Source organism: Molothrus ater, chromosome 5 (genome assembly GCF_012460135.2).
Source record: "Molothrus ater isolate BHLD 08-10-18 breed brown headed cowbird chromosome 5, BPBGC_Mater_1.1, whole genome shotgun sequence".
Taxonomy (NCBI): Eukaryota; Metazoa; Chordata; class Aves; order Passeriformes; family Icteridae; genus Molothrus; species Molothrus ater.
Window position 1 is genome coordinate 58,773,429 of NC_050482.2, and position 566,904 is coordinate 59,340,332.

General features: G+C 43.3%; 14 protein-coding genes across 25 annotated transcripts; 5 read left to right on the plus strand and 9 right to left on the minus strand.

Annotated features, from left to right (window-relative positions):
• The first annotated feature begins 22,733 nt into the window (after positions 1-22,733).
• Positions 22,734-57,414, plus strand: AKR1D1 (aldo-keto reductase family 1 member D1). Its single transcript, XM_036405021.2, has 9 exons — positions 22,734-23,024; positions 39,105-39,272; positions 43,609-43,725; positions 48,116-48,193; positions 50,461-50,583; positions 52,318-52,427; positions 52,907-53,072; positions 53,847-53,929; positions 57,253-57,414. Exons 1-9 carry the CDS (start codon positions 22,932-22,934, stop codon positions 57,293-57,295), a joined length of 981 nt encoding a protein of 326 aa, XP_036260914.1. The 5' UTR covers positions 22,734-22,931; the 3' UTR covers positions 57,296-57,414.
• A 39,581-nt stretch (positions 57,415-96,995) lies between these two features.
• LOC118700514 (protein mono-ADP-ribosyltransferase PARP12-like) lies at positions 96,996-106,731 on the minus strand. 4 transcript variants are annotated; one of them, XM_036405039.2, is made up of 9 exons: positions 105,667-105,704; positions 104,014-104,054; positions 102,405-102,541; positions 101,808-101,928; positions 100,685-100,769; positions 99,807-99,882; positions 98,929-99,059; positions 97,777-97,928; positions 96,996-97,339 (listed from the first exon to the last, which is right to left on the minus strand). In XM_036405039.2, the coding sequence occupies exons 3-9, from the start codon at positions 102,462-102,464 to the stop codon at positions 97,059-97,061; spliced, it is 906 nt and encodes a 301-aa protein (XP_036260932.1). In that variant the 5' UTR covers positions 102,465-102,541; positions 104,014-104,054; positions 105,667-105,704; the 3' UTR covers positions 96,996-97,058. The 4 variants fall into 4 exon arrangements, with proteins under 4 accessions (XP_036260932.1, XP_036260935.1, XP_036260934.1 ...); XM_036405042.1 differs by lacking the exon at positions 105,667-105,704 and adding an exon at positions 105,303-105,314; XM_036405041.1 differs by lacking the exon at positions 105,667-105,704 and adding an exon at positions 104,217-104,362.
• Positions 106,647-125,713, minus strand: LOC118700513 (cystine/glutamate transporter-like). Of its 2 annotated transcripts, XM_036405038.2 has the most exons (14): positions 125,650-125,713; positions 124,673-124,946; positions 122,640-122,904; positions 120,341-120,467; positions 119,487-119,602; positions 118,695-118,820; positions 116,255-116,354; positions 116,121-116,165; positions 115,799-115,922; positions 115,382-115,485; positions 113,386-113,482; positions 112,458-112,607; positions 110,026-110,200; positions 106,647-109,198 (listed from the first exon to the last, which is right to left on the minus strand). In XM_036405038.2, exons 3-14 carry the CDS (start codon positions 122,830-122,832, stop codon positions 109,134-109,136), a joined length of 1,422 nt encoding a protein of 473 aa, XP_036260931.1. In that variant the 5' UTR covers positions 122,833-122,904; positions 124,673-124,946; positions 125,650-125,713; the 3' UTR covers positions 106,647-109,133. The 2 variants fall into 2 exon arrangements, 1 of the variants encoding a protein (XP_036260931.1); XR_004982284.2 differs by having other exon boundaries at positions 107,840-109,198; positions 112,458-112,522; positions 122,640-124,946.
• Positions 125,714-145,551: 19,838 nt separating this feature from the next.
• Positions 145,552-207,011, minus strand: KDM7A (lysine demethylase 7A). 2 transcript variants are annotated; one of them, XM_054514843.1, is made up of 20 exons: positions 206,870-207,011; positions 181,625-181,710; positions 175,484-175,601; positions 174,488-174,648; positions 172,716-172,857; positions 172,270-172,456; positions 171,257-171,419; positions 168,511-168,598; positions 167,659-167,765; positions 164,960-165,051; positions 161,755-161,844; positions 160,681-160,890; positions 159,972-160,087; positions 159,296-159,453; positions 156,063-156,160; positions 153,375-153,520; positions 153,033-153,245; positions 152,619-152,700; positions 151,239-151,515; positions 145,552-150,563 (listed from the first exon to the last, which is right to left on the minus strand). In XM_054514843.1, the coding sequence occupies exons 1-20, from the start codon at positions 206,983-206,985 to the stop codon at positions 150,469-150,471; spliced, it is 2,745 nt and encodes a 914-aa protein (XP_054370818.1). In that variant the 5' UTR covers positions 206,986-207,011; the 3' UTR covers positions 145,552-150,468. The 2 variants fall into 2 exon arrangements, with proteins under 2 accessions (XP_054370818.1, XP_054370817.1); XM_054514842.1 differs by having other exon boundaries at positions 153,375-153,523.
• A 26,899-nt stretch (positions 207,012-233,910) lies between these two features.
• On the minus strand, positions 233,911-255,634 carry SLC37A3 (solute carrier family 37 member 3). The gene is made up of 15 exons (XM_036405033.2): positions 255,233-255,634; positions 252,221-252,400; positions 252,022-252,136; positions 250,229-250,321; positions 249,710-249,793; positions 248,379-248,524; positions 247,675-247,771; positions 246,552-246,636; positions 245,305-245,489; positions 242,752-242,893; positions 241,488-241,589; positions 239,939-239,986; positions 238,973-239,124; positions 237,195-237,260; positions 233,911-236,381 (listed from the first exon to the last, which is right to left on the minus strand). The coding sequence occupies exons 2-15, from the start codon at positions 252,319-252,321 to the stop codon at positions 236,289-236,291; spliced, it is 1,509 nt and encodes a 502-aa protein (XP_036260926.1). The 5' UTR covers positions 252,322-252,400; positions 255,233-255,634; the 3' UTR covers positions 233,911-236,288.
• A 234-nt stretch (positions 255,635-255,868) lies between these two features.
• Positions 255,869-261,078, plus strand: RAB19 (RAB19, member RAS oncogene family). The gene is made up of 3 exons (XM_036405035.1): positions 255,869-256,189; positions 257,027-257,210; positions 259,323-261,078. Exons 1-3 carry the CDS (start codon positions 255,995-255,997, stop codon positions 259,586-259,588), a joined length of 645 nt encoding a protein of 214 aa, XP_036260928.1. The 5' UTR covers positions 255,869-255,994; the 3' UTR covers positions 259,589-261,078.
• Positions 261,079-265,419: 4,341 nt separating this feature from the next.
• Positions 265,420-286,409, minus strand: MKRN1 (makorin ring finger protein 1). Of its 2 annotated transcripts, none has more exons than XM_036405009.2 (9): positions 286,225-286,409; positions 279,029-279,157; positions 274,344-274,570; positions 271,535-271,675; positions 269,543-269,769; positions 268,844-269,058; positions 268,030-268,140; positions 267,470-267,584; positions 265,420-267,032 (listed from the first exon to the last, which is right to left on the minus strand). In XM_036405009.2, exons 1-9 carry the CDS (start codon positions 286,392-286,394, stop codon positions 266,820-266,822), a joined length of 1,548 nt encoding a protein of 515 aa, XP_036260902.1. In that variant the 5' UTR covers positions 286,395-286,409; the 3' UTR covers positions 265,420-266,819. The 2 variants fall into 2 exon arrangements, with proteins under 2 accessions (XP_036260902.1, XP_036260901.1); XM_036405008.2 differs by having other exon boundaries at positions 267,446-267,584.
• Positions 286,410-286,639: 230 nt separating this feature from the next.
• Positions 286,640-315,881, plus strand: LOC118700535 (uncharacterized). Its single transcript, XM_036405071.1, has 19 exons — positions 286,640-286,833; positions 292,150-292,253; positions 292,649-292,763; positions 294,055-294,229; positions 294,862-294,973; positions 295,959-296,065; positions 296,856-296,982; positions 297,539-297,659; positions 297,933-298,018; positions 299,104-299,228; positions 300,407-300,466; positions 304,298-304,364; positions 306,382-306,476; positions 307,964-308,092; positions 309,526-309,640; positions 310,435-310,572; positions 311,254-311,420; positions 311,843-311,931; positions 314,882-315,881. The coding sequence occupies exons 2-19, from the start codon at positions 292,160-292,162 to the stop codon at positions 315,075-315,077; spliced, it is 2,118 nt and encodes a 705-aa protein (XP_036260964.1). The 5' UTR covers positions 286,640-286,833; positions 292,150-292,159; the 3' UTR covers positions 315,078-315,881.
• A 4,927-nt stretch (positions 315,882-320,808) lies between these two features.
• On the minus strand, positions 320,809-378,696 carry DENND2A (DENN domain containing 2A). Of its 5 annotated transcripts, none has more exons than XM_036405011.2 (21): positions 378,591-378,696; positions 355,772-355,870; positions 352,950-354,161; positions 351,822-351,949; positions 348,491-348,612; positions 345,951-346,148; positions 343,955-344,048; positions 342,626-342,670; positions 342,360-342,422; positions 339,591-339,778; positions 338,797-338,906; positions 338,516-338,585; positions 337,819-337,896; positions 337,205-337,345; positions 334,773-334,921; positions 327,578-327,755; positions 326,125-326,166; positions 324,627-324,744; positions 323,207-323,446; positions 322,295-322,381; positions 320,809-321,505 (listed from the first exon to the last, which is right to left on the minus strand). In XM_036405011.2, the coding sequence occupies exons 2-21, from the start codon at positions 355,840-355,842 to the stop codon at positions 321,474-321,476; spliced, it is 3,366 nt and encodes a 1,121-aa protein (XP_036260904.1). In that variant the 5' UTR covers positions 355,843-355,870; positions 378,591-378,696; the 3' UTR covers positions 320,809-321,473. The 5 variants fall into 5 exon arrangements, with proteins under 5 accessions (XP_036260904.1, XP_036260903.1, XP_036260907.1 ...); XM_036405010.2 differs by having other exon boundaries at positions 342,626-342,676; XM_036405014.2 differs by lacking the exon at positions 342,360-342,422.
• Positions 378,697-379,570: 874 nt separating this feature from the next.
• On the plus strand, positions 379,571-388,384 carry ADCK2 (aarF domain containing kinase 2). The gene is made up of 8 exons (XM_036405051.2): positions 379,571-380,500; positions 381,165-381,311; positions 382,855-382,983; positions 383,624-383,719; positions 385,523-385,789; positions 386,684-386,812; positions 386,916-386,969; positions 387,576-388,384. The coding sequence occupies exons 1-8, from the start codon at positions 379,571-379,573 to the stop codon at positions 387,717-387,719; spliced, it is 1,896 nt and encodes a 631-aa protein (XP_036260944.1). The 3' UTR covers positions 387,720-388,384.
• Positions 388,385-388,935: 551 nt separating this feature from the next.
• LOC118700520 (trichohyalin-like) lies at positions 388,936-401,692 on the minus strand. Its single transcript, XM_036405050.2, has 11 exons — positions 401,611-401,692; positions 400,402-400,731; positions 399,310-399,401; positions 398,950-399,127; positions 397,551-397,779; positions 396,383-396,951; positions 395,346-395,487; positions 393,965-394,209; positions 392,289-392,452; positions 391,618-391,867; positions 388,936-390,817 (listed from the first exon to the last, which is right to left on the minus strand). Exons 2-11 carry the CDS (start codon positions 400,471-400,473, stop codon positions 390,593-390,595), a joined length of 2,166 nt encoding a protein of 721 aa, XP_036260943.1. The 5' UTR covers positions 400,474-400,731; positions 401,611-401,692; the 3' UTR covers positions 388,936-390,592.
• A 131-nt stretch (positions 401,693-401,823) lies between these two features.
• NDUFB2 (NADH:ubiquinone oxidoreductase subunit B2) lies at positions 401,824-402,993 on the plus strand. Its single transcript, XM_036405052.2, has 4 exons — positions 401,824-401,920; positions 402,008-402,152; positions 402,230-402,314; positions 402,857-402,993. The coding sequence occupies exons 1-3, from the start codon at positions 401,847-401,849 to the stop codon at positions 402,302-402,304; spliced, it is 294 nt and encodes a 97-aa protein (XP_036260945.1). The 5' UTR covers positions 401,824-401,846; the 3' UTR covers positions 402,305-402,314; positions 402,857-402,993.
• Positions 402,994-403,487: 494 nt separating this feature from the next.
• On the minus strand, positions 403,488-487,271 carry BRAF (B-Raf proto-oncogene, serine/threonine kinase). Of its 2 annotated transcripts, XM_036405049.2 has the most exons (20): positions 487,114-487,271; positions 471,178-471,279; positions 459,808-460,071; positions 445,798-445,901; positions 444,991-445,093; positions 443,495-443,643; positions 442,318-442,437; positions 434,019-434,178; positions 432,435-432,471; positions 430,917-431,036; positions 428,098-428,234; positions 427,313-427,430; positions 425,926-426,010; positions 424,352-424,528; positions 423,158-423,204; positions 422,476-422,594; positions 421,568-421,699; positions 418,816-418,950; positions 417,812-417,965; positions 403,488-412,251 (listed from the first exon to the last, which is right to left on the minus strand). In XM_036405049.2, exons 1-20 carry the CDS (start codon positions 487,243-487,245, stop codon positions 412,229-412,231), a joined length of 2,418 nt encoding a protein of 805 aa, XP_036260942.1. In that variant the 5' UTR covers positions 487,246-487,271; the 3' UTR covers positions 403,488-412,228. The 2 variants fall into 2 exon arrangements, with proteins under 2 accessions (XP_036260942.1, XP_036260941.1); XM_036405048.2 differs by lacking the exon at positions 430,917-431,036 and having other exon boundaries at positions 487,114-487,269.
• Positions 487,272-499,733: 12,462 nt separating this feature from the next.
• MRPS33 (mitochondrial ribosomal protein S33) lies at positions 499,734-505,279 on the minus strand. Its single transcript, XM_036405070.2, has 3 exons — positions 505,215-505,279; positions 502,309-502,564; positions 499,734-500,072 (listed from the first exon to the last, which is right to left on the minus strand). Exons 2-3 carry the CDS (start codon positions 502,521-502,523, stop codon positions 499,967-499,969), a joined length of 321 nt encoding a protein of 106 aa, XP_036260963.1. The 5' UTR covers positions 502,524-502,564; positions 505,215-505,279; the 3' UTR covers positions 499,734-499,966.
• Between the last annotated feature and the right edge of the window lie 61,625 nt (positions 505,280-566,904).

A 566,904-nucleotide genomic window follows, 5' to 3' on the forward strand; every position in this document is an offset into this window, starting at 1 on the left:
GAAGACACAAGGAAATCCCACAGGTCTTTTCCCCCCAGCCAGCTCAGGTGGTGCAGACTGCCAGGCCCCCACCTTGCACCAGACAAGCCTGTGTCAGCAGGGAAGGGTTAGCTGAAACCACAGTGTTAGGTCGCCAAACCAGCACTTTCTAGCATGACTTCTCCCCCAGGAAATATTGAACTGCCATGTAAATACCTCCTCAAAACAAAATCCTCCCTATCTTCCAATAAAAATTAAAGTGGCTAAGGAAGTAACTTTCTCCTTGCTATTCATGACAGGCTGATACAAGACTTATTTTTTAAATACAGACTCAACTGTTCTCCATATTTAACACTTAAAGAGCAGGCTTCTTTATAACACTACACCGCACATGCTTGAAGCGCAGAGATGGGGGACGAGCTGCCTGCCTCACTCGGGTGACAAGGGACATCTAGCGGCATCGTGGCTCCCAGCACCACTGCCCCCGCTTGGCCTGTAGGGACAGCAGACACAGCCACACACCTGTCCCCACGGTATCCCACCCCAGGGTAGGGCAAAACCCGCGGCTGGTACAGGGAGTGACAGCCCTCTGCCTGCCCCAGCCTCACATCCCACCTCTGTGTGCAGAGCTACACTCCTGTGCATCCTCCTCTCTCCATCAGCTCTGCCCAGCTTTTGCAGCCCTGCTCCCATTAATTTTCCCTAATAACACAATCATATATTATACATATAACAATTTATTTTCAGTAAGAGGCTGGTTATCTCAGTGACAAAGGCCTGCTGTGGATAAGAAAGCATGGAGCCTGCTCCTTTTATTCAGAGAAACAAACTGCTTCAGAAGAATACCTCTCTGTGTGAAAGTAAAACAAATCACTGCATGGTTAGAATAAGACTCTTGAAAATTAGGAATCTTGAAAATTGCAACCACGTCTCCTGGGAAAAAATTGGTTTTTTAATTAAAAAAAAAGTAAATAATGGCATTACATCCAGCTTAAGTAATTACATCAGTAATAAAAAGTCAAGACATTGTCATTGGAACAGACCAGTACATACTGAAAGATGTGGGTTTAGATTAGATAAGAAGAAATTCTTTACTGATGTTTCAGTTGCACGGGAGGAGTTTTGATGGTCCTGTCTTTCAAGGCAGCATCAAAATGCTTTTATTTATTTATTTATTTATTTATTTATTTATTTATTCTTTTTGCCTGGTTTAGATTTCTCTATCCAAACCCCAAAACACTACATGATTGAAAGAGTAACAGAGGGCTGGAAGCAGTGCTAAGCCTGCTGGCTATCCAAAGTTCTGCGACTTTGATTTAAGAGACCTCCTGTGGTTGTGGTCCACCTGTGCCTCAGCCCGGACTTGTCACATATGTTTAAGAATAGCTGATTTATTAGTTTTCCTTTCGTGTTCTGTTCCAAAAATAATGAAGAACATTTGTGGCTGAGAGGAAGTAAAAAACTGGCCTTTTGGGAGATGCAAGAAACCCACAGAAACCCTGACTCATCAAACTCACTTTTAGTTTGTTTGGCTGCCTCCTATCCCTCCCTTTTTTTTTCCTCTGCAAAATTTCCCTGATCATCTCTGCCAGGTTTATTGCTTTACCCATTCACTGTCCTTCTCCTTCTTCTGAAAAGCTCTTTTAATTGTTTCCTTTTATGCTTTTTTTTCTTCCCTGGTTTCCTGCTCCCCATATATGTGTCCCCTCTGCCGTCACCTCCTGCAAACATTTTAACCCCTTTCTCACAGGGAACATTTAAAGAAACAAACTTGTCTTTTCCATTTGCTATTCCTCTTGGGAAAAGAAAAAACACAAACTATTTTTTTCTATTAAAGTATTTCACTGAAATTCAAATAAAACTACACTTATATGTACAGCAGTAGATTATGTCCTTTTTCTTACCCTCCCCTTTTCTTAATTTTTTTTTCTTTACTGAGTAAAAGTGCTGCATGTACTCTGTGCAGAAATATGTAAATCACCATCCTGTTTTCCCCAGAGTCCATTGTGGCTATAACAATAAGAGTGTCCCAAATACATAGCTGGCAAATTGCTGCCACAACTGAATGATTAAAAAACTTTCAGGCAGCAGTTCATGGCACTCCACTGCTCAGAGCAGAAACCTCCTCCCCTCTTCAAGCAGCCAGCCCTGAGAGATCAGGAGAGACACACCGCTTTAAACCAACATGAAACAATTAGAAATGTCACCAGCAAAGGTAACCTGAGGCTTACCGCGCTCAACAGAATATTATTTCGGTATGGAAAAAAGGACTAACAAACTGAGATATTATTGCTAAGTAGCCAGACGGTCAGCAGAGGGGACGCGGGTGTGTTTTAGGCGGCGCTCAGAATGAAGCTTCGGGGACGGCAGGCCAGGCGCAGCAGCCAGCAGTTGGCACTGTTGCTCCACCGCAGGAGGGATGGGCAGCAGCACGGGGAGCGCTGCCCAGGGACAGATGTCCCGAGGAGCATCACCCGCAGACACAGTCATGGCACACGCCGCCCGCACATGAGCACGCCCACGTGGGGCACACGCTCTGTGCGGGCATGTCACAAGAAAGGAGGAAAGATTTCCATCGTGCATACAAACACCACCCTCGCTGGCTCAGACACTGCAAGTGCGAATCTCAGTGTAACCTGTTGGCCAGGGCAGCTGGGAAAGCAGCGCTGCACTGTGAAAGAGCTGGGAAATCCAGACTGAGATGTCACAAAGCAGCCAATGACAAAGTCCTTCACAAAAGCAACAACATACTTCCAAACTCACTGCAAGACCAGAAAATAGAAGCCGCCTTCTATTCCCTCTCCTCCAGGGGTTTGCAGTTTGCAGCACTGCCCACAGTAGTGACAGGTGGTGTAGATGAGTGAGACAAGGCCAAAAGAGGGGATGTCACAATGAAAACACAGTCCTTGCAGAACATGCTCATATGAAGAAAAAGGCTTTTGGTGATTTTCCCCATCACACAGCCCTTCAGTACCTCACAAGCCTTGGAAAAGTCACAGAACATCAAAACGTAAAATTAAGTCTTGTGGCTTTAAAACTACCTTACCTGCTCCCCCTGCCTCCTTCCAAAACCAAACCAAACTAAACAAAAAACCACCAATTGAGCAACCAAACAAAAAAGGCAATTAAACTACTCACACCTGTATGGCAGGGAGGGGCGAATCTCACTGGGGAAAAATACTGCCTCCATCCACAGAACTGCTCCTCTTGGATTTCAGTACATGTAGTACATGTCTTAGCAAAAATGTTAAATAATGAAGAATATGTAAAGAATTAAATAGGAACAAGTTAAATTTGAAGACATGAAAAGATAATCAGTTGGAAACATCTGGGAGGTGAGAAGAAAGGAACTTAAAAAACCAAACTAAAACAAACCCAACCACATTTCATTGTGAATCCATGGAAAAGGAAACCACTTCAGTACTTCACACTGGGAATTTCATCCATCTCCAAGTGCAGGAGCATGAAAGCTTGCCTGAAGAAAGGGTAGGTGTCTGAGCTCTGCCTGAGTTCCCTGCTCAGCACCAGAACTATTTCATCACTGAGGGTCGCTCTGAAATCAAGGTTATGATGGACCTTGAACACACAAGACAGGCAGGCAGAGAAAAGTCTGGTCTAAATGGATTAGATGGTTAAGGGCAAGATGTTCTTGGTCTTTCTACTGGTCACTGGTTTGAGGAGGGGAAAAAGACTTCATGATAGGAAAGAGAGAAAGACACAAAGAAGATAAAGAATTGTTGAGAAATAGCAAAGAACATTCAAATAAATTAATCTGGATTTCCAAAAAGAAAATTGGCAAAGGTGCTAGAGCAGAAGTTTCCCAGTGCATTTAAAAAAACCATCCAAGAACAAGAAACAGCTTTGTCTAATACTGTGCCACAAGAAAAACTTGACAACAGGAGCAGCAAAATCCTTCCCTGCTGTGATTACAGCAGCAGCAATTCCAGAGCACATTCCAGAGGGGCATGTACACACTGCATTTGGTTTAAAAGCCTGAAAAATAAGAAATTATTTCCTTTATATTGGGAAAACTATGCATTTCCTAGAGAGGAAAATAAAAGGAGGCAGTTTAGCAATGCATTACCATGTGTGCCTGTTGCAATGATCCTCATCAGGGAGGAGCAGCCCTTTGGGAGCTGCACCTGACTTTCTCCACCTGCTATTGGCACAGCTTCAAAGATAATTTTGCCAGATAGTTGTCTTTGTGTGAGTACATTCCCTCACAGAGCAAGCTTACCACCAACCATATAATTTTTAGTATTTTGTAAGTTCTAAAAGAAAATAGGATGATATTAATGATCCTCCTTTAATCTCCCTTCAGTGCTTATTTACTGGGTTGTCTCACACTGCTACCTAGAGTTATATACATTCTCCTTAGTCACAGCAGCATATGAGCACCTAGATAAAGGTGATATAGTTTTGTCTCTTTTAGTTTTACCTGACACCAAGACCCCAGTTATGTCTGAGGGGAGGTGATATATTACTGCAAAAATCAGTGCACTGCATTGAGAAACCAGCAGCTGACCTCTGCATGTCTGTGTCACACAGTATTGTCTAAGCCATGAATGCTTCACATGTTCTTGGTATTCACATAAAAAAATTCAAACAACAAGGCTTACATTCCTTGTGGTTATTTTCTGGGGTCTCCACTTGCAGAGAGAGAGGCAGACTGAAACTGCATCAGTTTCACACCAGTTTTGTCTGCTGAAGCCTATCTACCATCACAGGGTTTGCTGTACAGACTGAGATGACTTTGCCTGTAACCAGTAATAAAATTTGGCAGTTTGTTTCACAAGGGAAAAATGGCACAAGATGCCTTTAACCTCATTTCTGACTCTGCCCATCACTTTCAAGGAAGCTGCATCAGTTTTCTTAGTGGAAAAACTAGATGCCTCTAGTTACAGGGAAACCTGGATCCTAAAATACCACCACTAGACGTCCCCTTAGCTTCAGCCAACCAAGCAGAGGTGCTCCTGTAGCCCTGATGGCTTCTTCCAGCCACCCTATGCAACACCAGCAGCCAGGGAAGGAGCAAGAACTCTACAGGAACTTTACAATTTTATGGTTTCTGGACCACATTAGCTGCACCTATTATTTATGTGCTACAATCACACCCCGTGCTTAGGTGAGACATACCTCAAGTGTTCACAGCTGGCTGAGGAGAATGGGTCCATTCAGGCCTGGTTGAAGACTGTTTTTGCCTTTTTGACTGCCTGGAGAAAGCCAGCAAGATGGATCTGCCCCAATCCTGATTCCAGCAGGTCTAGAAATTTCCTCTGATACCCTAATGAAGGAGTAGAGGTTCAATGGGTACAAGGCAAAGCAGCTGTCAAGGGAGCAAGGGAGAGTGTATGCTCTCTGTGAATGGCCCTCACCTTTCAGAAGAGAAAATCTTACATTCCCCACATCCTGCCTGTGACATGAGGTTAGATAAAATATGTTTAGGAGGCATGGCCTGGCCTGTAGCCCAGCTGTCTGACCACAGTAACCACACTCTTTCCTTATAAACAGGACACTGTTTCTTCTGGGTATCTGGGATTTGCCAGTTCAGCTTTATTCAGCTCACTAGAATGATTTTTTTTTAATTGTTGTTGTCATTGTTCTTCTTAATCAATTTTCAAAAATCAAAGCAATGGCTGTGGAACACTGTACAAAACCACTGATTTTTCTGCAACTTTGGTGAAACGGAAAAATCAGCTTGAAGTGGGTTGATCAGCTACCAGCAAAGGTTCTCAAGGAAACTTCCCTGAGAAATGCAGTCATCTTCTGAGACTGACACCCACTTGCAGCTTATGTCATAGCTCACAGAACAAAATCATCATCACTTCAGGCATTTCAAGCTGAGATAGAAGGACAGCTGAGAGCTGAGGTAACTTCTGCTTTAGTAGATTGTCAGGAGAATATAGTTAATGACCCCAGGGAGGATTTTCTTTCTGGTCCCCAGTTAAAGCAACAGCCATTAACCTCCTGCCTGATCGTTTTCACTCCCCACTCAATAACCTCTATGTTTACATTACTCATCATGTAAATTGCCTGGACACAGTTACAAATATTCCATTAATAACCACCACAAGATCTCCTGCTGTCTTGTTGTCTTCAGGTATTTCATGGTTGACTCTGGTCCACACCCATAATTGCTCACCCTGACCTGAGTGAGGCTGCAGAATCACTGCTGCTCCTGCTCTGGATGGATGGCAGATCACAAGCACCCATTAAGAAAACACAATTTGTTTGTAATAAACCTTCTCAGATTCCTTCCATTCTCACACAGTGTCCAAGCCTTGCCACCTATTAAATACCATCAGTCAGGACATTCTTAGGTGCTTCTAATCTGTCCTGGTATGGTAAGAGCAGAGATTTTTGTCTTTGGCCAGAAAGATCTCTGAGTCACCTTCTGAGGCATGAGTTGGCTTTCTTCTGTGCTCTCTCAGGAATTCAAACATTCTACATTAGAGCATATATAAAGTATACACAATAGAGTTTTGGGGGGTTAGAGCAAAAAGTAATAATCTTTAAACCACGGGAAGAGAGGTTCAGAAGGGGTGTAAGGGTCTGCTTTCCAGCAGTAGGGATGATGAAGCAGAGAACCTGGGGGTGGTGTGGCACCTTGAACCCTGGATATCCTTGAGGACAGGTCATGAAAACAGTCATGAGAGACATCTGCCTGCAGCTGATTCTCCTTCTGAACACATGCCCCAGCCCCATCACCTGTCTGTGATACCTAAATGTCACAGAGGGAACATTCATGCTCCCTGAATTTAAAATGAGATATATTCCTCTGGGTACTGTGACAGTAGCACTTCAGGAAGATGCAGAAACTCACTCTCTTTCAGACCCCAGCTGGAGTTATTTTACAAGGACAACTTTCCAATCAAACAGGGGGCAGAGCTAAACTATTTCTCTGCCAACTCCACCCTCCATGAGCATATGCCAATCTCTCTTTGGACTTTGTCCCTGAATTGGAAAGGTAACTAGAAAGCATCAGATAAGAAACTGGACACATCAAAATAGTCAAACAAAGCCTGAAGGACTTTGACAATAAACACACATGGAGTGAAGACACTTTCGCACAGATTCCTTACTTCGGCATGTAGGAGGATCTACAGCAGGAATTTCATTTAGGAGAACAAAATACAACATTGAGATTTTTATAGCAATCCCTAGCCACTCTCTCTGGTACTTTTTGTACCACACACAGACTACAAGCTTACAGAAGTGTCAGCTTTTGGGCACCAAACCAACATGGGAAGAGTGCAGGAACACCCTGAGTTGTAACGTAATACAAACAGAGATAAGGGAAGAGGAGCAACAGTGAACAAATGCAAATGCATTTCTGTTGACCAGAAAAATCCTGACTTGTTTCCTAGAGAAGCTGTGGAGGCACCTGAACCAAAGAGGCCACCTGGAGCAGAGTTCAACATAGTGTTAGCCAAAATGTGTTGGCTAAATAAATTGAGTAAGAACATCATCAGCATGACAAAGCAAAAGATATCCAGAGAAGGACAACTAAAATGTTCAGTGTACTCACGCCACTGCAAAAGGCCACTTAAACAAATAAACGTAAAACAGTTCAGCTCTTCTATCTTGTCAGAGGATTCATAGAGCAGTGTTGTGCCAGCAGAGCAAGGCCTGACCTGCCTGCGAATCATCTTAGCCCAATCCCCTCAACAAATTACCTCTCCTGGCAGAAGATGGGGCAGAGATGCAGTGGTGTTGGTGGAAATGGGCTCAGCTGTTTCAGCCTGTGTCTCTTGGAGGTGATGCAGCTTTGCTGGCTTAATGTGCCCACAGCACAGCACAGCTGGGCTGCTGCCACATGAAAAACATCAGCCCACAGCCACTTACACCAGGTTCCTTCAATGGACTCAATGAACTCCTAAATCAGTCTGTAACCATGGTCTCCTCTGCATTCCCTCCTAAATTGAATATGGCTTGTGTCAGGTCCATCCTTCCTCTTCCTCCCCCTCTCTCAATCAGACACACTAGAATGCAAACAGACACACTTGAAATATATGCAATTCAATGTTTGTTCAGTGTGATTGCTTGAGTTCCACTTCCTAGTGGCATTCCTCAAGGCTGCTAGCTCTTCTTAAGGTTAAAATACAGACTTCCATGCTGGTCAGCTCAGAAAGAGTAGAGTTACTGCTTTTCCTCCAGCTAAGCAAATTAACTGAATTTGCACACTATAAACCCCAGGTAAGTTTGCAATTGTAGCACTAACACATGGAAAACAGTGGCTCAGCTGGGAAGCCTTTCAGCTTGTGGTGTCAGAGTAACTCTTGGATCCATGAAAGGATTCATGAAGGAATTCTTTTTTTCCTTTCACCAGATCTCTCTCCTACTACTTGGATACCAGGCTGCTGTCTCTACTCAAGTATGCAAATCTGAGCAAGCCACCAAAACAAGCATTAAAAATCTCCCTGGGAATAAAAGTACTGTTTGTACAAACTCTCACATCCTTCTCCCACCTTCCAAGCAAAGGCTGCTCTCGCAGCTGGTAAGATGAGGCTCTCCTGGTGAGGTGGGAGCGGAAACACGACGGCTCATCGTTACGCACTGTCTTCGCTGTTGTGCTGAGTTAGGAAAGGACAGGACACCAAGCACATTCCATGGCACTCTGCCAAGCAGGGCCCCAAAGGGTAAACAGAAAGTAATGTGCAGGATGCAAGAGAGTCTTAAAAAAAAATAAGAGGGGCACCAGATGGTCACTGAAACGATCCACAACAGGGGAATGTGAACGAACATTTCAGGTTCTGTTCTAACACCTTATTAAACATATACGGATGTGTGTCTTAGGAGCAGGCTGCATTCTGGGAGAGCCATGTCAGGCTGAGATTTTGCAAATAATCCATCTCCTCCACAGTCCCCGGTGAAGTCACCACCTCAGCGCCCGGCTGTCCTGCTCCTTCCAGCACTACAGTTGAGCATAATCCCCTCAATCATTTCTTTTTCGCTGATTAAACTGACTTCCAGTGCCATTACAGTAAATTACCACAAGCAGGTTTTGTTCGTTTGCTTTTTAACTGCGGACTCATATAACACAGCGTGCAAACCCTAACGAAGGGCATTTGTACGCCAGTGAGGGTTGATACTGCAGTTTAACAGAGAGCAGCTTTGTAAAGGGAGAACAAGGCTACTGCAGTGTGCTCTAGGGCTTTTACTTCCTATGGCCAGCACCGGATCTCTGTTCCCTGTTAATGAACAGCTGCTGTTCATTCAGCTGTCGAGGTGGTCCGGTGGGACGGGCGGCTGTGGGACAATTCAGAGGGGACGCACCGCGTGCAAAGTCTCCCCTCTTATCTGAACGCTCAGCATGAGCAATGCTCAACCATCCATGCACAACACAAAACTCAGGAAGTCATACAGCATCCCCGAGGCTTCATGCTTCTTAGTTCAAAGTGGGCAAGAAAGAGGCTCTGCCTTTCAGATAAATGAGCTCTCTAAGAGCCAAGATGTGCCCATCACAAAAGTTGTGTCCCTTCAACTGGGGATTCCAGAGGAGCTTTTGGGCTATTATGAGGTCTCCTCATCTGGTAGGACACACAAGAAGTCGCTCTCCCATACAACAACCTAATGTTCCTGTGATTTTCACTCAGTGTCAACAAACTCTTACTTACTTAATAGAAACACATTTCTAAAAGTTGAACACTGAAATAAAATTTCAAATGCCAGAAATTTTCGTGCTCTTATCCTTGAGTTTCTCTACAGAGAAGCATGCATTTGCTCTTTAAGAGGTCACAGGCTAAAGTCTTGGGAGCCTGCTGTAAGGCACCACACACTGATACAATAGGAAGGAGCCTGGGTTCAGTGAGGCACAGCAAAGATTGCCTGGAGTTCACTTTGAAAAAACAGGTCCAGGAAAAATCTTTTCCTCTTCACCTTTCTGGAAAGGAACCAAAGTTTATCAAGCTTTGTCTACCATAATTTTCTATAAATTTAAACACTGTATCGCATGTTTTTTGGAGGAGGCATGAAAATGGTATATTAATTGCAGTCTTCTCTTAATTGCTTTTCTTAAGCTAAAATAACACAAAAGTCAAACAAAACAAAGCAAAAACAAACCAAAACACAAAAAGCCCCCACTTCATGCTGAAATAAGAGTCCAGGCACGTGCACTAGTTTACTGGTAACCTGCTTAAACACACAGCTTCAATTAAAAGGGTGCAGCTCTTTTTTTACACAAGCCTCAAGAGACAGCCTTGTCTAGGAATGGTGATGGGGACAGTGGTTGAAGGCCAGCCCAAGGAAAACCTAGCCATGTGACCACATGACCTTTTGAGCTGTCATTTTCCTCTCAGCTAGTTGTCCATCCTGTCTGGGAACCTGGCTGCCTCCCCAAGCACACGTGAAGAGTGAGCCATGCTCCCAGCTGGTGTGCTGCAGCTTCACTGACCTCCCAACAGCCTCAGTCAAACCCCCCTTATCTTTTTTCTCTCTCCCTTGAAAAAGCAAATAAAACCTCCCAAGCATCTCCAAAGCCATTTGCCAAGCAGAAATGAGGCAGAAACCCCAAACAGAAACACTGCCACAAACTAGATTATTTACGGGCTCAGGAGAGAGAAATGCAAATACATGCATGGCAATTGCTCTATCCCTTTAGTTTCTATTTTCTCACCTTTTTGTTTTGGCACAAGAAACATCCAGCATGTGACAGTAAGGTCAGGGTATCTCTGGTTACAGCAGTGCCTAAGGAGCGTTGTTCTAGTAAAACGACACCATGCACAAGCCACATTATATAAAAAGTGAAGGAGGCACAGGCATGGGATACAAAGCACTTCAGACACTAGACTTAAATTATGTGACCACTGCCCAAAAAGCAGAATCTTAGCCCATGCTGAACTTGGCACTGGCACAGAAAAATAATTATGGATAGCTGGAGAGGCAATCCCACTTCTGCAGGTGCTGAGCTCATGCAGCCTGGGTCCCTATGCAGAGCTGATCTCTCCTGCTGTATTGCAGGGTGCTCACATGCCTCATAGACCTCTAGTTTGGGCAGATAATGAGAACAGAACTAGGAAGCACTGTCAACATCAGCCACAGGGTAGGGGGAGAGTGAGTAGGATGTCCTTATCCAAAAATATGTGAGGCAACCACTCCTCCTGCTCTGCACAGCACTCCTGCCAGTGCAACACAGCAAACAGCTGTTTTGGTTTTTGCAGGTGTCTGTACAAGATTTCACATACTCAGGGTCCTTCTCTCCTCTTTTCTGTTTGGTCTGAATGCTCAAACTACTGATTTTCACCTGGTTCCAAAGAATCAGTGAAAAAAAAATCAGTGTAGGCCAAACAAATGTAGCAGAGGCTCCCCAGAAGGTCCATAAACTTTTCACTAAGCTGGCCAGAGCTTCAATTCTCTACCACAGTGCCTGAAAACAACTTGTCTGCTTTCCCATTTCATCAGGAGGCTCTTGCACAGTTCTTACACTGATATTGCAGCAAGGACCTTTTGAAGCTACTGATTGGCATGTCTTTTCTGTTTATTTTCTAATAAAAAAGAATCATATGCACTAAGCTTTCTAAAAAGCAACTGTGCCGGCACTCAGCCACAGAGGAAAGCACTGCAAAAGCCCCTGATGCTTTTACTTAACAATAAATTCAGACAGCTTTGTTTACAAATGGGACTGACCTTTCAGTTAACTAACTTAAAGAAAATTTGGGAAAATTTATTAGTCCAGAGTCAAATATATTCTCTGAGCTACAAACAGGCCTCTGATCCCTTTTACTTACATCCAGACATTTCAAAAGCAGTTCAGCAGACATGTTCCAGTTTTCATTTAGTGAAGGCTTATCATGGTTTATACACTGATCCTGTTCCCACTAAAATTAACCACATCCCCACCAATATCACTAGGAGGAAAAGTCAAAAGGAGTGCTCAAAACTATGTGTTCCTACCAAAAATCTCAGCTTTTTTCCTTCACAACTTAGATTCTCCCTGGACTCACAAATCTAGTTTCCATGGTATCACCACAGTAACAAAGTGCAAGACTTTACCAAAATCCCTCCAAAAATCCCAATTTGCCTTCTCCCCCCCACCCTCCATTTTTATTAAAAACTTTGAACTATACTTGTGCAAAAGACCAGAAGATGTTGCTTAGAGGTATGATCAAATGAGAACCATCTTCTTCAAATCCTATTTGCATTCTTGTAAGTGTTGGGATGCACTTTATGGGACCTTTTTCCCAGAAGAAGGACTTGAGTAGTGGCAAGTTCCCAGCCCCAAGGAAAGTCTGGCTGGTGAGAAGCAGGATGAGCTTTGGCAGTCACAGGGATTACAGCACTGGAGGAGAACATGAAAGAGACAGCTTAATTACTTTTTGTCACAGATTTCAGCAAAGGCTTGAACTTCTGTCTCCTACATCACATTCAGGTGCTCTCCTCCCATGATTAAGTTAATCACCATTTGTTTTTTCATTTTTCTTCTCACTTTCTACATCTTTAAACACTGGTCAGGAAGGGAGCAGCAGCCAGCAATCTCACAGAGGCAGGGGCTTCAGGTCTACATCCAGGTCCAGCTGAGCTGAGGCTTGAAGTCAGTTGCCCCCTCACCTCCCTCCCCAGCAGACAGGCTTTCATCTCCTGAAATCTCCCCTCCTCGGGTTTCTTCCCACCATCATTTACAAAACTCTGCTTTTGCTTTGATGAAAAATGAAAACCAGACTTGCCAATCCTCACTTTTTCATGAGGAAATCTTCCATCACCATGTCCTGCCAATTCCAATTGTTGCCTTATTAACAAGCAAGTGTTTCAAGGGTACAGTCTGTCTCACCAGTACTGGAAATATATGTAGGAATTGTGGAGCAAGGACACAACATGCAATACCATGAGGATCTAGGTGAGGAGAAAATTTGGGCTATGAAGATTTATACAAATGGGTTTCTATAGTACAGATGATGATTCCTGCAGAGAATATTTCAAAAAATTAAATTGCCCTGAAAAGAACAATAAATGGAAAAGTACAAATAGGAGAAGGAGACAAAATGAAGAAATTGGTAAAAGAAAGGGACCTTTAAAATGCAATGATGGGGCAGGCTACAGTGAATTTAAATACCAGCCTGCAATAAACTCCGTGTAACGTGATCCCTGCACACAGCCCAGCTCTTAGGGAGGTTTCAGCTACACTTTCCAGGCATATCTCTTCGACCTTGTCTCTGTCACATAAAAACGAACTGAAATGAACATATGTTTTTAAGTTTGTTTCTAAAATAACCAGACCGAAGCAGAAATACTGCACTGCCCACACTAATTCTCCCCCCACCTTCCTCAGGGGAGAGAGCAGAGAAAAACCATGCGTGTTAGTCACATCAGATGAAGTGCTACAGTGACGAAGATTTATACAAAACAGAGACAAAAAAAGCCTGTCAGGTCCCAGCTGCGGGTGAGCAATGAGCTGTGAGACCAGGAAGGTGACATTGTGCCAAGCTCCCCTCACCTCCAGCCCCGACGGGCTCCCCAAGGCTCACACATCAGCCCGGCAAGGGTGCAGGAAATCAGCAGGCACGCTGCAGGGACGTGCCAGCCTTCTGCAACACACAGAGCTCAGGATGTGCACCGAGAGCACCCTGTAAATGGATCGGGCAGGAGGGGAAGGTGTTGCTGTCCCAGCCTCTGCTGCCCTCTCACAGACAGAGGCAGACCACATCCAAGGCACAAAGGTAACAAAGAGATGCTTTTGTCTCTCGGAGGATGCTACAATGGGCCAAGAGGTGCCCTAACAGGCTCACCTAGAGATCTAGGGTTCTGGAGTTTTAATCATAGTAACAACTGAAAAGGAATTGCTCCTGGTATGAACAAAGGCTGATGGATGAAGGGATAGGGAGCAGCCCTGAGGAGGACTTCGGGATACTGAAGGATGAAAGGATGGACATGACCCAGCAGTGTGAGCTTGCAGCCCAGAAACCCAAGCGCATCCTGAGTTCCATCAAAAGATTCAAATTTCTCACATGAATGCAAGTACAACGCTACCTAGGAAAGCAAACTGTGACTGCATCTACATTCACCCATCTCCTTTCTACCCTGGGCACTGAGCCCTGCAGATCCTTTTCCTGTCATGGGCTGCTTGCTCCTTGAAATGTAGGCTGAATGCTCTCCATTGGAAAAAAAAGGACATTTTACACCTTATGATAAGGGGAACTATACACCTGAAATGGAAGCTTGGTTTTCAATGAAATTCAAGAATTCAGACATATGGATTTTCTAATAATCGGTATAACACTCAGAAAAGGTCTCACTTCTCTGTTTGGAGACTTGAAGGTTTTAAGAAAGGCTTATCTGAAAGACACATCCTCAAATTGGTAGGAGAACCCAAACCTTCCTGTCCAAAATGTCACTTAATGAGGCTTCAATTAAGATTTAAAATACTTCTGTAAATGAAGGAAGATAGGAAAAATGAATTTCTGCTTAGGAGCATTTTATTCCTTGTCTGCCCACAACATTACTGTGCATAACTAGTTGAATAGGCTCAGCATCAGCAGAGAGTATATAGCAATTTAATTCTTAAATGGTTAAAAATTTCAGGATCTAGCACTTCAAAGGCACTTTTACTACAACAATGGAAAAAAATTTACTTTGTAGAATCTTAGAAAGCTCAAATTGGCAGTGTCTCTTTAATTGGCTTTAAAACATTTAATAAAAGTTTTATGATACAATCCTACCCTACAGCCACCATTAATCCCATATGGCTGTGAGAGATACCACGCAGCCTACGAAAGCTGGAAGAGAACATTCTGTTTTGTTTCCCATCTTTTAGTGTTTACTAAACCAATTACAGGAGATTTAACAAATCTTCTCAGAAAAAGAAGCTGTTGCAAGTTCCCTTTCTTGTTATGACAGGCAGTCCCATGGCTTATTCTGGGTTCTAGCCCCAGCTCTGCCCCAACAGTTCTTCCAGTCTTATGCAAACAAGGAATTGTTCACTTCTTTCTTTTTCCTAATCCCAAACTGGATCACCACCATTTGATTTGCAGAGATGCTACACAATGCCTTGGAGAGAGGAGGTTAACATCATGTAGCCTCATTGCACAAGATGACAAAAGGCATGGAAAAGTGGTAGGGCAGAAGGATGAGGTTTTCATAAAATGTAGATATTTGGGAACAGGCTTGAGTAGACCTTACAATGAAGTTGCAAAAGAAGGTGGCAGGGAAGGTGATATGGAAGTGATAGGCTTGGCAGAATATGATAAAGACATCTCACAACACACAAGGAGATTTCTCAATCTGCCAAAGTACATACAAACATCAAAAATTCAGTGGCAATTTGGAAAAGAAAAGAAGAAGATGGAAAAAAAATTCTGTCTGCAAAGCAGACAAAAGAAATGGCCACTGCAAAACTGAGAACCTAATGAGAGGAAAAACGTGCCCTGTGGTCTGCATGCAGCACCTTGGTAGGAAATGTGGAATGAAGAGCTGCACACAGCTGTAAATCCCACCAGCCCTGATATATCCTCTGCTCATAAAGCAAGGGTGCTCAAGTGAGGCTTCACATCCTTGGCAGCATCACTCTGCTCCCACCATCACTGCCCTCCTCCTGGGCTGCCAGCTCCAGGACAAGGACTAACCCATACAAAGATGAGCTTATCTGGCCTTTTAAAACACTCTGGCACAATTTTAAAAGTATGCAAGCAGGCTAAAACAAATCAATGTGATGTTTTAAAGCCTACTCTTCTAAATTCCCTGTTCCTTTTGACACAGAGCATTGCCCACTAGCAGGTGGCACCAGCAAAACCCACAATACCATCTGTTTTTAAAGCATCCACAGGAAATACCTGCAAGCAAAGAAACCAGCAGGAGGTCAGACTTCACCTGTGGGGTTCTCTTTACAAGCTAATAGCTTCCTCCTCCTGACATTGGCTCCTGCCCAAGTGAGATGTACTTCAAAGGGAGAGATTCCTCAGTAGGGACTTGAAGCTGGAAGTGCTGAGACCAAAGAGGACTGGCCACTTTGGGACCCTCATCTCCAAGCCTGTGTTGCTTTTATTCTTTTGACTAGTAAAAGATACAGAAAAGAGGCTTGCAAGTGCCTGCTCCCTGTTATTTCATCTTGCAGCCAATTGACATGTGGTGTGCTGTATGAAAATGATGTGTATTTTTCATGCTGTCCTGACTGCAAGAAGGTGCTGGTGCAGCCCTGCTGCAATTAGTCATTTGTGTCTGCTTGTTGCTGGAGGCAAGGAAAGAAACAACGTGCCTGTGAGGCTCCTAAAGCAGGTAACATGGAAAACAGCTGTTTACCAAGTGCGAGCAGGTAAAATGATCATTCATCAGAGCTGAACTAAGAATGCCTGTACAGCCCCAAGGTGGACTCAAGGGAGCTGTGTGAGGTTACATGTCAAGTAATCATGGGAGTTGGCAGGAATAGTGGTGGTGCACTGAGGTGAACTCCTGACCAAGTTCTGCATTAAAAAGATGCAAGAGAAAGCTCACATTTTTGGAACATGCTAAGATCTGGTGATGAGTGTGATTCTGGCCCAAGAGCCTGATTCGAAGTAAGACACTCTCAGTGACTCCCTCCCTAGGAATCAGGAGTTAAAAAACCTCCAAAGCTCAAACTTTCAAAACACCTCAGTTGCATGATACAGGCAGTATCCTCCCACAGTAGCTATCCCTACTCTGGATGAGAAAGAGAGGTTGAACAGAGGTAGCCACCACCACTGCTCCTTTGGGATGCAGGAGGGGCTGTTGAACAGACAATCAGCTCTTTCTGAGCTGCCCCTTATGCCACTGATTACTCAGCCCTGGGTGCAACACACAGGCTATCTCCCACCAGCATCAGGTGAATGGAAATCATCAAGACAGAGTTTAGATTTGCAGGATGCCAAAGAAAAGGGGTTTATACTGGGCAGGATCAACTAGCAGGCCAGACTAATTGAGGTGAGATATGAGGACACTTACTCAGGGCCAAAGGTTAATGCCTCCCCACATGACAAGGGTCAGTATCCAAGGAATCCAGAGGCCACCATGCAGCTACTGACCTTTGGCTGGGGATCTGAGAGGCAGGGCTCACCAGCTCCCATGTGCCCGAGCAGACAGTCAGGAGCAAAAACTAAGACACTGGTGCTAGAAGAAAGTGATAAACCAGTAAACAGAGTGTCAGGGGGAGGAAATAAAGTTGGCTTCTGGCTCAGTTTGCCACAAGCCCTGCTAACACCAAACTCGACCATGAAGACAAAAGAGAGCAAGCTCATGAGAGAGTGCCTGTATAAATGACACTGGCAAAGGAGTAGAGCATTACCTTTCCAAAGGATTAGGAGGATTACCTTTTCAAACTGAGCATCTCTTTCCCTTTCCCAGCAGTTTCTGATCCTTCAAAGGAGTTCCTCATCCTCCACAGGGATTTTCAGCCCATAAGTATCACTCCCTGGATGCTAATGGAACGACTCAAGCTCCTGAAGCGGACACCAAAAGGGTAAAAGGTGCATTTTAGGGGTTGTACTGCTAGTGCTGGCCCCTCTCCTGCTGTGCCATGGGAAACATGGTGGTGGTGTATAAACAGCCTGACTAATTTGGCTCCTGTGTTGTGAGATTTTGCTTCCTCTACTGTCTGCGTGGCTGCTGCTTCTGGTACAGCATCTTCCACAGCTTCACTCAGGGACCAAAACCCAAACCAGAGGGAGGTTCAACTGCTGAGCAGGCTCTGGCTATTTGCACAGCCAGCCCCCTTGGAGGAGCACCCCATAGCACCCAGCACAAGGGCTGTGGCAGTGGCATTCCAGGGGAGGCCACAGCCTGGCGCCCTGCACCTGTCCCAAGGTGGCACAGGCACAGGGACAGACCTGGATGGCCACAGGAGGCTGGTCCCTGGGGAAGCCCCTGTGCCTTGGTGCAGTGTAAGCACATCCCCACAGCCACAGGAGTGGTGAGAGCATAATATGGAGCAGCTGCTGGCATTCTTCTTGTACCCCAGGAGCGATCAAAGGCTTGCAGTGGCTTCACTTTTCCAGTGTTACTAGATGCAATGGAACAGCATCAAGGATACATCGGAATTTCCCTTTTATCACAGCTGTAGCCACAGAGCATTTATAGGAAGCAGAAGGGATAAGTGACCCAGCCATCAAGTATTTTCCTAAATCTCTCCACAGGCACAAGTGGTAGGCACATTTTCTCCCTGTCCTCATGATCTCCTTAGGGATCCAATAGAAGTGCTGTACCAGTGCTGGAAAAGTCAGGTCAGGTGAGGTCTTTGGAGGACAGATACTGCTTTGCAGAACTTGCAGTGAAGAGTTTCACTAAAAGTGTACATATATTCCTATCACTGCCAAGCTGTAAGTCTTGAAAATTTGAAAGCAATCTTTGGTCTTTCAAAGAAGAATTTACCAAGAATGTCCTTAGCAGACATAATAGTTATTGAAATAAAAAAAAGAACGCTTCACTTAAGTGTTTCATTGTTTGCTGAGAAGTTTATATGGACCAGTGGGAGCTAGGGAAAAAAAGGTGTTTGCATAAAAACTGCTAGGAATGCCCATTACATCACACTTCCCAACAAAGCCCAGGCTGTTATCCTGGCAGTGATCAGTCTCATTGTGCAACAAACATCACCAAAGGGAAAAGATCACAAATGCTTCCATATGAGGAATCCCTTGGTCACTAAATGAAGGAATCACACAGGCAGTATAAAGCACCACTCACCAGGTGCCCTCGAGAAGTATATTGGGATATATGTGATGATTATTGTGATAATCTGTGAAAACAGAATAAAAAGATTCTGCAAGATTTTTTTTAAACCAGAGAAGTGTTCTCCAGGTCAGCTTATATCACTTGTGGCAGAAGTAGCAAGAACTAAAAAAGCAATCTCACTTCAGGTATAGGCCCTCTACTAAGCATACACAGACCTTATTTCTTAGAGTTTAAAATAGAAGTTTTCCTTTATATGTGTTAGTTTATTTCAGGTAATGGCAAAATAGAAAATAAATATTAGTCTTGACACATGCCATCAAAATCTCTAAGCTAAATAGTTGAAAATACATCAGTAGATATTCCACATGCAGGATGGACACATGCTATTTTATGTGAGTTATTAAAGGACTAGGCTGAAAATATGCAGACTTTAAGACCGTGTTTTAAGAAATTTTAACTAAAAACACATGCAGAGTATGCATTCTAGCAGATAATTACACAGAGTGGAGCACGACTCATAGAGAAAATAGAAACTGTAGCAATATGCACTTTTTATCGAACAAATACAAGTGTTATAAAGGTACTTTCAATTTTCCTTTTTAAAAAAAGTTCATTTTTAGGCAGTACAGGTCACCCACCTCTAGAATCTCACTCATCTAATCTACAATGTGTAACACACCTAGATCAAGACGATTCAGGAGAATTCTATTTTTAACATGTTCTCTTGTGGAAAACAAAAAAAAAAAAAAAGGGGAGAGGGGGGCAACCCATGAATGTCCAAGGAAACATGAAATCTGAATGATGACAAGGCCAGTCCTTCTCAATCAATGACTCTTTCTCCTTCCTTCCAAGAACTGGGGATTCTATATTTAAAGGCTTCACACATTTTCTCCTGTTCCCAGGATACTTAGCAATTTGAGATAAAATGAGTAAAAAGGTGACCTCTTTACTTCTTTAAAAGATCCCTTACCAGTTTTGCCCAGGTAAGGAGGCCGTTAAGTACTTTCTTTACCTGAGATTTCAGCAAGTTTTTAACAGCAAGAATCCTCAAATGTCTGACCTACTTTTCCTGCAAAAAACATAGATCTAATTTTTCTTTTTATTTTTTTAATCTACCTTATTTGTGTGGAGATTCAGGGGGTGGGGAACAGAACACATATAAGATGTTGCTTTTGAAATCCCTGCTCTTTACTTAGGTCTGAGATGACTAATGCAATTCTAAAATCCTGCACCACCAAGACGTGAATCACAAACCTACCTTAGTTGCTTTCTGAAGGTGTTTTTGTGTGATTTAAGAGCTTCACTAGAGAAGGCAAACTTGTGTTGATAGGATGGCAGCACTCATTACTTGTTGTCAGCCAGGCTGAAACTTCATTGTTTTTGTTTCCTAGAGAAAGAACTGAGATCACATCTGCATTTTATAAAAGCTCCTGAATTGTTACTGATCGACAACAACCAGCAGCCAATGCTTTGCTTCTAGAAACTTACATTGTTTTGCAGTCAGAGTTGCTAGATACCGTGTCCTCGTAAAAAGTCTGGTTAAGTCATTTGTGCTCTGAAATTGAGAACTGTGCTTCCCTGAGCAGCTAACAGAAATTTTTACTAACAAGAATTACATGTGACAGGCTCCAGGCTCCATTATTTGGCTTCCTTTGTTCTTTAAAGGATATTTATTATCAACTGAAAACCTGCTAGTGTTTCTAGCTTCTATGAAATAAGCGTTTTTTGAGTTAGTAACTTGGATGTAAAGGGGGAAATATGCATTTTCTTATCTGTTTTCTGTGGTTTCATATAATATCTGCAAAGGCACTGGAATAGGGTAGGGAGCCAGAGTAGCTATGGGACTTTAAAAGTCTCATGTGTAAGAGGTGTTCACACTATTTACTGTCAGTATGGTGTAGGAGTGGAGGGAAGGACTTGTAAAACCGTCTGCCTCTCTCCAATTTCTGGGGCAAGCACATTGGCTAGTCTTGTAAGGACCAGTCTAGCAGTGAAGCTGGAAGTGAGGTGACTTTTGCCTGTTACCCTGATGAGTGCTGGGGGTTCGTGCCTGTGGCAGGGCAGGAGTGCCTGGTGTGGCTGGCTTGCCTCACCAGTGATGGACTATGTGCCTGCCTGCTCCTAGAAGCACAAGTCCTTCTCCTGCCCAAGCTCCCCCATTCTGTGAATTATGACAAATCCATCAATCCTTCTTTCACAGTTGCTGTTGAAGGCTATCACATATCAGGCTCGTGTACTCCTGCCAGGGAGGCTCCTTGCACTTGCTCTTCTCCCTAGGACAGGCACAGCCTTTGCTTAGCTCGGGATCACGCGCAGCTCTGGGCACGTGTTGCTCTCTTGCCAGAGCACAGGAGTAAACTGGATGTGCTCTGAGCCCAAAGCCAATGAACCAAAACTGTGCCTTAAAACTCCCCAAAACATGTTGGATTAAGAGGAATTATGGAAAAGCATGTTGTGGAGTGGACTTGGAGCATAAGGGATAGGAATCAGCCACTGGGCAGCAGAGCCTCTCCATGGAATGCTAGTATGGGACTGGAAACAAGTAGGTCTCTGAATGTCCCCTGCCACATCAGACTCTTCTCTACTCACCCCATTTCCATCTCTCCATGTGTTTGCTCCTCTGTTGGAAATACAACAGAATGATGGCTATAGCTTAGACATGCAGCTGGCATCGACTTGTCCTCCTACAGAGTGTGCCTGGCACAGAGAGAGGAGATTGGAGCTGCTCCTGTAGCAAGAAAGAGGCAATCAGTTACATGAGAACAACAGGGGAGCGTGGAGGTGGTCTCTGGTTTTCCTTCCTCCTGCAAGTACCCACAGCTCCCAGCAACACACAGACAGGGTCTAGCAGGATGAGCCTGTCCACAACAACTACAGTCAGGCTGCAGTCTGCCTCAGCTTCCCCCCTTGAGATGGAACCCAGCCACCTTAGAGGTCGCTCTTTGCACTGTGCTGTCCACGTAAAGCACAGGCTCCCAGAAAACCCCAGTCACACTTTGTCCACTTCTCAAGGAGCGTTTTACAGACACCACCTTTGTCCTGCAGGACATCCTAACTAGAAATTTTTGGGTTGTGATCTAGTTGGCTTGCACTTAGTCCTGAACTTCTTGGAACATTCCTAAATGTGGAAGTGGCACTTTTCCCATCTTCTCAGGAGACCCTTGCAGGTATCTAACCACTGAAAGGGTCTCGTGGTAGGGTATTGTCCAGGTAGTTTTCCAGCCCTAGCAGCAACTCACCCTTTCCCAAATGCAAACTAGTGCACACCTGTTGATTTCAAGAACTGCAGAGATATCTTATCATGATGGATCCATTAACCCCTCTTGAAATTGCATAACCTAATGAACTATAACCATGCACAGAAAGCCAAGTAGGGTATTAGAGGAGATAAACTACCAGGCAAAGACCATTGTTATGGCTCAGGAATAATGTTCCCTGAGGGCTTATTTACAGGTTGATCTAGGAAGGCATAAAAGACCATGCACTTCCAGATCAAATGGGGAGAACTTAGCGTAGTTGTCACAAAGCAGGTGGCTCAGAATGGTGTAAAAGCATGGCCCCAAGTGTTTTCTGAGGACTAGAAAAGACAAGCAAGAGCTACGTGATGAATTTATAAAGGATATTGTCTCCTTCTGGGCTATCAGCGTTAGGAAATACATACAAGACCGTGAGGAACTGGAGTTCATTCACCGTAATTCAGGACTCACACTGAGGCAGAGAAACTGCTCACCAGTCTGGGATTTCCTTCCTTCCCTCCTTGCCTCTACAGTAGTGGGTTTCAACCACTGGAGTGGAGAGGTGGAAACTGTTCTACACCTCTCTGGGGAAACTTCCAAGACCTACCCCCCAAATGACGGGAAGCCGGTGCCCTGCTGCCGGCAGCTCCGGGTAGGGCAGTCCGCGAGGGCTCCCTGGCCACAGGGCAGCAACGCCCCAAGGTGCTGCTGGCCCACGGGCCCGCCCTGAGGCCAGCTCGGAGCAGCCTTTCCCTTTCGCGCAGCCCCGGCCGGAGCCCCCCGCGGGGGTCGCGGCGGGGCCGTCACGGCGCGGGGCGGTGCGCGGGGAGCCGGTGGCCGCGGGGCCGGGGCGGGGCCGGGGCGGTGCGCGGCGGGGCGCGGTGCAGGGCAGCCGCGGGCACACGTGGCTCAGCCCCCCAAAAAGGCGCTCCCCGGCGGCGGGAGAGGGCAGTCCGTCCCTCGGTCCCCCCAGAGCCACCGCCGGTCCGCTCCGTCCAGCCGTCGGTGGGTGCCGGTGCCAGGGACCGCTGTGTTGGCTGCGAAGCGGCGGCTCCCGCCCCCTGCGGAATCAGCCCCAGGTCCGGGGCGGCCCTACCTGCCGGCACGATGAACCTCACCGCCGAGAGCCACCGCATTCCGCTGAGCGACGGCAACAGCATCCCTCTCTTGGGGCTGGGCACCTACGCCGACCCGCAGAAAGTAAGTCCGGGGGCGCCGGGACGCCCCGCGCCGCGGGCGATGGCAAGTGCCGGCTGCCCTCGCTGCAGCCCCCCGAGCCGCGGCTACCCTCCTCCTCTCCTCCCGTCCCGGCTACTTCTCTCTTTGCTCCTTTCCCCGTGCGAAGTTAGACCCAGCTCTACTATGAGCAGTGCGGGCAGTGCGCGGCCCGCAGATGAGGAAAGGTGGGAAGAAACAAGAAAAAAAATCCCGCCCAGCTTGCGGTGTGCGGCGGCTGCCACTGTCGCCCACAGCCCCGCGCCGCTGGGCGGACGGGCAGGGGCGCGGGGGACCTGGAGTCGGGACGGTGCCGTGCAATGCCCGGGTCGGGAAGGGATGGGACCCCCGGCAAGGCAGCCGGGAGCCCTCGGCCTCCCGGAGTCAGGAGGGACGGTGCCGTCATCTCCCCTGCCTAGCCCCCTGCGACGAGCGTAGATAAAATGAGGGATTTCGGACCGCCTTGCGGCTGCCCCCAATACTTTCCAAGTAATGTTCCTGAAACAAAGACCCAAAATCCTGCATCCTGATTCCTGCGGTTCCCACAGCTGACTGCCAGTGGCCAAACCACTCTCAAATATTCTGCATCCTTCGGTTCTGCGCCGGGCAGGCATCCCGCCTGACCGTGCCGATCGGCTGCACCCGTGGAGGACGGGGAAGCACACCTGATGCTTCTTCCCTCTGCGGACCTGGGAGCGCAAAGGCAATTCAGTAGCCACTGCCTTTTAAAGCTCTCCTAAACTGCCTGATCTTTCATCAGTTCTCTTTTTTGTTTGTTTGAAGAGTTGGAAAAGAGGCATCGTGGCCAGAACCCTTCTTGTGTAATAGCTGCGATGCAATGTGTGTGTATGACTCCACATATCACAAGGTATTTAAAGGTACCTTTGTCAAGAAAACTCTTGATTAAAGCCATTTACCAAGCACTAAATGTACCACGGTGCACCAATAACGGTGTCGAATTTTCAACAAACACTGCTGCAGGCAATGCATGAGTGATGCAGAAAGGGTGTAAGGCTTCCCCAGGACTGCAGTTCTCACTGGTTAACGATGCTGGTTTACATAGGGAGAATCAATAGGAATTCATGACTTCAGAGCCCGGGCATCGTCCCCCACATCTCTAAACTTTCAGGAGATATTTTCAGCTAGTGCATTCTTTGAATAATGGTTAGTGAAACAAAATTAAGGTCTCTAACAGGAATTTTGATATAGCAAAGCAGAATGTTGCATAATTCAGTGAAAAAAGAGCTCTGAGTGAACTTGAAGCATCTTTTTCCAGACGTGTACATCATGCCCCCAACCCTCAAGTTGCAATTTTTGCCCTAGTTTTAAGAAAAATGCAGCTGCCAGCACAAGAGCTCCTACCTTGCTGCACTTCCTGCCTGCAGCCTGGACAAGCCGTGGCCCAATACAATGGAATCAGGCAGGGAGTCCAGAGTGGCAAGTAACCTGACAGAGCTGAGTGGGGAGCTGGATGGGATTCCCTTTGCCAGAGGCAGCTTCTCAGCACTGCTGTTACCCTGCTAAGAATTCATTCTGCAGGAATTCAGCTGTCCCAAAATCAACAGAGCAACAGATCTGCTTCTTCTCCCCCCGTCCTGCAAAATCCTGACGGTTCCTTCCTTTGTTTGCCCTCCCGTGGTTTGAGGTGTACAGCGACCCTTTGCATGGAGTTCAATGAGCCAAAATGAACCATTTTTAGGGAGGGCTGGTTTTCAGCAGAATCAGCCCCAGGTAGTGGCTTTTTGCATATATGTCCCTTGTTTTCTGCTAACAGAAGGTAAGGAGGACAGGATAATGCAGGCAGGGCAGGCATTGCTACGGCAACTCCAATTTAGAGCGATCGAAGCCGCTGTGTAACTGTACCCTCAGTGGGGATGGGTGCATATATCCAACCACCCTTTCTCCTTCCCCCTGCGTTTGTAGGAGTTTGATTTTCTGAGCTTTCTCCTTCTGCACGATAAACACGTTAGAAAGTTACGGGTGGGAGGAGGAACTGAGGAGAGGTAGAGAAAATAGCAGTGATAAGGCACTTGCCACAGTCTCATTTTCACAGAAGACCAGGTGAAACAATGTGTGTTTATCTGGCGGAGCTGGGCTGGGGCTTTACGCTAGGATTAGGACTGCTATTTGAGTCGAAGAACTTGTCACAGAGAGCAGCTGGGGAAACGCAGCGGCAGCAGCGTGCTCTGGGATTTGTTGCAGAATTGTGCTGCCGGTCGGTGATGGGGCAGGATGTTTAAATAGGTCACGGCTTAAAATTTGCCCGTTTCAAAAAGGCTGCTTTGCTGATAAGGGGGGTGGGGAGTGGGGGCTTCTGTCAACTCCTTGCTGTGGCAGCAGAGTGCTGCTTGGCTGGGACAAGCTGCTTTGCCGAGTGCTGAGCTGTGCCTGTTGCAACTTCCAACGGCATCCCTGGCGAGGTATCTGTCCCGTTCCTCCTGCCTCAACAGCTGAAAGGCTTTGTGGCAACCCAGGACCGTTCCAAGGTTTATCTTGAGGAGTGAGGCTATAAACTAGCGCTGACACGTTTCCCTTAAAATGCTTAGCTGTAGCCTTTTGTGGCTGAATTGCTTAAGAAGCAGCATCTGAGCCACCCGTTCTCCAGCGGTGGGGGCAGGCAGCTGGTGGCAGCAACAGCTCAAGCCAGCCCCAGCACTCTATTTCTGCTCATGAGTCAGATCCCTGCAACTTCTAGCTATTTTGTGCTTTGATATAAAATACAGAGCCATTCATTTGTCAGATTATTCATCTTGCTCTTGGAGGCAGGTTTTTGATTTAAGCTGGTTTGCTTTGATTTTTTTTTCCCCCAAAGGTTATTCACCCTGGCACCTCCATGTCAGAGCAGCTTGTCCAAAACAAATCTGTTTTCTTAGTGTCAGGCTGTAGCCCAGTAGCTCGTAATGAGCCCGGAGTGTTCTTCCTGAAGTGCAGGAATGTGCTCGCTGGTTAAGCCAATCAGGCAGATCTAGTTAGCCATGGAACAGGGAAATCTGCTTCTCCAGCAGTCGGTTAGAAGAAAACAAAGGCAGGAGGCAGCTTTCACATTTCAGGCTTTGTCTGCATAAACTTATCAGCAGTGCCTTCAAAACTGAAATGTGTCAGCAGCTTGCCTTGCTCATCTTAAATAACTTAATTGTTCTCCCAAAGACAACTTTGGGAGATAAATCATGCTTCTCTGGTTGTGAAATACTCAACAAAAAAATACATCTATTGACAGAAAGCCCCCCTATACAAGTTTACTGACTCAAAGTAGTACATCACTCAACAGGAGCAGAGCTGGACCACTGTGGAAAAGGTCTGTTTGATAATCAGACTAATTTTAATTGAATGCTCTTTCCCCATGGATGTAAGAGAGCCTTTCTTCTGACTGGGTAGAGGTTGGGATAACAATTCAGCTAATTCTTTGAGGCTGAAAAGTGTAACGTTGGGGGTTTCTTTTCATTTTACTCTCCTACCACAGCAAGAAAGTACAATGAATCCATTGGCTATCAGTTCATCTGCTAACAGGAAGGAGTCTTCACTGGGTCACAGAATAGAATTAGTCATAAACTTGGGTTATTTATCAAGAGAAGTGCATAAAAAAATTTACAGGTTTAATCCATGTTTCCTGTTCTTATTTGAAAATAAAGGAATGCAATAATTGCATAACTATGAAGCTTAATTTTCTTTTGCAGGCAGATTTCAGTGTGTTGAAGTTGGTTTTGCATTCTCCTTCATGCAAGGAAGGAAATGTATTATTTGTATTAGATTCTTACCTACATAAAAAAATTAGGCTGTTTATCCTACCAAAGGATGGACACAAGTGAAAAAGTGGAAATCTCAGTCACTGACTCCTTCCACTGCTCTTTCTTCCCTTCCCCAAATATTCCTTCTCCTCATGAGTTTGGGTGGGAACCACAGTGGGAACTGTGAATCAGGACTACCAGTGCACTCCAGACAGCTTTAAAATTTGAGGCCAATTCTACCTCTGTTTGGCTCTGTGGATCCTTCTGGCAAAGCCCTGCGAGCGCAGGAGTGGCTCTGCCAAGGCTCCAGCCGATGCCCCGTGTCCAGCTCCCCCTCCCTGAGGGCCCCCAAGCCGTTGACCCAATTCTCCAGGGTATTAAATAGATGGGTGGGAGGAGGGAGAGGGCAGTCCCACAGATGAGGGTGGTAGACAGAACAGGCCCCTGGGTGAGCCCCTGGCATTGCCCTGTGCTACAGCAGAACCAGACCAGTCCATGGCAAGCTCCCACTGCCTCCCAGCACTGATTCTTAGCTTCCAGCACAGGCCATTGAGTGGTACTAGTACCCATCTGGAAGCAGATGAAGTGTGGGGATGAGCAGTCTTAGAGGGGAAAGGTGCTAAAAACACTCCTAAATCCTGGAAATCCTATGCCTCGTTAAAACTGCACTTACGCCTGCTTCACTTTATAACTCATCCCTGTCAACACAGCTAAGATCATCAGTCCAGTGTCTCCACATAAATACTTGCTGTTTCCCTGGAAGGTCAAGGGGCCTTGGCCACAGCTCCTCTCCTGCCTTCCTGTTTTGACTGAGGGAGGACAGGGCTTGGAGAGAAGGTTGTAGCAACCGCACTGTACACAGGCGCTGCTTCTGAAACATAAGATTGGGCAAAGTGTTCAAGAATAGCACTGGGTGAGGGCTGTTGGCAAGTTGCAACTTAGCTAAAAATGAGGTTCTGAGGTAGCCAAATCCATTCATAAATTGGAAGCAGTTTTGTGGAATAGTTTCAGGCAAAACAAATGGCAAAGCATTTCATTTTGGGCACTGGCAGTACAAGCTGAGGAATCAAAGAATTATTAAAGCACTTGGAGGTAGCAGTTGCCTTTCCCTGAATAGCCCGCTGGTAAGGCAATCCACATGGGCGGTGGGAAACCAGATTCAGTCCTCCTCTCAGCCTCTGGGGATTAAGCTCATATCAGACAGCTCAGGGAAATAACGTGATTGTGGGGTAGGTGATAGCTAGAGAGAGGCAAGAAGAAACAAGCACAGGCTGGAGCAGGAGGAGCACCCTGCCCATGGGAAAGTGCACTGCCCACCAGCCCCACAGCACTGGATGCTGAAGAACTTGGTATGGCATCCAGCCAGGAGGAAGAGAGACCCATTTCCCCAAATCTTTAACTACCACAAAGTAACCCTTGTGAATGCCCAGACAGTCTGGGTTTTGTTTAAGAAGAAATTGCTGGTTTGAATCAGGGAGAGGAAAAGTTCATCCAGGGCTCCCAGATCCAGTCTGAGTGACCAAGTTTAAAAAAATCTGGTTTGGATAAGTAAAAACACTGTTTTGGCACTCTGAATTACTTTTTACACCCAAGCTAGAAGCTGAACAGAGTAATTTTTCATTGTACAGGTCTAACAGCTTCTAATGCTCTCATAGGATCATTTATGCCAAGTTCCTTGCACAAGGATGTGCAGGCACAAACTTTTTCAATCACTCTGAACGGTGCTGGCTGCACCCCTGCTGCAGGCTGCCTGTCTTTGGAGCTGTCATAGGCTGCTATTAAGTCAAAAGAGGTAATAAGTGATTTGTGCCCATGATGGGATCTGGATCTCTGAGCTGCAGTAAGGGAGGAATTACACACAACTTAATCCCCCTGTTTTCCTCCTAGAAAGCCACCACTGGCTCCTGAAACAGGATTGTCTGGAGACAGCAATGATTTCAGGTGACTTGTAAAGAAAGTCACCTGGCCTGACCCAAAGCTACAAAATGAATCATCTATTGAACCTTCCTGGGTGAAGTAACACTGAAGACACTGTTGAGCTTAAAGGCTTCAGCTTCTTGATTTCTTACCTGTAAATTTACCCTGACTCAGACAACTGTCTTCCTCTTGAGGTAAACTTGGCTTCTGGATTTTTTTTCTTGAAAGAGATGAGAGAGGCAGTGACAAGAGCAGGAACTATTCTAACATCCAAGTGTTGTTACAGCTTTATCTTATTTCCCATGACATGCTATTAAATATGTAAAGAAAATACCTCGGTCCTTTTAAAGTAAATTACACATGATTATGTGCTTGAACTCAGCAAGTATTGAGTATGAAGTTAGCTCTCTAATGAAGTGATCTTTACGAACCTACATGAAATTACCAGGGAATTATTTTTTTCAGATGTAAAATATTGGGAACCTGATTTGAACAGAGCTGGGGGAATCAGCTGGGATATTTGGTTACAAAACCTCTTATTTATGCCTTGAATTTAAGAAGAAAATAAAATTCCTGAAACAAAATGAATTTTTAAAGGTTATTGGGTTTTATCTCCTAACCAGCATTTCCAAAAGATATTGTGTCCCTTCATATTCCCTTTTGGTAACTACCAAGAGCTTTCTCAAGCTCTTTACTTTTTAAGCAGCAGCATTACTTCATGCAGCACTAGTTCCTCTTGTCTTCAGGGAGCGCTTTGGAGCGGCACAGCCACAGTTGGTCGACACGTAGCAACATGAGGTCTCTCAGGGTTGGGATTTCTGAGGTGTTTCAGAGGGCAGCCCCACGCTCCCTCGGTCTCTGAGGATATCCTAAAATCATAGTCCAAGTGGAGATTCGTACACTTGAGTAGGGGTTAAAGGAAGGAGACACATGACTGCAGCCCAGAAAGACAACTGTGCCTGATCTGCTACATGTGCTGGAGGGCTCCTTGCCTGCCTGTTAGTAAACTCTTAGCCGAGCCTCCACACTGAACAATATTTATCCTGAAACCCAATATCTGCAGCCGGATCGCTCACGGAGTTGTGACTCAGTCTCGTGCTTGAAGGACTAAGCCATACTGAGGCAGTTCTGCTTACACAGACTGCAGATGGCATGCCTTTCCTTCAGTGGCTGGTATCCTGGTGTTGAGTGATGCCCCCATTGATTAATTGCTCAGATTTTATTCCTTAACTAAGCCAGTTACTGGCAAGACCCAGTTGCCAAGAGCAGATAAAGGCAGGATTTCTTGATATTTGGTGCCCAGATGCCTTGAGGAGGTGCAGCAGTGGGCATCAGCTTTTAGCAGGCAACAGACCAACTTGACTCTTGGGCAAGAGCTTGTGTGAGGAGTTAAGAAGCTGCAGTGATTGGGCTCCAGTATTGCCTTAATTCAACCTTGCTGTTTGCTACAGAGGTGGCAAATATTCCAGGGAATAAGTGGTTTCACACATGAAAGAGTGCTTTCACAGATCAAGCTCCCTATAATAAAGAGGTGAGGGTACACACTAGAAGGTTAAACTAAATCAAAAGGGTCTCAGAACAAGTTCTGATTTCATTGATGACTTTTGCTAAAAGCTTACTGTTGTGTGACACATTTTAAAATTCCCTTTTTATATGCTTAAGTGGCAGGTTTATTACCTCTGATTTATCTTGCGTTCTCCTTTTTTCCTCAACTGTACAACTTTTCTGTTTTGCCACTGGAGCAGTCTTCCTCCATTTCTTTGTCTTTAACATTTCCTTCTTCATGTTTAGCCTTGACCTCTCCTCCTCTGCCTGCTTCTGCCTCTAGATGCCTCAGTTCCTGCTAGCTCCCTGTAATCTTGTGTTATACAACAGAGCATTTTTGGCTTTCATAAATGCAAGATTCCATCTTTATCTCATTAAGAAAGGAAACCTAAGTCATATAATTAGAAAAATCACGTAATTAGAAGAGGTAGATGTTTTTTTTCCTGAAATGTGGCAGACTCAGAAAGTCCTAGCTTTTGTATAAGAACTGAATTTAAACCAGATTTAAAATTTGGATTTGATAAAATGACTTACACACTCTGTCAATCTGGAGGAAAGATTCTTGCATGCAACTTTTTTGGAGACACGAGCTTTGCTCCTAATACTTTGATTTGCACCAAACCCATGGTTCTAAGACACTGCTGAATTTGCAAAATGCTCTTTTACCTCCATGTATCTTTGCTGATGAAATCTCTCTGGTTCTTCATTTCCATGAAACCTGAAGTTTAATAAAAAACAAATTGATAGTTACTTTGTGCTAATGGCTTCTGTTTCCAGTTGTGAACACAATTAGTGTCTATCATGTGTAGCAGATTAAAAGCTACAAAAAGTAAAAGTGTTTACTGAAGTGGTCAACATGTAAAATTCCTAATGAGAAAGAGCCCAGCCTTGTAGATGAGTGTGAATGAAAGACTAACTTTCTAGCTACAAAGTTCATTAACCAAGGGAGACTTCTGAGTAAAATGGACACAAAATTGCTGGTCCTGGAAAACGCTGAATTTTTTAGTTTGCTATAAGGAGCAGACTGTGGTCAGAACAACTTCTTCCCCTCTCCCTGGCCACTCCAGCATGCCTAAAACAAAAACCCTTCTTCTTAAAATGAGAGGCGAGGACTTACACTAATGAATCCATCGATAGCCAGATAATTGCCTGGCTTTGTGCAGTGATGCCAGCCTCATCAAGCAGCGGGGCTGGCTCTTGCAGCCACCCTGGCACCGTGTCATTTGGCTCCCAAAGACTGTACCAACACGTGCAGACTTGGACACGGCAGGAGCGCTCCACAGGAAAATGCTCCCGGAACAAGGGGGCCTTTAGAAGGTGACAACTTTGTCTGGGAGTCAGGACAACTTTTGAATGGTGGATATCAGGTACCAGCATGACCCACCAAATGACGCGTCTGTCTATAACACAGGGTAGAATCGTGTTTAATCAGTCCAGTTCCAAAACTAATAGAGGGTTAATCCAGATAAGCTTTTAGGACAGTAGCACTACTCAGAACCAGTCACCAGGGATTCTTCTTTGAAAAGTAACCAAACAGAAAACAGACCTTTTCCATTCCATAGCTGCGTGCTGCAGTGACAAGCTCTAGCTGTTTCAATATACCCCTCTTCCAAAAATTACAAAGTTAGCTGTTACCAGTGCAATAATACTAAGCCAAATATTGACACCCAAAAAATAGTACTTTTATTCTTCTCTTTTCCTATGGCTTTCTAAATATGCTGGGGTTTTTAAAAGCCTGCTCAAAAGCCACAGGGAAAGCCTATCTATCTAAATAAAAGTTAAGAAGATTGTTTTACAGAAGATGAGACAGGGAATCACTGGCATTGTTGAAGAGGGGAAAAACTGAACCCCTACGAGTGAGTAATCGGGATTACCACAACTGAAAGATACGCTTTTTGGCAAGAACATTTAGAGCCCAATTTTCCAGGCAAAGCTCCATTTTTAAAATATCCCTGACCGACTCCATACGCTAAACATGGCTGTGCACTCCTATGCGCCCCTGATTCCCCACAGTTCTCCAAAAAACAGTGTAAGCATGTTCTTGCAGCTCATGTGGGAAGCTAACATCTGGATTGTCTCTTTGGTTGACCTAGGAGGCCAGATTTGTCGAAACTTGAAAGCACTGTGCAGAAAATGCCTCTCTAGGCTTGGAAGCCAACTCATGTTGGTTCAGCTAACTAGGTGGTGGAATTCCCCAAGTTTTACATTTGCCTTTGCAAACACTTCTTCGAACTGGCGCCAGAAACCTCTCCCCTTTAACTCTAGGGAATGAAGCAGAAGAGCTACTGGCAACCTTTTCTTCTCCTTTATTGCACAAGCTGCTGCTTTATCTTCCACTTGTACCTCGCGCATCCCTTTGATTGCATTGCTTGTCTGAAGGGTATTTTGATAGCACCCACCCTCCCAGATAGATCCATGCTTCCCAGGGCCAGCCAGCTGGCTGCTGTGTCCTCCAGCTCTTCAGGAAACTTTCCCAGTCCACCCCCCTACCTCTGTGAGCACAGGGACCCAGGTGTGCACATCATGTTCTTGGTTTGCTTTAATCCTCTAGCTGCCAGCAGAAAGGTATGGCAGTTCTTCAGCTTCACCTTGCATTAACTGACCTTGTGTCGAGTGAAAAGTTGCAGAGTTCCTAAAACTGAGGATTCTGCCATCAAGTGTTAAAAATAACTCCAGCACCTCTGCCAGCTACAATAATAAGGTTTTCCTGAAGACAGCTTTGGCTAAATCCTAGAATAACAATGTCACAGGAATTCTAGAAATGCTAAATCTGCAGTTATGCAATCTAATGTCTGTTGTATGGACAAACCCCACGCTTCAGGCCACTGATAGAGCATCGAGTTAGAGGAGAAAGGCACCCCTTTTCCACCTTCATTCATGGTGTGACACAAGGACACAAGTGACACCATTCTCCCCATCTTCTCTGTGCTTATTTGCTGTCCTCCACCTCTCGAGGCAACACAGTGCATGACATAAAGCGAAGTTCCGGGCTGGCACAGCAGCCTGTGGCTCTTATCTGTGTTCTCTGCCTCCATTCCCAGCTCTACCTGCTTTTGCAGAGCACCCTTTGCTGGGTTTTGCTTCCTGGATGGTGGCTGCCAATGCTTCCGGGGGATGAAAGCCAGATTTTCCTGTGTACAAGAGAGAGGGATGTGCTGGCGGTTGCATTTTCCAAGAAAGAGGTGTACAGTACAGCTTCTCTTTTACAAGATTAAACAATTCTAAGAATGTACCCTTGTGTGGCTCATATCCTCTGGCTTTGTAAACTCAACCTGTGCTTTCCTGCAGGGCCTTCAGTACACATGCTTTCTATGCTCTGTTCCTAACATCTTAAGCCAATCCTTTTTGCCAGTTTGTCCAGAAAACAGGCAAATGGAAATAAGCAACTGGGCTTCTAGAAACTCGCATAAGAATCTGTGTGTGAGTGCTGAGCTCTGATGAAGGAGGCTCTGAGCCCAGGAATGTACCTACTTTCTCCTTCCTGTATTTAGCTGACTAAGATTCCTAAACAGCGGCTCCACATCCTAAATTACAGGTTTGGACTGGAGCACTTGGCCCATGGCTTGGATATCTTGTGTAATTCTGCTGCAGCTAAACTCAGATTTTTCCAGAAGATGGCCCTGTGTCTCCTAACACTTCAGGCTTTTTCCCCCAGGATCATTATTCCCAGCTAAGAGACTGCAAAGCAATTCACTAATCAGGTTAGATGCTCAGGACTAAGGTAAGGGGCTTCTTCCCTGAAGTGCTGCTCCCTCTGCTCTCATGTGCTGCTGATACTGGTGCAACTCTGTAGAGCTGCTCCTGTAAAACAGGGCAGAGCAGAATCTGGGAGCCTGAGTCAGACTGTTTTCCTTTACCATCGCACTAATAAAGAATAAATGATGATACTGGTGTTAAGACATAAAAGCAACGACCAGAGTAGCAGTTCACATGGTTTTGCAAGATTATAATCAACTGGCAGAGTGTCCTGTTAGCTTTGTCTTTGGAGATAACCCTCTTAATCAGCTGGAAAACCAATGGAAATTGCTGACTAGAGAGAGATGCTATAGAAAAAGCAAAAGAATTGGAGGGCAGATGAACTGTGACACTAAATAACAGTAATAAGTCAGACAACCACTAACACTGCTGAGCAAATACTGTACTATTTGAGTGGGAAGAGAAAAACTCATGGGTATGCCTGCACAAAAATATTCTCCTGTGGCTTGGTCATGTGCACTCACAAAAGAAATTGAAGCTGAACCATTTGCTATGGTAGGGAGAATAGTTTTTGACAAAATGGGATGTGACAGAAGGTGTCTGGAATAAACATTAAAAATTAGGGAAGTTTATGGCCTCAGAGGAAAAAGAGAGCAGACCCTTTCAGACAGACAGAATTGATGAAGCACATTGCTTTTTCAGACTCACAGAAAGTGGTAACTGGCCAGTTGGCTACTTCATCTGTGGAGAAGGGGCCAAATTGCTGCTTCCTTTCTTTCAGTGAAGGTGCATATCTGAGTCTGCTCTCCCAGCCCTTCTGCTGGATTTATTTATCATGGAGCCTGAAGGAAACAGATACCAGTTAAATCTGTCAGGCATGATGGTAAATCAGCTGGTTTACAAGCTATAGATTGATAGAGGGAATAATTGTGTCTCTTGTTTCCTTAAAGTTTATGATCGTAACAATAACACAGATGCTATTGAAGAAATTTATGAGTGATTGAGCAAGTCCTCCTAGTCAACCAGTTATTCTTTCATCATAAAATGTGCAATAAATTTAATATAGTTCTTTGGCACAAATTAGTGACTGTCTGCAAAAGCACTGAAGATAAATATCTGACTTACAGTGCACAAGTGGTTATAAACTCCTGTTCTAAAACAAGACTTTGATCAAAGTAGCACAGTTCCAAGGCATGCTGATTAGAAACTGAAACATTAATATGGTGAAGGATCAAGAAACCTCTCATCTATGCTTAAATAAGAAGTAATAAAGAAGCAAGATTTGTCTTAAGGCCAAAGCTAGAGAGTCCTGAATTACTACTAACAAAGCACAAAGGTTTATGACATAGAGACATTTCAGTACCTCATTTAATAGTTGTACTACTCTAAAAGTGAACCCTGCTCATTCAGGAATGGTGCAAGAATAAAGCCCTGTCTGGAGTGAGCAGGCAGCACAGGCAGCTGCATTTTAGGTAATGTACTAAGTGAGTATAACCTACAGGAAGGAGGGATAAGAGGTCTGGGGGTCTGAGTAGGATAAGGTGGTTGCCCATGGCCAAACAGCCTGGGAAGTGCTGTTCCATCAGCTGCTGTGATTAGTGGTGCCAACCCTTATACAACAAAGATGTATCACAAATTTCTATCTACACTTAAATAAAAGCTGGTTTTCAGTCAGTAACCTTTGATCTGGTCACTACTGAAAACCTATGAAAGACAGAAGAGATTGAAATACCTCAGGCTGAGCAGCGAAGTAGAGGGGAAAGATCCAGGTTTGTGCTTTCTCTGATGGAAAGATAGATGAGCAGTGGTGGTTTGAGTCACCCAACTTTGGTACGGTCTGTCAGGAAACAATGGAATAAGATACAACACCTAAAGCAACACTTCTAAAAAGTGGCAATACCACAACATGACTAGCCTGTGCAACTCATCAGCACAGCTTACCACAGCCCATTACTGCAGGATTTGGAAGGATTAAATATATGAAATGCCAGAAATGATAGTTTATCCATTAGAATGAAAATAAACATATGGTATAAAGTTTCCAGACTCACAGATGTCTCACACCTTCAGCTGGGATGGTTCAATAGAGGCAATATTTTCCAAAAACTATTCCCTAGATTGCTTTGCATTTTTATATGAAGCACCTTAGACCAGAATCTGTCAGAACTAATATACCACATCAGATGAAATGGACTAGTGCAATAAAAACATACATATATAATGTAAACCCATCTCCGGCTATTGGTAATCAAGACCTGATCCAAAAAAAGCCACCCTGAGCCCCTAAAGAATAAGGTTATTCCTTGAGATGGAGGAGTTTTTCAGAAGATTATTTGTACAGATGTAAGTCCCATATAAAAAAATTAAGAAATACACAGAAGTTCAGCTCTAACAGGAGTCAACTGATTCAGCCAAAAGCAGATGCAGTAACTGCAAGCATTTTCCTCAGTCCTACCCTCCTTCCATGTCTGAAACTGTGCTGTTCCCTTACCTGTGAGACTCTACCTTTCCTCACCTATTCCTTCTGCTTTTCTTACTGATCAAACTGGCCCTGGTGACTGAGAGAAGACACAACCCAATAATCAAAATCTCCTTGCCTGGTAGAGTTTAGTTTACAGCATCAGGAAACAATAAAGAGCTGTGTTTGTGCAATCTCTCAAGAGTGTGAAGAGGGGAAATTCTAGTACTGGGTTCACATCCCATTTTCAGTCTCTTCAACAAATGGAAAAAGTAAAAAAAAAAATAATTTTTTTCTCAAAATCTATATTATGGTAATGCATCACTGTCCTCTAAATGCTCTGGTTTCATACACTTGAATGGCAAAAGTCAAACAGGCTGAAGAAATCTAGAATACACATTGTTTACAAAATCACATTTCAGAGAGAAAAAACACTGATAACACTTTTGGAAATATACTTGTCTTTCAGATAACTAATAATCACTTAGGCTTGAGCTCCCCAGACCATTCAGCTAAGCCCTGTTGCTCTGTGCCAGTCAACCTGAGCTTTGCAACAGCGGCTCCAACCTCGTGCAGCGGCTCATTGCTGGGGCAGAGGTCCGAGGTTACTGTCATCAGTCACCACAGGCTTGTAATACTCGTGTCAGAGCTTTCATCCTGATGCCTCTCTCAAATCCCATCCTGCAGGTTCAGGCAGGGACAAAGCAGAGAACATGTTGGAGGTTGTCATTGCTCCATGCCTCGCACTTCTGTAACGCTGCCCGGTATGCCCCAAGTGAAAAGCAGCCATTGAGTGTGCCCGAAAAGCTGGTAGCTGCCGTGGTCTTTGTTATATCCCACTAACAACCAGGAAAGGGCCCTGCCAGGGGCTGAGCGTGCTTTTGGGAGGCTTCCACAATGAAAGCCGCAAAACATTGAAACAAGTGCTACATTGTATTCCTCAATTAAGCACACAGTATTGCACCATCACTGCTGTAAATACTCTGGAGTGCCAAATTGTGCCGTTTTGCTTCTAGGCCCTCATTCCGGTCTGTAATAAATCAGGGCACGTGTGAGCACTTTTGTATTTTAAGTAACCTTTGGGCACTGCATGCTGGAGCAGAAAGTTCCTCCCAAGCCCAAACAGAAGTTGGTCCATTTTGTGCCCCCCAGAGTCATCCAAGATGGGGCACTGAGCAAGCAGGCTAGAATATGGTCCCATTATGCCAGAATGATCTGCCACCAGCCCACAGCTCTGGGGCTGAAAGGCAGGGATGAAGACATCCCCAAGTGTCTTCAGCAGTCCTTCAAAGACTTTTCTTTCATATGCATGGAAGGGAAGACCAATGTCCTTAATCATTGAAGCATCCTATAGCAGCTATGAGTTTCACACCTTCTAGTTCAGCATGTGGTGGAAGAGAAGCTGTTTCTTTCATGACAAACTCATGGACAGCCAGGCCAGTGCCAGCTGTAAAAGGATAGCTAGGAAAGAGAGGAAGGAGAGCTATTGCTATGGTGTAAAATGCCAGTCCTGCTTCTCTTCTTTCTTTGGCATTGTCAAAATCAACAAATCTGACATCCTCTCTTCATACTACCTCATTTCCAGATGCCTCTGGCATCTGTTTTCTTCACAGGAGAAGGAGTGTGGTCTTGGCCCTGCACTTGCAGATAGCCGAATCCAACTCTCGCCATTTGTTGTTGACAGACAGCAGCACAGCAGAGCAGTTTGACTTGCCCTACTTCAGTTTATCTTAAAGTGAATCAGATATCCCTGTTGCAGCCAAACAATGTCCATGAAAAGGATGGGAGAATAGCATTTCTGCACACCCTTGGCCACCACGACTTAGGGCTGCTCTCTCATTATAAAAAGCGTAGGAACTATAAGTTGTTTTCAGTACAATTTTAGTGACCAGACAAATAATTTCAGTAACCAGTTTTGTGCTTTTTTGCTTAGTTTGGCCTACGTGTAATTTTGCTTGCCATATTGGCTTATGGAAAATATGGAAAATATGACTGTTCTGAAAAAACAAGCTTACTCTGAATTTTGGCAATGATGAGCAAACAGTACAAAAATGTCACTTATTAGGAGGTTTCTTGGGATCATCTTAAACTGAAGCAGTAAAATATATATAAATATACGCTAAAGCAACTACTGTTTTTTAACCACATAGTAAAGCAGCTGTTCAGAACTGGGAATACCAGTAGATAGTCCTGACCTTCAGATTATGATACCAACAACTATAAGTTAACTTGAGGAGAAAGCAGTCAAATCCAAATTCCTGCACTCCTGAAAGGTCCAAGCTATTCAAAGAGCCTCTGATCAGCAGGTGGTTGACCAGTTCTGCTCAACCAAAAAGTCATCTTCCCCTTGAGTAAGCCATTTTATCAAATGGGTGTTGTAGGTAAGCCCTTGCTTGCTAGATAAGAAATTCTGAAATTATTTTCATATCAAATGCATTTGATTCTACATCCTGAGGACACTAGTATTTTCTCTTTCATGGAGATAGACAATTTTTTGCTTTGCTGCCTTTTCCCCGTCTAATCCCACATGTTCAACAGTTTTGAGAAAAACTGCACAGCCCTCTCTTATTTGGAAGTTGGATCGTGGTTGCCTGGGAGGAAAGGGATGGTCACTCGGGATGAATTACACCACGAATCTCACGCATATCTCAGGGACCCTCCAGCACTGAAGGAGGGGTAAGCAGTAGGCTGACACTATGTTCATCCTTTTCCTTCTCCCACCAGACACCCAAAGGTTCCTGTCTGGAGGCAGTGAAGATTGCCATCGATGCTGGTTACCGCCACATCGACGGGGCCTTTGTCTACTTCAATGAGCACGAAGTGGGACAAGCCATCCGCGAGAAGATTGCTGAAGGGAAGATCAAGCGAGAGGACATATTTTACTGTGGCAAGGTGAGAACCTGCACTCAGATTATTTACACTAAATCCAGGATTTCTGTGAATGGTCTTTCTTAAGAGCACCCGCAGTCAACATCTGGAATGTTTCCTTCCAGATCCAACATCCTTTATTTTTCTTTCCTAGCATTACCAGAATGCTGCAGATCTTTATGAACAGGTTTGCTGTGAGGCACTGAGGAATCACTGTTCTCTGTGTAAATCTCTGATAGCAGTGGGAACCATGAAACATTCCTTCTGCTTAGTATTGTAGGCACCTGCAAGTGAAGACCATGGCTAAGTTCAACCTAAAGTGCTGCCTAACCTGTTACTGTGCCACACATTGTGTTGTCACACACAGAGCCCCAGCTGGACAATGATCCTGCAACTGAGCTATTATCTGTTAGAGCAATTCCCTGCACAGGTTTGCCATGAGGTTGCACAATGAAAGGGGTGGGAGCAAGCACGTGCATGCCAGTGTCTGTGTATGGAAGAACAGCAAGTGCCTACATTGGTACTACTGCCAGAAAATTACTCATCAAGCTACACCCTTAGTTACTGTATCACTTGTAATTAAAAAGTTCTAGGATGATGAATCAACGTACTTGGACAGAAGATGTCATTACACTTCTGTTCTAGAGCAATGAGGCTAGAGTAATGCATGAGCTATTTTATAAATTCAAGTCTTAACTCTATGACTTGACTCTCTTCTAAAATAATGAAATCCCTTGTCGAATGAAGTGTCTGACAGAAGCTGTGACAACAATGATGAATAACCCAGGTGTAAGAGAGGTCATTGCACATTGTAGTGCAACGGTGCCTGTCCAGTTTCTAAGGGAGTTTATGGCCTCAAATAGTCCTTTCTGCAGTGCTTCTTTGAACACATAAGCCTAATATTTTCCCTTTCTCCTTTCCCAAATAAGACGTAATCCACAATTACTCAACAGACTTGCAAATAAACACCACTGTTCCTAGAGTGAAAAATCCCATGGGATGAGAGGTCTGGTTCACTGTGAGCAATTTAGCGAAGCTCTGTGATCTGGGGAAATTAAGCTTCATATTGGATTGTTTGCAGACCAAGCGGATTTTCAGCAGCTATAGACCAATTTCCAAGCACAGCAAGTTCCAATCTGTAAAATATGCACCTCTTTTCCAAGTTTCCTGCTTGGTCCTACTGATAACAACCTTGCCATTCTGAGGAAAGCCTCACATTCTCAAATTCTCTGCCTTTATCAGGGAATTTCTCAGTCTCTTATATGCCAAATATGTTGATTTGGATCAGTGAAAATATTTGGTTTCAACAGTTTTATAGTTTCATTACTGCAAATTATCAGTAATATTACAAATCAAAACTACCAAGTTGTGCCAAAAGGTTAGAACCAGATGTCCTAACAATTCTGAGTATTTTAACTTTCTCAACTGCTTCCCCTGCAGTTTATTTGCCCATATCAACCTTTAGGCTCTATGAAAGCAGATCTCCTGGTAAAATTTCCAAACTTCCTTTATTCATTAAGCCTTTCTGTATTCAGTTGTCTGATCTCATCACCAGATGATTTTCCTAGTCGATAATCACTACTTAAACACTGAGTCATTTGGAAAACTGCAGCTCCTGCAAGCCACAGGACTGCAACACAGGGTACCACAACAGCCAATGCCTGTGCTCCCAGCCTGCTGTGTGTCTGTGACATGACACACACATGGATTTCTCTTACAGTCGTGTACTGTTTGTGCTTGACAAAACGTCAGCTGCTCAGGGTGATAGTCTACTATAACATTTCTATGACCTTTAAGAGAGTTTAAAGGCAGAAATGGAAAATACTCTGCAACTAATTCAATCCATCACAATCAAGGCTTTTCACAGGTTTCACTCAAAGGTCTCACAGCAGCTCTGAACTTCCCAGAAGGAGTGGGAGGGGATCTCCCTTGCCTTATGTATCTTTAGTTTAATGCATCTCACAAACTTAGATAGCTTACAAACTACAGGCAAATCTCAACCCAGTAGATACTTTGGGCATTGATCAGTAACTGATTGATATGAACTGTTGCATCTTCTACGGTAGATACACAGACCATTCTTGGAAGCACCAGGCACTACAGAAGTTAGTTATGTTTTCTTCCTTACTGACATCAGAAGCACTGGGAATTCCCAAGAGCCTTCAGACTCAAGCCCCTCGTGCAGATCTTTCCTGAAGCAAAGATGCTGCAGATGGAAGGCTGATCCATCAGCAGGGACTGACGAGAGCAGCCCTGCTGAGTGGCAGTGTTGCTGGAACAGTGACCTGGTGTGATCGCGCTGCATCTGCCAGTTGAAATCATCAGCACTTGCACTTGGCTCTGGCTGCTGGCTGCCTGATCAGGCAGAGCAGCTCAGCATCCAGAAATTTTAGAGGTTTTATATCAACTGCCAACATCTCACTTGGCTTATACAGCAAGACCTTTTTGGTCTCCTCTTTCATCCCAGGATATTTCTTTCATTAAACTAGAAGTAACATTTCCAGGAAATGTGGTGTCCTAAAATGCCAAAGCCAGCTGGCAGCTTTGACTGCTCAAACATGGGTTCTACTTAGGTAGATAATACAATAACTTGTACAAATCATGAGAACAGTTATAAAACTCTCAAGTTTCCATGGCATCGATGTATTGACATAGTACAAATGTTTTTAAACATAGTACAGCTGTTTTTAAAGGCTGGTTCTTCAGAACCTCTGCAGTTTTTAGAGGGAAGTATATTCACTGGCAAATACTGAGCTCAATAGAACTGGGCTCGAAAGGGCACTCAGAAAAACTACTTCTAGGCAATATATCACAGGTCACCAAATTTCTAAAACACAGTAACAACCTGGACATGAAGGGTCTACAAAGTCATTTCCTTACTTAAATATAAGTTAAGCTCATTTTGCAGGTAAAATGCTTAAAAAACACATAGACCAGAGGTTTTCAGTAAATCCAGTGGAACAACTTAAACTCTTGAGAACAGGACCTTGGTCCCTTACTGTAGTACACCTTAGCCTCTTACCACTGTCTGCTGCTCATAAACTCTTCGCATCTTGCAGCATACAGCTGAGAAAGACCTAGTATGAATTTCCAGGTGTTTTGGTTTGTCACCTTAGGGCAGGGTCAGATGTCCTACTGTCAGTACAGCTTAACATGTCCTTGCTTCTGTGGGCAGAACTGAGCAGATTGTTTTCCACGGGAATAACTATAACATAGTTTAAAAAAAACCAAGTGTCTAAAATAACTTAAAACTTACACAGGATTTGCCCTTTAACACCTATAACCAACCTCTTCTCCTATAAATCACAATTCAAGTTTTTTGTCTGTAGAACAAATTTATTCTATACCTCTGCATGCGGTGGCTGTCAGCTTTGGAGGCAGAACTGACTAGACAATGACCATACCAGCAAACAGCAGGTTTTTCCAACCAGCAAAAGTGACAAAAACCTAAATGTGACTCCACACGTTAGTTTTGTAAGTTGAAAAAAAAAAAAAGAAAATAGCCCAACTTATTGTGTGCATTCAAATGGTACTTAAAACCTTCTATTGTGTGTTAATTCTGCTGCAGTTAAAATCGACAAAACTCAATCAGTTTACAAAGAGCTCTTGGTTACTAATTACCATGCTATGGTTTTATCCTTGCAAGAGACTTGCATCAGCACAGTTCAGTTAGAGATAGTGCTGAACACTCACCAGCTGAGCACACTCCATAGCAACCTCGGGGCATAACCCTGAAAGGAAGCAGTTTGCATTAAAGAGGTACCAAAGACTTTGCTGTAACTACTCACACCTGCACTACAGTGACTAAAGAGAAACACATTTTCCCTTGAGGACTGGGGAATAAGAGAAAACTTGCCTAGGTCAGGCAGTCTCTCAGGCTCCCCAACCACAGGAGAAAAACCAGAAGATTCTCTTAGTGCTGGATGCTTGGCCGCTCAATAGCTAACTCACATGATCCAAGCTTCTGCCTTCAAGCATAAAACTGACCACAGATTCCTTGTGGGAACAAAGTTTTTCAGTGAAAGCAGATGCTTGGAAAACAAAAGGAATCTAAGTTCATTGAGCAAGAGTTTGTAACATACTCAGCTCCGAATAACCTGTTTTGTAATAAAAAAATACGTAATGGCTTTACTGGGTCAACACTTCATCAGTCCTGGGCAAGAGCTCCTGTCTTAACCTCTGCCAGAAGGCAAGGTAAGGCACTCACTTCTGCCTTGCAGGGATGGAGACCACGATGTCTTTGCACTCTGCATAGTGGGCTCTGCCAGAAGGACAAGAGGGAGGGAGTGTGTGCTGGGGGTCTTCAGCTGGCTCTCTGTTCCTCCTGGCACCCAAAGAAAGCCTGTGCTTGCCTCCCCAGCTGTGGAATACCTGCCACCCCCCGGAGCTGGTGCGTCCCACGCTGGAGAAGACCCTGAAGATCCTGCAGCTGGACTATGTTGACCTCTACATTATTGAGCTGCCAATGGCTTTCAAGGTAAAAAGAAAAATTGCTTGGAAAAAGTGCATGAACTTAACTTGAACCAAGACCTCCATCTAGTATATTCCTTGCAGCTTCCAGCCTAGGTTGTCAATAGCATTTTGAGCAGATAACATATACATTTTGATATATACTGCATACATGTATTTCTGTGCACTGCCTACCCAAAGAGAGGCATTTATCAGGTGGTGTGAGAACAGGCCAGGAGAGATGTTGCTTGGAGTGTTTCTGCTGGAAGGACAGGTCTCCCAACTGTGGTCGAGCAGTTCCCACTCTGAAAAATTGCACAGCTGGGCAGTACATGTGTCTGAATCCCCTCTGAGCCATGAGGAGAGAGTCACTGGAGGAAAGAGCTCATACAAAGCAGCAACAGGCCAGGGGCAAAGTTCAGAGAGGGAGAGGGAAAGGTAAAAAGTCACCAAGTTTGGTTTCCTTATTCTGTGCTAAATTAAAGCTGCTGGGAAAATTGTGGTTATGATCTTAATCTCTGTAACTGCAGCACTCAGCTTCACTAGATCACAAGTGGTGCCAAACATGGGTTGTCCATCTCTCATTCTTAAATGCCAGCGTAGAGTCTGATATTCCATCATCCTGCTGGCTCTGGGCAACTTGTAGGCAAAACCTTTTACTGCACAGAGCTCACATCACAGTTGCATGCCTCCCTCTTGCAAGTCCACAAACTTTCTGCTTTCACAGCTGTTTGTACCTTGCTCTACAATTTTCCTCTACAAGTACATGATACAAAGGCAAATGAAATGAAGAGAATTATATTCAAAGCATTTAAGTGGTTTTGAACTAATTAAATCTTTCTTCTGAGAGAGAATAGGGTCAGGCAATTAGTTGGTTAATTGCTTCTGAACAAGGTTTGAGCTCTAAACTGGCCTCTTTTTGCAAGAAAGGTAGATGTCTGATTATTAAAATAATATTTTGCTGCAGACTCCAAATTACAAGAACTATCAGATAGGAAGCAATTTACCAATGAGGCTATCACATTACACTTGCAGTCCTTTTTCTCCCCCTGAGGAGGCCATATCCTATTAAGACCTGTATAGGAGTAACCAGACTCTGATATTAAAATTTTATTTATACAGTCACACGTATGGAATCTTTTTGGGTACATTTCTGAAAATTTCCCACCACTAGCAATTTCCTGTTTCCCTTTTCTTGTGTTTGTATTCTTTACTAGTTCATTCTCCCACATAGTGAAGGTCATTGTCTCACAATATAAAGATATAGACAGCTGGCTTTAAAGTAATATACATCTGACTCCCTGAGGCTTGTATCAACAATCTTGAGTAGTTAAAGGAGTAGCAGACCTAGAGATTCATTCATGTTTCTCATGAGAGGAGAGAAAAAAATAAGTCACTTTCTTCCTGAAAAATATACAATTTTCTATGTCAAATACAAAATGAAAAAAACCCATCCTTTTGCAGTGGTGACAGGTTTCCTTTCTTTGCTTTCTCTCTCTCACAAATACACCCATCCTGCCTGTGATGCTTGCCTTTGATGAAGAGCATGCAGGTCTAACTCTAAGATCTACTCCACCCTAGTCTGCAAGCATTGGTGCTTTCCTCCCCAAAAGTCTAGCAAAAGCAGTCTCCGGTTGGAAGCAGTGATGTACTTAAGACAGAACTTACAGTACCACCCTGAAAACAGTAAGAAACATGCCCCTGCAGAGCCCAGGCAGCAATTTGTCACAGGGCTTTCAGGCAGAGCAAGAGGACTATGGTTTCAGAGGGCACCACTCAGCAAAGCCCCTCTGCTTTTCAAGAGCTCATGAATAGCCACCACATGGGGTGCAATTATTCATTGACCTACCAACATTAGCCTATACCTCCCTGTATTTTTTCCCCACATAGATTCCCCATCCAGGACTTTTGTCCTTCCTGCCTTTAGCCCCATGCAGTGTTGTTCAGCCCCTCCACCCTAGCAAGGGAGTAACCAGCAGAAACAGGTCTCTTCCAGGCCACCGTGGGCCTTCTCTCTGTTTGGGGAGCTCATACCCTACAGGTATTTTAGGGGTGAAAAACCAGCAGGTTTTTGGGGGACTCTTCTCAGATGACTGATTCATCAGTAAGCATCAACTTGTGCACTAAATGATCTGCAAATCTCTCCCAAACTAATGATTCTGTCATCTGATAGGAAAGCAGATATTTTAGTGTTACACTGAACAAGTCTCATCTAAGTATCTTGTAATTTTAAAATAATAACTCAAAACAGACCATTGGCATCACTATTTGACTTCCTGTTGCCCTTCTGTTTATAGGACAGGCATTCACAGGTTGTTAAAATTGCTTTCTTGAGAAAGCCTGCTTGTCAAAGACCATTTTATGAAAGCAAGGGGATGTGCAGAATTGTCTTTCTGCATGTGTGTTGGTGATAAAATTATAATGGGAGCAGGACTTTTCCTCTCAGTGTTTAAGAGTTACTGGGTTTTAAACTAGGAAGTAAGGTGTCCGGTATCATTTGGAGTGCCTCCAGACTTGGGACATGACATAAAAAGGTGTGATCCCACACAATGGCAGTGACTGTACAGTGTTGCCACATTAATTTCAGTGCTCATGCAGCAGCATGAAGCATACCTTTTATCCAGTGTAAAACACAAAGCTATCTCCAAGAGAACTGCAAGAGAAGACATCAGCATTTCTAGGATCACTGGTGCGGTGTAGTTCATGAGAACCCAGAGCTAAAACACGTGACCAACTTCTGAAAGACCTTGTCACCCTGTCACCATCAAAACACTGTCTTTCTCTCAGCAGTTTATCCATCTGCAGGCAGTTCTTCCATTCAGAAATTCCCTTTCATAAAAAGATAGCTTGGCAGAGAGAGTTTTGCCTGGAAACTATTGAGCAGAGACAACTGCACTTCAACACCTTGCAGAATTCTCTGCATGTAGGAGGAGGAATTGATCACTGTAGAAATCCACAGTAGTTCACACCACATCTCAGTCAAGAGAAGTTAATCTTCAAGCACCATTCATCCTGACTTGGTTCATTTTTAAAACACAAGTGATAGAGGGAAATAGGAGGATGGTAAATTAGCTGATATAATTGGTGCCTATTGACTACTATAAAAAAAAGTCAAACAGAAGTGAGTGAATTAAAAGTGGGACAGAGTAAAAAGGTCCTGAATTCAGACTCATGTACTAAAATTAAACAGGTCCAACTGTTTGATATGTTGAACTTGCAGTCCTTGGAAAGTGTGCTGGGGTATCATGGGATGAATGGTTTGTTCCAAAATACCATGGGTTGGTTTTGCAAATTAAGTTTTTCCACCTCACTTGGCTTTCTAATAGAAAAAAAATGTACCCAACAGCCATCTACCTCCTTCTAGTCAAGGTATTCTCTTTTTCCAGCAAGACAGAGCAACAAAAGCAACAAGTTGTCTTTGTGGAATTCTCTGAGGAAAATCAGCACATTTGGAGGAGAGAGGCTTATGCCTGTAACTGAGACCTTGGCCCTCTGAAACCTGACTCTGTGTTTTCCTTAGGCTCACTTTTCCCATTAAATGCCTTGGATTTGAACCCAACTGAATTGGGAGGTGATAGTTACTGATCATATTAGTCACAGCTGCATGTTCCCAAGGAGTTACCACTTCAACATCTTGTACCCAGGCCTTTGAAATGTAGCGGTTTGAAGTCAGATCAAATGTCAAACATCAGTGAAGGGTTTTTGCTCAGAAAAAAGAAAAACCAAACTCCAGCAAAACACAAAAGTGAAATTGTGATCAGACACAAGGGAGGGAGGTGTTAATGCATTGCCTGCAACAGCCGTGAAATAACCAGCAAATAAGAGAAAGCTGTGCTTGTGAGATATCAGCTCATAAATCATCTCTGAATCCTACAGAGTACAGAGATTGGAGGAAAGAGTTTCTAGTGCCTAAAGAAAGGTGGATAATGCACTAAAAGGTTAGCTATGCCAATAGCCCATTCTTGCCAGTAGCTCCTGGACCCTCCAGCTGTTGGGGAGAATACCAGCTCAGTCCAGTTCCCAAGTGCTAGGACACAAGCAGGAGGCAAGGGAAGGGCCAAAACGAAGAGGAAAGAAGTACAAGAGAACACAGGCTGGTACTCTAACCCAGCCCTTTGGAAGGAGATGAGTCTTCTTTATGCCATAACATAAAGGTCAAAAGTTTGCTGAAAAACAAGGCCATCCAGGAACTCCTGAGTGTACTCTCATGTGACAGTTCAGGAGTGTGTCCAAGGACGATCTAGCAGACGAGGATGTGGTAAGCCCAGCATGAATGACCTGCTGAACTTGGGGTGTTTCAGAAAACTAGGCAAATTTTTTTTGTTGTTTACTAGTAGAAACAGAGTCCATGAAAAAGATTTTGCTCTAAGGACTGAAATTTTTTCTTTAAAGCACAGCAGTATGGTTTTACTTTTCAGCCTGGAGATGCACTCTACCCAAAAGATGAAAATGGAAAATTTATCTACCATGAGACAGACTTATGTGCCACTTGGGAGGTAAGCAAACACAACATCCATCCATATATGCTTTAAACCCACAGATATTCATTCTCATTTTTACTTGCGGTTTTCATAAACATAACTGAAGCAAATTGTCAGGGCAAATGGATTGAATTCTACTAGCTCTGTGGATAAATTCTACTTCTATCCTTAAGTATTCTTTAGGCATGTTTCTTTTTGCTGTCATTTAATTATTTTTATAACAAAACACTGTTGAAACATCAGACATCCACATTCCCTCTTCAAGAAAGTGCACTCTACATTCACTACTTGAAGCTTTTATCATTAGGTTTTTACCAATCCTTCCCCTTTATCAGATCTTCACAGAAAGAGAAAGTTGGTGCCTTCAGAAGAGACTAGGTCATCTTGAAAAAAATAAAATCTTTTTCATTTGCAGGAAAAAACAGATTTTGCCCTAAAGCTCACCATAAAAAAACAAACACTATTAAAAAAAAAAAAGAACACCTCCCCACTCAAACCGCCCCCCCACTCAAAAACAAAGCCCAAGACCTTGCCATCACTTGCCATTAGAACAAGTTCACTCACTTCTAAATTTACTTATCAGATGGGAACACAAGATTTTTCTGGTAAAAAAACTTGGAGGAAAGTAGCATTTGCCTGAAAGATTGCACCCTACATTTGTTTGTGATGTGCTCTAGCCCTTTAGGCAGATGTCTCACTAAGCCTAGTGTCACTTGGCTTCAGGATCTTGGGTGAGAGAGAAAATGAGACTAGCAATCTCCTCACATTTCTGCCTCTCAAAGCCATGGACACCTCTTTAGTTCTCAGCTCTCCCTCTGCACCAGGCCTGATGAAATAGCATCACTAATTACATCCAGTTCACACCAAGAGAGATAAGAGGTGCTACTACGTGCTCCACTTCAGCTTGCAGTGTCCAGATCTGGATAGTCATGTCCCAGTTTAGCTCTACTTGAGGTACAGCAGATAAAGATGAAGAATGGTGAAATTCTGAGTGAAATTTTGAAGGGGGAGAGAGCCCAGAGGGGGCCTGAACTTTCCCTTGGCAGCTGAACCATCCAGGCTGGGTCTCAGAGGGAAGGGGGACTTCCATGTTAGCTGTTTATGTTATATTTGAATTTGGCTGATGCAGTTAATTCCCCTCTTTTCACAGAATGGTTGCTCAGATATTAAAAGCAATAGCTCACCCCACACTCATATATTTTTATCTTTGAGCTGGTGTTTAATGTAAAGGTTATTCTATAGCAGGCCACTCTTCAGCTAATAAGCCAACAGAAAAATAGGTGGTGGGGAGCGCCTGCAAATAGCAGCATTAATCTGAATTAAAATGGCTCAACTCAATCCAGATAATTTCACTCTCTCAGTGAAATTAAGCTAGCTGGCAAAAATTAATTCAAATGACTGTATTTGCTGACTTGTCACTGAGTGATAGAAGGCATGTGAGGCCAACTAGAGGTCATCAAACACAGTGCCTCTTACCTCCCTGCTTTCAGCTCCTATAAGACAGAAAGAATAACAAAACCTGGAAGGGCATCCAGCTCCATGGTGGGGTCTGCTCTGCCTCAAACAGTCACTGAATTATTTGTGTGCAGAGTTTCAGGCAGAGAAGGGGAAGACTATAGGAAAGGACCCCCTTTCCCCTTAACAACCCAGCAGATGAAGCAAATGAAGACCAGGGAATATATTCATGTCCAGTATTCATAAGAGTTTCTCAGCTACTAGGATTTGTCTAAAGCACAAAATATCTAGAATGCCTCTCTCCCATCCACATTTTTTTTTCTGCTTCACATTGTACTGAAGTTTTCTGTGCAGGTTTAGTGATGTGCCTTGCTAGATATTTAGGGGATTTCACTGGATAAAGACTTCATATGAAGAACTGTCTTACAATCAAAAGGAATGAATTAACTTATCAGAAAAGCAATCTGTTTTGTTCACTTTGCCTTCTCCAGCTTTGAGGCACTGCTAAAGCAGTACAAAGTAAGCAAAACTCTCTAAAAGGGGTTGCCTGGCACTTAAGTATCCATATCTCAGGGTAAATCTTCCTGCTCTCCAGACAATTTCTACCCTCACAGGCGGTAAAAACATTAGGGCTTGGTCTGGAAAGCAGGTCGACACAGGAATAGAGTTTGGTTTGTCTGGACAACACCAGCCTTCATGCTAATAGAGCTGTTAGCTCTGCTGCAGCAAAGGTTCTCAATAATGGTTTATCTTCCATCTCTCTCTAAAATGCATGCTCCAAGAAAAGCCAACCTGTGGGATTCCTCTTGTCTTTGCTTTCTTTGCAGGCTCTGGAGGCATGCAAAGATGCTGGCTTGGCAAAGTCTATTGGAGTATCCAATTTCAACCGCAGGCAACTGGAGATGATCATGAACAAGCCAGGACTTAAGTACAAACCTGTCAGCAACCAGGTATGACTGCAAGCCAAGGGCAGTGCCTGCCATGGTGCCACTGCCCTTTGGGGAATGCAAACACACAGCCTAAGCCGCCATGTACACAAAGGTGATGTGTACTTTGCCACAGATGCTGCCCTCCATGCTTCCATTTCTACCCTGAAAATATTACTCCTCCTATCTAGGCTAAAGATGAATATTTGAAGGCTCTGGAGCAATCGCTTTCCTCAGTTTCTGCTCCAGGACTATAAAACCGGTGCCTCTGTGCCAAAGCTCCATAACAAGATTGAATGCTGAGTCAAAGCAGATCTTAGATTTCTGCCATGTACCTTACTTCAAGTCCAAAAATTCCCAAGAAAGCCATTCAGAGCTAACCAGCACTCAATGAAGCCATGTCTACCTTAGTTAACACCAGCACAACCCTACAGACCCTGAGTCACTCCAGGTTTCTCAAGGGTAAAAGCCATTAGAAGCAACTCCTGAATTTCCCGTACTTGCCTCTCTTGTACTTTTCCTCTAAGACATTTGTAAGAGATGGAGGAAACGTTCAATTAAAGGAGACCCTGTTACGTGACTGGCCCTAGTGGAACAATCCCATGGAGATGACAGGCACATCCGAGTTAAATTACAGCAGCAGGGCTCTGAGAAGGTGACAAGTGGCAGCGACCCATCTGAGTGCCCAGTACCTTTGGCTCTCGCATTTGGCAGGTCTCTGCATTTCCTAGAAATCTCTGGGAAGCCCTTCTGACTCGTCTGGCACAAATATCCACATTAGCAGTAATAGAGATGAGGCCAGGGACCAACTGGGACTAACTTCCCACTCCCAGCGCGTGGCCTGGAGGGCTGGAATGGCCATGAGGCAGGGCAAGTAGGCTGGCCACAGCTTTCATTTCTGTACTTGGCTGGAGGAAAGGCTGCCCGTGAGAATGGGAAATTCCAGCACCCTTCCCTGGTATTAACATGCCCAGCAGGTGCAAAATGCAATTGCTGTTTCTGGCGTGCCCCTAAGACTGCACTGAGCATTGCTGATGCTTCCTGGGGTCAAGGAAAACCAGGCAAAAGATTCAACTCAGCTTAGGGCAGCTGGCCAGCAAGCACAGAAGTGCCAGATAGCTTCAGACTTGCCAGATAGCAACCACTGCAAACAGTGGTTGCTCTGTCACCTTTGAGACATCCATTTCCCAGAGTCTGAGATCACAGCCAGAATATCCATGCCTGTGAGGGAACAGGGTTTGCAACGTGGGAGGGCACAGCTCGCAACAAGGTCATAATCTCACCTTTTGAATACCCCCCCCCCCCCCCTTTTCTAACTGGGACAGTTTATGCCAACACTTCCCTAAAAACAACATCAGATTAGTCATCCTGAATGCAAGAGGCAGAGAAATGGAGAGCTGACCCACATAAGATGGGTTTTCTTCTCAGTGTACTTGTCTAGTGAGCTTGCCTCACATCTATAATCCCCACTTATTGCCACCTTTCCACTGCAGGCCAATAAAAGTTCCCTGCAGCTAAACTATGGTTGCAGATGTTAATCTGCTGTCCATCAAAAAAAAGAATAATTAATAAAAAAATCAATCACCTAGCAATGTACAATTAGAATAGTAACCACAGATGGTGTTTCTCCCTATTCCTTAATTTACATCTATCCTTTCCTGAAAGCATTACCTGGTCTGTAGCTCTCACAAATATTGGGATATCTGCCTCTGTGTCTGGTCCTGTTGATTAGTCATCCTTTCTGTGCTACTCTTACAGGTAGAATGCCATCCCTACTTCACCCAACCCAAACTCCTAGAATTTTGCAGACAACATGACATCGTTATTGTTGGGTACAGCCCACTGGGAACCTCAAGGGATGAATCATGGTAAGTGCCCATGTTACTTTCAAATAGAAGGACAATATCCAGGGAAACATAGTTCTCCACTGCTGGGTCTCCGTGCAAAATACCTCTGGCCCCATTTTTTAAAGTGGTTTTGAACCTCAGTGTCTAAATATTACTGTTGTGAGTGTAAACTTTCAACACTCCTGCTGCATGCTGTCATCAAAGAATGCTAGGTGTCTGCATAGGAGGTTGCCTTAGGTCTCCTCCAACAGCAGGCAAGTGCTTGGAATGGGGAACGTGTGGGGCTTAGGTAAGGAAGGAGAAACGAAGTCAACGTTAGGACATCACACAGGAAGTTGCCTCTGACAATTTGCCAACCTAAGAGCCAAAGCTTTTCTCCCGCCTTTCACCCTACTTGTCAAAAGGTGCAGTGTTCAGTCCACAAACAAGTAGATGCCCCTATGTTTTGACATTAAAGATGAGGAGGTTTTTTGTTCTTTTTTTCCCCACTTTTTTTCCAGGGTAAATGTGTCCTCCCCTCCTTTACTGAAGGATCCTGTGCTGAATGCCATTGGCAAGAAGTACAACAAGACTGCGGCACAGATTGCTTTGCGTTTCAACGTCCAGCGAGGGGTGGTGGTGATCCCAAAAAGTTTCAATCCACAACGCATCAGAGAGAATTTCCAGGTAAATTCATACCCCAGTAGTACATGGACAAATCCACTTACATTGGCTTAGCCACTATAGAAGGTAATTTCCCCATTTTTTCTGTAGACCTATGTAAGGCTTGACCAGTGGCAAACTTTGCCACATTTGGTGCTTCTTCTTGTCCCCACCACCAAATGGTAACAAGGTATGACAATAACAGTGCATAAAGGAAATTTTGGTGTCTTTTAACTCCCTGGAGCAGCTAAAGCTCCAGCTGGTGGTATGTCCCAGAGCAGTTGCTGCTGCAGTGAGCAGGACAAGCGAGATGAGGTAACTCAGTAGGTCAGCAGCCCAAGGCTGCAGGAGCTCAGGAAGGACTGATTGTTCTGCCCTGTCTTCAGGCATGGGACAGCTCCGCTAGAGAAGGGTTGCTCCACACAAGTGTGACAGAAAGGTTCACAACCACGCCACCAGAAAACATTTGGTTTGACTACAACCCAAAAATAAGATTATTTTGTTCTTGCATCCCTTGCAGCACTCAGTACTCACACTGCTCCCTACTTCCCCTGGAAATACATTGCTTTCAAAGCTGGTGTCTCAGTATTTCCAGACTACCTTCCACTTCTTGCAAAAAAGGTGTAGGCAAATGTGACTGGGCTTATTCATGTCCTCGAGACTCCTGCAAATGCAAGTAAGCATAGGTTTGTGGGAGAGATACAGGGAGAAGGAGGGATTGTATTTCTGGAATCTGGAACATATGAAGGTTGATTATGACAAGAAATGCTAACTCATTCCTAACATCTCTTCCATTAGATCTTTGACTTCTCCCTCACTGAGCAAGAGATGAAAGAAATTGAAGCCCTGAACAAAAACGTTCGTTATGTGGAACTGTTAATGTAAGTACAGGAGAAATCCTAGATCCTCATAGGGCATTCCTGTTCTTTCAGAGAATTATAAAAAAAAAAAATCACTTCTGTTTAATATTAACTTTTTCATAAACAACCCTATTCTGAGGTGAGCCTTGAATACGAGAGACTTTTAATGCAGCCTGAATATGCTCCTGGACCCATTGCAAAAATAAGTGTACAATATTTGCCTGCAGCACAGGTTCTCAAAGCCCACCCAGTAGAAAGTGAGTGTATCTTGCTATTCCATCTCTCTTCCATTTCTTTAAACTCCTTCTGCTATGTGGTGAATGGCGGTCTCAGACACTGATAAGGCATAGCATCATCCCTGTCTAGAGGTGTAGATATTGGAGCTGAAATTCAAATAAAATTGAATCGTACCTTCTTCTAAGAAAAACAGAAGAACAGAAAGCTTGTTTGGCTGCTAGACCACTTCCTAATTATCTCTTCTGAGACCTATCCAGGCTTGATCTCTTGCTGCTTGTCACCTAAAGCTTACCACCCAGTATAGTTTTGCTTCATCTGAAAGCTCTGACCTAGCCAAAACCCCCTCTCTTCCAGAGGATAAGGCTGTTTGTTTATCCTTCACCTCAAAAGCATCTACAGCTTATGGCCAAACTTTGTTTTCCCCTTTTCAGGGCACTCAGTAAGTAGCCAAATGCTAGAGATTAATTTCCAAGCATTTCTCCTTTTACCTTAGATTATCTGTGTCCTGCTATATTGTAGCGTCAAATGAAAAGCATTGATAACAGCATCAATAGCACTCTAAAATGTTGACCACTGCTCAAAAGATACAGGGAAATTTTGCAAGGAAACAAACAAACCACTTACTGTGCTGCATAAATACGATCAAAAATATGCACTAAGTTAAAAGCATCATAATGGAGTTCATTTTTCACATTTAAGCTCAGCCAGGTGCTCTGAAGCTTTTGTTTCTTAAAACTTAAAATAGCCTTCCATCAATTAGCAGTACTTAGTTCCAGAAGGCTTCTCGCAAATGGCCTCGGAGATTCTTAAGTGTGTTTTGGTATCTGACACAGTTTGGTTTTATATAGTAAAATTGAGTTATGGCATCATTTAAATTTTGAAGATTACATACACAAAATGTAACCTTGGTGCAAACTCAAGAGCCTTTCCCAGAATCAAAGTCAAAGGCTGCAAATGCCCACAGGGGAAGAACTTTCTAAGCTACCAATCTAAAAAAAAAATGCTTTGCTTTATTAGACTGAATTTGGTCATAGGAGGCCACCGAGGATATAAGGAAAACAGGATGCATAGGAGGGGCATTGCAGCTCTAGTTTTCACAAGAGCTCCGTGTTTGGGGAAAAATGTTTAAGTACAATCTGATCTCAGCTATGAAAAAAGCCTTATTGGAAAAGTGATGTTGTCACGTAAGGAGCAGATATATAGATTTATATATATAGATATATATGCCTACTCTGCGTTACCACGCTGAAGTGTCTGGAATTGACACTGCATCAGACAAATTACCAGCCTAAATACATTTCTTATTTCATCCAGCAATCTGTAGCTGAAAAAGTCAAACCACGCTACAGAAAGACTTTTGGTTAGTCAACTTCATGCAAAACCTTTGACTGCTGTGATACACATGCCAGCAGGAATGGAAAAATCCAGCTTTTCTCTGGTTCTTCCCCTTATCAGCTACCATAAAGGGTACTGTGTGCAAACCTGTTGTTCCCATGGTATGAGTAAGCCCATGCAAACAGGATAACGCAATCAGTGGAATGAATTAACAAGTTAAGCATCTGAGAAGAAAATGGAGGTTTTATAAAAACATGAGTACTTCGGGAAATCTTAATCTGAAGTTGTTTCTTCACCTCTTGGAGAAATCTGGAAGCACTGTGCAGGGCAAGTTTTACATTAATGTATCTGCTTGATTTATCTTATGCTCCCATTCTCTGCTGTGGATGTTTTTCCTTACCAGCTATGCCAAGCTGCACTGACTCCTCCAAGTGAATAATTTTCACTCAAAGGACTCAGACTTTTGAGTATGTGAGATCTGATTAGCAAGCATGCTCAATAGATGAAAAGTAGAGATAATGACACTGGCAACTCAGACATCATTAAATTATACTGAAGTCAAACAAGCCAAAGTGTTGTGGCTTGTTTTGTTTTTTGGGACTTTTTTTCAACCAACTCAATCTGTTAATGTGTGAACACTTGATCTTGGCTGAATATTGGAATGAAATGTTTTGACACAACCAATTCAAAATGTTTGATGCCTTCCAGTTAGTTACCTTCAATATTGTGAAATGTGTCCTTCCCAGACTGGAACGATTCACAGCTGGGTAAATGCCAGTATTTGTTGTGCTGTGCTGTAAGGCAAGGCAGCCAGCTGCCATGGTGCACCTGAGAATGCTCTTCAGAAATTTTTCATTTAGCTAATGGAAAGTGGTTGTCAAGCCAGGGCTTGTGATTTAGCATCAGCTTCTCAAACAAACAAGAAAACCCACAACAGAAAACAGCTACCTCTCTCTCAAGTCTGCCAATAATGGGCAAACACAGTGTTATTTTTTTCACCTGAAGTTGACCCTGGGAATTTTCTTCTTGCCTTTTATAATGATCCTGAATTGTGCATCTTCCCTGAGCATGCAGTTTCTAAAACAAAGCCTGAAATATCTCTTTGTTAGGGGGCACCCACAACCATCCCTTTCTACCCTGAACAGGGTCATGCCAAAGCTTATTTGTAAATTCTCTGCCACAGTAGATACTGGCAGAATATCTATGTGTAGGCTGAGCTAGAGGACAGCCAGACCTAGTTTAGGTATGGCAGCTGCTTGGGGAAAGCACCACCCTAGACCCAGATCTGTTCATGCCAGCTCTAAGGTCATAAGGCAAAGTAGAACAGTCTGGTGTCTCTACCTCTTCTTCACACATAGCCCTTATTTCTAGGTGTCTTTCTAGACATCTGAACAAAGATTTCCCCTTCCACAGTACAGCACACATGGTGAAGCCATCCCCCTTTTCTAAAACACTTCTACTCACCTGAGTTAAATAGTGAGAATAGTTGACATCCAGAGTCCTGTTGATTTCCCTCATCTCCCCTTAAGATATGCAGTCTGTAGGCCTGAAAAATGGTCCTTCACTGTCCTCTCCTTAAATACACAGGCTTGCTTCCAACTCCGCAGGGTCAGTCATTCAGAGCAGAACAGCTTGTGGATAAGTAGGAGAGCCTTCCATGAAGGCCACCCATATATTGCAAGGAAGAGGTTTGCTGGGTACAGGTCGATTGCAGTGATTTGACATCTTGCTTCACCCAAGGAACTCACTTGTCCAATCTGACCTTTCCACAGGTGGCGTGACCATCCAGAGTACCCCTTCAATGATGAATACTGAAAAAGAGGTTGCTCTGGACAGCCAGCCAATGCTGTTAGGCTTTGCTGAGAGACACTCAACGTTTGGTGCTTTGTCTTCATGTAAGGCTGTTCAAACCAGCATTAAAAACATGACATTTATTTCTTTTTGTCTTGTCAGTCTCTTCTTGTTATTGGTGACCAAATCTGTTTAATTCATTGAATTTCTGGTTTTGGCATATCAGGCTTTAATGCTGAACACAGAACATTCAAGACCGACTGCTGATAAAACTGAAGATTTCTCCTAAAAACAACCTCACTAGTTCAAGCCAAATCAGTTTCACTTAATGGAATATTCTTCACTTAATCTGAAACAAAACCTTCCACTTCAGTAGGTGTGAGGCAGAATCAGAATCACAGAATGGGCAAAGTTTGAAGAGGCCACAGCGGGGTCACGTGGTCCAAACCAGTACCACTTTCTCTTGCAGCTTGAGTAAGAGAAAGTCAAGAGTGGTGAACTAACCGAATCTGATACATATGCACATATTTTTGCTGTCATGGACTAGATATGAGCACTGCTTCATGCAATGAAACCCCTTTAACTCTGACCAGAGTGTTCTGCAGCTGCACACATGACCTTTATTCCATAGGTACATCCTAGCTGGCTCCACATGGAACCTAGTTCAAGCCCTAAAGCATTACAAGCAGGTTCATATTCCCACACACACCCCCCTCAGCTGAGGACCTCAGTAAAACACAAGACAGTGTACGACACTTGTATTACATTGTATTAGTTATTCAAGGGTGGCATTAGCTAGCATTGCATACATAACCTCAGCTACAACTAGGGAGGTCCTCATCTCATGAGATTAAAAATCCCTTAAATTTCTTCCATGCTCCACTTACTGATATTAAACCAAGAAAACTTCTGTTCATTTAAAAATTCTTATAAGCATGAAGGCACAAGTATGTACACTGGGGAAGGAAGACAGACTCCTTCAGCATGAACTTCTTTTTCAGATTACTTGTTTGCAGCCCATAGGTGCACCTGCCCATACACACACCTGCAGAAGGCTGCTTTGCCTCCCTCCTGAGCCCAAGAACCCCAATTTTCGGCCACTGAAGGAGTACACTGGAGAGGTATCAGAGAAGAAACGAAACCATACACTCATAGAGAGAGAGTACTTCATGTACCAGAATGTACGTACATTGGAAAATGTGTCATACATAAGCTTCAGTCTATAGCATCTGCTTTTATTCATTACCATTGCTATTTGTTATCCCTGGAGTGACTGGAGCAGGAAAATGCCAGAGCGTACAGTTCACGGAAACTCTTCTGTATGATCATGGTGTGCTCCTTAGAGCTGAGACAAAGAGGGACAGGGATGACCACTTCACAGGAGCAGCAGGGAAGGCTCCCAACAGGGTCAAGCGCAAATGCATCCCTGGATGAACTCAGTGGGCACCACTGGAGAAGTCAGGCCCCTTCAGCAGGGGTGGCCTTCACGTAGCATTTATAAATCCATTCATAAATCTATGCCAACAAAGAAGAATTCTGCTTCCTGGCAGTTACCCAAGGGCAATTCCCATTTTATTCTATTACCCACTTAGACCAGAGGGAGATATAAAAAACAAAAGTGGGGCAGATGTCTCTTCTTTCTCCTCAGATACATTAGAAGTCTCCTGGTGGAGATCTAAGGACAACCCAAAGGTCAGGTGGAACTCTGCACCCAGGAGTGTTCAGAACCACTGTCACAAGTCCTGCTTTGCCCCTTTGCAAACAGCTGAGGTCCTGGTCAAAAAACTGAATAAAATCCAAGTCTAAATTCAAGTGCCAGAGAGGAGGAGTTACCACCATACCCAACATGTTATTGCAGTTGCTTCATAAGTACAAGCCCTAAATAGAGCTCACAAGGCTCAACTGCTTAACAGTAGCACTGTACAAATTTTTGCACTGTAACTTGACCAGGTGCCATTCTCCAATCACAGCCAACATTCAGGCCAGGTTTGGCAAAGCTCTTGTTGTCTACAACTGCAAATGTCAACTAGTGCTTAGCTTAAATGCTCACACCAGTCCCTTTTACAGCTCACTGCTCTTTCCAGGCATCCTCCTCCCTGAGGTCAGGCAGCACTGGAGATTCTAATTAAGCAGGTGACCTTGTACACTTTGTGAGTAAGGAAGACAATACAGTGAAACCTCTCTAACAGGGGATACCATATAATAAATATTCAACCTATACTGATTAAATAACGCAGGACAGATTGTGAGAGTTCATCCTGCCCAAGTCATGCCATCAAATTCCTCCCCCCTCTAATTTTAATAGAATCCTCCTCCTCCTCCTTTGCAGTGCCTCATGTGTATCTGATGAAAAAAGATTCAGCCTCTTCCCAGGGGCAAATGCTCCCATACTAGTTTCCATCAGTTATGAAACTGCTACTGACATATAGCCTACTTTTCCCCCCAACTCTGCTCAGTTCCAGACCATTGCTCCCCAACTTGCCCAACAAAGGTTTAGATGGGGAATATAAATGGGCCTGCAGGTGGGAGCTTGGGAAACCCATTCTACCAGCAGCTGGACAAGGAGAGAGAAAAGCCCAAACTGCACCTCCAAGTATGATTTGCTTCCATCTAGCACATTCTAGAGTCTTACTGGCCTCACTGCCTGATGTGAAACACATCACTTGGAATGGTCACGTACAGCCCTGCTCCAGCTGGAAGGGTCCAGCAGTGGACAGAGAGGCCTTCAGCTCCTCTTGCTCTGACAGGACTGACACATGACAAGAATAGATCAAATCATGTACTGGAAAATTTACTCACTTTTATGGTAAATAACCTGAATTGTTTGTAGCTGCAAAGCAAACTGAAAACCAAAAGATATTTGCATCAGCTACGCACAAGTTACTTTACAGCAAAGAGAACAAACTATGCAGCACTTCAGACTTTCAGCAGACTAAGAGCTGGTGTGGTCAGCAGAAAGCCAGGTGATATGCTAACATCCCTAGCAGCATAGCAGCTGCCACAGCAGTTGATATGAGCCCGGGCTTACCTGGCATTCCCTGCTGTTACACAAGCTCAGGGCAGAGCACAGGGCAGTGGATGCAGCATGTGCACGCTCACGTTCAGCAGGTGAAGCAACAGGAAAGCACTGGCACAGCTATCGTGCAGCCACCCCACCCTGCACTGCATGGGGACAGGAATTTGTTCCCCCACGGGCAGGCAGAGCTTTCTCTCCCCCAAGACTAAGCATGTAGAATAGGAGTCTGTTTCAGAAAGGACATGCATCCAATTTTCCCTAAAGTTGTGCAAGAGAAATAGGGAAAATAGTAAGAGGCAAAGTGGGATGGGCACCGTACATTTTGACAGTCTTACACTGAAGAATGCCTCTTGGATTTATATCACATTTTCGTACCACAAAGCTGCCAAGAGACTTACAAGAGTGTGGAGGAAAATGAAAATGGCCATATCAAGCCATCAACCACAATTAGGATGCAATTTTGGGTAGACAGAAATGGACACAGGTAAAGGAAGGAAGTGTCTGTAGTACTGTATTTTTTCACCTGTTGCCTGCCAGTAAGGCCTGGGTGCAAAAATGAGATCTCTTCTCCTCCTCAAAGTGTAATGATAACTGAGGGCAGATAGTGAGTTTTGCAAACAGTCAGAGAGGATGGGTGACCACAAAAGGCAATGCCTTTGGCTGCATGCAGCAGGGTCCTCATTTAATGACACTTCATTTCATTCTTTTCTGGTATCAAACAAAGCCCAAAAGCTGCTCACCTCCCGACTGGCAGAATATTGAACCATTACCACTTTCTTGGGAAGGGCAAAGGTATTCAACAGCAGAGAGGCTGGTACATTCCTTAACTAATTAAGATCATCTTGGAATTAGAATCAGAGTTGATGCATCAATTTGGTGTGTGAATTAAGTGTGGAAGCAAAGCCAGTGTTACAAGGACTCTTAAAGGAAAAGAAATCACATGCCTGGGATGTGCAAGACATATGTCAAATCTCCACAGCAAGCAGTGAGGACAAACTCACATCCCTTGTGTAGAGCAAGTCAAATTTGAAGATTTAAGATGAGATGACAACCTTTCTACTCTGAGTAAAACCAGTGTTTCCTTGTTGCTATCTGCCAGACCAAAACACTTTGAAATAAATCAGTTTCGTATTTGCAAGATGATTTCCTTATTTTATGGGGGGAGAGGAAGGAAGGGATCTGCTGTTCCAGAACATTTTTCCCAGCTCTCAACAAGAAAATTCACATGTCTAGAGGTAAGCACTGGGGTGGAAAAGAAAGTCCATAAGAGAGTGACATGTTAGAATGAGATTCAGCAGGCTTATTTCACTTGTGACCTAAACTGCAAACACATTTGCCTTTGGGGGCAGAGTAATCAGCACGTAGTTGGGTACTAGAGCAGTTTTTACACTAATTGATTCTCAGCAGTGCCATATTTCAGCTCTTCCCAACATCCTACTACCCCGGAGCAAAACCCCCAGCTTATAATAAAGGGCTTTGAGAGTGCAAAAGCCAAAAAAACTTAATTTTCCAATGCCAGACAGACTCCTTGGGGAACCCTAACTCAACATGCATGAGCAATACTCACAACAGGACAACACATTGCAAATAAAATGCAAAGTAGAACCAAATGGAAAAAGAGGACAGAAAGAAGGAGCTGGAAAGAAAGACAACACGTGTGTATAAACACTTACACATGGACACCAGGGGCACCACTGCAGGAAGCTGCTCAATTTCTGCTCTGTAGACTGCAAAGCTACCTGGGTGGAGGTCTCAGATCAGTCCAAGATCACTCAATGCAGCAAAGACAAAATTTTGCATCAGGACAAACGTATACTCAATTGAAGATAAATGAGAGCTCATGCTGACCCAGAATATGCCTCAGAGAACCCCTGCACATAACAAAAGTCTGTGCGAGGGCAGGGTGCTGAGGACATTGGGTAGGATCCTGCTGACATTGCAGCACATCAAGATCAGGAGTGACTCTGCTGACACAAGGTACAGATGCACAAACCAGAGGCCCCATGCCCTCGCTGCAAGGAAACTCACCCCAAGTTTTCTCTTCCCCCAATTAACCAGACCAGGGTTGTTCTGCCAAGCCAGGACAGACCCTTGGGAAAGCTAGCCAACAGTACTTTGCTTTGTGATCTCCTCAGAAAACTATTTTGCTCCTCATGCCACTACCTCAGCTTCCACCTACAGGGTGACACCCTGCCCTGTGTCCGAAACAGGGAGGTTTCCCACAAAAGTGATCCCACCATCCCACATGTTCAGCAGTGACGGATCCAGACAGTGCAGAACAGCCCAAACCAGCTATGTGGCAGCATCCCTTGCAGTCAATCCCTGCTTTTCCACTGTGGTGGGACTGCAGTCCTGCTTTTTTTTCTACAGGATTATGAGGAGATTGCCTTTACATGGTGTTAGCCATATTGATGTGTGCTTGAGGCACTTCAAAGAGGAACCTCCAACATTCAGAAAGGTTCTTCTCTGTGGATCAGAAATCCACACCTACATTCAACATGCTATCTCTCTGGTCCCCTGTGAAGTACAGTCCTTCCAGAACAGAGTGGGAGAGAAAAGCAAAAAAGTTAAGCACTGATTTAGGATTTCTACTAGTTTTTTTCTAGTCATGGCATTTAGAGCACACCAGGAGTCATGAATTTCCTTGGCAATCTACACCTCTCCAGGCCCAAGCCCACCAAGTTACTTGGCTCACAGACCTGTGTTTCCAGAATTGGTCTTTGAGTGTGCAAGAGTTTGAGGCCATAAGAGCAATTTCAGAGTGCATGGTAGGAGGAAGGGGGGCACTGTAGCTCCCTTTCCTCAGCACTCAGAACACCAAGAAGTGGCACAGGAAGTCAGTTCAAATCTTTACGGGGGTTTTAACCAACATACCTCACCTCAGTTACCAAGCCCTACAGTCTCATGGAGGGCATCTGGCTCCATCTACACTGAACTTTTCAACTTTGCATGAGCCACTCATCAGGGTAAAAGGGGGAAATAGCTGAGAAACATAATGTACTTTCTTGGGAAGAAGGGCACTCACAGTCCAGACCTCACCCTGGTCACTGGTGATGGGAAAACACAGGACAGGACCAAACCTCTCCCCCTTTGTACTATGGCTCATCCCACTGCTATGCAAGTTGCTCTCTTCACTGTTTCTTTTGGACTCAACACCAGTTATGTCATCAGAGAGGATCCTCTGAGTTGGAAAGGATGAAATAAGTATCAATTCCATCACAATATGAGTAAATGTGAATTTCACTGCAAATTTTCTGGCATTTATTACTACAGTGACAGCAAGCACTGCAGCATCCCTCAAGCAAACACATGCCCTAGCAGGCTGCAGATATACTACAGAAACAACTGAATTGATTTGCACCTCTTTCTCACCCAATAGCTCCAGCACTTCACAGACATCATCACCTTCTGCGACTTTCTTTGCCTCCTCAAAATCTTATTCCTTGACCCTCTTTGCAGCTAAACACATCCATTCTTGTTCTCTCCCCTCTCACAAGTTTCTTTTTACCACATGAATGAACAACTAAATCAAACTTGGCTGCTGAGTGAGGGCTCCCTTCACACACTCTCCCTGCAAAGATTACTCGGATGCTTGCCTTCATTTTTCTGGATTCTTCCTGTTCATTGAAGAAAGAGGCCTTGACATGGCCCACCTCCAGGGAAAGGTTACTCACCTAAGGTATTTCCCAGGTCTGGGAAAACCCAGCATTTAAAAACAGTATTGAGTGTGAAGTACATCTTTCCGGTAGCATTGATGATGGAAGGGTGGATATGCTGTGCTAACCATGAGAAATTACAAACCAAAAGTAATTAGGAGAGAAAAAGCACTAGGAAACACATGGAAAAGGCTACTTTTTAGTAATTTTGACCCTGTGAAGGTTTATGAACTTTGTGTGGAATAAAGGTCTGACATGCCCAACAGAATTCATTCTCTGGCAGAATCAAGACTGGAAAAGGGTAAAAATGGTGGTGAGGAAGCCAGCTGATGGACTATGGAGACTTACCTGTTTAATGTAATATGGACAGCCACAAATATTCTCCTATTGCAAACCATATAATAAGGGAGCTGCACTAGCCTCTACATTTATAGCCTATATCATGGTACAGGAATGAGAAAATATTAATACATTTGAGGAAATATTCAAAAAATTTGAAGAAATCAAAGATAATAATATTTTCATAAATATTCATCTTTTGAATGAATTTTTAACCATGCAGGGCCACTTTCTGGAAATCATGGCTACACTTATTAAAGGGTATTGGGGTTTGAAGGTAGTGGCTCCTGTAATGGCCAGTGCACAACACCTCCATGTCAGATACTGCTTAGTCACCCAGATAGAGGAACGTGATGACAAGAGAAGAACTTTCCCATCTTGCCCTGCATGCTGCACACAGGATTACACGACTGAGGACTCTAAAGGATTTCTGCAGTGCTAGTGTCATGTGCTGCTTGGGGCTTAATACTTTCAAGTTGTATTTTATTAAAGCACCTTTAAAAAAAAAAAGCTAGTGTTCCAAAAGGAAGACCAGAAAACAGAGATATTTGGAGATTTTCAGCCAAGAGTTTGAGTGTATTTATGATTGCAGGCTCCTACAGTTATGCACACACACACAGGTTGGGAATCCTGCCTCTACAGAGTCCTGCCACATGTTCCTACAAGCAGGTGCTGGGATGAGGCACATCAGGCTCCATAGGTACCCAGAGCACCCCAAGAAGTACAACACTTCACTGGTACTAAGGAATCACAGGTTGAGAGCAACCCAGCAGCCCAAACGCAGCAGTGGCACCAGAGGCAACCTCCCAGGGAATATCACTGCAGTCAAAAGAAATGTAAAAATTCAAACAAAATACTGAAGCCCTTTGCATTATCTTAGCACCAGGTTGATATTAGGCATGGTTTAACCAGTTTGTCTGCAGTAGATTGTTTCACACCCACTTTGCAGAGTAGCTTGATGCTTTCTGTTTACAGAAAGTTCTTTCACAAGCACCTGAAGCAACAACAGGAAGCACCTTTCCCCCTACATTTATCCTGTCTATCTTCAATTCCTTCAGAAATCTCACAGACCCATGATCTGATAAGGCAGAGACAGGTTCCTGCCTCCCCAGCAGGAGCTCAGCAGCCCAAGCTACCAGAACAGATTTATTACACTTAATACTCTTCCTTTTCCTTTCCACCTGCCCTGCAATGAAAAAATGTCTTACCTAAGGGAAAGAAAAGGTGCAGTAAACCCAGCAGCCTCCATCCCAGCAGCTTGAATTCAACAAAAAAGGAAATAGGCCACCCCAACACTCCCATCTGAGAGACCCAACAGCTGTGGTGAGCTTATGTGCTGCTAATTCAAAAATCACAGGTGTAGGTAACCTCAGATAGCCCAGATTTCTGAGATGAGGAAGAGGTAGAAAAAAAGAGAAAAGCCCCTGAGCAAATTTCTGTGCTATATCTTTGGTGTAGGCCAGGGCTTGTACTGGGAGGTAAACCACTGAAAGTAGGAAGATAACAGTCTGTATATGGCTTTTAACTTACTTTGCCTTTCCACCACATGTGAAATCTAGCTCGACTGTTTCTGGGTCATCAGCCTGCAGATCTGCCTTAGTCATCTGGCTAGGGCGTTCGTAGAAGAACAAATAACTGAATCACAGTCTTTGCAGGAATTGCTGTGAAGTAACTGCCTCCCCCCTTGCCTTCCCTGTATTTCCCAAGCAGAGGAAGCTGGAGCTCATAGCTGTGAGTGTGCCCGGGTCAGGGACTGGTTCACCAAGGCAGCTTTGCAGGAAAGCAACCTGTGCACAACTCTGCTGCCCCTGCCTTTGGGAGCAGCTCGTGCTCATGGGCAGTGGCACCCCCAACATCTGGGCAAGGGCCTGGATATGTCCACACTGAGCCAGGAGACAGTGGGAGAATTCATCCTGTAAGGGCTGCACAGTACAGGAGCACCTCACACAGATCCCCTGCCTCTGGGCTGGGATGTCTATATATGCAGTTTCCTCACACCCTGAAAATTAAATCAGGCAGGCAAGAAAAAGCAAAAAGAGAAGCTTGAGATAAATGACATTTAACACTCCAAATTCCTCCTACATGTGGGTCCCAGGGGGCTTAAATCCATGCTCTGCACTGGGCTGTTCACATACAATTTTGTGAGTTAACCTCCCCAGTGCAAGAGATCAGTAGGTGGAAGGAGATCTGTTACAATCTCTATTTGCAGGGTGAGGGCCTTGGATGTTGTAGGACCAACCATTGCAGGGCTGACATTTGACCCCACAGGTTTTGTGACTCTAAGCTTGCATCTGGGACTGTAGTGGGCAGCAGGACCTCAGAGAGTCCCCAAAGGGCACAGCTGTCAGAAGAAAGTTCAGAGAGCTGTAAGGCTCAGACTACTTTCAGAGTGAATTAAACATTCATGTTTTGGTTGTAGGAAGGCTCCTATTTCCAATTTACTTTGCTTCTTGAGAAAAACATTAAAGTTTTCCCTCTAAAAATCCACAGGCTAAGTATTTGGCCTTTCAGAAACTCAGTGAGAAGAACAAAAAGAAATTCCACCACCTTTTAACCAAATCATTTCTCCAGTCAATAAGCAGAGCAGAGCATTAAGAAAGACTGTAGAACATCTCTGTTTCCACCCTTTTTTAAACTTAAAATATCCGCTCTCCTTGACATTTTTGGAGGAGGTGTCCTAGCACAAGGTTTCAGGAGCTCTGTTAAACCAGTGCTTTCACAGCTTTTTCACTTTATACAGTTCAGAAAAATGACAACAGCCTCTGCCAGAGAACTCTTGCAGCCTTCAGTTTATGAGGAAAGTTAAACTTTGCTTGTCTTTAATGCCTACTGTTTATAGCAGGAGACCCCAAGAACACTCCCAGGATCCCACAAGCATGGCTCTCACCTATTTGGAGCTACTATTATGCATTAAGATGGAACTTTCCACCCATCTAGGAAACACTCCACTTTGCTGTAATTTCCAGAAGATTGCTTTCCTGCTGGGATCAGTCCACCCGCAAAGGTTTTGACAGAAGGAGCTACACAAAACAGATTTTGCACAGCAACATCCTTTTTTCTTTTTTTTTTTACTGGTTTCTTTTTCTATGGCATAAGTGATCACCATTAAAAAATGTATTTTGCTGGTTATTGAGTGTGATGTTCAATGTGAACTGTCTGTGAATCAATTTCTTTCAACAAGTTCAGAGACAAGTAATTCCTTAGGATTTGCCCACAGTTAATTGTTTTCTGGATTTCTAGTAATTCATAAAATAAAATTACTTGGCCTTTGATGTTTTAATAAAATTTTCCTCTTCCAAACAATATGTAGAAGTTGTCACTATGTTGCTACAGCTTCACAGAATTTTCTCCTCCAGTGGAAAACTACTCCTCTGGAAATATTTTGGCTTTGGTAATAAATCATCATAAAGTTATGAAATTTAATTTATGTATGTGTCTATGCTCAAATTTGTCACTGATTAACATGTTATTTACCCATATTTCCCCTCTGTGAATTTTAAGGAAACATTATACTAGCACAATATAGAGAGCAGTGCATTTACCCAGTGCCTCGATACTTACTGCTATCTTCATCCAGAACAGTCACAGAAATTTAATTAATACTCTGTAATTGTAGCAAGTTTTTTTTAAAAAAAGCATAGCTGAAAGTCCATGAATCCTCATGTATAACAAACATGGCTAATAGCCTAAAGTAAGCAGTCATCTGTCTTTTCAAATGATCAAACAGAATGGAAGACAGCTAGCCATAACACATGCAGTCTTATTTACTTGCTCTTCTTCCTGTTCCCAGCAATAGGCACAAATGGATCTCAAACTTTACCACAGTGATTCATTTTGCAGGTGTCAGAAGAGCAAAATACTCTAATGTCCCTCTCAGAGCTGCAGCCAATGTTGTTGCCCTGCCTGCACTGACCTCCACCACCGTGTGGATGTCTAAATCCTCTTGGAGTCACTTCTGTGTCATTGGCACTCATGAGTCCCTGTGCATTGGACCTTATGCTCACCAGCAAACTCCTGGATCGAGCATCACAAGGAGTTTCCAGCATCATGAGAATTGCTAATCAATGGAAGGTTTTGGAGACTCTTGTGTTGATAGTGGGATAGGTTTGAGCATGGCTGGAACAGATGTGCTCCCAGAAATGGAAACGGTGGCACATAGGCTAATTTGGGATGGTTACAAAGATGAGGTGTGAAGGCATGGTCCTGCTAAACTCTTTGAAAGCCATAGTTCCAGGAGATCCCCAGGGTACTTATTACTTCTGAGGATTTCCTCTGCCTGTGGATATGACCTTAGATAGGTAATTTTCCAGCTGTTATTTTTTCCTCTAATTAGGGGCTTAGAGTGCTAACAGGCAGGGAATGCTGTTTCCAAAGAAATAGTGGAAAATTGCTTCAGAAGTGAATCTGAATTTTACCACTGCAGATAAGTCATGGCAGAAGAGAACAAAACAGCTAACAAATATTTTATGAATCATAGAAAAAATACAGAGAAGAATCTGGACAGGACCAGAGAAAGATGTCCAACCCCACGATGAAGCAGCCATACCATTTTGACAGGTATTCATAAAGACTTTTCTGAATGGGATCCTCACTCCCCAGCAATCTGTAGCAGGGCTGAATTGTCCTTCTTGGTGCAAAACATTTTACCTAAGTGAAAAGCAAATCTTCTTTTACTGCCCATCACAGTCTCTGCCTCTTGCTCTGACCAACAGGGACACAACCCTCTGAGTCAGGATACACTCACTCTCTCCTCTTCCGAACAAATAACACACAAAGGTGCCAGGTCTTTTATCACAGACCTCCAGGTTTTCTTGGAGCCATTGGGAAACTTTCTGAGCTGTTTGAGTGCAGATTTTTGAACTGGACATTTACAGCTTACTAGCACAGGGGGGGTTGGGTCTCAAGGAGATGCACATTCTCCTTCCAGCACCATGTTTTGGCACTGAGCAGCTTGAGTTAGGCATCATTTCCATTTCATGTCATCTGAGCACTTGAGAAAGCTGTAATTCTAAAGCATACAAACTGCCACATTAGATCAGGTTATTTAGCAAAAACAATAAGAGAACAATTATGGAAAATCTACTTTTTTTCTAGATAACCAGCGAGTACTGGACTGAAATGGTGAGGGAGTCATACTGAAAGGTGGGTGATGAACATGAGGGGGGAAAATAATGTTTTGGATTAGCCAAAAAAAATTAATTCTTTCCAGCAAAAGGAAAAAAAATCATAGGATGAGTTGTCAACCTTCTCCAACTTAAAATGAAAGGACATTCCTTAAGGGAAAATTGTTTCAAAATAAAATAAAAATTGTTGTACTTAGGAAATCTAAACCATTATAACTTTCCCCAGCTTGCTTTGTTTGCTTTAGCTTAAGGCAGTCTGGATTTGTAGAACATATGCTTCATCACCTACCTAGGCTGTCTGTTCTTTCTCTGCACTTTTAGCTTGGTTCAGGCCATCTGAACACGGTTTCCAAGGATCTCCCTTCTTTTACATATAGCAAGCACTCTGGACAGGGTTTGTGGAAGATGTCCTAGAGAGAAAGCCTCCAAAGACATAGGAGAAAATGGAGCTAAAACCTCTTCCCCAGCTCAGGACCTTCACAGTGCATCCTACATTTGCTGCCAACATATGGACCCTGGGCAAACCTCATACAGACTGAAGGTGAAAAGTTGTGTTAGGTCATTTGCCTTATTCTTAACAAACTCACCATCACGTTATTAAAATTCAATGTCTGGGCAATATTCCCTATTTTCTGATCAAGTCCTGGAGTCCAGAAACAAGATCAACACCAAGTTACATGACACAGTAACTTTTACAGAAGCAAAGAGGCTTTAACAGTCCAGGCCATTAGGTTGGGTGGTTCCTCATTACTGCAAGATGGATGCATCTCCAAATCTTGAATGCATTTATCCCCAGAGCATTCATCTGGGTCAAAACAGCAACCCCACTTTATGATACACCTTCCCATTAGTTTCTTAAATTGTTGTTACTTACTAGAAGAACACAGCTGTGGATGGGCAATGAGTTGTCAGGGCTGACTTTTAGCTGGCATAGCAACAAAACACATACTCCTCTGTCCCTGGGGTGGCTGGAGGACACAACACACACTATTGCTGGGTTGCTTCATCCCTGGTATTCTAACACTGATTTTCAATGCAGCAAGCCTTGCTCTGAGCAAATATTGAAATTTTCCATGTAGGAGAGCTGTTTCCTTGTGGTTATTGTTGTTATTTAACAACACTAATATCCAAGGAACACTATAACATCAATTCCATGAGGAAAACTACACTTTGTAGCAGAACATCAGGTCTGGCAGAGCAGTGGTTTTCATGGCAAGACCATGTCTTTTCCTAATCCCAGGAAAACCTGCCCAGTGTGGTCAGTTTATAAGTCTTTTGCAAAATTGCACTTCACAAATGTGCTGTTGAAATGCCTTTAGAGTTCTTGGCAGCTGGGCTCCCCTATGGTTTCTCTGTGTCTCTCAGGAATTTGAACAGCCAGTCCTCGAGACTGCAGCTGGTGCCATCTTCACTACCTTTACTCCTGGCCTTCCCTCCCTAAGTTTTTCAGGAAATTTCTTTTGTCCCCTTGATATTTTCTTTAATCTTCCTATTTTTGTGCATATGTAATTGAGTACAGGCAGGCTATCTCAAAGCAACAGTCTGAACTGATTTAAAATTATTAGAGGACCTTGGCAGTAGATGTTAGAGGAGTATGAAGTGTTTATACTGTGTCTGTTTGCTTATAGAGCACATTTGCCAGAGCCATAATTCAATTTATGCATACAGATCAACTTTTTAATACCTTCCAGGAATAATTGTTGTCATCATTTTATGTTTCAGTTTCTGTATTCAAATAAAACACGTTGCAATTGGATTGGAAAGGTTGAATCCTGTTTTGAAAAGTCTCATTTAAAGTTTATGGGGTTTAGCACTTTCAGAATAAAAGTAATTTAAAAAGCTGTGATGTAGCAAGCTCACAAACACATTTTTTCAAAGACATATATATTCCTCTGTATTCTCAGAGAATTTGCCTATGGAGTGTGATTTCATTTAATAGTTTTCAAAAGACATATATATATATCTACATACAAGGAAATGTAAAAGTCCAGAGCTCCCTATGTTCCAAATTCTTTTTAGTGGTCTTACCTGGGACTATTTGAAATCTGTAATTACTATTTCTACACTTCCATTTAGCAGCACATTCTGGTGCACTTACAATAAACTGTTGGAGCTGTCTGCTACGATGCACATACTGGCAACCATGTGAGAGCCATACACTGCAGTTTCATACCATTCCTCCAGCTTCAGGGAGTGCAGTCCCTTGTTTTTCTGGATGTCCAAATACTAAATAACCATCCCTTAATAAATCAATGCCAAAAAATTTCTGTAATAACTACTTTCTTGATGGTCAAGGAGTGCAGAATCAATAGACTCATTTTCTGTGGTAAAATTTGCCAACACTGCTATGAACCATAGAATTAGCTGTTTTCCCTAGATGCGTGTGCTTATTTAAACTTTTCAATTGTCAGCTGAAAATTGACCTTTCAGTTGGCCATGAAAAGAATGTTCATTTACACAGACAAACACCTGTGTGAGATGGCAGACACCTCCCAGCCCCTTGATATGCTGACAGAAAGGAGTCCTCTTCACACAGCAGCCATCCCCCAACTACAGCAGCAACAGCTACGATTAAACATTTTGCTTTGGAGTGGGAAATAGCTTGTGGTTTTGTACAGCAGACATTTTTTTGTGGCACACAGTCGGGACCACGTCCTCTTGTAACAAGCCAGACAATTTTATTCCTTGGCACTGGCAGGGCAGTGACAGCCCCTGGAGGAAGAGTGGCTGTGGCCACCCTCCAGTGCCCTGCTGCTTCAGCACGCCTCTAAAAATGAATCCTCGCATACTTGTTTTTCAGAGAACAGCAATGGGCTTGTTTCACAACAGCTTTTTCTCTATCTTACTTTTGTTTCTTTCTCTCATTCCCTTCGAGGAAGGAAAGACATGAATCAAGCCTTTGTTCAAAGTGGTTTAACCCTCTCTGTCCCAGAGACACGGCCTGGGCACACCACCTGTCAGGGACAGGGCAGGCTTTGTCACTCCCTGGTCATGAAGAGTATGGAATCCCACCAATACAAGGCAACTCGCACCTTTGCTGTTTAGCAGTCTCAAAGTCATACTTTACCAAAGCTCAATCTTAAAATTAAGGTGTGTCCTGCTTGTGGCAGAAAATTATGAAGCACAGTAACATCACTGAAGTTTTGCTTAGAGTGCCTTGCTGCTTAGAGCACAGTAACAGTGCTGGCTGCTGCTATCAGCAATAACACAGTCACACAGAACAACCTGAAAGAATGTCACTGCCTCAGTTATACCAACTTCAGCTTTTTCACCTGAGCTACTTAATCGCTGAGTTCTGTCCAAACTGGTAGTGCCCAGGTACTTTATGAGGAAGATAAGGCCAAGCAAACACTGATATGCATCTAATTGCTTAATTGGTGACTTGAATGTTCTCAAACAACAAGAGAAGAATAATGGAGCGTACAGGTGTCCTCATCCGTTTGAGCACCTCAACCAGTCTCAGCACGCCACTGCTACTGCATGCCAGTCTGCCTGGGTTTGTGGCAGTGTAGCACCATCTGAGATTATTACTGGTTCAACTTAGAAAGGAAAGAACTCACTAAATCTGACAAATTCACACTTAAGAAAATGCACCGATGAACCACAGAAAGAAAGAAATCGGGATGAGATCTATGAACACAAACATTCAAAATTTTGCAGTAGACTGTTTCCAAGAGAGATTGCCTCAGAGTTATATTAGACAACAGTTTTTCCATTGGATACAAATCTGTTATTTTTAAAAGTGACTGAAACATTCCACAGAAAATGCATTTAATTTGGAACTATAAAAACAAACTTAAAATACACTTTTTAAAGTACTATACTTTTATTTTGCAGTTTTTTTGGAATTCCACTATTTTACTACAAATGGGATGGAACCCACAATAGAATCATTAAGGTTGGAAACAACCTCTGAGACCACTGAGTCCAACTGTTAAAGCAGCAGTGCTAAGTCTACTTCTAAACCATGTCCCTAAGTGCCACATCTTCACAACTCTTAAATGCCTCCACTTCCCCAGGCAGCCTGTTGCAGTGCTTGACCACCCTCTCAGTGAAGAAATTTTTCCTAATATCCAATTTAAACCTCCCCTGGTACAACTTGTGGTCCTTTTCTCTTGTGCTATTGCTTATTACCTGGGAAAAGAGACTGACCCCCACCTTGATGGAGTGGGTGACGCAGCTAACTCCAAGGATCCAAACATCTCACCCATGTGTTCCAGCCTGCTTCTGGCTGCAGCTGGAGAGAATAGAACTAGCAGTTCTTACACTTCTGTGACAGCTTAAATTGTATTATTTGTTATTCAACAACAAAATCGATGAGTCTGGAAGAAAACCTGAAATTAGGGATGACCTGAAAGCCTAAGAGACAGCCTGTCAAAGGATTGCTGTGGGTTCCAGCTCGGAGCTGAGCTGCAGTATCAAGACACACTGTAGAAAATGAATGCATTCAAAGTGCATAAAATGAAGAGTGCAGCTGTTGACAGACAGACACAGAAACAAGTTGTTTAAAAATTAAAAAAACTCAAGAAAACATACTAGCAACTTCAGTCACTTAACAGAAGCAGATGCAAAATGTTACAAAGCGATAATTAGAGTGAACTGCCTGAATGCATACTGCTGTTGTGCAAGAGAGATCACTTTAGAAATGTACAGGAGGAAATATTTGCTTGTGAGGAAATATTTACTTGTTCCAAGCCATAAGAATACAGAACACTGAGTTTTCTGTTCAGAGGGTGTGGGGATGTTTAATGGAGCTGAAGTCCTGCTTGTCAGAGGGCACCCTGTGTTCTGGCAAGCATCACCTTCTGATAACAATTCCTTTCCTCCTGCATGGGAAGACAGAACCAGGGAAGAGTAACTAATTACTCAAAGCAAACAGATTGTGCTGAATTCTGCTAAACTTCAAGCTTGCACTGTTTGGTGGTGGTTATGATAGAAATGATGTTGACACTGATTGAGTGGCACATAATTGATTTCTAAAGGCTGCTGGGCAAGAGCAGCAGGGAGCAGAATGTATATGAATTGTGTGCCTGTTCAGCCTGGACTCTGACTTTGAAAGGAAGCTGTTTATGTGGGACAGCTGAATCTCCAGATTTTTTTTTTTTTTTTTTTTTTTTTTTTCATAAGAGCTCTCTGGCACTTGGCCTCATTTTAGAGTGAGGATATTTTGCAATTATTGTAGTCTGTTTTGTCTTATCCTTCTTTTCCTACAAAATACACTACAGCAGGACAATTCCTTGGTGTACTCTTTTCTGCTGCTTCCAGGATGCCAACCCTGGGGAGGTAGTGGGGGGCCTGTACAGAAAGAAGCACTGAGGAAGGTGTTTTCTGTATGCCCTCCTTGGCTATTTCATTAATACAGCCCCCAGGCCTGAAGGGTTGGTTCCCTGCACCCAGCTCCACAGCTCATGGCTGGGAAGCCTTGTTTCCACTTGGAAAGCCCTGCTTGCATCACAGAGTTTTCCCCAGAAAAATGTTGCTACTACCAGACTGCTATGGATAGGGATGGCAGCAAACAGAGTTCCTGCCCCACTGAGGAAGAGAGCAATGGGTTTGGCTCTGGCTCTGATCAAGAAAATTAGATGATGTGGCTGCACTGTGGGAGCTGGTCCCCAGTTACAATTGCAAATTTCTTCCCCCACCATTCTCTGGGAAAGATGATGGAGCACAAGGAAGGCTTGGGTGGAAAATATGTTTTTGATGATCCTGAGCTATAAGCAAAAACCACCTGTTTCCCAAACCAGGCCAAGTATGCCTCAGTCCCCTTACTCATGTTAGGATATTCATCCACCCCTTCTAGGCTTTAAAGAAAATATGCTCTTACTTACGCCTGTATCTCAAGATTTATCCTAATTTCTAATGTACTCTCAGGTTCATTCACACAGAAAGGTAAAATCCTAACAGTCTATCAGTAAATGTATTTTTCACTAATAAAACTTCAAATCAAAATTGATCAGGCTTCATTTGGAGAAAAGTTTGTGTTAATATATACTAACATTCACATCATATGTGTACTTACCTAATACAAGTTTACTCAAAATTGTTCAAAAGAAAAGTACCTATCATTGCATACAAAGTCTTAGAATTAATCTAATAAAATTGACATTTTTAATGGTCATAAAATATAGAAAATAAAACAGTGAGTGGAAGCAAGGGAGGACAAGAGGTAAGAAAGTGCCCAATTCTAGAGATTAAAGAGGAGCTAAAATAAAAGGAAGAGTTCTGTACTAAGATGCTAAAATCCAAAACATGCCTATGGAAGACAGAGTAGGTGCACTACAGGCAAGGCTTTTGGAAACACAAAGATAACCTCTTGTTTTCTTTTAAAGGATATTGCAACTAGAAAGACCAGCAGGTACTAAAGCATGTCTGGTATGGCTGACAGGCAGGAACCACTAAGTTTTCAAAACCCTTCAGAGACACCAAGGATCTAATGGACCATGGTCACAGTTGCTAAGCAGCTGAAACAACTGGCAAGTGAAGTGGCCAGAGCCATCATTTCAATGGTACATAGAATTCAGATCAGTAGTACCACTTTGGAAGCCTTGTCCAAACTAAGAAACCCAAACCAAACCTAGCCATTAATTCAATAAATGCATAGTGAACTGGGAATCCTCATTAATTCTTTCACTAGGGGGGCACTCCCTAATTTTTTGTAAGAAGCATTAGGAAATAATATCCAGATGAGTGTGACCTAAGCCATAGGACTTGTTCTCACTCAGTTTTGCAAAGTAAGAGCAATTAAAGAGGCAAAGAACATACATCCTCCTAAAAAGGGACTGAGTATTTTAAAATACTGTTTAAAAAAAATTACAAGACCTGATCAGCTAGAGAAAGGACATTGTGTTCTTTCTGTGTTTTGAGCACACCCCCCACCCCACCCCTACTATTATTAGGACTCATTTTGTAGCAGGAGCAGAAAAACAGATGGTAATCCCCAGCCTAAATAAATGGGGGTCTCTCTGTGTGCTGTCTTCTGCTTGCCCAGCCCTTGTGTTGCCAACTCATGGCTCAATGTAGGGGAAGAAAACCAATTTTACTGGCAGAAGAAATTGCTGCTATTTAAGGACAGATGTTTGTCTCTGTTATTTATTAAGGTCTGCATGTTGTTAAATGCTTAGTAAGAAGAATGGGGAAAAAATTAAAAATTGAATGATCAATTTCTTCAGCTAAAAGGGTTGTCCTGTCAGGGCTGAAAAATTTCAAATGCTTATGTACTTAGTGTTCATAGTATGCTACTATAAAACTAAAGTAGTTCTAGAATTTCTTCAAATAAAAATTTTTTAGAATTAACTCATAGTAATTTAGTAAATTGCAGTGTCTTTGCAATATGTTCAAATTTGAAAAAAAACCCAACACTTATTTTAGTGTGTGTTGAAATATCCTTCCCTTTCCTTCTCATAATAACTCTGATGCAGTAAAAGTTGTGTAAAGAAATAAACAGGGTACAGAGAATATTCACACCAAGAACGGAGAGGATTATTGGAACCAGTGAGATGGGAAAGAAAATTTCCAGTATGTACTAAAGAAAAGAAAGCATGATTAGTTCCTTGCTATATTAAAAGCATTTGAGATTTATTTAGATCCTGCACTCCTTTCTGTGCAATGGTCAGTTGAATCTCAGCCTCTGGTCTATGGAATATTCAAGGATTTCTGAACAATGAACCAACCTGAACAACAATAGAGACTGAGGGGTCCACTTTAAAGAACAATATTATGTTGGTGTATTTGATGGAGATGCATTTTCTAAATATTGACATTTAGATTGTCTTGCTTATCTTAGGTGCTTGCCTTTACACACCCTGTACCTTCTGAAAATAAGTGGTGTTTTGTGATCATATTACAGTACCTGATGGCAAAGCAAACTCATATAAAACAGCCACAATGACATAATTATGAATGTGCTTGATGTACCTCAGAGTCCAGCTCACATTTAGGTATCTGCTGTCTCCAAGCTGCTTTGGAGGGGACCAGCTGTAAATAATAAGTGTCAAGGAGCCACACAAATAAATGCTTCTGGCTGCTTCATGAGAACATTTTTCCTATTCAATTTCAGCTTTAAAAAACTTGATTCCTTATTTCCTGAAAACTAGGGAGGGTTGTTGGAAATCTAAAATTTGCTGCTGTAAATTCCAATTTTGCAGATCCAGCCTTTATACTCAATGAACTTCCCACGCTGGTGGTATCAGTGATAGCCATCTCCACATCTACATTTTAATACCAGCAAATGAGTTGAGTAATTCACACAAGACAGAACATCTAATTGGTGCTGTTCATGCAGGTGGCATCCTGGCAAAGACTTTGACCTTCAGCAATTCCACCTGAGTCAGCTTTCTGGATCAAACTCAACATTTGAGTCAGCTTTCTAACCTGCTAGCAATTTTGAGAGGGCAAAAGTTTGAGGGGATTAGTGTTAGTGTTCCTCTTTCCTGTTGTAATGTAAAGTACAAAACTTAACTGGTGGAGCTTAATTTCACCCTGAACAGTTAATCCCGTTCAAGAGAAAAATACGGATCAGAGATGCCATTCTGTTTTAAACAGCAGAATATTTGATAATGAATAGTGATTAAATTAAAAAGCGATAATATAAACTACCTTAATCTTGCTATGACTGACACTTCACTATAAAAGATGACTGGAGGACTGTTGATTGTGTGGCTTTGAGATCAAGGCATGCTTTAGAAAAAAAAAATTAAGACAATTCGAAGAGTGAAAAGGGGATTCTGAAATCCACATAAAGGCCACTGGTTTTCTTTCTCTTTCTGCTTTGCTTTCTGGTTCCTTAAGTATCTTTCTTTTCTTCTATTTTTTTTTTTCCCAGAAATATTTCAAGGGGAATTTTAATTGTTCAAAGGTGTTTTTTGAATTTCCAACCCCTACTTGGTGCCAGAAAAGGGGCATCATGATATGAGACCCCAATACTAAACTGGAGCATTTTCTATGAACCTTACCTAAACCTGCAGAAAGCTTACCTAGACCTACAGGAACCAAAATTTATTTTTTCCCATGAGAGTTATAAATCCCATGCAGTGAAAACAGTTACATTTATCACAGTAATTTCTTTTTGTATAGGGACACAGTGAGTTATTTGTGGGGTGGGTAAATAAGTAATCATTGTAAGACACATGGAGCTTTCCTGGTAGTTAAACAACATCTTACCTACTTGTCAGACACCAAATCCTCTCTCAGTAAATACACTGCAGCCAGCTGTGCCATCTATGCATGCCCAGCAGGTATTCATTCCCCTCTAATGGTCCATGTCTACCTCCTTCACTTCCTTCTCCACCACAAAGAACAGAAGTCACTTTTAATCTTTGTCACACAATAATTGAATCAATACATAACAGTGAATTTATAATAGTGCCTTTGGGACTTGACCATGTGAAAGGACAGTGTGCTCTAGTGGTGTGATACCCCTGATGTGAAAGTTTGTCAGACAGCAAGGAAGATGAAAACAGCAAGATATTACATTCAATCTTCCAGCACTTCATTAGCAAAGAAGTGTTCAAACATTCAAAGATGCAAAATGCTCTACACAACAGCATTTTGGGAAATTAAAGTACAGTCACCTCCCTCCTCACCTTCAGAAAAGCATGAAATGAGGTGGCTGGATTTTGAGTTCCCAGGTTTAACAACAGAGCAGAAAGGAAGGGAGTTGTTTGCATGCATGTGCTTTCACTAACAGTGTTTGCTCTGTTACAAGCCTGTCAAAGCTGGGTGTTTTTGTTAAACTGGGAATCCAAAAAGTGACTTCCATAAAAAACTTACCAGCAGACTCCCGTGTGTGTGTGTGTGCACAGTCAGTGACAGGAAGCAGTTAGCTAAAACCCTTAGGGATGTTCTGTGTTGCAGAGAAAATATTTGTACCCAGTAATGGCATGAGTCCATCTCAGACACCCACACAGGCAGCTCCAGCCCTCGGTCAGAAACTGCTCAGTGAAACGGGGTCCTCAGGCTGTCACAGCACAGAACTGAAATCCTGGCCAGCTAAACAGACAGGAGCACTTCATGGGGAGGAACAGCAGGTTTGATAACAGTGCAACACAGAGCACCTACACCCCAGCAAACCCCAACATCACCAAGCAGGACAGGTGGGCTAGAACTGATTTGGATTTGGCATGATGACTATTGGAAAGTTAAAAGAACAATCTTACCAATAATTGGAAGAGTTATCTAGTTAAATATCACCCCTTCCAATGCATCTTTACCTACTGATTTCAAAAAAGCCCTGTCCTTAAGCATGGCAAACAAGATCCACAGCCATTATGCCCACACAGCTCCTAATGAGCTCACAAAAGTTTGCACAAGAAAAACCTTCAGGTTTTGCTCAAATCCCCCAACTCCCCTCAAAAATATAAGACAGTGGAATTAAATCAAATGCAACAGTGCAGTCCAGGGGCTAACTGACTTTGGGGATTTCCTACAGAAAACATGAAAAGAGATCTGAAAGTTCAGACGGCAGAAAAACCTCTCATCCATTCCAGTTGCAGCCCACACCACTGGGCACTTCTCCATCCCCCAGAGAAGTGCCAGGCAGCAGCATCAGGGTAATCCAGAGCAGCCACCACCAGTGCCAGCCTGCAGGGTGGCAAGGAGGTGGCCATGCCCTCACAAAGCCCCTGTGTCTCATGCCTCACTGCTGCAGGAACTGGCTCCACAGCCCTGGTGGGACACTGCTGTGGGCCATTATTCAGCTCAGCTCAGACTTCCCAAAAGGCATGGTGGGGATCTAACTTCAGCAGCTGCCATATCCCTGCTTTTCTTGATCTAAGCCCAGGGAAGCTCTGGTCTGGGACTGAGCATTACCAGTGGAACAAGGCAGACTTCATACAGAAAAACAGGGTGAGAAGTCCTGAGAGCAATCAGAAAACAAAGCAAACTCCATCCCCAGCATTAGTTATGGACTTCCCATGATGTCTTCTAGTATCAATATCCTATATTCCCAGGATTTCCCACCAGCAGAGGCTGCAGAACTCCTCAGTGCTTCCCAGTGGCCAGTCATGATGGGGTCACCAACACTCAGGTGTTTCCAACATTTTGACCCCAAACTCAGCTCTGGGCAAGAGTGGGAGACCTCATTCCCAGCAGAGTGAACATGACTCAAAGCAGCTGTGGTGTCCTGCTGAAGTGCTCCTATATCCACAGGGGCCAGGGCTGCCCTTGGGGGATGGCTGAGTGCAGGCTGGCACCAGGGCAGACCTTTAGGGAGCTGCTTCCAACTGGCCCATGACCAGGCAAGTACAGGAGAGCACCCTGTTACCTCAGTCCTAAATTATTTCCTCTTCCCTCACTGTCAGCAAAAGCTGAGCTACAGTTGCCTGCAATGGCACCCCCCTGCTCCCCAGCAGATCCAGTTTAACATCCCAACACTGCCCACTGCATGGGAGGGCCAGGCACACAGCTGGCTGCTGCACACCTGTGTGGCAACACCAGACAGAACTCCCCTTGAATATTCTGCTGTGAATTCAAGGAAGGTTTTACACTCATTCTTCAAATTTTGAGAGGGAGGTTGTCTAAACACCTTAAGGTAAGATCCCAGCCCAGCCTGCAGATCAGGAGGGCACTGACAGCTCAAAATAACAACTTCAACTCTTTCCTAGAAGAGTAGCAATGACTGTTGTTTTGATTTGTGGTATGACTGGACTGCAGTACAGTCTGTGGCATCTCCCTGTTCTCTCAGACGTGTTATGTGAAGATGGGTCTCATCATTCTGGCTTCAGGACATGATCAATAGCCAAGGTAAACTGAGGAAGACCAACAAGTCATTTGCTTCTTTGTTATCCAGGAATAATTGTTTTTTCCATCTGAATTGAAGCCCTTATGATTCTTATTGCAAGATAACCAAATGGGACCAGCAGAGAAATTAGGGAAACATGATGTAACAGTCCTTTAGGATATAATCTAAAAGCCTTTTCTTGCCACAAAATTCAAGGCAGCCAAACCACAGGACAAAAACAGCTCAGAGCCTATTGTCTACTTTTCTTACACTGACAAATGCTGATGATCTTCTCTCCATGGAAAAACAAGTCCAGAGAGTCACCCCTCAAACATGCTTTTTGTACTCTATTTCCCCCATTTCTATATTAATTTCCCCAAGTATGTCCTAAAAAACATCTACTTATGTACCATACCTTACATGGAAGCAATTAGTTTTAGAAATTAACCACAAGGCACATTTAAATTTATATTGCACTTGTATCCAAATCGTCACCACGTTGTGATGGTTATATTATTTATTATGATTTAACTGCTACCAGCCTGTTTAGAAGGAAAACAACTCTCATAGTAGACCCAGCTATTCCCTAAGTTATACTTAAGTTTCCCTCCTGTAAGTGAAACAGCTGCAGTATAGCTGAATGTCAGAGATGAGGTTCTTACATGCAACGGAGTTCAAAAAAATGTGAACCTTGAAGTGTTATTTTTAGGCAAGACATTGTTACCTATGGCATCATCTTTATCAGGATGAACGTGTATCCTCCAAGATATATGCCAGGCAAATCTGGTGCTTCTCAAAGATGACAAAGATGGAAGGATTTCTTTCATTATCTACACAGCTGTTCAAAAGTCTGAAATTTCAGATCTGGTTGGAAGGCAATAGTTGTCATGGTTTCCCTGAACAAAATCTTCAACAAGAACTTCACTTACAAACATGCTGTGGTGGTCTATGCTGGATGGACAGCATTGATGTGAGCAAGTGGCATCTCTAGCAAAGCAGCTTCCCAAGAATCATTTCAAAACGTGGGTAAGAAAGCGCCTAACTAAAGCAACAAATATCCATTATCAGCCTTTTGGCAGCCAGCTCCTCCACAAGCACCTTCTTCTCTTTCCTTCCCAGGTAGCTCCAAAACCAGTCTTGCCAGGTGTTTCTGGTTGAGTTTGTTTTAAGGCATCAACACATGGAGCTGATCTAGCAGCTTTCATCATTGATTTTTGTTGCTTTATTGCTTACAAAAGATCTAGGATCAGACCCACACAGTAGGACGCACAGCATTTTCCCTGCATTCTGGAAACCCCCCAGGAATTTTGACGCAAACACATCCCACACCCTTGTAGCTTTTCCATAGTCTCCCATGAGTCTCACAGAGATCCTTCAGTCAAAATTCTGCTTACAGACAGCAGGCATATCAGATGGACTCATACTGTGGAACAGGAAGCACTCATTCACCTCCTGCCCAGGCTTCTCTTTTCCATGTGCTCTTTCTACCTACATGAAAACACTGTGCTTCAAATAGATTTAAAAGAAACTTTGCTAGTACAATAGGACCTAATGCAGAAATACAAGATTGTCTTGATGTAGAAGAGAATTAAAAGAATATGCAAGATGCTAGTCACATCTCATCCAGGGATAAAGAAAATAGATCACAGGTCAAATACTGCTCTCTCATACTCTTCTGCAGCCCTGAATTTTAAGTCTCAATAGCAATAACACTAAGGTTTGGTCTCAGACTGCAGTTTTTATGACAAAACACTGGCCAGCAAGCAGACCACATTTTCTACAAATGCAGTATATCTGTTTTCAGAGAAGAACTGAAGGGGTCACTTGTTTAGATGCATTGAAACATTTTCAGTTCCTCTCTATCAGAGGGGTAAAATTAATTTAATCAGTTATACCCATCCCATCACTGGCCTTTAAATCAAACCTATCTACTAATTTTTCATGCTCTGTTCAATTGTGACCAAGTTAGACACAAGGAAATGTGTAAACTACACATTACACCTTTAAAACAAAGAGCTAACCCACCAGGGTTTTGACTAAATGCTTTTTCTGAATTTGACTAAATGCTTTTTCTGAATTTGTAGAACATGCTCATGCCAACTGGAACCACTTATTTTTTTCCAGGAACATTCCGTTTTGGTGCTGTTTTGTTCCTTGCAAAACTTCATATCTGGACTGGCATCTCTGGTTACTTCCCTTGAGCTCAAGTGATCCTGTCCTGTTTTCTCTCCGTTTGTGAATTGATAGTGGTAGGTACCCAAAACAAGCAGCTTTAGGTTCAGTTCAAGGACAGGATTAAATCTAGGTCTTCCATACCCTAGGGAAACAGTCCACTCACTCCCTCTGGTTGTGGTTAATCAACCTCTCAGATTTCATGAAAAAAAAAAAAAAATTGGCCCTCACCATTGTGAATGAGAACATTACAGTTGCAAGAAGCCAAACAGTAAAGAAAACATTCCCCCAACTCATGTTGTTCTACCAACAAGGAGCGTATGTACAACTTGAACTTAAAGTGGTTTGCTGGTTTTTTCCTAAAAAAGGTCACAGAATCTGATAGTTTTAAAAACAGCTTATATAAAACCAGACTTACAAAACAAAATTTGAATGCACCCCAAGTATAAACCCCAGGTTTATAATAGCCATCGTTATAATAAAAATCTTCCCAGTTGCTGGGTTTTCCTAATTAAAACATAAATTTTCTATAAACTGAGATGTAATTCCACAGGGCCCCAACCCTTTTACTTCATGTCCCCTCCCACTTTTGGATTTGGTTCTTTTTCTTTCCATCGTAAATCAGGGAATCGGAGCGGCCGGCTCCCGAGGAATGCGCCTGGGATCGGGGCTGCGCCGAGGAGGGTTTGCCTTCTGCCAAGGGGGAACCACCCACACGCTGCAGGAACGGCATGGGGGCCCAGCCAGCATCCGAATGGCTCCGCTGCCACCCAGGGGAATGAAGTAAAGTGGACACAAACAGCTGGAAATGTTGCCAAAGTGTCAGGCTTCGAGTCCTCCAGAGCCTGCGGATTCTGTAATCCTTGTCTGCTGAAGCAGGGCTTCAATTTGCCTCTATTTGCTACTGGCTGGGAAAAGAAAACTTGATGCAACACAGACCAAGGTGTTACAACACTTTTGGTTGTACCTCCCTGGTCACTCCCAAAGGACTTGGCCAACACCCACTGGGGCTGCAATCGTGGCCTGGGATTTTTCAGAGCCCTCCTTCACTTTTTCATGGACCTTGCCTCCTGTCCCAGCATGCTCTAAACTCCTCCTCTGAGAGCTTGTCCATTAATACGAAGGAGCTGTTGGATTCTGAGGAGCACATTTCTTCTGCCCAGAGAACATCTACAATCCTGAGTAACCTGAAGCAAAGCTGTGCTATGACACTGGGATTTAAGAACAGGTGTCCAGCTGGAAAAGAGAAGGTGAAATTGTTGTTCTTTATCAAATGCGCATTTATCTTTCTTGTGCACTGACTCATCCTCATAGACAAGCCCTGGTGTTACTGTAGTGAGTCATCAAAGCAACTTTATTTATAATCACTCTGCCTGATGTTTCAAAAACACACAAGACCTAAACCTTATTATAGCAATACTGAATGAGTTGATGGTCTCCCAAAGCTCATGCTTTGATTTTAAATTCAAGAGCATGACAGAGTTTTAAAGGAGAAACAGTCCTGAGAATAGTGAGCACAGAGGCTTAACCTTCAGATCAGATCATCAGCTGTCATTTAGGTCAAACTAAAGGTACAATGGATAAACAAAACTTCTGTGCCCTGGCTGTTTAGATACACAGTACCATGGTGTGAATGGACAAAACTGTGTCCCCTACAAAGATCTTCTGCTCAACCATCCTTGTCCCTCTTGTAGCTGCAGATTTTGGAGTAACAGGTTTGCAAACTAACAAAACCAGTTCCTGGACTCAGACATGTATTTTAAATTCACTTGATGCAAGCTGTTACAGACTACAACTTTTCCCAACCTAGTGTGCAGATGTGAAGAGATATTTATGTACCTCATATCCTATTTCAGGCAGTGCTGGATGGTCCCAGTCTGAAGGAAGCATGTGTGTGAAAGAGCATCTGATTGACTGTTTGAAACAAGTTTGACCAAGACTAACAAACTCAAGGGATTTCCACAAGAGAGCCTCCTGGTTATGTTTCAGGGACTGCCTCAGAAAACTTCTGTCTTTATATTCTGTATAAACTGTTCTCTTTTACAAGCTACAGGTAAATGTCCATTGTTATAGTGCAGCTCTGCAGCAAGAGGCATCACATTGGGCTTTCAGCTAAGTGTCAGCTTTTCCTTCCTTGCTTGGCTATGTGCTTTTAAACATGCCTAACAATATCATAACCTAGACCTATCTAAAGAAATTACCAACAGCTCTTCAAGCATGATCCCTGCATTACCTCCCCTAACCACAGTCAGGCCATACTGGCCTCTTCAGGCCAAAAAATTAAAAAGAAAATGTTGTGGCAGAAATTGTTCACACAATGCCTGCTGAGACCCTAAGAAATTATTAGAACTATCCCTTTCCTGAAGTGGGAGAGGAATCAGAGAAGGAAAAGATCACCTAAACCACAACAGATTGTCAACATCTGCTTTTGCTCCCACCGGAAGACTCATTTTCTTCTCTTTTACTTTTCTTGACTCTTCCTGTTCCAACAACACTGCACAAATTCCCCCTTACTGATATGTCTGCTTTTCCAGTCCCACTCTTCTGCTTGCTCTAGGCTACAGCATTCAAAAAACAGGATGTCAGCCTTGTTCCCTGATCTTCCCAGCTCACCAGCAGGCTGCCTCAGCTGGACCTGCCATTCCACCTTGTCACCAGTACCAGCCTTAACAGAAGAATATAAAATACAACTCTAGAAATGCCATTATGGTGTTTTTCCATCTCCAGCCGACTTTTTTGAACAACCCTAGCCACGTAACTTGTCATCAGCAGAAAGTGGGAAGCTGCCCTGGCAGTCCCCAGGCCGCTGGGATGTCTCCTCAGTGCACTCCCCTCACAGCATGCCTGCCACAGTGACAGCCTGCCAACGCTGTCAAACCCACCACCCAGCCTACCTGCACCCAGTCTACATCAGCAGATCAATGAGTCACCCTGGAGCAGGAGAGGACTCAATAAACAGACATTATTTTCCACAGTCAGGAAAATAATGAGCATAACACCCCATACCTTTTCTTGTTCTGTTTCCTACTGCCGCTTACTGCAGTACAAGGACTTCTGCAGATTTTCATCACAGAATGAAGATTCAGGTGTCTCTGGACCATATTTTGAAAGAGAAGATAAATGCACTATGAATGAGAAAGGAGGTTTTTGTTTCCTGGGAATGCTTCCCAGGGGAGCAGATGTCACTGTGAAACACAGGGGGATTAGCCTCCTGTGCTGCTCCTACATCCAGCCCTCCTCTGTTCCCTGCTGCTCCTGCTTCAGTCAGTATGGAGGTATCTGTGCAGCCTTTTCCTACTGTGCTGACTGCCTGAGGAGCTGATTATCCCAAATTCATGTTTTCTTCCCTTCATATAGAATCTGTCTCCAAAGTCACCAAGCCTTACAGGGTTTCTGACCTGACTTCCAACCAGCACAAGCTCTTCTAGCAGTGTTGAAAGAAGAGAACCTCTCTTCTGTGATCTTGTGATGATAGCACAGGAAAAAACACTCACTGGCTACCTGAAGTGCTGCCTGTGAAAGTTTGGGGGAGGATTGTGGGCATCTTTTTAACTGTGCCTCACTCCAAGTGGTGATACAGAGCAAACATTTGGATCCCTTTACAGTGGTGTAACAAAACCAGACCTCTCTGAGCTGCAGAACCCTTCTCCAGGCCTCTAGACTCTGCCTTACTCACACTACATCTTTTCTGTTTTCCACTGATGTGACATAGCACCTCGTGTTTCAATCCCCCTCCCAGGTGCTCTCAATGTTTTGCTGCTTGCCAAAGATGCTCAAGAAAATTCCTGCCTCTCCTCACAACCTGGCAGCTGGTGCTGCCCACCAGACAGCAGCACCAGATGATGCCTCAGAGGCTGGGGAAGCCCAGAGCCTGCAGAGGCCTGGCAGTCTCTCCGGTGAATGCCAGACTCACTAGCTCCCATACAGTGATGTGCCCAGATTATGCTGGATGACTCAGGCTCATCTTTATCACCAGGGAAGATGTAAGGATAAGAACTCCACACACTCATGTACAAGAACACAGTGATGGAGCAGAGCTATGAGAAGATAAAAGCCAGGAGGAGCTTCTGAGGTAGGGCTTGGTCACTGTCTGAGCATTGATTCCCTGGTCTGCTTACAGCTCACTTGCTGTAATAAACTTCTTTTTATTTCCAGCTCCTGAACAAAGCCACCAGAGAAGCCACATGCTTCTTCTAGCTCCAGACCTGAGGAAGAGACATCCTACCTACCTCTTGCTCCCTTGGACTAGTTTTGGAAGATACTACAGGGCAATGCACACCATCTCCTCTAGATGTGAATGACATACACACTTTTTAATGTTTTAATCAAGGCTGGCTTCCACAGCTTACAGCCTCCTTCAAATATACCATGAGCAACCATCACTGCACACAACTTCTTTTTAACCTCTGCACAGGATGTGTATGTACCAGAGAAACTCAAATACAGTTCATAATTGGCTTAAGCTACTATGCCCCTGACATTTTTCCTTCCCTTTCCTCTCCCTGAAGTCAATGGTCACAGCAGATTGGGGTGGGGGGAGAAGAAGAGAAGGTTTCTGCTTGGAAAAGGCCTATCTGCACCATACAGTCACACCCAAGGGAAAGCAGAGTCACCAGCATGTCATGCTCACTGTGCACCAGGATAAAATGAATTCATATAGAAAGTCAAATTACAGCAGACCCAACAACCACCCACAATGTGTGTGCACAAATGGGACACTGTATCCATCTTGGATTATCCAGTTTCATTCCCTTCAACATACTTGTATCCTTATTTCAGCCCTTTATTTCCTAATTACAAACATATAAGGAAAGTTCCCATATTTACAATCTTAGCTGAGCACGCCATAATATCAGAGGAGCTGATATTACAAAAGAGACAGAGACATTACTTTAAAAAGTCTCTACTTAGACCAGAGCCACCAGTTTTGAGTGGTTCACAAAAACTGCTTCCATTCTCTTTATGTTTTGCTTCCCTTCTTCCAGTGTTAATAGATGCTGCCTGTACTCCATTAAATGTTCCCTCATTGCTTTCACATTCAAGCACAAAAAGATTTTCAATGGCATTTTGGAAAAGAAGCTGCACAAAAGTTAGTTCTCCCATAAGTTTGTCAAGAGGTAAGTACACAGATTTTTTTACCTTTGAAGTCTCTCTAATATTTCTGTGAATCCACTTGAAATTCAAAAGTGTGCATATGAATCTGAAACCATGGCACCACATCTGCAGAAGTTATAGGGACAGCACCTTGTTCTGGACAAAGAAGAGAGATATTTGTTAGCAGTTGGCTTTGGGCCACTCAGGTGTCATAGACAGCATCTTGGATTTAGCATCTGCACAAGTTACAGGGAGAACCAGTGATTTAAATCAGTCAGATCATGAGTTTGTCTTTGAGCTGTGTCAGGGTTCCTCTTATGTGTTTCATGGAATTTTAGAAATATTTAGAATAGAATAGAATTTCAGAAACTATTTTAGAATTGTTTGGGTTGGAAGGGACCATAAAGATCATCTAGTTCCATGAGCAGAAACACCTTCCACAGACTGCTTCAATCTGGCCTTAAACACTTCCAGGGATGGGGCGTCCACAGTTTCCCTGGGCAACCTGTGCCAGTGCATTCCCACTGTCATAGTAAAGAGTCTCTTACTAACATCTAATTTTGGCTTACCCTCTTTCAGTTTAAAGCAGGTTGGAGGGTCTCTCTCATGTCCATCTCTTCTCTTTGTGTCCCCCAACCAAGGACCCCTGGTGGCTGCAGTGCCATCTGATTACTCATACATGTCACCTCCCTTCACCCCTGCAGTGCCAGCCTCCTTGCTCCCTGATGCCCTTCACACTCCTCTGACTGCTCTCAGAGGTGGAATAGAGGCTCCCCAGAAGAAGAAAGTGCAAATCCTGGCTCTGGAGCTATTTCCAAGTGAGCTTATAGATGGCGATGGCTCCTGGTTTGATAGTTTTGATGGGAAAAGCAGGTGATTTTCTGGGATTTGCTTTTCAGCAGAAGTATGCAGAAAGTGAGCTCTTCTCACACACCAGAACTTTCAAATTAAAATGAGTTTTCAACAAATTCCCAAGCCATCTGTAAAGGCAGCCTGTTCTCAGAGCTGTGCTTCCTGGGAGCATTGAGGAAAAAAAAATGCAAAAATGTGTGATATGATGAAGAAAGCATTGGGAGAATATCTGCACCCCTTTTATTAAACAAAGCTGGCAGGTGCTAAGTTCAAAGCAAGGCAAAGGAGAGGCTCCCTCAAGCAATATCCCATTCAGCTGTGGGAATATTTGCTACAAGATGTTGTGGAAGGTAAAATTTTATACCAATTTAAAAAGTGATGGAATAATTACTGAAACAAAGACACATCCAGGGTTATTACATATATAGATACCAATTCTGGTGCAGGAGATCTTCAAGCCAAAATTTGCCTCAGGCAGGCAGACCAGTTTGGAAAGGATTGTTACAAGTCTGCCTTGAGCTTCTAATTTTGTTCGGGCACCTCTATCATTCAGTGATAGGGACAGACTCTGGTATACCTCTTGTCCCGATATGAGACAGTATTTCCTACCTTGTGGGGTAAGGAGAGAAGGAAGGGAGTGGGTGCTGGGCGTCAGAGGGAGATGTTCACTTGCTCTCTGTATTCAACACAGCGGCTGTGCCCATCGGGCAGCTTTCCATCCTGCCCACACAGAGGGCCGTCAGTGATGGGCAGATAGTGCAGAACGATGGACACGGGCAATGACAGAGGCAGATGCTGTTCTGGCAGTGCCAAAAGCCTTGGCAGTAACCCTGCAGCCCTCCGGTGCGCTCTGCAGCGCGCCCTGCCTCACAGACCCTCCGGCAGCTCTGCCCGCTGGGGGCTCCGCTCCGCACTAATCCGCACCTGGTGCTCAGCAGCAGCGATTAAAGCGGGACTTTCCGGGGAGGGGGCACCCACCTGCCTGCGGTGCAGATGCCCATGAGGGACGGGACCCCGAAAATGTTGCGCTGCTGCCAGTTCGCCCTCAGCCGGCCCCGCCACAGGGCGCCGGAGCTGGGCCGGATCCTCCGGCCTGCCCGCCCGGCGGCGGCTCCGGGCTGGGCGGGCACCGCCACCTAGGGACAGGGACAGGGCTCCGGGAAACGTCCCGACAGCGCTCCAGGGACTCCTTCTCCGCCCGGCACCGGCGGAAACGCAGGGAAATTCGGCTCACCTTTTTGGGGCACGCTTAACTTGTATTCTCCTTTTGTCATGTGCCATCTCCACTTTCAGTGTCGATCGCGCTGACTCTGAACGCGCACATCAAGACCTATGTGACAGCCGAAGAACAGATAGTGGCCTTGTTTTGCCCTGTTTCAAGGAGCAGTTTGCTTCTTGGGGATACCCAGACCAAAAGATCAAGGGGCCCGGCCCAGTTAGTCCTGCAGCCACGTTCGGGGGCTTCCCAAAACCACCCTCAGCTCGCATCCTGAACATCTCCCTCTGCTTGGGCTGTATCCTTCCTTGCACCAACATCTGCATTTATCCTTGTGCCTGCTTAGCAGAGAATCCCCTTCTTTCCACACTCCCCTCTATGCTGCTGTAGCACTGACTGCTTGGAATCAGTGAAGAGCTTTTCACACCTCTTTTGTCCTGGCCTCCAAGCCTTGCCGTGCAGGACATGCTATGTTGCAGCACTAGTCGCATCCCACCTGCATCAGAGATCAAGCAAACAGATGCTTCACCTTTGAAGTTGATTTCATACTTCCAATAATTTGCTTGAAACTGGAGAGTGCCAGTCTGGTCAGCCTGAATTGCCTTCTCTGACTGTGTAGAGGTTAAAGCACGAGCACAGTAGTTTGGAGACTTAGGGGGGGGGAAAAAAAGGAATTATCCATCAGAAAAACAATTGGCTTAAAAGACCTGCAGAACAGCATTTTATTTGCTAACCAGATGTAATTGCCTACAACTTGGAGTTTCCCAGTGCATTCCAGCTCAACCCCACCTCCCATCACAGCACACATGGTTGGGGACTGGTGGGGTGGTGCCTCCCCAGAGTCCCATCCATCTCTACCATCCGTGCTGCTTGCTGCTTTCTCCTCAGCCCTTCCAGAGAGGGTTAGAGAACATCACCATAGCTCTCAAAATGGTCTCGAAATGATCCAATTGTCAGCACATGGGGGAGCTTTCTGGCACCATTTTCTGCTGTAAGTTAGGATTTGCAAAAGGGAAGAGCACTCTCCTCATAGATGCCCGCACAACATATTAAAAAAAATAATAATAAAAGAAATGTTGGAAAGCTCTGGTTTGGTTAAGAAAATAACATTCAGGCCTCAGCCTCTGAAGGTCCCCTCATGAGAGATCTAAGTACAACTATGAGATGCTGCAGAATACATCAAAATGCATGTGGGGAGACTCTGAGTCAAGGCACAAGACATGCAGAGAGCACACAGACAGGGAGTGAGAAGAAAAAGCTTATCAGCTTCTGGCAATTTGCTTAACGGTAGTCTTGAGAGGGAAACCCAAACTCTGTCCAGCCTCCAAATCCTCAGGGAAGAAAACAAGTCCTAAAAGGTTTGGATTTTCTTTTTGCCTGTGCTCAACCCCAGGCATGCCATTTTCTGCCCTCTGAGTGTGCCAGCCCACAGAACAGGCACTGAGCAGACACCTGAGCTTGGTTAGTTAACAATAGTATTATTTGGTTGTTATCCATGTTTTACCTGTAGAAGTCAATACTTCTGAATTGCCTAATGAAAAGGCAAGTTTTTATTTATAAGTTCCCCAATAAAACATCCACAATTGTGGGAATAGATCACCTGGCTATCCAATCCATGTAGCTCATGCCACTGCAAAGAGCTGCTTCTCTTGATGAACAACAACTTTCACAATCATCTTGAATTAACAGTCATTAGAGGATTATGTTAATTTTTATGTTGCTTGATGGCATTTAGATAGAGAAGAGTCCTGCAAGTTGTCTTCCCAGTTATGTAATGCAGATATTTTACTTATGAATGTCATTAATTATGTTTCAGCTTGGGAAACTGCCTAGATGCCACATGTTAACAGGAACAAGTAGAATTGAAAGTTGAGGGGAAGAAAAGAAAAACAATCCCAAGATCAATCTGGGAAGGAAAAGAAAAGCCAGTGATCAAGGCATGTCATTGAGTTACTCAGAGTTCAGGCATAGCAGCAGGTGGAGAAGATCCTGATAGGAAAACTGTATTTTGATAGCACTGTCTCAAAGTTTAGGTTTCGTTAGTAGCCTACAGTGAAACTAATCACATTTCTAAGGAAATGCACAGAGGACAGTCTGTTAGTAAGGAATTTGACTTGCTTAGTGAAAAAAACCCAACCAAACCAACCAACCGACCAGAAAACCCCACAAAAAAACCAAACAAACAAAAAAGGGATTTTTAACGACATTAGGATTGATGTGAGGACCTTCAATCAAATAAGTTATGTGAAGGCAGAGGTTGTGTCACTGGTAAAAGGAGGTCATATTGTATGAGGATCTAAGAGGAAAAAGGATATAAAAAAAGACTCTTAGAAGAACTTGCTTGAGCTGAGAGACAAAACAAAGGTCAGCTGGCTTTCAGGAAGCAGAATGGATCACAGCTTGAGATGGATGCTGCAGAACATAGTAAAAAAGCCCGATAAACCTGCAGGAATTTTTAACAGAAAAGCAAACTGGAAGTTGCAAGGATCTATCTGCAAAATGCAGTCAGAAAGAGCCCACAAGAAGCAAGAATGAAAGGGTACGCAAATTGTTTAACCAGAGACCAATGTGACTTCCAACACCTGCTTTGGACTTACTAAATGGAAAATGATATCGAAAATAAAATTCAGTTAAGGAGACCAAAGTTGAAGGTACAGACCAAGAAAAATTTTTTACAGGACACACACTGAAATAAAACTTCTCCTTGGGAGTGAGTAAAGACAAAGCTTCCTCCAGTGGTGGGGATATCACGTGGAGACATTTCCCAAGCATTTCTAAGTTGAACACAGGCACACCAATTAATGGGCCCTCTGACATCGCTGGAAACCATCTGGAAGGGAAATCTAAGCTTATTAAGAACAGATGGATAAGAACGAGGTCAGCCTTCCCTATTGCTCCTATTTGTAAGCTAGATGTAAAAGTAAACTTGTAAAGACAGTTTGAGTTGCTCTGGGAAATCATGCCTAGGACTCAACATGCCAGACAAGAGGCACTGAAAAAGAACAGGAACAACCAGAAAAAGCTGTTGCCTGGGATTTGTCTCCTACAGGCCCCTAACTAAAGACTCCTGCCTTTCCCCAAACCGTCAGCCCCCATCATTACCACAGTGATCTGGGTTCATTATTCCCTCAATCTAGAAACAGCCTTGTTAAATAATGCAATTGTTGAGCATGTCATGCCAAGAACAATAACTGTGTTTTCTTCACCTGGCACCCATACAGTGGTCATGCCAGGTTATGGGGCTCAGGTTGATTTTTAACAGTTTGAATGTTTTGGAAAATAATATGTCATTCAGCACATTCAATCAAGCATTAGGTTTCTGCAGTTTAATCATCCTGTAATAAATTCTGTCAAAATTGTTAAAAGGTTTCTTAAAAATACTGAGAAGTCAAACTCGGCACCAGTAAATGAAAAGAAAGCCTGAAAACTTGCTGAGGTGTTATTTAATAGAAAGCCTACACCAGTTGCATGAATATGTAACCAACTATGTTAAAGCTAGGCACGCTGTGAAGCCCTAAGAGAACCACAATAAAATCAATTAGAAATACATTGTGATGAAAAGATCACTTGAGCTAACATCCTTGCAGGCAAAGACAGTACATATGAACACATAGAAAAAATACATTATTTATATGAGTACAAAATGCATCCATTGATCCTTATGAATAGTTGCTGGTTCCTGAAAAGCAATTGCTAAAGAAATGACTGGAGAAGCTGCTGATGCCCACAGCAGCCTGTCCAGGAGATGACAAAGAGAGGCTGCTGCTGCAGAACAAGCCCCCTGCAGCACTGCCCATCCTGTGTCAGGCTGGCTGAGGGAGGAAGAAGCAAACCCCTCAGAAATCAGTGTTCCTCAGGCCAGACCTGTCCCACCACCATCTTGGTGACTGTGAACTGTCAATCATATGCATGAGTCAGAAACAATTTAACCCTTTCTCAACAGGTCTTAATTTTTTTCATGGGAAACAAAAAGTGAATGAAAAGTCAACAGATCCGTGCTTGGTGCCTGCCAACTAGCACACAGATTGCTGATGGTTTGCAAGCATTTCTGATCTAAAAGGGTGCTGAGGAATGCTTTCTGTTTAGTACTTTGAAGGCACCCAGGTACTCCAGAGGCAGCCAGAGGTTCAGGTTGGGAAGAAGATTTAGCAAATTTATGATCCTGAACAAAAGTCCCATGAAAAAGTATTCATAGATTAAGTTGCTTTTCAGTTTTACTAGCAGCTTCTGCTGTCAGCGCCTCACTGGCTGAAATATTCCTGAGTCTTAGCTTTAGATTCCCAGATCTGCTTGGGCTAGGGGTTCAGGATCATCTCATGCCAATTAAAAATCATGCTGCAGCCTGCTCAGCTCTCTGTTGGTGTTGACACAAGCAGAACTGGAAACTGCTCATGCTGAACACCGTATTTTGGGTTTGGGTTTTGTGGGGGTTTTGGCTAGGTCAGTTTTCAAGCAGGTGAATTCCCTGAATCTACTGCCCCCATCCAGGTATGGGGGAAACAGCAGCAGCACCCACCTGGAGGGGGGAGTGCTCCTTTGAGCAGTAGCACAAAGGGAGAGTTGCAGAGGGTGACCCTGAAAGAGCTCCTCAAGGAGAACTTCCATGTCAGATCTGGTACTCCAGCACCTGCAGAGCCCCAGCAGTGCCACACCACTGCACACTGTTACATCTGCTCACACCAGATCCTGCCTGATCTTCTTGATAGAACACCCAGCACCTAATTCTGGAGGCAGCTGGAGGCTGTGAGAAACTCTCCCTGTAGTCAGAAATAGTTTTGACTTACTGGAAAATCTTATTTTTCTTCCAAACTGTGCATGTTTGCACATGTCCTCTGGTCTCTGCCTGGTTTCCTCTTTTTCAGATCAACAACCCCCCCCTTTTCCTGTGGCTGGCCTGCTTCTCAGCAGGCTCTTCCTTCCAGATCTCCAGCCTCTGATGAATTTGGCAATCATACTCTGAAGCCCACCTTGCTGGAAATAACTTTCTCCCACATGATGGGTGGTTTCTTCTGTCATGGAGGAGAAGAATGGGGGAAGATGATTTATACACAGGCATCATTCCACGGAGTATTTTGTATAATAGCAAAACTCTTCCCAAACCCTCCATCTCCCAGCCCCTGTCGTGCCCAAAGGCTGCACGTCCAAGCCTCCTTAAGCTGATGAAACCATGGAAGAAATCTATGGAATGTTGCAGGGACCAATGTAGGGTGACAGCTGAAAATGGTCACTGTTCAGTCCCTTCCTATCCACTTTAAGTCACTTTAAGTGACTTTCATTTTTACTTCCTGACTGTGTGGAAAGTTCTCTGCTCACCTGTGACTGACAAGACTAGATCACCAATTTGCTAAAGAGCAACCTTTAGGCTTATGCAAAAGCAGTGAGACATGGAATTGCATGAATTAGTGCAGCTTAGGGACTTACTGCAGTCACCTGTCTTTCAAAATTTTCTAAAGACACTGATTGTGCCTGAAGATAGCAGCTTTAGGAAAGCTGATGAGATCCTAAACACAGTCCTCCTCTTGGTTCCTCCCAGCTATGGCACACACAGTTGAACTACTTGTGATTCCTCTGCTGAATTACAACTTATACTTCACCACTGTTTTAAAATAAATCATTAATTTTTGTTTCCATGCTATCACTCATCCCAAATGTTATCCCATTATCCACCAAGTTTCAAGTACTATGACCACAATTCAAGCTTTCCCCACCATCCATCCTAGCTGGAGCACACACCACTGGGCACTTCTCCATCCCCCAGAGAAGTGCCAGGCAGCAGCATCAGGGTAATCCAGAGCAGCCACCACCAGTGCCAGCCTGCAGGGTGGCAAGGAGGCGGCCATGCCTCACAAAGCCCCTGTGTCTCACCCCTCACTGCTGCAGGAACTGGCTCCACAGCCCTGGTGGGACACTGCTGTGGGCCATTATTCAGCTCAGCACAGACTGGTGTCATGGCATGGTGGGGATCTAACTTCAGCAGCTGCCATATCCCTGCTTTTCTTGACCCGAATCCAGTGGGAACAGAGGAAGGACAGGGTGTCACAGAGACATGCAGACTTGACACAGCAGAACAAGGTAAGAAGAAATGTCAGCAATGTGACCAGGAAACAAAGTCAAGTTCTTTACCAGCATTAATTACAAAGCCTTCAGGATGCAGGAGCTTCCTACCATTTACTTCAAAGACAGGCCATGATTCCTCTTTTGAGCACCATGATGTAGGTACTTTCACTTTTCCTTCTTCCACACTCCCTGCCCAGCCTCCCTTTGGCATATCAGCACCATCACAGGCAGGAATCAAACCAAGGTGACCATATCAGTGGATCAAGGTCATTTCAACTCAGCAGGTGTCGCTGCATCATGGTATGCAAAGCAGGTACATCCCCATTCCAGGCTAGAGATATGCTGAATGCTAAAGCTTGGCACTGTTCCTGGGGAAAGAATAATCCCTGACAAAAAACTATGCCCCCCAAAACAATCAGAGGATTGATACTGGTTCAGTGCACTACAAAGAGTTCTAAAGCTACAACTAAAATTGAACAAACATTTTAAAAAATGTACTGAAGAGTAATTTATTCAGTGTGAATTCAAAAGATGTTCCACCATTCATTACAGGACCACACAGCTGGTCTCAAGGCTGTACTCCAAGATATAGGCAGGGTAAATTTGTTGCTTCTCAAAGATGACAAAGATGGAAGGGTCTGTGGGGTCATCCACGCAGCTGTCATAAAGTCTGTTTGAGTTTTTGTCTCTGGGTGGAGGGCGGCAGTACTCAGGGTTCCCCCGCACAAAGTCTCCAGCAAGAACCTGAGCTACGAACATGTGGTAGCGCCCACCGAGAGAGGAGCAGTACTCATGGGAATAGCTGGCATCTCTGGCAAAGTAGCTTCCTAGGGAGCAGAAAAGGCCACAGGTGAGACAACACACCAGCCTAGGGACAAGCACGTGCCAACAGCACCTTGGCAGCCAGCAATCCAACAAGCCCAGCTAGCCCTACAACGTGTGGGAACATTCTTGCCAGGTGCTGCCACACTGGCTTATTGTAAAGTACCAACCAACTCCAGTCCACATTTCATCATTAGCTTCCCAGTCCCACCTGTCCAAGAGCAGGCACCTGAGGCAAAGAGAGGTGTTTTTAGGCCTTCCTGGAATGGGATTGCTGCTGTGGGTGCTACCTAAAGCAATGCAGATGTGCACAGGTGACCGTGCCCTAAAGGCAGGAGTACGTGGGTCAGGAACCATCAGTCACTTTGCACCCACATCCCCCAGCCTGGCTGGGGTCTGCAGTCCCTGCTGCCACAGCCCCTACACCCTTCTGCACTTGTACCTTTTCCATACATTGTCCCATGAGTCCCACAGAGTCTCCAGTCAAAGTTCTGCTCACAGATGGCAGACACATGGGATGGACTTGTGCCATGGAACAGGAGCCTCTCGTTCACCCCTTTCAATTTATGGAGCTTCTTCATCTTTTCTTTTTGCCTAGAGACAACAACAACAAAAAAAACCAACCAAAAAAAAAAAAAAAAAAATAACAAACCAAACCAACAACAACAACAAAAAAACCACACACACCAAAAACAAACAACCCCCCCAACATAACAAAAAAAAACAACAAAAACAAACAAAAAAAACCAAAAACAAACAAAAAAACCCAAACAAACCAACAAACCCCTACTTGTTTTCCTGGTTCAAACAAGGAAAATTTCCCAACTCAACTCCTCCTACTTCTGGGTCATGGAGGAACAGTGACACAAACCACTCTCAGTGGGGTTACTGCCTGCTTTGCACTTCTGCTGGTACCCTGCCACACGGCTGGCTCCTGCCAGCAAAACAAAAAGTTCTCTGCAGCACTATGGACTGTGTCTCCCACAACTTCATACCACATGAGAGAGTAAAGAGACAAACATCTCTGACTAGGAATTGGTCAGTTCCCATGTTATATAAATCCTGAATACATAAATATGATTATAAAACAGAGCTGTGTAAAGCTACAGCGAAGATTGTATAATCTCTGCCCTTATCACCAAAAAAAGTCTCCTCCTTTTTTTTTTTTCCTAACTCCTATGTGGAAGAGGCTAAAACCAAAAGAATAAACCTGAAACACCAAAGCCCAGTTATGATGAAGGAAAATAATTTACTTTTTGAATAACACTAGCAAGAATCACACAGATATCTTGCTAGGGATAAAAGGCTAATTTCGGCACACACAAAAGAATACAGATAACAACTCAGTAACAGAGAGAGGAGCCCCAGTCCCCTTCAGGACTGCCCCAGGGAAGCCTCAGGCTCAGGGAGCCAGGTTTTGGGACAGTCATAAGTCTGGGCCACCAGCCAGACCTGGGCAGAGAGATATGTGGCAGCCTCACCTCTGCTGAACTGCTGAATTTGGCAGTTCCAAATGTAGACTATGGAGGACAGGAGATCAGGAACTACCAGTCTTCTCATACAGTAAGGATAATGAAATAAAATAGATACAAACCACTGAAAGATGTCCCAAAGTGTTGGGTTCTGAATCCTCTGCAGTTTGTTGATGCAGTAACCTTTCATTGTCTTCTCAAACAGCCTCTTGATTTTTATATATTCTTGGGAATCAGTGCTGAGCTGTATCAACTGAATATTTTTAAAGCACTAAAAATAAGGTATTACTGAGAATAACAACTCCCAGTCCTTTCAAAGGACTCCTCAACCTTCTCACATCTGCTGAAAAGCCCTTCCACAAAAATCACAAGCTGCTTCTGCTTTTCCTATCAACCCTCTTTTACCATCAGTCCCCATGTGGAAGCACAGGCACCAACTGAGGGAAACCAGTGCACCCCCACACAACTTCCTTTTGAGGGTGCACCTTCATATCAGGACTATCTTTAGCTCAGAGTAACCTAAAGTTAAAATGCACAGCAGCATTCAGGCTGAAGCAGAGTGAAAGTTTCCCCTTAATCTGACACACTAGTCTATTCTGCCCTACAGGGCTAAGCTGCAGTTTACCACAGCAAATAACATCCTGCCCCAAACTGACAGAGGAAATACCACCTTAAGATACAATTAATCTGGTTTATCAGGGGATGAAGTGCCCTGGGAGAGTGCAAAGGACAGGTATGAGCAGCAATGGCCTTTCTTACCCTGTGTGATATTATAGGGGAGATGATACCACTTCATTCTCAGAGAGCCTCCCAGGAAATGCACATCTGTTCTGAATATGAACTGTCAGTCTTGTTTCACATCATAGCTGCTTATTTTACAAGACACACTATTTTATTTAAAAGCTGGTAATATCTCAATTGCCTTGAATTATGGTCTTGGAAAAAAAAAACAGTACAGGAGAGAGCTCTCCCCACCCACTGTAGAGCTGAAAAGTCCTACCTTGTACCCAATATCAGGCAGTGCAGTTTGGTCCCACTGTGGAGGATAGACAGGATGTGATAGAGTCATGTTTTGGCTACAGAATAGAAAAAGGAACCAGTCAGCTGGTGATACTCCTAACCAAATCCCCCTTGTGGTGAATCTAACCACGGGCTCTAAAGCAGCCTTCAGGCATCCATTCACAAGCTATAGTTTGTTTTCTTTTTGAATGAACACACCTTAGGTTGAACCAACACTTTAATTGAACCCTCAGCTTCACATACACTCTCTGCTGGTGAGTTGCTAAAGCAGAGACAGCTCTTACTAAAAGAAATCAGTAGCACAAATAACATTTATAGCAGATGTGTTTAAATTAAGCTGAACTTATTTTAGAAAAAGCTACATAAGATAGGGTATCTCAAGTAAGTGCCTCTAATTCACTTTATTTCAATGGATTTGCCTGTTCTGAGTTTTAGTTTATCCTCAGTCTTCCCAGAGATGACATCCACATGCACCACAGCTCTTGGGATTGGCAGTCCCTCGCTCCTAATTGCTGCACAGTTTATTTATTAGTGTTGGGGCATAAATCAAGGAATAAAACTTCCTGGCACAGTTGTGTCAGCCCTATGTGGCCTTGCCTCTCACAGAGAGAGCAGATCTGCTCTAGTGGTCTGTCACAGCTGCCAGAGACTGCCAGCAAACATCCCTCCAGAGAGTTTTACAGAAACGTTGCATAATTTACAAATACTGTCACTGCAAAATGTACTGTTAAACCAGTCAGGAAAAGGTATCTAAAAATTAATTTAAGAAATATAAAATTGCATTCTAGGCAGGTAGGAGGAACTTAGCAGAAAGGTGCTGTCCTCTAGAGACACTGTTAAACAATGAATGTGTATTACCTTCCATCTTGTCCATCTTGAGATTCTTTAGGCAGTCGAGTAACACTTCTTTGAGTTTTAAAGAGCACATTTGTTTGGACCATGTCTTGAAAGAAAAACACACACTCACTAACTCAATGATAAGATAATTAATTGTCTAGGTGACAGGCTCATCCATGTTAAGTAAAAATGAAAGAGGAGGTAGCCCTGAATATTGCATTGTGGTGCCCTCTCTATGCTGCACCCACCCCAGTGCAAATTTCATGTCCCACTTGCACTGCTCCTACTTGGAGATCAGCAAGGTCAGCACACTGCTACTCGCACCTGAGGCTGTGAAACTTGAAGGCAACCAAGCACCAACTGCACCTGCACTGGTATTCACATCCAGGCTGCTGGCCAGAGAAAACCACATCTGATGGCAGGCCTGTAGCAGGAAAGAGTTTTCAGTGCAATGGGGGCCACAAACCTGGCTTTCCTGGCAGCACAGGGCTGCTCCATGGTGCTAAAAGCAAAGCCTGCCCTCCCTTCTTGGTCCTGTAACAATATCACAGAGCACATGCTGTGTGACATGGCTAATTATCCATTGTTTCCTCCTTTAAACACTACTCTTTACTCATGCCAGGAAACATTTAAAGTTTGGAAAGCTAACAGGAGTTTTAAGATGGGTAAATAAATTAGAAACAGAAAAGCATTTTTCATTTTCCCATTTCTCTCTCTATGCAACCAGCCCTAAATTTTTGTTTGCTGCACTGTGCTTTCTCTCCCTGTAAGAAGCTTCCAAGATGTTCAGTATAGGCTCACTTCTTCACCTTTTGACTTTTCAGTGCGTTTTTTTTTCCCTGATTTCTCATTCTTCTTTTTCAGGTGTATAAACACAAATGTATAAGCCAAGGTGCCATTTACTCTCAACTCTTCTTCTGAATGTACAATATTGTCAGGTGTGGTTTTTTTGACTAGAGATGCCCTAGTGTAGAAGCTCAAGTGGGGCATGTCAAAAGTTTAGAGAAATTTACCTACTGCTCAATTTCTGCTTGGAGAAAACTTGCAGAAGGAAGAAAAGCTGTTCAAAGAGATGCAGACATAATGTGAAAACCTTCAAGCCAGCTGCACTATGAACTGAAATTAAAACAAGGAGATACTTCACCTGCAAAGTCTAGCTGATACTGCTGAGAACCAGCCCTGAAGAAAATAATACCATTCTTGTCAGCTTGATATTCATTCTCCAGAAATGCAGATGTTACAGTGGCAGTGGCGTGATCTGGGTGCTGCAGAAAGAACAAGGAAATTATATGTGTTAGAAACCACCTTTTGGTTTGGGTGCCACTGTGGGGAAATATCAATGTTTCCCCCAGGCCCCTATAGCAGGAGAATGTTTTGAAGTCTCTGTGGCTTCAAGCATTTTGTTCTCCAGAGATGGAGGGGTACCCCATGGAGCGCAGCTACTTCTAACAGCAGCAACAAAGAACCCCACAGCCTGTGTGGTCAGCTCCAGCCAAATGATGTTTGACAGCTCTGGAAAATGCACCCGCTTCCCAAGCCAGTCCCTTGAAAGCTTTCACAGAGTTCCAGTCCTGCTTTGAGGGACAATTAAGAAGACAATTCCACCCAGGCATTGGAGCAGCACTGCAGGGGCACCCAGCAGTGCGTGTAGAACACACCAGCTGCAGAACAACACGCTCTAAAGAACTCTCCAAAGATGGCTTAACAAAAGCTTTTGGCATGAACAGCAGATGAATTTCACCTCTTTCCCATATTCAATCCACTGGTTGGAATCATCGAGCCAATACCAGACATACTCCATTTTCAGGAGCAGACAGATGAGTCAGGAGACAACACAAGTGCAGAAGAGCTGATGGGCACCTGGCTGCTTGCTCTGCCCTGCATTGGAAAAGAAATCCAAATCAAAGTAGGGGTCTTTTCCAAAACTGTCAAATTGTGCAGTATCCCTGGTCTGATCAGAAATCTATTCACTTCTTAAAAAGGGAGACCCCTTTCAGCTGGAAAGTGCAGGTTTGCCCCAGAACTGAGGAATTGGTGTTTGGATGTTTATGGGGCATGGTAAGCACCTCAGAAATTACCCTGACCTCTCTGGCTTGGACCTGTGCTACTGATTTTCTCAAAAATGTATCTTCCTAAAAACACTTTTTAAGAAAATACACTTGACACCTGCAGTGTGATGCCATTTCCTGTTTCAGCTATCCCAGTAGTTTCCCAGGTGTGGCAATACCTTCTCCCTTCCCCCCTTGCCTCCTTGTTAAGTGCTGTCAGTCAATCTTATCATTCCAGCAGGGACCTTGTGTGATTGGCAAAAGTTCAAAAGATGCCCCTCAGCCCTGGGGTCATTGGCTCATCCAAGTGTCATTGTCCCCTGAGCCTTCCCCCCCTCCCACCTGGTTGGTGGCTCACCTGTCCCTTCCCTCCCCCCACCCCCGGGCTTAAAAGACACAGAGACCATGCAGTCAGGCATTCTGTGGAGCTGTTACCACGATTCAGACATATGTGACTTTGGAATAAACTCTGGATTAAACCCTCTGCAGAATCCATCTCCTTTTCTTCTTCACCTAGCCTGGAGCCTTTCCACCAGAGGTAAACTGAGTTTCTACCATGCCTGGACTTGTTCTGAGTGCCTAACTGCAACTTCCAGCCAGACAAAGGTGTCTCTGAGGGGGAACACCACAGCTGCCACCTTTGGTCCAGCAGCAAGGGTCAGATGAGCCCAGGCACGTTCCACCTGGTAATATTGGGATTAATATTCCAATAGACACGGAGATTCCCCTGCGGCCCACAGAGAAGGCCATGGTGAGACAGCTGTGCCCCTGCAGCCTTTGGAGGACTACAGAGCAGAGATCCACACAGCAGCCCATGAGAAGGCCATGCTGCAGCATGTGGACAGGCTCCGAAGGAAGCTGCAGTCCGTGGAGAAGAACCCATGCGAGAGCACGTTTATCCTGAAGGACTGCAGCCCATGGGAAATGAACCCTGCTGAAGCATGGGAAATTGTTGAGAATGATGGAGGAGTAGATGGCAAGTCTTTCAGACTGAGGACAACATCCATTTCCCTTCCCTTCTGTGTTGCTTTGGTAGGAGGGGGCAGAAAATTCAGGAATGAAGGAGTGAAGTTGAACCTGGGACTCCATGGAGGGGGGAATAAGTGATCTAATTTTCTTTTCTCACAATTTAAATCTATTTTAATTGGCAATAAATTAACTTCCCCCAAGTGAAGTCTGTCTTGCCCAATGTTCGCCTTGGCTTTATCTCAGTTCATGAATCTTATTTTCTCCCTGCTGTCCTGTTGAGGACAGGAAGTGAGAAAGCAGCTCTCATTTGCAGGAGGGGATACCATTACTTACCAGCAAAGTCTCCGCTCTGCACTCTATCCTAGACACAGCACCTACAAAGAGAAGAAAATTAAACAGATAGCCACCAATAATTCCAACTCATGGGATTTTACTTTGCTGCCTGCTGTGCTTCACCCTTCATTTAATCTCCCAGTTTTGGACCCAGACAACATTTTTAAATGTATCTCACCAATTTACTGCCCCTAAAACATTACCTATCCATCATGGATCACATATCCATAGCCAAAAGCTGCCAACTGTTGATCTTCCAAGGGTCCGTGACAGAGCTACTCTGAGCTGCCTGAAGAATCTGAACACGATATCGAAACAGAAACTGGAAATGATCATGTATCCAGCTCTGACGCCCTTTGTACTTTGGCACGGATCAAGGGTATTCAGAGCAGGCCAATGAGGAGAAATCATTACAGGAGCAGCTCCCTCATGGAGTTGTTTACAGTGCAAAGGTCCCCAAAACAAAGGCTTGGCAGCCCCACACTGCCAGAACAAAGAGCAAGGAAGAGCCTGGGTCTCCTTCACAGACAGACCTCGTTCCAGCGCTGCCTGTGTACACAGCAACACCAGCCAGACCTGTTCCTAGAAAAATGCTCCAAACTATTCTTCTCTCCCACTGCAGGGCGTTCAAGAGATCCAGCACTACCAGGAGATTTTTTGGACATGGCTGTCCCTTTTTTTCCCCCTCTGCACAGCACAATGATGCTGCTGCTATTGGCATGGCTGAAGAATTTGAAGTTGGCAGATTTGAAGAGTGGAATTTGAGGAGGGAGGTGGGGAGCGGGGAAATGGAAAGCAGGAAGTGGGGTGGGATGATGTTTCCAGGCAGCTTTTTTTCACTGCTGCCCAACTCTCTCTTCCCTCTATCCCCAGTCCAGATAACCCCTGCTAATCCCTGCCAGCTCCCCTGCCAAGACTTGGGGCTCCCAGTCTGCCCTTATTCACATGAGCTTGCAAATCTGTCCCCTTGTGACATTCTTTCCTTTTCACATTCCAGCATTTCTGCTCCATGCTGGGATTCTCCACTAATCAACTAACCCCAACTAGAAATAAACACAGGTGAAACATGTCAAAAGCAGACAGAAATGTTTTGCCAGCAAGGGAGGCAGTGTCCTTCACATTTTGCTGAAGATTTCGCTACATGGTCTTGTGCAACTCTGCATTTGCTTTTTATATCTTAACAGGAATAACTTTATACAGAGAAAAATTTATACTTAAAAAGCAGCTTCACGCCACCTTTTCCCTTACACAAGAAAAAAAGATGAATGAATGAAGATACAAACACTTACAGTATGACAAAGTGCAAGCAGGTAACCCTCCAGCAGACCTGAAAGCCAAGCCCACAAGCTATGAAAACCTGAACTTCCTGTGTGTCCAACCCTTCCCTCTCAGCCGCATCCTGGGACAGCTGTCAGAGCCCAGCATGTGCCACTTCCCTGGCACAGTTCTGTCCTTGGGCTGCCCAGTCACCACCCTCAGGAGCTGAGGGCGTCAGCCTTGTGCTTGCCAGGCTGGATGAACCTACTTAACCCTTGCTCTGCATGGCAAAGGTGCCCCAGGTGCAGCAACACCTTCGAAAGTGAGCCAGAGCTGGCTGTAAGGGTGAGCAGAGCTGTGAGAGCTCCCTGTGAACTGCCCACAGCACATCTGTACCTCGCTGTCTCCCTCGCAGCCTCTCCGTGGAGCACGGGTGCTTCTCTGCCACACACCCTTAAGGAAGTGGGGCTGAGTAACATTTCCTTCTGCTGGTTGCGACAGACGCATGCGCATCTGCCAAGCACAGCCCAGGGCTTTGGCAGATACAGCTGCAAAATCAACATCACAGCAAACCAGCAGAGTTTACCCCTGCTTTTGGGTTCCTGTTATCGTACTTACCTAGAGCCAATTCTTCTCAGCCTTCCAGTGGCTGGGGATATTCAGCACCTTCTCCTTTCTATAAGGAGCAGCTTCTCTTGAACATCATTCTTGGAAAGCCAACAGCTGGCTGTTGCCTTGCAAAGTGGCTCCCGAAATCTCAGTGCAGGAAGTGGGTTTTGTTCATCCAGCTCTCCCCAGGGTTGTGTGGGCACTGCTGGGGGGTTTGCAGCAAGCAGAGCCACACTGAGCCTCACAAACCTGTGTGTGCTGAGTGCAGAGCCCTGCGAGACAGGCTCGCTCAGCCCTCGGAGCTCTGCGCCGTCCCAGGTGTTTGTGTTCCTGCACCTTGAAGTCTGAACCTCCTCTCTGCTCTTCCCCACACTAATCAGACAAGGCTTAGGAGCTTTCCAGTCTGACCTCCAGCCTTTCAGAAGCTGACAACATTTCCCAGCAGAGCTCTGAGGCATAAAGCTTAACAGCATGTCAAGTAGTCTTAAGATGCAAACTTGTTAAGCCAAAAGCATTTCTTTGACTTTTTTTTAAATCTCAGATTGTGTTCAGTTGAACTGCCCAGAACATTTTTCTTTGCTGGTGTTCCAGTCACACCAGATCAGTAGTGGCTGAAACACATAAATCTCTGAGTTTCCAGAAAGGGTTACACTCTGAGTGCATTCTATAGACATAGCATTAAAACAAACAAACCAACTCAACAACAACAAAACCCCAGCACACACAGGCAAAAAACCAAACCAAAACAAAAAAAACAACACCACAAATGTGATTATGAACTCACTTTCTTTCATTTCCGGCCATCCTTAAAGCTCTTAGACCCACTGAGGCCTAAGTGCTTCAGTAGACATGAGACAGGAGCTTTAGGAAGAGCATTCTGCCTTGGTAGAAAATGTTTACATATCTTTGCTGAGAGCAGCACATCATCCTCTCTAAAAGCAAACACCTCTCTGCAAGCTGGAAACTTGAGCTCACTGTAAACTGCTGTCTTCTGAACATCGTATTTTTTATTTTTATCCCTTTCAATTCCAATGTCATCTGTGGAGCTGTTGAACCTCTGATTTCTCAGACATGGTACTATATCTGTCTGCATTCCCAGTATGTGGGAATGGAACAGGTCTCAGAGCAGTCTTCCTATGTATAGCCCGTGCAAGATCATATTCCTGCACAGTCAGCAGAGGTAACCAAGGGTGGCTTCCCAGCATATGTCAAATGACTTATCGTTTATAAAGAAACCATGGTCCAGCATGAAGCATTACTTGGTTCCTCCCAGGAATTTCAATTCTTGTTTGCTTTTTCTCTTCAGAGGAAATGGACAAAGAAGGGACTTTTCACCCTTTTTCTGTGCCTCTGTGACATGCAGCAGCTCCGTTGTAATTTCAGACTACTCCAAGGTTTGGTGTGGGAGTCCTGATGCTACAACACATGCGCACTGTGCTCACATGGGTATTGCAGCCTGGGACCAGGCTGGCAGTACCTCATGCTTTTACCTTAAGATGTGTAAAATCCCTCAAACCAAAGTGGGTGGACCCAGGAAATATTGGGGTGATTGAGTTCACCTGGTTCTGCAAGGTCTTCTGCAGGTTGGTCCCCCAGCCACCCATACTGGGTCCTGGTGCACCACTGGGTGCTGTGGGAAGGTGTGCCAGGTGGTTCAGCTTCAGGAAAGCCTGGCACGAGGAGGGATTGGCTCTTGTCTGGGATCCTGGAAGCATTTCCAGATCTCACTTGAATCCATTCTATCATTTAAAGCCAGAAACTTCTCCTATAGGGTGTGATGGTTTCTGCTGTGAGGATTTTCCCAGTGAGACTGTATTTCCTGTTGGACAATGTCCAGCGGCTTGAAAATTAAATTCTTGGAGGGTAGTGGGGAAACAAGCCCTGCAACCACACTGCTGCTGTCCCAGCTTAATTCAGCACAGGAACAGGAAGTAATCACTACAAGAATAATAATTCTCAATTGTTTTGAAAACAACCCAACTTTAGTTCCAAAATTTTACATGTTTTAGTAGGTTACATCGGATTTATAAATGGTACTTTGTTTTTATTTTAAGTACATAAATGTTAGATACAAAGGATTTAAAAATGCTCAACATTCTGCTGTTCCTCTTTCCAGCAGTCATTAGAGGAGCCTCAGCATGCTACTTCCCATCTTTTAGGAACCAATTAACAATTACGTGATTGTAAATAGGTAATTGCTGTATTATCTGGACATAACATTGCCACATTAATAATGTAATAATGTAAACCAAAGTAATCCAATAATGGAAAGCTTTCTTATGCCATTAGTTCAAATGAGCATTTATGGATTAAATCAGCAAGTCATGCGCAAGTTAAAGCCTGGATGTGAAGTCACTCATGTCTTCCTACAGCACCAGAAGATGCATTTATTCAGGAATCTGCCCAAGTCTCATCAGTGGTCCTGTCCAATTAAAGGAGGAATTGTATTTCACTGGAGCTAGGCCAAATTCTGAGTTTTCAACTTCACTGGTAAGGAGTGGGTCTGGGAAGCTGGGGGAGGGACCAGGTTCTCTCCTGCCATATTCTAGTTGACATTAAACTGATGATTTTAAAAATGCATTTGCACATTTAAAAATTGAATTTTAGTTTTCTGAAATTACAAGTTGAAAGATTATTTCAAGGCTAAAAAACTCATTCTGCTTATACAAAAATCAAAGCAAAACATTCTGACTTTACTTTGTTAGTACTTGAATTTCAAATATCTTCTCATTATCTCAATCTGCAGTTTCTGGTGGACAAAATTTTGTCCCCCTGTATTCCCCTTTCCAGTTCATCTGCCTTATCTCTCATTAGCTCTCCCCAACAAGACTGCTGTAGTGGTTCTGTTTGAAACTTGCATTTGGCTTCCATGTATTGGATTCTAAGTTCTGCAACATGCCCACTTCCTCTGTTTGCCAAGCCAGGAAAACAAAATACTGTCTCTGTACACACACACACACAATTTTTCTCAGGATTGGGCTAGGCTGCAAAATTAGGATCTTGGTTTCAAAGACACTCTGCAGGCAAAGCAAGCTCATTTCAGAGAACTAGTTTGCTCTTCTGAAAAAAATAAAAGGGCAGGAACAGATCCCAGTTGGCAAGCTTAGGAACACTTGCAACAAGGTTTTGGCTCAGTCATCCTCAGTTGCACTGACTGAAAAGAATAAAAGCATGGACTGCTTTTGGTAGGATCAAAGGTGTCAAAAATGGTGTAAGTAGATTTTTATTGTCTTCTGTGGGTTTTCATGGTTTTCTCAGTAAGTCTTGATTTCTTGTTGGACAACTTCCAGCAGTAACTGTAGTTTGTGTGTAAGATAATCTGAAAAGGTGGAAAAAAAGGAAGGAAGCTTAGTGCAGAGGCAATCCTGAGACATGGCTGAAAATCAGAGCATCAGCACTGATGGCTGGAGCACTTTATGTTGGCAGATCACTGTATCTGTTTCCTTTCTTGCTACATGTTGTCTTCTATTGAGTGGTTAGTGATGCACCTCCATCCAACATCAAATCAAAAGAAAATAAGACTTGGAACAGAAACAACAATTTAAACTCAAACCCAGGCTCTCATTTCTGAAAAAAACCCTTCTGCCACCATGCCTACATCCAAAGGAAATCTGTACTACACACTGCCTGGAGTGGAGATGTACTTCATTTCCATGGCTAAATTTGTACCCAAACCATCCTGGCCTCTTCACCAAGCACACAGACCTCTGGCAGTACTCTTCTCCTAGCAGTCCTCTCCCCAACCTTTCAGCAAGCAAGTTTGTGCATGGGGTTACAGCATCTACCTGTAGCCCCTCCATCCTAACTTTTTGTCTTTCTGCTCCATGTCAGACAAATTTCACCCAGAGCTGGTGATCCCGAAGACATGATAAAGTTTAGTAGGTACTAGGGCTGGCGTGGGAAAGCGACCCTCTCTGTTCCCCCTGTTGGTAGACCTCAGCCTTGTCTTTGTTAAAACAAATTTGCCTGTGGAGGCTGTGCCTGTGGGAAAGACACCAGAGTGATGCCAGCAGTCATGATTTAGGTTTCATGAGGTCTGTTGGTCAAGGAGCAATTTGCATCAGAGGTGAGCCCTGGCAACAAACCAGCACCCTGACCCTTGGGCACGTTTAGGTCCACAATACTGAAAGTGAAATGCATACTTACAAAACAGGTTGCGGCAGCGATCGGACATCTGCCTGTGAATGATGAGGTAGTAGACTGGAAAACCACTCAGAACTATGGTGCATCCAATGCTGATGTTCACAGGGTCTGAGTAGAAAGACATTGCCACTGTGAAGAGGCAGATGATGGTAAAAGAGACAGGAACAAACAAGGGAACCTGAGGAAAAGAGCACAGGAGACTATCAGGGAAAACTGGTGGCCATAGCAGATCAGACTCTGTTCATGCCAGCACACGCTCTATCCATTTCTCCGCCTAAAGAAAATTAGAATAATCATATCCTGTCCTGCAGAATGCTTCTGTACTGTCAGACTGCAAAAAACTGCATCAGCTTCAGAGCCCAGTATGCCCTGTGAGGTGCATGCCTCCTATATTCATGTGCACCAAAATCGAAACCTCACTTGCAACTGGAAGCCAAGCAGGGGGAGAAGCGGCCTACAGCCCACAGCTCTGTGAATGTCCTGCACCTGTGCATGCCCAGGCACACACATACCTGCGTGCCCCCTAAGGCAACCACTGAGGGAATATCTGAAGCCAAGAAAGAAGTGACACTTTGAATCAAACTGATCTTTGCTTATAAACCCATGACTCATGTTGACTGCCTCCAGTTTGCCTGAGACTTATGCTGATTAAACCAAGACAAACCAGACTGCCTATCCCTATCTCTGTAGTACCTGCACCAAGAATTTCAGCTTCAGTGACACCATGGTGAAAATAAAAGCAGCACTCAGCACTTCAGCTGTACCTTATTGGATGAGCCAATTCATCTGGGTTATTTGGAGAGCAAATAGGAAGACTGCAATAAATAATAAAACTGTGAAACACTCCTTCTGTCTCTGGATCCAAACTCTGCCAAGCAACTCCTTGCCATGGCTGGTGGAATGAAGGAGCTGCTCTCATATAAGGTGACAATCTTTACCAGTAATAAAGATTGTATTTTGGATACTCAACATGCCAAGTTGGAAGAGAACAGTTGCTCTAGGTATGGCAGCCATCCAGCCATCAAACTTAGGTACTCTTGTCTTTCCAGCCAGAGCATCCTCTGCCAGCCACTCCGACATGCACACACGCTGCACATCTACTTGAGAGGTGTGAGAGCGGACTGCTCCCTCCTCTTTCGGGTGTTTTCCCACCGTTTTTAACTCAGAATGCTACAGAGAGAGCGAGTACCAGCGCTGTCACACGCGAGCCACGCTTTGCTGTCCCCCGGGCAGCGGCAGGCGACAGCCCGCGGGCGGCCACTAGAGCGCAGCACGGGCCCGCGCCACCTGCGCGCAGCCCTTGCACAGAGCTGATGAAAACCAGGGAAAAGGCGGGGGAAACCAGCCGAGCTGACCCGAGGGCCAGTGTTTCCCACCCTCGTTTAATCAGCATTTAGGAGCCGCTAGGAGTCTGAAAACCAGGGCAAAATCTCAGCATCTGAAACCATCAGCAGTGCCAGCCACTAATAAATCTCCCCTCAGAAGATTGGTTTGAAAGAAAAACTAAACTAAACTTATTCCGTTTGGTTCTGGGGGAGTATGCAAGTGCAGCCAACCAACAAACTGGGAAGCCTCAAGGTCTCTGCTGAATGCAAAGACCGAGAAGAAAAATGACCCCAAACTTTGCAGGAGGATGCACCCAGCTCAGAGAGGACCCCTGCGAGCTGCAGGAGGCGTTTCTGTCCCCCGAGCTCCTCACTGCCCAGTGCCCACAGCCCCAGAGGTCCTCTCTGTTCCCGGGAGCTGCTGCCAGCAGGTACCACGCAGGGGCGACCAGATCAGGAGCAAACTGCACCCGCCTCAAGCACCGCCCCAACCCAATGCCTTCTGCACATTATCCAGCAGTGGGAAAGGTGCCCAGCATCCCCTGCTGACATGAGGGGGGATCCCAGCACCCAGCGGAGTGAGAAAGGCCACAGGAGTGACCCACTGCTTTACATGAGACAGTATTTCTACACCAGCAGATGATTCCTCCCCAAGTCAGGTTTGCTCCCAGGACCCCTCCACCCATGCTCCTTTCCCCCCAAGCCTGACACCTTCCTGCTTCTCAGCTAGAGCTGAGACTTATCTGCCACTGAAATAACATCCAGGCAAGAATCCCTTCTTGTAGGCCCCAAGAGATAAGCCAGAGAACTTCTCTCTGTACTTCTCCCAGTTCCTAGCCTGAAACTTTGTCCCTTGTAGCAAGCAGTATTCTGACAGATGCATCTGGTGAGCCCATGTAGAACTGGCTTTATAGGATTTATCACATCTGGCTGTTTGGGCACACCAACCACTTTCAGGAGCTCCCCACAGACATTACCAAGCATCAGAGACTGAAACCCCTTGGAGCCTAAAGGCAACCATGGCCATGTGATGCTGTAATTATGAGCAAATCAAGGAGAGGGATGGCAGGGCTGCAGGTTCCTGGCTGCCAGGTCCGTGCTGTGCGTTACCTGGAAGGGGCTGTGCAGCTCCGGGTGACGGCAGCGATGGACGATGAGCCCCAGGGTGGCCAATCCTATGAACAGCCATCGGGAAAAGCTGAAGAAGTTCAGTAGGTGGTAGATGTCTCCAATGCACACCATGGCAGTGACCAAAGGGAACTGAGTGTTTTGGACATGAAATGCAGTCATTACAGCCATGGATCACCTCCTCCAACCCCCCTGCAGCTACTTCACAGCCCCAGCATTTTGGAGGTCAGAGAACTTTACAAAATAGTGTCACAGACTGAAGGCAAAAGATTAAAGGCACTCATCTGTAGTGCTGCAGAAAAGAGTGATCATTCCAAGATCAGCAGCATCTTCGATGCTTCATGTCCAAGCCAGGGCAATTAAAACATGCATGATCCAAAAGCCTGTACTGCTGGTACACAGGCTATCTACAATGACATCTGCTAAGGTTTTAGCAGCTCAGCCAAGCTGCAACAGGCGCTACAGTACAGCTGGGATGGAGCTAGACCATTGCCACAAAAAAAAACCCTGAAGAAACCAAAACACAAGACCAGACCATCTCTACAAATGCTCATTCTCTGCATTTCCACCACACCTGGGAATTTTAAATTTCCAGATAGCCAAAGCCTGGCAGAGCTATTTTCATAGGGCAATATCAAGCAGCACCTGTGGCAGATGGTAGGGACTGTACTTTTTAAAAAGGTGTGTAATGTTATAAAGCAGGGACTTCAAGGTTGTACATTTGGATACCACTGCTGGCTCAAGGGGATTTAATACTTTGCAGCCATTTCCTGTATCCTGCCTTCTTTATTTTTCAGGGAGAAATTTAATGTCCCAACACCCTCTAAAACTCCTCAGTTTATCCAGTCCTTGCAAGAAAGCCAAGAGAGCAAAAGAACAGAGCGTGTCACACACAGCCAGATCTCCTTACCATTAACATGACAGCAGGAAGGGGGGTATGCCTTCGAATGTGGATCATGGAGAAGAGAGGAGGCCACTGCCCTTCCCTGGAAGCCACAAACAGAGTCCTAGGAAAAGACAGGGAGCCCTGTACATTAACATTCTACATCCACATTAGAAATGAGATGAGTCACTGGACTGACCTGAGGCATCAAGGCATCTGCTCCCTTCCCCTAGCACAAGTCTGCTGCTATTCAAGGCCACAGTTTTGCCTCTAGCTGCACTTTCAGAGAAAGTTTGGGTTAGGTTGGAACCTCCCCCCCCCCCCCGCCATGGACAGGGACAGCTTCCACTAGACCAAGTTGCTCAGAGCTCCACTTTGGGGGCATTGGGAAGAAAACCAAGGCTGAGTTCCCACAGCTCTGCCAAGACCAGTTCAGTGCAGTTCAGAGCCCTCCATCAGAACCACTGGCAGTGTCTCCTTGGGTGCTCATCTGCAGAGACCTTGGGGCAATCCAAAGTGACCAAGAATGAACTCAAGACTGGAAACAGGAGTAAGAAAGTCTCTTGCCATCCAAAAAGGAATTAATCTTTCCAGTGAAAAGGAAGTGGAGGGGGTCACAAACTTCAATTCTTTATAAGAGAAACTGGTGAGTTTATGAAAGGGGATTGTCAGCTTTGAAGCCTATATTCGTATATGTACATATATAGAAAAAATAAAGTGCAATCTCCTCAAATGACAGATTATTTCCAATCCTCTGGTCAGATGTTGGAAAATACAGTTTGTCATACTGCCAAGAGACCAGCTACACACAAGAACAGCTACAAAATGAGAGCAGAGAGTTCCTTGTTTGCATCCCTCCTTTGACTCGTGAGAGAGCAATTAGGGAGAAGACAATCACATCCAATTTTAGAAATTTAATATCCTCAAACAAACCATGCCAGAGCATCAGCTGGGCTGAAGCAGGGCCCCAAGCAGCTGGGGCACAAGTGTACAACTGGTTTTATTGCTGTCTCTGTGGCTTTGCAGGGGTGTGGCTGGCAGGCAGCCAGGGAGGCCCTAGCAGTGTTTATATGGGCTTTCTGCAGTGATTATGTTAATGATGCCAGGATGGGGGAGAGAAGGTCAGTAGGGGACACTGAGAACCTCTGTGTTGTCCAGAGACTTCTCATCCTCAAAGAAAACCACTATCTGGAGCAGCTAATGGGAAGGATCGTCCACACCTGTATTTAATATTGGACTTCAGAGTAGTGGATCAGATAATTCATTCACTTTCAGGCTATGAGACATTCCTTTCAGCTCAACTGATTTTTCCCTTTGCAAACAAAGCTGTGAAGCAAAACCCACTGCAGAGAGTTTGCTCAGCTCCACAGGACCAGCACAACCTAAGTATGTTGCTCATAAGGCCTGCCCTCCTCTCCAATTTCAAGGCTCCCATAAGGACATGGAGTGTGGCAGACGGTGAAGCTGGCAAGTTTATTTTCCATGGGACAAAGCTTTTCTTACTGCTATAACAAGACTTCTTGAACCTTGACTATTGCTTTAGGAATAGCCCATCCCAATGACATTTCACTGACTTCAAAGCAAAGTTCTCAAGGGAGAGTTTGCCTAGAGAGCCTCCCAACAGAGGGACCCTATGCCCCCCAGCAGCACAGCTGGGTGAACCGAGTGGAAGAAGACTCAGTCTCACTGAACAGCTGCCAACATCAACAAAGCCTTTAGTTCACCAGAAACACTGACATTTCACTTTAAAACTGGGGATTTAAACTGAAGGGTAGGGGAGAAGATAAAAGTCTTTGTTTGTGACCGGTGCTGGGTACCAAGGTCTGGACCTGGTAAGAAATAGAAAAGGTAGTCTCTTAGCCAAAAGGGACCATCCTGTAGCTGACAACCTGGGAGTCAAAAGCCTTATTTTTCTCACAAGAGTGGCTAAAATGCCACTGTGTGGATGGGTAGTTGCATAGGTTGGTGATGCTTCCCTCTGATTCAGTGAGCCAAAAGCATAATAGACCCTTAGGGATGGGACCTTGAAAACGTGAAGATTCCTCCATTCATGGTTCCAAAGCAGGACAGTGCGACAAGGACAGGGACCACGGAGATCAGGCTTTTGAAGGCTCGCTGCACAAAGCTCTGGAGAAAGAGCAAACATGACTTTAGGGAATATGTGGTGATCTCTAGGTGACATCAGGGTCAAAAAAAGGAGACTTCTTCCATTGAAGGAGTAATATAGAAGTCATAAATTTCACCTTTTCTACTGTCATCTGCAGGTTACTTTTCATTATCTTTTAGGCACCACAACAAGAAGAATTTACTGTTGCCCAGTATTCCAGAGAAATTACAAAGCAATAAAGCATTTTATAGGAAAATCATCTCTGAAATGCTTGCCATGACCACAGCACAAGCTGGCCACACTGGGGAGATAACAATAGCAATAACAACTCACCACAGCCACAGCAGGAGAAGCCAGAACATCTTCTGTTCCCAGGACTGTGTAATAGGAGACGTTGGTGAGCATGTATCCCACAATTACTGTGATCACAGACACGATGACAGCCAGGGGGATATTTCTGCAAGGAAGGGGAACACACACACACAAAGAACAAGCTGCTATCCCTTGTTATGCACAGTATTACTGCAGATTTTATCTGGTGGTACAATTGATTGCAGTCAGGTGAACCCACAAACTTATTCCTCCTGCACTGCACTTGGGAAAGGTGTGGGAGCCCCGAGGCTGGTAACCCAGGACAGCTTCCTCCCAGCCTTACCGTTCAGGTTTGACCAACTCTTCGCGCACAAAGCCGGTCTGAAACCTGCACGATGGGAAGAGACAGGGTGAGAGTCTGATTCACGCTGAGGGCACCTGCGTGCTGCCCGGGACGTGCCCTCCCATCGCACCTACCAGCCGGAGTATGCGAACATGCCTGCATAGAAAGCCAGGGGGAGCTTATCCAGAACCAGCGACTGCCTGTCAAAAGCATCCTGGAAGTTCTCGGTGTGGCCTGCAGAGGAGATAAACAACGGAGACAGAGCAGGAAAACGCAGAGACAGGCTTCCTTCCCTGTTGGATAACATCCCTTGTACCTCTTGCCCAGACCTGGGAAGAGTGTTTGTGATTTCCTTGGAGAAGGGTATTCAAATTCATTTCATTGCTTTAACTTCAGTGTTGTTGCTGATATGTTTACTTTCCTACAGTGACATTAAAAAGCAAAAAAAAAATCTATCCCTTGTCCAGCTAGGGTAGGCATTTCAGGAGGGGCAACAACAATAGCTAGCTGTTTCCAACAGACCCTGATGTGGGAACAGGAGATCATGGAGATGAGCAGATCCATGCTGTCCTTTCCTTCCTTCAGTCCCAAAATTAAGTTGTTGGATTGACCCCCATGTTCAGTCCCCAGCCCCCTCAGCAGCTGGAGACACACTCCCCTTTGATGTGGTGCAGCCAGCGAGGCAGCTAACTCAGCTCTCACTGTGCTCCCTCCTGTTCCTGCTGCTGGAGCACTGACCCCAGCCCTGTGCTGGCCAGAGCATGGGAACCAGGCTGGAGGAGGGGATGGGAGCAACACCTGCCAGTCTGACCCACCACCACTCACCCACAGGAAAGGACAGAGGGCAAAGCAGATAACATGTCCAAAGTAAAGGTGTCTCAGATATTTACCAACTCCCCTAATTTTCCTTCAAGTTCTCTGCTTGAAACAACGAAGCAAAACTTAACAAAAAAAAAATCAAAGTCAAGATTTTCTCTAAATCAAAACAAAAGGATTTAGGGAAGAGAGCAGTTCTGAATGGCCTCTCATTCAAACATAGTCAAAAAGAATTGCATTCCCAACATTTTCAAATCCAGGTAACCCCAGGTTTGTTACCACATCTATGTTCAATTTTCATAACAAACTCTCTTTAAGAGGTGAGAAGCTTTCCTAGTGGGGCTTTACCAGGCGAGGTGTGACATGGCATGGAGCACATGGAGAAAGTCAGGCCACTTCTGTGGAGGCGCTTCTGCAAGGAGTTCAGTGATGAGATTTGGGCACATGGGTTTGAAACGCTGGCCCAGCAAGTCTCTAACATAAGCCTGAGCCAAAGAGAAGGTAATGGCAAAGGAAAGGACAGAATTGCAATAAAAAAAAGGCAGCACAAGGCATAGGAATCAGGCAAAAATATTTAAAAGTGCAAAACTGGTTTTTAAGCACAAAAACAAAAAAGGAAGTCAATTTGAAAATAGGTTTGAAGAAAACTAACCCAAAATATAGGAGTGGGTCTATTGGGGTACTTTTTTTACGTTCCAAAATGATGGCTGGTAAGTGATGGTGCATGAAAAGGATTTATTGCCTTCAATGCATTAATGAGCAATTTACAGTCCCCCGTGAGTCACATTAAATACAACCTGTCATACTGGAGTCTCTTGGTGAATTCTCCCTCCAGATGTCACCTGCATTTATCCTCCCCACCAGAGGATGGGTGCCAGGGCTCCAGATTGTCATTTGAAGGCATTCCTAACAATAATGGCTGGGGATTCCTAGCTGCAGGGCAGTCCTTTAGTTCAGAAGCCAGCCCAAGGGGAGCTTTGCATGTTCAAAGGAGCTTTGCATGTTCAAAGACATCAGAAAGAAACATGAACACGGAGCCCATTGCCTGTGGTGTTTTCTCTGCAGAAGAAGGTAATAGCATGAAGAGGGAGCAGGCTTCATCCCTTGAGTGGGAATGCCTTGGGCTTTTCTATAAACTGAGGCTTGGATTAAAGCCAATACTCTTGTATGGTTCACAGAAGATCCTACTGGTAGGGTTTTTCTCCCCCACTCTGCATACGGGCATGAAATCCTGTACCAAGTTCATTGTAAATTCACTGAATTACCACCCATCTCAATCTGGAGGTAAAAAACATTAGCTTGTGCCACAGAAGGGTTAGAGATGCCATTACCAGGGCCCAGCTGAGGGCTGGTAACTCATTATACAGCTGTGATCGACACAGGGGATGCTGTCACATATCCCAAATGTCCATTTAATACGTGCTGCTTTGGAAAAAGATTTTGAGCTATTCTGGAAATAGGCAAGTCTAACTCCAGAGGAAGGTTAGGGTGACCTGGGTAGGCTCACATATCCTCTGGCACTAAGACCCACTAAATTTTGGAGAAAGCACCCCCCAGCCAGGTGCATCAGCCCAGTGCAATGATGCAGCTTGTGCCAGCTGTGCCGGTCTCAGCTCCCAGCTAATTCACATCTGGCACATGGACAGAGAAAGCTCCTGCCAGCTGAGTGAGCACCACACTTGTCACTTGGCACTGATAAAAGCCATGACAGGGGGCACATCAAGCACCCTCCTCAGCCATAGGAGCAGCAACACCTACCCTGGGCCAGCAGCATCATCCCTGGCACGATGATGAGTGCAAGGGCCAGGAGTTTGATGACGGAGAGAGCCGTCTGCAGCCGTGCGCTCCAGGTGACGCTCCAGGAATTGAGGGTCAGGACCGTGTCTGGAGAGGAAACACCACTGCTACAGCTGCAGCCTGAGCTCAACACACACAGGAAAAAATACAGCACCTCTCCCTGCCCTAGGGATGCTGAGGGAAGGTTGCATCTTTATGCCTTAGAGAGGATGCCTGGGATGAGAGATGTCAGGAAACATTGGTGCAGCATACAGTGTTTAAAGAGGGAGCTGACTTACACTCCTAAAAGGGAGCAGGAACCTGGTTGCTGCTGGGTGATCCACACCTGCCTGGGGGAAAGGTGTGGGACATCTCAGCAGCTCACTTCACAGCACTCCCTGTGCCAGTCCACACCAGTCTGGAGCAGGCAAGACAGCTTCACAAGCTGGATGCACCAGGAGAGGAGTCCAAAACCTCAAGCCTTACACCCACAACTCCTGTGGCTTTTGCACAATTACACATGGAGAGTTTCTTCTCCCGCACCTGGCAAAATCCCCCTACCCTAGGGCTCCAGCTGGTCAACAGGGAGGCCCATTCCACTTCCTAGAGAATATAGTGGCCCAACACCATCACCTTGAATCGGAACATTTTAGTTAGCTGAGGAGGTAAGACAGGACCCTTATCCCACAGCTGTCCAGGAAATAACACCTCTGAGTGCTCCTAGTCTAGGGTAGAGAGGCCAGGATGGACAATCCCATAAATGTCAGTACTTACAGTAGCCCAGGAGAGACACAAGCTTCACTGCAGGGACAGGGGCAGCACAGGGGGCGAAGAACGGCTCCAGCATGTAGCGCCCAAATGCCAGGGAAACCACAGCACTGTTGGCAGGCCTGGAGAGGGGAGTGTGGGGGGAACAAAGCACAAACTGCTCTGAGCATGGTTGGAAAATGGCATGAGGTAAAACTGCACAAAACTTAGGAAGGGGAGCAAGTTTCCCCACCTGGCTTAATCCTCTCACCCATGCAGATGGTGAATTCCCATCGAGTTTTTCTCATAGGTTTTTCTCATGGGTTAAAAACCTCTTGCTGCAAAATTAATTTCCAACTTGAAAGCACAAGTTGAGATTAATCATATTGAGCAATGCAAGTGTAGTTCATATGTTCTGCCTCATCTAAGCTTACATGAAGGATACAGGTTATTGAGAGGTGAGGACTTCCTTTTTAATGTTAAAAAAAGAAGTAGTTCACAATTTTATAAATTATTTAACTTGGGGATACGCCAGGAAGTTGTCTCCACTTTCTGAATCTGAAGAAACCAAAAAAGTTTCACACTGAAAACAGAAGATCTGAAATAAACCTGGCATCTCTTGTCAGTCTCTGAAATATACCGCAGCTCTTGGGGGATAGGAGCTGCCAGGGGAGAAAAGATATATTATTCAAGTACAGAACACATTCAACATTTGTAACTACTTCCACATTGTGTCTTCTTCCTTTTATCACTGAAAAATCTTTAAAAATCATTCAACTCTTTCCTTTACAAACTGCCTGGACTGTTACCCGGCACCATAACTTTTGGTATTTTAAATTATCACTGCATCCAGGAAGAGGTAAGCAAATAAAATCTCTTACCTGATAGCAAAAAACTCTGCCCACAGGAATAAGAAGCTTGGCAGAGGCCCTAGTGTCTCCAAAATGTAGATATAATGTCCTCCAGACTTGGTGATTCTTGTTCCAAGCTCTGCATAACACAAGGCACCTGGAAATGTTCAGGTAGAAGTGCATCAAGTAAATAATCCCAGGGATTTTCCCTTTTCTGTGTGATTTTTCAGGGATTGAACAAATCCATTTAAAATAAATAGTGAATGAGAGGAAGAAAAAGAGGTTTAATAGAACCACTTTTCTCTATATTTGTGCACTACTGTGGTTTGAAGTAAGTTTTGAAGTAATTGACTTACCTGTCAGGTGGAAAGAAATTCTCTATTTTGTGGTAATGTTACATTTCCATGGAAGCTCTGAAGAAGAGTGTGTGATAGAAATGCTGCACAGAGCTACAATGGGTTTCCTTTGAAAGATACCCTGGATTCTTGCTTCTCCTCACTGTTAGACTGATGAAATGGTGCTTACAAAGCAACTACAGCAGCTCAGCCACAAGCCCTGGCTGAAGTGGTCATTTAAATCATGTTTTTTGATCCCAGGCCACATTCTTGTGTCCTTATCTTGCCTCTTCACATAAATCCCTTCCCTCCTTTGAAGCCAGTGGTGACATGGCCATGCCTCCAAGTCCCACGGCAATCGTGGCATATTCAGGTCACGCAGGATGGTGACAACCTCAATGTTTCCTGCCTCCCTGTTGGAAAATTCGTGCAGAACTCCTGTTCAAAGCATCAAATATAGGCAGAGAGCCCATCTAGTTTATTCCAGTGGTTCCCTTTAAATGCTTCAAGTATTTAAGCATTCAAGCATTCATGTATTATAAGTATGTTGCTGAACTCATGGAATGGGACTTGTATATATACCCCACTTGAAAGAAAAAAAAGCACAAAAGAAAGCAGGTCTTTTAAATATACTCCAAAAAAGTGTCAGAGAAATGATCAGGGGAGGTCATCAAGCTGATAAAGGAGAAGAACAACCTGACAAATCCAGCAACAAAATGCAATCACTTGGTAAAGAGGCTCCCCAGGCCCTTCCAGGAGAGTGTATCAAAGGATGCTGTACAGAGAAAAACCTTTACAAGTGCAGAGCTTGGCTATGTGATTACACATACATTGCACACACACATTCTCATTTACTGCTCTGCTTGGTTAAAAGAAACACCATGCCCACATTATACTGTCAGCTTTTCTTTAAGCAGAAGTGTATAATTCACCAAACAGCCACTCACAGTTGCAATGTGAAATACTGGTACACATATGCTAAGAGCAGGAACAACTTGTTGCCCTATTAACAATCAAATGTCTCAATTTCAAAACTTGCATGTACATGCCAGAGTGTCGAAGTGAGTGACACTCACTTTGCTTTTTTTTTTTTTTCAAATGGAGTATTTCTCATTTCTTGTTTTTTGTTTTTTTTGGGTGGATTATTTTTTTTAGTAAGCTACAACAGAAGAAGAATGTTAAAGTCACCCACTATAATAAGCATCAGATTTCTCTCCTGGGCTGGGAGAACTTGCAGTTGTCCTAATAGCACCTTTAGAGAGTCTCTGAGATGGTGATTTTTACAGTTAATGAAAGAAACTAAAAGCCATGTGTTTTATCCACTGTAACTTAGAAGAGCTACATTATTTCAAAAGAACTAGAATGAAACTATCATCAAAAAGACAACCTCTATGAGAAAAGACTGGTAGTAAATGACAGAAATCAAGCCAATAGTAACACACAGAAAGTGGGGCAGCAGCAGACATCCCCACACCATTTCTTACAGACACCCAACACCCACCCTGGGTTGGTGCATCCCAGGCATTCTGCTCCAGCCATTCTCTCTGACAGAAAGGGGGTCCCATGGGGCATATTGGGACTCTCCCTTCCTGCTCTCTTCACAGTGCCTGTGAAGAGCACAGCACAGCCCTCAGGTTCCCTTTTAGGGGCCTCCATCTCCTCTCTGCCTTACAGAAGGAGTCCCCTCATTCTCTCCCAGCTCTCCTGGATGAGACCATGCTGTCTCCACTCGCAGTCACTGTCCCCCCCAGCCCTGGACTTGTACATGAATTGATGTTCACAGACCATAAGAGCTGGAACTTTGTCCATTACCCCAGGGAAATAATTTGAACTAAAAACTCCTAGTGACCATCCCCCGACTTCTTAAACCTGCGTTGCAGCAGGAACCAGAAATTTTGGGTTTATTCATCTCCCAACTTTCTAAACATAAAAATGTGCAGGCTCCCCTCACTTTCCAGGTGCTTCAGCAAGGGCTGCCAAAGCTCAGCACTCACCAAACATGGAGAGAAGCCCACAGGAAAACCAGACGAGCAGGGAGAAGCCCACGCTGCCGGAGTTTTTCAGGACTCCTTTGGGGGAGATGAAGATGCCACTGCCAACCATGCTGCCGATGAGCAGCGAGAAAGCCCGCAGCAAAGTGATCTTCTTCCTCAGGAAGATGGCCTCTTCTTTCTTGTCTTTCCCCATGGCTTTCTTCTAATCACAGGGGAAGGTCCCACATTCAGGAGCTACAGCCTCCCAAGTGTCCTCAAGGTTCACCTGTAAGACAAGGAGTTAGGGATTCAAGGATCTTCTTTTCGGGATCTTCTTTTCAGTAACTGGACAAGAGCTGTTGAATCTGTTCTCCTCGGCTGCAGGAAGTACCAGCCAAACCACAGGTGAGTAGAACACCCTTGGTATCATCTATCTCATCAGTACAGCTCCCAAGAGACACTTCAAGTGTTTTCTGCTTCTTCTTCCAGGCAGCACAGAGTGTTGTTACATGTTGCATGCCAGCCACGCCTCAGGATGATTCCCAAATTTGATTTTGAGTAATGTCAGATTGGCCAGACTGGAATTGGCCAGTTTGGGGTTAATTTAATGGGATCTAATAGGGGGATACATTGATTTCAACTCACTTGCAGAAAAGAGATTTAAAGTTGCCAACCTAACAATCAATGCCTTGGGAGTATCTGAGATGAGAAAAACATTAAGCTGCATTAGTTGCTGCACAGAGAGGATTTAAGCTTTTTTAACTTTCTATCCACCCTGGCTGAATGAACTAGCCCTGATTTTCTCACTAGAGCTCCATTTAATCAGTGTTTCTTAATATGGTGTCAAGCTTTTTTGCTGTCAAAGTACTGCAGAGTCAGGAATAAATACTGTTTAGAGTTGTAAAACAGAGCTTAGTCATTACTAACAGACGTGCCATTTCTTCTATTAATATAAAAAATTCCTTGGTAATAACAGCAGCAGTGAAGTTTTTCCTAGAACAGAAGGAACTTCAGGGATCATGAGTTGATCCAGATTTAGTTCTCACAAACTGCAGCAACCTCCCACTTCCCCTCCTCCTCTCTCCTGTCTCCCTCTATCACCCCTAAATTGGCAACTTCACCAAGAAACTCACCTTCTGCTTAGGTAGGTAAGTATTCAGGTCAGTTACTACAGCCTAATTTGCTGTAGCAAACCTAGTTGTAGTTTTCCTAATAGCAAGGTAGATGTTTTATACTAGTAATTATCCCTGGAAGAGCAGGCAAGACAAGACTGGAGTAGATAATTTGGCTCTTGTCCAGCCTCCTGCCACACATCCCAAACAATGCTTACACACTCAGCTTCAGTGATTTTCTTTTCATTATTCTAACACAGCAAAGTGCATTATGGTGAATATTTGCCCCAGCCCCATGGCTGTATGTTATTGCAAAGTTACATTTTACATGAGACCCTATTTTATGGGTTTCTTGAATAATTTAGTAATTGCAATGGTGTGTCCACAAGGAGACAGTGGTCACCTCTAGAAGCCAGACCTAAGTAGCCAGAAATTGCTTCCTTGGTAGAGAGATAAAAATGTTCCCCTAACTTTGAGGGGTCAATTCTTGTCACCATTCACCCACAATACTTCTTTGCATGCCCTGGGTAGACTCAGTGTATCCAAGGTCTTTTCTCCCCCATCCCCAGCTTTTTTCCCACCTGGAAGCTGGTGGGAGGAAGCAGGATTATCACTTTCTCTGCACACATATGACAAGCACATGCAGAATGCCCTTTTTCCTGCCAGCAGCATGAGCTGGTTTCTCTGAGATTGTACCAAGCCTGCACAAGCATCTTCTCAATCAAACCAGCCAAGTTTAGTTATTAAACCTCTAATGAGTCCCATAGGACTCTTTAAGGCTCAGATGGGTCACATCAGCCTCGTCTGGTCCCACAGAGCTGCTCCTCAGAGTCCCAAAACCTCACAGGGCTGCTGGAGACAGTGGCTCTGGAAGAGCTGGGATAGACCCCAGGGATCCTCCCAGCCCCTCAGCTGCAGTTCCCTCAGACACCAATTAATTACCTTAGTGTGAAATACAAATATTGTCTGGTATTTCTCAGCTGAAGTGAGACCCACACAGCATTCATTTGCAGGGGTGGAACACAGAGCCTCACCAAACTGGAACTGAAGAGAGATGCTGTGCAGAGCTATGTCTAAAGCACCGTTCGGAGAGAATTAAAAGTGCACTTATCTGTTTGGCTGGGTTTTAAACAAAGCAGGTGCATTTACAATCCATCAGATTCCCATTTCTTGCTGGGATCCTGAAGCCACTGAAGACAGCGTCTCTTTGCAGGCTCTGAAATTACACAGAGAGAGCAGGGGAGGAACAAAAAAAAAGGAGAGATCAAATCAAATTTACAGACCAGGTTAATGATCCAAAATAAACACTAAACTGTACTTCTGTCCCCATGCTTTTTTTTTTTCTTTATTATTTTTTATTTAACTACTACTGCCATGCAAAAGTATGTGGAGATAAAACAATCCAGTCCAGTAAATTTGAGAAACATGAAATATATCAGTACTTGTTCAAGAAGTGGTTGAAGGAGGAGGAAAAAAAGCGGAAAAGGGAAAGAAATGTAAAGAGTAACAGAAACCTATTGAATAGAGCTTCAAAGAGTCACCTAGCAGAGCCCACAGCCCAGAGAGACCATTCCTGCCTGCTCTGCTTTCCAGCTACATTCCAGCACCAGGCACATTAAAATTCAGGGATGTTAATCCTTGTGGCAAAGCTTAAGAATATTCACAATGTGCTTAGTGCAAAGGAAAGAGGCAAAGCTGCTTTTTGTTCACCCCTCTGACTTAAAGGACAGGCTCAGATCCCTCTTGTCCCAAAATGCGGTACCTTTACACGAGAGAGATCATCAGTCAACAGGGCTGCAGAAAAACACCACTCAAAGCTATTGCACAACTTATCACATATACTGGATCTTTCCTTCCTTGTTCTTCATTTACACTGATTTTATTGTTAGTTTGGGGTTTTTTTTAGCTGTTAATCTTACCTCACAAGCACTGGAGCATGGACGGAGAAGGTGGAGACAAGCGTAAAGAGAGAATCATGCCTGTTACTTGTAGTGGTGTCTGGAAGCCCCAGCCAAGAGCAGGACCCACTGTGCTCAGCACAGAGGCAGAGTGGATATTACTCTGATGAAAAGCTAGTGAGATAAACAAGCAAGCTGGAAAAGGAGAGGAGGGAGACAGCACCATTCTCAGCTGGGAGCTGAGACCTAGAACAACGAGTGACCTTTCTCTTCCTATCACGCAGGGACCGGGTGGCATCCCTGGGAAGACAGACTATGACCTACCCCCTAAAATCCACCCCAGCTACTAGGGAATCCTCCTAAATATTTACAGCTGTATTTTCTTTGCATCCTCAATCAATATCATATTGCCAAGAACAGGTTAACCCCTTCCTTTTTGTACTGCAAAAGATGCAGGTGTCAAACTATTCCTTGCAGTCTCACTATTTTTTTTCTTTTTTGGTGCCAAAAATGTCACTCCAATTCAATGTCTACCACAAGGCACAGAATCTAACTAAATAAAATCAGCAGTGAATGGGAGCTTTTTTATTCATGCATGAAAGTAACATAAATAAGCTTTAATGAGGCTGGTGGTGGTCTGTTCTGGGAACTCAATCAGAAAATTTATTTAGGAGACCTGAGAGATGTTTGTTTATAGACCAAAATGAATACAAGAAACAGGCTGAAAGGACAAGACATGCAGCTCAACTTCTTTTCAGCATTCTACAGCTGGTTTGCCACCCTGGATAAGAAACCAAAAGGGACAGTAGTTAATAAATCAGGCTCAGGCTTGCAGCCCCAGATGTAGTAATAAATCCATGCAATTGCCTTAGGTGTAAATGTAAAAATAATTTCCATTGGTTTCTCTTTCTACAGAGTTTCACAAATATCATCTTGTGAACTGTCTATCAAAAGACTACTATTTCCTAACATTTCTGTCTAAATGAAAAATTTTTTTTGCCTTGACAGCAAAATTGCTTTTGGCTCAGATCACAGAATTTCTGTCATCTCATTTAGGCATTTCCAGTTGTCCTTCCAACAGGGGTGATTTTTCTGGAAAACAGGCTGATGGTACGGTGAGTCTGGACTGCTTGATGATAGGAGGATGACCTTTTAACTGAGAAGTTAAAAGCATTGAATCCACACTTTGGCTAAAAATTGGACTAAACCAAGACCAAGGTTTTTAAGCAGCTAAATTCCTGTTGGCTTGAGAGTTCCTTGCTACCAGGATTTATATTCTACACCAACTTTAAAATTCTTCATTACGACCAGTCTGCCAAAGCAGACAAATGGAGATGTTTTATAACCACAGTGCTGACTGATTTCCAGGATGCATGGATCATACACCATCATCTCACTTTTCTATGCATCCATTACTCTCCATTCAGCTGCCACAAGGAACTTGCACTTCTGTGTATCCAGAACTGATTTCCCATTAATGTTGTTGTGCAGGAGCATTGGCCCTTTCATTAGTATTTCTTCTTCACATGTTGCCAGTGACATGCAAAACACAAATCTGGAGAGATGCACACCTGGTTAACAAAGACTCCAGTCTTCTTCCACAGCACCAGCTCTTACAGACTGTCAGGAAAGTGCACCAGCATCCCTGTAAGATGAACTAACACGATTCCTCTTTCTTACAAGCAGGAGCAGAGAATGCCCAAAGCCCTTGCCTCCCAGCCCATCAGATCCAAAGGAGCAACAAAACCCAGAGTATCAGGCACTGGAGCACATGAATCCTAGGAAAAGAAGGAAACAAAACACTTAACAAGAGACTGTCTCACATAGCTGTGTTTCCCGAGGCCAATATCTTGGCTCTACATTATCTCTAGTGGGGCACAGTGCAGGGAAGTGTCCTCAGAGCTTTGTTCTTTTGTGGACAGTCCTCCAAGTAGCAAGCTGTTTTCACTCTCCAGATCAGACCTCCTCCCTGGAACAAGACAATTTGTCCTATTCAAAACTGTTTTCTTAGCTGCGTAAGACAGAACACAAACAAAAATAAATCTAAATGTTTCTAGCAGAAGACACCCAACAGAGAAGTCTAATGTTGTAGCAAAGTACAACCAAACTTTCCCTGAATGAGAATTCTTCTCATGCACTTCAAATTAAAAAAAAAAAAAAATCCATAGAGAGAAACATCTCTTCTCATTCCAATGGTTTGTGGCACTGCATCAGTGCTGGGGTCTGGGGTTTGTCTGCCTTTGAACTGAGATTGGGCAGTGCCAATGCTCAACAGTTCTCACTCCTGCAGGAGAAATTCCTCCATGAACCAGGCCTTTGTTTTTTACCTCAGGCCTTGGCTGAGGGCTATAAAGGACACTGCTTCCTAGCCACTGCTTGGTGACTTGGGAAAAAACAAGTTTGAGAGACTCAGGCTGCTCCATGGGAGATGTTACTCATCCCTGGGGCTGCTGCTCTGCAGGGCTGCTGTGGTGGGCTCTTCATCAAAGCCAGGATTCCCATCAGCAATAGGCCAATGGCACCATCATCCAGACCCAGGCAGTGCTTTGGAGCTGCAGACTGATCCCTAAGCCTCTCCATAAATGTTTTGCGAGAACAAGACACATTTCCTGGATGGGGGAAAATGCCAAAATGGCCACGCTCATGACCAGCTTTCCTCACCAAGAGGTAATTTCTCACTAATACCAGCTATCTTATCCTGCTGTAGAGACAGGTCTCTCCTGGTGAAACTCCTGCTGGACTCAGAAGAAACCCTCTGCTGCTTTTGCTGTTGTCAGATGGTGGGCCCCACCAATGGGGGTTCCTGATCTACCCAGCTTTAACCATCTGGAGTGGAATCCTTTGAGAGCTGACTGAAGTAATAAAATTCCTCTTTCTGTATTGCTTCATATATTACATTAGTTTCCCCCTCAATCCCACTGCAGTGCTGATGATTTATCACCTCAGGCCTCCAGTTCCCCTCAGACTTGACCTCAGAGCCTGGTTTTGCTCCTTCTCTTCCCACCTTCAAGGAATTCAAAATGAAATTTAAACATTAAAAAACAACAACCCTTTGCACCTGCATTAGTCACTCACTCTGGTTGCTACACAGTCTAATCCACAGTTAAATCTCAGTGTTTTATGCTAAATCACCCTTTTTGGCACCTGACTCACACACAGCCCAGCCTCTGCCTTGAACATACCCCAGGGTGGGGGGAGTCTCTCCTTTTGGCCTTTCTGCTCAGCTGTTACTCATTTAATAAAATATAAGCCAAATATACAATTATGCTGGAAGGAACATGTTTCCTTGTTAGGCCTTTTTGGCTCTTATCCAGCAATTTGCAGGCAATGGGGATTTATATTTTACTACACAAAATTTCAGATTAATTCCTTACCATTTTCCAGGCCTCTGATGGAAGGAAGGGGAACAAGAAGGGTTTTCTCTGACCTCTACCTCACCCCCCATGGGACAGCACAGGAACATACATTCCTGGTCTGTCCTGGCTAACAGGGAGCAGTGACTTGTAAGGACAGCATGTGTCTTTTTATATAACATGGCACCATATCATCTCAGGCAGTGCAGCGCCTGCCAGGCTCCCCAGAGCCAGAGGGATGGCACCAGAAACTAATCAAACACCTAACTCCTATTTTTTTTCAGGTAACATACAGGCCACCCCCCATTTTAACCTGTATTTAGTGAGAATCGGATTCTAGGAACAAGCATGTCAACAAAACCAGATCAACATGCTCACTGGGAAGGTTAAGTCAACACAAGGGCGTGTTTATTCAATTTTAATATAAGTACAGTCATGGAAATATCTGCTGGGGAGGATCTCTGGGTGCCTCTGGCCCTGTCTCCCATAAGAAGCAGGATTGTTGCCAACACTTGCTCAGATCATCCCTTACTTTGTCTAGCCAAGTCTTAAACCCCTCTGGAGTCCCTGACCTCTCCTGGTAACCTGTTCCAGTGCTGCACCATCCTGTGGAGAAGCTTCTCCCAAAGGCCACTCAGAACATCCCAACCACTGCTTGTGGCTGTTCCCCACAGCCATGTCCCTCCCGAGGCCTCCAGGAGCTCCCCTCACAGAGCAGCTCATAGCAGCCTTTGCTGATGGTCCTTGCCACCCCTCCCTCTCCAGCAGCCAGGGCTCCACCAGCCCACAGAGATTCACTTCTCTTTGGGTTTCCCTGAAGTCTGTGGACTCAACACTGCTGCAAGTTGTGATTGCTTAAGTACAGAGAGCTACAGGAAATGAAAGGCACCAAATGGATGTTCCTCCCCAATCTGGAGGCTCCAGCATGCCTCTGATGTCCCCTGAGCCACACACTGAAATAACCTTCAGCCTTGAAAACTCTATTTTTGGTGCTTTTTTCCCCCCCCTCCCCTCTCCTTTTTCCATCCTGGACTTTGAACCTCCCTATGATCTTGTCGGCCTGATTGCATCATTCCTGGCAGGTAAGGTCAGCAGGAATGGAAGGAAGTACAAACAGCACTTCACACAGCACCAGCAGCAGGGAGAGCCTGCAGCCAGCAGAGGTTATGGACTCAGTCAGCTCTAATAAAGACCTGCATCAGTGGAGGGGCAGGAACTAAACCAGGATTGTTCATGTTGAAACAGAGGTCACTCCATCTCCTGCTTCAGAAGCAAATCCGAGCCCTGCGGGGCGTCTCAGGAGGAGATTTCCTTTGCACATAGCACTGAGCTAGGGCAGCCCAGCAAGGCTCCACTGCAGGCTGCACAAAGGAAAAAATACCATGTGCTTTCTTTCCCTTGTAGCTCAGCACAGATGCAGAATACGCATGGAGAGAGGAAGGGAGGACTTTCCCTCACAGGACTCAGCTGCAGCCCTGTGAGGCCCTTGGATCTGGGGTCACTGTGGCCAGTGCCAAGGAGTCACCATCCTGAATATGGAAGATCTGAATTCAGCTGCTCTCCTGGATGCCTTAAAACAATCCCAGCCAGTGTATCCCTAGCTCCTGGCATCTCCACGTGGCTCCATCTTGAGAGTCCTTGCTGTGCAGGCACCAGCAGCTCAAACCTCTGCTTGTTTCTGTCCCCAGCTGACTTGCCATGTGAGACAAGGAGAACAAGGGGGCTGCTCAGGGCACCTGCTGCTCCCCAGGTAGAGGCAGGACAAGGAGACCATTAGCCTGAGGAAGTTCACTGCTCTGGCAGGGGCTGCAGCACTCTCAGCAGTGTGGCTGCCTCATGGGACACCCTCTCCGTGGCATCAGTGCTTTGTGAGAGGTGCCTCATGCAAGTGAGAACGTTGCAAAATTCAGGACATCTGTACAAATTCCAGATTGATGCAGCCACTGAAATGTAATTATGAAAAGTATTAGCCATTGAATTGAGAAGGCATTACAAAACATCCAAGGAGAAAGAAAATAAACTAGCATGCTGTGATTGATGTAAGCATGTAACAGCCTCCACATGTCACTGGGACCAGCACAGGCTGCACCAGCTGAGGCTCTCCTTCCAGAAATGGAAAAACTTCCAAGGGGAGCAACTACCCAGCTGGGGCCAAGCCCTTGTTCCTTGTCACAGTGCTGGTGGACCATGTGGGTCTCTATTGCCACACAAAGATGAGTTTTCAGGGGCACAAGGCCGCTGGTTTGTGGGCTTCTGCACTTGTCAAAGCTTGGGACTGGAACATAATCAGCTGGGATGAGTTAAACAGATGTCAGGAATACTCCTCAGTCCTGTTCAGAATTGGACCTCTAGACCACCAAGAGTGCTTTCAATCAGCAGATGCTGAGCATCCCCAGACTTCACCACCACTACCAGGAGCTGCCTGTCCCTGCCAGCCACTTTCCATCCCACTGCAGCCTCTGATAACAGCTGACCTGGCCCTTTGGTGCTGAGCTCTGGAGAGATTCAGGGACCAACAAAGAGGGAGGTCATGGTCAGTGTTGCTTCCTGGACTCACCAACATGGCCAAGGTTGTCAAACAATCACCCTCTCCTTTCCCAGTGTCTCTTTTGGTGCCCCCAACAGGCATCCCAGTACCAGTTTGGTGGGAAAAGTTACCATTCCAGCTCAAACAGCCCAGATCCAAGCCCCAGGTCAATGGGTCATGCATTATGTAACTGTACTCACATGGAAAACACATCTAGCCTCCTGCTGTACTCTCATAAAGTATATCCAGAAAGAAGATGCGACATATCCTGCATATCAGTGGAGACAAGACAGTAGGAGCAGTATTAAGAGATTATTCCACATGCATCCAACTGTTTCTATTTAACAGGTGGCTGCTCAGCAGCAGGTACAGAGGGTACCAAATCACTAAGTTCTGGCAATCCCTGTAACTCTCTCATCCCTCTCCAGCCACCTAATGCTCTTTTAGGCAAAGGAAAGATTAAGGAAAATGTTTCTTGGGGTTTTTTCCCTTTCCTCCCCTACACACTTTTTGTTTTATCCTGAGAAATGTAACCTAAAAAGGCACCAGCAGAATGCCACAGACATGTAGCTGATGGAGAAGCAAGCCATCATTTCAGTCCATGGAGAAGCCAACAAGTCTTCCCACAGGTTTCAGCAAGCTTCAGCTAAAGACCTCCAGGGTAAGGAAGGAAAGAAAACACAAACCCTTGCACTTTGATCACACCCTCAAAGCAGTGAGGAGCCTGGGATCCTTGAGGTGAAGCCTTTGGGGGTGCCCTGTCCCCATGCCATGAGGAGAGAATGGAAGACATTCATGCATCTCATGGATGAACGAGCCAGCAAGCACATCCAGCAGTGACTGCTCCCACCCAAGTGCAATGCCTGCAGATGGTTTTTCTAGGAGGCCTTGGAGACAGCTTGAGGGTTTTGCTGCTGAACCAGGCTTTCTGCAGCACAGGCAGAGCCCCTGCCCCTGGCACTGAGCCCTGCAGCTGCACAGGGTCTGGCACGAGCCAGCAGGGACGATCCTGCCGCTGCCGCCCACCCGGTCCAGCCATGGCATCCTCTTGCATCCTGTCAGCAGGAAAAGCTGAGAAATAGGCACCACAGGACAAACCACAGGAAACACAGCCCTTTGTGGGACAGAAGAGACTTGTTGTACAGCACACGCCGTAGACAGTGGGACACAGAGGAGGGGTGTGGATTTGGCACCCGAGTGCAAACGCTGTGTCCCTGCTGTGCCACATCACTGGCTGACTTAGCCTTAAATATTTTGGTTATTCATCTGAGAGTACATGTTCTGAAATATGCAATTGTCAGGCTTTTCTGGAAGCTCCTCAAATGCAGAATGCCTTGGTCCTTCCTCCCAGACAGCTTCCACCTGCAGGGAAAGACAACCTTGTCACTAAAAGTCTCATTTTCAGCTGCCACCAACTGTTCATCTCTGCTAAGCAAGCAGCCAGGGCCATTTTTCTTCCTGCTTTGCTGTAGGTTCTTCAGAGCAAGGAGTTGAGCATGAAGGCAGCACAGACCTTAGCCAAGCTCTGTGCAGGCCAGCAATGCTTATGTGTACATTCTCCTTCCTTATTTCACTTTGGAAAGAGTTGTCCTGCAAAGGACTCAGGGCAAGCACAGACACAATGCCACCCCCCAGCCTGGTTTGGTGTCTCCTGAAAAGCCCAGAGCCCCAGCATGCCAGCTCAGGTGTTTAATATCTGGCTCACAGGAACAGGGTGGGAAAGGCAGGACCTGTACAACTTTGTGGCTGTATTTTCATTTGCTGTGTTTCCAGAGCAGCTCCTCTCCTGTGGCAGACTGCAGGAGTGGGCAGGTAAAGCTGCTTCTGAGGGAAGCAAGTGTCTCACCTCTCAAGTGTCCCACTCCAAAGGCAAAGGCAGGGGAGACTCGAGTGAAAGCAGCAGCTCTGGAAAGGGAATTAACAGGGGAATTGGAGATTAAAACATCAGATTGAAAAGGAACAATAAATCCCTGTTGGGAAATATAACTGGGGGGTAGAGCAGGAACAGAATGCAGCTCAGTAATGAGGCAGATGGCATTTTCTTTGGATCTGCAAATCCATTTGGGCTTTCTAGCAAACAAAGATGCCACACTATCCAGAAGTCAGCTTGATACATGACCTGCCTCCCCCTCTGCTTTCAGTGGCAAAGCTGCTGGAACGAGCAGCCCTGGCAGAGCCCAGCTGGTCCAGCAGCTCAGGCTGAGGCCAGTCTGCTCTCACAGCCAAGTCCCTGCTCTGCTTGGGCCACAGGGACAAGGTGACAGCCAGGCTCAGTGTCACAGGCAGGGCCCAGACACGAGGGGCTCTCTAGAGCCATTGAGGGCTAAGGGCATCTGGCAAAACCCTGTCCTGCTGCAAGGTCCTGGCAGTACTAAGACTGTGGCTCCTCATCAGGCAGGACAGCTCCAGCCACGTGGTTTGCATCTGTAAGGGCTGCAGGCAGCAATGCAGAGCATTCCAGCATATGACACCCCAGGAGCAGGGATGTCTCTATCAGCCATCAGTGTTCTGGCAGTGCTGAGGCATTCTTGCAAAACACGTCTAGGGAAGGAGAGGGAGGAAAACCAGCAAGCTGCAGATGCTCACATCTAGCCCCCACCCCTCAGTTCCCTGTATTTCATTAAGCAAATAATGCTCAGGGTCAATAGCATCAGCCTCTTTCCTGGAAATGAAATAGCTACAGTCAACTCTCAGGTTGCCAGGCTGGGGACCCAGGGGGGGCAGCAAAGGTCCCTGCTCTGCAGTCAGCTTCTTTTGGTGTCTTCAGCACAGCATTGCTTCTGTGTCTCTCCTTTGCTGTGGTTTGGGTGAGACTCGTGTATGAGATGGGGCAAGAGCTCCCACCCACACATTCCTCATGGAAGCCTTGGCAGAAGTGCTCTGGAATAAATGGGTACAGTGGTGCATCAGCCCTTGGAAATGCACCCTTCCCATCAGCTGGCATGGGCTCTCCTTGACTAGTAGTCAGCTCACACCACAGGCAGAGGGACAGGCACAGAGCTCACCTCACAGCATTTTACAGTGCCCCTTCTGATGCAAAGAGCCAAGACTGTGCCACATGCAACAATTGTAGACTGGCGTTGTGTGCTTGCAAATGCACAAATGAACTTACCTCCTCCTTGGCTGCAAATTCAGTATGTGTATCACCATGGACCATCAGATTTAGCTCTTGCATCTTCCTCTCATGTAGAAGTTTTCATCATGCTTTGGGCTCAAGCTCTCTGACTCTTCACAACCACCTCTGACCCTTTATTTCAGGCTGTTTGCTTACAGGGGGTGCTGTGTTTCTGGCTGGAGCTGGCATTGCACCCAGTGTTAAGAAAAACCCATCTGTAAGCCTGCAAGGTCAGGGCGTTTTCTGAAAAGTAACAACAAATAGGCAGGCATTGTTTAAAATGCATCTCAGACCTTCAGTCACTAAGGTGCTCTCCTTTATCAGTCTTGCTTGCAAAGGACTGAGTACCCTGTGCTTTGTTTTTTGATGTTCCTGCCTTGTATGAGAAGATGCTTCAAAACACCTCTCTGTCCCAACTTAAAAAAATAAAGAAATTAAAAAACAAACTAAAAAACTTGTGCTCCAGTCATAGAAACGCCATGCAGATCCCCATGAGCTGATTTTTTCCAGGGAGGTTCCTTACCTCTAACACTGCTAATAGAAAGTCAATATTTAACAGAACAGATGCCACAGAGATACACTTCTGTTTCTGGAAATAAACCTGAAGGCCATATTGGACATGCCCTCACATCCCCAACATGACAACCTTACCACATGGCCCCAAGGACAGCCAGAGCTGCATCTCAGAAAGCTGGCTGGGTTTATCTGCAGACTGGTGAGGAGACATGAGGGAGAATAACACAGTAAATTGCAGTCCTGAAAAATCTGTAATAATTTCAGGGTCTACATAAACATTCTTCCAAAAGACACTGCAAAACCCAAGGGACAAGTGCAACATCAGCTTTCTCCAAGTATTTTGGTGTGGAAAACAAGTTGCAGAGCGGAGGTTTTCCATAGTTTTAAAGTAGCAATAAAGTGCCTTCAGGGGTAACAGTTCCTCAGCCCAGCTGAACAACACATGGATTTCTGGAACTGTTGAGACTGACATATGTAGCTTTCACTGGGAACCATATTTTATTTCTTCTCTTCTTTTGAATTCCCTCCAATCTTTTCATTTTAATGACAGATAGATTGCAAGATGGATCCCAACAAAGAGATACTTGGACTTTTTCTTTCTTTCCTATGACACTCAACACTCACTTGAACCAACAACCATAAACCCACAGTGAAGATGGCATTGGATTCTCACCCATGCTTCCTCAAGGAGTGAATGCCGAAAAACTGATGATGGGTCTAAAATCCTTCTGAAACTCTTACAGCATGCACAAACACCTGTAGAGTGAAGCAGGCTGGGAGAACTCTGTCAGGCAACCTGGAGCAGGAAACCTGCAGGGAAGATCAAAGAACCAAGTAAAAAATAAAAGGCTGTAACACATGACACAAGGAAACCCAGCAGGAAGATGCATTTGCTCTGCCTTCACATGGGTATCTTCAACCACTTACAGCAACAGCCAGGACTACAGTGTTGGTTTTCTGATAGAAAGGACTACTGAAAACTCCAAGTCTACCAGAATAGCCCCCCACAGATCCAAAACACAAAAACTCTCACGAGTTGGTATTTTCATGTCCCTCCTCTCTCCCACAGCCTTCTCCCTCAAAAAAAGCTGTTGAATAAAAAAAAAAAAAATTGGTTTTATTTTAAGGCAGTGGCTATTTTAAGCACAAGTTACTTTGAAATAAAAATAGAATTGTTTGCTTCCTGCCCCCCCTCCTCCCACTGAAGGAAAGCAGTATTAAAACCTAATCTCCTTTCACATACAACATAGGTGCAAGGAATTTGCATTTTCCCTGCAGAAGAATGCTGTGGGAAAGACATCCCATACACATCTCCTGAATTCAAGAGAACTGGAGGTAAACTTGAGGACCGGCTGAGAGATGCAATAAAAAGATTGGCTTTATTCTATTGTAGGAATATCCCTTTGACTGTGACCCTGCCATTTTAGTCATGATTTCTCTGGGGTACCTTGTGCCTAACATCTCCCACTGTACATCCCTGAGAGCAGAGGAAGTGCTGGCCTCCAAAGCTGTAGCTCTCCTTTGTTTCCACCGGATATTTTCAGGGTAGCACAGAAAAAGCAATCACATCTGGGACCACCTCAAGGGGCTGCTGGCAAAATTCCAGAGGCTCCACAGAAGCAGCAGCAGATTGCGGATTTCGGTGCCTTGGGCAGGATGTCTGTTTCCACAATGGCCGGGGAAGGAAGCAATATAAAGGGAGATGGTCTGATAAGAGCTCAGCTACGATAAAAAAGACTCTGTTCAGTACTGATTTCTTTCAGCAAGAAGAAAGGTACCCACAGTCACTGGGTTACAGACATCAGTGTCTTGCCTCAGTGAAAAGGGAATGGGTTAGTCTTGAGGCAATGTTGAATACTAGATTTTAAAACAAGTACAAAAATAGAGAGCAGAACACATCTGACAGGCAGTGGGTTCTTCTCATTCATCCTGCAGTTTTGCAGAAAATTGTTAAAATAATTTCTTCATCAATTTCAATGCTGGTGGCTCTGTCCTGTTTTGTCATAGAAGAGGAAAATCAGCAGCTGCAAGGTGAAGCTCTGTGCTCTGTGAAATCAAGCATCATTTCCACAATAAAAACTTCCAGGCTTTAACTTACAAATTTGTTCTCTGCTGCCCCTGGATAACTGGGAACATTCACATTAGTGAAGAGAGTGGCATTACTGAGTGGCCTATAAAGAGCTTCACTAAAACTTTAAAAAGCACTGTACCATGGGAACACCCCCTCTTCTGGCTGCCAGCTGGTGTTTATGCCACCTTGCCTTTTTTTTTTTTTTTTTTTTACCAAGGGGGAAAAGACAGATTTTGGAAGTTAAGTTTGAGGCCAGGATTCTCTGTATAAACAAAGCCATTCACAGCATGATGGATAACCACATTCTCTTACTTCCCAGCATCTCCCCATGGCACATTGTCCCACCTGCCCTCGGGTTTGGCTCGTTTTACCTTTTCCAGGTGTAGTTTTATTCTGTGCATTCCTAGGTCAAATGGCAGCACTGGCAGCATCAAGGGGTGGCTGCTCCTGCATTGCTCCGATTGAAGTTCCCTCTCTGGAGGAATCCTGGCAGGCTCGGAGGCAGGAGGCTGAGGCTGCAGGCTGTGTCTGAGCTCCTCCTGGCGGTCAGGAACGCCGGATTAACTTCCCTGTGCTGAGAGCTCAAGGATAAAAATACAGCTTTCTGCTACTCTTGTATGCTCGAGAAACACAAAGTGGAAATGTAAAATGAGCCACATATTCTGGGAGTGATGTAAAGGCTTTCATTCCTCACTGCTTGCACATGTGGCTAAAGGGAATGAACACGTCCTTACCCCACATATTTGGGGAATAAAAATCACAAGTTTCACATTTTGTTCTGAGCAGAAGAATTGATTTCATTTGCTGTGCTTTCCAGTCTTGCATGACCCACAGCCAAGGAAATACATCCTTCCTAAACATTTATGGCTGTTGGAGCATTCTCCATGCTGAGTCTGCAGGACAACAAGAGGGAAAGAGGAAGGAGTTATCCCTACCATCTTCTGGGATTGGAATGGAATGGATAGAATGGGAAATTCTATTCTACTCAAATAGCATGGGTAAAAATATTACAGACAGTTGAATTGTAACTAATCCTGGCCCAAGGTGGTATCTGACTCTCTTTGTTAGCCACTGCACAATTATCCAGCATCCAACAGCTGCCATCCCAGAAAGAATATATCACAAAGGACAAGCAGTGACACCCAAGTGAAACAAGAGGGAGGAAAGAAAACAAAATAAGAGTTTTTGCAAAGACTGTCACTTAGCAAGGGTCTCCACTCCCTTTCTGGCTGGCCATGAGCATATGACATTACAACACTGCAGAACACCCTCTGATTTCTTTATAAAGACATTTAAATATATGAATACATGAATACATGTATAAATTAATTTATATTTATTTATTATACACACTCTATCAGCCAGGTAGTAGAAACATAACCTTGGCACCACATCTGCCTTTGCTCACAGCCTTGCCATCAAAAACCAACAGGGAAATTTCAGAAGGAGACATCGGACAGTTTCCTCAGGGTGTGCCAATAGAAACTGTTGTTAATCCTGCCCATTTTCTGTACACACCCAAGATGCCTCACATCAGAGCTATTAAATGCAGCAAATTGCACTAGAAAGGCTCCTTTTAGAAATGTTTTGTCCAGGACACCCTTCTGATGACTTGGCAGAGAACTGTTCAACAGCTGACCTAAGTAACATCGGAGGGTTCATTCCCCCCCACAATCTTCAGCATCCCTTCCTTTTTTCCTGTGCTGCTTCCACACAATCACTGTCCCTTATTCCATATCTGAGGTGCAAACCATGGACTTCCAAAACCTAGATTTTGCTCAGGTTCTGTCACAGAGAGAGAGAGAGAAGTGGATCACCCCAAGGCTCAGAGGCACAGCCTGGTGTCCAACTGTATTTACCTCAGAAGTCAACCCCTACTTGTGGGAAAAGCATGGATTAAATGTGCTGCATTCACATGGACACAAATATGCATCTTTTCTTCTGCACATCTCTAAGACACCTTGCAAAATAAAAATGATGCAGGTTCTATTTTTGAAAGTGGTCTAAAAGTCTCTTGCCATGACATCAACAAGAGAAAAAACCCCTCTTTTTTCTAGATTTTACTGATACACTTTTTAAATTTTCCAGGTATTGATGTTATTGATGATGATTTGGTGGTGTTGATTTGAAAGTTCTTTGGGCTGATGAGTTTTACTAGCTGTTCACAGGTATGCCAACCTTTGGGCTCACACTGTGTCATTAATTAGCACTTCAAAATATTAATAGCATTTGAGGAGACAGGAAAATCAGCTAGCAAGAGTTGCACTCAGAAACATCCTCAAAGATTTGGGGAATTTAAAAAATGTAGAGGGGAAGGCCAGAGATGTCTTGGTACACATATGAGAATCACATCAGTGAGAAGGAATCAGTTCTTCACTGCAGAAATACTGCAAAGCATAGCCAAAAAATTAAGTGGAGAAGAAATAAAAATCAATATAGATCTCTAAAATACTAATTGAGATTCTGTAGCTTCCAGCTTCAAAAACTAAAAATATATATAAGTAATCCATTTAAAATTTATCAGATTTTTCATGTTTCACTTGTGTCAAACTTGGTTGCAACAGTTTACAAGTCAAACCTTGAGAAATTAAATATATTAAAAAAATAGTCAGTAAATATCCTCCAGTTCAGATCCTTTGCAAAACTAACCAGAATCTGGACCTATCATAGCCTAATCTTTTTGGCAGCTAATAAAGAAATTCAAGCAGAGGGTTCTAGAGTTTTTAAACAAGTCACTAAGAGATGCTTAGTTTAGATGCTTTTATACAAAAGCAAAATGTGTCTGTTCAACCTCCTTCCATCCTGTTTCTGCAGTGACAGAAGTGTTGATGATTCAGGCAAAGTTTCCAGGCAAAGTTGCTCCATTATTCTGTGACTGGAACACGGGACAAAGCTGCATTCCACTCAGTTTCAAAGTAACAAAGGAAGGATGAAACAAACCAAAATGACAATTGTTTAGAATGAACTTTTTCCAAAATTGCAAAATGGAGATGTTCACTTCATATTATGACAGTAGTGTAAGTGAAAAACTGGTTTGAATAAGTAAGACTTCAGCAACACTTCAAAATGCTCTAAACCCAAGCTGACCTCAGGGGTTGCATTTATAAGAAAGCTCACACCATTCCAGGTACAGCTTGGATAACTCCAGGTTAGTTTTTGCCATGTTTATCACAGGAATGTGCTTAACCTCTGCAGACCTGACATCCATGCAAAGGGCAAGAGGAGGCCACTGAAGGGAAGGAACACCAAAAGCCCTTGCCCATCCTCTCAGCTGCCCCAGGCAAGGCTGCTGCTCACAGCCCGGGTAAGGGGAAGGCAGGGATGTGTCTCAGGGTCCCACCCTTTCCATGCTCTGCACACAGGGGCTGGCAGGGTTGGAATGCTCTGCTGACCTCCGACTCCTTCCCTCACCAGTACATCCCTGTGGTCCTCATCACATTAGCAAGACAAAAGTTTCGATTCAGCAGCACAATCCAAAGCCTTCACCTTCAAAGAATTCCTGCACAGGAGAAAGCAACTCCCAGGCAGCAGAGAAGCCCACAACAGGCTAGGACAAAGCAAGATCACTTTTTTCCAGAAGAGCACTGGGAGTTCTGAATCATCCTAAATCTTGACCAAGGATCCCAAAAGAACAAACCACAGCAGCATCTGAAAACCCTCAGAAGAACAGGGACGTATTTAAAGATACACCACTGTATCAGCTGAGGCATTAATACTAATCTCAGAATTATCATATGCATGTTCAGTATATGAACTGGCTAGAAGTAAAGGGTAGATATGGTGTGCAAATCAGAGCAAATTCTTCCCTTAAAAAAAACCCAAACAGTGGTGCTTCTAGCTAGAAACCAATCCTATTATGGCCCTGTTACTTGCAGTGATTTCTATCAACCTAGTCCTCCAGGTATTAAGCCTGTTCAGTTCAAGCCCTTCATGCAGGTGAGAGTGAAAAATCTAGTATTCCTGTATACAATTAATAAAAAATTACTTCATTTTATATATATGGTTTCCTTTCTATTCTCTACCACTATGTACATTTTGATCTGATGAGTCAACATGACATCTTTAAGATATGAAGTTGTACCTGTGCTCTAGTGCTTCAGCTAATGACTGGAGGTATGGGCTCCACAGAATGTTTAACAGATCAGTGATTTCTTTTTTGTGTTGTTCCCAATCTTTAAGTCCTTTTCAGTGAACCACAATAGTGCAGCACAGAATAGCAACTCAGCTTTTTCTTCAAGCCATAAACTGTAAAATATAGTGAGAGTTTGCATCAGTGCAGAAAAAAAAAATACAGAAATGGCTGAATGTCCCAACCAAGGGGAAAAGAATTTAAGTATTTTAAGATTATTGACAGCACTATTTTGGTGTCTATTGAAATGTGTAGTAAAAGGATTAGTGAAGACATTCCTTTAATTATACCTAATATTACTAGAGTTTGGTAGCTAATATTTTTTACTGTTCAAAATTGAGGCCAGTGGCAACAGAAAATTAATGGCAGCATTACTGAAAACAGTCTATAAGCTATCAGGGCATAGCAGTGGCCCTGTATTGTGAGGTTTGTATGAAGGAAATGTCTTGCATCACAACCATGAGTGCTGCACAGGAATTCCCACTCTCCAAATACTTCAGTTGTTCCAACACAAATCACTTCTGCTTACAAACCTCATTCACAAGGGAACTGGGATGTGTAACACAAGGTATCTTTTATGTTCTGTATAAACTCTACTTCTTAAAGTGAAATCCTCCTAGTAGTGAAGAGAATGTATTAATAGAACCAGTGTCTAAAATAACTTCCTGTAGCACCAGAAGAGGTTTGTTACACAGTGGTTTTGAGTTTTCCCAAAGCATCTCACCAATTCTTCTTTTCTGACCTGCTGCCAAAGCTGGAGAAAAAGGCAGCCTTCACATGCCATGTCTGATTTGATGCTTGGTCCCTCTTCCAAGAGTACAGGTCAGCATCACTTGTGGTGCTTAATGCCAGGCCCAGCTGTCCAGCAGTGTCTGCAACACAATCACCCCAATTCACAGTAGTGCACTGCACAGCTCACAGAGTTTTCTTCTCCCCGCTCCCAGCAGACCTGGGCTGAATACAAACAGACTTGGAAGCAAAATGGTTCCACCCAAGGAAGAACCTCATCTGAACAACAAGTTCTGACATTACTTTTAGGACAACTGGCATGGGAAATACACTTTGAATGCTCTCCTTCAAGAGGTGCAATGCTTTAACACATAGGAACAGCTCTGTTCAGTAACCACATCATGATGGAATTTAAAACTTTCTACAAGAGCTGGTTGAGCACAGGAAAAGTTCTACTGGGTCAGAACTGTGACAAAGCAATTCAAACACCTTTTGTAAAAAGCAGAAAACCCTTTGTAATGAGAAATCAACCTAAGAATGAAGCACAAGATTTAATATCTTCATATTAATGCTTGGTTGAAACTGCTGCCAAATTAAGCCAAAATTTCCACAACCCACATCCTATTTGAGGAGACCAGAGCAGCAGTTTCTAGAGTTTTGTTGGCTTTTAGCTTAACCAGAACAAAAAGCCAACTTGTCTCTTTGTGACTTACCACCAAGGTGTATGATTCATGGGCAAATGTTTCTTCCAGACAGATATCACATTCTCCAAGTACAGATGGGAACTTTACTCACACTCATTGCAGCAAAAATTTCTTACAAGGAATAAACTTTGGGGAAAAGCATCACAAACAAGCAGACTCTTTGTATACTGGTTTTTTTTTTAGTTGACTTAAAAGTTCCAAAGTAGAGTATTTTTTCCAAGACCAAAGCAAATACAGCAGAAGCAGTACAGATAAATAGATCTATTAAGCCAAACACAATTCTTTGAAAAATTGCAGTAGTCATTCTAAAGACTGAATATAATTGGCTTTTGAGAAATCAGACCTTAGTCTAGACAGAGCAAACTGTGCTATTAGCCAGCTGTTAGGTGGTATACTACAAGCTCTGGCACTGACAGATTTTATTCACTGTCTTGACCACCAGCTGTTTTTTCTGCAGGTAAAAACTTCAGTCACTGCCATTGTAGAAACCAAGGAGTTCAACAATCCTGGTTGTATCAGGAGTAACAATAACATTCTGGTTTTAGTTTCAGTCCTCATTAACTTTTGGCTTGAGACACCTGACATTACTTACCAGCACTAAAAGTGTAATTGCAAGGGCTCCCAGGACAAATACTTCTATATAAAGAAAAAGCTAAGTTTCTACAGAAACTAACACTCAGCATGATTGACTTTACCATATTCATGCTATTAGTCATGTTTCCATCATGAATCCAAGCGTCCACCTAAACAAAATGAACCAGAAAAGGTTTGGTTGAACATGTTACCTCATGAGCCACCACCACAAAAGCTTCACAGCTTAAGCAGGTCAGGACAAACCCTCTGGAGAGAGCTGAACTTCACTAAATGTACAGAAATGGAAAGCCAGTCTGTAGGCACTTTACCAGTGGGTACTTCACCTCAAACACAGCAGAATACTATTGATTAAAGACCAAAATCAGTACTTTGGTCTTCAGATACCAAGATGGGTATCTTCTTCATTCCCTGACTTTAGAAATTCAATTCTTTTGCTGGATTTGGTAGCCTTGAAATCTTTAAAACCCTTATGTCCCTCAGGAAAGAACAATCCAGGTAATTATTTCTCCATTCTCTACAAACAGAAAGGCAGAAGATCTGACTTTTAATGAAAATATGGCTCCAGCTGCTGAAGGCTGTCCAGCAGCATTTAAAGCAGCACTTGAGATATTTCACGTTTTCCAGTGTATTATCCTGTCTCACTAAATAGCTGAGACAGGAAAAAAAAATCTCTGAAGTGTAGCTGGCAAAAAACAAAAGGGCAAATAGTAAAGTTCCTTCTTTAGGTTTTCATATGGATATGGAGCTTGTATTTGTGGCCCACTAAGGAGCTCTCTTAAGTCTATCACTTGAAGACCAAAACATTGGTCTGAGCAGTGAGCTGAGGGTGACAAATCCAGATGAGTATTTGATGGAAATGCATAGGCTGTAGCATTGCTATTCAATCACAGTGATTAAGACTTTTCCAAAATATGCAGTTGCTCTGACAGACAAACAGCTCTTTCAGATCTTTGGCAAATCTTGGGCTAACCAGATTTAAAATCAGTTTTAACACTTTAATTGAAAAGATGTAAAGGCATGTCAAAATTCAATGGGAACAGATATCTGGAGTATAAATATTTCATCATCAACCCCTGTACTTGACTCTATTTTTCCCTCCACCCAAATGAAATTTGTTTTTGAAACAGCAGAGAAGTTTCTGCTCCCCAAATCTGCAACTCTATCATGTTTTAAACTTTAGGCCACACAACTCAGTTTGTCATTGGTTTTCAACTGTCCCATTAGGCAGTACATGGTTTGATGAGCTCAGCATTCTTGTTCTTTTTCTGTAAAGCACCTGGCACAATTCAGATCTCCTATCATTAGAGTCACCCAGAAATTCTCTGTAAGCCAGAAGCCAGGCTAAGGAGCAAACCTGAGCAGCTGAACAGGATGCTGATCTCAAACCCTTCTGCCATCTGATTCTTCCAGTGCCACTGGTGCATCATTCACCTGAGGCTGCCCTGACTGACCCTCAGCAGGGCACTGCAGCAGGTCAGTGGGGCACAGGAAAAGGCTGCACACCAAGCTGCAGGCTGGGGCAGCCACACTTGCACCACCCCAGGGAAGCACCCACATGCAAACACTGCACTGCCACAGGAGCCAAAATGGGCAGCTGCAAACCAGATGATGATGTCTGGAGGGAAAAAGCAGCAGGGAAGTCCTCCAGGACAAAAGCAAGTATGGCTAAGCATATGTAAGTGTGAAAGAGAAAGCTCTTCTTGCAGAAACTGCACACACTTCAAGGAAAAAGAAAAAACCAAACCAACCAATAAATCAAGAGCTGAGTCAGTCATCAGTAGCATGAGACAAACCTGAACAAAAACCAAGAGCAAGAATACAAAAATACCATTTGACACCCTTCTTACAAATCTAGATCTGATAATATGATGAATCACAAACACTTCCACCTCCTTTTATATTAGGATTCAAAAAGAATATACACATCTTCACAAAATGCATTTAGTTGCCATATAATATACTTGGATTGAAATGAAATTTGCACTTTGAAAAATTTTTTTAAATGGTATGAGAATATTCCCTCACATTTCTCCACCAGATTTCTTCTTTAAAATGTAACAAGCAAAGGGCACAGAGAAGGGACCTAGAAAAGCATTTTTTCTCCTGATGATACTCTGTACATTTTACTGTATTTACACTGAAGGAAATGAGCAGAAGTCTGAAGAAATTAAACACTTTCCAGTGCTAAAATCAAAACATAAGCATACAATTTTTTAATTTCAGTATTTTAAAGTACAGAAAGTGGAAACTATGAATATCAAATACAAATTTAAACAAAGCCACTTGTCCTCCCCTAGAATAATCAATGTGAACTACTTATAGAAACTTACAAATTTAAAGTAAAATCAAAACAAAATAAATACTGTACATACACTTTCCCTGCCTGCAGGCAAAAGAGGATGGGAAATACTGTTATGAATTGAAAAAAATGCTCTTAAAGCTGCAGCATCCCATTTCCCAGCCAAATACTTAACACAGTAGTGCGTTTCTGTAAAAAGGAAGACACACATACACCGACCCCTACTGAACAGACAAGCTAACATTTTCAGAAACATTAAGAAGGAAAGATAGAAATTAGACTATGAGAGTAGAAAAAGGAGGAAAAGACAAATGGGCCAGCAAAACATTACTACAAAACTAGTAAATATAGCCAAGAACTAGCCCCGTTTTTTGTTTGGTTTTTTTTTTTCAAATTCCATGTTTGTTTTTTTTAAAAAAAAGATTCACCAAAGCATTGGCAGCAATAGACATTTCCCAGCAGAAGTGACAATACATATCAATATAATCTCTTAAAGTGATCCCTTTCATTCCCTTCCCACAGCATGAAACTCTTATGGCTTAATTTATATTAAAAGTAGAAAAAGTCCTTTTTTTTCCAAACAGAAATGCAGCCTATGAAGAACATGCATCTCCTTATCAGTGCTACTTTCATTTCCCATCCACTGCATGACTTATCATTCATACTCTCCCACAAAGAGGGTTACCAGGGTGGTTTTTTGTTGGGTTTATTTTTTGGAAAAATGGATGTTGCAGCTTTTCATCTTGTTTAACAATAAACAGTAAGGCCCTTGGTTCCATTTGTATTTCTTCTGTCAAAGAGTAGTGCTGGGCTCACTCAGCCCCAGAACTACCAACAGCTTTTAATGGTCTGGAAGTATTCTGTGAATGACACTCTGGAAAGACACAAGGCTTGGGGGTCGTGGTGGGAGTGTGAAGGGATAGGTGGGCACGTGGAGCCTGAAGAGGGCAAAGCCACTGGGTCATTCTAGCTCTGCTTAGGCTCCACAGCTACCAAAAAAGGGGTAGGCAAGATTCCCACCAGCTCTGGCTTTGAAATCCTGCAAAAATTTTCAACACTTGCAACTTTATGGTCTCTTGAGTGAAGGCAGCTTATGCCTTAAGCAAAGCCAAAGTGTCTAAAATGTGGCCGTGACACTGTGCTCTCTTACATCTCTACCAAAGGTAACACAAGCACTTCAACCACCAAAAATTAAAAACAAAAAATCAAAACCCCAAACCCCCCCATGTGATCAGAAAACAACAATTTTAACTCTCAATATCTAACCCTTCCAAAATTCTCTTTAAGAATGAATTCATGTAGAGTATTATAGGTTGCATAGGTAATCTACCTCAGAGGTCAACAAAGGCTACCCTGTAGCCAGGGTTTATTAGCAAGTATAATAGGAAAAGAAAAGGGAAAGTTGCTGGAAGAATCTTGGATATAGTTTCTAGGTGGTCTTTCCATTTTCATGTTTGTTTCTTTTTCTGCAATTGTAGGAATGTGAGAACTTAAGAGAGTGGGAAAACCCCTACAATATTTCATTTCCTATTCTGCCTACAAAAACAATTTTTTTAAAAAATGAGTTTTATGCCAAATGCAAGTTCTCTGACTTTTCAAAAAATATTACCCTTGAAAAAAGTTACCATAGCAGGTGTCATTTGCTGTTGTCCAGCCAGTGTTCCCTACTCCCTCCCTCTTCCACCCCAAGTGAGACAGCAAGGAAAAAAATTGGGCTTTTTCTCTCCACTACAACAACACAAGGTTCAGTCCATCTACAGAAAGACTGGTGCAGAAGTGATTTCAGCTAGAATACAATAAATATATCTCTACATACAAGTACACAAAACAAGTGAGGTCACCACATCCTCTTCATGAGCTACCAGGAGATTTCTTTTTTCTTGTTTGTTGTTTTTGCTTTTTTTTTTTTTTAATACTGCTCAACATGGCAATTTCTTTTGAATTATTTGTTCTGAGTTGGAACATCAGATTTAACTTCTGCTGGAAGCATGGATATTTGAAGAAAATGGGAATGAACCTCTGCCTGTTGACAGCCTGTGAAGAGACTATGACATAAATTCATGACAGTGGAGAGCCACTCAGAAAAAAAAAGTTAGAAAATTAGAACAATAGAAAGGATAAAACCAAGAAGAAATAATATATATGGGTCCAGCCATATCTATATTTCAACTGTAAGATACAGATAAATAGTGTGGATGGTCAGAAAAGAGACTCTGTATAAACCAATCACATGTACAAGGAAAGCATACTCTGTATTTGAAAATTCCTTACTCCAGATTCTATTCTGGCATACTTTTACTTCAGACAAAAATCTGTCTTTAAGGAGAGAGAATTCATTCTTTATTCTGCTCTGAATCTGACTGCTGCCCTAAACTGGAATTTTCTATCATTAGAAATTGCACAGCCAGCAGGAAGGAAACAGTTTGGTTCAATATGCTAAAGCTGAAACAGTTTCCAAAGCCTGGCAGGCATTAAACCCATTTGCTCAAGTTTAAATGAAGAGAAAATTTATATGGGTATATAATTTTAACTAATATTGACAACATACTTTTACTTACTTTGGTGAGAACATATTAGAAGATAGTTAAAATATTCTCTTTTAACTATTTCCATCTAGAAAACATAGCACCTGAGAACAGCAAGTCCTTATAGTCATTTTCAGCACCTGTAGAATACTACTTAGCTTATCTTCTGCTTTTTACAAATCCTTGACTACCTCCATTCCCAATATTCTAAAGGTTGATAACTTGTGTTAAATTAAAAAAAATTAAAAGACTAAAAACTTGGTTTTGTGAAACATTAATTAGCAAACAAAAAATAGTTTAAAAATTCACCTATACAAGTCACAGAAGAAGTTAAGTCATCATAATATAAAAGCAGGGCTGCAAAAAACACTCCTAAACTATAATTTCCAAGCTCCAGACAAAGTAAAGCTATGAAAGCTACCTGACTTTTTTTGCAGTGGCACTATATTTTGATGTTTCTCCATTTAGAAACAGGATAACATAGTGCTGCTAACTGGTTCTGACCCTGCAGCAATAAAGAACACCTGACATCAGAACTATTTCCACAAATTTCTAAACTCATTCATAGTCTAGCCTAAATAAAAATAATTCTGCACAAATATTCCGGAAAATAAAAGTGACTTTGTTTTTAAACAACAAGAGAAAATTATTCCAGTATAGGATATGGAGGAAGGAAAAATTGGTGTGGAAAATTAAAATCAATTTGATAGCTTGGACAGCTATGCAGGAGTATTTTTACTCTTACCAATCAAAAAAAAAAAACAAACCATAAACCCCAACCAACAATATTGTTGTCATTAGCATATTGACATTTACATTTTGGCTGGACCCTGCAAAATGCCCTTTTTCCAGAATCAAGTAAAAGTATTCCCCCTTTCTGCCTTCATCCCCAACCCTTAAAAGTTAAATATTTAATTTTATATTACAGAAAAATACAAATTTTAAATCAAAATTATTTACAATACTTCAGAATTGGCATTTGCTATCAGCTCTGTATGAAGCCTGACACAAATGGTCATTCTGATACCAGTAAGCTACTTAAATGCTTATATATATGGACCAGTTAAGACTTCTCATTTGTTGTCTTGCCCAGCTTTGAAAGCAACACACATTCTCCTGCTTTCATGACTCCTCAGTAAAATGTGTTTAAAGTACAATAACAACACTTTAATGCTTCTTCCATGCTACATTAAGGAAAATGCCAAATCTTTTAACTGCAATGTGTATCTTATGAGTTACTTGAGAGCAACTGTTCTGAAGAAACATTTATCTTAACTGATGCCCCCGTTCCTCCAAAAGATGTATTGGGTCTTCCTCCTTTGTACCAACTGTTAAATAACTAGTACAAATACAATTTCAGGGAGTCTTTTTACACAAGAAAATCATCACAGACAGATCATCAGGAGGAAAATATGAACTCAGATTTGGAGGAAAGAGGTGTATTTTAAAACAAGTTAGCTACTGGACCAACATAAGAAAATTCTTCTGTCTTTAGGAGTCTCTTCTAGTCCATTAAATAAATAAATCTGATATTAAAAAGGACAGGTCAAAAAATAATCAAGCTGGCAGAGAATACGCAACTTGCAAGTCAACAGAAGCCCAGCCAATAGCTTACAAAAAGCAGGAAAAAAATAATAAGATTCCTTATGCCTTAATTTAAAAAATAATTAATAATGCATCTCACCCCTATTTAAGACTATAACCTGAATATCAAATTTAGGAGTCCAGACTAATCACAATTAATGTGGCTCTCCACTGCACCAAACACACATTATCAAAACAATTTAAAACTTTCACATTATTAAATCTAAATTAATAACCCCCCACAGAAAAAGTCTTCCAAATAAATAGTTTCTTAAATGAATTTTAAAGTTGTGAAAAATCTATCAGAAATAAATTATTGATAAACCACCTTCATCATCTTCCCCTCATTAATTTAGGTCAGAAACTACCAGCAACAAATGATATTCAAGCCCTGATGAGAGACTATTTCTCACAGTCCATGTCTCTCTGAAGATTTCCCCGTTCCCGTATGGTTATTGCTGAGCAGGTGTGGCACAGTGAAAATGCAGCATTGGGTTGGGTTTTTTTGTGTGGGTTTTTTTTTGTTTTTCCTTTTTTTTTTTTTTCTTTTTCTTTCTTTCTTTTGTTCATCAGGCAGTGTTTTCTATGGTACATGCAAGTCTGCTTCAAGCAGAGGAATAACAGCAGCTCCAGGCTCTGTTGCCCTCAATACTGGTCTGTAGGAAAGACAGCAGTAGTACAGGTAGCAGCTACATTAAACAAAGAAGCGTGCATGGCCATTCCGGTTCAGCTTCAGGATCTTCCCAAGGCGCTGTTTAGCAGTTGCCATTCCTTTCTTTGGACGTTTGCCTGAAAAACCCAAGCAAGGACTTCAGTCAGGAATTTCAGGATAAATTTTAATCGCTGTACAACAATGGTGAAACCCAGCTTTCAAGGTGAAGTGAGCAAAATTTTCACCGGAATCAGTTTGAAAAACAAACAGGGAACCAGAATAGTTAAAAAGAACACCCCCAGGAACTATTTATCATAAATAAAATGAGTGTACTATTACTATCAGCTCTGTATGAAGCCTGACACAAATGGTCATTCTGATACCAGTAAGCTACTTAAATGCTTATATATATGGACCAGCTAAGACTTTTAATATTTACAAATTTACAAAAATATTTACAAATGTTTCCACTCTAGGATGTAGTAGGGGAGAACTTCAACTGAGCTTCTGGAATTTTATTCAAGTTCTTCTTGAGTAAACTACAGAATATAAACTAGAAACTAAAACCTACATAGTATGCTCATCAGACTATTTCTGAAGTGTTAAGAGTTTCTAAACCTTCATTTCAATAAGCTAATCTGATTCAGGCCAGTTAGACCTCTCTTAATTCCAACCTCTTCATATTCTGTGCCAAAATCTGAGTGTCCACAGCATGCTCACTTTGTATTTTCCCTCAAGGTCTAATCCTGCCCTTTACTCAGTTTCTGCATTTAGTATTTTACTTCCCTCCCCCATGCCCGCTCTGGCATTACCTTTTGTTGCCTGGTTGCTGATGGGGGGTGGATTTGATGCTGGCCTCTTCGTCGGGTGCAGTGGTACAGACAAGGACGTTTCCCCATAGGGCCTGTCAGGGCTAAGGCTGCCATCACTCAGCTGACACTCTGCTTGCATCAGGCTGGAGTCTCGTGGGTATTTGCCATGCTGAAAACTCAAGCTGTTGCTGTGGACTATGCTTCTGTTTTCCTGAACCTTAAAACTGGCTTCTGATGCACCCTCCTTCTTGATATATTTTTGAGTTTTATTTGCATCCTAGTATGGAAATGAGAAGAAAAGATGTACAAGTTAGTGGCTTCTGGCTACAGGTTCACTCTGCTTTTTCCAATTATACTACTGTGACTTTGAAATAGGTATTTCAGCAGTTCCACCAGAATCTGGCCATTTTAGGAGTCCATCATTTCTTTTAGAATAGATACTTCTTAAAGGTAACACAGTTTTTTGCAAGCTTTTCCACATGCACCTAAGGGCAATGCTACAGTTTAAGTACACATACTAATGTACTCAATTCCTCTACTTCTTGTTTTCAGTTTGCAGTGACCAAAACAAATGCAATTGTTCTTGATTAAACCAGCCACTATAACAAGCCATACCATAATCACGGACTACTTTAAGAGGTGATTTGTTTTCAAAATTCAGCTGATGAAAGAATAAATGCTAAATTGGGAATTACAAACCGCAAAGGAGTACCATGCAGTCAAATATTCTTACAAAGCAAACACCACAAAGCACACAGTTAAAAACAGTGTTAATGGCTGTAATTTTGCAGCTTTAGTTGTTCAAATTAACTATTTTAATACTTCTAATACAGAGAAGTTCAGAAATACTAAAAAAATTCACAGTATAGAAAAGCTCAGATTGTCAGAGTGTAAGGCACAAAACCTTTCATTCCTTGCTGGACTCCATTTGGACATCAGAAAACAAAAATATTCCTACCTGCTAGCTGTTGAAAGCTATCAGTTTAGCAGTACCAATTTCCTAAGCAAGTATTTTTACTATAGACACTATCAACATGCTCCATGTGTTCTGATGTTCTAGTTGGGAATAACAATGAATAAACAAAGTGCTTCCCCAGTTAGAATTAATATAAATTCACACATTTTTAATACAGTATTTTTTATTTTTCAAGATATTGCCCTGAGCACCTTAAATTAGGCACTATGAGAAAAAAGAATTTGAAAGAAAAAAACCCAAAACAACAACAGTGAAAAAATCCATGACAAAAATAACCCGGTTACCAGAAGTATCTGTCAGATACACAGTGTTTAAAGACCAGTCCACCATGCCTTCTGTACTTAAAATTTCATGATCTCTTCTCCTATAAAAATGTGTTCAATATGTTCTAAGTATTGCTTTACCTGAGGGGTAATCCTCGAAGCTTCATTCAGGTGTCTCGTCCATGCTGAAGTTCCCAAGTCTCCTTCCTCCTCCTTCACAGACCTACCTAAAGAGAAGTTCAACAAGTTTAAATTTTAATACTTTCACTCTGGCCACAACTTTCCCATTCTTGTAAGTATACCACAAAACTTTTAGATGGAAATATTTAGAAGGGGTATTCTGATAATAAGCTAAGTTTGCTCCAGTTTTCAGAAGTAATACTTTTTATAGAAAAAAACAACAATGCAAACCCACAGAAGACACCTTTTTAAATGTCAGCCTGATTGATTTAAAAGCTACTAATCTAATAACTACAAATCTAAAAATGTAACTTTAAGTGACTATTCTGAGTAGTGTCCCAAAAGCAGGGAGCAGCAGTTCCTCAGTTCAGACACCTACCACATTCCATGGGTTTGTGGCTCTGAGATGGCTGTCTGTCTTTATGCCGACTCCTGGGGTAGCTTCTGTGTTCCTGAAGAGAGGCTCTTTTATTTGTGCAGTCTGTGCTTTGAGTATGACCTGGTAAACATGTAGTATAGTGCAATCCTGCCATAGAAAGCATGCCCTGAATAGCTTCTTCTTCTGTACTTGTCGAGGTAGGACATTCCCTAGGAAAATCAAGGGAGTAGTGAGCAGTTCAAAACAGAAACCTCTGAAGGACTGATTTTTACATTGCTATCCATAAATACATGCTAAAAGATCTAACAGTTCATAAAAAATGCTCACAATGTGCTTACTTTTTACTGGGAGTTTCATTTCTGGATGGCTTCTGGGTATTTTGACAAAGGTCTCTTGTGACCTTAGATTCCTCTTTGAAATTTGATGTTACTTCCTGCTTCTCTTCATCACCTGAGCTTTCTGACTCCTCTGTGGAGGAATCCTTCTGCTGAAACAAGAGGAAACAGTATGCAGAATGGTCACCAGACCTCCTAAGTGGAGACTCTACTGATGCCTTAGGGTTCAGTTTTAATATTTTTCAGATTCTGTACTACTTTAGTGTGTAGTTCTGAGCTTCATATTAAGGGTTGGTGAGCTCTCTTCACAGAGTAGGGAGACAAAACAATTCCTTTCCTAGCTTGGGACCAAGGACAAATGATCCAAATTCCAGGTCCAAAAGCATAAACAATGTGGACTGAAGAGAGAAAAACAAGAAGGATGGCACTGCCTAAGCTAAATCAATAATTGGACAATTAACTCCAATATGCAAACAGACCAGAACTTATCAAAGTGTGAGACCTCGTGACTGGCTGACCATTTTGTGACCATTTTGGGTTCATCTTGGGTGTAGCCCTGGCTGGGCTCTTGTGCTGCCCAAGGTGGATCCATTGAGGCATTTCAATAAACACCTACTTTATTCCTTTAGCTCTGTCTAGCCTCTGTTCTAGGTCAGCCTTCACAAGGCAGCACTACCTAAATTTATGCTAAGTGAAGAATTCAAAAGCTTCAAGGTCCAACTGTTTTTATACTTACAGTATCTAGAACGCAGCTAATCTGAATATAGCAGCTGAGATCCTACACATTCAAATTTTGCAATACTGATAAGTACATGTTCCACGATACAGAAGGCATCTCCAAAATCCATTTTTTACAAAGCACCTCACATATTACACCATACACAAATCACTGCATTCTCTTTCATGAGAGCATTAATTATTCTTATCTTCAATATTCAAAGTACAGGGTAAAAATACAGAAGTATGGTTCCAAGCAGCAGACAGAACTGATGCCTATTATACTTAACAGGAGGACACATTCTGCCCCACAAAACTGCTTCTGGTTCCTGCTCTCACAAAATGTAACTTCCAACAGAACTATCTGTGATGAATGACAGATGCTCTCAGGTAAATCCAGAGGACAGCAGGAACAGAGACACAACAGCTGCTGCCTCTCTTACAGAGGCACAGCCTCATTTCATGAATGAAAGAGCTTTTCAGCTCCTGCTGAGATTACAGCTTGTATGGGCAGGAGCTTCTCAAAGGTGGAGCAACCATATGTGACTCAATATGCCTTTACATGAAGCAAGGGCTACAGTACATATGTTCCATCTTGGTAATTCAGACTAATCTATTTTCAACAAGTACAGAGAACATCACAATTTTTTTTTCTCAAGCCAAGGAATATATGTGACACTCAACAGAGGTTTTGAAAACATAAGATCAGAACATTCATAATTCTTAAGGACTGACACCATTATTATCCCCACCATCAAAAACAGAACTGGAATGAATGAAGTGCATTTTATTACCAAGAAGTATTTTTATATAACAGTTTCATTCACACGAGCAGCTTCCTAAAATTAAAAAGCAGGAGAATATGGAAAAAACTAAGAGAGTAAGTACAGCACAAATATAAAACATTCACTCATTTACGAAGTCACACAAAACTGGCTATATTCTCCTGCAAAGATGAAATATATCACTTCTGAGCAACCACTGATTCTGTGTCTTAGAAAAGGAAACCTGAGCCAAAGCTGCTGGCAATGCAGTTTAGGAAACCAGAAGAAATCACACCATGAAGGTTCCTATCACTTACTCCAACATTTAGATTAGGTAATGATCAAAGACAGCAAGTATCAAAGACAGCAAGTATCAAAAAAAAAAAAATCTTGACCACCATGGAAGAAGTAGGAATATGAAGACTTCTTGTAAAGTCATATAATAGGCTGACAACTGAAAGAAAGACCAAGGCATTAGCCTTCCAGATGCATGAAATAAAAATGTCAGGTAACCACTTCACCTTACTGCTAACCAATAAAAATTTAAATTACTAAGTACAAACCCAATTTGCAAATGAAAAAATAATTAAAGTATTTATAGACACATGCACACATCTCTAAATTCTAGAAGTTGTATTAAAAAATATGTTTGTAAATATCTACATATATGTGTGCATTTATACTTTATTTAATTCTGAAGAAATCACCATAATCTAGACCCTCAAATGGAGGACTCCCATCTATTTCCAACAGTCTAAAATCCCTGAAAAGGATTTAGCCACTTCAGGTTGCTTATAAAACTGAATACCTGTAAGATTGTTTCCTATAACCGTGCTCTAAAAGGAAACTGTGTGGTAGACACTCATAATTTGAATGATGAAATTTAGACTTGTTATTAAAGAAATAAATAAAGCAACTAGGACCTGACTTCCCTCAGACCTTGCTTGGTCCAGAGCAGGGCTCATCCTCTGCCAACCCCACCTCAATGACAAAGAAGATGAAATTTGGCAAGATAGCATATCTTATCTTTTTTTCTCATCACTAGAATAAATGAAGAATGAAGCAGCACATTGTTTGATATCAATCTGAACAAGAACTACAAATGTTTTTATTGCTGCTTTAACACAAACTTTGACCAGACAAATATGAAGTATGCAAGCAAAATTATATTTAATTGCTTCATTAATTTCTGAGACTTTTTTATATGTACCTGTGTAGTGCAATCAGGCTCAGATTCTTCTGAATCAGAAATATCAGAGTACTCTGAGGATCCATTCCTGAGTTCTGATTTCACACTTTCAAAGAACACTGCAGAGAGAAGGATTAAAATATAAGACACAACATTAACTATGTTAATATTTAACAATTATTTTTGAAGCAAAACCCAAGAAACACATATTTTGTTTTTAACAGTCTGTAAACAAAGGCAAATGCACACATTGATCTGGTTCACAAGTTTCCTTAGGATGACAGTGAGTTTTCTACTGCTGACCAACAGACTCCTCAAGCAATTGAGCAGATGAAGACAGGAAAAAACAGTTTATATTTCTTCTTTCCCAAAGGCTACCCACTTCAGAGATGGCACTTGGGCAGTGTCTGGGGTTTTTTTGTAGAGGCTGGAGTCAGAGCAGTTTTCACCAGCATGTACCCTTAAAAGACTGCATTTGTCCCAAGGAACCACAAGCAGGAAACACATTGCTAAGTGTTTGGATTCCAGGGCTCAAGGCCAGGAATGAGCTGTATGTATACCTGGGTCAGGGCTGCTGGCAAAAATTTTGATTAAGTACAAATTCGTTAAAGATGACAATGTGCAGTTCAGGTAGTGTAAGTTTTTTGGAGAAAAGCAAAATAGGGTAAAAAAAATAATGACTGTGTGTCAAGAAAATAGGGTCTAAAGAAAGAAACATGACTTTAAAAGTATTTATAGTTTCATACAAAACAATGCTGAAAGCAAAGCTGAACAAATCAGAAACTAACTTTAGAATGAAGACAAGTAAAACTGAAATGTTGGTTTGTTTTCAGCATAGTTTTACATGAAATCAGATAAAAGAACACAATTCTTCCTAACTATAATTATGCAAGCATAAAGGATGTACCTGTAACTATGTATACACTACAATTCTAGTTGAGGTTTGCTCCTAATGAAGACTGTGGCAAAGATCACAATTAGGCATCAAATATATTTGAAGGGATATTATTGATTTCTAAACACTGCACAGTGATAACTACTTTTAGAGTCAGAAGGAAGCTAACATGAGATTTGTCATCAGAAAGTGAGTAAACAGCTGGGACCAAAAGCCAGAGAAGACTAACTAAACTTAAGAGAGTATTAGAAAGAGCCATGAGGAATATCCAAGCACATTCAATGAGCAACACCACTGTATAGGAAATTAAGCTACATAAAGTAATGCTCAACATATAACGATAAATTAATGCTTTTAATTACTGCAGCTCACAGCAACCCAAGGGATTTCTGACTATAACTCATGCCTTTGGCTCATTTCAAAAAGGCAAATAAGATTCTAGGATAAGGAAGAGCACGAACAATACAGAAAACATAATTTTAGAGATCAAAAGAACTTTCCTTTAGACTACTATCTTTTCCAAGAAACTACATTGCTCTGTATGCCTCCAGAGACAAGGAGGAATATTCCCCAAATTGGGTGAGTGAGAGTAGTCATTATCTGTGAGATCAAGCTAAGACACTGTGAAGTAAGAAAGATCTCAAACCACTTTCCCTTCTTTCACATCAAGTATCTTGCTCAATTAAGGGCAGCACTTGATCTCTGTCCCTCTGCTAACACTGGGTCACCATTTAAAACCTGGATCTTGGCATGACACACAAAGCTAGATAGAGTTTGATCTGTTTAAAAGCATCTGTCTGTGGACATTCCTCTTGGCCTCAATCCCAGTAAGAACAACCAAAGCTGGCAGCTGTTCTAGGAACAGGTAGTTCCTCTGCCAGAATTCTCTGCAGACAATGCCTTTCCCCTCTCTCTCTAGAGTCTCAGTTAAGGTAAAATAATCACACATAACACACATTCAGGGAAGTCTGAAGACACTCAATATTCAATTAAAAATATTAGGATTAGTCCTGAGCACTCAATTTTTGGAAGAACAACCTCAACATTCACTTCTAGTTCTAAGTAAATTTAATGCATTTGGATACTCACTGCCATAATCATTCTGTATCAAATAAGAGCAATAATTTTGAAGAAAAGTTACCATTTCTCTGTATGATTTAATCTTTGATTCAAGTGCAAAATTTAGTTTGATTTACTAAGTTTAATTTTGGAAGTTGAAAACCACTACAGTAAGCCTTCATTCAACAAGCTGTTTGCCCTGTTTCAAGAATACCCAAGAGAGACTTCTCTCATGGGCAGGTTTTTTAATACTGTCCTCTGTGACATATGGAAGCACACTCAACAGGGATTATAGTTTGTCTTGTTAATGAAAATAATTAAATATTTTATTCAGGCTGACAGCAGAGTCAAATGGTATGGTCTGTTGTGCAGGATACTCAGAACTGGAAGTCTCCAGTGAGTCTTATCATCTTTTAAGTGTTGACTTCAGTTTTGTAAAAGACACTTTCTGAGCCCTTTTAAGCTCTACTGTGAATGGATGTGACTTATAATCAAGCAGGGAGCTGAACAGCTATGTCAAGGACTAGTTCTATCTGCACACAGGCAGGAGCTATTAAAAACAGGCATTGGCAACAGGCATTCAATATTGATACTTTACTAATATACTGTGTGATCATCACTGCTGAACACTTGGCAGGAGGCTACCAAAAACCACTAAAGATTAGTTCCCAGTGAAGGGTGGTTTAAAGCACTGGAAAGTGGAATGAAAGTGTTTTACAGATAACCTAAGTTCTTTCCTAACCTTGCGGATTACAAAGGTCGAATGTATACGATTTTACTGATGTTAAATTATGTCTTTTCACTTGTATGGAATAAAGCAATTCATTAGTACAACATACAGAATTGTATTATCAACTATGAAATTGCCAGGTTTAAAATTGGCTATGTATTATGACATTTCATTCTCTACAGTGAAATGATGTGATGAGCTTTTCACAATGAGGCATATTTTGGTTTTAAAAGCAAAGTCCAATCAGCATTCTTACATTATGAAGCAGACCTAGAGTAACAAATGCTCATCCAGAACAGCAATGAAATCTCCACTGAGAAAAATGCTCTCCATAGCATTGAAGACAGCACTAACATAAAAAGGTGAGTTTTACTTTTCATCTGTATCCTGTTAGCTTTTCCAATAGACAAATATTTAAGAAATGTTTTGTGTAACTTCTAATACTACTGCTCTGATTTATTTCTTTATCCTCTATATGTGAGGATAAAGTGAGACTGAAATACTACAAATGGTAGTTAGACCCTCATTGAGACCATCAAAATGTTCAACTGGACTTTGAGACAATCTTACTGTTCAGTGGTTTCTGGGCATCTGCATTCCCTTCTCCCTCAAATCCTGAGGGCTGCTCTTCTACCTTCACAGCTGTCTTTTTTGACCTTGTCCTGTCATCTTCATCTTCACTGTCTGCTGTGTAAAGACTTCGATCTGTAAATGGACGCCTCTCATCTCTTCTCACAAAAAAAAAAAAAGAAAGAAGTCAGTTTTTACTCTTAAAAACCTGAAGCAACCATTTTCCTTCCATTATTTACAACACACTCTCAAGATGTTACAGTAATATTCTCTTATGCTCATCTCTTCATTCTGAATTGTAGGTATTCCCACTTACTTCCTATACAACTGTCATTTCCATAAAGACACGAAGTTTAACACCAGAATACTTTTAATGAGAAGCACTCTTATAAATAGATACAAACAACTTTTTCTACTTTGAAGCATTCCCTTCAGTACACACCCCACTGAGCAAGTGAACGAAATGCTGCAACAAAGGAATATGCAAAGAATCCCTTCCTCTTCACTTCCTAACTGTGGCTCCACTAGGGGACAGCAGACACAGACACTCCTTCTGTATTCCTAAACAGACTCTTACTGGTAAGAACTTAAGAGCTCTACAAATAGAAATATTAACAATTGGCATAATCCAGACCATAATGACCAGGAAAAAGTGTTCACAAGCAATCCTTTATACCTAATTATTCTTCCATTTGACAGCAGAAGGCGAAGATCATTGTCTTTTGTTCTCCATTCAGGTACTGTAGAAGAGGGCTTGTTAAACCTCCCATTCAGTTTTGAGCTTGTGATATCCTAAAGAAGTAAAAGCAATTTTGCTTATTATTTCTTCCTATCAACTCAATTATTTTTTCTGCATTCCATAAAAGATTAAATTCACTACTAGGATGGTTACCACACAGATAACCAACTGAAAAAAGCTCAGACAAAACATGTTTGGATGTAAAGAACTTCAGAAGATGACTGCACCTTCTCCTTCCTTTAATCATCTATACTCTCCTGAAGCACCTGAAACAAATACAACTTTCCTAGAATACTCCTTTTATGTTTCCTTTGGAGAAATACCAATACACTAAGACAAGCCAGAAGCTGGGCTTGGAACTGCTACAGCAACTCCTGGGTTGGGCACGTGCTCCCTGATATTAATATCTCAGAACTGATTTAAAGGACAGCAAAATATCAATAATGGAAAGTAACTTGCCTTAAGCAGAATGTTCTTAGCTCAAAGCAATTTACATTTGACATAAACTCTGAAACAATCTATCCATATCTCATATGACAAAGAGTTCTGGTCTGTATTCTTACGCATCTTAAAACCATTTTCTTTTCAACAGAGACTAGAAAACTACTCTGGTTTTGGTTTTCCTTGCACACAACTCAATACTTGCCTCTTCCCATGGTGACATCTCCAGCCTTTTCAGTACCTCCCTAGTGTGAAGTTCCAGGATGTCCAGATTAGAAGGAGTTTTGGTAGCATGGTCTCGCAGCTTCCTCACCCTTCGCCTGGAGTGGTGAGGGGAAGCTGTTTCATGTGAAGATCGTGAACTTGGAGACACACCAAGAATTCCCTGAGTTTTAACTAATTTGCTGTTTTCCTCCTGTAATTAAAAGCACTTTTCAGAATAGTCTCAGAGGAATAAATCCACATATTTAAGTACTGCTTCTTATTCATCTAATTAAATGTAAATTATGTAAGGAAAATTGTTAGACATTTTAGAAAATAGCTACATGTTTCATTTGGATTTGATGTACAAAGTTTAGTTCTACTGCACCTTTTTTCATTTAAGGATTTTATGCTATCCCACAAGAGCAGTGCCACCAAAACACATGGTTTTATTCAGGAAGGCAGCACAGGGTAGACATGTATTGTACACAACAGAACACATCCCCTCAGACCCATTCTCTTCACATGGAAATGTGAGAATTTTTCAAGAATCAATAACCACTGAAGAATAAAGGAGCAAAACACTGGTATGGGAAAGCAAGAAAAAAAAAAAAAAAGGAAATCCTCCCCCAGTGAGTATTACACAGAGCCATAAAACAAAGGAGTGAGCAAAAGAGATGACAACTGGACCAGAACTAACCAACAAGTAGACAGGAGAATGGAATAAGCACAGAATATCAAATTAAAGTCTTTAATAACACATTAATAATAATTTTAAGTTGTTATAAGTAACTACATTTTAGAAATGCTAACCTACAAATAATTTCACCATTAAAATCTAAAAATCAACAAAAGTACTTAATTATAATAATAATAAATAATAATACTGTCCATTTTCTTTATCTGAAACACCCATAGCTTAGTATTCCAAACAGTTTTCCTCTTGATATTCTATTATTAAATGAATGGTAAAAAATTAAAAAGTGAATATGATCATCCAGAAGCATAACTTTGATGGAGTTGCCTGATTCAAAGATTTATTTTCTGAAGACTTATGTAGGGCTGCCTCTGTTCTTACCTCTACAGAACGAATCACTTTAGAGAGCTCTTTGATGAGATGCCCAGGCCTAATGTTGTCTGGAATTTCAAAGGCATGTTCTGTTACAAGCTGTGTGCAAAGGGAGAAAAAAAAGATACTTAGTTTTGGGGTTTTTTTCCAGATAAAAGCAGAAATAATACAAAATAAACAAAACTACAAGGGAAAAAAATAAAAGTAAAATAAGAACCAGATTCATTTCTGTAATAATGATCTCAAACTGCCAGGACTGATCTACACATGCAGTAGCTTCCAGTCCAAGCTTTTGTAGCCAGCAGATATTCCTCAGTGTCTCCAAGATTCCAAAGAAAAGGTAACAGAAAGCCATACTGACAACCACTTTATTTTTTTTTTTCCTCAGTACAGTAATCACCTTTATCCCTTTACCATGGTCAGTATAGAGCAATACTTTGACATTCATTAGAGTCATGACTTTAAAAACACCATAAGACTAAGGGAATTTCACCCAGACAAAAACTTAATCTCAAGAATAATCATGAGTAAGCAAGATGCAGACTTTTAGACATCTTCCTGACACCCAATTCTTAAAAATTACCTTCTTAGGTTATTTAAAATCTAGCAGGTTGGAAAATGCAACTCAGAAAAAAAAACCCTTATAAAAAATACAGAAAGTTGTAAGAGTCTATGTTCCCTTTAATCCTCTGAAACTATATCAGAGACAGATTTTATATATATACACACACAACAGAAGTCCAAACACTCTATAGTTAGACCCAGCAAAAATATTTTGTATGTAGTTTAGATGTCCATTTAGAACACTTTTATTTAGAATTAAACAGATAAAACATCACTTAACATACAGGCTAGAATGGTTGCCTTGAATTCCTGTAATCAACCACTTAAATGGAAAAACATCCCAAAGACTTTCAGCTACCCACATTTCAAAAATGAGATTCAGCAGCAAAATGATTGCTAGAAGCAATTCAATACTGTATGTGCATTTCATTGAACCTGGCTTCCTCTCAGTCATTAAAACAAATGCTTTCTCCCCCTCCCAAAAAAACCCAACACCAACATATAATCATTATATGATTATTCATTTCAGTGCCCCTAATTCTACAGGGAAGATTAGATCAGCTGCTATTATTTACCATTGTTCATTCTTTGAGTGTATCACACCTCTACACATTCACCCTGGAGAAAACAGCAGCTCTGTCAGTAAACTGTATAAATTTTCCATCAAGTTATTGGTCATTTTAGGACCATTCACTGTCTCAAAAGAAGATGAGTTTGAAATTCTCTAGAAAATGGCACAAAACAATTCTCTAAGAAAATTCACCTTTGTTGAAAAGACATGCTCCATGACACAAATGTGAAAGCTCATGAGAGGGGTTCTCATTTGAGGAGCATGTATTTGCCATTTTTCAGGAACTGTCTGAAATCCTCAGCATGAGCAGCTCAAACTGCAATGCACAAGGCTCCTCCTGTCCTCACCTGCCCACAACTCCAAACCTATCACACACATGGTCTGCTGCACAGCAGGACTGGCTCAAGGAGGAAGCAGCAGCCAGAGAAGATGGATGTAAGGTATGAAACATGACAGCAGACAACACTGTGGCTCAATCACTGATGCTCTGCACTTCCCTCACAATGGCTGTGTCTGTTCATCCAGTGGTTTAGGAATACTCAAAGGTCTCATTAATAAGCATTCAGAATGCTGCAAGTGCAATTGATTTTTCTTCCACAGAGAACGAGAGAATGTACCACATTCCACATGAATCAAAACACTCAATGACCTACTAGACAGTACACAAACGCTACAATACTACACCACAGCAATCTAGAAAAAAGGAATGCTAATCCAATTTCAAATCAAAGTAAGGATTTATATAGGCTGTGTCGGATCTCAGTTCAGTAGCCTAATCACTTGGCTTGCTTATTATCCATGCCACAGAAGCAAAGATGGCTTGGATTCGCACATGGTTCAAGAGCTTAGGCCCAACATCCCATAAACACTGAGACATTGCTCGCTAACAAGCCTTCATGCAGAACAGCAGAGACCAAGAGACACTGGAGAACCAACTCAGGGGGCCAGCAGAGTTTCATCTGGGATCAGTAATGCTACACAGGCTGGACCCCAGCACATTCCACACATAAAAACCACTTCTGCATTTGCACCTCATGTTCAGTTCCACAGAGCTCATACTGTTGGATGCAGCATTGTGCAATTATCATATATAATATCATACATACATGTTGCATGGCAAGTTCTCTTACAAGTAGAATTTGTGGGCAGAAAGAGCAGAGAGATCTCAAAGAGCCAGTTCAAGTCTGGCTTGCAACAAGGCAGTATCACAAGCAGCAACAAAGCAGAATTAATACCCTCAGTCAGAACCAAACTGCCTGTCAATGAACAGCACTTCCCAGGAGCACTGCTTCCAAGAGGGTTTATTAGCACAGGCACATGAAAAAACACATGGAGTTAGGCCAGACCCAGCTCTGTGCCAAAACAAGCTTTCCTGGAGAAAAGAGCACCAGCAAAGCCAGCACTGATGGCATACTTATGATTTTACAAGAGTCAACCAATGTTGAGCAAGGAGAGTTTTCAACTGAAGTTAATATTCCTCAATCTGAATCTAAACTGACTCTTCAGCAGGTGTAGCTGAAATGTGCTTTCCACACCACTGACATGAATGGAAAATGAAAAATGCTATGGTATTCCATCCCTCCACTGCTTCAGATGAGGATTAATTGACTGTATTAACACATTTCTTAGAAAATTCCCCACCTTATCACCTTATCCTCTGGCATTCTTCTCCTATCCTGAGGAAAAGCAAGGTTCTACCTCAATCAGCTATAATACTTGAGCTTATTAAATGGCCTAATAGACTTGGAATAATCATGGAATCATGATTATTGGAATGTAAGTGTTGATGAGTCTTGATGCCAAAATCCAATATAAACTTCACCCTAGCAATGGAAACATCAGTTTTTATTTTTTATGAAGTTTATAGGTCATAGTGTTGTTCAGTGACTAATCATGGAATATAAAATTTTCATTATGATTCTTCCCCAAATTGGCAGTATATACTTTCTGTAGACTTTTTCAGTACTCATTAACAAACAGATAAAAATAATCTTAAACTTTAAAAGGGCATAGATCTTCACTTAGTTTTAAATCAAAACAGAGCTCACCAAAATAGCAAACAAAATCACTTATACGTACTTCTTTTTTCATCCATAATTTTAAAGCAGTAAGTAAAGCCTTCACTCCTTGCACTAAATAGCTTGGAGGCTGGAAACCATCTTCCCTCAGTTCTAAAAAGGATACAGAAACCAATTTAGAAACACATCAAGAGAGAAAATAGAAAGATACCTACCCTTCAGCAAAGAAAGTTGCCATTGTGCAACAGCACGGTAAAGGAAAAATTGTTCAAGCAAATGAAACACGGCATGCTGCATTTATGTGCATACTGTAACAAGAATGACCATGAAAAACCAAATCCAACCCCAGAGTGATTCTACCTAAAACTTCCTTTTTTAAACTTATTCTTGTATTAATTAGGGTTAGTTTACAAAATACTAAAGGTCATTTAGGGAATAGGAATCCAGATCTAAAATACAGAACAAAAAAAAAAAAACATATTTGAAGAAATTTATTTCATTGAGAAATATTTTAGTCAAAGGGGACCAGCAGGATGTGGGATGTATCTCTAAATTTGAATTTGCACTGCTTATCTCCATACATATGCAAATGGCTCACACTAGCATACTTCCACTTCCCAAACATTTTTTGTCACCCTTCCAATTATCACAGTTCTCCCTCACCAGGTTTACATCATTTTTACTCCCAAAATCAAAGGGACAGGGGGTGGAAACCACTCGGCTTCAGAACCTTCTCTTCTTAGGGAAGTTGGCGTTCCCAACTGATTGCAACTCTTTTTCATTCTCTCTTTTGCTTCATAGGGGTAAAAAAAAGAAGGGAAAAAATAAATCCTCTATAAACAGTCAAAAGTAGATTAAAACCTCTCCTCATGTTCCTGACAAATATTTCCACTTGTCAATAGCAAATGGATCAACACTAGAACCATTTGGCTCATTTTATCCCCTTAAAAGAACACACTAATAAAACACCATTCTTATGGATTATATATTAGGAAGCTGGCAGAAAAAGGAAGGTTCTGTGAGTAAACAGCTGTTCTTCTCTCCAAGGCCTCATACTTATCATAGGGTATGAGAGGTACTGGCAGCAGCAATCTTCCTGCCCATTAGCTGACTTAGCTGATAAAATTTTAAGAATACAATGCAGTACCACAGGCTGAATCTTCTAGATGCAATAGAAACAACTGCATAAATTAAAAGTAATTCAAATTAATGAGTACAGCATACATGAACTATAGCACACATTGCCTATTTTGAAACCCCAAGAATTAAGAAAAATATTTAGGTGAATGCAATAATACTTATCATGAAACACTTTCTGGCAACAAAAAGTCAAATTCAAAATGTTTGTGACCCTGTTACCATTCTATAAAACGAAGCAGAAAGACATGTTGTGCTGATTTTGCTCACTGACCTGAATTTCATAAAATGTACTGCTAACAGCTGGACATCACCATTACCCCACAAACTGAACTGGCATCATCCTTTATTCATAAAACAATGGATTCTGACTAGCAAACACCTAATTCACATGAGTCTTGATGCCAAAATCCAATATAAACTTCACCTCAGCCATGGAAACATCAGGTTTTATTTTTTGTGATGTTTATAGGTCATAATGCTGTTCAGTGACAAAACATCTGCTAAACCAATGATTAAACATAACATGAGAATAAGTTTCACAGCCCTTCCCTAAGACACAAGAGGCTCATAGCCTATGGACTCAAGGAGTCATGGGATAAAAAAAGGAGAGGGAAGAGTGGGGTGAACAGACACAGCTTATAGTTAGCTAGATCTTACAGAAACATATGTGTGCTTTTCCAGCAGGAACACAGTTCCTATGGCTTCTGACGAGTTTGTAAGCATTAAATATGGATGAATGAGAGAAATCAAAGCAAGCTTTCAGGATAAAAATACTCTTTTTGGAAGGAGAAGTTTTCTGTAAGTTTGCTCTGTTTGGTAAAATTTCTGAGCTGCTCTGGGGTCACTGCAAGACTTCAAATACTCATTCAGGAATCAAGGGCTGTTCAATGTTTTAATTTGCTGAAAGAAGAAGAGATAATTTTCAATAACTTGTACTGTTTTCACATTAGAAACAGTTACATGGAATTCTGATCTATTCCAAAACAGAAATTGAATTCAGCAGCCTCTTCTGAAGGTTGACATCTGTCCTTTGAAATACATTGCATTATTAAGATTAAACAGAGCAGGCAGAGGGCAAGATACTTGAGCAAAAAAAGGTGAAGTCAGATAGGCACTCTCTCAAACACAAATATACATGGTACAATTACAGCAATTAAGGAATGGGTGAGGAAGTTTGGAGAAGAACAGCAGCTGTTAAGAGCTGAAGGCTGTTGAGACACCTCTTGGATAAACACTGATGTAAGTGATTTAACACAGCCCATAGGAACTGGTACACATCTTTCCGACAAAAGCCCTCACAGACATCTTTCCTTCCACAGCCAGCAGCAGAGGACAGCAGGCACTGTGACTGGAAAGGCCAAAGAAAATTGTAGAAGCGCAAGAAAACTTCTCTGTTTGGCTGTGAAGCCACCAAGAAGAAACTCACAGATATAAGTTAGGGGGATCATTTCATAGAACTACTTGCTCAAAGTAAAGGCTATCAAAGGATATTCAAAGATCTTAAATTATATGAAAGAAGCCTGGGAGAAAAAAACTGATGCCATGGTCCATTATCACTTAAGAGAAAAAGAATTATAAGAGCAGGTATATGTGCATCTATTAAAATAAAACGTGCATTACCTTTCAATGTTTCCAGTAAGTTTTTGGCCACAAACCAACAGATGGCTTCAAAGAAAGGAAATTTGAAAAGATCCGGGGTTTTTAGCCTCTTCTCCATTTCATAACACCTGAATAAATGCAAATATTACAAAACATGAATGCTTTAATTATCAAATTCATTATTCAACTATGTAATCATTCAAATTGACACAATGTCCAAAATAAAATGAAATAAAATAACCATGGCCATGATAAATAAAAGAAGTCAAGTACCACATAGTTAAAACCCCAACAAGACCACAGACAAGATTGAACTCTGGTCTCATTCAGGCTCTGACCTTATCAAGTTTGACTGCGGCACTTCTAAGAATAAAGTTGGACTTCATAAAACTAGGATACAAACCCAATGTGTGATCTTTTAACAGATGGAATTTTATCGGGATTCCACTGTAATAAATAAAAACAATATGTTTAGAAGACAGCTCTACATCTTGGACAAAAACTAAATACAGCTGCCCTTAGAGCAATGCTGACTTGAGGATGCTCATTTCAACTCGGTGTCGCACACCTGGGCTTGCTCAGTTTTGTTTTACTCACTTATACTAATCTCCAAAGTAGAATTTTTTTCTTTTTTTTTTTCCTCCTTTTAGTCACTTAAATTCTTGCACAGCCATCATTTTGCATTTTGCTTTTGAAACAAACTTTGCAGAAGTAAGACAAGAGAACGTGCTTGATACATTCTAACTGAAAATGCCACTATAGTCTGTTAGAGAGCCTGTACCACTTTGATCCTGGTTAAGTGCAGAAGAAAAATCTCTATGAAAAGAATATCCTACTTACTGGGGAACAAGTACAGGAAGAGCTGAGACTAACCTGAGCTGCATGCCAATGTTGAGGTTGTGCAAAAAGTTTCCTCCAAAAGCCATACAATCCTGAGATGTGAGCACAGCATGAATCCAGCCTGAAATGACAGATTGTGAAACTTAATACATATGAATTATTCTAGGACTGTTCTTAAATACACATCTAAGTAAAAATGCTGTTCCTGAAAGAAAAAAGCAAACAGATTTGTATTCTGTGCTAGGAACAAGTAATTTTAACAACATGTAAACTACAGTTTTTCAGAAATCTAATGGAACTGTAGTTTTCTGAAATAATTAAGCTTAAAACATTTATCACTGGGAGGGGGCGGTAAGGATGCAAAGACAACTTGTCAAGCAAAAATTCCAAAAGTTTTCACTCCAATCCACAAATATAAACAACTCAGGAATGGAAAAATATACTGAACAAAAGACCAAGTCATAAAAATAAAATTATATGTCTTTCAGTATTTACATGTTGCTTACAGTAACTGGGTTGTTTGCACAAAATAAAATCATTTAGCAATACTGAAGTTTCTCAAATAGGAATTCAGAAGTGGTCCCATAAATTATTCTAAATACAGTCATTCTAAGTCAAGTGAAATTATGATCAGTTTAAAACCCAGTCTAGACACGCTATAAACTTTGTCACATAACTGAAATATTGTCCTTAAGAAATCCACTATTCAACAGGGCAAAGCATGGCCAACATTACACTATCGATCTAGCTAATTACTAGGGGATAATTTCAACTAAGCACACAAAAGAACACATTACAGGAGCTGCCTGATTAAAAATAGTTATCTGTGAAATTTATACTGTGGAGCTTTAGTGTAAGTAAACTACAAGGAGACTTTCTCTGTCAAGATCTGGTTTTGCATGCCTACAGATGCTCTTAGACACAAGATGAGCTGGCCAGACGTTTGCAGACTGCTTCATGCTTTCACTAAGCGTAGGCAAGATGGACAAGAAACTTCCCAATTTGAGGAAAGATCCGACCAAATCACAAACAACTACATATTACAAACCAGCATTAAATCTATGCCCTAATTCAGCTAATGATGAGCAGTTTCATGGCATACCTGCATCAACCTAAGACATTAATTTTTTTCATTCCTGCTTGTTATTTTTATGCTGCACTTTTGATCCAGGTATACATAACAAGGAATGAAAATTTGGCGTAGACCACACAGAATATCTTGAATAATATTTAAATAACTTTAAAGAGCCTCCCAGTAGATGTTATTCACCTACATGCAAGATAAATTCTAGATCAGAAGACTACTCTGAATGTATTTCTAAGATTATAAAATAAGAGATCCACTAGCACCAGTGTAAGCAGAAATAGCAAGTGATTTTCACCAGAGATCAGGGGATTTTTTTTTTTTTAAAGCCTTTCCTCAGTCTTACAGAATTTCCCCTTTTTTTAAACACCTGTCTTGAAACCTAGTTTTAATTTATGGGTTTTTCTGCTGCATTCCATCATATGTATATGAATGTGTGTATACACATACACGCACATGTGTATTTGGAAGTACCCTTTTATTTGTACACACGTTGAAATACATGTAAACGTGAGAAATTATCATCTGATGATACTTTTCTTCATGGCCATATAACAGTGATAGCTCAGATTCAGCTGATTACTTAGAAAGCTATTTTCTGTCAGTCACAATAAAGTTTGTGATTCTGTAATTCTGCTTTCTCTGTTTATAGATCTTTGCAACTTACATACATGGACAATTTTCTTACTGGAAATACTTGGTTTTAAAAGCTCTGGCTGTTCAGGAATATCAAGAGCACACAGAGGGCCTCATCAAGTAGTACTTATTCTGCACAAGCTGTGAACTAGAACAGTAAACACTGAACCTCACAGGTACAGAACTGAGCTATGAGAAAAATGAAGTAGTCTAGAAAGTACAGGATGGAATAATGTACTGGTCATGATCTTCAACGCTTCTTCCAGAACTAGAATTGTAAACCATTATCTTGCTCTGTGTATTTAAAGCTTTCTTTCCAGTCAAAAAAGAGAAGGCAGGACCCAGTACAAATTTTCAATAGTAAAATACTAAAAAGCATTTATAGAGACAGGTTGGATAAGCAAAAATACCAAAACCTGGCAGTCACTTTATTGGCAAAATATTGTTTGATTTATTAAAGACTTGTAAGCTTATGGCATTTGGTAGTTTGTGTAGGGTGAGGTGTTTTGTTTGAAGCATTTGTCTGTTTTTTATTCTTTTATTAAAGAATTGTTTTGAATTGTTTTGACATTTCTCACAACAAAAGCAAACCAAAAAACCCACCCAACTTTTATTCTTCATACTCTAGCCTACAGCATAAGAAGTTTATGCAATGTTTTTGTAATAATTAGGCTTAGTAGGCCTTGCAATACTGAAATCTGTAAAAATAAAACTGTATTATAAAATTAGGATAAGAATTCAGTCTGAATACTTAACAAATAGTGAACAATCTGAGTTTATTAATTGGAACTACGTCCCTGATAATCAAAATCAACTTTAATTTGTTGTCTTCTAATTGAGTAACAAATACCCTTTCATTCCCTGATAATTGTTATGACTGTCAGGCAATCTTAAAAGCTAATTACTTGCTTTGAAAATCTAAAGTTCTAATTGTTTTATTATTCTCTTTTATCCAAAATTTTAGAGGATACCAAATGTCGATAACGCAATTATTTTACAATATTCATAATTCCTGGTGATTAAACTTGCTAAGTCCTAATACCGAGAGTAAAGTCTTACCTGTTGGGACAAATAAAGTGTGTCCTTGCTTCACAACACACTTGTAACACTTGTCAACCTTGTCCCCAAAATATACTTCACTCTGGGTGACAGATGAACTCCAGGACTCATAGAGAGCCAAATTTTCATCAGTGGGCTTGATCAAATAGAATATCTTCTCACCCTATTAAACAAATATACCAAACAAATAAATGAATGTTTTCCTAGCGGTACACTACAACCTCAGAGTCACTCCTAATGAAGTAACAGATTGACCTAAATGTAAAGTATTCCATCTTCCCACTATGGCATGTTCATGCAGTGTCTCACAAATGCAATCCACCAAGCTTAGATACAGCATATTAAACAGGTGGTGTCTTGTGATTCAAAGGAAGCAAACAAACTAATCAGAATTTTCATGGGAATACAAAAATATCCAGTTTTTATAAACAATTCATGGATATACACACACCTACCAAAGGAGAAAATGAATGGATGAAACCACTTTGCCTCTTCTATGATGTACACATGGTCAGATTTGTGAGAATAAAAAATTGAGTATGCCAATGATTTTCATTCAATTATTTTTTCCTGCTAAAACCTCACTATATCACCCACAGGTCTACTGAAGTGATCAGTCAACCAATTACAGTCTACAAGTTATGCTAAAATAAAAGCATAAAAATGCAACACCAGAGATTAGTAATTCACTTTTAACCTCCTCTCTTAGCATTGCAAGCCCAGGATTTCATGCAGGTGATAATGCCACAACAGAAGGCTGCACACTGAGTAACTTTTGTTTCACATAGTCAAAGACATCCAGGGGCTGGCTGGGCACTGGAACCGGCTGCCCAGGGCAGTGGGCACAGCACCAAGCCTGACAGAGCTCAAGAAGTGTTTGGACAACGCTCTCAGGCACATGGTGTGACTCTTAGGCTGTCCTAAGCAGGGCCAGGAGTTGGACTTGATGATCCTCATGGGTTCCTTCCAACAGAGCATATTCTGTGATTCTGTAAATCAAGCAGCATTCATACCCAGAGAACGTGGTACCAAACTGATGTTCCTCCAAAATCAATATGAAAATCTGTGTAGCTGTCCTGGACACCCATTAAGCAATACTTCTGAACAAAAGGCTTAGGGAAGACAGAATCATCTGGCCAATAATTTTCCACCCATGAAAGCTTTCTGGCAATGTCTGGTACTTCCACTAATTCAGACATCCTTTTAAGACACAAACAAACAAAAAAAATCTGTTAATATAAGCAGGAGTAAGCACACCTCTTTTTAAATGACAGCTTCCTACAAAGACATTACTTATGAACTAATAAATATGTTTTATACCCACATTACATGACAGTGGCTGTCTACATAAAATACACCTCCTCCTGTCTTTCCCAGTACAGGCATTATATTCCTACACATATTGTTCAGCTTAGTGAAAACCACTTCCTACATTCAAGGAATTGAAGTCAATACTCACTTTGTGTCCGAGAATTCCAGGCTGATCACATTCAATACTTTGGGTCGGTCAGGATTTGTGAAGTATTTAATGTAATTATGGAGCTTCATTTTACTGTCTGCTTGTCTTGCTACATCTATGACATCTATTACTTTGTCACCACCTGTGAAAAACAGGATGACCTTCTTAAGGCTATCACAGATAAAAGATATTTCAGGAATTTAAGAGAAAATTACCTTTTTTCCAGTCTTTATCAAAACATTTCTGCAGCAAAACTCTACTACTATCATTATTCTCTTGGAAGAGAGACAGATCAGCATAAACCAACTTTTTATTAGGTTTAACTTTAATTACTATAATCAGCCAAGGACAGAACTGAAAACACTCTAAAAATAAATTCTCTTTCCTGTGGTTAACCAAAAAGAAAGAGTAGTATAGCATGGCTGCATCTGCATTTAAAAAAATGGGTTTATGGCTGCAATTGCAAAGAGTAGCATGGAGAAAGTTATCAGGACAGATCTCTTCCTCACTTTTCCTATCAAGCATCACCAACCCCCCACCTTCCTTACATACATGCACAACTTGCAAGCCCACAGTACTTTCACTGAATAATTATCATGGGTGTGTTTCATTTCTGATGACAACAGAGAGGGGGCTACACACCATGTGTTCTGAAGTGATACATTCAGAGAACTAGACAAGCCAAGAGAAAGGACTAACATCACCACTGTAACAGCAATTGGTTTATATCCTTTTAGTTACACAATGGCCAAATTTGACACAATTTTGGAATGCTGGAAACATGCCTAGATGTACATTATAAACATATTCACTTTAAAACTGTATGTTTGTATCATCTTGATAAGTTCCAGCTGAAATAGTACTTATTCAGTTTTCTTATTTTTAATTTCAATAATAGGAAGGTAAATCTGTGGCATTCCATTTTTTTCCCTGAACTGGAAAACTTGGCAGGTCAGGATGAGACAGTCAAGTTTCTATCTGAATCCAAAGAGGCAGTAATCCAGAAAAAAAGATTCAGAAATATCACCATGATAATTACTCTTTGAGGCAGAACAGACATTTCTATTTATGTTCACAATGGTGACAACACTGCATATTCTGGTGCCTTTGTAAAATATTGATGGACAGAAAACCTACTTTCAGCACACATCATTAGATCAGGTGATCATGAGAACACACTCAGACTTCCATGTGTTACAGGAAATGTCCTGCTGCACTTGCCTCAGCCTCTGTCTGTACTGCACACTTACATCAGGCTGGCACAATTACAGACTGGTGAGAGATCTGATAAGAAACAAGTGGTCCTTGGGAAGCCTCTCCTGGCAAAGGATGCCAAGGTAGGAAAATTTCAGGAAGGCCAATATACTGAGTCCAAAACATGAAGTTGTGTCATAGCCTAACCAATGATTAAATTTATTAATCCTAAGAATGAGTCATTCAATTCCCATTATCCTTGGATTACATGTAGCAGAAAAAAACTTTAACATTCCACATATAGCTTCCCCTGAAATTAACAGGTTTGAAAGCTGAGACACAAGGCTGTAGTCCTATCACACATCTACTAAACAGACACACAGAAAAAAAGGGGGAAGAAAAAACCACTCCAAACCACAGCGTTGATTTTACACTCTCCTAGTCTTGAATTTAGAATAAATATTTAGCACTCTGGAAGCTCTTATAATCATTTAGTATTTAATCATTTAGTATTAGCAAGTATTTATTTTAATTTACAGACAGGATCATTTTAGTAAGTACTCCAGAGTGACTCTTACCCACATAGCGTTCCACATCTAAAACAGAGAAAGTTGGTGGAGGAAGTCTGAGTCCCAGACCATCTAATTTAGGAACCATAATGGGAACATCAAACCCATGTTTCTCCAGATATCTTTGTGTTAACTGGCTTCCATGCATTTTCAAAATTACTTCATCAGCACTGGTGGAAAGAAAGGATGGAGTATTAGCAAGAAAAGCATCCACCAAGCACTACTGAAATAAAAAAAGCCTCAGTTTGGGGGAGGACAGACAGGTATGGCTACATCTGAATCAAAAAGAAACACACAGTATTGTTTCATTAAGCATTTAACTAAAAGACCAAGGAAACAACCTCAACAAGCAAAGAAATTTTTACTGTAATGCATCATCTGGAAACTTGCAGTCTTTCTGTATGACCAAAGAGAGTAAATTAAAAGGATGGGGAAAAGGAATTCCCATAGAAGGCATTAAAGTACATTCTGCTAACAACAACCACCAGCTGCTCTAAAGAATTGTAAGTCATTATGTTTCAGTGAGATAGCCAACCAAATTCAGGAATAAAGTATAATCATGTTTCTCCACTTTTTTCTATAGCATGCAAGAATAGGTAGATTCTACCAGTTCATGTGAATGTTCTATGAAACTGAGAACTACTCCTGAACTAAAGGAATAGACAGGCAATATTCTGACACCAAGGGCACAAATACCCAAAAAACAAACCCAAAAACAAACAACAAAAAAAAAAAAAACCCACCACAAAATTCAAAACCTCTCAGACCACCCTGCAGCAATCCCAACAGATAGACCATCCCAGTGCAAAACTTGAACAGCTACTGCATGAAAAAGCAAATGTATCCATCTGAAACAGGGATGCACTGGGAAGTATTCTGAAGAAGGAGGAAGTCATCCCCAACCTTCACAATGTGAAGCAGAGAAATTTTAGTCACTTCCTCTAAGACACACTCAGATGACATTTCACTGTTTTCCCACTGGAGTATGTAAGGAAGGTTCTGTACCTTGGGAAAGAGCGAGCCCGCAGCTGTTTAACAAAGGTCCGTGTTCCAGCCTGCACTGGTTTGGAGCCATCATCTGGCTCTGTGTAGTCATGTCTGTGCCAGTTTCTCCTCTTCTTCACTACAAATTTCAGAAGGATTAAACATGGAATTAGTTAAATCAAATGGCTCAGATTAGCAGTCATCCCATCAGTGACAAAGACATGCCTCAATCACATTAAAAAAATAAGGTTTGTTAATCACAGTAATCAGGTGACATTCTACCTATTTCCAACAAATGACATCTGCAAGACACAGTAACTCTGTACTTTAATAGCTCCTTCTATGTGAGAATCTCAGTGCACACTATACACATTTAAGACTCCATATCCAGTCCAACACAAGTAAACAGGTGCAGCCTGAAAGCTGTACAAATCCAAAAAGACTGCTCTAAAACGAACAATCGAATTTTAATTTCTTAAAGCTCAGACTTTTTTTTTAAATAAACAAAAGAATCACACCTCTTGAAAGCCAGAGACTTCATTTTACATATTCACACAAGGTTACAAGACTTAATCCCACTGTGCTATGACATCCCATAAACACAGCCATATCCAGTCTGATAATATTACTGCTATTCACTACCATTTCTAGTGCTTATGTTACAGTTACAGTTTTGTGTGCAAACTGTTTTGGGCAGGTGTGACCTTGACAATACACGTAACAAAAGCACTGCACTCCAAAACATACAAATTCTTAACAGTTTGAAGTTTTAATGCACTGCTACAGCATAGTAATACAAAACAAAGGATAAATGAAGTTCTAGTACAATTTTGGGAATCTGGAACTGACAATTCAATAGTAGCAAAATTACATTTCTAACTGCTCCTTATACTTAAAGGCCAAGGAAATTGAAACACTAGACATTCTCATAAAAACTTGTTGGATGATCTCCCTATGACAAATGACAGATATGCAAATGAAAGAAAAGTATGTGTAAAAAAAGTGTATGTACTTTTACAGAATCACAGAATGGTTTGGGGTGGAAGAGACATTAAAGATGATCTAGTTACAACATTGTGGCATGAACAGGGACACCTTCCACTATCCCAGACTGCTCAAGGCTCCATCCAACCTGACCTTGAACACTTCCAAGATGAGACATCCACCACTTCTCTGGGCAACCTGTGCCAGTGTTTTACCAATCTCACAGTAAAGAATATCTTCTTTAATCTAAATCTCTCCTCTTTCAGCTTAAAGCCATCACCCATTGTCCTATCACTAAAGACCTCAGTAAAAATTCATCTTATTTCTTACAAGCCCCCTTTACATATTGGAAAGTTATTCTATAAAACATAGTAAGCTGTATGTAGCCTCCCCATTTGAATTTTTTGACCTTGAGTGAAGGAGAGGACAAAGTGACTTATGATATTGTGGTTAACTCAACTGCCTCTCTTCCAATTTTCATAATTTCATAACAAATCATTTCATAATGGTTATTTCATTGATTTGGCTTCCTCAACCACTCATTTTTCATCTCCATTTATAAAGAGCACAAGCTTACAGCCTTGAATGGAAGCCCTTGGTTCTATCATCTCTTTGTTAGTAACTGCTCTTTGGAGCACTTCCCCTCTGTACAAATAAATCTCTATTTCTCATCCTCAAACTCTCTACAGGCTGAGAAGCCCTATTAAATTATCAAGAAATGCCTCTGCAAAAGGGACCACCATCTTACCATTTGGGAAACAAACTCCAGGAGTGCTGAACTTCCTACCTTTATCACTTACTGTACTAACAAACACTAAAGGTCCTGTAATTTTAAGGCTGCATTTCAGTTTTTCCTTAAAAAGCCAAATTCTGCTCCACAGCTAGACAGCTGCTACTGGAAGACTGCCCCAAGAAGATTTACTGACACCAGATCTATAATTTAACCACTAATATTAAACAGAAATTTAGTTGCATAAGCTCAGGAAATTCAGAAGAGGAAAAAGCTAATGTTATTTGTCAACACAAATAGTGTTTTACAGTTGTCTGCCAAACAGCCTGAAATACAACATCCAGCAAAACCACTGCATTAATACAAATTTTAAGTTCATAGCAGAGCTCATTCTTAAATTCACTAAAACATGATGCACCCAAAATGTAAAAAAGCACTAGCAATACTGAAAACACAGTTCACTGTAATAGGAAGCTGAGGATGTATCAGGAAGGGCAAAATAGTTTCTAAAAAAAAAAAACCCAAAACAAAAGAAACAAACAAAAAAAAACCCAAAACAAAAAAAAAAACCCAACTTGCTGCTTCTCTAAATAAAACAGCTGGTTATACAGGAATAATGGACATTTATAGTCATTACACATAAGAGGGAATAATTCCTATTGGTGTGCTGTTTCCCACAGATATGACAACATGGACCCTTTAGATGACTTTTAAGACAATAAACTGACATTTATAGATCTTTGCTAACCTGAAAAGCAGTGCTGCTTAATGAGCCAGCTATCCAAATAGTGTAAAACTTCATAAATAATGAAGACAGGTTTATTAAGTTTTCAAAGCTATTTTCCAGTTATAAATAATAATACAAGAAATTAGTGGCTAATACTAATTTTCAACAGAGTAGTTTCCCATAAATTCACTGCTGTTACAACAGCTCATTAAAATTGCAAGATGATACAGCTGCTTAAGAGATTTTATAGCACAGACACACTTTTTAAAGTCTGTCTTTGCAACACTTACAAATCAGAAAATAAAATCATTCTTTTGCTTGTACTTGGCAATGTACATCATCCTTTCATAAGAGAACACTGAGGAAGAGGAAACAGTAATGAAAACTTCTCTGCTTACCTATCCCTTCATTCTAGAGTTTTTAACCCCTTAAGACATTACAGAAACAACTGCAAAATAAAAACATTTTAACTGAACGGATCCTAATGTTCAAATTAAGGAAGATGTCAGTGTTCACCTTTGGTGTTTATAAAAATTGAGGTAAAACCTGCTGTGATAACACTAAGAACTACACAAGACAGTTGCAGGGAGGGTGAGAAAAAGAGTGTGCTGGAAGTTTTCATGAAAATTAAGCAGAAAGATTACTTTTCCTTTTTCTTTAATTACATCCCTCCTACACTCAAAACAATGGGCCAATAACTCTACTTAGGCAAACACTCCTCCCTGCCTTCTCCCACTACTGGACTGCTTCCCACAGAGATCACCAGCTGCTAGACTTCAAATGGAGACCATCAAGAGGTGTACACATGTACCATGAGGCCCCAGGTCCTGGAAGGGGTACTGGAGATTGCCAGTGGCCAAAAAGGCAAGAGAAATCTTGGCACAGGAATACTGCAAGATTTTAAGGAGCAGAGAGTAAATCACAGAATACCCTGCTAAGGCCTGGTTCATCATCTCTTTCTCAGCTCAGACCAAGCACAGGCATTAATACCAGAAACAAAAAGTTACTGGTTGGAGGGTAGTTACAGAACTGAGAAGGCAAAACCAGATAAAGAAAGTGATGTCCTGGCAGCTACAGTCTTATTAGCATTTACTGAACGTCGGGCTTTCTCAAAGCTCTGGACACCACAAGCTGGTGATACAGCTGACTCACAGCATTCATGCAAATAGAGCATTTTTAGACTTGAGAATCACTGAGAAAACTGAATTAACAATCTGAAATTAACAAATGAATATGAATATTCTTAATCAAAGAATCTAAAAAAAACCAACCCTGCACTGTCTATTACTATTTTTTTAAAAAATTCTCTTTTAAATTCCTTAAGTTTTTAGGATTCATTATTTAGCATTTTATATACATGGCTGCTTGCTAAAGGTCTTCTAGAATTGTCCTTTTGAATCACGAAGAGGATTTTTTTCTTGAATACATGCAGAAATCTATTTATTAATTTCATCTTCCCATCTAACTATGCAGTAGCTTGCTTTTCATTACTGGAACTTTTATACAATTCATTTTGTAGGACACTGAAAGTAGCCACCTATTTGTACTGTAAAGCATGTGTTTCTTGTATATTTTAAATAAATTTTTTTGCACTACCTCCTTTGATTACATATTCTGTTGAAACCACAGATATGCTTGCCCTCTTCAACAGCTGAATTTTTGTATCTTAAAACTCTTTGGCAAAGTGATTTTAGAATATGAAGCTGTAAATTAAAATGCTTTTTTTTACTTACATACATAATTTCATATGACTGAAGTACTCTGGAACATTTCTGCATTACCTGAAGTCATGAGACATTATCAGTCTCTTTAAAAAACTGAAGGAAGCAGGGCCCAAACCACAAACTACCATAGATTTGATTCTGACAGCTGAGAACAATTAATGAAATTCAATGTGAAGACATATTTCATTATATCACCTCTGTCTGGGTTGGTAACTGACATGTCTGAAGTTTCTACTAAATCTAGATGATCTACACACTGGAGGCAATATGAAATAACAAGGATAATTTTTACCACAGATTCTTGTCTTTTTGAAAAGACTTCCAAAACAAAAATCCCTCTTATCTCACTGTCTAATTGCTGCAGGTGAGACAGCACTTACATTACAGGAAAGGTTATTTACAGGCATCAGGGTGAAGCAGACTAGTCCTCACTAATAAAGAAAAGAAGTTTCACATTTACTAGTTTATTATTTTGAAAAGTCTGATATTATCTCTTGTCTACTCCTCTTCCGAGTCCCTCTATTCCACAGGAAAAAAAAAAAAAAAGAGACAGAAGTTAAGGAAAAAAATGGCTGTTGTTTGTATTCTGATTTATAAGACAAACAGATTTTGAACTGAAAATGACCACTAGAGTACTAAAAACTACAAGCACATAAACCAGCATTTATCTTACCTTTTAGCTGACAGACCATATTACAGAAGATACATATCATGCAACATGTATTAATTATATCAGCTATTGATGCTTAATCACTTTGTTCATAGTCCACAAAACTATCACTGAGGGTGGTTTTAAACTTATTTTTAAATGTAAAGTAAATCGTATTTTCAGATTTGAAAATATTATTTAAGTCAGCATTAACTATAAAACATTATTACATGGTGTCTTCAAGAGGAAAACCAAACAAAACCAAAAAACAACCAAAAAAAATCTCCAAATAAACAAAAAACAACAAAAAAAAAAACCAAAAAACCCCAAACCAAAACCACAACAAACAATAAAACCTACAAACAAACCCGCATTAGAAAACACAGATGACCATGGCTCAGTGCTTGGAGGGTGATAACACATTGCTTATAAATACTTTTCAGGTCTGAACACAGGAATTTAATTCATGGTTGGAAAAGAATTTTTTTTTTTAAATATTTTTTACAACCCTGTTTCCATTTGAGAAGGGGAGACATGGAGGAAAATCTAAAAGAGTTGGATAAAGCAGTATCCTTTCAGTAGTTAGCAAAAGAAAATCTGTTCCATTTTTCCGCTGCAGATCTCTACAGCAAATTTATCTACTGAAAGTAGAACCCAAGAAATGTCTCTTTTTACTCTGTTTCAGACTCTTCTGGCGATTCATTTTGACCCTGGTGGAACCTTGTTTATAAATCAGAAACCTGAGATTTGGAACCGTGTAACTTTTAAAGACATAAATGGGGGGAAACAATAACATCAAAAACAACAAAAAAGCACAAACAAACACCATTCACAGGATGTTCATATTCTGCTGTCACTGTTGAAAAGTTGTGTTTGACTGTTGTAGCATATAGCCTACAACCATCAAGAAAGGAAAGACACCTAACTTGTACGTTTTTTCCAAGTTGCCTTCCTAGGTATTTATCAGAATTTGGATAATTAAAATATAGGACCTTTGAAACCATCTTTTTGTATTTTCCTTTTTTTTTTTAATTATGATTCCCTAATTTTCATTTTCTCACTTTCTGCCAAGTCCAGATTGTTTTCTACTTACCCTGTGCACTTCGATTTCTCCAATCTATAGCTGGGCCTTATATTATATTCTATCTGCATCTCCACACCAGGGAACATTTCAAGATGGTTTGTTTGTTTTGCAGGGTTTTAATCAGCTCAGAGTTAGTCATGCAGAACCAGTGCCTTCTAAATAATCAAACTCATCTTGAATATTCTTCTGAACACTCCTTTGCAGTTGTATATGGGAAGAAAACAATCTGAGGTGTAAGATGAAATTTGAATAACCCATACTTACTTAGAGAAGGTCCATGGAGAATTGCACAGTTGGGACAATGGTATAGATCAATGTCAACAGCATGGTGCTCCTCTACCCCAACGCAGCTGGAATAATATTTTTTACATGTTAATGAGAATGCACACAGGGTTTACTTTTCAAGCTAAAAAATAATTTAATCTTAGGTTTTTATTAAAATGTGCTTACTCTACAAAATTATAATGAGATACCAGATTATCTCCACTACTGGGCTGCCACATAAATTTTGAGTTATAATTTATCACTGAACAGAGAATGCCATTTTAAAAAATCATAAACAGGAAACAAGAATCAAATTCCTTTAGAAAGGAGCAATTCCACAATATATACACCATTACCCCCCCAAAACCTTGATCCTAATTACAGGAAGCAGTTTTTATAAAATCATTCAAGCAATTTTCCTCACAGAAGCTACGAGTTAAAAAAAAAACCAAAAACAAAAACAACTGAGGTTTATGTGCTGTTAAATTATAGAAGATATAATGGATATTTTCCTTATCTTTCTTTTTCTTTCTGCAAAAATCATGTAACTGACTCCTACCTCCTAAGACAAATTAATGAAGAATACTTTCATGTTATTCTTGAAATCTTTACAATAGAACTGGATTCATAAACTACAGAAGTGACCACATAAATAACTTAAAGGAACTGGTTTTGGTTTAAAATAGCAGCAAGTATTTTAAAGAGTGCTTGAGAGATGTAATGTTTTCTCAGTGCATATTTTTTTCTAGATAAAACAGTCAAAAGGTGATGAAAAGCAAAATTTTTACAACAGTCATGACAAAGCATCTACTCTGCTGATACCTAAACAAGAAAATGTTAAAGTCAATTAAATACATTTTGTTAGAAGCTGAAACACTAGAGGTTAATTGGAGAACATGTGCTGTTGCACAAAGTTCTTAAGGAAAAAAAACAAGTAATCCCTGCTTGCTGGTCTGAATCCTGGCAGAGTTCTTCATTCTGTGAAAAGTTCACTGACGCTTACAAAACTGCTGACTTTACAGTTAATACAGAAAAACAGAGTACAACCCTGAACATTTACACCAAAATGAGGTACGTACACTCAATGCACTCTAGTAACACAAGAACTGGAACAGTGCCCCAGTCACGTAACCCATTCCGTATCAACTGTAATGAGTGCTTATACACTGAAGCTTTGAAATGATCCAGCTACACAAAGCCTTTTCCTCAGCAGCCTTGTGCCAAAATGCTGACACGCTCCAGCAAGTGTCAGTACATGCTGCCAAAACAATACAAGAAACAGTCTAGCACTGAAAGCACAATGAGCAAATCCAATCTGAAACTGAAGAGCATCTCCCATGTAACCATCAATGGAAAGTGCATTCTGAGATCCCCCTAAACATTCAGCTACTTCTACTTCCCCATTCCCTACATACCACATGAAATCCAGAAATTATTTTGCTCTTTTTATATGCATACTATTTTAAAATCTAAATACAAAACTCAGCTGCCATAGTTCATCGCAATCCTTGCAATATTTAGCATCTGCTTTAAGACCACAGCTACAAGAATCATTGTTACATGAAAATTCAGCTGACATATAAACAAAAAGGAAGGCAGAATCAGTCTTTAAAAATGCATGTCCCATTTCCTTCTGCTTGTGTTCTCTGTCTTTTTATAGAATATATGAATGACTCATAATCCTATGCATTGTAAGAAAATTGTTTTAAAATGTACATTCTAAAAGCCCCAAATCAGAAGGCTGGTTTTATACATCTTTAGGAATCTCATTATTTTAGCTAAATTTCTAATTTTTGAACAGCTAAAGATATTTATGTTGAATTGTATCTCGATCAAGTTTGCACTTCATTTATTCCCTTCCCTTTTTCTTGGTGTTTATCTGATACATTCATCATCATTCCAATCAGATTATCTTGCCAACATAAGAAATTTGCATAAAAATATCATAAAAATAGCTTTGACAACTATTTGTCCTATTCTGTTTAAGAATCTTAATTCTATTGTCTCTTATCAAATGTTACAGATAACAGAATTTCTGCTTTATTTTCAGGCTTAGTACTAATGATTAACTCCATAACCTTTCATGAAGGCACATGGGATTTTGTGTACAGAGAATGGAATGGTATTATAATGTCTGGAACAGCCATTCAATAGGGGAAGCAAACATTTTCAGTCTACTATTTATCCCATAAGCTCAGCACTGGAAACACAAAACACTAAGTGAGATCATGGAAGCGAATCCAGCAGCAGATGCCTGACTGAAGCAAAGGGCAAGCGAGGTGCCAGCACCTGCAGGAACAAGCACTGCCAAGGATGCCACAGAGCACATCAATCACACACAGCACCATTACAAGTCACTTCCCCGTGTCCCTTTCTCCAACATACACAGATGAATCTGACATTAATCACTCTGGCTACTAGCAAGCAATCAATTACTGTGGCAAATGTAACTTCAGACCTCACGCATCAAAACAAGGTCACCAAGAGGTAGCAGAGAGCCTGGAAAACATTAACATACTCAAACACTGCAACTCCCAATCTACTGATGTTTTCCTGTATGAAATATTATTACCCTTCACCTTGCAATCAACCCAATCCATTTGGGTTGGAATGTCTTGAGTATATATTACCTAGCTTCTGAATTGCTCATCTCCTACAGGGAGGTCACAGACTAATCCTCAGGAAGAGTGGAAAGCTTACAGTATCAAACAATAAAATACAATAATACTAATTAAAAAAAACCAAAAACAGCCATACAAGACTATTCAAAAATACACCTTTTATTCTGTTCATGAAGGTGAAAAGGTTAACCAGGCCCAATTTCACTTGCAATGCTCTAGAAGGAATAGCAAGGTAGAAAAAAGTTAGTTAAAAGTACATTCCACTACATCAGTCTCAGAGTGGTCAGACACTCCAAACTTCCCATGGTATCTAGCATCAAGGGAAGGTCAGTAAGAGGTAGCAGAAGATTTGGGAAGTGGAAAGTTTTTTCACACACAAGAACATGCTCATCCCTGGCATCTGAAGAAATCCCCTGCTACTAAAATTCTGAGGAACGCATTCTCCCAACTTAAGTCTCTCTAGAAGGTGCATGTGCATGCTTTTGATTTAGCCTCAGCTTTCCATTTGATCATTACATTTGTAGCTATGTAAATGCAGCAAGTGTAAATCAAAAACAATCAGAAGAGGACTCCAACATCTGGCAAGTACCAGTAGACCCCTTCTTTTCAATAAAGGGCAAATAAGGATTCTTTCACAGTGCAGGGGGAAGTCCAGCACAGGCTATTCTCTTCTTCAGTATTGTTATTAATTTAGACTTTAAGAGATGGGTACTGATAATTCAGAATGACAAATTAAACAACCATTTCACAATTATGCTGGAATGTCTTGTACAAGGAGTTTGCAGAAGTCCAGGATGGTTACAGGAAGTTTTATCCCTGGAGACTGCATGGCTGTACATTGTGAGCCACCCAAGGCACCTGGCACATCTCCCCTACAGCAGCACAGTGTGAATAAATATTGGATCCGTGTCAGTCACCACACAGGCTGCTGCACCTTCTGCATCCAATACCTGCTTGCTCTCAACACAGCCGGGCTTTTCTCTTCCCTGCTTCTGATATTATCAATCATTTTTAGAGATTGCTTAACTGCCTTTGCAAGCATGACTGAAAGAATCCTTTAAAAAAAAAAATCCAAAGCACTCTTGATCAAAAGCCTTATTTTCAGTGTTCTTAAGGGTATATGACTATTTAAAAAACTAATTTATTAAAACAAGTAGTACATGTACCCTATCATTATACAAAATGCCCAGTGTAAAAGGGAATGCTTACATAAAAAAGCACTCAATGACTCAAGTAATTTCTTGACTTGACTAAAGTCAAGAAATGAGCACAGTGTGGACGCCCATTTTCCTAGTTTGATTCCTAGATTAAGCCAGGAAGATAGTCCTACTAGGAATATTCCAAGACTTCTGGATATGAGGCACACTGAGAATAAAATCTTGAAAATTGAGAGATGCAAGCAATTCTCAATGATCTAATAAAAGGACAGAAAACAGAGGAATCACCATCAACAGAAGAAGAGCTAATTTGTTAAGAAGCTGGGTTGTACATGGGCTATCATCCTCTTGGATACCCCCTTCTGTTCCCTCCCCCTACTGCTTCAATTCTATAAGGTCCTTTTCCACCTTTCAGCAGCATGTGCAAAACAATTGAACAGGCTCATCTTTCTAGATGCACTTGGACTTTTTAGGAAGTCTCCCACAACAGCTTCCACCCCTCTCCACACCAGCACCATACTTTGCACCTACTAAGCTTCACCTAGCAGATGAGGAAACAGGGCAGGCCATCACAGGCATGTCTAATATTACTTCAATGGATATTGTTGGATAGATATTATTTTACAAGTAGATGTTGATTTACAGCTCAAAACTAAGCCATTTTTTAAAGTTTCTTATTTATTGGGACACATGAAGTTCAGGCCCCAAGATCTCTTGGTTTTCCAGTGTCTAACCTGAACAATCTGACTTTTTTGTGGTCACTGTGCAGCAAAAATGCAGGTTAGGGGCTCTTGCCAGTATGTTTAGTTAAGCACAAACCCTTGCATCTTTTCCAAGCTAAAAAATTACTAAAAATTACATTTTGCAAAATCCCCTTATATCCTCCATGAATAAACACTGTGGACAACCTTCTCATTTCTGTACCATCCTTTCTCATTCTGAGCAAGAACTCAGCACGTCCTTGTCCACCCTTGCATCAGCACCCACAACCTTTCCCTGATGTGCCTCAGTGAGCACTCCAGGCTTTATCTATAAAAGGAGGGAAAAAGCACAGGTCTTGACATCCAGTAGGAAAAAAATAGGAAAAGAACAAAAAAGAGTGGAAAAATACTAGGGGTATTAAAGCATGTTCCTGTCACCAAGAACACAGGGCTATAGACAATTACTAGGGGTATAGGCATGTTTCCTATTATCTGCCAGAGCAGATGGCCAAAATCCTTTTTCAATTTCCAGTCATCCCCAGAGCAGCCAAAATACAGAGATACAGAGTCTCTGTCGGGTCTTAACACTGATGAGGACAGGAACAAGGCAATGCCGGAGGTAGCAAAGAGTCATTACTAACAGGACAGCCTTAATTGTCCCCAAACCGAAGCCACTACTGCAGGGTACAGTTTCTCACTGCATTTAACTGAACATTGCTGCTGCTGCTGCAAAAAGGTCCCACCCTCCTTCCTCCAAAGTGCCTGACCATGGGCTTCCATTGTTTCTCTCACCAGATCTAAACCATCAGGCAGCCACATGACAAGTCAGTTCAATAAGCTGATCCAAAAAGAAAAAAACTGCCACTCAACTCACTTTTTCAGATAGGTTTTAGAAAGCTTGACAGTAAGATTCCATAAATAAAAAATAAAATTATACACGTTTCACTTATATGCAGTTACTTAACAAACCTATAACAATGTTATTTTCAAGAAGACACATGAAAGAAAATATTCTGTTACTTCCTCTCTACTTTGTCTTTCTAAAAATGATTGCTAAACAAGGAGATGACTGTTTAGCAATCTTATGCTGTTAATACACCTTTTACTATCAAGCCTTAATATTGAATATTGAATTTCAAATCAAAAAAAACCCAAAGATGAGAGCTATTTCTATTAATATACTGAGCAAGCATTATAGCAAACTTTTCGTTTTACCTGTAACAAGGTCTGCACTTGCTACTTTCAGTCCTAATCTGTTTGAGCATAACAAACCAAAAAAACCTATTGTAATTATTGCCAAAATTAGTTAGTGAGCTTGCAAGTTATGCAAACATTAGCTTCTCCTACTCCATTCCAAGAATGCAAATAAAAATATAGGGTAGGAAGTCTGTCTGGCAGATTTTAAGTTAAATGACTAACCAGAATTCCTTAAGCCTATGCTTTCCAAGTAGGAAAAGGATGCCAAGGCAGTATTTACAGGTTAAAACAATGGAAGTACTGAAGATATCACTGGCACAACCAGCCACATCTGCCACTTGTTATGGGACAATATTAAAATGCTTAATTAGGAAGAGAAAGACAAAGTCAGTGTCACAATACTATGGACAGACTCCATACCATCCCATAGCACAAGAACAGATGAAAAAATGAAGTTTATTTGAAGAAGAGTTTAAAACTTAATATAAATGTTGCGAGTTTTTAAAACCTGGACCTTAGGCTAGATAGATTTCCCCTCCAGCTCCACTCTTCAAAATGCATACAGTTACACCAAAGAAAACAAAACAGACCAAAAGAAGCCACAAAGCAACACAAGAAAGCTGGTGTTTCTTTCCATTATCTCTTTATCTTACCATGATAAGCATGGTAATAGTTTTAGAATCACAATAAACTTACAAGGATTTATTTCAGGAATGAAATAATTTTTGAAAGTGACAAACTTCTATACACTAGATACTGAATTACTGCTTTAAATTACAAAAAAAAAAACCCACATAAAATATTTGAGGTTTTGCTTTTTCCATATTTGCTTTGCAAAACAAAATTCCTTTTAAAAGGGAGCAACTGATATCAGACACAATACAAAAAACATGCAAAACTGCACTTTAAAATTGTTTATAAAATATCAGTTATTCTGTTTTTCTTTCTGTAGAAAACTTCCCCTAAGTTAGCCATTTTCTCCAAGGGAAAAAAAAATCAAACAAAAACAGAACAAAAACAAACCAAAAACACCAAACAAACAACCCACAATGTTTTAAGATATGTATAGGACATGTGGATGTTGGCCCAACAGCTTACCTAGTTTTTGTACACATTCACTCACACACATTCCACTAAGTTCTTAACTACAGAAAAATGACATGTAAGGCCAACTCTTAAAATACCTAAAAATATACTAACTTATTAAATATTGCATCATCCTTCAACACAGGTAAGAATCCCAAGAAAAATAATGCTGCATGCCATAATATTCAAAAACCTCTGACCTTTGACTGCTCAGACATATCTGTTCTGATACTTCCAAAGTCCTAAGAGGCCTTGGTCTACTTATGATTAACCATCAAATTGCACATTAAAAATGTTAATGTTCATTACGTAGGTTTAGACTTCCCTAATGTAATTCAACCCTACTGCTTTTAAATTATGTAATATTTCTCTGAAATGAGGTATTGCAGTCACACAAACATGCAGACAGGTATATGCTCTATTTCGAATTCTAAAGGACCTTCCAAAGGTTCAGACTTCCTGCACCTTCTGAAATAAAACGCCAAGTTTGATAGTGATGCTAGTGTTGTCCTTTCAGAAAACACTTTTAATGGCAATACTCTTGCACATTTTTCTACTGAGAAAGAAAATCAGTATAATTCTTTCTCAAGCAACAGTGCTTTTCACTCCCTCAAAGCCCAGAGGTTAAAATAAATAAAATCAGTATGTGATACCTTGTCAACGAAAGCTTAATTCTAAAGAATAGATTCTGAAATGTAGAAACCTAATAGGAAAATTATGGTCAATGGAAGAAAGCTATTGAGTTACATAATGAAACAGATTCAGTTACAAATACAACAAACACCTTCTACCTGCATTGAGAAAGTAGCCACATAATCTACATCATCACCATGTTACCTTATGTAATGTAATAAATGTACATTATTTGTAAACTGACTCCTCCATTCCACAATTCCAGTCCAGTCTGAAAACAAACTGGTATGGTTTTGAAACTCAACACAATTTCTTCCAAGATCTGTTTTTTAAGTAAAGTTCAATTTATTGAAATTGCTACAATGAAGGTAAGAGAGAGTTATTACTTTTAGAAAATACTTTGACAACAGAATATTTGGCATAATCAACATGTTCTTATTTCTAATCATTGGTGAAAAGATTGCGTGGAAAGCTGATTTTCCAGACAAGCATTTCATGTAACAATTAGGAATTTAAGCAAAATGAAGTCAAATGACTGTTCAAACTGAAGTCAAATAATTACATGCTCAGAAAATCCAAACAGTTTTTTGTGCAAAAATATACACTGAAGTCAAACAACCTTTTCACTACAATGTATGACTTCCTGGAAGAGACACACATTCCAGGTTAATCCATAATGGCAGCCACCATCATGTATTTTGTGTAGCAGCTTTAAGAGAAGTTACTTTTCCTGATAGAGCCAAGTTAACATTACTGAAGTACTTTTGATGTACTCCTTCTGTTTAGTATTGTCTATTAAGCATACAGCAAATCTTCATCCTTCCTATGCCAAATGAGATTTCTACTTACTCTTCCCAACCAGACTGATTGCATCAAGCTGCTTTAAAACAGTATTTACAATTAATTCTGTTCAGATTCTTTTAAAAACACTGCTTTACAGAAATGAAGGTCTGAAGGAACCTGAATCTTCTACTGTAGATTTTGGCAAAATAAGCTGCCTCAAGACAATCAAAAAATAACATTTAAGAAAACTACAGCAGACCTCAAAACTAAACAACTTGTCAGAGAGCAGAGAAAAAAAAGAGACATTTTAAAAGCAGCCGTGATAGCTGAAGGCCTTATTTCAGTGTGAAACTATTGAGAGAAACAAAGATGATACCAGCAAGTGAATCATGACACAAAATTCATCTGAAAGTAAGAAAAAATATACATTGATCTGACATGAAGAAATTCTTTTCAGCACTTTAAAAGCAGTAATCTGTGTAACCCTACACATATGAAGCAAAGCACACTGCTCAGGAATTCAGCAAGATTCTCTACAGCAGTTCAGACTCCTCTTTCTCCGTTCATTTTCCCAGCATGGCCAGACTGACACACCAAACAGAAGAAGGAACAATAGTCCAATCTGACTTCAGGCACTGTGTCTTAGTGAAGTTGCAACTGCATGAAGCCTGTTGAAATAAATGAGAACTATCCTGTCCTTCCCACAACTGATGCAGGAAAAAGGATTAACATTGGATTTCAATTAATTCTAGGAACACTGGAGTCCAAATTTATCTGACCACAGCCAGTATGAATTTCAGTTCTGGTTATAATGCACAGCCTGTAAAAGCAGTATTAGGTACTATGGGCCCTAAACACACTGAAGAAAACACATATTAGTTATTAGGTTTAGAGAGAGAGGGCTTTGAAAGGGAGAAACAAAAAGAGAAAATAACTGCTTCTGTATACACTAATGACAAAGGTTTTCTAGACCATTAAAGATGTTCTTCAATGATATATTTTTATCTCCTCCTCAAGACTCCAAGTCAACAGTTCACCTCTTCCCCCCTAAGATAAAACAGAACCTAGTAAACTGCCCTGACACATAACTACATCTTATATTTAGGTAATTTGCCTTTTTTCAATTCCCAGACAGGGTTATTCTAACTATGCTTAATAAAAAAAAAATCCTGAACTTACAATAAGCAAAAATTAGGTACTTTAAAATAATACTTTCAAATCAAACACTCTTGTCTGAATTCCATAAAACAAAAAACCAACCACACTACAAAATCTTCAAACATTTAAAGCAGCCTCCATATTCATCTTGAAACGGACATCTTAACTTCTGTGTGGCTGCATTACCAAGGAACAAACTACTACCCAAAACTGCTACCATTATTTCCCCAGTAGAAGCAAGGAAGAAATATCCTAAGCTCTACAGAGATAACAAAAGGGTGGAAAAGAGAAATTGGTATACAAGTTAATTAAATGTTGACTCACTCAGGAACAAAGCAACTATGGCAACTTTAACAAAGCAAATTAAAGATGCTTATTACATGTCCCTGATTCTTAATTACATGCGTAAATATATATATATATATATATAAAATGGAATCACCATCTCTTAATGTCCAAAAAACATGTGTATGTGGTGCCTGGGGACATGGATTAGTGGGGAACATGACAGTGGTAGTTTAATGGTTAGACTCAAAATGATCTTACGAGGTCTTTTCTGACCTTACCAATTCAATTATATACAGTCTACACTCATTTGCCTGCCTCAGCTTTTAGATTCTTAGGTTTTTGTCCTAATCTTTCTCAGTTCCAACTTATGCACAGACTCCTGTCAATTCTCACTAGCCATCTCAAAGAAATACTGTATATTATACAGTTTTAAGATCTATTTGCACCCCAACCAAGTCTTATGACTTAATAAACAGGAATTCCAGTTCCATTTCCAGTGGAGTTTCCTGTCAGGTAGAGCAAGGGCCTTTTATACACAGAAGAGACCTATCAGTTACTTGTCTCAAAGAGAGAGGGCATTGGAAGGGAAAGAAAAAAAAGACCAAAATTAACAGAATTATAAAAACACACCCTATGAAGAGAAACCAAGGTTCAATCCCAAATGACAAATTACATGGCATAGCTTGCATGACTCTATGGCTTGCAGCTGCTGAACAGGGCAGGTTACCCACTCCCTTCCAAGCAAGCACTCCCACTCCCCTTCCCTGCAATGGCCCTGACACTTGCCTGCTTACAAGGCAACCTCGTTTTATTCACTCATCTCACAGAAACTAACCTAGCCAGTCTTTTGCCTGTTTATCAAGTCACAGTTGGGCAACTGTGAGAGGCAATCCATGAGAGAGGGAAGAGGACTATGCAACCTGGAGAGAAGGGTATGGGAAGTAGGACTGCTCCTCCCAGCAGTGGAAGTCACTAGACCTGGCCAAGCCTACTATTGGGACTTCATTATTCACTAAGACTCAGAACTACTGTGGCCTGACAGACACACTGCCAATAAGATTGCAGAGAACATCCCTGCCTACACCTGAAAAGCCTCCTCAACTTTAACCATACACCTGCACAACACCAAGAGAGGCATTACTGAGTCCAAGAGACACATACACTGGCACTAGATGTCATATGTAACCGAGGTTTTTTTAGCACAGCATTATGATGGCCTTAGTCTGGCTTCTTTTAGCCATCCTTCTCTGATGAAGTGTCTAATCAGTTCCTTCAGACCAGGTATCTGTAGCTCCAGCAGTAGCTAAGGCAAGTACCCAGCAGGAATACAACATCATGCCACCACCAATATATTATTGCCTACAAACACTCTTTCCAGTAATGCACTGCAGTACAACAGGAACTATAAAACAAGTAATCCAAACAGTTTGGAAGCTACATTTCTAAACCACATCAAACACTGTTTTCTGTAAAGCAGGAGAGGATCAAAAGGACAAACCTTCAGCTAAATTCCCACCTTCTAGTTTGAGAGACACATAAGGACCACCACTATGAAGTGGGAAGATACCTGTGTTTTTTAGAGACTGATCAAACCAAAATCTCACTAATGGTTCTTGCATACCCTCAGCAGTTTCTAAATTCCATCATTACCTACATCAAAGTCTCACAAAAAACCCATTTATTATATCATTTTTATGTAACAAGTCTCTCTAATATTAGTTCAGCCACCTCTTTTAAGCAATCAGCACTCTGAGCATTTTTAATCCATTCGGGAATTTTTTGCCATGTCTTCAGCAGCTCCATCTCCTTCTCAACTGCTAGAAGTGTTGTATGTTCCTCATCTACAAAGAGCACGGACTGCAGACTCCCACAGAGAGAGTACAAGCTGGTTATTCCAGTTGTATAATAAAGATGAGTTGTTTAGAAAGATTGTGAAGCCTGACAAGTACTATCAGCACTGTTATTTTATGCAACACACAGTCTGCAAAGCTTATGACATCCTGAGTAACACTGTCAGTAGACGCCATCAGATCTGTCCTGTTCTCAAGTATCTCAAGTGATAAAAAAAGATTTGGAGGTGAACAAAAACAAACCCACAATGACTTCCTGGCCTGAGGGGATTGATTAGGACACTTATGATTGTTTTTACACTGTGCCACTTCAATTGAAAAACTATGTCAGGAATGATTTGAAAATAGGACTTTTTGCTAACAACATAGGAGGTACATTCTTCTGTCTCCCACATTCTAGCACCAGCAAACAGCATTACCACAACCTTAAAACTCCATTGCTGCAAACCCCTTACTCCTGAGTTACTGTGTGTCTGTTTGCTTCCTTTGCAGACTGCAGCTACAGGAGACTTGGCTTCAGCCTGCTTTACACACCTTTAAATTGGCTCCTTACAGCAAAAACACTTTACCACCTAACTGGGTTAAAAAAATTCTTAGCCAGATTGTTTTTAAAGACCTCCTGGAGCCCTCTACTAAGTAACTTAACACTCACAGTAGCATTCAGAGCCTCTACAGCTGTACCTGAAATAAAGCTTCCTGTGCCTTCAAAATTCAACTCATTAAATAGTCCTCCTTTAAGAAAAATAAAAAATGAAAAATAAAAATCAAGGACATTTTTCAACTCATCTTCTTCTCAACTGAGTAATTCTTCCTCCAGCCTGCAATATTTTTCAGACATTGCCAGGAACTTTCTAGCAAGCTTTTTATTAAGCTGAATAATTTCTGCATCTTCTAATCACAACACAAAAATTTACACGATGGCTCCTATAGCTTTGAAATACCTTACTTGTATAAGGCGAATAGATTTGCAGTTAATGGCAAATAGAGACAGATGCTTCACTTCTGAGGAAATCTGAGAGCAAACTGGCTCATCTCTAGCTCACCATGCTCGTTTCAAAAGCAGATGGAGAATCTGATTACATTAACTTCTATTTAAGCTATGATACAAGCAAACTGTTTCAGATACACAGATAATGAGTCTAAATATCAGATGTTACACTGGCTGGCTAGCAGAGCAGTAAGTAGAAAAAGCTCCTTCAATCAACTAGATAATGCCTGTAATTTAGAGATCTTTATTGGATTCTCAGCTGCTTATAGAGGTCCAGAGGGGCATGCTGGTCAAAACTGCACCCATGCAGTCCATAACACATCAAGAAGTTACTTTTACACATTATTCTAGCTACAGAAATCTAACTGTTCAATCCTCTTCAGATGGAATTAATGAAGCACAGTAATTTCCAGACCATGTGGAAACTTCAAATAGTGAAGAACAAAGCTAAAAAGAGTTTCAGGGTTGAGTTACATCAGCACTGAATTCTATCTGCATCCATTATTTTTATTCTGGATATAATTGGACATCCTGATTTTAATCTAAAATTCTTATGAGTTCAGATCCAGGTTACCAAAACCATTTTTGCTCTATCATATGCTATTTAGAGTAATCTGAAGTATTTGCAAAAGCACAAATCCACATGTTTTAATCTAAATTTGATACACACACATTTAGAGGTAACCCTGACTTCACAGTCTGTGCTACTCAGCTCCAGTGCTTTTACATGGGGAAAAAGAAGATGATTTTATCCATATATCAGTGTATGTGTAGTGTGCATATATGTATCTCTTAAAATACCTTTTCTTCCTAGTCGGCAAAATTCCCATGACTCCAACAGGAATGTTCCAAGAAAAGCACAAGAAAAATATGAAATATGAAGCAGAGGGCCTATTGCAAAAGGTCCTCTGGAGACACATACTGATTTACCATTCCTGTAAAAATTACAGGAGACGTTATGGTTCATTGACTGTAAAAAACACAACATTAATTATTTGAATGAAAATTTCTGACCTTACCAGTATGTGTAAATATCAATGTGTGAAAATTGCCCTGATAGAAGGGGAAAGGTAACAGACAGGACAAATGCCAATGGCCACAGATGAAAGCACATGAAATCCATCTAAACAGCAGGAAAAAAAAAAAAAAAAAGAATTGCAAGAACACAGAAGAAATCATTCATCTATATATTGCTATTAAGGCAATATCCAGTTAAAGATGCTGGTCCCTAAAGCCTACTTAAAATCAGAAGAAAGCTAACCTCAGAAGTACCTACACTCAGCTAGCATCTCAACACTCACCCAAAAATTCCAGAAGCACTCCCTATTGTGCTCACCCTGTGCTCCCACCCAGCCTGTGCCATGCTCCCTGGGGTCTAAGCCAAACTGACGAAGTGCTGGGCACTAAAATGTTGTTATGAAGGGAGAAGTTACTTTGTTTTTTCAACCAAGATGTGCTTATTCAGGTTATTAGAGTTCAAACCCACACATCTCAGGGGAATGTTCACCTCCAGCTCACTTTTTATGTAAAGACACCCTTTATGTCCCCACTTAGGACCTCTTACTCTGCCAAGAATTTTGGGCCCTGAACAGAATGTAACCTGAGCCCAGCACAAGGGTCTGGTTAAAACCCTCAGACACTGACAAGATTATCTTAAGTTCTGGTCCCTGCTCCTGACATCAGTGAATAAATAGATAAAGTGAGCATGAATTGCAGCACAATCTTTTCCAAGTCTTAAGACATACTGGTACTTTTTTTTAGTCTCCAGATTTAATAACACTGCCTACAGAAATATAGCAGTCTATCCTCTGGACTACAAATGCACCTGTTTTCCTTTTAAAACAGGCAGAACCGTCCATCTCTCTAAATATTTCAGGAACTGGCAAGGACTTGAAATTTGCCAATGACATGCTGCATACCTGCCAGGCTTTTTGGAGTATAAGTAACACTTAATAGGTGTTGCTCCTCTGGCTTCAAAGCGATAATGATGTTTTGCTTTTCTTTACAACCTCCACTAACATAATGTGAAAGTGCCAAAGAGGTTCTTCTTCGATAATTAGCAAAAAATAGTAAATACTTTACAGAAGAATAATCTTTTACCAGAAGTGTTTCCTTGATAAAGATTTAGAGGTCAATGAGCTCTAAAGAGCCTTTAATGAGTTTGACATACTGCTGAATGTGAACTATTAAGCTATTTTCTTACAATTCAATTACAGAAGAAAAGTTTATTTATCAGTTTGTTTATGTTACATAGCACCAGCTATGAAACTAACTGAAACTAAAAATACTAAAAAATAAAATAAAATAAAATTCCCCAATCTTACAACGTAATTTGTAGTACATCAATTTAAATACACCCAGAGTCTTTAAAAAGACATCTTTTCTCCTTTAGCAATTCAAGACAGAGTTACATAAGACAACCTCAAACTATGTATTTATCTTCAGAAAATGCAGTAATTAAAACTGGACTAGCTGCAGCTGATTCAGGTTAGATTCCATTCAGAGAAAGATACTCAAAATTACATTTTAAGTTTGAATCTATGTAGATTATCACTCCTTATGTTCTGCATACCATAAAGTAGTTTCCATCCAATGAAAAAACATACATTTGTATCAGCAAGTTTCACCAAAGCCACTGGCTGCTTTAGAACCTGATCCTCCTCATATCACTTTAGAGTGACTGGTCACTGCAGCTCCACATATTGTTTTGATAAGTTTTCTTCACATTGTCCTTCTTTGTGCTGATCTCTCTCCATCCAGCTTTTCACCTACAAGACTCCTCTATGCAAGGCTGCTTACCCCCTTTGTAGATACCCCATGTGAACAGAAAAATCTTCTGATCTCAGTTCCAATTTTTCAGACACCTGAAAACCATAAGGTCCATTCAATTATTTTGTGTCTGGTACAGTTTTGAAAAGGAAGTATCTACTTTACTCCCATCCTCTTGGCACATAGTCAGTATGTTTCCAACAATGGTAATTCAGAGATTTACAGTTTTTCTTCTAAACACATGGCAAGCATATTAAAGGATAGAGCACATTTCCTAACAAAAACTTGTTCCAAAATATTGTGGTGCACAAGCTTCATAGAAAGCTGATGGATTTCTCATGGGCTCAGAGCTATGCATATGCTCACACTAGAAAGATGCTCATCCACCTTCCTCAGATTGGCATAAGAAACAGAATTTTATTTTACTAAGTTAACCAACACATTTATATACAACATTTATCTGCAACTTCTTTCTCCAAATTCTCTATTAGAGGTACAAGAAAAAAAAGAAAAAAAAAAGCCACCATCCAAAAAAAAATAGACTATTCAAAGAATTTAATAATGTGTCATGAAAATCGTGTCAGAGTTTACTATAGTTGCCCTGGAATGGACTGGAGAACTGCAAATAGAGGCTTTAGTGCTTCAAGCTGCTCTATGGTCCACTAGCAACTCGCTGGGAATTTTCCATGTAGCTTGCATTGAGAACTGCCATCACACACTGCAGGATGCATTCACTTCCCTTCTCAGCACAGGTGTACCAGGAGCAGTGAGGAATGCACTGCAGCTCACTCTTAATCACATGGTGTAAATGTACCCATGCCTGTTTCATGTAAGTTTAGTCCAGACAAACAAGATGTCTGCTCAACATCATTTCACTGATCATAATAAAAGGCTTTTTTTTTCCCCATGTTTTACCACTTGTTCATGACATTGGCTCATTTCCTTGTCCCAGTCCCTACATAGCATCACTATTTCAGACATCAAAGAAAAAAAGGAGAATTAGACACAGTGCAATCCTATGAAAAACAAAGATCCAGCCAACTAGACACAAGCATTCATATGCTGGGGGAATAAAAAAAGGCACAACAGCATTAAAATGCAATAAGCAAACAGGGTTGTAGAGGAATGGCAGATCTCTTCCCTAATGTAAGGAACTACCTGCAGGAAAAGACCACTTGTATGCAAAGCATCTTCATAGGAAGCAAGTAACAGCACCTGACATTGAGAGGCTGAACACTGGTACCAGTGATATTTTCCTTTCACTAATATACAAGATTTTGTTCCCTCTTACAGTGATAGATCTATTCAGTATCAGAACCAATCAGCAGTAAAGAGGTTTATTCTTCTCTAAAGTGAGAGTTTGTGCTTTTTTCATTAGACAATAACTTTATTTCCACAGTCAAATAAGGACCAGGAAATAGAATGCTCAGTATATTCTCACTGGCGATGCTAGTTGAGCCATCAATTCCAAAAACTGAAGGGAAATTAGAATCTGCTCTGACTGGTAAAATATAAAAGTCAGGAGGTAACATTTGCAGGAGGTCTTCAGAGGTGCACCTTTGCTTCAGCAATTTCTGATCTACTCAAATGATGCTCTAACCCTAGTTCAATACCTAAATCCTTCAGTTTCATGATGCTTCAAGCACAAGCTAGCTGACCATGCTGAAGTGGAAGGTACAGCCAAGGCATCTGCTTCCACTCAGTTCTAAAGTGCTAAATAAGCACTTCTCAGCAAGGACATCAGGCCAATCACTCGATACTACAGCTGTTCCATCCGTTCTCAGTGAGAGTAAGAACAGCCTGAACTACTCCTGTGATACTCGTTCCATCAGGGCAGCACACTTTAATGCAGTGTTAGGAGATGCAAAGGGATTCCCCAGGATGTCCTAGTTGTTCACACAGGAGAGCACAGCATCAGAGGCAGTAAGTTGCTGCTCACCTGTGCCTCACACTGATGTGTCCTCTGGGCAGACAAATACTGCAGTTCGAAGGTAGCTCGAGATAGAAGAGACTACACATGCACACCAGTTTTCTTGACATGATTTTGGTCCTCTGTTACATAAGTAATAGAAGCACAGAGAAATACCTAGGACACAGTGGGCTTGAGGCTGTGATATGTCAACACTGCACACTTCTATGGAATAAGGGATAACACTATGCTGAGGGGCCAGACTGTTAATATTTTCCTGAGCACAGTGCCCCGCTGGCACAGCTACCTTGCTTTTGTACCACACTGCTCTGTACAGCACTCCGCACCTCAGAGATGTGCCCAGCAGCACCCTGAAAGCCCTGTGCTGACTTGCAACACCTCATTTCTCCTCTTCTGCTTGCTCTTAACACCAAGTTTTGCAAGTCAACATGTAATCCTTTAATGAAAAGATCCAAATATTCTCGTTATTGAAACAAAACTAAAAAATCTGTATGTTGAGCAAGACAACCAGAGGTCTTACAAGTACTGCTGGGTAATAAGATACAGCAATTTCTTTGGCTGCTCTTCATTTATCTCATCTGGACTTCGTTTATTGGCAAACATCACTATCCCAAAAGAAAAATGTCACTCTCTTTAGAAAATACTGCCTGATAAGTGGCAAGAATGACAGAACAGAGCAATCACATATCTTCAATAGCAAAGACTCCATTTCTCAGAGAGTCACCCTTCCTTGCACTCATTTTCATGAAGAGAGCTTTAAGAGCCTTTAAGTGAATAAAGTATTCATGCAAACAGAACAAACACAATTAAATTTACGAAATTAATTTCCCAGCCTAGCTACAATGTCAGCCGACAGTTTCAGGTGAAAATAAATAGACTTCAGACCACACTATATTAAAAATCTAGAACAATCATACTTACTCCAATTGGCTTTTAAGACAGAATAATGTGGGAGGATTTAAAAAAAAAAGCTTTCTTGCTTTTGAGGCCAACATCAGCATTTATGCCTGCCTGAGCAACAATGAACTCAGTATTTTCAAAAAGAAACACCAGTTTTGAAGTCTACTTTAGTTAATGTTGAAGCAATGGAGAAAACAGTATTAAATATTAATTCCATTCAAAAGCAGAATTGACCTGAAGAGGGTTACCAGCCACATAAATCTATATTACCACCACACAGCAGACATCTCAAGACTATTCATACTCCATAGATTGTTAGTTCTGTGTATTCATGAGCTAATGTTGTAAACATTAGAAAGGACTGACAAAATGAAAAATAGCTTAGCTTTTTAAAAGCTATATATTTCACTAAAATACCTCTCATATGTTGATAATAAAGCAAGAACAATGCTATTAATTGAATTTTCATACTTGAGCAATGAGACAAACGTAAAATTTGAGCATGTTTATGGTTTTAAGTATGTGCATTGCACCTATGGATATCTTCACTGATTACTCAGAGCTGTTTTGAGACAATGGTATTCTATTTTACATGTGATGTAAGAAAGTACAAATAGTTACATGAAGAGTATTAGTTCATCTTCAATTTGTGCAAACTCAAAAAAAAAAGCTAGAAACCACAAATGAAGAATAAAAACAAAGTTAATGTGATTTTGCCCACTGGCAGTTAACAGAGTGATACTCCACTGCAAGGCTTAAGCCATTTTACTGCAAATGTGCTGCTCTAAGAGAACACATCATTATCAACAGATGAAGATAAGTTTAGAATAAAAAGAATATATTTCACATTCTGCACGGTAGCACCTACTAGGTATATACAGAAATTAGGTGCACCAAGCAGCAGTCCACAATCAGACTCCTCTCACATCTCTAGTTCTTAGATACACAAGTCACAAAGCTGAGCCTTCTGAAAACATCTGAATTCCTCAAATCATTTATGTATTAAACATAAAGGTAAAGGAAGATACTGAAGTGCTTCATGAGCATCAACAAATAACATTTCGGAATATAAAATCATCATAAATTAACTAGCTAATAAAAAATTCACCATTAAATTACACATATACCTAGAGTGCCTTCATTTGCACAGTCAAGGCCAAAACAAAACAATTACACCAAAAATATAGGTGAACTATAATATTACAGAAAATTAGAGGTAGTGTTTAAATAACTAAATCTGATTCTCTTTTAACTAACACTGAAAAGGTAACAATTTGTGCTTTAGAAATTAGAACTATTACCATTAAATAACTGTTTAGAAACTCACTAGAATCTTGTTGGGCTAATTTAAAAAGCTGAATTGTGTACCATTCAGTTCTCTTACAGCTCTCTACTGGACAATGCTTTTTTCTTGTCCTAGTTACTTTATCAGAAGGCATAAGCTAAACCATCAACTGTTTTATTCCAGAACAAATAAAAAAAAAATTACAAAATTACAGATCTCAAGGAAAGGACTGTTAACTTTCAAAGTACACCTACTTCCAATAAAGCCAGTTCTTCAAGAAAACCATAAAGAGAAAAACTTGCACACAGTTCTACATGTTATTACACAGTTTCAAAAACTGAAGCGATTTGAATACTTGCAACTCTTCAGTGCTTATTACAGTAGAACACATCTAACTTTAATATATATTAATAAGTCTTCCCACTTCACAGATGGGAACCAAGAGAAAAAAAATGGTTTGTCCAAATGAAGAATATAAAAGGATTGGAAACAGACATCCAGTTACACAAGTGCTTGTCTGGCATTCTCATTATAACAAGCCTCTTTTCAGTTTAACCAAAACTGTTTCAGCTTTTGTATTGTTAGAAGAGCTTGAAGTCACTTCAAGTTACTTAATTCTTTGGCAGAGGGCACCACAGCTCATTGGACTGAAGTTGAGACTTCCATCTTACTTCTGAGGAAACATGGCTATGCCAAGGAAAAGTAAAATTAAACACATCAGCTTTCCCTTGAGGTCTAAAACACTTCCCTAAGATCCACCAAATTGCCACATGAAGGATTTAAGGCTTATACATCACAAGAGCCAGAAAGTCAGCTTGAAAGTTCTCTGGTGCCAGACCAGAGCTCTGTTGACCAGACAAGGACTTGTTGATTCAGTTCAGGTCCCTGAATGTTTCTAACTACAAGGCCTTAATTTTCTGCAAAGAGGTCTGCACCAGAAAATGTTTGTAAGCAGTCTCTTTGCAAGCTCCACATTCCCTGACATGAGCATCACCACGCCTTGTCCTCCAGCTCCACGACAGACACCAGAGTTTCACCTACCCTGGCAAACAGAAGATGTTCTGGGGTTGTGCTCCTGCAGCTGCACCCTTGGACCTCACTGGATGAGCAACTGGGCCCAGGCAGAACCACACACGGTGACTTGAGACACAAAAACAAGGCTCTACAAAACTGGGTGAGCTATCAATCCCAAAGTGGGCAGTGAGGAAAAATAATGACCAACTCTTCTGTCTTTTCCCACCAGTATCATCTCCAACAATATATTCCTTCAGGTGTTTTGCAACACTCTGGGACTCATCCTAGCCTTGGACAAGCCCACTCAACTCAGTAACCCAACAAAAAGCTAACCCAGCAAGAGAATGGGCTCTGTCAGTTTTCTGAGCAGAGTTGATTTACCAATCAGGCAAGCACTGAACCAGCAAAGAGGAATTATAGTAGCACGCAGCCAGGAGCAGGACAGCCTCTTTCAGCAGCAAAGAGTTGGCAAAGCCCATCGTGCAGAACCTCATGTATAAAGCTCCAAAACAAAGAACCAATTCAGGAAAAGTAGTCACTATAGCACATGCATTTCCTTCTTTTCTTAAGGAGAAAGCCTGCCTTCAGAGTACAAATCGGTGCGTTCAGACAGACCTGTACCATGGAACCTAACAGCTGTAAAGAGGGAAAACTGGATTTTACATCAAGATCATATTAAGGTGTGGATGAGATGTTTTGTGTTTCTTCACAGACTAAACAAAGGCACGTTCAAACCCAGACGATATCAGAAAGAATATGTTCTATGTGAACTTCACTCAGATGTGACTTTGGCATGGAATTTTTCCTCCATGTGAGGAAAAAAGGCCTCAAGGCATCTGCAGTTTAAATTATAATCTTCAAACACTACACGAATCCCCTTTCTTTTCAAATTATGTTGTTAAATGTTTTCTAATCGTGACAAAGCTGTAAAAAACATCAAACACCTAATGGCAAAATACCACCAATGAACTGCTGTAGGAAAGGGCAAAGTTAATTCTTTCTAGACTATACAAAACACAAAATTAATCCTGAGAGCAAGAGCTATCAATTTAAAAACAATTCCATATAAATTTAATCAATTTGACTTTGCTTTGCAACAGAAGCATGTTCTTATGTACACTACATACAGATTAGTGCTGTACTTCCCTGACTGCCCTCTAAGCTGCTCAAATTAAATATTTATTTCTGTAAACATAAAAAATTTTCTCCTTGAGGGCAAGACACCAAAGTTGACACCACTAAGAAATTTTCAGGTAAACTGCTAATTTTGAACAACAACAAAAAAATGCTTTCCCTTTCTTATACCCCATTGCTCTAACTTTGAAGAGTAAAACATTTCCTTTGTTTAATTAAAAAAAAAAAACAAACACCATTAGAAAGGTTGCAGGCATTTCAAAAGGCAGAGATCTGTAATTGAGATGTACACATTTGATAATTTCTTAAGCTATTCATGATTGAGCCGTGTTAGAAGTTCACTGTATGTTTATTGAGAAACAAAACATCCCCAGAAAAGGGAAACACATAAGACTTCATAGGGCACCTGCATTTTTAACTCTCAGTTTACTTGACTGACTTCTCCACACTTTACAACTAGTACAGTACCAGTAGAGCTTTACAAAGCCAACCTCCTCAAAAAGCCAATTCTACAGTACTTTACTTCTGAAATATCACAGACAACCTTACGCTGTGCAGACAAAAACTGAATTATATGTTTAAACTGCAGTTTGTTCTGACCTGAGATCTAGTCTACAGGAGTAAGTCACATCTATGCAAGGCATATAAATGTAGTTGAGTACATGTATCATGGACAGAAAAAAGCACAAAAATTTCAACAGGATTTGTGCAAACTTCACAAATATATTTCAAGAACAGAGCTGACTGCAAGAGCAGTTTAAAAAAAGATATGTAACTTTGGCACAGAATATATCACAGCAAAAAAACACAAACAAGATGACAGCATGTTGTTAACCTAATAACTGAGGCAAAGCATCAAAAAACGAAGGAAGGCAGAGACAGCACAAGAAGTACCACAGAATGATACATATCATTTGAAGATGAAACCAAGAAATTAAAGAGGTTTCAAGAGATACGGAACAGATCCAAGAAAAGCTGAACACACAGAGCAGCAAAAAGGACTTCTTATGCTTCATTCTAGCTGCAGTATATTCTAGACAAGTCAGAAAGCAGGAATCAGCTTAATGTGACATTTTCATTTAAAGCAGATAAAATGATGGGGAAAACACAAAGATTGTCTAAAATATAAATGGATTTGCACGTCTGAAAGCTTTGACAGTTTGTCACATCTAAAGCTCTGTAGTCTCTGCACTCTCACAAGCCATTCAGGAAGGCGACGAAGCCTCAAACAGCGCTCAGGCACCCGTGTTACGCTCTTTTGTTCACAAGGGGTAATTACACCAGACTGTGGCTGGATGTTAGGCCCACTCGGAGAGTAACTGAAACCCACAAAGCAGGTTCACAGCCTTGCCCGGCATAACAAAACATCTGCTTTAGCACGTCCAATATGTATTTGCCAAAAGCAATAAAACGTGTATTTCACAATACTAATATATTGATAATAGCAAACCAAAGTACAAATCATGTGAAGACAGAGAGTGCAAGAAGAACACACAGGGAAAAAAAAAATCACATAAAAATTTGAAGGGACTAAGTAACAATCTGCCAGAACAGACTTTGTACAGCCTCCACTGTACTCTTCAGGCATTCTCTTGACTATACACAGGAAGGCAGCAAAGAGTCCGTAATCCAATAACATGCGCTAGGCATCATGCTAGCACACCACAGCCTGGGTTTATATGTTTCTTAAGACAGAACACACATCAGTCCCATTCCACAGGCCGGGAGAAAAAATTTAAAAAGAAATAAAATCAAGAATACATGAAACTAAGAAGTTCACCAAAAACTTCAAGATCTGAGAGTGTGTGTTTTCTTACACAAGCTATGTAACTGTCTTCATACACTCTTACAGCAAGGGCAAAGGCACTCCCAGAGCAGAGCACAGCTGGCAGGAGGAAAGGAATCTCCCAAAAACCTGTCCCTTAGTCATGAGACTGGGTGAGCATGCAACCAAATCCCAAAGCAGCATGGCTGTTGCCAGCTCTTGCTGGCCTGCTTGCTTATTTTCCACTCTTAGGATTTCAGACTACCAAGGCAGTTCAGTGCTAACAGGCTTCTTCTTTTTCTTCTGGCATTACATGACAGAGCTCCATCACAGGTGCCTGTGGGGAGCTTTTTGCACATCAAGATCCAAGAAAGCTACCAAGTGGTCTGTCCCACCTTTAGATCACGCAATGCTTTCCTCCCCATAACGATTTCAGAAATTTAGTTCACCCATACTCCAGCAATACTGATGCACAAGGCTGGCACTTAAGGCCTGCATGGAACCTGAGCAATTGCCAGGACATTCTGAAAGAGCAACTACACAAATGCAGAAGACTTGGAAGAGAAAGAACCTGTAACAAGCACTTCAGGCAATGCCTGCACCTTCATTGCAGACAGTGACCGAGTTCTGACAAACTTCTATTAAGCTGCTGTGTGTCTCTCCCTAAACAACAGTACTGGCAAAAGTAGTAGCAGTCTAGTTAAAAATATTAATGAGAGGTTGTTTTTAAGGTACAACAATCCTGCTTTGCCAGTTTCTAGTTTACAAAGCCCTTTTCACACTTTCTATTATACTGCGGTTCGAGCCGGGAGAAGCCCGTGTACAAAGAACAAATCAAATAAGTAAACATCTGAAACGCTGCGAGCCTTCCTTTCCTCCTCAAACGTGGCAACAAAACACCCGTGTGTAACAATTACTGTTAAGTAACACCTAAATACGCAACCTGCTTTCGGTCGGCGTTTGTCTTTTGCCGACTGAGGGGCAGAAACAGGAAAATAAATGAAGAAAAACAAACCCAAACAACTACAACCCTGCGCACGGCCCCCGCTGGGGCGCTGCGAGCGCCGGGCCCGGGGGCAGGCTCGGGGGGCGGCGCTGCGGGCCCTGGCCGGCAGGGGGCGCGGCGCGGGCAGCCGCCGCTGTTGTTGTTGCCGCTCGGGGTATTTAAACGCCGGGCTGTCAATCACGGGCGCCGCGCGCTCCCCGGCGCTCCCCGCACGGCGGGGGCGGCACCGAGCGGCCCCGCAGCCCCGGCCCGGCCGAGCCACCGCCGCCACCGGCCCCCAACTTGCTCCTTTGTTTAACTGCCCGTGAATCCCCTCCGCCGCCGCCGCTGCTTTCTCCCGCTCGCAGCGGCTGCCGACGGGCCTTTTATTATTCACACGCTCGGCTCGCAAAACACACGCGCGGCGGCGGCGGCCGCTCGGGACCGGGCTGGAAACGTCAAAGCGGCGAGAGGCGCGGGGCGACCCTCTTTCTCCTCCTCCGCCGCCCCCCGGACAAAACGCACGGGCAGCTCGGAGCTCGCACCTAGTCGGGGACAACCCCGGTGTCCGCACTTCTCCGCCGGGAGACCGCCCTGTCCCGGGAGAGACCCCCCGAGGGCGCGGGGGGGACACGCGACGCCTCCGCAGAGTCGGCACAACTTCGGGGTGGCCCCGGCCCCGCCAGCCCCGCATCTGTTGCTCTTTCGTAACCAGCCCCCCCCCCCCCCCCCCCCCGCCCGCCTGGCCCGGCCCGTCCGCCCCCTCACAGCCTCGGACCCATGTGCCCGGGGACGGCCGCCGGCGCCGGCACTGTCCCCGCGGCGAAGGGGGGGGGGAGCCGGACCGGGCGAGCGCCCGCCGCTCCCCCCGTGCTGCCGCCGCGCAGCCATTGTCCCCCCCGGCGGGAGGGGGGAAGGCGACTGCCACCGCCTGTGCCCGGTGCCGCCCGGCGGCTGCCCCGCCGCGCCGCCCGGCCCCGGCGCGGCTCCGGGCGCCTTACCTGCCGTGGAACCAGTCCTTGCAGATGTCGCACTCGATCATGAAGCGGCTCACGTCGTAGGGTTCGCGGCACACGCAGTACACGGGGGTCGCGGCAGCGGCCGTCGCTCCGGCCATCTTTAAAGAACTCCCTGACTGAGCCGCCCGCCCCGCTCCGCTCCTCCCCGTCCCGTCCCGTTCCCCCCCCGCCCCGCTCCCTCCGCCGCGGCCGCGGCGGCGCCGCCAATAACAACAGCGCGCGTGCCGGCCCCGCACGCCGCGCGCGCCCCCCGCCGCCGGCTGGCACGCGCACGGGGCGGGCGGCACGGGAGCGAGCGGACAACAGCGCGCGGGGGCGCGCGCACGTGCGTCACCCGGCCCCCGTGGAGGCGGGAGGAGGAGGAGGACGGGGACGGCGATGGGAGGGGGGTGGGGGGGAAGCACCGCCCCGGCCGCCCCGCCCGGCGACCGTCCCCGCCGCGCCTGCGCCCCGCCGAAAGGCCCGCGCCCCGCCCCGCGCCGCCCGAAGCGGCGGGGACTGAGCGTGCGCGGGCGGCCCGGGAGGGGAAAGGGCGATTTTCCCCGTGGAGCTCGCGGGGCGGGGCGGGACGCGCACGTGCCGCCCCTCCCGGGAGGCGGGCCGCGGGGAGGCACGCGCTGGGACCCGCCCCCCCCCCTTGCGGTGTCACGCGGAGAGGGGCGGGGCGGGGCGGGGGTGCCGCGAGGACACGGGGGAGGCGGGCGCGGGACGCGGCGCGCGCCGCCCCCCCCCCCCCCCTTCGTTCCCCCGTTATGTAACGAGAGCGGCGGCCGGGGCGGACTGCTCTGCCCTGCCCGGTGCTGCTCTGCCCTGCTCTGCCCTGCCCGGTGCTGCCCCGGCCCGTCCGGACGCCCCCCGATGAGCCGGTGCTTCCACGCTGCCCAGCCGGGGGTGGCAGTGGTTTATTTCTTGTCAAGCTCGCTGCCTACGTGCGCATCATGTGCTGTTCCGTTCCATGCCGTCACCCTTTCTTTCAGGACACAAAAGTAACACTGATGCTTTCATTATGTGTCATCGAGAACAAAAAAGTAGATTTTAAAACAGTTGTTTTTTTTTTTCCTGCAGCCTTTCAAGGACCTATGGAGATTATACTGTATGAGGGAATGGAGAGCCATGTCCTCCACACTGAATGTAACAATTTAAAAGCGAAACAATAAATATGTCCAAGTGCATGTTATAGTGATCATAACTGTAATAGACACTGCCTACAGCATTATAATTTTACAACCCATGGCCTTAACCACTAGTAGCCACAAAAAAGCAAACGCTGTAGGTTTGTTTGGCAGAGGGAAGCTCAGAAGTAAATGTTTCCTTTCCAGACTGTTATTGTGAAGCTTGCTAATGTTAACATTTATATAAGACAAGCAACACGAGATGATGATTTGGCAGCAAAATGGACAGCAAAGAAATGTAAAACAAATAAATCCAGCACGCAGGCTCTGTGACTGCATGGAGAATGACACAGAGAAACAAAGGTAGAGTAGAGGATATCTTCAAGAAATACCAGATTCTGGAACAAAACCCTGATCTATTTAGAAAGTGCACAAGGTTCTGCCCTGCAGGATGTTGTTTGTGGATGTTTGAATACTCTTTAGCTTTCCAACACACCTCGGTATTTCAGCAACTCAAAATGGGGCCATAGACCCTCAGTCTTCTAAAAAGCTGAAGTAAAATTTATTAGGGGCAAGAAACACCAGTAAGGCAAAAAATGATGATTTCAGAGTTTCAGGAAATAATACATACCAAGAGGCTCTGTCATTAAAAATATTGTTTCCCTTTATTAATCTGATTCAAAGACACATGCAGGAAGTTGCTTTCTAATGGTAGGGCCAGCAAACTCTTGCAGAATCAATTACAGATAAGGTAACGACTACCAAGAGAACTGTTCCAGTTAGAGTGGTTTCTCTGTGTTTGTGCAACAAAGTGTTGGTGTGTGTAGCCACCCTGGAGCCTGAAAATGGACAGCTCCTTGCTCCTTAGTTGGGTGTTTCTTACATTGTCACGGGGTCAGTCTTATCTGGAAGCTGCAGTTACCAGCTGGAGTCATGTCTTTATCCAAATTGGCCATAAAAATGCAGACGTGTTGTGTGTCGGGAAGTGTCTGCAAAGGACAAACCTGCTGAGCCCCCCCTTGGTAAGGCAGGTGGGAATGGGGTGGGTATTCCTGGGGGAGATGGGCTGGGGCTGCACTGCGAGGGGAGGAGACCTGGCCGGGCTCAGGGCGAGTCCAGCGCTACCGAGCTGGATGAGGAAGTTTTCACTTGACACAGAAGAAAGCAACCCATCAGTGAGAGTGCGAAGAATGAGGAAGCAGGCTGGACTCAGCACCTTGTGGGGATCTGCCCTTCACTGGCACTGATTATGGGGAAAAAAAAAAAAGTTTGTTTGTTTGTTTTTTGAAAAAGAGAAGTTGTGCTCTTAAGCATGCAAAGTACCGCTCGCGGTTTAATAAGCACTTTGCCTACTGCCACAAGCAATGTCGTTTTGTCACTGTGATTTATTTCAGAACAAGGTGTGTTAGTGATTCAGTCTGCTGCACCTTAATCAGGTGGGGAATGCCAACTTCATCTGCTGCAAAAAAAGTGGCATAAACCAGCTCCATCTCCCTCTATCTGACCTGTTGTCAGCTTTTCTCTTTCCAAGCTGTCTTTCACAAACAGTAGACTATGCTTGAATGTAACATAGCAAAAGTTCAGGAAAGCTGAGGACCACACACCATAACAATTACAAACCCCCTTTTAATAAGTATTCTTTCCAGAAACTTGGAGAACTTTTCTATGACAATCTTACTAAACACAGTTGAGAAACAAAAAATGCAATACCTACCTTCAATGTAAAAAATTAAATGAAGCAAGTTTAAAGGCCAGTAGCAAAAAAAACTTCAGAAGCAAGCTCAATATTCACAGCTACAGAACGATACCTGAAGATGCCTGAGGTCATAGCAGTCTCCATTCTTGTCTCCCAACCAGCAAGACACACCAATGTGAAATACAGTGTGCAGACCACCTTCTAGTAGGCGGCATAGGGTTCATATGATGGGCCTCTGGCTGAGCTCTGACTGCCAGAAACAGGCAAGGCAGCAATGACAGAGAGCTGGGGAGAGCTGAACAGCCAGCCCTAGGGCAGCTGGTAGCTCTGGAAATCCAAAGGCTGGAGGAAAAAGGCTACAGACAGTGATGAAGAACCAGTGGAAGGGCAATGAGAATTAAGAAGGTGGGAACAATGAAGCTTGTTTTAGGAAAGGAGAGTGATCAGTGCCACAGACCATGACTGCCTGCTCGCTCACTGATGTACAGATACTGTCACACTGCCCCATGCCCTGTCTTGTACCCAGCCTACCATCCCCTCAGCAGCTGAGCAAGACAGTTAGTTCTTCAAGCCATGCCCAAATGTAATCTTTCCACCCTAAAATCCACCAAAACACGCTCTGCCTCATCAAGTCCAAGCTCTGAAAAACACAACTTACAGCTTGTACACCAAGCAAGTCCCAGTGACTGCCTCCATCTCTGTGCCTGAATTCCAGCAAGAACGTTAGAAACAGTCATGTATGGGGCTGGGGCTGGGGCTGGCAGGGGTGAGCAGCTCTGGCACTCAGAGTACAGGACTATGAGTAAGGAGCATTGGATCTTCATCAGACACTGAAGTCAGGGTTAGAGACTGGGGCACCAAGGACTAAAGAGCACCACTCTGCTTGGTCTTCAGGGAAAGCCTGAGTGCTGGTGCTCAGTAAGGCACAATGCTTCTGTTTGTGATTCAAGGAATGCTGGCTGATAGTTTATCCTTAAGGCTGGAATCAGGCTGTAGGGTAAAAAGGGCTTTAAGTGTAGGATTCTTCCTGAATAATGTGAGGATTGTGCAGAAATTATAAGGCCTGCTACCTGATGTTTCTTATCATTATGAGATAAGCCTGCAAAGGCACTTGAGTCAACCACATCAAATGGCTTCCAGTGAGATCTGTAGGGGTGATGGGCATGCTCAGGCTTAAGTTTGGGGTGAAAAATTGCCCTGGGTGGAACAGTGGAAGGTAGAGAAAATGCCAGGAATAGGAAGAAAATCTTAGGACCGAGGGACTAGAATGATAGGAAGATGATACAGTTGCCTAGTAGTGTAATGCATGCTTGTGAATAAATGGGTCAGGTACAGCTCACTGTTGCATGGGCCAGTATGCAGTCAGGATTGTAGTGGGGTTTGGGTCATGGTGCCAAGTACAGGTCACATTAGGCCATTGCTAGGGACTGAGTGTGGGAATTCTATGGTTGAAATTAACAAATAAGCAGAGCTGATGGAATTCATTTCACTCTGCACGCTCTACAGAATGAATCTACAGGCACGTCATCTTCACGGACAACCTTTGCTGTGCCACATCCTTCATCCACTAGTGTGTTATCCTCTAGCCATTCACAGACCCTCAGCAAGGTCCACAGGGCTGAGGGCTGCTATCAGCAGGGAAAAGTGGTTTATTGGTAGCTCTAGAATGCTGACTTGTGACTACAGGTGAGGGTCTTAGTGAGAAACCTCCTCTTATCAGAGACATAATCACCAGCACACTGCACATTAGTAGGGAAGAGGGTATGGGAGAAGAGGGCACTGATTGTTGCACAATAAAAGAATCCAAAGCCTATGCCTGGCTTTGTGTATCTCCCAGAGTACATGCCATACACTGTACATGGCATAAAGGGAGGAAAAAGTAGGAGAGCAGGGCAGGGAGGTTGCCAGAAGGGAGAAAAGGGAGTTTTCTGGTACTTCTGGCTGAACCACATACAGGTACCCACAAATATGCCTACTTGTCTCTTGGCAGGAGGGGAGAACTCACAACCATCAGTCACAGGATGGTGGCTGTCACCCAGCAGGACATGGACAGCCAAATAAATACCGGAGATGATATCCAGCAGACAAAGAGATGGCCCAGCAGCAAGTCAGGCTAGGGAGAATCAGAAAGAAAAGCAGACATTGATAGCCATGAAAAAAATCAGATAAACTGTTGGGAAAACATGGGGGTAGAGGGACTTTCCCCATGTTTGGTCATTTCTTCAGTGTATTTATGTACATTTTGGCAAAACACTCATTTTTAAAATCACTTATTTTCACATCAATAGGCTTAAGGCTGCTGAAAAACAAAGCTCTGGGCTGAAAACCTGTTCCAGTTCTCCGTAGGAAACTGTCTGAAATATACCCAGAATTGGCAGTGTGATCTTTGCATCGGCAGAGAAAATACTGAGTCATGTTGTCAGCCCACACACATTTAACAAAAATAAAAGCAGACCAACGATTCAAAATTCTCCCACTCATCATTTAAAGAAAACAGAAGTCATTCAGTCATGCCTCATGCTTCAGAGACCTTTAGAAAACACCCAGTGCAGGGAACATTCACCCACGCCGTGCCCACGCAGCATTTCAAACCCACGATGTCATTTGCAACTTGTTCACTCCCAGGTCTGGGCACTGTTTGCTTCAGCATCCTCACAGGAAGTCACCGAGACTTAAAAGGTTTCTGTTGAAAATGTGACACGATAGCTGGAGCCTCAGCCCTCCTGTGAGCAACGCTGAAATGATGCAACACAGCATGCCTGGCTCGAGTCCCTGGAGGAGGCAGGAAAGTGCTGTGCACTTCACGGCAACACAAACTTAAGCTGCAGTTTGAATAAGAGGCTACTGTGCTCTTCCTTCAGGGGTTAATCTTGTACTGAAGCATTGGCACTCCTGTGCTGAGCTCCCCAGTCATTCATTCAAAAGGGAGGTTCTTGCACAAACATCAAGACTAGGGGAATTACCTAGGAAGTCCTCCTCCTTTTAACTCTTCCCACAAAGTCCTCTGGCAAGGAAAAGCTGGTTTCTGCATTTCACCAAGCTGCTGGCAACATCTCTTCCTCCTTCAGTTCTAAAAGCTGCTTGAAGTATTAGCAGCTGAACCTGGGTGAGTGGCAGCCAGCCCAGCTCATGACGGAGGGGGAGACGTCACCACACAGAGCACACACAGATGGAGTTACACAATCTCTGTGGTGTTGAAAGCCGCGCTGGAAACTTGTCAGGAGCCCAAAGGCCAGAGCTAATTTGTATTTCCTATTGCACAGCATGATTTTAATCAGAGCGAAAAGCGCCCAGTTGTGTTTTATGTACCAAGTGTTATAAGCAGAGACAAGTTAACAGAGCAACTAGGGGTAAGACATGCTCTGAAGACAGCATAGAGGAGCATTAGATGGGGAATATAACAAATTTATCAGCATTTCCTTTATTCTTCAGGATGGCCATGGGCAATGAAGCAAGAGAATAGGAGGCAACTTTCACCAAAATTCTGTGATTACCCAATTCTCTTCACAAGAAGAAAAAAAAAGAAAAAAAAGGAAGAAAAAGTAAAAAAGACACCTGCAAAAACCTTAAAGACAAGCTTATTTTAAAAACCTCTTTCCAAAAGTTTTAGATATGTCACCAAGTAAAATATGGCATTCAGGAGACCCATCTTACTTGCATGCAGTACTTGACAGCAGCCAAATCTAGGTGATCCCTAACAGAAGCTGCTTTGGCTTCAGCTGCAGATAAGTGTGTGCGAGTTCCTTGTTGCAATTAAATTTCTGTCTTGTTGAGAGCAGACAGCACAAAGGACTGGCACAGCCCCCAAGCACCACTGTTCCCAGAACAGGCTCACCTCCAGCACCCCTTTTCCATGCTGTGATGGCTGCAGAGCAGGAGTGAGGAGCCATTTGGTCACCTTGCCCCAGCTGGGCTCACAGCCATGCTCCCTCCCCAGCACGCAGCACTGGGACACACCTTTGTGTGCTGCCAGCGTGTGCCAGAGAGGGAATGGGGCACCAGGTTAATAGGACAGTAAATATGCCTTGACGTTTCTGGATTGGTTTGCTTTGTACTCCCAACAGATTTACTGGAAACTCAGAGGTGGGGTTTGCTGCTCAGGGGTTTGCTATCATTGGAGAAAATCCTTCATTTCAGCCTTTCTCTCTTTATCCACTGGGAATAAATGCTCCTTTCCCCCTCAGTTCAGCTTTATTCCTTGACAGCTGAGAAAAAGAAAGAAAGGGGGACAAAAAAAAATCAGATCTTGGACTTTTATTTTGCTCTAGAGAGCTAATGTCTATTTCAGAGTGGGATAAGCTGCATGTCAGGGATATAAAAGGAAGCCTGTCAGACTAGCATATCTGTAGCTTCCTATATTCAGTCTGATAAACCCTGTCCCTGGACATTTTCCCCACTAGCTAGCCATTGCAGCCCCTAAAATCAACATCCTCTCTGCTCTCATTCTCCTCCACATGCTCCTTTACCCCCTCCCCCATACACATTTGTCCCCCAACTCAAACAGCTCCCCAAGGAGGTGAGGCACCACCTATGCTCAGGGAAGGGGAAAAGAGAAGAGCGAGTCAGCTGAATATGCAAACAATCCTATTTGCACCCCAGCATGTACAATCCAGTTCTTTGTCAGCATGATGGAGTGCACTCTGTCCAGTTTGTTTTCTTCTCTGGGATTATCATCCACACCCTTCCCACATGAGCATTATCAAATGCTGTACCTGAATCAGCCTTTTCAAGACAGGCTGACTGCTGCCTGGTTAATACCTGTCCACCAGCTGCCTATTTGCTTTGTTTGAAAATTATAGCCAGTCATGAAGTGTAACGTGACATCTAAAGCAGCCATTAAAAAAAAAAAAAAAAAAGCCGCCAAGGGTATTTTGCTGGTGTCACTAAGGCACTGGGTGGAAGTGGTTTTAGTTGCACAAGCCCTCCTTGGACGCAGCCCTGCCCGGACACCCCACCTTGCACTCGGAGGTGTTTGGAGAGCTGCCTGCTGCCCACCTGCCTTCTCCCCAGCCCAGCAGGGACACGCCTGGGGTACCAGACAGTCCCACCGCTCCCCGGCCTGGACAGACGGACACGCCGCGCGGGAAGGACGGCGGGGCGAAGGTGCGAAGCCCCAAAAGGGGCTGTGGCAGCCGCCGGAGCAGCACGGCAGGGCCGCGGGCCTGGCAGACAATAGCTGTCTCCCTGCTCGCTCTCCCTGCCGGCCGCATCCGACGGAGGAGCCTCATGAATCAAAGCGAGCATCCAGCGACAGGCTGCAGAAATGCATTAATATGCGGCCGCCGCCGCACGCCGCCAGCCCCCTGCGCGGCGCGGCGCTCACCTGCCTGTCTCACCCCTGGCAGGCAGCGAGCGAACAAAGGAGCGGCGCGGGGCGGCCGGCAGCGCCTGCCCCCGCCGCCGAGGGAGGCCCGGCTGCACACAAAGCCCGCTCGCCTGCCGCCATGGGTGTGAGGAGCGCTCCCGCTCGCCCTATTGTCTGGGCTCCTTTGTGCTCCTCCGGCCCCCCGGTCCCCAACCGCACAGGCAGGAATAGTGGGAGCAGGACAGACACGGCTTTGTTGGAGGGAGCCCTAGGATGTGGAAAGCTCCCTGGCCTGGCCCTGCCGTGCGTGCCCGTCTGGCTCACGGGCCCATGCTGGGCACAGGGGCCCACGCTGCTCCTGCCACACGGGGCAGGTAGGGAGCAGGGCAGACAGACGGACAGACGGGGCACGGGTGTTTCTCCACGCACACAGGGCACTCGGCGGTCCCTTCTTGAGCACCTTTTTCTCCCTCCAGAGAGTGACCCTGTGTTGCCTTTGGGAGGTGGGGAATGGTCACCGGGTCCTGCAGAAGTGACGGTGAGGGCTTCCCTAACTCCCCATCACTGATCAAGGGCTGGTGCTGCTGGCTAGAGGGGGCAGTGAGGGAGCAGATCTGGGAGCACAGACCACCCATCACACCACCTGTGTCCCTCCCAGCCTTAGGAGCAGCACAGAGGCCTCTGCCAAGGCTCCACTGCTTTGTGAAGCAGTAGCTGTGGCACCCCCTGTGCGAGCCGCGTCTGTGGCTGCAGGGTTGCAACCCCCCAAGTCCTGCAGGGCTGGTGGCAGGATGCAGATTGCCTTGTCTCAGGGCAGAGCTGTAATTGCCAAACACTCCCGAGGGGTCAGTCCCCAGCTGCAGCACACTGCTAACTCTCCTCCCACTGCACACTGGCATTGGAATGGCCAGGACAGAGAGAAGGGGAAAGCCAGGGATGCTCTCCAGCACAGGGAGCAGGGTGTCCCCGCGGTGCCCATGACACTGCCCAAAGGACAAAGCGCTCCTGGTCCCACGGCAGCTGTAGCATGTGGATCAGCTCTGGCAAGAGAGCCCCAAAGAGGTCTGGCTCACCTGGACTCAGCACTCTGGTTTGTGCAGTCCCTGCCCTGGCCACCCTCAGCTGTCTCTGAGGCACTGCTCACGCAACCAATCTTAGCCACACACAGAAATACCTGCAATGATCTGGGTGTCATTCAAACAATATGGCAAATGGAGCAAAGGCAAAGAAGAGAGGAAAGGTCCAAACCTGAGGGACAGCACCTAGGACCACAAAGGAGCCCCAGCACACTCCTGCTCCACAGTTGTGACAGCAGTGCTGAGAGCTTTGACACATAGAACAGGGTCCAGGTATAAGAACCAAGACATTTGCTGCAGGGATGCTGCTAGTGGAGCCTGAGGGTATCCACAAGAAACAGGGGTGGTGAGGAGACAACATGCAACTAAAAAGCCCATTTCTCAGTCTTGTTCTGGGGAAACAGGTTCTGACATTTTCTGGTTCTAAGGAGTGCCATTAAAGAGGAAGGCTCTACCAAAAGTACAGTTTCTCTTCCTATTTTTTCATTATATTTGGCATATTTTAAATAAATTATAAATAAATTCTTGAGAAAAATTTCTATGGCCACCAACAGGGAGGCGTCCATACAGGCTTTGTTCAGGAATACATTTTTCCTAAAGAAAACTCTAAAATTCCTACTTCGAAATAAAGGTAGAAACCTTGAATCTAAACAGCATCACTTCCTGCTTCACAGTGAAGCCTCAGCAGATCTTGTAAAGTATATTTGTGTTTTATAAGCAAGAATCATACTAGGTTTGATGGACAAGAGATTCTCAGCAACATCTAAGCTGCAGAAGCAAGACAGTTGTTCCTAAAGCCACTAAATAAGACTCTGAGAGCAGATAAAGCAAAAAGCCAGATAGAAGCAAAAGGCCTTCATCTTCAAAAAGTCAGAGAAAGGGGAAAGACTGGGGGAAAGGGGAAATACCTGGGAAAGAAAGGGGAAAGACCTGCTGGGCAGCAGGTTGGTGGCAGAGCTCCTGGCCTCTCTCCACGACTCCTCCCTGTTTCCCCAGGCAAAAAGGGACACAGCAGCTCTCTTCCCCCAATCCAGCACCAAGCTGCAGAGTGGCATTTCAGCAGCTGGAGAACTGGCTGCTGCATCAGCCCAGAGCTGAGCTAATACAAGAGCCATTGTGAAATCCAAGCTTGGAGGGGCTGCCTGAGTTAATGAAGCTGATGGGATTGGGATGAGGTGTAACAAGGTGCCTCTTACTGAAAAGCAGAGAACTTCCCCCAGGCTACCTCTGGCTCCTGCAGAGCATTCAGGTCAGTTTGTAACTTATTAACACCAGCACTCACTCACAGGATCAAAGTTCAGCACGTGTTCAGTTGCTCTTCTGGAACAGCAGACTTGAAAAGCATATTGTGCAGGTTTCCTAGGAATAAAAGAGACATGCAGAGAAAGCATCCACTGCCCATCTGCTCAGAGATAGCCACTGCACACCACCTGGGGTCATGAGACAGGCTTCCTTCACCACCTCGTGCCTGAGGAGCTAGCTCTGCTCAACTACTGCACCCCTCTCCTTCCTCCTCTTGTGACAAAACAGTTTTGCACCCAAGTGATGCCCGAAAGGGTCCCCAGGTTTAGGAGGAAATTCTCTGTCAAGAAGGCAGGTTACACTGCATGTTTTAAGTGTCTCTATCCCCTGCAGCTGGAATTGTACCTTAATCTAATTACACCTCCAGTGCTCCAACTTAAAGTGTTCAATATATGATGTCACTTGAAAAATTAACCAAGTGGACAAGCAGAGATGGGTCATGGAGTCAGTGTGGCAGCACAGAGTCTGATGAGAGCAACGGGGCTGTATCCCCCAGCACTGGGAGATACTGTGTGCAGGGAGACTGCTGTGGCTCCCACAACCAGCCTCTTGTCAGGCCATTAAGCCCACACAAGCCAGCTCACCTCCGAAAAACTGCTGAGTTCCCAGGGCTGGTTTTCTATCTGCTGTTCCTGAGGGGCTTTTTCTTTGGAGGGAAAGCAGATGTGGAGCAGGGGTCACCCCACTGGATGCAGTGAGGGTGCACACAGAGGACCTGCAAGAAGGACACAAAGGAAAGGAAGGTGAGAGCTCATTGCTTATGGGTGGAGCTGAGTGCAGTCTTTCGAAGGTGTCACTGGGCAGGATGGCATCAAAACCAAAATCAAATCAAGAGTTTCTGAGCAGGTGGCATGCTTTGAATCCTGCCTGCCCTGGGATCACCGCTAATTACCCTGGTGTGTGTCTGTTGCAGTGATCAAGTTACCCAGCCAGAAGAGGTTACACAGCAATTACAAGTCCCTCCCCACCAGCAGAGCAACCAAAGATCCTCTACTACCCTCGGCTTCCCTGCAGGCTCACAAGTAAGAGAGCCAAACAGGTTCCATTTGCTGTGCAGCTACTGCCCAAACCAGTGTGGGTAACAGCATGGGGCCTGATTGTCAGCAGACAAGGCCGCACGGAATCGCAGGGTGATGCACAGGTGTGCTTGCTTGCTCATCCAAACCTGCAGATGTCAAAAGAGCATATAGTTCTGTTGTTTAAACAGGACTTATGTCCATACTTTATAATGAACAGTATAATTGGATTATTCTTTGTAAATATCTGTGCCCTGTGAAGGTCAGAGTTAAAAACACCCAAGTAAAGTTCCTGGAAGTATTCTTAATTTTTAAGCATTTTGTCGGAGCAATCGGTGATCAATTGAGAATACTTCTGGCATCAATTGAGAATACTCTGCTGCTGCTTGCTGTGACCCATAAAGGGCCACTATTTCAGGCCTATTAGAAGAGAGATGTTAATTTCTGTTTGCAGAGTACCAGTGCCTAGCGCCAAACCTGCACAGACACATCACCTGTCATCTCTAATCAAAGGCAGGGTCTGGTGGGAAGGAAGTTCAGAGGCGATTCCTTTCTGTGTGTTATTACAAGGCACCACTAAACACTCCCCACACTTACAAATGCACTTTTTGTCTGGTGGGAGAAATCATCCCTTCTCCCTCATGTTTGCAGAAGCAAATACAATTAGAGAAAGGAACAAAGTTCTACTTCTGCAGCCACTTACCAGAAGAAATGGTGTATTTTGGCCATCGGGATCATCTGTTTTCCCTGCAAAGACGTATTAACAAGGACCTTGTTTCTCAGTGACTAAGGAGGAGGGAAGAGGAACCTTGACCGCAGAGAGGAACTCAGTCTCTGGGAAACAGGCAAAGAGGATGCTGTTAAACATTTCAGGAAACACTAGGGAAAGGATGGGGGCAGCCAGAAGTTTTGATTTCCCCAAGAAAATAAACTGCCTATTCTAACTAGAGGAGAAATGGCTTGTGAGCCCTCTCTCCTGGAGAAGTTTCTCTGACGGTACTCAATACTATAAAGGGCTGCAGAGGAGGGACCACTCTTGACTGGATTAAGTTACAAGGTAAAAGTGACTCTTTTTTTTCCCCAGGGAGAGTTAAACTGACTCATGTCCTTGATGAAGAGTGTTTGAAACCCTCCTGATTGCACGAGGAGTGCAGGAGCTCCTGCCACTGGAGCACAGGCATCGCTTAGCCCAGGACCACCCCAGAACTGCCTGAGCGGCATCTTTGTGGGGGAAGTTAAATACTTCAGATTCTCTTTTCAACCAGGCTACTTATGCTTTGGATCTGTTTTTGTTAAAGCCTTCTTATTTTAATTAAGAAAGTACTTGTTGAAAAGCAGTACCCTGCCCCTTTGGTTACCATTAACATGTGTCTGCTGAGACCGCCAGCAAGCCTTTGAGATGCGGCAAGACTGAACTCAGTAGTTCTCAAGGAGTTATAAAAACCTTTTAAATGTAGCCTGGGAGAATGATCATACTCTCAGCAAACTGAAGATACAAAACAACCCTGAGAAATTCAGTTTTTGGGTCAACAGCAGCCTCATGAAGCACAGGAACAGGAGTGCAAAGCTCTGCCCTGGGGAGGAGTAACAACAGGCATCCACATGGGCTGGGAACAGACTGGCCTAGTAATTGCCCAGTGAAAAAGGAGCTGGGAGTCACAGGCTTGCCAAGCAGTGTGTGAGTTAGCAGTGTGCTCTCACTGCAAACCCAAACTGCACAGCAGGCAGTGTCAGGAACAGTATGGCCAGCAGGCCTTGGGGAGAGCAAAATTCAGCACTGCTAAGGCTGCATCTGGAACAGAGGTGGAATAGCATGCTTCATGAATGTTATGAATCCCATAAAAGTGTTCATAGAACTCCTAGAATATATGTTCATTTTTATTATTAGAGGAAAAAAAAAACCAAAAAAAACACCAAAAAACCCCCAAAAAACAAAGGAAAAACCCATAAGTTACTGTTTCCTCCCAGTTCCCATGTCTTTACTCCCAGTTCCCATGTCTTTATAAGTGGCCCTACACCACCAAGTTTAGGATGTGTATCTGAGGAAGAAAGGTTTCCTTTCAAAGGAGAGTTTCTTGTAGGAAGAAGAGTTGAGAAAGGCTACTAAGCTCTGTGTTGTCCAGGTCACAAGGCAGTGCTGCCAGCAGCCCTCCTGCCAGCAGAACATAAGGAAAGGACAGAAGGAAAAAAAGAAAAATAAAAACCACAGTTGACAACCTCCCTGCCCTCCTGCAACCCTATCAGCATCATAGCAAGATTCTTCTGAGACAGCAGTGTACTAATAGGTGGTTTTCACAGGGTAAGGTGGAGAAGATCAGATAGGAGAAAATATGTCTGCACTGGAATGGCCGTGCACTCTGTGATCTCCTTTGAAGACATGCATTGCTTTTAACCACCAGGTGCCTGTCCCCAGTGCAAGCCCAGTAGGTAAACAGACACAGACAGTGTTTGTAGCAGGAAGCCAAACCAGAAAGGAATTTTATCCACCCAGAACAGGCCCCTGCCTGGGGCAGCTGGGAGACCTCTCTAGCAGTCAAACACTGACACCAGTGAAGGTCTCACCTGCTCACATACCTACTGCTTCTCTGCTCTTACTGGCAGAGGGCTGGTTTTCACCTCTGGAAACCAAGACACCTGTCTGCATTGACCAAAAATCAGTGTTCAACAACAATTATTAAAGGCAACTGCTGCCCAAGCAGCACCGACAAACATTTGGCTGGCCATGCTGACAATACTACAGATAATGCAGATGAGCCCCTTACTCAGCCCAAGGGGAACAGCCCTCAACTCACCACTTGGGCACTTGCACACAGCCTACAGATCTCAGCTGTTGGACTGCTGCTCATGGATTATTATTCTCCCCTCCCTTCTTGCCTCTCATCCCTCCATGAGCCCGCTGTCCTTCCAACACAGGACAGATTTTTTTCTCTTCTCCACAAGACCTCCCAGGCACCAGAGGTGATGGACAGCAAGACAGCAGAGCCTAATCCCCACATGTTATGTGGTTTTTTTCATCCCACTGCCTTCCTTTTACAGCCTAAGTGTGAGAGACTCAGGCCAGACCTCAGCCTCCATCTGCAGCCTGGGATTATGATCTGAAGCATAATATTTCTTTATGAGCAAATTATCACCAAGACTTCAATGTGCTGTTGGCCTTTTAAAAAACTAAGTGTTTAGTATTTTTATTTCTTTCTGCTCTGCAGTTTATGGCTCCCATAAATCAGATGACAGACTGTGGCACAGAGGGCTGATCTGATCTGTGGGAACAGGGAAAAAGGTGGGAGAAGGGAGCACTGACAGAGCTGTTAAGCAGGGGAGACCTCTGCACCCTGCTCTAAGCATCCCCATGGGGAAGGCAGGATGCTGCCCATCTGAGGCAATGCTCACAACCATGCCAGCTCCTTCTCTGACACAGAGTTTAAAAGCCTCATTTCTTCTATGCCACACCACCTCCTTGCAAAAATTGAAACCCCAGTTCTCTCGCTCACAGGAGCACTGATAGATCCACTAGGATTCACAAGGGTGTCAGGACACACACAAGTAAAATGCTGACCCACTACACTGGTACACCAACCCACACATCTGAAACAATCAAATCTGACCCAGTGTATTGCTGATCTAGAAGCCTTACCTTGTAGCAAATTAAGGAGGCTACCATGGTTAAAAGTCCATTGCAGATTTCCAGAGTTGGAAAGTTGCTGCTGAAGTCCCAGGTCTCACAAGTAAAAGACCAAATCCCTAAAGATATTTATTCACTCAGAGATGCACCAAAGGTCATGCTATGAAGTATTCCAGCAAGCAGCATTCAGAGAATCCTCCTCCCCACATCTCTGTGCTTCCAAATACTGTTAAAATCTGAACTATAGTCAGCCCTCTCAAGGAAATGACACACATTCCCACAGCCCTTCCCTTCTCCCGCTCCAGCGACTTGGATTCTACTTCAGGACTGACACTTTCCTATGTGCACATACGTGCATGCCTAACACTGCTGAGCAGGCCATCATCTTCACAAGGACCTCACAAGACAAATAATATATAATATTTCAAGGACTTTGTTGGATTGGAGCTTGCAGGGTTCTTCAGTGAGCCTGGGTTTATTGCTAGCAGTACTGCTTTGCTCATTGATAAGAACTGGTCTTTCTTCCTCTGTGCTCAATGCTGCTTTGCTAGGGCAGACTTTGGTACAGGTACTTTATCCTCTTGGCAGTGCTAGGTTTATGGTTGCACTTGATGATCTTAAAGGTCTTTTCCAACCCAAACAATTCTGGGATACTAAGAGGAAGGGAACACAGGCAGCTTAATGCTCTTTCAAGTGAAGGTCTGTGGCAGGCAAGAAAACTTCTGCAAGGACAAGCCCTTCCGCTGGCTCACATAAGACCAGAAGGTGATGTAACTTCATGTGTGGCAATACTCCCTTGAATACTCCCAAAATGCCAGTCCTTCCTTGGGTATTTCCAAAGCAGTAGAAATCTTCACCAGGAATTTGAAGTCACGTGGATGTTTTGCCTACTGAAGCAAAAAATGGTGCTCTTCATTGCCCTGCCTGCAATCCAGTCTCTACCACTGTTGTGCCCTTGACCAGTAAGATTTTACCTGCTATAAAAGGCTGGATAAGAGGCAGGTATTTCTGCCATCCTCAGCAGGGACCCACCCTCTCAATGAGTGCTGGCAGCTCTGGGCTGTGCATCCATCCATCCATCCGGCTGGGTGCCCACAGTTGTCCATACAGCACTCAGCGTGACAACTGGAGCCAGGCTGTGACAGATAGAACTCCCAGTCAGAGGGCACAGGTGAGTCAGAGCCCTGCCAGTGGCTCACCCCCATGGCTGGGGCTGTTGCTGGGAGTAACAGCATTAGCAGAGAAAAAACTTCCAGGCTAGGAAGAAAGAGACAAAGTGAATAAGGAGTTTAAGCAAGTTTTGAGCATTAGTGAATCTTTTCAATAATAATGAAACTTGAGTATTTTTTAAAAAGAGAGCAAAAGGAGTAGGAAGAACCTGCTCTCTCCCAGAAAACCGTGTTGCTGCACAGAGCAATTCCCTAACACAGACCCCAGTCTGGTCTTCCCAAAACCCGGCTGTAAAGCTAACTGCTGTGCTATTAAAGTGCCAGATAAGCCAGGCGACAGCACCAGCCAGACTCCTGGAGCTTCAGGACATTCTGGGATCACTCAGATGCATCAGCTTTTATCCTGAAAGTATCAGAATCTAGGAGTTAAGACCAGGGTGAACATTATCAGTTGTTGTTCTGCCCTCCCACAGTGACTACAGCTGATTTGTTTGGACAGAAGGCTGGGAGGAAGAAAAAGCACCAATTTCAGAAAGATACCTATTCTCTCCCTAAAAGAATTTTGGGGAAATGTAAAATTCACTGTGTGCCTCTGAAAGTCACACAACTGCTTTCAGTGCTGAAAATGTGCATCTTGTTTCCAGTGCAATGTTTTCTCCATTTCACTCTCCAGTCATCATGTTGTGTCATGGCTGCTCCTCCATGGTGCTGGACACGTTGGCTCCAGGTGGGTGCTGGCAGCCTGGAGCACCTCACCACTCCAGATCACCTCCCCTTGCCACGGAGTGGAGGGGCACATTAGGACAGGGGGGAAAAAAACCAAAAAGAAGTGAACTAAAGCCAATTAAAAGCACAGGAAAAATGCAGGGAGGCAGGTTGTCATTACCAGAGCTGGAATTTGGCCTGGGTGCCATGGAGATGAAACCTGGCAGATGGTTAAGGTGCACACAGGAAGCACGCACACAGCACCTGACTATAGATTTATGACCAATTAATACAACAAAAGAGAAATCTTGACAAGGAAGCCAGAGACCTACAAAATGAGTAAGTGAACCATGAAAAGGGGTGGCTCTCCCATCCAAAAAAAAAAAAAAAAAGCAGCTGAGTGTACAATACCTACAGAGCCATGAATAAACTGAAGTTGGAACAGATGGAGAGAGAAACAAACTGCCGTGTGTATTAGTTGGCTCCCAAGTAAAAGAGCCAGCATGGGGAAAGAGCTTCCCCACAATTCAAGGAGAGAACAATAGGCTCCAGTTCTGCAGCAGCCCCTTCCCCAGGTGCTCAGTGTCCTTCCTACAGCTTAATTTAAGGCTCACAAGCTGCAGCACTCTCAGATACAAGATCCTAACAAACAACCAGCAAAGAATATTCTTTTAAATAATGAACCATGTGTCTCTAATTAAAAGAGCCCAGGCACAAGGCAGCAGAGACAGGAGCCTTCTCTGGCAACCCATCACACAGACACAGACCCCCAAGTACATGGCCTTACCTCAGACTGCATGTGAAGCAGGATCAGGGATAACAAACAAGGGCTTTCCCATGGATGGTGACTGCCCTGAAGTGGCCATGGTTGCAGTTTGCTGGACAAACAAACACCTGGTAACCCCCAGCACTACTTGGAGGCACAGAAGTGACCTTTGCCTTTGCAGGCAAGAGTGGCTTGGCACACCAACATTTCCATTGAATTTTGTTTGTCACCTGTAAACTAAAGCCCTGGCTAGGTCAGAGATGAGAAAACAAGCAAGGAGGAGATGAGCCAACCCACTCTGGGAATGGGACTAGGGAGAGGTTAGTGTGGTGCAGTTAAGCACAAGAAGAGAAGCCCCTCACTACAAGGCTATTTCAAATCCCAGCCATGAAGAAAAGGAGGGATGTGTCCTGTGGTTCTGTGGAGCACCAGGCACTGCTGCCTCACAGGCACCCTCGCCCTGACCCGAGGGCAGCAGCAGGCACTGGGGGAAGGCTCAGCCCCCTCCTCGGGATGAGCACTCAGCTTTCCCTCCAGGTCTGCAAACTCGGGGCTGTCCCGCCGCCGTATCTGGGATGTAAATGCCAAAGATAACAAGGCAGTTCTACAGACAACATTTATCACCCACTTTAAAGACAGGCGGCTTGGGACTAAGCCCTTGAGGGGCACTCCCGGTCCATAGCAAACTCAGTCTGGAAGAAACAAGTTTCAAGTCCTGCCTTGAAGGTGGTGGGCTGAAACCTACCAGACTTCACTGTGAGAGGGCTTTTGCAGAGCCATGTGCTCCCTGTCCACAAAAGCCCCTCCTTTTGCCCATGCTCCTCACAGCCCCTGGATGCTCATGCATCGGCTGGTTCACTTCTTGTGGTGCTAAGAGGACACCAGCATCTTGCCCTCCACTGCAGCTGAGCTGATACAAGAACACTGTCTGAGAGGTAGCACCTGTAATGAGCCCAAGCACAGGCACAAGCTATTAAAACCTCCCCCCACCTCTACCCCACCTGATTCCCTCTGTGGCTTTAAGCAAATCGCATAACTTTTCCTCTCTAGTTTCTGCACCTGGGAGAGAGTAATATTTACCTATCCCAGAAGGGTGTTGAGGGGGTTAGTTAATGTTTGCCCAGCATTTTAAAGGATAAAATATTCTGTATTAATTCCTGGCTGCCAGAAAGAACTGACATGTGTGACTCTCATTAGCTCCACTGGAAGATTTTTTTACTCGAGTTGGGCTTTACGTTTCTGAAAAGTAGAAGCAAGATGATGTGACATTAACATCTCAGAGAGCACCTGCAGCATGGGCTGTAAAACCCCCTTCTCTTTTCACTGCCAGCAGCCTCCTGCTGTACTGCCTGTTCTGCACAGATGCACCTGTGCCTGCTAAACATTAAAGCACTCCCAACCCTACACGGGGCTCTGGGCTGTGCCAGCAGCACCGGGTCCCCCCCAGGTGGGGATCCCTTTGGGGAGCTGCCCTCACCTGTGAGGTGGCCTCTTACGGGTTTAACACAGCCACTGCTTGGCACTGCCCTTCTGCTCAAGTTTGCCAGCTCTTATTTGGAAGCCAGGTTTGCTTGCCATGACAGCTGTGAGCTGCAGGTGGGATCGTGCAGCACCACACCTGTTGGTGGGTGTGCCAGGGGCACACACCAGCTGGGTGGCATCCCCTCTGCTGCTGTGCCACCGCTCTGGCTGTGTCCCCTGCCAGCTGGTACTGGGCAGAAGGAAAAAGCATTGGAAAAGAGCTGGGCTCCAGCAGCACCCAGCTGTCTCAGCTGGCTTTACAACCTAGGACACTCATAGTGCATGGGAAAATACAGCACTGCAATCCCTCCAATCAGACCACCCACTGCTCAAGCCCTTTACGTTCTCCATGTGGCACCAGCAGTACCATACCACAACATTCTTGTTCCCTCCCTGAGCACTGGACACCACATTTTTCAGGCTGAGGACAATGAGCTGCCACCCTGGGTTCATTTCTCTCATCTGTTTCTCACTGCATTTCTCAGTGCTGGTATCCCATATGTGATGGAGTCTCCACTCATGTGGGCGCAAGTGGAAATGCCAGCAGCCTTCATGTGCTCCTGGGATGGAACAAGGGGAGGAAAAAGGCTGGCTTTGTCCCTTGGTGCCTGCAGTGCTCTGGGGTAAACAGGGTTCTGGGCACCACAGCCAGCAAGAACCCACCTCCAGCAAGCCCTGAGGCTGTAGTGGATGCACCTCTGTAGGCCTGTCTTCCAAAGCAGCACAGCAGGGCTGAGCCCCAGGCAGTGGGGAGGGGGGCAGGGGGCTCCCGGCGCCCTCCGGAAAGGGATTTGGGTTTAAGTGCTGGTTTACAGCCTGCCAGCAGAAGTAAATGGCTGTACAATAGGGAAAGGCTGCAGGAAGGTGTTTGAAAACCAAGCTAACCGAGCTAACTTCAGACTCATGCAAGAACAACACCACCAAAGCAGCCCCCCACTGGCCCCACATTTTCAGGGAGGGAAAGCTGGTTTGAAACCTGAGAACCATGGAGCAACCTTCCCTTCCTTTCTTCTGGCAAAGGTAAAAGATCTTGTGGAGGTATCCACACTGGGGAAGGCACTGAACAGGAAGCCCCACACCAATAAAGCATCCCCTTGTGCCTTCAAACACCACATCCACGCACTTCCCAACCTCCATAATTACTGTCTGCTGGCAGCACCAGGAATTCTTACCCCTTGCTGTGCAAATCCCTGACCAGAGGCAATGGCATGCCGTGCTGGCATGGAGGGCTGTGTGCCAGCGCTGGTCTGGGCACTCCCCACCAGTGGTGGGGCAGAGCAGAGGGCTTAGTTTTCCTTTCCAGAGGGATCCTTTTGTGCCCTTCTCTCCCTACCTCTCCTGCCTTGCCCAATGTCCAGGACAACAGGCAGAGACCAAGGCACTGCAGACAACTGCTGAGCAAAATCAGAAGCACAGACTGAAACATGACTAATTTCTAACACATCACAGCCTACGAGTCATTCTGTTTGTGAGCCTAAACTGCTCTCTGCTGCTTGCACACCAGCTCGTTTCAAGGGTGAGTAAGCAGACAGTGGCAGACATGACTTTTATTATTCCCAGAGCTTTGAAGCTGTACCATCTCCCTGTGGTTAGCTGGCTGCATCAGCTGTCTGTAGTGACACATTTTGAAGAACTCAGCAATGAGAGATAGGTAGCCAGACCAAGCCAAGCTGGAGCTCAGCAAGCTCCATTGGCAATATTTCATGGTGACTCAGTAGTTGCCCACTCTCTATTATTCTTTGTTTTTACGCTGTCATTTTATTTCTATATTCTTGGCTACTTTCAAGAAAGCCATTTCACAAGCAGAGGTCAAAGGCAACAAAAACAGCTTCAAGTTGTAAGTGAAGCCCATTTCTGTTAAAGTGAATTTTGGGATGAATATCCTCAGAGAATAAGCAACACCATATGAAGAGAGAAAAATATAGAAAAACTGAGCTACAACAGTGTGAGCATTTCATGTATTTGTACATGTGTATATACTCATACATATGCAAAAGAATAAATACAGAAACACATATATCTTAGACTAGAAAGTGAAACTTCCTGCATTTTTAAACTGCTCCCATAAGCCAGCTTAATATACAGGTATTTTTTCATATATCTATTTAAAAACTTAACACTTGCACACACTTTGGAGAAAATGGTAAGTTTCCTTTCCATCCCAGGTTAAACTCCTATGGTATTTTCCTGCTGCTCTAGTACTTCCACAGTTCTTATCTATATTTCTACATTTAACCACTTTACTTTGAATGGCTGAACACTAGAAAGTATCTTTGCATAGCATGAAGCAGCACAAACATCAAAGTCCAAGCAAAAGCAACAGATTGTGATTGTGGGTTTTTTTGCACAGACTAGTTCAAATTCTAATTTTAATTCCACTGCCAAAAGTTTAGAGCTTGAAATAAATCACTCCCTCCCCTTGAAAGGGGCTGATCGTATTTATGGCCCGTTTCAGAGTCCATGGGCCCAGGCTGAGATGAAAGGCTGGGGACAGAGCAGGGCGATGCCCCACAGCCAGTGCCACATAAGAAGAGGGTGAGGGCTCTGGCCACAGTGAGAGGAACTTCCAGATGTAGTTCCCAGCAGGGCTCAGCCCCTTTGGGTAACCTCAGATGTGTCATTCAGCCTTCCTCTGACTCAGTTCCTCAGTACTGGGGAAATAACACCACCACTGCATTACGTAGGAGTTTTGGGCAGATAGACACCTTTTGAATGAGTATTGGAATCCACACTAGAAGTGTAACTGAAATAGAGATCAGTTGCAATTCTAAAGAAATGACACAAGCGTGGGCTAGGAGGAAGGGATGAGATGTATGGTACGAACACAGGGAGCTCCCTAACACACTCAAAAGGGCTTGATCATGAACTGAAGCACAGGAGAGATGCAGTTCCTGGGTTAGGAACCCTGCTTTGTGGCAGATCCTTGGGTCCCCTCAGTGGCACTGCAGTGCCTTCACCTCCTGTTGTGAAAGAAGCACTTGCTGCATGGCTCCCATGTCCCTACTGGGGCTACTCAGTCACCCAGGAAGGGAAACCAAACACAGCAGCTTTCCTACAAATCTGGTACACCTCTGTCCATACCCTACAACTCCCCCAAAGGCAGGTGGCCCCACCTGAGTCCCCACGTTTGAACCTCTGGGCCATGCCAGGCTTTTGAACTGATGTCATGTTTTGGCACGTCAGACATGACCCAGATTCTTCTACCTAACCATGGAGCAGATGCAAGGGCAGGTCCCAACCCTGTTAGTCTGGCAAGGTCTGATAGCATCTGACACCCAGGGCTGGTGGAGCAGGGCCACGTGGGCCAGAGTGCCTCGCTGTGTGCTCTGCATCACCGCCCCACAGCAGCAGCCAGCACAGAGGGAGGCACTGCACGGCTGGTGAGAGCTGGAACAAAGTGACCTCACAGCCTGTCCCCAGCACTGAGGTTTCCTCCTGGTGCTCTGTGGCTGACCACAACCCCCCCTCACCCTCAGCACGTTTCACTTGGCAAGCCAGCAGAGGTAACAATACTCCTCTTTTTTCACAGAAGACAAAGCTGCGGAAGACACTGATTCCCATGGCAACAAAGGCAGAGAAGTGTCCCAAGTTGTGATTTGCTGTCACTATACCCACCTCGCAGGAGATAAGGACAAGTGATAGCTCTGAAAGGAACTGTTTCCATGGGACCCTTCCCAGCGAGCCCCCGCAATGACAACCAACCATCAGCCACAGCTTTGAGCATCAAACAGCTCTGACTGGAAGGGAGCAACGCTGCTTCCTGCATCTTGTGTCCTCTTGTGGGGACAGGGCTCTGCTGGCTCCCTCAGAGCCTACCTAACCCCCAACAAGCCCCACTGCTGCTTATAATCCACTTACCCAGGCAATTACACTGGGAGAGCAGCCTGCAGGGAGCCTGCTCAACTTCTCAGCTAAACATCCTCCTGGGTTTTTTAACCCACTGAGTGGTATCTTAGGCAATGGCAAGAGCTCCTCACAGAGAACACATTTGTTCTTAAGCAGCGTGGCCTATGTAAGTGCATTTCCTTCCCACACTTCCATTTATCATAGTTCTTCTCTCCCAGTCCTGCCCCTTCAGTTCCCTGGGGAAAGTCAGTGAATTTATGAAGGGACAAAGTCACCTTGAGCCTTAATCCACACCCCAGCAGAAGGAATACATCTGTCGGCAACAGCATTACAACAATGCTCACTTTGTTAGCACAGAAAATACTGTCTCCTTCTCTGGTCCTGCAGACAAGCTACCACAAAGGCAGGAGCTAAGAAAAGGTTGGGGACAAAGAAAATGGCCCTGTACATCTGAGGTCAAACAGGTAAACTGAGGTGGGACAGTGGAATCAGGAAGAGAAGAGCAAAGAAAAGACTCCACAAACTTGTGATAAACCCTCCAAAACAACTCCCGGCTCCCTGTCTGCATAAGAAGTGAAGGCAGTTGAGAAAATTGTGCTCAATAAAGTTGGAGAAGACAGGCAGAGATCCTCATTCAACTGAGAGCAAAACAGCAACCAAAGCAAGTGACAAAGTAGTGTGGAACCAGGTACATAAGGCAGTTGGGATTTTACCATCTGGGAGCAAAGGACAGATTCCCTCACAACCAGGCTGGCACGCAGCTTGCTGGAGCCATTGCTCCGTGTTCCCCTTTCTCCTTCCCTCAGGGAAACCAGCCCTGGTGCCACCTGAGCACATAGGACCAAAACAGAGCTCTAAAATGGGCCTGGGAGCTCAAGAGATACAGAGACAAAGCTCTCTGCAGCAGAGGCTGTCCCAGCCCTGCACAAGCAGTGCCCGGACGTTTTGGGGGTGTGGGCTGGTTCCCAAGTCCCTGATGCTGCTACAGGACTGCTCCCACAGGCAGGGCTCCCACCTTTGTGCCCATCCCCATGGAACAGCTCCTTTGCACTCAACAGGAGCAAGCACAGCTGCTTGTTGCCATCTGCCCTTCCTGTTGCCATGACTTGATTATCAGTCCTGGGATGAACCTGCTACTGACTGGAAGAACTGAAATTTTACTATTCCCAGAAGGATGCAGGAGTTACAGCAGAGAGGCAAGGAGGCTGAAGAAGAGGTAAGTGGATAGCTGAGCCAGTCCCAATGAAACTGCTGCCTCTCAAACACTCCCATCCTGCTGGCTGGATAGTGCAGTGGGCTGAAACCCAATTGCTTTGTCATCTTTGGCACTTGCTGCAGGCAAGCACCAGCTTTTGTCAGCCCAACATCCTTTTCTCTGCCATGCACCCTAGAGCAGATGAGTGAGTTTCTAGAAACGGGTCCCAGCTGACAAACAGGGAAAAGAGTGAGGACATGGGTGTTGTGGTGCAGGAGTTCTCTGAGCTAGTGTTGGAATCCAAGAGCCCAGAGAAATCAACCCATCCTAAATCCCCAATACTCTGCTAGCTGCATTATAAAGAAGATTTAATTAGCACATGTAAGTAATCTCCTCCTTAGCAGTGTCATTCCACTGGTACACTCTGAATTCTATTGCTACTTATGTGGCCCTCAAGGACAAGAGGTGGTGTTGTGTGGATTTCCTTTGCTTCACAACAGGGGAAGAAGAACAAAACTACAGAGACTTCACCAACTCACCTGGAAGTCCTCCAACTGCCATCAGCCACTTCAAAATGGATTCCCAAACAAAATAGATTGTCCCCAAATAGCTTACCTGGAATTCTCTATTCTCAGCAGCAGTTTTTCTTCTCCTGGCAGCAGTGTTAAACTTTACAAGGGAGTAAAAAATCTTGCCCTCTGCTCCAGGAGTAGATTCCAGCTTGCCTATTGCACCTGCATGCTGTCACAGCCCTGGTCAAAGGAGACATTCCAAGAGAACCTCCTGGATCCAAATGCACAGAAATACCAGTCACCAGTGCAGGAGAACCAAAAGAAATGTTCCCAGTAATTGCCTAAATTCATCTTTGTACTAAGTATTGTTCTAAGCAACTCTAATTTAGAGAGACTTCAATAGAATCACAGAATGGTTTGAGTTAGAAAGGACCTTAATGCTCATCTAGTTCCAACCCTTCCTTCCATAAGCAGGGACACTTTCCACTTGACCAGGTTGCTCAGAGCCCATCCAAGCTGGGCTTAAATACTTCCAGGGATGGGGGATGCTTTCATGGGCGTGTACATGGCACAGGGAGCCCCAGTCCAGCCTGATACAGCGTCCTCAGAGCTTGTATTTACAGGCTCCTGCAAGTGGGAGGCTGTTTACTAAAAGGATTAGATAAGGCTTGACAAAGCAGGAAGGTGGGCATGCTGTGCCTTAGAAAACTTCTGCAATACAGAACCCAAAACATCCCTGTAGGCAATTCCAGTTAGAAAAGAACCTAAAAAAGAAGAAGGGGGGAGAAATTGCAAACCGGTTTGGCAGAGCACTTTGGCCACAGCTGGATAGAGGATTAAATGACAGGAGAGTGACCAAAGAGCAGTGTGTCCAAGCCATTCCTGAGCAGCCATTGCTTGTACTGGAGAGGTCTGTGGGACTATCTCAAAATGCTTTCTCCTTCTATCTCTGAGAGAAAACCCCTAAAGCATGCTGCTGCTCCTCTCACTCTCCTGCAGAAGGGAAAGCTGCTCTCCTGCGTTTGGTGGGGACAAGCAGCTCATGTGCTCTGTAAGGCTGCCCAGTACTTAGAGCAGAAGGTCAATTCTCCCTGCTTTGGAGAGCACAGTGGTACCTACTAGGCAGACATCCATACCTTTTGGGCTCCAGACTTCCAAGGAAACCAGGACACAGCAGCACTGCTTCTAGGGCATCTATTGCAAGGCCCTTCCTTGACACAGACAAGGTGTCATGGGGCTGAAGCACACCTTTTCTTTATGTATCAGTTGGTCAGTCTGCCACACCTGGCATTCAGTCTGAAACAGAGATCAGTTCCTTATGCATTTCTTTTGCACTTCTGAAGTTAAGCAATTCCTACTCTTTTGTTTGCCCACACATTACACTCTGGAGATCAGTCACAGTGGTGGTGATGGGGTTTGCTACTGTCAGCATTTTCAGATGCTCAAGCAAAGCTCTACTCCTTCCTCAGAGTGCTTCCAGAGTAGGCTGGGAAGATCCTGATGAGTAGGTGGGGAAAAAAAGTGACAGAAAAGGGGTAAAAACATGAACTGTTAGTTTCCTTGAGGAATAGCATGATAGCACCACCCAACTACTTGGGGTTGAGAGACCAGAACATGCAGGCACAGGAGTTTCTCCAGTGGTCTGGTATTGTGCTCGATTCAGAATTTATTATAAACTATAAAACACAAACACAATTACCAAGTCCCCCACTGTGTCCATTTAAACACAGCTAAGCAAAGACATGGATTCATGTTTAATGGAATGAGCCACAGGAGAGAAGGCACAGCAGGGCCACAGCCACATGGCACATTTAATTCCAAGGGAAGAACACCTGACTTCTACATGCAGATCAACAAAGAAACAAATTAATAAAACCAAGTATACAGTCCAGTTCCTGTAGGACCATTAGTTACACCATACCTCTGTTAGGAGACTCTCACAAAACTTCCTGTGAGCCTGATCAGGAAGAGGGCCAAACTGCAGCCCTGGAACATGGTCCCCTTTTAGGCTGGGATGAGGGTTTCGTTTCAGCATTAGTCAGGGCTCAGGTCTTCACAGCAGCTGAGTGAAAAGCAGCTGCTAGAGCCAGACCTGTGAGGAGGAGGAAGGGAGGAAGAGGAGGATGCTCAGCAGAACCACACCAGGGAGAGTGGAATAAAGCACACGGAAGGACAAGCCCAGATCAAGTCAAAGAATGTTTATTTATGTGAGGTCAGTTCAGCCATGACCAGATCGAAAACCTTTCTCCCTCAGAGCACCCTGGAGAAACACACAGAACTGCAAACTCAGGACAAGCACAGCAGCAATCCCCAGGCCCTGGGCACACCTCACTCACTGGGGGTGGTCCCAAAGCACCACGTGCTCGGATGCAGCGGCTGGGAGGCCCGGGCTTGGCGCTCCATCACTGCTGACACTTCTCAAGAGGGGACAGAGCTGTTTACAGGAAGCCATTTGTTACAGGGGCCGGCCTTCTCCTCCCCCTCGACCCCAGCAACGTCCCTTTCCCACCCCACCTTTCATCAGAAGCTTATCTGCTGCCCAGAGAGGCAGCCAAAAAGTTCATCCAGGTTGGAATTTGAAACCAGAGATTCTCAGATGTTGTGGCTCAGGCAATGGTGCCACGATCCATTTGAGAACTAAATTTCAGGGAGTTTTCATTCTATTTGTACAGGGACTAATGAGTAGCTTGGGATGTGAACACTAACCCCAGGGCATAATTCTCAGAACAGGATGATAGATTCTCAGTCTCCTGCTCTAATTATACAGGCAAAAATTGGAATGGGAATGAGAAGAGTCAAGAACAGGACTCAGGCCCCATATCAGCTTAATGGCATCATTTTCCCAAGCACTGAAATACTTTGAGGGTCAACAAAAAAATGCAACAATCACCTCCAACCAAAAAAAAAGACTCAAAAAAAAATAATGGGGCAACTGAGTTCCACATTAAGCAAAGCTGTGCATGGAGACATAACTACAGAAGCAGCAACCACCAAGCAACCGTTCAAAACTGTAAAACAGTAAGGCACTAATGATGTTCATCAACACATGACTAAAAATTGACATTCATCAATTAAAAAATAAAAAATAACATCAATGCACATTTTGAAAAGGCAACTGTTCCCATTAAAAAAGTTTCAAATTCTCAGCTCCAACTTTTGCTGCTCCCCACCTCCATCCAGGCACTGACTAGTTAGACAGAGTGTTGCTCACAAGTTCTGCAGGTTAACACAGACCAATTACAATGAAACATCTCAAAGCATAACCAGAAAGCAGTTTTTTGAGAAGTTACTCAGTGATCCCATTAAGATCAGCAATAAATGTTAGAGCTGTCAGTTGGTCACCCCACTTACCAGAGTACTGCAAAGCACTCAAACACCACCACAGCAAGCACAGCCACTTGTTTTTAGTGCTTGCAGGCAGACTTGCATCTATCTTTCCCTTCAAGGTACAACTTAAGCTTCCAAACCCTGGAGCTTGAGGTCCCCTATGCAGCCATAGCCACAGGAGCATGAGGGGAAACAGCAGCATTAATGCTAATGGAGTAGCATTAATGAATTGCTCATTAATGCTACTCCACGAGTACACTTCAGCCCCTCTCTGAGAGCTGCCAGGTCCCTTAAATTCCTTTAATTCCATTCTGATCCTGCTTTGCTAGAGATAGGCAATTGCCCAAGGAGTATGAAGTCAGTGACACCAGTTTCCTTCAGAAGGTCACCTCACACCCATTTTGGTCAGTATTGGTCAGGTTCAATAAACAAAGTAGTGAAAGTGTTTGTGTCCCATTACTGATCCCTGAAGCCATTCAAGGATCCTTTAGACACAAAGGACCTATTAAGGCTTATTTCAGAGATTACATAAAGTATTGCACACTATTTGTCTGCTTCAACAGTTTAAAAAATGAAATCTCATTTCTCAGAGATTAGTAACATTATTAAAAATGTTAAAAACAAATACAGAGGTAACTTCTTCATGTGACTCTACTGGAATATGTAACAGTTAATAGATGGGGGGTAACAGAGGTCCATCTGTGCAGAGATTTAGCAACAGCAGTTTTTAAACAACTGGACAGCATAAATCCCAATTAATTGTTTTTGCCCATTCTAAAAACTAAGGTGATCTGAAATTTAGGACTATCCATGAACTGCACTGTATGATTTCACCAGCACAAAAGAGCATCGAGATTCATTGCAAGACAGCCTCCCAAAAACTGTCAGTTTCAAAGAGCTGACTTTGGTCAGCAATCCAGAAATAAATAAGAAAAGGTATAGGAATGAGACACCCAACAGAAGACCCTGGTGTGACTGCTGGAAGGGTCTGGGAGGCTGGGACAATCCATCAGTCCCTTGGATTGTCTGGCTTAGGTCAGCAGCTCCATGACACAGGTGGTCTCAGGTATTTGGTGCTTCATGACTGAGCTCACCACAGGCAAGTCAACCAAGTCTTGTAGAGTTGTTTTGAATCAGTCCAAACCTGGAGGATGTAACAAACAAGTCTCCCAGAGTTCTGCTGAGTGTCCCAGCTGTCAGTTGCACACAGCAGTCCAGGCAGAGGGAGTAGAAGTCACTCTGCCAGCATTTGCAGGCGCCGCTCATGCAGCAGCAGCCTGATCTCCCTCACTATCAGGGGTGAAATGAACAGGATTGTGGAACTCGTCTGTGGAAAGAAGCAAATCCAGGACGATTAGAGCAACCAGAGCTGCAGTCCCCCTTGCTCAATGTGCATCCAAGGCCATCCCAGGAAGACACAGGCTTAGAGAAGCAGTGACAGAGTGGCACAGCAGAGGAAGGGCTGAGCTTGCAGGAAAGCTCATACAATTTCAGCTGGCACGATCACCTTTTCATAAGGATGAGCTCTCCAGCTCCTCAGGGACCTTGCTCCTCACCACCTCTGCTGGTTACCAAAGTGGCCTTCTCCCTTGCCAGCACAGAGGCAGAGACATCTCCTGGCACTTCCAGCAGAGAAGACCAAGTAAATTGTGCAGTGTTCACCACTGTGGTGATGCTGAGGACATCAGGGCCTCAACAGCTCTCTGCCCCAGCAGCAAAACAGGGCCAAGGCATTTTCAGTTTTGTTTCAGTACCCTCACCACTCTTTCCACTAATCTTCAAAACCTAACAAACAAGCAGCTTAACTTCAGCTCTCTGAAAATATTAGGAACTATGTACCATGGAGATGCAGGAGGGAGAAATCCCGCCTTGGAAGTCAGGTGGTATTTGATTTAGGAAATGCATACAGGTTTTTTTGGGCAAGTACTTTTGTGTCTCTGCTAGAATCTCAGTTCCTGTTGGGTAACATGACTTTAAAAGATGCAAAATGAACTCATTTGACTTAGACAACCTGAGGCAAAGCCACACCACTGACCACTTTGAGAACGGTATCAGAAGTCACAGTTCTCATGTTCCCACAAAAACATCCCATGGCAAATTGAGCTTCAACAAAGAATTTTCTAAAAAGGTGATTTCTTACCATTAGAATGAAGAAATAGAAAACCCACATCCATCCCAGGTTCTCCTGGATCAAAGACACTAGATACTAAACAGAAAGGAAAAAAAAAATATTATTCAAACTGGGAAGATAAACACGACTTTCAGGCATCATACTTTCATTTTCTAGACTTTGTGGGCTGTTGGCACTCCACACAGAGCTGATCACAAAATCTTCCAACTGATCTTTTCCTGTCAGAAGGGATGACTCAGGACAGCAGCCTTTTTCTGTACAAAACCCACAGTTTCAGCAAAGCAGAGACACCACCCCGAAGCTTTACAGTAACTAAGAACAGCACAAAGACAGAAATGAACTACAGTTTCAAAGGGTGACAAATTGACTCTGCTGAATACGAGGTTTTTGCACGGAACACTGGGACATAAGTGGATCTAAGTACTCTCAGAAGAACTAAAAGCTCTAGAATGGGTTATAAATTACACAGGACATTTTCAAGAGCTGTGCCACCAGTAACTGCTTAACCCTTCATCTAGCCAAGACACTTGAGACTACACTCTGTTCTGAGTTGCATCCTGGCTCAACTGGGCAGCCGGGCCAGACAAGAAAATCTATCTCTTATTAGCAGATTTATACTCAGATATTGCACAGGGGCCTCCTTCTTCACCACTGGGTATATCAGAACAGGATGTGAATTTCCAACATGCTCATTGTGCATTTACTGTCACTCACACACCCCCGGAATGACGTCGTGCTTGTCTCTGCTGGAATAAATGCAGTGTTGGAAGGGGAGGCAGGTGGAATCTCTCAGAAGCAAAGACCCATTTTTTATGATGATGTGAGTTTGGATGGTATGTGTGTGGGAAGACAAAAACACTGAGATGATGCCAGAAGGTCACTGAGTGTAACAGTGCACTGATATTTGTCCTCAAAGCACTTGTAATTTTCCATGTTCAGAGATAAGCAGCATCTATTCTACAAAACAGTGACTGAATGATTGTATTTATCAGGCAGTCAATGGCAAGCACAAACCCAAAGCTCTTTCTAGAAAAGAAACTCACAAGCCTCGTCTGCATCCTTGGTATTTTACCACCACTGGAGGATGCCTGGAGAAACACTGGCTCCAATCTCTCTACTAAATCCTCCCCAAAGCACCACTGTGTTCTTTCACGTAGCTAACACTTGTATTTGAGAAGAAAACATCCCCAGTGGGCACACTGTCACTTCCTCCTCTGCAACACTCCACTTCTCAGACTGTAAGGACTACTGGAGCAAGTGGAGCTGGGTTAAAAAGGTGTAAAAGACATCCACAGATAAAAAGAGAAAGCACAAATAAGAGCAAATTTTAAATCACTTCATATACACTGTAACATTCATAATAAGTATTCCAATTTTACTCAGTTACAGAGATACACTTTTCTGTAAGAGAAGGTTTGCCTATCACTTCAAAACAAAAAAAAAAAAAAAAAAACAAAAAACCAAACTTCAAAAAGCTTTGCAAAGTGTGAAAAAAGTATTTTGAAGTTCAGGATATGAAAGTCTGTAAAATTCACTTGAATTACCAAAGTGCCTTAACATTAGCACTGTGAATACTTAGTTTAGTTCTTAATTACATTGTTTCCACTGGAAACTTTGTTAAAACAGACATGTTCCCCTGTTTGATTCTAAAGTAATTATTTTTAAAAAACCCCAACCCTCTTTTTCTCCCCCAACACAAATTCAGATTGAGGAATGCACTAACATCTATAACCACAACAGACACTTTTCCTCCTTCCCCAGACCTCTCTTTTCCTTGGCAGCCTCACCTGGCCCACGGCAGCACCAATACTGCCTGTTCCATCCACAATTCCTGTGACTGTTGCCAGAGCCTCGCTGCTGCCTTTCACCAGATCCTGACGCCCCAGGTCAGCAGAAATTGCAGAACTGATCATGTTAGAAGGGCCTCCGATGAAAAATCCTGAAAGTGACAAGAAAACAGCCTTGGTGCAAAACAATACTCACAAAGATTCTCAACAAAACATCTTCAAAACACAGATTTTCTACCATGAAAGCTCAGGACAAGAATTAAGTCCAGGGACAGTGCTCAGAGACAAACTGCAGGTAAACGATACCTGAAACACACAGTCATGGAACACCCTGAATATCTGGAGTAGTCACACAGAAATAGCTAACAAGAACATTTTAATTAGCATGGACACCCATGCTACAGCCTCAGTCTCCAGGGGTTCATGGAAGAGATGGAAGGCAAAAAAAATACCCACAACAACAGGACAGAGAGCTCTGAAATAAGAGTGTTTGGAAATAAAGGCTCTATTCATGCAGGCCTAATTCCATAACACAGCACAGTATGTGTGGCAGCACAAAAAGCTTGTGACCTCTCCCAGCACAGAGGGTATTTTGGATTCTGACAAACACCCTCAAGTTTGAGCTGCAGCTCATGACTCTGCCATATCCCCACTTCCTCAGATACCAGATCATTGCTAGGTATTTTGGCATAAATCCACCTCCATCACACTGAGCCAAGACAGATCCCCTCAGTTCCAGGCCATGATTCTACACAGTCTATATTCTATACCTCCCTCTGTAAGGCAGTTTTCCTACAGCTGTTTTCCAAAAGTAACAGAAACTGGGGCCCAATTTTAACTCTTTCTGCAAAACCAGCAGAGATGGCAGCACACACAAACATCTTACCACCACCTGGCTGGTGTTACTGATTGTTCTGCAATGAATTTACATTTCTACCAGCATAACAGTGGATTTTGAGGAGTTACCTGTAATTGCCATGATCACAGCATTGATGGGTTTGCTGTTTGGGGAACCTGCAAGAGAAAGACCAGGTGAGTGTAAATAAAACTTGAATGGTAAGAGAATCCTTCATTTATCTCTCTGGAGAAGTCAGACTCAGCTCAAACTCTCATCACAAAGTATTCAGCACTTGAATCAGCTCTTTGATTCTTCCTACATTTTCCAAAACACAAATTCCTCCTTACAAAGCCATGTCTGAACACCTACAGGTTCCCCTTGCCTTTCCAGCAGCATGTGCACATGCTGCTAGTTTTCCACTACAGCCCCTCAGTGCCTCTCAGACAGTTTTCCCTGGTATCTCACCTCCAGGCATCACCTGAATTCCTCACTCCCTTCCCCTCAGGGCCCACACATGGTGAGTTACTGCACCAGGCAAGGTGCACCCTCTTCATATATTCTCAGGCCATTATCCCTCTTATGGGCACAATAAGATTTCCTGGCTTGGCTGATGGAAGCTGAATTATCACACTGCAGGAACTTTGGATCACCTGAGGCTTCTGTATCTGCCCAGACAGCAGCACATTTTCAGCTAAATACAAGACATCTGGGGCTCTGGCTGTTCTGCTACCTAGTCACAAACTTCAAACTTCATCAGCAATAATTTCATGTTTATTTCCAATTCACTTTTTAAAGCAATGAGTTAACACAAGAGCCTACAAAAACTCCACCAAACCCAATCCTTGCTATTCAATGATAATAACTTATTGACCTTACTTCAAGACCATCTGAGTAAGCCTGCATAATTCCAAAAGCCACTGTTCATTTCCAGATCCGGCAGAAATTTCTGCCCACAGATCTCAAAGTGCTCTATAAAAGTCTGTCTGGACCACCATCCCATTTTGGAGGAACACACAGAGAAGTGAAATGGCATCCCAGTGAGTTAAATCATTCTGTACCACAGGACATTGTCTGAAAACACAAACCTGTCATCCCTAGAAGTGCTTCATAGATGTTCCACAGAAATTACATATTCCCATCTCCTTACACTGTTTTCCCAAGATTCCTTTCAAAAACTGGACACCAAAAACTATATCTATCATAAAAGAGGCAGAAACTCTCCAATTTCACCACTTTCAGAAGTAGTGAAGTCTAAGAGCTTCTCCAGTCTCTGAGTAGTGAATATATACTGCAGCACACATCTGTCCCCAGATTCTCTTTCCTCATAGTATAGGGATGCACCTGAGACTTCTTGCTCTGCCAACTATGGTGTTGACATAATGACAATGCCAAAAATCTCATTGACACTGGAAAAGGATCAGTACCAGAAGGATCAGTGCCATAACTCACCACTACAGGGAAATCCAGCCACTCAGAGAATTCATTTCCACCCAATTAACCAGAGAACAGATTTCTTTCTGTGCAGTGCCACACTTGAGCAAAATAGACCAAAAGGCCCCATTCTGATCCAGAAGCAGTCTGAAGACCAGAAAACCTAATGAGAACAGGCTGTGCTCTGGTTCTCTCCAGGAGGTACTGAAGGAGCCTCTCATCCCTGTGCAGCACACGAGTACTCACGGCTGTATCCAAAGAGAGAGCCCACAGCAAAGAGCAGGCTCACTGCCAGCACGGGGGCTCTCTTCTGCAGCACATCAGAAATCAAGCCCTGGATGGTCCCACCTGGTAAAAAAGAAGTTTCACTGTCAGGCTCAGGATGCTGACACCTTGAACAAAGCTTGTTTCACTGAGTGCAGTGGCCTCCTCATCAATACACATTCCCTCTAAAATCCTGAGCTAAGCCTCCTGCCCTTACTGCCCTGGACACAGAGACAACAGTAAATTTAAGTCTCAGATAAAGCAGAGAAAACTACTCATACTGATTTACTGGGAGTTTATTGCTTCTTTTATTTTCTGGCATGCCACTAGCCAATGCTCCTACTTTCCTTCCTCTTCCCCTACAGAATCACCACAGCTCTAGGACCACCACGACCCTGGATTAAGCAAGCTGAATGCTTTGACTGGCTCCTTTATCTAAAAGTGCAAGAAAAGGCAGCTCTTTCTCACAGGGAAAACATTATCAACACAGGGGCCCTCACATTCTCTGCTGTCTCACCTACTTAGGGCAGGTGCAACTGAATGCAACAAATGCCAAAGGCCAATAAAAATCACTTTATGTACCATTGGTACCTCTGCAGGAACTGCTCTGCTGGTAAAAGTCAGAATGCTGAGAAAGCCTAGTGCAGAAAATGCCACAGAGGCAAAACCAGACCCTGAATGGACCCAAACAAGATGTCTATTAAAGCTAACTGGACAAGGGAATAAAACTAGAACCGGAGGACAGGAGAGTGGAAGTCTAAACACATATACAGAATGTACTCTTGATTCTGGAGGAACCAGGTCAGGTTTTGCAGCCAGCAGAAATAAAAGCAATTAGGTTTAATTTCTGAATGTAACACAGCTGGTGCCTGCTCTCCTGAGATCTGCAAAGAGTCTGTCCTTAGAAAGACAGGACAGACAGGACAGTACAGAATCCACCAAGTCCAGATCTAAATCATCCCCAAGGGTACCTGTCAGAAAGGAAGTAGCAAGCAGGGGCCCCATTTGGTACATAGAACTTTTCTTATATGTTAACTCTAATATGTTAACTCTTGAGGGGGTCATATACTTTGTGTTCAAGGAAAAAAACATAAGCCAAGCAGCCACAAACAAACTTAGACTTTTCCCACATTAAGTGACCAGCTAGATCCCACTGAACACAACTGCTCTGGCTGCATTCACTGTCTCTCATTCTCAGACACTGGGGAGGCAGCTGCAAGAAGGTGTCACTCCCCTGCTCACTCACCTATGATTCCTCCCACATCATACCAGATTGAGAGCTGGTCAGCTTCTGCTTCTTTCCATCCAAAGTTGCTGCTGAGGTAGAAGGGCAGCCAGAAGAAGAATGAGTAATTCACCAGCTTCAAGCAGGCATAGGCCAAGGAGTACTGGAACAAAGAGGGTCAGCGAGCAGTTAGCACTTGAGAAATGCAAGCAGCATTTCTGCTTATTTCCATAAAGCTCTGTATCCAGCTAAAGCTTTCAGAGGAAAGCACTTCTGAATTTCAGGTAAGAAGGCAGCATCATGAAAGTTTAATGCTGAACATCAAAGGGAACCCAGGAATACAAAAATCATTGTCAAAAAGGTTATTTTTTTATCACTGAATGCAATGGGTTAATGCACTTTCAGTGTAATCTTGAGAGGAAATGACACTAGGCTTCAAAAAAAATGAAGAAAATCTAATTCACTTTCTGAAGAGAGCCAGCCATGTGACACAAAACAAGCTTGAGATTTAGTCATCTGTTCATCATGCTGAGAAAAGTTATGTGAAGTGGTTCCTCTGTGCTAGCTTGTGCTGCTCAGAAGGCTCATCTGCTTACAGCACCAGAAGAGAAAGTTTCACTCATAATCCCCAGGCAGGTATTCCAGGACATGGGATGAAAGGTTTGCCCAAAGCTGAGCACAGGCTTCCACACCCAACAGCTGAGACAACTTTCTTTTGGTTGCTGGGCTCAGTTTGTCCTTAGCTAGCAGATCCCCACCTACAGAGCCTTCATGTGTGTGGCAAAGATTAGTTCTCAGGGGCTGCTGGCCCAGCATGCAGAGGGACAGGTCACCCTACTTCAGTAAAGACAGCAGTTCAAGGAATTCATTGGAAAAGGCAAACTAGGATGAAGACGTTAAAGCACAGCCTTTGAGGCTCTGTGCATATGGACACTTGACTTTGAATTTCAAAAAGCACATCTTTTATATATATTAAATTCCACAAAATCACCTCTTCTGAATTTATATTATTTTAATAGATACAGACTTCTAAGCTGTATTACTAATGCTTTTTCACTCTTACAGGACACAAACTAATTTCCACCATAAATGGAAGACATGGGGATGTTTGGTAGGGTTCTCCTGCTTCTGGGTGTGAAAAGTACACTGTACAAAGTGATATTTATTACAACTCACTAAGAAACTGTCTACCAGATTGTCTGAGTGATTAAACATTGAATTCCTAGAGGCTCAGGGGAAAGCTGTCTGTGCTAAAACTCTTCCACTGTATCACTCAGCAGGAGATGAGAGGAGCTACAGAAAAAATATGTCAAATGAATTATTTGTAGAATCTTGACAAGGCTTTGGAGATTCTCTCAGTATTTGGTCTCTCACCAATCTGACATGGTACCCCTGTTTGGATGGGCACTCAGTTGACATCAGATAAACTCCAACTCAGAGGTGCTCAGGTTGCCGGATTAGAGCCTGGAATGTGTCCCCAAAACCCGAAGTTCAAGGCAAGCAACCTCAGCTGCTGCCATCTCCTTTTGCTCAGGCCAGTGAAAAAAGTCACAGATCAACTGAGGCAGACACCATCACTAACATTTTGTGTGAGGCATTTATCCAGAGTAGGAAAGAACTCAAGATGGGTTTGCTTTCTTTTGCCATCCCTCAACTGCAGCCTTAACAACAGGACTGTGGTTGTCCTGCACTCAGCACACTGACAATGCCCCCATCCCTTCCAGATTTTCTGTTGCCTTAATCACAGCAGCCAACTGCTTTGCTCAATAAGGGTACCTGACAACACTGCCCATTCAGTAGTTCTGCTCCATGGCAAATCCAGGCAGTTCCCACTGCTCTGCTGAGCAGCCACTGTGCCCCCTTTCTTGTACTGGTTCTAGTATTCAGGGGGCACACAGAATGTATGTCCTGCTGCAGAAGGTTAACCCTGTTTTTAAATGACAGGTTAACTGTTCAGCTGAACATGAATTGGGCAACACTGCTGATACAGAAGCACAAGTTTTCAAGGGACAGGACAAGGATACGTGGAAACTGCGTCATCAGGCCTTGTTTCCTGTTGCTCATAAAACACCCTGCACACTTTGCCAGATGTTACATCATGCTGATTCAGGCTTTTCAGGCCAGCTTTCTGCTTTAAGATAACTGAAAAACTCCAAATCTCAGAATCAGTGCCACAGAGCTCTCTCTGTGTGATGCTCAGTTAGGAGTGAGAACCCCACTCCTCAGGGCAGGCTCACCAAGGAAGCATCCTACAGCCACCTTTGGCCATGGCCTCCCTTGCAAATTCACAGCAGGAAGGGCAGGATCTCTGCTGCACTTCACTGGCCCATTACATGCACTCCATGAAGCAGGATGGGAAGAGCAACACACAGCACACATCCAGACAGCATCATCCATGTACACAAGGATAGCAGGCCCAACCCCAACATTTTAACAGCATGAGACATCAGATGCCAACTACTACAACGTATGGTCAGCATATTAACAATGATGTGTACAAATCCTGACAACACAAAAAGACAGCTTTTTGTTCAACAGTTAAGTCAGCTCTTACTTAAGAATCTGCATCCTCACCAGTACTACACCAGGAAGGCAACAAGCCTGGAAGAAGCCAATGGCCTTGGGCTGGTTGTCATTGTCAGTTGCTTGAATGGAGTAATTCTGGTCATCATCATCTACATCATCATTGCCCATTAGGGGTCTGTTGGCATCTTCTTCCACACTGGCTTCATCTTCATCTGCTCCAAGCTCAGGGAGGCCTAAGTTTTACAAGGAATAAGCGACAGGAAAAACAGACCACAGCCTGTTCACCCTCTCCCCACTCTAAAGCTATGCTCACTTCTTTTAAGCAATTCTAGCTTCCAGCAGTTCCCTTGCTCTCCCATACCTCCATCCTCCTGTGGCTTAGAAACTCTTCTAGATGGTGTTCTGCAGTGCCGCCAGTTTCTACCCTTTGTCTTCTAGGGCTCTTGAAAGTACTGTGTGATCCTGGCGTCGCTTTGTCTGCTCTGAGTGTCTGGCCATTAGTTGGAAGACACAACAAATTAGTGCACTTCCCCCCCTTATTGAGGGCTTGGGATCCTCAGCCTGGCCCTGGGTGCCACCTCCCTCAAGTGTGGAGGCTGAGAGCAGCAGCAGGGCCTCAGACACCTGCTGCTGTTAATGCCTCTGCTGGAATGGAAGGCCTGGGAACTGCATTGTGCTTCCTGGGATGCAGAGCACTCTTACGAGCACACTTTATGGCAGCTTTAGAGCTCCCAACTTTACAGCTTTTGCAGGTACCTGGGAAACCTCCTCCATAGCCCTGTCAAAGCCCCAAAGTTCTTTTGTTTCCCTGTTGCACTCTGACTTGCCTACCACCTCCTCAGAGAAGAAACACATCCAACCCAAAAGTTATTTATCTGGCTGTGGGAGACCTGCAGACCAAAGTTACTTTCCCTTCCTATTGCACACTTAAGGCTTGCCATAGTTTTCTCCTACAATAGCCAGTTATCAGTTTGCCTGCTGTTTCTTTAACAAACACTGATGTTTCAGGTGAAGAAAAACTGATAATTAGGATAATTAGGCATATGCTAGTGGAGATGTTAGAGCCAGGCTGTTTTACTTTGCTTTAAAAAACATCCAGACCCTATTCATGTGACACATGGCAACATATAGTGTGATCTTGGCAAGTAAAGCATTTGCTCCATTGAATGCACTAAGGTGCAGCACCATTTGCTAAGAGCCCTGAGGATAAATGCTGTCAGAATGAGCAGTACTCCATGGGAAGCTGCAGATCTGCTCTCCTGAAGGGACTGAAATAGCACAGCTCTTCCACTCACCCACTTCCTTCGGCGACGTCAGGAGCCCGAAGAACACAATGACTCCTCCAGCAAACTGCACAGAGGCCGTCACCAGGAAAGCATACTGAGCAGAAATAAATAAAACATTCTTTTTTAAAGCACTTTCAGTCACAGACACCTCCCTTTCTAATGAGGGTTTCTTTATATTCCAACTTCATGAGGGAGCAAACACAGCTGCAACAACCCAGATTGCATCCATGACACCTGGAAACAAGTGATCTCTGCATCCCCTGAACAGACTGGGTCCCATCTAGGCTTATCTGTACTGACAGCAGTGAGGAAGGAGCTGAGCCAACACAACCAGAGATCCAGCTCTATTGGAAGGGACTGCTCAAAGAAGAGTCAAGCACCAAATTCAGACAAGGTTGCTCAGAGCCTTGATCAATCAGATTCTTGAAATCCTCCAAAGGCAGATCCTCCAGGGTCTGTCCCATTGTTCCAGTGCCCAACATACATCATAGGAAAATGGTTTTCCAAACATCCAAATGGAACCATCCCTGCTTCACTTTACACTCACTGCTTTTTTGCTCTCTCAAAGTGCAGTCCTGGAAAGAGTCTGGCTCTGATTTCTCAGCAAACTTCTGCCAGGCTTTGAAAGGCTGCTCTTGGTGCTCTAAGCCTTCTCATGTCCAGAGTGACCAGCTCAGCTCTGCCAGCCTCCTCAGAGGCCCCATGCTATGAGATATGCTGGGTCACTCCCATTCCCTATGCTCAGCTGTCCACTGCCACACGACAGCCTGGCCTCTTCCCAGGCACAGCAGCTATGTCTCCATGCCCTTCCAGCTCCAGGGACTCCAGTCAACTCAGAACCTGTGATGGGTGACTCTGAAGAGCACTTGAAGCCACCCAAATCAGAAGAAGGTATAATGTGACACTAGAGTTCCTTAATAACATCAGTCCCTTTTACAGAGGAGTCTTGGGCTCATTTCTCCCAGCTTGGAAGAGTCGGGAAAGGAAAAGCCTTTCTATTCTGCCTCCACAGAATTCAGGAAGATGAAGTTGGATACATGAGGCTGTTACCTCTCAAAGACAGGATAAAAAAACAGTGCCCTGCCCCATTCAGACATGCAGGTGTAGCTAGAAGCCAGGCAGCAATACCTACCTCATAGCCATACTTGAGAACACAGGAGGCAAGGAATGCTCCAAGGATATTTCCCACAGATGCACAGGCACTCCAGAGTCCAAAGACAAAACCTCTCCTGCAGAAGGGAAAGAAGATTTGAAGCAGACAATGCAAGGACAGATGACATTAAGAACAAGACAAAAACAAAACATTCAAGTGAACTTTAACTTCTGAATAAAGTTACACCATTTTCCCTTCCACTTCAAAGGAGCTCAAAGTTCACTTAAAACACATAACAGCTTGGAGGTGCCAAATAGATAAGCCAGAAACCCTGAAACATCTGTGTTAAAGGAGAGTGAGCTGGAAACAAGGTTACAAACTATGACTAGAGCTCCTCTGCAATACCCCAAAGTGAGAGTAGAACCTAGCATGACTCAGTTGTCATTAGCCTCTTTAAGCAGATAGAAACAGGTTTTTCAGTGGTAGGAAAATTAAAGTTCAGTCACTCTGCACTATGGGATTTTTGAAGTTTGAACCTATGCTTTTAACACACAGCTGTGTTCACACCAGGCTGTTCTGTGGCTCCACAAAAAAAGTGAAAGAGAATGTAACAAGTAAGGCATATTTCATCCTACCTAATTTTAATTATGATCTAACAGTTGGCCTTTCTGGTTTGAGCATTTCAGCTCAATCTGTTACTCAGCATGTCGGATAAGTGAGTCACTGAAGAAAACTCAACTTACCCAGCTTTTCCAAACCAATTTCCCATGACAGCAACCACACAGGGCCAGCCAGTGGACTGCAGCAAGCCATTCACAACCCAGAGACAGCAGTAGAACCACTTGTTGTAGAAATGCAACCATTCTGTGAGTGTGCCAAATGAGAACACCTAGAGGAGAGCAGGGGGGAAACAGAGAAGACAACCTGAGGCTACTGCTCAGTAGGAGCAGTAAGACGAGCAGGAGTGGGGTCCTAAAAAAAGGAACAAGCTTTCAGGGAGCTGTGCAGGGGCCAGGGCAGAGGCCAGGCTGGTGTAATTTGAGACACACACAGCACAGGGCTCACAGCACCCTCTGCTGAGCCAGCACAGCTCTGACTCCAGACAAACGTGCTGTCATGGCACTTCCTCTCCAAAAGACTTTTGCCTCCCCAAACAGCACAGTTATAACAGGAGAATAGAAGGAAGACACAAATAGTTTCAATGCCAACACTAAAAATACAGTAGTCTCTTGATCTGCTGTTGTACTGACATGCTAATCCCTGAGGCTCTCTGCAAACACAGAGCACTCACGGGTCATGTATCCTCACCAAATTTAACACAAATACTACAGCCAGCTCTCAAATTACCAAGTGCTCTAACCCAAAATAAACACACATTGTCGCACAGGGTGCTTGATGCACACTTCAGTCATGTGTCTGCAGAGCCCAACAGGCCACAGTGGAGTTTGTAGCCACTGGTAAAACAAACACTCCACACATTTTACCACTACTTTAATAACCAGAAAACCACGAGATAAAACTGATTTACACTTATCTGAAGTGGCTTGAAATTTAACACAAAGCAGCTTTTATTTTAAGCAGACATTTTTTTTTGACACATACTTTCCTGGCAATTTTATAAAATAAATAAATGACTGCCTGGTATTGTTAGGATGTCCTTTAAAGAACAGAGCAAAGATTGTGTTTGGAAGCAAAAGCCTCAATAACAACATACATGGTCTAAGAGATGAAGTTATACTACAAAACAGTCCCCCAAAGCCCAAATACACTAATCTTGAACAAAAGCTGTTCTTTAAGTCTCTAGACAGTGTCTCAAACTCAGGAATTTCCTTCTGACACAGCGTCCAGAGCTAGACATTGCAGGAAGGGGAGAGTCATCTATGCCCCACACTTTAGACCGTGCAGTTCATGCATCCAGCACGAAGTTAGAGCTGCAGGCTTTGAGACCACTGAGGTACAGCTACAGCTCATGAGCAGATTCACACAGAAACACAGCCTCTTCTCCCCTACAGCAAAACCCTATCCAGAAACCCTGAGGCAGATTTTTAAATCCCACTACTATGTTCCAACTTACCACCAGAGCAGAGGAGCACATGCCAAAAGACAAAACCCAGCGTAAATTCAGGCGGTCCCCAACTATGCCGCTGACAAAGAGACCCTGAGAACAAACCACAGCATTAAATAAAGCCAGAGGATCTGCACCTTACAGCTGTAAGAATTAAAACCACATAGAAAGGCCATACTAATCCAAACACTGCTGTAACATCAACATACAGTTTGATTCTAACCACTTCTCCTGCCACCAAAGAAACCCTGCTTGTGGCTGCTCATTACATTTCTTGTTCATAAGAATTCAGCTGGGAACTCTTGGAGAGACAGAACTAGTCCTCCCCAGTGACAGGGTGTAAGAAATTCTGAAGAGATAGTATTTCCCTTGTGTTTGTTAACAAGCATCTTCACATGGCTGACAGGCATGGGCAGAACTAACAGAAACTGAAAGAGCTTTGCCTCTGAACTAAGCTTTTTATTGTGGGTGTGATCTTCCCAACAAGAGTCAACCAAAGCTGAGCAGTTTGGGGTTAGTTTTACTCACCACAGCATAGGAAAACAAAAAGATGGTGTCTAATGTTCCCAGGAATAGAGTTGCTTCTTCTGCATTTTGAAATAAATGGCTGCTGTTCCAGAGCTACAGAGGGAAAATTTGGACAGGTAAATGGGGAGAGGCATAGCTCATTCTACTCTTTTTCAATGGAAACCCCAGCTCCAAAGCAGAACAGCATCTGGCCCAAGCAAGCTCCCATTTCTCCAACACTTTAGTTATCAAATCAGGAACAATTCTGGCATTATCTTCTGGCAGAAAATGTCCACTGACACTTTGCTTCACTTCTAAAATGCAAGCTAGTAAACCAGAAGTGAGAAATGCTCCTTTCACCTGGATCAAGACAAATGAGTGGCAAAACAAACCCTACTTCTAACAAGCATGCAACTGTTAGACAGCTTCTTACTCTGAAACACTGATGAGCATTTTAATGAATAATACAATAAAGGCATATTCTGTTTTACGTGCAGCATCTCTTCTGTACTTCTCTTGCTGTCTTCACTAAATGAATAATTCCCTTAAAGTATTTGTGGCAGCAGCCAAAATAAGAAATGACAGAAAACAAACAAAAAAGAAAGCATACAAAAGCAACAAGGGGAAGAAATAGACTGGTTGGAAACTATTTACAACAAACTCCAGTCATCAGTAATGTTGTTGGGTTTTGTGCTTACCCTGAGTTTCACTTTAGTTTCAATATGATCAAAAAAAGGGAAAAAGTTTCACTTGTCCCCAAAGAAAGATTAGTGACATCAGATAAAAAAAATAGCAAGCTTTGAGGATAATTTGAAGAATTAATGAAGTGAATCAGAACAAAGTTTTCTTCCCTTCCCACCACGCCTCCATCAGAAAACAAACAAACCCAACCCAAGCCCAACCTACAGATGTGCCTAACTCAAATATCACAGTTTCAGCTTGATTCTACCTCTCCAGGAGAACATCCTGTACAGAGAACACTAATCACACATCCACTTAGTTTAACATAAATTGATAACTAAAGGGTCAGATTGACCATTTTTCTTGATCAGACACATGCATCTCAACATCCAGTAAGAGATGCATGTGTCTAACCAAGAAAACCATCTAAACACCAAACCATCTATATATTAAACAAAAAAATCAAAACAGTTTCCAAAATATACTAGTTGTTTGAATGCTAGTTAAGGAACTAAATATGAACACCTTGCATTTTGTTTCAATATCCCTGAGATGCTCACTCCTTTTGGCCATACTATAAAATCCTGAACACATTACAAGCCAAATGTACTGTTTTCACTTATCACAAGAAGTCAGCATTTGTCATCCTTCTATTCCTTCTGTCAAACATTCAAATAACCAATGATTTCTAATGCAGGCAATGCTCCAGCAGCTGACTTGGAACTCCCAACCCTAATAGATCTCATGGCCTGTGACCAAGATTTTGATGTGAGATTTCTTCCATTTCTCAAAAGCACCAGGACAAAGCATTACAAAAAAAAAAAAAAAGCCCTAAAAACTCCATGGTAGGAACCAGGAGGTAGTTCTTGCCTTCCCATTTGTGAGAACCAACCAGTTTAAAACTTCCTTTCCTGCAAGCAAGCACTGCTTTAACTGAAACCAGGATTTCACAGACAAGGGGTACTGGATGTTCAGCATGGAAACCAGGCCTTTCAGATGCAAGATAAAATGTCATCAATTTAGGATAACAGCTAGCACTGTCAGACAGCTCTCTTCTCTCCTAGTCTCTCCTAGCTCAGCCCACTGGCAGCTGCCCACCTTTCCTAGCACTCCCTTCTCCCTGGTGTCCTTACCTCATACGGCTGGAGCTCGGGGGCCGTGCTGTTTCGGGGGGAGGGAGTCCACTGGCTGGAAATGCTGACTTTGACATTACTGAATGTTTTTCTGGAGGCATGGAGCAGCGAATAACTGCCAGGAAACACACAGACACAGGTTGGCCCAATCTCCTCTGGAGAAAGCGTGGAAATACAAATCTCTGAGCACTCAGCCTACCTGAAGAAGGTCAGCAGGAACACAACAATATGATGGTGGGTGCAGTGGGACACCAGGCCTCTGTTGGCAGGCTGCCTCCGTAAGCCTCCAGGCACAGCCATGCTCTGTTCCTGGCAGCCCTAGCCCTGCTCCTGCCTTGGCCACGAGGGCTGGATGGTGATTAAGTCATTCTTCTTCTCCCTTAAACAGAAGAAGATGGGAAGGGAGGAGAAGAGAAAACCAATTTGAATTAAAACATGTGTATGAAGTACAGCTCAAATCCAGATAGAACAACTCCATGCCATGCCTTTCCAAGTTGTTTCACACCACTACCCATTCATCACTTGTACATTCCTCAGTAACTTCTATGGCTTAAGGTGTCTTGTCATTCCCATTCTCCCAGTACCCTCATGGCACTTCTTTTTTGGTTCTCTCCTAGCAGATGCCTCTTCAGTGCCCAGGACCAAAGGAACACTCCCCTGATCTACCAGTTTCCAGCATTCTCCCATTACAGACCATTGTGCACCATTTACACACACGGTGCACTACAGAGTGACCATAAATAAGAGCTTTCTGCTGCTACCTGGCTGGACACACTCAGGTGATGAAGCCACAAGAGCAGTATTTGGCTATGGCTGGAGAAGGGTTTGAGATCTGACTGCCTCATTAAGATGTTGTTGAAGGAATATGCCCAAGAGTGGACTTGCATAGATGGAAGAAGGGAAGTAGCTGTGAGGACAGTGCTGAAATCCAACAGCTGGAATCCTTTCCTGTTTATTCTCAAGCCTGACATTACAGCTCCAGCAGTCCCTAACTCATCAGTACAGCACAGAACAAGTCACACCTTCCTGTCCCTACAGGGCATGGGTGTAGGGCATGGGTGACACCTGCCTCAACCTCAAGAGAACCAGGAACTGTCAGTACTGAGGGAAGGCCATCACAGACACACAGTTTCCTCATGCTGCTCCATGTCACACCACTCCCCAATGCCCCAGCTGTGCTGGCATGGCCAAGGGATGATGTTTGCTAACAGGTTTTGGGAAACAGCCCCACTGGGCAGTGAGAGGATGAATCTCTCTCCACACATTTCAGAAGACGTGGCAACACCACAAACATTCTGAATGCTGAGGAGAGGTAAACTGAAGCACCTCCCCTGTTCCCCCAGAGGATCAGCACTGAAACAAGACAGAATATAATGCCTTTGAGTCCTTTTGTATCCACAGGTGCTGTTTGTAATTATTTGCACATCTGACAGAAGTCTTTCCAAGTTCAGCTTCATAACCTCACCTGGATAAAGTAGAAGTCATTGCCCAGACAGTCTCTCATCCAAATTTCTGTGGCTGAAAACTCTTAATTTCACACAGACTTTCTATTCCTCCTTTGAAAGCTTTCATCAAGACACCTTCCACTGCAGGCAGTCTCCCTTCCCTGTTCTCCCAGTGGTGACACATGCCTGACCAACAGCAATATCCAGCTACTGCTGGATATGTGAACCACTGTGGAAACTGACATCACATCTGACCTCCAAAAACAGAGTGTGGCACGGAGATCCTCTGAGTAACAGGGACCCAGCTACGACAGCTTTGAGACACCAGAGTCACATTTACCCTACACCACACCTGCACACATTCTCATCCAGGGCAAATGCAGTGAGTCTGTACAAGACCTGGCACCATCTGTCTCCACAGAGCCCAGGAGCTCTTGGGCCACACTGCTGCTGCTCCAGCTGGCACACAGCACCTCCTGTCTAGACTGCTTGGGTTCACACAGAGGAAAAAAAAGTGCCTACAACTGGAGCTGTGGGAAGGCCAGACTAGCCCTGAAGAGGCAACTTTGCAAGCAGTCTTGATACTCCCTTGACTTGAGGTCCCAGCACCAGTGAATGAAGACTCAGCACCCACACAAGCAGCACAGTGCAGCAGTAACCCTACAGCCCTACAGCCCAGGGCTGTCCCCACACAAGCTGCACTGAGAAGGGAAGCCAAGGCACTCCAGTTTCACAGCTCCACCATCCTTACAGGCCCGTGAGCCACACGGTCTGCTGGTCAAACACAAAAGGTTCCTTGGCTCTCCCTCCCCTCCCACCAGGCAGATAACAGAGCTGTCCCCAGGAAAGCAAAACACTGCCAGTTGTGCAATGCTGTGGGGAAAAGTTCCTTCCTTGGGTAATCAGTTTGCAGCCCAAAGCACAAGATTTACTACTTGCTTCATGTCAACACATGCAAACATAGATCTTATTTGTCCAAGATACTGAGTCCTTTTAAAGCTAAGACCTGGTTTGACCTTAAAGTCACCTGATTTTTTTTAAACAGCATTTGCTATCGAAACAATCTGTTCCTCAGAGCTCCCCAATCTCAGGTCTTCCTTCTAGAAGGCTTTTTGGCACAGGACACTTTCACAGCATAGAGATAACCACGAAAGATTTTGTTTTCCCTCTATTTTCATCCTGCCCTTTCTATATTCAAAACTAGCATTCTTCCTAGGCTAGAAAAGTCTGCAACCAGTTTTTTCTTTAAAGTTAGTCTAATTATTGTGAGAACACCACTGTAACTTTGTGGTGGAGGAAGAGCAAAAGCTCAGCAGCAGGATGACCCATGGAACTCAAGGCAGTGAAGCACATGCCTTTAAGAAAGGAAGAGGAGTGCTTTTAGAGTGTTAGACTGCCTCATATAACTATTCAGCACTATTTACCTACAGCCAGCCGGTATTCTGAGTAAGCTTTTGATAGGCTTCCACCCTTATTTGTTAAGCTCTTCTCTGTGTTCTGCCTTATCCTTTCACTTAAAGGCTAAATAAGACACCTTAAGTTCAAAATAAACACCCTTAATACTACCCTACTGCCCTCCAAAGCCGGCAGGAAAGCACAGCCTTAACATTCCAAAGTGCAGAACAAACGAAAGGATGTTTTCTTCAAAATAATAATAATGTTAAAAAACAATTAAAACCCCATCAAAACCCAAACCAACAACCCCCCACACCCCTATGCCATTTTTCCAAAGAGACAGAAGAACAGCGGCACAGCCGCAAACCCACCCAGTGCCCTCGGCAGCCGGCACAAGCAGACCGTGTGTCACCGCGGATGCCCGGCCGGGTGCTCTCCGGGAGGAAGGACAAGGGGCTGCCCCGAGCACCCCAATGCTCCGAGAGCGCTCCGGGCTGCCGGGGAGGCCCGGGCCGCGCTCCCGCCCCGGGCACGGCAGCCCAGCCCAGCCCAGCCCAGCCCAGCCCGAGGAGGGGGCGAGGAGGAGGAAGCGGCTCCCTCCGGGCTCTGTGGCCACGTCCTCGGCGGGGCGGGGAGCGGAGCCGAGCAGGAAACGCAGGGCAGGGCAGGGCAGGGCCCGCTCCGCCACCGCCGCCGCCTCACGCCCCGGGGAGCCGCCCGGCCCCGCGTTCCGTGCCCGGCCCCGCGTTCCGTGCGCGGCGCCCAGCGTGGCCGGAGGAAGTCGGCGGGAGGAGGCGGCCCTTCCGGGCGGTCCCGCGGAGCGGCGGGAGCTGTAGTCCGGCCGCAGCCGCCGCCGGGGCCCTGCCTGCCCCCTGCGCGGGGCGGGAGCGAGCGGCCCGGCCCCTGCCCGGCCCCTGCGCGGCCCGGCCGAGCCCGGGGCGGGGCGGGGCGGGGAAGGGAAGAGAAGGGAGGGGAGGGGGCGGACTACAGCTCCCGCCGGCCCCGCGGCAGGGCGGCGCTACCTGTGCCGGCCGGGCAGCGCCGGCAGGTGAGCGCCTGGCACCGAGCTCCTTCCTCGGGCCTGCGGCTCCTCCTCTTCCCCCGCCTGGCCGCAGGCCCGCCCGGCAGCCGCGATGCCGTTCCCCAGCTCCGGCGCGGACGATGCCTTCGACTACCTCTTCAAGATCATCCTGATCGGCGACTCCAACGTGGGGAAGACGTGCGTGGTGCACCGCTTCAAGACGGGGCAGTTCAACGAGAAGCAGCAGAACACCATCGGCGTCGACTTCACCGTGCGCTCCATGGACATCGACGGCAAGAAAGTAAAGGTCGGTGGCGGGAGCGAGCCCGAGGCTCCTGGCGAGCAGCGCCTCGGCCGAGCCGCCCTTCCGTGCCGGTGCCTGGAAGCCACGGGACGCACGGCGCCTCCTGCTCGGCTCTGCCGAGGGCAGCTGGCAAAAGCTGGCTGTCTCTAATCCGGGGTGTTTCCCACTGGTGAAAGATGTCCTGGGGGAAGCAGTCACCCTAATTTGGGTACATACTTGTTCTCGTGACGTCTCGGCATCTACTTGAGGAGAGGCATTGTGCTTTGCCTGCAGGGAGTTCTTTGGAAGAAGGCTATAGTTTGGAGATGTCTCTTCCCTCCAGAGATGTGGGGGTTTGAGCTGGGACACCAAAGAGGGAAAACCCCCAAAGTTTGCAAAGGCTCCACTTTGATGTGTGCTTAATTTGAGGGAAGAAGACTTCCAAGACAAACACCAGAAGAAACTGTCAGCTAGAACTTCCTTTGTGTGCAGATGAGAGTTAGGATATCTGGCTTTTACATATAGGCTTGCTCTGCCCAGCCCTGTGTTAGGGTTCTTTGCTTTTCTTCTTGAAAGGCTGTAATGTTCTGTGTCTTTTACTACAGTTGTTGAAAATGGGTTTCTTGGCCACTTTGCAAAGCTGGGTTTACCCTTGGAGCTTTCTCTTTGGTCTGTGTAGACTGACTCTACAGGCTTGTAAATGGCTTTTTGGATCTAGGGAGGGCACAGCCACACTGGTGTAATAGAGTGAGCTGGGACAGGTCTGGCTGCCTTCTGGACAAGGGGCTTCAAATGCTGAGGGCAAGCACCTAGGAAAGTGGTGCTCAGGGGTCTTTACAACTTCTGTCCTTTCTCTTACAGATCCAAGTGTGGGACACAGCCGGTCAAGAGCGCTTCCGGACAATAACCCAGTCTTATTACAGGAGTGCCCATGGGGCCATCCTTGCCTATGACCTTACTAGGAGGTCCACATTTGAATCCATTCCTCACTGGATTCATGAAATTGAAAAGTATGGTGCTGCAAACTTGGTCATGATGTTAATTGGTAGGATTTTAGTTTTAAATATTGTGTTATGTAGATTTTTAATATGGATATAAAATCTCCCTCATTTCCTACCACTACTTGAAGCATCTATAGACTATGCATTAAGGAAGAATTCAGTTCTAATTAAAAGAGATCACCAAGTGTGTCAATTCAACCTAAGCTTAAAAAAATGAGGAAAGTCATAGCCTGGTCCTGACAGTACCAAACCCACTGCAGACAGCAAAACCCTTTTCCAGTTATTCCTTTCCTGTTGGAATAACACAGCAAGCTTTGCTGCCAGGCTGGAGGCAGGGACCACCTTGTTGAGGTTAGAACTGCAGCAAGCCTGACCCTGTACTCCTGCTGCACGGGAATGTAGCAGCTCAGTAATTCAAGGTGAAGGGGGATGCACAGACTCCTGGTTCTCATCTTTCCTCTCTGCTCTCTTGATATGCATGCGCATTGCTCTGTAATGGGATTCCGAGCAGGTAAGACAATAGATGGGGAGATGGCTTTTGCAGAGCTGGAGTAGCTTGCTTGCATTCCACTGGCGCTCAGGAAACTGCCTCTTGGAGGAAAGCAGTGGCTGGGAATTGCCGGGAACGGAGCTGGTAGGAAGCCGGAGCTGGTAGGAAGCCGCGGTTCCTGTCCCTTGGGTTTCGTGGTTATTATTGCTCTTCTTTCCCCCAGGGAAGAAGCTGCAAAGGAGAACACTGGTGTGGCGAAACGCCAGAGCCTTTCTTGCCCTTATTTCCATTGGCGTGGCTGAGCCTGTTGCAGTGTGCTGAGAGCAGCTCAGCAGCCGGGGCTGGGGCAACGCTGAGCCCCAGGCAGGGCCCAGGGCCCCTGAGCTGCTGCCTCTGCTCCCAGCACCCTCCCTGCTTGTGCTGCGGAGATTTCTCCTCTCCTTCCTCTGGAAGAAGAAAACGATAAATTCTGACCTGCTTCTAATGCAGTGCTTGGAACTGGGGGCAGGGGAGGTGTAAATCACTGCACTTTGGCTGGTTTTTCCTAACTTCTGTCATGAATCTAAAGAAAGAGACTTGTCTGTATGTGGTGGGGGATGGTGGTGGTTGTTGGGTCTTTTTTAGAGAGAGAAATTCTGAAATAAGTAAAAAATGAAGCTTTTGTTAAGAATCCAGCTTGGTGCTTTCTTCCAAAGCTGGTGCTGTTTGTTTTTCTTACATTGGCAGAAATCATTGTACATTTAATTACACTTAGTCATGTTACACACCTTTCTAGCAGGAAGTTGAGGTTAGGAAACCTAACTTTCATATCTGGAACTGAAGGAGGAAAAGGTGGGTGGGTTCCTCTTAAGAAGGCAAATAACCTGGGGTTGGTTTTTTTTTTGTTTTGGTTTGGTTTTTTGGTTTTGTTTTTGGTTTTGGGTTTTTGTTGTTGTTGTTTTGGTTTTGGGGGTTTTTTTGTTTGTTTTTTTCTTTTGTAGGGTAGGTTGGTTTTGATTTTTTGTTTTTCCTTTTAGAAATACTTAAAGGGACTTTATGAGAGGGTAGTTACTTTATATATATTCAAGATACTAATTTGGTGAAGGGTCATCTTTAAACTACAAATGTAGGCTTCAGCCAGCTGCTATAACTGAATAATCCACATGTGCTGCAACTGCCTAAATATACAAAGATATTTTATCTGAGGTGTTTCATGACAGATTTTGACTAATGTGCTGCAAGTAAAAGTTTAATCTATACATGCAGAAACAAGTATATATTTTAGGCATTGAAGTAGCTGATCTGAATTCTTGTCTTTCTTTTTACATCACCCTGGAAGATTTTTAACAAAAAAAAAAATTCAACTTAAAGGCTACTTAATATTTAAAACCACTAGGGAACAGGACAACAGTTGCTTCTAAATAATCTTTTACTTACACTAAGTAATCAGATGAACACAGGTTTTTAGTTTTTTCTTGGATTTCATCTCTTTTGCTATCATATGATTTGCTGCAGTTTTAAACCACAGTCTATATTTGTGGCTCTGATGTTCTCACATCTTGTTCTATGCAGTAACTCTTACTGCCAACATAAATCTATTGTTTAACAAAACTCAATTCCTGCATCCATTTAAAAATAAATTTTTGAAAGACTAAGTGGTTGAAGTATCTCTTTGCCTTCTTTTAAGGGAACAAATCGGATTCGCTGGACAAGCGCCAAGTGCTCTTTGAAGATGCCTGCACCCTGGCAGAGAAGCACGGGCTCTTAGCTGTGCTGGAAACATCAGCAAAAGAAGCTCAAAACATAGAAGAGGTGTTCACATTAATGGCTAAGGAGCTGATAGCCCGAAATACCTTACAGCTTCATGGGGAGAACCCTCCAAACAGCTTCAGTCTTGACTCCAGGCCAGTGATTGCCAGTCCAAGTGTGGAGAAGACCCAGTGCTCCTGCTGAAGAGAGGCTTCAGGGAGAACTTGGAAACTGCCATACTTCTGAGGCTGTTTGATTCAGTTTTGTTCGGTTGATGAAAGTGTTTTATGTGGCCTCAAGCCATCTTTCTTGATATTTCTGCCTTGCAGTTTGGCTTGTGAGTATTTTCAGAGATCACTGTTGATGTTGGTAGCATAGGTTGCTTTGAACATAGCAATGTGAACTTCTGAGATAACTCAGGAAGCTGCCAGGCCTTGCCCTAACCAAAGAGAACTATAAAAGTTATTGCCTTTAATTATTTCCTTACATGTCTTTCTGGCTGTGTCAGAAGATAAATTTGCACCAGAGTTCTGCACTGACCCTTCTAAGCTGTGTTGCTGGTTTTCAGCACTTTCCTTTCTGCCAGTAGCTGTAAAAAGTCTGAGGCATGCTTGGACAGCACTAACCCACTCCTGCCTAAACTTTCATTTAGGAGCTCTCCTGAGGTCAGGCAGGTAGCCACCCATGCCAGGGAGCTTAATAACATTTGTGAAAGTGTAGAGGATTTCACATCTGCCCTGAGTTCCTCATCAGACAAACCTGGAGACATTTCAGGGATGGCACAGCAGGCAGAATATGATATACACTTCTTCCTGGGGTGAGAAAAGTTGCCTTTCTTTGCTTTGTAATAGTCAGGATTGTTTCCAGTACTGTTCTCCATCCTGCTACATGGACTTGCTGGGAGCAGAAAAGCTTCCAGTGAAAGGACCTTTTTTCATTCCTCCCTGCTAACCTCATCTTGCTTTTGATGTGCTGATTTTAACTAAAAGCCTTCTGTAGCTTGTGATGGGCCAATAGCAGCTTGAGAGTATCCCTGTAGATGTTGAAGGGAGTGTGAAGGATGGATGCAAGCTCTTGTAAAAGGGGTGAGGTGGTTTAAATTAGGTAAAAAGTTAAAAATTTACATTGTGTTAGAGTGGTAAGGCAAGGGTGTGGGGTGCACCGGAGAGGTGAGTCTATCTGCTGCTGCTGTGGAGACTGAACATGGTGGTAGCAATGGAAGGTTTTAGATTGCTCCTCCCCGTCACAAGCTCTGCTACTTGAGACTCACTTTTCTGTATACCTGAACTGAATGAAGGGTTTGGGATGGGGTTTTTTTGGTGAAGGTTTTGAAGTTGTTTTTTTTTTTTTCCTGTTGCTTGCCAGTTTTTCTCCCAGTAGATGGAAACAGGGAAGGAGGAGGAGGAAAGAAATATTAGAGGAAGTAATTTTTTTTTGGCTGCAGTCCACATGTACCAAAGTGTATTACTTAGTTACTCTTAAGCTATGAACTGCAACTCCAACTCTGTAATGATAAAACACAGTTTGTGTTCCATGCAAAGCAGCCTTGGGAAGGCAAGGGTGTTGCCAGCTTACCCAATGGCTGGCTGCCCCTGTTTCCTAAGTCCTTGAAAAATAGGGAAAAACATGTAGCAAGTATTGCTGGAAAATCTTGTCTTAGAAGCACAAAAAAATAAAGGAGAATGAATAATTAAGTAATAGTCTTGGAAATATTTCTAATGTTCTTAATGCATCCTCTGGCCAGGTTCTTTGCTATCCCATGCCAAGGGTTAATGCAGCTCTATGTAAGCTCAGGGAGGAGCCTTCCATGCTACCCTCTTGCTATAGCCTGCTGTGGAGAAAGCTTCATCTTCAGGCATCTCCTTCTCCTGTTTGCTTTTTAAATCTTTATTCCTTCTCCATTTTTACTAGCCTAGTAGTTGCACATTCAAGCAAATACCCATAGCCTTTCACAGTGGTGAGCCGGTGAGCCAGCTTCCAAACAGCTAGTTTCTACAGCTCTTATCACTACAAAAGCAGTCAAATGTAAGCTTAATATTTCTATATTTCTATTCCTGGTAGTAGGTTGTAATCCGTAATTTTTACCTTTTTTTTTTTTTCTTTTTTTTTTTTTTTTTTTTTTTTTTTTGTATCTTCCAGAAGACTGCAATAGAAAAAGTATTGCTTTCATCTCCAGTTACAATCTTTCACTGGTCAAGAATTAGAGGAAGGATGGTACGAGCAGAGTGTTAACTTTGTGTGGTTCATTGGGTTTACCATCTTAATTAGCCACTGCTGTGCAGGCTGTTGTGATCCTGAGTGCCCAGCACTGCCAGCTTTCAGGGCTCTTGCTGTTCTCTTCCTGCACACGTGGAGCTACTGGCAAAGCAAGACCTTCTTGGCAAAAGCTGTGCAACACAGGATCAGGGAGTCAGGGAGAATAGGCTTGTGACTGTTCCCTTTCCTTTAACAGGTCTAACAGGCTCTCTACTCCTCCAAGAAACTTAGTCTTAGACACCTACCCATGGTGCAGCTAAACCAGGAGCGTGACCTCTTTTGGTTGGTTCTGTTTGATGTTTTCCACGAGGCCTTTGGGCAGTTACGCTGAGTGGTTTCCACAGAGCTGCTTTTCCAGCTGTCCTCCTGTGAGTGAAGAGCAGCACTTGCTAACAAGGTTCTTTGGAGTATATTGGTAACGCTGTTACTCGTGAGGTAATACAGGAAGCTATGAACTTCTAAAAAATCCCCTTAAAATTTAAAAAAAATCCCCATTATTCTAGACCACTAGCAAGAACCACTAGATTAAACTACAAACTCAGCATAATATCTGTGGTTCTGCCTTTCCCCATCAAAGAGCAGATGGAAACACCCAGCTATGACAAGGCAAAGTAGCACTAACTCCTATGGAGCCTTCTGTTAATGGTTTGTTCCCCCAGCATCATATGCAAATTCCAAGTGCATCTTGACAGCATCATTAATGCATTTGTACAAAGGGTTATAAGGTTGTTTACAAAGCTATTTTAAAAACTACTACTGCCCCACAGGTTTCAGTTTCAAGAGCTGCACATTCAGCTTGAAGATGAGCTTATTTGTTAAGTTCTTATCTACTGGGAAAAAGTATTTGAATCTTTGCTATGGCACATTACTTTGCACTGGTGTCACAGCCAGGCCAGATGAGAAGAAGCATTACCTCTTGGTGGAATAGGGTAATAAAAATAATTAGAAATATTTTAAAATGTACCAAACTGACACCTCCCAGAAGCTGACTAGTTAAAAGCCAACACAACCCAGCAGCCCAGTGATGTGGAAGACACACAGCACTGCGTTTGTGGTCCAGCTTTGCTTTATGTGCAGGAGACAGGCTCTCAGTTACAAAAGCTGAGGCTCTTATCTAATCATTCCAGTTAATGTTTAAGTATAGTTGGAAGGGAGACAATTTTCAGATGCTGAACAGAGGTGGAGCACTCTATCCTGGAGCCTCTTTCAGGAAGAAGATGCATGCCTGTGATTTTGGACAAGGAACTGGAAGTGAAGCTCCCCCAGCCAGGTGAGTGCTCCAACAGCAGTGCTGTTACAGGCGCCCCTTCCCCAACAGGCATTTTCCTGGCTCTCAGCTCCCAGAACCCACAGCTGCCTGCAGGTGTGTGTGAGGGGCCCAAACAGTCATTGCTTAGCAAACTGGCTCCTGAAATAATTTTCAAGCACCACTCTTAAGCAACTGTGTTAAGAACTAGAACTACACCAACAGGCAATGCTGGGATATCACACTCTTATGAGAATATTTCTAGACAGGCCAAGAGCTCCTTTGTACTAAGAGTATTTCACCTTGAAACAGGAATTCAGTTTCAGATAGGCAGGACTTTCAAAAATCTTTAAAAGCACTTTTTGTAATGCTGCTGTTGTAAATCAACCTTCACACAGCTGCCTGCACAGCTTCTGTAGATGCATTCATATCAAGCTGTTGTCAAGCAGGGCCTGATTGGCTTGACAGTGAGTGACAAACAGCACACCCATGCATAACCAGTGTTCAGCATATTTACAATCCTGCATTTCCTTGCTACTGCTGTGTCCATGAACATCACTGCTTATAGTTTTCACTCCTAAGTCTAGTTTTGCTAACCTGAAGTGAGGCTCACCACAACTACAGTTTAATGCCTTTCTAATGCTAGCAATTAAACTGACTTTGTAGTTACTTGATCCCTGCAGCACAGTCCTGTATTGTATCTCAGTCCTAAAGGATTATATGTAAATTCCCTCATTTTGAATTGCTGCAGCATGAATAATTTCATCTACACAAGTTTTGTTCCAAACACGAGACACCCCATAGTTCATGGTACCCTCCAATACAAATCTCCTCTGTACCTGCAGTCGTAGGGAAGTTACTTTGTGTAAATGAACCAGGTTATTTCCTCAAAGATTACAATCCCCCTTGGGCCACAAAGGCCAGCTGTGCTAGCACCATTTGAACCAAAGCAGCCAAAGTTGTAACAAGTGCTCCTACCTTGAATGATCACCTTCAGAGCAGGGAGAACAGGTAGCACACTTACTCTGCTACTTTCCACAGGAGGCAAAGGTTGTATCAAATGAGATGTATATATTCTGGCTTAGGGAGTAAAGTCAAGGCAGTGACAGCATCCATCAAGAGACTTTTGATTTGAAATTAAGATTCTGTTGGTGGAAGTTTATGAATACTTTATACTCTTTCTACCTTGATGCTACTCTCATTGGCCTTTTCAGTTTCTGTACCTTAAGTATTTCCTTGAAGAGAATGTAGCACAGCCGAAGTTGTCACCCTCCATCTTCTTACATTGTAAGCTTAATGCTACTGAATTTATTCCTGATCTCACAGAGGAAGAACATAGCAGCTTACTGACATATCTCAGAGACCCTTCTATTTTCAGCTGTCCCAGTCTGGGGCTGGTGGGGGTGGGAATCACAGTGCTCCAGCCAGCTCAGACACAAGGCTCTGGTTTGCACGGGAAGCGGCACCCAGCAGTGCTGGCCTGGGGACAAACACAGGCAGTTCCCGAACCTGCACAACAGGAACCACAGCACGGTTCAAAGCAAGAGGAGCCATTTGTCACACTGCCTGTGAACACATCAGTGCCATGCAGCTCCACCCACCTGCCTTCACCAAAGCACATCACTCAGCTGGGTATTCTCAGGCTCCTCTGTAAGGTGTAAGCACCAGCAGCCACCAGTGTGCCACATGTACATCCAGTCAGGGAGTAAAGCACACCACTCCTGACCCCTTATGAAAGCAAGCTCACGCATGTGCACTGGCTGATAAGTTCATTGCCTTTTTCCACCTTATCAGAACACAGCTTTGTTACAAACTCACATTTGAATGAAGCTTTCCAATAGGATATAACTTATGTTCACCATGCAGGACAGGGAGGCTTTAACTTTTTTCTGTTTTCTCCGTTTTATCAGTTCAAAGTGTCATTTGCTCAAATTACATTCCTTTCCTCCCTCTGCTACTTGGCCCCTGGGAAAAAAAACAAAAACAAACTGAACAAACCAAAAATGGCTTCACTCTGTTCACTTAAAACTTTTTTAAAATTATGTCCCCAGCATCTTAATATGCTTCTAGCAGTTTACTTCCAACTTTGTGTATTTCTGCAGAAAAATGTTTCTATCTGAACACAAGCACATGGAGCCTCAGGAAGTGGCCTGTAGCAGTGCTTGGATTTGCTGCCCAAAAGCATTACAATAGGAAACTGTGGGTAAGACTATGTCCTGCAGCTGGCTTTGTCCAGTGCAAATAAAATTAACACAACAGTGGAGGACTGACTTCTGAGAAAGCAAGACATGTCAGTTCTTACTAATGACCCCAGATATTCCTTCAATACATCAGCTGCCTCAGTTGTCCGTTTGGAATGCATCTCTTGCGTTAGAGGGTCTTTGCTGGAAAGGCTCTAACAATGCTGGAATTCTGTACACAGTTCTGCAGGAGTTAAGAATAAGTGACATAAATGCCTCTGTATTTACAGAAACACACACAAAAATAATCAAGTCAAAAACCAGAACCTTCAAACTTGAAAGAACAGACCGACTTCTTGTTTAATTTTTTTTTACTTTTTTTATTTGGGAAAAGTGCTTCTTACAAAAGGCAGCTGCAAAACAATACGTTATAGACCTCAGAACAATTTCTCATTCCATTTAAAAGTGAAAGGAGAGGCAGTCTAGGGGACAAGAGCAGCAGGAGAACAGATCACGGGGCATCCACAAGTCAATAAAAAACAGCAATAATGTAATGCAAGGTTAAAATTCCTGTGCTGGGGCTTTGGTGGCAAAGTAATTTCTCAATGCAAATTACAGCCAGAAACTGCACGACTGCCTTTGTAAGCAGTAACTCACATAAACTGAACAGCTTTACCAGGCAACCTGCCCAACTCAGCTGCAGAGAGGCACAAGTACCTCAAAGCAGCTGGGAGGCACAGCGAGTTTCTAGCAAAGCTCACGGCTTAAGTGTTTACATGAAGTTCTAAAACTTACAGAGCGATAAAGCTAAAGGGTCCTCTCTGGTGTTCCTCTGACCCCACCTTGGCTAACTGGATTTCTGCTCCTGGACAACCCTAATCATACACATGAAAGAGAGCTGGTGTATTAGGGAGTGCCATCTATCAAGTTAAGCGATAATCAGGATCGTTTCCCAGTCTGGGCTGAGACCACTAGACCAGTTTCATGTCCAATTGGAGGCAAGACTTCATGCACCAAGAGGGGGTGAAAGATGATTTTGTTATTTTTAACTTACACAGAGTCTCCCCATCCTTGAGGTCCAACTCTACATTTATCTGTATATACACATAGAGAGTTCTCCTTTCACAAAGACATTTTTCCTTTCATGCTAAACACAGTAAAAATCCAGAACGTTCACACCGGGTTCTGGTTACACAGTAGTAATAGTAATGTGCAAGTAAACAGAGACCAAAAGTCACAAATGAAGACGTGTACATGAGGGGGCTGGAACGGAGCTGATTCCAGAAAGAATATTTGTATCTGGCCTGAAATCAGAAATATTGGTACAGAGACAGAATAAAGGCCATCAGCCAATTAACATCCCCACTGCATGGCCACTGCTCATTTTTGTATCTGGGCTCTTCAAAATGAGTGTGGAAGTCCTGTAAACACTTTAACCCTGGAACTGGGTGAACTCTGTTGGGTACACAGATGAAGCAACAAACCTAAGCTAACTGTTTGACAGTTAAATTCATTTTTACAAAAACTAACATTTTAAAGATTTATTTATTGTTATTTGTTGAAACAGAGGAAAAACAACACTCCTGGGGTGGGAAAGGAGGGGAAGGGAAGAGACAGACCCTGGGTAAAAGTTATTACAACAGCACCTGGAATTGATCGGCCTGCCTAAGAGAAACACAGGCACTGCCACAACACCACAGGTAATAGCTACTGCCTGAAGCCAAGACAACAGTCCACACTCCACTGACAGGTGCTATAGATCCAAATCATAGTAATCTTCCAGCTCATCATGAAATAAGTCCCACTCATCCTCGGAATCCGTTAGCTCATCATCCCCTCCGGCTGCCAACAGCATCAGCAACATCTCACCGAGCTCAAAGGTCACCACCTCATCCTCGTCGGTTTCAAAGGGGTCGCCGTTCTCTCGCTCCTCGATGAACTCCCAGAACCGATTCCTCCGCTGCGCCTGCAGACGGAACACAAAGATTTCCCAGGTGACCCAGTGGTACAAAGCAGGAGCCTTTCCAGAGGCTGACATGCCCCTGGTGTACTTTCTGACATGCAAGAAATCACATTTTTCTTTCAGGGAGATACTGACCTCCAGCAGAATTAACCCTTACACACACCCCTATTACTGCTACCCAACATTTTTACTTCAGTATGTTGTAAGAAAGTTTTTTAAATTTAGTCTTTCCATCTTGGCCTCCAGCATTCACAAACTTTAGAGCACCGCTTCCTTCAAATTCACCATTACAGAGGTCTAGCAGAAGTGGAAAAAAGAAAAGTCAGTATTTCCCTATGCTCTTCTCAAGGCAGAAGACATAATGCACACCCCTCCTGTGCTCTCTGTTGAAAGGACAATTAATCATCAGCACTAACCCGAAATCTACTTGAGGTTCCTACTTTGGGTCTTTGTGGCTCCTCTTGGCGGCCATCAGGATATTCATGCTTGTAAAAACAGTTCCCTCCAAATGGACAGCTCCCACGGCCTTCATCAAAATACCTGCACGGCTTGTTGCTGGAAAGGAAAATATCCAACCCTTACTGACAGCACACCCCAGTCAGACTTCAGAACTGCATCTACCTGCAGTCCACAAGGATCTCAGGTACCAGGAGCAGAAGGCATTTTGTGAGTGAATGACCTACATGCAGAAATGATTCATTACACTATGAGTGGACTGATGCATGCAGAAGGACACCAGTGGTGTGCAGTGCATGAGTTTGGACTGCCTTAGGGCTACACTACCAGTGTTCTGTGTAGAGAAGGGGAAGCCTGAGGTGAAAGAATACAGGAATAACTTTGGGACTGTGTTCATGCACCTGTGGGCAGATAGGCAGAGACATGTTTCACACGTGGTGGTGGAAAGAAGGTGTGAAAAGGGGCTTTACTCTAACACCCTTCTTCTCCACGTGTGCCTTTATCTCTGCAGTCTCAATTTGATAAAAGGCTGCATTGCTCATACCTCATTGCCTCCTTGTATTTCTGAATGAGTTTCTGCTTCTCTTCCTTCTCCTCCACCCAGTACTCACTTGGAATGACAAAGTTAGACGTGATCCGGCATTCTGGGCAGGACCTGGGAAACGAACAGACTGTGCTGCAAAATTCCACATTACAGGGTGCTTTCTCTCCTATATAACAAACCATGGCATATATCCATCTTTAAAGAGGTACTGTACTCATATAGTCGCTGTTAAATCTTTTCAATCTAGACTCTCTTATAAGTGAAGACAACCTAAATTCTCTTCAAGAACTCAATGGCAATGGCAGCTGGTCAGCTTGTCTCAGAAAAGCTTGAAAAAACACTTCACACAGACTCCTTTTTCTTTAGAATTAAATAAATTTATTTTGGTATTTTTCCTATATTTATTTGATTGGAACTTTGTATTTTCTAGAACAGCCTTAAATGGAGAAATGTTTTGCCAACTGAATAATACTCTAAGGCAGTAAGGAATTAAGCAGCATACATTCTGAACTGGTTAATGTGCTTCCAGATTCCTGCCTGGGTGTCCAAGACATGAACAGTAACCATTGGACAACATGCTACTAAATAAACAACAGTTATTTACTACCATTGAGTTTTGCAAACTTAACCCGGTATTAACCAAATCAGAGTGTAAATGTTATCCCTAACAATTATTTCACTCCTAAACTAAAAGTTAGTATGCACTGTATGCAGCCTCCGTGCAGTCTGCATCTGGAAGTCTGTTGCAAGTTGTCACAAGGTACTAAGCTCTTCCACAGTAACAAAGCACAATCGAAAGGGGAAAGTGCCTCACTTTATAATCTTGCTCTCAAACTGTTTAGCACTCCTCCACTTGCGGATGCACTTGAGACAGTAGGTGTGGCTGCAGTTGGAGAGGATCCCAAAGCGGCGCTCGCTAGGATTAGCTTTCTCATACACCACCTCCATGCAGATCCCGCACACCATGTCTTTACTGCGCTGGACGGCAAAGGAAAGCTCCATGTCCTTCTCGTGAGCTTCAATGCACGACTGAAAAGGAGACACAAAGAAAACAACTACAGAGATGACTGCTCATCTGGTGAGATCTAAGTAGGTTTTTAAACTCAGTTTGCTGTTTTGCATAACGCATGAAGTGTGATTAAGCTGAAAAAAATCTTCATCCTCAAAAAAAATTTTGTTCAAGTACTGGGGAACAATCAATTCAGAGTTCAAATTCCTTTTTTCAGACACTGCTTTTAAACATGAAAAGGCAATCTAAAAGACCATCCACTTTGACTAGGCAAAGAACAAAGCTCCAGTATCTTTAAGCAGACTGCTCTCCCGACACAGATAAGGAAATCCAGCTGCTTTTGAGTATGACCCTGGCAGGAAACAGTCTAGTTTACAACCGGAATTTCATTCACTGCCTGACCTGCACACACCTTCAAATAAAAGGGAATTAGTAACAAGTGATTGAGGGAAGCTAGGAAGCAATAACTTACAGCTGTAAAACAGCAGACAGTTGTTTGCCTACCTTTATGTGCTGAGATCTCTGTGCAGCATCAATGGGATGCAAGACCTGCAGGCCACACATATCACACACGTCCCCATGGATGTACACGCAGTTTTCTCCATAACGACATTCTCCTAATGCAGCGTAGGGACACAGCTCCTTCTTCATCTCCACATCTGCCTGCTGCTTCTCGTACTCTTCTTCAATCACCATTTCCTGCAAGGGTGCTTCAGCACAGAAAGGAGCAGCTGGGAACAGAATTAAGAACAGTAAGCAGCACATTCAGATTCTGAGCACCAGGAGTAAGAACACTCAGGGTTGCCCAAACAGAGTAATAGGAACAACCTAGGTTCATTTCAGTCCAAGTTCACACACCTCAATCTGAACTAAATTATTTTCCCCACTCAATTAATTTCAAGACCAATTTTTTCATCCTTCAACCCAGACAAGATTAAAGCTATCAAAGTTTCAGTGGTCAGGGAAGATCCATTTACAGGCTAAGTCCACCTAAAAAAATTGCACTAGTCATCAGCAGCTTAATACAGACTCTGGTTCAGCAACTATTAAATAAGGCTACAAATCTCTCACTGCTTTTAGAATCAATTTCACTTTACTTAAAATTTTCACATCAGCTAAAGTTAACAGGTTTTTTTCCCCAGAAATCACACAGCTGAAATAATAAAGATGTATCCAGCATAACAAAATGCTAGTATGGCAATACCACATCAGCAATTCCTTATGTGCCAGCTAATTAGCACACTATTCTTTAGCCTGAACAAACTTTCATTTCTGTACTCCCATGCATCTCTAGGATTGACAGAAAAGTGCTGTCCACATCTCTCAAACTAACTTCATTCTACATATTTGCCAAAAAAACTGTCCTAAACAGATATCTGGTCAATTAGCCAGACACATGAAACTGAAATTCAGGCTATTATCCCTGCATTCTAAGCTGGCTATCAGTTTTGCAAAATCCTAAGTAAATTCCCTCACCTAATCTTAAACTGAACTGAAATCTGTATCTTTTCTCTTCCCCCTTTAGACAGCTACTGCTGAACACTCCTCCCTGTACCTCAAACACATGCTTGCCTGCCTCACAAGTCAGCCTTCTGAAATTGTTACCTAAGTAGGATGATGACTGAATTAGAAGACAAAAGCAGTCAGTGAGAAACTGAAGGTGGAATAAACATAAAGCATTACTATATTCAGAGTAAACACCAGGAAGAACAGCAGCTGGAGTTCATTTACATAACCAGAAGCCGTTACAGAGTAGCAAGTCATCCATGCTATAAGAAAGTGTAACTTTCAGAAGCTGTTCAAGCACTAGATTTGCAGAAACAAGCAAAAACTGCCAAAGGCATACTTCGATCAGTTAAAGTGAAGGACAGACTCCCCAAAATTAATCAGAGGCTGCACACTCGCGCAGTTTTTATCCCCATGGAGCAAAGACAAAACAACAGGCATGTATCAGTCTCTTAGTTTTAGGAAAAAGAAAATGCATGTCCCCGCGACTTTTGAGGAATAAGCAAATATTGAAGATTAGTGTAGAAAAATATTAGCTCTCAAGATAAGATCAAGTCTCCTTCTTGAACAATCTCAGACTGTAATGGTCACCCAGTGATCCTGGAGAAGTCTGTTTGTTAGAAACATACTTTTCAAAGCAAGTGAGTAACTGAGCAACAAGTCACCGGGCAACCTGTTCATTTTCAGTCCAAGATTCCCAAACAAACTTATGTTCATTAGCTCTTCTTCCCCATGAGTTTTAGTGAACTAGCACCAAGAAAAGTGACAAGAAACCATGTACTAGGTTCTACATTCTCTCCTGAGTAGCTTAGCAGAACATGAAAATATGTACTTACTTATTGAAATCCCACTTGCCCTCCCATTTGAAATCTATGGTCTCTACTTCCATAAGAAGTAACAAAAATCACAACTACCATTCAGTTTTTAGTCCCTCAACTGTTGCATTTGCCAGTGTTTGCTCAAGTTAACGTTGTCACAGATTTTTTTTACCTAGTTGAGGGCCATGAAGATGGTTGGAGGGATGGAACACCTCCCCTAGGAGGAAAGGCTCAGAGAGCTGGGGTTGCTCGGCCTGGAGAAGAGAAGGCTCCGGGGTGACCTTACTGCAGCCTTCCAGGACCTGAAGGGGGCCTACAAGAAAGATGAAGAGGGACTTTTTACAAAGGCATGTAGCAATAAGACAAGGGGTAATAGTTTCAAATGAAAATTCAACTTGACAAAGAGTGGATTTAGATTAGATATTAAGAAGAAACTCTCTTCTGTGAGGCTGGAACAGCATGTATATTTTCTGCATCTTCTGCACTGTAGCAGCTACAGTTTCACTTCATCTTTGAAACCACAATTAGAAAAATTCAGAAGACTTCACTGCCTCAGCAGTTACAAATCCAACATTGCTCAGAGTAGCATTTGTTCTCTCTGATTGTTTGCTGTTTCCAAATCTCTGCTCACCAGCAGGTGGACTCAATCTCCACCTTCTCATTGCCCATTTCCCAGTCAACAGGGTTAAATTAATACTAGTGGAAAAACAGGTTTGTTAACTTTGATCCACACACCACCTGCTTGCACTTAGGACACAATTCATAGCATTAGACACATTAATCTTTCAGTAACAGGAAACAGACACCAAATTCATTGTTTCTTGTATTTCTGCCTTTCTACTCTTCCTCAATTACTGCAGAACAAATATGGAAATGTGGCACATCTGTATAACTAACGAGTGAGTACCTGAAGAATCATCACTATTTTCTATGCTAGGTCCTGAACTCATCTTCAAGATACCAGGTTTAGTCCTGAATCAGAGAATCATGGTAAAAGGTGAGCATTATAGTCCCAGCTATGCATGGTTAAACCGCCAGCCTTGAATCTTTATCATTTTTAGGGAAATTTGAAACACACAGGCTTCTAGGGAACCTTGAGAAATAGATTTCATTTTGAAGTTTCCAAGTATCTGTACATTTCTCCAGGAATTTGACAAGAATAATCTGCTTTAAGGCATACACTACAGAACACAATGCACACATTTTTATTTCTGTAGCTTAATAAAGACAGTTGCTTCAGAAAAGTGAAGTTTTTTTTAAAGTCACCGTGGGAATTAGCATCATGTAGCACTGTTCAGAACAGAAACAGATGAGTATGTTTACATCAAGTTTCAAAAGCTATAAAACAGATTTGCAACAAGATTCACAGAAGAGGATGTTATTTAACTTAATCTCACACAAGTTTGCATGAAAAGTATGCCTAACTCCTAGGAAACAAAATTGCTTTAGTAATACTAAGTTAACAGTATAGTTACTTGGACTTCAGGAATAAGCACCAGCTCTTCTATAAGGACTGTGTGTATTTAAAAGATCTCTGGCTGTTCAAACCAGCAATGAATTGATTTCAGTGGAGGGCCAGCCAGTCATTAATGGGGCTGACTCCCAAGAAAAGAGACTGACTCTTCTCAGATGTGCAAATGACAAGAGACAGAAGGCCAGCTGAGGCAGGGAAAAATCCAATTACATACTAGGAAAGAGGCTTTCTTTGTGAAAGAAGTCAAACACCACAAAGGATACCCAGAGGTTATGGCCCTTTGAACATCTCTGAGGATAGAGATTCAACCAAACAAAGCCCCTGGCAACCTTTAAGCAGGAAACAAACTAGATGAAATCCAGAGGTCCTTCAAATCTAAATATTATATTCTGATTAAAATATATTTAAAAATGCTTTGTCTCAACAAGCACAGAAGCTCTATCTTTTGTAACACTAAGGTGGCAAATTCACAGATAGCTGTCAAGTTTTCACTCCTTTGGGATATACTCAAGTTCACAGAGTTCACATCTATTACACAATTCCATAATCAAACTTCTCGACAACATTAGCAAACTGTTTGTGTCACTTGACCATTCCTCTTCACCCTCCTCAAACTGGTTGGCAGGAGGCTCCAAGCAGCACCCTGAGGTGCTGCTTGGAGCCTCCTGCCAACCAGTCATTCTCTTTCCAAATCTGAGCATCTGAGCAGTGCCATGGAGACAAAGCAGTATAATCTGAGCACTCTATGAGATCTTTAAATTCTGGATGCAAGATGTCCATTTTGAATTCAAACATTTATTTAAGTACTCATAGCCTCCTCATGCCTTAGAGAGACAAGTATTTTAAAAAATGAGTTAAAGTGAACACCTTCAGCCTACTTTTCACTTCAATTTGAAGACTGTTATATTTTGGCAGGAAAAACAGATGAGATGTATGCTCCTCAAATAGTGTGGTCCCGTTTGATGAGTTTCTTCAGTCCCATTCTCCTCGTGAGCTGTCACAGTATTAGAAAGTTGACTTCCAGAAAGCTAACTAGAATCGATCATTTTCAGCCTCTGGCCATGGGATTCACTAAAGTAAGCATTAGGCTTCAAGTCCTTTTACAGGAATCCATATCTCCACTGAAAAACCTTTGAAAGACTGCAAAACCACCCCAAACCAAATCAACCAACCCAAAACACAAAAGCAGCAGATTATCTCTCCAGAGAAGCAATATTAATTTTATCACCAGTAATTTCCTCTCCCATCCCATATGCAAACTAAACTTCAAAGGAGATTCTCAAGTCATTCAGAGACATAGAGAAAGCCAGTCATGCTGAGACTGACCTGAAATGTACTTGGTTTCAGAACGAAACAGTCAGTCTGACTACTCATGTTGGAAAAGCCAAGCTCACTTGAACTGATCAATAAATATGAATAGCTGTACTCAAATGCATTAAAATAAATGTACTACACAGAAACTGTTGAGCCATGATGGAAATTCACTGTTACCCCATGATCAGCTTACCACGTCCACAGTATGGCTGCCCAGGGACAAACTCCACTGCATTCACCCAGTCTTCAGCCCCTACTCCTGCTGCTGCCAGATCTGTATTTTCATCTTCTATCTCAGTAATAAATTCTTCAACTGTTTCAGGGAGCGATGCAAACTCTGAGGACACTGATGGATAGATTTCTGCCTCTGGGTCAACATCAGTCACTTCTTCCTGTATTAGTGGCTTGGTATGTTCATATCTAAAAAGTTAAAACACATCATGTCAACTTTCCACAAAAAAAAAAAAACCTCCAGACAGCAGCCCCATGTATTGAAAATGAACTAATGAAGATGTGAACATGCTATTTGGAAGGAGGACCCAGAAATGGCTAGGATGAGAAAATCACTGATGACCCTTTGCTTCCACTTGTGCAATCTCTCAGCGTTGCTCAAGAGAACACAAGGTACTCTGAGATTTTGGACAAAAAAGAGCACAATTCTTACACACAAAACAATCTTCAAATATGTCCCAAACAGGTCAGTTATCTATTACACATGTCTAGTATTGCTGAATGAGAAAAATGAGTTCATCCAGCTTTATAAAGAGAAAACTCAGGACAGACACTGCTGTCTCCAACTACCTCACAGGAAGCCACAGGAAAAGATCAGCCAGAGTCTTCTAAGAGGTGCAGTGACAGGATGACAGTCAGTAGACACCAGTCCAAAATGGGAAAGTTACAGTTTGGAATGTTAGGGAAAAAATTGCTCTAAGAGTAGGTAAACACTAGAATGGGTGCACAATCTTCATGCTTGCAGATACTCAAAGCTGGACAATGCCTGGCCTCAGCTAGCACAGATTCAGAGATTCCCCACCAACAGAAATTATTCTTTTCCTGTGTCTCAGCATCTTGCCTCATACAGACTTTACACTGATTTGCGTACTTACTCTTAATGCCTCTTTCAGCTTATTGTGGAAAATGATAATCAGAAACCTTTTAACCCTACCATCCACAATAAACAGGAAAGCACATTTCCTTCAAAAATCTGTCTTCCAGCATCTAGGAGACTATATGGGGAAAATAAATGACAAATATACTGCTGTAGTCTTAGATATTTGCTGACTAATTTCAAGGACAACAGGAGGGAATTTTTTGAGATCATACAGAAGTTTGAAGTGACTGTGATTCACTTAGCTTGTGTCAGATTGAAAACAAAGAAGTGTCACAACTCTTGCATATTAAAGAGGTGCTCCTAACCAAATGTCAGCTTGGAAATCCTACTCCTATGAAGCACAAATTTAAAATTCTAGCCTTCAAACACACTTCTGTGGCCTCCAAAGTGTGTGCACCATACTAGGTGCCCAAGGCAACCCAATGGGGTGCAGGAAGAAATACTACAATTTAGTGGTTTTTTCCCCTTAAAAATACAATAAATTACTATTATTACTATTAAGATACATATTGATGGCAGTGTTCTCACAGCCCATATGTCAGAGAGCCCACGTGTGGTACTTGTGAGGTGCTTGAAGGAGGTGTTCCATCACCCAGTGGGTTGACAGTGGCACCCCCCTGTCTGCTCACTTTCAGCACATTGTGACATATTGAACTTTGCTAGTGCCCACTTAATGGATCAACAGACTATCTGATCTTGTTTTACCTAAACCAGCCCTGACAAAGTGAAGAAGTGGCTTGAAAAGATGCCTGCAGCTGTGGGCTGACGAGAGCAATGATAACGTGAGCAAAAGCCAACAAGAAAATGTCAGAGCTAACAGTTCTACTCCTACTACCAGCTCCTCATCAGCCACACTACGAAGCAAAACAATGCCAACCTAATCAGCTCTTGAACTCAGGGGAAGGGGAACCACAGAAGAGATCAAGATTACCAAGAAGGCAATCTGAAATATGGATTTACATTCACTGTTATTAATGAAGAACCATGCCCTCACTGTATGCTGCACCTTGAGATGTTAGCTACTGAAAGGATGAAGCCATCTCAATTAGCAAGGCATTGAAAATCAGAACATCTGGAACATTAAGGCAAACCTCCACATTTTTTTCCAAGATGTTTCAAGTCACGTGCTATTCAATCTAGTACTTTGCAGAACTTCACACTAAGGGTTTAGAAACCTCTTTTGAGGCTTGTTACATAACAATGAAAGACAAAAAGCCATATACCACTGGACCACTTTTTCTTCTGGCTGTGGTAAAAATGACTGAAATAACTCATGGAAAACAATATGGTTACAAAGTAAAATGCATTCCTTTGTCAGCAAATACTGTTGGGAAACACACAGAAAACACTGCTACAGTTTGAAGAAACAAGCAGTAGAATAAATTGTGCAGAGTGGGAAGTCTGTAAGGCAGAAGGAAAAGTACAGATGTTTTTCACATCTCAGCTTATGATACTTGCTAGATTCTGTTTCTGTACTTGCTGTTTCTGTTTCAATTCTGTTTCAATGAACTACTTTTTGTGAGACACCAAAGATGTACCAGTAGAGAAACATTTTTAACAAATTACTTCTTTAACAAAGACAAAAAAATTCACTGAGGGAGATATCTTCTCAGTAGTATACAATTACTTTAATAAAAACAATGCTTTATGGAAAAACTGTGCAAGTAAAACCACTGAAGCAGCAGCTGCTCTGACCACAATAAGAGATTGCAGGGTAAGGCTACAGGGATAGCACCCCACCAGAAATCCATCACTGCATCATTCACAGGCAAAATATTGTAGCAAAGATGGATCCAGAAGCAGCCAAGTGACACTAGAAAATGTCATCAATATAGACCTTTAAATAGTCAAATGTTCACTGCAGTTAAGAGGTGGAGAGCTACCATGAAAATCTTCTGTACCACACAGATGTTTGCTGATTATCTCATGGCAAAGCACTTAAAAATTGTCACGGATGAGTTATGCATGTTTATTTCACAAAGACAAGTGCTGCAAATTTGCTGCCCTTTTCTGTGATGACAAGTCAGTGCCAGCTGTATGCTGCTGAGCAGATATTAAAAAAAACCCAAAAAACAAAACAACAAACCCAAACCAGCCAAACCCAACCACATTCTAACTGTCCCTCCAAGATAAAGTCATTCTACAAACAGGTAATTGCTTTTTCAAGGAAATTTGTGGTATGGAGACAACACTTTGAAAATGAAGTGCTTCCACCATTATGTGATTATATTGCCAAAAACAATCCAAGTGTATCAATTACAAAAAACCTTTTTCTCAACTACAAAAACCTTTCATATCTTGTGTGCTTAAAAAATTGGAAAGTAATTTCTCTAATATGTTTAAAAATCTTTCAAAATCAGAATTCTAGTGTATGTTGGACCCATTTGCTAAAAATATAAAAATACAACACCTTCCAGTGAATCTGCACTAAGAGCTGATTGACATCAGGGAAGGTGGAAACTTACCAGCTAAATTTATCACACATTAGTACAGGCAGCCAACAATACGCTTCCTTTTGGATCTGCATATCTTTGTGAAAGATCTTTTTCAGCTACAACCGCCATTAAAACCAAGGACTGAAATAAACTGAACTTCAAATGAGGCCTTCAAATAACCGTATCAAAAAATGCTACACTGAGATTTTAAACAATAAAAAAGCCCATTGAATCAACATTACTGTCAATAAAAAAATATCATTACTAATCAGGCTTTTAGTGACAGTAAAAAATGCTTTGAACTGTTTAAAAAATATTTATTAAATATTTTTCATTTCACCTTTAGTACACCTTTTTTAAAATTCTGGTTTTGGGTTATATTTTATAGTGTACATAACATTAGTACAGTAGTAGATGAAGATACACACATATAAATTATAAATGTGTATGTTGGTGGGAGCTTAAAAATATTGAACTGATGGGGTGCATGATCCAAAGTTGGAAGATCACTAATCTACACAATCAAAAAAACAACACAGATAACGAAGAATGCCTCTCTGTAGTCTTCTGTCTGCCATTCTTACATATAGTAACCCTTTATGAAACATGAAAGCAAAGCTAACTATGAGCTACCATATAAAACGATGATGCAAATGTTTAATCACTGATTACAGCTACAATAAGACAGAATGTTAAAACTTCTGGTAAGTTTTAATAAAATGAATTATGAAACATTGCTAAGTCCTTGCAAAGCTTTGCTCCACTAGGAAAGTATCTGTTTTTCTTCTTCACAACTTCTTTTTTATTGTAATTTCAAGGGTATGGATCAATTCATGGTATGTTTTCATAAAGCTATTTTGTACAGGCAACATCTTAGAACTTCTATGACAAACTCCAGTTACTTTCCTAAAATGGTAGCTCCAGTGTCAGGGTACCAATTCCTCAGGAAACAACACGAAGAAAATAAACTCTTACCTGTTCAGGCTTTTATGATCACTTAAATAGTGTAACTCATTTTCATACATTCAGCTGGTCTGAATGTAATCTCAGATTTCAATTAATCTACTCATGTTATAATAAAAAAAAGAAAAATCCCCATGCTGACAACTATCACTTTTATGAAAACCAGTTATCACCTTGCTTTTGCTCATTTTTTGCATAGCAAACACTGGTATTTAGCAAGACAAGAGAGTCAGTGAAAAGCTATTTTTAAAAATATCTGAAATTGCAACGGACAAGGAAAGCACGAAGATTTACTGTCTTTCCCTGAGCTCTCCACTCAGGGATTCAGAGTGCAAAGCTTCCTGCAGGATGGCCAGGGCATTTCTTTACCTGCAATGATCTCCATAAGCACAGCATCCTCGCTGGTAATACCTGCACACCATGGCAGACTGACTGGTGGAGAGGTCATGGGAGTAGCGGCAGTTGTCTCCTTCCTTGCAGACTCCATGCATGAAGTATCTGGAAGAGAAGATGATGGTGAGTTAGGGAGAAGCACTGAAGCTGCAAAAATATTTGGATAATCTTATTATTCTATAAATCAAGGTATGCTGTATTGGCAACAGCACTGAAGACTCATGGGACCCTGCCCCAGTATAACCATAAAAATAAAAACATTTGAGGAAAGATGAAGCCTCAGCTACTCCAGTGAACTGTGCTGCACATTTAGGGACTTGCTCTTACAAAAGCCTGGGGAAAAAACACAAACCTGTAAAAGCAAAGTTATCCTGGGCTGTGACACTAAGAGGAAAGAGTCTTGCACCAAATATAATGGCCCTAAGTTTTACTTTGTAGCCCCTGTGTCCTGACACAAGCAAAAACCTTACTGAAACCCAACAATGGATACGAGACTCAAATCCAGACACACCCTAAATCACCCAAGGTTTTAAATCTATTCAGGATTCATAAATAATTCAATCAAATGTGATTTCCTCTCCAAGAATGAAAAACATGTTTGTGATGGATAATTACATCTGACAAAACACACATTAGTTCCTGCGATAGGAGCCAAATAAATCAAAGCACCCTGCTTCAATATTGTGCTGCTTGTCTTGAAAAACTTGGGACAGTTTCAATGCTTTTGAGGACAGTTTGATTAATTTTAGCATATCAAGTAGCACAAGTTTAATTCAGTATTTCAATTCAGCCATTCAAGAGAACTGTAGAGTGGTTTCCAAGAATTTTTCAATTTAACCTAGAAGAACGAGCCTCTAGAAATTCAATGCACTGTAACTGTTCAGATTCAGTATGTTCAAAACTACAACTGACAAGTTCAAGTACACCTTTCCCAATCCACATAGAAGTATTAGCAAAGACAAAAAGGAAAAAATGAAAAAAATCCTGTGTAAAAACTGAATCCATAAATGCTCACCAACACTTCCGTTTAGAAAGAAGCCATGCTGCCTCCAGGTAACAAGCTGTAAACTCTGAACTCACTGGAAATAGGAAGAGCTCATAAACAAGAAAAATTGTGAGGATTTAGGTCTCATACAAAACACTACCTGAGGGAAGGCTGAGAAGCAGATAATACCTGTCTAAGCCCACATTGCTGCAGCATGGGGCAGTCCTGCCCTCCTCCTGTTGCACACCTACAGCACTTGGCAGAGCCAGCAGAACCAGGCCCTCCAAGCAGCTGAGTGCAGCCTCACAGCCAGTACAAGAGACAGGGATCATCTTTCAGCAGCCACAACTAAGATTAGGACAGCTCTTCACAGAACAGTACATTCAAATAGATATTCCTGGCCAGGAAAGGTGATAAGATGCTGAAGTGCATGCACTTCTACACAGCTATTTAGTCTACTGCATTTTTAAGAAGTCAGATAAAGCCAGTGAACAATGCACTAAATGTTATAAGTAGAGCTACATCTGCAATCCAGTTTTAGGGAAATATTAAAACCTGAGGTTGAGTGTTTAGAGAGCTGATAACCCTCCATATGCAATACCAGTGGTGTATTCAACATACCAAGGAAAAAACAAAACCTAAACTAGCTTAACACAAGCTGACACTTGCTATCAGACTGCAATTCACACTCCAAATCCCCTGCCTGTACCCTGTAGACAAATTAACCAGGTAAGAAATGTGATCCTACATAAAAAACAAGCAGTACAAGACCCAGATGAGGCTCTGCAGGGTCAGGTGGAGGCACAAACAGCAGGAACAGGGTGTTGCAAAACCAGAACAAGGCCCAACTCTGCAAATATACAACCAGCAATCTCTCCCAAAAAAACACACAAAACCCCCTAAAAGTCACACTCACCCACCCAACAGCTATTTTTAAAAATATCTGAAGACCCACGTTAAAAGGAAAAAACCAACACCCAACCAAGAGAACCACCCATACTTAAACTCCCCTCTTCCCCAAACAAACAAAAAAAGCCCCCCCCCCCCCCCCCCCCAAACAAAACCAAAAACAAACCTAACCACCCATGAAGTCATGGAACTAGAATCTAACTGGAATTTCTGGCCTGATTGCTCTTCAGAAATGGGAGTCACACCAAAAGGGTAAAAAAAAAAGACTTCAGATTGCTTAAGGTTTGCTCTTTAACAATTGTTACCTCCACCCTTTGTTTATTTCCACTCAGCATCGCTTCCCCCAAGTGCTGGGGCAGCAACTTCACAGCCACTGGCTGGCACGGAGCAGGAAATGGCTGCAATGGAACCTGACATTCCTTTTGCTGCCCCCATGTTATTTTTAATCTGGATCACATCACTGCCCAACCACTCTGCACAGCCACTCTGCTCCTTGAGCCAGCCATGTGTTGGGACACCACTACAGCTGAAATAAGGGACTGACAGAAAGGCTCCTGCCTGAACTGAGGACATCTGATAGAAACTATTTGGCCAACAAGATTTCTAATAAGCCCCAAACTTAGATTATCCCACTGCGTGATAGGGAAAATGAAGCTCCAAATCCCTTTCCTTCCTTCCCAATTTACATCAGACAATCCTCTGAAAATGCAGATTCTATGTAATTCTGAAAGTTGCCACAATTTATTATATTAAAATGGCATAAAGGGCAAAAAAAAAAAAAAGGCAAAAAAATAAACATGAAACAGTCCAGGCTCTAATTCACACATAAGTCTTAAAGGCCTTCAATCCTATGCAGCAAACTCAGCATTATTTGAACAAGAAGGCTGGAGTGGGAGGGGAAAAAATGTATTTCTCTTAGGATTACACCCCAACTTCTTCCACAACCCTTCCCCTCACCAAGAGGTAAGATTCTTACTTTAAGGTCACAAAGAATGTAATACTTTATATATCAAATCGCAGAGTTTGGCTAAAACACTTTGGCCAAGTGAAAAAAAAAATAAACAGAACGCATTATTTTTGGGGTAAGATAATGAAATTTATTTTGTAGAGTATCTTTACTTACACAGAGTATTCAATTTAACCAGAGTATTCAACAGCAATACCAGCCTCTTCATTCTGGTTATAGGAAAAAAGCACCCTTAAAACTGAGAAATATATGAGTTATCTGCCTTACACACAGACACGTAGAAGGACATCTGAAATTTGCATTTGGTCAAGTAGTCAGAGAACACATGTAATTTCATCTGAAAAGATAAAACTAGATCAAGACAAGCATATAATTGGATTTTCTCTGAGCCTCTGTGATGCTGTCATCCAAAAAAGCACTTATTGTGGCAGTGCTCTCTGTCCTTCCAATTCAAATATACAAGTGTAATTTGGTTAAGCTGCTTGGGGAGCCAGACTAGAGAAGTCATCAGGGTCCAAGCTCAGATAATTTCCCCAGTTCAGTTCACTGCACAATGGCAGAAAACATGAGTGACACTAACACATGGAATAACTAGACAAAATTAATAACTGCCTGCACTGGCATTTTATCACTGAAAAAGGTTCAACACATGTCTAGTTATGAATGCCTTGATCAAAAGAGCATATCTTCATTTTCACAGGTATTTCTCAATAGGCAATATTCCTATTTCTCAGTAGGCAAATTCCTATTCCAAATTCTTCCTCCTATAGCTTTGGAAGTTTGCAATAGGTTTCCTTATTCAGATGTCTTCTGTTATTTACCTCTGGCTTCTGCTTTCAGGTAGCACTAATTTGTTTTATCAAACTATTTAGCTTCAGCTAAATTAGAATGTTACAGCCACAGCAAACCTCCTTCAAAACCCAAGACACTGCCATGACTGGCAGATGGGGAAGCTCAGGATAACATCCATCTGCAGGCATTAGCCTCTTCAGGTGCCATACAGAGACTGAGAATTCCCAGGAAGAAGGCAGCAGGAGAGAAGCTAAGCACACTGCTCTAGCACAGCTCCTGGGTGTTCAGCCACATTACTTGCCAATGAAATTCTCCTGGAGTTAGTAAAAGGGGAAAAAAAAATTGATCTTCACAGCATTTATCTCACTGTCCCTTCTCCATAACCTCCTTCAGAAGTTCCCAGGGATGCAGACCAGAGCAGCCATGAAAGGGGCAATCCAGGCAGGCTGTCAGGATTCCTGGTGCTGCATGCAATTAAGGAGGCCTGACTTTTCTGATGCACACTCTTCACATAACAAGAAAAAATTACCTCATCCAGGTTTTCAGGAAGACCAGCTAAGAGACAGCTCTCAAAGTACAGCACTTAGTTGCTATGGGTTTTATTTGCTTTCATTTCTAAAACAAACAAGTGAAATGCAATTTGTTTACATCAGCTTGATGACTTTTAATGTCGCATGACATCTGGAACACACAAGCTCGGAACAAACAGTGTCAAGCCTTTGGAAAAAAAAAAAGATTGGCTATAGCACTGCTCAATAAAACCATGTAGCCATCTCAACTGGAAGGACTGAGGAACTAGGTAAGGACAACCTTTTTTTTTTATTTCAAACATATTAATAGGAAAAAGTTCATAATAACTAACAAGTTCTGAATTAGCTTTGTTCCCCTGCCATTTAATCCAGATTAAAATACTATAAATTTTTACAAAAGACAAGCCTTGAAAACTGCTAAACCACAGAAGTAAAAAAAAAAAAAAAAAAGAAAACCAACCAACAACCTTTCTCATCGTCTCTTAGGGAACATAATTTCCCATATTTCACCCTGAGACTTCTAAACTTTAGCTGCAAGAAAAACAGAAGGGTAACATCAGCAAAACTGTATGTGTAGGAGAAACCAAAGTCCTTCTTCTTAGTCATTGTGTCTCTCACTCAGAGATATTAATCATCCATCCCAAGGATATCACACTGGTACATTAAAACTCATTAACCAACCTATTTATCATATCAGATATTCAAAGGAACAGCAAGAACCTATGGTACCAATTTTAAGCCTTCCAGTTTCCCTAAAACAGCAGTATTTCTGCACCAGCCATCACGGGCTAGCTCCTTATACTTAAGGGACTATCTCCCAAAAGTTTTTCAGGCAGCATTTACTGTTACCCCTATGATGATTCAACTAAAAATGCCTGTGAACAAAAAAATTGTGCAGTGTTACTCAAACAGAAACTGCTCTACCTCCCACACTAAAAACCTGCATTTTGAAATCTAACTTCTTCATCTCACTGTTAAATCCTCCAGCTCATTTACAAAGGTAAACTAAAATTTAATAGTAAGAAATATATCTTCCTAAATATGAATATATTTTATCAAAACCAAACATAGAAATCCAAAATTTTTATCACAGGTTCCTAGAAGGGCAAGTCAGAATTGCTAATTTCACTTTAAAGCCTGATTAAAGCTATTCTTCCTCCAGCTTGAATGGCCCCATAAAAATTAATAAAGCAAGCAATGGGATAACTAGCAGGATTAGGCAAAGAGAACAAAGAATGGAGACGTTCATTAGATCCAAGGCCAAGATCCCATTGTTTAATCTCAAATTAAAGCACATTAACCATTACAAAAGAGCAACTTTAGCTTCTCACTCAGCCTGAGTGTTTGCAAATAAATATATTCCCTCGACTCTCTGCACTGCAGGACACCGATGAACTTGACTGCCTCTGTACTATGGCAGTGGCTGTCTTCAATAAATCGATCGTGCATCTATACCTATTCCATTGCTGTCTCATGAATCCAATTTGCCTAATTGAGCCTTTCGATCTTCAGAAATTACGGGCAAACTCAAATAGAGGGAGCACTGACCTTGCGCCTCACTTAAAGCTGAGCTAAGCACGGTTCCCGGTCATTTCCCCATCACCGGCATCAAACATTAACCGGGGATTCGCAGGCGAAACGCTCTGCCCGCAGCACCCCCCGGGAGCGCTGCTGAACGGAGCTTCCCGAAAGGAAGCAGATAGCTGGGCATCGGCCAAAACTGATGGGGAGCAAGAGCGAGCAGGGATGCTTCAAACACCGCGGGGCACGCCGAACAGACACAGCCAGCGCGCTCGCTGAAAGCCCAGCAGCGGCTCCTCATGCTGCTGCTGCAATCTGCCGGTGAAACAAATGGGGGGAAAAGGCAAGCACGAGAGATACAAAAGAACTCAATCAAGATCTAGAACCTCTTCTGTCCTAACCAAGGGATGCTCCTTTTTGCTTCCCAGCGACTTAGAATTTATTTGTCCACAAAAACGTTAAATATAATTTAATTTATTAAATAAATAAATTTTTAAAAAGCAGGAGATGCTCATCGATGTTCATCTTGGACTATCATTTGCTTTTATATTAACTAGTATATGTCTACGTTCACAAAATGTGTTTTAAATTCCTTTCTGCCTGCCAACCGACCAGCACTGTAGGTTTAAAAATAGTCCATCCGGCAAGCTTTAAAACACGCAGTACGGTTTGCATAACCCCGGAGAGAAGATTTATCAGAAATTTAGTTTAAAGGAAAACACGGATAGGAAATGACGCAGCACACAGAACCTCTGTGTGACACAGGCAGGGCCACTTCGCACATTCTGCAACATGGCACGACCTATTCCTGCTCTCCGTTTTAATAATTAGCTTTCGCTATATCAATCACTAGGTAATCCCCAATTTTAAATTTCGATTGAAACGCACGACAATTTAAACTACGTCGCGTTTCCTGCTTTGTCGCGCTTTGCGGAACGCGCCTGCAGGACTTCCTTCCACACGGCGCCCTTCGCGCCGAGCACCGCGGGCCTGTTCCCGCACAATGACGAGCGGCCCGCGGCTCCCGGTGCGGCGGCGGGAACGCTCCCGGCGCGGCCGCCGCAGGCGCTAGGCCGCAGGGAACACCCTCGCACGAGGCCGCGGCTGGAGAAAGGCCGCGGGCCGCACCGCCCCCACCGGCGGGCCCGGCTGCCGCGGCCGCGCCACCTCCGCCGGTAGCCCCGCCCGGGGCCGGTCCCGCCCGGGCCGGAGCCGTTCGCCACCCCCGGGGACGCGCGCGGGGCGGGGCCGGCGCGCGCCACGGGCGGGCGCGCGCGGCGCGTACGTGACCGTGGGGGGAGGGGCGGCGGGGGGGGGGCGGGGGGGGCGGCGGTGAGGGAGAAGGCCCCGGGGCAGGGGGGGGGGGCTCTGCGGGGAGAAGGCAAGGGAAAGGAAAAGAAGGACGAGGAAGGGCGGCCGCGCCCGTCCGCTTCCCTCCCCCTCCCAACCCGCCGCGGACGGCGCGTACCTGCAGGTGACCTGCTTGGTCCAACCGCCTCCCCCAGGCCCCGCGGATGGCGGCGGCACGGCCGCGAAGTCGAAGGCGACGGCCGCCGCTCCCGCGGGGGCCGCGGGTGACCCCAGGGCCGCGGCCGCCGCGCCCGCCGTTGTCTCCAGCGCCGCCACCGCCTCCGCCATTACTGTTTATCCCGCAAAGCGGCGGCAGCGCCGGAACTTCCGGGAGCGGATCCTTCCGGCTGCGCGGGGCGGGGCGCGGCCGCGGCTCCGCCCCCCGGGCCAGCGGCGGCTCCCGTTGGCTGAGACGGGACGGGCGCGCGCGAACGCGCCGGGGGCAGGGCCGCGCCGCTGCTGCCCTCGCGCGGCGGCAGGGAGCGCGCGGCCCGAGCGCGCCCCCGTGGCGCCGTCGGGAGCGCGCCCGGCGCAGCCCCGCGTTCAGGCGAGGGGCCCGGCTCGTCCCGCCGGGGTCGGCCGGCGGCGGGAAAGGAGCTTTTCCAGGAGGGAACGACACGGAACGGCGACGTGGCGCCGGCGGGGGGCGGGAGCAGGACGGGACAGTGGCGCCGCAAAGGCCCAGCCCAAAAGTTGGCACCGAGCCAGCCGGTGCTGCGCTAACGGGGTAAGAAACATCGCGTCCTTGTGCTGTAGTATGTCCCTCAGTGCAGCCATTCCAGAGCCCTCTGGACGCAATCCTGTGTGCCTTAGGACGGCCCTGCTTGAGCAGGGAGCTTGGGCCGGATGACGGTCCCACCAACCCGACCTGTTCTGTGATTCTGTAATAAATCCTGGTTCTGAAACTGCTGTTTGCCTGAGCCACATGGTGCCCTTGGCTTCCTACTGCCAAGAACCTTAAGCCAAGTACTAAACACATTCCCAAAACATAGTGACAAGCTGGGGCGCAGGGGCAAGGTGAAGGGAGAACCCTGTCACTGCAGTGTTAGTGATATTTTTTGCCTCACTCCTTGAAAATATATTAATAAATCAAACGTATCCAGGCCATCAGTCACTCCAGAAAATACTGAAATAAAGCCTGTGCTCTAAACATAGGCACTAGGACAGTCCCCTAAGATGCTGGACTTTAGGAAGAGCACAGGAGAGGAGGCACATCTGTCCTCAGGTTTCCTTGAAACAATGACTTCAGTGCCCTTGAACTACCTAAGGAATGAGGCAGTGGGAATGCTTGCTGGCATTTTCTGGAATATGCAGAATCCAGACCTGGGCAAACAGAGCTCTGAATTAAAAGGAGGTGAAATATCCATGTAAATTTTAACAAGCTTCAAAGCAAGGTACAGGTATGCATAAAACACACAAAAAGGCTAGTTCTTGGAATGAACTATGAACTCCAACAATCTTGGAATGAATAACTTCTTTGAATGATTGTATAAGACCAACCTTCATCCAGGACAAGGAGCACCCAAATAAAGACCTTGATCCAGGCTCTCTATGCAGCAGACTCCCTCCTGATATTATCAGCACCATGATCAATGCCAAATAGCTCATAAATTCAGTTCAACAAATCCCTGTTATAAGAAAACCTGGATGTTCAATGGAAAACTGTCCCATGAGAATTGGGAATACCTTTTAGTATCTAAAATAAGAAATTTAGTTACTGCATCTGATTCCATCACAGAGCATTTTTCATGCAATGTTCAGCACTGAAATAAAAGTTCAAAAATGGCACCAGGTGTGTATGTTCAGTCTTACATTCTGTTAAAAACAGCTGGAGGAAAAAATACTGCATAGTAGAAAAAAAAATTCAAATACTTTTAAGCCATTAAGATAATCTGGGAAGTTATTTTGGATCCATTAGAATGATCATGAAAATCTGCTGATGAAAGTAGAAGGATGTCAAGACAGTTAAAGAGGTTAAGTCACTAAAGAGTGACTTTGTCAGACTTTGATATTGGTTAGATTGTTGCCCTGACAAGACAGTTCCAGGCACCACAGTTCTCACTAAGGTAAAATAAGTGGTTAAATATCTTCTGTATGATTCTGCATGTCCCTAGGAGGTCTCCTGGATATTGGCAGCCTAGAAACAAGCTTCAAAAACACAGAAACACCAATGAGTAAATCCCAGCCTAATAACTGTAAATAGACTCTTAGAAATCAGGTACACGTGGAAAGGAAAATACACCCCATGGTGGACATGACAGAGTGACAAAAGTAACGTGGAGTTTCCCATTTCCTGAATGCCTCCAGCAGTGACCCCTCCTGAGAGAGGAAAGGTTCCAGGGGAGATGTAAGCTTTAGGAATCATTCAGAAAGAAAAATGCCAGGGTGGCCGTAGGGCCCAGCTCCCAGTGAGCAGTAGGAATTTGCCATGGAAATTTCTTTGTTCCCAGCCGCTCCCATTTTACTCAGGAACCTGTTTAATATTAACTTCTACTTCTGAGGCCCAGAGGGGGAAGTAGCAGCAGCAAGCTCCAGGTCAGGGGCAGGCAGACAGGACTGGAAAGGCAGCTAACGCTGCAGCAGGCAGGGAGTGAGTTAAACACTGCCCCACACTTTCACACAAACCTGTCTCCAGCTCTTTCTCTCCTGCCAGTCCCTTGCTGGCTGCTTCCAAACCCCATCATCACTGTTGTCAGCCATATCTCACCCTGCAGAAGCCTGCTGGGAGCAATTCCAGAGCTGGGATACACACAAGACTGCAGTAGTGCCCTCAGAGACCTGCTTGACCTGCCCCATTTTGTCTCAGAGACTCACAGGCTCATGTTGGAAAACTGAGCTAAAAATCAAACAGGCTGATTTTCTACCGGATTTAAGGAAAAAAAAACAAATCAAGCAAAACATCTTTACCCCTGACTTACCTAATGTGACTGGCTGGACTTGGGTGCCTGCTATGTAAGATCACCTTGAGATGATGTTGAGAATTGGAAACTGAGTGACCAGCTTGGTTACTAAGGCATCTTGCCTGAGAGTATGTCAAAAACATGATGGTCCAGATAGATTCCTACAATACTGCAGTCTTTCCAAATAGATTTAATGGAAAATAAAACTATGTCATTATAATTTGTGTGTATTTTTAAAAAATGCTATTTTACCTACACATTTTCTTTCCAGTACATCTGGCTACCCATCCTCCCAGGAAAAACATACTGTTCACAAAATCTTCAACATCCATTTATGGTATCTGAGGATGCAATCTATCATTCCTGCAATTAGATTCCCTCCAGACTGAGTAGCAGAAGTCAGAGGCAGATTGTCTTTGTAACTCAGCAAGCTTTGTTTGAAGTTTCCTTGGATGTGTTTAGTTGAAGAGACTGGAAGGATGTAGAAAATAAGACAAAATTTTTTACTGCTGGGTTAAACAGAAGTTGTGAGAAATTTCTTTGGAAAGGGACGAGTGTAAAGTGCAAATACTGCTTTAACAACCAATGTTTTACAATTTCCTGATTAATGGATTGCAGCAAAATCCGTTCCCTGACACTGATTACTTGAGCAATACATTAGTATTTACTTCAGCTAGTTTTATGTTGTGCATGGAAGCTACACAGAATCATGTCTGTCTTTTAACCTGTAAATCAGTTCCTTCATGGCCGTCTAAATCTCAGCTCTGATATTTTCTGCAGAATATAAAACTGAAACATGTACAATACCAGTGCATAGATATCAAAGTATCATATTTTTTTTTTTTGGGAGGGGACAAACATTAATTTCCCTGTCCTGGTTCAAAGCTGCCCTTGAACTGCCAGAATGGATTGTCATTATCGGAGGAGACTATGATCGTTTTTGCTGTGAACTCAACTCATGTTCTGGGTGTAGCCAGGTATCTGCATCGTAAAAAACGTGGCCACAGCTGTCTTTAGACCTACAGCTTTCCTTGCTGGAGAGGCCAAGAGCTGGGTAGAGCTTTCGCCCTGGGAAGAAAGAGCTTTAACAGCTGCATTTGGCAAAGTTGTGGGGGAGGCATGAATGTGATTCCTTTGCTTTTTAGGAATAAGCACAAAGGGGCTCAGTCTGCAAAAGCATTGTTTCAGCGAGCTAGGAATTCACCGATTTAAAAAAAAATCTAACAGGACAGGAATCTGAAAAATGAGAAAAGTCTTTTAAAGAGCAAGGGGAAAATCTGGCTCTGCATGAACAAAAATAATCACAGAAGCTTTCCTGGCCCTGCCGTGAAGCAGCTCCCTGCACCCTGGGCAGGGAGCAGTTGTGGAGCTCAGCTGTGCCTGTGGTTAATCATAAATAGATTCCCTTGGCCAGGAGTTCTGGCCAGCACACCCCCTCCTCCACCTCCTCCCAGGGCTGCCCAGGCACTGCTCCAGTACCCACCCAGCCTCCCTCCATGAGACAGACAGACAGCAGAGGTAAGAGACACCAGGCCATTGCTCCATGAGCTCAGATACAGCGTGGGTCACAGGGGAGGCGGGAGGAGAGCAGGTTCCTGCTCCAGCTGCCTGAAACGTGCACAAGGAATGTGCAAAGTTTGGTTACAAGGCTAAAGGTTGTATGGGTCCTGCAGCAAAACTTGCCAAGCTTCAAAAATCTTTGAGGCAGCTCAGGCTGGATGTTGGCTGAGCTTCCCGTGAATATCAGCTCAGCCCTGTTGGGTTTCAGGTGGTGACCAGCTGGTTTTTATCCACCGGCCAGTACAGCTTGTGCACTCCTTGGTGTTGTGCTTCTGAGTTTGGGGAGCTGTTAAAATTCAGAGCACAACTCGAGCAGCTCAGCCGATCCCTGGCATAGCCCTGTTGGCTTAATGAATTCATTCTGAAGCTGACTTTGCCCCAGAGAGTGAGGGGTGTGTAGGCACACACACAGCCATACCAGAACATTTGCATGAACAGCTCAAGCTGCTGAGCTTAGCACAAAAAGGATTTGGAAAGTGGAAAATCTTAGTGTTTCAGTCAGGTGTGTATTGTGTCTAGTTGATCCAGTCCCACATTTCTTAAATAGCACAGCCCAAGCTGTCCTGGGTAGTTGAAGTCTTTAGATCTGGGCAAATATACTCTCCCTGGGTATAAGAATTTTCTATATAGCTGAAGTGCCACACACTGTACTGAGAGCAGAGCCATGTTCTGCTAACTGTAACATGAACACAGTACTGTTTTTTAATTAATTTGCCATCTGAATTAACAATAGACACAAAGGACTGAAGAATCCTTTCCTCCTAGTGAAGGGGTGAGGAATAGGGAGACTGGAGGGATATGGCCAAAAGCCCAGGAAAAGCATGTGAAGCAGCCAGGCATTGAGTGAAACTGCCCTGAGGCCCAGACCAGACCACTCTCTTAACATTTACAGCTCTCTCCCCCTCCTTCTCTGTTTGGGAATGAATTTAATTAGAGTGAAAAGGAGTTGCTAAGAGACCAGAGGAGTTCTGGAGTTTGTTGCTGGGGCTGAATTGCCACTCTGCTTCCAAGGCACTGTGCTAAAAAGGATGATGTAACATGAGCCTGCATAAAGCACTCCCAGCTCTAGCGAAAGCTGCTCTCTCTTCCTCGCAGTTCCAGTCTGGTTTGTCAGTTCTCAGCTCCTTTTTGAGCTCCTTATTTTCTCCTAGACACTGGCAGAAGACAGGTTCCTATCCCTATAGCACTATTCTGCCTTGTAGATTACTCCTTGTGACCTTTCACGTTGGAGGTGGCAGTGCCTGGGCCTGACATCTACGTCAGCAGGTCACTTTGGAATTTAAAAGGTTTTCTGCTTCAGAATTCTCCCTAGTTTGTCAGTCATCATCCTTTCCTCTGCTCCACCACGATTTCAGCCCAGCATTAATGGGCCAGGTGACCCCTTCCAACTCCATTTCTGCAGCTTAACATTGTGTTTTGCCACTCTGGCTCATGCTCGAAACACCAGGAGATTCCAGGCCATCTCTTAGGCAAAGGGACGTCTACCTTCCAAAGTCAAGGCAAGAACTGATATGTTTAGCTTCTTAGGGTCACATCATTGCTAAATTACATCTTTCCTTTTCACCTGACCTCTGTTATCTCAGGAGCATCCCTATGCACAAGATGATTAGGAAGATAACCCTCAGCCTGGGAAGACAGGTGTCCTCCATGGCACATGGGGCCACCCAGGTGAGAAGACTTCTGCATGGTGAGTAGTGCACTGAGTTCCTATGGTATCCTTGGTGCTTCCACTCTTCTAAAACATATTTCCATCTTTAGGCGTGGTTGCAGGGCTCAGTTTGTTCACAATAATGTTCAAGTGGAATAACAGTAACCATAGAACTCAAAAATGGTGGCAGAGGATCCTTCAGTGATGGTGATGAGGATTATAATTCATATTAACAGTAGAGATGTTTTGCACATATTTCACTTACATAAAACACAGCTCTAGTCTTCTTGAAGTTATTTGCAAATTCACCCCAAAGAACAACTGAAGAGAGGGATAAATTTGTTGTGATGACGACAATTTGCTTTTTATAAAACAGCTCAGTAGTTACTGCAAATACCCACACAAATAACTCACTCTTCTGTGTTTTTCCCCAGGTGGTTATGTCAGGATTCATCCCTCTGTACAGGAAGCACTGGTGGAGGGCAGACCTGTGGTAGCCTTGGAAAGCACCATCATTACACATGGCATGGCTTATCCCCTGAATTTGAGGTGGTGGATGTTGATGTTCCTCATTCAGTGAAGTTGTAAGAATGAAGCACATAAATTACTGGATTGGTATCTGTGTTCTTGGTCAAGGCAAAGCTGTTGCAAGAGCAAATGGAAATGTCAGGTTGTTAGGCATGCAGGCTGTGAGCTCAAGTGTAAAACAATTGTATTTGGACTTTTAAGGACAAATACGGAGAGCTTAGTTATCTCCTTATCCAACACCTTAAATTTCTGGCTTCCTTTAAAATAAAGCAGCAGATAATGTCACCACTTGCTCTAAAAGAGAGCTATCAGCTTTTCAGATGCTAGTTTGTACAGACATTGAAAACACTCAGCAGTTTCTTTTCCTGTATCTTTTGTAATGCAAAAAGGATTGAAACACAATAATGAAATCTGTGCCTTAGCCCACTCAGAGCAGCTACTGTGAGAGCTCCTGGTCCCTTCTCACTGTCTTCTGTACCCTGCATGGAACCCCCCACCTCTACTCTTTATTTATCAATTTTCAGTAGACTCGTGTTTCATTGAGTTACAGTGCCAGAAATCGTTGCACTCTCCCCTCCATCCTTGCTTCCAGAAAGCACAGAAAGGTTTTGGTATTGATTTTCCATCTTGCTTTTTACCTGGCCATTATTCTGCCTGACATTCTCTCTTAAAATGAAGCTCTAAAATCTCGATTTTTGAGAAGAGGAGGTTCAGTAGTTAAAGATTGCCAAGCATATGTCCAGATAGCTCAGAAAGGGAGAAGAAGCTGCTCCTAAAAAAGATACTGTATTAATGATCAAGTACAAAATCTACTAAACTTAGGCTTAGTCTGCAGTCCTGGAGTACGCTAAGGCAGCAGGTTTTTGGCACTGTTGTTACTCTGTATCTCACTGACTGTATTATGAAAAATATATCCTGGTCATTTGAGCAGGACTTGAACTACCTGGGGTTTCTGTGAAGGTCTATTATGTCAGAGAAATAACAGGTAAAAGTTAAAGAAAAGTCCTATTTTGAGAAGATCTGTATTTTCAGTAGTATATTGTACAACGAGATTTGCTTTTAAACCAAATGATTTTTCTCAAAAATGAAGCACAGAGCTTGGACATTGCCATCCTTGAAAATGGGAGCTCTTCACTTCTGCAAGTTCAAGGGCAAAGATTTCTGCCATGAGGCAGATACAAGAAGAACAGGATGTAGCTGAAACCACAAGAACTGTAGAACTGTGAATGATGGCCATCAAACATGACAGTTTTCTTGCCTGATTGTTTCCATCTATAATTTTGTGATTATTGTCTTGTTTGTCTTATTTCAGCATGGCCAGAGAGGTAGAAGAAATTGTAAGAGCAAATGGAGCAGTGCCAGCCACTGTAGGTATTTTAAGGGGCCAAATCCATGTGGGACTCACAGATGAGGAACTGGAGTTCTTGGCAAGCAGTAAAAACGCAGTTAAAGTGTCTCGCAGAGATTTTCCTTTCGTCCTCAGCCAGGTATGGTGTGCAAACTTCCTAGTGTGGTCTTTCCTAGTAAAGTATAGCTGCTTTTCTAGCAACAGTATAGTGCTCTCCAGCTTCATGCCAGGTGGCTTTGAAACCTCTCAAAAATATCATGGGAAGTGGTATCCTATGGTAAACACAAAAGTGGCCCTTACTAGACTCAAAATCTCCAGCAGGGTAAGGAATAACACACATTAAATAGGGCTCCTGAAAAGTCATTCTGGTTGTGCTGGCAAGCCATGGGCACTTGGCTAAGAATATTCTTATTGGCATGATAGGACAGTCTCTCATTGCATGTAAACTATGTGACACTTAGGTCATCCCAGGCTTAAAGTGGCAGCTAAAGGTGCCACTAGCTGCCTGTGGAACACTCTGGACAGCAAAGGCCTCTGCTATCAGGGCAAGAACAGCTTATATAGCAGGGACAACAGATGATTCACAGAATATTCTGAGTCAGAAGGGATGAATAAGGATTAGAGAGTCCAGCTCCTAAGGGAATTACTCTGCCTTTGGGCTAAAAGAGTATTTGTGTTAGAATTTCACTGCTGAGCTGCTCACAGACCACAGCTGTGGCTGCTCCTCCATGTCACCCTGGGTGCTGACTGTGACTGGTTGTTCCCTCACAGGGCTTGTCCGGTGGCACTACCGTGTCTGGAACAATGATTGTGGCACACAAAGCAGGAATCCCTGTGTTTGTCACAGGTGGCATAGGAGGTGTCCATCGGCATGGCGAGAACAGTAAGAACACCAATGCATTCTACTTTTCACTCTGTTGCTACAGTTTCATTCAATTCCTTCTTTTTCCTTTTTCCCAGCCTGTCCTACAGCAACTGTCTGTTCAGAAGAATAGTTAACATTCTTCTTGATCCAACTAGAGTTGCTTTCTCCCTGATGTCCCCTTCCCAGAAGCTTCCAAATATTCCTCTTGAGCCCTGCACAGTTGTTAAGGGAGTGGAAGTTTCTCTTTATCCTTTGCACACACGGGGTTATATTGATATTGTTTGGTGCAACAGGAGCTGACTGCACCTCTGCCTCTTTGTAACGTCTGGATAACCTGATACTGGGTGCCAAGCACAGTGTTGTTATCAGCTCTCTCAGCTGAGGAGAAGAAGAGCCTTGCCACAAAAGAGTGTGCTCTGTGTTAGAGGTGTGTTCTCCTCTCTGGAAGATGGCCCAGTCTTGGCTGTACAGTTTGTGGCCTTTAGGTGCTTTCTCTCCTCTCAGCCATATGTATTTGCAGCACAGCCCAAGTGCAGTGCCTTGTTGTATGCCATCCCTTTAGATGTGATATAAATTCCAGACCAGGGAGTTTCCTGAGGTTCTCCTGTGCTACTTTCTTTTTTTTACAAGCATTGTCAGTTCCAAACTCAAAATCTACTTCAATGGTATTGCATCTCCTTGAATCTTATCCTTGCTGTGCAACACCTTTTCCTTTCGTTTCTACCAAATTTTTGCATGTGTTTTACCAATGTGATCAAAAAGCCAAGAGATGGAGTACAAGGCTGCACCTCTGCCCTTAGTCATGTGCCTTCTTTTTGTCAATACCTCTTTCAATCTCAACACCTAAAGTCATGAGCTAAACCTTTAATATTTGCTTGTGGATCGAAGCAGTTTTAAAGTCAGGCAGTGGCATCCTGGGCATATGTGGCTTTTTAGGAGGTCAGAGCTCACCAGCTTGGAGTACAACACAGTCACCAACTCAGTGCTGCTTGTCCCTTGGCAGCTCTGGATGTGAGTGCTGACTTGACAGAGCTAGGACGAACACCAGTGGCTGTTGTATCTGCAGGAGCCAAGTCTATCCTTGATATTGGCAGGACACTGGAATATCTGGTAGGTAGCACGGGCTGTGGTGTCAAAGCAGATAATGTTCTTTGTGCACAGTGGCATTGAGATGGGTCCTAAGCCAAAGATTTTCAAAAATTGCTACTGAGAGGATGTGAAGCCATATTACAGTTCTGTAGTCCTGGGGCTGTACAAGCACTTGGCTGCTCCCTAACATAAATCCATCCATTTCCAAGGGGCTGTTCCAGCAGCTGCTCCAGCTGAGGTCAAAGGTAGTGCTATCCATGTCCTTTTTCTTTGGCATTAGGTTTGCTTTTCCGGGATGATGCTCCCAGAAACTGATGGATCAGGAAAGCTAGATCCATCAAACAGTAAATTCAATTCAGAATTAAAAAGGGAATCAGATGATTTTCAGCAGTCACCTTTTAAGGTTTGGCATGTTGGAAACCACCAGGGCCAGCATTCTTGATGACAGCCAACATTGATATTTCTCAATAGTAAGCAGAACTCATTTATATCCTGTCAGTTCACGATGTGTCTTCAGGTCCCAGGGTGTTGTCTTGCACTCAGGATGGTGCCAATGACAGCTGCATGGCTTTGGATCAGCTCCAAGCACACACAAAGGATGCACATGCCTCCTTTGCATCAGTGAGCCAGATCTGATCTAGCCACTTACCATGTCTGGCTCTTGGTAGGAGGATAGAATAGAATGGGATGTACAAAAAATGGCCACGACCTGGGCCAAAGGAAGGCAGTTTCTTTCTGGGTAGAAGGAAAATGTCCCATTCTTCAGTTTCCCTCCACTGATCACCTGTTTTTCTCACCTCCACTGCTGCAGGAGACCCAGGGTGTATGCGTGGCTGCCTTTGGAGAATCAAGAGAGTTTCCAGCCTTCTTCTCACGCCAGAGTGGCTTCCAAGCACCATACCACGTCCAGGATGAAGAGGAGGCAGCTAAACTCATTGGTGTGTTTCAGATGGCAAAGTCTCATGTAAGGTCCTGGAAAGGAGGGACACAAGAATTACCCTGGATGAGGCGCTTTCTTTAAGTCTGCAGAAAAATTTGCCCTGAAAAATGGTGTCATCCCACCTCCCCCATTCCTGCATCAAAAGTGCTTTGAAATTACAGCAGCAGGGAAGTCCAGTCTTTACAGCAAGTGAAACTGCAAGCCAGCTGCAGCCAGCTTGGCATGCTCATTTGTGTTTTATTCCACCTGGTGAAGTGGAGGCAGCATGTAATAATATATGGACAAAACCAACTTCTGGGCCTTTAGAAGGGGATTCAGTTTAAAAAAGAAAAAAAAAAAAAAAGCCTTTTCCCCTTTTACTGTGCAGACAGACTCAAAAGAAATAGGCAGATGTGAATTGGTTGGAAAAGATCCTGATCTTGGGTCAGCTAAGAACTGGAGCTTGAGCTCTGAGGCTTCCTCCACCTTGTGCCCACTCTCCTCTGTCCTTTTCCTTCAGCACCTGACTTCTCCCTCCAAGGAGTGCCACTAACACTATTCCCATCCTCTCCCAGACAGTGCTCTGGGGCTGGGCCTGAGCAGCGGGGTGCTGATAGCAGTGCCCTGTCCCCAGGAGCGAGCTGCCCAGGGCCAGGCCATCGAAGAGGCCATCCAGCAAGCTCTCAGCCAAGCCAGGTGAGAAGCAACCTAAGCCTTTGCCTTTGCTCAGCCCATGGGCTTGGGGGAGCAAACAAATCCAGGGACACTGCTGCAGGAGCTGTAGCACAGCTTAACCTTGCGCATGGGTGAATCCAGAACTTATTTTCAACTGTACCTTTAGCTAGGCCAAAGCTTTTTTACAGGACTTGTTATGGTATGTGGTTATGGAGCTAAAGTATCTGCTGGCAACAGTGCTGCTCCTCTGATGCCATTTCAGCTCATCTGTGGGCATTTTCTCTATGCTTGCAGGTCCAAAGGAATCACAGGCAAAGACGTGACCCCCTTTTTGTTACAGAAGCTCACAGAATTAACTGATGGGAAATCGCTGGACTCTAGTATCCTCTTACTAAATGGGGGAAAAAAAGAAAGCACTCTAGTGTCTTTTCTATCTCTTCTGATAATGCCTGGTAGGAAACACTGTCACTTTATTGATGGCCTAGCAAGGAGCAAACACTTCAGTGTCTGCAAACAGATGAGAGTTTAGCACCTGCATCCTGATTTTTCAGGCACACTACTGCCTTCATCCCCTTTTACATTAAAAACTGGAGGGCAGCACAGATGGCAGATGGTCCAGAGCCCAAGGAAATCCCTCAGATCTGACCCTGGAGCTTGCCTACACTGTGATGGAATCTCTGGATGCTGTTGTCTGTGCTGGGGTTGCACACTGGAAGGTCCTTGGGCTTCCCAGAGCACAGTGCTGTACATTATCCACACAGTGCTGCCTTATCCAACCTTCCCTGGGGGTGCAGAGAAGGAGAGAATTGGAGGACAAACAGCCCTGGGTGAGCAGGAATCCTACTGCACAGCCAAGAGAAAGCAGAGGTACTGGCTGGGATGCCAGTGTAGGATCTGGCAGAGCCAGATTCACATCCAGGCCCTGCTGCCAGCCCTCTAGGAGACCTGATCAATCAGGGCAGAATGGCAAAGGCATTTTTGGAAGTAAAAATATGCAGCCACAAAGTAGGGCTTTCAAAGACTCTGATACTCTGCTCCCAGTGCAGTTTGCTAAAAAAATTGCTTATAGTGACTTGGCAAAATCTCAGTAGGTATCTCTTTCTGGAAAAGATGACCAAGATCCTCTAAGATTTTTAGGCTCTCTGCTGTAATTTAAGTACTTCACCTTCTCTTTTCTCTGTGAAGTGTTTGCTTCTATTCCCCACCTATCAAAGTCAGGCTTCCTCTCGGTGGACACTGGGAGGAAGAAGGTGAATTAAAAAAAAAGAAGAAAAAGAAAAATCTGGGTTTTCATGCAGCATTGTTACCCACTATACTTGTCCTCAAAGGATTATGGTATGGGGGATCAAACCTATCAAGTCCCAGCATGTATTTCCTGCTTTCTCCCTCTAAACAGTTCCTACATAAGCTTCTAACAAGTCAGACTCACAGGTATTTTTAATTTTCCTCAAGAAACACTCAACAGACCTTGCACTGATCCAGAATAATGCCAGAGTGGGCAGCTGCATTGCAGTGGCCCTCAGCAAACTGCAGAAAGCCAGAAGGAAGAGGAGCCAGCCTGGGCAAAAGAACATGACTGCACCCCAACCAGTGAGTCCTCTGCTGGCCTCCACATGATGCCTCTCTGCTGACAGCACAAGATAAATTTATATCTGTTCCCAAAAGTAAAAGATGACTCAGCCAGGGACAATCAATCAGTCTCCCTCACGCTGTCAGACATTCTCCCTTTAGTTTCCCTTGCTATTCTTGAAAGATAAGTGTCTTCTCCTCCTCCCCTTATCCACATTTACAAGGAATAGACACTGCCAATGGCCTGATCTCATTAAGTCTTAGACCATCAAGGCCATTAAAACTTGAATCACCTTTTCACCTTTTACTGAGCCCTTATGTACAGCTTCATCTCTACAGCTCTTAGTACCAGGGAACTTGTGACTACAGGAATAGACCTGGAAGAGGGTGGGGAGAGATATTTTGAGCTGCCGAGCCATAAATATCTCTTTTTGTTGGCCTCTTGCTCATGATTGACAAAATCACAAGAGTTACAGCACATGCCAAACAAGATCTACTATAACCCTCATACTCTACTCACTCTCTTGGATTTTGTCTGTGCCATGTAACTTGCAGGAAATCTCTTTTAGGGGGTCTTTAGACATGAAAAATTTTCTAAAACCCATTTGCAGTAAGATTTGTCAACATAAAAGAGGGCAGTGACTCCAGAGGCAATAACCCAGTATTTGATGAGAAAAAACATCTGTATGTCCCCAAAGAATCTGGAAACTTCCTGTTTGTGGAGCTAAACTGCTTATTCTGGCTTTGTAGGACAATAAAAGAAGTGATCTGTAAAGTGTCACTGGGTATGGCAATTTCTCCTGGGAGCTTGCAAGAAATTACTGCATTTTCCTGCCCACTTTTTCCCATTTTCTTTGCTTTTTTGCACACCAGTGCTTGAATGTTTCTGAGGCCTGGTATATCACACAGGGAAACCATCAGCATCCCTGTGTGTCCACTGCAACATCCCACCTGCCACGCTGGGCCTGGCTGTCAGCAGGCATAATTCAGAAAGCAACAAAGAGAAGAGGTTTTGATTCTTTCTGATTGGGATTGTACAAAGCTGCATCTAACTATTCAAAAGAAGCACTTGGCCTTACACTGTAAATGAGAGAGCTTTCAAGAGGGTGGGAAAAGTGACTAGGCAAAGCAAAGAAGATTTGGAAACTTTTTCCTGAAGTCCTTCCAACCACTTTTTACCTCTTTCTTCCCTCTTAAAGGTGGTGATTGGCGGTATCAACGTTGACTTTATAGCCAAGGCACAGAACCCTGAGATCCTGGTACTGTATCTGTAGCAGTTTTCTTAGCACCAGTGTATTTCCAGCTGCTTTTACAGGAGTGCCAAGCCAAAGGGGTTGGGGGGAAGGGGTTATCCCTGGATGATATCCACATGTGTGTATGCACACACTTGGGAGCGCTGCCTGCTTGGTGTGTTGTTTAGATGGATAATGGAGTGATATGTGCTGACCTGCTCTGTCCCCAAGGTGAAAATCACCATCCCTGACACTCAAGAGAGGGACAAAGCAATGTAACATTCATAGAACCTCCACATAGTGGGGAAACCCCCAGGTAACCCATCTGAGACTGTCTTAACTATGGGAAGCAGCACAAATAGGAGCAAGAGTCTCTGTGCAGAGTACTCAGGAAGGATTTGAGTCTCATGCACACACACAAAAACCAACAAAAAAAAAGAAAAAAAAACCCAAAGATGGCTTTAAAAGTTAGAACATTTTAAATGTTACCAGACTCCCTTTGTCTCAATTTGGGTTGAACAAGAAGCAAACAAGAAGCTAAAGTGGACCAAACCTGGGAGTCCCCCGTGCAAATGACAGCTGTTTGCATGGCCTGTACAATTTTGGTCAAGCTGTACCAAGTACTGCAGATTGAGGTGGTGAAGCTTGCTCAAAACTTCTTTGGTGTCTCAAATTACCCTGTGGTGATAGCCAAGGCAGGAAGCTTCTGCCATCAGATGGGACAGCCTGTGAGGACCTCTCAGTCAGCTAGGGAAAATGTCCTGGGGAAGCTGTAAGGAATTTGGATATTTAATGATGCAGGGGCCAAGCAGTGTTATAATGGTCAAGGGTGAAATATGCTGTGGCATCAGTTATGAAAGCTTGCAAAAGCAAGAGTTCAGCTGCTTCAGCTGAGATGTAACCAATACCATACACAGCCTACACTCAGCCAGCAGGCAAGGAGCTGAGCTCTGTCCAAGGAAAGATAAGCATTCCTTGGCATGTCAGACATGAGTGCAGATTTCTGGAGCACCCATAGCATGGTGAGGGGGCCAAGGACCTGTGTAGGTCATGCTGGGAACAGCTGACGAGGGAAAAAGGGGGCTTTGAATGTTGCATAAAAAAGTGAGGTGTTTGCCACCCTTCTGCCTTCAGCGAGCCCCAGAGCTCATGGTGCATCGTGGCTGGGATCCACTGCCAAGCCAAGGAGGATTTGGGAACTGCCAGCCAGAAAGCTCCTGCTGACAGCTACTGTGGTTAGGCACAGAGGAAAAGCCTCTCTCAATATCACTGTTTTGGCTTTTTAAAGACAGATTTTTTTCAGAGAGCTCCACACCCAGCAGATCCCACCTTTATGCTTGCTGGATTTGTTGCAGAGCGCTGGGTACCACTCCCTCCTCGTGCTGTCTCAGCAGGAAAGCAGCTGTGTTCTGGCCTGGTTGTAATTCCCACATGGCTTTCAAGGCTACCCAGAAGCTAAATGCTTAATATGTAACTATCTGACCTGCTGAGAAGGATGAACAATTTTGCTCAGAGAAAGTTTCTGGAAAAACCATTATGGTTATCATTCTCTCAGGATACCCAGAAGCTGAGCAGAGTCTCATTTTCACATTAAGAGTTCAAACCTCTTAAGACATGGAAGAAGGTTCCAGATACTTCCTCTACTCTCTGAGACTTTGCCAGAAAGCATCAGCCTGGCCTCATTTCAGATCACTTTTAGCAAGCCCATTTTCACCTAAATTCTTTAATCTGGGCCAGCCCCATCCAAACCCAAGAAGAGATTTCTGGATACCACTCAGTTACAACTGAGTTGGCAAGGTGTGAAGAAAGCCACTCATTTATTTTTCTTTAAGAGCCAGCTGCTGGTTTCTCTCTCACTGTACCCAAAGAGACATTTAGCATCTTCATTTTTTTAGGCCCTGTGGGGTTCTACAGCAGGAGAGGTCACCCACAGCTGGATCCCTGAGCAGGAGGCTGCTACATCTGCTCTTAGGGCAAGGCTTGGCATAAAGAAGACACCCAGAAGCTCTGCTTCTGGGGTATTTGGGGAGCTAAGAGAGAGGATCAGCATGCCAGGCAGCAAAAGGAGCTAATGAGTATATTCACCATTCCTGCAGGCATCAGTTTTAAACCACAGATAATGGAATTACATAAACCACAGTTTGTGCTTATTGCTGATGGCAGCCAGCACCCTCTTTAAAGACTGACATAGGACCCAATGCTCAAAGCCATGTTGTTTGACTCACCTAAAAAAGCACCCTTGCTTTGTATTTTGGGGTGCTGAGGTTTGGTTTTTTCCCCCTTGGCTGCCTGTACTACAGAGAGTGAGCTTCAGAATTAAAATAGCCAAAGTCACTTCGCTTTTGAAATCTGCAACTCTCAACAGGATACAGTTGCAGATGGAAATATCCTCATTCCCAGCAGTACCAGTTTGTACTGGTACAAAAGCATTGTGTGCAATTCCCAGGGAGCACAAGCAAAGGCAAGGGAGGGGCATTTGGCAAGGAGTGACATTTGCATATGATGAGGAGTGACAAACAGTGCAAAGATGAACAAAGGCCATCAGTTGGTTGCTTATACAGAGGCAGTTCTGCTCAGGTGGCCTGAACAGTTCAGGGCTTGGAGAACTGCCAGACAGAAAAGCAAAGGTATCAAAAATTAGCACCAGATTTTACAGACTACAGAACTGGGGAGAGTCAGAGCTAAGAAAGAGAGCCTGAAGGTCAGATGAGAGAAATAGATCATATTTAGATGGGAGAGCAGCCTCTCCCAGGGCTGGATGCAGGAGAAAGCATTGTGTGCAAAGAACAGATGTGCAGCTGCACAAAGGGAAAGGAGAATCCTTGGGGAGCTTCAGAATGAATTTTAAGAATGCCCAAGCACAGGGATTGTTGGGAGCAGAACATTCCTTACAGTGAGATGGCAAGACATGTTCTTGGTTAGAATAGATAGTGGTGTCTACAAGCAAGGAAAATGTTGTGTGCAGGGCTGTCCTTGTGCACCTGGGTTGGTGTTGGGCAGAGGGACTGGGCCAGGAGCTTCTGCTTACAGGCATTAGGACTGCCAGTGGCAAGCTGCCTTCAGAGATGGAAAATAGTTTTCAGGATTTTATGAAACAAGAGCTCTAAAACCATTTGATAGTCAGATGAAGCCCAAATTGATCTGAGTACTAACTGATGTAATTCTTCTGGCAGAAGAATTAGAATGAGATGGGTGAGTGACTGCCTGTGTTCTGACAATTTGTCTGTGGCAGAAAGGCAGATGGACAGAGGAGTGGAAGGCAGAGGCAAGAGAAAAGAATTTGGTAGCTGCACATGTAGGAAAGAAGGGTATTCTTAATGAGGGAGATGTTTGGGAAGCAATGGGTCAGTGAAGAACTCTTCAGTCTCTGAAACAGATCCTTCCATGAATAAAGTACAGAGGCAGTACAGGCAAAGATAACAAATCTCATTTTACATTTAAAGAGGTAAATAAATAGCTCATACAAACTGCTTAAGGTGGGAGCTAAGTGGCCTTGAAGGCAGAGCCCCAGCAACTCTGGAGTCACAGGTTGTTGTGGGCAGGTGAATTCAGAGGTCTGCCTGCACTGACTGAAACACTCATCAGCTACTCTGGGAGGTCTTAGAAGTAACACCAAACTAGCAATTCATGGGCACATCAAGTGGGTCTCCCTTCCTTGAAAGCAGGCCTTTGTCATCAAACAGAAGTCCAAGATGGCTCTAGAAGTTTGTATTGCCCTCAGCCTGTGAGCTGGATGCCCTGTGCTCCCTCTGATTGCTGACCTATGTTTCAGCCATATCAACTTCAGATGATAATGGAGACTTAGCAACCATACCAAGCAGCCCTTCCAGTTTTGCCAATGACTGTTCTTTCTTCCAGGGCGGTGGGCAAACAAATGCTGGAAGAGTGAGACGAACCTTTGGCGGAGTTGGAAGGAACTTGGCAGGTGCCTGGTGCTGGGGTTTGCCTGCTGGTGCATGCCAGCTGTATCTGGCCTTTGGGACCCCTTCCACAGCAGGAGAGGGGGAATGTTGACAAGATTTGGGACACATTAGGCAATGTACTAGTGGGCAGACTGCCTGGAAAAGGCAGAGCCCTTTCCAAGAAATAAGAGTGGAGGGAGTTGAGATCAGGAAAAGGAAGGTCCACAAATATGAAGTTAACTAGCACATGGTGCAGTAACCCTGAATCAAAGTAAATAAGCATCAGTATCTGATGACTACTGACCAGCCTCAGATTTAATTCATGCTAGGATATAGACACAATGGAAGTTTGCTTAGAGCAAGAGGATGAAAGGAATAATCACAGTTCCAAACTGATATTTCACAGTTCCACATCCCATGGACAAAATGAACTGGGGTACAGGAGTGATATATGGTTTGTTGAGCTAGGTCTTATAAGCTCTTGGAAATTAAAATTACATTTAAGATAGCTTAGCTACTTTAGAAGGCATAAAATTAGTAGGGTGGCTTTTGTGGTAGTGTTAGAAACAGAAAAGTTTTATTAAAAGGCAAAATAACAAAACTTTTTACAAAGAAAAACTGAGTTAGATGCAAGAGATTTTTGCTCTTGGTAAAGCACTCTACAAAAGCCATTAGTTTCTTTGTTCTCTTTTTTTCTAGTAAATTGCTTAGGTGAGACTTTTTAGCTTTTGTTTAATTTGCTATCTAAGTTTTAAGTAATTTTTTTTAGGTTTTGAGGTGTTTTTTTACTTAATTAAAAAAAACCCAAAACTTTTAAGCTTTTTTCTTTTTTAAAAAACCAAAAAATAGTTTTGTCACTCTGTTAGTGTTCAAAACCACATAATCACATAAGCGATTATATGTGGTGCTTTTTATTGAAGAGCTCTGGGAATCGGGGTAGTTTCCACCCAAATCTGATTCCGACCATACATTCGAGGTGAACGTGTTTTATACTCTATCGTTATATAACTTTCATGATAATTATCAAACTTATATTGTTCTATTGTATACACAGATTTCAGCTAAACATAGCCCCCTTTAAATTTCCAACACAGTTTCTCATGATTCTTCTTGTGGTTATATAATAATTATATTTAATTACTAAGCAATCATCACATCTAACAATTATATCTTTTATCATACTGCTTACGCAGGTGCAGTGATCTGAGAAAACACAAAGCCTAATATTTTCAAAGACTATTTTTAACATTTTCCAGGGCTCCACTATCAACTCTATCAAAAAAACCCACATTTTTTACAGGAGTTACTGTAGAAGAAGAAAGGCTACAGTCCTATCCATGGGAAAGGAGCACACAGTACCTGTGGCTCCACCACAAGCAGCAGCAGACCAGTATTCTGGTACTGAAGTTAACAGGGACAGATTACAAAAGAGATTTTAGGACTATTCCAGCTTTCAGACATTTCCCAATCTTCTAATACATATCTACTGTCACTTCAGATCACTAATGAAGAAGCTTGAGTGGAAAAAAATCCCTCAAAATACCCACGCCACCCACGGAGGTACAATGTGTGGTAACTTGAAAGGAGAGGAGGAAGGGTTTCCCATTAATACTCTCAGATTCAGTGGTTCTAGTAAGATACCATGGTGGGAACAGCAGTGTGGGAGGGCCAGCACCAGAAAACACTCTGCTCAGAAGCAGTGTGGGAAAACCCACAGGCCTGTGATGGTAAAGGAGATGATGCCAGAAAAGAGCAGAATTTGCTTCGCCCTCTTTTCCTCCACTCCCAGATGTTCCAAATAATCCTAAATTTCAGGGTGCTGGTTCAGCTCTCTGTAGGACACCTCACTCAGCCCTAAGCAGTCATTTACTGCAGCTGCAACTTAATTTCATCTTGAACATCCTTCTAGGCAAGGACTGTTGAGCATTAAGATTTTCAGGAGAGGGCTTTCCCAGAGACACCCATGCTGCACCAGCTGTCACTGTGCTCACAGTACTATGGTGGATTTGTTAACAGCTTTTGTTTCCATTTGCTTTTTAGACTGTTTAAGCCGTCTTGGACAAGCTCCTCTCCTTTTATCAGCCGTGGGGAAGGATGAGCATTTAGAGTCTGTCCTGCACTACTGCCACCACATGGTATGTGTCACAGAAGTAGCACTTCAGAAACTTGGAAGAGATGACAATACACAGAGGGAAAAGTCTTCCCAACCCTGGCAGACATCAGAGCCACCTTCCATCAGGCAAAGGTGGAATTCAATGCTTCTTTAGCTACAGACAATTAGAAGGCAAGGAACCACCTCCAAAAACAGGCTAGGTGTGTTTTGGAATCTGAGCCATGGGCTCTGAATTCAGCTCCAGAAAGTGGTGCTTGGAGGAGGTAGAGGTAAATCAGGAGCAACCACTTACAATTCTAGTGAAGGCTAAACAAAGCAAGAAATATGCAAACCTTGAATCTGAGGACACACAAAGCATTGCCAAAACCAACCTGGTTTAGTTAAAGCCCAAGACAGAGAAAAATGTGACACTGGAATTGCAGGTTGGACACCTCCCCAGCTCAGAGGACAGGATCCTCTACAGAGCTGCATGCACCACTTACCTGTGCATAGGGGAATGCTTGACTCCAGCAGCAGCTTGTCCACAGGTCAGGGAGCTGGAGCAGCAGGAGCTCCCCAGGACAGCAAGGCAGAATATCAGCACCCCAGCAGGCAGCTCTATGGAGAAAAGGCAGGACTAGAGGCAAGGCAGGGGGTGGGTGCAGCCCCCAGGTGAGGCTGGTCAGGATCACTGACCATTATCAGTGCCCTCATGAGCATGGGATCCAAACAGAGCCCATGGGGCCTTGGTTCTGGCTGCCTCAGTGACTTGGCAAATGAATAAATCAGAATGTGAACTCTCTTTTGGGTTATAAAGGCTTCACCATGGCTGGTCTATAATCTCTTCTCCACATTTGTGCCATTTAAGTGAACAGTGTCCCAAGGGAAGGTGGACTTGCTGGCCAGCCACCAAGCAATCCTTGCCTGTAATAAAATACATTCCCACCAGTGCTGGAGAGGAACCTTTCCCTAAAAACTCCAGCTTCCCTGTCAGCTCCTGAGATAGATACATTTCTCCATCCACATGTTCTTTCCAAGATATGCCCTGTGTTCCTTAAGCAGATCATTGCCAGGAGCCCCAAAGGAAGGACACCCCACAGCTCTCTGCCCCACTGCTGGGGGCAACAGGGTGTGCTCAGAATCAGGCTGGGCAGGCAGTGAGGCAGCCAACACAAGTCACTGCTGTCTGCAGAGTGGCACCAAGAGATGCCAGCCCACAGCAGCTGTGAGAATGGGTGATGACTGGAGCTGGCAGGGCTGCAGCCCACTCTTGTCTTACAGGAGACACAGCCTGTGGAGCTGCACAGAGGCAGAGACCTGCCACTCATTTACTAAAGGATTGCTTTATCCTGCAGCATTTGTTGCATTGCAAATATTAACAAATAGCCACGTGCCAGCATTGTCTAGACTGAGATGCCCCTGCCAGGCTGCTTATCCCAAGGGAGAGCAGTGAGCTGGCACAGAAAGAGTGAGCTGGGGGTGGCAGGGAAGAGGAATGTGCTCAGTGTGTACCTGTCCTCCCTGTTGCAGGACATGAGCGGCGTCCTTCAGCTGGAGGGGGAGAGCACAGCCACTTACTGTGCCGTGATCAGCAGTGCTGGGGAGCTCAGCCTTGGCTTGGGAGACATGGACATCCACCAGCAGATAACAGAGCAATATGTATGCATTCCCTCAGAGTTATGAGCTTTTCTTGTGAGAAAGAGTGTGGGCCTGTGACAAGAGGCCACTGGTGACGTTTGTACTGGGAGGGAATGGGTGCAGAGGGCATGGGAGATGCTGAGGTTAACCCCAGACACTGGCCACTGGCACAGCAGCACAACAAGCCACCAGAGCCCTCTATTACTGCTGACCCAGATGGAGTTTCTATCTGTTTCTGGTTTATAAATATCACCACTACCTTCATCCATGATATGCAGGCCACAATCCTCTTCTTTAACTTGTCCAAGCTAACTTAAAATTTTGCATCCTAAAGCAAGGAAAAAATCAACCTGTATAACCCTAACCCATATTTCTTCCTTTAGGGGAAAACAGAGAAAAAAGTGGACAGAACACTGGTTAAAGCAAATTTTCCTGTTCCATCCCCTCCCTACCATCCCTGTTGTTTCTACACACTGAGTTGTATCAACAGAAACTGTTGCTCAGCACATCCAAACATTCAAAAACATCAGGGAAGCATAATGGCAGCAGTGATTAAAGAGTGATTCAGTGAAAGCCCCATCACTGCAACCTCCTTCTTTTATTGACAGAACAAAAGCTTGTGCTTCATGACTGACAGCAACATGGAAGTTAAGTGCAATTTACTCACCAGTGGCATCTCCATGAGGTGGAGCTTTCCTAGGGAAAAATCTGGTTATTACTCCCACTTCCATCCTCACCTTGCCTCCCAAAGCCTTGGCACAGAAAACCATTACATGAGGGATTAATTCTCCTGAGCTTTACAAAGCAGCTGTGATCAGTGGAAATTCTGAAGCAGTCTTGTGCTGCAGAGTGCATTTTGGCAGCCCCTCGTCCCCCCAAGGCTGGCAGAGACCCGGGGGATGCTGTTCCAGTGCCCATAGCAGTGGCCTGGCATCCCAGCAAGTGGCTGTGCAACCTCAGAGAGCCAAAGGAGAAAACAGCAGCTCCCTGCTCCACTGCTCCCCTGAACCCCATCCCTGTGGGATTCAGTGGGACCCAGGAGTCAAACACTGTGCTGAACAGGCTGTCTTAGGAGCCACTGTGCAGAGAGGACATCCAGTGTCCTCCTCACACAGTGAGCGAGGCATGGCCCAGGGAGTCCTACAGGGACATTAAACAGCAGCATTCCATTTCCCTGTAGTGCTCCAGCCTGGACCAGCAATTATCTTCCTCTGCTGGAGGGGCTCTGTCAGTTGAGTACAGGCCTTAATGACCAGGAGCAGGGAAAGGGGAAGGGGAGGAGATGAAGCAAATGGAAAAATCCATTTTCCTTAGGGAATCACTCTTTTAGGTTCATGTCTGCACCTAGAGGCTGGAATACAAGTCAAAATGCTACATGAAGTCTGACTAGCAATGATTTTGTCCCTCTGCAGTGACTCAGGCTGTCTTTCCTGTGTGTCCTGGATTTTAACTAGGTGTCCCAGTTCAAGGAGAGCCTGTGTCAGGCCCCACTTGTTTGCATTGATGGAAATGTGCCTCTCTCCACTATTCAGTATGTCTGCCAACTAGCTAGAGAGCACCAGCTAGCAGGTAAGGAGAGCTTGCCCTCACAGCATGTGTGCCAAGACAGTGCAGGCACATCCCTGCTGCTTGCTGGAGATAACCACTGACTGTCTGACATGCTGGCTTATTCAGCACCACTTTCTGTACTCTGCCACTCTGCTTCAGATGTGAAAAACATTTTGGATTTCTCTGCAGTTTTCCTCTTTCTGCAGCTGAACCACATTTCCTGAGGCATGGTTGGTAAAGCCCTTGAGCACTGCCAGAAGGCCAGGGAATGCTGCTCTCTGAGCTTTTAATCTCAGTGCGAGTGGCAATTTGAGCACTTCTGCCAGTTTGAGCAGCAATATAGTTTGCTTCTCAGAGAAAGCACTAAAGCATCTTTTGAGAGGAATTCTCTTCCATTCCCATAAAATAAGTGCCCCCCCTCCACTGGTATGCTGGGGCCCTTTCACAAAGCTTCCTAAACCTTTGGAGTTACACCTTCCTTTTTAAAAGCAAATCCCAAAGAAGACACAGTGATCTAAAAATCTGGCAGAGGCTCCAAAACCAGTTAATTGGAGGAACAAAATTGGGGTCTGGTTATATCAGCCAGAGCCAGAAGCAGCTGTCTCATTGCTGGACACTGAGAAGGAAACCTTGGGAGACCTTGTCCCAGGTTTGGGGGAGTGAGTATCTCATAATTTAAAGGTGTACCTCATAATTTAAAGGTGTAACTCTAGTTGTGCAGATTATGCTAAGTGTTCTCCACTGCATCCTGCTCTGACACAGAGACGAACCACTAATTAATTAATTAACTAACCGATTGCATTGTTGTTTTGAAGTGTGCTATGAGCCAACAGATGAGAACAAGGCCTCTAAGCCATTCCTCTCAGACAGCTGGAAAGCACTCACATACATTTCCCCCAACCTGCAAGAGCTGAGAGCAATAAATCGGACCCTCGGGAGCCCTGTGCCAGCAGGTATTGAATAAGAAGGGACAGTCAGACTTTTAGATAACTTAGATCCTGGAGAAGAGCATTTTCTGCTTCAGCCTCTAAAACAGGCAAACTGGGTTATAGCATAGTGGGGATTCATAAGTGCTCATGGTATCTTGCACCTTACTGCCATCTCTGTCTGGGCTGTATGGATGGATGACCCAGCAGAGATCACAGTAGGCCTGGGATGGCTCCTTGCACAAAACCAGATGTCCCATTTGCCTCACTTCATCACCTAAACAGGAGTAATATCTGGTTTGTCAATGTGTCCCTGAAGCATGGTGCTCAGAGGGCACCTGTCCCAGCAGTACCACCCTTTCCAGAAATGGCACACCCCACCAAATGCAGATGGAAATCCAACAGCATTGAAACAAGGAAGCCATGCTTCCAGACAGCTATTTGATCTCTACAGACACATGCTTAGTTCCATGAGAATTGGGTTCCTCAGTATAGAAGTACAGCGTGGAAGTCTAACACTGGAGAATTCCATGTTTCCCATAATATAAAGAAAAAAATGTTACCAACCACATCTCAGAAGTGCCCATAAATAGTAGAAGTACCTATAAATAGTAGTAGAAGTGCTCATAAATAGGCTGCCAGCCCACAGACAGGCTGGTTGAGGACCTTTACAGTTGGAGCACATTTTTCCCTCCCCTCTCTCTGAAGAGCTGCCATCCAGGTTGGAGGATGTTGTCCAGGCTGCAGTGGCCCTGGCCTGCCCTTTGCTGGCCCACCTGCAGTGTGTGGTGGTGACCCTCGGTGCTCACGGCGTCCTCCTGTGCGGCAGGAGCCTGGGAGGGAGCATCTCCCTTCATCCAGGAGCTCACAAACAGGTAAGGGCATGGAAAACTAACTCTGAGTTCTCAATTGCTTCTTTCTTGGGCCATATGGCACTGTTGCTATTTCTGGTGTCGTGGCAGCAGTCCTGGGAAACATGGCATCACTGCTGGAAAATGTATGTGTTTGGGGGGGTGGAATACACAGCTCTGAAAGCAAATCGAGTTCTCTGTCCCTGTGCTGCTGGCTCCTAGCAGCAGTGTTTAGAGTCAGCTAGAATTAAATGTGCTATGTGAATATTCATGAGTGCGAGCTTCATTTGCAGGAAGCTTCATTTAAATGATCAAAGTGTGAAAAAAGATTATTGCCTTTTTTCCAGCCTTTTCTTTTCTTGCCATCCCTGCGGATCTGGCATCAGGCACATCAGGCCTCACCAGCTTGGGCAATTCCCACTGACTTCCCTTCCCTCCCCCCACAGGCTGCTGCTGCCAGGCTCTGTGCTGCCCACTACCCCGCCATCCCCATCAGCAGGGAGGAGATTGTCAACGTCTCAGGAGCTGGTGACAGGTATATCCTCGCTGCTTTGTCCTCTCCAGCTGCATGTGCAAGGGCCATAATCGGATTCGTTTGAAATTCTACTGGAAAAGCAACTGCTGCTTGAGGAAGAGACATTAAGGATGAGACCAGGGCTGGTTACAGTGATTCCTTGCAAAGCTTGCTAAAATTGTCCCCCGAAGCATCTGGGAAGCCAGGCTTGCCATTATTAGTTTTGCTTTTCTTCAAGATCCAAGCCTTTCCTGGCAATCTAAGAATTCTGAATTACTCTGGGCTGAGCTGCTAAAAGCAAAGTAAACCACCTTACATCAAAGCTGTCTTACTAACTAACTGCCTTACTTCCACTTCTCCAATGGAAGTGGAACTGCCACTCAAGAGCTAAAATGGCCTTGTAAAAGCATTTCATCAGGTTCTGCATTTACCTCTGGCAATTTTGAAGCTCTTGCTTCAAAGGAGTCTGCTGTATAATTCGCCTGGCTGTTCACACAATGCCATACATAGAAGTGGGAAATGACAGCTATTATTCCTAGCCCCAGTGATCAACTCTCAGTCTGTCAGAGTAATATTTTATTATGCTCCTTGTTAACTTGACAAACTATATGTAGCAGTCAGGTTGGTTTTTTCTTCTTGCTTCATATGTTGCAATAGTTGATTCTGTCCTTTCATTGCCTTGAGCTAGACCAAAAGTCTGTGTGTGACAGATAATTCCTTTTCCCTTTCTACTCTTACCTAGCAATAACTCAACATAGCAACACTTTTCTCTCTGATCATCGTCCAGAATGAAAAGGATTTTGTGGTTTGGGATTTTTTTTAAACATAGAGAGTCCTCAATATTTTACTTAAAATCAATCAATAACTTCTTGCCAAGCTGGTGAGCCCACTTGACACCAGGATGTGCTGTTTGTGTCCCAGATCACCTCTGAGGTGAGCTGACTCAACTGCAAGCTGGTTTTCTCTAAAGAAGACCAAATGGTTGTTTGGAGCAATAGGTGTAAGAACAGCAGAGGAATGTGGGCTGGAGGAGTGTCGTGAGGTCAGCCTGACCTAAGGAAAGCTCAGCTTTGCTCACTACCTTGGGCAGGTGTCCCCAGCCAGCCCCTCCAGGGACACAGCCTCCCCTCTGCACCATCTGCTCAAACACAAGTACTCCTTACTGCAGGACAAGGTATTTTCTAGAGGCTAATGCAATGAAATGTCCTTCTTAGGGGTTCCTTTTCCATTTTAAAATTCAAGGGAAGACCGAAGGTGAGATAAAATGCACCACTGCCAACCACCTCCACTGAGTTACACTAGGGAACCTGGAAGCTTGCTCTTCCTTCCAAACCTATGTGAAAGCTTGGGGCCCATTACTGCTCCCATTCTTGAAGTAACATTGGTCTGGAAATTCCTCTCCACAGAGTCCTCAAGGCCATATGGGGGAATTTTCAAAGCCCCCTTGTTCATTCAGGGTTTTACTTCCTAATAACCCCATGAACCTTGAACTCTGGGAATCCCTGCTCTACAGAGTAAGAGTGCCAAAACAGACTGGAAATGCCAGGACACTGCAATGCCATTCAAGCCATCTCCACAGCATATAAACTGGTTATGTGTCCCAAGCCCAGCCTGGTGGCACTTTCAAAGGGCTATTGTAGAAACACAGAATGCTTTGGGTTGGAAGGGACCTTTGGTGGTCATCCAGTTTGAACCCTTCTGCAATGAGCAGGGACAGCTGCAGGTTGATCAGGTTGCCCAGAGCCCCACCCAACCAGGGATGGGACATCCACCACCTCTCTGTTCATGTTTCACCATTCTCACTGTAAATAATTTTTTCCTAATATCTAAAATGTAACACTTTCTCAGCTTAGACCCCACGAACCTTCACACTTTAGAAGCACTGGTCAGGGGATATTGCAACCCAGAAACTGACCCAGGGCACTTCATGCCTCCCCTCCACCCTATGGCTCCTCTGCAGTTCCAGAGCTCTGCCCATGAGCTGAGCATGTGTGCAGTGTCTGTTTGCTCCTTGCCCCCAGCTGCCATGACAACCTAACACCACATGCTCACACATGGCATTGCTAGGGGATGCTCCCCCAAATATTTACTCTCAGCTCCTGGAGCTGTTGAGAGATTGAACACTTTGTGGAAGTCATAATCTTCTGTGCCTTTGTTATAGATAAGAAGATGTTGATGTAATTAGGTGGAGTGCAAAATAAGGGCTCTTTTTACCTTGCCCATAGATTTCCTTATTAATCCTCCCTGCCATCACATTTTCCTGTCCTTGCTTCTTCCTCTAAAATGTAATTGTCTTGTCAGTTCTCTTTCCCTTCTCTGTCCTCTCCTAGCTTCTGAACATTTTTACAGTAGTTGCTGTGAATAGAGTCTCCCAATCTATCCCAAACACTGCACTTACATCACTTTTACTGGGAAATCTCAAATGAAAAACCATAGCAAATGTTTCCCAAAAATCTGACTTTCCAATGTAATTTCAGCTTTGGATTTCTTTTTCCAGCTCTGCCTGTTGTCCCTCTCACATAGATACAGAAACTTTGTCTCTCACCCCATCCAACCCTTTGGGGAGAGGAGGCACCAATATAATGAGGACATAATGAGGCACCAACAAAGAGCAGATAAGTGACAAAATAACTAGAGAGCAGGGGAAAATTAAATTCTTCCCTTCTTAGGCTCTTTTCTCCTGCCTTGCCTGGAAAACTGAGAAGAGAAAATTTGGTACAAGAGGAAGTATCTCAACTTCTCAGATGAGAAGAGCAAAAAAATGCAAATAAATGACATTATTTGGTACTCTAAAATAGATACAGAAAAAGCAAAACACATTCATTGTAACCTCAGCGTTCCTGTGTGACACATCCTGCTGCTGTAAGTGCTGCTTGGGCTCCAAATGAAAGCTCTCACAAATGAGCAGCCACATTCCTGGGTTCAAAGCTCTTCTCCCCTTGTTCAAAACCATCTTTCTTTCCCTCCACAGCTTAATGGCAGGAATCCTTGCGGGGGTGCTTGCTAAACACGACACAGGCACGTGTGTGAGGATGGGTCTGCTGGCTGCCAGCTTGTCTCTCCGTTCCTATGAGCCCATTTCCCCAGAAATCAGCACTTCCAGTGTCAGCCAGGAGCAAGTCAAGAGCAGGAGCTGGCCAGAGGCAAAGGTATGGAAGATGGACTAGAACACTGTGCCTTTCTCATCTATCACCTCATTGCACTTGCAGCAATCCTGTTTTCAGGAACTGGACTGTGTTTTGAGCTTTGAGAACTTTTATCTGCTTCGGTCCTGAGTAAACCCTCAAGAAAGGAGGCCCCTACCCAGGGAACTCCTGTGGAATGAAAAGCTGACTTCTGGTCTTTCAGACCTCCTGGTTTTCTGACCTCCAGGCCTTCTAGATTTTCTATTGAGGGAATTTTCTCTTCCTCCACCTTGTGTCACTGTTGTCCATTATCACGGTAGCTCCTTTGTCATTGACTCCTGGATTTTCAGGACCATGTCTCTTCAGCTGGGCCCAGCAGCAACATCTGCTCTTGCTGTTTACTCTTTCCTATCCAAGAGGTCCCATGGATCACAATCTGTGGCAGGGTGCAGCTGGCAGGAACATGACACTGTAGGATAACCTCATCCATCTTCCCAAGCCAGCCAGCACACACCACATCTTCTTGCTCTGAAGTCCAACGCCCCTGGAGACAGTAGGCAAGACAAAGTGAAGAAGAGTGACCAGGGACCAGCTGGTGGCCTTTAAAAGATGACAGCTCCTTGTTCCACGTGCCTTCCTCTGACCTTGGAGCTTCCTTCCTCCTTCTTTAGTCCTGAGTATCAAGTCTGAAGCAGAAGAGATCTGAGGGATCCAAGGCATCTGCCATGGAAGCCATGAGGAAAAGTCACCTTCTCTCTCTAAGCCTGAAGTGTGCACAGGATGCAACTGTGGGTGCTAACATAGATTGGTGAACACTGAAACTCATTAAAATTGATTTCCAGTAGAGTTGGGTCTCGATGCTGGCTGGTTCCTAAACCTGACTGATAGTCAACCTGCAGTACAGACCCACCCTCCTTTTATCCACAGACCACAGTCAGACCCCGTGGCTGAGGAGCAGCTCCCTGGTGTCTGACACAGCGCTGAGGTTAATCAAAATGCTGTGTCAGGGCAGCTCTAACATCGCTCTCCTGGGTGCGCTCTGCTGTTTAACCAGTGAGCTCCCACTGGAATGGATAGAGGCATTAACTGGGTGCCTTTCCTCCACCTGAGGCTACTGCCACCAGGCTCATAGCAGCTCCTTCCCATTGAGCCCACCACCTTTCCCTCAGACACACAGACATTTACCATCAGCTCTCCTTTACTAGAACCTTGCTTGCAGCTGTGGTTCAGCTGAAGGATTCAGATGCCACATGCCCATGTGTGTACCCCGAGCAGGGACAGGCTGGCTGTGGCAGAAGGGTGCTGGGATGTTTGGGAACACAAGGGAGGGGGATTGGGGCCCACGTAAGCAGCTGGGTTTGCTCACAAGCTGGAGGTGGGACACAGCAGGGGCGGGGGAAAAGGGCTGTGCCCCCAGGGTATGTCCCTGCACTATAAAAATTACTTTGGCTTCATCCAGAGTCAGGGGAAAAAAGCAGCTTCCACCTCTGCTCCAGCAGTCTTGTCCAGGCAGGAGAACCCTGAGCAAAGGCAGGACCTGAGGATGAATGTCCAGGCACTGGCAGTCACCACACTCCTCCTGGTGCTGCTCTGCCCAGTCCCAGCACTGTCTGGGGTACTGGGGAGCCAGGCTGGCACCCTGCAGAGGCAGGCAGAGGCTGGGCTCCCTGAAGAAACCCCTTGGCCACCTGGAGATGGAGGTGACAAGCTGTCTGGGCAGGGCTCGGAGAGGAGGACCCATGCTCTGGCCAGTGCATGGAAAGTGATGAGAGAGGCACACCCCAGCTCCAGGTCCCTCAGCAAGGCCACAGCCAGGGCTCTCCTGGGCAGTGGGGAGCACGTTGCCCCTGGCAAGCCCTGGAGGCTCCCCCTGCAGCCCTCCCGCAGCAGGACGGCCAGGCTGAGCCACCACCTGAAGGACTACGGCAAGTTCAACAGCGACACGGTAAGCACAGCAGGGGAGAGGGTTTGGGCCGGGGGTTGCTGGATGGGTGGGGCACCAGTCAGGATCGGACAGGACAGCAGGACATGCTGAGCATGCCATGATCCTGCAAACACCAGGTAGAAAAAGTGTTTTTAAGGCCATTCCTCTTAAGATGCACGTAAAGGCGCCAGTCACAACGTGGCCTCTCAACACAGCGTGGGTGTGGGTGCTGAGAAGGGAGTGAGGCAGGGCCACCCCCAGATCCCCAGCTGGTACCTGGCAAGGCTTAGAGCAGAGCTGGTGGCTGTGAGCAGCTCAGGAGGAGAGCAGAGGTCTGGCTGCACTTGTCCCCATGTGCTGCCCCCAGAGCTGCAGGGACAGTCCTGCTCCAGCCCCAGCCCCAGCAGGGTTCAGGAACAGGAGGGGAGCATTCCCTGCAGTGTTCACTCCCCACAGTGCTAACAGAGCTCTGCCAGCTCTGCCGTGGGGGCACCATGCCCTGATGTCCTGCTGGGGACAGCTCCTCTCAGCACAGCCTTTCTCTGCCCATGGGAAATCTGCTCCACAGGCTCAGCACAGCATCCCACAAATAACCAACTTCTCCTTTATCAAACCCAAACCACACTTTGGTGGCACACGAGTAGACCTTGCCTTAACCACAAGTGCTGGGTGACGCCGTGCCTGATGCCACTCAGCTGGGGTGGGAGCCACCACAGCAGAAGGGCAGAGGCACTGGAGGGCTGTGTTGTGGCTGTGGTGGCCAGCTTAGAGTGCTCCCAGTGAAAACCAGTAATGAACTGGCCCTGGAAGCACTTCCTTGGGCCCCACCTTTTCCAGCTCCTTGCAGTGAAGCTGCTGCTCTAGTCCCTGGTGAGCTGCTGTGCTGTGACTGCAGAGTGATGATGCAGCTGTGACTGGGCTGGTCCTGGCTGCCATGGACACTGCAGCCATCACTTCCCTCTCCCTGCAGCACTCCTGCCACAGCATCCAGTCCCAGCCCTGCCAGAAGCCCTCTGACTGCGGTGGCTGCCTGGGGCTCTACACGTGCAAGATGCCTGCTGCCACCTGCCACCTGAAACCTGTCTCCAGGCAGAGAGGTGAGTTCTAATCTCCTGGAAACTGGCAGCAGGGATCCCCACGTGCAGCAAAGTGCAAACAAACCCCCTTGGCTGCAGCACTCCAAGCCCAAGTCTGACTGCCCCGTGCAGGGCTGGGTCTGGTCTCTCGACTGCCCAGGGCTGTCTGTCTGTCCTGCCAGCTACAGAATCAACAACTGCATGGTGGATGGGACATTCCCAAAAGTTTCAGGGAGGGCTGGGATTTCATAGGTGTCCTGAGCTGTTGCAAGATACCAACAGCCTGTGCTGGAAAACCAAGGAGGGGTACAGAGCTTGGGATTTAGCCAGTAGCAAGTGTAGTCCTGCACATCAAGGGCCCTGCAGAGCTGCACACATTGGTGTGTGAGAGCTGTTTAATTAGGCAGGAACTGTCAGGGAGCAGAGATCACAGCTTTTAATGTTTAACCAGTGTCCTGATTCTCAAGCACCCTTTGGTACATCTGTACTGCTCCCAGATTGGCCTCTTCCCTCAGCATGTTTGCCTACACCCATGTGCACATGGTCATGGAGCAGAAAGTCACCCAAACACAGAGACCCAGCTCTGGTGCAGGAAACCCCTGGCAGGCGGAGTAGGCAAGTTTAATGTTTGTGTACAGTACAGAGAGAGAGTGTGTGTGTGTATAGCACATAGGGCATCCCCAGTGTATGTGCTCTGTTCAGTCCTCTCTGATCACCTGCTGCTGGCAGCCTCCAAAGGAGGACACACAGACCCATGGTCACACCCAGCACAGATGATCTTATGGCTTTTCCTTACAGGTGGCTTCCTCCAAAGCATACAGAGCCCTTAGATGGAGAGTCAAGCTCATCTCTGAGCAGCACAGCTCAAAGTAAAGCTGAAGAGGTTGTCCTGCAGCTGGAGATCAACACCTCCTGTCCAAGTTTCATTTTAAATCCTTAATGACACAGTTGTAAATGTTTCTTTGACTGTATTTCTCTTGCTGCTGCTTTTTAACACCCGCTTTGGGTTTTGTACACTATGTAGGCTTGATTCCCACTTTCCTGAGAGCAGCCAATAAATGCACTGAGTGGTCATGGAGCCCTGTGCTGGCAGAGCCCCTTGGAGCTCCCCAATGAGGCAAACAGGGCTATTTCACAGCCCTTTTTAATTTGAATTTAACTCAAGGATGCTCCAGGTGCTCTCGCCCTCACAAGCACTGCAAGTGTAACAGTCTCCACACCAGGTGGAAGAAAGCCCTCACCCTACCATTAGGATAGTGCAGTAAAAGCTGCCAGCATCTCAGCATGCTCACACACCAATTCAAGCTGAGCTAAGTGTTGGGCAGCCTGGGACCCCTCCCTGCTCCTCACCACAGCTCCTGCCAAGGAAGGCCTAGTCCCACGCCATGGAAAACATCACTTAAGGAGAGGAATATGGAGTCCCCAGGAGCAGCCCTGGCAGTGTGGGACCATGTAGGAGACCTGCTTCGAAGGCTGGAGCTGAGCCACAGATCAGCTTTATTTAGCATCCCACAGAGCTTTGCAGGCATCCTGGCCACCTTTACACGTGTGGGAGTGACGCCAGCTTTGCAAAGCTTCATAATGTTTCCATTAAAATCTCCTTCTAAAACAAGAAGCAAAGCACAGCATTTGATTCACCTCGAACCCCACTGCAGTTCCCTTCAATGAGCCACCACCAGCTCCTGTGACAGTGAAGTGGCATCAATTTTGTTCAGCACACCCAAGGGGCAGCCCCCACACCTGGTCACCTCTGAGGGAGCCTGATCCTGGGTGGGGATGGGGAGTAAATGCTGCTGGCTTCTCTGAGCCCCTCTATTGTTGCTTCCTCTGTCCCTGCACAGAGGTTTGGGGGGCACAGAGCTGCAGGTGCTGCCTGCTGCCTCCTGCCTGGTGTGACACCACGGCTGTCCAGCCTTTACTGAGCTCACCACAGAGAGGCTGGGATGGGAAGGGACCCATGGGGGTCACCTGGGCCCTGCCCCTGCTCAAGCAGGGCCACCCAGAGCCATTTGCCCAACCTACCTGGTTGCATGGCTTCAAAAGCTTCACAGAGCAGCACCGGACCCACCGCTCTGCTCTGGTGTGGTCCTCTGAACCCCACTGCTGGTCAGAAAGGTCCTCTCACCTGGCAAGGCCCATGGACCACAGGGATCATTTTCAAAGCCTCTGGGGGTCCTGTGCAGCCCAGCACAGCTGCAGCAAAGGTACCCATATGCAGCTTTCACCCTGCAACCCCATAGCAGCTGGGAAGAGACTCTCCTCCCAAGAGCAGACTCAAGGATGCTCCAGGTGCTCTCGCCCTCACAAGCACTGCAAGTGTAACAGTCTCCACACCAGGTGGAAGAAAGCCCTCACCCTGCCTCAACCTCCACTCACCTCCCCTGCCACCTCCTCACCAAAGGAGGTCACCACAGGCAGAGGAGAGGGGAGCAGGAGGCCCCACCTCCTGCCCAGGCAGGAGCACAGAAGGCAGCAGCAGACACTCTGTCCTTGCCTGTTCCCAGCTGTGCTCCCAGCAGCAACACCCATGACAGCAGAGGAGAGCCCATCTGACCTTTGGGAAGCTCTCCCAGATAAGATCCTGCAGGTGAGCTCCACCTTGGGCTCTCCTGGCAAGCTGCCAGGTGGGGGATTGAGACTCACAGGGAAGCTGAGGGCCTGGCCAAGGCAAGGGTCCAGCTGCCTGATGTCCTCTCTGGCTCATGCTTGGTGCTAGGTAGGATGATGGGAACACACAGCTCATCCCTTTCCATGAAAACACCATGGATCCACGTGCCTTTTACACAACTGGCTTTTAATTACACTGCATGAGGAAAGGCCTCTCCTTGTGCCAAGACTCCCTGGTACAGCCACCCAGGGAGCTGGCTGGCCCATCAAGTCCTCAGTAGGTTTAGTGGTTCCCCCTCACCCTTTTCCCTTGCTTGGAAGCTCCTCCTGGTCAGTCCACATCATCCCTGCAGCCCTCAGTGTCCTTGCTTTGCAGAGACCTACTTTCAGACATCTCTGTCCTTCCCCTCCACGCCCTCTTTGCCTGCTCAGTCCCATGGGAATCCCCCTTCGGCCTCCTGCAGCACCAGGCAGAGAGGAGGCAGGGCAAGAGTCATCGGTTAATAACTGTTCTAACCTCAATATAAATAGAAAAATACAACCAAATAAAGAATTGACTACTAAGAGATCCAATCCACGGGGATGCCTGCAACGTGCTAGTGCAGAGTTCAGAGAGAGTGCTTGGTCCAGTGCTTGCTACTGTAGACATCCAGAAGCCTGTCCTGGCAGCTGCAGCCATCCCAGCTTCCTGCAGCACCACGGCTCTGTGCAGCTGTGCCCAAGGCTGCTGGCTCCTGGGAGCAGGCTCAATGGGAATGGTTGATGAGTCTGATTTATTGCTGCTAAGTGGTAAAGCCATTCTCTTCTGTGGAATGAGGATGTGCTTCGCTCTTACTTTTTGTGGAGGAATTTCATTTTGCTGCCTGAAGAGACAGAGAAAAGAAAATGATCTCCCCGCAGCAACAGGCAAAACAAGTGTCACTTCCCACCACCTCTGTCCTGTGCAGGTGCACTGGCCCTGCTGCCATCCCTGGCTCCTTGTCCACAGCCAGCTGCTCTGCAAAGCAGGAAGCAGGGGCCTGCAGGGGCCTCAGTGCTGCAGGCTGAGACCTTGCAAGCTCCCAGGCACACCCTCCAGAGCCCATTTGTCCAGGGCACACCAGCCCCTCAGGCACTGCTGCTCTTAAACGGCCAAGATCAGACAGGACCAGGGATGTGATCTTAACACCTGATCAAACTCAGTCACAGTGTCTGATGACTTATCAAAGACTTCTAACCTCAGTCTCGAGCTCCTGGCTAGCTCCCCTTACAGCAGAAAATAAATGGAATCTTAGAATACCCCTGGGCAGTTCCCATTGCTGATCCCTAAGCACAAACCTGAAGGCAATGAAAACTCTGTCAATCCCCCCATCAGGACCTGCATCCACCATCCCCAAGTCCTTGGCTGCTCCATTGCCTCCTCAGGCCCACCTGTCTCCTTTAGAAGACAAGGATACAGCTCATGGTCCAACCTTTGGTTCTCCACCAGCCTCCAGACAGTGACTGACCAGGGCCAGAGCCAACAGCGTGCCAGCACAGGGATACATGGCCAGGCACTGGATGCCACACATAGTCACCAGCCCTGTCACCCTTGGGCAGCTTCTGTGCTGCCCAACCTGAAGGCAACAAGAAGCCCAGCCCTTGGGAAGCCAAGGGTTTTGCTGGTTCCTTACCTAAGCCTTTGAGGAACCTATTGACTCCACTCTGCTCCCCACTGGGAAGTGTTTCCAGGTACTCCTGAGCCCGTACCTCAAATAGACCTGCAGAAAGACAGAAATCAACAGCTTTTATTTTGTGTCTCTATAAATCCAAGTAGGAATGCCCACCTGAAAATGTACTGTCTCAGCTTACCCACACATTATTGCACAGGGGAGAGAACAACTCACCCCACCTCCTCCATCAGCTGAGGCCAGATTTGGCACAGAAGCTTTGGTCTACCCCCTCCCTCCCCACTGCAAGGCTGACTGAGCTGCTGTAGCTCACTCAGGGTACAGAATGTACCTCTCTTCATTCTGCTGTGAACACAGCTAAGCCCAGGGAGTGACATCATCTGGGGAATCATCGTGCAGAATTTACCTCTTTTACTCAGCCACCTATTCAAGCATTCCCTGCTTATTAATGCTCATCAGGAAGCTGCTAAGCCAGCACCAGTAGCAGCAGGGATAAGAAATTTCAGCTGCCCGTAGAGCCCTTGGGACTGTGGGATAACAGGAGTGAAACTGCAGTAGCAGCTCTGGGAAGGAGATCAGCATCCAAGCTTTCTACTAGACAAAAGAACCATGACCAATCCAGCTCATTTTTCCTCCTGACACAGGAAGAATGCATGAGGGACTGCGAGAATAAATGTCACTCCAGCAGTGGAACTCAACGTGGAATGGAAGGGGCACACGTGGAGGATACTGCAAGGGTGAAAGATGCCTGCAATCCCAACCCCATCCAGAAACCAGCAGATTCCCTTCTGGTGCTCCTGTACAGACACTGCAGCCTCCAGGCACAGAACTGGGGATGCAGGTGGTGGCTGGGGAGCCTGTCCCTGCTCTCGTAGGAGCAGCAGCAGCTTCCAGAGCCCAGCTGGAACCCCTCACCTCTGACCCCCTGCTTCCGCAGCTCCCGCTCCTGAATGAAGCCCCCAAACATCTGTGTCTCCATGAAGACCTCCAGGAAGCGCCGGAGGCTCTTGGAAGAGACGGATTTGCGGAAGGCCTCGCGCTGCAGGGCCCGCTCCTCGCGCTCCGTGGGCGTCAGGAACAGGGAGTAGTGGCCCACAATCTCCACAAAGAAACGGACAAAGGCCTCGGACACCACCTCGTTCAAAGGGCTGGTTTCTAAGGAAAAAATAAAGAGGCAGTGCTCAGGACAGTGCTGTAAGAATGTGCTAGAAAAATCACTGGGTAAAAATTCCCTGTATTTTCCCTGTATTTTTTCAGATCCAGCCTGAGAAGAAAAAGCTGTTCAAGAGAGAGAGCATCCTAGGAAGTGCTTGTCATGGAAGTAGACCAAATTGTTACTACTTTGAAAGACACCAAGCTTTATTTTGGTGCTCACTTTACTCTGGTAGAATGGGGGAGAGAATCAGAAAAGTAAAAGTGAGAAAACTTACGAGCTAAGATAAAGAGAGTTTAATGGATGAATATAAAACTGCATGCAAGCAAAGCAAAATAATTGTTTTATTCAGCAGCTCCCATGGGCAGACAGGTGTTCAGCCCTGCCAAGGAAAGCAGGGCTCCAGCACACACAACTTGGGAAGACAGAATACTCTATTTCCAAATGTCTCCCCACTTCCTTCTTCTTCCTGCAGCTTTATATGCTGAGCATGACTCCATGTGGAATCCATTGTTTTTTTGGGGTCAGCTGGCTCTGTCCCCTCCCCAGTCCTTGTGCACCCTTAGCCCACTCACTGGTAGGGTGGGATGAGAGGCAGAAAGGTGTTGGCTCAGTATGAGCTATGCTCGGCAACAGCTAAAACATCCCTGCATTATCAACACCATTTCTAGCTCAAATCCAAAACACAGCCCCATACCAGCTAGGGAGAAAATGAACTCTGTCCTAGCCAAAACCAGCACATTCTCCAGGCTCCTCTGTAGCAAGGAGATGCCCATACTGTCCCCCAAGAGAGCTGTCCCAGCCCAGTCACCACAAGCCACATGGTCATGGCCGAGTCTGCAGCTCTGCAGGTGACTGTCCCCTGGAGGAGCCTGCATCACTCATGGCCAGCCCCAGAGTGGGATGAAAGCCTATGAAACCCCTCTGAAAAGGAGTACAGGTGCTCACTGGAATTGTAAGGGAAGCATGGCCAGAGCTGGGAAGAAATAAGTGCTGTTGTCCTTCACACAGAGAACTGTCCCTGTGCGCTGGAATACTTCATATAGCTTAACCAAAATCCTGATCTACCTCCAACACCTGTGGTGTTAAATTCAGTACAAGCCTAGTTCTCCTGTAAGAAGTGACAGATAGGAAAGGGGCAGGAAAAGACACGGTTTTCAGCTGAAAGGCACTGTGCTTTACCTTGCTTGCCATTGACAGGGCCCTCCTCCTTGTCACTTGCCAGCTCATTCCTCTGCTCCAAAATGTGCTCGAGGGCGGCCTGCAGCTTGCGGGGCAGGATGGAGTCCTCATCTTCCATCTGTAAGACAGAGCTACCTCCTCAGGGACTGGGGCTGCGACAAAAACATCTCCTACCCTGTCCCCAGCACAGCAGGGGGAGCACTAGAAATGAACTGTGACGAGAGGCATAACTGTAATGCATTTGGCACATTCCCAGCATCACCCAGCGCAGTGCTATCAAGAAGCACAAGAGGAAGGAGAAAGGGGGTGTCTTTTCCTAAATATTCCCCTATTCTGGAGGAATTTTACATGTCTGACCCTGGAGGCTACTGGGCAGGGCTCACCCCTGGCCTCACCATCTGCTCGCGAGCACTGGCCCCGCCACAAAGAGGAGGTGTGTGAACAATACTGGCACGTGGCCAGGTGAGCAGAGCCTCTGCTCAGGCACCAAACCTCTTACACAGGCATAAGGAATTCCCAGGGAACATGGGAGCCAAGGATCTGCCAGTGACTGTGCAGAGCTCCTACCAGCCCTGGCTGAGTCAGCTGATTCAGCTGAAGCCTTCAGAAGAGAGGTGCAAGGTAAAGCATTACCCCAGAGCTGAGGCAGCTGGCAGGCGAGGACTGTGGGAGGGCTTGGCCTTCTCCCACATGCTGCTCCCTGCAGCAGGAGGAGCACTCATCCCCTCTGAGTCAGGAGGAGCAGCAGGAGGAGCACTCATCCCCTCTGAGTCACGGGGCTGAGCCCCGGCACAGACCCACGCTGCCAGCGCTGCTCAGCGATCTGCCAAAGAGCTCTGGGAAAAAAGAGCCTCCTGGGCCAGGAGTGTGTTTACTCATTTATCCTCTTCCCTTCCTCCTCCCCTTTCCACTCCTCCTTCCACAACAAAGGGAAGTGAAAATCAGCAGGCAATATTGCCTGCAGAGGAACACACAGGCTCCCATGTACCACCTTCCTGCCTGTGACCCATCCAGTGCAAGGACTGGATTGAGGAACCACAAGCTCCTGAGGCAGTAAGGATTTCAAAAAACCATCAAGGCTCCCCTCCCACTCAGAGCAGAGTATGTGATGGGAGATGAACTGACAGACACAGGCTGCAAGTACCCACACTGCCTCCCAGCAGACAGTGCTGAGCCAAAGCTTTCCAGCTCTGTCCTCTGCCTTACAGGATGACACTTGAGGACCTATAGTGCCCAAGTGCCGTCATTTTCCCCTCTTAAAAAAAAAAAAAAAGAGAAAGAGGTAATTCCCAATGATTTAGTCCTCAACAGCTGTGGTTTAGGATGCTGATGTTACATATATACACAGCAACCCCTACAACACTGCCCACCACAAGCCCTGCCTCAGTTTTTGAGTGGGGAGAAAGTGATCCATCCAGCCAGGCAGGTCAGCAAACACAGATGGAGGTAAGTTATGGAGGAAAAAGAGGAGAAAAGGATGTGAATTAGCTCTGCTCACCTGTCTCAGAAACCGATTATTTACAAGGTCAACGACGAGGACCTAAGAATGAAAGAGCAAGAATCAAAAGGGGAAGTAATTATTTCCACCATCAGAGTTTATCTTAATCTGTAACTGCTCTGGAGGAAACACTTCCCTGTTCCTTGTACCCTCCCCTGCAGCTGGAGGAGGCACCCAGCATGACTCAGGAGCACAGCCCATGTTCTGGCTTTCTAGGGATACCACTGCAAACCACAGCCCAGCTTGGACAGCAGGAGCTGTGCTCCAGGCCTGGCCCTCTGCTCCTTTACCACCCAGCAGGGTCAGAGCTTCATCCTTTCTCCCCATGTGCTGCACTGCTGGGGGAGGCAGAGATCAGATTCAGCCTTGCTGTGCTTACCCTTGTGCCTCAGGAATCCAACTCTTAACTATTTATTGCTATTGTGAGGCTCCTGTGTTAACCTGAGGGGCAGCTGTCCTGGCCAGGCTGTAGCAATCACACTTAAGACTAACAGAATTTGCATGCAGCCTCTGGACAGCACCATGCAGAAACCAGTATGAACTGTAATAAAACCATCTCCTACCCACAGCAGCCCCACAGTGGGAGATTCCAGCCCCCTGCCTTCCCAAGCTGTGGCCAAGGCAGAGCACAGACCTTTGTCTGCCTGGGGGGACACCCAGCTCTGCCCTTACCCCACGCTCATGGCAGCCAGAGGATGAGAGCTCTGCTCCCTGGCGCTGCCAGCTGACAGAAAACAGCTCAGCCCACAGGGAAGAACCTCGAGTACAGCATGGTGTAGATGCAGGACTCACTCACAGTGAGGATGCAGGACTCACTCACAGTGAGGATGCAGGACTCACTCACAGTGGGGATGCAGGACTCACTCACAGCGGGGATGTAGGAGTCCCAGTGGGGATGCAGGACTCAGAGTGGGATGAGGACTCCCAGTGAGGATGCAGGACTCACAGTGGGGATGCAGGACTCACTCACAGTGTGCATTCAGGACTCACTCACAGTGGGGATGCAAGACTCCCAGTGAGGATGCAGAACTCACTCACAGTGTGCATTCAGGACTCATTCACAGTGGGGATGAGGACTCCCAGTGAGGATGCAGGACTCACTCACAGTGTGCATTCAGGACTCACTCACAGTGGGGATGCAGGACTCACTCACAGTGTGCACTCAGGACTCACTCACAGTGGGGATGCAAGACTCCCAGTGAGGATGCAGGACTCACAGTGAGGATGCAGGATTCACTCACAGTGTGCATTCAGGACTCACTCACAGTGGGGATGCAGGACTCACTCACAATGTGCATTCAGGACTCACTCACAGTGGGGATGAGGACTCCCAGTGAGGATGCAGGACTCCCAGTGGGGATGCAGGACTCACTCACAGTGTGCACTCAGGACTCACAGTGGGGATGCAGGACTCAATATGGATGCAGGACTGCCAGTGGGGAAGAGGACTCACCTCCTCCACGGGCAGCTCCCTGAGGCGGGGCAGGGAGCTGGAGAGCAGGCCGATGAGGAAGGGGGTGGGCGAGCACACGATGTCGATCATGGAGGGCGGCAGCACGGGGATGTAGGTGTGCTGCCAGGTGAAGGGGTACAGCAGGGCCACCGTGGCGTGGCAACACTTGGACAGAGTGCTGGAAGTCAAAACACAACCAAGGGCAATGGCTGGTCAGTCAGGGAATGAGGGGTGCTTCCTAGAAATCAACTGTCCCTGACTGATCTCTCTAATTACTAAGGGCTTTCCCACATTTCTGACCCCAGTTTTCAGCTTCAGAAGCAATGACTTCTGAAAGATGACCCCAGCCCACACTCCTTTGAGAAGAGATGGGTTCCACTGAATCAGGGATCTGCTGCTCCAGTGTCCTGATGGAAAATATCAGACAAACACTGCATCTTCTATGCCACTGCCTCTCCTTAGAGAAACGAGTTCATTCTCCCACAGCTCTCTGGGAAGAGTCAGGCAGGATATCCAGTTAGCCATGGCAGAGCTTGCCACAGGGCATCAGTTATTCATCTCTTCTGGGTCTGGAAGCATTTTTATGTGTCAAGAGAGGGGGAAGGCTAGCTGCTGTAAATCCTATATATATAACATCATTTGGTTTTACCAGCATCCAGGAAAGGAGAGGAAGGAGGCTGGTGCAGCATGCAGGAGCCACGTGGATAGAGAAGGATGCCCAGCTGACTCCCATTAGACTCCATGGGAGAATTTACATTCAGCAAGCTGGGTTTACTGCTGACTTAAGAGGGAAGGGGTTTGATGGGTGTGGATTTGAGCTTGCTCTGAAAAGTGCAGCCTGCATTCCCTCCCCACTCCAGTTAAGTTTGGTGGATGTGCATCCCTGTGCTGTGTCACAAGGGCACGCTGAGCAGAGGGACATGTCTGGGGACAGCTGGCTGGCTTCCATCACGTAAGCTCAGATTAGCAGAACAAAATTGTGGCTGCTGGGACATCAGTGTGACAGTATGAAGTAATCAGGCAACAAACACTGTTAAACACAAGACACTTTTTGGAGATGAGGAGATCCCAGGGGAGAGGCTGGAATCTGCTTAACCTGAAAATTTTATCTGGGACTGCGACAGGTAGGGAACTGGCACTTGGGAAAGAGGTGTGTTCTGAGAAAGTCTCTTCACAAAATGGGGACAGTTTCCTCTCCCTTCACTCCCAGAGGACTCTCTTTTCTAAGGGGATACTCCGTAAAAACAGAGGAACACCCTCCAAAGGCTCTGTTACAGAGTGGTAGCTTTAAATGGGAAAAAACCTTCAGTTCCACATCATTTTTGGGAAGGTGTGAGTGTATCCCTCTCCCTGCATTGACTCCTCCAGGCTGCCCCTCTGCTGCTGCTCTCCAGCTGTGCCTGCCATCATCACCTAGCCCACACCTTGCCCTGTCTATCAGAAATGCAAGGCAGATAATGAATCTGAGAGAAGCAAAATTAAAATAATGAGAAAACGCGGAGCTAGCAAGAAACAAAATTATTAAAAAAAAAAACACCCAGAGAAAATGTGGGAATAATATCAAAGTAGATGATTTCTGTTGTATCTTTCATACAAGCTAATCTTGAAAGGAACTGCAACAAAAGTGAATGTGTCATCTTAGAAGTGCACTCCAAGCTAATGAAATCCTTTAAAAACCATCTCCTTCAAAGCTGTGCTACTCATACATTTCAGGTCATGTTAGCAGATACAAAAGCAGGGGCTTCTCTTCCTCTCCATTACTGCAGAGCATATTTGCCACTCCTCGATTTCTGACTGATAATAGACCTGGTAATAGCAGCAGCAGCATAGTGAGAGCTGAAAGAACTGCACCTTTCATCACTTGTGCACAGCAGTGGGGCATTATCACCACCCACCGTTCCTCTTCTTTGAGCAGAAGGTGAATATGGAAGTGTTAGAAGTTCTACATTTCCACCAATCCTCTATTTTGAAGGTGTATCCAAATTTTCTGCCTAAACATGGGACCTGAATTTACAGACAACATGTGAGAACCCATGGAAAACATCTCTGAGTGCAGGTAGCTCCAGAGAGGAGCAGTGAGCAGCTGAAGTACGTGGTTATTTATGGCATGGTGAGATATTATGGCAAGCTGTCTCCTGCTATATTTATGGTGCCTTGTTCTTGCCTCAGCCCAGTGAGCACACATGGTACGTGAGAGATCGAGGGGGAGGAGAGATGGCCCAGCTCCAGAGAGTGCAAGTCAAAGGCAGAGCTGTGTTAAGTCTGAAATTGTACACACCAGGCAGTGGGAAGTAAAGATAACTTCCCCTTCCACCCTTCCATCTGTGCATGACTCAACGCCTCCAGGGTGAAACCCAGTGATCTCTGCTCCCAAACATTTCTCACTGTGGAAGACCCTTCCAGGGAACAATACTGGCAGGGTTGAGGTCTGTGAGCCTCCTTTGTAGGCAGAGCATTTCAGGGATGCACAGAGGAGGTATCACTGAGGTACCTTTTGCACATGCCAGACTTGCTCTGCAGGTAGTCTCAGGGAGCTGCAGGTTGCCAGGAGCCCAGGAGAACCGTGGCCATCTAGAGTGACTCAAGCCTAAGATCTCTTTCTCTTGCATTTGGCACTGCAACAAGCACTAAGGGACTGCTGATTCACACCAGGCTGATGGACCTTGCAAAAGAATCCAGCTTGATAAATCTCTTTTATGCCACCTGTGTGACTCTTCAGCCAGCAGCCAGGTGACTGCAGTGTGCTCTGGGAAGTGTCAGGAGCCACCCTGAGGCCACACAGGTTCAGTCCAGCTGTTCAAACCAGACACAGGCACCACTTTCTAAGGCTTTTGGTTTCATGAGTAACCTTTAAAATGCTGCAGGTCATTGAGGAAGGCTGTCAAGATGCTGAGCAATTTTCAGGGGTTCATTCAGCCTTCTGCAGGGAACGTGGTTGAGCTGCATGTGAGACTGAGATGTCAAGGCTAGTACAGAGGCTAAAAAGTACTGAGCACTCAAGAACCCTCAGACTCCTCCCTAAAGGGCTGATTTGGGTAGGGACTGACACACAGATCTCTCTGGGTAAGCATTCCCTTGGTCAGAGTAATGATACTGCAGCAACAAGTGACACTTGTTTGCTTGAACAACAGGACTTCCCAGCACACAGCACAAAGCCAGCACACAGCACCCTGTGGAGCTGCTGCTTCTTGGGAGCCACCTCGAACACAGGTGGCCAATACAGACAGCTGCAGCTACACAGAAACCCTTCTTCCTCTCCTGGGAAAAACTGCTCCAATGCAACACTCCAAGACTAGCTTGACTCGCTCTAAAAGACACCTTGACATGTTGCAACAGCTTCTACAAAGGGACACTGGCTGTTCAGCCTGGTTGCTTTCCACTCCAAAGGGAAGCAGATGTGATAGAAAGCCTCCAAAGCTGACTCCCTCTTTGGGTTTAGGATCTGCATGATTTCTGAAACACACTAATGAATCAAACATCCTGCTGTAGTTTAATGCCAGGAAGTCCTGTGGTCCCTGCACTAACCAAACTGCTCAAAATATGCTGGCATTTGGCAATTTAAGACTATTTGAATACGTATCTTTTAATTTTTTTTTTTAATAAGCTCTGCCACAGTAGGATTTGTTTTACAAACACCTTCAGATTTCTGACACTGTGTCACATCTGGAGTTACTTATGATGGATTACAGTTCTGGTTTACAACATTTAGCAGGCACAGCAGCTTCCAAGCATTGTCCCATGACTTCACACAGCACTGCTGCAAATCCCACCAGGAGGATGCCAAGTTCCACCAGCTCTCTGGGGACCCTCACTGTCTCCCACAACGTGGCAGGTTTGTGCAGGTGAAGAAATTAGTATTAAGATGACCTGAGGAGACAACACTATTATCAAACTTCATCCTTGGATTTCTTCTTCTCCCTAATCACAGGACAAAAAGGGAAAAACCTGCTAGGCTGATATTCCCAGTCCCAGATTTGTTTTTGTAGCACATGGTAGAGGGTTCTTCCTGATGATTAATTACCTTTTGCTGGGGATGACCACATTTAAAGTGTCTACTCTAATTCTTTCAGATCTGCCTTTGATAACAATGACCACTTTGTGTTGTTGATACAGCTGTGGTTTCTGGCAGAGACAGAGGCAATTGCTTGAGTTGGTCAGATCCACAACAAGCTTTTGAGATCTGGAAAAAGGAGGCTTTGATTTTAAGCCTGTGCAAGCTTTTCTTTTTAAAAAGCCTTCTGAATCACAAGACCTCCTGCTCAGGCCATTAAAAACTGCCCAGCTTGAGGTACCTTGTGACATCAGGTGATTTTAGCTGAAAGATGCCTTCTAAAAGGTTGTTTGGCAGTGCCTGGAGCTGCATGCCAGGCAACATCCCTTGGAAACAAAAGCAGCTCTCATGTTGCAGTGTCTAACCCATGCCACTGTCTCCACTGCCCAGGGACTAAAGTTAACATTGCAGGAATGAACAAAAGCTGGGGGAAGACCAACACAGTTTTAACAAAGTCATTTTCCTGGGTTGTGAGGCAATGTATACTCCAGTATCCATAGTGACAGAGAAAAAAACCCACCCAAAAACTAATAAACCAAATTCTTTCCTTTTCCGCTGCCAAGCTGTGGATTGACAGGTATTTAAACATTCAATGCTCATTCTAAAGATGGAAAAGACAAAGTATTTCACTTGCTGTACACTTGTTAGATGCATTTTTTGGCTCAGCTTGAAAACTTTTCACAGCTCATGCAGTATTTGGCAGGAGACATTTCAGCTTTCTTTTCCCACAGACAGATTTTATGGCAATTAAAGGATGCAAATAAATTGTACACATCATTTCTCTGTCCCTCACTCCCAGACACACCTTTTCAAACATGGACAGATAGTTATTAATAGTACCCACATGAAGAGCCCCAAAGATTAATGATAAATGTAATTTATTGTGCATCTTTCACTGTGTCACCTGCACTCTTCCCATTAATCCATCTCAGCTGGATTATTTCTAGCATTCCTAACCTCTGAGCACTTTCCAACAGCTGCTTTTATAGTTTTTTTTCCTTCTCTTCAGCTATTTCCAAAAAGTGTTTCTTATCTTTCCTCTCAAATTGTCATTTTCACTCCTAGAGTGAATGCTACTTAATACTCATTGAGTTCAGTGTGTTCCTGTCCCAGGAAAAATATAATTTGGACAGAAGATCCTGTACCTACAATGGCATCAACTTTCAAAATATGGAAGGTTCACCTATGAGTAGAAGAGACTGTTCACCACAGGAAAGGCTCACAATGCCAGTCCATTCAAGTCACTGAACTGGATTAAAATACAGCAGTTACTTAATTTTGAGGGATATTTTCTTTGTTTTCTGCATTTCACATCTTTACAGCCTTTTGGGATAATTTACAAACTTTTGCTACACAAAAATAAGCCAGAGAAACTTCAAATTTTGTAAAAGGAAAAGAAAAAGACTCTCCTGAAATTGCTCAAAGCAAGGTCTTCTCAGAAAGATCAAATATTAAAAGTCTCATAGAGAGCTGGCAAACCTATGGTAAATATTTGAATCTGAGCCCTGTGGTCTAACAGACCCTGGATCTTTTAAACATGACAATTCTTTTTTCACAGGAAAAAAAAGCTGTTTATGAGATATTCAGAGATTCTAGAAACTATGATTCTATAGCTCTCTCCCACTCTTTTAAAGGCCTGTACAGCTGGACTCATTCCTATGGACCCTAGATATCCTGACAAAAGATACAGGGGTGGGAAATGAACACCAAAACCCATCAAGGTGCCTTCAATTACAGATATCACACCCCATGCTCAGAATACACAGTGTTGTGCTGCCACGTAAAGATGGGATAGGAAAAGATTTGCTGAACAAATGTTCATTCTAAAGTGATGTCTCAACCCCCCCATCAAAAAGTTCCCTGCCATTTCCTGATATCACCCAGCTCTCATGTAGAGACTACACTGTCAATCTGTGTCCTTAAAAATTTTTCTCAGAATGTAAAATTTGTCCTACAGAAGAGAATAATATTTAAGAGCCTGTGATCATAGATGATGTCATATATCATATATGTTACATAGAGATGTAGTGCTTGGATGAATTCTCTCACTTTCAATATAAATCTAAATGCTCTGCATGAAATGTGTGGTTTAAGTATCCAGAATACCAAGTTTCTACACACACAACATATCAGGAATTATAGAGAAGCAAATTTTCCCCTTTCCGAACCAAGACATCTGCAAGCTGCCAGTGCTACAGCTTCCCTCTCCCAGCCTTTCTATTCCTGTGATGAGACTGCCTGAGCTCTGCCCACAGAGAGCCCAGGATCCATGCAGAATGAATTTTTCCCCTTCATTTTCCTCTAGAAGGGGCCTCTCCATTCTGTGCCCCAGTGCTCAGTCCCAGAGCTGCAGGCTGCTGCCTGGAAGTTGTGAAAACAGACAGCTTAGGGGCATTGTACACTCCTGAAACCTGAGCGTGCTCCTCAGTGTCATTACTCATCCAGGCAGCTTTTCTTTCCCCAGCCCTGTCGAACTTTCCTCCCTGAATCCTCAAGTGCTTCAAGGGCTGGAGAGCTGCCAGCCACCAGCTGCACAAGATCTTAAAGAAACCCAGACCCATTTTCATCATTTAGGAGAGCAAACAAATATATTTTTAAAAGAGCAAATTGAGCAGATTCAAAATAGAAGGGGGAAGTCCTGTGTCTCATTTCCCCTCCTCATTTCCCCTCCCTTATTTCCCCATTTCGCTGCATCCTTTGTTTTCATCCCCATAAGAAAAGGGAAGTATTTAGAAACCAATATGAAAATATAAGCAGAAAAATCAAGAAGATTTTGTGACATCAGGGAACTCAGAAGGGACAGTGATCCCTGCAAACCCAAGCACAGCTCAGCAGGGAACAGTGCAGCATGATGGAGCAAAGGGAGGGGTTTTGCTTCCTTAGCACCAGGGATCTGAAATTATCTAGAGGAAGTGGAATTTGGTTCTCCTTGGGGACAAGAAGCAGCACTTTTTGCAAGCTGCAAAATGAAATTATGGTTCATGTCCTAAGTTCCCAATTCCTGGGAAGAACAGCCCTATTCACGTTGTTACGAGGTTGAAAAGAGCAGAGAAGAAAAAGAACAAAGCAGAGAGATCTGTCACTGCAGCCTTCCCAGCCTCCCTTCCTTGCCAGCATTTTCTTTAGGGGAATGCAAGAGGGTACCTGAGCTTGTCTGCAATGAAGATCACCCTCCTTTCCAGCAGCAAGGAGGCAAAGACTCTGCTCAGGTGCCGCACGCTCAGGGAGGTGAACAAGGACTCAAAATCAACGTGCTCCAGCCTGGAGTCGAGGGGCCGCCGCAGCTCGATGACCTGGGGGGGACAAAAGGAACACAGCTGAGCTCCTGGTGCCACCCAGAGTGTGCCAAGCAAGGACCCAGCAGGTATTTTCAGAGCCAGCAGCCCTTACTGACTGCTGGTGAGCACCACAGAGCAGTAAGTCCTCAACCACAGTCCTTCCAAAGGCCTCCCATAAATCCTTCTTCCAGATGAAGAGAATCCAGAGTCCACTCCAATAGGCACAGCATGAGATCAACCACAAGTTCTTCCCACTGGACTGAGGACAGCGAGCTCTTCATAAGGAGGAAAACTAGTTTGTGTCCAGCTAGGAGTGGTTTTCAGGCTTCTGGTATTCAGGCAGCAGAATGTCATGGAGCCTTTCAAATCTACACTCTGACTTTTACAGTTAGGATTTATTTATTTTTTACTGCAAGAATCTGGATGCCTAACCTCCTGACCATAAATTTTTTATATCAGTTACAGACAAGAGCAGCCTGTGGGTATTTTTCTTTGTTCATATCTACTTAAATAATGCCTGTCATAGCACCTTAGCACTTCATACTCCTTATCTTAGACAGATGCTTATCTAAATTGTTTTTGAAAGCCTCCAACACCACACATTTCATAAATCCCACAAGAAAATTACTCTAGTTCTGAACTACCCTCACCAACACCAAGCCTGCAGCTGAAACATGTCAGTGGCAAATTACTTCAATTACTTGTTGTCTTACTCTCAGTACACACTGAGAGCAACTGGTCACATTCCTCTCTGCAGGAAACTTCTTGTGTATTGAAAGGTTATCACGTGTCTTCCTTTGTCTTTTGTTTTCTATATTAAGTAAACAATTTTCTCAAGCTTTGCCTGTACTTTCTAGACCACTTAGTAAACAGAACTATCCTTCTGGGGCTTTCTCCTAGTGGGTGCATGTTTTGGAAAACAATACTCCAAAGAAAATACCATCAACACTGGAAAGCAGAAAATTTGCTTTCCTTTATTATTCATCCCTTCACTTGCTTTCACAATGAAGGATTTTGTCTCAATAATACCACACTGTTACTTTTGCTCACTTTATGGCCCATTGTACCACCAGATCCTTCTCTGAAGTACCGTTGCTCAGTCAGTTATTTTTCATGTTGTATTGGACTACTTCTTTCTTCCTCTCAGCATTTTGCTCTTGTCCATATTGAATTTCCCATCAGATTTTCCATTTACAGAATCACAGAATCATATAATCATTTAGACTGGAAAAGATCTCTAAGATCATTGAGTCCAGCTGATCACCACCATGACAACTAGACCACAGTGCCACATCCAGTCATTTCTTGAACACTTGAACATGTTTCTTGAATTCAGGGGAGTGGGGCACTTTGACTTTTAATCCCTTACTCTCCAAAGTGCCTGCCCCCATCCCAGTGCTGTACTGTGTAAATGTGGAGTTTATGCCATCAATCTGATAATTAATGAACAGAATCCCAGACACAAACCAGCCACAACATTCTCACAGCACACCACTGGGACTTTGCTCCTCCAGCACACATTTTTAACCAGCTTTGCATGTTCTCTGCAGTAATGTCATTTAGTTGGGACTGTTTCCAGTTGGGTTAAGGAGAATGTCATCATGTAGTGCTCTGCTGAAAGCCTGCAGACACAAGTTTATCAACTTGCTCTCCTTCCTCCCTCTCACATTCAAGCATACCAGGCCCTGCACCAAGTATGGCCAAAACTACCTTCAATTTGTCTCCCTCCATCCCCCCACAGCCCTTCAATGCCATGCCCTAAAGCTCTGTACTCTTAAAACCCTCCTGCTGTCCTCACACCACATTGTGTGAGATGCAACACAGATCCTCACCTCCACACTGTGAAAATGCCATTCTCAAAGGCTGCAACATTACCCTGGTGTGGTTTCAAGGATTTTCTGACATGATCCACACAAACAGAGGTTCTGTATTAAGGGTGCTGGAGCACATTGTTCGAACCTGACATTAGGAAGTTAAGTGTGGTGTCCTTGAGCAGATCCAAGGTCATATGCTGCTGTCTGTGCCTCCTGGCCTCAAGGCCAATGTCCTGGTTCCTTTTGCTATATTAGGCTGTGTGCTTACATTCATTTTTACCATTGGATTTCCATTTTGATTCTGAGTCACTGAAGTCTCCATACCATCCCCTCTGGTGCCCTGTTTTACCCCCCAGCTTCCCCCCACAGCTGACAGATCATCTGTACTTGAAGATCCCCAGTGCTATGCCATGGCCCCAACTTTCAGTTGCTAGTCCTGCACCATTTGCTGGCCTGTCTCCCTTTCTCTAGGAAGTGTCTTTACCTCTGTTCCTGAGCCTGGCAAGAAGTTCTTGACTGTAATGGTCCTGCCCAGAGCTGGGAAAGGTGCCTCCATGACACTCCTCATGAGAGGCTGCACCAGGGCTGGAGAAATGCCCCGTCTCTTCTCAACCTCATCCAAAATCTGAAATAAAGGCATGAAGACACAAAAACATGCAAATCAGGAGGAGGGAGATAACACCAGGAATGAAGTGCACCAACATATATCTATGTCCTCTCCTTAATCCAGTATTGACAAGGAGCTGTGTATCAAAAGAAAGAAGGCAAAAGGTGCAACTGAAGACCCTGGAGTTCTTTTATCAGAAGAAACACAACTCCAGTGAAAGCTGAAAATTTGCAAACTCCCCACTACACATTTTAACCTCTCTTGCATTCTGGAAGTTGTGCTGAAGGAAGTAGACAAGAGCTGACAATCTAGTTTTCCTATTAACTGTGCTTTTGCTAGGTTCTGGAATTAGCATGTGGTTGCCTCACCAAATCTTTCAGATCCTTTCTTCAGCTATCAGCTTCCCTGATCCCCATTCATTCACATGCTGGCTTCACTCTCAGGTCCCTCTTCACCTACAGCACAAATTCCCTCTCTTTCTCCCCCCTCACCTTAGAGAAGAGATTGAAGCATCCAAGGCGACTCACAATGCAGTAAACTTCTGGAAGACGCTTCCCTTTTCCACTGGGCTTTCAAGACAAACACAAACACACACACACAAAAACCAAGGAAATGTCAGAGTTATAACTACTGCAAAGATAGAGTGACTGGTCTCTTAGTTGTCCATCTCACTGGCTGGCTCAGAAACTGGCAGGCATTTGACAGTATGGTGATGATGACAGCCTGGCTCAACCCTGGTACACCAGAAAGGGAGGAGAAATGGGCACATCCATAGTGTGGTCCCAGCTTACCTAAATCAAATGACAAAGGCAGAGATCTGATCTGATCTACAGAGACGACTCTGAACCTACAGGACCAGCACAGGTTTAGACAACTGTTTAATAGGTATCCAAACCTAAAGAGGATAAACCCTGTCTTCAGCTTCAGGGGTGAAACAACAGTCCATGGCCATGCTAAAGTGCTGGTGCAAGGAAAATGCAAGAGAGTTATGTCTGGAGTGGAGGATGGGACATAGAGAGGGACTTTGGCACTGAACAGAAGAGAGCAAATCTGCTCTGTTGCCGCTCTTTTCATTCCACACTGAAAGAGAAGAGCAGCAGCCTTCCACTTTCCAGAATGGGTGCCAGTAACACCAACCCCACAGAAGGCTGCACCACTAGGAAAAGGAAAAGACTCAGGGATAATTACCAGCAGCCTCCTACAATACCCAAATCGCCTGCTTCCATCTTCCCCCGTCAGGACAAATGAGAATGTCTCACTGCAGAAAGAGAAACCAGAAGGACAAGATACCCATCAGCCTCATTACCAGTCCCAGACATACAAATCCAATAAACCCCCACAATTTCTGAATTTCCTATACATCCCTCTCAGAGTTCTGCCCAATCTTCTATGGTAACAGCTCTTGCATTTAATTAGCTTGATACAGAAATCTGTTTCTCATGAGTCAGGATACAAAGTACAGTACTTACCTGGCAAATTGATGGATGGGGGCCCAGTCCTTTGCATCAGGGAAGCAAAACTGGGGAATAGCTTTCAACTGATCTTCTGCCTCACGCATGAATTTGAACGAGCGCTCAAGCTAGCAGAACAGAGAGAAGGAATGTTTCCAATTAGTCATGTGGGGATGGAATGACTTCAAATATTTTTCCTGTGACAAATGAAGAGGTGATGACAGAGGCTAAGCTTCTGCCTGGAAGATATTAAAATTTCTGTGATTTTGGCTCACCTAATCTTTAGATATCTCAAGGTAACTCTGTGCCCCCAATTCCACTAAGGCCTGTGTCTGCAGCACCTGCCTCTGCTATATTGTGCCTCTAATCTGGGACACACCTTCCAGCAAGGGGAAAGAGAACTGAAGTCTGAGGGGAGCTCTGGTCATATCCCATTTACAAACACTCTGTCACACTGGCTCTGTGTTTCTCCCATTCCTCCTTCCCCATTTTGAGCTAAGCTATCACTGAAAGCTGCTCCTTCTCTTTCAGAACATGTATCTTCTCCCAGCCATCAGTTATCTTTAGAGGAAAGGGTGAGAAAGGGAATAGCTACATAAAGTCATAGCCAAGGGCAGCAAAAGATCTAAATCAGCTGTTCTTCCAGGAGCGAGCAATACCATGACAATTCTCAGGCAGTGACTGAAGCCCTCCCACCATCTTCAGTGTCCCTCAATGCTGACACAGCAGAGGGTCACTGACACAACACGTGCTCAACAGAGAAGCTGCAGCTCCTCCAGCGATCCAAGTGCCGCACGCAACCCGAGACAGACCTTCAGTGGGAACTGCTGGGTGACCTCAGGGATGTAGGCAGCCCCAGCCTGCTTCTTGTGCAGCGACACTACGACAAAGTACTCGAAGAGCTGCCTCTCCTGGTACTCGATCAGGTCCCGCTCCAGGGTCTGGTAACGCGGCGCTTGCTTCAGCCGCGACTTCACGTGCACCAGGCGCTGGCTGTGAGCTGCAGGAACACACAGAGAGCCTGGCTTGCTCTGGCTCTGCACGGACTGAGGGATGAACCTGAAATCACCTCACTGCACTGGCTTTCTCAGTGGAAAGCTTCTTTTGGAAGCTGCACTATAAATATTGACAGAGATGGCCCATAATATCGTGCCATCACCCTGAAGAACTTTGGCAGCAGAAGGATTTCATGGATAGCTTTTACAGCCCAAGCTGAGATCCATGTAGGACATGATGCAACAGATAATGTCCAGCCACTCATCCTAGCACTCATTTATGCACTTTTCAAAGCCAGCACACTGAGGTGATTGACCACCTTTGTCCAGAGGAGGCTGTGGGCAGCAATCCCCAGGGTTTTACAAGACCAGCACCTGGGTCAGGCCAGGGCTGTACTGTCTGAGTAATGCTGGGGACTCCCAGCTCCAGCACACAGGCTGGGCTGTAGGCCAGCAACAGAAAACATAAGAAAAGAGGTGCCAGTGAAAAATGCTGGCTCATGCCAGTTCTTCCTGTGCCTAAATTTAATCTCTCAGTGCCATGCATCTACAAGTTCACCAAGACAATGGGAAAACAAGCAAGCTGTAGCTGCAACACACACATGAGCCATGGGACAATAAACATTGCAGCATGGAAAGTAATGAAAAGTTGCCTGCTGAGAAGAGACCAGATGAAATTCCCTGAGACCACCCCCTGCTTCATTTTACAGTTGCATCCCAAATTAAATCTCCATGATGTCTCCCTTATCCCTGCTACAAAAGAAAGAAAGAATTAACTACAAGTAGAGACTCCAGCACATTCTCACAGCTTTGCTTTCTGGGAAGGTGGGTGGCAATGCAACTTTTTGATGGAAACAACCACCACAGAGATGCTATAGGAACTCCAATTCATAAGAAATCTACTTGGGAGACAGGACTTCCTGAGAGATGGGATATACTTGTTCATCTTTTGTCCAGTAAAGTTGTGCCACTCACGGACTATTCCAGACAATGAAATTTAAGGCAATCTTGAGGTGCCTCTCAAATCAGAAAGTGTAACAAACCCTGAGCAGTTAAGGCCCTGGAAAGATGGCTTAGAGTTCTTTTTCTTGTCACCTACTATGTTATTTGCTCTAGGGCTGTAAAGCTTTCAGAAGTGCTTTCTGTTGCATCAGGGATTTAAAAGGAGCAGTGTCACAGCAATGCTGAGTGCTTCTGAAAAGCTTGCTTAAGATCTGCACTGTTTATATTCTAAAGATACCAGAATTTTACTGCTGTCATCATGGCAGAGTTTGTCTTTCAAGATTTTTCCTTTCTGAGGGTCACCACTTCCAGCTCTGCCATCCAACCTCATGATTTACTGTGTCTCAGATTATGTACAGTGACTTGCATGCAGAGGCACCTGGCTGGTGTGGTTGATGTGGTACACAAAATGTACAAAGTCCCAAATGCAAGAGACTTACTAAATCATCTCACTTCCTATTTAAAAATAGGGAAGTCAACAGTTCAACAAGGCATAAAGCAGAATAAAGCTGTAGTTAGAGCAAACAGCAAGTGCCAGAGCTCCTGTTCACACTTATGCAGACTTGCATAGTCACTTAGACCCAGGTCTGGATCTGGATATTGTCCAGAGCCCAGTGCTGTTGGATTTGAGGTGACTTCATATGATCTCCATCATCCTCTCTCCAGGGAGTTCTGAGCTGCAGTTACAGAGAAACACAGGATGATGCACATGATTCACTATGGCAACCAGCAGCAGGCAAGAGTTCAAGTCTTCCTGGCCACATCTACACTGCCTGTCTCAGCTAAATGTGAACATGCTCTGTATTTTCACAACATTTCAGGAGGGCTGTGAATATAATTTCTGCACCATCCAGGTGCAAACCCTCTCTCCTGTCTCCAGCCTAGCCTTAGAACCTGTCAAAAGGTAGGCACTGGCAGCAATTTTCAGCTTGCTCTTGCTAACATAGCAATACAGATAAAAGATTTCAATGCAGATGAAAGCAAGAGCATACAGTAGTTCTTGGGTGGGAAGCTGTGCTCACAAGAGGGAATTCAGCCTGAGCTTTCACTTCTAAATCCTGCAGGAGGGTGAGAATGAGCACTCCCACTCACAATGCATGGTGGCTGACACAGCTCATTGCCTGTCTTTTCAGCTTGGAACTGAACTGACCTGCTATCCAGATCTGATGTGCATGTGAGTCAGGAAACTTTGGAATGTGAGGGAGTTTCCATCTTGCATTCTAACTCTGCCAGGATTTTAAATGTGCCCCACAAATTCCCAAAAGACAGCAACATCCCCAGAATGTGCAGGGGCTAATTACCAGTACAAGGTTTCAGGAGAGTATTTTGGAGACCAGTACACCAAATAATCCTACAAGAGTGAAGAAAGAAATGTAGTGCTTTATCCCAAACCAGCCAGTTCAGGAGAGTTTAACCAGCAATAAATCACATAGTGCCACTCTGTTTTCCTAGCTAGGCAGTCTGGCTGGTGGCTTTTCTCCCACAATAAGCATGTGCTGAGGTGTCTGGACATCCAGTGCCATGCAACACTGCTTCTGCCAGTCTGGTCACACATTTCGGACTCTGCAATTAGAGAAATCTCACTGTATTTCCTCAGTGTCCAATACTCCTCTTGGAAAGTCAGGCAACAAGGAGCTTTGATGGGAGCTGGAAGAGATGTTTGGTTTGGGCTCCTGTAGCCCTCTGCCCATGGATTTTCTCCTGCAGCATTGAGATCTCCATGTTCTCCTGTGTTCCATGCAGAAACAAGGTCCTTCTCCAAAGGTAGGACACAGAGGAGAGATCCTGTCCTAGGAGCTCAGAGCAGAGTTCATCAGGAGCCATTTGCTCTCTCCACACATTTGCCTTACCTTTCAGCTTCTCTTCAGTGTCACTGTCTGATTCACTGTTTTCATCTGTAACTAGGAAAAAAAAAAAAAGAAAGTAAGGGGAAGATGAATTAAGGAAAGTCTATTTATAGCTGTGCATTTCTTATCACTGGCATGAGAAAGCTGGGACTGGCAACTTCAGGGGGAAGCAGTTTAGGTTCCAAGGGTCTTGTTCTTTCAAGGGTGCACATACCCACACATATTCAGCTTACCAGCTCTGGTATCTTCCCATTCATTCAGGGATAAAACACCCAAACCAACATCAAAATCAATTTTGCACAGCCAGAAGAGTTGCACAAAGAATAAAATGCCAGAACAGTATTTTATTCAAATCTGTATAAGCACAACACCAAGGTAAAATACTCATTAATATGCAGTAATTTCTGGGACATGGGATAAAACCAAGAAAAGAAACAAACAAACAAAAAAAATTGTCAGGCTGAATCAGATTCAAGGTCTATATTGTCCAATGATCTATTTCTCTGAATGATGCTATAGGCAGGGGTACAAAAAGTCTGGGATGCTTTCCCTGAAAGTTCATATAAACATTCTCTTCCACCCTGTGGCTGTCTATGCTTTATGAAATAGGATAAACAGTAACAAATAATTGTGGGAAACAAATAGAGGTGGTCACCTTCTGCTGGATATTAAAGTGTTTTGGAAAAACATCCTGTGTTGGAAAGACATAATCTTAATTTTTATTGAGATGAGATGCTTAAAAGCAATTTCTCTGAAGTGTCAGAATGCTTTGGGCAAGTTGTTAATTGACAGTGGGAGGCTGAAAGTCTCAATCCTGCTATGATGGAGATGGTCTTACAGTCAATTGCAGAAACCCGGATTCCCAACTGAGGCTATTTGTTTATTGGGATGGTGAAAGAACCAGGGCTGTTCCAAAATCTCCTGTCTTCCATTGGACAGTTCACTGAAGTGACACATTCCCACAAAATATTTTGAACTCAACAAATCAGAGTTTTTGGACAGAACATTCCTCTCCATAGCTTCCAGCATGTTCCAGAAATAAACATCAAAAAGAGGGGACATGTTTGGGGTGACCTATAAGGTTATCATGCAAAGCCATGGACTGAAAATGAAGCAAGAAAAACAGAAAACTTCCATTTTAACCAAAGGGCAGAGGAACAGCCCTTATCTTACAAAAAAAAAAAAAAAAGAGGGAAAAGTGGAAATCCCAACTCAACCTTAGTCTGGACTGGATGAAGCGCTAGAAAGGGTCACATAAACCACTAAGGCAGTCTAAAGTCCAGAGCAGGTCCTCAGAAAATCTTAGAGGAATGATGATGTGAAGCTCTTTACCTTTCCCTGAATTGCTCTCTGTAGACTGTGACAGTCTCTTGACACGTTTCTTTCCCCTCCGTGCCTCGTAAATGGCATTGATTTTCAACACCAGCTGCTCAGCAAACACACAAACAAACAAGGTTAACTTCTTCCCCAGGCAAGAAACTGAGTTAGAATTTTATGCAAAGTGCTCTTTATCCCAACCTTGGCCATAGTGAAACTGTTCCCTTGATGGTGCAGGAGGCACAATTCCCAGGATCTATGCTGTGCTGCCCGTGCTCACTCTGGTACAGCAGAGCCCAGGGGAACAAACCCTGCTGAAAGGCCACACCTGAATGCACTTCCACACTGTGCAGCTGTATCAGCTACACAGAGTCCACCTCTCCATACTCCATGGCAGCACCAGAGGGTCCCTTGGCAACCTGTGCTGGTCTGCAGGGTTGGAAGCAGAAAACTGGCTGGAGGATGACTGAAGAAATTGAGAAGGATGGAGGCCAGTGATACTGAAATATTTTACACCAGTGGTTTCCTTTGCAAATCCTGTAACCCCTGTGCTCCCAGCTGGTCAAGAGAGAGGATCTATCAGTGTTGGGCAGTGCTGGGTTCAGTGGCTCATTCAGTGCCTCTGGTCTCCCTGTCCATTCCTGAAGGGGAGGGGAATTGCAGCAGAGCCATGCCAGGCTTCCTGCCTGAGCAGACCTGCCTCCTTCTCAAGGTGCCAGGCAGGAGCAGTGGGATATGGCCACAGCATTCAGATTTATTCCATAAATAATTGGAATAAAGTCAGATTCCAGATTTACATCCACACATGTCTTGTGAGCTCAAGGTAAGACAGGCCCACCACCTACTTGGTCAGGCAACTTTGAACACAAATACAGAAGTGGGAGGCAGGATGCTCTGATGTGGAAGTGCAGCCTTCACCCAGATGCCCAGCTCAAGCCTCAGGTGATGCTGCCCTTGACAAGCAAACCTCAGTTCTGACCTGGCTCTGCAAGACTGCTCAGTGGCACTGTGGGGTAAACAAACACTTGGAATCCTCTCTTCAATTGACATAAAAGTATGTGTGAACACACAGACAGAGCTCAAGCCCATGCACAGATGTGAAGACATACTGGGAAAGAAACCCTAAATATTTGCAGTCTTTGGCTCATTCCTGAAAGGCTGAGGCACACAGAGGGGGCATTCAAAAATCAGATATGCAAACATGAACACAGATCTGGCAACCAGGAAACAAAGAAGATACACAAACACATCCCTTTTTCCCCAAATGCAAACTGTGGGTTTGGAAAAAAATCACCACAGACTGTCCCTGGTAGCCTCTGCTTGTCCTGCAAAGACCGGGATAAGCAACTGTGTTTTTATAACTGTGTTTTTGAAACATTCAATAGATAGACTGCTGCCAAACCTCATTTGGATTGAATACACATCCTGCCAGATCTGAAAGAAAATAAAATTTAAATGGAGTAATGCTGTATCCAAGTAAGAAATAGGAAGTGTTGCTGCCGAAAATGCTCATAACTGCAGACAAGTCCTCTGTCATTATGTTCATTGCTCACCTACAGTCACACCTTAAATTATAAACAGCCAGTGCATCAATCAGAACAAGCAAAGAACAGCAGATTTCCAGGAGGAAAAAAACACACAACACACAGACAATTTCTGACTGTCCCATCCAGGAAGCACAGAAGGAAGTACGATGGGGTACATCTTCTGCAAAATATGAACTGCTTCTTTCCTCTCTGACATACTTCAATTTCTATCCCAAAATTACAATGCTTTTTTTTTTTCTTATTATGAAACCTCAGATGGAAAAATAACTTCTTTGAAAGGTGCAGACATGTTTGTGTGTCTTCTCCTTCAGGCAGAAAGGGGGTTAAGCAAAAGTCAAGTCAACAGCTGGGACAGCAGCTACCTTGCAGAAATGCCACACACTGGAAACTAAAGAAAACCTGGTCTCATACTCACATTCCTGCCTGGAAGAAGCCAAACAAAAAAGCCAAAGCCCTAAACTTACCTTGGGAATCTTCCTTCTCCTCTTGCCATTCTGAGAGTCTCCCAAGGAGAAGAAGGTGTCATCTGGACTGCTGGGGGTTGAGGGAGGGCTGACCTTGGATGGTGAGCCAGTCCCATCCCGGCTCAGTTTCCGTATGTCCGGCAGTTTGAAACTCCGCCGCTCCGAGTTTTGCCGGAAAAACGTGGGTTTGGAAAGCAACTGGATATGGAGAAGAAGGAATCAATGACCACAGAACCTCATGGGTCTTTACTCCATTGCTTACACTTCATATCAGTAAATCCAGCCACAGCACTCAGTTGTCAAAACAGCCTGAGAGTGCCCACAGATTTGTGCACATGCAAGAAACCATGCAGCTGCCAGGCTACATCTTGGCCAGCAATTTAACCAGCCCAATTCATTCCAAAACAGAACACAAGCTCAGGGGTTGGCCAAGAAGGTATTGCTCCAGTGTGGAAAAAAATCTCCCAGGATTTGGGTAATCCAGAGGCTGGGCTTGTAAACAGGACAAGACTAACCAACCAACCACAGGCATTTGGGATAAGGAGCAGCTAGCCAGGAGGGACAGAGAAACAGTGAGAGCAGGCAAAAAGCACTGTCAGTATGGCTGCCTTTGACAGGAGCCAGAATCAGATAGTTCAAAGGGTACAAGAGATGCTGTTAGACAATTATGGAGACTGATTTCCTCCTAAACTCATTAGCAAGTTTGGTGGGAGTACAACAGAAGATGTTTAAGTAGCAGAGTGAAGTCCCTAAAGTCTCTGACCAAAAATAGAAGTAGGAAGCTAAGCTCCAGATAAAGAAGGGGCAAACTACTTTTCACCAGAAAGATGCTCAATAACAACACTTTTTATCTTCTCCTACAGAATTCCCAGTAGTTCTGACAAGGTAAATTGCACCTTTTGTGGGAAGAGTATCTGCACTGCCAGAGGATGTATCTGGCTCTAAGAAGTGTGGGAGAGAGTTATCCAGCCTAGTTCTGAACAATTCGCAGCAGCACTGTGCCTGTAGCTGAGGCAGCACCACAATCTGCCTCCACCAGCAGACACACTCAGCAGTTATTAGTCACACCAATTAATCCATTCAAGTTAGCTCAGGTGTCTCTGGATTTGGCAGAAGATGCTCAGGTCACAAAAATATTTGCCACCTACAGAGAAGTCATGTAAAAATGAGGCTGTAAGGAGTCTTTGCACTGAAGAATCCCATTCTGCAGCAGGGATATGAGCTGCTACATCTATAGTAGTCCTGAAAGTTCGTCCAGAGCCATTCCCCATCACTGCAGCCTGGCCAGGCTTTCCACAGGATGAATGCTGCAGCTGCAAACCCATCAGCTGCCAAGAGAGCTGCAGCATTTCTTTTCTGACTGATGCAGATCAGGGCTTTTAGACACCAAAGCACAGCAGAGTAACACAATGACTCCTGTTCAGCTCTCCTGCTGGAACAGTATCTCTGGTGAAAGGCATTCCTGTGCAGCACTGCAGCCCCCTTTCCACAGCACATGTGGGAAATCTGGGTGCATGGGTGACTGCAAATCTCTGAGGGAGATCAGCCTCATCCCAACACTGACACACGTGGCCTCTTGCTGCTCTAGACCTATCTAGCAACAAGGAGAATGGATTGGGAACCACAGAACAATTTTCACTGAATTATCCAAAGACACCTTAGTTGCTGATTAAGCTGGTTGGAAAAGAGCAGCATGTCAAGGAACGCTGCACATAAAACTTCTGAAAATGTTGGATAACAGCTCTAATCATAGGTGTTACTTGGAAAGCATGAGAAAACCCTTTGGCCAGGAAAGCTGTGTTTAGATCCCTGCTATCCACTCTGGACCCATTTATTGCCAAGATGACTTTGGCTGTCATCCCTGCTGTCCTAGCTTGGATTATCTAAACTGGCAACATGAATCAACCAAAGCAGCTTGGGAGGCTGAGAGAGCAGGGCTGCCCTTGGTAAACCCTGAGCTCTGAGCAGGAGGTGCCAATCAAAGCTTTACCTCTTCTTTTGCTTCCATGGACAAGGAGGAAAAAGGCCCCAAGCTGTGAGCTGGGCTGTGCTGGGGACACTCTTCTAGCACTAGCTCTCCACCCAGGGGACTGGCACTGCCTTACTTACCAGCAAATTGTCTCATGGAGAGAGCAAAAAAGGCTCCTGGGGGGTGGGGGGTGTGCTGCAGAGGCACCTGGGCTCCAGCATGGGCAGACTGCACTGCCCAGGACACTGAGACAAGGCTACTGCAGGCCTTGATTACCCAAATACTTCCATGCCCTCTTTGAGGGGAGGAAGGTCTTCCCACACCACCAGGGAAGGCAATCCTGGAGTGAAAAAAAAAGTGAAAGCAAACAAACTATTTATGTAAGGGAATGCTGGTTTGTTTTTTTACCTCCCTGAAGGGCAGTAAATCCCCTCTTATCACACTGTACTCTGAGGCAAAAGACATAAAGGAAAAATCCCTAACATGAAGGTGTTCGCTTTTTCCACACAGGACCTGGATTTCACTCAAAAACTTTCTGGAGCAGAAGAGGTGGCCACTTGAATCCAAGCACCTTTGTGGGAGTCCCTGGTACAGAAGAGGTGGGGGATGCTGGGAAGGTCAGGACACATTTCTTCCCCAAACAGCGGCTGTTGGTCTCGATGTCTTCATAAGGGTTTTCCTTTGAGGGTGGATCTGCAGCAAAAAGCCAAAAGCAAAAGATTCTAAGGTTGCAAAAAATCTCTGAGGTTTGCCATAAAAATCCGTTTAGGGATCCCCTGATCTTCTCCCACCTCCCACATCAGACATAAAGACCTGTTCTCAAGCATTCCTGCAATTGCTTCATTCTCTCCATAACCCTGGAAGTCCAGCTGCTTGCTGGGCAGTGTCCAAACCCTGACACAGACAAATGCAGCCACAGAAACATATCACAGATATTACAGATGGAAAAGACCCTGCAAACCCTCAAGTTCATTTTCCTGCATCCAAAAGAGCTGTGATGTCCTCATGCATATTAGTTCGTAACTACATTTCCTTCTTTCCAGACCCCTGCTTGGAGTCCCTCAATGAAACTGTGAGCTGAAGCTGTGCATGAAGGTCCTCTCTCTGTTTAAGCCCCACATTTAGGGGATGACATCTGGTCACCCCTTACTTGGGGTTGAAGTGATGCCTTGCTCTTGGGCTGACTGCAGGAAGATTTAATCCACACTCTGGACATGGATATCTATCACACAATCCAAGATTTCAAACATATCTACCTATCATGGAGACCTCAATCTCACATGCTGTACTTTAGAAAGAAGGAAGGATTAAGCCACTCAAAGTCAGGATGCTCCTCCCCTGGAGAAGGATGGGGGGAGGGCATGTGGCACACAGCCCACGCCTCTGAAGTAGATGTAGATTCCTTTCTTCCCAGTAATTCTGGAGATGAGGCACACAACTAATTTGAGTTTTGAACACCCAAAATGATATGTAATGAACTTCTTATATCCACTCTTCAGCAGTACTAGGGAATGTAAACCTAAGTGTGTTCACAAAGAGCACAACTCTGACAAAGCAGGTTGTGACATCTCTACCCAAGCAGCTAAGAAACCACTGACAAAGGCTTAGCCCAAGCATCTGCACAGGGAAATGATATGTTATGAGCCTTGTCTCTTCACTGCCCTCATTTCACATCCCAGTGGGCAGCTGGGACTTGAAGCAACTGCCTTCCTCTTACTGTCACATAATGTTGGCTCAGAGTAAAGACTGGAAGCCAGGGGTGCTGCACGCTGCTGCAGCAGGACCAGTAATAGCTGTGGGATCTGTTTGACTGGTGCACTCCCACCTGCCTGCCCAGCTGGGGCAGGAGTGCAGCTGAACTCTTCAGACAAGGACAGAAACCCAAGTCTTTCCCAGCACTGTCCTCTCCAGTAGCTGGTGGCACCCAGTGCTCCAGCAGGGAACCCAAATTCACCATGCAGAAGGCAAGAGGGTGTGACACCAGCAAGGCAAGCCTGCACTCACACTTGGTCAGCAAACATTCTCCTGTCCCTGAAACTGGCTCCACTTTCTCATTTCAATGGCCTCTTTCAGTATTGAAAATGTACTTCAGTTGTCATGCAAATGGGGAGATTGGAGAAAAAAAGAACAAGCTTGGATTCTGCTGCTTGTCCCATCCTCAAGACAAGTCCAATTAGCTTCAGCCTAGAAGAAAGAACACAATTTCCCTCTTTTTTACAAATAAACCTTGTTATCCATCAGCCAGCTTCCAATATTCCAGGAAGCAATGGTGAACAGGGGAAAAGAGGGTGCATGAAGGAAATCTATGTGACTTGCTGGGAATTGGAACAACCATCCCAGCAGCAGCTGAACTCCCCCTAAGTCACACATATGAGTGTGTGTATGTGTGTGCTTGCACATCCTGATGGGCACATGTGATTGTCTGTGGGCAGCAGCAGTGTCCTGTGGCTGAAGTCTTGCTTCCCCCTCCACTGGTGAGGTTTTCACATGATGTTTGTCTTGTGGATTAAACTTGTCTGTGAAAAACAAAACTGCAGCTTTTTGAGTTGTCCCCATCCTCCCCTTTTCCCAAGCTTCCATGGTAACACCACCAGGATTGCAGGAACCATCTGACTCCAGGCAAGGCTTTAACATGCAGCATGAAAACAAAAAACAAACATGCTCTATTAGCCGACAATTACCTATAACTTTGTTTTCTTCTAATCTTTGCAAGTAAAAGCTGGAGGGGAGAGGAACTTCAGGCTGATATTTGAGTTCCCTGCACACTTGGGACATGGGGGTGTGCTTGTGTTTGAATAGATGGATTTGCCTTCACAGCCACTCTGTAATGCTATCCATGTTATTCCAGCTGACAAGGTGACCCTTACTCAGTGGTTTCTGAGACCTCCCATCATGCCCCAACACAAAACCCCACAGCAGCTGCTTAGACACTCCCTGTTCCTTTGGCCCCCCAAGAGAAGAGAAGAAAAAAAGCAAACACAAGGCTCTTAGCTCCACAAATGAGGCCAAAAGCTTAAAAAATGTCAGAAAGGATGGATTAGAATGGCCTTGTCTGCCATTAGCCTCAAAGGAACACGATTCCTTTCAGAGTCCTTCCTCACTAAGTATGATCAGATTTTATTCATATCAAAATAATAATGCCTGGCCTGCTCCTGAGAAAGTGCAGCTCCTCCTATGCCCAACAACCACAGAGCACCTTTGAAGGATTACAGCAGCATGGCAAGAGCTGATGCAGCTATTCCCTTCCTAATCTGCTGACCTCTGCCAAGAGATTTGTACAGCACCAGCCTACAGCTACTAAAACTCATTAAAGCTTTTTCAAGGGGGACACTTCTATGTTCCATCAAAGGCCACATAACTCACAATATTAAAAAAACACTATATAAATGGAGAGGGTTACAGGAAATAGTCTTTAAAATGGCATTGATCTGACACTGAAGTTAGAGAACTAAATAAAACTCAATTTCAAAGAGCGTGGGACCCAGTTTCTTAATTGCAATGGTACCTGAAGCCATACACAGTCCTATTCCTGAGCTGTGGAATTGAATTCAAGGCTGTGTTTTCAGACTGCTCGCATTATCTCAGCAGTGACAAAATCACCACAATGGACAGATCAGAGCTGTGAGAACTAATCCACAGGACAAAAGGAAGGCAGAGAAGATATGCCAGCAAAAAATAAAAGCTGCTTCCCATATGCCTCAGGTTTATCTTTGAAGCTGATGAGCTTTGAAGTCCCCTGTCCATTTTTCTTATTACTTGCCAATAATATGTGCAAAATGGGTCCTGGTTTACATTTGGATATAAACACACTTTATTCAGCACCTCTGCTGAATGCCTGTTGACCAGGAGTCCCTGCTGCTCAGGACTGGCAGGCAGCACCCTCCCCTGTGCAGGGTTCCTACCCAGGATGTCTTCATAGACGTTCTCCTCAGATAAAGTGCGTGTGAGGGCCAGCTTGGTCTGCGCGTACCAATCCACCCGGCCGTGCTCGGATGAGGACTGCAGCAAGTCTTCAAACTCATAGGATTTCCTGCACCATGGAGGGGGGGAGGAGGGGCAGAGAGGAGAGTGATGCAGTTAACCAGCATTTATAACCAAATTACAGCTAATTCACTTCTCCAAAGTGAGACACAGCTGGCAAAATAAATCGCTGAGAACGTTTGGCTGCGTCATCCCAAACAAAGCATGAAAAAGCAATACTGAGATTGGCTGTTTTTATCAGGCATTTAGGGGTGCCACAGATAATCTGGGTTGTTATGGCAATAGCACACTGTGGAGATGCAAGTGTGAAATGGCACATCCTGGAACACTGCACAGAACACTAGGACATGAGAGGTCCCATTTACAGCACAGATCCCACCCATGAAAAGTGTAAGAGGGCCCCAAAATCAGCTCTCTGAGCAGCAGAGAAAAACAAAACTTGCTTGTGGAATGGTAGGAAGGGTAAAACTGCCCTCCATGAGCAAACCTAGTAAGTTTTGATTTCCTTTCTGCAAGTGAGCCAGGAACTTTTAAGTGACAATTTATCCAGAGGGCATTAGAAAAGCTGTGTACTTTATGTTCTCCACCCCAAAAATGTGTGACAATCATGTAGGAGGGGAAAAAAGGCAAACAAGCACTCCAGAAGAATATACACACGTCAGATTCACTGAGGTTTACTATGGACAGTGAAAATGCTGCACTAGAGACTAGAGATTATCATTCCAAACACTGTTCCAGACCAGCTGTGGTCATTGTGTAATTAAGCAGAGTTTCTCCTACGAAAACCAAAACAAAACCCCAAATCCCTCAATTTTAGGCTTGAAGGTTAAGCCATGTAATACAGTGACCTTAAATCTGCCATAACTTATCTCTCCACAGTTACCCTGTGGAGCAGTGCTGGCCACTCATACATTCTCAGAGACATGACTGAGTGCTGATTATGCTGGAGATTCTGAGCAAAAAGGGAAGGTTTGTCTCTCTCAGAGAAAGATGGGAAGGTGGGACTCCCCCATGAAGACCAACACCTCCACGAAACACATCCCCAGTACCTGTGGTCAGCATTGTTCTTGTGCTTCCCGCTCCAGAGCCTCCTGCTGACAGCTGATGGGGGAGGAGAGGAAGGCAGAGGAGGGGGAGGAATGGATGGCAGAGGGGGTAAGTTTCTTTTATTCCTAACTGCTGGCACCCAGTCCTCTTCCCCCTCATGTTTGAAAGTCCGCCGAGGCTTGGGCAGTGGGTTGATGAAGGGCTTCTTCTCTGGCACCCCTGGCTCTGTGTACACATTCTCCACCGTGCAGTGCTTGGATTTCACATGAGAAGTTCTTATCTCTTCTAGAGTCCCAAAAATCGGCTCACTGATGTCAGAGTCCACACCAAGATGCCTTTTGTTGAGCTCAGCCCCACACACACCCTCATGGCCCTCAGGAGCAGCGTGTCCTTGTGCTGCCTTCTCCTGCAAGCACTGTGGGGAATAGTAAGTACCAGGCAGCTGTGGCTGCAGCTCTGCTGAGCCATCTTTCAAAGCCTTCTCTAGCTTCTTGACCTGACTAAGCACTGAAACATTCTCCTTCTGGACCTCCCACTTCCCACCTTTCACTTCCTTGCATTTTCCAGGGCTGAACTCCATTTCCTCATCCTTCTGCGCTTCCCCTTTTTGCTCTGCTGCCTGCCCTGTGCCTTTCTGAGCTCCTGCTTTCCGCTCATTCTCTTTGCCTGCCCCTTTGCACTCCAGTTCCCAGCTCATAAGTCTCTTGGTCTCTGTTTTCCTTGTCACCAGTGGTTCCCCACTCATCTTCTCAGTTACACAAGGCATCTTGGGCTCCTCTTTAACTCCTGCCTCCTCCTCCCTGCGAGGAGCAGACTGCGTTTCCTTTTTCCCTTCCCATTCTGAAATTTTGTCCTTGATGCTGAAGGACTTATTCCTCAAGCCAATTTTTCCAGGTGACCGTGTATTCTGAGTGCCTCCTATCTGTCTCCTGATGATTTTATTGTTTTCTTTGACATTCAGATCCACAGATGGGTCACTGATGATCATTTTAGGACTAAGCATGTTCTGCTGAAAGCAGTCGAGCCTTGGATCCAGCATCAAGTTCTCCAAGGCTCCCAGTGGGTTCTTCACCACAGAAAAAACTGGTTCAGCTTCAGGTGTTGAACCCAGGGCAACAGAGGAACCTTCAGAACATTTCTCACTCAAAAATCCACACAAAGGTTTTTCTAATTCCTTCACAGCTGCTGTATTGTTTTTATCTGCAAGCTTGATCCTGCATATCAAAGGCAAAAAGGAAAGAAATATTCACTGCCATTGCTCATCCTTGATTTAGTTCATCAGCTCCTCAAGCTTTACTCATAAAGGTGATGGCAGAGGATGCTCAAACCAAGCACTTGACATGGGCCTAAAGGGGAAGATGCTCAGGGAAAGGTCCTTCTAGCCAGAACATGCTGCCCTTCTCTCGTTAAAACCAAGATGAGGTTGGAAACGGAGCCTTCCTCTGTGGAAGAAGTAAGCCGCAGGTTAGAGAGGTATTTTTTGAACATCAGACATGCTGATACCAATGAGAGCTTCACCAATGTGTGTGTGTGTGTGTGTGTGTGTGCGTGCAGAAGTGCAGCAGAGCTTTGGACATCATCAGGCATTAAGCAAACAAATGCAAAATGGACCACCTGCAAACAACAGCAAAATTACTGCTGTTACACAGAGGAGAAAGCATATGGTACAGCTGGCATTCCTGCAGTGCCTGCTCAGAGGATCTCTCTCAGTCCATCCTAATATTCCCCAAAAGCATATTGATGCCCAAAGATTGCACTTTTATTATTCCATTTGTATGGGCTCCACCATCCCAGTCCACACATGCACTTAGCCCCCACATGCACTCAGGTACACTCCCACAGCACCCAGAAACCATTCAACATTCTCAGATTAAACATCTTCACTGTTTGGGGCCAAAGTGCAACAAAAATTCCAAATATACTTAGTCTAGAGATTTCCAAGTGTGTGATACCGCAGTATCAATGCTGTGATATTTTGTCAATATCCTGCCGAACAAGCAGTTATTCCAACACAAAATGTTTCTGAACTGAAAAACTTGACTATGTCTTTGAGGTTTGCCTGGGCTTGGGAAAGAGCACCAAGGCAACAAAAGATAATTACTGGGATGCAAACCCATATAATTAGTCCCATTTAATCACAATCCCAACATTAAGATTCAACTTGGGAAATTGTCCCATTAACTTAAATGGCTCAATTGTGCCTCTTTCAGAACTTAGCAGCCTTGTAGAAGCATCCCTGGGGATACCGTGTGTGCTGTCAGGCCTGGAGCTTTGTCCTGCAGCTAAGCAGTGCTGGCAGCCATTGCAGACTCAATTGTGGTGCAAACTGGGTCTGGGACAGGTTTTGGAGAGGAAACAGGACTGAGACACACCTGCTCTTCCTCAGCCTCACAGATACTTCACTCCTGGCTGGGCAGTGACACTGCTCTGGTTAAGAGCTGGTGCTGTGAGCACCACCAGCTTTCCCAGCTCAGGCATCACAGTGCCATGGTGGTTGGACCTCAGAGCAGAAGGGATCCTGCAATGGGGGGGGGACTCTGAGGAGTCTCCAGGCTTAGAGACTTCCAGTGCAGGCCGGGCAAACATTGGCAGAGATATCATCAGCACAAGTGGTCTTGCCTTGGGGCAGACCTTTTCCAGCACTGTGAGTCTGGAACACTAGAAGTCTGACTGGATGATTTAACACACAGAATCACAAGATGGGACCTATGGGGTGTGTTTTAATGTGGGAGCAGAGAGGACAGAAGGTTTCCTTCCTTTGGTTTCCTTTGTGTTGGGGACAATAAAGACAAGCAAAGCACAGTGGAACATGGAAAGCTCTCACCTCTCACCAGACTTGCAGAGAGCACCCCCAGACGTGCTGCTCACATCGGCCGCCTTGCTTGCTGTCATCATGTCAGCACACAGCAGGGCAGCAGGTCACCTGCAGACAGACACAAGGAAGAAGCATTGCTCTCTGCTCAGCATCCTTCTCTTTTCCTTCTCCACACACAGACACACACATTTCTCCTTGAAATCCAGGAGAGGAGCTGCAGCAAGACATGACAGCTGTCTGAGGACAGCCCAGGCTTCCTCCCCATCCCTGCTAAATGGGAAGAGGGGTGACAGCAACAGCCCTCAGAAGCCCAGTGAGGAGCTGACAGTTTTTGAGGGCAAAAATTGTCTTTGACTCAGCATCAATTGCTGCACCTTGAATTAAATATGGAGAACATTTCAAGAAGGCTTTTATTGCTGTCAAAATCTCATCAGATTTAGTTTTTTTTCCCCTTGCAGAAGACTAAGCCAAAACCAATTTTATAACAACCTGTGTTAAGGCCACAAGTCTGAAGTGGCTGCTGAACATACAACCCTGTCACAACATTTGAAGCTTGGGATAAACATTTAGCCTAAAGAAAAACTCGGGAAAACATTTTAGCCTGAAGAGACACTGCACTGCAGCCACTGGTCTTCTCTCTGGTGGGCCATGTTAGCCAGCTACTGATCTCATTTCAGAGGACAACTCCTTGTGGGGATAAGATAAATCATTCACAAAAATGAGTCATTCTCTTTGCCTCATGATTTCCAGCACTCTTGAAATGACTGTCTCTCTTTGAGTGCCACTGCTACCCAGCCAATGCAACAGACTCCATCTCCATTTTATTGTGCTGCAATGCTCTTTTTGATAAATAGAAAATGGAAGAATTACTCAGTTACTCTGCAGCACCATCTCTGCTCACTTATCAGGGTGGTCAGCCTGCTCTAAAGCATTGCAATGACAACAGGCTCACCATCTTGTAGGCAATACTTGGAAAAGTCTCTCAGGTATCTTCACTGGCTGCTCTGCCAGAGGCTGCCCTGCCATGCCTGGCATTTGACAAGACCAAATGCCTCTTGTCATTAAAAAAACATATAGCCCACCACACCAGAAACAGGAAAGAACAAAAGGATCTCTCGTTTCCACTGTTCAAGTTTTTGGGCAGAGAAAGGAAAAAGGGGGGCGGGGGAAATTGGTTTTGTTTGTTCACAGTTTTCTCTCCCTCCTTTTATTCCATACTGGCAATGTTCCTGAGGCGAGGAGTGAACTCTGGGTCAACTCAATGTGTACACACTCGGGGCAGCTCATTGCTAACCATTTAGCAGACTCTCTGTTCCCAGACAATAAACCCCCTTGGCTTCTCTCCCTCATTAGTAACTGGAACAAGCACCCACTTCACTTCTAGACACAGACCAGCTTCACAACACTGTCAAGAAAATTTACCAGCCCAAGGACCAAAATCTATTCATCCATCCGTTAACTGTTATAGATTGAAAATAATGAAAAACTAACCATACTCGTGGCCTTGGCCAAAGAATGACTCACCCAGGCAGCCAAAGCAGATTCCTGCAAAGCTGCAACACAGTCTGCTCTGCACTTGGTTTACAACATCCCTAGAGCAGGGACAGTCTCTTCACTCAGCACTCACTTGGTGCCTTGCAGCTCCTCGTCACCGCCTTTAGTGGTGAGAAATACATTTCTTGTGTCCTCACACACAATCCCTGTGGCTCTGCTGAAACATCAAATGTTCACTGGGGATGCACTCTCTGTCTTCATGAGATCACCCAGTTTCCCCATCAGGAAACTCCATCTCTCAGCCTTTTCCAGCAGCCCAAGAACAAGCCCTGTTTGAAAAGGAACATCTGGGTACCAGCAGATGTGTGCTGATGCTCAGCACAGTCAGCTCCCTGGCAGGCCTCCTGTGGGACAGGCCAAAAGCAGATCATACAGATTAAGAGGTGCACTTGTTTCTTCTTCTGTGGTGGATGGGACAGACTCCATGAGCCCTGATTTGCAGAAGTGAGCCACAAAGCAGCAGCTGAGTGCTGCAAGAGTCTCACGGGAAAGGAGCACCACTGCCAGCAGCAGATGAGCATGACTTGGAACCAAGGTCTGTCCCTTCTAGGCACAAGTGTGGCTGGAGTAACCAAAGCAACACACCCATACTAGGCAGATTAAAGGGTGGTCCAGGAGCTTCCAAAGCTGTGACAATAGCCAGATACCTACTGACACCCTCACTGACAACACACACTGCTTAGGGAGTGAAGTCATCCCTAAGAGATCCACAGGCAGCAGTGCCTTCCCTCTGAGCAGCAGGGCACACATGGTGCCCTCAGCATCACCTAGAGGATCACTGCAGCATGTTAGCTGGTTCTGCTCAAAAGAGTAAATATTCATCCAAACACATTAGAAGACAATGAGAGGAAAAAGAATGACCTCTGGAATAAAACAGCAGAAATTAATATGGTACCTCTCAATAAGTCCAACAATCAAATAATTTTCTAGGGCCAAATACACGCCCAGATGAGCTTCAGAGGTTATATGACCATCTCTTCCTATAATAAGATCACTAGAAATAACTCACAGGCCTGACCCACAGGCATTGCCAACACCCGAGCAGAGGAATTGTGATGGCAATGATGGAAAACTGCCTCCAGCAGACAGAGAATATCTACTTTTGTTTTCCAAGTTTTGGCTCCACAGGACACCCAGAGCCAACATGACAGTTCATTGTAAGGGCAAAGGGAACTCTTGTCCTTCCTGACTGCCCACATCTCTCCTACAATCAACTACACCCTACCCTGTGTGCTGGCTCAGGCCCTTTGAACACCTCTGTGACCTGCTACAGCTCACTGAGAGTTTCTGACAAAGCAGCACATAGAAGAGGCCCAACACAAACCCAGTCTGCTACAAGGGAGGTAATGAAGTTGTGTGTGCAGGAGGGCAGAGGGGAGAGAGCACAAAAGAGCTTGTGCAAGGCTGGGGAAGGGAGACCTGCCAGAGGCTGAGAAGTGTTATCTGAAATGCTTTGCTTTCCTGCCTCACGAGCAATGTGACCCTACAAACTGCCTAGAAGAAACAAGCAGGGCTGAGTTCTGTTAGCAGGAGACCCCAGGAGGACAAACACACACCCATCAAGCTGGTACTTCTTGGCAGGTGGCTGCTTTCTCTAAAACCCACACAAGAACTTTCTACCAGCAATGGGAGGCACAGCCCCGCAGAACCAGAGCCTGAGGCCACTGCACCTGGCACTACATCCTGGAGCAGGACATCAAGGCCATGAAACGGGAGAGAAGGTACTGAGCCCCATTTGGAGAACCTTGCCACCGCAATTCATTCCCTGCCATTGTTTGGGGGAACAAAGCAGTCGTCTGATAGTGTTTCAAAATTAAACTGGGAAAGGAAGGACAGGGGAGGAGGCGGGAGGAAAGGAGGGGAGGGAACTCTGAAACCTGTTGGCTGGGCCCTGGGAAGGATGTGAAGTCTCCCAGCAGAAGCCTCTCTGCATATCTCCCACATGCACCCGGCCTCACAATTCCCAGGGCCATGTGATAGGGGCTTCCTGCTACCAAGGGAAGGGAGACCTACCCCGACCTCTCTCTTCCAAACAGAGTTCCTGCCTGCTTTGTGTTCGCAGAGAGGCGTTTGTTTACTGATCTATCATTGGCATGCAGGAAACAGCCTTGACATGAGCTGTAATCATCTGTCTCCAGCAATAGCTGTTTGGCTTTCTTCTAATTTAAGTTTTCCTCCCGCCCCCCTTCCCTAGTGCCCTCTTCCCCACTTCCGATCCAAACGCTCTTGGAGTGCGCACATCTGGTTCAGGGCACGGGATACTATGTGATGTTTCCAGAGCAACCAGTGGATAAAAGAGAGGCACACTCCCACCCTCAGAGGGCAGAGAAGGCTTCCAGAAGAACACCTCCAGGGAGAGGAAGACACCAGCTTTGCCCACTGCAGTTGGTGCAGCCACCAGACGATGACAAAAGCCAGGGGAGCGCAAAGGCCCTGCAGTCCATGTTACTGGAAATGCACACAGCCAGCACACAGGTCACACACGGGGAGCCTGCGGTCTTGTCTCTGAGGTCAGCAAACCTCCCAGGCCTCCCTTCTTTGCAGATTTGTTTGTGGTTTTGGGTATTACCCTTGCTGCCTGCTGGAGGCCGTATCTCATGGTTTCCTCTGCTCTGTTTACTCTGCACCTCCCAAAAATTTCATCCATGTCCACATATGCTGCTGATGCACATGAACAGCACATATGCTGGTGCATATGAACAGCAAGGCTTCACAGCAACAGGAACAACCTGCAGCTGGTCCACCTCTCCTCCATGAAGAAAAACAGACATGTTTTTCTTTTACCAAAACCTGGGTAACTCTGAGCAGCCAAAGCCTACAAGTCACATCTCCCTGCTCCGGTGCTTTACACAACAAAGGGTGCAGCATAAAGACAGCAACAAGGAGGCAACAATATATAACATATATACACATATAAAGAACAGGAAGGATGCCAAGAAGACAAAACACTAACAGGAAAAACATGAGTAAGGGGAAACCAACAGTTAAAGCCTTCAAGGCTCCCTCCCCCAGCCCTTGCTCTGTTTGGAGCCTGTTTTCCTTTGGGGGAAGCAGCAGGCATGAGGATGCGTGCCTGTGCTCACACACACACAGCCCCAGCACCAAGCAGTGTCCACGTCCCCAGCATGAGCACGCTGCCTTCCTGAGGCCACTGGCAGAGTGTCACCTCAGGGAGGGAGCCCCTGCTCAGCAGGGAGGACACAGCCAAGCAGGGATGCAGCCAGAGCTGAGATGGGCACCAGGAGAGGCTCTCTTGGTGAAACAAGGTGCTACAGTAGAGAAGTCCCTGACTGGAGGTGCCTAGCACCAGCCCAGCAGGAAGGCACAGGTTTCCTCAAACTTGAGCTCCACAACACGTGCCATGAGCCTTCCCTAGCTGACAGCCTGAACAGCTTCTCCTCAGACAACTTACACAAAGTCCTCTTCTTTCCTCTCCTGGTCAGTCCTGCAGATGGGCCACCTCCACAGCAGCAGGGCTTCTTAGAAAGGATCAATCAGCTTACTCATGGAGAAAAACCTTTTTACCAAGAGGGTGACCGAGACCAGAGAGATGGTGGAGGCTCTGTCCTTGGAGATACCCAGTACCCAACTGGACAATGTCCCAAACAAGCTGCTCTACATGACCACACTTGTAGCATGGGGCTGTACTTGCCACCTCCAGAGGTGCCTTCCCACCTCAGCTACTCTGCCATCCTGTGCTGGGCACAGTCAGCTTGGGGCAAGGTGACCTCTTTGCAGACACTGATTGTCCTGGCCACGTGAATCTCGTGAAGATGGAGGACACCACCAGCAGGATTGCTCAGTTCATCACACTCGTAATGGGATCCTGATTGTAGATAATTCTAGATAATCAGGGCCAAGTCACTTGTTAAAGAGAAAAAAGCAGAATAAACTTATGCAAAACATATTGATAAAGGACCAAGGACTGGGAAGTGACATGCTCCTACAGTATCTTTTAGAGCCAGATCCCACACAGCCTCCTACTGCCCTCACCCCACTCCATTCTAAGTTTTCCCTTTGATCTATCATATCTTACACCACAGGGCTTACAAGGGGGTCAGGAGAATCCCATGTGTCAAAACAAACTGTATTTCCAAAAACCCCAAGTGAAATGGACGTACCACAACCTCTGCCTTTGTGCAACACCCCACGTCAGGGGAACAAGGCTGCAGTGCCAGGAATTCAGGAACTGGCTGTGTCCAGCAAAGCTGTGCTGGGTGCTAGGACATGTCTTTAATTTTATGATCTAATTCGGTCTACTGACCTTCTCTCTCTCTCAGCACACAGAACAAACTCTGCCTGCTCATGTGTCTCTAACCTGACTGAAAGGATTACCATGGTTCATGGCCTGCCCTGCTCCTCCCTTGGCTGCCAGCAAGGTGGTCCCATCCCTGCCCTTGGTAAAAGACATGCCTGATCACATCTGATGGCTGCCATTGACTAAGGGTGTGCCTACTTTTTTCCTCCCTTCCTACTTTTGCTTTGTATCACCTCCCATGCTTGTAAAACCTTTTCAAGCTAGGATGGGCTCACAAGCTGCCTGGTTCAGCTCCCTAAACCAGGAAAGAAATAAAAGGGGAGGAAGCACAACCATTTTCTGCTCAGATAGCAACATCAGTCACCTGTCTGGGAAAACCTAATGAGCACTGAAACACATGGAAGGAACCACAGAATTATTTGGGCTGGAAGGGGCCTTGAAAATCATTGAATTCCAATCCCCCTTGCCAGGGCTGACAAGAAGATTCTGCTTGTAAAGAAGTTAATCCTCAGCAATGAGAAGAGGGAGCCAGCAGGACCTGCTGTGGGCAGTATCAGGGGGTTACCCCAGGTCTCAGCTTCATCCTGAGACTATCCTTATTCTGTAGAAAAGCAGATGGACCCTTAGAAACAACTCTCACCTCTTGTCCATTACTTCCCTCCACCAACCATTTGCTGAAAGCTGTAGGTCAAGCTCCACAGGGGTATCACCAGCATCACCTGCCTGACACCAGGAGCTGGAAGGACAGCATATCTGGTAACAAGGTAGCTCTAAAAACCTCTGCTGACCATGTGCCAGCTGAAACTGTCTTCCCACAGAGCCCTGGAAAGTTAGGGTAGAGATGATTCAGGAATGGGAAAGGACAAATTCCTGATCCAAACAGCACTTCTGTTTCAAAGCAGAAGATAAGTTTTCACAAAAGAAAAGTCTGATTTTCTTTTCAAACAGGGAGGAAGCAGCAACAATTTTCTCCCCAGGCTCCATGCTAAAACAGCTGAACCATTTTGACTGAAGGCTTTCAAAAGTGATTCAGCTAGAGGCAATGCTCAGCATGGAAAAGTGCAGACTGAAACAAAAATAAAATCTTGACCTGAAGACAGTAATCAAAAACAGGGTCTCACAATATGAATTGTCTTCTGTTAAAGGTGGGGCTCGTTGCACCCACTATTATTAAACTTGTCCCACATAGCCCATTGTTTTATTTTCTCTTTGTTCCTCCCTCTAAACACATAACAGACAGAAAAAACAAAACTCAAAGGGTATTCAACATTTCTTCAGTTTCCTTCAGGCAGACACACCCTCAGCTGAAAAACACAGCATTTTCAGGGTTAGTGGTGGGATGTTTCACGACCCTGTCAAAAAACCCAGAAACACTCTTTTTCTAACTCACTGCCCCCAGTCACAGATTTAGTCCTGCATGCATAGAAGGTAAATACTGCTTTTCATCCTGGTGGCAAGGATGGTTTGTATGACTGCTTAGAGACATGATGAGTCTTAACTCCTGCAGGTAGGTTAACAAATAGTAAGAAAAAATTCACATGGAAAGGAAGAGAATGATTCAGTATTTTCCAACCTGGCTGCTAAAATGATTGCAATGCTTAATGCTATGCTTTCTACAAGGAAGTAATAAAAAAAAGGTTGAAAAAAGCCTGTAATTCCAGATGTGGAAACCAAGACCCTGGGAAGTGAGGGCAGGAGTAGAGGACACCCCTTCTGGGACAGCACCTGGCATTACTAGATCATCTCTCTGTGTTTAAGGTCTTGTGTGAGCATTTGTGTGTACACAGTGGGGCTCCTCATCCCCTTTGAAGGGTGATAATATTTGCTTTTGCTTTGCAGCCTAATAAACGAAAATTCAGTTACTTGAAGTCAGGGCTGAAGAAGACACTGGTGGTGTGTCCTTGCCTGCAGATTACATCAGTGGAGATGGTGACCAATACCTGGTTTGTTTGGCTTTGAAAGTACCCACAGAGAAGATGACTCTGGTCAATACATAATAAAACAAAAGAAATATGGACTAGATTCACACAAGCACACATCTGCCAGCAGAATCATCTATCAGCCACAGAGGCAGACAGGATTCCACCAGATGCAGTGGAACTGGAACAAAGTCAAGGAGAAATTGCCAAATACTCATTTCTACCAGTGCAGCTAGGTGATGTAGGTGCTTTTCCCTCCTTTGATTGGAGTGCTGTGTTACAAACATACTAGTCCTACTACACCAGTAAATAAAAGAATTGGAAAGAATTCAGGGTTATTATGCTTATAAGAAACCCAAACATTTGACAGCATAGGAAATAACCTGTCACTAAAAAATAGTGTTCAGCTCATGAACCACACTGGAATTCATTTTTGATGTGGTGAGATAATCTCTGCTATTCTAACATAAATGGGACCTAAAGAGGTCCCTTCGAGGAGCAACTCTGCAAAGAGTTTCCTGGCAGGAAGACAAATTGTCTCACATTCAGAAAGGAAATGAGAGCATTAAAAAGAAGAACCTCAACTTCTTCCAAAATAAGTTATCATCAGGGAGACAAATGGAGCCTCAGCAAATCTCTCCTTCGGTGGCCTTCACCCTGCAGGATGCTGACTCGTCCCTCCTGATGTGGATTTAGCACACAGCTTCCTGAAGCGTCCATCACCACAACCTTGGGGCACCATCTGCATGCTCCATGAGACCTTCCCGTACCCACCCCAAGTCCATGACCTCCCACGACAGCCTGTCCCTATCAAGCATCACCTTCTGAGCTCAAGCAAAGAGTCACCAACAGATTGCTTTTGGGTTCAGCAGACCCTGCTTCCCTCTGTCTCCTCCAAGCTCCTCTTTGCTCCCACCCTCACTCTCCCACATATCTTGGCCATCACTAAGGCAGAACCTGTTTATGGCAGACCTTATTCTGTATGGAACCCTTCCAACCTCGGCACAGCACATCATCCCCTGGCAGACAGCAGGGCCAGGCAGCACGGGAGCTGCCCAAGATTTGGCCAGCACACAGCTCCAAGGAGGAATAAACCTCTGCAAAGAGAGCTTGCATTTATTTATTTTTCCAGAAGGAAAGCCGCTCTCGGTGGGTGTGTGCGTGCGTGTGTTTGTGTCGGGACAATGGGAAAAAGGACAGTGAGCGGAGCTGCCAGGAAACAGTCGGCCATCTGCCCGTGCAGGGAGCAGTTTTTCCTTTCCTTTTGTATGGAGGGGAATGGAGCTGAGAGCTGGGAGGAAACCTGAGTGACTTTGCTTTGCCAGGGAGAGGAAGCGTGGGGGAGGGAGCCAGCCCGTTCCCTGTGGTTAAGCGGTCACTGCACTCAGGGCCAATAAAAGCAGGGAAAAAAGCCCTACCAAACCCCCAAATCCTAGGGAAAAATCGCTCTTCCTCCTCCACCCTTCCACAGGTGGTGTGGTACCTCCTCCCTGACAGGGTGATAGTGGGCACAGCAGGGGTTTGGAGGGTGATGGAAAGCAGCACAAGGGTTCCCAGCATGGGCACCCGGACAGGACAGTGACACAGAGAGAAATCAACCCACATCACTGTGCTGCTTGTCCACCCACACCCTCTCCATAACCAGGAATTTGGCAACCTGAGCACAAAACAACGCAAGGAATGGCCCTTGGCTCTTCCAAGGCTCCCCAGCCCCAGCAGAAGCCCAGCAAAGGGCAGAGCATAAGGAGGAGTGTGCTGCAGGTAACCATCCATAACCATCCCTACATTCTGCCCCAGGGGCTCCAGTACAGCCTCTGATCATAAAGCTTTGTGAGAGAATGGGGGAAAGATCTGGTCTCCTGGTACTGCCAGGCAAAAATGCTGGAAAAATATCATGATGGCTTGGTGGCACATTCTTCTGCCACTTTATGTGGTAGAAAAGCCCCAGGGAAAGAAAGAAATAAAACAGAGAAGGGTAACATTTTCAAAAGTGACTACATGACTTTGAAGTTTAAGACCCATTTTCACAACCGAGGATCAAATTTTTTTTTTAACAAACATCCCTACTAGGCTCGCACTTACACTTGCAATTCCATCTCCTTATTTTAACTCCCAAATAAGTCCCAGCTTTGACTGAATTAGCTCCACATTGTATTCATGTGGCTCTTAGGGACATGGTGTGGTGGCCAACTTGGCTGCTTTAGGTTAATGGTTGGACTCCATGATCTTGGAGGTCTCTGCCAATCCAAATGATTCCGTGACTGTAGAAGCAGCTAACATTTTCAAAGAATTGTAAGCACACATTCCTCTTCTGCTGACTGCAACAGGAGACAGGTCTAGGTATGGCTGGGAAAATCAAGAGCACATTTCTCTGCACCTTCGTTCACCTACGCAAGCTCTGCTGCTCTCCACGCGCCAGATCCAGCTCCACAGAGCTGGCAGAGCTTGTGTAGGTGCACCAAGGTGCACAGAAATGTGCTCTTGATTTTTCCCAGGAAAATGTGGGAGATGTCTCAGATAAGAGATCACAGCCCTAAAAAGGGAACTTCCAGAAGAAATAATTACTCTACATATGTCTAAAGAGCTTCTTCACATCTGGCAGCTTGGAGGACAGACTGACACAGTGATGCTGTAAACCTAAGCATGTCCAGGTCAGATCTGAACAGACACCTGTGTGCCCTGTCCCTTTCAGAGGTGTGACACAGGTTTCCACATTCTGTTGTGACTTTTTAATAATTTTTTTCTCATAAAGACAAAACCATTGTGTAGCACAGTGTGACCTGAAGCAAATTCCTTGGCTGTTTTTCTCTTGGTGGGATGAGAGACAAGATGAGAGGGAACATAGAGACTTGATATAAGGAAAAGTCTTTTTTTTGACTATGGGGATAAAGGAGCTCTTTTTACCATGAGGAAAACAGAGCTCTGGAGCAGCCCTGCTGTCTCCATTACTGGAGGTTTTCAAGACCCAACCAAAGCCCTGAGCAAACAGAGCTCAGACCTGAACCTGTTTGAGAAGGAGGCTGGAGAGAGCCCTCTGTAATCCCAAATCTGGATTATCCTATGATAACAGATCATCAATTACTGTAAAAGCGAGTAACCACTCTCATTTTCTCTGTGGAAAATAGCAACAAAAAGTATCTTTCAAAAGATTATTACTAGACATTTTCCTCCCCAAGTGATACTTTTTTGCCTTTCTGCAACTGCTCAGCAAGGAAGCAGTAAAAAATAGCTGCCAAAACAAGATATATAATTATGCTATCCCCAACACATATCTACTGTCTTTTGTCCCTTGTCATTCTGCAGTGCCTAACAAACTTCAACAGCTCCATGGAAGCCATGAATCCACCAATAATGCTGCCACCAATGAGTGCTGTAAATTTTCACTATTAGAAAAGGAAAATATTTTCTTCCCAGGTTCATTCCACTTTCAGAGATCAGGGTACAATTTTTTGAAAAGCTTAAAGTTATTTCATAACTAAATCAAACACTAACCAACCAATCAACTACTAAAGAAAAGTGAGAAATACTGAAAGCATTTATTTGGGAGATTTGTTTTTTTCCTTTGCTGAAGTGTTCCTTTGGGCTTCTTGCAGCAGAAATCCTAGAGACTGGAGAGTTATCAAGCAGGCACATATTGTTCACTACTCTCTTCCAAGGGATGTGCTAAAGCCAATACACACATAAAGGACTTTAATTTCCATTGTTTACTTTCTTTCACATACATCTCACTGCTGGATAATGGAGCAAAAGCAGAGCACCCGTGTACAGTTGTCTCCATCAGTCCTTATCTCACAGCTGAAGCAGAGCTATTTGTACATAAGCTTCCAACCCAGAGAATGTGCATCCAAGTTTTGTATTCCAGGGTAACCACCAGGGCATACTCCACCCAAGATGTTTGGATGTTGTGCTGGACTGGGCCCTGATACTGTTTACTGTGCACAGGAAAAACTCACTACTACAAAGCACTGACTGCGTTTCACAAGGGAACGTTTTACAGGACTCAGAACAAAATATCAAAGTAGGAATATTCTGGAGTTAAACCCTTTGCAGAAGCCCTGCCCCCTGAGCTATTCAATAAACATCATCCCCTTTCATCTTAAATGCTCATAAAGATGCCATTTCCAGTCCAATGCAAGGGGAAATCCCAGCTGCACTGAAGGTGACTGCAGTGATTGTGGTGTGGCTTCCATTTCACCCTCCACATTCACCTCATTTCTGCTCAGCCCCAGCACAGGGGTACCTACAGAAACACAAGCACAGCCCCCCTCTGCTCAAGTCCATAAAACCTCTTTGGATGGGATGGGACAACGCTTACAGGTTCTCATGTGATGTTTAAAGAATAGAAAGGTTTCCTGCAGGGCAAGAGATGAGGTCTCCTACAGTAAAGGGCCAGCACTAGAGTGACCCACCTGGTATAACACCCTGATGATTTGCAAGCTCCTCTGTGAAATTCCCATCCCCACTGTCCCAAAAGCAACAGCTTTACATGCTCAGCTTTGGAGATCTGGCTCAGGAAAGAGGTCTGTCTGTAATTGGGTTTTTTCCCTCTGTAGAAGATGGCCATTGCAGCAAATGCACATTTTCCATAGATTAAACACTCTATGAACAGGCCAGTTAGATCACAGAAGGCTTTGGGTAGGAAGGAACCTTTAGGATCATTTGGTTCCAAACCCCCAGCCATGGACAGGGACAACATTCACTAGATCAGGCTGCTTAAAGCCCCATCCAGCCTGGCCTTTAACACTTCCAGGGATGGGGCATCCCCAACATCCAGGGGCAGGGCATCCTCTTGCAGTGCCTCACCAGCCTCACAATAAGGAATTTCCACCTAACATGTAATCTAAATCTCCCCTCTTCTGGATTATATTTTTTAGATATTCTTCACCAGAACCACGTTCTTTATACAAAGGTTGAAGCTGCCCAATGCTGCCTCAGTTATCTGCAGTTGAATACAATGGATATTTGATAACAACTGTGTTTCTTAACTGAAAGAGAATGTCTACAGACATAACTGGAAACTAAATCTAAACTTGATCTTTTTGGGAGAAATTCCCCAAACATTTTATTCTATTAGAAGAGGAACAAGAAGAACTTAAGTAATGCTATATCTGATTTACTTCTTGGTTGGTAAGAAAAATGTTTGGCATTCAAGTAGGCATTCTTCTTCCCATCTCTTCAGCATGTAATAACTCAAATGTTCAGACTGCATAGCATCTACTTAATAAAAATCTCTTAAGTGGGTTCACTGCATTAATGTTAAAATGATAAGTATGACACAGGAGAAATTTCAGCCCTGAAAATAGCTTAGCAAGAAGTTAGCTTTGCTTATATGCCTTCCCAAGCAAAAAGAATATTAGAGATGCACAGTGTTTGCAAATATAATTATCATATAAAACTAAGAATACTCCCAAGAGGCGATTTGTGCCCTAAAAGTACTCTCTCCTCCTGAAATAGCATCTCACAAACTCTGAACCACAGGGTAAAAGTGCCTGTTTCTCTTACCTGGCCAGAAATGCTCCAGAAAATAACTTATCTGGTCAAGATGCACTCACATACTTGAAATGCAGCTGCATGGTCTCAGCAATTCAATTTGCATGAATCACAAACAGATTTAAGTGCTGCTGGATGAGTAAATTACTTATTTAGTTGGTTTATGACTAACTCAAATAATTTTTGCCAAGTTTGATCTAAATTCAGTATGCCCCCAAAAAACCCCAAACTTAACAGAGAGAAACTTTCAAGAAAACATCTGAGGTAATCTGAAGGAAGCTTACAAGAGTCAGGTTCTTTACTGTGAAATGACATTTCTTACCAAAATTTAGCTAAATTGAGGGGGTGTGTGTTAATCCCTCCCTTTACAAGGAGCAGAAATACTATTTAGGCTTTCTCTCCTTCCTATTTATTTTATTGGAGGGAAAAAAGGAGGGAAGAAAATAGATGGGGCTACCCTGCCACCTTTCTCCAAGTAGTGAGTTATAATTTTCTTTTATTCAATCATGAAACTGAAAAACCAATACCACAAAATTTCTTCTAAAGCATAAAAAAACTCCTGACCTCACTTTGAGGTCATTGCTCAGCTTAAGTTAATGGAGCGATGACGGTGCCACCACCTTGTTCTCCTGGGCAACCTCATCCACACCTCTCACTGCGCTTCATCGCTGCATCACCAAGTCATGCTGGCTCTGCTTCACAAAAGGTGCATTATACATTGTTCTGCTTAATTCTGCATTCAAGGATTTCACAGCAAATCATACCAAAATCTCCTACATTAAAAATACCTGTTACATGTTAAAATAATACACTGTTTACATGTTAAAAAAAAAGTGACAACAGAGACAGCAAAACAGCTGATCTGCTGTTGGTGTGCCAGGAAAAAAGAATGGGTCGGTGATTACCTAGGCAAAGAGAGAGAGAGAAAGAGAGAGAGAAAGAGAGAGAGAAAGAGAGAGAGAAAGAGAGAGAGAAAGAGAGAGAGAAAGAGAGAGAGAAAGAGAGAGAGAAAGAGAGAGAGAAAGAGAGAGAGAAAGAGAGAGAGAAAGAGAGAGAGAAAGAGAGAGAGAAGGAGAGAGAGAAAGAGAGAGAGAAGGAGAGAGAGAAGGAGAGAGAGAAGGAGAGAGAGAAGGAGAGAGAGAAGGAGAGAGAGAAGGAGAGAAAACAAACTCAATGGTCAGGTTTGATTTTTCAGAAAGCAGATCTTGATTAGGAGCCTGAACTAAAAATAAAACAGCCCTTATTGCTCTCTACAGCTCCTGAGGAGGGGAGATGCAGAGGAAATGCTCAGCCCTTCTCCCTGCTACCCAGTATAGTACACATGGGAATGGTTCAGAGCTGCAGCAGGGGAGGCTCAGACTGGACATTTGGAGGCATTTCTTTACCAAGAAGAAATTGGTACAGATTTCCTAGGGCTGCCAGACATTGGAACAGATTTCCTAGGGGTGGACTGTGTTCCATGTCTGCAGTGTGTAAAAGGCATTCGGTCAATGGCCTTATTAATATAGTTTAACTTTGGCCCCGAAGTGGTCAGGCACCTTGGCAAGATGATCCCTGTGGGTCCCTTCAAAACTCAGTCTAGTCTAGTTTATTCTATTAATAATAAAATAATAGTAATAATAATAAAATTATTATTAATTATAAAATTATAAGGAAAGGCTGCCATATGAAATTCATAAGAATATCAAGAGGGACTGGGTTAGACATCTGGGAACACTGGTTTGAAGGACAGAAAAAGATAGAATTTGTATTCTGCAGTGGTTGCTGGTCAGCTGAAGTCCTTCCCTGCTCTAAAATGCCAAGTTTCTGTTTCTGATAGTTTCCAGAGTGCTTTGGATGAGAAAAGTTATTTTACCCCATACAAACAAACATTAAGCAAGTGGAACAGAAGCAATATATTACACATCAGAACAAGTTATTAAAAAACCCCAAGCAACCAAAAAACCACCTCATCAAATTCTGACAATATTTTATGAAATTTGTGCCTTTTAGAGGTGATCCTAATTTTCCTTGAAACATATCCAAAATTGTCTTTGACTAGTGGAGAAATTTATGAATTTAACAGGGGAAAACTCTTGGTTTCCCACTGAATTTGAGTAAGCAAAATCATTCTATAAGGAAAGTTTCTTGCTGTGCAAACAAGAGGATGCTGATGGAGCAAGGTTTAGCACAGACTAAGCAGCAAAAGCTGTCAGAATCCTTCACCACCACAAGTACAGCACTGTTATGTGAGAGGTGACACCATGGCAAAACCTCTACGTGGAGTCACTCACAGTAATCTCAGGGGACAGAGACAGAAATCTGATGCAAAAACAGTTACCATGTGTTGCTTTCCCAGTAGGAAACCTCTCAGGCTTCTCTCAGAGTTTGACAAAGCTGAGAAACAAAAACCAGATAGATCATGGCTTGTGACATCATCTGGAAAAAGCTCAACATCTTACACATTTCTTTAGAGTAACAAATTGTCTCATAGAATTTGACTGGGGATTGCTGAACACGCAGCATAGCATGTCAAGGCAGGGAAAACCAGATTCTCAGTTACTTAATCCCAAGCTCTCTGAATTCAAGGAAAAAGCTCTCATGGACCAGTAGATTGTGGAGGATGCCCCAGGGTCTGGTTTTGGCCAGATGTCGATTTTTGAAGCGCTACATGTGCTGATGCAGAGACTTCCTTCTCAGTTTTAGTAAGGGGCATTTATTTCCCTTTGCTAGTAAGCCACTCTGAGCTCTGGAAAACCCAAGACACAACTCTTACCCAAAAGGCTTCACAGGGGAAGCCTTTGGGATCACAGCATGCTTTGCAGCTGAAACACGTTTTATTTTTGTATGTAGAAAACACACGTCTTCTGCAGGGCCTTAATGTTTTTAAAGAGAAATCTCCAACAGTCTGAAAAGTCTCTGGGAGCTCTTTCCTTTTTAATTTAGAAAGGTGGTGTTTAGCTGACACTGGCTAGCAAACTCATATTTATGAAGTGCCCTCTCAGTGTCCCATGAAATTTGCCATTTCCCTCCATGACAGTCAGCACTATCTGTCACGAGAACACAATCCCCTGGGACAGGAGCCCTGAGCCCTGTGCTGCTCTCCCTGCAAACAGATGTGTGCACGTTCCCCAGCTCGGAAAGTCACGGCCGCCTCTTGGCAGAGAGCTGCAGCAGCTGCACATCTGCAGAGGGGAAAAGCTTTCAGCAACAACTACAGGGGGATCTCATCCTCCCCCCGCCTGCAGAGCAAGCTCAGCATTTGTTCCTCTCCAGATGACACCCCGATGGGTTGATTTAATCACTCACACATGCATGCCTATCCACAATGCTTCCAAAATACCAGGCCTGTGACTGCATCTCACCTGAACTGCTCACAGCAACAGGGCTTATCAGCAAGAGGCCTTGCAGGGTAAGAAGAGAAAATCCATGTTCAAGGGTGCTGCTAATATAAAATGATTATACAAAATGATTCTGCAGAATACAGCGGGCGAGCAAGAGACCACTTGTGATGAGGAGAATACCTAAGCACATGCTTATTTTAAGTCTGTGCTCAAAGCATATCACTGTCTTCAATCAGACTGTGGGAAGTTCAGTTCCAAACTTCCCAGAGCAGGAATGATGTACTAGGTGGATTGAAGCATGTGCCTGACCTACATGTCTGCCTAAACGATTCACCAGACTTGGGGCACAGTACAGAATATTTAAATGTAGTAGGAGCACAGAAACACTTCACCACTTTTATTCCCAAAGGAAAATCTAATTAAAACACAGAGCATCTAGCTATTTAAAGTTATTCTGCTTACAAAGAAACAGCAAGTCTTGCTCCCTAAATCAGTCTCTCCAGTGGGTTGCCAGAGTCCCCAGTAAGTTTCTGGAAACACAACTTATGTGCCTGAACTTGGCCAGGAGCCATCTGCTCTCTGGGATCTGTAGGATCAGGAGTCTCAAGGTTTGGCAGGGTCTCATCCAGAACTCTTTCAACCACTTCCAAGTGAGGTGGCACCTTTCTGCACTCAAACTGCCCCTGACCATCATCAGCTCTTGACATTTTAAGAGTCTGGGCCAGATTTTCAAATGAGCTCAGAGCAAAGCTTTTGTGAGTGCTTCTCCAAGACCAGCTTTTCTGCCAGGCACAGTCTCCTGCACAGATATCCTACCAAGGCAAAGCCTTTCCAAGCAAGGCCAGCACCCCACATGCTGAACTGTTCAGCCAGTCTGATTACTTACCATGATGCCAGATGAGGAGATGGGCATTGGAAATTACAGCTGCCAGCATCTCCTGGCAGAATCCATCTTTGCACTAGGCTCCATTCAGATCAACAGCTCCCTGCTGTACATATTCTAGAGGGAATGAGAGCAGTGGAACAAACCTCCACCAGCATTTGCCATGCTGTTTTACAGAGGAGGCAAGACTGGCCACAGTTAAAGAATGAAAACAAAGCAGTGCTCCTACAAAGGCTCACATGGCAGCACCAGTAGCAGCAAGTCCCAGAGTCCACTCCAGGCATCACAGAGAGCTGACCCACAGCTGCCTTACCTGTCTAGCTTCCTTCCTTTTGCCTTTTACTCTGATCTTCCATCACACATCCCAAAATGGTCCAGGCCCCTTACTCACACTTCTAGATGAGATCTTGTCAGCACTGCACGTGGAGCCTAGTGCATGAAGAGCCCAGGGGATGGCCAGGGCCATCTGTTACAGGCTTTTCTCTCTGTGAGTTGGTGTTTTTATTTTAACTCCGTCTGCTTCTGGGCCCCTCTTCATCTCTGGCTCCTCCCATCTCCCTCTCTCTGCTCATGAGGACAGAGTTTCCATCCTGGCCCTGGGCCAGCACATGTATGGGCAAAGGCAGAGCTCAGGAAAAGCCATCTTCTGCTCCCTTTCATCACGTAAACACTGCCAGTTCCCAGCCCAGGAGCACAGGGCTGAGCCAGAGCCCTGCCTGCAGTGCAGGGGGACTGAGGAGCAGCAAGTCCTGCCCAGGCTGGACATGGCAGCTTGGCTGCAGGGCAAACATTTCCCTCCCAGCCCTCCTGCTCCAGTGAGCAGCCTGAGCCTTTACCCCAGCCAAGGAACTGCTTGTTAGAAGGCAGACAGACACATCTCACATTCAGCAAAGGTCATGTGTAACAAACAGCACATGCAGGTAACAGTCAAGCCAAATTCTTGTTTGTGCCAGCCATTAAAAACAAGGAAACCAGAAGACCCCAAGCAAACCTGACTGGCAGTGCCCCAGCACTGGGATGAGAATCTTGCCCTAAGAAGGCCTCAAAGGTGTGCTAGCTCCTAACAAGTTTAGTCAGTAAAAACTGACCTAATCAGTCAGTTAAATCACCACTTAAATCACCACTAACTCTTGCATCTACTTTGCTAAATCCTTGAAAGCAACAGTATGCCAGCTGCAGCTGGTTTCCCTAACCTGGGGAGGGGAAAAAGCACTGAAGCAAAGAATGAAGATTATACCAGCACTCACAGCATTCATTCCAGCAGGACATTACTCTTTCAAGCCACTACCCTTCCAACTGTGCTTGACTTCCTTCAGCTTTACCATGGGATAGTACTGTTTTCAAAAAAGACAGAAATTATGTCCCCAATACATGTTATCTGTGTTCAAGAAAGGAGTGACAGTATTTCAAGTTTCTTGCAAGGAAGATTTCCCATGAGCCCCCTTCTGGGGTTTTTGTTGCACACACACAGAGCACCCCACATTTGCCCAGCAAATGTTTAGGCAATGTATTTACCTTAGAGCAGTACAAACTGAGGAGGTTTCTGGACAGGATCACCCCCAGCCATCATGCCAAGATTATCCCAAGAGCACAGTCAGTCCCTGTGAGCAGCTCCAAGGGTGACAGGCTGGAACCACACCAGAGGGTTCAGAGCTGCTCAGAGCTGTCTCTGGGCACAGCAAAGACTGGACCATCATGACGGCAGAGCCCCAAAGGTGTCTTGCTGCCATGAGTTCACAGCTCACTGAAAGACATAAACTGGTGATGTCACATAGTGGTGGGCAAGAATCCACTGCTTTCCTCAGGAAAGGCCTGGGGAATTATGGCTTTCACTGCATCAGCCCCATGTCCACAGACACAGAGCACCTTGCGCCAGTTGGGTGGTGAACCATGTAAAGGCTGGGAGAGATCTTGAACAGGATCAGCCTATAGGACCTTAAGTATTTATTTATGTAAGACAGTGCTGATGCCTCTTAGTGCTTTATATCAACCTTGAACTGATTCTCAGCCTGCTCTGTGCTGAGCTTCCACCAAAGGACATAGGCCTAGGTTGAAATCCCAGCATGCAGAGGCCAGAGATCCCAGGACACAGAGGTCAGAAATTCCAGGGACTCTAGGTCAGAGATCCCAGAGACTCTGGGCTGTTTTAGGCACCCACTTCAAGGTCACCCAAGGCCCCTGCAGAAGCCACAGTTCAATGTAGCACAGCCATTTCAACAACATTTCAAAAGCACAGCCTTCCTGAGGCTGGGAGCTCAGTCATACAGTCACCTTCACTAAAACCTGGGCTGAAGCCACCCCCAAACACCGTGCATATCCTCACATTTCAGCCTTTGCTTTCATTTCCAGGAGCTGATAAAGCATCTCCAAGGTGAAGACCAGAAAAAAAATCCCATAAACAAGATCAACATGCTGTTGCCCTTTCCACTGCGCTTCAGAGCAACAGTCAAGCAAACACTGTTTCTTTTCCTCCTTTGTGCTGTGAAACAGTGCTCACAGATACCTCAGACACAATGTTATTTGAGCTGTATCTAAGCAAAGCCAGGATCACTCATTTACTGTCAGGACTTGAATGAAACAAGAAATTGCTTTCCAGCTCCATCCCACTCCCTCCTTCCCTCGGGAGAGTCTTCTCAGCCTGAAAGGAACTGCTATGCAAGTGCATTAAAAGTCCTATTTCAGCATTTCTTTCATAGTAGAGGCCTCTTCCAGCCAGCTCTTGGGATCCTGCCAACAGACATATCAGCCACTAGTACTTCAATCCTTCTGCTAAAAAACGCTTCCCTAAAGAGCTTGCACCCCACTTCTGAATGCCTGAGATCATCACAATTAACCAGCTTCAACAAGGGTTTAAGACAGGTTCTTCTCCACTCCCATGAGTTTAATGGTGCACTACACAGCCTTTTCTCCCCTTGGTCTGGCCCCCACTTAGGAAGGAGCAGCTTCCACACAGTTCCAGTCAGGAAATAAATGTCAGGTGTTACAAAAGGAAGGGAGGACCAGCTGCTTTGAATGATGCATTCAGGGGATCCAAAAGAACATGGCACTTATCAGATACTTCTGAAATGCCCAGCATCTCTCCATCTTTAAGAGACTGGCTCTGTTGTGTGATGACTTCATTGGCAAATTTCTTAAACTTGGGGAAGGATCAAGCTTGCTTCTGTGCTCCCAGAGTGCCCAGCAAAATTGAGATTTTAAGTCCTGTCTGTATGAATTAGTTGTCATGGCTGATATTAAGACTAACTCATTGGAAAAGCTACTCCTGGATCAAGATCATCTCTGAAAACACAGTTTAGGGGTCTTTACTTATTATCTCCTTGTCAAAATGAACATTTCTAACATGTAAATACAACAGGCATGGGAGAAAGACAAGCCTATTGTAAGTGTCTGACAAAGGATCTAAATGTTCTTCTTGTTTCTGGAGAACAGAAAGCACACACAGAAGTTGTCTTTGCAGACAAAATGTCCCAAAAGCTTTCCCAGGGCAGTGAGATGGGGGAGTACTGAAAGCAGCAGCACTTTGGGACACTCCACATGCACTTGTGCTCTATAAGGAACGCTGCACTTTGGATCTGAGCTGATAAACAGGGAGAATCTTCTGTGTGGACTGCTGGGACATGGACGTGCTGAAGGCCAGCCCAGGCTTCAGCACACAACCTTCTCACCCACGCAGGCAGAGTGGTCCCAGCAGAGCCATAAATCTTCCCTCTGCTTTTTGCATCCCTGGCCACTCCAGCGCCCTTTGTTTTCAGTGCTTTCTCTTCCGTTTCTCAAAAAGGCGCCTTTTTACCCTGGGAAATCCTGTGGCTTTCCTCTCATTTCCATACTTAGCGTTCTCAGTTGTTTCCAAGCCTGACCCAACATAGTAGTTATCCATTTTCACGGGCTGAAACACTGCTTGGATTATTTTGAAAACCCAAACAACAACCAAGCAAAACTCCTCAAACCCAACATGCACCAAACAAACACTACCCCAATGACAACAATTCAGAACACAACACGAGGGTGGAGGAAATGCATTCCTTTCCTCTGCCAGGATGCAGTAACAACTCCCTTTTTGGTGGTTCAGAAAACAGGGCCAGTACACATTATTGGACCTCACTATGACACACCAAGAACCAGCAGTCAGTAAGGTGGCAGCCAACACAGAAAACAGCTTTTTAATCCACCACTACCACCAGCAGCTCCCCTCACAGCAGCAAATAAAGGCCCCATGGAAATCCCTTTGGTCATCTCTGTCCTCCCAGCTGAGCTCCAGGCTGGAGATGCTCTTCTCCAAAAGCAAAAATCTTAAACAACTACTTAAATGGCAAGAGCAAAGGTGGCTGGGAATAACTCAGGGTCAGGAGCAACTTGCTGACCTGTCTTGGAAACAAGATGTGTTCTTGTAAAGAGCAGAATTAAGGGCCCATGTTAGCACTTAGTCCCTGCACCTGTGAGGAGGCTCCAGTGCAGATCCAAGCAGTCAGAAAGCCTCAATCCCCCATGACCATCACTTTTCCAGCACCAAGCATCAAGAGACATGCTTACTGGACACTCAAAAAGCCAAAACCTCTAAAAGTGTCCCAAATACACCTGGCATGGTTTTGCGTCCCAGTTTGCATTTGACACCTTGGGACTACAACAGCAGCCAAGTGTAACTTCTTGTTCCCTTCCCAAACAACATTCCCTTCTACCAACTCCCTGTCCATTAGCGCTCATCATCCTTGGGTACAGGATGGGGAAGGCAAGAAAGCGTTTTTCTGCCCAGGACAGGTGAATACTCCCACCGATCCCCAGCGGGAGTCAGAAATGCCACCCTGATAAGCCACAGGCTGCACACAACTGCAGGCGCTCCAGGGAAAGCAGGCTATCCAGGGCAGAGAGAGAGAAGTGCAGGGCTAATATCACACGGGGATTCGGGAGTTTGCCGAACCGAGAGCTCTGGCTGTTAGCTCCGGCAGGGCCCGGGCTTTCCCCAAAGAATGTGCTTAGCGTTTCCTCCTCTGTTTTGTGCTGGAGACCGAGGCAGTGCTGAGTTCACTCAGGGGCCCCGTGCTGGGTGGCGGGGCTGCCGCGGCTCCTCCGCCCCACCGCTCCCGGCCCCCTCGGCTCGGCTTTTCAGCAGCGGCCCCCGTCTTCCCTCAGCCCCTCAGCCCCGGCCGAGCCCCGCTCCGGCAGCGGGCCCGGCCCCCCGCGCCCGGCGGGAGCAGCAGCCGCCCCGTCCCGGCGGGAAAGCGGCTCCCGGTGCCCGGGAGCGCGGGGGGACTCGGCGGGCGGCCCCCGCTTTCCCTCCCTGCAGCCGGGATGAAGAAAAGCCAAGTTGGGGCGCGGAAGGGAAGAGGGAATTTGGGATTTTTTTTTGGAGCGGCACCTCTGCCCGCTGCTCTATCGCGTTAGCGTTCTCTCGGCGCCTCCCTACCTTCCTCGGCGGCGGCAGCGGAGCGGGGGGGCCGTGTCCCGGCATGACGGCGGCGGCACCCGGCGCCGGGCTGGCGGCTGCGGACCCGCGGCTGGGGGCTCCCGCCCGCCCCCCGCCGCCACCGGCCCCGGCCCCGGCCCCGGCCGCCCTCAGGCGGGAGCACCGCCCCGTCCCGTCCCGTCCCGCCCCGCCGCCCAGGCGGCCGCGCCCGCCCCTCGCTCCGGGCATGGAGCGCCTGTGCTGCCCGCTCGGGGGAGGGAACGGGGGCTGCCGGTGTCAGCGGGGCAAACCGGAGCGGAGTGAAAAGCCGCCGTTCTGGTTGCAGACGGAAAGATTTGCGGGGAAACGTAGAAAGTCCTGACTTGCTATCAACCCGGTGCGTGTCCCCGGCACGGCTCCCCGAGGTTGATGGTGTCACAGAGCCATCGCACCTGGGAGAGCACCTGGCCAGCAATGCCTCAAACCTGCAACACGAGTTCTATCCCTTGATCTGAGATTGGTATTAGGGAAAGGGGCTTCACCCAGGGGCTGGTCGGACAGTGGAACGGGCTGCCCAGGGCAGTGGGCACAGCACCAAGCCCGACAGAGCTCAGGAAACGTCGGGACAACGCTCTCACGGTGCGATACTTGGGGTGTCCTGTGCAGGGCCGGGAGCTGGACTCCAGGATCCTGACGGGTCCCTTCCAGCTCAGGAAATTCACTGTTGTTGCTATGATTCAGAACTGATGGAGGGGTGAAGGCCCCCGGCCCAAGCGCGGCCCCTTCCCGCCTGTCCCCGTCCAGCACAGCCCGATCCTGAGGGGACAGCCCGGGCACGCGCCTCCCTTACGGCACTCGCGTTCCCGCCGGGCTCTCGCCGCTGGCCCTTTAAGGGGCGGGGCGCCGCCGCGCTCCGGGGCGCTGATTGGCTGGGCGCGCCCCCCTCCCGCCCCCTGCCCTCGGCGGGGGCGCGCGCGGTGGCGGCGGCGGGAGCGCGCGCGATGGTGGCCGGCGGCGCCGCGCGGCTGCTCCCGCTCCCGCTGCTCGCGCGCGCCGCCGCGCTCCGGTTCCGGCCGGCGCTGCCCGGGCGGGCGGGCGCGGGGCGCTCCGGGCTGCGCGCCGGCCGCTGGGCCGCCCTGGCCCTGGCCGTGCCCGCGGCCGTGCCCGCCGGCACCGGCTGGAAGGAGAGGCCGGGGCAGCGCGGCCCGGCGTGGGCGGCGGAGCGCGGCGCGGAGCGGCCGCCCCGCGGGCTGCTGCGGCGCCTGGGACTGGTGCTGCGGCTGGGTGTCCGCGCCTGCGGGCTCCTGCTGCGCTTCGGGCCGCTGCTGCTGCTCTACCCGCTGGCCTGGCTCTGGCCCGGCTTGGGCGCCCGCTGGCTGCGGCTGCTGCGCAGGGCGGCCGAGGCCGCCGGCCCCACGTGTGTCAAGCTGGGCCAGTGGGCCAGCACTCGCAGGGACCTCTTCTCGGAGGCCTTCTGTGATGAGTTTTCCAAGCTGCACGTCGAGGTGAGCCCGCACCCTTGGGGCCACACCGACGAGCTCTTGAGGAAAGCCTTCGGGGAGGACTGGACGGGCATCCTCAAGTTCCCGAGCCGGGAGCCCGTGGGCTCGGGCTGCGTTGCCCAGGTGTATAAAGCCTATGCTGACCTCGCCGCCATCGGCGGCTCCCGGGCCCAGGAGCTGGAGCAGCGCTCGGAGCTCAGGTCCGCCTTTGAAGCGTGGGAAGTGTCAGGCTTTAGAGGCCTCCTCGGGTGGCTGAGGAGGAGGAAGAGCAAGGAGATACGGGATGAGAGGAGCAGGGAGGAACTGAGTTCTACAGGCTGCTCCCAGGGAAGTTCCGGGAGTAGGATGTCCCTTATGGAGCAGAGGGCCAAGCCACTCCCGAATGCAGATCCGTCATCAGCCAGACATCTCGTGCCTGTAGCCATTAAAGTAAGTCATGTGCCGAAACGGTAGCGGTATGAACATGGAGCTTGCTGGACGAGGTCCGTCAGATTTAACTCCCATGGAGTGGAGTAGCTGGCCAGGGCCAGGTGGAACAAGAAGGGATGCTGTCTCTCCTGGTGTCCTTTCTCAGTGCTTTTGTTCCAGGCAGCCACAATTCCCAGCTCTTGCCAGACGGAGAGCTCAAGATTTGATGTGGCATGTGGGTACGAGGAATGTCTCCAAAGGGCCCAATTTACATTAAAAGAATTAGCATTAATGTTACTTGCACCTTCCAAACAGCAAACCTCCTTCTCTGCTCACGTGAAGAAATCTGGAACGTATAAGTGCGTTCCTGCAAAGTTTATTTAAAGAAACCTTATATTTGAGCGCTTCAAATACTAATAAGGGACAGGGCAAGACTGAAAGTGGTGCAAAATGTCTTTGGGTGAGACTGTAGCCTCCAGCACTGATACACTGAATTTGACAATGATAAAATGTTTCTCTGTATCATAATCAATGGCAAATTGGGAATTCTTCTGAGGACTAGCTAGGGAAGCTGGTTGCCTCCCATCCCAATAAGCCGGGTTCTGTATATTTGAACTGTATCACTTGAGCTCATTGCAATGGAGTGTCAGGGGGGTTGATGTTGCCATTGCTGGTTCTTGTGCAGGTCCTGCACCCTGGGCTGGTCCACCAAGTCCAGATGGATCTGTTTCTCATGAAGATGGGCAGCCGCATCATTGGACTCCTCCCCGGGTTCAAGTGGCTCAGTTTGACAGAGATTGTGGAGGAGTTTGAGAAGCTTATGATGCAGCAGGTATGTGCCAGGCCATGGTCCCCAGCTAAACAAAACTGCCCTTTGTCTTGCTCTGGCTGCCTCTAACTCTGTTCACACCACTACGTTTAAAATGGTTAGGTGAAGACTGGCTTGCTCTTTACTTCTGTTCTTTAGTCTAATCAAATCACATAACATTACTGTAGGAAAGCTTATACGCTCACAAAGTAGCAAAGCAATGAAAAAAAATCTTTACCAGATCTAAAATTACTTTTTAGACTTTGAAAATACTGTTTAGACTTTGAATGTGTTTTCTAGTGGACAGCCTGAACAGCTAGCTAGCCATAGTCAGAGTCCTTTTTGCAGCATTGTGAAAGGTGAACAGTGGTGAGACACCTCTCCTTAGGAAAGAATCTCTCCAAGCAAGTACTCAGGCATGTGGGTTTTTTCTATAATTCTACATATATGTTTGCAGTCTGTACTCACTAGTCATGCTTGTTAGCACTGAGATAGATATTTATATATATATAGGCATAAATAATGTTTTCACAGAAGTTAGTAACACATTCTACTCTGTATTGTCATCAGACTCACAGTGCCAGTACAATTTTGCAAACAGATCTGAAAACATCCTGATTTACTAATGTCTTCTAAAGACACTATCCTGGAACATTGCTACTATAAAACTTATAAAGATCTCACTGCAGGCCTAATTAGGCTTATGTTTCTATGAAATGAGCCATTATCTGCTAATTTCACTTTTGTGTCTAGATTGCAGAGTCTGAAGTCTGTAACAAGCTTTTGAAAACCTTAATTATTCTCTACAATTCCAAAACCTCTGCGCAGTAAATCCATCCTGGGAAATGTTAACTGTGGTCAGATGTGGCTCGAGGTCATTCGTACCAGTTTGGCAGAGCTTGGGTGGATGTGCAGAAGAGTGAGAGTCAGGAGAACATCTGATAGGCTCATTGTAGCTTTTTCCTTTTGAATGAACAGGAAATATTCCTGGGGTATTCCCTGCTGCCAGACAAGTGTGGTGAGGCAAGGTTATCCTGCTTCCTTGAGCCGCAGCAGACAGTAGGAGAGATGCCCTTGTGTCAAGACACTGGATCACTGAAGAACCAGGGCCTGGACTTGGCATAGTGGATTATCTTGTATGAATTACATTAAATTTCTTCCTGCTACAGATGCCTCTCTGGCAAGTGAGGCTGTGGCTGCAGTTCTTCTATCCTGTCTGCCTACCTTGCCGTTTGGACAGCAAGCTTCCTTTCAGGATGGGATTCAGTTTAAGATCTTGTTGCATTTTTGAATATAACGTGGTCCTGGTCTATTTTGAGACACCATGCCTCTAGTAAGGCACCCATATTTCAAAGGTTGGACCTGGCTGTGCACCATCCATTACCCAGTCTGCTCCTCTTCCATCAGGGAGGCTATGAGCCTGTAAAAAGCACCACTCTTACTTTGTTTCCATTCTGGCTTTCTGACTGATTTTGTTGGTATTGAGTATTGCAATTCACGCAGGCTCCTGAAGATCTAATCCTAGTTGATTCTCATTTCCAACCTGCTTTTCTGTTTGTTCCTTGAGATTGACTTACGCTATGAAGCCAGAAATCTGGAGCGCTTCCGACAGAATTTCCTAGATGTTGATTTTGTGAAGTTTCCAACTCCCCTTTGGCCCTTGGTAACAGCAGATGTTCTAGTGGAAACATTTGAGGTAAGAATTGCAGAGTGTGGGTGCAATGGTAGCAGTGAGAAAGCCCCAAGGAGACCATGGCAAGGACGGTGTTTCTTTTTGAGAAGGAGGAATCAGAGGCAGAAGGATGCTTTTTTTCTTATTTGCTTAAGGAGGCTGATGTCCTTCCTTAGTGTCTCTTCCACTCTTTTGTTTGCAAGCAGTGCACCCCTGAAGACAGGTAGCAGACAGCTGTGTATAGAAGTGAACACTTGGTCTGAAAGCAAGCAGACCAGCAGTGGGTGCAGCCCCCTGTGCTTTGCAAACCAACACCATGCTTCACCTCTCCTCTGTGCTGGGTCAAAGCAAGGAGCTCAGCAGTCTGACACTTTCTGATCCCTGCCTCACTTCCCTTGTGGATGTTTGAGTCCCAGACCAAAGCTACGCTCAGGCTTAGTTTTCCTGCATGTGACCCTGGCAACGGTGTTTCTGTCCCTGGAATACCGTCTGTCCTTCCAAGGAGCAAACCCTTGGTTCTCCATCACACTAGGTACAGGCTCTTTCTGCCAGGTCCTTTCTAGGGTATTATCATCACCTTCCCCCCACTCGTGGCACCCAGGAGAAGGTGTGTTTGAAGGTGGGGTGCAGGGGGTGTTTGACTCCAGCTCTGTCTCTGTTTCAGGAGAGTGAGCCCATTTCACGCTACCTGCGCGTGGGGATTGGCACGGAGCTGCGGCAGAGACTGGCCAGGATGGGCATGGACATGCTGCTAAAGATGGTAAGCACCTGGCTGGGGCTGCAAGAGAAAGCTGTTTTCCTGCAGAAGCTATTCAGTTTGGATAGTAAGACAAAGAGAGGTTAAAGAGAGAACCTATTTGCTTCCTACCTGTACCTGGTCTGGGTAAAGCCTGGGCTGGACTTGGCCCTGCTTAGGCTCTGACACAAGCTCTGCCACTGCAGAGGGGCCATCTGCCTGCACACAGTAGGACTGGCCTGTGCACCTTGGTCAGCCTTTGCTCAGGACACCCACTAATCCATCCAATGAATATTCACCTATTACCCAAGTACCTTAAAGGGCAACATTATTAGCAAATGTCATGTGCTCTGCATAGATTGTGGATGTGACTCAGAGGGAAAACAATGAGCTGATTTCTTAATTTATCAACTCCTCTAAAACTGCCTTTTTATTAGGGAGACCTAAATCTGGAGTCAAGACAACAAACCTGGCCAGGTTCAGCTTCTGGCTATCTAGTTCTTCTGTAGCTGAAATAATCCCAAATAGTCTGGAAAGGAGTGTTGAGAGGGTGGTACAAGTGTCTTATGAGGGGCTGTGAGAACCAGCAGGGAAGAGTTGCAAAAGCTCCTGACAGTACTGAGTGTGTGGGCAGTGTGTGTCAGATGAAATGCTGCTGCTAACTGCAGCATTGTGCTCGGGCAATAGTGAACCTCCAGTTCTGGCTCCAGGTAGTATGACAGGCTCTGAAATAGCTTTTACCACTCAGAAAAGCAATGATGGAACAAGAATAGTTTCATGCTAAGATTGGTTTCAAATTTTAGGAGTAGGAAAGAGTTAAAGGGCAAAGAAACAACTTTATGTCTGTAAGTAAAACAAATACCTCTTTCTCAAGTACTCTGCAGTTCTAGTCCCTTTGTGCCCAGGACCCTCCATTTCAAGGGCTGTAGTAGACCTAGAAGAGGTGCAGAGGAAGGCAGATAGGATGATTACTCGTGTGGAATGTCTTCCATACCAGAATGGTGAAATAATTTGGACTCTTAACTCTAGAAAGCAGAATGATGAGTGGCTTATGTCAGAGATTATGCAGTCATGAGTGCATGAGAATGAATATGGATCTATTGTGTAAGGTTTCTCAATAAGGAGGGCTTAAAATTGGCAGAAGTAATTTTTTTTCAGGCAACACCAAAACCATATTTTTTCACACAGGTCTAATTATTTACATGGCAGTTGAACAAATTCATAGGAGAAATCCATGAAATACAAAGATAATCTCCTTGGGGCAGGAAGTCCTGTAGTCGCAGGTCACCAGGAGGGTTGGGGCAGGGGAAGTACTGTTTGGTTCTTGTCTTCTTGCCAGTCCTTTTTGGTACTAACTGCTAGCAGAGTCAGAGAAGAGCTACACAGATTCATTTCCTCTTCTCTTGTTTTCCTTACTTTTCAATAGAGTTGTAATGTAGGTTGGTGCCCTGCACTAGACAAATGTACCCATTCACTATAACCTTGTCACCAAATGGCAAACTGCCTATTCTTACTGCATTACCCTTTGCTAAGGCCCACCAGTGTGCCCCAGTTTAGGGCCAATTGCCAAAGGGCAGTTCCATTCCCTGCTGGGACTCCTGGCTGTCCTGCCTGACCTCTAGCAAATATTGGATCACTTCACACAGCTCTGCTGACTCCCCGAGTGCCCAAGCTGGTCTCCAGCAGAAGCCACCTGCTGTGGTGCTGCCCCATCACTGGTAATGACAGAGAACAGACCACAAACAACCCTCTGCCCTTTGCCTGGGGGCTTTTGGTGTCACCAGGTTTGCTTGGAATGAGCTGCTCTCACACTTACCTGTCCTCCAGATCTTCGTCGACAACTTTGTCCACGCCGACCTGCACCCTGGGAATATCCTGGTTCAGGGCACGGCACGGCCGGAGCTGTGTGACAGCCGGGTGCCAGACCTGTGTGACAGCCAGGTGCCAGAGCTGTGTGACAGCCAGGTGCTGGAGGTGCAGCCAGCCCTGCGGCAGCTGTGCCTGGTGCTGCTGGATGCAGGGATCGTGGCAGAGCTGCAGAGCGCCGACATGCAGAACTTCCGCGCCGTGTTCACGGCTGTGGTCCAGGGACAGGTGAGGCCCCTCTCTGGCATGGGGCTGGCTGGGGAAGGGAGGTGGCTGTGGAATCTGATGGCCAAAGTGAGAGTTTTCTGTTTCCCCTTGAAAGGAGCTAGCATCTTATCCCCAAACACAGGGATAAGTTGTTCAGCTGCAGCAAGGAGGCTGCCAGAAAGGAGCTAGCATCTTATCCCCAAACACAGGGATAAGTTGTTCAGCTGCAGCAAGGAGGCTGCCAGAGTGGAGCAATTTCAGTGCCCCAGGACCTAGAATTGCCAAAATGGGAAGTATTGGCTGCCCCTTCCTGGTTAGGAGTACTTCTGCTGCAAGTTAGGACTGCCTGGGAGCCATGGTTGCAGAATCTGTCAGGTTTTGCTGCAGAAGAGGAGAGAATGAGTTCACATCTTAATCTGCCCCACATGTTCCTCTCTGCAGCCTTGCTGCTGGAAGGCCCCATATGCCTTCCTCCATTTTGCTGTTGTGTCAGCATCTATAGAGGAGAGGAAGGAAGACAGGTGTGTGTGGAGGGGTCTGACCTCTACTAGGCTCCTCCATGTGAGGGGAACTACATAATCCTCCTCCCCCCATGAAACTCACTGTCAGATGGACTGGAGAACCCAGTGCTGGTGTCTCTTGTTCTCCTGTTCATTCTGGGAACAAGCATTGTGCTCCTACTTGCCTGTTGCTGTCTCTCAGCTGCAGGGTGAAGGAGTCACTAACAGAGCTCAAGAGGGACACATTTTGTCTTGGTCTGCTGAAGCATGCCAAAGAATCCATGCTAAACCCTTTGTCCAGGCCCATCCTGTGCTGCCGGGGCATTTCTCAGCTACTGAAAGCAAGAACTGCAAGCATCTGATTGCAAGTCACCAGTGACCAGGTTCTGGTTGTGCTGTTCCACTTGTTTCTCAGGGGGAGAGGGTGGCAGAGCTGATCCTGCACCACGCCCGTGCCAACCAGTGCCAAGACATCGAGCGCTTCAAGGCTGAGATGGCAGAGCTTGTGACCAAGGTCCGGGGGAACACCATTGCCCTGGGCAAGGCAAGTGCACCCTGTCACAGTCCCACTTAGCTGCAATTCAGCACTGAAAACTGAAACAAAAAGGTTTTTTGATCAGCTGTTAAAATTCTCCTGTGTATTCCAGCTTCAGGTGGGAAATCTCCTCTCCAGTGTCTTCAAACTATTGATGACCCATAAGGTGAGGTCCTGTCCCTGTCTGCCTTTAATAGCTGGAAGTTCATCTGGGGAGGGAGAACTACTGCAAACATGAGGGGCTAACAAGGAGGGGGACTGACTTCTGAAACAAACTGCTAGGAGAGGAACTGCAGGAATGCATCCAAGTGTTGCAGGCATGCTGGCAGGTCTTATACACATTCTGCCAAGCCCAATTTCTGTGGGTTTTTTGTTTTGTTTTGTTTTTTGTTTGTTGTTTTTTTTTTTAATCTCAATACTTCATTTAATGGTTGATACCGTCTACTAAAATGAGTATTTTTATAACACATAGTTTTTCCTACCTTTTTATAGTCCCTTAGACTATAGATACCTCCTTGTAACTGATTATTCTGGGAACAAATTTCCACAGCTGCAAACAACTTTGGAATTCAAAAGACCTGTGGTGGCCTGAATGGGGGTTGTCAGCCACAGGGCTGCACAGTCCAACTGGTGGAGTTGCATTTTAGTTTCAGGTGTGCAAATGCTCTCCCCAGTCTCTTCCCTCCCAGCTTAGGCAGAGCTGGTACTTTGGTTGAAGGGGCACAGAAGAAAATAACATCCACTGAGTCCATTCAGTCTGTTGTGGTTCCAGGTGAAGCTCGAGAGCAATTTTGCTTCCATCATCTTTGCCATCATGGTTCTGGAAGGACTGGGACGTTCACTGGACCCTGAACTGGACATCCTGGAGGCAGCTAAGCCACTGCTCATCAAAACTGCAGCTTCTGCCCTCAAATAGGCTCCTGTGGCTGCTGCCCTCTCCCTGTGGGAGGGTTACCTGTGCTGTGCTGCCTGGGAGCTGACACAGAGGAGGCTGAAGGTGAGAAGTCCCAGGTACCCCAGGGATGTGGTACACAGTGGCTGCTCTCCACTAACGCTGCCTTCAGTCATTTCAGCCAAGCACCAGGCATGGGATGATCAGAAGGTCTGTTCCAGAAAGCAGGAAGAATTTGCACAGTTGGACATTTCCCACTTATTGCCACAGGTCTAAGAGCTAATGTGCTCTGTTAGTTTTTAAAAACATCTTCAGAAAGATGTTAATTGATCAAGTCTGTTTTAAAATATATCAGGGTAAATATTTAATTTACTGACTTACCTGCACTGTGGTATGAGAAATTATGTTCTAGCATCACCCAAGCAACACATTCAGGCCGAAAAAGGCCAATAAACCTGTTTGTCTTTTGTACTTTTAACTTCTACTTTTGTTGTAGAAGTGTCCTAACATCCTGCATGTAGTGGTCTGCTCTTAGTCATTTTGGATGACAAAACCAGACCATTTAAATTTTTTCTCAAACTTCTGTACTCTAGTACATTATGATAGGAGTTTGGATTATAAACAGCATAATAAAATATCTACCTAGGCAGAAAAACTGAATTCCATAATAAAAAAACAACTTCTGGGAATATTTGTCCTGGTCTTAATTTTTCTGTTTCTGAAACTTAAGAGGTTTCTTTTTTTCTGCTCTGTGTGATTTTCTCTACAACCCTCCCTGGTGCTCCCCACTGTACTCAAAACCTTAACTGATATGCAGATACTTAGGGGTTTTTTTTTCCCAGCAGGTTTCAAACCAGAGTCCAAGCATTTTCCTGATGGAACAAAATCACACTGCAAATGTTTAAAATCAAATAAAGCTAGAAGAAGAGCTGGATTACATGTGGCATTTACAGTCAATTATTTTAATAGCAGTATTAAAATGATTTTATGGCTGCATTTTAATAGTGAGAAATACAGTCTATGAATGATTGGAAATAATGTGGTACTGAATATATTCCCAGACCTACCCTGTGTGAAACAGCAGTGGAGCAGGGTCTCTGCAGTAGTCTGTTCTCAGGTGGTTAAGCAATGAAGAGAAAGTGCATAAGCAGACAATCTGCTGTTTTATGGTGATTATAAAGCAATGATTAATAGCATATAAATGAAGTCTGAAAAATAAGTTTAGATTCAGTTAGATTCATATATTTCATGTACTTTCCTTTAATCACTACATATTCCATTTCCAAGTGCATAAGGATAAAAGCAGGAGCAGAGTTTAACACCTTATAAGTTTTAGGCTTGTTTCTTTAAGTCTAGTTAGAGTCATAAGCAAGCAGGCAGAGCATTGTCCTAACCAGCACAAGATTTTATGTAAAAGAGAACTCAAACAAGAAGAGAAGCAAGCAAACCCCTCAAACATTATCCTGAAGAAAATCTCCATGTGCCACCAGCACCCACACTCCCCCAGCAGGGTGTGTGCCAGGTCTGGGGCACAACCATCCATGTTCCTGCTGAGCAAATTCCAGCCAACTTTCCCAGACACTCAACAGAGTGGAAACTGGTCCAAATGATGGGATTTCATGTCTAAATGCAAAATTGTGCCTCACATGTAGTTTCCATAATCTGAAGCAAGTTACACTTTTTCCAGACCTTAACTCTGACATTTTGTTTGTTAAAGCCTTCACCTTCCATTTAAGTTCATCTTTTCCTTTTTTTTTTTCCTTCAAGCAAAAATCTCAGGATGGCTCACGCACGTACGTTATGGATCCTAAAGTTTAAAAATACCCATTTTAGCTATTAAGGTCTCAGAGTAGTTTGTAAACATCTGGATGAGAGACCTAACTTGGTCTTTTTAGGGAAAAGCTGAAGGCATAGCCTCTCTATTATCCCTGGAGGAATGCAGTCTGACACTGCTTGGAAACTGTTGGCCATTCAGATTTGGCAGGATTTCAAAGCTCCCTTTTACAAGTTTTATTAATTTTACTTTTTTCTTTTTTTTTTTTTTTAAGAAACTGCCATTATCACTGTTGCTGTATTCTAGAAGGAGGCAAAAATTTTTATAATGTGCCAGAAAATGTGTATCATGTTTCTAAGTGTATACAGAATGTCAGGCCAAATTTAAATTTTGTGTCTAGTTTGGTTCTAGGCATTACTTGAAACAAGATATCACATATATTGTATTCATTTTAGTGTAATTCTGTATAAAATAAAGATATTTTCATATAGCTCTAACTGTTTCAGCAAATAAATTGTGCTATGTCCATTCTCCTTTCCTAAATACCTGGCTGAAATTTCTGGTTACCCACAGCTGATCATATATATGATCATATATATACATCCATTGTATTTTAGCATAATTCTGTGTAAAATAAAGATATTTCCATATAGAAATATAGACTGTTTCAGCAAATAAATTGTGCTATGTTCATTCTCCTTTCCTAAATACCTGGCTGAAATTTCTGGTTACCCAGAGCTGATCAGTGCATGTCCTGTGCCACAGCCACAGGGAATTTTGTACCTCAGATGATGTGAGGAAGAGGGAGTACTTCAGGATGTGACAAGCTTAACCTCCTCCTCCTCTCCTTTGACACCTCCACTCACCACAGTGCAGTGCACTAAAAATCCCTCTTCTGTGATGCCTCTAGATGTGCCCTGCTGCTCCCTCTCAGGGAAGGGGGAGCCAGTGACCCCAGGAAGAAAGGCAGGTGAAGGACAGAGCAGTGGCAGTGCACATTGGCTGCAGTGAAAGGGAGATTAGAGACCTCTCCAGGAAGCCAAATGCCACCTGTCACACTCTGCACACTGACTCACAGGTCTGTGAACTGCTCCAGGCCCTGCTCACCCACTGTGCAGCTTCCTTACTCGAGCAGGGATGCCCGGAGCAGCAGGAGCTTCTGTTCCCTGAGGTACTGCTGGAGGGCACGGAGCTTCTGCCCTTCTTTTTCCATCTTCAGATGAGAACTCTCTCTCCTCTGGAACACTCTCACTTTGGCAGCCTGGTGCTGCTTTTGCTGTTTGTCCTGCTCCTGGGATTCTTGTTCCAGCACTTCCTGCCGTGACTGCATTCTGCTCCTCAGCAACTCCTACACAAAGACATTCAAAACTGTACAGACAGCCTTCATGCCAAATTTCATCCTCACTCCTCATCTCTGTCCAGCTCTGGGGCCCCCAGCATGGACATGGATCCACTGGAGTGAGTCCAGAGGAGGATCACAAAGATGTTCAGAGGGCTGGAGCACCTCTGCTATGGAGCCAGGCTGAGAGCTGGGGTTCTTCAGCCTGGGGAAGAGAAGGCTCTGGGGAGCTCTTAGAGCACCTTCCATTGCCTAAAGGGGCTACAAGAGCTGGAGAGGGACTTTTTACAAGGGTGTGGAGTGATGGGACAAGGGGGAATGGCTTTAAACTGAAAAAGAGGTTTAGATTAGATATTAGGAATAAATTCTTTCCTGTGGGGGGGGAGAGGCACTGGCACAGGTTGCCCAGAGAAGCTGTGGGTGCCCCATCCCTGGCAGGCTGGACAGGGGGTTCTGAGCAGTCTGGTCTAGTGGGAAGTGTCCCTGTCCATGGCAGAGGGGTTGGGACTAGATGGACACAATCCAAGTCATCCTACAGTACTATGATTCTCATTAGTCAGAAATGGATATAATCTATTTCATTTTTGCATGAAGAAAGACTTCTTCTGTGGCAGAGATAAGGAATTTTACTTTCCACTTTTCACTTTATCCATGTGCCAAAAAAAGGTTACCCTTTTTTATCTCTAAATGATACAGTTCTATTGGATGTAAAACAGGTGAAATATACAAATACTCCAGATATTTGTATATATGCTTCCACTGCTGGAAATATGGCAGAAGAAGAAAATAACTTCTGGAACTGCCCTTACCAGCCTTTCTTTCTCTTGTTCAGAGCTCCTTTTGTTGCTTTCTGCCTGCAACTCCTCTCTCTGCAAACGCCGTGTCTTTAAGAACTGAAGCCTCTGCCTTGCCTTCCTCTCCTCCTCCTCTTGAAAGAAGGATTCCTTCCTGCTCCTCTCAGCCCCAGCAGCCTGGAGCAGTGCCATGTGCTGCAAAGCTCTCTCTTTGTGCTCCAGCTGTTTCTCCAGCCCTTGCAATGTTCTCTGACGCAATCGCTGCCTGTTTCCAAAACAAAATTTCTCAAATTTCTCATAAAGAAAGAGCAATAAAAAAGAAAGTCAGTGCATAAGACACAAAGCAGATATTTTGGCAATCTGTGTTCAGTTAGCATTCCAGGACTCTTTGTTAGGTTATGAGGATTAAACCTGTGTCCAGAACAGAGGTAGCAAAAGCCCCAAACGGGCTGGTGCCTGATGTCAGCACTGTCGGTCTGAGAGCAGGACTGAAGGGAATTTGCCCTTGGAGATAATGCTGTGTACCCACTCCCTCACACCTCCAGCACCAATTCCATTCCCAGTAGGGAACCACTGTGACCCCTGTGCAGAGCCCAGCAAAAAGCACAAGGTGGGAGAGCAGCAGGAAGCAGATGTTACCAACCTTCCAACCTCTAGCACAAAAAGCAGTCAGTTCCCAGCATCACCTCAGGCTGTCCCTGCGCAGCTGCCGGCGGGTGCCATCTGCCTCTTGCTGCTGCTCCCTCTTCAGCTGCCTCTGTTCTTCTTGCCACCTTCTGTGCTCAATCTTGGCTCTGCTGAAGTCCAGCTCCTTCCACCTCTTCTGAGATGCACCACTAAGGATTGATTTCTACAAGAAAAACAGCAAACTGAACCCTTAGTCCCAGCAGTGTTTATTTTTCTAATGCACACTGTAAGCACACAAAACCAGAACAGCCCAGTTTTAATGTCACTCCTGAGGCTTAGAAGCTACAAAGGCTCACAAATACTGTAGTGTTGATTCCCATCCATGAAAATACTGAGGATGATGCTAAAACCTTGTATGTAGAAAACATTAGGCTTAATCAACAAAGAGGTACCTGAAAATCCAGTCTTAAAGAGTTCTCCATAGGTCAGTAGGCTGTGCTGTTCTGGTGTTGAGCCAATGCTTAAAACTCCCCAGTTTTTGGGTCAACTTCTGGATTGGATGGAAAATCCAGGTTCTGACCATAAAACATCATAAATTCCTTACTAGATTTTATTAGCAAGAGAAATACCTGCCCCCATCTGGCCAAACCCAGAACATTCCTGAGTTCTCTGCAGGTACTCCAACTCTTCACCTTTTGTTGTCTGAGATTTCCACCCATTCTCAAGCAGTCTTTGTGTTTTCTTCAGCAGTAGTTTCATTTCAATGCTGTAGTGCTGCTGATTTGTGTTTTTAAATGCACTGTGCCATGTACAGAGATGAAGGAGCACCTACAAGGCCTCTTTTCACAGCCATAGTGAAATATTTATTTGTTTTTGTACTCCTTACAGTGCCCTTTATGAGGGAGGTGCAAGTAAACACCACCAAACCTTTAGACATGTATTCCAGTTTACATTGCTAGAGCTGTGTGGAGCTGGAACAGAGTTCTCCCAAAATATTTTCCTCTGTCAAATGCATCCTCCTTCCTCCTATTCCCAAGTGCAGTTAGCATGTTCCTATACCACAAGCTGGAAAACACTACAGGACTTTCAAATAATGTTCCTGCCAGTCTTACACAGCATTTTGACTGGTTTCTCTTAACACATTGATCTGTAAGTCTTCCCAGGGGCTGTAAACAGCTTTGTTCTCCAGTGTATTGCTATTCTTAGCAAAAAAAGTACCTTGTGGGTGTGTTTAATGACACTCACAAGGAGAGATCAAAGAAGGAATCAAAGGTGTTTTGTAGGTGGGAGGTGAACAAATGATGTTTTCCAGCAGGTAAAGTACCAGCCTAAGGATCAGGAGACTTCTAGCTCCTGCCCTAACATGCACCCCTTGCTGTGGGCCTTAGATGACTGCCTAAACTTTCTCTTTTTTGCTTTCAGTATCTGTAAAGGAGGATTTTTTTTTTTTTTTGCTATCTAGTAGAGCTGGCTGAGAAGCTTATTTAGAAGAGATTATATCTAACATACAAAAACACTCCGTCAAAAGTGCTGAGCAAAAATACCACAAGCGCCCTGTCCTGCACAATGTGGGCTCCCAAGTGGAGTCCTTAAGGTTCTATCTATGCAGAACCATTATTCTACACAGGCATAATTTCTGTTACAGCAAAAACCTTTGTGGAAGATCAAAGGAGTGAACATTCTCACATGACATAAACAAATCTCCTCATCCTAAGAACTAAACCTAAATACTCACTGTGATGCTTTTGTCTTTCAGAAGCTTTGGGAGATGTGTGGATCTCCCAGGCAGCAGGTGGGTGGTGCTGTGGCGTCTCTGCCCACAAAAGGCTGATCTGATGGTCAGGCTGTCTTTCTCCAGTGATTGATTCACCTGGGCAAAGAAGCTCTGGCACCTGAAAGGAACCAAAGCACTGCTCCCCATGGAAGGGCTCCTCTGGGAATGCAGGACTGGAGCTTCTGCCACTCTGGTCTCAAAAAGGCCTTTCAAATAAATTAGGGCAAGGACATATGAGAATATAGGAAGCTTATAAAAAGAAATCAAATTAAAAGAACAAAAGGTCTGCTCATATGAAATATACTCAAGCAAGGATTTTATAGCATTTTCCTATGAGGAAGTGGGACAGTTTTTAGTCTCCACAAAAGAGGTTCCAGCTTTTCAGAAACAAGCTTGCCATTCCATTTAGGCAAGAGTTTGGCCTGGGAAACTGAGTTTTGCCTGGTGCATCTTACAGCTACTCAGGCTAAAGGATTGTTTACATGGTATCTCACAGACTGGCATGAACTGACTGCTCTGAGATGAGTAAAAATTATAAAACTTTTGATAGGGCAATGCCTGAGCTCCACATCCTGCTGAGAGACATTAGCATGGGCACAACCCTGCTAACATAGTTTTTGGGTAACTGAGAACAGGAGCAGAGTTTGCTCACACCTTTCTGCTAAGGACAGGGCAGACCTGAGTGGCAGCTGTCACATGGAATGGTGCTGGAACACCAGCTGGGAGCAAATGTGCACTCCTGTTTGACTTTTCATTCTCCCTCTTCCAGCAGTGTCACAAAGCAATAATAGAGAAAACTTCAGGCTTTCAGAATCCTCTCTTAGATGTCTGCAATTGTCACAAGCTGAGAACAGCAACAGATTGATCAAAATTATGATCCAGCCCCTTTTGCTGTTCAGGGAACAAAATTCCACTCAGTGACATTATAAAGCAATAATTTTCAGCACAGGTAAGAGGATTGTTTTGCAGAAAAGTCCTGGTGAAATCTTGTTGCTATACACAGTCACTGTTAATGTTAAAGATTGATTTTTAAAGTAAGGAATTTTTTATTTATACTGAGCTCTGTGATATAGGTTAAAAACCCCCAAAAGCTCCTATTGCAGTAGCTGAGCTGTAAAAGCCAAAAAATCTCAAGTTCCATCTGAAATTTTTTTCACTTTGAGAGAAGATGATTAACTTCTCAAGCCATAGCACCATTAATACCTATATATAAAGATGGCATTATGATACTTTCTTGTAGAGCATCAAGAATTATGGTGGCAGATCTTATACATGATGCCATCCTGCACTGATATTATGTGCTAAGTCTTATGTTAGGGTAAAAGAGTTACAGTTCCAATACCATGCTCATGTTCAAAATTAGCTTCAGATTCAGCATCCTGCTGTCTGCTCTCTGCTTCTTCCTTGTGATCTGTCTCCATTAACCAGCTGTCTGTGTTGACAGCAGCATCAACCACAGCACGAGCCATCTCCCTCTGAGGGCCCTAGAAATAACAAGAAATGCAACCATAATCCAGACCTGATAAGAAAAAGAATAGGTTTATTTAATGAGTTTACAGCACAAGATCTTAAGTTGTAACTGAAGTTTAAGACAGAATGAAAAAAAACAAATTCTAGGAGTTCTTTACTAAAGAAACAATCCATAATTTCTGATAACTTCCTGAGTTTCCCTTTGTCTCCAAATGACCCAAAGTTCTTTTTCCTGAAAGGGTCCAAACTGGTACAAAAGAGATCAGGCCAGAGGAGCTCTGGCTGAATGACAGCCCTGCTTCTGCCATGTGCCAGAGTTTGGATTCTAACCCTTGCAGAGCAATGGAGGTAAGTGTGGCAGTAGCTGGTGCACATGAACCTCCTCCTTACTGATCCTCACCCAGTGCCCTGCTCACAAGCACCAAACCAGCTGCTGAGGACTACATAAGTCTCTTCTGGTCCTTGACTGGGAGAGGGGACACTTCTAACAGGGTGAAGTATGTTAAAAGAATCATGCAAGAGACTGCCTTGGTAGGGAACAATCCCTACTGTAATCTTTATCCAGTGTCAAGTCTTCTGACACTTTTCTTTTTTTTCCCTTTACCTCCTTCATGCAGAAGCAGAATGTAGAGGGACTGGGCTATGCAACACTTCTTGTACTCTGCATCCATGGAAGAGGTTCTAGAGGCCTGCTCCAGCCAGGGACAATGACAGATTATGGACAATGACCTGACCCCAGTCACAGGAAGGCAGTGCAAAGTCTCCCCATTCTTTAGCAGGAAGGCATAAGGAGCAGACTTAAACCTCTAGCTTGGTACCACGGGTAGTAAACTTGCAGTTGCAAAGCAGATAATTACACAAATACCAGACCATTTATTAACAGAAGAGCCAGGATGAACCACTTTTTACCTTCTCAGTTTCTATAACCTCATGGTCCTCTTCCAAACAAGACCCGACATCTTCTGTAACGTTTTCTGTCTCCAATCTCTTCTGTTCCTTTTTCTCTTCCTCTCTGGAAACACTTTCTGAAGAAGCAATCCTCAATTCAGACAGTTCCTGTTCTATTTTCTTGCTGAGCTTTTCTTCAGTCAGGCTTGCTGTGGGGATGAAGGTGTTTTCCTCCTGCACTTTGCACTCTGCAGGCCGTGTGTGCTCCCAGGCTCCAAGGCAGCCCTGGGGAAGCGAGGTACACCCCCAGCTGCACTTTGCACAGGGATGAGTGGAATACAGAGCCTCTGGGCAGCAGTCCAGGCCCAGGTGACCCTGTCTGTAGTGCCCTGAGGCTCTATAGCCTGGTGCCACAAGGTATGGGTAATCCAAGCTTGAATCAACCACCATCTGCCTGGCTGCTAAAGGCATCTGCAGCTCCAGGGTGATGCGTTCGCTTAGGGGCAGGGGAATCCGCAGAGCTTGGGCAGAAGACACCTCCTTAGTCTGCCCATTCCAGAAATTCACAAGCACTCCCCTCTCATTGTGTGCTGTGCATATTGGAAAAAAAAAAAAAAAAAAAGGGCAAGTAATGTATTAGCACCATATCAATCTGTGTGATTTATCTCATGGAGAGCAGGAGCTAAAAGTAATGACTTGTGTTTCAGACAATTCTGTAACGACTTCCATGATTTTATTCTTTACAGGTTTAAAATTTGATTTTCTCCTGAATTTCCTGCAAGGAGACAGCAGATATAAAAAAATCTCACTTGCCACAGCAGGTGGGATTTTACCCTGAAATAGCAGAAAAGCAGACTAACAGATAACCAGGTGACTCTTAGGAGGATCAGGAAAGTTTTTTGACTTGTGCTGGGAGGATGCTATCCCCAACCCCAAACTTTTTAGGAAGTTTTCACCCACAGAACAAAGTAAAGGCAAATTCTGTGATCTGCAGTAATTCTGACCCTAAACCAGTGGCTTAGTGCCAACAATAAAAACAGAATGAAGAGAACCCAGGCAGCAGGAGGTGAATTCTCCATGCTGGAGCTCAATCTCTTCCCTGCTGGAGCTCGATCTCTTCCCTGCAGTGACCACCTCCCGTGGTGAGTCCAGTGCTGCTAGAGAAAACCAAAACACCCAAAGCAGGTACCTAAAGGTGCCTCTGTGTTCTCCACAACCCTTAGCACAGTGCCAGGGCCAAAACGTTTGGCTGGAGCCTCCCATGGTGCCAAGACCCTGTCCCCTGGAGCAAGAGGCTGTCGCCGGGCGTCTTCGTAGTGCACAATGTCATAGAGCGGCGTTTCCTGCTGGCCACGCTGGACCTTGCCCTTCAGAGCACCACTTTGGTCAAACTCAACCAAAAAGCCTTCCCTGGAGTCCTGCAAGAGTAAAACATGTGGTGTGCAAGGCAACAATTTGCAACGTCCAGTTAACAGCAAAGCTTAAGTGCTAAGACGGAAGTGGCAGAAATCCCAGGAAGTGGAAAGTGATCTGGGAATGCAGCTTTCCTCTTCTACCAGGGTTTCACTGTACTGTGTCCACACCACTTCAAAAGTAAATAAAAAGCTGGGGCTTAAGGGGCTGACAGTTTTTTTCTTTCTTTCACTTTGGAGTTAGATTTTAGTAAGAACACAAAAAGCAGGCTAAGGCAGAACTCTACTATGAAAACCTACCACAGGAAAAAGAGCAGCCAAAAGAAACCGTGTATGATGCAGTTCACCACAATATGAAGGATAAAAAACAGTCCTTCAGCAATCAGAAGGGTAACAAAGCAGTAAAAAGTCACAAGTGTCATAAATTTAAATACTTTAATTGAAACCTTCAGCAGCAAGTGAGGGCAAGACCTATTGCCAGAATCTCAGCCTTCTCTACAGATCTCCGAGTGCACTTACACAAATGATACTGTCAGCTCCTACTCCAGCTGATGTCACTTGTACCTACAGCTGTCCCAATCTGTTCTACCCCAATCTCTTCTACCCCACAGTGAAGCTCACACACATCCTCACCTATACTAGCACCAAAATTTATTTAACTAACCCGCAAAATGAACTGGAAAAAAACTTTTAAAAGAAAACCTGCAGGGGGGATTTTCTGTCTGGCATCCAAAATCATCTCACAATTCCCAGAAATACAGATGGAAAAGAATGAGGAAAGCTCTCAGTTTGGTAAAGAGGAAGTGGACCCTGGAGACAAACATTTTGGATTACTAGTTGCTGTTTAGCTAACTAACTCTGCTGCTAGGCTGGGCAAAAGTAGACAATAGGGATAAGGGACCTGTTTAGTCTGTCTCTGAATAAAAACTCATTATATCTACAAAAACAGATTGGTCTCTAGGCTGTTCTTACTTGCAGGACTCCTCACAGCAAACAGCCAGACAGCACCAGGTAACAGATGGAAACAGGGTGTGGGGAGGCAACAGTGGCTAGGAAGTGCACTGTAACACTGCAGGGCCACCTCACAGCAAGGGCTCGGGACTGGTGAGTATGGGAAGAACAGAGAAAAAAAAACCCATACATGCTCTTCCAGCCATGTTCCCAATCAAGAGTTACCTTCAGCTCCTGGACAATGTGGCCCAGGTAGTAATAGCCATCAGTTTCTCTCCTTGCCAGCACACGAGCTCCCCTCAGCACACGGGAAGCCTCCAGGGAAGAACCAATGAAATTCCTTTTGGCTGAGGGTATCAAGGGCATGCAAAAGGGACCTGGGTTCCAGGCACAAACATGACAGCTGTGGAAAATGAAAATACAAGAAATAATGGAAAGCTCGGCAACAGATACTCTGCAACTTACTGCAGTGCAAACAAACTAAATCAACATGGGACAAAACCCCCACCCTGCAATAATTGTCTTTGCTTCCCAGCTTTTCCTTCTCTGCTTTTCCAGTGACCCACCTATAGATTATGAGCTTACTGTGTTACTGGACATCTCGGCAGCAGAGAGCTACAGGAATCTTTATTAGCTGTGTAGCAGCATTGGACATGTGAGATGGATGTGGAGCTTACCTGGAAGGGGGAAGGAGGAGATGGAAACAGAAAATGAGCATGATTTTTGAACATTTAAATCCTTAAACAGGAATATTGTCTACAAAGTTGAAATTTACTTTCAGTTTATTACTTCTCCTCATAATTCTTCCACCATGTCTTGTGGTACTATGCTGCTTATCTGTAAATTCATCACAAATGGTTTTGATTTTGAGAAATAAAGTTTGGAGAGGAGGAACATTAAAAAACCCTTAAGAACTATATGATAACCCCCTCCTTGCACCTGGTTTCTATTCAGCTGCTAGGTGTGTAGCAGGGGTGGGCAGCCAGTGGCCACATGTGCGCTGCTGCTGCTGCTTACACAGCTTCCAAGCTCCCCTGGCGAGCAAAGCTGAAAGGTCAATGAAGGGACCTGAAGTCAAGGAAGAGTGAAGAAAATGGGGGCTCAATCTAGGGGGACAAATTTGCCTCTGCAGATCAAAGCCAGCAGTGGAGATATCCAGCCTGAGCAAGATGGGAAATGAGGGATACTTGAGAACAAGGACATAGGGAACAGAATGCCAGGGACTGCAAGAAGACAGAAAGACAAAATACAAGGCAGTTGGAAGGCAGAGCTGGCAATAAAACTATGAACTTTGTATCAAAGCATTCAGCTTTTATGGGAAAACATAAACTCGGTATGGAGCCCATTGTAGGGTTGCAACATGTTGCACAAGTAAGTAAAAACTGTAAGTAAGTAAAAACTGGTTGAAAAGTTTGCTGCGATTCCCTGTAAACTGCTGCTGAAAATGGCTCAGATGACCAGAGAAATTAAAATTCCTTAACTACAAGGCTATCCACTGCTGTTTCAGCTGAGGATATTAGGTGTTTGGGGTGTTAACAAATTGAGAAGGTATTATTGCTTATTTAAAATACCTCCAGGAGGGTCACAGAAACTCTTCTCCAGTTCATTGTGGAATGTTATCCAATAAAGATTCAGGAGGAACTACAAGTGTGGATTAATCTTACATTGGCATCATACCTTGTCAGGAGGAGTAGGGGAGTGTTGGATTCCTTGAAAGGACCCTCCTGACAGCCTGGGTACTTTCTCCATGATTTTTTGCTTGCTTCTTTTGTGATCACCCCAGTGTCCCAGAAGGCACACCGATATGCATTACTGGATGCAACTGGTTTTCCACAAGAAGTTGGCAGAATTCCTCCAACCCTTGCTCTGGCATATACCGGTGAACAGATCCACCCACCGGCAGGCTGGGTTTTCCATCCTCCTCAAAGTGCCGGGACTGAAACCAGGCTGCAGCTCCAGGAACACTGCTGAGCGAGCAATAAACAGGCAGGCACACCGCTGTAACACCTGTGAGAGAGGGAAAATGGGAGAGAAGAACAAAACTCTCTCAGATGTTCAGGTGGGAATTCTGTACTGGCTATTTCTATGCCGAGGCGTCGCCCCTTCGTTCCCGCTCCGGCTGCCGGCTCAGAGAGAGGGAAGAGGCTCCGCACCAGCTGCTTCCTCGGGGACAGCCAGGCCTCGAGGGCGAGTCCGGCATCCCGGCCCCGAGGATGAGCCCTGTATCCCGCTCCTGAGGGTGAGCCCCGCATCCCGGCCCCGAGGGCGAGTCCGGCATCCCGGCCCCGAGGATGAGCCCTGTATCCCGCTCCTGAGGGTGAGCCCCGCATCCCGCTCCTGAGGGTGAGCCCCGCATCCCGGCCCCGAGGGCGAGTCCGGCATCCCGGCCCCGAAGATGAGCCCCGTATCCCGCTCCTGAGGATGAGCCCTGCATCCCGCTCCTGAGGGCGAGCCCCGCATCCCGGCCCCGAGGATGAGCCCCGTATCCCGCTCCTGAGGGCTAGCCCCCCATGCCGGCCCCGCCGGGACACTGCCCGCGCCCCGCTGCTCCGCTACCGGACTGCTTGGGCTGGACTGCCGGGCTGCCCCGGCTCGGACAGCGGGAAGCGCTGCCCCTTTCGCCCTTTCCTTAAACACCACCAGCTGGAGCCGTCTTCTCGCCCCACCCCTCCAAAAAGCAGCGGCTGGGCTGGGGAGCTCGCCCCGCTCTGCGGCCCCCGTGGGCGACGCCAACTTTCGGGAAAACTCACGGAGCACCCGCCCGTGGTGCTGCCCCGGCGCTCCCAAGTGCTGAGGGGAGTGAGGGCAGATGTGCGAGGGCAGTGCTGCTGTCCCCGTGCGCCAGGACCCTTCCGTGCCTCGGGCCAGCTCCCTTTCCCGGGATACCTCCGAGCCCCAGGCTCTCCGTTTCCCGGGATACCTCGGAGCCCCGCGCTAACTCCGTTTCCCGGGATACCTCGGTGCCGCGGGCTGTCTCCCTTTCCCGGGATACCTCGGAGCCCCGCGCTAACTCCGTTTCCCGGGATACCTCGGTGCCGCGGGCTGTCTCCGCCCCGGAAGGCGGCGGCCGCGCCAATCGCCGGGGCCGTTGCTGGGCGGTGCGGGTGACATTGGGCACGGCCATGGTGGTGGCGGCGCTGGGCCGAGCGGCGGGGCGGCTGCTGCGGACCGGGGCCGCCGTGCCCGGGCGGCGGCGGTGAGCGGGGCGGGCCGGGCAGCGGGGCAGGCGGGCGGGCCGGGGCCGGAGGGGCCCGGAGTGAGGCGGGGCCGTGCTGTGTTGCAGCGCGGGCGGCGGGGTGCACATCCCGCCGCGGTACCGGCAGTTCCCGGAGCTGACGCGGGCGCAGGTGATCCGAGGCGAGGCGCTCAGCGGCTTCATGTGGTTCTGGATCCTCTGGCAGTTCTGGCACAACTCGGACATGGTGCTGGTGAGGCCGGCGCGGCGGCCGGGGGCGGGGGGCGCGGGCCGGGCAGGTAGGACACCTCTGACGGGCCTCTCTCCCAGGGACACTTCCCGTATCCCGACGCTTCGGCCTGGACGGACGAGGAGCTCGGCATCCCTCCGGACGATGAGGAATAGCAGCACACCGGTACGGCTCCCGTCGCCTCTCCCCGCTCGGCCCTGAGCGCGGCCCCGGGCACCGTGCCCGGCTGGTACTGCTGCAGGGAGCCTGCTCCCAGCACTGCCCAGGGGAAACCCGCCCAGCCTCGGCGGTACAGGAGGCCGTGTCCGCACTGCTCATGGCCTTCACACACGTGTCTCGGCTGCCTGAGGCCAGGGAGCCCCGTTTTGGCAATATAAGGCTGCACTGTAACAACCGACTTGGTTAGGAGTTGTAGCTTACCTGGTACCGGTTCTAAATTATTTTACTCATGCTGTTGTGTAGACGCAGCATTATCCAACTTCGAAGACATGCTCTGTTTCTAGAGACATCTGTCCAGATGTCCCCTTAAACGTTTTAGGCTTTTGTTTCTATCCAGTTCTTTTTTTAAGCTGTTGTGTCACAGATTACAGCTCTAAACCAAAAGCTTCAGCTACTGCTGAAGGGAGCATTGAGGACATCCTTCTGCTCTACATGGTGGGAAAATGATGAGCAAAAAGGTTCTCAGGTTTTTCTTCTGTTATTTTCAGGTTCCTGGAACTAATTGAGGCCCCTGGAACCAAATCTTTGGCTCCTGGGTCCTTATGTGAATAAAACTGTAAACAAAGCTGAAGCTGAACTGTATTTTTTTCCTATTTTAAGTAAAATTCTTGGAAAATGACCATGACAGCTTTAAAGTTGTAGTTCTTGAGTACACATGAGCTTCTGTAACACCTGCTTGATAGAGAATGTGCTTGCCTCAAGAAATAAGGTCCATTAGTGCATGGCAGGTTACAGTCTTATCAATAAAGGCTCTGCCAAATAACCAGTGAAGAGGTGAATGGGAAATTCCATAGAAGCAGGAGAATTTACCCAGAACAGAACCCAGACCAGTTGGTGCCAGGCTTTTCCTAGGATGAAGGAAAACCCCCCTTGGGTATATAAAGTTCAGAATAGTAAAGGTAAAAATGCCTTAGGGTTCAGCGCAGCAGTCAAGGAGGCAGTGATCCAGTTTAAGATGAAGGGAGAAGGGGGGTTACACTGCAGGAGTCCCTTGATTTTTTTTCTTCTCCATTTCCAGAGTTATATCCTAAACTAACTTTTTCACTCCCCTTAACCACCTGAGTTGCACCCCTCTAACTTTGTGGAGAGGAGTCATGCGTGACACAATAAACAATCTCCTTCAGACTTTTCCATGCAGTCAATCTTTATTATAGCAGTATTCTCATATTCACATCAAGTACATAGAACTTTTTGCCTTTCATATAATACAGAGTTCTTTAAATAACTTTACACTGAAATAGTTTTCTTCAATCTGAATTCAGCTATCAAATTTTAATATGTTTTAAGTCTCCATGCTCTCTAACCAAACTGGACAATATTTCCCATTGTACAAATTTACATGAGAAAAACTCCAAAGTACAAATGAAGGGACAACAAAAGTAAAGGGAGAAGGAACAAACAAGAAAAATAAGTTGTATTGGCAATTACAGGGGAAACTTGAGAAGGAACGAAGGGGAGTTGCCATGACCTATCTAACAGGAAACCAAAAATAAACATTTTGTTATGAATTAAAAAATAAATACAAGTTTTGAAACAATTACTCCATTGTAGATTTTAAAAAGCAGCTATGGAAATCTACTAACACAATGGGTTGTTTTTTTTTTTTTTTTAAGTAACCAGACTGGACCTTCTACTTTGCAGTCATAAGCCCCTTGCAAACCTCTGGTGGTCAAAAAAAAAAAAAAAAGAAATACAGCTGAAAGGAATGTGTTAGCACAGAGTTTAAAGTGGTGGGACATACATTTCATTGCACTAAGGAACAAACAAACAAAAGAAATCAAATCTGTATATAAATTTCCCTTTCCTCTCCTTACTATGTACTTTGCCTCTCATAAACAAGCCTCTGTATTATGAGGTAATGCCATTGTCTCGACTATATATAAAAATAATAAAGTTTAAAGGATATAGATCTGGGTATCTATAAACTTTAAACAAGCCAGTCCTCTCTTACTCCCCCAGAGGGTCCAGCCAGTGAGTGCTACCCCTTCCATCACTGCTCAATGCATGGTGCTCCCTGGGAAGCCCGGGAGACCTGTGCCCCTTTCCTAATCTAGGAAAAGCAGCCTGTGCTCAAGTAAGAAAGAGAGACAGTGCAAGTAATGCACAACAGCTTACACACAGCTACACCTGCTCCTGCTGAACAAGGCAGAGTCACAGAAGGCAGCAGTGGCCAGCCTGCATGTGTGTGTTGGGGCAGGGAAAGGGGGATCCCATCAGGCAGCTGATGGCTGAGTCCTTTTGCAATTGCTGGAGAACCAAGTCACTGCCCAGCCCAGGAGAGCCTTCACTACACCCACAGGGATGGGGGGAAGAGGGTTCCACCTGGAGAAGGGAGGGCCAGGAGGAGCTCTGCACTTGGAGTCAGGATGAGCACAGAGCACATGGGCTGGCTCCTGCATCCCAGAGAGGGACAGACCCTGCTCTAGAGCAGCACTGAGTCCAAGAGGATTTCAAGAGTGGAACAGAAGTAGGGGGCAGGACTTTGCCCTGTTTGGGACTTTCCCCCAAACAGCAAGGTTAATTTGGGTTGCCAACACATGCAAGTTGGCCACTGTCACGTTTCTGTCAGTTGAGAAGTGTGGAGAGGGGGAGGAAGGGGAGGCAGGTAGGACACAAGGCTCATGAAAGAATGATGTGCTTTTTTTTTGGTTGACTTTTTTTGTGGTTTTTCTTTTTCGAAAGGTTCACAGCTTTGAATAAAAAAGCACATTTATTGCACTTACACTTTATTTTAGACAGAGTTAATTTAAATTATGCCCTCACAACCCCCCACCATCCCCAAATAACCCAACACCCAAGTTTGGTCCATTTTTCCCCCTAGATCCAACATCCATGCCCAGGTGATGGGCTTCATTTCTTCTCCTAATATTCCACTGAACTCTCAAACACACAGATGGATTTTCTCTTCAACAAGGGTGAATACACAAATGCAACACAGAATGACACCTATCAAAACAAAACCTGACCATCTTCCAAACCCAAATAAACAACAAAAAAAGAAAACAAAGTTACTTTTGTGGTTTACTTGCTCAAAAGTAAATATCACACTAGGCTTATTTTAACAGCTGCTGCAAACATGGCAAACTAGACAAAATGACTGGACAGGCCACTGTTGGCTCTTGAGGAGGCTGGGTGAGCTGAACACACTGCTGCTGGATGCTATGAAGCAAATACTAGGTAGTTTAGAAGTTCCTAAACAAAAAAAAAAAAAAAAAAAGAAAAACCAAAAAACCCACCCCCCCCCCCAAAAAAAAAAAGAAAAAAAAAGGAGAGACAAAATAACTATCACATGTACTTTTAGTGCAGATTTTGGGGTAGGTAGGATTCCAGATAGTTCCTGGAACATAAGTAGAACATTTTTACTCGTTGTTTTCTAAAAGGAACAAACCCAAATTAAAATTGGTCTGATATCTCATATGAACTGTGCATTTATACATAACTTTGAAAGTTACAATTATGCCAAAAGTCCTGCCCCAAGGAAGAAAAGGAAAAGATCTGGAAAAGCATTAATATCCAAACCCATTATTTTGTCCTTCATGGACAAGTAGATTAAATATGACACTGATATGTAGGTACTGCCAGAAGTCTACGTAACCAGTTTGAAATTTGAACAAATCAAATTCACACCTACTGGTTGTCCCTCAGCTGACAAGACACCTACCATCTCCCACAGTTCATGTGCAATAATGGGATGTGATCACTGAACAGCAACTGCAAGAGGCCCAGGGAAGCAGTGAGGAAACCTGGTGACATTCCAGAAACAAAACTTACTGCATTTTCTGGGACAAGGAACTAATTGTACGGTCTGATACATGTGAACCTTGATTACATGAATGCTAGCCACCAGTTTCTCCTCATCTAGCCCTCATTCTCCACCTACCATCTCATTCCAAGATGCTTTAAGAGAGTAGCTTTGGGCCTCTTTGGAGCTTTCCTTAACAAGATCTCTGTGTCTTTGGAAGGGAAGGAGGGCTTACTTGCTTTTAAGTTAAATGAATTTCATTACCTGTTGATAGAGCAGATTTCAAGCAGCAGGTTTACTGTAACTAAATTTGGTATCCTTCAATTCTTAGCTTTGAAATGCTAACAGGTATTTAGGGGAATGCTCTCTGCCCTCCCTGCTCCTTTACAGGAGTTGACCAACTCCAAACTACCTACATACAGGGATAGCTATATACAAAACCACTGCAGCAGATGTAAACCAAAGACACTGCTCTAGTTACAAAGCACCTGGTTTACATTCTGTTGTACTTTTTAAGGTTGCAAAGGCACGTGATCATTTGGCAAACTACAAAAACTGTTTTGGGGGATCCCTATGTAAACCACTGAACAGAGGGTCTTGGTAGCTCTCTTTTCTGAACAAAAGAGAGAAGTTAGTTTGCATCTGAATTCGCTCTTGGCGTAGTCTGTATTCTGCAGCTTTTAGAGCTTCCTCCTTCCACAGGTTCATAGTTACTGCTGTCATAGTGCTGACTTAGTAGCTTTTGTGTCAGCATCCTTGAAACTTAAATGCAAACTTTTTAATTTTAACAATCTGGCTCTGCTCTTCTGATTATTTATTAGATAAGAATGACAGCATCATAGAATATGCTGAGTTGGAAGGGACCCATAAGGGCCATCAAAGTCCAACTCCTGGCCCTGCACAGGACACCCCAAGAATCACCCCACGTGCCTCAGAGCATTGTCCAAATGCTTCTTGAACTCTGTCAGGCTTGGTGCTGTGCCCACTGCCCTGGGCAGCCTGTTCCAGTGCCCAGCCAGCCCCTGGATGAAGAACCTTTTCCTGATATCCAACCTAAACATCCCTTGATGCAACTTCAGGCCATTCCCTTGGGTCCTGTCATTGGTCACCACAGGAAAGAGATCAGTGCCTGCCCCTCCTCTTCCCCTCACGAGGGAGTTGTAACTGCAGTGAGTTTCCCCTCAGTCTCCTCCATGCTGAGCACACCAAGAGACCTCAGTTGCTCCTCATACAGCTTCCCCTCCACCATCCTCATGACCCTCCTCTGGACACTCTCTAATAGTTCATTAATAATAGTCTAATAGTAATAGTCTTTCTTACACTGTGGCACCCAGAACTGCCCCAGCACTCGAGGTGAGGCTGCCACAGCCCAGAGCAGAGCAGGACAATCCCTCCCTTGCCCTGCTGGCCATGTTGGGCCTGTGCCCCCAGGACAGGGCTGGCCCTCCTGGCTGCCAGGGCACTGCTGGCTTGTGTTCAGCTTGCCATCAACCAGGACCCCCAGGTCCCTTTGTGCTCTGCAGCCTCTCATCCCCTGGCCTATACACACAACCAGGGTTACCTACCCCAGGTGCAGAATGCAATACTTGCCCTGGCTAAACTTCATATAGTGGGTATGAAGTTGGTATGAAGTAATGAAGCAGTGAAGACAGGTCTTTCAAATGCATGCCAAACCAAACACCAAGTGCAAATGCACAGTAACAAGGCTGCATTAAACGAAGTTTGTTTCATAAGCTTCTATGTAAAATGCATCAGAGAAAACCAAAACACTCAGCACCTTCAAAGTGATGGCCTAAGAGTCCACTCATGCAGCTGCTTTTTAATAGACTGTACCTAGAGGCTTTGCCTGTCCCACTGTGCTACTGGTGATACATTTTATCAACAGAGGACATGTCTACAGTACTATGAAGAGTTTGTGCTACAAATGCTGCACTCACAGTCAAGAGGGGAATGAATTCTAGAGGTTGCAGAAGTGTTAAGTGTCTACATGCTTCTTCCCTAAACTTAGTCTCTGCAGATATCAAAGCTTCAATCCATACTTGTTTGTGAGGTGTCTGGGGATCTGGCTTCCCTCAGCCTTCTCTAAAATGTTGGATGCATTTACACCACCAGGCAAACACAGAAGAAAAACTATTTATGTGTAATTGTCAGGGTACTTTCCCCCCAGTTTGGGCATTTATGGAAAGACATGGTATTTATCAACAATCAGAATTTCATTCATTTTATGTCACAAAGGCCAAATTCTGCCTCTAAGGAGCACATACTAATCCAAGTGATGCTAAGACACCATGGTAAAATGACAGTATTTGTTCTCAAACATTCTGCATCTTCATCAGCTGCTAGAGCAGTCAAGTACAAGAAAAGATGATTTTGGGTAAGCATAAAAAGTAGAAGTGGATTCATCTAATAACCTGCATTAGTTTAGGAAAAAAAAAATGACTAGGCTAATTGTATCTGGGGCTATGTAGGGCTTACTGACACATCAATTACTTTCAAAGTAACCTGGCCTCTATATCCCTGCCATTTGGTTTGAGCTCCACCACAATGTTGCAGTTCTGGCAAATATGCAGGGGAAACAATCACATTCTGAGCAGGAAGGTGTAACAGGTAACAGGCCTCTATCACCTGTATGGAAAAGGAAAGGCTGAGGGGAAGGTCTGTGCCTGGTTGATAAAGACATGAATAGCTGGAACTGGACACTGGTATTTTTGCAAATGATTATGAAATACAAAATACTACAGAGCTAAAAGAAGCAGAATGACTCTCTAGGTGTTTGTCCCAACATGTGCATATGAAGGATGTACTCACATTTCCATACTATGGCATGTGCCTGTGGCTGGGATACCATGAAGGAGCTTAAGGAATTTAGGGCAACAGGCATGAACGTGTTGGTCATTTCACTCTACTTCCTTCATCCCACTGCTACAGAGAGCACTCGTTTCTCATCTATTCTTGATTCCCCATTCATTAAATATCTAAAGGGCATCTTTAAGACTGATTCTGATGGCATGCAAGACATCCAGAAAAACTCCTGAAGGATCAAAGATAAAACCAAAAATAATCCCAATTATTTACAAACTACATTTCTTTCAAAGTTTTGTATGAGCATTACCTGGGAACTCTTACAGACAAACACACATTACTACAGCTATCTGGAGGGAAACAAACAAACGAGAAAACCAGTAGAAATGCATCCTGAAAGGACTTCTCTAAAGAGCAGCGAAATAACTTGCACATTCCTCAGGGAAAAAAATAAAAAAAAACCCGAGAAACAGAAAAAGAAAAACAAAGCTACAAACAAACAAACCCCAATAAAAAAAAAACCCAGAGATCATGTGTTACTTATAAAGTGCTTTGCATGGACAAGGATAGCAATTTTCCTTGTGCTTTTCCTATGGGCTCAAGAAGCATATTGTAGACTAATGGGTAATGAATCTTCACCAAAGTAAGTTCATTTTAAGCAAAGATAGAATGAAGTTCCTAACACAGAATTTTCTGCCAGCATGACTTTGTGGAAGGAAACAAGAGCTTTTAACATGATCTGTGAAACAAATGAGTGTTGAACCACCTGTCCATACTTGCTCTGTAACAGCTTCTTTTGAGAGAACTTTGACCTCAGTATCCCTGACACGTACAAATGGGGCCACAGCCCATAAAGGGGCTGGAGCCAAGCATGGGGTGAAAGGAGAAGCAGGGACTCCTTTCCCCTGGGAGCCTGTATCTGGTAAATGCTCTCACCTGCCTGCTGCCAGCAGTGGCCCCAGGCTCCCTCCACCTCTCAGGTACTGGCCTCAGACGATCACCAGGGAGCACTCTGACTGCACCATCTGCTACCACTGCTCTGCATCAGCTTCTCCACACTGGAAAGTGGCTATTGCTACTTTTTAAATTCCTGCCAACCTCATTAAGGTAAAAACCTTACAGCATCTGAAGACCCACAGCAGACAAGAAAAAAATTTGTGCTTTTTTTTCCTTCGTTTTTAAAATGTGTCCCGTACACAAAATCGATTCTGTTCATGTACCAACATGAATCACTTCATTCTTGTAGTGACTATTAAGTCATTCACTATTGCTATCTTGCTAATGTTTGTGGAATTAATATGAATACACAGTATTTCAGTTTTAATTCCCACTTCAGATCAGTCCAGTTCCTATAGCCCCAGTAAATATTTACTGACAAATGTAACAGACTACCAGCAACACCGCAACATTCCAGGGTATTAAAAACACCTTCTACTTCTGAGGTGCTTTTCTCCCTTCATCTGGGAGCACCTTCTGCAGACAGGAACAGTCCCCTTCCCCTAGGGAGGGAAGGACAGCACCCTCACTCGGTACATCCACGTTTAGCATGGACACCACATTCACACACACTTAACTCCTTATTTGTCATGATTTTGTTAAACACTCCCCACCTCCTCCCAGCAAGAACCTCTCTGCTAGAGGGGGGTCAGTTCTCCTGCCTCACCTGGAGTGGTACAGGGCTGATATGAATCAAATTATGGAAACTTCTGTCTGAGCTTGAGTTTCTTTCCAATGTGGTCTGCCTTGCCTCGGTACAAATAATTTACAGGTAATACCACATACCAGAGAACTCTGCAAGCAGATCACATCACAAGATATTCTACTAGAGGTAAATGATGTGCAGAACTCTATGAGTTGTTGTTTTCCCTGACTGGGTAACTTTTCAAAAAGCTACTAACCATTTGAAAACCAGGACTGGAGGACAGGAAAACAAAGCACTCTAATGGAGACACCACCACCTTTGTCCTAGTTTGCAAAGTGTACAGAGGGGAAAGATGAGCAGAAGGGAAGAGATGACAGGGAGGAAAGCAATGAGAGCAGGAGTAGTCAGCGTGGATCCAGCAAGTACCGTTTTGTTTTGATCTAACAACTTGCCATTAGGACAAGATGCTCCACATTTACACACACTTATCAGAGGACGTTTAGTTAACAGGATAAAAATCCTTTAAAAAAAGCTCTTGAAAGTACCAAAACATAATTTTTGGAATGTCTAATTCTAGGGGGGGATTGTATTTGAATTCAATTCAACCTGAGAACTTTTTTCCTCATTTATGAAAACATTACATATTGGTAAGGTACCTGGCATTAACCTGCACCCTCGTTTAAAATAAAACTTTTAAAGTAGGTACATACACCATTCACAGTCTGTATCAGGATTTCTACAGACTTTAGATGCTGCAGTAGCATCTTTGATAAATACATTGTATCATATGATACAAAAAAAAAAAAAAAAGAGAGGACAATCTCGCTACATTTTTTTTAAACTTCAGTTTGTTGCTGGACCAACAAAAGAAGGATCGACCTAATCCTTCAAAAAGATGTTGTATATGCACACACCAAGAAAATACTGGAAAAGGAAAAAGGTTAAGGATGGTGGTTGTTGTTTGTTCTTTTAAAGAAGTGGTAAAGTAAATCTGAAAAAAAGTTGTGGCAGCATCCCCTTTTCCTTCAGATAAACCTCTCTGCCTTCAGAATAACATCTCCAGCTCCCACTGCCCCACACTTTAAATTTTAAAGGAATAAACCCCAGCAATATAGACAGATTGAGGTGCTTGACACTGTAATACAACGAAAAGGGGATACTGCGTTGTCCATAAATCAGTAAGTACACCAGGAAAAAAAAAAGGATCAGAATGGAAAATGATTCATTGAAATGAGCGCTCATCAGCCCTTGAGGCTGTGATGGTGACGCTGTTAGAGGGAGCAAGGCGGCCGGCAGACCCTCCAAAGCAAGGCTCCTAAGTTCAGCAGCAGCAGCAGCAGCTCCGTCCCCGCCCCGAGCACCACAGTCACACCACGAGCGCCCTCTCCTCTCCTGGGAGTGATGCCAACGGCACAGGCAGCCACTGCAGGTCTCCGAATGCACGTGGTGGTTTGTGTTGAAGGAGAAACACTGGCAGCAGAGGACTCTGGTTCCCAAAAAGGTACTTTTTCCCATTGTGTTGGACTGGTGGTTCCATTCTGCTCCACTTTTAAGCTTATGGATATCTTTTCTAAATTACTTTAGGTTGTGCGGAGCAGAATGGAGTTTTGATGTTAAGAAACTGTAGGAACACAAGACTTAAATAACAGAGTGGGTGCTGCCATGGTGCTGTGGCTACTTGAACGCTGCAAATTCTCCTGTAGAGGGAGGATAAGAGCTTGGTTTTAAAAGGTGATTTCAGTTACGAGACTAGTTGAACATCAGGCTGAATATAAAAGATGTTAAAAAATGCAAACTGTTAAAATTAAAGCATGAGAGAATATACAGTGAGAGAACATTGAATACAGACCCAGCATATTTAACCAACAAAGGATTTCTTAAAAGCAAGCCGTACCCATTCTTCCCAAGAAGGTGAAAGTTCAAGCAAAGTCTAATTCATCATGCATTTGAAAATTATATGTATCAGCTTAATTTTACTTTAAATTCCTTATTGCACATATGTCCTCCTAAGAAGCACCAGTTTCAATAAATGCATCCAACTGCAAACCAGTTCTATTTTGTTGTAAAACTAATTTAATAACAAAGAACTTTATGAGACATCCACTACCCTTTAAAGACTATATACAGTAAAGTGCCTGAATAGAAAACCAGTGTTACAGAGTGCTAGGATTTGGTTTAGCAAACCCACTAACAGAAATATAAGAATATAAGAATGGAGAGATTGTCTATTCAATCCCAGACCAGAAATTAGCCCTCACTAACAGGGAGCATAACAAATAAAGCAACTCCATACTTCCTTCAGAATTACTGAATAAAGAATAATTATATGCAGTGCTTTCACATGTGATGATGTCCTGAAATCCTACATAATTTATTCAGTGTCACCGTGCCGTGAGACACACTCATAGTCCCACTTCTGAGAGGATGCAACTATGGCACAGAGTAAAACTGCTGCCTGAAGTCTTTCAGGAGTTTGACAGAAGACCGAATAGAAGCCGAGTCTAAGATATTAATCCTCTTAATCCTATACTTTAGTAAAAAAAAAAAAAAAATCCCTGCCACCCACAAAGAAATTGTATTCTACAGGATTTTTAGTGAGGGGTGTCTAACTAAGCATAATCAAAAGGACTCAGGAGAAAGAGAAAAGAAACATACATATAACTTCCCCCTGTTGAATTTCATATGCATTTTGGGTTAGTTTATGCCACTTTCTTGACAGCACTTCTCACAGCTTCCCTATTACTGAAGGAGTGATAAGCAGGCACAAGAGAGCCTTTGTTCTGTTCAACAGAAAGGTTTTGAATGCCATTACATTCAAACAACTGCTGCCTATCTGCTGTCCTTCCATCTTTTCAAGAGTGATTGTATTGTTGGTTTTGTTTTTTCTCAAGATTGTTATTCTGAATACTGGAAACAAAACAGAAACATCCCTGCAAACAAAATTCTAGGCTTAGAGTGTTAATTCTGTGGAATGCCTTGCTCTACAAAGAGTAGAACCAAGAAGAGTAGTCAGCTGTCTGCACTAGGAGGGGGAAGAAAAGGCATTTAAAAGGCCTGTGAGGAACAGCTCACCCAGCTCTAAGGGAACTTGAAGAAAGCAGGGAAAGGGCTCTGTGCCTCACAGGAAATGACAAGGGAGTACACCTGAAGCTCAAAGTAAGGGTGGCACAGGGAGTTGTGACAGGCCTCAAGCTCTATGTGTCTTTAGGGACCGTGGTGGCAGGCTTAAGGTGTAACAACAATAGAATAAAAGCTTCATGACAGATCTAATTGCCTAATTTACTAGTTCTACCACCAGATGAAACTCTTGCTCCAAATACTCTAAATATTGGATAATTTTTTCTTGCCTTTTTTTGCTACATTTCACTGACTTCTCAACTCTCTTCACAGTATCTTCTAGAAACACCTCAAGTTTTGTACATGTTTTATTTTAAGAGAAGGACAAAAAAAGTAACCAAATATTGCCTGTGAGGTCAATTTTAAGTGACATTTATGCTTAGCTACACTTACAGAACATGCTCTATTTAATTTATTTTTCAGTCTGCCTTTTTAAACTGGTGATTAAAGATATAAATGTATAAAAAAAGATTGCTCCCTCATTACTCATCTTGTCCTTCTGCCTACTTCTGGTAATAATTCAGATTTTAATAGTCATGTAGGGACTCTCAGAAAAAAAAGACAAAGAATCTTTAGTTGGGAAAGATCAATGGAAAAACAGGACCAGAAGTAAAGACTTCTTTGAAGTAGAATGGTAGCTTTAAAAAGGTAATTTTCAGACTTTCGTGCCATTTAAACAAAACCTTAGCAACCACATTTTCTTTGAAAAGCTAATGCTAAATCTCCCCTTGCAAAATTCCAGTGTTAATCTGATCTCAAATCAATAGGAGACCAAAATAGGTAACATGGTCATCTAGTAAGGGGATTATGTTGGCTGAATATGTGTAAAAGGAAGCTGCCAGTAACAGCTTTCCCTAGTTGAGATATGTACATGGCTATACCTATCCACACCAAGCTATGAAACCACATGCTTAGCAACTTGCTACAAGAACAATCCCCAGATATTTATATTCATTGTAAGCCAGACATCTGAGGTGCTTTTTATCAAGCAGAACTGCAGATATTTGCTTTGACTGGTAGCAATTTCTTTCCAAAGGATGGATAGCATCTGAAAATATACACTTACAAACCCTTTCAAGTCAGCTACTACAGTCTTTTCATGCTTGTCTCATGCAGAGCAAGTGGAAACTATTTTAAATGCACACTTTCAAAAAATCTGCAGTAAAAAGATGATCAAGATCTTTCATGTTGCCTCCAAACAATGCATTACAAGAGCATGTTCTGAGTGAACCTGCTACCCCCAATTCCTGGAAGGATTTAAGATACAGCTACCATTCTGTACTCTCATAAATTTGTAAGATACCTGAATTCATGGGGTTACTAAGGTATGCATACATCATCTTAACTGTACTCCTTATCCTAGGGTAGATGCCATGTTTTTCAGAAGAATCCTAAGGAGAAGAATGGTTCCCTTCCAGGCTGTGCCAGCCTTACCTACTGAACCAGAGACTGACTGATATATCATAGGGAAACACCAGATTCCAACACTATGCCTGGTTTACCTTCAGAGACACAGAAAAAAAAAAAAAAAAGGAGGTAGCTTTCTGTTGGATCTTGTGCTGATCTTTTGTATGGATACTATCCACTGGGTAAGCAAAAATTAGGAGCATGTTGAAGGTACTAAGATAGATTTTGTTTCTGTACTGATATGTAGGGAAGTAAAATCAAAAGGAATCTCACCTAGTATAAATTACTCCTCCAGAAAAACCTAGGATCCTACAGGCATGTTTTCTGAACCAACAGGTGTCTGTTTCTAAACAACATGGCTGAGTTCCACCTTTGAGAACTCTAACCCAAATCCACAAGTGTAGTTAGGCACCTTCATCCCACAGATACTTCCAAATCTCATTGAAGCAGCAATTAGAACTTACAGAAATGAGACCTCTAAATGCCTCTGTCAGATAAAGTTAATGATCCACAAAACAGCCTCCTTTTAGGCTTCATAAAATGTTTAGTGAGAAGCTAAAATCCCATTATGGCCATGGAACCCAAAATGCTCAGTAAGAACAGGTGACACAGGAAGAATGTGCTGACCATACAGCAGAAAATGGGGCCAAATGTGTCTAAGGATGGCAGCACTTCCCCCATAACTGCAGCTCTGACAGCACAGATGAACAATCCTAACAAGGAATAACTGGTTTGAACTGATCTGGCAGACCTGAACAAGAATAAACCTGGACAGGGCAATGGGGATGGTTCTGCCCCATTTCTAAGTTTTGCAGGAGACCCACTAGCATCCTCTTGCTCTGTCCTAAATACCACAGCCCACAGCTTTGGAAACATTCCTCATCAGTGCTAGAACAGATACATAAAATAGAGAATAAAAGAGGAAAACAGCACTTCAGTCCTGTTTTCATTTTAAGATAAGCCTGCCAAAATGAGGTGAAGCTATGAGGAAGATGGGAAACAGATTTTCTAAAACAATAACAACTTCTGTCCTCTGTTAACTATTTCCATAGAGAGAAATTTCAACAGCTGAATTTTCTTGACTAAGAAAAGGAGAAAAGTTAGTTCCCAAACTATTCCAACAGCAGAAGTCAAAATGATCATTATAATCCATCCAGAAAATGTAAAAATTGCCTATATTTCTTCAAGCTCTCTAAATCTGCTTCCCATTTTAAAAGGCTCAGTTGCCAGACAGCAGTGAACCAAAACATTTTGGAATTCCTGATCTATTTCAAAAATGTATTGCTAGAAACAAGCCAACTTCTCTGTGAGTAGGTAAATCAGAAGCCACTAGGAACACCCCCTAGGCCCTTGAAGTCCTAACAAGAGCAGCAACAGCTTGTTTCCAATGCAGAGTAATCTGTTAGAATTAACAGCTCAGCAGTTTAAACCAAGTAAAACCACATAATTCATCTCAAAGCATACAAGAACACTGTCTGTACATCTTTTTTTCATATCTGACATTTAAGCTTGATATAACCTAAACCACTACTCTGGTGCACTTGTTCTAGAGCAATGCTCTAGAGAAAAATACAGTCTCCAAAGTGAGGAGGATTTTGGTAAGGTGTATAACTTTCTCAGATATTTATTCCAACTGATTCCCTTCTGCCTAGTCAAATAGCAGCTTTTCCATGGAAGTGAAAAAATCAATTTGCCTCTGAAGAGAAGCATGTTCAGTGTATTCTTAACAACATTAAAGTAATTAACACTTTTCATCTTAACAAAATTTGTAGTATAACACTGATTTCCATGAACAAAACTGCTTTTTCAAATCTTCTTTTCCTATTATGGGTGTTAGCAGCATTTTTCCTCTTAAAGCACTTGGTCATGCTTGAGATTTAAAATGTTTTTATAAATTTTGAAATCCGTACTAATTGAAGGATACAGGCACCATTACCAGTAATAGCCTTGCAGCTTGGCAAAAGCACATTCAGAATTTCTTCTGTGTTGCATTGTAACAGAACATTTGGAGATGGTGTAAACTCTATCAGGTCAGAATATTTAGAGAAAAAGGTAACATAAAAAAACCCATTAACCACTCTTCTGTAGGAGAAATGTTCCCTAAACAGTACTAAATTAAACTTCCACTTTCAAGATAGGAGTCACATGTTATTCAGGGCTTTCTTTGGATTCTGTGTTGTATCTGCTCACTTCTGCTGACCACAATAAAGTTTTGACTGTGTTCAGCCTTGAAGATAAGTTTATCTTTCCAAGTGTTTCCCACATGAATAGCCTAACTAAATGAAGAATCTAAAGCTTTTTGCTCAAATATAATGACCTTAAATGAAGTAAAAAAACCCCACAAAACCCCCAAAACAACATACAACCACAGCTTGAGTAGATTCAAATCAAATACACTCCTGAGTAACTAATTCCAATCAATAAACTAGGCAAAAATGACACCTGATGACCTTAAGAAGATTTTTGCTTGTTTTGAAGTGACTTTTCCATGTCTCTTACGTGACATTACAGCTCTTCTTGTGCCAGCTGTTCCCAGGGCAGTAGTTACCAACACAGACTGTGCTGGGAACACTCAGTGCCCAGTGGTAGGAAGTGAGCCCTTGTTCCCTCAGTAACCCTTACAATCAGAGCTGGTAGAACTGAGAACAAACACCCGGCACTCACAGGACACACCAGCACACAGACACACAGGCACATGCTTTCACATTTTGGTTCAGTGCACTGGAAACCCACCGTATCCCCCTGCCTGGATGGGTGTTTTTGGAGAAGCACAAGCATATAGACTAAAATCCTCTGTCTGGAAGCCAGCCCGGTTCAACGAGGGCTCAGATGCACTGCGGTGAATTTTTGGCAATGACCGGGCCAGAAGCTCAATGGAGGCAAGAATCTAAAACATAGAAAATACATGATTAAACTTGCTGTTCCAAAGCTGTGTCTCTCTCTGAAAACCAAAGGCACAATATCAACTAACTACAGAAAAATATTGAAACACACCTTAAAAAAAGGATTTTTAAACTATAGCTTACTGCACTGCACTCTTAATGTTTATATCCTAAGGAAGCTGAAAATGACCATTGAGGAATTTCCCCCTTTTTAAAGGCACGGATTCCCTCTAAGCACAGTGAAAACACTTGCTTTTTATTGGACTCCTTGTCTATGCCCTAGTATCCATACCTGCCATTGCTGCAAACAAACCCAGCTCTGCCAGCGTTTTGCTTAATAACATTTACCAAAAAGTCAGCAGGGGGAGCTCTTTATCTTTTGAAAATGATTTCGTTACATTCAAAACAGGGGAAAAAAAATATCAGATTTTTGCCCTCCTTCCCCTCAAGCTTTTTGAGCCCAAACCTTCCTCAGCAGGCACGATAAAAACCAAGCTCTGTGGCAAAACTATCTGTTTACCTTCATGAAGCTTGGGGAGAGCAAGGAGGGCAGTGTAAACATTTCTGAGTACATTTACCAACTACTAATTTGTGTGTCTAACTGTAACTCTTACTTTCACTATCTCCCTGCTGAAACTTTCTCCAACATGTAAATACTTTTCCAAGTACACAGGTCATTTTAGTACCTGCGTTTTGAAATGAAAATGAGCATTTCTAATTAAACAGAACTAAGTACTGAACCAGGTCTCTTATGAAACCCTGCTATAGTACTAATAAAAAAAAATTGGAACTGGCCAGTGAATTCACAACTTTAAATTGTAAAGTCGGTTGAGAGCTAAGAGGAGCATTTCTCACCTGTGGAAAAAGGGGTCTCTCATCTCTTTTCTTTTTTAAGCATTCTGCCATTAGTCTCTTCATAGCTTTGGGACAGTTGCTCCGTACTTTGCTGAGGTCTGGAGATAGGTATCCTCGTCCCACCATGAAAATTATCTTTATTTAAGAGGAAAAAAATGAAAGAGGAAGAAGTTGAATTGATAAAATAAACAATCACAAAAGGTGAACATTTTGCTAGACTGTTTTGGTTGCAGCAACAAGGTTTCTCCTCCCAGGAAACATTAGCTGATATTGGAATTGACAAATTTCTTAGAGTAATGCTTGCTAACCTATTCAGTATAGAGAAAAAAATTAGATATTTCCTCCTCCTCAGAGAGATTTCTGTGGAACTTGAACACTAGTAAATGGTTACCATTTATAGCAATAACCATCTAAGGAATGGTTCTTCGGTGTCAAAAACTGACAAAAACAAGAACAAGCAACTCTGGCAGGAACAGAATGTCTAAAAATAAAAATTCTGTAAAAAGAAATATTCTGTTTTATATTACAAATCAACAACAACTTCACATTGAAAGGTATTTTAAGAAACACATGGACTTTGGATATTAAAACCCTTTACTTTCTGAGAATTGATTCCATCACATACTTCTCCAACACATAAGCTTATTCTTGACATTTGACCACCTCCCCCAGTCTCACAAAAAAAAAAAGAAAAAAACACCTCAAAAGAAAAAGAGAAACTCCCTCTTCTCTGTAGAAGAGGAGACAGACAGGCTTGGTATTTTTACAGTAATTCTTTCAACATGGGAGGCTTATATTTCCCCTAAGGAAAAAACTTCAGCATAAAACCAAGTAAACTGATAGGAAGCAGGAAAACGAAACATAAATACGGTTAATCATCTCTTGTATATATAAAAAACTATCAAACATCATCATGTCAAGCCAAGGTCATTTGCAACATGGTTTGAGTACTGCAGTAGCACTAACACTAAAAAGCACTTCCAAACCAGCTAATCAAAGATCCATTCATGCTGCAGCAGTAATCACTGCCTTTTCTGAGAACTCGGACAACCCAGCAGGTTTATCACACCTTCTCTCTAATAAAGTGTAACTATTTCATATCTTGACACTGGGGAAAAAAAAAACCACAGCAGAAACCCTCCCATCTCAAGCATTCTATACATGTTATTTACACTAACACAATCCTAGTCCTTTTTTAACTCTGCTTCAGTCACATCTGTGTTGGCATCACAGAAGAACAGAAAACTCCCATATGGTTCCTTTAGAAAACCCCATGTGCTGAGCAGGATTTTGTAGTAGAGACTTATGTACTGCAACCCTTACCTCTGCTGCAATCAGATTTCTTATTATCTAGCAGTTGATATTTTCTAAATAATGGCACAAGTTGAAATTATTCAAAACTCATTACTCTTTATGTTTCAAATAGTTTCTTTACAAATAATATAGGGGTTAATCTTTTATTTTAGACTCGAGAAAAGAGAGTATCACTACAAGAACAGTCTAGAAAAATCTGTTGAAGTGACAGAAACGCTCTGAGGTATAACAAGAATGACACTTTGTTCACTAAGAATCTTGGTTGTGTCATAGTAGCTGATGTAAATGCATCAGAGAGTGAGGAATATCTGCAACTTTTCATATAATAGACAAGGAGTGACAAAACTCAAGACATCAGATCACATATGTTGGCTTCACTTGCATTTTAAAATTTGTTTCAGCACTTCATTGTAAGCACCCACATCACTGGGTTCATTTTGAGACCTTAAAAGGTAAAAGCTAAACAAGACCAAATACGGTTTTTAGAAGGCTGGATCCATCTGGCCAGGAATCCAGACATTAAAGGCAAAACCAAAATGATAAAAAAGAAAAAGAAAACTAAAAAGGAGTCACTCCAAATTTGATTAATTGGGATGAAGTGTTCTGGCAGATAGGGAAGCAGCCTTATAAAATGGCATTCACAGATGAACGTTGCTATGGTTTCAATTCTCAAGTACTGACAGTGAAAAAACAAGGGATGAGGACACAGAAGCAACAAATACATCACTGCTCAGACACAGAATAGTTTACATCAAAGATCTTGATGCACAGATGCTATTTTCAGGTTAGACAGAAGTAATGGTATGCCTTCCCAAACATGCCTGTCCCATGGAGTTGCATTACAGCATGTGGGATCATTAAGATTTATGGAATATTTGTTCACATTAAAGTAATCTTATAGGATCCCCAGACTGTGGGAAGTTATATTGTCTGACAAGCTGGATTTGAGAAACGCAATTTCTTACAATTCAGTTAGATGGTGCATGCTCTCTCAAAGTTGAAATGAATATAAAACACTCGGTGAGATGACTGTTTTGTCAGTCCTGTAGCTGCACTATTTATTATTCACTGCAGTGGAGGGGTGGGGGGAATGAGAAGAATAACTGAACACACATATGGGGGATCATTGTGCCTTTGCAGAACTATTCTAAACTAGATTACTATTAAGTAATCTGCTCTCTCCCTAATAAGTATCCTGGCAACCAGTCAGGAAACTGAAAATCTATATTTAAAATAAAAAGAACACAAAAAATGCCTCAATAGAATTAAGTAAATTGTTGCTATGTTGCTGACGCAGATCTAGAAAATGCAGAAATGTCATCTCACAGCATGAGAATCAAGAACATGAAACACACAGAACATCAGAAAGTTGACCACATAAGTCTGAATCAATCACTGCTTCAGACCACCCTTGACTGAAGTCAGTGCCTCCCCTTACCTGGTCCCTGTTGTTGATGTTGGAGTATGGCAACTGTCCAGTCATCAATTCATAGAGAACAATCCCAAATGCATACACATCCGACTGAAAACTATATGGGTTTTTATCTTGCATCCTAATAACTTCTGGTGCCTGTATCAGAAAAGGCAAGAATTAGTTTTTATTTCTCTCCATTGTGCTGCACCTCAACTACCAGGAACAAAACATGGACTTATCCAGGGTACAGGTGCAAGGCCCACTCTTGCCTTCAGGTGTTACTGGGTCCTAATACAGAGTGGATGCTGACATGAATCTCAAAATTCATTGCTTCATTTCAGCTTGGTGATCCCTTTTATTCTGTGACAGAGCAAAATTACCTTGGCCAAGCTGAGAATGTATTTGGAACTAGAATTCTAATGACACTGACATTAATGCCAGCTAACAGAGCTTTAAGCTTTTCCAGGGAGAAAAAGAGGAAGTGGAGCTGCACAAGAGATTGCAATATGAAGCAACTCCTCTTGAATCCTTAAAACTTAAGAGCATCTTACTTTTTCCTGAGCTAGTTCCTCTACTCTTTTGCAGGATGTTTTGCAAGGCTTTTCTCACCTTCTCCTCAACCCTAGATTAATTATACATAATTAATTAATTATATTAATTAACTACTGATTCATTTTCCTTAGCCACTGTTTTCATTTCAGTATAAACCCCAGAATAAAAGATGGAGACACTAAAGTTCTTCTGCTGACTACTGGAAAACACATGCTTAAAGAAGAATTGAAAAACATTCATTTACTACTTCATATTACTGCTTGTCTTTTCCAGCTTAAGCCAACTTTTATATGTCAATGTGCCAGAGGGATAGGAGCAGGAAGTTTGGCCAAAGGTAAATAAATTTGTTGAAACAAGCTCACTACTTCCCCCTTGCTTACCATCCATAGAATGGAACCAGACAACTGTTCAAACTGTTGGGATCCACTCCATCGTGATTTCACTGTAGCTAGACCAAAATCACCTATTTTTACTGTGAGGTCTTCATGAAGAAAAATATCTAAGGGGGGAATGTTAAGGGAAAACAGACAAGCAGTGCTGGTCCTGTCCTAAAAGAACAATGAACAGCTACAAATTTGCAACATGAACATGACAGTTTTAACCATTCAGCATCACTGAAGAATTCACATCACACAGGTTTTAAGCAGCCAGCATGGTGAATTACGGTAGGTAAGGGTTATGTAAGTAATGACTGGGTCACTGCTGAGCAGACCATGGCCAGGTGGCTTTCATGAAGTGCCAAGTATGAGAAAAGCTGAAAATGTTCCATGAGCCAACTCACATAATCTTTCGTTACATGAAGAAACCAAAGGATGCAAAAAAATCTTTGTGATACCAACTAAAACTCCCTATGTTATTGCAATTGACTCAAAAGACACAGTAAGCATCTCCTATTTTGTTATTAGTGATATTACTCGTTCTCAGTGAAAATTCTATTTGGCAAATATTCACACATGAACAGCTTTTCATATCAGTAAGTTAATTTCTGGCAGAAAAAATACAAAAAAAACAAAAACCAGGAATACTTTCACCTTCCAAAATTACATCTCTGGGAAAGGATACTATTACTCTTGAGGTCTCTGTGGATGATTGACTTGGCATGCAAATAACTGAAAAGGAATGTCACAGATTAGGTGGGTTAGATAATACTTCACCAATCAACAACTCAAAATTCACTGTACTACTGAAACAAATTATATTGACATTCAAACTGCACATTTATGCAGGCAGTAAAACTTCAGTTACCCATGACAGTTTCTGCAACATTCACAGGAAAAAATAAAATAAAGCTTAGACTTCCAGCTCAAATCTGATGCTACTGCTGAATAACAATTATGCTCCAAATTCTGCTTTTTCAATTCTAACTCAATATTCACAATAAAAAGAACTTCACTAATTTTTTTCATGCAATCCTGTGCTGAAATTTCTGCCTTCCAGCCTTAATGGGGACTGTCAAGACTTTGTGAGTTAGTCACAGCTTTAGATAAGGTGTTTCTAAATTGCAGGAGCTAAATGTGCTTTCCAGTCTCAATGTGTACTCGGGTACACTGACTGCTTTTTAGTAGAGGAGTGGAAAAAAAGATCCCCTGATTGCAGCCTGGATAAACAGATGGCAGGGAACACAGAGGAAAGCACTTGCCCCACAGCAGATACAGCCTGAATTAGTCTCCCATGGCTCTTTGTTTAGTCAATGAGATTGGCACAAAACTGCTGGAAAAGCCCCAATTTGTGTCTCTGCTTTGAATCGTGTTCACAAAACAGTTTCTGCATCTCCCCTACCTACAGATGGAGCCTGGGGAGATGCAGAGGCTAACAGAAGGCTAAGGCTGGTTGCTGCAAACACCTCCACGCCTCTTGACTGAAAATGTAATGGAATACTGAGTAGAAAAATGGCACAATGAACTGCAATCATCATAGTGGTTTTACAGCTGAAGTGCAATTCCTCTGGTCTTACAGCAATGTTCTGATTTTGACATACAGTACTTGGCTAGTTTGGTAAATTCTAACTCGATGGCCCTCTATGGAGTAAGGATTATTTACAATCCTTAGAACAAAATAGGGATGTTCTCTTCAGATGTTGAAACCTGTTATTCAGAGAGCTCTGATACTTTCACCAAATGCTTTGATGACTGAGACAGGACCCTGGGCTCAGCCAAGTGAGCAGAGAGCTGGCCTTATTTACCTGTGTCAGCCAGAGTGTGAAGGGGATAAGTAAACATTGCCCCAGTGCTCATTTGCAGACAATCCAATACTTACTCCATGCCTTGTGCAGTCTGTCGTGCAATATCAATTAGCTTGATCATTTCAAATTTGGTCTCAATGATGTGTAGATGGTGATACAAACTGGACCCTTCACACCATTGTGTAACAATAGCCAACTGGGGTTTTGTTGAATAACCCATGAAAAGCAGGATATTCACATGTCGTGTTTTCCTGTTTACAAAAACATAAGAATCAGGAGGAAATCAGGTCAAGAAGTCAGGAAAACCCAGGCAGATCTATCACAAACTACAAATATATTTCCAAACGGAAGGTGTTGGGTCAATCTCAACTTTTACTATGAGAACCTCTTGTTAGATTAATTTAATTAATTATTCCTGAAGTTAGCCCTTCTCATCATACTAACATGGAATAACTACTTTGGGGTAACTGAAAAACGTCAGAGCTCTTTTATGTTTTCTTTTATTAAAAAATTAACATGAGATGCCAGCATGTGAGCCTTTGTCCTTGCAGCAATGTGGGCTAGGACAGTGCTATGCTATGAGACTGTGCCTTGTTCAGGTTCAAGAATTTTCAAGTGATGCTGAGAGTAACTGCTGAAGAAACAAAAAATAAGCAGTTTCTTGCAAATCCTACCACAAAGTTAAGTAATGATGAATCCTAATGGAGAAAGCACAACAATAGGTAGATCTGCCTTGTCTGGTCAAAGGATAGAACAAGTGACTATGTATCAAACAGGCTGGGCTCCATCAAAGGGACTATCAGCAGAGAGTTGGACTAAGATGTTTGATTTCATTCAGTTCTGTCAAAAAATTCTGTCAAGAAAATTAAGAGATACCTAAAGTAGCACAGCCCAGAAAGCCTCTACTTCCACAACTATGAGCTTAGTGTTTTTTGGAACTAACATTTTCCTAGGGTAAAAGGCTGACTTGTCCTTTTCTCCTTGTAGCTTATTTGGGATGTTTCCACAGCATAGGCGCCCAGCTCAACCCATCAGGTTTCCAGGGACAAAAACCTTCTTGCTGTTTTGTTTCTTAAAACATAATTATGCTTGACACTGCTCTGGATTGTACTTTGATGTAATGTTTCTTCAAAATGTATATTCTATCATGTCAGGCTGATGGATCTTTAAGAGCTGAACCCAAAACAAACACCTCCTCTGAGATAGCAGAAGCAGTAGACTTGAGAAAAGGAAATCATGAAATGACTTTATAAGAATTACATTAAAAAAAAATCTCAGAGAAATTAATGTTACTAAACATGGGCAGGACTGTAGCTGAAAAACCAACCGTTAGTCATGTTCTCCTTCAATTGCAAAATGTGAATGAGAGGAAAGAAAGGCCTATAGCTCACACTTAAGCTTGACTATGCCCTGGGGATAGTACATTGGGAGTAACTACTTCTGAGTGTTTGGACATATATGTATTGCCAACATAGGTGTGCAGACAAGCACATATAATGGATACAAAGAAATATTTTTAAATGGTTATTTAAAACTGTATCATCATGTAGGAGTGAGACCAATGTGTTCCAATGGAGATCTAAAAATTCAGTGATTAATGAAGCACAAATCTACACACATTATTTTGTGCCATTAAAAATATTCTTACCTGAGCACTCCTACTTCATTTTTGAAAGCCTGTAACTGTTGAGGTGTGGGTGCCGTAACATTCAACATTTTCACAGCCACATCACCTTTAAAACAGAAATTTTTAGTAAGTGCCATTGATACATATTCCTCTCTTGAGAGAATGCTGTACAGAGCATCAGAAATTTTGGGATACACTGTTTTTTTAGCTTACATGAAATAAATCACTACAATTTTAAAGTAAGTCAATATTCAGTAAAATGTAGAAATACTATTCTTACTTTACTCTGAGAAATCATAGCCAGGTCAAAGGTATTAAAAATACACATCTGAAATCCTCCTTCATCAAGAGGAATACTTCTGCCCTTGTAATGTTTCATCTTTCTAATAATTTCTCAGTTCGGAAGAACATGCAAGAGTTGAGTTTCCAAGCAATATGAAGTTCTTACACTGGTTATTTAGCACACTACTTATTAATTTAAAACTCATATTTACTGCCCTTCACTGCGGTCTCCCCATTCTGCCCACATCTCTCTTGCTCAGAGGAGCCCAGAACTGGGCCCAGCATTCCAGGTGTGGCATCACCAGTGCTAAGGAGAAGGATTGCCTCCCTCAACCTTCTGGCAATACCTAGTGCAGCCCAGGAGCCCATCTGTGGGGGTCCCAGTTGCTGGGGTACCGGTTGTTGGTTTCTCTGAGTCTGATTGAAGGCACTTGAGATGGTAGTTCATGTTCAGACTCAGGTGTGATATTTCTTGTCAGTAAAACAGTCTCACTAATGTGAGTTTAGCAGCTTTTCATTAGATGGCTCAAAATGGCCAACAATCTCTTGTTACAAGGTCTTTTAGGAACTAACTCTCCAATTAAGAACTCACACCTAGATTATTTTCCCTTTTAACCCAATAACTGACCCCAAAGAGCTGCAATGCAGACTTTTCTGCCCAATTACAAAATGCCACCCAAACCCATGAAGAAGGAAAAAGAAGCATGAAGAAGAAACCCAGGACAACACCCTGTGCCCTCCATCTTGCTTCCATGCACAACATGCCAAAAATCCCAAACCCTAAATTTCTCACCAAGTGATACACCTACACTACTCTCTATGATCTATTTCACACTTTTGTGGATTCCAGTCTATCTTGAAGTCTGGGAAACTTTCTCCATGAATGAGGGTCAAAGTCAGTGCTCCCCTGGGGGTCAGGGCACCCCAGAGCAGACAGAGAAATATTCCCTGTGCCCTGGGTTTCCACACCCATCTTCCCTCTTTGTGGCATGGGCACACTGCTGGCTCAGCCTGGTGCCCACCAGAAGCCCAGGTGTGTGTCTGGGAAGCTGCTGTCCAGCTGGGTGTGCCCTGGCAGGCACTGTGACCTCCTCAAGAACAACTGTTTGCCACCATGGCCACATACCATGCCACTTTCCCTTGTAGACTGTTCCAAATGATCCAGATCCTATCCTTTGTCCAACTGTGATCTGTCCATCTGGTATCTCCCAATCATCACTTGAATCCCGTCGACCAAGAGTTTTCTTTATATATGTGCAAAAACAATAAAAAGGAAGAAAACAAGTGCATTAATGTCTCTGAAAACAGCTCCTTTGTTAAAAAATTCTCACCATCAATAATGTCCTAAAAAAATATTCTTTTTCAGACGTTGTCTTTTGACTTCTCAACTTAGCCCTACACAAAACCTCAGGACACAGGTATGCCAAATTATTACCTGGCATGAAACATTTGCAACAGCTTTCTGGCACTGTTAAAGCCAGAAAATACTAAGAAATGCTTACAAAAAGAAAGTAGTATTTGATTTTAAATTGTTAATCGTAATAATAAACTGTGACTTTTTAAAAAGGTGGATATTTTTATGTTTTCATGTATTGTTACATACATTTGGTACTTTCAAAGTTTATGAATCATGGTGGGAAAAGTTGTTACATGAAGGGAAAGTGACATTACAATATGAGTCACACCAGTAAAAGTGAGTTTAGTCAATTATTTAAATTATTTATATATCAGTCCCACAATTATTTATGGATTTAAAGTGGGTTATCCCACTCTATTATTTATCGGTTTCAAGTCCTTGATCAGTGCCATATTCATCTACAAAATAATTTATAGAACTTGGATGAAAGAAAAATGAGAGGAACATGGTTGTGCAATAATTCTACAGAAGAAAACAGCTGATCTTTCCCTTACCATTCGATTTCTGTCTTCTGAGGATGAGGATGATTTCCTTTCCCGTTGGGGTCCTGGTGATTTCTGTAACGCTTTCACATTGGTTAGTGACCCGGGCAAAGAAGCAGGAGGTGTTGCAGATAAGCCTGCAGCTGAGCCTAAATTTCAGAAATAGGATAGTTTTATCTGTAAGAATCCCCCTTACAAGAATGTATTGCTATTAGGTGCAAGAATTGTGTTTAAGATGCAGTATCTCTAAACATCAATGTGAATGTTAAGAGAGAACAAACAAACAGGAATATTGTCCTAATGTTACATTAGTGCTCATGTCTCAGATTTCAGGAAGAGACAAATCTGTACCAAACATCCCTGTAAAGATTTCTATATATTTGATATAACATCCCTGTGAAGATTTATATATATTTGATATGGTCTCCATTCTCTTGTTCATGAATTAACAAAAAGACAATGTCCTTTTAATTAAGAAAAAAATACTTTAAGATGTATTTTTAAAAATTCATCAGTTTCTTTGAGAAGAACGGTAGCATTTCAGTTAGCAGCATCTACCTCTGATATTTCTTGTAGCTAAGCTTTTAGGAACCCAACCCAACAAATAGCTGGACTATTGTACTGTGGAATCAAAATAGACTAAATGCAAATAATTGAAATGTTTTCTGGTTGAGTCTCCAAGTGCCACCTGAAAATCATTTGGCTGTTTTAAAGCTATCTGTTAGCAGAGAACTATTACTTAAAAATAAATATTAGACTTTAGAAAGGACTAAAAAAGCACAATTACTTTAGTTAGCTATTTGAAGCATATTCTAGGAAGCACAAAAAGAACAGTATGTCTGTGGCCTGTAGGTTATCTAAACAAATCTATGCAGGAAAATGTTACTAAGAGAGCTGTTTCAGAGCCCCAGTGGCCCTTTTCAAATAGAGCACTTCACCTAGACACTGCTTTTTAAAATACATCACAATTATTCCTAACAAGGTTATGCTGACCCTTCCAATGCAAAGGACATAAAATAGGGTCAACTGTTAATTAAATTCATGCTGCTTTGCTAAACAATGTATGTCATTGAACAAGACCTCTAACATTCCACTGCCTTCTCTCACATCAGTGCTCTGGCAAGTGGTGGAAGAAAATACTCCTCATATTCTCTTAGAAGCTCCCTCCTAAGCAAAAAGTGTCTCCTAATGGCAACTAGGACTTTGTGACTTTTTAAACTGCTGCTTAAGCTCAGTCACTCAGTGCATGCTAATTTATCAGACTATATGTATCCATCACTGGACTCACTAAGATAAAATCTATGCACTTGTAATACATACCTACAGATACAAAACGGGACACAGCATCTGTAAACTGTCCCATATACTAAAGCAACAATAATGATGTATATTGTGCATCCTAACTACATTTATAAGCAGGTGGAAGCCAGTGACCTGAAGGATGGACTTGTGTTCATGTTACGGTCACTATGCTGTCATTTATTTATTATATGAGTCATCTGAAATCAAACATACATGGAATCAAATGTATGGTGTTCCCAGAACATGAGCAATTTTCCAGAAGTTTACTGGGCTACAGATTTCTTCTGCAATAGGAAAGATCTGGGATGCATTTTCTTTGAGGTAGCTAAAATCTCCTATTTAAATTTTAATCCTGCAATATGGGAACACTAGCACAATGTTCACCCTTCACCAAAAATGCTTCCAGCACATGGCAGAACACTGTAGTTAATCTGTTCATAATAATACCAGATGGGCTGTTTTCAAGTTATTAGAGTAGAATAGTTCAGATAATGCTGGACTCTGAAGCAGTACGTAACATATTGCATTCTGCAGCCAGTTTGCTTGTTGGGAACACCTCACTTCGTACAAAGAAATCTTCTTCTGGAAGATCTTTTACTCAGAAGTTCAAAAGGTGAACTGCTCTTGATATATTCTGAAACAAGAGTCTTTGAAACAGCCAAGATGGTAGCATTTGAAAACCACACTACATGCACTGAACTAACCATTTCTACACGTATTATGTGGAGACACAAGTATGAACATTTCATGCTGTTACTCAATAGTTGGTTTCTCCAGCATATGAAATCCCACAGAGTTTTTTTGGGATTTTGTGCAATACAACAGATCCATTGACAGCTCAAGGCCTGAATTACCCCCACGGCCAATGACACGAAAATCTAATCTAATCTTATTTTACATAGTATGGGACAGAAATACTGTTTCAGTCAAATTTACTAACTAAATAAAAACTACTAAAACCACCTAGAGCCCCAATGTGGTGTCACTAGCACACTATTAAAATGAAGTATTTGTTGAAAGCTGACATGACACATTACTTGAAAAGCTTGAGACCTAACAAGATATCAATGGAAATGTTTGTAATTCACATTTGATTTCCTACATCACTTTTCAAAACAGAATATTAAATACAGAAGACTGTTACAGCACTGAACTGACTTAAACTGAACAGTCAAGGAAATTCTAAGTTAAGGACATCATTTTATATTTAAAATCACTGCAATGCAATCCAATGCCCTTTTGTTTAGAAAGATTATGTTAAAGTCCACAGAAAAACCTCAACTACGAAATTCCTTGCTTTTGAAGATTTAAGTCAGAGTTCACTTATAATCATTTTCAAGCGTGTAAAGGTGAAAGTGAGTATGTGTGAAAAGCACATTCAAAGCATTCCAGCCAGGCCAAGCAAAAAACAGAGGTGTTTTGATAAACTCACACACTTACATACACACGGTGTGAGGGTGAGGCACAAACAGCATCTGTGGTTTTACTTATTTTGTTTGGGTGAAAACAAGAAAGAAGAGCCCAACTACCTCTGAACACTGGGCCAGGCTCAAAATCAAACACTATTTCACTGGGGACAGAATGAAGGAGGGGACTGGGAGTCCGGGATTGGTATTTCCGAAGACAGCGCATCAGCTGGTTCAAAGGGGCTGTTAGAGAGAAAGAGACGGGCAGGCAGAGACAGAAAGACAGACACATAGAAGAAATGAAAGAAGTCATGGGAAATAACTAGGATGCTTTGACTCCTAATCATAGATTTCTTCTGTACTTTGGAGGAAAAAAAAGTCAATTCCCAAGAACACTGTTTCAGGACTGGAAATAGCCAATTGCTTTCAGATGCCAAGCAGACGGTTTATGATCAAAAGTTAAAACCAACATGATCGCACAACATTTAAATGTTGGACAAAATGGGCAAAACTCTGGAGAGCCACACCTATCAACACATACAAAAAATAGCTTAAACTGGCAATTTGCAATTAGTAGCTTGCAGGGTTAAAGGAAATTTCTTTCTTTAAAGTGCCTATTGCTGGCATTATTAAAGACAGCTCCATCAAACACAACACATCCTACCAAATACCAGATTTGCATGGGAGGAACAAAGTGAGTGAAAGTCCAGAGTACAAAACCTTTGAGATCAGGAAAGGGTTCGCTATGGTAATTCAGACCCATACTTATGGCTGAAGCAAGTTATAATCAGTAGGAGACAATTGTGTTACTGATTTGGAGTTGGAAAAACTGTCATATGCCTGCCCTACTCAGTATTTCTGTATTTTCAATATTTCTGTTTTATTCTAATATTCATAGGAATAAATACAGCACATTAGAAGCCCCCTTCAGGACCTTGACAACCAGTGGGAGAAGTGACTTAAGAGGCCCGTGCACAACAGATGAAGAAAAATAAACCCCCTGGCCACTAGTTGTGACTTAACTTTGAATTAGGGCAGTGAGTTCCTGAAGGAAACATAAAAAGACCTGGCTTTAGTGTAAGATCCTAATAATCTGCTTCCAAGAGTAGCACAGGCATGCAGTACAGCAAAGCAGCAACTTCAGCAGGGGTAGAGGGGGAGAAGAACTGGAGTATTTCAAGCTGCTTTAGGATGCAGCAGTTCCTATGGAAGGCCCACGTACCACGATGGTTTTCATTGAAAACCCCTGTTGTTTCCATGTGTGAAAAGGTAACAACAGGCATAAAAATCTTTGGGAAGTTGTAGTGTATCTGTGTGCAGCCATGTGAGTGAAGTGTGTGTGTGTGTATGTGGGTGGGTGAGAGAAAGAGTAAAAAAGTAATTTTAAAACTAAAAAAACTAGATACTAATTCAAAACTTTTTCTCCTTCTGTCTCCCCCACTCCCAGAATGACCAGCAAATGACTCAAATCTTCGTGAAACAAATACTAAGTTCATGGACAAGCAAATGTAAATTCACTTTTTTGTTCTAGTCATATTTTGCATTGTGGCTGTGTTTTGTAGAAGGAAGTGGGGTAATTGGAAAGGACAAAACAGTTATGCAATTAAAAGTAACACAGTAGTTGGTTTAAATGCTACTTACCTCCCTCTCCTCGTAAACTCTGGTCTCTAATCAAGTCCTATAAAAAATTAAAAAAGCTGTGTTTAATTTAGGTATTAACATTTACATTCTGGAATCAATTGAGACTGATAAGTTTGTGAATTCATAGTGTCATGTGTTGCCCATGAAATAAAAGTGGTTTCCTACCCTGACTTACTAATAGCAATGATGCAAAGAACTACTACACTTCTCAAAATTAAGTTGCTTTAAAACAGCATCTCTCTGCAGTAAAGTGAAATGTACAACACTCAGAAGAGATGCTGACAAGAAAATATTGATTTAAAAACACAGCTGGTCAGTAGCAGAAATGGTTTGAATTATCATATCAGAACCTGGGACATCAATTTTCTGTACTGAGGTACATCAGTCAAATGAATCCTGCTTTCTTTTTTCTTGTAACAACACACCTGATTTGCATAGCCAGGCACACTGTTCTTCTCAGAAATGACTAACTGCAGAAGGCTTTCTTCACTTGCAATCCTCTGTGAGCTGAAACTATCTTTTGCAACATGTCCAGACTAAAAGCAAACTACACTAAGGATTCTATAAACAGAAGGAGAAAATTCTAGCAGTTTGCTTCTGTATGTCCATTTTTATAATAAAACTTTTTTTACTACACGGTTATATTTATTCCTTTCTTATTCCATAATTATATTTGTTCCCTTATGCACCTGTGCTTTGTCAAAAGCACTGGCTATGCCTCAGCTGCACCACTGCCATATACCACATGCAAATACCTACACAGCCACCCTTAAAATTAACATTTCACCTTTCCCTCAGCTCACATGCAAAACTGATTTTGTGCCTCAGTGTCCAGGCAGATTTCAAGACTGCTCACCCAACAAATGACTATTTTCTAGAGAGCAGACTTAAGGATAAAATACCAACTGTGTATGTTAGCAAAGTTAGCAAAAGGCAACATCTTGAAAGGTCCTAGGCGTCCTTATGCTAATACCAACCATTATTATTAGCTACATTTCACCATCCAGAGATTGCAAAATTGTGGAAAAATCTTAATGTAGCAGTTTCTGAACACTCCAAAGGGATGCTCAGAACGACATAAACTGGGCTCTTGAACTCATAAAGAACTATCAGAATACGTGAACTATCAGAATACATGAACTCAGCTTAATTATTTAGTTTCCTTCAATTCCAAAATTATTACTTGGAATACAAATACTAAAAAGTCTCAAATCTTGCATAACAATGTGTTTAACACAGAATGGTTTGCAAGAGTGGTTACCGGCTACAGCATAAGTCTTGGGACTAATGGCAGAACAGAAAGAGGCAGTTGTTTAGGGCAGAATATTTCTTTGAAAATGAAAAGGACAGAACTGTCAAAAGGCAGGTCTGCTTTCAGAGAATGGATTGTGTTCTTACAGCTCTCAACAGCAAAAAATCTATTAAAAAAAGGAAAAATAAATGATCTTTGAGTATTCTGGTAGATCACTGAGGATTATGTTAGAACCATAGTGCACATTGTGTACACAATGAATTCAGCACACTGATATTCACAAGGAACACATCCCATCTACTATTCCTGATCCAAGGGTGAGCAGTACTCACATCAATATTGACTGGCTCGATTGTGTTGATGTGGACGTTGGGAGCTGAGGAGGATCGGTCGCGTTGCCCAAATTGATTCCGATGGTCTTCATCTGCTGGTCGGAGGGGCTGTGGGATTGGAATGGATTTTGAAGGAGAAGGACTAGGGAGAATTGGTGGTCTGAGAAACAAAGTCAAGGAAAAAGAGGATTTAGGTCTACAAATGGCTTCAAACACTGCATAGTGGGTGTGGTAAGTCCTTTTCAACTATAATAATACATAACAAAAAATCTGATCTAAAGCCCTGAATAAAAACAATTCATAATGAATGGTCTCTACTCCCCTATGATCAATTGCAACAACTCTCTGTTATATCAACTACCTGATCACATGGCTGTGAAGTGTTCTGACTTAAAACAAAGAAAACTCCACCATACAATGCCAAACTAGTAATAATAAATCCTGGTCTGAAAAACTCATGCTGCCCAACATGCATTGCAGATAGCAAGATACTCTGCAGTTTCCTCATCTCTGAGTCAATGCAATATACTCATTTTAATGGTAACCAATTGAGAACTAAAAATGCTTAACATCTCATATTAATGTTACAGTCAGAAAATGTCATAAAACAAAATCTATGGATTTTTCAACAAAGAAAGAGTGAAAATTACATCTGGTCATTCAACCTAATTGATTAATAATTATGTATTATCGATACTAAAAACAACAAGGCCAATGTATCATTGATACGAAAAATAAACATATCAACCTTTAACCTCAACCTTTAAGAAACAACTTTGAATAGCACAATTTTTCAAATGTTATTTACAGTGCTACAATGCAATAGGTATTGACTGAAAAGGTAAGTCTTCAGAATACACAAACAGGCTTCCTGAAGAAATGCAAACGCTGCCAGTCATAAATATGTAGATATAGCCTATAATTATGGTATAACAGAATTGAATATTCAAAAGACAAAACAACTAAATACTTGGGTTTTTTGTTTGTAAAAAGACAAAGTCACTTCTTCGATTATCCATTAATTTTGTTAAAGTGCAATAAACTGGCAATTATCTCTTATCCTAGTCAAGGTCAGTCACTCTTAAGTCTAATGATTCAATCTAATGGATGTAAGGCAAAAGGCTAACGAAAACATTTGCCACCTTTGTCAAAGAAAACTTCATGGTAAAATATACATGCTATCTGACAACAAGGTTTTTAAAAGTTGGTTTCTTTTTCTAAGTTCTAAAAGAGGAGTGGAGTCCTCCAGCCACTCAATGAGTCATGGATTAATTATCAAGCCCACAAAGACAATGTCCACAGGGAGAAGCTTCAGAAACAAAACTGACAGCAGCATATAGCAGCAATAGGTTCTGATGCCACCTCCTGTAAGCAATGCTCCTTGGCCTCCTAAAAAACCTTTACAATTTTCAACAGGACATCTTGGCATTTTTTCAGAAACAGGTCTATTTTATAGCCTACTATCCTACTTTTCATTGAAAAGTTTATCCAGTTTGGCATTGATCCCAGAAATCAGTGCTATCAGTATCCTAAGTGCCTGGCATCTTTTCCTTCCTGGCCAACAATCTCACAACCGAAAATGGCAAAACAAAGTACTTGTGAATTAATTCAGGTAACAGTCTAATAAGTCTTTCAATGAAATACCTGAATACATTTGGGAAGAAGAGGAAGGGGGTTTAACCCTGCTTAACTTGGAAAAAAAGAACAGTTACCTACTGTCACATGACAGAATATAGATATTGGGAAGATACTGGGAAGCAATAAACTAAAACTAGCAATAGTCAAATCTCTGAGAAAGGGCCTTGAAAAACCCAGCGTATTTCAGTAGTTGTTTATAATTTCAGAACTATTTTCTTAAATGCAGTTGTTGTACATACACATAAACTGAAGTTTTCATTCATTGGTACTCAAGTACCTTCAGGTAAAATATTGCAGATGAGGAAGTTTTGAACTCCTGAATGTGTTTGTAAGTAAACCATGTGACTAGAACACACATCAGGAGATGGGACACTGCACAGATCCTAATGCAGGACTTGACTGACATTTAAAGGCACTGCACTTTCATCTTAAGGCAAGCGTGTCAAATGCTGCACAAAAACAGTATCAGCAGAAAAGTCTAAAAAGTGTCTAAACCAGGCCAGTACTGTCATTGCTGGGATAGCTAACTCCTGCTTAAACTTCCTGAGAGTTCTCAGGTAATAAGGAAATTAAGGGAAATATATCACAACATCCATCAGAACATTGCACCAGGACTGACTGTGACAAACCATTTGAGCTCTGCCACATGACAAAACCAGAAGCAATCAGATACTCTGTGATCATGAGTAAGACAAGGGAGTGAAAACCAGATTGAGGCAATATTGTTTCAATTACATCCTCCTTTGAGTCATAAATGGTCATCTGCTACTTCTGTATTTCTGGTCACAGGTCATCAAGTCCATCATGTTGCTAACACAGACAGCATGCTACGTCATACCATGTTTGAAAACAACTTGAACAGCTTTTTCTACTCATTAAATTCTTACTGGGGGAAGTCCAGATCTTTAGAAAATAGACTGATAAAGAATTTTCTTTTTTTCTTTTTTTTTTTCTTCAGTCTCTAAGCTATTACTTGGAGGATCTCTGGGCTTTAGACAATAAAAAAATCCAGAGATGGGAACCTCATAAGCAGTTAGCCACGTGCTCCATCAAGATTTTATTAATGGGTATCCTTGAGACACTTTGAAAAAAATAGGTTATTTATGCTAAATGGAATTTTTTCTTGAAAAAGATAACTACTGAAATAAAAGAGACAAAGGGTTTGCTAGCTAAGACAGCCTACTGAGATCACAAGCTCAGAATATTATTACCACCATCTTCTGCCTGTGGCAAAAGCTGGATCTTGGTCTGCATCAAGATCTTGTTCTATCAAAATCACATCACCACAAAGAACACAGTGATCCTCTGAGCTACCAAAGGCTGTTCCTAAAGTATTCCTACACTGAAATTACTCCAGAGGAGTAGAAGTGACACTGGAGCTAAAAGGGCCAGATACCATTTGGAAAAGGGTGACATGGTCTATTCCAGGCCAGTTCCAAAACTAGTTGTTAGGCTATGGAAGCATAGTGCTGACAAAACACACTAAAAAAAAAAAAAAAAAAAAAAAAAGAGGCCCCAAACAAACCAAACACACCAAAAAATTTAAACAAACAAAAAACCAACCCCCACCCCCCAAAAAATAACAGGCTGAGGCTTAAAAGGAACATGCAATTTGAATATCAGATCTGGGTTTCTGTTGCTCCTGTGGCCTTTGTGAACAGTTCACAGCCACCTTGCTAAAGGAGGCTTTCTCCAAGTAAGCAGATAAATCACTTTCTCCCAGCCTCCAAGATGTGGGCATTTCTTTAACAAATGATTCTCAGCTTCTGAGGCAACAAGCTGATGTTGTCAAATCTCAATCTAATATGTTATAACCTTTCTAGGCAGTGGAAAAGCATGACAGAACATGTGTTTGAACCATATGTTTGGGATTGACACATTGTTCCCTCCCTTTTTATAAGGCAAAATAGAAAGATGTTTTATCAGGAAACAAGAATAACTTATACCCTTTACCAAGCATAGCAAGTGCCCAGATTTACTATTCCACAAAACTGAGTCCACAAAAAAGAGTACGGTAACTCAGAAAGTGTCTGCACATGTTATGCTATACATAAACAAAATATTTTATAAAATCATATACAGTATGTCTATTGGATTTTAGAACTTGCAATGATACAAATAAGTTCACTTTACAAATGCAAAAGAAAATTTTAATACAGATTTTCCTCAATGTCCTTTACTCACCAATGTGATGTTTCTTAACTGTTTAAGAGCTGGTCTAGGCAGGAAAGATTTTTCTTGAAATTCTTCTTATGATAGGTGTATTTGGGCTTCAAGTTTTTGTGGACTGTATTTTTATTTTGCTGTACTTGACCAAATGCTTGAACTGAAAATTCACATTCACCTAGCTTCAATTATATGGTGTGCACCCATTCCTTTTTAAAATGACAGCATCTCTCCTGGACTGAGATTTTCTTTCTCCTCCTCACACCCTGAACAAGTCCATCTCAGTTTAGCCACTGGGCACAGTGCTGCACACACTACTTATCTGTAAGGCTGCACACATACATCCAAACCAAACCTACTGCAAGCTAAAATGTGTATCAAGGCTTGTTTTGGATTGTTTTTGTTTACACCAGAGTGTTAACACCAGACTCGATTTGGTTGTTGTTACTGCCCTTAATGAAGAACACAGTGCACTTCCAGTTCCAAGCAGTTTCTTAGGACTGCTAAGGATCTGGGACACAGTGGTATTTCAGCTACAGTAGCAAGCAGGTAAATTGAAATTGTGGAGGCCAAACAGGTTCTGATTTAATTACTGTGGTACTCCATAGACATTGCCAGAAAACCTAACTTTTTTATTTCTTTCCCCATCCCTGCAGCCTGGAAATAATAATCCCAAATCAATAATCCCAAATCAAATGCCAGTTTGGAGAAAAGGACAGCAGTACCAAGTTTGTAACTACAAGCCAAATATCTTTCTTGCAGCACCCTCTGAAGTCAGTCTAGAAGCATCATGGGACAGATCTGAGAGTCAATACCCCATACAAATTAGTGCAGTTTTTTATACCATGATAACTTGTTTTCATCCATGTTGGCTTGTAGGTGAAAAACAACTGCCAGGAGTATCACAATGGTGTGCACTCATTTATAATGGCCTTTGAGCCCAGATCAAAGCTGATGAGCCTAAAATACCCCACAGCTTCATATACCAGGGGTTATCAAGAGAACCACATTGTCACTGTTAGTCCTCCAAACCAGGTCCAGTTCACTAGCAGGGTTTTGCAAATAAAGTTTTGGAGAGCAAGAGGTTTCCCTCACCTGTTGTATGGACTGAGAGTTTTCTGATTCTGATACCAAACCTTTTCTGCAAAGCAAGAATGCATATCAACTCAACCTGTATATTGTAGGAACACTGGGAACATTTTCATGGAGTAACCTGGAAAAGGCCTGGTGCCAGAACTTTTAGAGGAAAAGTTCACTGTTTTATGAATTAAAACATGAAGCTTTTGCTCACTTATACACACAGGATCTAAATGGCATTGTAGCATAAAATGTAATATTTTAAGACTGTATCTTCACTTCCTTGGCTTTTCAGAAGCTTTTCTAGACATTCAAGTATCTTCAGCTGAAGCAGAATGATCAGTGAACAGTTGGAAGGCAGAAAGGAAAGCAGAGGTGTTTAATCACAAGCTGGAGCCTGCTCAAAGGCAAGGACTGGCAAGCTTCCAAGAACAGTGCACCAGACATTCCCCTTTTCTTCCTTCAACTTAGAAGACGAAGCATATTGGGAAATGCTGTTTTTCAAAGAGCCACGATGTTGCCAACTTGCTTACTTCTCTTTTTCATGTATTTGAGACTGAGGGAACTGGGTTCACAGAAATTCTGTGCTCATATCCTACAAGCCAAGATGGAAAAGAAACTTCATGACAGTGCAAGGAACGAAACAAATACAATGCCTGATATACAGTTTCCTTACTTCTATTTTATTACAAATGGCTCTTAGCAGGGAAACCTACACTTTTCTTTCCATTTAACTGCAGATTATAACTAAAATGGTTGTTCTGGCACAACAGGATAGTGCAAATGGAAAAAACTAAAACGGGACACAAAACCTAATGTTGAGGCTGGATACAATTTTTTAAGGGGTTCAAAAATGTGAAATGGGACCATATGTGCTCCCACACCTTGGGGTAGAAAACCTGGAGGGACTGACTATGGCTCACAGTTGGAAGAAAGAAAGGCTACAGGCCTGGATTGCTTTAGGATGTTGCACACCAGCAAAGTGAAACAGTTCTCCAACATGTTTAGCAGCTTTTGCATCATGTCCAAGGATCTTCCTTTATGTCCCTTGCTCTTCCAAACTTTTCCATTTGCTCCCATTGCACACTTTCACTCTCCAACTTGTCTTGCAACACAAACTTCCTTCTTTTGGGCACTTGGCCTACTGCTGGGATCCCTTCACAAGGCTAGAGATGAAGAAGGATGTTTGCCTTCTCCTTCCTCAGGTTTACCAAACAATTATTAACATCCCTTCTTCCTCTGTCAGCTGTTCCATGCAAGATGCTAGAAAAGAGAAAGCAAAAGAACAATTATTAATCTAGGAAGTGTTAATAAAGCACTACTTCCTCATATTTTCCATCCCATTATTTAGCTCTCAAATTTCAATCCCGTATTTTCCTCCCAGACAAGCTCAAATGTCAGCCTTTTTTTAAAATTCCAGTTGAGCTGCTGTCCATATTGTAACAGTCCTCTTTAATAAAACCACAGGTGAGTACATGTTTTTGTAGAAAAGGCCAGCTTTTTAAATTCAGCTAGATTAATATTTCCACAATTATGTTCTTAAAAAGCAGAAATGTATGATTAAAGAAAGGCATGAAAGATAACTGGAAAAAGGTATGGACAGTGTTATATGCTCATCCAGTAACATCTGAGCTACTTCTGGAAAGGAAATCCTACATACACGGATGCTAGGGGAACACTGTATGACTAACATGCATATTACATATGAACACCAGTTGATAATCATCAACCATTTCCAAAATGAACAGAATTTTGCAGGCATGATGTATGCCTTTGTTTTGTTTATCAATAAAGTGGACAACAAAGCAAAAAAGCAGAAAGGATGTGCTTGACATCTTCTGCAATTACATACATTTATAGATGCAACACTTGAGAAAAGCTCCTAAACAGCAACTAGCAAGGGTATTTAAATGTTAACATTTTTATGTATGCGAAGTTAAAGATCTCAAGGCATTAACCAGCTTTGGTCTAATTTTTTTTCTTCTGTTTTCACTTCTCAAAACTAAGACTGCCTGAAGTAGTGCATGTATCAAGATAATCCATATTGCTGTGACCTCACAAGCTGGTAAGAATGGACCAATGTGATGCAAAGGCAATTGAAAAGCAGGACAATTTAGAATATTAAGAGTAGAGCTATATAGTGTTTTTGACATCCACTAGCGTTTAACACAACTGGTATGAACAAGTTTCTTCATGAATTAATAGTTCTAGCTCAGTTACAATTTTGGCTGTAGCACAACAAATACTTGACAAACAGCCTTTCCCACAATCTGCTCTACTAATATCCACAGGATCTAAAGGCAACATGCACTACCTTGAAGAAGTACTTTTGAATTCACTCAAATCTGCACAAAATAGAAGAAGTAGGAACATAATCTCTGTACTTACCAAGTGAGGTTCCCTCTGCAGGACTGTCAATCTGTTTTCCTGGGAGGCATTTTATTTGGTCTTCTATAAAACACTCTTGGCTGCCCAAAAAATTTATCTTCTGGTTAAAGAGTCCAGAGGTGCCTGCGTAGCTTCCAGTGTGTTTCTGCTTTACTTAGGCACAATTTTCACTAATCCAAGAGATCCTCTCTGCCACATTCAGCTCAACTCCACACAGCACACATGTCCTGGGAATGGTTTTCTGAAGGCTTCTGTATTTGGTGTTCTTAATAAACATGCACCAGATTTCTTGAGCGTGATATACATCCCTGAGTTACTCTGCCTGGACATTTGTTCAACTACCTAATGATGGATGGTGTCATTGATCTCTTTGCTACTGGGAACATAATTTAAATATGGTCTCTTATCTCTTCATGGAGAAAGGGTCCAGAATCTTTGTTGGAAATTGTTTTAGAGATCTACTTTTGCAAAACCTGGAGCTGCAGCAACAGATGCTATTGGTATACCTCAACATGAACACGAAGAAGACGGCTGGTCTGGAGGATACTAAAGCAGTGTATGTGGAAAAGCTACTAAGACAGTATTATGAACCTGGAACTGGCACCTGTTCACATCAGCCTTATAGTAATGTGGTTTATTCTCAAAGTGACATTTGTCACTTCAAAGCATATAAATTATAATCTAATAACCAACTAAAAAGTTTGTGAGGATATAATTTTGGTTTATATTAATTTTAAGTATAAAATCTTTCCAGTTTAGACCAGGTCTAAGCTATTATGTAAAAGAAATCAGTTTAACAGTTAATACCCCAATTCTACAGACAGTTACACACACATTTAACCTAGGCTCATTATTCATTTACAGAATTTGTGTGAATGAAAACCTTCACTTCTTTTAAGTTAAGCATAGTTGGATATATTTGCATAAGAAGCCAGATTAAAACAATGCAGAGCTGCAAAGCAGTACTTTGAGTTTTTCTTAGCACAGTACTGAAAAGTTATGTTATTAAACAGCAGGAATAAGTTCATACCCAACAGAATCTGAGGGGGGCACTGAGGGGTATGATCCAGATGCTGGGGTGGTCTCTCCTAGGGAGGCCTCCTCCGGTGGTATGGGGTGATGTTCAAAGAACTTGGAGACAAACAGCAAACTGTGAGGCAAGAACAAAACAAAAACAACCTAACTTGTGCAAAATCCAGAAGTTTCACAATATAATACTCAAAAACTACAAAAAACATCCCAAACCCCAAAACCTCATTGATTAAATTCTAAATTTAAAAATAAAGATCACACACATTAAATCTGCAAGGTATGTTAAAAGTATTATTTACTCCACAGAGGATCAAAAGATCATGCCTTAAATATAAACTTTGTGGAAAATAATTTTTTAATCTTTTAGATGGAACTGTAAACATCTAGTTCTTCAAGAATGCACAACTTATATATATCAGTACATAAACTAACACCCTGAGCACAAACTCCAGAGATGCCAATGGAAACAGTTACAAATACCAAAATAAACTAAAATTAAATTCATTCTTGGTGAGAAAAATAGCATTTTAAATTATTCCTTATACAAAAATCTATTTCAAGGACTTAACAGCCTTTGCTGAAACTAATCAAATAGAACAGACCCAGTTTACACCAGATCCTAAATCTACATGAAAGACCTATTTGAACAAATAGTTCAGTAACTCAATCCAAGAACACTGGACTGTTTGGGTCATTCTCTTATGTTTCTTACCTAGGTATTATTCTTGCTAGCAGATTTATTTTCAATTATTGCAAAACCAATCGCAATTTCACTACAATCAACTACTGTCTCTTAACATTTTTTCAGGTTGAAGAGAATAAAGTCACAGCTAAATTTTAAACATGGCCCTAGCCATCACACAATAAAGAACCAGTTTTGATTAATAATAACAACTGTGAACAATGAGTGGTCTGTCTGATACAGTCAAGTGCCCAGCAACCCTATTCATGCTTCAGAAAAAGCACTTCATAGACCAGCAAAGAAATATGAACTGGTTGTCTGAGCTAGCACAGAAAGAGTATGAATTAAGCAGTCTCACAAGAACAGTTGTACTCCTATTTTTTTTTTCAGGCACCTCCTCTGACTTCCTGAATTACAGACTTAACATAAGAAATCACTGACAGCTGTGCACTTGTTAAAAGGCTCAACTTGAAAATCAAGTGTGATTACTTACTCAAGTTGGTCATAATTAACACACATCAGTGGCACTTCTGTACTACAGCGCTGGTGGAATTTGTAGCCACAAGTCTGGCAGCGGAACCCCTGGAAAAGCAGCTTCCGACAGAAATCGCAGAACGCTAACGTGAAGAACGTTTTTCGTACCTGCGTTGGCAAAAACAGGCACAATTACCTAGAGCCCTTCTGTAAGCCCAGGATAGGCTATTTGCTTTTACCTCCCCCAAGTGTACTTAAAAGTCTCTTTTGTGATGCTGGAGCTACAGTTTTATATATTAAAGAGATTTACAGAAAAGATCTGTCTCCTTTTTGAAACAGTTTTCATGCACTACAACGTTCCTTCAACTGTTTCTTGGAATTAATGCTTCACTGCACTAGCAGTAAGAACAAGAGCAAAAAACCTGAAGCAAAACTTCACTATTATCATGTTAGCCACAAACATTGAGAATTTATTTGAATACAACCTATAAAACCAAAAGCTGCTGAAATACTATTTCATATTCTAACTTTTCCAGAAGCCAAAGAACATTTCTATCTAATACCAACAGGACTGGAAATACACAGGCATATATATGTATATATACATACACACACACACACATATATATATATTATATATATACACAGGGCTTCAATGTATGGTTACAGATATAGTTGTAATTTTGACTACTGAAACTCAGAAACATTCAGAATCACAAAAGGGTGATTGTTCATTCTCCACAGATTGTTATAGGGGGAAAATGATTTCGCTAATTTTCAAATTCAGCAATAACTAGTGTAAAAACACATTCTTAGTTCTATTATTACGTGTAATGATCAGAATTTCAGTGGGATATAAAAAATGTAAGCCTACTACTAGGGTTCACCTAACTAGCCATAACCCAAACAGCCTGTTTGAGCTAAATAGGTTGAAACAGCTTGCAGATAGAATTTTGCTATGTTTTAAGCTGAAATAGAAGGTCTTTCTTTCCCAGTGTGACAGACATTATTTCCAGGATTTTGTATGTAGTTGGAAACATTTAGACAGATTCTGTTTAGCAGCTTCCATTTACTTGGTGCCTTATCAGGTCAAAACATATTTGTGCACTGCATCATTGATGATGTCAGCACTGCTCTGGGAATAGTTAGTTCATTAGTTAATTGCTGCTGCAGAGCCAGCAGGGAGGCCCAGAATACATTTTATAGATACAGCAATACAAAAATAGTAGATTATTACAGCTCTGCAATGCAGTACTGATATAAACCCCTTACATTTATAGATTTTAGAGGGTGTATTCCAACAAAACGCGAAAGTTTTAAGGGTGATCAAGTACTCTAGCATCACTTATTTCAAATACAATTCTATCGAATTCACTTAAGCTACTGTGATTAAAAACTTCTTTTGCAACTCCCACCACATCCCACAGATGCAAAATATTCCAAGTTGATAATTTGAATTTGAAAGTATGAAGTTGATGTAACCCCACTCAGCATCTCACAAGACCCAGTACATACAAAATTGTGTGTCGTGAGTGGCACATTCTCCAAAACTTCCACATGCAACTCCTCTCCTGTGAGCCAGGAAATATCTGTGTCCCAGCCAATTGGCTTCTTCTCTCTAAAGTGAAAATAAGCCTCTCATTAGCATCAGCACACAAGCCCTTGCATGTCTCTTGCCAAAGTTGTGAGATCAGCTAAAAAGTTACACTGTGGGAGGTTGCTACGCAGTCTAATTGCAGGAAACTTTAGAACAAGACCTTAGGCTCAGTACATAGCAAACAAAGCACACCTTCCCTGGACAAACTGCAGGAAGGAAATGCACTTTTTCAACCAGCTCCAGTAGTGACCAATTCCTTGTTTCCCACATGGCAGATGGCTTTTTGATAAAATAAAATGTTTGTCAAGGTACCTGTTGTGTAAGAGTTCCACAGCGATAGCTAATTGTGCACATGAATATACAAATTGTTAGGGCTGAAAATTCTTTTTTTTCCTCCCAAGGGAACTCTGTCTTTAGTTAAGAATGTATTATAGCCAAATGAAATAAAACCACGAAGTTAACACAGCCTATTTAATACTTGCTTGGTTAGCATGAGTTGGATTCAATGAGTGTTTTGCCAAAATTTCATATTACTGAATATTATGCCTGAGCCTTTTCCTAGGAGTTAGACATTCTTTTCAACATGTTTGTGACGTGCAAATTGTTTAGTGAAAAGTATCATAAAATTCTGAACTTTGTAAACAACTTCTGGATAGAACTGGCCATCCTGGGTAGCTCCAATAATTGATTCTAAGAGCAAAAAAAGCATCCCACACAAACCATACCCATCTTGTATTCTGTAAACAGCACAGCATTCTGGAATAAGACCTCTCATCATCAGAGCTTTTTTTAGGCTGTCTCGGACTGTCACTCCACATCTTGCTGGAACCTAGAGGTCAAATACAAAAGAAATTAGTTAAAATAACTTCCAATTTATCCCCTAAAACTGATGCAAACATTTGACCCTCAAGTGCTAAACCCCACTCTTCAGGATGCTTTACAGAATTGTAGGTCAGAGTTTTCCAAAACGTTTTTTGTATCAAGAAAAATTTAATTGCTGATTAGTATATGAGGAAAAAGGCTCAGCTAGAGGAGCCAACAAGCTCTACACATCTATTAACATTTGGAACAGAATCTTCACTCAACTCCAAAAGTGAATTTCCAACTTTCTCAACTAGAAGAAATTGGAAGCACAGCACACAGATAGCTAATAAATACATACAGCTTTAATTTTACAGGCTGGCCTGAACATAAGTGGGGAAACATGCCAAGTGAAATTAAGTGAAGGAACTAACTTGGACTGCACTCAAAAAAACATTACGATAAAATGTAAATATTTTATTTTCTATTTCTAAAACAGAAGATAAGCATGCAAACAAGTGAAACAAAACAGTCATCTGCGTCAGGCAGACCATCACCTCTCACTTTAACCTATATTTGTAACTCTATAGATATATCTTACATAAAAATATATTGCTCTTTTCTGTTTCCTGGCTTGAAAAGTTTAGATAACTAACAGGATGGGAAGAATGGAGGTGCATATTAAAACTAGCCAAATCAAGAACTCCACAGTATGTAAAGGTATATTCCTCACTTCTAATTGTAGGCATATCTTATACAAGTAAGTAGATCATCTCTAGGTACACCTGTGATTTAACAGTGTATACTGACAAGCCATAAAAAAGAAGAATACATGATCTGATGATTAAGTGTAGTTAAGGTATTGAATATTATGTACTAACTATTTTTAGAACTCAGTAGTGAAAATAAGTAAGTCAAGCATTGTACACACTGGGATATCTCCTATAATCAAAGACAGTACCTTGGACACAAATCAGAAAACCTACAAACTTAACAAACCTGACAAGTCTGTCTGAACACCTGAAACTCAAATCTAGCTTGCAAGTGGCTTAAGTCAGAGCACTCAGTAGCCAAAAGCAGTCTTTTAATCAGCTTCAACTGGCTTTGGATGGGAGCCTAGTTTTTGTTCCCTGTGTTTAAATTTCCATGGGTATTTAGGGGCTCTATGTCCTACTTAAGCATGACAGTGCAAAGTAGCAGCCTGTTTCAAGTAGCTCTGTGAACACCATTTGAGGTTACACTATATACTGCATTTCTAGAACTCAAACATATGCACTTTCAGAAGACACAAATAAAGAGAATATTTTGCTTCACCATCATTTTCCCATTAACATGAGAGGGTCTCTTTACAGGATATTTATGCATTTCATCTGGTCAACACAAACATTTTAAAAAAGATTATTTTTCTGAATTCCTTGAAAAAAACACCCTATAGCACACTACTTTACAATCTTGATATTCAGCCTTAGGTGACTTTGGTTTACACATTATATTCTTTTTTAATACATCTTTTTATTACTCCAAGTAACTCCTTAGAAAGGAACTCCTCTCCTTTCTCCAAGGATGGAGAGTATGACTCATATTCTTTTATACAAATGTTGAGTCTAAATTATGATTGTTGTATTGATACAGCAAAGCATCTATTAAAGATTTGTCTTGACCTGCAAAGGTGATTAGAAATTATAAGTGAAGTTGTATTATAAATTCTGTATTACGTTATTTATAAATTGCACAACATTGGTTCTGCTTGTAGAACTCATGTGCCATTCTAATAATAAATTCTGTGCTATGCTAATCAAAATGTCTTGTTAAGAAAATAACTCTTTAATTGTCCCTATGATTTAGTGCCATCATCATACTGCCAAAGACCCCTAAAAGAACCTGTCTGTCCCCTCAGTGTCCTGTTCTATGCCTCCAACATATATATTTACAAATAGTGAGTAAATATTTTTAGGAATCTGACTGAAGTCTCTGAGGATTTCAGGTGTGCTCCAACCTCCCCCCAGACATCAGATGTCATCATTTTGATGGAGGAAGCAACTGTTCTTTGGCTCAAGGCTATTTCCCCTCTAAGCTCCTGCTGGATTGAGGTTGAGTTCCCACAGACAATTCAGGTCTACCTTTCCAGCAACCTCAGTCACTTCACAATGATATCCACAGTGGCAGAAGAAACTGAAATACTGCAAAGGTGGCAGGCAGATGATGGGGACAAAAAGGGGAATGAAAAGAGCCAGGAAAGAGGCTGGGCATGAAGGAGAAATGGGAGGAGAGGGTCAGGACAAACTTCAAGGACTGAACATGCAGGGAAAGCGTGTATGCTGGGAGAGGGAATGTGATCAGCAGGTTGGTGGGAATCAAACAAGCAAGAGAGAGAGAGGACAGACTGAATAGCTGAGGCTGAGGGCAGGAAAAAATGACATGATGAACCACCTTGCAGGGAGAACTGTCTGCCAACACCTGGGGAAGTACTGGAAGTACATCCTGAACAGGAAGCTTTCAAGCTGTGATTGGGAGATAAGGTGGCTTTCTTTTGGACAAGGACCATCAGGGGGAAGGAGGTGCCTAGGAGCAGCAACAGAACCTAGCACAAAGTAGGAATAGGTTCTAGCTTAGGCAGAAAACTCCAACAGAGTTAAGTATTAAAAGAAACCAGGTTAGTAAAATCTTGACCTGTGTGAGGGAGTGGAACAGGATAAGGAGGAAAAGTCAAGCAGTAGGTAGATTACTAACATTAAAGAAGAGATAAGCAGTCTTGCAGTCTGTGGAAAACATTTTCTTCCTCCAGCACTGATCCTCCATAAATGATGACAACATCCTCCAGTAACTCATGAAGCAAAGAAATGCATCAGGAACCTCAAAGTTCCAATGCTTTTAATTAATTACACTAGTGTAATTATTTTCCTTTTAATTTTGTCAACAACAAGATTTATGAAGTTACAGGGTTTCTTTTAAGAGACCAATAAAGTTGGAAATACAAACTCTCAAAATTTGGGAAGTATCAGAATGAAGGTAACTTACAGCAACAAAAGTGCAATAGGACTATGAAAAATGTGCATTAACCATCCTGCTCACTAATCATTTGCTATTCCTCAGTATTATTATCCCAAGTCCCCTTCATTAAAATCCAAGCCATATTTATGCAACTTGCAATTAGAAACATGGGTAGAACATTTGTTCTCTTCACTGCCATTTGCATCACGATCCAGCTAAAACCCAAAGAACTGCTTTTATTACTCTCAAAAACCATCATGATCCTGAACCAGCATCACATTTAGAACATTCTCTTACAGAACTCCCGAGCAGAGAAACATAAGGCCAAATTAAAAGAACTTAATGGTAGAATAAGTCCCTGTAGTATTGATTAATCATTTTCCCAGACTGGTACAGCATGGTCTGTCACCATCTGTGCATGTAGCCCTTCAGCCCCCTCCTTCAGTCCCTACTAGCACCTGCTGTAAAGCAGAAATCTCACCCTGCAAAGCATTCCCTCTGAAACCTCTTTTTGTCCCCAGCTTCTTTTCACCCCCAAATTAAGGCAAAGTTAAAGAAAAAAGCTGGTTCCAACAAAATGATTTGGAGACCAACTCAGTCCTTAGAAAAACAAAACCCAACACCAGTTCTTTTATCCTGACTAACAGACTCCTGCTGACGCCAAAGCAGGAGTTTTGGAACAGCTTCTTTCTCACCCCCAGGCAGAGGGAGGGTGTGTGGCCCTCCAGGCTGGGAGGGGAGCAGGGGCAGGAGCCCTGCATGGTGCAGCCCCCGAGTGCCTGCCAGGAGCCAGCAGCTCCAGCTCGGCAGGAAGGCACCAAGGAGGGTTTATCAATTCCATCTAGAGTTCTGCCAGGATTCCCACAGAGCACTTTAACTGAATCACATCAGCATTTTTTAACAAAATCAGTTCCCCAGGAGAAAATTTCTCATCTACTCCAAAATACACAGCACTCCAATGCCTGCAACCCAATACACTGAACAAAGCTGGCATTTTATTGAAACATAGAACGTTTAATATTACTTAAAATCCATTTTGTTTGCACTGATCCATTATCTCTTGATCCCTCTCTTTCATAACTAAGAGAATCCAAGTGTTTCACAATGGCTACCACCTAGAAACTCATGTTACTAAGCTGCGGGATGTACTCCTAAATTGTGATTGTTAAGGGCTTTCTTTTCAGGTTACTTATATATGTAAGATTTGTAGATCAGAAGAGGCTTAGGTTTTTATAGCAATTAGTAAGTTGATTAAGCAAGCAACTTCAAAAGTGAGGAGTATGAAAGTGTGGGCTATATAACACTAAGGAAGAGTACAGAAGCCGCCAACACAGACTGCAAGGTGTGTTCAGTGTGTAGATTAATAATATACCAGAGAAGATAATTTACTTGAGCATCCTAAATTGTGTAAGTAGCAATTCAGGGAAACACCAAAACACATGCTTCAGTTTGCAAATGTTAAGCCCCAAGGAAAAAAATTGAAAATTATTCCAGATTGCAGATATTCTCAAAGCAGTCTTACTATCTCGACAGATTAAACAGAACTGTAGCTCTTAATGCCCTCATTTCCTTTACTCACCTGAACTATTTCTAGGGACAGTAAGTATTTGTAACAACATTATTGATATATATATTTAGTACTGCAGCCACAAGTATTTAAGCAATGCATAATAAATAATTTATTTCTGTAAATCAGGTCATTCCCGATTCAGTAAGAAATTCAGGGCTATGTCCCTAAATAACTCTTACATCACTTTTCTAGCATCAGACTAGAAACTGGCATAGTCTCAGTAAGCTAAAAATGCTTCCTTACACCACTGTAGTTTCCAATGTTTTAGAGCAATAAAGACACTGAGAATCACTCCAAAAAAGCAATGCCAAGGTATTCTCTGAAAGTGGAAAGGCAGGTCAGCCCTGAATATCCAGTATTATACTTCTCAAAACTAGCTAGCTGGCTTTATTTTTCCCTCAGCCTAACAGTGTCATTCAGCTCACTCTGGCCAAGTGTAACACATGTACAGTATGTAAGGTATGTGTAACATAGCTTACAGCTTCAGAGCAATTCCAAACAATCAAGCAGACTACTGGCTACAACAGTGGAAATATGCCAAGTAGAATGGATTTGAAATATCACTTCAAAGTATTTATTTGCTTACCACAACACATACACCCTGAAAGATCACACTTTTTTCCCCTCCGTAGCTGATACCCAGGACTAAAACATTTCAGCCACATGCTCACAGAATTCAATGTGTTGGGAGAAAACTAGGCTAAACTATACTTTTGCCAAGTAATTAGTTTGGCCTTCTAACATTCAAAGTTTTCTGGTAAAATCCAAACATGAGATCCACATTTAATTTCTCATCTTACTTATGGAGGAGAAATATTTCACTAAATCAGTCAGCTACTTCTTAGAGCACTAACAGATACAATTACCCTCGTTTGTGGCAAAAAGGACATATAATGGCACTGAACATCACATCCTCTAGAAAAGAACACAGCTTTCAGAAACAGCTCCTCTGGATATCAGGACATGAAGCTCTGTCCAGCTTCCAGGAGAAAGCAGCAAGAAAATACATTCTTAATGAAGCATATTAGTGAGACAAATGAGAGGCAGTTTCATTGCATTAAATCTTGTTTCCAAGGGAAATTGATCAGAATTTACCTGTTCTACAAAGCTGTTACCATTCAATCAGATGCATTCCATTTAACTTGCAAAGACATGGGTTACCAGCAACCCTTGGCACCTCCAATGCAATTAAATGTAGAACACAACAGATTGATTTATGTCAGTGCAGAAATATTTTCTCAAGAATACAACATCACTCAACCCCACTGGATGAAACCTATTGTGCCTAATGAATGGCCTCCACATATAATTTTTCAAACTTTTGAGAGACAGTTCCAAACTGTGTTCAGAAGAGCATTAGTCATTTTAAAGGGGACAGTAGAGAGCAGATCATCTTCAAATTTTCACTAGGGTGAGTACCAGTGGCAGAAACTGTGAAGGCTGACAATGACCTATTAGTAAAATAAAGTTTGGAAAATATGGCCTTAGACTTCAGACTTGTGAGAAATGCTCATCTAGAAAATATCTGTAGCCACTATACGGGCATAAAACCCCAGGACCTTGTGGTTTCTGTTCAAGAGAAAAAAAAGTCAGCTGGCTGTTCTCCAAACCAAAACCCACACGCATTAGAAATTTAAGGTACCAAACAGTTTAAATAAATCTTTGTTATAGAGTTAACTTTTGTAGAGTCCTGTCTCAGCTGATCACACTCCAAGTGCTTTAAAAGCAGCGTGGGGGCAAGAAACTATAGCAAAAGGGCCAAAATTCACATCCTTCTCTAAGCTGCAAGTGATCCTAAAACCAAATGGATACTTCCATCTTCAGGTAGTATACACATTCTCTACAAATACTGAAACTCCCCTTGGCTAGTTTGCTTAGAAAACACAAGAAGCATGAATTTAAGTATGACTTACTAGACATGGAATTAAAATATTTATTATGATCATTTTCAGATTTGTGACTTGCATTCCATTTCACTGAGTGGCTGCCTAGTACATTATGAGGTACAGGAAGCATGCTCCAAACAGTATTTTTTTTCTAGCATTCATTACTTTCTACAGCCAGATTTTCCATCTCATAAGGAACTACTAAACACTCCTTACTTGAGTAAAAACCAACAATCAATGTTGCACATGGCATTCCAGATGACAAGTCATCAGTTTTCTAATGGCAAGTTTTCAATATTGTTTCACTTTGCAATCTAAGACAGTGTGTCAATAAAACTGTAGTAGATTAATTATTCTCTTTTCAACACATATGCCTTTGAATTCATCCAGCATTTGAGGGTAGTTGGTGTTGAGTTATCCCTGGCAGGCAGCTAAGCACCACCCAGCTGGTTGCTCACTCCCTCCTCAGTGGGAAGGGAGAAAAGAATTGGAAGGACAAAAGAAAGAAACTCTTGAGGAAAGAGAAAAGACAATTTAATAAGCGACAGAATAAATTATCCTAGTGATTGAGAAGTATCAAGTGAAGTTTACTTGAAAGTAAACTACCATTTACTTCATATCCCCAGACTGTTAATAAGATGCATAAAATTCCAAAGTATTCAGATACATTCAGCAACCAACCACTGGCATAGGCTAAAAATAAACTCAATTTCTACTGCATGTTTGATACAACATGGGAGGTTTTAATTGTATTTTTGATTAGTAAAACCTAATCATGTCAGACCAGGTGTGCAATTAAAAGCAAGAAACTGGTTTATTCAGCTGCCTAAACATCCCTTCTCTGAATTTTCCTTATACTTGACAGGTGAAACTGGTAGGGCAGCTCAAATGCCTACAGAAATCCAGTGCTTACTACTCAGAAAGCTCGAGGCACAAACTCACAGCATAAACAACAGAAAGCAAGATGCAAATCTGAACTCAAAAAAGATGAATCAAGTACCAGATTTAAAAACAGAATATTTGAAGGATCCCAGTTGTGCATGCATGATGAATTAATTTATGCTAAGAATTTACATAGAATAAAAATAGCATATTCTTCTAGTCTTCATGACTGCAGAGAAGATCACATGATTGCTTGCCTAATTAAAAGGCAGATGTACTAATAAACCAAGGTGTGACAAGAGTGAGACACTTAAGAACTGGCCCCATGCACAGCATTCTCAGCCCTGTTTAGCTCCTTTAACTCTTAAACATACAAATTGTCACTTTTAAAAACTCAGTCTCACATTCACATTTTGAGAACTTCATGAACTTTCCAACAGATGTTTAACTGTGAGAAGCATACAAAGCATACCAACACAAAACCAAGTGAAAAAGCTTTACTGGCCCAGATTTATGCTGAGTTTTTACACAAAGCACCTCTACTTACTCTTAAACTTCAGAATAAAGCAAAACAAAGAACAACCAAAACCCACGCAATATACTATAGCTTAACATAGAAAAAAAGGTAACTTATTTTGTGACCTGAAGCATTACTTTTGGTTTAGAAGCTACCATGGAAATTTTTTGGCCTTGTGATGGGTGATAATACACAATGATTTGATCCTATCAAGAATCTGCAGACAACTGAAATATTTGGAGGCCACCAAGCTTTGCCAAAGCATGTACAACATCTGGGTTTTTTTGTTCCCCCTATAGACAGACATAGAATTCAAACTGACCAACCACTCCTTGCTCACGTTGACAGAGATGGCACTGGAGCTGGGAGAGGATCCCTTGTAAACACAACTGGGGAGAGCAGTGGAGACTCCTTACCACCCTCACTCCACCAAGAAGGCCAGAAGACATGAGGGGAACATTTCCTTTGGAAGCTGGTAATGCGCAGAAGCAGCAACAGAGCACAGAGATGAAGCACAAGACCTGTCACCACCTGATGCCTTTCAAATGCCCATCACTCCTCACACCTGAACGCTGTTTTCCTGTAACTTTCCATGTCCCATATTATCATTCAGGAGAATCATTCAGGAGAGTTCATTTGCTTTCAGACTGTTTTTCCCCCCACTCTAGGTACTTGTCCAGAAGGGATTTCCTGGGTAATCAAAATCATTCAGGGCTGCTATTCCTCAATTATATGATCTTGTTCATAAAGGACTTGAGTTAGAAGCCCTCTTACTGCAATCCCTTCTTTCCTAGAATTCTCTCATTTTTTTCTTTTACCAGGACTTCACTACAACATCAAAAACATCCTAATATTGCTCCTCTGCAGAGTCATAACCAGTTTTAGCTACTTGTTTTTATACCAGGTCTTGTGTTAAATGGCTTTTCTCAGAAGCCCTTATTTCACTTAGAATAAAGTAGCATGTGGCAGATTTAAAGACCAACATAGAACATGATTACTCACACTCCACATAACCATGCCCAAGGAATTCTAACCACAAGACACAAATTTCTGGTACTCATAGCATACATTTAATGTAGGTTGAACAGAGGGCTTCCAAACAGAAAAGACTTAAACTCATAAAATTCTTGAGTGACAAATAGCTCAAATTTGGAAGACAACCCATGGAAAATATCATACATGCCTGACCTAGTCTTGTGCTCTTTCATTGTGACAGAGAGATACTCCAGATATGTCCACAAAATGTTTACTCCATTACATGTTTCAGAAAGCTTTCCTCCAACAGAGGAAACCAGCCTGAGAGGAAACCTGATGGGCCATGGGAGAACTGTCTAAAAATTCTTGCTAGTGCCTTAAGGTCTACAGTGAGCAAACAATCTAACTGGTGAAATCTCTAAATAATTTTAACTATTTTGTCAGCTTTCACAGAGCAAAAATAGGAACTGTTCTTGCAATTGGAAAGGGAGGTTTTTTCCTTATTCCAAACCTATCAGTTAAAATTGACGCACAAAAGATTCTGTACCCACGTCCTCAAAAATCATTCCCTCAACCCTCAAAGAAAAAAAATTAGGGGAAAAAATAAAAATCACACAACTCAAAGCAATCCCACAAAATGCTGAAATCTTTTCCTACATGCAAATACCATATTCCTGTATTCTTTATACTCTTAGAAAGCTTTTTAGCTAATTGCCCAAACTCCTTCAGTTAATTTAAAACTTTTTCCATGTCTTCTTCCTCTTACATAAACCAGAAGTTATCCTATTTGTCCTGTACCTCTGCATCAGTTGATAAGCACCATTCTGCTTGAATTACTGTCCCATCTCAACAACCAGGTATGTGTCTACTTCTGTTCATTTACATGAGCACTGTCTTATGTTTCTTTTCTTCCTCTGCATGCACATTCAATCATATAATTTGGAAAAAAATCCTAATCCACATCACAACTAAGAATGCCCAAGGCTGTGTTCCCTGTCAGCTCCATGCATTCCCTCAGAAATCTCACCAGTAAATATCATCTACTTCCATTCAAGACTACCTCTCTTCCACCAAAACCAAGTTTTAGCATATAACAATATCTCTCAGACTTCTGGCAACCAGCAGGAGATCAGAGTTTTTATACTTTCCTTCCACCTCCAAAAGCTCTCCCTTAATTAGCAGATTGGTTACTATGCACACCACAGACATTTAGATTCCTAACCCAAACAAGCTTGAAACCAGTATTTCCCAAAATTTTGCCACTGCTTGGATAAGCCTCATCAACTTGTTCTACAAAACAATTTTTCATCTCAGGTAGACTTACACCATCTTCTATTTTTATGACTTCAGCATCCTTCTCTCTGGCCTAGAACAAAATGAACAAACCCACCCGCACAGACTTATCTGAGTGACATTTGTGTGGAATGCCTCTCCAAAGGATGTGTGACTTGCCAGTTGAACAAAGCCAATAAGGAAAGAAGTACACATGTTTCTCTCTCTGCATTATAGGGGATAAAATTACCCCAGCACAGAGAAGGAAAAACAATCTGTTGTTTCTTCTAGGAGGTTGTTCACAGAAAGAAACTTCTCTTCATCCCTTTCCAGGACAAGGAAAACAATCTTTTATTTCTGACACTACTTATTCATTGATTCCCCTCCAGTTTAACCAAGCCAACTATTTGGTTTTGCTTTCAAAAAAAAGTTTCTTTTGAACCCTGTCCTGTAGCCAGCTGAACAAAACACTGACTTCAAATGATCATCAGCAGCAGGCTCTGACACAGACCTGTCAGGCTTTCAGACAAGCACCTTCACACCTTGGGAAAAGGTTTGTCTAACCTCTGCCTTATCCTGACACACACAAAGAAACTTCCCCTCAGCTACACTACCTCAGCACCACAATCACTTACTCTGAACACCACGGTCTCATTTCTTTGTACTCCACCAGTTTCCTTAAATTATATTTTGAACTGGAGTCAGCTCCAACAGATGTATTTGCTTGATCCTACACAAACAATAACACATAGAGAACGTTCAACTAACAAGGCAGTTGCTAGTCAAAAATGTAAGATATGCAAGCAACTCCCCCCCATTTCCTGCATTTTTAGCAGCTCTAAACAAATAGCAGAAGGCTGTTGTAATACTTGGGGCTGCTTCAGAGTGATCAAAGAAAAAATAACGAGGTTGGGTCTCCATTACCAACTCAATTCCAGTCACTTTAAGTCAGTTTAAGAAATGTCATGGTATTCCCAGACAAAAATAGACTCCTTGGGATCTGACAACATTTCTCCCCTCCTGAAGTCAATTGGAAATAGAGACTGAGATTATTGTTGTGATATTAGCAAGATTTTCTTTCAGAAGTAGATATTAATTGAAAGCAATTTAGGTTGAGGTGGAGAGGAGATTGCTGCAACACTGGAACTTTAACAGTATCTCCCCCAGCCACCTGCCTGACTGTAGAACACACCAGCCTTGTTCTAACAGCCATATGAAATTGGAACTAGGGCAAGGAGAAGGCTCTAATGGCAGGTACCACATATTTTCACAAGGAAGCTCCTTCCTGCTCCAACCCATCACAAGCCACCCTGTATACTTGAGCATCCTGAACTAACATCCCAGCTACATCAGCAAAGGGCTCACTTAATGGGCACAAGTGAGACACAACCAGTCTGCTTTAAAAGCCAAAGGTTATGAAAGAAGACAAATGTGTGCAACACTTCTCAATCCACTGAGAGATGAAGAAAGCACTCTCAGTGTTCAGTGAAAAATGCTGGATGCTTTTTTAGGTTAGTAACCCATCATCTGACTGCTGGCTATTAAAGCTGCACTGTGGATCACAGAATCTTATACTGTGGCACCCGAAACTGCACACAGTTCTCAAGGTGAGGCCACGCTTGAGTAGAGGAGGAGAATCACCTCTCCCAACTAATTAGTGGTGCTGGGCTTGATGCACCCTAGGATTCAGTAAGCTGCTGCAGGTCCTTCTGGATTGTCATTGCTCCTGGCATTTCCTTAGTTTCCAAAAGACTACATGTAGGGTCAATAAATACTGAAAACAAAGGAATTACATTAAGAGTCGCCATACAAGAAATTCCTGACTTTCTCACTAAAATGATCACTGGTTCAAGTTTCAGAGAAATGAACTTCAGCTCCAAGGCCAATAACCCCCACACTCATGAGCTCTTATAAGCACCATTTCTCAGCTCTAAACCAGAAATACTTTATGAGTATACAAAAAGAAAATAAGAAAACAAAGTTCAGCTTAGTAGCACAACTTGATCCAAGCTGTGTAAAACTGAACTAAAAAGAACCAAAGCAAGCTGGAAACTAGCTGCAGAGCTGGACCTGTAAGGCAAATAGTGTTAATCCTCCACTAGAAAGCTGGGGACAGAAGCAAGAGCCTATCCCTGACTACACCCAAGTTAAACCATGTTTGCCTGCCATAGCCCAGAAAGAGCATCTAGTGCTGTGAAAAATAAAACAAGATTGAGGAGGAGGTAAAAACGGAGAGACAAGGAAGCAGAACAAGAGTATGGCTGCTAAGGGGGAAAGAATAAGAGTACAATTACGCTATGTGGGTTAGAGGACAGGAGAACACATAGGAGAGACAAAACAGGTAATGCACAGAACAGTGAAGGAATTGATATGCTGTGGTCCTTTACAGGAAAGAAACAAAACCAACTTATGAGCCCCATGACAGGGGCTGCAAATAGCCAGACAGGGTGGGACAGAACACATGAAGAAACCAGAGTCCCTCCAAAATCCAGGACCTTCTCTCCAGATCTCACTCTGTGGGTAGTACTGCGTGCTTAGACTTGCCTCAACAGGCAGACAACAGAATCAATTGGCTTTACACTGTACATTCTGCACAGTGGTCACAGGCTACATTAAACTCCCACTCTCTTAAGTCAAATCCCAAATATTATTTTCCATTTTCAGCAATCCTGAACAATTAAGCAATATTAAAAAAAAAACTCAGGTGAAAACAACTGCTGTCCAATGTTCCCACTACAAGTCTTTTGCTCAGTGAGGTGGGGGAAAGATGAAAGGAAAGTGGTAGGAAAAGGGTGAGGACATGTCCAACACCCAGATCTACTCAGTTGATGTCTTCTTTTTACCAGCAACTCAAATTCAACAGACAGTAACAATCCAGAGATAGCTGACACCAGACTGACTGCTACAAAATGTCCTGGTTTGACATGGACAATTCTTGTCCATTCGTTTCCCACCTTTTCTGGAAACACTGCTCCCCTACTAAATTTGGATTATGTACTACCTTGCAAAACAAAGCCTAGACTATGGCTTGTCAATAATTTCATATATCACAGTTTGCAGTCCATTGTTCTAAAGGACATATCAAGGCTCTTCAGCTGGCAGCTCTTAAGGGATAAAAAAAATCCCTTCTCTAGCAGCAAAAAGTGAGTTACTCGGCCATGACAGGAGGAGTCACTGTAACATTGTCAAAACTGATAAACACCAGGTTTCAAGCAGTTTGTGGGCAACACTTCTCAAGCCCTCTAACTGCAAGTGTGTCCCTCCTCTAATCAGCTCTCTACACAAGACCTGAAAGTATCATCATGGTGTCCACACAAACGCCCACCACGGTGAGTGGGGAGGAAAAAAAAACAAACAAAAACCTCAAGCAATTCTGCATAGCCCTCCTAAGCTGCAAGAGGCTGGTTCTTGCTCTAAAGCATTCAATGCTTCTAGCAACTCTGATAACATAGAAAATACTTCCTCCATCTTGCCCTGTAAAACTAATCAATAGTTTTGTATAAGACAAGAAATAGAGCTTATTGTCCCTTTCTAACTATTGTAAAATGGTAAAATACTATTTATCCAATAAAACTGATTTGAGAAAAAATTTGAGGTAGCTTCATAGTTACAAAACTTCTTTTAAGTTCTGTATTCTATATTATTGCTATAATGGACTTTTTTGAGTTAATCCTTTCAAAAACATTCAACAGATCAAAACAACTGAGTGCAGCAGAGCACTGTGATCATGACACTTCTGACCTCCACCCAGGTATATTTCATCTCTTAAATTAACTTTTACATAGAGGGAGAGATACAGGAAATACTGAGGTTACAAGTATGTGAATAGAAACTGACTCACCACAGTCCTTTGCTTGTTGGGCAGGAAGACTCTAACAATGGGCTTCTGTGGAGACTTAGGGTTATTCCGTGACATATCAGCAGGGTTTTGATAAACTGAAAGGGATGAAGGTGCTACAGAGAGGCTAGAGGAGGAAGATGATGCAACTGTGTCTGTTGAAGCTGAACTGGAGACAGAGAAATCAGTTCCATTCCCCATGGATTCCAGTAACTGCTGTTCTCTCTGCTGTAGAGCATCAAGCTTGCTGGTGTACTCTTCATAGGCCTGTGAAGGAACAGCAGCTGTTTTAATCATGTAGCAGCCTCAGACAAAACCAGAAATCTAAATTCGGAACAAATGTGAAACAAAACACTTCCTCAACTAACACAAATTTCCCAAGAATATGAACAAACTGGTCTGGTCAAATTTTTCAGGATACAATGAAGAACATCGTGTTAAACCTTCTAAACCAACAAGTAATGTTTAAATAAATTAAATGAAGAAAAGGATTGAAGAAATGCTAAGTTACTGTTTCAAAGCACCTGCACTGAAGATTCTAATTCACTACCACTTAAAAAAAGACAGAAGTCTTTAACCAATATTGTCAGCTGCAATGCTGAATTACTGCGCTCCAGATAAATTTATCATTCTGTTGGAATGACAGTTAAATACTTCTAATGCAATAATTAAGAGAAGCTCAAACCTGCTTTTTATCATCCATATCTGACTCCTCACTGTTCACTATCCTTCACCTCTGGCACTATCCTTTCATATCAAATAGTACAAAAAATGTTTTTCTGTTAGAACACAACACATTTTGCCCTTTTCAAAGCCATCCATAAACATGTAAGTGATCCTTTGAAAGTTTTTTAACATCTTTTTGGCATGTTCACACAAAACCCGCTTATACAGATCAAGTTTCTTAAGCAAACAAAAACACCAATAATATTAAATTTGCCCATTAAGTCTTTATTAAATGTAGTCAAGTTAAACATTATTGCCAAGATCTATAAAACAAATATATAATCAGTATATATTTTTCTTTAAAGTTTGTTATGCACAACTTTGCAACAAGAAAATTTTGATTGATATCAAATACTAGAACCATTTCTAAAGTATATCAATATAAAAAAACCTGAACGAGTTAAGCAGCGTGTTTTTCATACTACAGAAGCATGTCAATGTTAACTGACATATTTAAACCTTGTTTAGACCTTTACAGAAAAGAATAAACAAAGATGTTCCAAACCTAACATGTAAGCAGTAGGGAATGGAATTTTCTACTTTCCTCTATAGCAAGAGCAAGATCCATACCAAGATGCATAAATTCTTCAGTGATATTTTCCAGTATATTTATACAAAAGAAAAATACCTTCTGGTTCTGCTTTTTTAAATTACTTATTTTACTTGCTTTCCTACTTTTTTGTTTATGACTGTTGCTAATGAAAGTTACAGGAGAACTGAACTGATCAAATGGTCTGCAGCATCTATCTACATGTGAAAAAAGATAAATAAAGGGGAAAAAAGAACCAACTTTTAGTAGTGCAGCCACAAGTCCTACATTTTATTGGGAATTTATTTCTCCAGGTTAAATGTGCAGGCTCATCTAATCCAAACTGCTCTTGCTGTGCAAACAGGGGTTCATCCCTCCCTTTTTAAGAAAGCTTAGCATCCTCCCAGGATGGATGTGAACATCACAGTTGCAAATTCTAAATTTTATGGGTTCCACTTCTAATAAACATAGGATAGTTGCAAGAAACTGAGAATTATTTATTATTTATTTTAAAAACTGAAGATATCTAGCATTTTACTAATAGACCCCAAACTCTGAGACTTAAATCCAAAACATTTTCACTTTAACCCAATTGTACTGTCAAAAGTAAATGGAAAGATTACCCAACTATAAATAATGGCATTTTTTGGCTGTACAGTAACACATGTGTCTCTCCTACTTCCAGGATCAACTTTGCATGGAAACTTGAGTAAAAGCTCCATGTGTCAAGAATTATTTTCAGTAAACAAAAATTAGGAAACATAAACTGTTACCATTTCACCAATACTGTTCTAAATACTTACTTCCCTTTCTCATGAACATTGCAAAATATTATTCCAACACACGCAACATTACATTGCTTCCGGACGCTCGTGGGTTTAGTTCCATCACAAAATTACACACAACTTTCAAAATACTCAATCCTACAATGTTTACATTGGCAGCTTAATCTGTCACTAATGCAAACCAAAGTCAAATGATTTATCTTAAGAGAATAAACAATGAGTATGGAAGGCTGGGAGCTGCAGCTGGCTTTGGGTTCTACACCACTGATTTCTGCAAAAAGCTCTGTATTTTTTCTGAGAACAAAAGCTCTCAAGTACCATACAGTTATTCGGTGTCATAGCAGAAGATCCCACAGTAAAACATAAAGGAACTAGAAATGCATTGCTAGATTTTAAAACATTTTTCTCTTAAAAAAAAGTCATCTTATACAAAAGGAGCTACAGTACATGCAGCAGAAACAGAATATCTCCAATAAATTTTCATTTCACAAAGGTTAAGTACTTTGGGGAAACAAAGTTTCCTCTGATGATTAGCACCAACAGACCTTACAAAGACAACAGCACCAAGTCCAGACAGAATTATTCTATAGAGTTAAATTCAAAGATAGTGACATCAGCAAAGCTGACCTATGGCAAGTATTTCTAGCTAAAAGAAAGATCAAGTTGCAGATTTGGCCTATCTAAACTGACCTGCAGCAGCACAGCCACTTAAGCAGACAAACATCAACAGCTACACAAACCTTCAAGCCCATCAAGGCTCACTGGGTCAACTAGGAGGTTGATTTCTGACTGTGGCTTTCAAAAACAAACTAAGAAGATTAAAATAAGGTCTGTACTGTAAGAATCAATAACATGAAAAATATTAAGATTAATATTCAAGCAAATCATTAAATCAAGGATTCTAAAGGCATTTCAGAAGGAAGAGTTTAAGAAATCTAGGCTGCAGTCCAATCAGTTTACATATTCCCATTAAGAAGTGAGTAATGTTCTACACAAAACTTAAATCTTGCTTGATGCAGAATGAGAAGAGAAAAAAAGGGTGAGAAAATATCTGCAGAAGTCATCTCATCCTAACACACATTTAACATAGAAATAATTTTCAAGTTCAATGAGGTTGCTCAGGGCCTTGCCAAAGTAGGCTTTGCAAGTCTTCAAAGATGGAGAGCCCACAACCCATGGGCAGCCAGCTCCAGAGCTCAAAGCCCACGCTCACAGTAAGAATTGTCTCTCATGAAATGAACTGGATGCTCACTATCTGTGACATTGCCCCTTCCCCGTTTGCTCTGCAGGTCTGGGAAGAGTCTGAGTCTCTCTTTATGCTGAAAGGGCCTGCAGATTCCTCCTGAAGCTTCTCTTCCTCGTGCTGAACACCACCTCAAAGCAGCCACACAATTAATGAGTGGATGGGTGCCTCTTCATTTGCTGCTGCAGCCCAGTGTGCAGTTTGCTGCTGGTATTGTGAGCATGGATCACTGACAGCTCAGATTGCTCCCAACTTAGTGTGAATTTACAAAGTTTCATTTCACAAAGCATGTATTTGAAAAGTCAAACATTAGATTAAAATCTGCATAATTTGTCTATCTACACATAATCCTATGGCTACCAAAAACAGAACAAAAAGTAAGTTTTAGTTATATTGCATATCAGTATATTTGCACATCATATAATAGTCTCATATGTGTGAGAACACCCCTGAGACTTCCACTAAGTAAAATGCATCAAGGCCTGATAAGCTGCAAAGTCCAACTAAAGCATTACAAGATGGCATGTTTATATTCAATGTGCACACATGCCAAAATACAACTGCTGTCTTATTCTGCTGTATATATTCTGCAGTTTTAACTGTTGTATATACTCAGGATCAGCAGCCTTAAAGTTACTTCTTAAATGTTGCAACCTACTGACAAAATAAAAACTGACCTCAGAATTCAACAGAATTAGACAGATGTTATGCAAATGTGCCAAAAGAGTTCTGTTGATGAGGACAAAGGATTTTCTCAAAAATATCCATTTCTTTTCTTACATATCATTTATATTATATCTGAAATTTGTTTTCTTGGGCCATGACTAGGCTATACATTCTAGTGAAATGATCTAAGGAAATAAAAAGCAACAAGTTAATTTTTTTTTTAAAAATTAATCTGTGAGAAACCCAAGTAGCAAGATGTGATTTCTCCATCTCTCTACCCCCTACTACATCTGGGTAGAACACCAGTCTAAACTCAAGCAGGTAACTGTTTTTGCCATGCCCTCTCTCTTCCTCAATCAACTTTAGATAATATCCACATTTTGCAAGACTCAAAAGCCTAGACTACAGGTTCCTGGTTTTTGAAACTGAGATTGTGTTTCTATTTAAAAGATGTCTGACCTTTTAGGCTGTTGATCAAATGCAAATCCCACTAAGTTAAATGGGAGCTGAAGATAGACAGTAACATACGTCACGATTTCTTCATTTAGTAAGACTCCTAAATCTGTACTTAGTCTAACTTTAGACACTCCAGATTTGGTCCAACATATTTGAACAGCATCTGTTAGGAGGCTGGTAAAAACCAATCTGAAATTCCCCAGAGGGCCACCAGGTTTCCCAGTGTCTATATGCAGCGTTAGCGTTTTCCTGGAATCCCACAGTCTGGAACAATCTGAGATTCATCACCAAGATCTATTTTAGACTGTATCTGCATGCTGTTGCAATAAGCATACTTCAGATCAGCAAAGAGGTAATCTTCTTTAATTAACTAATTCGACCTCCTGCATAGATTCTTCATTTATACAGGAATAAGAAATTAAATACTCTCCTGACATTCAATAGCCAAACTCTCAAAACTGAGAGCAGCAATGCCTCTGAATAAAACACATTCAGGCAAAGAGAAAGGCAAGAAAAAAAAATCACAGTAGCTGGGGGCAAACATACCTCTACCCCCACGATTCTCATTTTAAATTGCTTCCAAGAGTAGGAGTAAGAAAGAGAATGATTCCTTCAAGACAGTATTAGAAAGCTGACTGAATTCTAAAACTTATTTTGATACCACTGTAATTCTATACATTTGCATGCTGCTTCATGTTGTGTGGAGTCCAAATTCAAAAAATCAAACCAAAACCAATCCCAACAGACCTGGCAGCTCAGTCTTGGACTGTTAACTGAAGTAACCAACAGGTCCAGAATGCAACCCCATCCCAGACAATAATTCACACACAAATGGGCCAATAGTGTTTCAGTTCTAACAGGTAAGTAAGGTAGGTAATACTATACACATGACTATGGGGCAAAAAGGACACACAAGAGTTGGGAAGTTTAAGTAGGTAAGGCCTCCCTGAACAGTCACTAAGAGTCTACAAAGGCTAACAAATCTGATTAAGCCATTTAAGCATGATCTCTCCCTTCTAAGTTTGAGGTGAATGCTTTTGGCCAGCCTGGGTCTGTGCAACCCATTCCATTTTGTACACAGCAGTTGTTACCAATATACAGACCTTTACTCTCCCTAATTCAGCTTGTTACCAATATACAGACCTTTACTCTCCCTAATTCAGCTTGTTACCAATATACAGATCTTTACTCTCCCTAATTCAGCTTGTTACCAATATACAGATCTTTACTCTCCCTAATTCAGCTTATCCTTTTCAGCAGTACTTTGTTGGTAGAGACAAAAGAAATATAAATTTTTATGCATGTCCTAAAGAATACACAACTGCATATTTTAACCAGTTTTGCTAAGTGAATCCTAGGTTGTCCTAGTATCATAATGGCAGCCTTCTTTGCAGTAAATATTTCCAATATTTACAATGCTTAGACAAACCCTTAGGAAAAGGGTTTTTCCATGGTGAGTCACAAACTATGTATTTTGGGAAACAGCACTTCAAGGACTGATATAACGCAGTAAGAAATTATGTGGGAAGACAAAAATCATTGATGTTTTCAGCTACTGAGATACAGAGTGCTTCCAAAAAGTGTGGTAAAACCTACTGAGAAGCTCTTGCAGCCTCTTTTCCAGGAGAAAATAAAAATACAATTAGTATTTCTATACCTACTGAGTCAAGCAGTTATTTCAAATATTTGGAGCACCTCTCCTACAAAGACAGGGTGAGAGAGTTGGGGTTCTTCAGCTTGGAGAAGGCTCCAGGGAGACCTTACAGCACCTAAAGGGGCCCTACAGGAAAACTGGAGGGGGGCTTTTTACATGGGCATGTAGTGACAGAACAAGAGGGAATGGCTTTAAATTGAAAGAAGGTGTGTCTAGATTAGATATTAGAAAGAAATTGTGAGGAATTGTTCTATTGCATGGAACAGGTTGCCCAGAGAAACTGAGGACACCCCACCCCTGTTAGGTCAGGCTAGATGGGGCTTTGAGCAAGTTGGTCTACTGAAAGGTGCCCAGCCCATGGCAGGGGGCGTTGGAACCTGATGATCTTTAGGGTCGCTTCCAACCCAAACCATTCTGTGGTTTAACAGTGGTTTTCAGGGGTCTGTTTGAGCTGATGACACATACAGCAAATAGGAAAAGTTAAAAGCCAAGATTATATAAGAAGGAAATTTGGCTACAAGCCATTTTTGGATTTTAATACAGTCATTGCTTACTAGGTTTATTCTTTCTTCCAGACAGAACAAACAGAAAAGCTTTTCTTACCATCACATTAGAGAACATTGACAAGATTCCCAAAGCTATTACTAATTATAATGATTAGAAGAAAATTGTGTGATTAATGACAAATGTTCTTTTCTTTCTTTTGTACATTTTGTTTCCTCCCCTTGTACCTTAGAGACATACTCAGAACTCTCTCTGCAGCTTTGGTCTCCCTCCTGAGCCCTAATTTTGCTGCTCATGGAGGACCAGGGCAAGCAACTTGCTGCCCTCCAGCTTCACACTATTTTCCACCCAGGCTTCCATGCTCTGCTCTACTCCCTCTGCTGCACACTGACCTTCATAAGGCCATCACTGAGGAGTAATGGATCAAGGCAGGGAGATACCCCTAAATTTGAGTATCCCTTCTTGCAGGAATAATTAAATATATGCTGAATTCAACACAGCACTAGTCAATCATTTTCAGTATTTCAAGAAAAGCATTCCTCTTTTGCAGTCAGTTGATGAAACCTGAAATGATGGCTGCAACAACAGCTGTCAGTTTTAAAGTTCTTTTGACGTAAAATGCATTGACACCCTCTCCTGAATTTGGGAAAAAAATTAAATCTGAGAAGGGTGAAAATTTTGTCTTGACTCTCAGATGAACACAGAAACAAAAGCTTCTATTTCTTGAGCAACAGTAGCTAAGGCATAAATTCCTTTTTATTTTTAAATGAGATGTATGTTTTATATTCAATGCACAAATAATTTTATTATAACCTTTGCATGCTCAATTTTCAGATTTATTTTCTTGCTGAATTCTTCACTTTTCTCACGAGCTTCTGCTCTCTCCAACCTCTCCTTCCACTTTTAACTGAAAAGGCAATGCTTTCACCAGGTTCAACCACGAGTTCATTTGACAGGTCTTCAGAGGCAGATCCAACACAGGCCAGGAGCCAGTGTACAGGGTGCTGCAAGTTCTGTGCACACGAGCAGGTAGTGAGAATTGTAGTAAATTAAAGATGTAAAGCCAGACAGGAGTACAAAAGAACCAAACAATCTGTGATACTGAAAATCTACACTCTGGAAGATGGATGGATAGCTGTCAAACTTGTCAGAAGAATAAAAATAGCCATACTTTTGCAGGAAGCATTACAATAAAACTAGATGTTTACATCTAGTGAAAGGCAATATGGGTGTAAGCAAAAGTGTTCATTTGCAGATGCTTACCTAGCATTTAGTTTTGGCTAATTCAGACTTTTGCTAAAAGAAGACAACATGCTTGCAAACCTCAAGAGATGATCAAGAGACACAATCTACTCTCTTAAGGAGTCTTAAGAGTCACTCACATTCTATGGAAGATGCAAAGAGGTCAGAGGAGGAGAAGAATTTTAATCAACACAGGCTGAGGGATGAAGGGATTGAGAGCAACCCTGCAGAACAGGTACTGGTGGATGGAAAGTTGGACGTGAGCTGGCACTCACTGCCCAAAAAGCCAACCATATCTTGGGCTGCATCAAAAGCAGCGTGGCCAGCAGGTCAAGGGAGGTGATTGTGCCCCTCTTGTGACACCCCACTGGAGTGCTGCACCCAGCTCTGGGCTCCCAATGTAAGAGGAGGACATTGACATGTTGGATAGGGTACAAAAGAAGGTGACAAAGACAATGAGAGGGCTGAGGTTGTTCAGCCTGTAATAGTTAAAGGGCCTTTTGATATTTCAAGTGATCTATCAGAAAGATGGGGACAGACTTTTTAGTAGGGCCTGCTGTTACAGGACAAGGGCTGATGGTTTTAAACTAAAAGAGGGTAGATCCAGACTAGATGCAAGAAAGAAAACTTTTATGATGAGGGTGGTAAAACATTGGCACAGCTTGCCAGAGAGGTGGTGGATGCCCCATCCCTGGAAACATTCAAGGCCAGGTTGGATGGAGCTCTGAGCAACCTGATCTAGTTGAAGATGCCCCTGCTTGTTGCAGGTGGGGTTAAACTGGAAGACCTTTAAAGATCCTTTCCAACCCAACCCATTCTATGAATCTAAGGCAACAAAGGGAAGGGTGATGCAGTTCAAGAAACACACTAGCAAAATTATTCTTACAGATTCTGGGTAAAAGCAGGACTATATTACAGCCAGAAATGAGTCTTTGGCAAAGCAATAAAAATAGAAAGATCAGAAGATGATGGATGGAACCTAAGTTCCATTACCTTCCCACACGAGGGTTGTGGTGAGACTACACAGACCACATCCAGACCTACCCACAGACTACAGGTAAGAGCTGAAGGGGAAAGAGGAGCCCTCCACAGAAGTCAGTGATGACACCCTCAAGTTCTGATGACAGAACTTGAGCCCCAGACCCAGTATTACACATTAACTCTGTACATGAGAAGTTTGCTATTCCTAACACATCAGACAGACATCTTTTTATTTGTATTAAAACCACTATGTTTTCTTAGTTCTGCCTTTGCTAGAGGCAAACATGTTCTTTCACACTTTATCACAATACATTGAAAACTTTTTACATATAGCTTTGTTCTTCTGTACTGCAACCAGAGTTTTTCTGGCCCTTTCTCTGACAAGTGATGGAATACAGAAGTCAAAACATGAGCTCTAGCAGGGACAGCTTAGATTCAGATAAATTTCTGCCAAGTAAATGCTCAGAACAGAAAGCAAGCCCTGTCTTGACCAAGCCAAAAGGTGGGAAATGCACAGAAAGGACACACTAGACAACTGCTGCTGGACTGAAATTAACAGTCAAAGGTAGAGAGTAAACTTGCTTCTATCTGTATCTGGCATTCAGCAACAGATTTCTTCTTTTTTTTCCTTTCACACTTTAGTTCTACCACAGGAAGTCTACACACTAAACAAATTACAGGTTTGCAGCATTTAATTCTATTCACCTTGATAAATGCATCTGAGGATGATCTAATCTATGCTAGTGACCATTCAAATAAAAAGTTCTTTTCCTCTCTCACCCCATCTTCTAGTTCTTGGCTCACGGCTGCAACTCTTTCCCTTCCCTAATCTTAACCACAGCTTTGCAGCTCACTGACTTCATCATGATCAGGTTTAAACTACTACCTGGATGGTAAAGTAATCCAACAAAACGAGGGTATTTTCCTTACAGGTTAGTGACTGTTAGGCTTAGTCACTGCCAGTACTGCAAGTACCTGAACAAAGGAAGCTGGGCAACTGCATAGCAGAACAAGCTTTTCATGTCAGCCATGGTGGGCTCTTCCCACAGGACTGTCCTATGGGATAACAACTGCAAAAGCACAATGTCAGCCCTTTCACCTTCCACCCAATGGCTTGTGGCTCCCTAGTCAGTACCAGCACTACCTGTCCCAAGACATGCTCATGATCCAGTGGAGCTCACTGCAGCAGAGGAACACCCTGCTCTGCCTCACGGAGCTGCCCCGCCACGCTGATGAGCCAGAGCTGGAGCTTCAGCTCAGTGGCACCGGGATCCATTCAGCTTGCAAATCTGCTTTCAGATGCATGACTTGTGGTCACCAGCTATTTCAGACTTACTCTTCATGCTGTCATAATAATTTCCTAGTACCTATTTATGGCTGCAAATGCTCTTTTCCCTATCAATGACCTACAACACAAACACAGAGCTTCCAGTAATGTATCTTGGTTTTAGTTTCAATAAAAGCAAGTGACAAATAGCTGAACTAACAACTTCCCTACTTTAAATCCAGACTTACAGATGCATATGCATGGACTAAGTTCATTATTTTTGCAGTTTGATACACAATCTAACAAAACCCACTTGCATGTGGCAGTAACAAATCCAAACATAAGGAATGAACCAGTCCTTGTGAAAACAGAGGTGTGCTTAAATGTAGCAGGGCGGATAAAACACTGATAGCACTGATTCAATGCTCCCATTTCACATTAGCAATAAGTAAAGCAACTACCAAGGGCCTCATTTGACCTTAACTGTTCAGGACATAATGTCAACATTTGTATAATCAACCTAGTGCCCTGCTCTGACATATTAAGATAAAAGCTAGAAGTACCTCAAATAATGAGATCTTTATTTTTAATTATCCAATACCTTTAGGCAGCAATTGCAAATAAAAGGACTAGAAAAGAAATCTGGTTGACCTCTAGTTATTTCAATACTTGAGGGAAGCACAAAAAGGACAAGTTTGAAGCACATGATGCCCCTTCAATTCCTAATAGAGGTAACTTTTGCATGCAGCTCTTTAAGCTCTAAATGGTCTTGTGTCAATGCAACTCTATGAATCTGGAGTGATGAAAAAATACAGACAATGAATTTGTAGTTAGCTTAAAAATTCAAAACGGCTTTAAAATTTTACTCCACCCCACGATTTTATCTATTTCTGTAAGAAGTCCCCTTCTACTAATGCAATTTTTTGGATTATACATGACCATTTTTCAATGACAAAAAAGGGAAGTCAACTGCTTTAAAGGCAAAGTTAGTCTTACAAAATGTTTTCATGTGTATATATTGGCTTTAACACAGCATGAATTTCTTAATTATAAACACAATCTTCTCTCCCCTGCCCCCTACGAAGAGGCTTGACATTTCTATTGCACCAACATTATTATTACAGCATGCCACTGATCTTCCCCTATTGAAGTCCCAGGAATTCCATACAGCTCCTTTCTATCTCTTAGAAGAGAGCTCAGTTTGTAATGCACAAGGAGAATATACCCTTTTAAAATAGGTATTCTCAGTTTTAACCTCAGATACTTCACATAAGATAACACACCTAATCTATAACCACATTTGTTTGAACGTAAACTTACCTCTAAATATATTGAGGGTGGGTTATGCTCTCCTCCAAATTTGTCTAGCAGTGCTTCTATATGTTCTTGTGTCAATTTAATCATCTGTTTGATGTTCCATACCTAGAACAGAAAATATTTTTATTCATTAAAGGAAGCCTAGAGAATCTGTTCTAGAACAAAACAAGAATCTCTCAATATTTAGTAAGAGAAGTCCATAATAAAAATTTTAATTATCAATAAACGAGTACAAAAGGCTATCCTGTTCATCCAGGGTCAGTAATAGTTTACTTCTGAAATACACAGAAAACTTACATTTGGTCTTAAAATTCAGGACCCATTCAACTAACAACTTCTAAGAAGTTTGTTTTTGGTTTGTTTTTCTTGTTAATCAATCACGTTACATATTTTCCTTGCAAGACTTTGCAAACCAATTTCCAGAGTATTACAAAATTCAGTGAAGGAGTTTTTCTATTAAACCTTACCTATGTGTGTTAACAATACTCACAATGCCATACCTAGAGTTCTATTCACATGGCAATAGGATCTCTTGATTTTAAATAGCATTTTCTATGTCTCAACATCCATATTCAGTCTACCCTGCAAGCTACAGACCTTGGACATGACCTGAAAAAGACATTTACCTCCTGTGCACAGAGATGACCTACAGCATTGTACTGTGAAACCACTCATGTTGCTACTCATTCTTCACAACTGGAAAGAGTTCACTTTAGGACTTGGACACTACCTACAGGTGAACAGTATCATGAATCTGAATTTATACCTAAATTGGCAGCAAAGCACAAAAACGAGCCTTTAAATAATGCTACACTGATGTAAGAAGCAAGTCCAAGCAAAATCAGAAATTTATAGCACAGGATGAGGGAGGAAGAGAGGAGAATTGCTCCTTCATACATACTGTTATTCTGACTACTTATCAGAAAAAAATTATTCAACCAAGTTTTTAGAGGCAGGATGCTCTAAAAAGCATCCCCAGAGTGCTTCTTCTAAAGACAGTTAAAAGATTCCTGTTACCTTTTCCAGTCTATCTCTTTTCTAATTAATGGATTGTAATATGTAATACATAGTCTCAAGATCAGGTCTCAATGTACAAATTGTGACAACCTACCTCTGCAAAAAAAACCCCATGCAAATAATTTCATATTCTAAAGTAGGCACCAATAATAAGATGCAATCCAAGATGGATCAAAACAAGTTTTAATATGTAAATTGAGAAGCTCACAAACAAACAAACTCTAAAATAATGAACTTGCACTTTGCACATCACCTTATTTACCCATTCTATTTCTGGATATCAGTTATCTGCCAGCAATTTCCTGAAGTAAACTAATGATTGATTCACTTCTAGCCCAATTTTTGGAACAGATACCAGAACAAAGACTTCATCAAGAAGCTGCAGTTGAGCAAAAATAGTTTCCTCAGGAACAAGCAAACCAAACTACAAAGAGTGAGAGTGGGGGGATACCAAAGAATGTGCTACTCAAGTATTCTGTATGTAAATTCCCTTGAGGCAATGGTGGGAGTCAACTTGCAGTCATTTATCAGTGAACCTAGGACTGCCAACCAGCAGCAAAGAGGTTTTCTGTATCTGGTTAGTTTTTCCCAAGATGGCAAGAACTAGTTGTATGCTTGGTGAAAAGAACAAGCATGAATCAACACCATATCAATTAACCTGTTCAGTATAAGGCTTAGAACGTTTGCTTACCATGTAATTTGTAACATGCTGTTAACCTGGGCTGCATGTACTGAGAATTCCTGGCAATCTTAGCAATTATCTCAGGACTACCAGAAATAGGTTTATTAGTACTTAAGGAAATGTCTATTATTTGGTTATTCTGGCAATTTTACCCAGCAAAGGTTTTCCTCATGTAAATGAACAATTTACTATACTTGACTGCCTGGCAATGGGGAAGATGAGGAGGAAAGATTTTTGGCCGACAAAGCAAGACAGAATTGCAGGAGAATTTGAGGTAGAAAGGGAACTCTTTAGGTCATCTGATCCAAGCTCCTCTTTAAGCAGGATGCCCAAGACCCTGTCCAGATGGTTTTTGAGTATCTCCAAGGATGGAGAGTCCACAGCCTCCCTAAGGCTGTGCCAGCGCTCAGTAACCCTCACAGTAAAAAACGTTTCCTGATGTTCAGAAGGCACCCCCTGTATTTCATTTTGTGTCCACTGCCTCTGGTCCTGCCACCAAGCACTGCTGAAGACAGCCTGGCTCCATTTTTCATTTGCCCATCATCTTTGTGGCCCTTCACTGGACACTCAAGCCAGCACAGCTCCTCCCTCCAGTACAGCCACGTTTATCTTGTACTGGGGAGCCCTAAACTGAACACAGCACTGCAGGTGAGGCCTCAGTGCCAAGAAGAAGGAGTCCCTGCCACATGAGTTTCCGAATTTTTTTTTTCAATATCAATAATGAGTAACTTCCCTGCTCATATTATTTTCTATTTTGTGTCCACAACCAGAACTTTGCTTCTCTCTTCTCTTACAGTAAAGATACCAAATAACAAATGTAACACCACCAGCAATATGCACAATGGAAGCATGTAATTTTGGACATGATGGCAAGAGAACCAAATAGCCTCCAACAAGGGCAGAGATCTTCCTCCAAAATTATATCATGACAAGTGAAATCCAACTAATTTAGGCTGCCAAGCAAAATTGTGGGTGCCCCATACCTGACAATGTTCAAGGCCCGGTCAGACAGGGCTTTAAGTAACCTGGTCTAGTGGAAGGTTCCCTGTCCATGACAGGGAACTTGAAGCAAGATGATCTTTAAGGTCCCTTCCAACCCAAACCATTCTGTGATTCTAAGACTGATGAAAAAATTCTAAACTTGCTGCCAGCTACCAGTCTACAATAAAAATATCTTCACCTGAAGAAGATGAAATTACAGTCTAACAGAAGATAAAATTCCTCAGAGGAACCAAAAACATTGTCCTGAATTACCTAGTATGTATCTGTGCAGGAAACCAAGAGCCTTGCCATAAGTGAATCCTACAGGCAAACTTAATATTGATTCTATAATCTTAGAAAAGCTCCTCATACATTTAAAAGTACACTGAAGGGAGAAGGAAATTAATCAAAGTCAGCCATAGCAACAAATAATTACTTGTTGCTCATAGAAATGGAAAACCTATTTTGTGTGCCATATTCATCAAGTCTTCTGACAAGATGAGAACTTTCACAAATCTAGTATTGACTAGCATATTCTAGGCCAAAAACACATATTCTAGCACAAGAACACATATGCCATAACAAATTTCCAAGCTTCACAATTTCCTTTTAAGTGGCAATTTGTACTGCTATTTACTTAGAGCAAATTTACCTTCTGGCTTCCCGCATCTGTGAATATACTAAGACAGAGCTTTTGTGACCCAGAGCAATCCTAAAGTATCTGGCTTGAGAATGAACCCCTGTGCAGGCACACTGCATCCTACTACACACGATCAGTTGCTACCTCAATTGAATTGAAGGAACTCAAGTTTTTTCCTCACTGGAACCCAGAACAAGTGACCTCACATGACTCAGAAAAGCTTGCTGCTGCCCAGCACAGCACCCACAGCTTTTGCCTCACAAAAAATCCACCATCCCTGTTGCCTTTTCACAGCCAGCAGAGCCAGCAACTTCAGCCCATCTTTCCTCCTTGCAGACTTGCTCGTTCAGACAACTCAGCTTGGTTTGTGTCACGAGCACAGCCCAGCCTTGCAGACCTTGAGCCAAGACAGAGCCCCATCTTGGCTGTGCAGAACACCCTGGAACACTAAGCTCATCAGAATTACATCTCTGGAGTTCAGCAGCACTCACAGATACATATGTTTCTTTAAAGTGTCCAAATAAAACCCAAATGTGCAAAAATGGCCCAGCAAGGGTCTCACTGCCCATAAGCACATACATGCCAAGACAACACCAAAGAACTGCCTAACAACAGAGACACCAACACCATGGCATATGGAATCCTTTTATCAATCAGTTCCAGACCAAAGAGCTTGTTCCTACACCACAAAATAAACCCAAGTTTTTAAAGATTAAAGTAATCCCTTTATCCACTCTTTATTCACATTTTTTTAGAAGTAAAAGAAAACTGCCTGAAAGTTATTAAGAAAGAACAGACATTTTTTTCTTATTCTTATGAGCACTCCACTATGTTTATGAAACCCACACCTGTAGGAAAACATAAAACCACAATTGTCAAGTATCTTACAGAAATACAAAAACTGATGCCAGCCAGCCTCAGAGACAGTTGCTGGAAATCTCAATGCATTTTGAAGTAAACCTGCAGTGCATCCAGTACTGCCCACATGCAAGTCTGGTCTCTTTCCAGAGGAAACAGAATGGGGATTTGAGACACTGTTTAAACTGTAGTTCCATGAAAAAGTAATGAATCCTTTACAGCTTGGATAACCATATCATTTTTCCAAAAAAAGCATCAAATAAATGTTTCTGGCCTATCTTGTAGCATTAGGTTAAGGTTATTCTCTATCACAAGAGATTAGATTTGATTCTCCTTTTAGTGCTGCTGACACAAGGAAGCTGACGCAGGCTAACATAGACACAGGCAGCCAGACAACTGGAAATATTCCAGATATACTGGAATATATCAACTTGAATCTGCCTATTGTGGATAATTGTGCATTAATTTTGCAAATAAGCACTCCCTTACAATGCAATAAAGACGATGACCTATTTCAAGCCAGAGGCAAGTCAGATACAGTGGAAGCCTAAATCCATTCTATTCAGGGAGCACTATGGCTGCACAGACCACAGAGGATGTTGAGTTGGAAGGTACCCACAAGGACCATCAAGTCCAACTCCCAGCCCTGCATAGGATCATCCCTAAGAGCGACACCAGGAGCCTGTTCCAGTGGCCCCCAGGGAAGGAATTACAGCACCAAGCCTGAAAGAGAGCTCAAGAAGCCTGTGGACAATAATTTCAGGTACACACAAGGTTAAGCCACAAAGTTATTTTCACATCCTTTGCTGCTTGTCAAAATGTGCAGTGCCTGAGACATCACAAAGCAAACCTATCTTCATACTTTCTGCACCTGGCATCACTACTCAAATCTTGCAGAGCATCCCAATTCTAAGCTGTATGATTCATACTTGATAGAAGACATTGAAAGTTCAAATCTATTCTGTAAGAAAAAAACTGCATTATTTGTCCAGGACCAGTATATCCTGCATTTGGATTATCACACTTGATGATGACAGAGAATACTCTCATAGAACTAACGGTGTAATTAAATAATAAAACAATCAAGAATTGGAAACTGCTGTATAAAAAGGACAAAATCATCAATACCTATCTAATACTATTCCAATCAGTCCTTTCAGTCTTCTTTCTTACACCATCAATTCAATTGTTTGGTCCCCTGAGCAAGGATGCACTTTGTCAGAAAACACTATAGAAAGCTGTCATGTATGAGATTGCCTTTAGCTGGACTAACAGATCAACCAACTTGAAAGTTGGATGCTTGGTTGAAAGACAGGCAAGAGGACATAGGAATGGGGTTAATACCAGGGCAGCCCACAAAACCATTTGTATAATATGATGCAGAATATGTGGGTTTGAGTTTTATGCTGACAATCACTGTTGCCTCTTTCTTGCCCTTTGGTACCTCCTTCAGGTATTTTCCCCCCTCACTCATCTCAGTCCCAGTCCTCTTCTTAACTCTTACTAAGCTTGCTCCTCATTTCCTGCAGGCATGTGCTGGAACAAGCACAGACAGGGGGAGGGAGAGTCCCTGCCTTCTTCCAATACTCCAGGCTAAAGCTCCTCTCCATTTCTCTGTGGAAGCTTCTCACAAGTTGTGCATTCCCTGTGTTCATTTTCCCACTTTTCCTACTCTCCTAGCTCTTCATGCTTACATTTCCAACAGTGCAGTTAAAGTTCATATTAAACAAACGTGACAAATACCAACAGCTGAAAAACTTCACTGAATTGAAAACCAGCTTGCAATGGCTTTCACATAAGAGTTTCTGCAAGTGACATGAAGGTCAACATCAAGCTTGCCTTTCCTAGTTCATATTGCTCAACTTTTTAAATCTCAACAAATCATTTCTATAATTTTTATTTATAGGTCCTTTAAAATGTCTGAGATAGCCAACAATGGAACACTGTCAAAGTCTGTATGTAGGCAGTTCAAAATGAGTCAGTAAAATTTACAGCCTCAGACTAATAAATAAGTTACAGACAACAATATCTACAGAAGAACCTGTAGCCAAGAGAAAAAAGACCTGTAATCTCTTTTTCCACAAGAGCCTATGAATGTATCTTTCTAGACTCATGACAAATGGCCTTAGGGAAGATGTACAAGACTACATTTAGGAAGGAAAATCCTCAAGATGAGGTGCAGCATTTTCAGTACCACCCTCTCTGACAACTAGGATCATAACTAGGTCAATTAATACAGTAATGTGATCAACAAGCATCTGCTGTAAGCACAGCAGTTAATGAAATATTAAAAAGGCTTCAAGATGAAAATCTATTTTCCATTTAACAGGTAGCAATTTTTATGAAGGAAAGACTAACTTGTAACTAGCAGTGCAGGTTCCAGCTGCATCTGACACTGCTCCTCTTGAACAAAACCATCTCAATCAAAACCAAACACCCAACAACCTCCACCCTTCTCCAAAAAACTAGGCAACATCTGACTAAGTTAACACTCAAGTATCAAAGTACCATCTTTGAAGAATTCACAGCAGAAACTATCCCTCATTTCTTGCAAACCATCCATTGCAACTGAGAGTAATCTATATCTTTTGCTTTCATTAGTTCTAAACACAAACTAAATTGCTCATCATTCAGCTGTACTCTTAAAGCCAAATAAACAGTGTTTCAGCCTGACAGGCCTTTGCCCCTTAAGTTGCCTCCTCTTTAACGAAGGAATTCAGACTTCAAATGCTCCTTACATCTTACAAGTGTTTAAAAATTTATTTTAAAGTAAATTCAAAAACTGTAAAGGATAAAGCTCAGTGAAGTCTATTCTCATAACACAACCAAGCAGCTCCTCTGTAAGAATGAAGCCACCCAAGAGCCTTAGGCACTCACTGACTGCTTTGCAGCTCACACCAGCCAAGATGGTGGCTGCAATTATCACATTGTCCTTGGCTATTTACTCCTGCTCTCTTCCTTACTCTTTCTCCATAACTTAAACCTTTGGCTGAACCCTTTCAGTATGCTAAACAAGTGAAAAATTGTTCTTTTGGTCAAGGTTAGCTTTCTGCCAGTCTACTGTACTTAAAACAGCTTGGCAAAGGACCCAGTGATCATCTCAGCTGGTGAAAAAGTCACCTTTCCTCTCTACAGCTCACACTTAGATGGATTCAGGCTACCATGAAGCAGTAACCTTTCTGTTTAGGTTTCAATTCTCTTTCATTCTCCCACTTTTTCCATCCCCTGCCATCTTTACTGCTTGCTGCTAAGTAGAATTTGCCTCCAAGCACTATAAAAAGGAAAGTTAACAAATGTTCTCTACCACAGTAGAACAGCAGTGTGTGGAAAAAATAAGAGCTGCCTGTATCCCTCATTTAAGTCATTAACCACCAGTTGCACAGCTAAATCCTTAATTCCATATTTTTCATGGCTTTTGTATTGCAGTACCACTAGTCCCTCTTATTCACTTGGATACTAATTCAGTAGCCACGAGGATCATGCACAGACCGAGCTCAGGAACAATTCACTGTATTACATTCATGAATTCAACAACTTCTCCCTACACACTAACAGGTTTAAATCAAAAAAGAAAATAAAAGAGGAAATAAACTATCTAGATTTTCTAACCCACTTAAGAATGCAATTTTGCTTTAGCCAGGTAACTACCAGAGAATCTCAATAACACTAAATCCATATATCAGTGACATTTAAGAAAGATTATATGAAGACACCAGACTATTTCTCTGCACACCTAAAGCTGAAAAGTCACATTTGTAATGGAAAGCAAGAACCAGCCAGGTAATTACATTAATTGCCTATAAGAAGCAAACACTCGTCCAGTAGAGCTCTTACCAGCTTCGGTCACATTAATTAAAATGACAAAACAAATAAACTCAGTTTCAGCTGAACTACAGAACTTAATTCTTCTCTCTCCTTGCCAGAGTACACAATTAATTACACTAGGCAGAAAAGATAATCAGCACCTATTTAAAAGTTCATATTATCAATCCATAAAATAATTTGTTATAAACTTTGCAATATTCCACCATTAAACTGTTTCTCCATAGTAATTATTGTGCACGGTTTCCTACCAACTGATTAGAAAATGTAAAAGACAGCTGGAATTTTTGTATGAGTACAAATATATTCTGCTTGTTTAGAAATATTTGTGATCCAATAAAGAAGTTAAGGTATCCTATTTTTATCACAAACAGATCTCAAAAGCTGAAATAGAGCAAATGTACTTGTTTTTTTCTTTTTATTTTTAAAACACAAGTAATGTGCTCCTAGTCAAAGGAAATAGTCAAATAGGAACTGCCACAGAAACCACATTTCTCCTAAACAGCATTCTGTGTTCTACTCAGCAGACCACCCTGCCTTAGCAGCCCCAGCACCACCTTGGAAAATGAAATTATTTAAAAGGCAGAACTGGCTCCTTGCCATACACTGTAGAATTAGGAAAGTAAAAAAAAAAAAAAAAATTACACTAACTACTTAACCTAGAATCTGGAAAAAGTTACATCAATTCTCAATGATTTACATAGGCTTAAAAATGTCACAAGAGACAGTACAAACTGTATTCTGGAAGAATTATAGAATGCTTAAAGAAATCTTTTCTGAAAGCTACCTCAGATGATACTAAAGACTCACTTTAAATCTACATTACTTAAACCTATTAGAGAGAATGTTTGACCTATTAAGTTTAATGAATAAATTTTCAAAACCAGATCAAAGACTGAGGCACCAATATACAACCATCCAGTTCTAAACACTGAGATACTATCAGCTTCTTAGTTATAATAACGTATTTTATTTCAGGTTGATTTTATAGTGCTTTCAAACACCATCAGTGAATACCTTGTACTAGAGAGAGAAAAACTAGACACACTATTCTGAGTCCAGAAATGTCTACCTTCAAAACAAACCCTTTATCTGAGATGAAAAGGAGAAAAAAAATTAAGTTGCCATGTCTGTGCCCCAAGTGTCAGACAATGTTGCCTGAACACAATGTAACTGCATTTGGAGAGTTTTATTACTTACCTCTGCATTTAACAACAGCTTTACTAATAATGATACTGTTTAAGAGGCCTCACTATATAACAAAGCAAGACATTAGAGCCTGTATCCCCCTTTCTAGGGTCAAAAACCCCAAAAAATTCCTAACCACTTAGTTATGCAACGCATTTTTAAACTAAGTTCAATCCTTCAATAATAGTCTTTTCTGCTTGTCTCCCAAAGAAAGATTTTAAACAAAGTTGGTTTCATGTAGAAATTGAATTGCCCGTTCATGCTAAGCTTTGTGCAGGTATACTGGGAGAACTCACAAAAATATTTCACTTGATCAGTACCTCAAAAAAATAAAAGCGCCCTTCAGTGCTCCAAACTCATATGATCTCCTGAATTTAATACTGATAGTGTGGAAAATTCCTTTGATACTGAGCACTATATCTGGCACTGCACAACAAGCTCCATTTTGAAGAGAAATTCTGTTTTCTGATTTTAAATGCCCATGTTGGTTGGGGAGTGTCATGGTGGGATGATATCTGGCAGCACTGCTCCCTCAAAACTTGTGCCTGAACTGGCAGCACCTTCAGTCAAAGAGAAGGGTTACAGATTAGACTTTTGCCTGTTTTACTTTTTTTTGCTAGGGTCCACATTCCTAAAATTTAATTAGAAACAGAATAAAGAAAGACACTGTTGCTGCTCCCCCAAAACTCACAAAGGCTAAAAAGGTGCAACAAACCAAACACTTGCAGCAAGGGGCTTAAGCAGGAGGAAAAAAAAAAGAAAAGGCATGCAATTCTGCATCAACCAGCCCTCTTTAGCACTGGCCACAGAAGGGAGAGTCAGTTGAATGAATACATATTTCAACGTCTTGCAAAGAAGCTGTGCACAGGAGGGAGGATTGGGAGGATTCCACTGTACGCCCCAAAAGCTCAAGAGCAAGTGGAATAAAAAAGCTGAAGCAAGAGAAGCCGTGTATTGCATGCTGACTTCTGTATCCTGCACTAGCTGTGAGAAAGTAGCTGTGTTCACACACAGATGTGTGAACAGTTGAAAATGATGAAAACCATCTCACACCTCACAAAACGAAATACTGTACCCAGAACTCTCACGTGGTCAAGGCTGTTGGAAACGTACACTTGCTACACAAGAAGCTCACAGACACCTTCACATCCCTGGCAGAGCTACGGCATGCAATCCTATTTCTGTAAAAGGCATGCTCAGAAGGGCTCCAGAGAGACCAAGGAAGATTCTTACAACCTGGGAGGGGGAGCTCAAGACCATAAAGTCTGAGGTATCAGGACCTAAGCCTGACAAGTCCAGCTAAGGAAGTCTCTGAGCACAACTTCTCATTCAAATATATAAAATTTAGGCTCCAATGGAGTTTTATGGGACAAAGATTATTTATAATAACCAAACAGAAAAGGGGACACACACACACACCCACCCCCCATACTACTACCACTACTCCCCCTAACCACATTCCTTAAGTGTCTCACTTCGTTTTAGAACTCATTGGGTGCTCTTCATGTTGAGGAGGTTCCACTCACTGAGTTTGCAGAAAACTACTGCAGCAAAAGCAGTGCTGATTTTCTTCAGTACCAGTGAGTGGAGCCAATTCAGGACAGGACCTGTGTGGCACCAAGGGGGCACAAGGGAGTAGGTCTGGCTGAGAGGGGTGACCTGGGCACAGCAAAGGGCAAACCCTGCAGCTCTGGGTGTCAGAGCACCATTTGATTGACTGAGCTCAAACTGCAGGGACAGGGAGCAGCAGACACCACAGGGACTACAATTATGACAGGGCATTTCTGATACATTGTACATTTCACCACCCTTCAGAAGCCAGTGGTTCAAACTGAAAATAAAACTTGCGCTTGGCCAAAAAAACTGTGTTTCAGAAAACCCCCTCCATTAAACCTGAAACACTTTCCTTGGAAGGCTAGACTGCAAGAGAATTAGTAATTCCATGATCAATCAAAACCTTCTTTTGTTTCCCTTGTAAGTACAAATAAAATTAGATATCTTTCTAAATCAAATTCCCTCCAAAATATTTCAAGCATTCAAATTTTTGACAGACATAATGATTAATTAAAGTGAACTACAGATTTGTTACAAAGTGGAATATTACAGCCTTAAGAAAACTTGGGGGTTATCAGTTTATGTTAAAAAGATAGCTGCCATCAAAAGATATCTGCAATAAAAAAAAAAAAAACCAACCAAACAAAAAACAGAGCCAAAACCCAAAATGCATTTGGTCTACAGTATTTTTAACTTCATGCAACAAAAGAGTTGCCACTCCTGGCTAAACAAGTGTCAAGAAGGGTATTATTAGAACAGCTTTAAAAATAAGAGGTCTTTAACAACTACAACAAAATAGAAATGGGAATTAAGAAGCAAGACTGTAAGTCAGGAAAAAAAAATCAGTACTAAACATTTTGTTCCCAACGAGTTTGTGGATATCCACAGAGATAAGAAACAAGCTTCCCAAGACATCACAACTTTCCAGAAGGAGCCACCACACTATTAAGCAAGTTTTGTGTAATCAAACAAGCTACCACAGGACAGAGCTGGTAATCCTATCCCTTTTGGGAAAAACACCTTAAGTAGAAATCTCTACTATCCCCAGTAAACCTGAGTATTTCAAGGTTGTGTTCTAATGTTCGATCCACCTTGCCAGAAATAAATCATAAAAAACCCTAAGGAAAAAAAAAGATGAGAGGTTACCAAAATAATTGTCTTTTTTTACACCTGGATCAACTTTCCCCCTCGCTCCTGATGTATGTTTGCCTGTTGAGGTGACAGTCTATTAATGAACAGTCTATTAATGAGCTTATAAATAAGTTCAGAATGTCTATTTCCATGCTTCACTATTCCTAGCCATAAAGAACAGCATCTCATGGTAACATGGAACCATCTCCTCTGCTACCACATAAACTCACTACTTCTGGCAGTAACCACCACAAGCCTGGCAAACGAGTTATTTGCATTCTTCTTTGCATCAGATTTGACAATTTCCATGTCTTTTTTCAACAACTTCAGATTTGACTGAGTCTTTCTTCAAAGCTCTGACCTTCCAGACTTTATATCACTGCTAGTATTCTGCTCTAGACTCCCCTCAGCCAGACCATGCATTTCTCAAAGCTGTGACCCAAAGTCAGACAGTATTAACCATGGCCTTCCCCATGCTATGTAAAAGAAACAATTATTTCACTTATCTTTTGAGATATACTACTGCAGAATAATAGCTACAAGATGCTTCACATCCAGCTCCACTTTAACTTGTCCTCACAATTAAATAGGATGTCATTCACTAACTATGAAGTTACTTCACTCACTGAATACTAATGCACAGAAACGTAATTGAGATTGAACATAAAATGTGTTCCCAAAACTACAAAAGCAATGAAGTAAAAAACCACTCATATGGTTTCAAGTTTCCAACTAAGTAGCATGCTTAATAGTAAACTCTTTAGAGAAACAGATACTCTAATACCCAGCACCATAGGTTCCTTAAATGTTACTGCAACAAAATCAACCCCACTTTTACTTCATGTACCTACATTACATTAGGAGAACCCATCACTTACTTCATATTGTGAGGTTAGAGGGGCCTTTTCATCTATCTTCATTTTATATATCTTTTCATCCATTCTCCATTTTACTCTTAAATCTGTTTCATAGGATTAAGGTTTCTAAATTTATAACTAATATTCATGCAGGATAAACTCCAGCATTGCTGCCTAGAAAACAACCACCCAGCAGCTCAGGCCCTCACTTCACAGCCTTCAGAGTAATTTTTGTCTTACAAAGAGCAGTTTAGGGTACAAAGCTCCGAGTACAGAAAATCCCATTTGAATTATTTAATATTGGTGTAAATAATCTCTAGCAACAAGAGCAGAACCTTTCCTCCCAGCTGTCACACACTCCTTACTATATCAACAACCCTGTAATGCTCTGAAAACCTTCCATCCAAACAATCTCTTGTCCTGAGAACTCATGCTGGGGAAAAAGCCAACCTCTGTGCCTGTGGAGGCCAGCTCGCACCCGAGGCCTCCCAGCACCAGCAACCAAACAGGGAGTGGAAGAGGAACAAATTTCTTCTAAATGCACTTGCCCCTACTCTTCCCAAATCCTTCTGTCTCCAAGAAGTAGCCATTTCCTGTATCTTTTTTTATGACTGCATGGACAACTACCCAAACCAACTCTGAATTTTAATATAGGGGGAAAAAAGATTTAGCAATACTCATCATTAGAAGATTTTTAGTAACAGCACTTTAGCTACCAAAGCAACTTTTAAAGATAAAAAATCACTATTTGACTAAGAGCTGGTAATTAATTAAACAACGTGGCTTAAATTTGTTTTCCAAAGCCCCAGCCCTGGAGAATTCATAAGGGACAGTGAAGTAGCTGTAACCAACACAGGGCACTCGATTACAATCTCAATACAGAACATCTCGTTTACCAGAGGGCTCTAACATACAAGTAAGGTGTGTAAGATGACTTCAACATCTGTCAGAAATTCTTGTCTGCTCCCCCTTTAAAAGCAGAAACTGAGTGCAGGACTGAAGGTCTGCCTTCTGGAAATCAGGACTGCAATTCCCTAAAGACTGTAGGAGCTGGAACCTTTTCAGGTATTGCCTTAAATAAGTAAGGTCATGCTCCTTGACAGGCTTCCACAGCAAGGTTACCTTTAAAGCCCCGGTTTACCTTGTCTTGAAACAATGAAACAAAACACTAGAACATGTACTTACATTACAGCCATGAGTCAGTTACAAGCTCTTCAGTATTTCTCTGACTTATGTCACTTTGAACTTGCCTTACACTTTAGGTTGGCTTGTTTTAGTATTAAGGATAGTTTCCATTTTAACTGTGTCAGCAATTTTTTGGGGTTGAACTTCATTAAGGTACAGGTTCAGGTGAAGTAATAGGTGCACTTATACAGTAAACAAAACATAATTACCTACAACTCGAGGAAGAACTAGTTAACTACAGAACAAAACCACATCAGAAAAGAAAAACTCTACAACAACCAGCTCTGCCTTGAGACCCATGTGTTTCAGTATTTCCAATATAGAAGAAGTTTGTTTTTAAATAATACAAGACTATCCCCCACACAGTTCCTAAATGCTTACACCTGTACTGACAAGCCATTAACCCTTCTGCTCAGCAGGTGTTCCTCATGCTGGACCACTTATCTCTGCCTCATCCAGGATGGAAGCAGCCACACTGTGTAATTTACCATTTGGTAATGGTAAATCTAATGACTGACACAGTCTCAAACACTTTTGAAGTTCAAGTGACTTAAAGTAGTTTCACAAATACCCCCTTCAGTATGAAAATTGTTCTATAAAAAAATTCTTGCCTCCTGCCACTGCTTTTCCCTCTCTTCTATACTTCAGTTTAAGCAGCTCAGTTGTATTGTGCTATTGCTTCAAGGGCCACAGTATAAACCAGTAATTGGATTAATTCCATATTTTTTTAAATGACAGAAATAACTGAGAAATTCAGAAGCTTTTCACAGCCTCACTTTGCTGCTAAAAGCGTGCGTTTGTTAAAGCCCACTCTTCAGGTGTTTGGGTTTCTCAACCAGCTGAGAGTTTCTCCTTACTCAGGAAAGTTCAGACTGGACTGGCATTACTCAAGGTGTTTAATCACCATGCTGGGTAGGTGTAAAATAGATGTGTACTGCTGAATTTTGCATACCTTCAGCAAGAAAGTAAGTCAGGAACTCCTTCAGATGAAGGAATCAACCTCACATCTTGCCAACATCCATAGGGACGGACTCTTTCCCTACTTCTCCTTTCTGGCCATCCACCCAGCAGGAGCTCTAGCACTTCTCAAACTTCCCAACCCACTAATTCCACTATAATCCAGTACGCTATTAATAAATAAAATGGATAAATAAATCCCCCTCCCAATCTTTGGGGATTTGGGAATCAAACTGGACCCCTCGGGGAGCAGCTGGTCCAAGCCAGCTCATTTTCCCAGCTGGAGGCTGGAAAGGAGAGGCCTCCCAGGTGGGCTGGGCTCCTCGCAGGGCCACAAGGCTGCTCAGAGACGAGAGGTTTCCCACCAACCGCACAGACACTCCAGGGAAAGCTGAGCCGAAACACTCTCCAGCCGGTACGGCTGAGAACAAAACAGCAGAGCTTGTGGCATCTGTATTTACCTCCAGAACAGACTCGAGGCATGGCATCTGGCAGGTTGGTCTGCCTTGGATGCCTACAGTGCTCGAATCTGCGAAGCACCTTGTGTTGTTGCCGCACGGTTTATTTCCCCCTTCCGAAAACATTTCAGAAGCGCTCGCAACTCACACTTCAGCCCCAGCAAAACAGGTAGTACCGCTCTCTCCCCGTGGGATTGGGAAGTTAAGTAATAAGCCCCAAAAACACAGGAAGTATGTAAGAGAGACACCGAGTAGAGGCCTGACATCCTCACTGCCTGCACGGTGCCCTGTCCGTTAACATTTCCTAAGACGCTTTGTGCAAAAAACCTCCACAAAAGGCACGTCCGCAGAGCGAACCGAGCCCAGCCTCGGCTTTAAAACGCATTTCGAGTGTTTCAAAGCCACCGGGGGGAACCGATGGCAAAACCCCGCACGGCACCTTGGCAGGACGCGGCACCCGCGGCGGCTCCGAGCGGGGCTCGCCCTCAGCCCGGCCGGGCCCCGCGCCCTCCGCGCCGCGGCCCCCGCTCCCTGCCCCCGCCGGCACGGGCCGCCCCCGGCACGGCCGGGCCCGAGCCCCGGGGGCCGGCGGCCGCCGCGTGGCCTCACCTCCTCCGGGATGGCCGGGTCCCCGCTGCCGCCCCCCGCGTAGCCGGCGCCGAGCGCGGGCGGCTCGGGCTCCATGTCCCCGTTGAAGAGCGAGGCCCCCTCGGCGCTGCCGCCGCTGCTCAGCGCCGCCATCTTGGGCCGGAGCGGCGGGGCGAGGGCGGGGCCGGGGGCGGCCGCGTCCCCGCCACCGGGGCGGCCCCAGCCGCGACCCGTAGTGCGAGGGGCGGGCGGCGAGCGCGGTCCCGGCCCGCTCCCAGCGCCGCCGGCGCGTCACGGCCGGCCTCGTGACGTCACACAGAATCGCCGCGGCCACGGCGCATGGGCCCGCCTGACGTCACCGGGAAGCACCGTGACGTCACGGCGCGACCGCCCCGTCGCCCTGGGAACTCGGACGTGGGCTCGGCCCCGCCCCCTCCCCGCCCGCCGCCGACGCAGCGCCCCCTGGCGGCCTGGGAGCGCAATGGCGGCGCCGCCCCCGCCGGGCCGGCCCCGGGAGCGGGAAAGGGAATGCCGGGGCAGGAGGAGCCTCGCGCACAGCCGGCTGAGGTACCGAGTTGGACACCGCTGCCGGGGACTCTGCGGGTCCTTCCCGGCAGCGGGGAAACCCCGGGTGCCGGTGGAATTCAAAGGAGAACGAAGGGGATGCCGGGCATCCCTCGGCGCACGGCAGCGCTGCGGCTCTGGGGTGAATCCTCCCCGACACGCAGCGTGCGGCAGCCACAGGCTCGTTGAACACTGCCAGGGTCACCTGCGGGCTGTGACCCCGGTGATAACTGCAATAATGGGTCCTGGGATCGATACCACAGCGTGGTTTCCCACTGACAGCCCCTCAGGCCTTGGCTGCCCCCGCCGTGCTGTGCTCACACAGCCGCTCCACGCCAGGGAAGGGTCGGCTCTGGCTCCGGATCTGCTCCGATGCCCGGCTCTGACACCGGGATCCCTTCTCGGGGACACCACTGCCGTGCCCCAGAGCTGCTCCCCCGTTCTGCCCGGTGCCATCGCTCCCTAGACCGGCCGAGTGTTCCCATCTCAAGTACAGCCTCGAGCTGTGTCTAATCCCTGTGTGCCACACCCATGGAAATGCTGCTTACACGCATGAAACACCTGCTAAATCAGGTGGTTTAAGCTGCTTTCCTGCTGAAAAGGTCTTAATTATAAATTAAAAAACGGCAACTGTATTTGAGTGCATTGCAAAGATAGGCTGATGCACCAGAACAGCAGCAGCAGGACTTGAGAGAAAGGCTGTTCTAACACAGCCTGATGTATTTAATGGTAGCCAGCTAAAATACGCTAGGTTGAAAGGTGCAAGTGCAAGATCCTTATCTTTGTTTCACTTCAATTGTGAACGTGTAACCACATAAGCTCTGAGCGTACATTGCTGGTGAGAGAACTGAGGTTTGTATTTCACCTTTCACACTGCAGGCCATGGCTGTGGAAAAGCACTTCAAATGCAGTTCAATACTGGCAGTGTTGCAACTGGTAAATAAATGCAACTTCAATTTAATATTTCAATGGATTTTTAATTGATTTTTTCACAGGCTATGCTTGCTAAGAGAGGAGCTGGGGTTTGCTATGGCTGGAGCCCTGCAGTGCAGTCAACAGAAAGGCTGCACAAGTATGTAAGAACCAAATGCACAGACTAAGCAGTTGGCCAAGTTTAGAAGTTTCTCTAATAGCCACATTAATGAAGAGGATAATTATCAGCAATTCCTGCTACGTGGCAGCAATGTGGAATGGTAGTGAAAAAATGCTCACAAACTCTGGAAAATAACACCCATGCTAAGGACCGAACACTGGGACAAATCTCTCGGATCTCTGAAGGAAAAGGCAGCAGAGGTAATGGGAGATGGCTCTCTCAGCACATAGCCTGTTGTGGAAAAGCCAAAAGAGTAATAGAGGTTAACTAACAGCGTAAGGCCATTCATTTCCATGAAGTTTTTACCAAGGGATAATTAATCTCAATGTACAGAATATTGTCATCTTATTGCAGGGGTTCCATACTGTTGTCTCCTTATCACAAAAGTTCATACCTTCTTGGTGTTTTCTCATGGGCATCTCCTCAGAGCACTGACTCTTTCTTCTTCACAAAGCAGCCAAATGACTCCAGCTCCCTTCTCACCCAGCCACCCCACTCTTTTATAACATCTTCGTCCCATTGGTTACAGCTGTGGCCTGTTAAAGTCAGGCCTGTTCCTAATCTTTGATAATTGGCCCAGCTGCAACTCCTTAGGGGTAAGATTACTTTTTACACTGTCTTTATTTTCTTATATTCTATCCCTCTACAAAATGTAGTCAAAGCCTTTTTTAATTCCCCAAGCAATTTATGTCCAGGGCATAACCCCAGCAGTGGAATTAGTAGACTACTATCAATCTGTAACTTGTAATACCTTTCCCATTGCTTTTAGTGGTGTTGGGTCTCTTTCTTTTGAGGTTCTGATTATTTCCAGTAGATTTGCATTCACTTTGAATTCTGCTAGACTTTCTTGTCCCATTTGATGTTCCACTGAAGAGCTGCAGTTCTGATACTGAGCAGTCATGTCCAATACTGGAAACACAGCAGAATTGCCTCCAGAAATACATGAGATTAAAAAAAAAACCAAACACCTAAGAAGTACTTTAAAAGATTTTTGTGTAGGAAAGAGACAGAAATCTACTACTCATACTATGCTTTCCTTTTGACTGGGGGAATCCACACCTAGTGACAAATGGAATTTTCTACTCCTTCACATGGTGGCTACTTGGTCTCTCTGCTTGATCCTGATGAAAGATAAATAGTTAATAACTGTAGCTATTTCTTGGTGATATGAAATGCTATCTAGTGATAATTGATATCATCAACACCTTTTACAGAGACTAGCTTTCATGATCAACATAGGTCAAAATCAAATTACAACCTAGATGTGAAAGGCAGGTTTCTGCTATCAAATCTGTGGGCCACTGGCTGGTTAACTCCTGCAATGCAGCACAGCCAGTTTATCTGGTATTGCAGCAGGTAATGCAAACTTGTAAATGTAAAAACCTGCCACCTCCCACCAAACTCCTGGTTATGCACTGGGGTTTGATCCTCCTCAGAATTTTTTAAATTAATTTGATTTGAATGAGAAAACAAATCCAGCTGCTAAAAGACCCAAGACTCTCCACCTACGTTGCCCACCACCAGAACATTTGTCTGATCTAATCAACACCTGCACTTTCAGAGAACAATCTTTTAAGCAGTCAGTAAGAAAATGTATATGTATATATGTATGTATATGTGATTACCTGAGAGCAGCTGTCTCATTGTGACATTTGGACACTTCATCTCTTCTCAAAAAAAACCAACTAAACAACCAAAAGCCAAACCAAACCAACCAACCAATCAAAAAAACTCCAAAGAACAAACAACAAAAAAAACCCAAAATCCCAAATAAACAAACAAAAAAACCCCAAACAAACAAACAAACAACCCAAAAACCCACAACAGATCACCAAAACTTTATAAGATCTTCATTAAATGCTCCAAAATGTGAATATCCAAAAGAAATATTAGATAAAACTAAATCTTGGTCTCCTTTATTATATACTCTTAAGAGAAGACAGTATCTCAAAAACCTCAGCCTTCCACTTTCTTAATCAAAACAATTACAAGATGTGTATATTGGTGTGATAATTGATATGATTTTTTTAAAGTGGTGTGAAAATTTGATACACCTTCAACTCAGGATGTCTGAAGTGCCCTTAAAATTTATCCAAATTTCAAAAACTGCTGAGCCTTTTCATGCACTGAAAAGACAGTATTTGTCCTGTAAATTGTAGCATTTGTGCTTGGCCCATGCACATTTGAAAGTGCTTGTTTAAATTCTCAGTAATACCAGCAGAAATACAAGTCTGGATAATTTGTAAAAACACAGATTCTAATGACACCAGTTGTGTTCCTGTTACCTTGGATGGAAAAGCAGAACAAAATGAAGCAGAACAAAAATTAGGCTGTTGTCCAGAGTTCAGTCATTTTTTGATTACTAGTCAGAATAATACACACCTAAGAAAATTACTTTGCTTTCCAGAAAAAGAATGTAGGAAATATTTTTAAGGATATAATCCAGATAATTTTTTTCTTTTGCAGCTCTTTAGCACCTATAGCAGTTTGTTATCTCTCCCACTCTAAGATATACTATACATGTTTTCATTTTTCTTGGAATTGCTGTCTGATTGATCCACTTTGAGGCGATAGAAAAAACAAGGCTGATTTTTCCTTTTGGTTTTTTTTCCCCTTTTCCTTTACTTTAAACTATTCCAGTACAGAGCATATGTATTGTTTCCTTTGGAACTTCCTGAGAACTAGTTCAGGACATTTATCATTCTGTGACACTGCTAAACCTGAAACATTCACAACTTTCAGTGTGAAATTAGATAATATTCAGATGGTGATTTGAATTTGCTGCTGAACACTCTTACCTGTGATTTTTTCAGCTGATGGAGATTTCATAGCTCTTTGCCTCTGAGTTAAATACATGAGTAGAAGCAATGAGGATGGGTGGAGACTGTCAGTAAAACAGGAGTAGGGAAAACAAGGAAAAAAAATGTGAATCCACCAGATTCTTAACTCAGTTTTCATTCTACCATTAAAAGCAATGTTGACCTAACAAGCTGTATTTTATTTTATTTTATTTTATTTTATTTTATTTTATTTTATTTTATTTTATTTTATTTTATTTTATTTTATTTTATATAAAAATAATAGCCTATTCTAGATTGGGACTTTGGGGCCCACCATGTGAATGCTGCCTTGCAGTGCTCTGCTGTTCTCCCTGCTGCTTCCAGCCTTCACTCTTGTCCCTGTGGGGGAAACTGAAAAAACCTAACATTTATTTAAAAGCAGTGTAAATACCCACCTATGTGGCATTTGAGGGACCCTCAAGTGACAGCAGGAGCCCTGAAACCACTATGAAGGGAACAGAAGTGGCAGCCAGGGGAAAAGGAAGGGGAGGGAGGGGGTAAAAGATGAGATGGAGGGAGAATGCAGTCCAAGTAGACACTGGAGAAAAAGATGCAGCTCTCCTAGGAAACAAGAAGCAGATGAAAACAGGGAAACAAAGGAGCAAGGAACACTGGTTTTCCTGCCTGATGTACTTTACTAAAACCAGGTCCACATCTCATGTTTGCAAAGATTAGTCCAGACCCTCCTGTTCCCATAGCATCCCTGGTCACTGCTTTAACACATTCAGCTTGCTCAGGTATCTGATTTCTGAGTCCTTTGTGTTGGACAGTGATAAGCTGATCAGCTTTAAGGACTAAACAGTGTTATATGCCTCACATTATTATCCTAGTGTGAATAATCACATTTTACAACTCAAACCCATCCCATTTAGGCACAAAAACCCCCACTAATGTGATTGAGTGTGTTCCAAGAAAGGGCAGGAAAGGATACCACCTCAATCAAATAATTTTACTGTTCAGAAAATGACTGTTCCAATTATGTTCCGGTCTTAGGATTTTCCTTCATAATACCCAGAGTAGCTGAGCTTCCCCTAACCTGCTGTTATTTGAATCTCTAGCATTTCACAGACATGTTGGTGACTATCTACATCTCTGATCTAATAAAAGTTTAGATACTAACTTGCACCTTTCAGTTTCTAGCCTCTTCTCAGAGCAGAAAAAATCCATTAGGGTTGGTATTGGCCTGAAGAAAGGATATTTCAAGAGTTTAAAAAATCTAAATCAATAACAGGAATCCGATACAGAAACTACAGCGTTGATGTGGGAGAGCGAGAACATGGTGACATATCAGGTTTCTCAGGACAATATTCCACATTGCTGGAGTTTTAAGAGTTATTGTTCTTCAGGAATAGGTCAGATAGGATGTATAACCTCTGTAAATGAATGCTTTTATTGTAATACATGCATGTCCTGCATGTTAAACATCAGAGTCTTTTGCTGACAGAGTCAGTATCACCATTCATAATCCGTCCTTGTCTTTTAATCCTCACTGCCACCAAGACAACACAAGCCTCACACACATTTAGTCTCTCCTGTAAAAGAAAGCTGCTCACCAAGCAAGTGGGAATTAGGAGTCTCCTAACCATGTTGCTCTATCCTCATTCCTCTGAGTATGCCCTTGGCCACAGACAAAATTTCTGGTGCAGTGGCCAATGGCCTCTCAATGCTTTTGATGCTGTGGATTGCTTGAAGCTTGCAGTTCTGCTGAAGGCTCTTGGATGTGGTTATTCCTTTTGGATATGAGACCTCTTTCTCTGGAAGACACATTTGTTTTGGTAAAAGAACACAAGTTCTGTTACCCCCCTCTGGGGTGTTCTACATGACTGTGCTGGATTGGGCTAGGGGAGGATTCATTTTCTTCACAGTGGCTGGTATGGGGCTGTGTTTTGGATTTGTGCTGAACACAGGGTTGATAATATAGAGATGGTTTTGTTATTGCTGAGCAGGGCTTACACAGAGCCAAGGCCTTTTCTGCTTTTTGTGAGGCTGGTGAGGAAGCTGAGGGTGACTGGGAGGTTGGGAGGAGACACAGCCAGGACAGGTGACCTGAACTGAACAAAGAGATGTTCCAGACCATATGACATCATGCTCAGTATATAAAGGTGGGGGAAAGAAGGAAGAGGGGGGAAGGAGGAAGGAGAAAGAGAAAAAAAAAGGATCACATTTGGAGTGATAGCATTTCTCTTCCCAAGTCACTGTTACATGGGATGGGGCCCTGCTCTCCTGGAGATGGCTGAGTTCCTGCCTGCCCATGGGAAGCAGTGAATTAATTCCTTGTTATTCTTTTGCTTTCTCTATTAGACTGTCTTTAGCCCAGCCCATGAGTTTTCTGCCTTTTATCCTTCCAGTTCTCTCCCTGATCCCACTGGGGTGGGTGTGAGTGCGTGGCTGTGTGGGGCTCAGCTGCCAGCTTGGGTGAAACCACGACAACGACTCCAGCTTAGGTCTTAATTTCATCTGATTTTTAAGTGGTTTGTATGCCTAGTCAATACCTTACTCTCTGTCCTCAGAGGGCAATAATATTTATTAATTAACTTGAAGATGCTATCAAACAACTTGAGTTTGAAAATACAGAGACAGACCATGCCATTGGCTTTATTGGTGTCAGGCAACAGAGCAATATTTTGGCAAACATCGCAGCATATAAGCAGAAGTAAGTGCACAAGAAGAAAAATAAGGAGGCTACAGGGTTATTTTCTAGTTGCCAGTAACAATCCTGACATTCTGTAGCCTAATTCTCACTTTTCAGTTTATGCTCTTGACTTAGAAAGCATTTGTGATGTTTAGAGCTCATGAACAATACTTACCTGCACATAATTTAAAAAGATGCAATGAACTTCCTGTTAACCAGCCAGGTCAATACTGAATGCAATACCCTCCTTGCTTGTTGCTCCTCTGAGCACTCTGAGCAGCAGCTTGATGCTGCCTGTTGCACAGACTCCTTTGCATGCAAGTACAGAAATTAGATGTGTCTCACCTTGTCCGTAGTGGTGGCTGGTTGTAAATAAGTCACCATCATCACCCAGATGCCAGCACAGTCCCTCATGCATGAGGCTCTCCTAGAGCCACTGAAGCTCTCTTCTCTGCAGAAACCAATGCATGGCACCCAGAGAGCCTTACACAACTCTGATCCACACTGAATCACAGATGCTGAGGTGGAAGGAACCCACAGGGATCATTGGGTCCAGCTAGGGAATGTCACTGGGGAAGTGCCTTTGGCGTGCACAGACACCACAGAGTCTTGGAGAGATGAGGATTTGTCTTTAAGAGACCGCTATCAGCCAAAGGCTGGCATTGGCTTTACCTTTACACAGAGGTAAGTCCCATTGATACCAGCAGGAGATCCTCAGTATTTATGCAGCTTCTAAAGTGAGGCCACTTCTGGAGATGTTTTAACCTGGAATCACATTTTAGAGATCTGGTTTTGAAAGGTGGGAGGCAAGTGAACTCACTTTTATCCAGGCAAGACTGTAGTGGAAACAGAGCGATGTGCTACACTCACAATTACATATTTGCAGCAACACACCACTCACTGTGTGTGGCAGTAGGATGGCTTTTAGACTTTCTGGACCTCAGGTGCTTTTTGCTCCTAAACCCATTAAAAGCCTATTTACTGAAGCAGCCCATGAGGCAAACATCAGACACACAGAAACAACAACTGAAGTGAGAGAGACCTTCTGAACTCTATGAAATATTTACAAACAGCTTCAGGAGCTCTGGGATGAAGTGAAGTACTTTCAAGCAGAGAGAGAAAACCTAATGGATATAAAAATCCTTTTTTAGCTCTTGGTGAGATTTGTTTTCAAAGACCTAGCTATGATATGAGGAAATGTATTAGCTCATCCAGTCTGCCTCCTCCTGCTCAGGAGAGAAGTAGTCTCAGTGCTATATTTTATAACACTTGGCTCAGCCCAGCTCTGCCTGACTCAGACAACATAAACCAAACCCTCTTCTTGGGAATCTTCTCAGTTTTTCTAAGTATTTCACTTTGTGGAATTTTCCCCAGTATTCCACCCAGAACAATTCAACACAGTATGCATAAAGACACTTTGATGTCATGATCATCATGCTGTTGACTTCATATTTATCCCCTTAGACAACCCTAAATAACTTCCCAGCCAGTGTGGTCGTGATGTCCCTCTAACATCTGTCTAGAGTTATGCTCCTCCCCATTTGAACACATTATTGCTGTGCTCTGCTGTGACTGAGCCTTCACAAGAAATTCTTTCAGATGTTTTCCTGTCTGTTCCTTCCTCCTTGTACTCAAGACACTAATTATTATTATTATTATTATTATTATTATTATTATTATTATTACTACTACTACTACTACTACTACTACTACTACTACTACTACTACTATTATTACGCTTGAGGAAAAGGACAAGGAAAAGAAAGAAGTGAAAAGACAAAACCACCTTTTTCATGCTACCCCAGCTGTACAGGCACAGAAAGATCCATTTGAGATACCTGGCCTTCACACATAATTCAACTTTTACCTCTAGGATTTATGATAAGGGTATTGTTCTCATTTCTGCTTTCTCTTACTTGCCTCGTGCTTAAGTTTTTATTAGAACCTTTGAATTTTCCATTGTTGTTTGGACAGTTTAGAGAAATGATGCTGCACCTACAGGAGGTTAACCAGGAAGAGTTTCTGCTCTTACACAACTCAGTATCAAGATGATGAACAGAAAATGTCCCCTTGAAGGATTTTCTTTTCAGAATCTACTGCCAAAGGACTGTAGAAGAAGTTCCACAACCAGTTACAGAGGAGAACTGATTTTAAGGAAATTGATCTGAGATCCCCATAGCATTTCTTTTCCTTGCATATTATCCTTTCTGCTTTAAAAGAAGGAACACAAAACACAGTCATTCCCTCATCAAAGCAGCCTTTCAAATTTGTGAATCTTTTCAAAAACATAAAATCATAAAACATTAAATTTGTAAATCTTTTCAGTTGATTGTTTTTTTAAAATTATCCTAAAATAGCCTTCAAACACAAAGTAGTAGAGGAAGAAGTACACAGATACTTCAAATTTTCAAAAGTATTTATAGTTTAAGAAATAACTGTGATTTTTTTTTTTTTTTACTTTCTGACCAAACCAAGACTTTTTTCAGCATTTGACATTTTAAACATCTAAAGTAGAACAGCAAAGTAACATAGCACACCTTATCTTATGTGTTAAAAATGTCCTCAGCTGTTGCACAGAACCATGTCTCTGAACCAACAGAGCTCCAAGTGCAACCCAGGAGCCAGACTAAGCTGCCCATGGCAGGTTCTCCTGGGGTAAACTCCCAGCCTGGAAGCAGCTTAACCTCATGACGCTGTTCACCAAGTGATCATTATTCTAATTTTACTCTTGGGGAAGCAAAGGCAAGCAAGACAAAGCATTTATCTAAAACCTTAGAGAAATTCAGGTGCATTTCACTCTGAGCTGTGCAAACCCAGCATGCTGTTTTAATAAGTAGAACAGACTCTTTCCACATTAGGAGAAACTTTGTTTAAGTTATTACTTTTCTGAGCAGAGCACAGATATTTCAACACACTGCCAGAAAGCAAGACTGAGGATTTTTTTTTTTCTTTCCACCATTACAAAGTACAGTCACATGCAAGTGAGCTTCTGCCTGTCTGCAGGGTTTGCAATAGTAAGAGGTTCTGGCAATAGCTGCACTCCCTATAGGATATATACAGCAACTGGGTCAGCCTGTTTACAAAATAGCTTGTGATTATCACAGCAGTGCTCAGCAGCTATGAATACATCATACCAGAGTCTAATTAAAGACAGGCATAGCTACAGCACTGCAAAATAAAGAAACAGGGGCACTTAATGAAGCTGCTCAGGATTGGGAAGAGGTTAGTTGTTACTCTCAGTTAGCCCCTTGGAGGTCAGCTAACCAGGTTTATTCCGATCAAGAATTAAAACATACTTCTTGTGAGGGCAGTCAGTTCATTTCCTCAGGAAAAGAGTGAATTTTGTAACAAGACACAGCAGTTTCAATGGTGAAAAAAATCATTTTAAGGGGAAAACTGAAAATAAAGATCTAGTTGAACTTGGTAATTTGTACATAAAATGGATGTACATAAAACACCATCATACCAATAGTTGTATAAAACATAAATGTTCCTATCCTTACCCTTCAGAATGTGGCCAGAACTCTCCTTCCTCCCCTAAGTACTCCTACTGCATTATACCTGCTGTGATGCTTCAGGATTGACTCCCAGTCTGTCTAGTCCCTGTGATTCATGAAATGCAGTCTTCTTCAGGCCATGCCTATTACTAAATGACAGAGCACGGGTTAGAAGGGAGGTAGGAAAGTGCTTATTTCTATCCCAGCTATGGAAAGGAGAAGGCTGTATTTTCTGGAACAAAATAGTTATGCTAATGCTCCCAGCAAGCAATGGATTATACTAACACTAGGATATGCTCCAATACTGGCTGAGTCATCATTATTTTAGGCTGAAGACTTAGGGGAAGGGAAACAACCATTTTTGAAAAGACCAAATTCTAGCAAAATAGTATTACAGAAGAAAAATCATGAAAAAGTAGGCAGAGCAACCTCTCTTGTAGTTATACTTTTTCAGAAAGCAGTTGTTCTTTATTTTCCTCCATCCATTTGCTTTTGTAAATGCTGCACAAAAAAGGTGAAAATCAATGATTCAGTCCATTTGTCTCACATCTCCTACTTCACAGGCACTTCTATCAGTTCCATCATGTTGCACAAGTATTTTATATATTGCTATAAGTTACTCATAACCAAGTTTAAGGCCATTCATACTTCCTTTACAGAACCACAATTCCCTTTTTGATGCACGCACACTTTTTGGTCCCTTGCATGTTTACATTATGAAAGCTTTAAGAGTTTCACAGCACCAGAAGAGATGGTTTTGATTTTTCATCTGAAATAGCAGGGAAAACATTTTTATTTATCTTAATTTTAGAAGGCATCAAGAGCTGTGCAGAGCTGCTGCAGTAGCTCTGCTGAAGAGGTTCAGAATGGATCCTTCTTTTCACTCCTCACACTCCTAACCAGAAAGTGTCAGGCAGAAGCAATTTTTCTACTTGGGTAATTCTCTTTCCTGCCCAGAATGTGAGTCCATGGTGCCCTTCTTCCCAAAGGTGAGTTCAAGGGAGCCAGACCCTTCTCCTCAGCTGCATGCTCATGTCCCAGGAACCACAAATTTCCTGGTGGGCCACAACAGGCTCCAGGTACTTCAGTACCAGACAGGTCACAACCCACAGACAACACACGCAACACAAAAATGGCTTAAGCACATTACAGTTGAGCAAAAGTTCCAAGTTACTAATAGAATTTTAAGTTAGAATAAGGAACTTACCACTGCAGTACAGAGCAGTGCATATAAAATATTAACTTCTACAGCATCTGTTTGACTGTGGTGAGAGCTCAGGTGCTTCTCCCACAACACTGCAGATTTCCTAAAATCAGCTCCTCTTAGAACTTAGAAAAGCAGGTAACATGAAGTATGGACACTGAACAAGAACCATGCAGCTCACCAGAAACACCTTTTAACACAATCAGTACCTCTTTAATTAATAACCTTGGTGAGGTAGAGCTGTTGAGCTGTTACAAATTTATGTAGATCCACCAATGATTAATATTAGCAACCAAAGGAGCCTAGTGATAAAACCCCTAATGAATGCTAATAAAAATGTTGATTATCTTAGGTAGTGCTTCATACATGTCTTCCAAGCAATCAGAATAAGTTTACTGTAAAAAATATTTAAAATTGAATTATTGCATATAATAGTTCCATTATTATATGGATTTAGTTAACATTTCAGCCTCTTCTGTTGTAGCATCTAAAAGTTTAGGGTACAATGAGAGTGCTGTGGGCAGGCAGTGGTTTGGGAAGTATTGTTGAGTGAAAAGCACAGAACAACAGGGTGCAACAGCAACTTAAAAAACTTAAAAACTTTTAAAAACCTTGAAAAAATAGCACTAGAGTTACCTGAAATGAAACTAATTATAACAGGTAAAGGTAAGATTGACAAGCAGCTGCAGCAGCAGGAATCCTCGGTTTTTTGTGGCCACACATAAAACAGTGTTGATATTAATACAAGTAAAACAGACAGTGAAAAGCAAACAATTTCCAGATCAAGAAAAACTGAAACAGCTACAGGTGGTTTCAAGAAAAACACTGAGCACTTTTTCTTTTATTACTGTGCTGCAATATACAGTATATTTGAAGTATAGAAATTCAAAACCAGTACAACTTCAAAGACCCAAGTGCATTCCCAGGGTGGAGTCCACAATTTCACAGCGTGTTTCCTGTGCCCCACACACAGCCCACATGCCAAGCCTTCTCCAGCCATTCCCCAGCATTTCCAGAGCAGTCAGTTACACTGTTCAAGCAGCACTATTTCTTCTTGAGAGCTCTCTTTCCTTCCCCCTTCTTTGGTTTTTCCTTCCCACGGAGCTTTTTCAATCGCCTCATCTCCTCCTTGAAGTCCTGATGCTCATCCCTAGGTGAGGAAGAAGGAATAAAGTTTACTCTTTTTCTTGGGATCCAGAGATACCAATAGTTCTTTGAACTATATCCTAATTAAAAAAAAAAAAAAAAAAAAACAACCCCAAAAAAACCAAACAAAAATCAAAACTTTTTAAACCATGAAGTCCATACTGAAGCTTGCTGCAATGTTACTGCTGGCAGTATCACTGACAGATTTCCTCTGATTCTTTCAGAACTAACAGGGTTGTCCTTTTCAGCCACAAAGGATGTGTGCACATGTGTATTATTTCAATTGCATTTTTTGATTCCCTTTGCTTAAATGAGCAGTAAAATGCAAAAATCATCAAGAGACAAGAGTAAGATTTTCCCCCTTGTTATCCAGCCCAGCAGTGCAGCCAGAGCAGACTGTGTTCCTGTGTTCAGGTGATTAGCTCCTAGGGAAACAGGGCCATGCCGAGCAGTAATTACAGCACATGGCACTGCTCTCAGGTGACTTCAGGAATGAGTTATGAAGATGGCATCAGTACTGGGGGAATCTTAATAAGAGAGTAAAATAGGAAGGAGGATGAAGGGGCTGGCAGGGATAATTAATCCTCAATCGCTTTCTAATAAATTCTATTAATCTGTCCCTGTATTTTTTTAGTGCCAAGTGATTTTCAAAAGTCATAACTGCATTCTATGTGGCCTAAGATTGCTGCACTGCTATTTTTAAACACAACTTCTCTAAATAGAAACAAAAAGCTTGTGATTTATTACCAGCCCCATCAGTCTATGATTCTTCATTACACTATTTTTTTTTTTCTTCTACCAACTCTCTGTATACAGCTACAGAAGGAACTTAATAGGGGAAGGAGAAGAGTAAAGAACATTAGCATCACATTGAGGCTTTCTGTGTAAGCAGCCAGTCGAGGAAGTGTTGGCACACCTACCTAAAGCAAGAGCATCCAGGATGCAATCCTTGATGGTTAGTATTGTCATACTAGCAACAAGTAATCTGTTTTGACTATACAGGGTTTGCAGCCTCACTTTTAAAGATTTTTTTAGAGCTACCTGATTGAAGTGAAAGAACTGCATTTGACTCCTGCTGACGTTCTTCAGCAGTACAATTCTCCCTGATACAGACTGTGTGAGTTAATTTAGAAATTAGACAACTGGTTTGGATGAAGTGGGAATTAACAAGACTATTTAAATCTCATTTGAATTTAACTTAATTTATTTTGAAGAATAAAAAGGCCCTCTGGCCTAACAGAGACTTTCTGTCTCTTCTAAAGTTCACTTATTAGCGGTTGAATGACAGAAATACATGGTAAGTCTGGTGTTAACATCACCTCTTTGTATCACATTCATTTGCCATATTCAGAACTACAGATGCATCTCTTGTCTATCAGAAAGGTTTCTTTTCTCCCCCACAAAGCAAAAGCAGGAATCATTTCTTAGGTAAATGCTTGCACAACTAAACCTGCAGTCTTTCTCACGAAAGGTTCCAATTATGATAAAAGTTAGACAGCAGTCACTTTTGTTCTCCTTGCCCTAAGTGCCAACAATCAAGTGCCTACTTCCATATGCACCATATTCAGAAGGGAACACTTCCCTTGGGGAAAACTGTCGCTGTGTCCTCTTTGTGACCGTCCGGTCACTGCCCAGCTAGCCCAACGCGTTTTTATTACCTTTGTTCCCTTTCTGTCATGATTTGATCTGTGTACCCCCATTCTCCCCAGGTCACTGCCTGGCCAGCCCTAATGTGTTTTTATTGCCTTTGTTCCCTTTCTGTCATGATCTGATCTGTGTACCCCCATTCTCCCCAGGTCACTGCCTGGCCAGCCCCAACATGTTTTTATTACCTTTATTCCCTTTCTGTCATGATTTGATCTGTGTACCCCCATCCTCCCCAAACAGCTTGTCCCAAGTTGCTTCCCTCCTCCCCCATGTCAATCCTCTAATTTCCGCTGATTCATTCCCCAGTCTCCTCCCTGGACCCCTGTCAATCACTTGGCCTCCCATACCCTCTTTCTAGAACCTTCCAGCAGGGGCATCGAGTGATCGGTCGGAGGTCGGGGCCCTCCCTCAAAATTTTCCCCAATTCATTCCCCTTCCTCCATGTCTATCTCCCTGGTTTCCACACCCCAAGTTCTCCCCACTGGTTGTTCTGTGAATCCCTCCCTTGTTTCCACCCCTCTGGGTGAAACAACTGGAAGGAGACTCTCACCCACCCCCTTCCCATCTCCAAGCTGCTCCCACCCTCCAAGCACCTGTAGAGCCCAAAGTAGCGGAGTTTCTTCATGAGGGCGTAGTAGGTGTTGTGAGGGGGGTACCAGTTGTGCACCTCGTCCCTCTTGGCCAGGGGCTGCTCGCTGAACAGCTTCACCACCTTCATGGATTTGGAGTCCGTGGGCCTGACCACGTCGCCGAATATCTGGGCACTGAGGCGGGCCATGCGGAGGGCGTAGCTGGAAACGTTGGACATCTCCCCAGGAGCAGTGGGCACACACAGACAGATGGAGCTTCCTGCAAAAGCAAACAGCAACAGCTCTTCACCCAGCTCACCAGCTACCCCAGAATTAGGGCAAACAAAGGAATGTATCACACACTGAGCACTCATCTGACATCACACATTCCTTGCATAAAATCAGTCTAATACTTCAGCATGTAATCCTGCTGATAAAGAACATCTACATGAATTCATGCCACAGACATTTTTAATGAAAAATCCTTTCCTTAGGATTTTTTTCTCCTGAGAAGCTGAGAGGCCTCAGGAACAAAATGTAGACAATGGTTATCTGCTGCTGTGGAATGCAACAGGTGGATCTGTGATTGGTCTCATGTGGTTGTTTCTAATTAATGGCCAATCACAGCCAGCTGTCTGGACTGTCTCGGTCAGTCACAAGCCTTTGTTATCATTCTTTTCTATTCTTAGCTAGCCTGTCTGATGAAATCCTTTCTTCTATTCTTTTAGTAGAGTTTTAATATAATATATATAATGAAATAATAAATCAAGCCTTCTGAAACATGGAGTCAACATTCTCATCTCTTCCCTCATCCTAAGACCCCTGCGAACACCACCACAAATTCAGGGACAATTCCCAGCCTACAGACAGCACTACCAACTATAGAAGTGCACTGCACTACAATTTACCATGGCTAGCATGGTTTATTAGCAGAACTCAGCTTGCTCAAGACAACCCTTAAACTCCATCCACTGGAACAATTACAGTGTGAGCTCTGCCAAAAATTGCACCCGTGTGATACCACTGACTGCTGCACAAGCACAGGGTAAGGCACCACTTGAACATACAGAGAAAATGACCTGGGAAGTTTTTCCTCATGGAAGTTTCTCACCCTATTTAAAACATTGTTAGAATCCATGGAACAATGGGCTATAAACAAATCATGTTTCTCTATATGAATCACACAGATCTTTCCCATGTAAATTCCCTTCTCTTGATCATCTCCATCAGCTTTTTCTCCATTCTCTTTTCAGTCTCTCATGATACCTATTCTTTTCAAGAGGAAAACAGTAGTTTTCCCATGCCAGATTCTTTTTTCCAAGAAAATCAATCAGCAGCTTCCCATTCTCTTTTAGTCATCTCTCATCTAAAAACTTTCTGCAACAAAAGTGCCCCAAAGACAAAACCATAGTTAATTAGGCCACCAGACAACATCCACTCTGCTAAAGTAGCATGAGAAGGGTTTTCTCTCAGCTTTTCTGACCCTCCCCATTTTAAGTCTTCTTTACTCTTTCTTTGCAGAATGGTTGTAGTAGACAAGAATAGGAATCCCATAATCCTGTATCTGAAGTAGTATCTTGTCTGTACTTTGCCTTTTTGAATGACTGATAACATAAGTCTTCAGACAAATTCAAGAGCATGACACTGAAGTCAAAGTTTAAAAATTTTGTTTTAAAAAGTATTGCACAGCTGATTGCAGAATGAGCAGAACAAATTAAAGACCATGGATAAGAGCAATCATCAGGACAGTGCTAAGTCCACTTCAGTATAATTACACAGAGCCTGTTGTTTAATAACACAAATTTGGAGTATTCATAACCTCACATACATATATCTGCTCATTGGAGGATCTGCTTTGATTTACTCCTGTTAGCAGAGTGCTCTAAAGGAAGCAGGAAAAAAATCAAGCATGAAAATAATACAAGTAATTTTGAGACAAGAGAATAATGGTGAAAGTAACAAAAGGGAAGGCAAAGCATCAGAGACCTCAAGCCAAAGCAGTAGGCCTAGTGTGAGAATACAGAAACTCTTAAATGATTGCAGGGCAGCACTTCAACATGAGCATCTCTTACAGGGGGAAATAATCACTAAATTTTGCTAAAACATCTCTTTCAGAACAGCCAGCTCTAATTCCTGCATTCAGAGACAAAGAAACAAGTTTCCCCCCAAACTCTTCATCACAGGACTCCAAAAGTCTGTCTTTATCACCAGACTCAAACACACAACTTGCTTAATCTCTACTTACTGCAGCTTTAAAATGAAAATACCTTTAGCTCCTGAACAATGCAAACCTGTGGTGTGAGGAACCTGATTTCACTCCTGACTCGCTAAAGAATTGCAACAGCCCAAGCTGAGGCTGGAGACCTCCATTAATGCTTGCCCGACTAAGAACGCTTGGGAGAGAAGCAAAGCAAATGCTGCAGACTCCCAAAGCTATTCAAAGCCTGTTCTAGGGTGATTCTGTGAGATGTTACATCTGTGAGACGAAAGAATACTTTCGTTATGGTCACTTCCAGCAATGACATCTCCAGGATCGCCCACTCGGAGCCGGCACACGTAAAGCAAACCCAGCGCTCCGTGCTGCCGCTCCACTGCTCCCGGCTCCCTGCTCCCGCCCTGGGCTGGCTCATTCTTTATTCCCGATCCACCCGCTTGATTCGGAGCGCTCTCTTCTCACTGGGAACATGCCAGGAGAGCGCCCATTCCCCCAGGAGCACGGGGGGAAGACCAGGCCGCCACGGAGCTCAACCCGCGGCGGGCGCGGCTCCGCCTCAGGCCGGGCCGGCCCCGCTTCCCTGAGGCACGGGAGCGCCGGGACGCGGCCAAGGGCTGCGGCTCCCGGGGACACGGCCCCGCCCGGCAGCCCGGAGCCCGGCAGCCCGGAGCCCAGAGCCTGGCACCTCCGTTCGGCCCCGTTCAGCCCCGCTCACCCCGCGCTGGGCCGCGGCCGGAGGAGCGGCGGCGCTGCCGGAGCGGAGGTGGCGCACACGGGTGACGCGAGGGGCGGGACGGGCGGCCCAGGGAGGGACCTTCCTCCTCCTCCTCCTCCTCTCCTCCCTCTGCTGTTCGTCCTCCTTCTCCGCCCTCCTTGGAGCTCGTCAGGTGCTGTCCCCGCGGTCATGGAGCCGCGGAATCACAGAATAGCCTGAGCTGGAAGTGACCCTCAAGGGTCACACCACGAGAGGCCCACACCCTCTTGCGCCAAGAACAAAACCTTTTCGTTGTGACTCCTTTTCTTTCATTTGTTTCCCTCCCTATTGTAAGCAGCTTTGCAGTTATATGCATAAATCTAATAAGGAAATGAGAAAAGTGGTTATCCTCGTGAAAAATGCGTATTTTACGATTGGCTTTAAGCAAATATTAAAATGAATATTATATGTGTTGTGTTAGAAAGTAGTGCTGTATTAATTCTCTTAAGTAGTGTGTTAAATATAGTTTTGGGTTATGACATAATGTTAAAATAGAAACTATGCTATGTAGGATACAGTTTTTAAAGAAAGGACTCGCAGCAAGATAGCAGCCACAGGACACCTAAATCTTTCAGAGAAAAAGAATTTATTGCCCTCTTACCAGAAGAAATGAACTTCTTCCCGCCTCGAAGGCACTGTCAGGATTCAGAGGAAGAAGTTGAGGATGACCAGACAGAATCCTGTGTTTGAATGGAATTTATGCATCATGTATGAGGTGTATGAATATGCAACAGGCTGTTGTTTTTAAGGGTTAATCCTCTGTTAACGTGGGTCCTTTTTCGGGCTCGTGCTGCCCAGAAAAATGTACCTGGACATCCGTAACTCTTTGTTTTTATTGTCTCATATTGTCCTAATTCAAATTGTCCAAATTATTATTACTCTAATTGTATTACTATTTTTATAACCGTTTTATTACTATTAAACTTTTAAAATTTTAAAAACAAGTGATTGGCGTTTTTCACATCCTCATTAAAAGGATGACAAGTCTACATAGAGCCTTATTCTTTGGTTTTGCCAGGGAAGGGTGGTGTGAGATGTCCACACTGACATGTCCAGTCAGCAGCCTCACTCCATGAGAACATGTGCTCAGGTTAATAAAACCAAGCTGGCTTTACTCTTGGGAGAAGGCATGAGTTTACATGAAGAGCTGGAAGGCAGGTGTCTTCACTCTTGACCAGGCTGCAAACTGGGATTAATGTCAAAATTTCGTTTTACTGAAAAGCGATGAAAGGGAGAGTTCGGGAGCCACAAATGTTTGTCATTCACTGTGTTTCCAAACCACTTTGAGAGATTGTGTCTCTACTCCAAATTCAGGGCTCCTGTGCTCCTTGTCAGTCCTTACTCTCATTACTTCCATCCTGCTGCTTGTTTTCAAAGATAGTTATTCAGCTGCATAAATATATCTCCCTTGGCAAATTCACCCGCGCAATCTCAGTCTTTCAGCACCGGTGTCCTCTTGGTCTCTTGCTGCTGGTGAAGGTGGTGAGCTGGTCACTCACCTTTGTGCCCCAAACCTGGAGTGGGATGTGTGCCCAGGGGAGCCCCTGAGGTCTGGGGATGGGCACCTGACCCTGCCACACTTCCCCTGGCACCTCTCTGGCCACTGCCAATCCCACTGGAGATGAGCTTTCCCAGTGCTTGATTTATGCTGATTTTTAATCAGTGCCAGGAGGTGCTAAATCAGACTCTCTGCAAACATCTGAGTAAATGACAATTATGTGATTGCATTTATATGCCAAACGTGTAATGCCATCGAAGGAGCAAATTGGGTTTGTCTGGCTTGCCCTGTTTTCTAGAAGAGCATATTCTGCCAAGCATTGAATAAATAGTTATTCTGTCATCCTTTCTTAATTAATTTTCTGTCACCTTTTCCATGCTTGTCACAGGCAGAGCAGCCTCATGGCCTGGGCAAGCCAGTCCTCTTTCTTGTCCTTTTTGAATGTTGGCATGATCCTCTAATTTCCTTTATATTCCTGATCTAGTGGAAGGAGTCCCTGCCCAAGGCAGGGAGGGGTTGGAACTAGATGATATTTAAGGTACCTTCTGACCCAAGCCTTTGTATGATTCTGTGATTATTAAGAATTAACATTCATGGAATTTCTTTAGCCAGTTATTCAAACACTGTCATATAAAAGTTCTGTAGATATTCTAATTTTAAAATGTTTGCTCTAGTAGATCTCGCCAACCATTTTCATTACTGACTAATGGATGGAAAAGTACTTATTTTTTCTTTTTTTTTTCCCTGCAAGATAAGAAAAGTGTCTTTTCCTTAATATTTCTAAGGAGGAAATAGAGTTTTTTAGCATTTCTGCCACTTCTGTGCTATTTTACCATCTCTAGACATACACATCAGCATTATTGCTCCCCTCAATTTACTGCTTGTAGTCACACCATTTATGCTTTTTCTGTAGTCTTCATTTTTTGTAATTACAGAACATTTTTCCTATGTTTTTGCCTTTCTACATTGTTCTATACCATGCTTTTAACTTCTGAGTGTTTCCTTCACCCTGCTGCTGAAGGACAAAGTTGTCCTTCAGCCAAAATTGGCCATTTTGTTAATTAAGCAATCATGACTTTATGGAGTAAGATCATAAGTATTCTCATTTACATGTCTATCTCTATTTTTGAATTGCAATTTTCTCGTCATTTCTCCCATCTTGATGGAGAAGGTCTCTCTGAAGCATCTGTGTGTGTGTGTGAGAGAGAGAGAGGGTGGTGAGGAGAGAAGGAGAGACAATTTCCCTCACTGGGACTGTCCTTTTTATAACAACTGTCCTTGCTATAATCAAATTATGATTGCTGGCTCCTAAACAAACACCCCTTTTTGTTCCATGATTAAGTTGTTTAAACATTGAGTAAAAAATACTCCTTCCATGCAGACTGGATTAATGTCTGTCACAGAAAAGAAGTTTTTGCAAGGTGTAATGAGGCTTTTTCCTGACACAGCTTCAAACTGAGCACACTTCTGGTTCACTGGAGGGATCAGCAGCCTGATTCTCTGCAGCCAGCCCCACTCCATTCCACCCCTCCTCAACAGGGTTAGTTGGAACAAATTACTGTCTCTGCATCTCTAAAATAATGATGGTGGTTTTGTATGCACTCTTACCTTCTCAATCTTCAAATTTCTTTATTTATGTTAAAGGACTGGGGCAAACTATTTTAATATTGCATTTTGGTAAATCATCCTGCCTGATTCAGTAGTTACATCAGTTCAATCTCATTCCTCCTCATCAATGAAAATATTTTACTTACATGTTCCCCACACTCTGAAAACTGGCATATAGACCACTGGAAAACATCTTCCTCTTTCCCTCAAAATATTGTTGCTGCCTATACTTGCAGGCTCCAGCATGGCCTGTTTGGTGTGGTGGAAGCACAAACATGAAAAGGTCTGCATTAGTTAAATATTTCTGTCTTTTTGCTCAGTTGTTTCTCCTGTCAGCCATTCCTGTTATTATTATTAAATCAAAGTAAAAGTGTGCACTTACAAGGGCCTATTTATGTCACTGTAGCACTGTTGTTGCTGTGGTTATGAGGAGAATTGCTTGCAGAGCACCCAGCCAGGGTTAGCGTGCCAGTGAGGCAGCCTACAGACACTCAGGGTGGAAAATCAGGGTCACAGCAGTCAACAAAACAACTGCTCAACACATCTGCAAATTTGCAGAGACAGAGAATGATCTGGTTTGCAACCCATGGACCCAAAAAGTCTTGCTCACCTTATCTGGGACTCTGTGTCTCCCTGTATTCTGCCAGGGAGTGTAAACTCAACATCCCCACCCCGAGGTGTTCCCAGTCCCAATGAGATTTGGCATGCTGAGGGAATGGAAGGATGCAGCAGAGACTTGACTACAGGAATGGGTGGGTTTGTGATGAGCTCAATTCGATGGACATGCTGTTAGATCCTCCTGAGCTTTTTGTTGCAAGCAGAGCCAAGTGTTTGGACTTGTTAGCAATTATTAACAAGAAAATCGGTGGGAGATGGGAGAGTGAAAAAGCTGAAAACCCTAGAAAGGAGTTAAAGGAGAGTGACATGGGGTAGAAGACAACATGAGCATTCTCTGTACAGGGACTGTTGTAGAGGAAAGAAATGAAGGGAGAGGAGAGACATTCATGGAACACATGCAAAGCAGCCAAAAAAAAGAGGAAGAGACCTCATGATAAAGTACAATAAAGACCTTTTTACAAATGGTTGGCAGTAATTTTGTCTGGAGTTATATTTTTTGATCAATGACGATCTGTTTATCTAGTTAATTCATCTTGTTTATGTATTTTATTTATAACTGAATGACAGCTTTAAGGCAAAATTTTGACAAAATGCAACACTTGATCCATTGTTTGTTCTGAGAAGGCAAAGGTATACCCAGAAAGAAAAAAAGATCATGGTGACAGTTTGCTCATTGGTGCTTGTTTATTGACATTTAGAGGAAAGCAGAGTCTGAACTTGTAGCATTTGATCTTGGAAATGAGGCATTTGAGCAGTACTTGTATGACAAAGTGATCCACTTCACTCCAAAGTCTTATGCTTAGAACTACAGTGCTGTAACAGGATCTCTAACATTTTCTTGCTATAAATACTGACATAAGGGAACAAAATCATCTGAGTAAGTAGAAGGACCCTCTGAGCATTTGGTAGAACTGCATTGGCTACATTAGAAATTATTTGTTATTCATTATGTGTTCATGATGAATTGTCAAACTTCAACTGTATTTTGTTGCACAGTGATTTGTGTTGAGCCACAGAGACATCTGAATTTCAAATCCCTCCGGAGAGGATGTGTAGTGTTAAGAGACTGACAGACTTTGGGTGGGCATTTGAAGGATATTTTGACTTTAAAGTAACTCATCAAATTAATGCTGGAGTGGAATCCACAAAGATGTCACTATTAAGTACTGCTGCTCCAGCTATCCAACGCTGGGAACACTTGGGAAGGAGATGCAGCAGAAGAGGAAAACAGAAATTATTTTTCAAAGCCAGTTGGCATTTTGAGTTTATTGCTTTCCCCAACAGCCAGGCTGTCAAGGCAGCCTTCCCTCCCCCTGGGGAAAGAGAGCCAGTGCCTTTGTCTCTTGTGCAGTGCCCTCGGAGTGATGCCTGGAATGATATTGGCAGTTCTGCAGGAGAACTGCAACACAGCCATCTGTAATGGGAGATGAGCTGTCCAGCATAGCAGGCACTGCACAAGGCTGAACAGGCAAAGGATGCTATGCATCTCCACACACTTCTGTGTTTGTCATTCAGACTGACTAATTTGGAGTTCAACAATATGTCAGAATAAATGGTCAGGGATAGATTTCAATGAAGTACTTGAGACTGAAGAGAGGGGAAGTTTCTTAGTGGTTAGGTGAAGGGTTTGGGAATGGGAATTGTTGAATCTTGGGGTTTTTTTACAGCTCGATTGCTAACTCACTGAGTGACCTTGAGTGAGTTAATTAACCTATCTGCCATTTCATCCCTCTGTAAACTGGGGAAAATAATGTCTGCTTCAGAAATGGGTTGTGAAGATTAATTGGTTCTTAGAAAATGCTTCAGCTTCCCCTTGTGGAAAACATACTACAGAAGTGTTGTTGTTACTTTACTAACAACATGCACATAAAACTTTTAAAGGCAACAGTAACAAAGACACATCTTTTTTGGCTGGAACAGAGGATTGCAGAGGGGAGGAAAAAAAAAGGAAACATTAAAATGACAGAATCAGCAAAAGAGAAGAAATAACAGAGACATCTGGCTCACTGCTGATAAAAGCTCTTGTAGTTTCTCTTCCATCATTCCTTGCAACACTCATCTGAAAGGACATCCACCAAGGCTTTCAAATGGGGTCAAAAAGCTGTTCATCTCTAATTCTGTTTGACCAAGTGTGAAAACAGAGTGAATAAAAATGTTCCAGCAACAGAATTTTCAGGAATAAATCAATCTCCTAAACATAAAATCCAAGGAGATTAGTTGGGTCTGTTTGAGTTCACATTTCTGTTTCTTCAAGCTGAACTGTTTTCAAGATACTGTCTTGGATCTAGATTTCTTGGGTTTGTGAGCTGGTGGTTCCCCTGAGTTTCAGCAGACTTTGATTTTGTATATCTCTGTATATACTTTGTATAACTATGTATTTTGTATGTAGTTGACCTCTATGGTGCATTTCAATGCAGATTTCTCTCCATTTTTTCCTGGTTTAGGTCCCTCCTTGCCTTAGGATTTCTTGACCAGTGCTGATCACAGGATTCCTCGTTAGGTCTTTGGAGCACTCTGGATAGCCCCACTCTGGCTGCCTTGATTTCTGAGTCATCAGATTTTTCCAAGATCTGGCTGGACTCCCAGGTACCCAGTAGTGCTCTTTGTAGACCTAAACATCATTGATCAACCTTTATCCCCCACAGAGTCTTTTGAAGGCAGAGTTATGGAAACAGATAATAGTTTTGGTTTTAGTTTGGAGTTCTTCACTGCAGTCCTGGTGGGTGACATGAGGCTGCTGTTAGTTTTGTAACCAGAGCTACTCTCTGGTTTAGAATTTGCCTGTCTAGAGAATCATAATCAATCCTGCATGCACTTCTCAGCCTCAGTTGCTTCAGCCTGTAAGAAGCATTCTACAGAGGCTTTTTTTCGTTCAGTTCTTTCTCTCTGACCTTGCTAGTACCCAGGCTAAGAAGTTGTGCTCCTACAAATGCTTTCTGGACATTTGTTCCCTTTTTCCTGAGAAAAATCCTCTTCAGATTTTATTTCTGTGAGTCCCAAATTTCAGGGGTTTTTTTGTTTGTTTGTTTTTTTGTTTGGTTTTTGTTTGTTTGGTTTGGTTTGTTTGTTTTTCCTTTGGGAAATATTGTTTCTTAGTCCTGGAAACATTATTTCTCTGGAAACAAGTAAATTCTTGCAGGCCAGTTTCTTTATCATGGACAATCAGAGTATGGTCACTGAAGCTTGGTACTCCCCATGGTTTCTTGTTTGGTAGGTACTTAGTGGAGGCCATTGCAGCAAAGGGGAATAAATGCCTGCCTTTCATGGCCCAGCAGTTCTCACTGGAACAACTTCAGAGTACGAGGTGTAATTGTTATATCACAGTTCTGAAGCATGAGGTAGGGAAATGAACAGCACAAATAGATGAACTCTGAAGAACCGACTGCTTTATTTTGATGCAAATATACTCGGTGATAATAAATGAAGAGAGGTAAATGCGAAACTGTTGAAGATGGCAGCATGCTTGTGTCTAAATAGAGAGTTTATCATCCTAGATGTCAGCTGCTTTTACAGCAGCACACAATGTATTTTTATATACCTTTTTTTAAAAAAAAAATTTAAATGAATCTACTCTGCTGGGACTTCAAAGTCTAATGGAATAGATGAAGACTGAAGTCTTGCTTCTGAGTCTTGTTCCAAAATGAAGCAGTGCTTTTAGAGAATATAATTTTTCCAAGCAGGTGCTGGTTTTTGTTTTGCTTACTGGTTTTCTCTCCAGTTGCTTCTGTAATGTCTTCTTATGATCTATGAATTCTGATTTTTAATTAATCATTCTTGTTTTGTGACTAAAAGAAGCAATGAATTTAATTAATATCTGAGAGCAAATCACAGATGTGACACACTCACTATGAAACACCACATTGTCCATCTACAAAGGCTGTGGCACTGTCTTTTACTGCATTAGCTCACAAAACACTGCTGGTAGAAACCATGTCCAAAAATCTCTCTGGGAATGAACAATGTATTCTGAAATCTGTCAGAAGTTTAGGGAAGGTTGCACAGTGTGGCTTGCCAGGTCAAGCAAACTAACAGTACTGCAGATGCACCTTTACATTAGGCTGCCTATATGAACTACATATTGATGCAGTACAGAAAAAACAGAATTAATCAGGCTTTAATATATTGAAGATCAATGTGTTAGATGTAACTTTAAGAATAAAAGCACTTCTTACCAAATATGCTTATTTTTGGCAGAGAGAGGTCTGAGCTTTTGCTCTCAGTCAGTACTCTTTGGCCCTAATATTCATCTCTGCCATCCTGGGTTCTTCTTGCTATTTCTATGAGAGTCACAAGATCTATGAATTTTAATGAAGTGATATCTCCTGTTTTCAGCTGAGCCCAATGGTGGTGATGTTGAGAGCCATCTTGCTTTCATAGCTGGCTTTAGGCAGCAAGTGACCTTGCTGTACAAGTCCTGCATTCAGAGCAATGTCACCTTCCTCACTGCAGCAGGAAATGGGATTTTCCTGCAGCAGGATTTTGGGTGGGAGCCTGAGCTTGACGTAAACAGGGGAAAACAGAGATGGGAACCAGAGATGGATTCTTGAAGGAAGCAGAAGTCCTCATAACAAGGCTTTTGGGGAAACAGGTCTGTGGGTGTAGAAGCCTGTCCAGCTCAGAGGAGAAGGAGCTGTAGAATACGAGGATGTTGACTGGCAAGACAGTAAGCAGGACGCAGAGTGGCTGATGTGATCTCAGAGAGCAGCAGATTGGAGCTGAATCTCTGCTTGTGAAACCTGAGGAGGGGGGCTAAGACCTGTTTTCTGTTGTAGGGAGATGAATTTGAAAGAGCCTTGAAGGCTAAATATTACCCTTGTCCTTTGTCTGAGTTGTCTCCCACCAGAACTTTCTCTTTCATTAGAGGCTTAAACCTGCACAGCTTAGGCCTTTTCTTTTTCTTTAAACCTTTCTTGTTTCTCCTCTGTTATTGGAAGCACTTGAGTGTTTACCCAGGACTCAAGAGACCTGAATGGCTTTCCTGAGTATTTGACTTTAGAACTCAACATGTTAAACATGGCATGATCTACATTTAGTGTGGGAACCCAGGACATCCCTCTGGCTGCCCTGGAGGGCTCGAGCCCCTGGCAAGGAGATCAGAGACCTTGACATGAAGCCAAACACACCTGTGCCTTTGATTTTAACCCATGGAGAAAATTACTGACTTTATGTGAAGATTTACAAGCCATGAGAGTTTAAGTAGAATGATTAGGTTGTCACAAGATAGAAAAGTAGAATTTTGGGATTTTTAGAATGGGGGTTCAGAAGCCAAGATGGAGGGATTTAGGTGTGCCTTGTCCTTCTTCTTAGCCTCCATCTTCTGTGTGATAGTAGCACTTTTGGATTGGTTTAGAGTAGAAAGAGACTGTCTAACATAGGTGATAGGTATTGGAAAATTATTATAAATAAAGTGCATGTAGTTTTTAGTATAAAAAGATAACACCACCTCTGGGGCGGTCAGAGTGCCTCAGACTGACTTGCTAGACAGACCTCAGCAGGTCAGAAAAAGAATGTTATAGATAACAGAGAATAAACAACCTTGAAAACCAGAGCCAAAGAATCCTGACTCCTTCTTTGATCTTGGGGCTAGGAAAAAGAGACTTTCCAACACCTCAGGGTCATCTTACCACAGAGACTCAGAGAATTTAGGCCCTACTACCTGGCTTGTGGAGGGAGAGAATGTAAAAAAATAAAGATAGTGCAGAAGGTAATCTTACCACTGAGGAGTTGCAGCTGTACTAATTACCAAAGATTAGGAACAGGCCTGCCCTTAACAAGCTACAGCTGTATCTAATAAGGGTGAGTGCTATAAAAGAGTGGGTTAGGTAGGTAAGGAGAGAGTTGGAGTTTGTTGGTTGTGCTGTGAAGAAGAAGTTGGTGTCAGTGCTGTGAGGCGCTGCCCATGAGAAATCACTGAGAAGGTATGGAACTTTTGCAATAAGATGACAACACTGGCTGGAAACACTAAAGCTGCTGGCAATGCCTTCAGAGGTGAAGCAGTATCTCCCAAGTAAGTCCTTCTGCAGCTTAGCATAGAGCCCACACATGCTCAGGCTGTGTGGAGGCAGTGTGGGGGTTTAGGGATAATGTTTTCAGCAGGCTGAGTTTGTTTACCTGGCCTTGTTTTCAGTGCCTTATAGCATGATGTCCCCACTGGGCAGTCCAGGGAAAAGTTTTGTTTAAAATAGTTCATCCTTGTTTTGCCTGAGCTTAAAAGCATTCCTGGAGATGCTCTCATGAGGAGCAGTGATTATCATATGTAGTCATGTCCACAGTGCAGCCTTAGGTTGTTAACAGTGATGTGGCTTTGACAGTTGACAGCTAAATAATGAAGAGTAAGTTTTAACAGGAGAAAGCAATTTTAGTGGAAAGCCAACAGCCTTTTGTTTTGGCTTTGGAAAAACAACATTATACTGTGGTTCTTTCTGTCTTTGTACTGTCTCTTACTGGTCTCTGTGTGAGGCCATTTAATGTTGGCCATTACCTGTGCTTTATTGAAAAATATGATATAGGACTTCTCACCTACCTGTCCTCTTGCCTTCTGCCCAGCAATTCATTTTGCTTCCTCCAAAACCAAATCTGTTCTTTTGCTGGTGCACTCCATTCAGCTCCTGACCCCTGATCAATTCTGCCTCAGTTCCTGTGTTCCCCTGTTCATCACAACCTCAGGTCAGTAAATGAAGACTCTAAGAAAACACCAGAATAAATATTGCCTGTGGGCTGCCATTCACTTGTGACTTGTGGTCATGAGGTAAAATACATGGTCACATCCTGCTTTCTGCCCAGATTCTGTTTTCATTTGTCGTAGATGTCAGATGAACCAGGACTCTGCGGTCCTGAGATGGTGGCTGTTTGGTGGACAGTTTGGAGGCTGAGTAGTGAGCCTAGCAGATGAGGACAGGCAGGAAAAATCATGGTTACAGGCAGTTGAATTGAAATTGAAAATTGGATTTTGTTTCACCCTTCTGAAATGTGCTGTTACGATGCTTGATGACTCAAAAAATTGATGTTCTCCCCAGCTTCTGTCCATGTGGTCCCCATTTTCTGTGTGTCCAGTTTCAGTCACCCATGACTGATTTGTGGAAATACTGCCCACTGTGCCTAGAGCAAAAGGGGCTGTGAGCTGTTCTCTGAGGAAGGAAGGAAGGTGCTAAGTACTCTGGAAATTTATGTTCTAGAGTTCCTTTAATAGAGTACCCAAAATACACAGACATGTTTGGAAATACTGCCTTTTATCTCTGTCCCTCAGCAGGGAGCTGTGAAGATAAGTTCCTTGATGTTTGTAAAAAACCCCCAGCCCTCCAACACTACAATTAGAGCACCACTATAGAAAAGCTCATGAGGAAATTAATCATTCTGTATGCAATGCAAGATCTGGATGCTCTGCAATAAATAGTACATGCACCACACATTGGATGATAAGGATAGGAGAAAATTTGAATAGTGTTCATTAAGTGAGAAACATTCATCCTTTGCACTGTAAAAAATGGGAGACCCATGGAAACAAAAATTGTATTATTAAAGATTCTATCATAGTGTGTTTGTATGCTGGGCAAATTAATGCTCCATGGGTGATTGGGTGATTTTAAATCTGGCATTCACTAACTTAACTTCGCTATCCAAATGCTTTTTTTTTTTTTTAAATTTTTGGGAAAGAAAAACTAATCTCTTTGGGGAGTTGCCAGTGAGGAGGGCAGAGGACATCCAGCTAGGTGCTGTTGTGTGCAGCTAGATATCAGTGTGTGCACAGCTACATGAGTGTGTAGACAGCTGTGTGCCTATTCTGTGTCTCTGTGTGTGTGGCTAGCCTCTGTTTATGCAGCTGGGTGATGCTTCCCTTTGAGAAACTTTTTCTATGAAAAAATTAAATAGAAGGGACATTGACAACTGGTTCATGTCTGGGGTTTGGATTACAAACTTTACATTGTGTTTTGTGGTTCAGATCTTCCTTTATAGAGCCTCTGTTTGATTCTGAGTCACCTAAGCACCCCAAATCTGTTTAAATGCTGGGTCAAGTGTTTGTGGGAGTTCTCATCAGATGTTTTTATGGTGGCATCTTTTATGGCTGTGTGATTAGAAGGGTTGACGTGCTGAGGATTCACAGAGATCAGTCTTCAAGGTGCACTGGAATGATACAAAATATTAGTAGACATAATTTGTTATATCTATGTTTGGTTTGATTGCTGTCTTGTGTTTGAAATCCTGTAATTAGGGCAGCAGTCTGCCTCAAGAGCCAGTTCTGCTTCAGGGTAATACTACACTAGGACGAGTTCCTTTGACTTCAGTAGGTGATTCTTTACAAGGAATGAAGGCTGGAGCCCATGTAAATTCAACCTCACCTCTGGGGAGCTGAAGATCACAGAGAGAGCAGGGAAATACTGAGGGTCATCTCTCCCTGTTGAATAACTGAATTAGAAGTACAGATCCTCGGGAATGGACAGCACCTTGACTTGCTCGATCCCCTCCCCCACTAGATGGCACTGACTTCTTTTTCTTTATACGGGAAAAAAAAAAAAAAACAAAACACGAAGGAAGAAAAATATGGTGGAGGTCATTTTGCTGTAGCAAACACCCCAAAAGACCCCCCCCAAAAATCGGTTGTGCGTTTACTCTGTCCATTGACTCTGCCCTTCCCCTTCCTTGCCCCCACCTCTGTTTACCTTTGTACAGGCGCTCGCTTTGCTTTTGTGTCTGGAGCTCTCCGGAGAGGCGCTGGGCGCCGGGAGGATGCTCAGGGAGGATGCTGGGCGGCCCTGGCTGCAGGGCTCCGTCCGCAGGGAGCTCCAGCACAAGGCTCGGCACAGGGCATCGCCCCTGCTCGGACTCACCGGGCTGCGCTCCGCTGTCCCGTGCCTTCAGACATGTTTCCCTGTGCTCGCTGGCTTTCTCCCTGCTTCACTGAAATCGTAACCCGCGGAAAGGAAAGCCTCAGCTCTCATTCCAGCGCTGAAACTGCATTTTCAGCCCCTGGTTCATTTAAGAGCCATGAATTAGCTCCCTGTGCTGAGATGTCCTTAATTCCCTGTTGGGAATGGTTTCTATGTGGTATGCCCAAGTGTGTGTGGAGGGGTTGTGGGGTTTTTCTTATTTATTTTTAAGTGTCTTTCTCCCACCTTACATTCATCGACAAGGATTGGTTTTTTCCCCCCTGTGGTGAGGCGGGGGTGGGAGGAAGAAAATTTAATAATGATCTGTTTGTGCTGAGAAGGGGCTGTCTGTAACAATCCTGGTTAGAGACATAAGGAAGGCTCCTAATGCCTGCAGCAAGCAATATTCTCCCCTCCTGAAAAAAGGGACTAGTGATGATGATGATGAAAGGGAAAAATGTTTAATTCTAAGAGTTAGAGGAGCGAAAATCCAACAATTTCTTTTACAGTTATATGTTTAAGGTGACTTGTAGAAAGATACAGACTGCATCTGATAAAGCTACAAATGCAAGCAAAAAAAAAAAGCATAGAAACTGCCAGTAAAATGTCTTTTCAGAGAAGAAGATAAAACCTGGAACTGAATGCAATTTTTGGCTTTCAAACGCACGCTTAAAAATGAGAAGAGGGAATGAGTCTGGCTTCTTCAGGTACAAAAGTCCTCCTGCCCCAAACTGTCTTGCTGTCTTGGAAAACCTGGCACCTGGACCACCTTGGGTCCAACCAAATCTTGGCTCTTTGAACTTTAATCCTTGTTTAACAAGAAGGAAATGTAGGTGTGATTCCATTATATGATTTTCCCATTGTCTCACATATCTTTGACCAGCATCATGAGAAAAAACCGTTCTAGTAGCTGGGTCCTCCATTCTGCTCTAAGTCCCAGTCTTCCAGTTCTGTTTAAACTGTATGTTTAGACAAAAAAACAGTTTTGTTTTCCAGTTCAATATAAATAGAGAATAAACATAGCAGGCAGGGTCTTCTGCTTGAACAGAAAATCCAACAATCAGCCAAAAAATATGGTTGGTAAAATTAGGCCTGTTCCCTGTTCTCATCCTTCAGCTTGGGACTTGATGCTAAAAATTGACAAAGAAATTCAGGTGAATTTTCATCTCTGTGTGGGTGTGATACAAGAAACCTCGATATTCGTCATCCTCTTATAGGAGCCAACAGCTTTTTGGCCACAAAACTCTAAATTTAATCTTTGAACAGACAACAATTATGGCTGCTCCAGGCCCCCTGTAACATCTAATTCTTTTTATCTACTGACATGTAGTTACTTGAAAAATCCAGTTATAGAGGTGGATCCATCTGTGCTGAACTATTTTTAAAAAACACTGAGATCCTTAAATATTGGCTGTTATTAACAACAAAGGGAAGTTACTGCTAAAAAAATTAAACTAGTCCCCTTTTCCAGTAAAACTCTTAAGTTTACCTAGACCTTTCCAGATACAGTGAATATTCATAACACAACACTGAAATTTTGCAATACATCTGGTTCAGTAGATGCAGGTGATTATAACCTTTATGGTTTGAATGACTGACTTTTCTTTGCCAGTTTCATAACCCTGCAAGGTGGTTAGAGAATACAGTACATTTCACACAAAAAATGGTTTAATGACACAGATACTCTTCCATAACTGCAAGTCCCAGTTGATATGGACCCTGGTTTTGCCAGGTAAAATGGGAGATACTTTGATTTTTTCTATAGTACAATTTGGTTTGGTGCCAAAAGTTATGATCCAGCCATATGGGTTAATTTTTTCCTGGTGCAACTGTGTTCCTCAAGACAATCCAGGTATGTATTTCTGATGCACAAAGAGCTACCACATCTGCTCTCCCCAATGGAGCAAGTATAATTTGTGTGGCTAGGGTTAAAAGTTAGCAAAATCCCAGGGCTCCCCTCTTGGGGCCAAGAGCTGTCACCAGCCCTGGAAAGGCTGTGTTTATTTTCAATTCAGATGATACAGCTTGGGATTCAGGGGCCAAAAGCTGATAGGATCCAGCATGGATGTAGATTTTTGTAGCATACACCTGTAGGGAGGCATTGGGCTGTGTACTTTTTGGTGCAGTAGGAGCAGCTGCATTGTTTGCCTTTCATGCTGTGGAGTCAGTGGGAGCCAAATATTGGTTGGAGCTCACTTGGTTCCACTGTGAACTGCAGGATGCTGTGGTGCTCACAGGTCAGGATGTGCCAGCACCCAGCCCTTTTTGGTGCAAGGGAAATGACCATGTGTATTTCTTTTTTTAAACAGTGAATTTCAGAGTCTGGAGGCCTCAGCTTTCTGGATCACACAGAAGGTCTAGAATCCAGGATTTCTTTCAAGCTCATTCTCTCTACTATGTAGCAGGTTGGGAATTTTTTTTTTTTTTGGTGCAGTGAGAAACAGCTCTGCTTGTTTTTGATTTGGTTGACATAATGTAAGGGCTTGTGTTCAAGAATGATCAGGATCCAGTTAAATCCAGGTTTTACATTTTCCCCTCTTAAGAGAGTAAGGCTTCGACATTTCCTGCCTGGGAAGTGGTGCAGTTTATCTTTAAGGAGGATAGAGAAATAAGAAATGAGTCTCACGTTGCATGGGTGACATCACTGGCTTTTGGCTCAGCGCTCTGTATGCTCGGTCTGTAGGCTTCGGCCAAGGCTGCAGGGCTCGGTGTTTGAACAAGGAAAGATTCCCAGGTGTACAGAAGATTGGATTTGCTATTATTTGGGTTAAAAACGGTGAAATGAGATTTCTAAAGCTTGGGGACTCCAGCTCGCCTTCTGTTGCACTTGATCTCTACAAGATGGGTGAGTTATTCCCATTAAAGAGAAAGGGAGTGAAAATTTAAGGAGAAAAAAAAAATGTCTGAATATATAACTACTGATGCCGGGGATACGATTCGTACGAAGCTGCTGAGCTAAAAATCTCAGCTCCGACGAGGAGATCGGGCCATATGGCAGAGAAATGGTGCAGCCCTGAAGCTGTTGACAACAGTTAGGGGCTGCTTTCCTCTCCCCGTGTAAGGTGTGTAGCTCCCCCCCACCTCCGCCCCTCCGCCCCGGTTTGTTTTGGTTCGGTTTCCCCCGACCTCCCTCCCTCCCTGCCTCCCCTCCCCGTTCCTCAGCATCCTCTCCGCCAGCCGTAGCCCTGCCTGCCTTCATCTTGCAGATGGCTAACGTGCCGCCGTGTTAGGAAAACTGTGCACAACACATCCCAGCGCCGGGGACGGAGGAAGCTTTGCAGCTGCCGGCGGAAGGGGGGGCAGCAGCGTGTGTGTGTGTGTGGAAGGAGGAAGGATGCCGGGGCCCAGGGCGGCCCCCCGCGCTGCCTAGCGGGCCGGCGGCGGCTCCTGCCGGGCTGCGGCTGCTCCGCCGCCTCTGCCCGGCCCGGAGCCGGGGTTGCCCGAGCGCTGCCCGCGGAAGGAAGGCAGAGCCGCGTTCGGCTGCCTGGATGACAGCGCCCACGACAAAAGCGGGAGAGTGAATGGCAAGGCTGGCAGAGAGAAGCCGAGGTGTCTCCGAAGCCAAGATGCCAGCGGCTGTCAGCGAAGTCTGCTGAGGGAGAGAGCCGAGCGCGCCCGCGTTCCCGGAGGCAGCCGGGGAGGGGATGCTTTAACCACGATTTCAAACAGCAACAGCGGCGGCGGCAGCAGCAACAACAGATTGCTCCCCCCCTCTCGCTCCCTCCCTTTCGACCCCGCTTTAAACCCAAGCAAGTGACCGACCGTCCAGACGATGATGCTCTTGCTGAGCCACTGACAAAGAAAAAGCAAGTCACCCGTTCCTGACACCGGGACAACTGGCTCCTTGCGAGTGGGAGATGTCAGGCTGTTGAACTTTTCTGTCCTGTGATGATGCTGTAGTGAGCCTGCTGATCTGAAAGCCATCTCTTCTGGATTTCTGAGGGGGCCAGATTGAAAGAGATTAATGGACTGATCAGCCATCAGGGGGATTCATCCCTTCAGCCCCTGCCACTGGGGTGCTTGCGGTGAGAGGGTCGCTGCTGAAAGGCTGTGTTTCTCCTCACCAGGTCTCCTCTGCAGAGGAGAAGAGGCAGATGAGACTCCAAGACTGCCTCCAGGGCAGAACTTTGTAGTGCTCTCAGCATCCCTCTGCAGCGTGGATGTGAGCCACGAGAGTTGGGGATGTTTGAGGCAGTCTGTGCCAAGTGACACCCAGCAGCTGCTCCGCTGGTTTTTGCGTGCTCTCACCCCCAGTGGCTTTGCCTGTTGTGAAGATGTCCATGGTGTTTCTGTGAAGCTGAGGCATGGCTGCTGGAAGGTTACTGCTCTATGCTGGCCTCTCTTTAGCTCTGTGTGCCCTTGGCATGCTGGCTGTGGCAATCTGCTCTGACCATTGGTACGAAACTGATGCCAGGAAGCACAGAGAGAGGTGCAAGAGCATCACCACTAAGAGAAATGATCCTGGCTTCATTTATAACTCCAACAACAACCTGCCTCTCAGGGCCAGCAGGTCTAGGTTGGACCGCTGGGAAGGGAAACTCCTCTTGGCAAGGAACAGGAGGCAGATCTTTGCTATGAGCGCAGTCGACGAGTGCAACAGACAGTACAACTCCACCAACATGGGGCTCTGGAGGAAATGCCACCGACAAGGATTCGACCAGGAGCTGGAGGAGCTGATTGCCAAAGGTAAGGGCTGTGTTTTTTTACCAGATGAATGTGCCAAGCTCTCCTGAGATGAGCAGGGGCTGAGCAGAGCCATTTGGGCTCACAGATGGGAGCTGGCATCTCTAGCCAAGTGCCTCTCCTTGCAAGGGGTGAACTGGCCTGGCTGGGCACTGCTTCCAGAAGCACTGCCAGCGCAATTTCCCACAGGATCTCTACTCCTGGGGTTTGGGAGCAAGCAGGCAATGAGGGTGAGAACACACACAGCCCAGAATATCTTTTTCGTGCTCTCTCTCTAATCTGGATCTAGTCTTCCCATCACCATGGTATCAGATTATTTCCACACACAAATAAGAAGTATTCATAAAGGAGACACTGGATTTTTTTTTTCCAGTTTGTTTGACCCTGGTGGCTTGGGCAAAGTACATAGTATTTTATTGGAGACTACATATGTCTGTGTTTCATTGCTGCCTTTCTGAATATCACATCCATCCTGAAATACACCATTTGCAGTGCTCACATGTAGGCTTTTTCTATCCTCAAATGGAGAGTAAACAAAGAGAAATGCTAAAGAGCAGGAGGAGACCCAACTTGCTGTTTACACTGAGCTATGCTTTGGAATATTTTCAATATCTACAAAACATTACATGAATTTATTAGGAAGGAATCATTTTCTCTAGGGGTGGAGATGCATCTGTTTGCCTGTAGCTTTTTTGTGCTGTTTTTTTTCTAGTCTTTTGGTCCTTTGTCTCAATTGTTCCCTCAGGGTAGTGGTTCAAGGTGATGGTCGTTTTGCCCCAAATGTTTCTTTGATGTGAAGTATAGGAAGGGGCCACATGCATAAACCCCTACTTAAACAGAAGATGCATGTTTTTGCAGGATGATGAGGGTTTCAGTAAGGATGACGGCATCTTTGCTACCCACGGCATGGTTACTCTGTACTACAAAATAACCTTTCCCTCCCATGGTTCTTCTGTTGCAATCAGAAGATTCCCCATTAGTTTATTTCCATTGTAGTGAAATCATTGCTTCTCACACAGTGCCATCTTCCAAAATACTTGTCTTCCAACAGTGTTGTCTATCCCAAACTCTCTTGATAGCCTTCATTAATTCCCTCCTCAGACATTACGAGTGGAATTATGCTTAAAGCTACTTATTCAGGAGGGGTGTTCTCACGTGTTTGCCCATGTACATGTTTTGTTCCACATGTTTTATGTTTTATGCTACTCACTGGATGTGAGTAGCATGGTAGGAACTTGTACCAAACCAGTCCAAGCAGGTGGTGTACCTGGATCACTGCTTGGGATCCTGCCTGTGTTTCTAGGGACCCTTCTTGTCCAGATGCTATTTAACAACTCCTAGGAAATAGATTGGTGTCTTCAGCCCCATTTGTAATGGGCAGGTGGACATGTCAGAAGCCTGTCAGACACCCTGCTGCTGGTTTCAGTGCCAAGGGAGTGATTCCTATTCTCCATCTGGGTGAGGATGGTGTGTGCTGGGCTGGCCATGGTGAGCTGGATTGCTCTGCCACGTGTGCTCGCTGTGCTCGGGGCATAAACAAATTCAACCTTGACAGCGGGCGAACATGTCAACAGAGCTCACCTTTGCAAATGGAGTTGTGGTTATTAGAGAGGATTTTCAGCCTGAAATAAGTGAGGTTCTTTCCTCTTTCTCTACCTGCCTTGTCCTGGGAGCAGGAATGTCCATTTCTCCTGCCAGAAACAGCTGAAATTTCTGTGGCACAGGGTTCTGTGTAATGGCAGCTGTGCTAAGTGTTACCCACAGGGAGAATGTGACAAAGCAAGATGAGGTGGTTACATGCAGGAGAAGGTGGTCTTTGAAAGATCTTGCTGTAGTCTGCTGGTGTTCATGTATGTGGAAATGAGTGTGTGGAGTAAACTAACTCTAAACACTCAGCACCCAGCTGGCAGCCAGGGGTTCCCTGGGCCCAGGTGCACTGAGTGTCCCTGCACACACCCCTGTGTAGGTGTGGCTGCAGATGGCTAGGGAGCCACTTGGCCAAGTCTCTGCCTCAGGTCAGATGTGCAACTTATGCACATAAAGGAGCTGTGTGCAAATATCTGGGTGTGTCACTCCTTGCCTGCTCTAAATGTTTTCTGATACACTTCTAACAAACTTCATTGTAGGATGGGAGAAGTGTTCAAGGAGGGAGACTCCTAACATTAAACAACAGCATTTTAGGTCATTTGATGGCCTTTCTGGGGTGAGGATCTGTCTATGCTGTAGCTCTCAGCCATGAGGAAGAGTCACCCATAAATGCTATAGAGGTATAGCATATACATATATATACATATATATATGCATGCTTTGGCACCTCTAGACTGAAACACAGAAGAAGCAAGTGTAATGGCAATTCAACAAAATCAAGTGTTTGGCTTGCTCAGAAATAAAAATGGAGATGTTTCCTTTTTGACCCTCACTTATATGATGAAAGTGAAGTAAGTGTTACTGCTGTCCAATGTTGAGAAGAGCTGTGAGCTCAAAACAAGGACAGGTATTCCAGGTACATACCAAGAGGATCTATCATGAAAGTAAAAACTAAAAGTAGTTTTCACTTCCATGACAGATACTTTTTTGGGAGTTAGGAGTTGCAGGGATGGGTGTGTGGACAGAGTATGTCATGTGCAGGTGTGAGGGGCTGCAGATATTCCCTGTGTGTAGTGTTCAAATTACCTGACTGGGGCACATATCCTTGCACAGATGAAATCACTCTCTATGAGATCCAGGGCAAATACCTTATAAAAGAGGATGGATATGCAGCTTTAACTCTTATTCCTCTGTTAATTTAATGTAATACACCTCTTGCAGATGTGGATAAACTAATGCAGGTTCTGGCCCCAAATATGGTGTGTAATGTTATATATAATTGAATATAAATTTTATCAAGTGTTTTGGTTTTTTGTTTGTTTGCTTTTAAAGCTGGACAGGATCTGTGATCCATTTAGTTTAAAACAGATCCTACATTTTTCCCTAGGCAAAACTTCCAGTATTGAGAATGGTCTATTGAGATTTGTCTATCAAAGTATAACAAAAAATGGTCATTAAGAGCCTAACTAGCTTTGCAAATACCCTGCAGTTATTCTGCTTATGATCTCTGCTGAAATTAATACAAGCTATAGGCAATGGCTTGTGGCAGGATCAGGAACTGTGGTACTTGGGAATATTCTGATACCAGTGATTTGAAAAACCAATTCTGTTCCTGAATAGATTGGGCCACTTCTGTAATTCTATTCTGTATTTATTAATTTTTACTTTCTGGGAAATAAATCAAGACCTTTATGTTGGATTTTGCTAGAAAAACTGGAGATTTGTTGCTTCAAGTTTCATATATATAGGTATAATTATAGCAATACATATACAAAATAGTTGGTCCTATTTTTATTTCTCCTATACTTTTTTTGTATTTTTATAGAACCCATGTGCATGTCTTAAACTAATACAATTAGGTAAATAGGCAGTGAATTAAAAGAGGTTGTCACAAGTAAGAATACTCAAGGAGAGGCAGACTAGCATGTGACCAAAGGAGCATTCAAAAGTTCCAACAAAATTAGGCAGTTCATTTCTTCTCTTTGACATGATGAAAAAAAAAATCAAATCAGAAACAACAGAAATTACAAGCAGTAAAGAAGTTATTGGAGTTGAACATGCAAACTGAGGTCTCAGTCTTGCTAACTTTTCCTCTGCCGAATAATCTATATTTCTGGGAATGGACTGCTTGGACTGAGGGAAAGCACTCTAAAACAGAGGGACCAGTGAAAAGAAGAGCTAACAGAGCTATTCCTCTGACTCTGCTTTCGCATCTGATTGAGCCTTTAGCATCTCAGGACCAGAGTGTCACTCCTCATCCTTAAAGCCTTGCAGAGTCAGGAAATGCTGGCTCTGGGGTTGCTCAGCTCAATATTCTAAAACCCTTCCAATTGTCAGGTGTTTGTCCAGTCTCCTTCACAAACTGAATAGCCTTTGCTGCTGGAGGCCCCTTTGAGCACGGAGCTCAACCTCTCCTATCAGATCCACTGTTTGCCCCTTTACCATGGAGTTTCTAGCAAAAGCAGCAACCCCTCACCCAAGCAACAACTCTGAGTGAGCCACCCAACTCCAGGACTAAGCAAGCAGAGAGCTGGAATGCCGGTAAATGTCTGGGAGAAGGCAGAGTTTATGTCCTGCTTTGGCAACCAGCAGCTCACAACTCCTTGTGCACAACTAGTAGTGAGCCAGAAAAAAATGGGGAGCCACAGAGTCTGCCTGCATCCTATGGCAAGGCTGCTCAGATGCTTTCCTGCAGTAGTTGAGAGGAAAATAAGAAAGAAAAAAAGGGAATTACATCATTTAATTATAAAAGTACAATAAAGTAGCTGAAGAAGTTGCACAATAACCAGAGTCTGTTTCATTTAGACAATTACTGCTCAGAGGACCTTTCATCTCGCCTTTGGAAGGCTGCCAGTTAAACCTGACTGGATGGCGCTCTGCTGCCTGACATTGGAATCCAATTTTTACTTAAAAACCCCCAGAATTTACAATGACCTTATTATTTCAACCCCTTTCTTCTTTTTTTCTTTGGAATCATAGTAAATCCTATTTTTAAAACACTTTACTGTGAGTATACTTAGCCCATGCCACCACTGAAAAAAACCTCCAAACCCTAAGTAATTCCTGTGCAGCCTACCTCCACCTGAAGTAATACTCAAGATTTCTGGGATGAAAGCATTCTCTGGTTTGTTTGTCAGATGCAGGGCATAACTGGGGAAGAAAGGCTTAACAGGACTACTCCAGCCGTCACTAGGGATTATTTATACACAAATGGAAAGAGGCTACTGAGAGAGGCTACTTGCAGCTATATCTAGCTGCAAAGAGCAAAAAGATTTATTTTTGTAAAAATTCTTGTAATACCTTACAATGCTCTAGATTTGACTTTTAAAGTGCAATGGTTTTGACAGGAAAATTAGGATAGCCATTTTTTAAATGTATCTTTTATACATTAAAGACTCAAAGGCTTTTAAAATACGTGCTTGAAATCCCAACTGTTTTCCAAATGGACTCATTAAAAAAGGGACTTTATTGAAGTCTGGATTATGATCCTAGAGAAGTCAATAGTAAATGTTCTATTGAATATGGTGATGCAGCAAGTTCAGGCCTTTAGTGTTTCCTTTGAGGTTAAAATTGTCCCTGGGTAGAAAGGCCAGTGCAAGGTCTGTGCTCCCTCCTGTCACAGCTGGAGATCTGCTGGAGGCATCCACTGCAATTCAGGCAATAGACAGCACTGGAGCTGAATCTTAGGCTATCCAGGTACTCAGTTTTGCTGGTTTTGATGCTGAAATTATTCTTAGTCAGTTGATTTAAGACTGGAAGTCTAACAACTGAGATACAGCAAAGCCACCCTCTTGTTCAGGGATTTTCCAAAATCCTTTAGCGGATGAAATCACCGGTTCATGTGTATGAGTTCCAGCAGGATTTGGCCCATCATATCTGGAATAAGCAATTTAATATTTTAATTGCATCAAATTTAAATAGCAATTCATTAGAAAGTTTATTTGCCACAAGTAAGAAGAACCTGACACATTCCTCTGACACATCTGGGATAATTATAATCGATAGTTCGATAATATATATCTGCTAAAAATACTAAGAACATATATGTAATTTAACAGAACAGCACCTGGTTTCGATCATGACTTTTTAAAGGGCAAATTTCAATCAAGCTGTTGGCTTTCAAACAAATTTGCCAGTGAAGACAAATGGAAATTTTGCCTGAGTAAAAATGACAGGATCATGCCCTTCTCAAGAGAAACTGATGTTTGCAGAGCTGCCTGCAGGACCGCATGCTTAATTCCTGTTCATTTAATTGAACACCCAAATCCTTTTGAGAAATCTCAGCGTTTTTATCCTTTCTGCCTACTGCTAAAAATTTGCAAAAGCTGTGGAGGAAAGATTTAATATGAGTGTAGTTGTGTTCTATTCACTGTAAAAATAAAAATTTGAAAGATAATTTTACTTTAGTAGAGATGAAATGGTCTGAACTATTTTGTCATCTCCTGCAATAAAAATCCATATTAATATTGCTTTTTCTGCATTGAAAAAGTATTTCTGTGCATTTAGAAAAGGTTCAAGAGGTGAATGAGTTCATTAACTATTGCAGAACCTTTATAGATAAGAAGCCTTTCTGTTTGTAGGTTTAGCAGAAATAATGACAGTAACTTATAATGTGAGTTACTTAATGGCTCATTGCTCACAAACTGCTGATGGAACTCTTAACAAATTTACCTCTTTAGGACCAACAGAAAGAAATGAGATGGTGTTTCTTAGTTTTTAAGGAAAGAACAAATAAATAATGTGGATTCTGGAATCCTAGTTCCCTAGACAGATCATTCAGAATAGAATCCACTTAAAAGAAAAGAATATAAACTAACACATTTTCCCTGCAGGAGAGAAATCAGAGTAAAAAATTGGAAATTTATCCATTTTCTTTCTCATTAGGCCTAATTCTTTTATAAATAAATATTCAGAACTGCCCAGCTGAGCCTGCTGAAATCATAATCCTTTGTAGATAAGTACCAAAATAGATGAAAGAAAGGTAGTATTGCAGTTAGGGCAGGGGCTTACAAAGCCAGAATTGAGTCTAAGCTCTGCCATAGTCTTTCTTCATGACCTGAGGCAAGGGACTAAATCTCTCATACCTCAGCTCAGTAGCAGTATAATAGGGATTTCGTTCACTATTATTAATGCCAGTTCACATTCTACTCTCAGATTTACGAGCCTTAATCATGGATCAGAAATCACGGATCAGAAAAATGTCCCTGGCCTTTTGACATGTGGCTGCACTTTAAATATTGGCAGTGAATGCAGCCTTATGAGAGAGTACAGAGAGACTACAAAGTAATTATGTTCAGTGTGAGCAGTAGTGGCTTTAGAACACCAGGAGGCAAACCACATTCCTGTGAGCACCACAAAATGTGGCATTCCTCCACATGTACAGTTGTAAAGAAGGATAATGAATAAGAAGTGCAGATGTTTACAGGATGCTCTTCCAAAGATTGAGGGATGGCACCAGAAAAATCATGGGTCATGTCTGCTTGAAATATTAAATAAGTAGGTGATGGGGATTGACCTCTTTGGGTGGCTGTAGGAAGAAGTTGACATTTCCTTAATGAAGACAAGTAGATTACACTAATGAGATAGATATGGGGACAGCAGTCTACAGCTGCTAAGAGAAATGACGTGGTCAGAGTGATGTGTTAGCAAAATTATATTTCTAGCACCATCCTAAATGGATACATGGAGGGCAAGTTCACATTTGTAAAGGTCAGAAAAAGAAATATTGTGGTAATAAAGGCAGGAGGTGGTGAGAGCCTGGATGGTGAAAGGATATGCAAACCTTAGACATCCCCTGGATCTATATCCATGGTGAGAGATAGAAGATGAAAATGTTGCTCCAGTTCTGGACCAGAACAACAAGAAAAATAATGGCATTGTCTGTGATGATCTGGAGGGGAATTACTGAAGAGATCACATAGTAAAGACAGAAGAAGACCATTAGGAACTCTGTTTTAATTACAATTAGCTGAGTTTGTTATGTGTGTCTATGAAGAAATATTAGAGATACTGTGAGTATGGACCTAGGAAGACAAGTCTGTGTTAGAGGAGTGAGCTTGGAAATTTCTCTATGGAGATCAGAGCGGAATCTCTGTTTGCACTTGAAATTATCAAGGAGTAAAATACAGAAAGAGAAAAAGAGAAAAGCCCCATGAACCCCAGCAGATCTGGGAGAACAAAAGTGTCTTCTGGAGGGCATGGAAAAGGAGCAGATTCAAAGGTGGTGCAGTATAAGTCAGTAAAACCACGGTAGCTGAAGAGAGACACTGCTTCAAGTTTAAACAGCACAAGAGACTACTGCAGGTAGCCAGTGTGCTGCAGCAGCTGAGAACAGAGTATTCAGGCTGTGCTGAAGATTGCCCAGTACATAAAGTAAAATTTTAGCAGTGGTTGCAAAGGAGAGGAAGCTGCAGTGAACTCCAGGCAGCGTTTGTAGCTGGAATATTCAGAGAGGTGCTGGTGAGGAAGGGAGGAGAGGAAAAGACATGGTATTTATAGGGGAAAAGAAATGTTTTAAGATAAAAGCGTGTTTTAAGATGATAATATTTTGAGAGGAAAGAGATTGAATGGTATTTGTGTTATGAGACTAAAGAGGCAGAGGGATGTAAGAGGTCAAGGCAAAGAGAGAGCAAGAGGGCAAGAACAGCTGTAAGGAAAGGCAGCAGGTAGGGTAAGACTGGCTCAGTGGCAAATAAAAGAAAGGAAGAAAGCCACAGGAGGTTTTTCATCTGTAGGAAAGAAAAATGGGGAAGGAGTTGTAGGAGGGCAAGAGGAAACAGAAGGCAAAGCTGCTGGAAGAGGAAGATCATGGTTTGTCGTTTTCTTGTGGAAGAACCAGGTGAAATCCTGTGTGACAGCTGAAGTGGGGGCTGGAGGAGGCAGGAGGGTCTGAGGAGTGAGCCAAATGTGGCAAAGAGGTGATTGTGACTGTGAGTCTGAGATTTAACTGTGCTGAGCTGGAGTAGTAAGTCTAGGAAACGAACAGAACTAAATGGGGAAACAATGCATTTATAGAGGAGAAAGGCAGGAGGGTTCCCATTAGAAATGCCCTGCTGTGTGAGACATAGCAAGGACCAGCTGGTATGGATCAGCTGGGATTTGGGGTACAGGGAAGGAACAGCTAGGAGAATGCAAGGCAAAAGGTCTGTGAATGAAAAAATGCAGCATGGATAACATCTACAGGTGGAGAAGGCAAGGAAAGATAGAGAGGGCGATAAAAGAATAAGGGCAGGCAAGAAGTCCTTGATGCTGATGATCTGAGGTGACAGAAAGGCCATGGAAGCTTAGTGTGAAGAGGTGGCTGGTGTTTGTTGAAAGAGTCCAGGGGATTGTCCAGGTGGGGAGGAGAAGGATGGGGGGAAATCACAGGGCTCAGGATGAAGCCCTGCCTTTTTGGGGGCTGACTGGATCAAGCAGAGCTGTACACTGAACAGAAGATGCACTAAAACATGCAGCTTAAAGGGCAGAGAAGTCACTACCACTGACTCTTCTACAACTTGCTCTGCCTTCCTGCTGTGAGTTTATCCTGTAAACTCAGGATACTCTGTAAGTAACCTTACAGAGGTGTAAGCATGGCTCACCCCAACAGAGTTCAGCAAGTTTGTCCAGTGCTTGTAACAGCCATGTTCCAGTCTCAGCTTGAACCTCAAAAAAGATAAATAAATAGCAAGTATTAATCCAGGATATTTTCCACAAAGTGAGGTGTGTGTGTGTGTGTATGGAGAATGGTATTTGCATAGCTGGGGACTTTTAAGGAAAAGGAGTTTCAGGATGTCCTGTGTACACAGCAGTTGTGGATCCTGTTAAGATATCCCACCAGATCCAGTGAAAGACATGGGGTGTTTCATTGTAGCCCTCACTTAATTCTGAGAAACTTCTGTTGGTTATGAGTTTTAACAGCAGACATTTGAAAAAAGCTTACTAAATGTATTTCTAGACTTTCTAATAGGATGAAACTGTCATGCTAATTTTATTGGATAACAAAAGCTATTTGAAAAGATCTTTCTGCCTCAATATGAATGTATAATTCTTTGTCTCTGTCTCTCTATTAATCAGTGCCTATCTTTGAATATGTAAAAGAGCCTTTATAGTGTAGATGCTTTTTTTTTTCCCTAATGGTCATTTCAAGATAGAAATATTATAACAGAAACAAACACAAACAAAAGAAACAAAAACTTTTTCGGATGTTACAGGTGTAGATTAGGGTCACTAGAGTGATTTTGAAGAGTTGGTGATTTATGGTAGCTGATGATCCAATTATATTGCTTTGTCTTAGATACTTGAATGGCCCTGATTGAGTATCCAAATACTGTTCTTGATTTTTTAACATAAAGGTATTTGAAGAGTAGAATGGTCCCTGTTTTACACAGAGGACAGTTGCTCAACAATGCAAAAGTTCTGCAGGGCAACAATTTGCATTGGAAAGAAATTTGTAATTGTTGATCCCTAATTATATATTTTATGTTAAATTTCATCCCCTTTCTATTTACCGGTTCCCAAAACTGTCCAGTTTTGTTCATGTGATATTCTGTAATGGTTAAAGAGAAGGGGAGGGGTGTTATGGTGATCAGAGAGACCAAGGAGACAGCCAACAGGAGCAGGGGAAATGGAAAAACTCAAATAACTTAATGGGCTCAAATTGGGAAGTTGGACAATTTCCATCTCAGTCTTTTGAAAGATGTGACATTGCAAGTCCAGTAAAAAGGATTTTCAATAAATCTGTCTAATTAGGGTGGTACATTAGGCATGAAAAGTAGCAAATCTATATTTAAAGAAAGGAGCAAAATTGTCTGGGCCACAGTGGACCTTTTAGTTTGATCATAATAATACCAAGCAGTGTTTAAAGTAAGTTCTAAAGGAGAGATTAGTTAAATGCACAGGGGAAAATAAACAGGCAACGTATGCTTTCCTATTTGAAGTGTGCCAAACTACCCTGATATATTTTGCTAGGAAGATAAGTGGGGTTTAAGATAAGGAAATGCTTTAGACCTAAATTATCAGGATTTTGGTAAAGGATTTTATATTCTGCCCCTAAGGAAATGGTTTGTTGTGATGTTAAGGTAATTAGTACAAAATTTAGAGAGGTTTAAGGAACTAACTGGGGGAAGGCAAAAAGTGCTGAGAGGCGAAGTGTCAAGATGAAGTCAACAGTAGAATTCCTGAAGTAGGGGACCAGTAGCATCTTTGCACAGAAGTTAGCAGGGCTCATTGAAAGAAGTTTGAGCTAGATTTTAACGGGAAAAGAGTTAAAGCCTGGCTTGTTAGAGATAAGCCTGAGGGTGGCACACTGAAGTTTTAGGGACAGTGTGCTAGCAAGGCCCTTTGGTTTGCTGTCACAGTGGAGGTAGAGGATGGAGACTCATGTGGCAGTAGACTCAAGAGTTAGTGGTGTGTTGGAAGGAGAGACTGTGACCTTTGGAGAAAGAGGCAGGCAGCTCAGGAGGACTACAAGGATGTAATAAGGTTATGCAGAAAGGAAATTAGAAGGGCCAAAGCACAACTAGAATGATTTGATGATCTTAAAGGCCTTTTCTAACTCAACTGTTTCTGTGTTCTGTGATATATTGCCTACTACTCAAGAAAAATGAAGAGTCCTTTCCAGTACTGTGTGCTTGTGAAACATCCATAGGCCTCTGAAGGATTATTTAACTATTATTACTAATTCCTCTTTTTTCCTTTTTTTTTTTTCCCTATGAAAGAGCATATTCAGCTCTGTATCGAGCAGGGCCTGATGGAAGGAGTGTTTGTCTCTGGGCTGCCTGACACCAGCTACAGGTGTCTGGAGAGAGGGAAGGGACCTAAGGCAAATCCAGCTGCACTATCCCAGCTGCTTTGTCTCTCACTTAGACCTGAGCCATGCTTTGTTTCATTCCTGTGACTCCCCACACACCCAGGAAGGACTAGAGAGGAGGACTCTGAGCACAATGCATACTTCACCTTTCATTGAAATAATGTTGTTAGTGGGGTCTTTGTTTCCTGGCTCCTTCATCTGCTTTAATTTCAGATTGTCTTAGCTCAACAACAACAAAGGCCTGTTAGATTCTCAGCTATTTATATTCATAGGCTAGGAGAATGCAAAGCCTTCAGCTTCTTCATTAAAACAGTTTATATAAAATAGAAGACAATTTCCGTACTATATTTAAATGTTCAGAATCGCTGGCAGCAGCGGAATTAAACTCTTCTTTGCACTTACTTAAATTATCATGAGATGTGTATTTCAGTTCACAAAATGTTCAACCCTTTGGCTGGTGATGTTGGGTGAGTTTCCTTATATTGGGATGGATTTTGGCATAGGATCCACCCCCTTATGAGGATTAAACGACCCACTACAAACCTTGTTCACTTGTGTGTGAAGCAGCAGACCACAATCCTCAAAGGAGTTTTTAGGAAAGGTCTTGCAGAGAACACAAAGGCTCCACAGCACTAAAGGTAGGAGAACATCTAGGACAGTGTTTTGGGGCTATAGTTCAGCTCCCAGGAAAGGTGGAAGCACGATGACATCAGTATGGAGCAAGACAAGCGCGGATGCTTTTCCTGTCTGGAAGTTCAGAGAACATTGTCTGACACTCCCAGTAGCAAAGCTGCCTCCTGCATTACTGAGAATGGTTACCCAGCCCTCTGCCTGAGCACCTGTAGAAGCAGGGCTGTATCTAAGGTGGATTAGAGGAGGAATTTATGTTTTCTGTTTCCACTGAAGAATGACTGCAGTCTGTTGAACAGGCCCCATTCTGCTTTGAGTGACCAGGAAAGGATGGTGGCAGAGACCAAGCGAGGGGAGGCTGGAGGTTGATGGCATTGCCTCTACAGGCATGGCACGTATCTGGGAGTAGCTGGATGTGAGGTCCTGTGCCTGTGTGCTGAGCTGTGCTATCAGCTATGTGTATGTGCCTGTGAGCTGTGCTAAGCCACTATACACCATTGAGGGTATGGAACAAGGGCAGAGACAAGTGGTTTTCTTGGCTCATTTTGTAGACTTAAGCCATCCTTTTTCCATGAAATAGTATTTCATGTCTAAGAGGAAGGATGAATCCTTTCTACTTGGTGTCTTGAGGGAGGAACCTCCAGTTTTGAAATGCTATTCTTTCTAACTCATTGACCCTGGTGGGAAAGGTAGTCACAGACTCCCAGGGCATTGGCTTTGTGGGGATGGGAGCAGGACCAAATCTCACTGACCACTCCATAAGGTCCGTGTTTATCAGTGGTGAAGAGGCTACAGAATGGGCCTACACGGTGTCTTGGCCTCTGGACCTGGAAAATTCCATTTGTAGAAAGCACGGGGACTTGTTTCAAATATTTTTTTAAACAGAAGGTGTCACTGGGAAGAGTATGGCAATTTTTTTAAATGTCTTCCAGAGAAGGAGGGAGAGGCTACTTAATTGGTAGGAAGGAGGAAACATGTATGTCAGTGTAAATTTTCCTTCACACTGACAGTGATGGCACAACAGGAATGGCCTCTGCTTCTCCCCCAGTCTTTCCTTCCTGTCCCCTGTGTTGTTCTTTCTGTGTCCCCTGCACTCTGTGCCACAGCAGAACTTGTGCCACATCTGCCCTCTCTTGTTCATCAGTTATTATCCGCATCCAGCCTGTGACACAGCAACTAATTGCATTGTCAATGCCTTCAAATGAAGAGGCAGTAGGAGCAGGAGCAGATGAACTCTTCAGCACCAAAGTCCTCTTTGCCCATGTGTGACTCTAAGAACACAAGTACAAAGGGAGAGAAAGGGGAAAGAAGCGGGACTCCCTTTAGTGGGAAGCTGCCCACAATGCTGAGGTATGGGCAAATCTTCAAACTCAAGCTCTGCTTCACCTGCTGCCAGCCTTGCTTCCATCTGAGGGGTCATGGTGTCCATTTGGTTGTGTTACCAGGGTGTAGTTTTTGGCTGGTGGCATTAGGATGACTGGAATAGCACAGCTTCTTTAAATTTTAAAGATTCTCTGTCCTTTGAATGCAATTCATGGCATTTTGGGAGTTCCTGTACCTGAAATTTGAGGTGACCTGCACTTGATTGTTATGGTTGGATGGCACATTTTACCTGTCACCTAGAAAATTAAGTTGTTTGAATATTCATCTTGGGCACATGAGTTAGGCACTGAAATACCTCCTCTGAGGACTAAGGCTCTTCAGGTTGCTTGGGATAAATGTTTCATTGAATGTCTTTAGGATCTGTGTTTTGAAACGAGATCCAGCTCTTTAGCTCTCAGAAGGCACAAATTGCCCTAGTTATATCTATCCTGGTGGCAATTTACACCAGGGTAGGACTTGGTTCTAATACTTTGGGATCAAATATGAACATTTCTCCATTCATTTCAATGCTTTCTTTCCAGGGTTTTGGTCTGTGCTAAAATGCAGGTCAGGGTTCCCGAGTTTAAGTTTTAATTTGAGTAAGTTTCACTCTCTATCAGAGCTATGGCAACAATCTTCAAAGCTGAGATCATGGTTTAGGCATCTGGTGCACACATACTTGAACCAAAAGGTAGAGGCAACATGTAAAAAACTGGATATAAGTGGAAGAAATAGGTCAGGAGTTCTCTCTATGGTCTTTAACAGTTTCTTTTACCATCAGGCTCTTCCTTTCCAAAGATAATATATCAATTATTTTTCCATTCTTTCTAAGAGCCTGGGAGCTGAGAAGTGACTCCTCTGACATTTTGGCATATTGCTGTAAAAAATATGAAGAAAGTTTTCACATGAAACATGTAAGAGCAAAAGCTTACCCATCACAGATGCCAATCTGGTTTCAAAGGATTTAACAAGGCCTATTGTCTACCATGCTGGTTTTTTTGTTTGATATTTTTCTGTTGATGTATTGTCTTTGTAGCTTTTTCATCTGCTAATTGATGTATGGCTTTATATACTGGTCTTTCAGCTGTGCTCCAGCTTTATATTAGAAGTACTGCTTTGTTTTTTCGTGATTCTTATGGCTCTATTTAAAGGTTTAGGAAGAAAAGTCTGAAATAAATTTGTAGCTCTCATGGATTAAACTAACTTTATTGAAGTGAACCAAGGGAAAACAGAGATGCAGTGGGTACCTGAGCCCTCAGACAGTCTGGAAAAATGACTTAGCAAGGTGATCACAGTCATTTCACTGGAGCATCATGTTTCAAGCCAGAAGGTGAAAATTCAAATTCACTGATGAAGGCGAGGTCAGAGTAAGAATGAAACCACTGGGACTGAAAGCTTGGAGTTGTGGACAAAAGAAAATGGTGGCAAAGTTAGGGGAAATATATGCAAAGAGAGAAGGGGAGGAGTGTGAGAGAATGGAAGCACCAGTAAGGAGAGAGAGCAGTGGCTGCAAGGGGAGCAGACCTTTTGTTGAGTGTGAAGGCCAGGATCTGTCCTTGAACAAATACTGAAGTGACAAAAGGTGCATAAACACCATGTTTCCCCTTTGGCTGTTAGCAAACTGTTGGCATGTTTGTGGAATGTGGGGGAAGAGCCTGAACTCTAATGCTTGCAAAGGTGCATTTGGGTCCTCACTGTAGTAGGGGCAGGACAAGGGCAAACCTGTGACCAGCCTTTTTTTCATCTTGAAAGGGTAATTTCACCTGCCATTTCTGTCCTTGCAGAGCCTCCTTGGGGGCAATTCTTCCAGCAGAGCACTTCTGATCAAGTTTTCCTCCAGAAACTGAAGCAGGAGCCAGAGTCCTTTGGAAAGCCCTGCATATAAATATCTTGTTTAGTTAGTCTAATAAAGGTATTACTAACAGGGCTGCTTGCAGGATTTATTGGGGGATTTCACTAAGACAGTGTTAGCAGTGGAATTATAGTCATTCTCTTGTAAGACCTTGTCAATGCGAGAGAAAATAACATTGATCCAATCAGAGATATTTTACAGGATCAATGTAATATTCTTTTGCATAATCATAACCAAAGGATTATGGGCCTGTGCTGGGAGTGATGAAGGATCACTTGACAGATCACAGCCTCATTTGTTCTCATCCTTTTAACTGGTGAAGTACGGGTAGTTTTTCAAAGTCTGCCTCTATATCCCTGTATCTTAAATACATCAGAGCTCCTTTGGGCCACAGGCATTATATATTCAGTCTATTGCTTTTAAACAATATTTTTGGCTACATGCATTTTTCATAGCTGAGCCATACTGAAGCATCTTGGTATGACCTTGAGACAATTCCCTCTGCAATCCAGGAAACCAATGTACACAAAATGGGAAATGAGGCCCCGAGGTGAGCAGGGAGGAGGAGAAGACAAATCAATATACAGCATGAGCCTTATAACCCAAACATCTTAAGGGATTCTGAATAAGTTTGTGTAATTGAGCTTTTGGGTAGTGCAGCAATTCCTCCAAGGGGACACGAGCATTGAAGATGGCAGTGAATTCAGGAGGCCCAAGAGCATTCTGTGGTATGCTGGGCATAACTTATTATCAAACAAGTCCCCCTCATTGTTTACACTATTGTCTTTGCATTTTTTCAAGATCCCAGGTCTACTCTATTGCTTTAATGACAGTTTTGTCATGCCTTGTGAAAGCCCTAAATCCCTCTACTGGCTGCAATTACCTAGATATTCCCTTGGCTTTAGGCAGGCTTCTTCTGCTGTGGAAGAGAAGCTGTGTGTTTGATAGCTTCACCAGATTTGATGGAATGGTTCCTTTGGATTTGCACGTCCATCTCAGTAAAGGATGGAAAGGGAAAATGGTGGCTGAGGTGCAGAGCAATGGCTCGGCTCACTGATAATATCAGGGACCATTCAAACTCCAGTCCTGTGGTTTCAGATGACTACAACTGCAGGGCTGCAAAAGTTATTTGGGGAAGAAAAACCAGCTATTACAAGTGACATTTAAAATTAGATGGGACATAGCTCTTGTGAAATACAGCAGGCATCAGCTTGTTTCCATCAGGACTAGGACAGATGACTGAACATGTCCCTTTTTCAGTCATAGGCACAGCCTAGCCTGAATCAGAGCACACAGCTTCGCTAGGAAGCAGTGACTAACATGAAGCATGTGTACAGAGGAGTATGTGAGAGGATGCAGGAGCCTTTTGGAATTAACCCTTTAAACAAGTTCAGGCTGGGGAGAAAATCTCCAGGAGTTTTGTGGTCTCTGCATCTTTACATTGCACCAAAAGGCATGGGAGGGGGCAGAGGAGACAGGGTTACAGATCACAGATGGGTCATAGTCTCCAGGCAGCACCAACCCTGGCTAAGTCCCCTTGCTGGCCTTGTCCTTGCAGGCTCATGTTTGGCAATGCAGGTCTTCCACAGCCATCACTTTGGAGTGATTTGTGGAGGAAGTCTGGTTTGACAGCTCCCCTTTGTGTGGCTCATTGACTCCTGTGCCCTGTGGCACGTGGCACACAGCCCCTCCTTGTGCAGGCTGTGACCCCCTGCAATGCTACCCCTGTGTGGGCTCCTGCTGCCCATGGGGAACTCTGATGATGGCCATTTCCATGGGACCTGGATAACTCTGTCCTGCCTGTAAGCCTTGGGACATGGGTCTGGCCCTGTGGGTAGCACCAGCACGGCAAAATGAACTCAGGTTGCTAGAATGATTAAGTGAGAGTAATTGTGGTGCCACTTTATTTTTTTTCCTTGCTACCTCGAACAATCAGTGATCAGATTGCTTCTGCAAAATGCAGTGCCAGGAAGTAATTGGTGATAGCCATCATTCACTGTATCAGCTCTGGCCACAGAGCTTCAGCCTTTGGACAGTTTTTATATCCTTGCAATTCATGGGTGCCTGTCATTTGTTCTGTCAGTGAGTCTGCAAAAAATCCGTACTAAAATGAGGTTAGGGGTTCAGACTTAAACCCAGAAAAGCATGAAAAATCAGAGCAAATCCATGCTGATAGACTGTACTTTGTTGTGTAAGTTCAGGATGGACCCTCATATGGGATTTTCACTCTTAACTCACAGCATCTGGTGCTGAGAGTTAAGTTAGATCATGTATATTTCTGGATTGTGTGTACTTTCATGTTAGTGGATCCATAGGCATATGATGAGCACACCAGTGTAATTTGCATTTTAAAGTAGTCTTAAATAAGTTCTCATGTCTGCAGCTGGGCTTTGAGAAGATTGTGTTCCCTGGAGTTAGCCCAGGGCAACATGCTGAAGATCACACATAGCTTTTACTCTGTTCTTGCTCAAGCAAAACTGCTTTTAAGTCCAGGGGAGCTAAGTCAGCCTTGCTGAAGTTGGAAGCAAACATGCCTTTGACTTCAGTGGGACATAGATTTTGCCCAGCATTAATTTTTGCTTGTGAAAAGTCTTCAAGAAAAAATGGAGAAAGGTCTTATAAACCAAACCTCCCAGGGACTTACTAATCACTCCTTCTTGCATAGGTTCACTGCCATGTGAGTCCCCTGAAATATTACCTTGAGTGGAGCAAGAGGTTTGCCTAGAGAAAATGACCTATATACAAGGCAAGTGCCATGTAACACTTGCAGTTAACGTTTTATTTGTTGGTATAATAAAAGCATGTCAACAATTCACTGTTGCCAAACTCCATTTGCCTGTTTGGCTGGGATATGTAGTTTTTTTCCTGAGGAGACAGTAAAATTATGTTCATTTGTTTCTTTACTATGCTGCTCCTGGCAAAGAAGAATTTGTGCCAGGGCTGATAAATATTTGAGTGAATTTTTTGAGGTTGTTGCTCTGAACCACTGCCCAAAAAAAGTTCAAGGAAAAATAATCCAAGGCTTCATATCAATTCATATAACTACCCTTACAAATAAAAATGTTAGGTCTTTAGTTGAATAATCCAGTACACCTCTGACATTGTGGTCTTTTGTAGAAGTAATTTCTTCTGTGAAAGCTGCAAATGTAAACGCTCCCTTTCAACCAGTTTGACTCATAAATAAATAACTCAGATCTTCCTTGATGCACATGGTGTCGACCAAACAATTTCCGTCGTCTTTGGCTTGTTACTTTTTCATTTTTCCCAGAGGGATTTGCAATCATTACCAGCCACTTTCCATTTTGACTTGTAGCCCAAACAATTGCACACGAGTGCGAGGCTTCGATAAAAGCTGCCCACTGCAGATAAGAGTGACCCCCATTTACAAGCAGGTAAGGTCAGGCTTTTCCATTGTAACCTTTTAGGGGGGATGCTGATCTTTTAGGCTATTACACAGACTAGAGAAGCATACCATGATGTCCATGTCACTGAGATTTTTATACCATCCCATCACAGTAGCATCTAAATACCAACATGCACAACCCTGTGAGGAAATACAGCTCAGAAACTGTCTGGAGTAGATATGCCATGTATTATTAATTACCCAGCTGAAGCATCTGTAGTAATATTTGTACTATGGGCTCTGCAGTTCTATTCCCCCCATCCTTTTGAGCACTCATTTGAATATTGTTATTTATTTTAAGCTGCCTGGTGATGCCCATGCTTGAGGAGCTTAATTGTGCTGTAGCAGGGGAAGTTGGGCACTTGTCTGTGTGCGGTCCCTGCCGTCATGCGGGCTGATTCAGCAAAATGGCCAATGCGGGCACAAGATGTGTAAATCAGCCAGGGCTGCAAGAAGAGCACTTAATTGAAGCTTTATCAAGTGCCTGCAGAGCTGACCTCCGAGCAGCAGCTGAACCACAGTTGGGATGGGAGTGAGCCAGCAGCTTTCACTGATGACTAAGCCCGTGTGCTGGGAAAGGATTTGCTTAGAAAACTTGCCTGCTTTACCCATGGGTGGCAGAGCGCCGCATAGCTAGGGGGTGACTTAAATCATTCTGCCTAACTCACTTGTTCCTTTCAGCACAGATTCAGAGCTTTCAGGACACTTTGATGACTCTGTAGCTATGTACAGGGTATTTGAGCTAAAGCTAGGCTGCTGACAGTTGGGGTCAGCATGGTGCTAACGGCACAGGGGGTGTCAGGCTGTATGGTGACATTATGGCAAATTTGGGTCTGTGAAGTCTTTCTGTGCTGGTCTGGCATTGGAGGGGTGGATCCAGCACATTTTCTATCCATTCTGCACGAGCATTTTCCCGCTCTGCGTGTCTGCAGCTGTGTATGCAGAGACAGGTAAATATCCGAGAGTTGTAGATATTTGCCTGTTGAGAAATGGATCCCACTGAACTGCACAAGCATACTAAACAAAATAAAGCCCTGAAGGCTGAAAGCAAAAGGAGAAAGAACTGTGTAAAATTTCACAAAGCTGAAAATAATGGAGGACCAAATTAATTTGGAGATAAAATCTAAACCATCTTGACAGGTAATTGGAAACTTATCGACAACATTCTACTGCATGTCTGCAAAAAACTGTAGTGCTATATCTGAGAAAGAAGACAGTATTGTTTAAAATTACAATAGCTTTCCTATGAGGGGAAGTAAAAATAGCAGGAAATAAAAATTGTGAATGGGCCTTTTCTCACATACAGGAAGAAAAAAGGGCAACATACTGAAATATCTGGAAATTAAAACCTTGGAATGATAACAGCTAGGTAGGAGAAGAAAAACAAGAAGGAAGGCAATAGGTAGCTGTGTCGATACAGGAAGCAAAGTTCCAAAAGCTATTAAAACCCAGACACTTCAAGTAAATTATTATTATATGCTCTGTAATAGCAAAGCATATTCATGATAGAAATGCTAACAATAGTATTTGCCTTTTGCGAAATGGAAATGATTAAGAAAACCTGTGGAAGTCAAGGATATTTTTAATAATGTTTAATTAATAATAATTTTTATTTCTCATTTGGGAAAATCCTAGATAAGATATTCTCGCTATGTGATGACAACAAAATACTTTCTTCTCCAGCAGTAATTTAGACTGATAGAACAGTTAATAAATTCAGTCATTTTAATTTAATTGATCTGAATAATTTGATTCCAAGCATTTTAAAAGACCTAGCTAAGGAAATGTCCAGATTTAATTCATATTAATGGAGATTTCTAGAATTTGCCTGGATACTGGTGAAATAGCAACGATCTGTAAGAAAGCTGATATTATTCTAACTCTTGAAAAGTGTCAATATAAAAATGTTAGGAAAAGTAGTGCAGCAGCTAATGTAATTAATGAATAAATTATTAAAGAATAAAATACAGATATGCTAACTAATGCTAATCGAAATGGATTTATAACAATAGATCTCATTAAAGAATTTTTGTTGATAAAGGTGCTAGTGTTGATTGAATATTCCTTCTCTTTTTTTTAGGCATTTGACAGGGTACCAGATGACATTTTTATTAATAAACCAGAGAAATCAACATGATACACATTAAATGGATTAAAAAGCTGGGTAAATTATGGAGTTTAAAATGAAATTTTCTATAGACACAAAAGAGATTTCACAGGATGTTACAGGTAACAGCTTTTTACATTAGGCTAGCTATCATTTTTATTAAAGGACTAGGGAAAAACATGACAAAGTGATCCATAAAGTATACTTATAATAGTTTGGGGAGTGCTAAATAATAATGCAAACCAGTAGCTCTGTGGAAATGGTTGAGTAGAGTGCGCTTGGTAATGCAGGGCTTATGGAGCTCAACCAGCCAAGCTTAACAAAGAGAGGACTGAGGGATGGCTTCACCATAGGCCATAAAGCTGAATATGGAAAGAGAACCTGCTCAGAGAGGACTCTGTATCTATCAGGCAGATCCATCACAGGTGAAGGGCTGAGGTTAAAGCAGCTGAGTTCAGATGAGATATAAGGCCAGTTAGTGGGGAAGGTATTAACCCAAGGAACAGCTTCCTCTTGGAGGTGGCAAATTTTCCATTGCAAACACCTTGAAAACTTAGATTGTATTTTTCAAACAGAAATGAATTATGGACAGTCCCATGGCCTCTACTGGGCATCTGAGTGAGCCATCACAGGGCTGCCTTGTGCACTCATAATTTATAACTGAACATTACACGGAAGTTGTGGCTCTGGAAAATGAGTGCCTGACACCAAGAGTTCAGATTTTGCCTGTCAGTCAAAGGGTTCTCTGGCTTTCCTGAATGTAGAGCAAGACTTGGAGTATTTTATGTGTGTAAGTACACAAAGACATAAATGCACCCACTTCAAGCTTTGTGCAACAGGGTGGATCTGACTCCACAGCAATGCAGCCTAGGAATGCTCTTAATGCAGGGCCACGTTTTGCTGCTGCTCCAAGATCAAGTTGAGAGGACTTTATCAACATCATCAGCATTTTACTGTAACATAACTCAGAACTGAGTTTACCCTGGCAAGTTAGCACAGCCAGCTGTCCCACAAGAGGGGATGTGGAGGGTGATGGCAGGAACAGGCATTAAAAAAGGGAAAGAATACAAGGGAAAGTTAGAGAGGAAGGACAGATGCAGTAAAACCATCAGCAGCACAAGAGAGGCTAGAAAACAGAGAAATGTGAAAGCTGCATTTTAAGCTGTAATTTTGTGTACATAAGGAAAAGAAGGGAGAGAAGTATGGCATACAACCAGGGAAATTTGTGAGAGAAGAGAAAGAGTATGTACATGAAAGATGGGGAGAGAGAAAAGGAGAAGAAACAGAAACGTTTGTTAGTCTTTGTGACCTTCTGTTAGACTTACTGAATTATTTATTCTGATATTTGCTGGTATCTTCCTGCCAGCCATTTTTTGTCACGATATAAATAAGAGCAGGACTCTGTTACTGCTATTCCTGGAGGGATTTTGATGTTGAATGGCAGTGGGCACCTTCCTCCTCCCCCTCGCATCAGGCGATTATGAATTATGCCGAGTGCCTCTAATAACTAAAGGGAAAGGGCTGCTCAGCACATTTGGAATGTAAATCTCATTTTTTTCTCTTTTGTAGGTCATGAAATGCAGGCCTTTTCTAAACCCCTGTGCTCAGATCACAAGCTACTGCTGCACATGAATTCCTCAGCCTATCCTCTGCAAGGGTGGTATTTCACCCAACGCTGAACCCCTCAGCATCCTGAGGGCTTGAGATAAGATTGTTATTATTGTTGTTTTAAACACAAGCATGCTGCATCATGTCACTTAAAAAGTGCTGCATAGATGTTATACCACATGGGGAAACAGACTATTTGAAAACCAGAGATTTTCTCTATTCCAATTAAAAAGAAAGAACTTAATTTATATTTTTTTCCATAGCCTGCAGGTAGTCATGGGCTACAATTCGTAGGGAATCTGCACTTACTGGCCAAAACTTCAGAAGTGTTCACTGCCCAGCCCCTTTCAAGCAACCATATAAGAGAACAGGCACTTTTGGGCCCCATATTTAGTTTCTGAGCTCTTACATCTCCTGCCCTTGGCACCTTCTTTGCAGGAGCAGGTTCTGTGCTGCAGATTGAAGAGCTGGTGGCCTCTGGAGAGGATACATGGTTCTGCTTTGCAAGAAATGAAAGGGAGGGAAGAATCCCTTAAACATTGATGAGCTGAACTTCCTGCTTTATGATTGGAGTCATTTAGTTATGATTCAGGTCATAGATGGTCAATTTTTGTTTCCTACTGTCCTGGCATTGTGCAACATGCAGTTCAGACCTTGTCTCATTTTCGAAGAGTAAGCAAATTATGTAAATAGCTAAAAGGAGGGGATGCAGGTAAAAGGGAAAAAAGAGATTCAAATTATTTGGTGCATGTTTTGCTTTTGGGAAAGACAGTTTCTGTCTGTGGGGAGAAATTAACTTTTCTACACAACTTAAATCCTTAAAATAGAGCTCTGGGAGTGACATGCCACTGAGCCCTTGCTGCTGGCCAGTTTCACCTTATCATATTTGCTCAGAATACTTCCAGCCCAGCAGAGTAACTTTGCTGACAGCCCTGCATGAGCTCCAAGATATTTTCTTGCTTATAAATGAAGTTTTCCCAGCAATCCACCCTGCTACTTCAGTTATCATCACTGGAGAACGGATGTCCTCAGGGACTCAAAAAGGACTATGCAGTCTCTCACCCATGGGTTTTAACTTGACCTTGCTCACATCACTAGTGACCAAAAGTCATTACCATAAGTGGCTTATGTGAAATGTATTGGTCTCAGTCAATTATGAGCAGACAGTTGTCTGCATGACTAAACCACCATCCCAAATGGTGCTTTTTTTGGGAAGTCCTAAGCATAGGCAGGGTCAGTACAGCTGGACTGAAACCTCAGCAAAAGCACAAGGAGAACAGACTTTAAGTTTTGTGCTTATTCACTTTCAATAGAATGAAAATAACACAAGCTATAAAATAGCTGCAAAAGGTATTTCAGGTCTGCATAAATTAGAGCAGTCTCTGGGGTTGCTCTGACTTACACATGGGACAGTCATACTCCCCAGACAGCCCCCATCTTCAGAAGATACCAAGGTGGCAGAAAGCCTTTCTGGCAGCCTTTGCCCCCATCTCTGCTGAGGCAGAGCAGAGACCAGCAGCCCAGAATAATGTGCTGTGCCCAGCACGTCAGTTTTTACCCCGTGTGCCAATACACCAAGCTCAGCCTTGCTCTGCACAGAATATCACACCGTGGACAAATGGGATGCTGTCTGCCAGGCCTTTTTGAGCCACAGAGAACCATCAGACTTGCTGTGACTACCCAGAGGTACTCAGCTTTGTTGGGGTACAGATGGGGTGAGATGCAGAGCCAGAGCCATGGCCCAGGAGGAGAGAGAACAGTTGGTCCATTTTGCTTTAAGCTACAGGCAGCAGATTTTCAATCTGGGAAGGGCTTGCAAGAACTGATCCGGAAATTCAAAATAGCGGATTTTTCTCAGAACTGGAACACCAAAGTAGACATTTAGTTTGAATCAGCTGAAAGCCCCTGATTTAGCAACAGATATTTAATTTTGATTTTGCTTTATTTATTCATTATCTTGGTAAACACGTGTTGACTACTGCCTGCTGCTAAACCCCGAAGCTTCCTCTGCTCCAGCACTCTCCTCTCCCCAAGCTGTGGCAGTGGAACAGAGCAATGTCTCTCTGCACAGCTACAGGGAAACAGCTCTGGGAGGTGCCTTTTTGCAGGCCCACTCTTTGCTGTGACCTAATGATGTCTTTCTGGCTTTCCCTACAGTGGGGGAAAGCTTTACTTTGTGCCTGCACTCAGGTTCCATCTGCAGCTGTGTGTAGTCCTGCAGTTGTGGTACATTAAAATTCACCTCAAAACATTAAAACTGAGCTTCAGGATGAGACTTCTACCAAGGGGCCCAGCAGAAGGCCGGGTCTTTGATTAAGGACTGTGTATCTGAGCTGACTACTGTCTTGAGGAAAAGGACTGCCGCAAAGCATAAAATTGAAACAGTGAAAAAATTATTGAGATATTCTGTTTTCCTTTTTTTGCCAAGAAGCTCAGGTGCCTTGTCTGCAATCTCACAAAAATCTGAGCTAGAACTGGAAGTGTGTCCAAAACTCTTGACCCCTAGTCTTATGCTTTAGCTATAAAACCATCCTTTCTTCCTGAACAGCTGTAGTTATGGTCTGCCAAGGGAATGAAGAGAAATGGAGACTCTTGTCTCCAGTATTATGATTCTGAATAAAGCCTCAGGTCAATGTAATCAGACATACAGAAAAGAGAAGGATGATGTCTTTATGACATGGTTGAATTACTGGCATTGCAGAGCTGGTCCAATTTTTTTTCATAAATGGTAAACTTATCAATGTGGAGAATCAAAGGGTTTTGTGAATTTTTGTCAAGCACAGTGACAAAATAATCACTATAGTGTCAGAAGGAAAGGAAGGATTGAGGGAAACAAGGCAGTGGAAAAGTAATTTTTTTTCAGCACAACAGATATCATTGTGGAAATTATAACAATTTCTAATATTCTAAAAATAGACTTCCATTTTTTTAGGGAATATTTCTCAAGGAAAAACTGATCCAGTTAAAAATCAAAGCATTTCATTATTGTTTTGCCAAAACATTCTGGGTTGACCTAAAATTATTTCTTTGTCTTAATTTTTCACTGAAAAGCTTTAAAAATTTTATTCTGCTTGAGTCAAATTTAATTTTTTCCTGATTTTTCTCATTTTCCCATCTGTTTCTGATGGATCTTTCTTTACCTAAAACAGCATTTTAACTTTTGCTAGCTTGATCTTGCACACTTGAATGTGAAAAAAGGCAAAAATAAGTTGAAAATTAAATGCATTAAATTTTCATAATGTGTAACTTTAGTATGGATATGTAAATATTTCATCCCTCTTTGGTTCCTTTAAAACATCCTCCAGCCCATTGACTCTAGTAATGGGCCAGGTAAACATCTTGACCTTTATCTACTCAACTCAACATCCCTATAAATAACTTTTATTGGTTTCTTTCCTCTGCAGCTATATGTAGTGTCACAGATAAGAATGTCATTGCCCCAAACTGACAATTATGTTTTCCATTTTTTGGTCTTTTGCTTTCTTTTTCTTCTTACATAGTTTATAAAGCACAAAGACAAGAAAAGTCAAAAGAAAGGTCTTTGTTCAAACAAAGGTAAAATTCTGCTGCAGACAGAAAAGTGACTTTGGAGAAATAATGATTTCATCAGACTCTGTATTTATTCTCTTCAGTGGCATCCAGATCAAATTTACTTGGTTTTCAAGGTGATGTTTCTAACCAGTCAGTCCTTAAACTCAAATTGGGATCTGAAAGTCAAGCTGTGTCCTTTCTGACTCATGCATAATCATCCTTAATAAAGTTTCTATAGACAGCATTTAGCTGACGAGTTGGTGTTTATCATACACAAGACAAAAGAGATTAATCCAAGCCATTCATCCATAGCTAGGCTGACTCTTCATCATTAGCTGGTTAATGTGTGCTATCTGTAAAGCAAGCCAGAACAGGATGATCCAAAGAGCAGATGTCCTAATATGGAGCTGGTTTTATGCAATGCTTTTCTCCACCACAAATGCATTTCATTTTAACAAAGTATTTCCCAGACAAATGCACTGGTGAGCCCCTGTGATAGTAGGCCTGGGAGAAATCCCTTTTGCCTTCCTTCCCCTAACCTTCGTGCCCATCTTCCAAGGCAAAATTTGTGTATGGGATTAAAAAGGGGAAAGAGTGGGGGCAATGGGACAACATAGGAATATGTGGGGCTCTGCTCTGCAAAGTCAGATTTGGGTCAGATTTGGGGTTTCCAGCCCCATAGCACTTCTTGTTGAGCATCATACCTCATGGAGTATGGCAAATGATACTGAACAGCCTCTTGAGCTTGCTGACATGTGCATTTGTGTATTTAATGTACGTGTGTGGCAGCCTGGCACCCACTGGGACAGAAACCACCAGCGGTCTCTGTGCAGCAAGCTATCATTTCCCATCTCTTTAGGTTGAGGTGATGATGCAGTTTGAGCTTCCTTTGAGATCTCCCCTCTTTTTAATGAGTGTTAGGTCTTGTCTTAAATGTTATTTTAATCCACTTTTCATGTACTTAGCATGCTGAGTTGTCAGGCAAGGAGGGGGGAGCTGACTGGGTGCAGGGTGAGGTATCTCTCTGCTTGGGAGGGCTCTGGTCCTTCCCCTTCAGCACACTTACCTCATGTCTGATGATGAATGTCAAAGGGAAGACTGGATGTCACCTGGCTTTTTCCTACCACCAGGGTGCCTGTAAGAAACCAGAGGAAGCACAATCAGTTTGAAGAAGTGGCGCCCTTTAAGCAGAGAGAGAAAGAAATCATAGGAGGCATTGCTTTGCAAGAAGCACTTGCAAAGAAGTGGAGCAGAGGAGAAGTGGCCAGTCTCCATTTCCTGATCTGTGCTAGACCAGCTTAGTATTGTAATGCAGGGAATCCCTGACATGAGGAATGATTGGTATTTGATTTTATTGATTTAGAATGTTGAACAGTTGTTTTATTAAAACTATACTATATTACATTAATACTATACTATATTGAAAAGATACTATACTACACTATACTAAATTATATAGTAAAAAATACTAAAGAAAACTTGTGACTGTCTCTGGACAGTCAGGACACAGCTTCGAGTGATTGGCCAAGGAAACAAAATAATCTTCAGCAGAATTTATTTGACAAATCACTTCAGGTAAACAATTTTCTTAACACATTTTACATGTGCAAAACAACAGGAGCAGCCAGTAGAGATAAGAATTGTTTTTCTCTTCTTCTCTCTGTGCTTCTCCAGGTAAAAACCCTGAGAGAGAGAATTATGTCTGTCTGTTCAGAGAATGTGAATGCCATAAGCTGAGGAAGCAACTTCACCCCCTGCACCTCAGCCATCTTACCTGTTAGTGGCAATGGAGATCCCTCCTTTATAAGGCATTTGAAATATGTTAGTAAAGAGTGTGCTATTAGAGAAAGGAATATTACTATTACTACTATTACTATCACAATGCTAATAGAATTACTCAGTTTCTGTCTGGACAAAGATGTGTAGGGGGATATAATATAAGAAAATAAAGATAGTGTAGAAAGTAACCTTACCCCTAAGGAGTTGCAGCTGGGCCAATTATCAAAGATTAGGAACAGGCCTGACTTTAACAGGCCACAGCTGTAACCAATGGGAAGAAGATGTTATAAAAGAGTGGGGTGGCTGGGTGAGAAGGGAACTGGAATCAGTTGGCTGCTTTGTGAAGAAGAAAGAGTCAGTGCTCTGAGGAGCTGCCCACAAGAAACACCAAGAAGGTATGGAACTTTTGTGATAGGAGAGAACAGTATGGAACCCCTGCAATAAGATGACAGCAAGGTGAGATCTTTGTTGGCTTCTCAAACTGATGTGCGGCCAGGTTTTGTCTCATCAGAAATGGCTGCAGGCTATTACCTTCAAACACCAGCTCACCTACTAGTGGCTTGGTCTGGAGCCCTGTTGTGTGTTTGAAATGCAGAGATTGTCCCTTTGGAAGCTGCCAGGACTTCCTTTGGATCATATTTGTGTGTGACATGAAATTGTGCTCTTAATGGCCTGATGTAGTGTGCCACCCTGGATTGTGAAAGTCTGGGGCTGTCACAATGTTTCTTCTCAGCCTCCATAGTACTGTTCCTCCTGCTCCTTTGATCCCTGCTCTTCTCTGCTCCCTTTCTCTCTGTCCCTTTCCTTAGTCCCATTTTGTTATTATTAGTCTTGTCCTTTCAAGTTGCCCTGTTATTTCTCGTCTTCATCTCCTGCCTCTTTTGCATAGACCCAGTGTCTTCCCATGCAGATTGTGTAACTCATTCCCTATCTTGGAAAAGCTAGAGGTGGCCAGCACACAGCAATTGTGTCCTCTCACAGCAGGAACACACAGGTAACTGGTTTTTAGGGAGCCTCAACACAGTGAGTGGGCAGCAATCAGTCCAGGCAAGAGAGGAGACTTACAGCTTATCAATGAGGCTAGGTTGGGCCTCTTAAAGAGGTCTGGGGATCCTCCTCTGTGTACTTGTTCATTTGTCCCATGTATGAGTTGGGTGACTTGGAGTTCCTTTCTCCAGTACTGTTTCCTCACTGTCTTCTGAATCTCCTGTCCATCTGTCAGCAGGACTGTACCACATGTCTTCTTGTGATCCTGTCACAAGAAGCTATGCATAATCCAAGGCTATAAGCATTGTATATAGTGATGGATGATGCTCTGCAGTGGAGTTAGGATTGTGGGATTTGGTGGTCCTTTGCTGTCCCAGCAGTAATCACTGTACACACAGAGACAAAACAAGAATTCAGCTCAACCAATATTTTCTTTAGGGCAAAATGTCATGGAGACTTTGAAAAATACATTGAAGCTTTCTTTTCTGATTATTGTACTGTATTATGATCCTCCTTCTATTGAGATTTTTCAGAACCTGTGTCTCTTCTAATGGAAAAAACAAGATACAAAAATAATCTGGAACTCATGACTCTCAAAAAGAACCAAAAGCCTGGAGATCAGCTCAGAAACTCAGGATAGGACATTCCATATTAATCTGAAAAGCAAGAGCATTATATTGCAGTTCAAGGTGGTAATAGATTAATTCTATACCCTTCTGATGCATATACATCTAAAACTATCACATCAAGCCTTGAACAAAACTTTGATAGCAGTGTCTCAACAAACTGAGAGGAGTTCAAAGAAAAGCAACGAAAATTGTCAGGATGGCTTCAGGATTGATTTAGGTTGAAAGATTAGGTGTGCTTAATGTGGGTAAGAGATGATGAAGGTGGGCACGCACTAAAAGACTACAAATATTTGGTGGGTGTTAATGCTAAGAGGAGAAGAATTCATTTGTGTCATAAGAAATGACACAGAAGGAAGTGACAAAATAGTCTGAAAACTACAAAGAACCTTCTGCTGTCAAAACATATAGTACTGTGTTGTCAGTGAAGTATCTACAGAGGTAGGTAACAGGCCCTGGAGGCAAAACTTGGGAGGCTGTGCTGCATGGAGTCAGCCTGCTCTAGAAGAGAGGTGAACTGGAGATTACCTGGTCACCTGCCTGAGACAGCTTTCCTCTACCACACATTTAGCTTCTTCCAAAGCAATCTTTGTGAATGCACCAGTCATTCAAATGACATCTTCTAATTTAACACATTGAATCTGTGTATTAATTTATTACTATATGGCTATGACTTCCTTGTTATGTTCCCAGTGAGTGTAAAATTTCAGGAATCTTGTTAGTTTGGTCCAATCTTTCAAATATGTTATCCTAATATCTAATCTAAACCCATGAAAATCTGGTGAGTTTACCCATCAGGTACCTTGCCACACAGGTAAGAAGATCAAAGGCTGGTTATTTTTGTTCTTCCATTGTGCTGATTTACAAGTTTCTTCATTGCCAGAGACACAGTTTCTCTTCTGTGTGTAGCCCATAGCAGGAGCCCCCACACACTCAGGGATGAGATCCATGTTGCTCTTAATGTTGGTTTCTTCCCCGGGTAAACTTCATACTGCTTTAATTTTGTTCATCTGCAGCATAGTGGATTGTTTACATCCAAAGACGGAGTCTCTGCATCAGACCTTTGGTCCTGGCTTGCTAAATATTTCCAGAGGTCATTTTTGGTAGGCATGACACTTGCCTGGGCACTGCCCGAGGACTGTGGGTGGGGTGCAGAAAGAAATCCAAGGCCATGAGCAGAAGGCTGCTCATGCCAGGGGTTTCTGGAGGAGTGAGGCAAGTAAAAGACAGAAGCACAGGTATCATCCAAGCACTGGTGCAGGGGTGAAAATTTTGTGGATTTTTCTCATGTTCTTTTCTTGACAACTCATTTATTTCAGTGGCTGTTTACTGCTGGAAGGGGAGACATGTAAGGCCCCTAGCTGTTAATCTCCTGAAAGAACATTGTAAATAATCCTAAGAAAATTTACGATGGAATTTGTTTGCCTTTTATCAGCTAGAAGTTTTCATGAGGGAAAAGGAAACACCGCAGTTGACTCCAGCCGGGCCATCGCAGGGCCCGCTCCTGACTGGATGCCGTTTGCTGTCATCCCTCAGCCCGGTGACCCTCACATCACCGAGGCAGTGATGGGGGGCTGCACCCTGGGCACGGCTCCTCCAAGTTTCTGTGGGGGAACAAAAGCCCTGTGTGCCACATGGCTCTGGTGCCAGCTGGAGGCAATCAGGGCCCCTCACGGCCCTAATTGGCTCCACCTGCCCCCCCCCACACCCATCCTGGGGGCCATTTCAGCTCAGCCTGAGGGTGCTGACTCTTCCCTGAGCTCTGCTGTGAGGTGGTGGCTTACATCTCAGGGGTGCCATGGTTCTGGCTTGCTCATTGCTGGATGGATGAACCATCATTGTGATGATGGACCCCATTACCAGCCCGTGCTCCATCTTATGGGTTTATGCCCCTCGTGAGGCTCTTCCTGCCATTTGAGCCAGGTATGCGCGTGGCTGGGTACAGGTGGGGCCTGCTTTTGTGCACCTGGACTCTCCTGAGGCTGCTTGGAGCTGGTTCTGGGGTGTCCCTGTGGTTGGGGACCAAGGTGCTGTGGCCTCTGTGGCCCAAACCAGCAGGGTAGGCTTTGATGATCTCCTGGACTGGGTACAGCTCTTCTTGCAGGCAGATTGTGTGGGCAAAAGTAGCAGCTGGCTGAGGCCCCTTGTGTGCCCTGGCGTGTAGTTCTGTGGTACAGAAGTGGCATCTCCCTCAGCTGGGGACTTTCCCTGGTCTGGGAGGTGACAGGGGACCTGCTGCTGCAGGTACCTCCCCCGTGTCCTCATGGCTTGTGCAGCATGAGGAAACAGACATGCCATGGCATCTTTTTCTTTCCTGGCCCTTCCCTTGGCCTGGGGAGACTTGGCTGTTGGTCTGGGGGATCATCACCTCTTAGGAGGAGCTGTGGGGGGTTTCTTCCCTGAGCCACCCAAGGTAGTGACATCCACCTGGGGAGTGCCACTGCTAGGGCATGGTGATGCAGGCTTGGCTTGTAGAGCAGCTGTGTGTGATCCTGCTAACAAAAGCAGTGGCCTGTGAGGTTGTCCCCGTGCAGGCTGGATGTCCAGATTCTTTGTTTTCAATTCAGGGAGGCTGTAGCTTGGGGTCTGCATGGGCCTGAGAGCTTCCCCTGAAGCTGTTGCAGCCCTGGCAGGACACAATGGCTCCATGCTCATGGGTCTAAAGGGATCAGGACCTGGTGTGATTGTGGAGCTGGTGAATGAGCAGTAAGGGAAAAATGCTTCATGTATGTTTGGTCTATGTTGACTTAAGAGTAAGTGAAAAATAGATTTGAACAACAGAGAATTTATCAACACTTTCCCACAAAGGGTTCAGGGGCCAAAGGGATCAGGAAAAATGGATTCAATTGGGTTAATAGGACTCTTCCTGTTATTTAGTGTTGTGTTTTCAGTTTGGGGTTTTGAGTGTGTGGGCTTGGTACCTGCAAGAGAGGAGGGCAGCTAAAATCTCTCAAGCTGCAGCCTTAAGTCACAACCCAGTGAACAGTGCTGTGTGCAGTTGGACACCTGTATGTAGTTTCCTGTCTTGCACTGCCTCTGCTTACTGGAGCAGCTCCTCACACAGGTCCCTGTGTGCTGGCACAGAGCCTTGGACTGGCCAGCCCCAGGAGTTTGTGCTTTGCTGCAGAGTGTGTAATTATTCACCTTATGACTCACTCAGCAGTACTGTAAGTGTCAGCATGTAATTCTCCTCTGCCCTAAAGTAATGGTCTTCGACCAATGGTCCAGGAACTATTTCTATGGGTTTGTGAAAGATAATGAGAAAAGTGAGGCTCTTGTTATTAGGCTTAAATTCATTATTCAGGGATCCATACCTCCATTTGAGATGCTTTATAGGTCCATGAGTTTCAATAGGCTGAAACCAGTGGCTCTGACAGCTTTCTTACCTTCTGATGGTACCTTGCATAGTGCAATATCACCTCTTTTTCCCCCCTAGAGTAACAAATAGGAGGAGTACTAGGTCACACTTTTGTAGAGCAAACTATTACCAGGAAGCTATAATGGTGGTAGTCTAATTGAATTGACATTTCATGTATTATAAGTGATCGTATTAAATGAATTTTATTGTGATATGTATCCCATTGTGTGAGGTTTTAGGGGAAAATTGCTTCTTTATGCCAGATGTTGCTGAGAGGAGTATTATAAATGGCAAAAGTATTATAAAGGCTGTCTCTTTCATGCAGGATTTATGTCTAAGGTCTAAATTTTAATACTTTCATTGATATTTGGATTTGATTCTATGCGTTGTTTGACAACATCCATTCCAAATGTGCAAAAAAAAATCAATCTAGCCCTAAAAAAACTTAAGATTTATGAAACATATGCGATTGATGAATATTGGCCTGATTTTAATTTTCTTCTGGTTTTTGATCAATGCCCAGATATTCAGGGTGGGTTTTCAGCTCTCCTCCATGATTGTAATTGCTACATTATTGGGGCTGAGTCTTAACAGACAAAATACTGTGGGATATGTTGGTAAAATACCAAAGGTTACTTCTCTGCAGTTGGCTCATAATGCAGAATTTGATGCTACTCTTTTTAAGTGCTGTAGTCTTGTCTAAAAAGATAATTTGCCTGGGATATAGTGTTAGAGTTGGGGTTGGTGGGAGCACCATCTATACTGTGGGGGTTTTCTTCAGAAAAAGAGTATAATAAATCCTCCTCTGAAGAGCTGCAATAACTGCTTTTGGATTTCATATCCCTGTGTCTCCTGTATATCCAAAAGATATGAGGCCCATGTGCCTTTTCAGCTTTATTTTGTGTGTTTATATTCATCTTAAGTGGCACAGGCACAGTGATGGCAGATTGCACAGGGGTATTTTTATTAGGAAAGTCCAGTAATGAGAATAGTTGTAAAATTTGTCTAGACAGAAGAATAGACTAAAATAGGAATAGACTAAAATAACAGTGGAACGTGGGCAGGAAGGAAAGAAATACAAGTGTGTGTGTGCGTGTTGATGGGGGGAGTACACAGGGCTGTTTCTACCTCCAGGGCAAGTCAACAGGAACATGTTACCACTGGTAAAGGAAAATCTTGAGGACAGACGGAGTCCCAGGGGTGAGAGCTGTCTGAAAAATGAGAACATAGTTGTGGAAAGGTAGTACCAGACGTTTTAGATAGGGTTTTTTTGGCACTTCAAGATAGGCTCTTTTTTTTTTTGATCTTTCATCCCTTAAATTTCAGTGATATCTTTAAAATCTTCAAAGTTTTTATAATGAAATTATTTTCTAATTGTTATATTGAAATTTTTATTATTGTTTTTAGTAATAATACATTTTTACTAACATAATAATGATAAATTTTTAGTAATATTTCTGTAAAAGTACAGTAATAGAAGTTGGCAGAAATAAAAAAAAAATCCCAAACATGGAGGACTTTGATTATTTGGTTATAAAAAGTGGTTTTTTAATTTAAGGCCACTGTCCTGGGATCCAATTTAGCACTGCCTTATACTCATTGTCAAGAAGTATTTCACAGATGTGGTGCCAATGCCCTCATGGAGAGGCCTCGCTGTTTCATGCCTGGGCTCCTGTAAAGCTCTTGTTGCTGTTGGGCAGAGTCCTGTCTAGGAATAGTTCCTTTTAGTGAAAAATAGGAGTTGTAACCTGTGTGAGAGCAGATATTAAACTGACATGATTTTAAAGTCTGTTATAAGTGGGGCAAAGCATCAGAGTACTCCAGAACTATTGATAGCTATTGCCTGGCAGCACAGAAATATTTCACTTTTCTATCTGTGCAATACTGGGGGAAATCAAAGAACACTGAAAACTGGGACACTGGGATGATTGGCTTAGGAGTTAATTTTTTCTTTTCAAAGCTAAATCAGTAGGGCCAGACTTCAGAGCTTTGTTCATGTTCAGTAGTAGCCCCATTAAAGTCACCTTCCTTCTCCTGACTTTACACACAATTTAAAGGGTTCTAAGAGCCCTATTAATAGTATTGAAATCTGGCTTGTACCTTGGCACAAAAAATAGGGGGAAAAGATCTGATCACCATATTCTCTGTGGCTCTAGTAAAAGCAAAGTTTGGAGAAACATACAGAAAAAAATGGTTAATAATGAACTGAAATGTAAAATTTTAGTTCAGTACAAGACAATTGAGCATGGTGATAAACTGTGGAATTGGATTCTGAGACAAATGGTAAACTCAGGCTGCCTGAAGCTTTTAATTTGTTTGAGGAGCTGCTTTAAGCAATCTTCTGCAGAGTAGTTTCATATATTTAGTTTTTAACTCCTGCAGTGAAGTGCAGCATTGGGAAGAGAGCAGAGGAGCACATGGCCTGTGTTAGTGTGACCCCAACCCTTGATGTAGGGCTTATGGGCACACTTGATGGTGTTAGGAAGAATGCAGTAGCTTCCTGGTAAATGTCCATTTTCCAAATCTTGTAGTACTGGAGAAGATGGAATAAATTGCCATTTTCTGAAATTTAAAAAAAATCATGCTTAAATGGGAAGCTTTTTTTGTACTACTACTACAACAGCATAAGTGGAAAAGCATTTATAGCTTGAACTTGTCTACTTCATTTGGTGTGGGCAGACAAAGTGAATTTCAAAGCGTGTTCTCAAGCAAAAGATTTGATATTTGCAACCTAAATCACGTGGCACTGTATGTTTCCTGGGAGGGCGATTCCTCTAACAACCCAACTGTTAACTGGGAGTGTGCAATTAAAAATGTATGTTGTGTTTGTCAGCTCTTTAAACTGTTCAAGCTGGTTACATAAGGTGAAGAAATTCATTACATAAGTTACACCATGAATTGCAAATTGTTTACTTAGTTGTGACAGCCATAGCTTAAGATATTTGTAGGCCGACGGTTAGTCAGGGAAGACATTTATGAATCATTTTGAATAATGAATAAATTTCAGATTTTATTTGCAGCCTTTTAGCAGACAATTAACAAAGAAAAAAGGATAAAATTTGTCAGAGTTGTATTTAAGTGACTGTCTGCTCCAGATTAGTGACTTAAGCTGGGTTGCTGAATTTGTACTGTTGACTAAATTTGGCAGTTCATATCTTGCTGTCAAACTCCTGAGTCATCTAGGCTTTTGAATGTTTTTCTGCATAACTGTATAATTATAGAGAGAAAATAGACTAAGTACATTAATAAGGCTTAATTAAAACATGCATATGTACAAATACTCATGTATACAAATGAAAGTATCCAAACTTCTGTGTTCTTATTGAGCATCAGACACAGCAGTGCTCTGCAGTACAAATTCTCTGTAAACTGTTTCAAGTCTTTTCTTCTACATGGGTAAGAAAATTCAAGCAGCCTAGTAATGTGTTAGAAATTTCTCCAATTGTAAAAAATGTTGGTGTCTGAATTTTCTTATTTCAACTCCAGCTTTCCCAATAGAATTGCTTGTTCCTGTTCTGGAACAAAAATAAGCTATATTAGTATCAAGTGGTTTGCTTGTAACACTGTGTACTGGATTCTCTGCTAAGATGATTTTTCAGGAAAAAGTTTACCTTTATTGCAAAAATCATGTCAAAAATCTTATTTCGATATGGACTACCCCTTGAGTGTGTGTTCTGGGGTTCTGTTAACTCCAGCCAAGTCTTATGCTCTGGGCTGGCAGGTGTGGGCAGTGAGAGCCACCTGCTGCCATGGCAAAGGTTTCTGTCATCCTTTCCTGAGGTGTGAGTGACTCAACTAGCTGAGCTGTAAATCTGTGATCCCATGGCCTGTGGGAAAATGTGGGATCTGGCTGTGCCCTTCCTTCTTCTCCCGGCCCATGAGCTTTCCTTAGAGGTGCCTGAAGGTCACTTGTCCTGACAGCCTGTGGTCTGGCTCAGCTGCTAAGGTAGTTGAGGATTATCAGTTCATGGATGCCTGAATTGGCCCTTGCTTTTCTCAGCCAAAGCTTTTGGGATGATTGACAAATGCAGGGGTGCTGTTAGCCAAAGTGTTTTCTTGCAAGAAAGGTAATTCTGGGGCTGGAATGGCTCACAGCAACTTGGCTGTGTGTCAACAGAGCAGCATGAAGTTGACTTAATACAGAATGGCCTTTAACTCTGACTGTGATCACCTATTTGATGTAGCTTTTGTGTAGTTTTGTGGTGATTAATGAATATTTATCATTCTGGAGATCTTCCAGTGGAAAACATTTTAATAAGTACACAAGAATGTTATTGAAATGCACTTTATTGCATAGCAGGAAAACGTGTCTTTAATTGTCTCTGTAATTGCTAGTGACAGGATGCCAGCTTGGCAGGGCAGTGGCTCCAGAACCTGACCCATGTAAAGGCTTCTGGTGCTGCTTTGTGTGTGTGAGCAATACCTGCTTTGAGAGGTAGAAGTGACCTCTGCTTCACTCTGAGTTCAGAGCCAATGAACCAAGTCACCCTGTGAAGGAAGCAAAAGAAATTTGGAGAAATAAAGTAGCTTGTAGGTTTTTTTTTCTGCTGGGGTTGTTCCCACCCATCTTGAATAACTTATTTTAGCAAGGCAAGTGAAAACTTAATTTCCCTTAATATCGACATTCCCTTCTCCGCTGCTTTTGCAATATTTTTTGTAGCTGTCATCATGATAGAAGGAAATCTGTAAAACAAAACAAGAAAAAAATAAACTAAGGAAAGTACATGAAGCAGGAATCAGTTTCAGTTCTCCAATAGTGTCAAAGATGCAGTTTGTTACCAGGCAAAGTAATTTCAGAATATCTTTTTATGCTTCAGAAGAAAACACTAATTAAAGTAATCCCTGCTGGTCTGCTGCACAAGGCAGCAGAGCTCGGATGCTGTTCAGAGGACTTTCAATGGCTGTGCTGAGCAAGTCTTATGTGTGGGTAATGGTGGTTAAAGTGGAATGGAGGCTAGAGGTGGTTTATTCTTAATAAAAATGTTAGCTGAGTAGAGAGTACTTCAAGTAATGTGGTGAGGTCATAGTGGCAGAACTTAGAGAGGAGAATTAAAATATTTAATTACTCTTGTGTTTTTTCCCTGTTCACATCCATGAAACACAGGTAATTTTTACTGCCTTCTCCTGTCACCTCTGTGCAGGATGAGGAAGAGCTGCTGAATCAGTGGTCTTCTGCTATTGCAAGCAACTGCTAGGTATAATTCCAGCCCCAAGCATCTATGAAGAAGTTAAATTTAGGCCCTTTTTTCTCGGGCGACTCCAAAATGTGGGGCTGCACCTTTGAGGTTTTTTTTTTTTAGGTTTGGCTTCAGTCTCAATCTCTGCCTTCTCACAGCTGATAGTCTTGCTCTATTGATATGAGCCTTCGTTGCAGCTCTTGCCATCAGCATGAAGTTTTTTTTCACTGACTTTCCAACTCATCTCAAAACTGAGAAGAGAATGTGACTTTTGTCAGTTCCTTAACTCCTTTCCATACCTGCTGTTATTTATTTCCCTCCACAGGGTATTTTGGGATTTAGCAGGGACAGTGTGCTAGAGCCAAGTGAAGTCATGTTTGGCTACAGCTGCTGGAGTAGATCCTTCTTTGCCCGCAAAGAGAAGCAGTGGATGTACTTTAGGTATTAAATTGTCCATTCCTTTCAGGCACAACTCTTGTTGTTAATATTAATATCAATATTAGCAAATCTCATGAATGTGTTTCCCATGGCTTTCACAGGTGTGTTTGCTAGCATCCCACATTTGGAGTGTGTTGTAGTGAATTTGCCTGCTTTGAAGATCCAGGTAGACTACTTAGTTGAATTTGCTTAGCACAGTGGGACTTGCAATTGGCACAGAGAAACTCTGGTGAGGCCGAGCCTTGAGATGGAGCCTGTGTACCTCTCCTGCCCTGCCTGGGTCAAAGGCAAAACACTCAGATGATGACTGGGCACAAATCACAAAAGCCAAAATAGTTTCTTCCCCAAACTGTTCCCCAGACATTTGCTCCAGTCAAGACTGCTGATTGGGAGTGTTTTGAGTGACCTGACAAAATGTGTGTGAGTTTCTGGGGCAGTCAGAATTTTTTCAATATGTAATTTCCCCCCTTCTTGAGGCTTCTTCTCTGTTGTCACAACTTGCTTGCTGCTTAGATGCCTCCAGCTGCAGCTCACTGGCGTGGATCAACAAAATTGGGTGTTTTATAAGCTGAGTCTCTACTGAGTCTCACAGCCCTCTTCCTTGTCAAATTGATATTTGACAAGGAAGAGGGCTGAGAGACTCAGTAGTGTTGCTTGTATGAAAAAACAGGCAGCCACCTTGAAGAGAGATTTTTCATCTTGCCAGGGAGCCATAGGGAGAGAAACCAGCACAAGCTGTGTCCAGTCACCTGAACAGCACTCAACCATACTCAGTTGTGTGCTAGCTTTGTAATACAACATTTCAGTTGCCTGTGGTCCGTGAACCATTCTATTTAGAGCTTTAATTCCCAGAAGATGGAAGTTTTATTTTGACTTTATGGTTGATGGTTACTTAAATACAGAGAGTTGTGCTTGGGAAAGGATGCTAGTTGTGCCAGAGACTAGGTATTGGAAATGGAGAGTAATGCAGAAGGGGAAAACCTTAGTGGTGCTGCATTTTTCTTTTCTCCTAAACAAAATGCTTTGATCTCCAGATGAAGCAACTAGCACAACAGTTCATGTTAATTGATACCACTCAATCATCAATCCACTCGGCTTCTGCAAAGAACATTAGTTCAGCAGCACTGGCAGAGCATCAATGGAAGTTAATTTTAATGGTAATTTGGAGCCCGGCTTATTTCATTCAAGATCATGCTGGCAACATGTCATCTCACTGCTAACTTTGCTATAGCTGGAGCTATTGGCATACTCTGATCCTTCCAGATGTGTACTGGGAATAAGCAAAGGGAAGGTTGGGACTGGAGAGAAGTTGGTCCCTTCTCAGTTTCTGGTTCCCTCTATCCTCTTTCAAGGGAATTTATCCTTCCAGTGTTTTTATCTGCTGTGAAATGTGTTGTTGTTTGGTACAGAGCGTCTGCAGCGATGTTGAGATTCTAGCCCCAAGTTGTTGACTGAAGTACTTTTGAGTGCGGCAAGACCTTGATGCACCAGAAATGAATTACTGTAGCATTTGTGGAGAGCTGCTCAATGCCCAAGCCTTCTGTACACAAGGGCATATGATGGCATTGCAAAACTCATCACTTTGTAAGTAAGGGCACAGTCCAGTCTACTGGAAAAATATTTTTTGATCACATCCACCAACTTTTTCTATTTCAAACACTTCTTCAAGAATAATTTCCTTCTGGCAGGAGAAACCACTTATGATTTCAGACACCTGTGGAGAGATTACCAATATCTGCAGTTTGTAGGCTTTAGAATGACCAAATTGTGTTTTTGCTCATCTTGGATTTCACAGTACAGTTGTCTGATGTTCTTATCACCATCTTTATCTTCCTTTTCTTTTCCTTCTAGTTGTCTTTCAGTTTGTTTGACTATTCAAGGACACTTTTAAAATATCTACATAACGCTGAATTTCTCAAGGCCTTTATTTGATTGAAGCCCTCATGTACAATAGTAAGTCCAGTTACAGTAGTGCAGCAAACAGCCTTGTGAGCAAAGGGCAGTGAGCTGTGCAGTCTTTTGTCCCTCTGAATGTGTACTCCTTTACAAAGGAAGATGGAGTATCTTTGCAATTTAGTCATGGCAGCTCACAAATTAATAATTTGAGCAAGGACAGTCAGGGAATGACTGCACAGGGAAAGAGCATGGCCAAACACGAAGCTGTTCCTCACTTCAGAGAGACTTTATAAAAATGCCTGTATAATCTAATGGTATCTACTCACCAGAAAAAAATCTCAATGTTTATTTTGAGGTAGTTTTTTGTAGCTTTTGTCATCAGACTACATGATCCAAGTGGTTATTCAGTTGGTAGAGTTTGAGGCAAGAGACATTATGGACTTGCCTGGAGAAACTCTGCTCACTTAGGGATGATCCCATCTGTTAGCTTTACTCTGCACTTACATTTAATAACTGCAGGGGATCTTTGTCTCAGAAATACTTTATGCATGAAGTGATGTCTTGAAAATATCTTTATTCCAATCACAGTACCCTGATTTTTTTCTTAAAATAACTAGAATAGGGACAGCATAAAAAAAATTAATCTTCGAGAAATCTAGAATATAAGGATGTATTTAAAACAGTATCTTTCTACCAAAGAGAGTATAGGTTGAAAGTCTTCTGTTTGCACAGTTTTAAAGTCTCAACAGAGTCCTTGATGGATGGAGGTAGTCTGTCTCATCAGCACAGGATGTAGAGAAAACAGTTTATGGAATAGCAGGGTGTCTTTCTGGTCTCTCCATGCTGTAGTCTGCTCATAGGGGAAAAAGCCCAGCCTAGTTGCAAAGCTGGTGTTGGATTTCTTTCTCATTTCTTTCATAGGCTAGTTTGCTGGTATTTCTTTTGGAACTGAGATAATTTCAAATGCTGTGGTTTCTCCGAGTTACCTTTAATTTAAAATGTGCAAAATGGGATCTATGCTAACAGGGGTGCCCTTCCCAAATTTAAGGCAAGCCAAATCACCTTTATATAGAAACATAGTTAAAAAAATGCATCTTTATTTCAACTTATAAGCAAAATACTTTTTGACTAAAAGGGAAAAAACTGTCTCCTTAGTTTAGTTCTATAAATCTCTACCATATGACTCTTGCCACAAACTTTCTTTTTCCTTCTCATTTCTCTTCAACTTATTATGTTCCAGTTAACGTTGTGAAACTCTGCCTGCCACCCCCACACTTAGTTGCAGGACAAAACCTACATGAAGATGATATTATAAAGATGTTGCATAGCTCATATAAATCCTTTCTTCAGGGGATTTTTTTTTAAAGAGACTGCTGTATGCAAGGATAAGACCCCCTGTAAGTGGGTTCTTATGGGAGATTTGTCTGGGTTAGGTCTCAGCCTTATTTCCTCAGTGCTGCATGCAAGCATCTGAATGACTCTGTCATGTTGTGATTTCTGCTGTTTAAGCATGAGGTTGAAGTGCTACAAGAAAGCTAAATGCTTTCTCCAGCTCAGCTATTTGTGGTGCTTGCTGTAAACTAGCAGGGGTACAGAGAAGAGCTTCTGTTCCTCTCACTTTAAGGAGGGGACTGAATGTGTCTATAAAGCCACATTTACATTGCAAAGCAGCATGTAGAAGGGCTTTGCAAGGCAGAGATAGGCACCTCAGACTTCACTGCATGTGATCACAGATACTCAACAGGATGAGTGATATTGGTGGATCCACCCTTATTTTCTTTTTGGCCATCTGGGACCCTGCTTCTTAGACATCCATTTGAAATAGATTTTGAAGCTGGTTGATCAAACACCAAGCTCCATGGGAGCATCTTACTATGAGAATCATAGGGTGTACATTGACATAGAAGAAACCTGTCCATGGAATAGCCTTTGCTGTGCTTTTTCTTTGGCTTGACAGCAGTGCTGAGGTATTGCTTTGTTCATGAGCTATTGGGTCATCAGTGAGTTTTTACTGGTAATTGCTGTCTCACTGACTTTTTTATTGATCATTTAATTTCTGCCTCCAAACATGTGGGAGCAAATATTTTTCAGTCCTTTTAACCTCCTTAACTTTTCATTTGTGCTCTGCTTCCCTCTCCCCTGTGGCCAGCCCAAAGCAAATAGGTGGACAAAAAGATTAATAGAAGCAAGGAGATGCCTTCCTCCTCTCAAGTGCGCCTGTGGCTTGGAGACTGTTATTAATAGCTGAAGTAAAAAAGTGTTTCATAACCCCTTCTTGCTCCTGCTTCCTTGCCAGCCCCCTTTCCTTGGTCCCTGGAGAGAAAGTGTGAGCTCATCACTTTCCAATGCAAATTCAGCTTTTGGTCTCATACTTGGATTCTTTTCTTATCATGGGTGGAATATTTATGTTCTGCCAGCTGGTGGCTTTAAGCAAGCTGCTATTTGCTGGCTATCCAGAGAGCATGTGAGGAACAGGCTGGCAAAAGCTGCTCGAGCACTTCATTTTTTCTCTACTCTGAAAATGTTGCTGTCTGCTCAATATATGTGCACATGTCTTCTTGCTCACACAGTGGTTGAAAAGAAGATTTAGACGTTTTGGTGTGGAATCAGAAATTGAAATGTAGGTGTAACTGTCTGAAATCTGGGAAATTGCTCTGTGGAATCTGGTCACATAAAGCCCACGCACAACAAAGCTGTTGTGTGTCTGGAGATTCATTACCTTCAGGGATGGCTTCCTTTTCATGTGGGCACTGGATCTGATGTCTTCTATATCTCTAGAGATCTAGTTGGTCAGTGCTGAAAGGGAGCTGGCAGAGCTTGCCAGATGACCTGGTTAGAATGGGAATGGCACGCTGTTGTCTATTACCCCATTTCTGTATGGATAGTACAGTCTGGTGGATCCTTTCAACCACCCCCCCTTGCTAAATTTTTACAAGACTGCTTTACCAGCTGAGCATTGCCTAACAAGTTTGACTAAGCTGGAGGCTCTGAGAGAGTCTTTATTTGGAAGTTAAGTGAGATGAGCTGTAGAAGAAAAATGGAAGGAGAAAAGAGCATCGCCGTTCTGCTTCTCACTCTGAAAAAAATGTTTGCTCTCTTTCCTAGTGAAAATCTTTAAGCTGTTCATTCTGTTAATGTATTTTCTGGATATGTGCCATTTTGTAGACAAAATATTTATTTTATGTCTCATCCTTTCAGTTGCTCTCTACTCAGTAGATACAGGCAAGCTTTTCCTTCAGGTAAAACAGAGGATGCTGCAGTCTTCTGAGTACGTTTTCCTGAAGTTCTATGTTCATTGCATTTTTTGGTGGGCAGTAAAGGCATCTACATATAAAAAGCAAGTTGAAATAAGATTGTATATTGAAAATCCACTTAATAGCCACTGGCAGCCTAACAGGCTGCAGGCTTTCTGCATTTACCCCAGAGGAGGGAGTCTATAGGTGTGTAATGTGCTTGTAAGTACATTTATAGTTACACTTAAGTACAGTCAGGGAATTTTTTATTTTCATGGAATAATGTTTCTGAAGTGAAAAGCATGTAAGGGGACAGAACCACTTGTGAAAATTTAATGCTGCTGGTGGTTTCAGTTGAGAAAATTGATGAAATTTAGAGAAATGTTGTGAACTTTTTAGAGTGGTTTTAAGACTTTCAATTGAAATATAGTTTTAAAGTTATTCTTTAAAGGCATCAAAATAAGCTATAGATTAATACAGTTTTGCAGCTGTACAAAACTTTTCTGGTGACCTGAAATTTGGTCAGTTTTTTCCTTTGTGTGATATGGCAGGGTTGAATTTAAAAGAGACAATTTGTGCTTAGGATTTAATGTTCATCTTGTGTTTTCAAGGAGGGGATGTTACTTCAAACTGGCTCTGCTCTTGTACCATTAGTTGAATTTTTATTAGCCCATCTTCTGATTTAACTTTATTTGTGAAGAATCTAATAGGCATCATCACACAGCACATTGTGTTCTGAACCAAAGCACGGTAAATAGACGTGATCAGATGGTCATTTCCAAAAGTGCTCTCCTGATCCATGTCACGTGCTCCCATAGACCTGTTCATTGTCTCTCCCAATGTGACCCTTGGGTCTGCTGTCTGCAAATGGGAAACGGCACTGGATCAGATCCCTCTTTGATTTACTGAGATATCCAGGAGTGTGTAGAACCTGACTGTGCACCTCATCCATGGGCAGGGGAGGCAGCCTAGGGCTAGCAAACTGACTCTAACCCAACAGACAGAAACTCAGCTCA

Excerpts from the sequence above, each read along its gene's own strand:
- DENND2A (XM_036405010.2), bottom strand. The coding sequence starts at position 355,842 with ATGATGACAGCAAGCAAGGCGGCCGATGTGAGCAGCACGTCTGGGGGT. Across the intron at positions 344,049-345,950 it reads GGAGAAGGAAGATTCCCAAG|CTGGTGTTGAAAATCAATGC; the intron begins GTAAGTTTAGGG and ends TTTGCTGAGCAG. Across the intron at positions 342,423-342,625 it reads CACTGAAGAGAAGCTGAAAG|CTCCCATCAAAGCTCCTTGT; the intron begins GTAAGGCAAATG and ends CATCTCTTCCAG.
- MRPS33 (XM_036405070.2), bottom strand. The coding sequence starts at position 502,523 with ATGTCCAACGTTTCCAGCTACGCCCTCCGCATGGCCCGCCTCAGTGCC. Across the intron at positions 500,073-502,308 it reads CGCTACTTTGGGCTCTACAG|GGATGAGCATCAGGACTTCA; the intron begins GTGCTTGGAGGG and ends TTCCTCACCTAG.
- SLC37A3 (XM_036405033.2), bottom strand. The coding sequence starts at position 252,321 with ATGGCTGTGCCTGGAGGCTTACGGAGGCAGCCTGCCAACAGAGGCCTG. Across the intron at positions 252,137-252,220 it reads TTCCTGCTGACCTTCTTCAG|TTATTCGCTGCTCCATGCCT; the intron begins GTAGGCTGAGTG and ends GTTTCCTGGCAG. Across the intron at positions 247,772-248,378 it reads AATTGGTTTGGAAAAGCTGG|GAGAGGTTTTGTCTTTGGAC; the intron begins GTAAGTTGAGTT and ends TCCCTTCTGCAG.
- LOC118700520 (XM_036405050.2), bottom strand. The coding sequence starts at position 400,473 with ATGGAGAAAGTACCCAGGCTGTCAGGAGGGTCCTTTCAAGGAATCCAA. Across the intron at positions 399,402-400,401 it reads CCCCTACTCCTCCTGACAAG|GTAAGCTCCACATCCATCTC; the intron begins GTATGATGCCAA and ends TCCCCCTTCCAG. Across the intron at positions 399,128-399,309 it reads CCGAGATGTCCAGTAACACA|CTGTCATGTTTGTGCCTGGA; the intron begins GTAAGCTCATAA and ends CATTTTCCACAG.
- KDM7A (XM_054514842.1), bottom strand. The coding sequence starts at position 206,985 with ATGGCCGGAGCGACGGCCGCTGCCGCGACCCCCGTGTACTGCGTGTGC. Across the intron at positions 161,845-164,959 it reads AATTATGGATGAAAAAAGAA|CTTGTAACAGAACATGCCTT; the intron begins GTACGTATAAGT and ends CTTTGCACACAG. Across the intron at positions 159,454-159,971 it reads TCAAATGGAAGAATAATTAG|AGATGAGAGGCGTCCATTTA; the intron begins GTATAAAGGATT and ends TTTTGTGAGAAG.
- LOC118700535 (XM_036405071.1), top strand. The coding sequence starts at position 292,160 with ATGCACAAGATGATTAGGAAGATAACCCTCAGCCTGGGAAGACAGGTG. Across the intron at positions 292,254-292,648 it reads GGTGAGAAGACTTCTGCATG|GTGGTTATGTCAGGATTCAT; the intron begins GTGAGTAGTGCA and ends GTTTTTCCCCAG. Across the intron at positions 297,660-297,932 it reads CAAGCTCTCAGCCAAGCCAG|GTCCAAAGGAATCACAGGCA; the intron begins GTGAGAAGCAAC and ends CTATGCTTGCAG.
- NDUFB2 (XM_036405052.2), top strand. The coding sequence starts at position 401,847 with ATGGTGGTGGCGGCGCTGGGCCGAGCGGCGGGGCGGCTGCTGCGGACC. Across the intron at positions 401,921-402,007 it reads GCCGTGCCCGGGCGGCGGCG|CGCGGGCGGCGGGGTGCACA; the intron begins GTGAGCGGGGCG and ends GCTGTGTTGCAG. Across the intron at positions 402,153-402,229 it reads ACAACTCGGACATGGTGCTG|GGACACTTCCCGTATCCCGA; the intron begins GTGAGGCCGGCG and ends CCTCTCTCCCAG.
- MKRN1 (XM_036405008.2), bottom strand. The coding sequence starts at position 286,394 with ATGGCGGAGGCGGTGGCGGCGCTGGAGACAACGGCGGGCGCGGCGGCC. Across the intron at positions 268,141-268,843 it reads TTTGAGAGCAAGATTATAAA|GTCCTGCCCAGAATGCCGGA; the intron begins GTGAGGCACTTT and ends TTCGTTTCCCAG. Across the intron at positions 267,033-267,445 it reads GAACCTCAAGTAGATTTCGG|GCGCAGCGGAGGAATCGGTT; the intron begins GTTAGTGCTGAT and ends TTCCGTCTGCAG.
- LOC118700513 (XM_036405038.2), bottom strand. The coding sequence starts at position 122,832 with ATGGGGAAAGACAAGAAAGAAGAGGCCATCTTCCTGAGGAAGAAGATC. Across the intron at positions 118,821-119,486 it reads TGTGTCTCTCCTGGGCTACT|ACACGGTCCTGACCCTCAAT; the intron begins GTAAGTACTGAC and ends TTTCCTCTCCAG. Across the intron at positions 116,166-116,254 it reads ATGTTCGCATACTCCGGCTG|GTTTCAGACCGGCTTTGTGC; the intron begins GTAGGTGCGATG and ends CCCATCGTGCAG.
- RAB19 (XM_036405035.1), top strand. The coding sequence starts at position 255,995 with ATGCCGTTCCCCAGCTCCGGCGCGGACGATGCCTTCGACTACCTCTTC. Across the intron at positions 256,190-257,026 it reads TCGACGGCAAGAAAGTAAAG|ATCCAAGTGTGGGACACAGC; the intron begins GTCGGTGGCGGG and ends TTTCTCTTACAG. Across the intron at positions 257,211-259,322 it reads CTTGGTCATGATGTTAATTG|GGAACAAATCGGATTCGCTG; the intron begins GTAGGATTTTAG and ends CCTTCTTTTAAG.
- BRAF (XM_036405049.2), bottom strand. The coding sequence starts at position 487,245 with ATGGCGGCGCTGAGCAGCGGCGGCAGCGCCGAGGGGGCCTCGCTCTTC. Across the intron at positions 432,472-434,018 it reads TCGAGCCAGTCAATATTGAT|GACTTGATTAGAGACCAGAG; the intron begins GTGAGTACTGCT and ends AATTTTTTATAG. Across the intron at positions 426,011-427,312 it reads CTACAAGGGAAAGTGGCATG|GTGATGTGGCTGTGAAAATG; the intron begins GTATGTGGCCAT and ends TCTGTTTTAAAG.
- LOC118700514 (XM_036405039.2), bottom strand. The coding sequence starts at position 102,464 with ATGGAGTATGTCTGGTATTGGCTCGATGATTCCAACCAGTGGATTGAA. Across the intron at positions 100,770-101,807 it reads GTATCAGCTAGACTTTGCAG|ACATGGTCCAAACAAATGTG; the intron begins GTGAAGTATCTC and ends TTTTCTTTCAAG. Across the intron at positions 97,340-97,776 it reads TGGGACAATGTATGGAAAAG|GAAGCTACTTTGCCAGAGAT; the intron begins GTACAAGTGCAG and ends TCTGCTCCCTAG.
- AKR1D1 (XM_036405021.2), top strand. The coding sequence starts at position 22,932 with ATGAACCTCACCGCCGAGAGCCACCGCATTCCGCTGAGCGACGGCAAC. Across the intron at positions 43,726-48,115 it reads AGCTGCCAATGGCTTTCAAG|CCTGGAGATGCACTCTACCC; the intron begins GTAAAAAGAAAA and ends TTTACTTTTCAG. Across the intron at positions 53,073-53,846 it reads GCATCAGAGAGAATTTCCAG|ATCTTTGACTTCTCCCTCAC; the intron begins GTAAATTCATAC and ends CTCTTCCATTAG.
- ADCK2 (XM_036405051.2), top strand. The coding sequence starts at position 379,571 with ATGGTGGCCGGCGGCGCCGCGCGGCTGCTCCCGCTCCCGCTGCTCGCG. Across the intron at positions 382,984-383,623 it reads TTCTAGTGGAAACATTTGAG|GAGAGTGAGCCCATTTCACG; the intron begins GTAAGAATTGCA and ends TCTCTGTTTCAG. Across the intron at positions 386,813-386,915 it reads ACACCATTGCCCTGGGCAAG|CTTCAGGTGGGAAATCTCCT; the intron begins GCAAGTGCACCC and ends TGTGTATTCCAG.